Genomic DNA, 576716 nt, shown 5'->3' on the forward strand with positions numbered 1-576716 from the left:
CCGATGCAATTTCTGTGTTTCATTGTCAATGGGAAGCTCCAATGGATACAGAAAACCTGCAGAGGTGCATCAGAATGTAAAACTGGTGACACAGGAAACGCTCAAAACATAGACAGTAGGAAGACTCAGTCTTCCTGTACTTAAGTCGGCATTGTGTATCTTATATTTAATTCCGATGCGATTTCTGTGTTTCATCGAGAAAGGGAAGGTCAAAGGGATACAGTAAACCGGTAGAGGTGCATCGGAATGTAAAACTGGTGACACAGGAAACGCTCAAAACATTGACCGTACGAAGACTGTTTTCTTGTACTTAAGTTGGCATTGTGTCTCTTATATTTAATTTCGATTCAATTTCTGTGTTTCATCGTCAATGGGAAGGTCCAAGGGATACAGGAAACCTGCAGAGGTGCATCGGAATGTCAAACTGGTATCACAGGAAACGCTCAAGGCATAGAGAGTAGGAAGACTCAGTCTTCCTGTACTTAAGTCGGCATTGTGTCTCTAATATTTAAATTCGATGCAATTTGTGTGTTTCATCGCCATTGGGAAAGTCCAAGGGATACAGTAATTCTGCAGAGGTGCATCGTAATGTAAAACTGGTGACACAGGAAACGCTCAAAACATTGACTGTAAGAAGACTGTTTTCTTGTACTTGAGTCGGCATTGTGTCTCTTATATTTAATTCCGATGCAATTTCTGTGTTTCATCGTCACTGTGAAGGTCCAAGGGATACAGAAAACCTGTAGACGTGCATCGGAATGTAAAACTGGTGTACAGGAAACGCTCAAATTATAGACAGTAGGAAGACTCAGTCTTCCTGTACTTAAGTCGGCATTGTGTCTCTTTTATTTAATTCCGATGCAATTTCTGTGTTTCATCGTCAATGGGAAGGTCCAAGGGATACAGTAAACCTGCAGAGGTGCATCGGAATGTAAAACTAGTGACACAGGAAACGTTAAAATCATAGACAGTAGGAAGACTCAGTCTTCCTGTACTTAAGTCGGCATTGTGTGTCTTGTATTTATTTCCGATGAAATTTCTGTGTTTCATCGTGAATGGGAAGGTCCAAGGGATATACTAAACCTGCAGAGGTGCATCGGAAAGTAAAACTGATGACACAGGAAACGCTTAAAACATAGACAGTAGGAAGAATTAGTCTTCCTGTACTTAAGTCGGCATTGTGTCCCTTATATTTAATTCCGATGCAATTTCTGTGTTTCATCGTCAATGGGAAGGTCCAAGGGATATAGTAAACCTGCAGAGGTGCATCGGAAAGTAAAACTGGTGACACAGGAAACGCTCAAAACATAGACAGTAGGAAGACTCAGTCTTCCTGTACTTAAGTCGGCATTGTGTCTCTTATATTTAACTCCGATGCAATTTCTGTGTTTCATCTTCAATGGGAAGGTCCAAGGGATACAGGAAACCTGCAGAGGTGCATCGGAATGTAAAACTGGTGACACCGGAAAAGCTCAAATCATAGACAGTAGGAAGACTCCGTCTTCCTGTACTTAAGTCGGCATTGTGTCTCTTATATTTAATTCCAATTCAATTTCTGTGTTTCATCGTCAATGGGAAGGTCCAATGGATACAGAAAACCTGCAGAGGTGCATCAGAATCTAAAACTGGTGACACAGGAAACGCTCAAAGCATAGACAGTACGAAGACTCAGTTTTCCTGTACTTAAGCCGGCATTGTGTCTCTTATATTTAATTCCGATGCAATTTCTGTGTTACATCGTCAATGGGAAGGTCCAATGGATACAGAAGGCCTGCAGAGGAGCATCAGAATGTAAAACTGGTGACACAGGAAACGCTCAAAACATAGAAAGCAGGAAGACTCAGTCTTCCTATACTTAAGTCGGCATTGTGTCTCTTATATTTATTTCCGATGAAATTTCTGTGTTTCATCGTGAATGGGAAGGTCCAAGGTATATAGTAAACCTGCAGAGGTGTATCGGAAAGGAAAACTGATGACACAGGAAACACTCAAAACATAGACAGTAGGAATACTTAGTCTTCCTGTACTTAAGTCGGCATTGTGTCTTTTATATTTAATTCCGATGCAATTTCTGTGTTTCATCGTCAATGGGAATTCCAAGAGATACAGTAAACCTGCAGAGGTGCATCAGAATGTAAAACTGGTGACACAGGAAACGCTCAACACATAGACAGTAGGAAGACTCATTCTTCCTGTATTTAAGTCGGCATTGTGTCTCCTATATTTAATTCCGATTCAAATTCTGTGTTTCATCGTCAATGGGAAGGTCCAAGGGATACAGTAAACCTGCAGTGGTGCATCGGAATGTAAAACTAGTGACACAGGAAACGCTCAAAACATAGACAGTAGGAAGACTCAGTCTTCCTGTACTTAAGTCGGCATTGTGTCTCTTATATTTATTTCCGATGAAATTTCTGTGTTCCATCGTGAATGGGAAGGTCCAAGGGATATAGTAATCCTGCAGAGGTGCATCGGAAAGTAAAACTGATGACACAGGAAAAGCTCAAAACATAGACAGTAGGAAGACTTAGTCGTCCTGTACTTAAGTCGGCATTGTGTCTCTTATATTTAATTCCGATGCAATTTTTGTTTTTCGTCGTCAATGGGAAGGTCCAAGGGATACAGTAAACCTGCAGAGGTGCATCTGAATGTAAAACTGATGACACAGAAAACGCTCCAAACATAGACAGTAGGAAGACTCAGTCTTCCTGTACTTAAGTCGGCATTGTGTCTCTTATATTTAATTCCGATGCAATTTCTGTGTTTCATCGTCAATGGGAAGGTCCAAGGGATACAGTAATCCTGCAGAGGTGCTTCAGAATGTAAAACTGCTGACACCGGAAACGCTCAAAACATAGACATTAGGAAGACTCAGTCTTCCTGTATTTAAGTCGGCATTGTGTTCCTTATATTTAATTCCGATGCAATTTCTGTGCTTCATCGTCAATGGGAAGGTCCAATGGATACAGAAAACCTGCAGGGGTGCATTAGAATGTAAAACTGGTGACACAGGAAACGCTCAAAACATAGACAGTAGGAAGACTCAGTCTTCCTGTACTTAAGTCGGCATTGTGTTTCTTATATTTAATTCCGATGCGATTTCTGTGTTTCATCGAGAAAGGGAAGGTCAAAGGGATACAGTAAACCGGCAGAGGTGCATCGGAATGTAAAACTAGTGCCACAGGAAACGCTCAAAACATACACAGTAGGAAGACTCAGTCTTCCTGTACTTAAGTCGACATTGTGCCTCTTATAATTAATTTCGATGCAATTTCTGTGTTTCATCGTCAATGGGAAGGTCCAAGGGATACAGTAAATCTGCAGAGGTGCATCGGAATGTAAAACTAGTGGCACAGGAAACGCTCAAAACATAGACAGTAGGAAGACTCAGTCTTCCTGTACTTAAGTCGGCATTGTGTCTCTTATATTTAATTCCGATGCAATTTCTGTGTTTCATCGTCAATGGGAAGGTCCAAGGGATACCGTAAACCTGCAGAGGTGCATCGGAATGTAAAACTGGTGACACAGGAAACGCTCAAAACGTAGACAGTAGGAAGACTGAGTCTTCCTGTACTTAAGTCGGCATTGTATCTCTTATATTTAATTACGATGCAATTTCTGTGTTTCATCGTCAATGGGAAGGTCCAAGGGATACAGTAAACCTGCAGAGGTGCATCAGAATGTAAAACTGGTGACACAGGAAACGCTCAACACATAGACAGTAGGAAGACTCATTCTTCCTGTATTTAAGTCGGCATTTTGTCTCTTACATTTAATTCCGATGCAATTTCTGTGTTTCATCGACAATGGGAAGGTCCAAGGGATACAGTAAACCTGCAGTGGTGCATCGGAATGTAAAACTAGTGACACAGGAAACGCTCAAAACATAGAGAGTAGGAAGACTCAGTCTTCCTGTACTTAAGTCGGCATTGTGTTTCTTATATTTAATTCCGATGCAATTTCTGCGTTTCATCGTCAATGGGAAGGTCCAATGGATACAGAAAACCTGCAGAGGTGCATTAGAATGTAAAACTGGTGACACAGGAAACGCTCAAAACATAGACAGTAGGAAGACTCAGACTTCCTGTACTTAAGTCGGCATTGTGTTTCTTATATTTAATTCCGATGCGATTTCTGTGTTTTATCGAGAAAGGGAAGGTCAAAGGGATACAGTAAACCAGCAGAGGTGCATCGGAATGTAAAACTGGTGACACAGGAAACGCTCAAAACATTGACCGTACGAAGACTGTTTTCTTGCACTTAAGTCGGCATTGTGCCTCTTATATTTAATTTCGATGCAATTTCTGTGTTTCATCGTCAATGGGAAGGTCCAAGGGATACAGTAAACCTGCAGAGGTGCATCGGAATGTAAAACTAGTGTCACAGGAAACGCTCAAAACATAGAAAGCAGGAAGACTCAGTCTTCCTATACTTAAGTCGGCATTGTGTCTCTTATATTTATTTCCGATGAAATTTCTGTGTTTCATCGTGAATGGGAAGGTCCAAGGTATATAGTAAACCTGCAGAGGTGTATCGGAAAGGAAAACTGATGACACAGGAAACACTCAAAACATAGACAGTAGGAATACTTAGTCTTCCTGTACTTAAGTCGGCATTGTGTCTTTTATATTTAATTCCGATGCAATTTCTGTGTTTCATCGTCAATGGGAATTCCAAGAGATACAGTAAACCTGCAGAGGTGCATCAGAATGTAAAACTGGTGACACAGGAAACGCTCAACACATAGACAGTAGGAAGACTCATTCTTCCTGTATTTAAGTCGGCATTGTGTCTCCTATATTTAATTCCGATTCAAATTCTGTGTTTCATCGTCAATGGGAAGGTCCAAGGAATACAGTAAACCTGCAGTGGTGCATCGGAATGTAAAACTAGTGACACAGGAAACGCTCAAAACATAGACAGTAGGAAGACTCAGTCTTCCTGTACTTAAGTCGGCATTGTGTCTCTTATATTTATTTCCGATGAAATTTCTGTGTTCCACCGTGAATGGGAAGGTCCAAGGGATATAGTAATCCTGCAGAGGTGCATCGGAAAGTAAAACTGATGACACAGGAAAAGCTCAAAACATAGACAGTAGGAAGACTTAGTCGTCCTGTACTTAAGTCGGCATTGTGTCTCTTATATTTAATTCCGATGCAATTTCTGTGTTTCATCGTCAATGGGAAGGTCCAAGGGATACCGTAAACCTGCAGAGGTGCATCGGAATGTAAAACTGGTGACACAGGAAACGCTCAAAACGTAGACAGTAGGAAGACTGAGTCTTCCTGTACTTAAGTCGGCATTGTATCTCTTATATTTAATTACGATGCAATTTCTGTGTTTCATCGTCAATGGGAAGGTCCAAGGGATACAGTAAACCTGCAGAGGTGCATCAGAATGTAAAACTGGTGACACAGGAAACGCTCAACACATAGACAGTAGGAAGACTCATTCTTCCTGTATTTAAGTCGGCATTTTGTCTCTTACATTTAATTCCGATGCAATTTCTGTGTTTCATCGACAATGGGAAGGTCCAAGGGATACAGTAAACCTGCAGTGGTGCATCGGAATGTAAAACTAGTGACACAGGAAACGCTCAAAACATAGAGAGTAGGAAGACTCAGTCTTCCTGTACTTAAGTCGGCATTGTGTTTCTTATATTTAATTCCGATGCAATTTCTGCGTTTCATCGTCAATGGGAAGGTCCAATGGATACAGAAAACCTGCAGAGGTGCATTAGAATGTAAAACTGGTGACACAGGAAACGCTCAAAACATAGACAGTAGGAAGACTCAGTCTTCCTGTACTTAAGTCGGCATTGTGTTTCTTATATTTAATTCCGATGCGATTTCTGTGTTTTATCGAGAAAGGGAAGGTCAAAGGGATACAGTAAACCAGCAGAGGTGCATCGGAATGTAAAACTGGTGACACAGGAAACGCTCAAAACATTGACCGTACGAAGACTGTTTTCTTGCACTTAAGTCGGCATTGTGCCTCTTATATTTAATTTCGATGCAATTTCTGTGTTTCATCGTCAATGGGAAGGTCCAAGGGATACAGTAAACCTGCAGAGGTGCATCGGAATGTAAAACTAGTGTCACAGGAAACGCTCAAAACATAGAAAGCAGGAAGACTCAGTCTTCCTATACTTAAGTCGGCATTGTGTCTCTTATATTTATTTCCGATGAAATTTCTGTGTTTCATCGTGAATGGGAAGGTCCAAGGTATATAGTAAACCTGCAGAGGTGTATCGGAAAGGAAAACTGATGACACAGGAAACACTCAAAACATAGACAGTAGGAATACTTAGTCTTCCTGTACTTAAGTCGGCATTGTGTCTCTTATATTTAATTCCGATGCAATTTCTGTGTTTCATCGTCAATGGGAAGGTCCAAGGGATACAGTAATCCTGCAGAGGTGCTTCAGAATGTAAAACTGCTGACACCGGAAACGCTCAAAACATAGACATTAGGAAGACTCAGTCTTCCTGTATTTAAGTCGGCATTGTGTTCCTTATATTTAATTCCGATGCAATTTCTGTGCTTCATCGTCAATGGGAAGGTCCAATGGATACAGAAAACCTGCAGGGGTGCATTAGAATGTAAAACTGGTGACACAGGAAACGCTCAAAACATAGACAGTAGGAAGACTCAGTCTTCCTGTACTTAAGTCGGCATTGTGTTTCTTATATTTAATTCCGATGCGATTTCTGTGTTTCATCGAGAAAGGGAAGGTCAAAGGGATACAGTAAACCGGCAGAGGTGCATCGGAATGTAAAACTAGTGCCACAGGAAACGCTCAAAACATACACAGTAGGAAGACTCAGTCTTCCTGTACTTAAGTCGACATTGTGCCTCTTATAATTAATTTCGATGCAATTTCTGTGTTTCATCGTCAATGGGAAGGTCCAAGGGATACAGTAAATCTGCAGAGGTGCATCGGAATGTAAAACTAGTGGCACAGGAAACGCTCAAAACATAGACAGTAGGAAGACTCAGTCTTCCTGTACTTAAGTCGGCATTGTGTCTCTTATATTTAATTCCGATGCAATTTCTGTGTTTCATCGTCAATGGGAAGGTCCAAGGGATACCGTAAACCTGCAGAGGTGCATCGGAATGTAAAACTGGTGACACAGGAAACGCTCAAAACGTAGACAGTAGGAAGACTGAGTCTTCCTGTACTTAAGTCGGCATTGTATCTCTTATATTTAATTACGATGCAATTTCTGTGTTTCATCGTCAATGGGAAGGTCCAAGGGATACAGTAAACCTGCAGAGGTGCATCAGAATGTAAAACTGGTGACACAGGAAACGCTCAACACATAGACAGTAGGAAGACTCATTCTTCCTGTATTTAAGTCGGCATTTTGTCTCTTACATTTAATTCCGATGCAATTTCTGTGTTTCATCGACAATGGGAAGGTCCAAGGGATACAGTAAACCTGCAGTGGTGCATCGGAATGTAAAACTAGTGACACAGGAAACGCTCAAAACATAGAGAGTAGGAAGACTCAGTCTTCCTGTACTTAAGTCGGCATTGTGTTTCTTATATTTAATTCCGATGCAATTTCTGCGTTTCATCGTCAATGGGAAGGTCCAATGGATACAGAAAACCTGCAGAGGTGCATTAGAATGTAAAACTGGTGACACAGGAAACGCTCAAAACATAGACAGTAGGAAGACTCAGACTTCCTGTACTTAAGTCGGCATTGTGTTTCTTATATTTAATTCCGATGCGATTTCTGTGTTTTATCGAGAAAGGGAAGGTCAAAGGGATACAGTAAACCAGCAGAGGTGCATCGGAATGTAAAACTGGTGACACAGGAAACGCTCAAAACATTGACCGTACGAAGACTGTTTTCTTGCACTTAAGTCGGCATTGTGCCTCTTATATTTAATTTCGATGCAATTTCTGTGTTTCATCGTCAATGGGAAGGTCCAAGGGATACAGTAAACCTGCAGAGGTGCATCGGAATGTAAAACTAGTGTCACAGGAAACGCTCAAAACATAGAAAGCAGGAAGACTCAGTCTTCCTATACTTAAGTCGGCATTGTGTCTCTTATATTTATTTCCGATGAAATTTCTGTGTTTCATCGTGAATGGGAAGGTCCAAGGTATATAGTAAACCTGCAGAGGTGTATCGGAAAGGAAAACTGATGACACAGGAAACACTCAAAACATAGACAGTAGGAATACTTAGTCTTCCTGTACTTAAGTCGGCATTGTGTCTTTTATATTTAATTCCGATGCAATTTCTGTGTTTCATCGTCAATGGGAATTCCAAGAGATACAGTAAACCTGCAGAGGTGCATCAGAATGTAAAACTGGTGACACAGGAAACGCTCAACACATAGACAGTAGGAAGACTCATTCTTCCTGTATTTAAGTCGGCATTGTGTCTCCTATATTTAATTCCGATTCAAATTCTGTGTTTCATCGTCAATGGGAAGGTCCAAGGGATACAGTAAACCTGCAGTGGTGCATCGGAATGTAAAACTAGTGACACAGGAAACGCTCAAAACATAGACAGTAGGAAGACTCAGTCTTCCTGTACTTAAGTCGGCATTGTGTCTCTTATATTTATTTCCGATGAAATTTCTGTGTTCCATCGTGAATGGGAAGGTCCAAGGGATATAGTAATCCTGCAGAGGTGCATCGGAAAGTAAAACTGATGACACAGGAAAAGCTCAAAACATAGACAGTAGGAAGACTTAGTCGTCCTGTACTTAAGTCGGCATTGTGTCTCTTATATTTAATTCCGATGCAATTTCTGTGTTTCATCGTCAATGGGAAGGTCCAAGGGATACCGTAAACCTGCAGAGGTGCATCGGAATGTAAAACTGGTGACACAGGAAACGCTCAAAACGTAGACAGTAGGAAGACTGAGTCTTCCTGTACTTAAGTCGGCATTGTATCTCTTATATTTAATTACGATGCAATTTCTGTGTTTCATCGTCAATGGGAAGGTCCAAGGGATACAGTAAACCTGCAGAGGTGCATCAGAATGTAAAACTGGTGACACAGGAAACGCTCAACACATAGACAGTAGGAAGACTCATTCTTCCTGTATTTAAGTCGGCATTTTGTCTCTTACATTTAATTCCGATGCAATTTCTGTGTTTCATCGACAATGGGAAGGTCCAAGGGATACAGTAAACCTGCAGTGGTGCATCGGAATGTAAAACTAGTGACACAGGAAACGCTCAAAACATAGAGAGTAGGAAGACTCAGTCTTCCTGTACTTAAGTCGGCATTGTGTTTCTTATATTTAATTCCGATGCAATTTCTGCGTTTCATCGTCAATGGGAAGGTCCAATGGATACAGAAAACCTGCAGAGGTGCATTAGAATGTAAAACTGGTGACACAGGAAACGCTCAAAACATAGACAGTAGGAAGACTCAGTCTTCCTGTACTTAAGTCGGCATTGTGTTTCTTATATTTAATTCCGATGCGATTTCTGTGTTTTATCGAGAAAGGGAAGGTCAAAGGGATACAGTAAACCAGCAGAGGTGCATCGGAATGTAAAACTGGTGACACAGGAAACGCTCAAAACATTGACCGTACGAAGACTGTTTTCTTGCACTTAAGTCGGCATTGTGCCTCTTATATTTAATTTCGATGCAATTTCTGTGTTTCATCGTCAATGGGAAGGTCCAAGGGATACAGTAAACCTGCAGAGGTGCATCGGAATGTAAAACTAGTGTCACAGGAAACGCTCAAAACATAGAAAGCAGGAAGACTCAGTCTTCCTATACTTAAGTCGGCATTGTGTCTCTTATATTTATTTCCGATGAAATTTCTGTGTTTCATCGTGAATGGGAAGGTCCAAGGTATATAGTAAACCTGCAGAGGTGTATCGGAAAGGAAAACTGATGACACAGGAAACACTCAAAACATAGACAGTAGGAATACTTAGTCTTCCTGTACTTAAGTCGGCATTGTGTCTTTTATATTTAATTCCGATGCAATTTCTGTGTTTCATCGTCAATGGGAATTCCAAGAGATACAGTAAACCTGCAGAGGTGCATCAGAATGTAAAACTGGTGACACAGGAAACGCTCAACACATAGACAGTAGGAAGACTCATTCTTCCTGTATTTAAGTCGGCATTGTGTCTCCTATATTTAATTCCGATTCAAATTCTGTGTTTCATCGTCAATGGGAAGGTCCAAGGGATACAGTAAACCTGCAGTGGTGCATCGGAATGTAAAACTAGTGACACAGGAAACGCTCAAAACATAGACAGTAGGAAGACTCAGTCTTCCTGTACTTAAGTCGGCATTGTGTCTCTTATATTTATTTCCGATGAAATTTCTGTGTTCCATCGTGAATGGGAAGGTCCAAGGGATATAGTAATCCTGCAGAGGTGCATCGGAAAGTAAAACTGATGACACAGGAAAAGCTCAAAACATAGACAGTAGGAAGACTTAGTCGTCCTGTACTTAAGTCGGCATTGTGTCTCTTATATTTAATTCCGATGCAATTTTTGTTTTTCGTCGTCAATGGGAAGGTCCAAGGGATACAGTAAACCTGCAGAGGTGCATCTGAATGTAAAACTGATGACACAGAAAACGCTCCAAACATAGACAGTAGGAAGACTCAGTCTTCCTGTACTTAAGTCGGCATTGTGTCTCTTATATTTAATTCCGATGCAATTTCTGTGTTTCATCGTCAATGGGAAGGTCCAAGGGATACAGTAATCCTGCAGAGGTGCTTCAGAATGTAAAACTGCTGACACCGGAAACGCTCAAAACATAGACATTAGGAAGACTCAGTCTTCCTGTATTTAAGTCGGCATTGTGTTCCTTATATTTAATTCCGATGCAATTTCTGTGCTTCATCGTCAATGGGAAGGTCCAATGGATACAGAAAACCTGCAGGGGTGCATTAGAATGTAAAACTGGTGACACAGGAAACGCTCAAAACATAAACAGTAGGAAGACTCATTCTTCCTGTACTTAAGTCGGCATTGTGTTTCTTATATTTAATTCCGATGCGATTTCTGTGTTTCATCGAGAAAGGGAAGGTCAAAGGGATACAGTAAACCGGCAGAGGTGCATCGGAATGTAAAACCAGTGCCACAGGAAACGCTCAAAACATACACAGTAGGAAGACTCAGTCTTCCTGTACTTAAGTCGACATTGTGCCTCTTATAATTAATTTCGATGCAATTTCTGTGTTTCATCGTCAATGGGAAGGTCCAAGGGATACAGTAAATCTGCAGAGGTGCATCGGAATGTAAAACTAGTGTCACAGGAAACGCTCAAAACATAGACAGTAGGAAGACTCAGTCTTCCTGTACTTAAGTCGGCATTGTGTCTCTTATATTTAATTCCGATGCAATTTCTGTGTTTCATCGTCAATGGGAAGGTCCAAGGGATACCGTAAACCTGCAGAGGTGCATCGGAATGTAAAACTGGTGACACAGGAAACGCTCAAAACGTAGACAGTAGGAAGACTGAGTCTTCCTGTACTTAAGTCGGCATTGTATCTCTTATATTTAATTCCGATGCAATTTCTGTGTTTCATCGTCAATGGGAAGGTCCAAGGGATACAGTAAACCTGCAGAGGTGCATCAGAATGTAAAACTGGTGACACAGGAAACGCTCAACACATAGACAGTAGGAAGACTCATTCTTCCTGTATTTAAGTCGGCATTTTGTCTCTTACATTTAATTCCGATGCAATTTCTGTGTTTCATCGACAATGGGAAGGTCCAAGGGATACAGTAAACCTGCAGTGGTGCATCGGAATGTAAAACTAGTGACACAGGAAACGCTCAAAACATAGAGAGTAGGAAGACTTAGTCTTCCTGTACTTAAGTCGGCATTGTATCTCTTATATTTAATTCCGATGCAATTTCTGTGTTTCATCGTCAATGGGAAGGTCCAAGGGATACAGTAATCCTGCAGAGGTGCATCAGAATGTAAAACTGCTGACACCGGAAACGCTCAAAACATAGACAGTAGGGAGACTCAGTCTTCCTGTACTTAAGTCGGCATTGTGTTTCTTATATTTAATTCCGATGCAATTTCTGCGTTTCATCGTCAATGGGAAGGTCCAATGGATACAGAAAACCTGCAGAGGTGCATTAGAATGTAAAACTGGTGACACAGGAAACGCTCAAAACATAGACAGTAGGAAGACTCAGTCTTCCTGTACTTAAGTCGGCATTGTGTTTCTTATATTAAATTCCGATGCGATTTCTGTGTTTTATCGAGAAAGGGAATGTCAAAGGGATACAGTAAACCGGCAGAGGTGCATCGGAATGTAAAACTGGTGACACAGGAAACGCTCAAAACATTGACCGTACGAAGACTGTTTTCTTGCACTTAAGTCGGCATTGTGTCTCTTATATTTAATTTCTATGCAATTTCTGTGTTTCATCGTCAATGGGAAGGTCCAAGGGATACAGTAAACCTGCAGAGGTGCATCGGAATGTAAAACTAGTGTCACAGGAAACGCTCAAAACATAGACAGTAGGAAGACTCAGTCTTCCTGTACTTAAGTCGGCATTGTGTCTCTTATATTTAATTCCGATGCAATATCTGTGTTTCATCGTCAATGGGAAGGTCCAAGGGATACAGTAAACCTGCAGAGGTGCATCGGAATGTAAAACTGGTAACACAGGAAACGCTCAACACATAGACAGTAGGAAGACTCATTCTTCCTGTATTTAAGTCGGCATTGTGTCTCTTATATTTAATTCCGATACAATTTCTGTGTTTCATCGACAATGGGAAGGTCCAAGGGATACAGTAAACCTGCAGTGGTGCATCGGAATGGAAAACTAGTGACACTGGAAACGCTCAAAACATAGAGAGTAGGAAGACTCAGTCATTCTGTACTTAAGTCGGCATTGTGTCTCTTATATTTATTTCCGATGAAGTTTCTGTGTTCCATCGTGAATGGGAAGGTCCAAGGGATATAGTAATCCTGCAGAGGTGCATCGGAAAGTAAAACTGATGATACAGGAAACGCTCAAAACATAGACAGTAGGAAGACTTAGTCTTCCTGTACTTAAGTCGGCATTGTGTCTCTTATATTTAATTCCGATGCAATTTCTGTTTTTCATCGTCAATGGGAAGGTCCAAGGGATACAGTAAACCTGCAGAGGTGCATCTGAATGTAAAACTGATGACACAGAAAACGCTCAAAACATAGACAGTAGGAAGACTCATTCTTCCTGTATTTAAGTCGGCATTGTGTCTCTTATATTTAATTCCGATACAATTTCTGTGTTTGATCGACAATGGGAAGGTCCAAGGGATACAGTAAACCTGCAGAGGTGCATCGGAATGTAATACTAGTGTCACAGGAAACGCTCAAAACATAGACAGTAGGAAGACTCAGTCTTCCTGTACTTAAGTCGGCATTGTGTCTCTTAAATTTAATTCCGATGCAATTTCTGTGTTTCATCGTCAATGGGAAGGTCCAAGGGATACAGTAAACCTGCAGAGGTGCATCGGAATGTAAAACTGGTGACACAGGAAACGTTCAAAACGTAGACAGTAGGAAGACTCAGTCTTCCTGTACTTAAGTCGGCATTGTGTCTCTTATATTTAATTCCGATGCAATTTCTGTGTTTCATCGTCAACGAGGAGGTCCAAGGGATACAGTAAACCTGCAGAGGTGCATCAGAATGTAAAATTGCTGACACAGGAAACGCTCAACACATAGACAGTAGGAAGACTCATTCTTCCTGTATTTAAGACGGCATTGTGTCTCTTATATTTAATTCCGATGCAATTTCTGTGTTTCATCGCAATGGGAAGGTCCAAGGGATACAGGAAACCTGCAGAGGTGCATCGGAATGTCAAACTGGTAACACAGGAAACGCTAAAGCATAGAGAGTAGGAAGACTCAGTCTTCCTGTACTTAAGTTGGCATTGTGCCTCTTATATTGAAATTCGATGCAATTTGTGTGTATCATCGCCAATGGGAAGATCCAAGGGATACAGTTAACCTGCAGAGGTGCATCGGAATGTAAAACTTGTGACACAGGAAACGCTCAAAACATTGACTGTAAGAAGACTGTTTTCTTGTACTTAAGTCGGCATTGTGTCTCTTATATTTAATTTAGATACAATTTCTGTGTTTCGTCGTCAATGGGAAGGTCCAAGGGATACAGTAAACCTGCAGAGGTGCATCGGAATGTAAAGCTAGTGACACAGGAAACGTTAATAACATAGACAGTAGGAAGACTCAGTCTTCCTGTACTTAAGTCGGCATTGTGCCTCTTATATTTAATTCCGATGCAATTTCTGTGTTTCATCGTCAATGGGAAGGTCCAAGGGATACAGTAAACCTGCAGAGGTGCATCGGAATGTAAAGCTAGTGACACAGGAAACGTTAATAACATAGACAGTAGGAAGACTCAGTCTTCCTGTTCTTAAGTCGGCATTGTGCCTCTTATATTTATTTGCGATGAAATTTGTGTGTTTCATCGTGAATGGGAAGGTCCAAGGGATATAGTAAACCTGCAGAGGTGCATCGGAAAGTAAAACTGATGACACAGGAAACGCTCAAAGCATAGACAGTAGGAAGACTTAGTCTTCCTGTACTTAAGTCGGCATTGTGTCCCTTAAATTTAATTCCGATGCAATTTCTGTTTTTCATCGTCAATGGGAACGTCCAAGGGATACAGTAAACACTCAGAGGTGCATCGGAATGTAAAACTGTTGACACAGGAAACGCTCAAAACATAGACAGAAGGAAGACTCAGTCTTTCTGTACATAAGTCGGCATTGTGTCTCTTATATTTAACTCCGATGCAATTTCTTTGTTTCATCTTCAATGGGAAGGTCCAATGGTTACAGTAAACCTGCAGAGGTGCATCAGAATGTAAAACTGGTGACACAGGAAACGCTCAAAACATAGACAGTAGGAAGACTCAGTCTTTCTGTACATAAGTCGGCATTGTGTCTCTGATATTTAATTTTGATGCGAATTCTGTGTTTCATCGACAATGGGAAGGTCCAAGGGATACAATAAACCGGCAGAGGTGCATCGGAATGTAAAACTGGTGACACAGGAAACGCTCAAAACATTGACCGTACGAAGACTGTTTTCTTGTACTTAAGTCGGCATTGTGTCTCTTATATTTAATTTAGATACAATTTCTGTGTTTCGTCGTCAATGGGAAGGTCCAAGGGATAGAGGAAACCTGCAGAGGTGCATCGGAATGAAAAACTGGTGACACAGGAAAAGCTCAAATCACAGACAGTAGGAAGACTCCGTCTTCCTGTACTTAAGTCGGCATTGTGTGTCTTATATTTAATTCCGATGCAATTTCTGTGTTTCATCGTCAATGGGAAGCTCCACGGGATACAGTAAACCTGCAGAGGTGCATCGGAAATTAAATCTGGTGACACAGGAAACGCTCAAATCATAGACAGTAGGAAGACTCAGTCTTCCTATACTTAAGTCGGCATTGTGTCTCTTATATTTATTTCCGATGAAATTTCTGTGTTTCATCGTGAATGGGAAGGTCCAAGGGATATAGTAAACCTGCAGAGGTGCATCGGAAAGTAAAACTGATGACACAGGAAACGCTCAAAACATAGACAGTATGATGACTTAGTCTTCCTCTACGTAAGTCGGCATTGTGTCTCTCATATTTAATTCCGATTCAATTTCTGTGTTTCATCGTCAATGGGAAGGTCCAATGGATACAGAAAACTTGCAGAGGTGCATCAGAATGTAAAACTGGTGACACAGGAAACGCTCAAAACATAGACAGTAGGAAGACTCAGTTTTCCTGTACTTAAGTCGGCATAGTGTCTCTTATATGTAATTCCGATGCAATTTCTGTGTTTCATCGTCAATGGGAAGGTCCAATGGATACAGAAGACCTGCAGAGGAGCATCAGAATGTAAAACTGGTGACACAGGAAACGCTCAAATTATAGACAGTAGGAAGACTCATTCTTACTGTATTTAAGTCGGCATTGTGTCTCTTATATTTAATTCCGATGCAATTCCTGTGTTTCATCGTCAATGGGAAGGTCCAAGGGATACAGTAAACCTGCAGAGGTGCATCGGAATGTAATACTAGTGTCACAGGAAACGCTCAAAACATAGACAGTAGGAAGACTCAGTCTTCCTGTACTTAAGTCGGCATTGTGTCTCTTATATTTAATTCCGATGCAATTTCTGAGTTTCATCGTCATTGGGAAGGTCCAAGGGATACAGTAAACCTGCAGAGGTGCATCGGAATGTAAAACTGCTGACACAGGAAACGCTCAAAACGTAGACAGTAGGAAGACTCAGTCTTCCTGTACTTAAGTCGGCATTGTGTCTCTTATATTTAATTCCGATGCAATTTCTGTGTTTCATCGTCAACGAGAAGGTCCAAGGGATACAGTACACCTGCAGAGGTGCATCAGAATGTAAAACTGGTGACACAGGAAACGCTCAACACATAGAAAGTAGGAAGACTCATTCTTCCTGTATTTAAGTCGGCATTGTGTCTCTTATATTTAATTCCGATGCAAATTCTGTGTTTCATCGTCAATGGGAAGGTCCAAGGGATACAGTAAACCTGCAGTGGTGCATCGGAATGAAAAACTAGTGACACAGGAAACGCTCAAAACATAGACAGTAGGAAGACTCAGTCTTCCTGTACTTAAGTCGGCATTGTGTCTCTTATATTTATTTCCGATGAAATTTCTGTGTTCCATTGTGAATGGGAAGGTCCAAGGGATATAGTAATCCTGCAGAGGTGCATCGGAAAGTAAAACTGATGACACAGGAAAAGCTCAAAACATAGACAGTAGGAAGACTTAGTCTTCCTGTACTTAAGTCGGCATTGTGTCTCTTATATTTAATTCCGATGCAATTTCTGTTTTTCATCGTCAATGGGAAGGTCCAAGGGATACAGTAAACCTGCAGAGGTGCATCTGAATGTAAAACTGATGACACAGAAAACGCTCAAAACATAGACAGTAGGAAGACTCATTCTTCCTGTACTTAAGTCGGCACTGTGTCTCTTATATTTAATTCCGATGCAAATTCTGTGTTTCATCGTCAATGGGAAGGTCCAAGGGATACAGTAATCCTGCAGAGATGCATCAGAATGTAAAACTGCTGACACCGGAAACGCTGAAAACATAGACAGTAGGAAGACTCAGTCTTCCTGTACTTAAGTCGGCATTGTGTATCTTATATTTAATTCCGATGCAATTTCTGTGCTTCATCGTCAATGGGAAGGTCCAATGGATACAGAAAACCTGCAGAGGTGCATTAGAATGTAAAACTGGTGACACAGGAAACGCTCAAAACATAGACAGTAGGAAGACTCAGTCTTCCTGTACTTAAGTCGGCATTGTGTTTCTTATATTTAATTCCGATGCGATTTCTGTGTTTCATCGAGAACGGGAAGGTCAAAGGGATACAGTAAACCGGCAGAGTTGCATCGGAATGTAAAACTGGTGACACAGGAAACGCTCAAAACATAGACCGTACGAAGACTGTTTTCTTGCACTTAAGTCGGCATTGTGTCTCTTATATTTAATTCCGATGCAATTTCTGTGTATCATCGTCAATGGGAAGGTCCAAGGGATACAGTAAACCTGCAGAGGTGCATCGGAATGTAAAACTGGTGACACAGGAAACGCTCAAAACATAGACAGTAGGAAGACTCATTCTTCCTATACTTATGTCGGCATTGTGTCTCTTATATTTATTTCCGATGAAATTTCTGTGTTTCATCGTGAATGGGAAGGTCCTAGGGATATAGTAAACCTGCAGAGGTGCATCGGAAAGTAAAACTGATGACACAGGAAACGCTCAAAACATAGACAGTATGATGACTTAGTCTTCCTGTACGTAAGTCGGCATTGTGTCTCTCATATTTAATTCCGATGCAATTTCTGTGCTTCATCGTCAATGGGAAGGTCCAAGGGATACAGTAAACCTGCAGTGGTGCATCTGAATGTAAAACTGATGACACAGAAAACGCTCAAAACATAGACAGCAGGAGCCGGCTGAAGTGGCCGTGCGGTTAAAGGCGCTGCAGTCTGGAACCGCAAGACCGCTACGGTCGCAGGTTCGAATCCTGCCTCGGGCATGGATGTTTGTGATGTCCTTAGGTTAGTTAGGTTTAAGTAGTTCTGAGTTCTAGGGGTCTAATGACCTCAGCAGTTGAGTCCCATAGTGCTCAGAGCCATTTGAACCATAGACAGTAGGAAGACTCAGTCTTCCTGTACATAAGTCGGCATTGTGTCTCTTATATTTAATTCCGATGCAATTTCTGTGTTTCATCGTCAATGGGAAGGTCCAAGTGATACAGTAAACCTGCAGAGGTGCATCGGAATGTAAAACTGGTGACACAGGAAACGCTCAAAACATAGACAGTAGGAAGACTTAGTCTTCCTGTATTTAAGTCGGCATTGTGTCTCTTATATTTAATTCCGATGCAATTTCTGTGTTCCATCGACAATGGGAAGGTCCAAGGGATACAGTAAACCTGCAGTGGTGCATCGGAATGTAAAACTAGTGACACAGGAAACGCTCAAAACACAGAGAGTAGGAAGACTCAGTCTTCCTGTACTTAAGTCGGCATTGTGTCTCTTATATTTAATTCCGATGCAATTTCTGTGTTTCATCGTCAATGGGAAGGTCCAAGGGATACAGTAAACCTGCAGAGGTGCATCGGAATGTAAAACTGGTGACACAGGAAACGCTCAAAACGTAGACAGTAGGAAGACTCAGTCTTCCTGTACTTAAGTCGGCATTGTGCCTCTTATATTTAATTCCGATGCAATCTCTGTGTTTCATCGTCAATGGGAAGGTCCAAGGGATACAGTAAACCTGCAGAAGTGCATCAGAATGTAAAACTGGTGACACAGGAAACGCTCAACACATAGACAGAAGGAAGACTCATTCTTCCTGTAATTAAGACGGCATTGTGTCTCTTATATTTAATTCCGATGCAATTTCTGTGTTTCATCGTCAATGGAAGGTCCAAGGGATACAGTAAACCTGCAGAGGTGCATCGGAATGTAATACTAGTGTCACAGGAAACGCTCAAAACATAGACAGTAGGAAGACTCAGTCTTCCTGTACTTAAGTCGGCATTGTGTCTCTTATATTTAATTCCGATGCAATTTCTGTGTTTCATCGTCAATGGGAAGGTCCAAGGGATACAGTAAACCTGCAGAGGTGCATCGGAATGTAAAACTGGTGACACAGGAAACGCTCAAAACGTAGACAGTAGGAAGACTCAGTCTTCCTGTACTTAAGTCGGCATTGTGTCTCTTATATTTAATTCCGATGCAATTTCTGTGTTTCATCGTCAACGAGAAGGTCCAAGGGATACAGTAAACCTGCAGAGGTGCATCAGAATGTAAAACTGGTGACACAGGAAACGCTCAACACATAGACAGTAGGAAGACTCATTCTTCCTGTATTTAAGATGGCATTGTGTCTCTTATATTTAATTCCGATGCAAATTCTGTGTTTCATCGTCAATGGGAAGGTCCAAGGGATACAGTAAACCTGCAGTGGTGCATCGGAATGTAAAACTAGTGACACAGGAAACGCTCAAAACATAGACAGTACGAAGACTCAGTCTTCCTGTACTTAAGTCGGCATTGTGTCTCTTATATTTATTCCCGATGAAATTTCTGTGTTCCATCGTGAATGGGAAGGTCCAAGGGATATAGTAATCCTGCAGAGGTGCATCGGAAAGTAAAACAGATGACACAGGAAAAGCTCAAAACATAGGCAGTAGGAAGACTTAGTCTTCCTGTACTTAAGTCGGCATTGTGTCTCTTATATTTAATTCCGATTCAATTTCTGTTTATCATCGTCAATGGGAAGGTTCAAGGGATACAGTAAACCTGCAGAGGTGCATCTGAATGTAAAACTGGTGACACAGGAAACGCTCAAAACATAGACAGTAGGAAGACTCAGTCTTCCTGTACTTAAGTCGGCATTGTGTCTCTTATATTTAATTCCGATGCAATTTCTGTGTTTCATCGTCAATCGGAAGGTCCAAGGGATACAGTAAACCTGCAGAGGTGCATCGGAATGTAAAACTGGTGACACAGGAAACGCTCAAAACGTAGACAGTAGGAAGACTCAGTCTTCCTGTACTTAAGTCGGCATTGTGTCTCTTATATTTAATTCCGATGCAATCTCTGTGTTTCATCGTCAATGGGAAGGTCCAAGGGATACAGTAAACCTGCAGAGGTGCATCAGAATGTAAAACTGGTGGCACAGGAAACGCTCAACACATAGACAGTAGGAAGACTCATTCTTCCTGTATTTAAGTCGGCATTGTGTCTCTTATATTTAATTCCGATGCAATTTCTGTGCTTCATCGTCAATGGGAAGGTCCAAGGGATACAGTAAACCTGCAGAGGTGCATCGGAATGTAATACTAGTGTCACAGGAAACGCTCAAAACATAGACAGTAGGAAGACTCAGTCTTCCTGTACTTAAGTCGGCATTGTGGCTCTTATATTTAATTCCGATGCAATATCTGTGTTTCATCGTCAATGGGAAGGTCCAAGGGATACAGTAAACCTGCAGAGGTGCATCGGAATGTAAAACTGGTGACACAGGAAACGCTCAAAACGTAGACAGTAGGAAGACTCTGTCTTCCTGTACTTAAGTCGGCATTGTGTCTCTTATATTTAATTCCGATGCAATTTCTGTGTTTCATCGTCAACGACAAGGTCCAAGGGATACAGTAAACTTGCAGAGGTGCATCAGAATGTAAATCTGGTGACACAGGAAACGCTCAACACATAGACTGTAGGAACACTCATTCTTCCTGTATTTAAGTCGGCATTGTGACTCTTATATTTAATTCCGATGCAAATTCTGTGTTTCATCGTCAATGGGAAGGTCCAAGGGATAGAGTAAACCTGCAGTGGTGCATCGGAATGTAAAACTAGTCACACAGGAAACTCTCAAAACATAGACAGTAGGAGGACTCAGTCTTCCTGTACTTAAGTCGGCATTGTGTCTCTTATATTTAATTCCGATGAAATTTCTGTGTTCCATCGTGAATGCGAAGGTCCAAAGGATATAGTAATCCTGCAGAGGTGCATCGGAAAGTAAAACTGATGACACAGGAAAAGCTCAAAACATAGACAGTAGGAAGACTTAGTCTTCCTGTACTTAAGTCGGCATTGTGTCCCTTATATTTAATTCCGATGCAATATCTGTTTTTCATCGTCAATGGGAAGGTCCAAGGGATACAGTAAACCTGCAGTGGTGCATCTGAATGTAAAACTGATGACACAGAAAACGCTCAAAACATAGACAGTAGGAAGACTCAGTCTTCCTGTACATAAGTCGGCATTGTGTCTCTTATATTTAATTCCGATGCAAATTCTGTGTTTCATCGTCAATGGGAAGGTCCAAGTGATACAGTAAACCTGCAGAGGTGAATCGGAATGTAAAACTGGTGACACAGGAAACGCTCAAAACGTAGACAGTAGGAAGACTCAGTCTTCCTGTACTTAAGTCGGCATTGTGTCTCTTATATTTAATTCCGATGCAATCTCTGTGTTCCATCGACAATGGGAAGGTCCAAGGGATACAGTAAACCTGCAGTGGCGCATCGGAATGTAAAACTAGTGACACAGGAAACGCTCAAAACATAGAGAGTAGGAAGACTCAGTCTTCCTGTACTTAAGTCGGCATTGTGTCTCTTATATTTAATTCCGATGCAATTTCTGTGTTTCATCGTCACTGTGAAGGTCCAACGGATACAGTAAACATGTAGAGGTGCATCGGAATGTAAAACTGGTGACACAGGAAACGCTCAAATTATAGGAAGACTCAGTCTTCCTGTACTTAAGTCGGCATTGTGTCTCTTATATTTCATTCCGATGCAATTTCTGTGTTTCATCGTCAATGGGAAGGTCCAAGGGATACAGTAAGCCTGCAGAGGTGCATCGGAATGTAAAACTGGTCACACAGGACACGCTCAAAACATAGACAGTAGGAAGACTCAGTCTTCCTGTACTTAAGTCGGCCTTGTGTCTCTTATATTTAATTCCGATGCAATTTCTGTGTTTCATCGTCAATGGGAAGGTCCAAGGGATACAGTAAACCTGCAGAGGTGCATCGGAATGTAATACTAGTGTCACAGGAAACGCTCAAAACATAGACAGTAGGAAGACTCAGTCTTCCTGTACTTAAGTCGGCATTGTGTCTCTTATACTTAATTCCGATGCAATTTCTGTGTTTCATCGTCAATGGGAAGGTCCAAGGGATACAGTAAACCTGCAGAGGTGCATCGGAATGTAAAACTGGTGACACAGGAAACGCTCAAAACGTAGACAGTACGAAGACTCAGTCTTCCTGTACTTAAGTCGGCATTGTGTCTCTTATATTTAATTCCGATGCAATTTCTGTGATTCATCGTCAATGGGAAGGTCCAAGGGATACAGTAAACCTGCAGTGGTGCATCTGAATGTAAAACTGATGACACAGAAAACGCTCAAAACATAGACAGCAGGAGCCGGCTGAAGTGGCCGTGCGGTTAAAGGCGCTGCAGTCTGGAACCGCAAGACCGCTACGGTCGCAGGTTCGAATCCTGCCTCGGGCATGGATGTTTGTGATGTCCTTAGGTTAGTTAGGTTTAAGTAGTTCTGAGTTCTAGGGGTCTAATGACCTCAGCAGTTGAGTCCCATAGTGCTCAGAGCCATTTGAACCATAGACAGTAGGAAGACTCAGTCTTCCTGTACATAAGTCGGCATTGTGTCTCTTATATTTAATTCCGATGCAATTTCTGTGTTTCATCGTCAATGGGAAGGTCCAAGTGATACAGTAAACCTGCAGAGGTGCATCGGAATGTAAAACTGGTGGCACAGGAAACGCTCAACACATAGACAGTAGGAAGACTCATTCTTCCTGTATTTAAGTCGGCATTGTGTCTCTTATATTTAATTCCGATGCAATTTCTGTGCTTCATCGTCAATGGGAAGGTCCAAGGGATACAGTAAACCTGCAGAGGTGCATCGGAATGTAATACTAGTGTCACAGGAAACGCTCAAAACATAGACAGTAGGAAGACTCAGTCTTCCTGTACTTAAGTCGGCATTGTGGCTCTTATATTTAATTCCGATGCAATATCTGTGTTTCATCGTCAATGGGAAGGTCCAAGGGATACAGTAAACCTGCAGAGGTGCATCGGAATGTAAAACTGGTGACACAGGAAACGCTCAAAACGTAGACAGTAGGAAGACTCTGTCTTCCTGTACTTAAGTCGGCATTGTGTCTCTTATATTTAATTCCGATGCAATTTCTGTGTTTCATCGTCAACGACAAGGTCCAAGGGATACAGTAAACTTGCAGAGGTGCATCAGAATGTAAATCTGGTGACACAGGAAACGCTCAACACATAGACTGTAGGAACACTCATTCTTCCTGTATTTAAGTCGGCATTGTGACTCTTATATTTAATTCCGATGCAAATTCTGTGTTTCATCGTCAATGGGAAGGTCCAAGGGATAGAGTAAACCTGCAGTGGTGCATCGGAATGTAAAACTAGTCACACAGGAAACTCTCAAAACATAGACAGTAGGAGGACTCAGTCTTCCTGTACTTAAGTCGGCATTGTGTCTCTTATATTTAATTCCGATGAAATTTCTGTGTTCCATCGTGAATGCGAAGGTCCAAAGGATATAGTAATCCTGCAGAGGTGCATCGGAAAGTAAAACTGATGACACAGGAAAAGCTCAAAACATAGACAGTAGGAAGACTTAGTCTTCCTGTACTTAAGTCGGCATTGTGTCCCTTATATTTAATTCCGATGCAATATCTGTTTTTCATCGTCAATGGGAAGGTCCAAGGGATACAGTAAACCTGCAGTGGTGCATCTGAATGTAAAACTGATGACACAGAAAACGCTCAAAACATAGACAGTAGGAAGACTCAGTCTTCCTGTACATAAGTCGGCATTGTGTCTCTTATATTTAATTCCGATGCAAATTCTGTGTTTCATCGTCAATGGGAAGGTCCAAGTGATACAGTAAACCTGCAGAGGTGAATCGGAATGTAAAACTGGTGACACAGGAAACGCTCAAAACGTAGACAGTAGGAAGACTCAGTCTTCCTGTACTTAAGTCGGCATTGTGTCTCTTATATTTAATTCCGATGCAATCTCTGTGTTCCATCGACAATGGGAAGGTCCAAGGGATACAGTAAACCTGCAGTGGCGCATCGGAATGTAAAACTAGTGACACAGGAAACGCTCAAAACATAGAGAGTAGGAAGACTCAGTCTTCCTGTACTTAAGTCGGCATTGTGTCTCTTATATTTAATTCCGATGCAATTTCTGTGTTTCATCGTCACTGTGAAGGTCCAACGGATACAGTAAACATGTAGAGGTGCATCGGAATGTAAAACTGGTGACACAGGAAACGCTCAAATTATAGGAAGACTCAGTCTTCCTGTACTTAAGTCGGCATTGTGTCTCTTATATTTCATTCCGATGCAATTTCTGTGTTTCATCGTCAATGGGAAGGTCCAAGGGATACAGTAAGCCTGCAGAGGTGCATCGGAATGTAAAACTGGTCACACAGGACACGCTCAAAACATAGACAGTAGGAAGACTCAGTCTTCCTGTACTTAAGTCGGCCTTGTGTCTCTTATATTTAATTCCGATGCAATTTCTGTGTTTCATCGTCAATGGGAAGGTCCAAGGGATACAGTAAACCTGCAGAGGTGCATCGGAATGTAATACTAGTGTCACAGGAAACGCTCAAAACATAGACAGTAGGAAGACTCAGTCTTCCTGTACTTAAGTCGGCATTGTGTCTCTTATACTTAATTCCGATGCAATTTCTGTGTTTCATCGTCAATGGGAAGGTCCAAGGGATACAGTAAACCTGCAGAGGTGCATCGGAATGTAAAACTGGTGACACAGGAAACGCTCAAAACGTAGACAGTACGAAGACTCAGTCTTCCTGTACTTAAGTCGGCATTGTGTCTCTTATATTTAATTCCGATGCAATTTCTGTGCTTCATCGTCAATGGGAAGGTCCAAGGGATACAGTAAACCTGCAGTGGTGCATCTGAATGTAAAACTGATGACACAGAAAACGCTCAAAACATAGACAGCAGGAGCCGGCTGAAGTGGCCGTGCGGTTAAAGGCGCTGCAGTCTGGAACCGCAAGACCGCTACGGTCGCAGGTTCGAATCCTGCCTCGGGCATGGATGTTTGTGATGTCCTTAGGTTAGTTAGGTTTAAGTAGTTCTGAGTTCTAGGGGTCTAATGACCTCAGCAGTTGAGTCCCATAGTGCTCAGAGCCATTTGAACCATAGACAGTAGGAAGACTCAGTCTTCCTGTACATAAGTCGGCATTGTGTCTCTTATATTTAATTCCGATGCAATTTCTGTGTTTCATCGTCAATGGGAAGGTCCAAGTGATACAGTAAACCTGCAGAGGTGCATCGGAATGTAAAACTGGTGACACAGGAAACGCTCAAAACATAGACAGTAGGAAGACTTAGTCTTCCTGTATTTAAGTCGGCATTGTGTCTCTTATATTTAATTCCGATGCAATTTCTGTGTTCCATCGACAATGGGAAGGTCCAAGGGATACAGTAAACCTGCAGTGGTGCATCGGAATGTAAAACTAGTGACACAGGAAACGCTCAAAACACAGAGAGTAGGAAGACTCAGTCTTCCTGTACTTAAGTCGGCATTGTGTCTCTTATATTTAATTCCGATGCAATTTCTGTGTTTCATCGTCAATGGGAAGGTCCAAGGGATACAGTAAACCTGCAGAGGTGCATCGGAATGTAAAACTGGTGACACAGGAAACGCTCAAAACGTAGACAGTAGGAAGACTCAGTCTTCCTGTACTTAAGTCGGCATTGTGCCTCTTATATTTAATTCCGATGCAATCTCTGTGTTTCATCGTCAATGGGAAGGTCCAAGGGATACAGTAAACCTGCAGAAGTGCATCAGAATGTAAAACTGGTGACACAGGAAACGCTCAACACATAGACAGAAGGAAGACTCATTCTTCCTGTAATTAAGACGGCATTGTGTCTCTTATATTTAATTCCGATGCAATTTCTGTGTTTCATCGTCAATGGAAGGTCCAAGGGATACAGTAAACCTGCAGAGGTGCATCGGAATGTAATACTAGTGTCACAGGAAACGCTCAAAACATAGACAGTAGGAAGACTCAGTCTTCCTGTACTTAAGTCGGCATTGTGTCTCTTATATTTAATTCCGATGCAATTTCTGTGTTTCATCGTCAATGGGAAGGTCCAAGGGATACAGTAAACCTGCAGAGGTGCATCGGAATGTAAAACTGGTGACACAGGAAACGCTCAAAACGTAGACAGTAGGAAGACTCAGTCTTCCTGTACTTAAGTCGGCATTGTGTCTCTTATATTTAATTCCGATGCAATTTCTGTGTTTCATCGTCAACGAGAAGGTCCAAGGGATACAGTAAACCTGCAGAGGTGCATCAGAATGTAAAACTGGTGACACAGGAAACGCTCAACACATAGACAGTAGGAAGACTCATTCTTCCTGTATTTAAGATGGCATTGTGTCTCTTATATTTAATTCCGATGCAAATTCTGTGTTTCATCGTCAATGGGAAGGTCCAAGGGATACAGTAAACCTGCAGTGGTGCATCGGAATGTAAAACTAGTGACACAGGAAACGCTCAAAACATAGACAGTACGAAGACTCAGTCTTCCTGTACTTAAGTCGGCATTGTGTCTCTTATATTTATTCCCGATGAAATTTCTGTGTTCCATCGTGAATGGGAAGGTCCAAGGGATATAGTAATCCTGCAGAGGTGCATCGGAAAGTAAAACAGATGACACAGGAAAAGCTCAAAACATAGGCAGTAGGAAGACTTAGTCTTCCTGTACTTAAGTCGGCATTGTGTCTCTTATATTTAATTCCGATTCAATTTCTGTTTATCATCGTCAATGGGAAGGTTCAAGGGATACAGTAAACCTGCAGAGGTGCATCTGAATGTAAAACTGGTGACACAGGAAACGCTCAAAACATAGACAGTAGGAAGACTCAGTCTTCCTGTACTTAAGTCGGCATTGTGTCTCTTATATTTAATTCCGATGCAATTTCTGTGTTTCATCGTCAATCGGAAGGTCCAAGGGATACAGTAAACCTGCAGAGGTGCATCGGAATGTAAAACTGGTGACACAGGAAACGCTCAAAACGTAGACAGTAGGAAGACTCAGTCTTCCTGTACTTAAGTCGGCATTGTGTCTCTTATATTTAATTCCGATGCAATCTCTGTGTTTCATCGTCAATGGGAAGGTCCAAGGGATACAGTAAACCTGCAGAGGTGCATCAGAATGTAAAACTGGTGGCACAGGAAACGCTCAACACATAGACAGTAGGAAGACTCATTCTTCCTGTATTTAAGTCGGCATTGTGTCTCTTATATTTAATTCCGATGCAATTTCTGTGCTTCATCGTCAATGGGAAGGTCCAAGGGATACAGTAAACCTGCAGAGGTGCATCGGAATGTAATACTAGTGTCACAGGAAACGCTCAAAACATAGACAGTAGGAAGACTCAGTCTTCCTGTACTTAAGTCGGCATTGTGGCTCTTATATTTAATTCCGATGCAATATCTGTGTTTCATCGTCAATGGGAAGGTCCAAGGGATACAGTAAACCTGCAGAGGTGCATCGGAATGTAAAACTGGTGACACAGGAAACGCTCAAAACGTAGACAGTAGGAAGACTCTGTCTTCCTGTACTTAAGTCGGCATTGTGTCTCTTATATTTAATTCCGATGCAATTTCTGTGTTTCATCGTCAACGACAAGGTCCAAGGGATACAGTAAACTTGCAGAGGTGCATCAGAATGTAAATCTGGTGACACAGGAAACGCTCAACACATAGACTGTAGGAACACTCATTCTTCCTGTATTTAAGTCGGCATTGTGACTCTTATATTTAATTCCGATGCAAATTCTGTGTTTCATCGTCAATGGGAAGGTCCAAGGGATAGAGTAAACCTGCAGTGGTGCATCGGAATGTAAAACTAGTCACACAGGAAACTCTCAAAACATAGACAGTAGGAGGACTCAGTCTTCCTGTACTTAAGTCGGCATTGTGTCTCTTATATTTAATTCCGATGAAATTTCTGTGTTCCATCGTGAATGCGAAGGTCCAAAGGATATAGTAATCCTGCAGAGGTGCATCGGAAAGTAAAACTGATGACACAGGAAAAGCTCAAAACATAGACAGTAGGAAGACTTAGTCTTCCTGTACTTAAGTCGGCATTGTGTCCCTTATATTTAATTCCGATGCAATATCTGTTTTTCATCGTCAATGGGAAGGTCCAAGGGATACAGTAAACCTGCAGTGGTGCATCTGAATGTAAAACTGATGACACAGAAAACGCTCAAAACATAGACAGTAGGAAGACTCAGTCTTCCTGTACATAAGTCGGCATTGTGTCTCTTATATTTAATTCCGATGCAAATTCTGTGTTTCATCGTCAATGGGAAGGTCCAAGTGATACAGTAAACCTGCAGAGGTGAATCGGAATGTAAAACTGGTGACACAGGAAACGCTCAAAACGTAGACAGTAGGAAGACTCAGTCTTCCTGTACTTAAGTCGGCATTGTGTCTCTTATATTTAATTCCGATGCAATCTCTGTGTTCCATCGACAATGGGAAGGTCCAAGGGATACAGTAAACCTGCAGTGGCGCATCGGAATGTAAAACTAGTGACACAGGAAACGCTCAAAACATAGAGAGTAGGAAGACTCAGTCTTCCTGTACTTAAGTCGGCATTGTGTCTCTTATATTTAATTCCGATGCAATTTCTGTGTTTCATCGTCACTGTGAAGGTCCAACGGATACAGTAAACATGTAGAGGTGCATCGGAATGTAAAACTGGTGACACAGGAAACGCTCAAATTATAGGAAGACTCAGTCTTCCTGTACTTAAGTCGGCATTGTGTCTCTTATATTTCATTCCGATGCAATTTCTGTGTTTCATCGTCAATGGGAAGGTCCAAGGGATACAGTAAGCCTGCAGAGGTGCATCGGAATGTAAAACTGGTCACACAGGACACGCTCAAAACATAGACAGTAGGAAGACTCAGTCTTCCTGTACTTAAGTCGGCCTTGTGTCTCTTATATTTAATTCCGATGCAATTTCTGTGTTTCATCGTCAATGGGAAGGTCCAAGGGATACAGTAAACCTGCAGAGGTGCATCGGAATGTAATACTAGTGTCACAGGAAACGCTCAAAACATAGACAGTAGGAAGACTCAGTCTTCCTGTACTTAAGTCGGCATTGTGTCTCTTATACTTAATTCCGATGCAATTTCTGTGTTTCATCGTCAATGGGAAGGTCCAAGGGATACAGTAAACCTGCAGAGGTGCATCGGAATGTAAAACTGGTGACACAGGAAACGCTCAAAACGTAGACAGTACGAAGACTCAGTCTTCCTGTACTTAAGTCGGCATTGTGTCTCTTATATTTAATTCCGATGCAATTTCTGTGATTCATCGTCAACGAGAAGGTCCAAGGGATACAGTAAACCTGCAGAGGTGCATCAGAATGTAAGACAGGTGACACAGGAAACGCTCAACACATAGACAGTAGGAAGACTCATTCTTCCTGTATTTAAGTCGTCATTGTGTCTCTTATATTTAATTCCGATCCAAATTCTGTGTTTCGTCGTCAATGGGAAGGTCCAAGGGATACAGTAAACCTGCAGTGGTGCATCGGAATGTAAAACTAGTGACACAGGAAACGCTCAAAACATAGACAGTAGGAAGACTCAGTCTTCCTGTACTTAAGTCGGCATTGTGTCTCTTATATTTATTTTCGATGAAATTTCTGTGTTCCATCGTGAATGGGAAGGTCCAAGGGATATAGTAATCCTGCAGAGGTGCATCGGAAAGTAAAACAGATGACACAGGAAAAGCTCAAAACATAGACAGTAGAAAGACTTAGTCTTCCTGTACTTAAGTCGGCATTGTGTCTCTTATATTTAATTCCGATTCAATTTCTGTTTTTCATCGTCAATGGGAAGGGTCAAGGGATACAGTAAACCTGCAGAGGTGCATCTGAATGTAAAACTGATGACACAGAAAACGCTCAAAACATAGACAGTAGGAAGACTCAGTCTTCCTGTACATAAGTCGGCATTGTGTCTCATATTTAATTCCGATGCAATTTCTGTGTTTCATCGTCAATGGGAAGGTCCAAGGGATACAGTAATCCTGCAGAGGTGCATCAGAATGTAAAACTGCTGACACCGGAAACTCTCAAAACATAGACAGTAGCCGGCCGCTGGTGGCCGAGCGGTCCTGGCGCTACAGTCTGGAACCGCGCGACCGCTACGGTCGCAGGTTCGAATCCTGCCTCGGGCATGGATGTGTGTGTTGTCCTTAGGTTAGTTAGGTTTAAGTAGTTCTAAGTTCTAGGGGACTTATGACCTCAGCAGTTGAGTCCCATAGTGCTCAGAGCCATGTGAAACATAGACAGTAGGAAGACTCAGTCTTCCTATACTTAAGTCGGCATTGTGTCTCTTATATTTAATTCCGATGCAATTACTGTTTTTCATCGTCAATGGGAAGGTCCAAGGGATACAGAAAACCTGCAGAGGTGCATCTGAATGTAAAACTGGTGACACAGGAAACGCTCAAAACATAGACAGTAGGAAGACTCAGTCTTCCTGTACTTAAGTCGGCATTGTGTTTCTTATATTTAATTCCGATGCGATTTCTGTGTTTCATCGAGAAAGGGAAGGTCAAAGGGATACAGTAAACCTGCAGAGGTGCATCAGAATGTAAAACTGGTGACACAGGAAACGCTCAAAACATAGACAGTAGGAAGACTCAGTCTTCCTGTACTTAAGTCGGCATTGTGTGTCTTATATTTAATTCCGATGCAATTTCTGTGTTTCATAGTCAATGGGAAGCTCCAAGGGATACAGTAAACCTGCAGAGGTGCATCGGAATGTAAAACTGGTGACACAGGAAACGCTCAAAACGTAGACAGTAGGAAGACTCAGTCTTCCTGTACTTAAGTCGGCATTGTGTCTCTTATATTTAATTCCGATGCAATCTCGGTGTTTCATCGTCAATGGTAAGGTCCAAGGGATACAGTAAACCTGCAGAGGTGCATCAGAATGTAAAACTGGTGACACAGGAAACGCTCAACACATAGACAGTAGGAAGACTCATTCTTCCTGTATTTAAGTCGGCATTGTGCCTCTTATATTTAATTCCGATGCAATTTCTGTGTTTCACCGACAATGGGAAGGTCCAAGGGATACAGTAAACCTGCAGTGGTGCATCGGAATGTAAAACTAGTGACACAGGAAACGCTCAAAACATAGAGAGTAGGAAGACTCAGTCTTCCTGTACTTAAGTCGGCATTGTGTCTCTTATATTTATTTCCGATGAAATTCCTGTGTTTCATCGTCAGTGGGAAGGTCCAAGGGATACAGTAAGCCTGCAGAGGTGCATCGGAATGTAATACTAGTGTCACAGGAAACGCTCAAAACATAGACAGTAGGAAGACTCAGTCTTCCTGTACTTAAGTCGGCATTGTGTCTCTTATATTTAATTCCGATGCAATTTCTGTGTTTCATCGTCACTGTGAAGGTCCAACGGATACAGTAAACATGTAGTGGTGCATCGGAATGTAAAACTGGTGACACAGGAAACGCTCAAATTATAGGAAGACTCAGTCTTCCTGTACTTAAGTCGGCATTGTGTCTCTTATATTTAATTCCGATGCAAATTCTGTGTTTCATCGTCAATGGGAAGGTCCAAGGGATACAGTATACCTGCAGTGGTGCATCGGAATGTAAAACTAGTGACACAGGAAACGCTCAAAACATAGACAGTAGGAAGACTCAGTCTTCCTGTACTTAAGTCAGCATTGTGTCTCTTATATTTAATTCCGATGCAATTTCTGTGTTTCATCGACAATGGGAAGGTCCAAGGGATACAGTATACCTGCAGTGGTGCATCGGAATGTAAAACTAGTGACACAGGAAACGCTCAAACCATAGAGAGTAGGAAGACTCAGTCTTCCTGTACTTAATTCGGCATTGTGTCTCTTATATTTAATTCCGATGCAATTTCTGTGTTTCATCGTCAATGGGAAGGTCCAAGGGATACAGTAATCCTGCAGAGGTGCATCAGAATGTAAAACTGCTGACCCAGGAAACGCTCAAAACATAGACAGTAGGAAGACTCAGTCTTCCTGTACTTAAGTCGGCATTGTGTTTCTTATATTTAATTCCGATGCGATTTCGGTGTTTCATCGAGAAAGGGAAGGTCAAAGGGATACAGTAAACCGGCAGAGGTGCATCGGAATGTAAAACTGGTGACACAGGAAACGCTTAAAACATTGACCGTACGAAGACTGTTTTCTTGCACTTAAGTCGCCTTTGTGTCTCTTATATTTAATTTCGATGCAATTTCTGTGTTTCATCGTCAATGGAATGGTCCAAGGGATACAGTAAATCTGCAGAGGTGCATCGGAATGTAAAACTAGTGTCACAGGAAACGCTCAAATCATAGACAGCAGGAAGACTCAGTCTTCCTGTACTTAAGTCGGCATTGTGTCTCTTATATTTAATTCCGATGCAATTTCTGTGTTTCATCGACAATGGGAAGGTCCAATAGATACAGTATACCTGCAGTGGTGCATCGGAATGTAAAACTAGTGACACAGGAAACGCTCAAACTATAGAGAGTAGGAAGACTCAGTCTTCCTGTACTTAAGTCGGCATTGTGTCTCTTATATTTAATTCCGATGCAATTACTGTTTTTCATCGTCAATGGGAAGGTCCAAGGGATACAGAAAACCTGCAGAGGTGCATCTGAATGTAAAACTGGTGACACAGGAAACGCTCAAAACATAGACAGTAGGAAGACTCAGTCTTCCTGTACTTAAGTCGGCATTGTGTGTCTTATATTTAAATCCGATGCAATTTCTGTGTTTCATAGTCAATGGGAAGCTCCAAGGGATACAGTAAACCTGCAGAGGTGCATCGGAATGTAAAACTGGTGACACAGGAAACGCTCAAAACGTAGACAGTAGGAAGACTCAGTCTTCCTGTACTTAAGTCGGCATTGTGTCTCTTATATTTAATTCCGATGCAATCTCGGTGTTTCATCGTCAATGGTAAGGTCCAAGGGATACAGTAAACCTGCAGAGGTGCATCAGAATGTAAAACTGGTGACACAGGAAACGCTCAACACATAGACAGTAGGAAGACTCATTCTTCCTGTATTTAAGTCGGCATTGTGCCTCTTATATTTAATTCCGATGCAATTTCTGTGTTTCACCGACAATGGGAAGGTCCAAGGGATACAGTAAACCTGCAGTGGTGCATCGGAATGTAAAACTAGTGACACAGGAAACGCTCAAAACATAGAGAGTAGGAAGACTCAGTCTTCCTGTACTTAAGTCGGCATTGTGTCTCTTATATTTATTTCCGATGAAATTCCTGTGTTTCATCGTAAGTGGGAAGGTCCAAGGGATACAGTAAGCCTGCAGAGGTGCATCGGAATGTAATACTAGTGTCACAGGAAACGCTCAAAACATAGACAGTAGGAAGACTCAGTCTTCCTGTACTTAAGTCGGCATTGTGTCTCTTATATTTAATTCCGATGCAATTTCTGTGTTTCATCGTCACTGTGAAGGTCCAACGGATACAGTAAACATGTAGTGGTGCATCGGAATGTAAAACTGGTGACACAGGAAACGCTCAAATTATAGGAAGACTCAGTCTTCCTGTACTTAAGTCGGCATTGTGTCTCTTATATTTAATTCCGATGCAAATTCTGTGTTTCATCGTCAATGGGAAGGTCCAAGGGATACAGTATACCTGCAGTGGTGCATCGGAATGTAAAACTAGTGACACAGGAAACGCTCAAAACATAGACAGTAGGAAGACTCAGTCTTCCTGTACTTAAGTCAGCATTGTGTCTCTTATATTTAATTCCGATGCAATTTCTGTGTTTCATCGACAATGGGAAGGACCAAGGGATACAGTATACCTGCAGTGGTGCATCGGAATGTAAAACTAGTGACACAGGAAACGCTCAAACCATAGAGAGTAGGAAGACTCAGTCTTCCTGTACTTAAGTCGGCATTGTGTCTCTTATATTTAATTCCGATGCAATTTCTGTGTTTCATCGTCAATGGGAAGGTCCAAGGGATACAGTAATCCTGCAGAGGTGCATCAGAATGTAAAACTGCTGACCCCGGAAACGCTCAAAACATAGACAGTAGGAAGACTCAGTCTTCCTGTACTTAAGTCGGCATTGTGTTTCTTATATTTAATTCCGATGCGATTTCGGTGTTTCATCGAGAAAGGGAAGGTCAAAGGGATACAGTAAACCGGCAGAGGTGCATCGGAATGTAAAACTGGTGACACAGGAAACGCTCAAAACATTGACCGTACGAAGACTGTTTTCTTGCACTTAAGTCGCCATTGTGTCTCTTATATTTAATTTCGATGCAATTTCTGTGTTTCATCGTCAATCGAAAGGTCCCAGGGATACAGTAAATCTGCAGAGGTGCATCGGAATGTAAAACTAGTGTCACAGGAAACGCTCAAATCATAGACAGCAGGAAGACTCAGTCTTCCTGTACTTAAGTCGGCATTGTCTCTCCTATATTTAATTCCGATGCAATTTCTGTGTTTCATCGTCAATGGGAAGGTCCAAGGGATACAGTAAACCTGCAGAGGTGCATCGGAATGTAAAACTGGTGACACAGGAAACGCTCAAAACGTAGATAGTAGGAAGACTCAGTCTTCCTGTACTTAAGTCGGCATTGTGTCTCTTATATTTAATTCCGATGCAATTTCTGTGTTTCATCGACAATGGGAAGGTCCAATAGATACAGTATACCTGCAGTGGTGCATCGGAATGTAAAACTAGTGACACAGGAAACGCTCAAACTATAGAGAGTAGGAAGACTCAGTCTTCCTGTACTTAAGTCGGCATTGTGTCTCTTATATTTAATTCCGATGCAATTACTGTTTTTCATCGTAATGGGAAGGTCCAAGGGATACAGAAAACCTGCAGAGGTGCATCTGAATGTAAAACTGGTGACACAGGAAACGCTCAAAACATAGACAGTAGGAAGACTCAGTCTTCCTGTACTTAAGTCGGCATAGTGTTTCTTATATTTAATTCCGATGCGATATCTGTGTTTCATCGAGAAAGGGAAGGTCAAAGGGATACAGTAAACCTGCAGAGGTGCATCAGAATGTAAAACTGGTGACACAGGAAACGCTCAAAACATAGACAGTAGGAAGACTCAGTCTTCCTGTACTTAAGTCGGCATTGTGTGTCTTATATTTAATTCCGATGCAATTTCTGTGTTTCATAGTCAATGGGAAGCTCCAAGGGATACAGTAAACCTGCAGAGGTGCATCGGAATGTAAAACTGGTGACACAGGAAACGCTCAAAACGTAGACAGTAGGAAGACTCAGTCTTCCTGTACTTAAGTCGGCATTGTGTCTCTTATATTTAATTCCGATGCAATCTCGGTGTTTCATCGTCAATGGTAAGGTCCAAGGGATACAGTAAACCTGCAGAGGTGCATCAGAATGTAAAACTGGTGACACAGGAAACGCTCAACACATAGACAATAGGAAGACTCATTCTTCCTGTATTTAAGTCGGCATTGTGCCTCTTATATTTAATTCCGATGCAATTTCTGTGTTTCACCGACAATGGGAAGGTCCAAGGGATACAGTAAACCTGCAGTGGTGCATCGGAATGTAAAACTAGTGACACAGGAAACGCTCAAAACATAGAGAGTAGGAAGACTCAGTCTTCCTGTACTTAAGTCGGCATTGTGTCTCTTATATTTATTTCCGATGAAATTCCTGTGTTTCATCGTCAGTGGGAAGGTCCAAGGGATACAGTAAGCCTGCAGAGGTGCATCGGAATGTAATACTAGTGTCACAGGAAACGCTCAAAACATAGACAGTAGGAAGACTCAGTCTTCCTGTACTTAAGTCGGCATTGTGTCTCTTATATTTAATTCCGATGCAATTTCTGTGTTTCATCGTCACTGTGAAGGTCCAACGGATACAGTAAACATGTAATGGTGCATCGGAATGTAAAACTGGTGACACAGGAAACGCTCAAATTATAGGAAGACTCAGTCTTCCTGTACTTAAGTCGGCATTGTGTCTCTTATATTTAATTCCGATGCAAATTCTGTGTTTCATCGTCAATGGGAAGGTCCAAGGGATACAGTATACCTGCAGTGGTGCATCGGAATGTAAAACTAGTGATACAGGAAACGCTCAAAACATAGACAGTAGGAAGACTCAGTCTTCCTGTACTTAAGTCAGCATTGTGTCTCTTATATTTAATTCCGATGCAATTTCTGTGTTTCATCGACAATGGGAAGGTCCAAGGGATACAGTATACCTGCAGTGGTGCATCGGAATGTAAAACTAGTGACACAGGAAACGCTCAAACCATAGAGAGTAGGAAGACTCAGTCTTCCTGTACTTAAGTCGGCATTGTGTCTCTTATATTTAATTCCGATGCAATTTCTGTGTTTCATCGTCAATGGGAAGGTCCAAGGGATACAGTAATCCTGCAGAGGTGCATCAGAATGTAAAACTGCTGACCCCGGAAACGCTCAAAACATAGACAGTAGGAAGACTCAGTCTTCCTGTACTTAAGTCGGCATTGTGTTTCTTATATTTAATTCCGATGCGATTTCGGTGTTTCATCGAGAAAGGGAAGGTCAAAGGGATACAGTAAACCGGCAGAGGTGCATCGGAATGTAAAACTGGTGACACAGGAAACGCTCAAAACATTGACCGTACGAAGACTGTTTTCTTGCACTTAAGTCGCCATTGTGTCTCTTATATTTAATTTCGATGCAATTTCTGTGTTTCATCGTCAATGGAAAGGTCCCAGGGATACAGTAAATCTGCAGAGGTGCATCGGAATGTAAAACTAGTGTCACAGGAAACGCTCAAATCATAGACAGCAGGAAGACTCAGTCTTCCTGTACTTAAGTCGGCATTGTCTCTCCTATATTTAATTCCGATGCAATTTCTGTGTTTCATCGTCAATGGGAAGGTCCAAGGGATACAGTAAACCTGCAGAGGTGCATCGGAATGTAAAACTGGTGACACAGGAAACGCTCAAAACGTAGATAGTAGGAAGACTCAGTCTTCCTGTACTTAAGTCGGCATTGTGTCTCTTATATTTAATTCCGATGCAATTTCTGTGTTTCATCGACAATGGGAAGGTCCAATAGATACAGTATACCTGCAGTGGTGCATCGGAATGTAAAACTAGTGACACAGGAAACGCTCAAACTATAGAGAGTAGGAAGACTCAGTCTTCCTGTACTTAAGTCGGCATTGTGTCTCTTATATTTAATTCCGATGCAATTACTGTTTTTCATCGTCAATGGGAAGGTCCAAGGGATACAGAAAACCTGCAGAGGTGCATCAGAATGTAAAACTGGTGACACAGGAAACGCTCAAAACATAGACAGTAGGAAGACTCAGTCTTCCTGTACTTAAGTCGGCATTGTGTTTCTTATATTTAATTCCGATGCGATTTCTGTGTTTCATCGAGAAAGGGAAGGTCAAAGGGATACAGTAAACCTGCAGAGGTGCATCAGAATGTAAAACTGGTGACACAGGAAACGCTCAAAACATAGACAGTAGGAAGACTCAGTCTTCCTGTACTTAAGTCGGCATTGTGTCTCTTATATTTAATTTCGATGCAATTTCTGTGTTTCATCATCAATGGGAAGGTCCAAGGGATACAGTAAATCTGCAGAGGTGCATCGGAATGTAAAACTAGTGTCACACGAAACGCTCAAATCATAGACAGTAGGAAGACTCAGTCTTCCTGTACTTAAGTCGGCATTGTCTCTCTTATATTTAATTCCGATGCAATTTCTGTGTTTCATCGTCAATGGGAAGGTCCAAGGGATACAGTAAACCTGCAGAGGTGCATCGGAATGTAAAACTGGTGACACAGGAAACGCTCAAAACGTAGACAGTAGGAAGACTCAGTCTTCCTGTACTTAAGTCGGCATTGTGTCTCTTATATTTAATTCCGATGCAATTTATGTGTTTCATCGACAATGGGAAGGTCCAAGGGATACAGTAAACCTGCAGTGGTGCATCGGAATGTAAAACTAGTGACACAGGAAACGCTCAAAACATAGACAGTAGGAAGACTCAGTCTTCCTGTACTTAAGTCGGCATTGTGTCTCTTATATTTATTTCCGATGAAATTTCTGTGTTCCATCGTGAATGGGAAGGTCCAAGGGATATAGTAATCCTGCAGAGGTGCATCGGAAAGTAAAACTGGTGACACAGGAAAAGCTCAAAACATAGACAGTAGGAAGACTTAGTCTTCCTGTACTTAAGTCGGCATTGTGTCTCTTATATTTAATTCCGATTCAATTTCTGTTTTTCATCGTCAATGGGAAGGGTCAAGGGATACAGTAAACCTGCAGAGGTGCATCTGAATGTAAAACTGATGACACAGAAAACGCTCAAAACATAGACAGTAGGAAGACTCAGTCTTCCTGTACATAAGTCGGCATTGTGTCTCATATTTAATTCCGATGCAATTTCTGTGTTTCATCGTCAATGGGAAGGTCCAAGGGATACAGTAATCCTGCAGAGGTGCATCAGAATGTAAAACTGCTGACACCGGAAACGCTCAAAACATAGACAGTAGCCGGCCGCTGGTGGCCGAGCGGTCCTGGCGCTACAGTCTGGAACCGCGCGACCGCTACGGTCGCAGGTTCGAATCCTGCCTCGGGCATGGATGTGTGTGTTGTCCTTAGGTTAGTTAGGTTTAAGTAGTTCTAAGTTCTAGGGGACTTATGACCTCAGCAGTTGAGTCCCATAGTGCTCAGAGCCATGTGAAACATAGACAGTAGGAAGACTCAGTCTTCCTGTACTTAAGTCGGCATTGTGTTTCTTATATTTAATGCCGATGCGATTTCTGTGTTTCATCGAGAAAGGGAAGGTCAAAGGGATACAGTAAACCGGCAGAGGTGCATCGGAATGTAAAACTGGTGACACAGGAAACGCTCAAAACATTAAACCGTACGAAGACTGTTTTCTTGCACTTAAGTCGGCATTGTGTCTCTTATATTTAATTTCGATGCAATTTCTGTGTTTCATCGTCAATGGGAAGGTCCAAGCGATACAGTAAATCTGCAGAGGTGCATCGGAATGTAAAACTAGTGTCACAGGAAACGCTCAAAACATAGACAGTAGGAAGACTCAGTCTTCCTGTACTTAAGTCGGCATTGTGTGTCTTATATTTAATTCCGATGCAATTTCTGTGTTTCATAGTCAATGGGAAGCTCCAAGGGATACAGTAAACCTGCAAAGGTGCATAGGAATGTAAAACTGGTGACACAGGAAACGCTCAAAACGTAGACAGTAGGAAGACTCAGTCTTCCTGTACTTAAGTCGGCATTGTGTCTCTTATATTTAATTCCGATGCAATCTCTGTGTTTCATCGTCAATGGTAAGGTCCAAGGGATACAGTAAACCTGCAGAGGTGCATCAGAATGTAAAACTGGTGACACAGGAAACGCTCAACACATAGACAGTAGGAAGACTCATTCTTCCTGTATTTAAGTCGGCATTGTGCCTCTTATATTTAATTCCGATGCAATTTCTGTGTTTCACCGACAATGGGAAGGTCCAAGGGATACAGTAAACCTGCAGTGGTGCATCGGAATGTAAAACTAGTGACACAGGAAACGCTCAAAACATAGAGAGTAGGAAGACTCAGTCTTCCTGTACTTAAGTCGGCATTGTGTCTCTTATATTTATTTCCGATGAAATTTCTGTGTTTCATCGTCAGTGGGAAGGTCCAAGGGATACAGTAAGCCTGCAGAGGTGCATCGGAATGTAATACTAGTGTCACAGGAAACGCTCAAAACATAGACAGTAGGAAGACTCAGTCTTCCTGTTCTTAAGTCGGCATTGTGTCTCTTATACTTAATTCCGATGCAATTTCTGTGTTTCATCGTCAATGGGAAGGTCCAAGGGATACAGTAAACCTGCAGAGGTGCATCGGAATGTAAAACTGGTGACACAGGAAACGCTCAAAACGTAGACAGTACGAAGACTCAGTCTTCCTGTACTTAAGTCTTCATTGTGTCTCTTATATTTAATTCCGATGCAATTTCTGTGTTTCATCGTCAACGAGAAGGTCCAAGGGATACAGTAAACCTGCAGAGGTGCATCAGAATGTAAAACAGGTGAAACAGGAAACGCTCAACACATAGACAGTAGGAAGACTCATTCTTCCTGTATTTAAGTCGTCATTGTGTCTCTTATAATTAATTCCGATGCAAATTCTGTGTTTCATCGTCAATGGGAAGGTCCAAGGGATACAGTAAACCTGCAGTGGTGCATCGGAATGTAAAACTAGTGACACAGGAAACGCTCAAAACATAGACAGTAGGAAGACTCAGTCTTCCTGTACTTAAGTCGGCATTGTGTTTCTTATATTTAATTCCGATGCGATTTAGGTGTTTCATCGAGAAAGGGAAGGTCAAAGGGATACAGTAAACCGGCAGAGGTGCATCGGAATGTAAAACTGGTGACACAGGAAACGCTCAAAACATTGACCGTACGAAGACTGTTTTCTTGCACTTAAGTCGCCATTGTGTCTCTTATATTTAATTTCGATGCAATTTCTGTGTTTCATCGTCAATGGAAAGGTCCAAGGGATACAGTAAATCTGCAGAGGTGCATCGGAATGTAAAACTAGTGTCACAGGAAACGCTCAAAACATAGACAGTAGGAAGACTCAGTCTTCCTGTACTTAAGTCGTCATTGTGTCTCTTATATTTAATTCCGATGCAATTTCTGTGTTTCATCGACAATGGGAAGGTCCAAGGGATACAGTATACCTGCAGTGGTGCATCGGAATGTAAAACTAGTGACACAGGAAACGCTCAAACCATAGAGAGTAGGAAGACTCAGTCTTCCTGTACTTAAGTCGGCATTGTGTCTCTTATATTTAATTCCGATGCAATTTCTGTGTTTCATCGTCAATGGGAAGGTCCAAGGGATACAGTAATCCTGCAGAGGTGCATCAGAATGTAAAACTGCTGACCCCGGAAACGCTCAAAACATAGACAGTAGGAAGACTCAGTCTTCCTGTACTTAAGTCGGCATTGTGTTTCTTATGTTTAATTCCGATGCGATTTCGGTGTTTCATCGAGAAAGGGAAGGTCAAAGGGATACAGTAAACCGGCAGAGGTGCATCGGAATGTAAAACTGGTGACACAGGAAACGCTCAAAACATTGACCGTACGAAGACTGTTTTCTTGCACTTAAGTCGCCATTGTGTCTCTTATATTTAATTTCGATGCAATTTCTGTGTTTCATCGTCAATGGAAAGGTCCAAGGGTTACAGTAAATCTGCGGAGGTGCATCAGAATGTAAAACTAGTGTCACAGGAAACGCTCAAATCATAGACAGCAGGAAGACTCAGTCTTCCTGTACTTAAGTCGGCATTGTCTCTCCTATATTTAATTCCGATGCAATTTCTGTGTTTCATCGTCAATGGGAAGGTCCAAGGGATACAGTAAACCTGCAGAGGTGCATCGGAATGTAAAACTGGTGACACAGGAAACGCTCAAAACGTAGATAGTAGGAAGACTCAGTCTTCCTGCACTTAAGTCGGCATTGTGTCTCTTATATTTAATTCCGATGCAATTTCTGTGTTTCATCGACAATGGGAAGGTCCAATAGATACAGTATACCTGCAGTGGTGCATCGGAATGTAAAACTAGTGACACAGGAAACGCTCAAACTATAGAGAGTAGGAAGACTCAGTCTTCCTGTACTTAAGTCGGCATTGTGTCTCTTATATTTAATTCCGATGCAATTACTGTTTTTCATCGTCAATGGGAAGGTCCAAGGGATACAGTAAACCTGCAGAGGTGCATCTGAATGTAAAACTGATGACACAGAAAACGCTCAAAACATGACAGTAGGAAGTCTCAGTCTTCCTGTACTTAAGTCGCCATTGTATCTCTTATATTTAATTCCGATGCGATTTCTGTGTTTCATCGAGAAAGGGAAGGTCAAAGGGATACAGTAAACCTGCAGAGGTGCATCAGAATGTAAAACTGGTGACACAGGAAACGCTCAAAACATAGACAGTAGGAAGACTCAGTCTTCCTGTACTTAAGTCGGCATTGTGTTTCTTATATTTAATTCCGATGCAATTTCTGTGTTTCATCGTCAATGGGAAGGTCCAATGGATACAGAAAACCTGCAGAGGTGCATCAGAATGTAAAACTGGTGACACAGGAAACGCTCAAAACATAGACAGTAGGAAGACTCAGTCTTCCTGTACTTAAGTCGGCATTGTGTTTCTTATATTTAATTCCGATGCGATTTCTGTGTTTCATCGAGAAAGGGAAGGTCAAAGGGATACAGTAAACCTGCAGAGGTGCATCAGAATGTAAAACTGGTGACACAGGAAACGCTCAAAACATAGACAGTAGGAAGACTCAGTCTTCCTGTACTTAAGTCGGCATTGTGTCTCTTATATTTAATTTCGATGCAATTTCTGTGTTTCATCATCAATGGGAAGGTCCAAGGGATACAGTAAATCTGCAGAGGTGCATCGGAATGTAAAACTAGTGTCACAGGAAACGCTCAAATCATAGACAGTAGGAAGACTCAGTCTTCCTGTACTTAAGTCGGCATTGTCTCTCTTATATTTAATTCCGATGCAATTTCTGTGTTTCATCGTCAATGGGAAGGTCCAAGGGATACAGTAAACCTGCAGAGGTGCATCGGAATGTAAAACTGGTGACACAGGAAACGCTCAAAACGTAGACAGTAGGAAGACTCAGTCTTCCTGTACTTAAGCCGGCATTGTGTCTCTTATATTTAATTCCGATGCAATTTATGTGTTTCATCGACAATGGGAAGGTCCAAGGGATACAGTAAACCTGCAGTGGTGCATCGGAATGTAAAACTAGTGACACAGGAAACGCTCAAAACATAGACAGTAGGAAGACTCAGTCTTCCTGTACTTAAGTCGGCATTGTGTCTCTTATATTTATTTCCGATGAAATTTCTGTGTTCCATCGTGAATGGGAAGGTCCAAGGGATATAGTAATCCTGCAGAGGTGCATCTGAATGTAAAACTGATGACACAGAAAACGCTCAAAACATAGACAGTAGGAAGACTCAGTCTTCCTGTACATAAGTCGGCATTGTGTCTCATATTTAATTCCGATGCAATTTCTGTGTTTCATCGTCAATGGGAAGGTCCAAGGGATACAGTAATCCTGCAGAGGTGCATCAGAATGTAAAACTGCTGACACTGGAAACGCTCAAAACATAGACAGTAGCCGGCCGCTGGTGGCCGAGCGGTCCTGGCGCTACAGTCTGGAACCGCGCGACCGCTACGGTCGCAGGTTCGAATCCTGCCTCGGGCATGGATGTGTGTGTTGTCCTTAGGTTAGTTAGGTTTAAGTAGTTCTAAGTTCTAGGGGACTTATGACCTCAGCAGTTGAGTCCCATAGTGCTCAGAGCCATGTGAAACATAGACAGTAGGAAGACTCAGTCTTCCTGTACTTAAGTCGGCATTGTGTTTCTTATATTTAATGCCGATGCGATTTCTGTGTTTCATCGAGAAAGGGAAGGTCAAAGGGATACAGTAAACCGGCAGAGGTGCATCGGAATGTAAAACTGGTGACACAGGAAACGCTCAAAACATTAAACCGTACGAAGACTGTTTTCTTGCACTTAAGTCGGCATTGTGTCTCTTATATTTAATTTCGATGCAATTTCTGTGTTTCATCGTCAATGGGAAGGTCCAAGCGATACAGTAAATCTGCAGAGGTGCATCGGAATGTAAAACTAGTGTCACAGGAAACGCTCAAAACATAGACAGTAGGAAGACTCAGTCTTCCTGTACTTAAGTCGGCATTGTGTGTCTTATATTTAATTCCGATGCAATTTCTGTGTTTCATAGTCAATGGGAAGCTCCAAGGGATACAGTAAACCTGCAAAGGTGCATAGGAATGTAAAACTGGTGACACAGGAAACGCTCAAAACGTAGACAGTAGGAAGACTCAGTCTTCCTGTACTTAAGTCGGCATTGTGTCTCTTATATTTAATTCCGATGCAATCTCTGTGTTTCATCGTCAATGGTAAGGTCCAAGGGATACAGTAAACCTGCAGAGGTGCATCAGAATGTAAAACTGGTGACACAGGAAACGCTCAACACATAGACTGTAGGAAGACTCATTCTTCCTGTATTTAAGTCGGCATTGTGCCTCTTACATTTAATTCCGATGCAATTTCTGTGTTTCACCGACAATGGGAAGGTCCAAGGGATACAGTAAACCTGCAGTGGTGCATCGGAATGTAAAACTAGTGACACAGGAAACGCTCAAAACATAGAGAGTAGGAAGACTCAGTCTTCCTGTACTTAAGTCGGCATTGTGTCTCTTATATTTATTTCCGATGAAATTTCTGTGTTTCATCGTCAGTGGGAAGGTCCAAGGGATACAGTAAGCCTGCAGAGGTGCATCGGAATGTAATACTAGTGTCACAGGAAACGCTCAAAACATAGACAGTAGGAAGACTCAGTCTTCCTGTACTTAAGTCGGCATTGTGTCTCTTATATTTAATTCCGATGCAATTTCTGTGTTTCATCGTCACTGTGAAGGTCCAACGGATACAGTAAACATGTAGTGGTGCATCGGAATGTAAAACTGTTGACACAGGAAACGCTCAAATTATAGGAAGACTCAGTCTTCCTGTACTTAAGTCGGCATTGTGTCTCTTTTATTTAATTCCGATGCAATTTCTGTGTTTCATCGTCAATGGGAAGGTCCAAGGGATACAGTAAGCCTGCAGAGGTGCATCGGAATGTAAAACTGGTCACACAGGACACGCTCAAAACATAGACAGTAGCAAGACTCAGTCTTCCTGTACTTAAGTCGGCCTTGTGTCTCTCATATAGTTAATTGCGATGCAATTTCTGTTTTTCATCGTCAATGGGAAGGTCCAAGGGATACAGTAAACCTGCAGAGGTGCAGTGGAATATAATACTAGTGTCACAGGAAACGCTCAAAACATAGACAGTAGGAAGACTCAGTCTTCCTGTTCTTAAGTCGGCATTGTGTCTCTTATACTTAATTCCGATGCAATTTCTGTGTTTCATCGTCAATGGGAAGGTCCAAGGGATACAGTAAACCTGCAGAGGTGCATCGGAATGTAAAACTGGTGACACAGGAAACGCTCAAAACGTAGACAGTACGAAGACTCAGTCTTCCTGTACTTAAGTCTTCATTGTGTCTCTTATATTTAATTCCGATGCAATTTCTGTGTTTCATCGTCAACGAGAAGGTCCAAGGGATACAGTAAACCTGCAGAGGTGCATCAGAATGTAAAACAGGTGAAACAGGAAACGCTCAACACATAGACAGTAGGAAGACTCATTCTTCCTGTATTTAAGTCGTCATTGTGTCTCTTATATTTAATTTCGATGCAATTTCTGTGTTTCATCGTCAATGGAAAGGTCCAAGGGATACAGTAAATCTGCAGAGGTGCATCGGAATGTAAAACTAGTGTCACAGGAAACGCTCAAAACATAGACAGTAGGAAGACTCAGTCTTCCTGTACTTAAGTCGGCATTGTGTCTCTTATATTTAACTTCGATGCAATTTCTGTGTTTCATCATCAATGGGAAGGTCTAAGGGATACAGTAAATCTGCAGAGGTGCATCGGAATGTAAAACTAGTGTCACAGGAAACGCTCAAATCATAGACAGCAGGAAGACTCAGTCTTCCTGTACTTAAGTCGGCATTGTCTCTCCTATATTTAATTCCGATGCAATTTCTGTGTTTCATCGTCAATGGGAAGGTCCAAGGGATACAGTAAACCTGCAGAGGTGCATCGGAATGTAAAACTGGTGACACAGGAAACGCTCAAAACGTAGATAGTAGGAAGACTCAGTCTTCCTGTACTTAAGTCGGCATTGTGTCTCTTATATTTAATTCCGATGCAATTTCTGTGTTTCATCGACAATGGGAAGGTCCAATAGATACAGTATACCTGCAGTGGTGCATCGGAATGTAAAACTAGTGACACAGGAAACGCTCAAAACATTGACCGTACGAAGACTGTTTTCTTGCACTTAAGTCGCCATTGTGTCTCTTATATTTAATTTCGATGCAATTTCTGTGTTTCATCGTCAATGGAAAGGTCCAAGGGATACAGTAAATCTGCAGAGGTGCATCGGAATGTAAAACTAGTGTCACAGGAAACGCTCAAAACATAGACAGTAGGAAGACTCAGTCTTCCTGTACTTAAGTCGGCATTGTGTCTCTTATATTTAATTTCGATGCAATTTCTGTGTTTCATCATCAATGGGAAGGTCCAAGGGATACAGTAAACCTGCAGAGGTGCATCGGAATGTAAAACTGATGACACAGAAAACGCTCAAAACATGACAGTAGGAAGTCTCAGTCTTCCTGTACTTAAGTCGGCATTGTATCTCATATATTTAATTCCGATGCAATTTCTGTGTTTCATCGTCAATGGGAAGGTCCAAGGGATACAGGAAACCTGCAGAGGTGCATCGGAATGTAAAACTGGTGACACAGGAAAAGCTCAAATCACAGACAGTAGGAAGACTCTGTCTTCCTGTACTTAAATCAGCATTGTGTTTCTTATATTTAATTCCGATGCAATTTCTGTGTTTCATCGTCAATGGGAAGGTCCAATGGATACAGAAAACCTGCAGAGGTGCATCAGAATGTAAAACTGGTGACACAGGAAACGCTCAAAACATAGACAGAAGGAAGACTCAGTCTTCCTGTACTTAAGTCGGCATTGTGTCTCTTATATTTAATTTCGATGCAATTTCTGTGTTTCATCATCAATGGGAAGGTCCAAGGGATACAGTAGATCTGCAGAGGTGCATCGGAATGTAAAACTAGTGTCACAGGAAACGCTCAAATCATAGACAGTAGGAAGACTCAGTCTTCCTGTACTTAAGTCGGCATTGTCTCTCTTATATTTAAATCCGATGCAATTTCTGTGTTTCATCGTCAATGGGAAGGTCCAAGGGATACAGTAAACCTGCAGAGGTGCATCGGAATGTAAAACTGGTGACACAGGAAACGCTCAAAACGTAGACAGTAGGAAGACTCAGTCTTCCTGTACTTAAGTCGGCATTGTGTCTCTTATATTTAATTCCGATGCAATTTCTGTGTTTCATCGACAATGGGAAGGTCCAAGGGATACAGTATACCTGCAGTGGTGCATCGGAATGTAAAACTAGTGACACAGGAAACGCTCAAACCATAGAGAGTAGGAAGACTCAGTCTTCCTGTACTTAAATCGGCATTGTGTCTCTTATATTTAATTCCGATGCAATTTCTGTTTTTCATCGTCAATGGGAAGGTCCAAGGGATACAGTAAACCTGCTGAGGTGCATCTGAATGTAAAACTTATGACACAGAAAACGCTCAAAACATGACAGTAGGAAGTCTCAGTCTTCCAGAACTTAAGTCGGCATTGTATTTCTTATATTTAATTCCGATGCAATTTCTGTGTTTCATCGTCAATGGGAAGGTCCAAGGGATACAGGAAACCTGCAGAGGTGCATCGGAAAGTAAAACTGGTGACACAGGAAAAGCTCAAATCACAGACAGTAGGAAGACTCCGTCTTCCTGTACTTAAGTCGGCATTGTGTTTCTTATATTTAATTCCGATGCTATTTCTGTGTTTCATCGTCAATGGGAAGGTCCAATGGATACAGAAAACCTGCAGAGGTGCATCAGAATGTAAAACTGGTGACACAGGAAACGCTCAAAACATAGACAGTAGGAAGACTCAGTCTTCCTGTACTTAAGTCGTTCTTGTGTTTCTTATATTTAATTCCGATGCGATTTCTGTGTTTCATCGAGAAAGGGAAGGTCAAAGGGATACAGTAAACCTGCAGAGGTGCATCAGAATGTAAAACTGGTGACACAGGAAACGCTCAAAACATAGACAGTAGGAAGACTCAGTCTTCCTGTACTTAAGTGGGCATTGTGTCTCTTATAATTAATTCCGATGCAATTTCTGTGTTTCATAGTCAATGGGAAGGTCCAAGGGATACAGTAAACCTGCAGAGGTGCATCGGAATGTAAAACTGGTGACACAGGAAACGCTCAAAACGTAGACAGTAGGAAGACTCTGTCTTCCTGTATTTAAGTCGGTAATGTGTCTCTTATATTTAATTCCGATGCAATTTCTGTGTTTCATCGTCAACGACAAGGGCCAAGGGATACAGTAAACTTGCAGAGGTGCATCAGAAAGTAAAACTGGTGACACAGGAAACGCTCAACACATAGACAGTAGGAAGACTCATTCTTCCTGTATTTAAGTCGGCATTGTGACTCTTATATTTAATTCCGATGCAAATTCTGTGTTTCATCGTCAATGGGAAGGTCCAAGGGATACAGTAAACCTGCAGTGGTGCATCGGAATGTAAAACTAGTCACACAGGAAACTCTCAAAACATAGACAGTAGGAAGACTCAGTCTTCCTGTACTTAAGTCGGCATTGTGTCTCTTATATTTAATTCCGATGAAATTTCTGTGTTCCATCGTGAATGCGAAGGTCCAAGGGATATAGTAATCCTGCAGAGATGCATCGGAAAGTAAAACTGATGACACAGGAAAAGCTCAAAACATAGACAGTAGGAAGACTTAGTCTTCCTGTACTTAAGTCGGCATTGTGTCTCTTATATTTAATTCCGATGCAATTTCTGTTTTTCATCGTCAATGGGAAGGTCCAAGGGATACAGTAAACCTGCAGTGGTGCATCTGAATGTAAAACTGATGACACTGAAAACGCTCAAAACATAGACAGTAGGAAGACTCAGTCTTCCTGTACATAAGTCGGCATTGTGTCTCTTATATTTAATTCCGATGCAATTTCTGTGTTTCATCGTCAATGGGATGGTCCAAGGGATACAGTAAACCTGCAGAGGTGCATCGGAATGTAAAACTGGTGACACAGGAAACGCTCAAAACGTAGACAGTAGGAAGACTCAGTCTTCCTGTACTTAAGTCGGCATTGTGTCTCTTATATTTAATTCCGATGCAATCTCTGTGTTTCATCGTCAATGGGAAGGTCCAAGGGATACAGTAAACCTGCAGAGGTGCATCAGAATGTAAAACTGGTGACACAGGAAACGCTCAACACATAGAAAGTAGGAAGACTCATTCTTCCTGTATTTAAGTCGGCATTGTGTCTCTTATATTTAATTCCGATGCAATTTCTGTGTTCCATCGACAATGGGAAGGTCCAAGGGATACAGTAAACCTGCAGTGGTGCATCGGAATGTAAAATTAGTGACACAGGAAACGCTCAAAACATAGAGAGTAGGAAGACTCAGTCTTCCTGTACTTAAGTCGGCATTGTGTCTCTTATATTTAATTCCGATGCAATTTCTGTGTTTCATCGTCAATGGGAAGGTCCAAGGGATACAGTAAACCTGCAGAGGTGCATCGGAATGTAAAACTGGTGACACAGGAAACGCTCAAAACGTAGACAGTAGGAAGACTCAGTCTTCCTGTACTTAAGTCGGCATTGTGTCTCTTATATTTAATTCCGATGCAATCTCTGTGTTTCATCGTCAATGGGAAGGTCCAAGGGATACAGTAAACCTGCAGAGGTGCATCAGAATGTAAAACTGGTGACACAGGAAACGCTCAACACATAGACAGTAGGAAGACTCATTCTTCCTGTAATTAAGACGGCATTGTGTCTCTTATATTTAATTCCGATGCAATATCTGTGTTTCATCGTCAATGGGAAGGTCCAAGGGATACAGTAAACCTGCAGAGGTGCATCGGAATGTAATACTAGTGTCACAGGAAACACTCAAAACATAGACAGTAGGAAGACTCAGTCTTCCTGTACTTAAGTCGGCATTGTGTCTCTTATATTTAATTCCGATGCAATTTCTGTGTTTCATCGTCAATGGGAAGGTCCAAGGGATACATTAAACCTGCAGAGGTGCATCAGAATGTAAAACTGGTGACACAGGAAACGCTCAACACATAGACAGTAGGAAGACTCATTCTTCCTGTATTTAAGACGGCATTTTGTCTCTTATATTTAATTCCGATGCAAATTCTGTGTTTCATCGTCAATGGGAAGGTCCAAGGGATACAGTAAACCTGCAGTGGTGCATCGGAATGTAAAACTAGTGACACAGGAAACGCTCAAAACATAGACAGTAGGAAGACTCAGTCTTCCTGTACTTAAGTCGGCATTGTGTCTCTTATATTTAATTCCGATGCAATCTCTGTGTTTCATCGTCAATGGGAAGGTCCAAGGGATACAGTAAACCTGCAGAGGTGCATCAGAATGTAAAACTGGTGACACAGGAAACGCTCAACACATAGACAGTAGGAAGACTCATTCTTCCTGTAATTAAGACGGCATTGTGTCTCTTATATTTAATTCCGATGCAATTTCTGTGTTTCATCGTCAATGGGAAGGTCCAAGGGATACAGTAAACCTGCAGAGGTGCATCGGAATGTAATACTAGTGTCACAGGAAACGCTCAAAACATAGACAGTAGGAAGACTCAGTCTTCCTGTACTTAAGTCGGCATTGTGTCTCTTATATTTAATTCCGATGCAATTTCTGTGTTTCATCGTCAATGGGAAGGTCCAAGGGATACAGTAAACCTGCAGAGGTGCATCGGAATGTAAAACTGGTGACACAGGAAACGCTCAAAACGTAGACAGTAGGAAGACTCAGTCTTCCTGTACTTAAGTCGGCATTGTGTCTCTTATATTTAATTCCGATGCAATTTCTGTGTTTCATCGTCAACGAGAAGGTCCAAGGGATACATTAAACCTGCAGAGGTGCATCAGAATGTAAAACTGGTGACACAGGAAACGCTCAACACATAGACAGTAGGAAGACTCATTCTTCCTGTATTTAAGACGGCATTTTGTCTCTTATATTTAATTCCGATGCAAATTCTGTGTTTCATCGTCAATGGGAAGGTCCAAGGGATACAGTAAACCTGCAGTGGTGCATCGGAATGTAAAACTAGTGACACAGGAAACGCTCAAAACATAGACAGTAGGAAGACTCAGTCTTCCTGTACTTAAGTCGGCATTGTGTCTCTTATATTTATTTCCGATGAAATTTCTGTGTTCCATCGTGAATGGGAAGGTCCAAGGGATATAGTAATCCTGCAGAGGTGCATCGGAAAGTAAAACAGATGACACAGGAAAAGCTCAAAACGTAGGCAGTAGGAAGACTTAGTCTTCCTGTACTTAAGTCGGCATTGTGTCTCTTATATTTAATTCCGATTCAATTTCTGTTTTTCATCGTCAATGGGAAGGTTCAAGGGATACAGTAAACCTGCAAAAGTGCATCAGAATGTAAAACTGCTGACACCGGAAAAGCTCAAAACATAGACAGTAGCCGGCCGCTGGTGGCCGAGCGGTCCTGGCGCTACAGTCTGGAACCGCGCGACCGCTACGATCGCAGGTTCGAATCCTGCCTCGGGCATGGATGTGTGTGTTGTCCTTAGGTTAGTTAGGTTTAAGTAGTTCTAAGTTCTAGGGGACTTATGACCTCAGCAGGTGAGTCCCATAGTGCTCAGAGCCATTTGAAACATAGACAGTAGGAAGACTCAGTCTTCCTGTACTTAAGTCGGCATTGTGTCTCTTATATTTAATTCCGATGCAATTTCTGTGTTTCATCGTCAATGGGAAGGTCCAAGGGATACAGTAAGCCTGCAGAGGTGCATCGGAATGTAAAACTGGTCACACAGGACACGCTCAAAACATAGACAGTAGCAAGACTCAGTCTTCCTGTACTTAAGTCGGCCTTGTGTCTCTCATATAGTTAATTGCGATGCAATTTCTGTTTTTCATCGTCAATGGGAAGGTCCAAGGGATACAGTAAACCTGCAGAGGTGCAATGGAATGTAATACTAGTGTCACAGGAAACGCTCAAAACATAGACAGTAGGAAGACTCAGTCTTCCTGTTCTTAAGTCGGCATTGTGTCTCTTATACTTAATTCCGATGCAATTTCTGTGTTTCATCGTCAATGGGAAGGTCCAAGGGATACAGTAAACCTGCAGAGGTGCATCGGAATGTAAAACTGGTGACACAGGAAACGCTCAAAACGTAGACAGTACGAAGACTCAGTCTTCCTGTACTTAAGTCTTCATTGTGTCTCTTATATTTAATTCCGATGCAATTTCTGTGTTTCATCGTCAACGAGAAGGTCCAAGGGATACATTAAACCTGCAGAGGTGCATCAGAATGTAAAACAGGTGAAACAGGAAACGCTCAACACATAGACAGTAGGAAGACTCATTCTTCCTGTATTTAAGTCGTCATTGTGTCTCTTATAATTAATTCCGATGCAAATTCTGTGTTTCATCGTCAATGGGAAGGTCCAAGGGATACAGTAAACCTGCAGTGGTGCATCGGAATGTAAAACTAGTGACACAGGAAACGCTCAAAACATAGACAGTAGGAAGACTCAGTCTTCCTGTACTTAAGTCGGCATTGTGTTTCTTATATTTAATTCCGATGCGATTTAGGTGTTTCATCGAGAAAGGGAAGGTCAAAGGGATACAGTAAACCGGCAGAGGTGCATCGGAATGTAAAACTGGTGACACAGGAAACGCTCAAAACATTGACCGTACGAAGACTGTTTTCTTGCACTTAAGTCGCCATTGTGTCTCTTATATTTAATTTCGATGCAATTTCTGTGTTTCATCGTCAATGGAAAGGTCCAAGGGATACAGTAAATCTGCAGAGGTGCATCGGAATGTAAAACTAGTGTCACAGGAAACGCTCAAAACATAGACAGTAGGAAGACTCAGTCTTCCTGTACTTAAGTCGTCATTGTGTCTCTTATATTTAATTCCGATGCAATTTCTGTGTTTCATCGACAATGGGAAGGTCCAAGGGATACAGTAATCCTGCAGAGGTGCATCAGAATGTAAAACTGCTGACCCCGGAAACGCTCAAAACATAGACAGTAGGAAGACTCAGTCTTCCTGTACTTAAGTCGGCATTGTGTTTCTTATATTTAATTCCGATGCGATTTCGGTGTTTCATCGAGAAAGGGAAGGTCAAAGGGATACAGTAAACCGGCAGAGGTGCATCGGAATGTAAAACTGGTGACACAGGAAACGCTCAAAACATTGACCGTACGAAGACTGTTTTCTTGCACTTAAGTCGCCATTGTGTCTCTTATATTTAATTTCGATGCAATTTCTGTGTTTCATCGTCAATGGAAAGGTCCAAGGGTTACAGTAAATCTGCAGAGGTGCATCAGAATGTAAAACTAGTGTCACAGGAAACGCTCAAATCATAGACAGCAGGAAGACTCAGTCTTCCTGTACCTAAGTCGGCATTGTCTCTCCTATATTTAATTCCGATGCAATTTCTGTGTTTCATCGTCAATGGGAAGGTCCAAGGGATACAGTAAACCTGCAGAGGTGCATCGGAATGTAAAACTGGTGACACAGGAAACGCTCAAAACGTAGATAGTAGGAAGACTCAGTCTTCCTGCACTTAAGTCGGCATTGTGTCTCTTATATTTAATTCCGATGCGATTTCTGTGTTTCATCGAGAAAGGGAAGGTCAAAGGGATACAGTAAACCTGCAGAGGTGCATCGGAATGTAAAACTGGTGACACAGGAAACGCTCAAAGCATAGACAGTAGGAAGACTCAGTCTTCCTGTACTTAAGTCGGCATTGTGTCTCTTATATTTAATTTCGATGCAATTTCTGTGTTTCATCGTCAATGGGAAGGTCCAAGGGATACAGTAAATCTGCAGAGGTGCATCGGAATGTAAAACTAGTGTCACAGGAAACGCTCAAATCATAGACAGTAGGAAGACTCAGTCTTCCTGTACTTAAGTCGGCATTGTCTCTCTTATATTTAATTCCGATGCAATTTCTGTGTTTCATCGTCAATGGGAAGGTCCAAGGGATACAGTAAACCTGCAGAGGTGCATCGGAATGTAAAACTGGTGACACAGGAAACGCTCAAAACGTAGACAGTAGGAAGACTCAGTCTTCCTGTACTTAAGTCGGCATTGTGTCTCTTATATTTAATTCCGATGCAATTTATGTGTTTCATCGACAATGGGAAGGTCCAAGGGATACAGTAAACCTGCAGTGGTGCATCGGAATGTAAAACTAGTGACACAGGAAACGCTCAAAACATAGACAGTAGGAAGACTCAGTCTTCCTGTACTTAAGTCGGCATTGTGTCTCTTATATTTATTTCCGATGAAATTTCTGTGTTCCATCGTGAATGGGAAGGTCCAAGGGATATAGTAATCCTGCAGAGGTGCATCTGAATGTAAAACTGATGACACAGAAAACGCTCAAAACATAGACAGTAGGAAGACTCAGTCTTCCTGTACATAAGTCGGCATTGTGTCTCATATTTAATTCCGATGCAATTTCTGTGTTTCATCGTCAATGGGAAGGTCCAAGGGATACAGTAATCCTGCAGAGGTGCATCAGAATGTAAAACTGCTGACACTGGAAACGCTCAAAACATAGACAGTAGCCGGCCGCTGGTGGCCGAGCGGTCCTGGCGCTACAGTCTGGAACCGCGCGACCGCTACGGTCGCAGGTTCGAATCCTGCCTCGGGCATGGATGTGTGTGTTGTGCTTAGGTTAGTTAGGTTTAAGTAGTTCTAAGTTCTAGGGGACTTATGACCTCAGCAGTTGAGTCCCATAGTGCTCAGAGCCATGTGAAACATAGACAGTAGGAAGACTCAGTCTTCCTGTACTTAAGTCGGCATTGTGTCTCTTATATTTAATTCCGATGCAATCTCTGTGTTTCATCGTCAATGGTAAGGTCCAAGGGATACAGTAAACCTGCAGAGGTGCATCAGAATGTAAAACTGGTGACACAGGAAACGCTCAACACATAGACAGTAGGAAGACTCATTCTTCCTGTATTTAAGTCGGCATTGTGCCTCTTATATTTAATTCCGATGCAATTTCTGTGTTTCAACGACAATGGGAAGGTCCAAGGGATACAGTAAACCTGCAGTGGTGCATCGGAATGTAAAACTAGTGACACAGGAAACGCTCAAAACATAGAGAGTAGGAAGACTCAGTCTTCCTGTACTTAAGTCGGCATTGTGTCTCTTATATTTATTTCCGATGAAATTTCTGTGTTTCATCGTCAGTGGGAAGGTCCAAGGGATACAGTAAGCCTGCAGAGGTGCATCGGAATGTAATACTAGTGTCACAGGAAACGCTCAAAACATAGACAGTAGGAAGACTCAGTCTTCCTGTACTTAAGTCGGCATTGTGTCTCTTATATTTAATTCCGATGCAATTTCTGTGTTTCATCGTCACTGTGAAGGTCCAACGGATACAGTAAACATGTAGTGGTGCATCGGAATGTAAAACTGGTGACACAGGAAACGCTCAAATTATAGGAAGACTCAGTCTTCCTGTACTTAAGTCGGCATTGTGTCTCTTATATTTAATTCCGATGCAATTTCTGTGTTTCATCGTCAATGGGAAGGTCCAAGGGATACAGTAAGCCTGCAGAGGTGCATCGGAATGTAAAACTGGTCACACAGGACACGCTCAAAACATAGACAGTAGCAAGACTCAGTCTTCCTGTACTTAAGTCGGCCTTGTGTCTCTCATATAGTTAATTGCGATGCAATTTCTGTTTTTCATCGTCAATGGGAAGGTCCAAGGGATACAGTAAACCTGCAGAGGTGCAATGGAATGTAATACTAGTGTCACAGGAAACGCTCAAAACATAGACAGTAGGAAGACTCAGTCTTCCTGTTCTTAAGTCGGCATTGTGTCTCTTATACTTAATTCCGATGCAATTTCTGTGTTTCATCGTCAATGGGAAGGTCCAAGGGATACAGTAAACCTGCAGAGGTGCATCGGAATGTAAAACTGGTGACACAGGAAACGCTCAAAACGTAGACAGTACGAAGACTCAGTCTTCCTGTACTTAAGTCTTCATTGTGTCTCTTATATTTAATTCCGATGCAATTTCTGTGTTTCATCGTCAACGAGAAGGTCCAAGGGATACAGTAAACCTGCAGAGGTGCATCAGAATGTAAAACAGGTGAAACAGGAAACGCTCAACACATAGACAGTAGGAAGACTCATTCTTCCTGTATTTAAGTCGTCATTGTGTCTCTTATATTTAATTCCGATGCAAATTCTGTGTTTCATCGTCAATGGGAAGGTCCAAGGGATACAGTAAACCTGCAGTGGTGCATCGGAATGTAAAAATAGTGACACAGGAAACGCTCAAAACATAGACAGTAGGAAGACTCAGTCTTCCTGTACTTAAGTCGGCATTGTGTTTCTTATATTTAATTCCGATGCGATTTAGGTGTTTCATCGAGAAAGGGAAGGTCAAAGGGATACAGTAAACCGGCAGAGGTGCATCGGAATGTAAAACTGGTGACACAGGAAACGCTCAAAACATTGACCGTACGAAGACTGTTTTCTTGCACTTAAGTCGCCATTGTGTCTCTTATATTTAATTTCGATGCAATTTCTGTGTTTCATCGTCAATGGAAAGGTCCAAGGGATACAGTAAATCTGCAGAGGTGCATCGGAATGTAAAACTAGTGTCACAGGAAACGCTCAAAACATAGACAGTAGGAAGACTCAGTCTTCCTGTACTTAAGTCGGCATTGTGTCTCTTATATTTAACTTCGATGCAATTTCTGTGTTTCATCATCAATGGGAAGGTCTAAGGGATACAGTAAATCTGCAGAGGTGCATCGGAATGTAAAACTAGTGTCACAGGAAACGCTCAAATCATAGACAGCAGGAAGACTCAGTCTTCCTGTACTTAAGTCGGCATTGTCTCTCCTATATTTAATTCCGATGCAATTTCTGTGTTTCATCGTCAATGGGAAGGTCCAAGGGATACAGTAAACCTGCAGAGGTGCATCGGAATGTAAAACTGGTGACACAGGAAACGCTCAAAACGTAGATAGTAGGAAGACTCAGTCTTCCTGTACTTAAGTCGGCATTGTGTCTCTTATATTTAATTCCGATGCAATTTCTGTGTTTCATCGACAATGGGAAGGTCCAATAGATACAGTATACCTGCAGTGGTGCATCGGAATGTAAAACTAGTGACACAGGAAACGCTCAAAACATTGACCGTACGAAGACTGTTTTCTTGCACTTAAGTCGCCATTGTGTCTCTTATATTTAATTTCGATGCAATTTCTGTGTTTCATCGTCAATGGAAAGGTCCAAGGGATACAGTAAATCTGCAGAGGTGCATCGGAATGTAAAACTAGTGTCACAGGAAACGCTCAAAACATAGACAGTAGGAAGACTCAGTCTTCCTGTACTTAAGTCGGCATTGTGTCTCTTATATTTAATTTCGATGCAATTTCTGTGTTTCATCATCAATGGGAAGGTCCAAGGGATACAGTAAACCTGCAGAGGTGCATCGGAATGTAAAACTGATGACACAGAAAACGCTCAAAACATGACAGTAGGAAGTCTCAGTCTTCCTGTACTTAAGTCGGCATTGTATCTCATATATTTAATTCCGATGCAATTTCTGTGTTTCATCGTCAATGGGAAGGTCCAAGGGATACAGGAAACCTGCAGAGGTGCATCGGAATGTAAAACTGGTGACACAGGAAAAGCTCAAATCACAGACAGTAGGAAGACTCTGTCTTCCTGTACTTAAGTCAGCATTGTGTTTCTTATATTTAATTCCGATGCAATTTCTGTGTTTCATCGTCAATGGGAAGGTCCAATGGATACAGAAAACCTGCAGAGGTGCATCAGAATGTAAAACTGGTGACACAGGAAACGCTCAAAACATAGACAGAAGGAAGACTCAGTCTTCCTGTACTTAAGTCGGCATTGTGTCTCTTATATTTAATTTCGATGCAATTTCTGTGTTTCATCATCAATGGGAAGGTCCAAGGGATACAGTAGATCTGCAGAGGTGCATCGGAATGTAAAACTAGTGTCACAGGAAACGCTCAAATCATAGACAGTAGGAAGACTCAGTCTTCCTGTACTTAAGTCGGCATTGTCTCTCTTATATTTAAATCCGATGCAATTTCTGTGTTTCATCGTCAATGGGAAGGTCCAAGGGATACAGTAAACCTGCAGAGGTGCATCGGAATGTAAAACTGGTGACACAGGAAACGCTCAAAACGTAGTCAGTAGGAAGACTCAGTCTTCCTGTACTTAAGTCGGCATTGTGTCTCTTATATTTAATCCCGATGCAATTTCTGTGTTTCATCGACAATGGGAAGGTCCAAGGGATACAGTATACCTGCAGTGGTGCATCGGAATGTAAAACTAGTGACACAGGAAACGCTCAAACCATAGAGAGTAGGAAGACTCAGTCTTCCTGTACTTAAATCGGCATTGTGTCTCTTATATTTAATTCCGATGCAATTTCTGTTTTTCATCGTCAATGGGAAGGTCCAAGGGATACAGTAAACCTGCTGAGGTGCATCTGAATGTAAAACTTATGACACAGAAAACGCTCAAAACATGACAGTAGGAAGTCTCAGTCTTCCAGAACTTAAGTCGGCATTGTATTTCTTATATTTAATTCCGATGCAATTTCTGTGTTTCATCGTCAATGGGAAGGTCCAAGGGATACAGGAAACCTGCAGAGGTGCATCGGAAAGTAAAACTGGTGACACAGGAAAAGCTCAAATCACAGACAGTAGGAAGACTCCGTCTTCCTGTACTTAAGTCGGCATTGTGTTTCTTATATTTAATTCCGATGCTATTTCTGTGTTTCATCGTCAATGGGAAGGTCCAATGGATACAGAAAACCTGCAGAGGTGCATCAGAATGTAAAACTGGTGACACAGGAAACGCTCAAAACATAGACAGTAGGAAGACTAAGTCTTCCTGTACTTAAGTCGTTCTTGTGTTTCTTATATTTAATTCCGATGCGATTTCTGTGTTTCATCGAGAAAGGGAAGGTCAAAGGGATACAGTAAACCTGCAGAGGTGCATCAGAATGTAAAACTGGTGACACAGGAAACGCTCAAAACATAGACAGTAGGAAGACTCAGTCTTCCTGTACTTAAGTCGGCATTGTGTCTCTTATAATTAATTCCGATGCAATTTCTGTGTTTCATAGTCAATGGGAAGGTCCAAGGGATACAGTAAACCTGCAGAGGTGCATCGGAATGTAAAACTGGTGACACAGGAAACGCTCAAAACGTAGACAGTAGGAAGACTCTGTCTTCCTGTATTTAAGTCGGTAATGTGTCTCTTATATTTAATTCCGATGCAATTTCTGTGTTTCATCGTCAACGACAAGGGCCAAGGGATACAGTAAACTTGCAGAGGTGCATCAGAAAGTAAAACTGGTGACACAGGAAACGCTCAACACATAGACAGTAGGAAGACTCATTCTTCCTGTATTTAAGTCGGCATTGTGACTCTTATATTTAATTCCGATGCAAATTCTGTGTTTCATCGTCAATGGGAAGGTCCAAGGGATACAGTAAACCTGCAGTGGTGCATCGGAATGTAAAACTAGTCACACAGGAAACTCTCAAAACATAGACAGTAGGAAGACTCAGTCTTCCTGTACTTAAGTCGGCATTGTGTCTCTTATATTTAATTCCGATGAAATTTCTGTGTTCCATCGTGAATGCGAAGTTCCAAGGGATATAGTAATCCTGCAGAGATGCATCGGAAAGTAAAACTGATGACACAGGAAAAGCTCAAAACATAGACAGTAGGAAGACTTAGTCTTCCTGTACTTAAGTCGGCATTGTGTCTCTTATATTTAATTCCGATGCAATTTCTGTTTTTCATCGTCAATGGGAAGGTCCAAGGGATACAGTAAACCTGCAGTGGTGCATCTGAATGTAAAACTGATGACACTGAAAACGCTCAAAACATAGACAGTAGGAAGACTCAGTCTTCCTGTACATAAGTCGGCATTGTGTCTCTTATATTTAATTCCGATGCAATTTCTGTGTTTCATCGTCAATGGGATGGTCCAAGGGATACAGTAAACCTGCAGAGGTGCATCGGAATGTAAAACTGGTGACACAGGAAACGCTCAAAACGTAGACAGTAGGAAGACTCAGTCTTCCTGTACTTAAGTCGGCATTGTGTCTCTTATATTTAATTCCGATGCAATCTCTGTGTTTCATCGTCAATGGGAAGGTCCAAGGGATACAGTAAACCTGCAGAGGTGCATCAGAATGTAAAACTGGTGACACAGGAAACGCTCAACACATAGAAAGTAGGAAGACTCATTCTTCCTGTATTTAAGTCGGCATTGTGCCTCTTATATTTAATTCCGATGCAATTTCTGTGTTTCACCGACAATGGGAAGGTCCAAGGGATACAGTAAACCTGCAGTGGTGCATCGGAATGTAAAACTAGTGACACAGGAAACGCTCAAAACATAGAGAGTAGGAAGACTCAGTCTTCCTGTACTTAAGTCGGCATTGTGTCTCTTATATTTATTTCCGATGAAATTTCTGTGTTTCATCGTCAGTGGGAAGGTCCAAGGGATACAGTAAGCCTGCAGAGGTGCATCGGAATGTAATACTAGTGTCACAGGAAACGCTCAAAACATAGACAGTAGGAAGACTCAGTCTTCCTGTACTTAAGTCGGCATTGTGTCTCTTATATTTAATTCCGATGCAATTTCTGTGTTTCATCGTCACTGTGAAGGTCCAACGGATACAGTAAACATGTAGTGGTGCATCGGAATGTAAAACTGGTGACACAGGAAACGCTCAAATTATAGGAAGACTCAGTCTTCCTGTACTTAAGTCGGCATTGTGTCTCTTATATTTAATTCCGATGCAATTTCTGTGTTTCATCGTCAATGGGAAGGTCCAAGGGATACAGTAAGCCTGCAGAGGTGCATCGGAATGTAAAACTGGTCACACAGGACACGCTCAAAACATAGACAGTAGCAAGACTCAGTCTTCCTGTACTTAAGTCGGCCTTGTGTCTCTCATATAGTTAATTGCGATGCAATTTCTGTTTTTCATCGTCAATGGGAAGGTCCAAGGGATACAGTAAACCTGCAGAGGTGCAATGGAATGTAATACTAGTGTCACAGGAAACGCTCAAAACATAGACAGTAGGAAGACTCAGTCTTCCTGTTCTTAAGTCGGCATTGTGTCTCTTATACTTAATTCCGATGCAATTTCTGTGTTTCATCGTCAATGGGAAGGTCCAAGGGATACAGTAAACCTGCAGAGGTGCATCGGAATGTAAAACTGGTGACACAGGAAACGCTCAAAACGTAGACAGTACGAAGACTCAGTCTTCCTGTACTTAAGTCTTCATTGTGTCTCTTATATTTAATTCCGATGCAATTTCTGTGTTTCATCGTCAACGAGAAGGTCCAAGGGACACAGTAAACCTGCAGAGGTGCATCAGAATGTAAAACAGGTGAAACAGGAAACGCTCAACACATAGACAGTAGGAAGACTCATTCTTCCTGTATTTAAGTCGTCATTGTGTCTCTTATATTTAATTCCGATGCAAATTCTGTGTTTCATCGTCAATGGGAAGGTCCAAGGGATACAGTAAACCTGCAGTGGTGCATCGGAATGTAAAAATAGTGACACAGGAAACGCTCAAAACATAGACAGTAGGAAGACTCAGTCTTCCTGTACTTAAGTCGGCATTGTGTTTCTTATATTTAATTCCGATGCGATTTAGGTGTTTCATCGAGAAAGGGAAGGTCAAAGGGATACAGTAAACCGGCAGAGGTGCATCGGAATGTAAAACTGGTGACACAGGAAACGCTCAAAACATTGACCGTACGAAGACTGTTTTCTTGCACTTAAGTCGCCATTGTGTCTCTTATATTTAATTTCGATGCAATTTCTGTGTTTCATCGTCAATGGAAAGGTCCAAGGGATACAGTAAATCTGCAGAGGTGCATCGGAATGTAAAACTAGTGTCACAGGAAACGCTCAAAACATAGACAGTAGGAAGACTCAGTCTTCCTGTACTTAAGTCGGCATTGTGTCTCTTATATTTAACTTCGATGCAATTTCTGTGTTTCATCATCAATGGGAAGGTCTAAGGGATACAGTAAATCTGCAGAGGTGCATCGGAATGTAAAACTAGTGTCACAGGAAACGCTCAAATCATAGACAGCAGGAAGACTCAGTCTTCCTGTACTTAAGTCGGCATTGTCTCTCCTATATTTAATTCCGATGCAATTTCTGTGTTTCATCGTCAATGGGAAGGTCCAAGGGATACAGTAAACCTGCAGAGGTGCATCGGAATGTAAAACTGGTGACACAGGAAACGCTCAAAACGTAGATAGTAGGAAGACTCAGTCTTCCTGTACTTAAGTCGGCATTGTGTCTCTTATATTTAATTCCGATGCAATTTCTGTGTTTCATCGACAATGGGAAGGTCCAATAGATACAGTATACCTGCAGTGGTGCATCGGAATGTAAAACTAGTGACACAGGAAACGCTCAAAACATTGACCGTACGAAGACTGTTTTCTTGCACTTAAGTCGCCATTGTGTCTCTTATATTTAATTTCGATGCAATTTCTGTGTTTCATCGTCAATGGAAAGGTCCAAGGGATACAGTAAATCTGCAGAGGTGCATCGGAATGTAAAACTAGTGTCACAGGAAACGCTCAAAACATAGACAGTAGGAAGACTCAGTCTTCCTGTACTTAAGTCGGCATTGTGTCTCTTATATTTAATTTCGATGCAATTTCTGTGTTTCATCATCAATGGGAAGGTCCAAGGGATACAGTAAACCTGCAGAGGTGCATCGGAATGTAAAACTGATGACACAGAAAACGCTCAAAACATGACAGTAGGAAGTCTCAGTCTTCCTGTACTTAAGTCGGCATTGTATCTCATATATTTAATTCCGATGCAATTTCTGTGTTTCATCGTCAATGGGAAGGTCCAAGGGATACAGGAAACCTGCAGAGGTGCATCGGAATGTAAAACTGGTGACACAGGAAAAGCTCAAATCACAGACAGTAGGAAGACTCTGTCTTCCTGTACTTAAGTCAGCATTGTGTTTCTTATATTTAATTCCGATGCAATTTCTGTGTTTCATCGTCAATGGGAAGGTCCAATGGATACAGAAAACCTGCAGAGGTGCATCAGAATGTAAAACTGGTGACACAGGAAACGCTCAAAACATAGACAGAAGGAAGACTCAGTCTTCCTGTACTTAAGTCGGCATTGTGTCTCTTATATTTAATTTCGATGCAATTTCTGTGTTTCATCATCAATGGGAAGGTCCAAGGGATACAGTAGATCTGCAGAGGTGCATCGGAATGTAAAACTAGTGTCACAGGAAACGCTCAAATCATAGACAGTAGGAAGACTCAGTCTTCCTGTACTTAAGTCGGCATTGTCTCTCTTATATTTAAATCCGATGCAATTTCTGTGTTTCATCGTCAATGGGAAGGTCCAAGGGATACAGTAAACCTGCAGAGGTGCATCGGAATGTAAAACTGGTGACACAGGAAACGCTCAAAACGTAGTCAGTAGGAAGACTCAGTCTTCCTGTACTTAAGTCGGCATTGTGTCTCTTATATTTAATCCCGATGCAATTTCTGTGTTTCATCGACAATGGGAAGGTCCAAGGGATACAGTATACCTGCAGTGGTGCATCGGAATGTAAAACTAGTGACACAGGAAACGCTCAAACCATAGAGAGTAGGAAGACTCAGTCTTCCTGTACTTAAATCGGCATTGTGTCTCTTATATTTAATTCCGATGCAATTTCTGTTTTTCATCGTCAATGGGAAGGTCCAAGGGATACAGTAAACCTGCTGAGGTGCATCTGAATGTAAAACTTATGACACAGAAAACGCTCAAAACATGACAGTAGGAAGTCTCAGTCTTCCAGAACTTAAGTCGGCATTGTATTTCTTATATTTAATTCCGATGCAATTTCTGTGTTTCATCGTCAATGGGAAGGTCCAAGGGATACAGGAAACCTGCAGAGGTGCATCGGAAAGTAAAACTGGTGACACAGGAAAAGCTCAAATCACAGACAGTAGGAAGACTCCGTCTTCCTGTACTTAAGTCGGCATTGTGTTTCTTATATTTAATTCCGATGCTATTTCTGTGTTTCATCGTCAATGGGAAGGTCCAATGGATACAGAAAACCTGCAGAGGTGCATCAGAATGTAAAACTGGTGACACAGGAAACGCTCAAAACATAGACAGTAGGAAGACTAAGTCTTCCTGTACTTAAGTCGTTCTTGTGTTTCTTATATTTAATTCCGATGCGATTTCTGTGTTTCATCGAGAAAGGGAAGGTCAAAGGGATACAGTAAACCTGCAGAGGTGCATCAGAATGTAAAACTGGTGACACAGGAAACGCTCAAAACATAGACAGTAGGAAGACTCAGTCTTCCTGTACTTAAGTCGGCATTGTGTCTCTTATAATTAATTCCGATGCAATTTCTGTGTTTCATAGTCAATGGGAAGGTCCAAGGGATACAGTAAACCTGCAGAGGTGCATCGGAATGTAAAACTGGTGACACAGGAAACGCTCAAAACGTAGACAGTAGGAAGACTCTGTCTTCCTGTATTTAAGTCGGTAATGTGTCTCTTATATTTAATTCCGATGCAATTTCTGTGTTTCATCGTCAACGACAAGGGCCAAGGGATACAGTAAACTTGCAGAGGTGCATCAGAAAGTAAAACTGGTGACACAGGAAACGCTCAACACATAGACAGTAGGAAGACTCATTCTTCCTGTATTTAAGTCGGCATTGTGACTCTTATATTTAATTCCGATGCAAATTCTGTGTTTCATCGTCAATGGGAAGGTCCAAGGGATACAGTAAACCTGCAGTGGTGCATCGGAATGTAAAACTAGTCACACAGGAAACTCTCAAAACATAGACAGTAGGAAGACTCAGTCTTCCTGTACTTAAGTCGGCATTGTGTCTCTTATATTTAATTCCGATGAAATTTCTGTGTTCCATCGTGAATGCGAAGGTCCAAGGGATATAGTAATCCTGCAGAGATGCATCGGAAAGTAAAACTGATGACACAGGAAAAGCTCAAAACATAGACAGTAGGAAGACTTAGTCTTCCTGTACTTAAGTCGGCATTGTGTCTCTTATATTTAATTCCGATGCAATTTCTGTTTTTCATCGTCAATGGGAAGGTCCAAGGGATACAGTAAACCTGCAGTGGTGCATCTGAATGTAAAACTGATGACACTGAAAACGCTCAAAACATAGACAGTAGGAAGACTCAGTCTTCCTGTACATAAGTCGGCATTGTGTCTCTTATATTTAATTCCGATGCAATTTCTGTGTTTCATCGTCAATGGGATGGTCCAAGGGATACAGTAAACCTGCAGAGGTGCATCGGAATGTAAAACTGGTGACACAGGAAACGCTCAAAACGTAGACAGTAGGAAGACTCAGTCTTCCTGTACTTAAGTCGGCATTGTGTCTCTTATATTTAATTCCGATGCAATCTCTGTGTTTCATCGTCAATGGGAAGGTCCAAGGGATACAGTAAACCTGCAGAGGTGCATCAGAATGTAAAACTGGTGACACAGGAAACGCTCAACACATAGAAAGTAGGAAGACTCATTCTTCCTGTATTTAAGTCGGCATTGTGTCTCTTATATTTAATTCCGATGCAATTTCTGTGTTCCATCGACAATGGGAAGGTCCAAGGGATACAGTAAACCTGCAGTGGTGCATCGGAATGTAAAATTAGTGACACAGGAAACGCTCAAAACATAGAGAGTAGGAAGACTCAGTCTTCCTGTACTTAAGTCGGCATTGTGTCTCTTATATTTAATTCCGATGCAATTTCTGTGTTTCATCGTCAATGGGAAGGTCCAAGGGATACAGTAAACCTGCAGAGGTGCATCGGAATGTAAAACTGGTGACACAGGAAACGCTCAAAACGTAGACAGTAGGAAGACTCAGTCTTCCTGTACTTAAGTCGGCATTGTGTCTCTTATATTTAATTCCGATGCAATCTCTGTGTTTCATCGTCAATGGGAAGGTCCAAGGGATACAGTAAACCTGCAGAGGTGCATCAGAATGTAAAACTGGTGACACAGGAAACGCTCAACACATAGACAGTAGGAAGACTCATTCTTCCTGTAATTAAGACGGCATTGTGTCTCTTATATTTAATTCCGATGCAATTTCTGTGTTTCATCGTCAATGGGAAGGTCCAAGGGATACAGTAAACCTGCAGAGGTGCATCGGAATGTAATACTAGTGTCACAGGAAACACTCAAAACATAGACAGTAGGAAGACTCAGTCTTCCTGTACTTAAGTCGGCATTGTGTCTCTTATATTTAATTCCGATGCAATTTCTGTGTTTCATCGTCAATGGGAAGGTCCAAGGGATACAGTAAACCTGCAGAGGTGCATCGGAATGTAAAACTGGTGACACAGGAAACGCTCAAAACGTAGACAGTAGGAAGACTCAGTCTTCCTGTACTTAAGTCGGCATTGTGTCTCTTATATTTAATTCCGATGCAATTTCTGTGTTTCATCGTCAACGAGAAGGTCCAAGGGATACATTAAACCTGCAGAGGTGCATCAGAATGTAAAACTGGTGACACAGGAAACGCTCAACACATAGACAGTAGGAAGACTCATTCTTCCTGTATTTAAGACGGCATTTTGTCTCTTATATTTAATTCCGATGCAAATTCTGTGTTTCATCGTCAATGGGAAGGTCCAAGGGATACAGTAAACCTGCAGTGGTGCATCGGAATGTAAAACTAGTGACACAGGAAACGCTCAAAACATAGACAGTAGGAAGACTCAGTCTTCCTGTACTTAAGTCGGCATTGTGTCTCTTATATTTAATTCCGATGCAATCTCTGTGTTTCATCGTCAATGGGAAGGTCCAAGGGATACAGTAAACCTGCAGAGGTGCATCAGAATGTAAAACTGGTGACACAGGAAACGCTCAACACATAGACAGTAGGAAGACTCATTCTTCCTGTAATTAAGACGGCATTGTGTCTCTTATATTTAATTCCGATGCAATTTCTGTGTTTCATCGTCAATGGGAAGGTCCAAGGGATACAGTAAACCTGCAGAGGTGCATCGGAATGTAATACTAGTGTCACAGGAAACGCTCAAAACATAGACAGTAGGAAGACTCAGTCTTCCTGTACTTAAGTCGGCATTGTGTCTCTTATATTTAATTCCGATGCAATTTCTGTGTTTCATCGTCAATGGGAAGGTCCAAGGGATACAGTAAACCTGCAGAGGTGCATCGGAATGTAAAACTGGTGACACAGGAAACGCTCAAAACGTAGACAGTAGGAAGACTCAGTCTTCCTGTACTTAAGTCGGCATTGTGTCTCTTATATTTAATTCCGATGCAATTTCTGTGTTTCATCGTCAACGAGAAGGTCCAAGGGATACATTAAACCTGCAGAGGTGCATCAGAATGTAAAACTGGTGACACAGGAAACGCTCAACACATAGACAGTAGGAAGACTCATTCTTCCTGTATTTAAGACGGCATTTTGTCTCTTATATTTAATTCCGATGCAAATTCTGTGTTTCATCGTCAATGGGAAGGTCCAAGGGATACAGTAAACCTGCAGTGGTGCATCGGAATGTAAAACTAGTGACACAGGAAACGCTCAAAACATAGACAGTAGGAAGACTCAGTCTTCCTGTACTTAAGTCGGCATTGTGTCTCTTATATTTATTTCCGATGAAATTTCTGTGTTCCATCGTGAATGGGAAGGTCCAAGGGATATAGTAATCCTGCAGAGGTGCATCGGAAAGTAAAACAGATGACACAGGAAAAGCTCAAAACGTAGGCAGTAGGAAGACTTAGTCTTCCTGTACTTAAGTCGGCATTGTGTCTCTTATATTTAATTCCGATTCAATTTCTGTTTTTCATCGTCAATGGGAAGGTTCAAGGGATACAGTAAACCTGCGAAAGTGCATCAGAATGTAAAACTGCTGACACCGGAAAAGCTCAAAACATAGACAGTAGCCGGCCGCTGGTGGCCGAGCGGTCCTGGCGCTACAGTCTGGAACCGCGCGACCGCTACGATCGCAGGTTCGAATCCTGCCTCGGGCATGGATGTGTGTGTTGTCCTTAGGTTAGTTAGGTTTAAGTAGTTCTAAGTTCTAGGGGACTTATGACCTCAGCAGGTGAGTCCCATAGTGCTCAGAGCCATTTGAAACATAGACAGTAGGAAGACTCAGTCTTCCTGTACTTAAGTCGGCATTGTGTTTCTTATATTTAATTCCGATGCAATTTCTGTGCTTCATCGTCAATGGGAAGCTCCAATGGATACAGAAAACCTGCAGAGGTGCATTAGAATGTAAAACTGGTGACACAGGAAACGCTCAAAACATAGACAGTAGGAAGACTCAGTCTTCCTGTACTTAAGTCGGCACTGTGTTTCTTATATTTAATGCCGATGCGATTTCTGTGTTTCATCGAGAAAGGGAAGGTCAAAGGGATACAGTAAACCGGCAGAGGTGCATCGAAATGTAAAACTGGTGACACAGGAAACGCTCAAAACATTAAACCGTACGAAGACTGTTTTCTTGCACTTAAGTCGGCATTGTGTCTCTTATATTTAATTTCGATGCAATTTCTGTGTTTCATCGTCAATGGGAAGGTCCAAGGGATACAGTAAATCTTAGAGGTGCATCGGAATGTAAAACTAGTGTCACAGGAAACGCTCAAAACATAGACAGTAGGAAGACTCAGTCTTCCTGTACTTAAGTCGGCATTGTGTGTCTTATATTTAATTCCGATGCAATTTCTGTGTTTCATCGTCAATGGGAAGCTCCACGGGATACAGTAAACCTGCAGAGGTGCATCGGAATGTAAAACTGGTGACACAGGAAACGCTCAAAACGTAGACAGTAGGAAGACTCAGTCTTCCAGTACTTAAGTCGGCATTGTGTCCCTTATATTTAATTCCGATGCAATCTCTGTGTTTCATCGTCAATGGGAAGGTCCAAGGGATACAGTAAGCCTGCAGAGGTGCATCGGAATGTAAAACTGGTCACACAGGACACGCTCAAAACATAGACAGTAGGAAGACTCAGTCTTCCTGTACATAAGTCGGCATTGTGTCTCTTATATTTATTTCCGATGAAATTTCTGTGTTTCATCGTCAATGGGAAGGTGCAAGGGATACAGTAAGCCTGCAGAGGTGCATCGGAATGTAATACTAGTGTCACAGGAAACGCTCAAAACATAGACAGTAGGAAGACTCAGTCTTCCTGTACTTAAGTCGGCATTGTGTCTCTTATACTTAATTCCGATGCAATTTCTGTGTTTCATCGTCAATGGGAAGGTCCAAGGGATACAGTAAACCTGCAGAGGTGCATCGGAATGTAAAACTGGTGACACAGGAAACGCTCAAAACGTAGACAGTACGAAGACTCAGTCTTCCTGTACTTAAGTCGGCATTGTGTCTCTTGTATTTAATTCCGATGCAATTTCTGTGTTTCATCGTCAACGAGAAGGTCCAAGGGATACAGTAAACCTGCAGAGGTGCATCAGAATGTAAGACAGGTGACACAGGAAACGCTCAACACATAGACAGTAGGAAGACTCATTCTTCCTGTATTTAAGTCGTCATTGTGTCTCTTATATTTAATTCCGATGCAAATTCTGTGTTTCATCGTCAATGGGAAGGTCCAAGGGATACAGTAAACCTGCAGTGGTGCATCGGAATGTAAAACTAGTGACACAGGAAACGCTCAAAACATAGACAGTAGGAAGACTCAGTCTTCCTGTACATAAGTCGGCATTGTGTCTCATATTTAATTCCGATGCAATTTCTGTGTTACATCGTCAATGGGAAGGTCCAAGGGATACAGTAATCCTGCAGAGGTGCATCAGAATGTAAAACTGCTGACACCGGAAACGCTCAAAACATAGACAGTAGCCGGCCGCTGGTGGCCGAGCGGTCCTGGCGCTACAGTCTGGAACCGCGCGACCGCTACGGTCGCAGGTTCGAATCCTGCCTCGGGCATGGATGTGTGTGTTGTCCTTAGGTTAGTTAGGTTTAAGTAGTTCTAAGTTCTAGGGGACTTATGACCTCAGCAGTTGAGTCCCATAGTGCTCAGAGCCATTTGAAACATAGACAGTAGGAAGACTCAGTCTTCCTGTACTTAAGTCAGCATTGTGTTTCTTATATTTAATTCCGATGCAATTTCTGTGCTTCATCGTCAATGGGAAGCTCCAATGGATACAGAAAACCTGCAGAGGTGCATTAGAATGTAAAACTGGTGACACAGGAAACGCTCAAAACATAGACAGTAGGAAGACTCAGTCTTCCTGTACTTAAGTCGGCATTGTGTTTCTTATATTTAATGCCGATGCGATTTCTGTGTTTCATCGAGAAAGGGAAGGTCAAAGGGATACAGTAAACCGGCAGAGGTGCATCGGAATGTAAAACTGGTGACACAGGAAACGCTCAAAACATTAAACCGTACGAAGACTGTTTTCTTGCACTTAAGTCGGCATTGTGTCTCTTATATTTAATTTCGATGCAATTTCTGTGTTTCATCGTCAATGGGAAGGTCCAAGGGATACAGTAAATCTTCGAGGTGCATCGGAATGTAAAACTAGTGTCACAGGAAACGCTCAAAACATAGACAGTAGGAAGACTCAGTCTTCCTGTACTTAAGTCGGCATTGTGTGTCTTATATTTAATTCCGATGCAATTTCTGTGTTTCATCGTCAATGGGAAGCTCCAAGGGATACAGTAAACCTGCAGAGGTGCATCGGAATGTAAAACTGGTGACACAGGAAACGCTCAAAACGTAGACAGTAGGAAGACTCAGTCTTCCAGTACTTAAGTCGGCATTGTGTCCCTTATATTTAATTCCGATGCAATCTCTGTGTTTCATCGTCAATTGGAAGGTCCAAGGGATACAGTAAGCCTGCAGAGGTGCATCGGAATGTAAAACTGGTCACACAGGACACGCTCAAAACATAGACAGTAGGAAGACTCAGTCTTCCTGTACATAAGTCGGCATTGTGTCTCTTATATTTATTTCCGATGAAATTTCTGTGTTTCATCGTCAATGGGAAGGTGCAAGGGATACAGTAAGCCTGCAGAGGTGCATCGGAATGTAATACTAGTGTCACAGGAAACGCTCAAAACATAGACAGTAGGAAGACTCAGTCTTCCTGTACTTAAGTCGGCATTGTGTCTCTTATACTTAATTCCGATGCAATTTCTGTGTTTCATCGTCAATGGGAAGGTCCAAGGGATACAGTAAACCTGCAGAGGTGCATCGGAATGTAAAACTGGTGACACAGGAAACGCTCAAAACGTAGACAGTACGAAGACTCAGTCTTCCTGTACTTAAGTCGGCATTGTGTCTCTTGTATTTAATTCCGATGCAATTTCTGTGTTTCATCGTCAACGAGAAGGTCCAAGGGATACAGTAAACCTGCAGAGGTGCATCAGAATGTAAGACAGGTGACACAGGAAACGCTCAACACATAGACAGTAGGAAGACTCATTCTTCCTGTATTTAAGTCGTCATTGTGTCTCTTATATTTAATTCCGATGCAAATTCTGTGTTTCATCGTCAATGGGAAGGTCCAAGGGATACAGTAAACCTGCAGTGGTGCATCGGAATGTAAAACTAGTAACACAGGAAACGCTCAAAACATAGACAGTAGGAAGACTCAGTCTTCCTGTACTTAAGTCGGCATTGTGTCTCTTATATTTATTTCCGATGAAATTCTGTGTTCCATCGTGAATGGGAAGGTCCAAGGGATATAGTAATCCTGCAGAGGTGCATCGGAAAGTAAAACAGATGACACAGGAAAAGCTCAAAACATAGACAGTAGGAAGACTTAGTCTTCCTGTACTTAAGTCGGCATTGTGTCTCTTATATTTAATTCCGATTCAATTTCTGTTTTTCATCGTCAATGGGAAGGTTCAAGGGATACAGTAAACCTGCAGAGGTGCATCTGAATGTAAAACTGATGACACAGAAAACGCTCAAAACATTGACAGTAGGAAGACTCAGTCTTCCTGGACATAAGTCGGCATTGTGTCTCATATTTAATACCGATGCAACTTCTGTGTTTCATCGTCAATGGGAAGGTCCAAGGGATACAGTAATCCTGCAGAGGTACATCAGAATGTAAAACTGCTGACACCGGAAACGCTCAAAACATAGACAGTAGCCGGCCGCTGGTGGCCGAGCGGTCCTGGCGCTACAATCTGGAACCGCGCGACCGCTACGGTCGCAGGTTCGAATCCTGCCTCGGGCATGGATGTGTGTGTTGTCCTTAGGTTAGTTAGGTTTAAGTAGTTCTAAGTTCTAGGGGACTTATGACCTCAGCAGTTGAGTCCCATAGTGCTCAGAGCCATTTGAAACATAGACAGTAGGAAGACTCAGTCTTCCTGTACTTAAGTCAGCATTGTGTTTCTTATATTTAATTCCGATGCAATTTCTGTGCTTCATCGTCAATGGGAAGCTCCAATGGATACAGAAAACCTGCAGAGGTGCATTAGAATGTAAAACTGGTGACACAGGAAACGCTCAAAACATAGACAGTAGGAAGACTCAGTCTTCCTGTACTTAAGTCGGCATTGTGTTTCTTATATTTAATGCCGATGCGATTTCTGTGTTTCATCGAGAAAGGGAAGGTCAAAGGGATACAGTAAACCGGCAGAGGTGCATCGGAATGTAAAACTGGTGACACAGGAAACGCTCAAAACATTAAACCGTACGAAGACTGTTTTCTTGCACTTAAGTCGGCATTGTGTCTCTTATATTTAAGGGGATACGGAATCACCTATCCCCGCAATGTTAATATATGCCTACTATAGGGAACATTTTCTCACAAACTACTGGAGACAGAGAGGTAAAAATTTTACTGTATGTGCATTCATATGTTACAACAATACTGAAACAACAGTTTATTGTCAAAGTATTTTCTTACAGAGATATTGTACATTTATTTTTAAGTAAATTTTTTCCATCGCTTTTTACTAGACTATCACCCCTAAGTCTTTTGTAAATCAAGTAATTAAAAAATCGTTGTTTCAGTATGTAATAGGGACCTATGTCACTACGTCATAAAAATTTCAGACTTCTAGGTTGACCAGTACCTGAGATAATGTTCCTAGATGAAGTAAAAAGTAAACTTACGGGAAACGGAGAAAGAAGATTAAAACATTCCTGATCCGTAGCTAATACCCCCTTCACAGTCTTCATAATCATCTTCAAGTCTTCTTTTGGCACCCCTCTGCACCTGTCTTGCTTTTTTCACTAATGTCTTGATTATATTATCAGCATGCCTTAGTCTGTGCTGATCTAAAAAGAACATAGCACGTACCGTACGGGAACCAACACACATACCCAACTTTTGAAGGACCTGGCATTTAGTTATATTTCCAAGATTGAAGGTTGCCACAGCATCATACACACCAAAATGTAGTGTATTAATTCCGACAAACACTGTTTTTGGGAGACGATGCCATATCACACTATTCAAGCACTCGTTGGGGTTCTGCGTTTTTCCGTGAAGACATTTCATCAGAAGACTTCTGTCAGCCAGATCTCTGAAAATGGGCTTTATTTCTGCCATGATGGCTGATGGTAGACTGTGGTGGTGAATGTATTTCTCTCCTGTTGTTAGTCCCCTATTGTATTTACACCAGCTGTTTTCACCTTTGGGGCACAAACCATGTTGTGGATGCTCATCCGTGGATGCGGTGTGGAAATATAAAGCCCATATAGCTCTCCTCATTTCTTCAAGATTGCCTGTATTTTGCCTGATTGCAAGGCCATAGCAGTTCTGAATGTGGTCTATTATGGAATCAGTCAATCTTCCTCTGCCATCCAAGGTTTTCCCATCATCTAGTTTTTTCCCTTTCATAACTGATTTTAACCTTCTCAGCCTGGCACCCATTCTCTTCTGCACATGTCCTATACATTCAAGTTTGCTTATATTTACACTGTTCCCATATGGTTTGCTTTCCAAAACTTCTTTGAATGCTTTAGAGTCACCATCTCCCAGATATTTGACATAGCGAACATTATACCACCGTGAAGAGCGCAATACCCGATCTCACAAATATATAAAAATAAAATAGTTATAATTGTAGTAGAGCTATGTATGATACGTCATTTTAAAGAGGAAACATGGCAGAATATAATACGCCAATAAAAAAAAATTCGATTTTTTAACCCAAAATCCGATTCCGTATCCCCTTAATTTCGATGCAATTTCTGTGTTTCATCGTCAATGGGAAGGTCCAAGCGATACAGTAAATCTGCAGAGGTGCATCGGAATGTAAAACTAGTGTCACAGGAAACGCTCAAAACATAGACAGTAGGAAGACTCAGTCTTCCTGTACTTAAGTCGGCATTGTGTGTCTTATATTTAATTCCGATGCAATTTCTGTGTTTCATAGTCAATGGGAAGCTCCAAGGGATACAGTAAACCTGCAGAGGTGCATCGGAATGTAAAACTGGTGACACAGGAAACGCTCAAAACGTAGACAGTAGGAAGACTCAGTCTTCCTGTACTTAAGTCGGCATTGTGTCTCTTATATTTAATTCCGATGCAATCTCTGTGTTTCATCGTCAATGGTAAGGTCCAAGGGATACAGTAAACCTGCACAGGTGCATCAGAATGTAAAACTGGTGACACAGGAAACGCTCAACACATAGACAGTAGGAAGACTCATTCTTCCTGTATTTAAGTCGGCATTGTGTCTCTTATATTTAATTCCGATGCAATTTCTGTGTTTCACCGACAATGGGAAGGTCCAAGGGATACAGTAAACCTGCAGTGGTGCATCGGAATGTAAAACTAGTGACACAGGAAACGCTCAAAACATAGAGAGTTGGAAGACTCAGTCTTCCTGTACTTAAGTCGGCATTGTGTCTCTTACATTTATTTCCCTTGAAATTTCTGTGTTTCATCGTCAGTGGGAAGGTCCAAGGGATACAGTAAGCCTGCAGAGGTGCATCGGAATGTAATACTAGTGTCACAGGAAACGCTCAAAACATAGACAGTAGGAAGACTCAGTCTTACTGTACTTAAGTCGGCATTGTGTCTCTTATATTTAATTCCGATGCAATTTCTGTGTTTCATCGTCACTGTGAAGGTCCAACGGATACAGTAAACATGTATTGGTGCATCGGAATGTAAAACTGGTGACACAGGAAACGCTCAAATTATAGGAAGACTCAGTCTTCCTGTACTTAAGTCGGCATTGTGTCTCTTATATTTAATTCCGATGCAATTTCTGTGTTTCATCGTCAATGGGAAGGTCCAAGGGATACAGTAAACCTGCAGAGGTGCATCAGAATGTAAAACTGGTGACACAGGAAACGCTCAAATTATAGGAAGACTCAGTCTTCCTGTACTTAAGTCGGCATTGTGTTTCTTATATTTAATTCCGATGCGATTTCTGTGTTTCATCGAGAAAGGGAAGGTCAAAGGGATACAGTAAACCTGCAGAGGTGCATCAGAATGTAAAACTGGTGACACAGGAAACGCTCAAAACATAGACAGTAGGAAGACTCAGTCTTCCTGTACTTAAGTCGGCATTGTGTCTCTTATAATTAATTCCGATGCAATTTCTGTGTTTCATAGTCAATGGGAAGGTCCAAGGGATACAGTAAACCTGCAGAGGTGCATCGGAATGTAAAACTGGTGACACAGGAAACGCTCAAAACGTAGACAGTAGGAAGACTCTGTCTTCCTGTATTTAAGTCGGTAATGTGTCTCTTATATTTAATTCCGATGCAATTTCTGTGTTTCATCGTCAACGACAAGGGCCAAGGGATACAGTAAACTTGCAGAGGTGCATCAGAAAGTAAAACTGGTGACACAGGAAACGCTCAACACATAGACAGTAGGAAGACTCATTCTTCCTGTATTTAAGTCGGCATTGTGACTCTTATATTTAATTCCGATGCAAATTCTGTGTTTCATCGTCAATGGGAAGGTCCAAGGGATACAGTAAACCTGCAGTGGTGCATCGGAATGTAAAACTAGTCACACAGGAAACTCTCAAAACATAGACAGTAGGAAGACTCAGTCTTCCTGTACTTAAGTCGGCATTGTGTCTCTTATATTTAATTCCGATGAAATTTCTGTGTTCCATCGTGAATGCGAAGGTCCAAGGGATATAGTAATCCTGCAGAGATGCATCGGAAAGTAAAACTGATGACACAGGAAAAGCTCAAAACATAGACAGTAGGAAGACTTAGTCTTCCTGTACTTAAGTCGGCATTGTGTCTCTTATATTTAATTCCGATGCAATTTCTGTTTTTCATCGTCAATGGGAAGGTCCAAGGGATACAGTAAACCTGCAGTGGTGCATCTGAATGTAAAACTGATGACACTGAAAACGCTCAAAACATAGACAGTAGGAAGACTCAGTCTTCCTGTACATAAGTCGGCATTGTGTCTCTTATATTTAATTCCGATGCAATTTCTGTGTTTCATCGTCAATGGGATGGTCCAAGGGATACAGTAAACCTGCAGAGGTGCATCGGAATGTAAAACTGGTGACACAGGAAACGCTCAAAACGTAGACAGTAGGAAGACTCAGTCTTCCTGTACTTAAGTCGGCATTGTGTCTCTTATATTTAATTCCGATGCAATCTCTGTGTTTCATCGTCAATGGGAAGGTCCAAGGGATACAGTAAACCTGCAGAGGTGCATCAGAATGTAAAACTGGTGACACAGGAAACGCTCAACACATAGAAAGTAGGAAGACTCATTCTTCCTGTATTTAAGTCGGCATTGTGTCTCTTATATTTAATTCCGATGCAATTTCTGTGTTCCATCGACAATGGGAAGGTCCAAGGGATACAGTAAACCTGCAGTGGTGCATCGGAATGTAAAATTAGTGACACAGGAAACGCTCAAAACATAGAGAGTAGGAAGACTCAGTCTTCCTGTACTTAAGTCGGCATTGTGTCTCTTATATTTAATTCCGATGCAATTTCTGTGTTTCATCGTCAATGGGAAGGTCCAAGGGATACAGTAAACCTGCAGAGGTGCATCGGAATGTAAAACTGGTGACACAGGAAACGCTCAAAACGTAGACAGTAGGAAGACTCAGTCTTCCTGTACTTAAGTCGGCATTGTGTCTCTTATATTTAATTCCGATGCAATCTCTGTGTTTCATCGTCAATGGGAAGGTCCAAGGGATACAGTAAACCTGCAGAGGTGCATCGGAATGTAATACTAGTGTCACAGGAAACACTCAAAACATAGACAGTAGGAAGACTCAGTCTTCCTGTACTTAAGTCGGCATTGTGTCTCTTATATTTAATTCCGATGCAATTTCTGTGTTTCATCGTCAATGGGAAGGTCCAAGGGATACAGTAAACCTGCAGAGGTGCATCGGAATGTAAAACTGGTGACACAGGAAACGCTCAAAACGTAGACAGTAGGAAGACTCAGTCTTCCTGTACTTAAGTCGGCATTGTGTCTCTTATATTTAATTCCGATGCAATTTCTGTGTTTCATCGTCAACGAGAAGGTCCAAGGGATACATTAAACCTGCAGAGGTGCATCAGAATGTAAAACTGGTGACACAGGAAACGCTCAACACATAGACAGTAGGAAGACTCATTCTTCCTGTATTTAAGACGGCATTTTGTCTCTTATATTTAATTCCGATGCAAATTCTGTGTTTCATCGTCAATGGGAAGGTCCAAGGGATACAGTAAACCTGCAGTGGTGCATCGGAATGTAAAACTAGTGACACAGGAAACGCTCAAAACATAGACAGTAGGAAGACTCAGTCTTCCTGTACTTAAGTCGGCATTGTGTCTCTTATATTTAATTCCGATGCAATCTCTGTGTTTCATCGTCAATGGGAAGGTCCAAGGGATACAGTAAACCTGCAGAGGTGCATCAGAATGTAAAACTGGTGACACAGGAAACGCTCAACACATAGACAGTAGGAAGACTCATTCTTCCTGTAATTAAGACGGCATTGTGTCTCTTATATTTAATTCCGATGCAATTTCTGTGTTTCATCGTCAATGGGAAGGTCCAAGGGATACAGTAAACCTGCAGAGGTGCATCGGAATGTAATACTAGTGTCACAGGAAACGCTCAAAACATAGACAGTAGGAAGACTCAGTCTTCCTGTACTTAAGTCGGCATTGTGTCTCTTATATTTAATTCCGATGCAATTTCTGTGTTTCATCGTCAATGGGAAGGTCCAAGGGATACAGTAAACCTGCAGAGGTGCATCGGAATGTAAAACTGGTGACACAGGAAACGCTCAAAACGTAGACAGTAGGAAGACTCAGTCTTCCTGTACTTAAGTCGGCATTGTGTCTCTTATATTTAATTCCGATGCAATTTCTGTGTTTCATCGTCAACGAGAAGGTCCAAGGGATACATTAAACCTGCAGAGGTGCATCAGAATGTAAAACTGGTGACACAGGAAACGCTCAACACATAGACAGTAGGAAGACTCATTCTTCCTGTATTTAAGACGGCATTTTGTCTCTTATATTTAATTCCGATGCAAATTCTGTGTTTCATCGTCAATGGGAAGGTCCAAGGGATACAGTAAACCTGCAGTGGTGCATCGGAATGTAAAACTAGTGACACAGGAAACGCTCAAAACATAGACAGTAGGAAGACTCAGTCTTCCTGTACTTAAGTCGGCATTGTGTCTCTTATATTTATTTCCGATGAAATTTCTGTGTTCCATCGTGAATGGGAAGGTCCAAGGGATATAGTAATCCTGCAGAGGTGCATCGGAAAGTAAAACAGATGACACAGGAAAAGCTCAAAACGTAGGCAGTAGGAAGACTTAGTCTTCCTGTACTTAAGTCGGCATTGTGTCTCTTATATTTAATTCCGATTCAATTTCTGTTTTTCATCGTCAATGGGAAGGTTCAAGGGATACAGTAAACCTGCGAAAGTGCATCAGAATGTAAAACTGCTGACACCGGAAAAGCTCAAAACATAGACAGTAGCCGGCCGCTGGTGGCCGAGCGGTCCTGGCGCTACAGTCTGGAACCGCGCGACCGCTACGATCGCAGGTTCGAATCCTGCCTCGGGCATGGATGTGTGTGTTGTCCTTAGGTTAGTTAGGTTTAAGTAGTTCTAAGTTCTAGGGGACTTATGACCTCAGCAGGTGAGTCCCATAGTGCTCAGAGCCATTTGAAACATAGACAGTAGGAAGACTCAGTCTTCCTGTACTTAAGTCGGCATTGTGTTTCTTATATTTAATTCCGATGCAATTTCTGTGCTTCATCGTCAATGGGAAGCTCCAATGGATACAGAAAACCTGCAGAGGTGCATTAGAATGTAAAACTGGTGACACAGGAAACGCTCAAAACATAGACAGTAGGAAGACTCAGTCTTCCTGTACTTAAGTCGGCACTGTGTTTCTTATATTTAATGCCGATGCGATTTCTGTGTTTCATCGAGAAAGGGAAGGTCAAAGGGATACAGTAAACCGGCAGAGGTGCATCGAAATGTAAAACTGGTGACACAGGAAACGCTCAAAACATTAAACCGTACGAAGACTGTTTTCTTGCACTTAAATCGGCATTGTGTCTCTTATATTTAATTTCGATGCAATTTCTGTGTTTCATCGTCAATGGGAAGGTCCAAGGGATACAGTAAATCTTAGAGGTGCATCGGAATGTAAAACTAGTGTCACAGGAAACGCTCAAAACATAGACAGTAGGAAGACTCAGTCTTCCTGTACTTAAGTCGGCATTGTGTGTCTTATATTTAATTCCGATGCAATTTCTGTGTTTCATCGTCAATGGGAAGCTCCACGGGATACAGTAAACCTGCAGAGGTGCATCGGAATGTAAAACTGGTGACACAGGAAACGCTCAAAACGTAGACAGTAGGAAGACTCAGTCTTCCAGTACTTAAGTCGGCATTGTGTCCCTTATATTTAATTCCGATGCAATCTCTGTGTTTCATCGTCAATGGGAAGGTCCAAGGGATACAGTAAGCCTGCAGAGGTGCATCGGAATGTAAAACTGGTCACACAGGACACGCTCAAAACATAGACAGTAGGAAGACTCAGTCTTCCTGTACATAAGTCGGCATTGTGTCTCTTATATTTATTTCCGATGAAATTTCTGTGTTTCATCGTCAATGGGAAGGTGCAAGGGATACAGTAAGCCTGCAGAGGTGCATCGGAATGTAATACTAGTGTCACAGGAAACGCTCAAAACATAGACAGTAGGAAGACTCAGTCTTCCTGTACTTAAGTCGGCATTGTGTCTCTTATACTTAATTCCGATGCAATTTCTGTGTTTCATCGTCAATGGGAAGGTCCAAGGGATACAGTAAACCTGCAGAGGTGCATCGGAATGTAAAACTGGTGACACAGGAAACGCTCAAAACGTAGACAGTACGAAGACTCAGTCTTCCTGTACTTAAGTCGGCATTGTGTCTCTTGTATTTAATTCCGATGCAATTTCTGTGTTTCATCGTCAACGAGAAGGTCCAAGGGATACAGTAAACCTGCAGAGGTGCATCAGAATGTAAGACAGGTGACACAGGAAACGCTCAACACATAGACAGTAGGAAGACTCATTCTTCCTGTATTTAAGTCGTCATTGTGTCTCTTATATTTAATTCCGATGCAAATTCTGTGTTTCATCGTCAATGGGAAGGTCCAAGGGATACAGTAAACCTGCAGTGGTGCATCGGAATGTAAAACTAGTGACACAGGAAACGCTCAAAACATAGACAGTAGGAAGACTCAGTCTTCCTGTACATAAGTCGGCATTGTGTCTCATATTTAATTCCGATGCAATTTCTGTGTTACATCGTCAATGGGAAGGTCCAAGGGATACAGTAATCCTGCAGAGGTGCATCAGAATGTAAAACTGCTGACACCGGAAACGCTCAAAACATAGACAGTAGCCGGCCGCTGGTGGCCGAGCGGTCCTGGCGCTACAGTCTGGAACCGCGCGACCGCTACGGTCGCAGGTTCGAATCCTGCCTCGGGCATGGATGTGTGTGTTGTCCTTAGGTTAGTTAGGTTTAAGTAGTTCTAAGTTCTAGGGGACTTATGACCTCAGCAGTTGAGTCCCATAGTGCTCAGAGCCATTTGAAACATAGACAGTAGGAAGACTCAGTCTTCCTGTACTTAAGTCAGCATTGTGTTTCTTATATTTAATTCCGATGCAATTTCTGTGCTTCATCGTCAATGGGAAGCTCCAATGGATACAGAAAACCTGCAGAGGTGCATTAGAATGTAAAACTGGTGACACAGGAAACGCTCAAAACATAGACAGTAGGAAGACTCAGTCTTCCTGTACTTAAGTCGGCATTGTGTTTCTTATATTTAATGCCGATGCGATTTCTGTGTTTCATCGAGAAAGGGAAGGTCAAAGGGATACAGTAAACCGGCAGAGGTGCATCGGAATGTAAAACTGGTGACACAGGAAACGCTCAAAACATTAAACCGTACGAAGACTGTTTTCTTGCACTTAAGTCGGCATTGTGTCTCTTATATTTAATTTCGATGCAATTTCTGTGTTTCATCGTCAATGGGAAGGTCCAAGGGATACAGTAAATCTTCGAGGTGCATCGGAATGTAAAACTAGTGTCACAGGAAACGCTCAAAACATAGACAGTAGGAAGACTCAGTCTTCCTGTACTTAAGTCGGCATTGTGTGTCTTATATTTAATTCCGATGCAATTTCTGTGTTTCATCGTCAATGGGAAGCTCCAAGGGATACAGTAAACCTGCAGAGGTGCATCGGAATGTAAAACTGGTGACACAGGAAACGCTCAAAACGTAGACAGTAGGAAGACTCAGTCTTCCAGTACTTAAGTCGGCATTGTGTCCCTTATATTTAATTCCGATGCAATCTCTGTGTTTCATCGTCAATTGGAAGGTCCAAGGGATACAGTAAGCCTGCAGAGGTGCATCGGAATGTAAAACTGGTCACACAGGACACGCTCAAAACATAGACAGTAGGAAGACTCAGTCTTCCTGTACATAAGTCGGCATTGTGTCTCTTATATTTATTTCCGATGAAATTTCTGTGTTTCATCGTCAATGGGAAGGTGCAAGGGATACAGTAAGCCTGCAGAGGTGCATCGGAATGTAATACTAGTGTCACAGGAAACGCTCAAAACATAGACAGTAGGAAGACTCAGTCTTCCTGTACTTAAGTCGGCATTGTGTCTCTTATACTTAATTCCGATGCAATTTCTGTGTTTCATCGTCAATGGGAAGGTCCAAGGGATACAGTAAACCTGCAGAGGTGCATCGGAATGTAAAACTGGTGACACAGGAAACGCTCAAAACGTAGACAGTACGAAGACTCAGTCTTCCTGTACTTAAGTCGGCATTGTGTCTCTTGTATTTAATTCCGATGCAATTTCTGTGTTTCATCGTCAACGAGAAGGTCCAAGGGATACAGTAAACCTGCAGAGGTGCATCAGAATGTAAGACAGGTGACACAGGAAACGCTCAACACATAGACAGTAGGAAGACTCATTCTTCCTGTATTTAAGTCGTCATTGTGTCTCTTATATTTAATTCCGATGCAAATTCTGTGTTTCATCGTCAATGGGAAGGTCCAAGGGATACAGTAAACCTGCAGTGGTGCATCGGAATGTAAAACTAGTAACACAGGAAACGCTCAAAACATAGACAGTAGGAAGACTCAGTCTTCCTGTACTTAAGTCGGCATTGTGTCTCTTATATTTATTTCCGATGAAATTCTGTGTTCCATCGTGAATGGGAAGGTCCAAGGGATATAGTAATCCTGCAGAGGTGCATCGGAAAGTAAAACAGATGACACAGGAAAAGCTCAAAACATAGACAGTAGGAAGACTTAGTCTTCCTGTACTTAAGTCGGCATTGTGTCTCTTATATTTAATTCCGATTCAATTTCTGTTTTTCATCGTCAATGGGAAGGTTCAAGGGATACAGTAAACCTGCAGAGGTGCATCTGAATGTAAAACTGATGACACAGAAAACGCTCAAAACATTGACAGTAGGAAGACTCAGTCTTCCTGGACATAAGTCGGCATTGTGTCTCATATTTAATACCGATGCAACTTCTGTGTTTCATCGTCAATGGGAAGGTCCAAGGGATACAGTAATCCTGCAGAGGTACATCAGAATGTAAAACTGCTGACACCGGAAACGCTCAAAACATAGACAGTAGCCGGCCGCTGGTGGCCGAGCGGTCCTGGCGCTACAATCTGGAACCGCGCGACCGCTACGGTCGCAGGTTCGAATCCTGCCTCGGGCATGGATGTGTGTGTTGTCCTTAGGTTAGTTAGGTTTAAGTAGTTCTAAGTTCTAGGGGACTTATGACCTCAGCAGTTGAGTCCCATAGTGCTCAGAGCCATTTGAAACATAGACAGTAGGAAGACTCAGTCTTCCTGTACTTAAGTCAGCATTGTGTTTCTTATATTTAATTCCGATGCAATTTCTGTGCTTCATCGTCAATGGGAAGCTCCAATGGATACAGAAAACCTGCAGAGGTGCATTAGAATGTAAAACTGGTGACACAGGAAACGCTCAAAACATAGACAGTAGGAAGACTCAGTCTTCCTGTACTTAAGTCGGCATTGTGTTTCTTATATTTAATGCCGATGCGATTTCTGTGTTTCATCGAGAAAGGGAAGGTCAAAGGGATACAGTAAACCGGCAGAGGTGCATCGGAATGTAAAACTGGTGACACAGGAAACGCTCAAAACATTAAACCGTACGAAGACTGTTTTCTTGCACTTAAGTCGGCATTGTGTCTCTTATATTTAATTTCGATGCAATTTCTGTGTTTCATCGTCAATGGGAAGGTCCAAGCGATACAGTAAATCTGCAGAGGTGCATCGGAATGTAAAACTAGTGTCACAGGAAACGCTCAAAACATAGACAGTAGGAAGACTCAGTCTTCCTGTACTTAAGTCGGCATTGTGTGTCTTATATTTAATTCCGATGCAATTTCTGTGTTTCATAGTCAATGGGAAGCTCCAAGGGATACAGTAAACCTGCAGAGGTGCATCGGAATGTAAAACTGGTGACACAGGAAACGCTCAAAACGTAGACAGTAGGAAGACTCAGTCTTCCTGTACTTAAGTCGGCATTGTGTCTCTTATATTTAATTCCGATGCAATCTCTGTGTTTCATCGTCAATGGTAAGGTCCAAGGGATACAGTAAACCTGCACAGGTGCATCAGAATGTAAAACTGGTGACACAGGAAACGCTCAACACATAGACAGTAGGAAGACTCATTCTTCCTGTATTTAAGTCGGCATTGTGTCTCTTATATTTAATTCCGATGCAATTTCTGTGTTTCACCGACAATGGGAAGGTCCAAGGGATACAGTAAACCTGCAGTGGTGCATCGGAATGTAAAACTAGTGACACAGGAAACGCTCAAAACATAGAGAGTTGGAAGACTCAGTCTTCCTGTACTTAAGTCGGCATTGTGTCTCTTACATTTATTTCCCTTGAAATTTCTGTGTTTCATCGTCAGTGGGAAGGTCCAAGGGATACAGTAAGCCTGCAGAGGTGCATCGGAATGTAATACTAGTGTCACAGGAAACGCTCAAAACATAGACAGTAGGAAGACTCAGTCTTACTGTACTTAAGTCGGCATTGTGTCTCTTATATTTAATTCCGATGCAATTTCTGTGTTTCATCGTCACTGTGAAGGTCCAACGGATACAGTAAACATGTATTGGTGCATCGGAATGTAAAACTGGTGACACAGGAAACGCTCAAATTATAGGAAGACTCAGTCTTCCTGTACTTAAGTCGGCATTGTGTCTCTTATATTTAATTCCGATGCAATTTCTGTGTTTCATCGTCAATGGGAAGGTCCAAGGGATACAGTAAGCCTGCAGAGGTGCATCGGAATGTAAAACTGGTCACACAGGACACGCTCAAAACATAGACAGTAGGAAGACTCAGTCTTCCTGTACTTAAGTCGGCCTTGTGTCTCTTATATTTAATTCCGATGCAATTTCTGTGTTTCATCGTCAATGGGAAGGTCCAAGGGATACAGTAAACCTGCAGAGGTGCATCGGAATGTAATACTAGTGTCACAGGAAACGCTCAAAACATAGACAGTAGGAAGACCCAGTCTTCCTGTACTTAAGTCGGCATTGTGTCTCTTATACTTAATTCCGATGCAATTTCAGTGTTTCATCGTCAATGGGAAGGTCCAAGGGATACAGTAAACCTGCAGAGGTGCATCGGAATGTAAAACTGGTGACACAGGAAACGCTCAAAACGTAGACAGTACGAAGACTCAGTCTTCCTGTACTTAAGTCTTCATTGTGTCTCTTATATTTAATTCCGATGCAATTTCTGTGTTTCATCGTCAACGAGAAGGTCCAAGGTATACAGTAAACCTGCAGAGGTGCATCAGAATGTAAAACAGGTGACACAGGAAACGCTCAACACATAGACAGTAGGAAGACTCATTCTTCCTGTATTTAAGTCGTCATTGTGTCTCTTATATTTAATTCCGATGCAAATTCTGTGTTTCATCGTCAATGGGAAGGTCCAAGGGATACAGTAAACCTGCAGTGGTGCATCGGAATGTAAAACTAGTGACACAGGAAACGCTCAAAACATAGACAGTAGGAAGACTCAGTCTTCCTGTACTTAAGTCAGCATTGTGTCTCTTCTATTTAATTCCGATGCAATTTCTGTGTTTCATCGACAATGGGAAGGTCCAAGGGATACAGTATACCTGCAGTGTTGCATCGGAATGTAAAACTAGTGACACAGGAAACGCTCAAACCATAGAAAGTAGGAAGACTCAGTCTCCCTGTACTTAAGTCGGCATTGTGTCTCTTATATTTAATTCCGATGCAATTTCTGTGTTTCATCGTCAATGGGAAGGTCCAAGGGATACAGTAATTCTGCAGAGGTGCATCAGAATGTAAAACTGCTGACCCCGGAAACGCTCAAAACATAGACAGTAGGAAGACTCAGTCTGCCTGTACTTAAGTCGGCATTGTGTTTCTTATATTTAATTCCGATGCGATTTCGGTGTTTCATCGAGAAAGGGAAGGTCAAAGGGATACAGTAAACCGGCAGAGGTGCATCGGAATGTAAAACTGGTGACACAGGAAACGCTCAAAACATTGACCGTACGAAGACTGTTTTCTTGCACTTAAGTCGCCATTGTGTCTCTTATATTTAATTTCGATGCAATTTCTGTGTTTCATCGTCAATGGAAAGGTCCAAGGGATACAGTAAATCTGCAGAGGTGCATCGGAATGTAAAACTAGTGTCACAGGAAACGCTCAAAACATAGACAGTAGGAAGACTCAGTCTTCCTGTACTTAAGTCGGCATTGTGTCTCTTATATTTAATTTCGATGCAATTTCTGTGTTTCATCATCAATGGGAAGGTCCAAGGGATACAGTAAATCTGCAGAGGTGCATCGGAATGTAAAACTAGTGTCACAGGAAACGCTCAAATCATAGACAGTAGGAAGACTCAGTCTTCCTGTACTTAAGTCGGCATTGTCTCTCTTATATTTAATTCCGATGCAATTTCTGTGTTTCATCGTCAATGGGAAGGTCCAAGGGATACAGTAAACCTGCAGAGGTGCATCGGAATGTAAAACTGGTGACACAGGAAACGCTCAAAACGTAGATAGTAGGAAGACTCAGTCTTCCTGTACTTAAGTCGGCATTGTGTCTCTTATATTTAATTCCGATGCAATTTCTGTGTTTCATCGACAATGGGAAGGTCCAAGGGATACAGTATACCTGCAGTGGTGCATCGGAATGTAAAACTAGTGACACAGGAAACGCTCAAACCATAGAGAGTAGGAAGTCTCAGTCTTCCTGTACTTAAGTCGGCATTGTGTATCTTATATTTAATTCCGATGCAATTTCTGTTTTTCATCGTCAATGGGAAGGTCCAAGGGATACAGTAAACCAGCCGAGGTGCATCTGAATGTAAAACTGATGACACAGAAAACGCTCAAAACATGACAGTAGGAAGTCTCAGTCTTCCTGTACTTAAGTCGGCATTGTATCTCTTATAATTAATTCCGATGCAATTTCTGTGTTTCATCGTCAATGGGAAGGTCCAAGGGATACAGGAAACCTGCAGAGGTGCATCGGAATGTAAAACTGGTGACACAGGAAAAGCTCAAATCACAGACAGTAGGAAGACTCCGTCTTCCTGTACTTAAGTCGGCATTGTGTTTCTTATATTTAAATCCGATGCAATTTCTGTGTTTCATCGTCAATGGGAAGGTCCAATGGATACAGAAAACCTGCAGAGGTGCATCAGAATGTAAAACTGGTGACACAGGAAACGCTCAAAACATAGACAGTAGGAAGACTCAGTCTTCCTGTACTTAAGTCGGCATTGTGTTTCTTATATCTAATTCCGATGCGATTTCTGTGTTTCATCGAGAAAGGGAAGGTCAAAGGGATACAGTAAACCTGCAGAGGTGCATCAGAATGTAAAACTGGTGACACAGGAAACGCTCAAAACATAGACAGTAGGAAGACTCAGTCTTCCTGTACTTAAGTCGGCATTGTGTCTCTTATATTTAATTTCGATGCAATTTCTGTGTTTCATCATCAATGGGAAGGTCCAAGGGATACAGTAAATCTGCAGAGGTGCATCGGAATGTAAAACTAGTGTCACAGGAAACGCTCAAATCATAGACAGTAGGAAGACTCAGTCTTCCTGTACTTAAGTCGGCATTGTGTCTCTTATCTTTAATTCCGATGCAATTTCTGTTTTTCATCGTCAATGGGAAGGTCCAAGGGATACAGTAAACCTGCAGAGGTGCATCTGAATGTAAAACTGATGACACAGAAAACGCTCAAAACATGACAGTAGGAAGTCTCAGTCTTCCTGTACTTAAGTCGGCATTGTATCTCTTATATTTAATTCCGATGCAATTTCTGTGTTTCATCGTCAATGGGAAGGTCCAAGGGATACAGGAAACCTGCAGAGGTGCATCGGAATGTAAAACTGGTGACACAGGAAAAGCTCAAATCACAGACAGTAGGAAGACTCTGTCTTCCTGTACTTAAGTCGGCATTGTGTTTCTTATATTTAATTCCGATGCAATTTCTGTGTTTCATCGTCAATGGGAAGGTCCATTGGATACAGAAAACCTGCAGAGGTGCATCAGAATGTAAAACTGGTGACACAGGAAACGCTCAAAACATAGACAGTAGGAAGACTCTGTCTTCCTGTACTTAAGTCGGCATTGTGTTTCTTATATTTAATTCCAATGCGATTTCTGGGTTTCATCGAGAAAGGGAAGGTCAAAGGGATACAGTAAACCTGCAGAGGTGCATCAGAATGTAAAACTGGTGACACAGGAAACGCTCAAAACATAGACAGTAGGAAGACTCAGTCTTACTGTACTTAAGTCGGCATTGTGTCTCTTATATTTAATTCCGATGCAATTTCTGTGTTTCATCGTCACTGTGAAGGTCCAACGGATACAGTAAACATGTATTGGTGCATCGGAATGTAAAACTGGTGACACAGGAAACGCTCAAATTATAGGAAGACTCAGTCTTCCTGTACTTAAGTCGGCATTGTGTCTCTTATATTTAATTCCGATGCAATTTCTGTGTTTCATCGTCAATGGGAAGGTCCAAGGGATACAGTAAGCCTGCAGAGGTGCATCGGAATGTAAAACTGGTCACACAGGACACGCTCAAAACATAGACAGTAGGAAGACTCAGTCTTCCTGTACTTAAGTCGGCCTTGTGTCTCTTATATTTAATTCCGATGCAATTTCTGTGTTTCATCGTCAATGGGAAGGTCCAAGGGATACAGTAAACCTGCAGAGGTGCATCGGAATGTAATACTAGTGTCACAGGAAACGCTCAAAACATAGACAGTAGGAAGACCCAGTCTTCCTGTACTTAAGTCGGCATTGTGTCTCTTATACTTAATTCCGATGCAATTTTAGTGTTTCATCGTCAATGGGAAGGTCCAAGGGATACAGTAAACCTGCAGAGGTGCATCGGAATGTAAAACTGGTGACACAGGAAACGCTCAAAACGTAGACAGTACGAAGACTCAGTCTTCCTGTACTTAAGTCTTCATTGTGTCTCTTATATTTAATTCCGATGCAATTTCTGTGTTTCATCGTCAACGAGAAGGTCCAAGGGATACAGTAAACCTGCAGAGGTGCATCAGAATGTAAAACAGGTGACACAGGAAACGCTCAACACATAGAGTGTAGGAAGACTCATTCTTCCTGTATTTAAGTCGTCATTGTGTCTCTTATATTTAATTCCGATGCAAATTCTGTGTTTCATCGTCAATGGGAAGGTCCAAGGGATACAGTAAACCTGCAGTGGTGCATCGGAATGTAAAACTAGTGACACAGGAAACGCTCAAAACATAGACAGTAGGAAGACTCAGTCTTCCTGTACTTAAGTCAGCATTGTGTCTCTTATATTTAATTCCGATGCAATTTCTGTGTTTCATCGACAATGGGAAGGTCCAAGGGATACAGTATACCTGCAGTGGTGCATCGGAATGTAAAACTAGTGACACAGGAAACGCTCAAACCATAGAGAGTAGGAAGACTCAGTCTTCCTGTACTTAAGTCGGCATTGTGTCTCTTATATTTAATTCCGATGCAATTTCTGTGTTTCATCGTCAATGGGAAGGTCCAAGGGATACAGTAATTCTGCAGAGGTGCATCAGAATGTAAAACTGCTGACCCCGGAAACGCTCAAAACATAGACAGTAGGAAGACTCAGTCTGCCTGTACTTAAGTCGGCATTGTGTTTCTTATATTTAATTCCGATGCGATTTCGGTGTTTCATCGAGAAAGGGAAGGTCAAAGGGATACAGTAAACCGGCAGAGGTGCATCGGAATGTAAAACTGGTGACACAGGAAACGCTCAAAACATTGACCGTACGAAGACTGTTTTCTTGCACTTAAGTCGCCATTGTGTCTCTTATATTTAATTTCGATGCAATTTCTGTGTTTCATCGACAATGGAAAGGTCCAAGGGATACAGTAAATCTGCAGAGGTGCATCGGAATGTAAAACTAGTGTCACAGGAAACGCTCAAAACATAGACAGTAGGAAGACTCAGTCTTCCTGTACTTAAGTCGGCATTGTGTCTCTTATATTTAATTTCGATGCAATTTCTGTGTTTCATCATCAATGGGAAGGTCCAAGGGATACAGTAAATCTGCAGAGGTGCATCGGAATGTAAAACTAGTGTCACAGGAAACGCTCAAATCATAGACAGTAGGAAGACTCAGTCTTCCTGTACTTAAGTCGGCATTGTCTCTCTTATATTTAATTCCGATGCAATTTCTGTGTTTCATCGTCAATGGGAAGGTCCAAGGGATACAGTAAACCTGCAGAGGTGCATCGGAATGTAAAACTGGTGACACAGGAAACGCTCAAAACGTAGATAGTAGGAAGACTCAGTCTTCCTGTACATAAGTCGGCATTGTGTCTCTTATATTTAATTCCGATGCAATTTCTGTGTTTCATCGACAATGGGAAGGTCCAAGGGATACAGTATACCTGCAGTGGTGCATCGGAATGTAAAACTAGTGACACAGGAAACGCTCAAACAATAGAGAGTAGGAAGACTCAGTCTTCCTGTACTTAAGTCGGCATTGTGTCTCTTATATTTAATTCCGATGCAATTTCTGTTTTTCATCGTCAATGGGAAGGTCCAAGGGATACAGTAAACCTGCTGAGGTGCATCTGAATGTAAAACTGATGACACAGAAAACGCTCAAAACATGACAGTAGGAAGTCATAGTCTTCCTGTACTTAAGTCGGCATTGTATCTCTTATATTTAATTCCGATGCAATTTCTGTGTTTCATCGTCAATGGGAAGGTCCAAGGGATACAGGAAACCTGCAGAGGTGCATCGGAATGTAAAACTGGTGACACAGGAAAAACTCAAATCACAGACAGTAGGAAGACTCCGTCTTCCTGTACTTAAGTCGGCATTGTGTCTCTTATACTTAATTCCGATGCAATTTCTGTGTTTCATCGTCAATGGGAAGGTCCAAGGGATACAGGAAACCTGCAGAGGTGCATCGGAATGTAAAACTGGTGACACAGGAAAAGCTCAAATCACAGACAGTAGGAAGACTCTGTCTTCCTGTACTTAAGTCGGCATTGTGTTTCTTATATTTAATTCCGATGCAATTTCTGTGTTTCATCGTCAATGGGAAGGTCCATTGGATACAGAAAACCTGCAGAGGTGCATCAGAATGTAAAACTGGTGACACAGGAAACGCTCAAAACATAGACAGTAGGAAGACTCTGTCTTCCTGTACTTAAGTCGGCATTGTGTTTCTTATATTTAATTCCAATGCGATTTCTGGGTTTCATCGAGAAAGGGAAGGTCAAAGGGATACAGTAAACCTGCAGAGGTGCATCAGAATGTAAAACTGGTGTCACAGGAAACGCTCAAAACATAGACAGTAGGAAGACTCAGTCTTCCTGTTCTTAAGTCGGCATTGTGTCTCTTATATTTAATTCCGATGCAATTTCTGTTTTTCATCGTCAATGGGAAGGTCCAATGGATACAGCAAACCTGCAGAGGTGCATCGGAATGTAAAACTGGTGACACAGGAAACGCTCAAAACGTAGACAGTAGGAAGACTCTGTCTTCCTGTATTTAAGTCGGCATTGTGCCTCTTATATTTAATTCCGATGCAATTTCTGTGTTTCATCGACAATGGGAAGGTCCAAGGCATACAGTAAACCTGCAGTGGTGCATCGGAATGTAAAACTAGTGACACAGGAAACGCTCAAACCATAGAGAGTAGGAAGACTCAGTCTTCCTGTACTTAAGTCGGCATTGTGTCTCTTATATTTATTTCCGATGAAATTTCTGTATTCCATCGTGAATAAAAAGGTCCAAGGGATATAGTAATCCTGCAGAGGTGCATCGGAAAGTAAAACTGATGATACAGGAGACGCTCAAAACATAGACAGTAGGAAGACTTAGTCTTCCTGTACTTAAGTCGGCATTGTGTATCTTATATTTAATTCCGATGCAATTTCTGTTTTTCATCGTCAATGGGAAGGTCCAAGGGATACAGTAAACCTGCAGAGGTGCATCTGAATGTAAAACTGATGACACAGAAAACCCTCAAAACATAGACAGTAGGAAGACTCAGTCTTCCTGTACTTAAGTCGGCATTGTCTCTCTTATATTTAATTCCGATGCAATTTCTGTGTTTCATCGTCAATGGGAAGGTCCAAGGGATACAGTAATCCTGCAGAGGTGCATCACAATGTAAAACTGCTGACACAGGAAACGCTCAAAACATAGACAGTAGGAAGACTCAGTCTTCCTGTACTTAAGTCGGAATTGTGTTTCTTATATTTAATTCCGATGCAATTTCTGTGTTTCATCGTCAATGGGAAGGTCCAAGGGATGCAGTAAACCTGCAGAGGTGCATCGGAATGTAAAACTGGTGACACAGGAAACGCTCAAAACATTGTCTGTAAGAAGACTGTTTTCTTGTACTTAAGTCGGCATTGTGTCTCTTATATTTAACTCCGATGCAATTTCTGTGTTTCATCTTCAATGGGAAGCTCCAATGGTTACAGTAAACCTGCAGAGGTGCATCAGAATGTAAAACTGGTGACACAGGAAACGCTCAAAACATAGACAGTAGGAAGACTCAGTCTTTCTGTACATAAGTCGGCATTGTGTCTCTGATATTTAATTCCGATCCGAATTCTCTGTTTCATCGACAATGGGAAGGTCCAAGGGATACAATAAACCGGCAGAGGTGCATCGGAATGTAAAACTGGTGACACAGGAAACGCTCAAAACATTGACCGTACGAAGACTGTTTTCTTGTACTTAAGTCGGCATTGTGTCTCTTATATTTAATTTCGATACAATTTCTGTGTTTCATCGTCAATGGGAAGGTCCAAGGGATACAGGAAACCTGCAGAGGTGCATCGGAATGTAAAACTGGTGACACAGGAAAAGCTCAAATCACAGACAGTATGAAGACTCCGTCTTCCTGTACTTATGTCGGCATTGTGTGTCTTATATTTAATTCCGATGCAATTTCTGTGTTTCATCGTCAATGGGAAGCTCCACGGGATACAGTAAACCTGCAGAGGTGCATCACAATGTAAAACTGCTGACACAGGAAACGCTCAAAACATAGACAGTAGGAAGACTCAGTCTTCCTGTACTTAAGTCGGCATTGTCTCTCTTATATTTAATTCCGATGCAATTTCTGTGTTTCATCGTCAATGGGAAGGTCCAAGGGATACAGTAATCCTGCAGAGGTGCATCACAATGTAAAACTGCTGACACAGGAAACGCTCAAAACATAGACAGTAGGAAGACTCAGTCTTCCTGTACTTAAGTCGGCATTGTGTCTCTTATATTTATTTCCGATGAAATTTCTGTGTTTCATCGTGAATGGGAAGGTCCAAGGGATATAGTAAACCTGCAGAGGTGCATCGGAAAGTAAAACTGATGACACAGGAAACGCTCAAAACATAGACAGTATGATGACTTAGTCTTCCTGTACGTAAGTCGGCATTGTGTCTCTCATATTTAATTCCGATTCAATTTCTGTGTTTCATCGTCAATGGGAAGGTCCAATGGATACAGAAAACCTGCAGAGGTGCATCAGAATGTAAAACTGGTGACACAGGAAACGCTCAAAACATAGACAGTATTAAGACTCAGTTTTCCTGTACTTAAGTCGGCATTGTGTCTCTTATATTTAATTCCGATGCAATTTCTGTGTTTCATCGTCATTGGGAAGGTCCAATGGATACAGAAGACCTGCAGAGGAGCATCAGAATGTAAAACTGGTGACACAGGAAACGCTCAAAACATAGACAGCAGGAAGACTCAGTCTTCCTATACTTAAGTCGGCATTGTGTCTCTTATATTTATTTCCGATGAAATTTCTGTGTTTCATCGTGAATGGGAAGGTCCAAGGGATATAGTAAACGTGCAGAGGTGCATCGGAAAGGAAAACTGATGACACAGGAAAAGCTCGAAACATAGACAGTAGGAAGACTTAGTCTTCCTGTACTTAAGACGGCATTGTGTCTCTTATATTTAATTCCGATTCAATTTGTGTGTTTCATCGTCACTGTGAAGGTACAACGGATACAGTAAACATGTAGAGGTGCATCGAAATGTAAAACTTGTGACACAGGAAACGCTCAAATTATAGGAAGACTCAGTCTTCCTGTACTTAAGTCGGCATTGTGTCTCTTATATTTAATTCCGATGCAATTTCTGTGTTTCATCGTCAATGGGAAGGTCCAAGGGATATAGTAAGCCTGCAGAGGTGCATCAGAATGTAAAACTGGTGACACAGGAAACGCTCAAAACATAGAGAGTAGGAAGACTCAGTCTTCCTGTACTTAAGTCGGCATTGTGTCGCTTATATTTAATTCCGATGCAATTTCTGTGTTTCATCGTCAATGGGAAGGTCCAAGGGATACAGTAAACCTGCAGAGGTGCATCGGAATGTAAAACTAGTGTCACAGGAAACGCTCAAAACATAGACAGTAGGAAGACTCAGTCTTCCTGTACTTAAGTCGGCATTGTGTCTCTTATATTTAATTCCGATGCAATTTCTGTGTTTCATCGTCAATGGTAAGGTCCAAGGGATACAGTAAACCTGCAGAGGTGCATCGGAATGTAAAACTGGTGACACAGGAAACGCTCAAAACATTGACCGTACGAAGACTGTTTTCTTGTACTTAAGTCGGCATTGTGTCTCTTATATTTAATTGCGATGCAATTTCTGTGTTTCATCGTCAATGGGAAGGTCCAAGGGATACAGGAAACCTGCAGAGGTGCATCGGAATGTCAAACTGGTAACACAGGAAACGCTCAAAGCATAGAGAGTAGGAAGACTCAGTCTTCCTGTACTTAAGTCGGCATTGTGTCTCTTATATTGAAATTCGATGCAATTTGTGTGTTTCATTGCCAATGGGAAGGTCCAAGGGATACAGTAAACCTGCAGAGGTGCATCGGAATGTAAAACTGGTGATACAGGAAATGCTCAAATTATAGACAGTAGGAAGACTCAGTCTTCCTGTACTTAAGTCGGCATTGTGTCTCTTATATTTAATTCCGATGCAATTTCTGTTTCATCGTCAATGGGAAGGTCCAAGGGATACAGTAAACCTGCAGAGGTGCATCGGAATTTAAAGCTAGTGACACAGGAATCGTTAAAAACATAGACAGTAGGAAGACTCAGTCTTCCTGTACTTAAGTCGGCATTGTGCCTCTTACATTTATTTCCGATGCAATTTCTGTGTTTCATCGTGAATGGGAAGGTCCAAGGGATATAGTAAACCTGCAGAGGTGCATCGGAAATTAAAACTGATGACACAGGAAACGCTAAAACATAGACAGTAGGAAGACTTAGTCTTCCTGTACCTAAGTCGGCATTGTGTCCCTTAAATTTAATTCCGATGCAATTTCTGTTTTTCATCGTCAATGGGAACGTCCAAGGGATACAGTAAACCCTCAGATGTGCATCGGAATGTAAAACTGATGACACAGGAAACGCTCAAAACATAGACAGAAGGAAGACTCAGTCTTTTTGTACTTAAGTCGGCATTGTGTCTCTTATATTTAATTCCAATGCAATTTCTGTGTTTCATCGTCAATGCGAAGGTCCAAGGGATACAGTAAACCTGCAGAGGTGCATCAGAATGTAAAACTGGTGACACAGGAAACGCTCAAAACATAGACAGTAGGAAGACTCGGTCTTCCTGTACTTAAGTCGGCATTGTGTCTCTTATATTTAACTCCGATGCAATTTCTGTGTTTCATCTTCAATGGGAAAGTCCAATGGTTACAGTAAACCTGCAGAGGTGCATCAGAATGTAAAACTGGTGACACAGGAAACGCTCAAAACATAGACAGTAGGAAGACTCAGTCTGTCTGTACATAAGTCGGCATTGGGTCTCTTATATTTAATTCCGTTGCGAATTCTGTGTTTCATCGACAATGGGAAGGTCCAAGGGATACAATAAACCGGCAGAGGTACATCGGAATGTAAAACTGGTGACACAGGAAACGCTCATATCATTGACCGTACGAAGACTGTTTTCTTGTACTTAAGTCGGCATTGTGTCTCTCATATTTAATTTAGATACAATTCCTGTGCTTCATCGTCAATGGGAAGGTCCAAGGGATACAGGAAACCTGCAGAGGTGCATCGGAATGAAAAACTGGTGACACAGGAAAAGCTCAAATCACAGACAGTACGAAGACTCCGTCTTCCTGTACTTAAGTCGGCATTGTGTGTCTTATATTTAATTCCGATGCAATTTCTGTGTTTCATCGTCAATGGGAAGCTCCACGGGATACAGTAATCCTGCAGAGGTGCATCGGAATGTAAATCTGGTGACACAGGAAACATTCAAATCATAGACAGTAGGAAGACTCAGTCTTCCTATACTTAAGTCGGCATTGTGTCTCTTATATTTATTTCCGATGAAATTTCTGTGTTTCATCGTGAATGGGAAGGTCCAAGGGATATAGTCAACCTGCAGAGGTGCATCGGAAAGTAAAACTGATGACACAGGAAACGCTCAAAACATAGACAGTACGATGACTTAGTCTTCCTGTACGTAAGTCGGCATTGTGTGTCTTATTTTTAATTCAGATTCAATTTCTGTGTTTCATCGTCAATGGGAAGGTCCAATGGATACAGAAAACCTGCAGAGGTGCATCAGAATGTAAAACTGGTGACACAGGATACGCTCAAACATAGACAGTAGGATGACTCAGTTTTCCTGTACTTAAGTCGGCATTGTGTCTCTTATATTTAATTCCGATGCAATTTCTGTGTTTCATCGTCAATGGGAAGGTCCAATGGATACAGAAGACCTGCAGAGGAGCATCAGAATGTAAAACTGGTGACACAGGAAACGCTCAAAACATAGACAGCAGGAAGACTCAGTCTTCCTATACTTAAGTCGGCATTGTGTCTCTTATATTTATTTCCGATGACATTTCTGTGTTTCATCGTGAATGGGAAGGTCCAAGGGATATAGTAAACCTGCAGAGGTGCATCGGAAAGGAAAACTGATGACACAGAAAACGCTCAAAACATAGACAGTAGGAAGACTTAGTCTTCCTGTACTTAAGTCGGCATTGTGTCTCTTATATTTAATTCCAATGCAATTTGTGTGTTTCATCGTCAATGCGAAGGTGCAAGGGATACAGTAAACGTGCAGAGGTGCATCAGAATGTAAAACTGGTGACACAGGAAACGCTCAAATCATAGACTGTACGAAGACTCAGTCTTCCTGTACTTAAGTCGGCATTGTGTCTCTTATATTTAACTCCGATGCAATTTCTGTGTTTCATCGTCAATGGGAAGGTCCAAGGGATACAGGAAACGTGCAGAGGTACATCGGAATGTAAAACTGGTGACACAGGAAAAGCTCAAATCACAGACAGTAGGAAGACTCCGTCTTCCTGTACTTAAGTCGGCATTGTGTGTCTTATATTTAATTCCGATGCAATTTCTGTGTTTCATCGTCAATGGGAAGGTCCAATGGATACAGAAAACCTGCAGAGGTGCATCAGAATGTAAAACTGGTGACACAGGAAACGCTAAAAACATAGACAGTAGGAAGACTCAGTTTTCATGTACTTAAGTCGGCATTGTGTCTCTTATATTTAATTCCGATTCAATTTCTGTATTTCATCGTCAATAGGAAGGTCCAATGGATACAGAAACCTGCAGAGGTGCATCAGAATGTAAAACTGGTGACACAGGAAACGCTCAAAACATAGACAGTAGGAAGACTCAGTTTTCCTGTACTTAAGTTGGCATTGTGTCTCTTATATTTAATTCCGATGCAATTTCTGTGTTTCATCGTCAATGGGAAGGTCCAAGGGATACAGTAAACCTGCAGAGGTGCATCAGAATGTAAAACTGGTGACACAGGAAATGCTCAAAACATAGAGAGTAGGAAGACTCAGTCTTCCTGTACTTAAGTCGTCATTGTGTCCCTTATATTTAATTCCGATGCAATTTCTGTGCTTCATCGTCTTTGTGAAGGTCCAACGGATACAGTAAACATGTAGAGGTGCATCGGAATGTAAAACTGGTGACACAGGAAACGCTCAAATTATAGGAAGACTCAGTCTTCCTGTACTTAAGTCGGCAATGTGTCTCTTATATTTCATTCCGATGCAATTTCTGTGTTTCATCGTCAATGGGAAGGTCCAAGGGATACAGTAAGCCTGCAGAGGTGCATCAGAATGTAAAACTGGTGACACAGGAACGCTCAAAACATAGAGAGTAGGAAGACTCAGACTTCCTGTACTTAAGTCGGCACTGTGTCCCTTATATTTAATTCCGATGCAATTTCTGTGTTTCATCGTCAATGGGAAGGTCCAAGGGAAACAGTGAACCTGCAGAAGTGCATCGGAATGTAAAACTGGTGACACAGGAAACGCTCAAAACATAGACAGTAGGAAGACTCAGTCTTCCTGTACTTAAGTCGGCATTCTGTCTCTTATATTTATTTCCGATGAAATTTCTGTGTTTCATCGTGAATGGGAAGGTCCAAGGGATATAGTAATCCTGCAGAGGTGCTTCGGAAAGTGAAACTGATGACACAGGAAACGCTCAAAACATAGACTGTAGGAAGACTTAGTCTTCCTGTACTTAAGTCGGCATTGTGTCCCTTAAATTTAATTCCGATGCAATTTCTGTTTTTCATCGTCAATGGGAACGTCCAAGGGATACAGTAAACCCTCAGAGGTGCATCGGAATGTAAAACTGATGACACAGGAAACGCTCAAAACGTAGACAGAAGGAAGACTCAGTCTTTCTGTACTTAAGTCGGCATTGTGTCTCTTATATTTAATTCCAATGCAATTTGTGTGTTTCATCGTCAATGCGAAGGTGCAAGGGATACAGTAAACGTGCAGAGGTGCATCAGAATGTAAAACTGGTGACACAGGAAACGCTCAAATCATAGACTGTACGAAGACTCAGTCTTCCTGTACTTAAGTCGGCATTGTGTCTCTTATATTTAACTCCGATGCAATTTCTGTGTTTCATCGCCAATGGGAAGGTCCAACGGATACAGTAAACATGTAGAGGTGCATCGGAATGTAAAACTGGTGACACAGGAAACGCTCAAATTATAGGAAGACTCAGTCTTCCTGTACTTAAGTCGGCAATGTGTCTCTTATATTTCATTCCGATGCAATTTCTGTGTTTCATCGTCAATGGGAAGGTCCAAGGGATACAGTAAGCCTGCAGAGGTGCATCAGAATGTAAAACTGGTGACACAGGAACGCTCAAAACATAGAGAGTAGGAAGACTCAGTCTTCCTGTACTTAAGTCGGCACTGTGTCCCTTATATTTAATTCCGATGCAATTTCTGTGTTTCATCGTCAATGGGAAGGTCCAAGGGAAACAGTGAACCTGCAGAAGTGCATCGGAATGTAAAACTGGTGACACAGGAAACGCTCAAAACATAGACAGTAGGAAGACTCAGTCTTCCTGTACTTAAGTCGGCATTCTGTCTCTTATATTTATTTCCGATGAAATTTCTGTGTTTCATCGTGAATGGGAAGGTCCAAGGGATATAGTAATCCTGCAGAGGTGCTTCGGAAAGTGAAACTGATGACACAGGAAACGCTCAAAACATAGACTGTAGGAAGACTTAGTCTTCCTGTACTTAAGTCGGCATTGTGTCCCTTAAATTTAATTCCGATGCAATTTCTGTTTTTCATCGTCAATGGGAACGTCCAAGGGATACAGTAAACCCTCAGAGGTGCATCGGAATGTAAAACTGATGACACAGGAAACGCTCAAATCATAGACTGTACGAAGACTCAGTCTTCCTGTACTTAAGTCGGCATTGTGTCTCTTATATTTAACTCCGATGCAATTTCTGTGTTTCATCGTCAATGGGAAGGTCCAAGGGATACAGGAAACCTGCAGAGGTACATCGGAATGTAAAACTGGTGACACAGGAAAAGCTCAAATCACAGACAGTAGGAAGACTCCGTCTTCCTGTACTTAAGTCGGCATTGTGTGTCTTATATTTAATTCCGATGCAATTTCTGTGTTTCATCGTCAATGGGAAGGTCCAATGGATACAGAAAACCTGCAGAGGTGCATCAGAATGTAAAACTGGTGACACAGGAAACGCTAAAAACATAGACAGTAGGAAGACTCAGTTTTCATGTACTTAAGTCGGCATTGTGTCTCTTATATTTAATTCCGATTCAATTTCTGTATTTCATCGTCAATAGGAAGGTCCAATGGATACAGAAACCTGCAGAGGTGCATCAGAATGTAAAACTGGTGACACAGGAAACGCTCAAAACATAGACAGTAGGAAGACTCAGTTTTCCTGTACTTAAGTTGGCATTGTGTCTCTTACATTTAATTCCGATGCAATTTCTGTGTTTCATCGTCAATGGGAAGGTCCAAGGGATACAGTAAACCTGCAGAGGTGCATCAGAATGTAAAACTGGTGACACAGGAAATGCTCAAAACATAGAGAGTAGGAAGACTCAGTCTTCCTGTACTTAAGTCGTCATTGTGTCCCTTATATTTAATTCCGATGCAATTTCTGGGCTTCATCGTCTTTGTGAAGGTCCAACGGATACAGTAAACATGTAGAGGTGCATCGGAATGTAAAACTGGTGACACAGGAAACGCTCAAATTATAGGAAGACTCAGTCTTCCTGTACTTAAGTCGGCATTGTGTCTCTTATATTTAATTCCGATGCAATTTCTGTGTTTCATCGTCAATGGGAAGTTCGAAGGGATACAGTAAGCCTGCAGAGGTGCATCAGAATGTAAAACTGGTGACACAGGAAGCGCTCAAAACATAGAGAGTAGGAAGACTCAGTCTTCCTGTACTCAAGTCGGCATTGTGTCCCTTATATCTAATTCCGATGCAATTTCTGTGTTTCATCGTCAATGGGAAGGTCCAAGGGATACAGTAAACCTGCAGAGGTGCATCGGAATGTAAAACTAGTGTCACAGGAAACGCTCAAACATAGACAGTAGGAAGACTCAGTCTTCCTGTACTTAAGTCGGCATTGTGTCTATTATATTTAATTCCGATGCAATTTCTGTGTTTCATCGTCAATGGGAAGGTCCAAGGGATACAGTAAACCTGCAGAGGTGCATCGGAATGTAAAACTGGTGACACAGGAATCGCTCAAAACGTAGACAGTAGGAAGACTCAGTCTTCCTGTACTTAAGTCTGCATTGTGTCTATTATATTTAATTCCGATGCAATTTCTGTGTTTCATCATCAATGGGAAGGTCCAAGGGATATAGTAAACCTGCATTGGTGCATCTTAATGTAAATCTAGTGACACAGGAAACGCTCAAAACATAGACAGTAGGAAGACTCTGTCTTCCTGTACTTAAGTCGGCATTGTGTCTCTTATATTTAATTACGATGCAATTTCTGTGTTTCATAGTCAATGGGAAGGTCCAAGGGAAACAGTGAACCTGCAGTGCTGCATCGGAATGTAAAACTGGTGACACAGGAAACGCTCAAAAACATAGACAGTAGGAAGACTCAGTCTTCCTGTACTTAAGATTGCATTGTGACTCTTATATTTATTTCCGATGAAATTTCTGTGTTTCATCGTGAATGGGAAGGTCCAAGGGACATAGTAATCCTGGAGAGGTGCATCGGAAAGTAAATCTGATGACACAGGAAACGCTCAAAACATAGACAATAGGAAGACTCAATCTTCCTGTACTTAAGTCGGCATTGTGTCTCTTATATTTAATTCCGATGCAATTTCTGTTTTTCATCGTCAATGGGAAGGTCCAAGGCATACAGTAAACCAGCAGAGGAGCATCAGAATGTAAAACTGGTGACACAGGAAACGCTCAACACATAGACAGTAGGAAGACTCATTCTTCCTGTACTTAAGTCGTCATTGTGTCTCTTATATGTAATTCCGATGCAATATCTGTGTTTCATCGTCAATGGGAAGGTCCAAGGGATGCAGTAAACCTGCATAGGTGCATCGGAATGTAAAACTAGTGACACAGGAAACGCTCAAATCATAGACAGTAGGAAGACTCAGTCTTCCTGTACTTAAGTCGGCATTGTGTCTCTTATATTTAATTCCGATGCAATTTCTGTGTTACATCGTCAATGGGAAGGTCCAACGGATACAGAAGACCTGCAGAGGAGCGTCAGAATGTAAAACTGGTGACACAGGAAACGCTCAAAACATAGACAGTAGGAAGCCTCAGTCTTCCTATACTTAAGTCGGCATTGTGTCTCTTATATTTATTTCTGATGAAATTTCTGTGTTTCATCGTGAATGGGAAGGTCCAAGGGATATAGTAAACCTGCAGAGGTGCATCTGAAAGTAAAACTGATGACACAGGAAACGCTCAAAACATAGACAGTATGAAGACTTAGTCTTCCTGTACATAAGTCGGCATTGTGTCTCTTATATTTAATTCCAATACAATTTCTGTGTTTCGTCGTCACTGTGAAGGTCCAACGGATACAGCAAATCTGTAGAGGTGCATCGGAATGTAAAACTGGTGACACAGGAAACGCTCAAATTATAGACAGTAGGAAGACTCAGTCTTCCTGTACTTAAGTCGGCATTGTGTCTCTTATATTTAATTCCGATGCAATTTCTGTGTTTCATCGTCAATGGGAAGGTCCAAGGGATACAGTAAACCTGCAGAGGTGCATCGGAATGTAAAACTAGTGTCACAGGAAACGCTCAAAACATAGACAGTAGGAAGACTCAGTCTTCCTGTACTTAAGTCGGCATTGTGTCTCTTATATTTAATTCCGATGCATTTTCTGTGTTTCATCGTCAATGGGAAGGTCCAAGGGATACAGTAAACCTGCAGAGGTGCATCAGAATGTAAAACTTATGACAGAGGAAACGCTCAACAAATAGACAGCAGGAAGACTCAGTCTTGCTATACTTAAGTCGGCATTGTGTCTCTTATATTTATTTCCGAAGAAATTTCTGCGTTGCATCGTGAATGGGAAGGTCCAAGGGATATAGTAAACCTGCTGAGGTGCATCGGAAAGGAAAACTGATGACACAGGAAACGCTCAAAAATTAGACAGTAGGAAGACTTAGTCTTCCTGTACTTAAGTCGGCATTGTGTCTCTTATATTTAATTCCGATGCAATATCTGTGTTTCATCGTCACTGTGAAGGTCCAACGGATACAGTAAACATGTAGAGGTGCATCGGAATGTAAAACTGGTGACACAGGAAACGCTCAAATTATAGGAAGACTCAGTCTTCCTGTACTTAGTCGGCATTGTGTCTCTTATATTTATTTCCGATGCAATTTCTGTGTTTCATCGTCAATGGGAAGGTCCAAGGGATATAGTAAACCTGCAGAGGTGCATCTGAAAGTAAAACTGATGACACAGGAAACGCTCATAACATAGACAGTATGAAGACTTAGTCTTCCTGTACTTAAGTCGGCATTGTGTCTCTTATATTTATTTCCGATGAAATTTCTGTGTTTCATCGTGAATGGGAAGGTCCAAGGGATATAGTAAACCTGCAGAGGTGCATCTGAATGTAAAACTGATGACACAGGAAACGCTCAAAACATAGACAGTATGAAGACTAAGTCTTCCTGTACATAAGTCGGCATTGTGTCTCTTATATTTAATTCCAATGCAATTTCTGTGTTTCGTCGTCACTGTGAAGGTCCAACGGATACAGTAAACCTGTAGAGGTGCATCGGAATGTAAAACTGGTGACACAGGAAACGCTCAAATTATAGACAGTAGGAAGACTCAGTCTTCCTGTACTTAAGTCGGCATTGTGTCTCTTATATTTAATTCCGATGCAATTTCTGTGTTTCATCGACAATGGGAAGGTCCAGGGGATATAGTAAACCTGCAGAGGTGATTCGGAATGTAAAACTAGTGTCATAGGAAACGCTCAAAACATAGGCAGTAGGAAGACTCAGTCTTCCTGTATTTAAGTCGGCATTGTGTCTCTTATATTTAATTCCGATGCATTTTCTGTGTTTCATCGTCAATGGGAAGGTCCAAGGGATACAGTAAACCTGCAGAGGTGCATCAGAATGTAAAACTTATGACACAGGAAACGCTCAACACATAGACAGTAGGAAGACTCATTCTTCCTGTACTTAAGTCGGCATTGTGTCTCTTATATTTAATTCCGATGCAATTTCTGTGTTTCATCGTCAATGGGAAGGTCCAATGGATACAGAAGACCTGCAGAGGAGCATCAGAATGTAAAACTGGTGACACAGGAAACGCTCAAAACATAGACAGCAGGAAGACTCAGTCTTCCTATACTTAAGTCGGCATTGTGTCTCTTATATTTATTTCCGATGAAATTTCTGTGTTTCATCGTGAATGGGAAGGTCCAAGGGATATAGTAAACCTGCCGAGGTGCAAGGGAAAGGAAAACTGATGACACAGGAAACGTTCAAACCATAGACAGTAGGAAGACTTAGTCTTCCTGTACTTAAGTCGGCATTGTGTCTCTTATATTTAATTCCGATGCAATTTCTGTGTTCCATCGTCACTGTGAAGGTCCAAGGGATACAGTAAACCTGCAGAGGTGCATCGTAATGTAAAACTGGTGACACAGGAAACGTTCAAAACGTAGACAGTAGGAGGACTCATTCATCCTGTACTTAAGTCTGCATTGTGTCTATTATATTTAATTCCGATGCAATTTCTGTGTTTCATCATCAATGGGAAGGTCCAAGGGATACAGTAAACCTGCAGTGGTGCATCTTAATGTAAATCTAGTGACACAGGAACGCTCAGAACATAGACAGTAGGAAGACTCTGTCTTCCTGTACTTAAGTCGGCATTGTGTCTCTTATATTTAATTCCGATGCAATTTCTGTGTTTCATCGTCAATGGGAAGGTCCAAGGGAAACAGTGAACCTGCAGAGCTGCATCGGAATGTAAAACTGGTGACACAGGAAACGCTCAAAACATAGACAGTAGGAAGACTCAGTCTTCCTGTACTTAAGATTGCATTGTGTCTCTTATATTTATTTCCGATGAAATTTCTGTGTTTCATCGTGAATGGGAAGGTCCAAGGGACATAGTAATCCTGCAGAGGTGCATCGGAAAGTAAATCTGATGACACAGGAAACGCACAAAACATAGACAGTAGGAAGACTCAATCTTCCTGTACTTAAGTCGGCATTGTGTCTCTTATATTTAATTCCGATGCAATTTCTGTGTTTCATCGTCAATGGGAAGGTCCAATGGATACAGAAGACCTGCAGAGGAGCATCAGAATGTAAAACTGGTGACACAGGAAACGCTCAAAACATAGACAGTAGGAAGACTCAGTCTTCCTATACTTAAGTCGGCATTGTGTCTCTTATATTTATTTCCGATTAAATTTCTGTGTTTCATCGTGAATGGGAAGGTCCAAGGGATATAGTAAACCTGCAGAGGTGCATCTGAAAGTAAAACTGATGACACAGGAAACGCTCATAACATAGACAGTATGAAGACTTAGTCTTCCTGTACTTAAGTCGGCATTGTGTCTCTTATATTTAATTCCAATGCGATATCTGTGTTTCGTCGTCACTGTGAAGGTCCAACGGATACAGTAAACCTGTAGAGGTGCATCGGAATGTAAAACTGGTGACACAGGAAACGCTCAAATTATAGACAGTAGGAAGACTCCGGCTTCCTGTACTTAAGTCGGCATTGTGTCTCTTATATTTCATTCCGATGCAATTTCTGAGTTTCATCGTCAATGGGAAGGTCCAAGGGATACAGTAAACCTGTAGAGGTGCATCGGAATGTAAAACTCGTGACACAGGAAACGCTCAAATTATAGGAAGACTCAGTCTTCCTGTACTTATGTCGGCATTGTGTCTCTTATATGTAATTCCGTTGCAATTTCTGTGTTTCATCGTCAATGGGAAGGTCCAAGGGATATAGTAAACCTGCAGAGGTGCATCGGAATGTAAAACTAGTGTCACAGGAAACGCTCAAAACATAGACAGTAGGAAGACTCAGTCTTCCTGTACTTAAGTCGGCATTGTGTCTCTTATATTTAATTCCGATGCATTTTCTGTGTTTCATCGTCAATGGGAAGGTCCAATGGATACAGAAGACCTGCAGAGGAGCATCAGAATGTAAAACTGGTGACACAGGAAACGCTCAAAACATAGACAGCAGGAAGACTCAGTCTACCTATACTTAAGTCGGCATTGTGTCTCTTATATTTATTTCCGATGAAATTTCTGTGTTTCATCGTGAATGGGAAGGTCCAAGGGATATAGTAAACCTGCCGAGGTGCATCGGAAAGGAAAACTGATGACACAGGAAACGCTCAAAACATTGACAGTAGGAAGACTTAGTCTTCCTGTACTTAAGTCGGCATTGTGTCTCTTATATTTAATTTCGATGCAATTTCTGTGTTTCATCGTCACTGTGAAGGTCCAACGGATACAGTAAACATGTAGAGGTGCATCGGAATGTAAAACTGGTGACACAGGAAACGCTCAAATTATAGGAAGACTCAGTCTTCCTGTACTTATGTCGGCATTGTGTCTCTTATATTTAATTCCGATGCAATTTCTGTGTTTCATCGTCAATGGGAAGGTCCAATGGATACAGAAGACCTGCAGAGGAGCATCAGAATGTAAAACTGGTGACACAGGAAACGCTCAAAACATAGACAGCAGGAAGACTCAGTCTTCCTATACTTAAGTCGGCATTGTGTCTCTTATATTTATTTCCGATGAAATTTCTGTGTTTCATCGTGAATGGGAAGGTCCAAGGGATATAGTAAACTTGCCGAGGTGCAAGGGAAAGGAAAACTGATGACACAGGAAACGCTCAAAACATAGACAGTAGGAAGACTTAGTCTTCCTGTACTTAAGTCGGCATTGTGTCTCTTATATTTAATTCCGATGCAATTTCTGTGTTCCATCGTCACTGTGAAGGTCCAAGGGATACAGTAAACCTTCAGAGGTGCATCGTAATGTAAAACTGGTGACACAGGAAACGTTCAAAACGTAGACAGTAGGAGGACTCATTCATCCTGTACTTAAGTCTGCATTGTGTCTATTATATTTAATTCCGATGCAATTTCTGTGTTTCATCATCAATGGGAAGGTCCAAGGGATACAGTAAACCTGCAGTGGTGCAACTTAATGTAAATCTAGTGACACAGGAACGCTCAGAACATAGACAGTAGGAAGACTCTGTCTTCCTGTACTTAAGTCGGCATTGTGTCTCTTATATTTAATTCCGATGCAATTTCTGTGTTTCATCGTCAATGGGAAGGTCCAAGGGAAACAGTGAACCTGCAGAGCTGCATCGGAATGTAAAACTGGTGACACAGGAAACGCTCAAAACATAGACAGTAGGAAGACTCAGTCTTCCTGTACTTAAGATTGCATTGTGTCTCTTATATTTATTTCCGATGAAATTTCTGTGTTTCATCGTGAATGGGAAGGTCCAAGGGACATAGTAATCCTGCAGAGGTGCATCGGAAAGTAAATCTGATGACACAGGAAACGCACAAAACATAGACAGTAGGAAGACTCAATCTTCCTGTACTTAAGTCGGCATTGTGTCTCTTATATTTAATTCCGATGCAATTTCTGTTTTTCATCGTCAATGGGAAGGTCCAAGGCATACAGTAAACCAGCAGAGGAGCATCAGAATGTAAAACTGGTGACACGGGAAACGCTCAACACATAGACAGTAGGAAGACTCATTCTTCCTGTACTTAAGTCGGCATTGTGTCTCTTATATTTAATTCCGATGCAATATCTGTGTTTCATCGTCAATGGGAAGGTCCAAGGGATACAGTAAACCTGCAGAGGTGCATCGGAATGTAAAACTAGTGACACAGGAAACGCTCAAAACATAGACAGTAGGAAGACTCAGTCTTCCTATACTTAAGTCGGCATTGTGTCTCTTATATTTAATTCCGATGCAATTTCTGTGTTTCATCGTCAATGGGAAGGTCCAATGGATACAGAAGACCTGCAGAGGAGCATCAGAATGTAAAACTGGTGACACAGGAAACGCTCAAAACATAGACAGTAGGAAGACTCAGTCTTCCTATACTTAAGTCGGCATTGTGTCTCTTATATTTATTTCCGATTAAATTTCTGTGTTTCATCGTGAATGGGAAGGTCCAAGGGATATAGTAAACCTGCAGAGGTGCATCTGAAAGTAAAACTGATGACACAGGAAACGCTCATAACATAGAAAGTATGAAGACTTAGTCTTCCTGTACTTAAGTCGGCATTGTGTCTCTTATATTTAATTCCAATGCGATATCTGTGTTTCGTCGTCACTGTGAAGGTCCAACGGATAAAGTAAACCTGTAGAGGTGCATCGGAATGTAAAACTGGTGACACAGGAAACGCTCAAATTATAGACAGTAGGAAGACTCAGGCTTCCTGTACTTAAGTCGGCATTGTGTCTCTTATATTTCATTCCGATGCAATTTCTGAGTTTCATCGTCAATGGGAAGGTCCAAGGGATACAGTAAACCTGTAGAGGTGCATCGGAAGGTAAAACTCGTGACACAGGAAACGCTCAAATTATAGGAAGACTCAGTCTTCCTGTACTTAAGTCGGCATTGTGTCTCTTATATTTAATTCCGATGCAATTTCTGTGTTTCATCGTCAATGGGAAGGTCCAAGGGATATAGTAAACCTGCAGAGGTGCATCGGAATGTAAAACTAGTGTCACAGGAAACGCTCAAAACATAGACAGTAGGAAGACTCAGTCTTCCTGTACTTAAGTCGGCATTGTGTCTCTTATATTTAATTCCGATGCATTTTCTGTGTTTCATCGTCAATGGGAAGGTCCAAGGGATACAGTAAACCTGCAGAGGTGCATCAGAATGTAAAACTTATGACACAGGAAACGCTCAACACATAGACAGTAGGAAGACTCATTCTTCCTGTACTTAAGTCGGCATTGTGTCTCTTATATCTAATTCCGATGCAATTTCTGTGTTTCATCGTCAATGGGAAGGTCCAATGGATACAGAAGACCTGCAGAGGAGCATCAGAATGTAAAACTGGTGACACAGGAAACGCTCAAAACATAGACAGCAGGAAGACTCAGTCTTCCTATACTTAAGTCGGCATTGTGTCTCTTATATTTATTTCCGATGAAATTTCTGTGTTTCATCGTGAATGGGAAGGTCCAAGGGATATAGTAAACCTGCCGAGGTGCATCGGAAAGGAAAACTGATGACACAGGAAACGCTCAAAACATAGACAGTAGGAAGACTTAGTCTTCCTGTACTTAAGTCGGCATTGTGTCTCTTATATTTAATTCCGATGCAATTTCTGTGTTTCATCGTCACTGTGAAGGTCCAACGGATACAGTAAACATGTAGAGGTGCATCGGAATGTAAAACTGGTGACACAGGAAACGCTCAAATTATAGGAAGACTCAGTCTTCCTGTACTTAAGTCGGCATTGTGTCTCTTATATTTATTTCCGATGCAATTTCTGTGTTTCATCGTCAATGGGAAGGTCCAAGGGATACAGTAAACCTGCAGAGGTGCATCGGAATGTAAAACTAGTGTCACAGGAAACGCTCAAACATAGACAGTAGGAAGACTCAGTCTTCCTGTACTTAAGTCGGCATTGTGTCTCTTATATTTAATTCCGATGCAATTTCTGTGTTTCATCGTCAATGGGAAGGTCCAAGGGATACAGTAAACCTGCAGAGGTGCATCGGAATGTAAAACTGGTGACACAGGAAACGCTCAAAACGTAGACAGTAGGAAGACTCAGTCTTCCTGTACTTAAGTCTGCATTCTGTGTCTTATACTTAATTCCGATGCAATTTCTGTGTTTCATCGTCAATGGGAAGGTCCAAGGGATACAGTAAACCTGCAGAGGTGCATCTGAATGTAAAACTGGTGACACAGGAAACGCTCAACACATAGACAGTAGGAAGACTCATTCTTCCTGTATTTAAGTCGGCATTGTGTCTCTTATATTTAATTCCGATTCAATTTCTGTGTTTCATCGTCAATGGGAAGGTCCAAGGAATACACTAAACCTGCAGTAGTGCATCTTAATGTAAATCTAGTGACACAGGAAACGCTCAAAACATAGACAGTAGGAAGACTCTGTCTTCCTGTACTTAAGTCGGCATTGTGTCTCTTATATTTAATTCCGATGCAATTTCTGTGTTTCATCGTCAATGGGAAGGTCCAAGGGAAACAGTGAACCTACAGAGGCGCATCGGAATGTAAAACTGGTGACACAGGAAACGCTCAAAACATAGACAGTAGGAAGACTCAGTCTTCCTGTACTTAAGTCGGCATTGTGTCTCTTATATTTATTTCCGATGAAATTTCTGTGTTTCATCGTGAATGGGAAGGTCCAAGGGATATAGTAATCCTGCAGAGGTGCATCGGAAAGTAAAACTGATGACACAGGAAACGCTCAAAACATAGACAGTAGGAAGACTCAGTCTTCCTTTACTTAAGTCGGCATTGTGTCTCTTATATTTAATTCCGATGCAATTTCTGTTTTTCATCGTCAATGGGAAGGTCCAACGGGTACAGTAAACCAGCAGAGGATCATCAGAATGTAAAACTGGTGACACAGGAAGCGCTCAACACATAGACAGTAGGAAGACTCATTATTCCTGTACTTAAGTCGGCATTGTGTCTCTTATATTTCATTCCGATGCAATTTCTGTGTTTCATCGTCAATGGGAAGGTCCAAGGGATGCAGTAAGCCTGCAGAGGTGCATCGGATTGTAAAACTAGTGACACAGGAAACGCTCAAAACATAAACAGTAGGAAGACTCAGTCTTCCTGTACTTAAGTCGGCATTGTGTCTCTTATATTTAATTCCGATGCAATTTCTGTGTTTCATCGTCAATGGGAAGGTCCAATGGATACAGAAGACCTGCAGAGGAGCATCAGAATGTAAAACTGGTGACACAGGAAACGCTCAAAACATAGGCAGTAGGAAGACTCAGTCTTCCTGTACTTAAGTCGGCATTGTGTCTCTTATATTTAACTCCGATGCAATTTATGTGTTTCATTTTCAATGGGAAGGTCCAATGGTTACAGTAAACCTGCAGAGGTGCTTCAGAATGTAAAACTGGTGACACAGGAAACGCTCAAAACATAGACAGTAGGAAGACTCAGTCTTTCTGTACATAAGTCGGCATTGTGTCTCTTATATTTAATTCCGTTGCGAATTCTGTGTTTCATCGACAATGGGAAGGTCCAAAGGATACAGAAGACCTGCAGAGGAGAATCAGAATGTAAAACTGGTGACACAGGAAACGCTCAAAACATAGACAGTAGGAAGACTCAGTCTTCCTATACTTAAGTCGGCATTGTGTCTGTTATATTTATTTCCGATTAAATTTCTGTGTTTCATCGTGAATGGGAAGGTCCATGGGATATAGTAAACCTGCAGAGGTGCATCTGAAAGTAAAACTGATGACACAGGAAACGCTCAAAACATAGACAGTATGAAGACTTAGTCTTCCTGTACATAAGTTGGCATTGTGTCTCTTATATTTAATTCCAATGCAATTTCTGTGTTTCGTCGTCACTGTGAAGGTCCAACGGATACAGTAAACCTGTAGAGGTGCATCGGAATGTAAAACTGGTGACACAGGAAACGCTCAAATTATAGACAGTAGGAAGACTCAGTCTTCCTGTACTTAAGTCGGCATTGTGTCTCTTATATTTAATTCCGATGCAATTTCTGTGTTTCATCGTCAATGGGAAGGTCCAAGGGATATAGTAAACCTGCAGAGGTGCATCGGAATGTAAAACTAGTGTCAAAGGAAACGCTCAAAACATAGACAGTAGGAAGACTCAGTCTTCCTGTACTTAAGTCGGCATTGTGTCTCTTATATTTAATTCCGATGCATTTTCTGTGTTTCATCGTCAATGGGAAGGTCCAAGGGATACAGTAAACCTGCAGAGGTGCATCAGAATGTAAAACTTATGACACAGGAAACGCTCAACACATAGACAGTAGGAAGACTCATTCTTCCTGTACTTAAGTCGGCATTGTGTCTCTTATATTTAATTCCGAAGCAATTTCTGTGTTTCATCGTCAATGGGAAGGTCCAATGGATACAGAAGACCTGCAGAGGAGCATCAGAATGTAAAACTGGTGACACAGGAAACGCTCAAAACATAGACAGCAGGAAGACTCAGTCTTCCTATACTTAAGTCGGCATTGTGTCTCTTATATTTATTTCCGATGAAATTTCTGTGTTTCATCGTGAATGGGAAGGTCCAAGGGATATAGTAAACCTGCCGAGGTGCAAGGGAAAGGAAAACTGATGACACAGGAAACGCTCAAACATAGACAGTAGGAAGACTTAGTCTTCCTGTACTTAAGTCGGCATTGCGTCTCTTATATTTAATTCCGATGCAATTTCTGTGTTCCATCGTCACTGTGAAGGTCCAAGGGATACAGCAAACCTGCAGAGGTGCATCGGAATGTAAAACTGGTGACACAGGAAACGCTCAAAACGTAGCCAGTAGGAGGACTCAGTCTTCCTGTCCTTAAGTCTGCATTGTGTCTATTATATTTAATTCCGATGCAATTTCTGTGTTTCATCATCAATGGGAAGGTCCAAGGGATACAGTAAACCTGCAGTGGTGCATCTTAATGTAAATCTAGTGACACAGGAAACGCTCAGAACATAGACAGTAGGAAGACTCTGTCTTCCTGTACTTAAGTCGGCATTGTGTCTCTTATATTTAATTCCGATGCAATTTCTGTGTTTCATCGTCAATGGGAAGGTCCAAGGGAAACAGTGAACCTGCAGAGCTGCATCGGAATGTAAAACTGGTGACACAGGAAACGCTCAAAACATAGACAGTAGGAAGACTCAGTCTTCCTGTACTTAAGATTGCATTGTGTCTCTTATATTTATTTCCGATGAAATTTCTGTGTTTCATCGTGAATGGGAAGGTCCAAGGGACATAGTAATCCTGCAGAGGTGCATCGGAAAGTAAATCTGATGACACAGGAAACGCTCAAAACATAGACAGTACGAAGACTCAATCTTCCTGTACTTAAGTCGGCATTGTGTCTCTTATATTTAATTCCGATGCAATTTCTGTTTTTCATCGTCAATGGGAAGGTCCAAGGCATACAGTAAACCAGCAGAGGAGCATCAGAATGTAAAACTGGTGACACGGGAAACGCTCAACACATAGACAGTAGGAAGACTCATTCTTCCTGTACTTAAGTCGGCATTGTGTCTCTTATATTTAATTCCGATGCAATATCTGTGTTTCATCGTCAATGGGAAGGTCCAAGGGATACAGTAAACCTGCAGAGGTGCATCGGAATGTAAAACTAGTGACACAGGAAACGCTCAAAACATAGACAGTAGGAAGACGCAGTCTTTCTGTACTTAAGTCGGCATTGTGCCTCTTATATTTAATTCCGATGCAATTTCTGTGTTTCATCGTCAATGGGAAGGTCCAATGGATACAGAAGACCTGCAGAGGAGCATCAGAATGTAAAACTGGTGACACAGGAAACGCTCAAAACATAGACAGTAGGAAGACTCAGTCTTCCTATACTTAAGTCGGCATTGTGTCTCTTATATTTATTTCCGATGAAATTTCTGTGTTTCATCGTGAATGGGAAGGTCCAAGGGATATAGTAAACCTGCAGAGGTGCATCAGAATGTAAAACTGGTGACACAGGAAACGCTCAAAACATAGACAGTAGGAAGACTTAGTCTTCCTGTACTTAAGTCGGCATTGTGTCTCTTATATTTAATTCCGATGCAATTTCTGTGTTTCATCGTCACTGTGAAGGTCCAACGGATACAGTAAACATGTAGAGGTGCATCGGAATGTAAAACTGGTGACACAGGAAACGCTCAAATTATAGGAAGACTCAGTCTTCCTGTACTTAAGTCGGCATTGTGTCTCTTATATTTATTTCCGATGCAATTTCTGTGTTTCATCGTCAATGGGAAGGTCCAAGGGATACAGTAAACCTGCAGAGGTGCATCGGAATGTAAAACTAGTGTCACAGGAAACGCTCAAACATAGACAGTAGGAAGACTCAGTCTTCCTGTACTTAAGTCGGCATTGTGTCTCTTATATTTAATTCCGATGCAATTTCTGTGTTTCATCGTCAATGGGAAGGTCCAAGGGATACAGTAAACCTGCAGAGGTGCATCGGAATGTAAAACTGGTGACACAGGAAACGCTCAAAACGTAGACAGTAGGAAGACTCAGTCTTCCTGTACTTAAGTCTGCATTCTGTGTCTTATACTTAATTCCGATGCAATTTCTGTGTTTCATCGTCAATGGGAAGGTCCAAGGGATACAGTAAACCTGCAGAGGTGCATCTGAATGTAAAACTGGTGACACAGGAAACGCTCAACACATAGACAGTAGGAAGACTCATTCTTCCTGTATTTAAGTCGGCATTGTGTCTCTTATATTTAATTCCGATTCAATTTCTGTGTTTCATCGTCAATGGGAAGGTCCAAGGAATACACTAAACCTGCAGTAGTGCATCTTAATGTAAATCTAGTGACACAGGAAACGCTCAAAACATAGACAGTAGGAAGACTCTGTCTTCCTGTACTTAAGTCGGCATTGTGTCTCTTATATTTAATTCCGATGCAATTTCTGTGTTTCATCGTCAATGGGAAGGTCCAAGGGAAACAGTGAACCTACAGAGGCGCATCGGAATGTAAAACTGGTGACACAGGAAACGCTCAAAACATAGACAGTAGGAAGACTCAGTCTTCCTGTACTTAAGTCGGCATTGTGTCTCTTATATTTATTTCCGATGAAATTTCTGTGTTTCATCGTGAATGGGAAGGTCCAAGGGATATAGTAATCCTGCAGAGGTGCATCGGAAAGTAAAACTGATGACACAGGAAACGCTCAAAACATAGACAGTAGGAAGACTCAGTCTTCCTTTACTTAAGTCGGCATTGTGTCTCTTATATTTAATTCCGATGCAATTTCTGTTTTTCATCGTCAATGGGAAGGTCCAACGGGTACAGTAAACCAGCAGAGGATCATCAGAATGTAAAACTGGTGACACAGGAAGCGCTCAACACATAGACAGTAGGAAGACTCATTATTCCTGTACTTAAGTCGGCATTGTGTCTCTTATATTTCATTCCGATGCAATTTCTGTGTTTCATCGTCAATGGGAAGGTCCAAGGGATGCAGTAAGCCTGCAGAGGTGCATCGGATTGTAAAACTAGTGACACAGGAAACGCTCAAAACATAAACAGTAGGAAGACTCAGTCTTCCTGTACTTAAGTCGGCATTGTGTCTCTTATATTTAATTCCGATGCAATTTCTGTGTTTCATCGTCAATGGGAAGGTCCAATGGATACAGAAGACCTGCAGAGGAGCATCAGAATGTAAAACTGGTGACACAGGAAACGCTCAAAACATAGGCAGTAGGAAGACTCAGTCTTCCTGTACTTAAGTCGGCATTGTGTCTCTTATATTTAACTCCGATGCAATTTATGTGTTTCATTTTCAATGGGAAGGTCCAATGGTTACAGTAAACCTGCAGAGGTGCTTCAGAATGTAAAACTGGTGACACAGGAAACGCTCAAAACATAGACAGTAGGAAGACTCAGTCTTTCTGTACATAAGTCGGCATTGTGTCTCTTATATTTAATTCCGTTGCGAATTCTGTGTTTCATCGACAATGGGAAGGTCCAAAGGATACAGAAGACCTGCAGAGGAGAATCAGAATGTAAAACTGGTGACACAGGAAACGCTCAAAACATAGACAGTAGGAAGACTCAGTCTTCCTATACTTAAGTCGGCATTGTGTCTCTTATATTTATTTCCGATTAAATTTCTGTGTTTCATCGTGAATGGGAAGGTCCATGGGATATAGTAAACCTGCAGAGGTGCATCTGAAAGTAAAACTGATGACACAGGAAACGCTCAAAACATAGACAGTATGAAGACTTAGTCTTCCTGTACATAAGTTGGCATTGTGTCTCTTATATTTAATTCCAATGCAATTTCTGTGTTTCGTCGTCACTGTGAAGGTCCAACGGATACAGTAAACCTGTAGAGGTGCATCGGAATGTAAAACTGGTGACACAGGAAACGCTCAAATTATAGACAGTAGGAAGACTCAGTCTTCCTGTACTTAAGTCGGCATTGTGTCTCTTATATTTAATTCCGATGCAATTTCTGTGTTTCATCGTCAATGGGAAGGTCCAAGGGATATAGTAAACCTGCAGAGGTGCATCGGAATGTAAAACTAGTGTCAAAGGAAACGCTCAAAACATAGACAGTAGGAAGACTCAGTCTTCCTGTACTTAAGTCGGCATTGTGTCTCTTATATTTAATTCCGATGCATTTTCTGTGTTTCATCGTCAATGGGAAGGTCCAAGGGATACAGTAAACCTGCAGAGGTGCATCAGAATGTAAAACTTATGACACAGGAAACGCTCAACACATAGACAGTAGGAAGACTCATTCTTCCTGTACTTAAGTCGGCATTGTGTCTCTTATATTTAATTCCGAAGCAATTTCTGTGTTTCATCGTCAATGGGAAGGTCCAATGGATACAGAAGACCTGCAGAGGAGCATCAGAATGTAAAACTGGTGACACAGGAAACGCTCAAAACATAGACAGCAGGAAGACTCAGTCTTCCTATACTTAAGTCGGCATTGTGTCTCTTATATTTATTTCCGATGAAATTTCTGTGTTTCATCGTGAATGGGAAGGTCCAAGGGATATAGTAAACCTGCCGAGGTGCAAGGGAAAGGAAAACTGATGACACAGGAAACGCTCAAACATAGACAGTAGGAAGACTTAGTCTTCCTGTACTTAAGTCGGCATTGTGTCTCTTATATTTAATTCCGATGCAATTTCTGTGTTCCATCGTCACTGTGAAGGTCCAAGGGATACAGCAAACCTGCAGAGGTGCATCGGAATGTAAAACTGGTGACACAGGAAACGCTCAAAACGTAGCCAGTAGGAGGACTCAGTCTTCCTGTCCTTAAGTCTGCATTGTGTCTATTATATTTAATTCCGATGCAATTTCTGTGTTTCATCATCAATGGGAAGGTCCAAGGGATACAGTAAACCTGCAGTGGTGCATCTTAATGTAAATCTAGTGACACAGGAAACGCTCAGAACATAGACAGTAGGAAGACTCTGTCTTCCTGTACTTAAGTCGGCATTGTGTCTCTTATATTTAATTCCGATGCAATTTCTGTGTTTCATCGTCAATGGGAAGGTCCAAGGGAAACAGTGAACCTGCAGAGCTGCATCGGAATGTAAAACTGGTGACACAGGAAACGCTCAAAACATAGACAGTAGGAAGACTCAGTCTTCCTGTACTTAAGATTGCATTGTGTCTCTTATATTTATTTCCGATGAAATTTCTGTGTTTCATCGTGAATGGGAAGGTCCAAGGGACATAGTAATCCTGCAGAGGTGCATCGGAAAGTAAATCTGATGACACAGGAAACGCTCAAAACATAGACAGTACGAAGACTCAATCTTCCTGTACTTAAGTCGGCATTGTGTCTCTTATATTTAATTCCGATGCAATTTCTGTTTTTCATCGTCAATGGGAAGGTCCAAGGCATACAGTAAACCAGCAGAGGAGCATCAGAATGTAAAACTGGTGACACGGGAAACGCTCAACACATAGACAGTAGGAAGACTCATTCTTCCTGTACTTAAGTCGGCATTGTGTCTCTTATATTTAATTCCGATGCAATATCTGTGTTTCATCGTCAATGGGAAGGTCCAAGGGATACAGTAAACCTGCAGAGGTGCATCGGAATGTAAAACTAGTGACACAGGAAACGCTCAAAACATAGACAGTAGGAAGACGCAGTCTTTCTGTACTTAAGTCGGCATTGTGCCTCTTATATTTAATTCCGATGCAATTTCTGTGTTTCATCGTCAATGGGAAGGTCCAATGGATACAGAAGACCTGCAGAGGAGCATCAGAATGTAAAACTGGTGACACAGGAAACGCTCAAAACATAGACAGTAGGAAGACTCAGTCTTCCTATACTTAAGTCGGCATTGTGTCTCTTATATTTATTTCCGATTAAATTTCTGTGTTTCATCGTGAATGGGAAGGTCCAAGGGATATAGTAAACCTGCAGAGGTGCATCTGAAAGTAAAACTGATGACACAGGAAACGCTCATAACATAGACAGTAAGAAGACATAGTCTTCCTGTACTTAAGTCGGCATTGTGTCTCTTACATTTAATTCCAATGCAATTTCTGTGTTTCGTCGTCACTGTGAAGGTCCAACGGATACAGTAAACCTGTAGAGGTGCATCGGAATGTAAAACTGGTGACACAGGAAACGCTCAAATTATAGACAGTAGGAAGACTCAGTCTTCCTGTACTTAAGTCGGCATTGTGTCTCTTATATTTCATTCCGATGCAATTTCTGAGTTTCATCGTCAATGGGAAGGTCCAAGGGATACAGTAAACCTGTAGAGGTACATCGGAATGTAAAACTGGTGACACAGGAAACGCTCAAATTATAGACAGTAGGAAGACTCAGTCTTCCTGTACTTAAGTCGGCATTGTGTCTCTTTATTTCATTCCGATGCAATTTCTGTGTTTCATCGTCAATGGGAAGGTCCAAGGGATACAGTAAGCCTGCAGAGGTGCATCAGAATGTAAAACTGGTGACACAGGAAACGCTCAAAACATAGAGTGTAGGAAGACTCAGTCTTCCTGTACTTAAGTCGGCATTGTGTCTCTTATATTTAATTCCGATGCAATTTCTGTGTTTCATCGTCAATGGGAAGGTCCAAGGGATATAGTAAACCTGCAGAGGTGCATCGGAATGTAAAACTAGTGTCACAGGAAACGCTCAAAATATAGACAGTAGGAAGATTCAGTCTTCCTGTACTTAAGTCGGCATTGTGTCTCTTATATTTAATTCCGATGCATTTTCTGTGTTTCATCGTCAATGGGAAGGTCCAAGGGATACAGTAAACCTGCAGAGGTGCATCAGAATGTAAAACTTATGAAACAGGAAACGCTCAACACATAGACAGTAGGAAGAATCATTCTTCCTGTACTTAAGTCGGCATTGTGTCTCTTATATTTAATTCCGATGCAATTTCTGTGTTTCATCGTCAACGGGAAGGTCCAATGGATACAGAAGACCTGCAGAGGAGCATCAGAATGTAAAACTGGTGACACAGGAAACGCTCAAAACATAGACAGCAGGAAGACTCAGTCTTCCTATACTTAAGTCGGCATTGTGTCTCTTATATTTATTTCGGATGAAATTTCTGTGTTTCATCGTGAATGGGAAGGTCCAAGGGATATAGTAAACCTGCCGAGGTGCATCGGAAAGGAAAACTGATGACACAGGAAACGCTGAAAACATAGACAGTAGGAAGACTTAGTCTTCCTGTACTTAAGTCGGCATTGTGTCTCTTATATTTAATTCCGATGCAATTTCTGTGTTTCATCGTCACTGTGAAGGTCCAACGGATACAGTAAACATGTAGAGGTGCATCGGAATGTAAAACTGGTGACACCGGAAACGCTCAAATTATAGGAAGACTCAGTCTTCCTGTACTTAAGTCGGCATTGTGTCTCTTATATTTATTTCCGATGCAATTTCTGTGTTTCATCGTCAATGGGAAGGTCCAAGGGATACAGTAAGCCTGCAGAGGTGCATCAGAATGTAAAACTGGTGACACAGGAAACGCTCAAAACATAGAGAGTAGGAAGACTCAGTCTTCCTGTACTTAAGTCGGCATTGTTTCCCTTATTTTTAATTCCGATGCAATTTCTGTGTTTCATCGTCAATGGGAAGGTCCAACGGATACAGTAAACCTGTAGAGGTGCATCGGAATGTAATACTAGTGTAACAGGAAACGCTCAAAACATAGACAGTAGGAAGACTCAGTCTTCCTGTACTTAAGTCGGCATTGTGTCTCTTATATTTATTTCCGATGCAATTTCTGTGTTTCATCGTCAATGGGAAGGTCCAAGGGATACAGTAAGCCTGCAGAGGTGCATCAGAATGTAAAACTGGTGACACAGGAAACGCTCAAAACATAGAGAGTAGGAAGACTCAGTCTTCCTGTACTTAAGTCGGCATTGTTTCCCTTATTTTTAATTCCGATGCAATTTCTGTGTTTCGTCGTCACTGTGAAGGTCCAATGGATACAGTAAACCTGTAGAGGTGCATCGGAATGTAAAACTGGTGACACAGGAAACGCTCAAATTATAGACAGTAGGAAGACTCAGTCTTCCTGTACTTAAGTCGGCATTGTGTCTCTTATATTTCATTCCGATGCAATTTCTGAGTTTCATCGTCAATGGGAAGGTCCAAGGGATACAGTAAACCTGTAGAGGTACATCGGAATGTAAAACTGGTGACACAGGAAACGCTCAAATTATAGACAGTAGGAAGACTCAGTCTTCCTGTACTTAAGTCGGCATTGTGTCTCTTTATTTCATTCCGATGCAATTTCTGTGTTTCATCGTCAATGGGAAGGTCCAAGGGATACAGTAAGCCTGCAGAGGTGCATCAGAATGTAAAACTGGTGACACAGGAAACGCTCAAAACATAGAGTGTAGGAAGACTCAGTCTTCCTGTACTTAAGTCGGCATTGTGTCTCTTATATTTAATTCCGATGCAATTTCTGTGTTTCATCGTCAATGGGAAGGTCCAAGGGATATAGTAAACCTGCAGAGGTGCATCGGAATGTAAAACTAGTGTCACAGGAAACGCTCAAAATATAGACAGTAGGAAGATTCAGTCTTCCTGTACTTAAGTCGGCATTGTGTCTCTTATATTTAATTCCGATGCATTTTCTGTGTTTCATCGTCAATGGGAAGGTCCAAGGGATACAGTAAACCTGCAGAGGTGCATCAGAATGTAAAACTTATGAAACAGGAAACGCTCAACACATAGACAGTAGGAAGAATCATTCTTCCTGTACTTAAGTCGGCATTGTGTCTCTTATATTTAATTCCGATGCAATTTCTGTGTTTCATCGTCAACGGGAAGGTCCAATGGATACAGAAGACCTGCAGAGGAGCATCAGAATGTAAAACTGGTGACACAGGAAACGCTCAAAACATAGACAGCAGGAAGATTCAGTCTTCCTATACTTAAGTCGGCATTGTGTCTCTTATATTTATTTCGGATGAAATTTCTGTGTTTCATCGTGAATGGGAAGGTCCAAGGGATATAGTAAACCTGCCGATGTGCATCGGAAAGGAAAACTGATGACACAGGAAACGCTGAAAACATAGACAGTAGGAAGACTTAGTCTTCCTGTACTTAAGTCGGCATTGTGTCTCTTATATTTAATTCCGATGCAATTTCTGTGTTTCATCGTCACTGTGAAGGTCCAACGGATACAGTAAACATGTAGAGGTGCATCGGAATGTAAAACTGGTGACACCGGAAACGCTCAAATTATAGGAAGACTCAGTCTTCCTGTACTTAAGTCGGCATTGTGTCTCTTATATTTATTTCCGATGCAATTTCTGTGTTTCATCGTCAATGGGAAGGTCCAAGGGATACAGTAAGCCTGCAGAGGTGCATCAGAATGTAAAACTGGTGACACAGGAAACGCTCAAAACATAGAGAGTAGGAAGACTCAGTCTTCCTGTACTTAAGTCGGCATTGTTTCCCTTATTTTTAATTCCGATGCAATTTCTGTGTTTCATCGTCAATGGGAAGGTCCAAGGGATTCAGTAAACCTGCAGAGGTGCATCGGAATGTAAAACTAGTGTCACAGGAAACGCTCAAACATAGACAGTAGGAAGACTCAGTCTTCCTGTACTTAAGTCGGCATTGTGTCTCTTTTATTTAATTCCGATGCAATTTCTGTGTTTCATCGTCAATGCGAAGGTCCAAGGGATACAGTAAAGCTGCAGAGGTGCATCGGAATGTAAAACTGGTGACACAGGAAACGCTCAAAACGTAGACAGTAGGTAGACTCAGTCTTCCTGTACTTAAGTCTGCATTGTGTCTCTTATACTTAATTCCGATGCAATTTCTGTGTTTCATCGTCAATGGGAAGGTCCAAGGGATACAGGAAACCTGCAGAGGTGCATCTGAATGTAAAACTTATGACACAGGAAACGCTCAACACATAGAGAGTAGGAAGACTCATTCTTCCTGTACTTAAGTCCGCATTGTGTCTCTTATATTTAATTCCGATGCAATTTCTGTGTTTCATCGTCAATGGGAAGGTCCAATGGATACAGAAGACCTGCAGAGGAGCATCAGAATGTAAAACTGGTGACACAGGAAACGCTCAAATCATAGACAGCAGGAAGACTCAGTCTTCCTATACTTAAGTCGGCATTGTGTCTCTTATATTTATTTCCGATGAAATTTCTGTGTTTCATCGTGAATGGGAAGGTCCAAGGGATATAGTAAACCTGCAGAGGTGCATCTGAAAGTAAAACTGATGACACAGGAAACGCTCATAACATAGACAGTATGAAGACTTAGTCTTCCTGTACTTAAGTCGGCATTGTGTCTCTTATATTTATTTCCGATTTAATTTCTGTGTTTCATCGTGAATGGGAAGGTCCAAGGGATATAGTAAACCTGCAGAGGTGCATCTGAAAGTAAAACTGATGACACAGGAAACGCTCATAACATAGACAGTATGAAGACTTAGTCTTCCTATACTTAAGTCGGCATTGTGCCTCTTATATTTAATTCCGATGCATTTTCTGTGTTTCATCGTCAATGGGAAGGTCCAAGGGATACAGTAAACCTGCAGAGGTGCATCAGAATGTAAAACTTATGACACAGGAAACGCTCAACACATAGACAGTAGGAAGACTCATTCTTCCTGTACTTAAGTCGGCATTGTGTCTCTTATATTTAATTCCGATGCAATTTCTGTGTTTCATCGTCAATGGGAAGGTCCAATAGATACAGAAGACCTGCAGAGGAGCATCAGAATGTAAAACTGGTGACACAGGAAACGCTCAAAACATAGACAGCAGGAAGACTCAGTCTTCCTATACTTAAGTCGGCATTGTGTCTCTTATATTTATTTCCGATGAAATTTCTGTGTTTCATCGTGAATGGGAAGGTCCAAGGGATATAGTAAACCTGCCGAGGTGCAAGGGAAAGGAAAACTGATGACACAGGAAACGCTCAAACATAGACAGTAGGAAGACTTAGTCTTCCTGTACTTAAGTCGGCATTGTGTCTCTTATATTTAATTCCGATGCAATTTCTGTTTTTCATCGTCAATGGGAAGGTCCAATGCATACAGTAAACCAGCAGAGGAGCATCAGAATGTAAAACTGGTGACACGGGAAACGCTCAACACATAGACGGTAGGAAGACTCATTCTTCCTGTACTTAAGTCGGCATTGTGTCTCTTATATTTAATTCCGATGCAATATCTGTGTTTCATCGTCAATGGGAAGGTCCAAGGGATACAGTAAACCTGCAGAGGTGCATCGGAATGTAAAACTAGTGACACAGGAAACGCTCAAAACATAGACAGTAGGAAGACTCAGTCTTTCTGTACTTAAGTCGGCATTGTGCCTCTTATATTTAATTCCGATGCAAAATCTGTGTTTCATCGTCAATGGGAAGGTCCAATGGATACAGAAGACCTGCAGAGGAGCATCAGAATGTAAAACTGGTGACACAGGAAACGCTCAATACATAGACAGTAGGAAGACTCAGTCTTCCTATACTTAAGTCGGCATTGTGTCTCTTATATTTATTTCCGATTAAATTTCGGTGTTTCATCGTGAATGGGAAGGTCCAAGGGATATAGTAAACCTGCAGAGGTGCATCTGAAAGTAAAACTGATGACACAGGAAACGCTCATAACATAGACAGTAAGAAGACTTAGTCTTCCTGTACTTAAGTCGGCATTGTGTCTCTTATATTTAATTCCAATGCAATTTCTGTGTTTCGTCGTCACTGTGAAGGTCCAACGGATACAGTAAACCTGTAGAGGTGCATCGGAATGTAAAACTGGTGACACAGGAAACGCTCAAATTATAGACAGTAGGAAGACTCAGTCTTCCTGTACTTAAGTCGGCATTGTGTCTCTTATATTTCATTCCGATGCAATTTCTGAGTTTCATCGTCAATGGGAAGGTCCAAGGGATACAGTAAACCTGTAGAGGTACATCGGAATGTAAAACTGGTGACACAGGAAACGCTCAAATTATAGACAGTAGGAAGACTCAGTCTTCCTGTACTTAAGTCGGCATTGTGTCTCTTTATTTCATTCCGATGCAATTTCTGTGTTTCATCGTCAATGGGAAGGTCCAAGGGATACAGTAAGCCTGCAGAGGTGCATCAGAATGTAAAACTGGTGACACAGGAAACGCTCAAAACATAGAGTGTAGGAAGACTCAGTCTTCCTGTACTTAAGTCGGCATTGTGTCTCTTATATTTAATTCCGATGCAATTTCTGTGTTTCATCGTCAATGGGAAGGTCCAAGGGATATAGTAAACCTGCAGAGGTGCATCGGAATGTAAAACTAGTGTCACAGGAAACGCTCAAAATATAGACAGTAGGAAGATTCAGTCTTCCTGTACTTAAGTCGGCATTGTGTCTCTTATATTTAATTCCGATGCATTTTCTGTGTTTCATCGTCAATGGGAAGGTCCAAGGGATACAGTAAACCTGCAGAGGTGCATCAGAATGTAAAACTTATGAAACAGGAAACGCTCAACACATAGACAGTAGGAAGAATCATTCTTCCTGTACTTAAGTCGGCATTGTGTCTCTTATATTTAATTCCGATGCAATTTCTGTGTTTCATCGTCAACGGGAAGGTCCAATGGATACAGAAGACCTGCAGAGGAGCATCAGAATGTAAAACTGGTGACACAGGAAACGCTCAAAACATAGACAGCAGGAAGACTCAGTCTTCCTATACTTAAGTCGGCAGTGTGCCTCTTATATTTATTTCGGATGAAATTTCTGTGTTTCATCGTGAATGGGAAGGTCCAAGGGATATAGTAAACCTGCCGAGGTGCATGGGAAAGGAAAACTGATGACACAGGAAACGCTCAAAACATAGACAGTAGCAAGACTTAGTCTTCCTGTACTTAAGTCGGCATTGTGTCTCTTATATTTAATTCCGATGCAATTTCTGTGTTTCATCGTCACTGTGAAGGTCCAACGGATACAGTAAACATGTAGAGGTGCATCGGAATGTAAAACTGGTGACACAGGAAACGCTCAAATTATAGGAAGACTCAGTCTTCCTGTACTTAAGTCGGCATTGTGTCTCTTATATTTATTTCCGATGCAATTTCTGTGTTTCATCGTCAATGGGAAGGTCCAAGGGATACAGTAAGCCTGCAGAGGTGCATCAGAATGTAAAACTGGTGACACAGGAAACGCTCAAAACATAGAGTGTAGGAAGACTCAGTCTTCCTGTACTTAAGTCGGCATTGTGTCTCTTATATTTAATTCCGATGCAATTTCTGTGTTTCATCGTCAATGGGAAGGTCCAAGGGATATAGTAAACCTGCAGAGGTGCATCGGAATGTAAAACTAGTGTCACAGGAAACGCTCAAAATATAGACAGTAGGAAGATTCAGTCTTCCTGTACTTAAGTCGGCATTGTGTCTCTTATATTTAATTCCGATGCATTTTCTGTGTTTCATCGTCAGTGGGAAGGTCCAAGGGATACAGTAAACCTGCAGAGGTGCATCAGAATGTAAAACTAATGAAACAGGAAACGCTCAACACATAGACAGTAGGAAGAATCATTCTTCCTGTACTTAAGTCGGCATTGTGTCTCTTATATTTAATTCCGATGCAATTTCTGTGTTTCATCGTCAACGGGAAGGTCCAATGGATACAGAAGACCTGCAGAGGAGCATCAGAATGTAAAACTGGTGACACAGGAAACGCTCAAAACATAGACAGCAGGAAGACTCAGTCTTCCTATACTTAAGTCGGCATTGTGTCTCTTATATTTATTTCGGATGAAATTTCTGTGTTTCATCGTGAATGGGAAGGTCCAAGGGATATAGTAAACCTGCCGAGGTGCAAGGGAAAGGAAAACTGATGACACAGGAAACGCTCAAAACATAGACAGTAGCAAGAATTAGTCTTCCTGTACTTAAGTCGGCATTGTGTCTCTTATATTTAATTCCGATGCAATTTCTGTGTTTCATCGTCACTGTGAAGGTCCAACGGATACAGTAAACATGTAGAGGTGCATTGGAATGTAAAACTGGTGACACAGGAAACGCTCAAATTATAGGAAGACTCAGTCTTCCTGTACTTAAGTCGGCATTGTGTCTATTATATTTAATTCCGATGCAATTTCTGTGTTTCATCGTCAATGGGAAGGTCCAAGGGATACAGTAAGCCTGCAGAGGTGCATCAGAATGTAAAACTGGTGACACAGGAAACGCTCAAAACATAGAGAGTAGGAAGACTCAGTCTTCCTGTACTTAAGTCGGCATTGTTTCCCTTATTTTTGATTCCGATGCAATTTCTGTGTTTCAGCGTCAATGGGAAGGTCCAAGGGATACAGTAAACCTGCAGAGGTACATCGGAATGTAAAACTAGTGTCACAGGAAACGCTCAAACATAGACAGTAGGAAGACTCAGTCTTCCTGTACTTAAGTCGGCATTGTGTCTCTTTTATTTAATTCCGATGCAATTTCTGTGTTTCATCGTCAATGCGAAGGTCCAAGGGATACAGTAAAGCTGCAGAGGTGCATCGGAATGTAAAACTGGTGACACAGGAAACGCTCAAAACGTAGACAGTAGGAAGACTCAGTCTTCCTGTACTTAAGTCTGCATTGTGTCTCTTATACTTAATTCCGATGCAATTTCTGTGTTTCATCGTCAATGGGAAGGTCCAAGGGATACAGTAAACCTGCAGAGGTGCATCTGAATGTAAAACGTATGACACAGGAAACGCTCAACACATAGACAGTAGGAAGACTCATTCTTCCTGTACTTAAGTCGGCATTGTGTCTCTTATATTTAATTCCGATGCAATTTCTGTGTTTCATCGTCAATGGGAAGGTCCAATGGATACAGAAGACCTGCAGAGGAGCATCAGAATGTAAAACTGGTGACACAGGAAACGCTCAAATCATAGACAGCAGGGAGACTCAGTCTTCCTATACTTAAGTCGGCGTTGTGTCTCTTATATTTATTTCCGATGAAATTTCTGTGTTTCATCGTGAATGGGAAGGTCCAAGGGATATAGTAAACCTGCAGAGGTGCATCTGAAAGTAAAACTGATGACACAGGAAACGCTCATAACATAGACAGTATGAAGACTTAGTCTTCCTGTACTTAAGTCGGCATTGTGTCTCTTATATTTATTTCCGATTAAATTTCTGTGTTTCATCGTGAATGGGAAGGTACAAGGGATATAGTAAACCTGCAGAGGTGCATCTGAAAGTAAAACTGATGACACAGGAAACGCTCATAACATAGACAGTATGAAGACTTAGTCTTCCTGTACTTAAGTCGGCATTGTGCCTCTTATATTTAATTCCGATGCATTTTCTGTGTTTCATCGTCAATGGGAAGGTCCAAGGGATACAGTAAACCTGCAGAGGTGCATCAGAATGTAAAACTTATGACACAGGAAACGCTCAACACATAGACAGTAGGAAGACTCATTCTTCCTGTACTTAAGTCGGCATTGTGTCTCTTATATTTAATTCCGATGCAATTTCTGTGTTTCATCGTCAATGGGAAGGTCCAATAGATACAGAAGACCTGCAGAGGAGCATCAGAATGTAAAACTGGTGACACAGGAAACGCTCAAAACATAGACAGCAGGAAGACTCAGTCTTCCTATACTTAAGTCGGCATTGTGTCTCTTATATTTATTTCCGATGAAATTTCTGTGTTTCATCGTGAATGGGAAGGTCCAAGGGATATAGTAAACCTGCCGAGGTGCAAGGGAAAGGAAAACTGATGACACAGGAAACGCTCAAACATAGACAGTAGGAAGACTTAGTCTTCCTGTACTTAAGTCGGCATTGTGTCTCTTATATTTAATTCCGATGCAATTTCTGTGTTCCATCGTCACTGTGAAGGTCCAAGGGATACAGTAAACCTGCAGAGGTGCATCGGAATGTAAAACTGGTGACACAGGAAACGCTCAAAACGTAGCCAGTAGGAGGACTCAGTCTTCCTGTCCTTAAGTCTGCATTGTGTCTATTATATTTAATTCCGATGCAATTTCTGTGTTTCATCATCAATGGGAAGGTCCAAGGGATACAGTAAACCTGCAGTGGTGCATCTTAATGTAAATCTAGTGACACAGGAAACGCTCAGAACATAGACAGTAGGAAGACTCAGTCTTTCTGTACTTAAGTCGGCATTGTGCCTCTTATATTTAATTCCGATGCAATTTCTGTGTTTCATCGTCAATGGGAAGGTCCAATGGATACAGAAGACCTGCAGAGGAGCATCAGAATGTAAAACTGGTGACACAGGAAACGCTCAAAACATAGACAGTAGGAAGACTCAGTCTTCCTGTACTTAAGATTGCATTGTGTTTCTTATATTTATTTCCGATGAAATTTCTGTGTTTCATCGTGAATGGGAAGGTCCAAGGGACATAGTAATCCTGCAGAGGTGCATCGGAAAGTAAATCTGATGACACAGGAAACGCTCAAAACATAGACAGTACGAAGACTCAATCTTCCTGTACTTAAGTCGGCATTGTGTCTCTTATATTTAATTCCGATGCAATTTCTGTTTTTCATCGTCAATGGGAAGGTCCAAGGCATACAGTAAATCAGCAGAGGAGCATCAGAATGTAAAACTGGTGACACGGGAAACGCTCAACACATAGACAGTAGGAAGACTCATTCTTCCTGTACTTAAGTCGGCATTGTGTCTCTTATATTTAATTGCGATGCAATATCTGTGTTTCATCGTCAATGGGAAGGTCCAAGGGATACAGTAAACCTGCAGAGGTGCATCGGAATGTAAAACTAGTGACACAGGAAACGCTCAAAACATAGACAGTAGGAAGACTCAGTCTTTCTGTACTTAAGTCGGCATTGTGCCTCTTATATTTAATTCCGATGCAATTTCTGTGTTTCATTGTCAATGGGAAGGTCCAATGGATACAGAAGACCTGCAGAGGAGCATCAGAATGTAAAACTGGTGACACAGGAAACGCTCAAAACATAGACAGTAGGAAGACTCAGTCTTCCTATACTTAAGTCGGCATTGTGTCTCTTATATTTATTTCCGATTAAATTTCTGTGTTTCATCGTGAATGGGAAGGTCCAAGGGATATAGTAAACCTGCAGAGGTGCATCTGAAAGTAAAACTGATGACACAGGAAACGCTCATAACATAGACAGTATGAAGACTTAGTCTTCCTGTACTTAAGTCGGCATTGTGTCTCTTATATTTAATTCCAATGCAATTTCTGTGTTTCGTCGTCACTGTGAAGGTCCAACGGATACAGTAAACCAGTAGAGGTGCATCGGAATGTAAAACTGGTGACACAGGAAACGGTCAAATTATAGACAGTAGGAAGACTCAGTCTTCCTGTACTTAAGTCGGCATTGTGTCTCTTATATTTCATTCCGATGCAATTACTGAGTTTCATCGTCAATGGGAAGTTCCAAGGGATACAGTAAACCTGTAGAGGTGCATCGGAATGTAAAACTGGTGACACAGGAAACGCTCAAATTATAGACAGTAGGAAGACTCAGTCTTCCTGTACTTAAGTCGGCATTGTGTCTCTTTATTTCATTCCGATGCAATTTCTGTGTTTCATCGTCAATGGGAAGGTCCAAGGGATACAGTAAGCCTGCAGAGGTGCATCAGAATGTAAAACTGGTGACACAGGAAACGCTCAAAACATAGAGTGTAGGAAGACTCAGTCTTCCTGTACTTAAGTCGGCATTGTGTCTCTTATATTTAATTCCGATGCAATTTCTGTGTTTCATCGTCAATGGGAAGGTCCAAGGGATATAGTAAACCTGCAGAGGTGCATCGGAATGTAAAACTAGTGTCACAGGAAACGCTCAAAATATAGACAGTAGGAAGATTCAGTCTTCCTGTACTTAAGTCGGCATTGTGTCTCTTATATTTAATTCCGATGCATTTTCTGTGTTTCATCGTCAGTGGGAAGGTCCAAGGGATACAGTAAACCTGCAGAGGTGCATCAGAATGTAAAACTTATGAAACAGGAAACGCTCAACACATAGACAGTAGGAAGAATCATTCTTCCTGTACTTAAGTCGGCATTGTGTCTCTTATATTTAATTCCGATGCAATTTCTGTGTTTCATCGTCAACGGGAAGGTCCAATGGATACAGAAGACCTGCAGAGGAGCATCAGAATGTAAAACTGGTGACACAGGAAACGCTCAAAACATAGACAGCAGGAAGACTCAGTCTTCCTATACTTAAGTCGGCATTGTGTCTCTTATATTTATTTCGGATGAAATTTCTGTGTTTCATCGTGAATGGGAAGGTCCAAGGGATATAGTAAACCTGCCGAGGTGCAAGGGAAAGGAAAACTGATGACACAGGAAACGCTCAAAACATAGACAGTAGCAAGACTTAGTCTTCCTGTACTTAAGTCGGCATTGTGTCACTTATATTTAATTCCGATGCAATTTCTGTGTTTCATCGTCACTGTGAAGGTCCAACGGATACAGTAAACATGTAGAGGTGCATTGGAATGTAAAACTGGTGACACAGGAAACGCTCAAATTATAGGAAGACTCAGTCTTCCTGTACTTAAGTCGGCATTGTGTCTATTATATTTAATTCCGATGCAATTTCTGTGTTTCATCGTCAATGGGAAGGTCCAAGGGATACAGTAAGCCTGCAGAGGTGCATCAGAATGTAAAACTGGTGACACAGGAAACGCTCAAAACATAGAGAGTAGGAAGACTCAGTCTTCCTGTACTTAAGTCGGCATTGTTTCCCTTATTTTTGATTCCGATGCAATTTCTGTGTTTCAGCGTCAATGGGAAGGTCCAAGGGATACAGTAAACCTGCAGAGGTGCATCGGAATGTAAAACTAGTGTCACAGGAAACGCTCAAACTTAGACAGTAGGAAGACTCAGTCTTCCTGTACTTAAGTCGGCATTGTGTCTCTTTTATTTAATTCCGATGCAATTTCTGTGTTTCATCGTCAATGCGAAGGTCCAAGGGATACAGTAAAGCTGCAGAGGTGCATCGGAATGTAAAACTGGTGACACAGGAAACGCTCAAAACGTAGACAGTAGGAAGACTCAGTCTTCCTGTACTTAAGTCTGCATTGTGTCTCTTATACTTAATTCCGATGCAATTTCTGTGTTTCATCGTCAATGGGAAGGTCCAAGGGATACAGTAAACCTGCAGAGGTGCATCTGAATGTAAAACTTATGACACAGGAAACGCTCAACACATAGACAGTAGGAAGACTCATTCTTCCTGTACTTAAGTCGGCATTGTGTCTCTTATATTTAATTCCGATGCAATTTCTGTGTTTCATCGTCAATGGGAAGGTCCAATGGATACAGAAGACCTGCAGAGGAGCATCAGAATGTAAAACTGGTGACACAGGAAACGCTCAAATCATAGACAGCAGGGAGACTCAGTCTTCCTATACTTAAGTCGGCGTTGTGTCTCTTATATTTATTTCCGATGAAATTTCTGTGTTTCATCGTGAATGGGAAGGTCCAAGGGATATAGTAAACCTGCAGAGGTGCATCTGAAAGTAAAACTGATGACACAGGAAACGCTCATAACATAGACAGTATGAAGACTTAGTCTTCCTGTACTTAAGTCGGCATTGTGCCTCTTATATTTAATTCCGATGCATTTTCTGTGTTTCATCGTCAATGGGAAGGTCCAAGGGATACAGTAAACCTGCAGAGGTGCATCAGAATGTAAAACTTATGACACAGGAAACGCTCAACACATAGACAGTAGGAAGACTCATTCTTCCTGTACTTAAGTCGGCATTGTGTCTCTTATATTTAATTCCGATGCAATTTCTGTGTTTCATCGTCAATGGGAAGGTCCAATAGATACAGAAGACCTGCAGAGGAGCATCAGAATGTAAAACTGGTGACACAGGAAACGCTCAAAACATAGACAGCAGGAAGACTCAGTCTTCCTATACTTAAGTCGGCATTGTGTCTCTTATATTTATTTCCGATGAAATTTCTGTGTTTCATCGTGAATGGGAAGGTCCAAGGGATATAGTAAACCTGCCAAGGTGCAAGGGAAAGGAAAACTGATGACACAGGAAACGCTCAAACATAGACAGTAGGAAGACTTAGTCTTCCTGTACTTAAGTCGGCATTGTGTCTCTTATATTTAATTCCGATGCAATTTCTGTGTTCCATCGTCACTGTGAAGGTCCAAGGGATACAGTAAACCTGCAGAGGTGCATCGGAATGTAAAACTGGTGACACAGGAAACGCTCAAAACGTAGCCAGTAGGAGGACTCAGTCTTCCTGTCCTTAAGTCTGCATTGTGTCTATTATATTTAATTCCGATGCAATTTCTGTGTTTCATCATCAATGGGAAGGTCCAAGGGATACAGTAAACCTGCAGTGGTGCATCTTAATGTAAATCTAGTGACACAGGAAACGCTCAGAACATAGACAGTAGGAAGACTCAGTCTTTCTGTACTTAAGTCGGCATTGTGCCTCTTATATTTAATTCCGATGCAATTTCTGTGTTTCATCGTCAATGGGAAGGTCCAATGGATACAGAAGACCTGCAGAGGAGCATCAGAATGTAAAACTGGTGACACAGGAAACGCTCAAAACATAGACAGTAGGAAGACTCAGTCTTCCTGTACTTAAGATTGCATTGTGTTTCTTATATTTATTTCCGATGAAATTTCTGTGTTTCATCGTGAATGGGAAGGTCCAAGGGACATAGTAATCCTGCAGAGGTGCATCGGAAAGTAAATCTGATGACACAGGAAACGCTCAAAACATAGACAGTACGAAGACTCAATCTTCCTGTACTTAAGTCGGCATTGTGTCTCTTATATTTAATTCCGATGCAATTTCTGTTTTTCATCGTCAATGGGAAGGTCCAAGGCATACAGTAAATCAGCAGAGGAGCATCAGAATGTAAAACTGGTGACACGGGAAACGCTCAACACATAGACAGTAGGAAGACTCATTCTTCCTGTACTTAAGTCGGCATTGTGTCTCTTATATTTAATTCCGATGCAATATCTGTGTTTCATCGTCAATGGGAAGGTCCAAGGGATACAGTAAACCTGCAGAGGTGCATCGGAATGTAAAACTAGTGACACAGGAAACGCTCAAAACATAGACAGTAGGAAGACTCAGTCTTTCTGTACTTAAGTCGGCATTGTGCCTCTTATATTTAATTCCGATGCAATTTCTGTGTTTCATTGTCAATGGGAAGGTCCAATGGATACAGAAGACCTGCAGAGGAGCATCAGAATGTAAAACTGGTGACACAGGAAACGCTCAAAACATAGACAGTAGGAAGACTCAGTCTTCCTATACTTAAGTCGGCATTGTGTCTCTTATATTTATTTCCGATTAAATTTCTGTGTTTCATCGTGAATGGGAAGGTCCAAGGGATATAGTAAACCTGCAGAGGTGCATCTGAAAGTAAAACTGATGACACAGGAAACGCTCATAACATAGACAGTATGAAGACTTAGTCTTCCTGTACTTAAGTCGGCATTGTGTCTCTTATATTTAATTCCAATGCAATTTCTGTGTTTCGTCGTCACTGTGAAGGTCCAACGGATACAGTAAACCAGTAGAGGTGCATCGGAATGTAAAACTGGTGACACAGGAAACGGTCAAATTATAGACAGTAGGAAGACTCAGTCTTCCTGTACTTAAGTCGGCATTGTGTCTCTTATATTTCATTCCGATGCAATTACTGAGTTTCATCGTCAATGGGAAGTTCCAAGGGATACAGTAAACCTGTAGAGGTGCATCGGAATGTAAAACTGGTGACACAGGAAACGCTCAAATTATAGACAGTAGGAAGACTCAGTCTTCCTGTACTTAAGTCGGCATTGTGTCTCTTTATTTCATTCCGATGCAATTTCTGTGTTTCATCGGCAATGGGAAGGTCCAAGGGATACAGTATGCCTGCAGAGGTGCATCAGAATGTAAAACTGGTGACACAGGAAACGCTCAAAACATAGAGTGTAGGAAGACTCAGTCTTCCTGTACTTAAGTCGGCATTGTGTCTCTTATATTTAATTCCGATGCAATTTCTGTGTTTCATCGTCAATGGGAAGGTCCAAGGGATATAGTAAACCTGCAGAGGTGCATCGGAATGTAAAACTAGTGTCACAGGAAACGCTCAAAACATAGACAGTAGGAAGATTCAGTCTTCCTGTACTTAAGTCGGCATTGTGTCTCTTATATTTAATTCCGATGCATTTTCTGTGTTTCATCGTCAATGGGAAGGTCCAAGGGATACAGTAAACCTGCAGAGGTGCATCAGAATGTAAAACTTATGAAACAGGAAACGCTCAACACATAGACAGTAGGAAGAATCATTCTTCCTGTACTTAAGTCGGCATTGTGTCTCTTATATTTAATTCCGATGCAATTTCTGTGTTTCATCGTCAATGGGAAGGTCCAATGGATACAGAAGACCTGCAGAGGAGTATCAGAATGTAAAACTGGTGACACAGGAAACGCTCAAAACATAGACAGCAGGAAGACTCAGTCTTCCTATACTTAAGTCGGCATTGTGTCTCTTATATTTATTTCGGATGAAATTTCTGTGTTTCATCGTGAATGGGAAGGTCCAAGGGATATGGTAAACCTGCCGAGGTGCATCGGAAAGTTAAACTGATGACACAGGAAACGCTCAAAACATAGACAGTAGGAAGACTTAGTCTTCCTGTACTTAAGTCGGCATTGTGTCTCTTATATTTAATTCCGATGCAATTTCTGTGTTTCATCGTCACTGTGAAGGTCCAACGGATACAGTAAACATGTAGAGGTGCATCGGAATGTAAAACTGGTGACACAGGAAACGCTCAAATTATAGGAAGACTCAGTCTTCCTGTACTTAAGTCGGCATTGTGTCTCTTATATTTATTTCCGATGCAATTTCTGTGTTTCATCGTCAATGGGAAGGTCCAAGGGATACAGTAAGCCTGCAGAGGTGCATCAGAATGTAAAACTGGTGACACAGGAAACGCTCAAAACATAGAGAGTAGGAAGACTCAGTCTTCCTGTACTTAAGTCGGCATTGTTTCCCTTATTTTTAATTCCGATGCAATTTCTGTGTTTCATCGTCAATGGGAAGGTCCAAGGGATACAGTAAACCTGCAGAGGTGCATCGGAATGTAAAACTAGTGTCACAGGAAACGCTCAAACATAGACAGTAGGAAGACTCAGTCTTCCTGTACTTAAGTCGGCCTTGTGTCTCTTATATTTAATTCCGATGCAATTTCTGTGTTTCATCGTCAATGGGAAGGTCCAATGGATACAGAAGACCTGCAGAGGAGCATCAGAATGTAAAACTGGTGACACAGGAATCGCTCAAAACATAGACAGCAGGAAGACTCAGTCTTCCTATTCTTAAGTCGGCATTGTGTCTCTTTTATTTATTTCCGATTAAATTTCTGTGTTTCATCGTGAATGGGAAGGTCCAAGGGATATAGTAAACCTGCAGAGGTGCATCTGAAAGTAAAACTGATGACACAGGAAACGCTCATAACATAGACGGTATGAAGACTTAGTCTTCCTGTACTTAAGTCGGCATTGTGCCTCTTATATTTAATTCCGATGCATTTTCTGTGTTTCATCGTCAATGGGAAGGTCCAAGGGATACAGTAAACCTGCAGAGGTGCATCAGAATGTAAAACTTATGACACAGGAAACGCTCAACACATAGACAGTAGGAAGACTCATTCTTCCTGTACTTAAGTCGGCATTGTGTCTCTTATATTTAATTCCGATGCAATTTCTGTGTTTCATCGTCAATGGGAAGGTCCAATAGATACAGAAGACCTGCAGAGGAGCATCAGAATGTAAAACTGGTGACACAGGAAACGCTCAAAACATAGACAGCAGGAAGACTCAGTCTTCCTATACTTAAGTCGGCATTGTGTCTCTTATATTTATTTCCGATGAAATTTCTGTGTTTCATCGTGAATGGGAAGGTCCAAGGGATATAGTAAACCTGCCGAGGTGCAAGGGAAAGGAAAACTGATGACACAGGAAACGCTCAAACATAGACAGTAGGAAGACTTAGTCTTCCTGTACTTAAGTCGGCATTGTGTCTCTTATATTTAATTCCGATGCAATTTCTGTGTTCCATCGTCACTGTGAAGGTCCAAGGGATACAGCAAACCTGCAGAGGTGCATCGGAATGTAAAACTGGTGACACAGGAAACGCTCAAAACGTAGCCAGTAGGAGGACTCAGTCTTCCTGTCCTTAAGTCTGCATTGTGTCTATTATATTTAATTCCGATGCAATTTCTGTGTTTCATCATCAATGGGAAGGTCCAAGGGATACAGTAAACCTGCAGTGGTGCATCTTAATGTAAATCTAGTGACACAGGAAACGCTCAGAACATAGACAGTAGGAAGACTCTGTCTTCCTGTACTTAAGTCGGCATTGTGTCTCTTATATTTAATTCCGATGCAATTTCTGTGTTTCATCGTCAATGGGAAGGTCCAAGGTAAACAGTGAACCTGCAGAGCTGCATCGGAATGTAAAACTAGTGACACAGGAAACGCTCAAAACATAGACAGTAGGAAGACTCAGTCTTCCTGTACTTAAGATTGCATTGTGTCTCTTATATTTATTTCCGATGAAATTTCTGTGTTTCATCGTGAATGGGAAGGTCCAAGGGACATAGTAATCCTGCAGAGGTGCATCGGAAAGTAAATCTGATGACACAGGAAACGCTCAAAACATAGACAGTACGAAGACTCAATCTTCCTGTACTTAAGTCGGCATTGTGTCTCATATATTTAATTCCGATGCAATTTCTGTTTTTCATCGTCAATGGGAAGGTCCAAGGCATACAGTAAATCAGCAGAGGAGCATCAGAATGTAAAACTGGTGACACGGGAAACGCTCAACACATAGACAGTAGGAAGACTCATTCTTCCTGTACTTAAGTCGGCATTGTGTCTCTTATATTTAATACCGATGCAATATCTGTGTTTCATCGTCAATGGGAAGGTCCAAGGGATACAGTAAACCTGCAGAGGTGCATCGGAATGTAAAACTAGTGACACAGGAAACGCTCAAAACATAGACAGTAGGAAGACTCAGTCTTTCTGTACTTAAGTCGGCATTGTGCCTCTTATATTTAATTCCGATGCAATTTCTGTGTTTCATCGTCACTGTGAAGGTCCAAGGGATACAGTAAACCTGCAGAGGTGCATCGGAATGTAAAACTGGTGACACAGGAAACGCTGAAAACGTAGCCAGTAGGAGGACTCAGTCTTCCTGTCCTTAAGTCTGCATTGTGTCTATTATATTTAATTCCGATGCAATATCTGTGTTTCATCATCAATGGGAAGGTCCAAGGGATACAGTAAACCTGCAGTGGTGCATCTTAATGTAAATCTAGTGACACAGGAAAGGCTCAGAACATAGACAGTAGGAAGACTCTGTCTTCCTGTACTTAAGTCGGCATTGTGTCTCTTATATTTAATTCCGATGCAATTTCTGTGTTTCATCGTCAATGGGAAGGTCCAAGGGAAACAGTGAACCTGCAGAGCTGCATCGGAATGTAAAACTGGTGACACAGGAAACGCTCAAAACATAGACAGTAAGAAGACTCAGTCTTCCTGTTCTTAAGATTGCATTGTGTTTCTTATATTTATTTCCGATGAAATTTCTGTGTTTCATCGTGAATGGGAAGGTCCAAGGGACATAGTAATCCTGCAGAGGTGCATCGGAAAGTAAATCTGATGACACAGGAAACGCTCAAAACATAGACAGTACGAAGACTCAATCTTCCTGTACTTAAGTCGGCATTGTGTCTCATATATTTAATTCCGATGCAATTTCTGTTTTTCATCGTCAATGGGAAGGTCCAAGGCATACAGTAAATCAGCAGAGGAGCATCAGAATGTAAAACTGGTGACACGGGAAACGCTCAACACATAGACAGTAGGAAGACTCATTCTTCCTGTACTTAAGTCGGCATTGTGTCTCTTATATTTAATTCCGATGCAATATCTGTGTTTCATCGTCAATGGGAAGGTCCAAGGGATACAGTAAACCTGCAGAGGTGCATCGGAATGTAAAACTAGTGACACAGGAAACGCTCAAAACATAGACAGTAGGAAGACTCAGTCTTTCTGTACTTAAGTCGGCATTGTGCCTCTTATATTTAATTCCGATGCAATTTCTGTGTTTCATCGTCAATGGGAAGGTCCAATGGATACAGAAGACCTGCAGAGGAGCATCAGAATGTAAAACTGGTGACACAGGAAACGCTCAAAACATAGACAGTAGGAAGACTCAGTCTTCCTATACTTAAGTCGGCATTGTGTCTCTTATATTTATTTCCGATTAAATTTTTGTGTTTCATCGTGAATGGGAAGGTCCAAGGAATATAGTAAACCTGCAGAGGTGCATCTGAAAGTAAAACTGATGACACAGGAAACGCTCATAACATAGACAGTATGAAGACTTAGTCTTCCTGTACTTAAGTCGGCTTGTGTCTCTTATATTTAATTCCAATGCAATTTCTGTGTTTCGTCGTCACTGTGAAGGTCCAACGGATACAGTAAACCTGTAGAGGTGCATCGGAATGTAAAACTGGTGACACAGGAAACGCTCAAATTATAGACAGTAGGAAGACTCAGTCTTCCTGTACTTAAGTCGGCATTGTGTCTCTTACATTTCATTCCGATGCAATTTCTGAGTTTCATCGTCAATGGGAAGTTCCAAGGGATACAGTAAACCTGTAGAGGTGCATCGGAATGTAAAACTGGTGACACAGGAAACGCTCAAATTATAGACAGTAGGAAGACTCAGTCTTCCTGTACTTAAGTCGGCATTGTGTCTCTTTATTTCATTCCGATGCAATTTCTGTGTTTCATCGTCAATGGGAGGGTCCAAGGGATACAGTAAGGCTGCAGAGGTGCATCAGAATGTAAAACTGGTGACACAGGAAACGCTCAAAACATAGAGTGTAGGAAGACTCAGTCTTCCTGTACTTAAGTCGGCATTGTGTCTCTTATATTTAATTCCGATGCATTTTCTGTGTTTCATCGTCAATGGGAAGGTCCAAGGGATACAGTAAACCTGCAGAGGTGCATCAGAATGTAAAACTTATGACACAGGAAACGCTCAACACATAGACAGTAAGAAGAATCATTCTTCCTGTACTTAAGTCGGCATTGTGTCTCTTATATTTAATTCCGATGCAATTTCTGTGTTTCATCGTCAATGGGAAGGTCCAATGGATACAGAAGACCTGCAGAGGAGCATCAGAATGTAAAACTGGTGACACAGGAAACGCTCAAAACATAGACAGCAGGAAGACTCAGTCTTCCTATACTTAAGTCGGCATTGTGTCTCTTATATTTATTTCCGATTAAATTTCTGTGTTTCATCGTGAATGGGAAGGTCCAAGGGATATAGTAAACCTGCAGAGGTGCATCTGAAAGTAAAACTGATGACACAGGAAACGCTCATAACATAGACAGTATGAAGACTTAGTCTTCCTGTACTTAAGTCGGCATTGTGCCTCTTATATTTAATTCCGATGCATTTTCTGTGTTTCATCGTCAATGGGAAGGTCCAAGGGATACAGTAAACCTGCAGAGGTGCATCAGAATGTAAAACTTATGACACAGGATACGCTCAACACATAGACAGTAGGAAGACTCATTCTTCCTGTACTAAAGTCGGCATTGTGTCTCTTATATTTAATTCCGATGCAATTTCTGTGTTTCATCGTCAATGGGAAGGTCCAATAGATACAGAAGACCTGCAGAGGAGCATCAGAATGTAAAACTGGTGACACAGGAAACGCTCAAAACATAGACAGCAGGAAGACTCAGTCTTCCTATACTTAAGTCGGCATTGTGTCTCTTATATTTATTTCCGATGAAATTTCTGTGTTTCATCGTGAATGGGAAGGTCCAAGGGATATAGTAAACCTGCCGAGGTGCAAGGGAAAGGAAAACTGATGACACAGGAAACGCTCAAACATAGACAGTAGGAAGACTTAGTCTTCCTGTACTTAAGTCGGCATTGTGTCTCTTATATTTAATTCCGATGCAATTTCTGTGTTCCATCGTCACTGTGAAGGTCCAAGGGATACAGTAAACCTGCAGAGGTGCATCGGAATGTAAAACTGGTGACACAGGAAACGCTCAAAACGTAGCCAGTAGGAGGACTCAGTCTTCCTGTCCTTAAGTCTGCATTGTGTCTATTATATTTAATTCCGATGCAATTTCTGTGTTTCATCATCAATGGGAAGGTCCAAGGGATACAGTAAACCTGCAGTGGTGCATCTAAATGTAAATCTAGTGACACAGGAAACGCTCAGAACATAGACAGTAGGAAGACTCTGTCTTCCTGTACTTAAGTCGGCATTGTGTCTCTTATATTTAATTCCGATGCAATTTCTGTGTTTCATCGTCAATGGGAAGGTCCAAGGGAAACAGTGAACCTGCAGAGCTGCATCGGAATGTAAAACTGGTGACACAGGAAACGCTCAAAACATAGACAGTAGGAAGACTCAGTCTTCCTGTACTTAAGATTGCATTGTGTTTCTTATATTTATTTCCGATGAAATTTCTGTGTTTCATCGTGAATGGGAAGGTCCAAGGGACATAGTAATCCTGCAGAGGTGCATCGGAAAGTAAATCTGATGACACAGGAAACGCTCAAAACATAGACAGTACGAAGACTCAATCTTCCTGTACTTAAGTCGGCATTGTGTCTCATATATTTAATTCCGATGCAATTTCTGTTTTTCATCGTCAATGGGAAGGTCCAAGGCATACAGTAAATCAGCAGAGGAGCATCAGAGTGTAAAACTGGTGACACGGGAAACGCTCAACACATAGACAGTAGGAAGACTCATTCTTCCTGTACTTAAGTCGGCATTGTGTCTCTTATATTTAATTCCGATGCAATATCTGTGTTTCATCGTCAATGGGAAGGTCCAAGGGATACAGTAAACCTGCAGAGGTGCATCGGAATGTAAAACTAGTGACACAGGAAACGCTCAAAACATAGACAGTAGGAAGACTCAGTCTTTCTGTACTTAAGTCGGCATTGTGCCTCTTATATTTAATTCCGATGCAATTTCTGTGTTTCATCGTCAATGGGAAGGTCCAATGGATACAGAAGACCTGCAGAGGAGCATCAGAATGTAAAACTGGTGACACAGGAAACGCTCAAAACATAGACAGTAGGAAGACTCAGTCTTCCTATACTTAAGTCGGCATTGTGTCTCTTATATTTATTTCCGATTAAATTTCTGTGTTTCATCGTGAATGGGAAGGTCCAAGGGATATAGTAAACCTGCAGAGGTGCATCTGAAAGTAAAACTGATGACACAGGGAACGCTCATAACATAGACAGTATGAAGACTTAGTCTTCCTGTACTTATGTCGGCTTGTGTCTCTTATATTTAGTTCCAATGCAATTTCTGTGTTTCGTCGTCACTGTGAAGGTCCAACGGATACAGTAAACCTGTAGAGGTGCATCGGAATGTAAAACTGGTGACACAGGAAACGCTCAAATTATAGACAGTAGGAAGACTCAGTCTTCCTGTACTTAAGTCGGCATTGTGTCTCTTATATTTCATTCCGATGCAATTTCTGAGTTTCATCGTCAATGGGAAGTTCCAAGGGATACAGTAAACCTGTAGAGGTGCATCGGAATGTAAAACTGGTGACACAGGAAACGCTCAAATTATAGACAGTAGGAAGACTCAGTCTTCCTGTACTTAAGTCGGCATTGTGTCTCTTTATTTCATTCCGATGCAATTTCTGTGTTTCATCGTCAATGGGAAGGTCCAAGGGATACAGTAAGCCTGCAGAGGTGCATCAGAATGTAAAACTGGTGACACAGGAAACGCTCAAAACATAGAGTGTAGGAAGACTCAGTCTTCCTGTACTTAAGTCGGCATTGTGTCTCTTATATTTAATTCCGATGCAATTTCTGTGTTTCATCGTCAATGGGAAGGTCCAAGGGATATAGTAAACCTGCAGAGGTGCATCGGAATGTAAAACTAGTGTCACAGGAAACGCTCAAAACATAGACAGTAGGAAGATTCAGTCTTCCTGTACTTAAGTCGGCATTGTGTCTCTTATATTTAATTCCGATGCATTTTCTGTGTTTCATCGTCAATGGGAAGGTCCAAGGGATACAGTAAACCTGCAGAGGTGCATCAGAATGTAAAACTTATGACACAGGAAACGCTCAACACATAGACAGTAGGAAGAATCATTTTTCCTGTACTTAAGTCGGCATTGTGTCTCTTATATTTAATTCCGATGCAATTTCTGTGTTTCATCGTCACTGTGAAGGTCCAACGGATACAGTAAACATGTAGAGGTGCATCGGAATGTAAAACTGGTGACACAGGAAACGCTCAAATTATAGGAAGACTCAGTCTTCCTGTACTTAAGTCGGCATTGTGACTCTTATATTTATTTCCGATGCAATTTCTGTGTTTCATCGTCAATGGGAAGGTCCAAGGGATACAGTAAGCCTGCAGAGGTGCATCAGAATGTAAAACTGGTGACACAGGAAACGCTCAAAACATAGAGAGTAGGAAGACTCAGTCTTCCTGTACTTAAGTCGGCATTGTTTCCCTTATTTTTAATTCCGATGCAATTTCTGTGTTTCATCGTCAATGGGAAGGTCCAAGGGATACAGTAAACCTGCAGAGGTGCATCGGAATGTAAAACTAGTGTCACAGGAAACGCTCAAACATAGACAGTAGGAAGACTCAGTCTTCCTGTACTTAAGTCGGCATTGTGTCTCTTTTATTTAATTCGATGCAATTTCTGTGTTTCATCGTCAATGCGAAGGTCCAAGGGATACAGTAAACCTGCAGAGGTGCATCGGAATGTAAAACTGGTGACACAGGAAACGCTCAAAACGTAGACAGTAGGAAGACTCAGTCTTCCTGTACTTAAGTCTGCATTGTGTCTCTTATACTTAATTCCGATGCAATTTCTGTGTTTCATCGTCAATGGGAAGGTCCAAGGGATACAGTAAACCTGCAGAGGTGCATCGGAATGTAAAACTGGTGACACAGGAAACGCTCAACACATAGACAGTAGGAAGACTCATTCTTCCTGTATTTAAGTCGGCATTGTGTCTCTTATATTTAATTCCGATTCAATTTCTGTGTTTCATCGTCAATGGGAAGGTCCAAGGAATACACTAAACCTGCAGTAGTGCATCTTAATGTAAATCTAGTGACACAGGAAACGCTCAAAACATAGACAGTAGGAAGACTCTGTCTTCCTGTACTTAAGTCGGCATTGTGTCTCTTATATTTAATTCCGATGCAATTTCTGTGTTTCATCGTCAATGGGAAGGTCCAAGGGAAACAGTGAACCTGCAGAGGCGCATCGGAATGTAAAACTGGTGACACAGGAAACGCTCAAAACATAGACTGTAGGAAGACTCAGTCTTCCTGTACTTAAGTCGGCATTGTGTCTCTTATATTTATTTCCGATGAAATTTCTGTGTTTCATCGTGAATGGGAAGGTCCAAGGGATATAATAATCCTGCAGAGGTGCATCGGAAAGTAAAACTGATGACACAGGAAACGCTCAAAACATAGACAGTAGGAAGACTCAGTCTTCCTTTACTTAAGTCGGCATTGTGTCTCTTATATTTAATTCCGATGCAATTTCTGTTTTTCATCGTCAATGGGAAGGTCCAACGGATACAGTAAATCAGCAGAGGAGCATCAGAGTGTAAAACTGGTGACACGGGAAACGCTCAACACATAGACAGTAGGAAGACTCATTCTTCCTGTACTTAAGTCGGCATTGTGTCTCTTATATTTAATTCCGATGCAATATCTGTGTTTCATCGTCAATGGGAAGGTCCAAGGGATACAGTAAACCTGCAGAGGTGCATCGGAATGTAAAACTAGTGACACAGGAAACGCTCAAAACATAGACAGTAGGAAGACTCAGTCTTTCTGTACTTAAGTCGGCATTGTGCCTCTTATATTTAATTCCGATGCAATTTCTGTGTTTCATCGTCAATGGGAAGGTCCAATGGATACAGAAGACCTGCAGAGGAGCATCAGAATGTAAAACTGGTGACACAGGAAACGCTCAAAACATAGACAGTAGGAAGACTCAGTCTTCCTATACTTAAGTCGGCATTGTGTCTCTTATATTTATTTCCGATTAAATTTCTGTGTTTCATCGTGAATGGGAAGGTCCAAGGGATATAGTAAACCTGCAGAGGTGCATCTGAAAGTAAAACTGATGACACAGGGAACGCTCATAACATAGACAGTATGAAGACTTAGTCTTCCTGTACTTATGTCGGCTTGTGTCTCTTATATTTAGTTCCAATGCAATTTCTGTGTTTCGTCGTCACTGTGAAGGTCCAACGGATACAGTAAACCTGTAGAGGTGCATCGGAATGTAAAACTGGTGACACAGGAAACGCTCAAATTATAGACAGTAGGAAGACTCAGTCTTCCTGTACTTAAGTCGGCATTGTGTCTCTTATATTTCATTCCGATGCAATTTCTGAGTTTCATCGTCAATGGGAAGTTCCTAGGGATACAGTAAACCTGTAGAGGTGCATCGGAATGTAAAACTGGTGACACAGGAAACGCTCAAATTATAGACAGTAGGAAGACTCAGTCTTCCTGTACTTAAGTCGGCATTGTGTCTCTTTATTTCATTCCGATGCAATTTCTGTGTTTCATCGTCAATGGGAAGGTCCAAGGGATACAGTAAGCCTGCAGAGGTGCATCAGAATGTAAAACTGGTGACACAGGAAACGCTCAAAACATAGAGTGTAGGAAGACTCAGTCTTCCTGTACTTAAGTCGGCATTGTGTCTCTTATATTTAATTCCGATGCAATTTCTGTGTTTCATCGTCAATGGGAAGGTCCAAGGGATATAGTAAACCTGCAGAGGTGCATCGGAATGTAAAACTAGTGTCACAGGAAACGCTCAAAACATAGACAGTAGGAAGATTCAGTCTTCCTGTACTTAAGTCGGCATTGTGTCTCTTATATTTAATTCCGATGCATTTTCTGTGTTTCATCGTCAATGGGAAGGTCCAAGGGATACAGTAAACCTGCAGAGGTGCATCAGAATGTAAAACTTATGACACAGGAAACGCTCAACACATAGACAGTAGGAAGAATCATTTTTCCTGTACTTAAGTCGGCATTGTGTCTCTTATATTTAATTCCGATGCAATTTCTGTGTTTCATCGTCACTGTGAAGGTCCAACGGATACAGTAAACATGTAGAGGTGCATCGGAATGTAAAACTGGTGACACAGGAAACGCTCAAATTATAGGAAGACTCAGTCTTCCTGTACTTAAGTCGGCATTGTGACTCTTATATTTATTTCCGATGCAATTTCTGTGTTTCATCGTCAATGGGAAGGTCCAAGGGATACAGTAAGCCTGCAGAGGTGCATCAGAATGTAAAACTGGTGACACAGGAAACGCTCAAAACATAGAGAGTAGGAAGACTCAGTCTTCCTGTACTTAAGTCGGCATTGTTTCCCTTATTTTTAATTCCGATGCAATTTCTGTGTTTCATCGTCAATGGGAAGGTCCAAGGGATACAGTAAACCTGCAGAGGTGCATCGGAATGTAAAACTAGTGTCACAGGAAACGCTCAAACATAGACAGTAGGAAGACTCAGTCTTCCTGTACTTAAGTCGGCATTGTGTCTCTTTTATTTAATTCGATGCAATTTCTGTGTTTCATCGTCAATGCGAAGGTCCAAGGGATACAGTAAACCTGCAGAGGTGCATCGGAATGTAAAACTGGTGACACAGGAAACGCTCAAAACGTAGACAGTAGGAAGACTCAGTCTTCCTGTACTTAAGTCTGCATTGTGTCTCTTATACTTAATTCCGATGCAATTTCTGTGTTTCATCGTCAATGGGAAGGTCCAAGGGATACAGTAAACCTGCAGAGGTGCATCGGAATGTAAAACTGGTGACACAGGAAACGCTCAACACATAGACAGTAGGAAGACTCATTCTTCCTGTATTTAAGTCGGCATTGTGTCTCTTATATTTAATTCCGATTCAATTTCTGTGTTTCATTGTCAATGGGAAGGTCCAAGGAATACACTAAACCTGCAGTAGTGCATCTTAATGTAAATCTAGTGACACAGGAAACGCTCAAAACATAGACAGTAGGAAGACTCTGTCTTCCTGTACTTAAGTCGGCATTGTGTCTCTTATATTTAATTCCGATGCAATTTCTGTGTTTCATCGTCAATGGGAAGGTCCAAGGGAAACAGTGAACCTGCAGAGGCGCATCGGAATGTAAAACTGGTGACACAGGAAACGCTCAAAACATAGACTGTAGGAAGACTCAGTCTTCCTGTACTTAAGTCGGCATTGTGTCTCTTATATTTATTTCCGATGAAATTTCTGTGTTTCATCGTGAATGGGAAGGTCCAAGGGATATAATAATCCTGCAGAGGTGCATCGGAAAGTAAAACTGATGACACAGGAAACGCTCAAAACATAGACAGTAGGAAGACTCAGTCTTCCTTTACTTAAGTCGGCATTGTGTCTCTTATATTTAATTCCGATGCAATTTCTGTTTTTCATCGTCAATGGGAAGGTCCAACGGATACAGTAAACCAGCAGAGGATCATCAGAATGTAAAACTGGTGACACAGGAAGCGCTCAACACATAGACAGTAGGAAGACTCATTATTCCTGTACTTAAGTCGGCATTGTGTCTCTTATATTTAATTCCGATGCAATTTCTGTGTTTCATCGTCTATGGGAAGGTCCAAGGGATGCAGTAAGCCTGCAGAGGTGCATCGGATTGTAAAACTAGTGACACAGGAAACGCTCAAAACATAAACAGTAGGAAGACTCAGTCTTCCTGTACTTAAGTCGGCATTGTGTCTCTTATATTTAATTCCGATGCAATTTCTGTGTTTCATCGTCAATGGGAAGGTCCAATGGATACAGAAGACCTGCAGAGGAGCATCAGAATGTAAAACTGGTGACACAGGAAACGCTCAAAACATAGACAGTAGGAAGACTCAGTCTTCCTATACTTAAGTCGGCATTGTGTCTCTTATATTTGTTTACGATGAAATTTCTGTGTTTCATCGTGAATGGGAAGGTCCAAGGGATATAGTAAACCTGCAGAGGTGCATCTGAAAGTAAAACTGATGACACAGGAAACGCTCAAAACATAGACAGTATGAAGACTTAGTCTTCCTGTACTTAAGTCGGCATTGTGTCCCTTAAATTTAATTCCGATGCAATTTCTGTTTTTCATCGTCAATGGGAACGTCCAAGGGATACAGTAAACCCTCAGAGGTGCATCGGAATGTAAAACTGATGACACAGGAAACGCTCAAAACATAGACAGAAGGAAGACTCAGTCTTTTTGTACTTAAGTCGGCATTGTGTCTCTTATATTTAATTCCAATGCAATTTCTGTGTTTCATCGTCAATGCGAAGGTCCAAGGGATACAGTAAACCTGCAAAGATGCATCAGAATGTAAAACTGGTGACACAGGAAACGCTCAAAACATAGACAGTAGGAAGACTCAGTCTTCCTGTACTTAAGTCGGCATTGTGTCTCTTATATTTAACTCCGATGCAATTTATGTGTTTCATCTTCAATGGGAAGGTCCAATGGTTACAGTAAACCTGCAGAGGTGCTTCAGAATGTAAAACTGGTGACACAGGAAACGCTCAAAACATAGACAGTAGGAAGACTCAGTCTTTCTGTACATAAGTCGGCATTGTGTCTCTTATATTTAATTCCGTTGCGAATTCTATGTTTCATCGACAATGGGAAGGTCCAATGGATACAGAAGACCTGCAGAGGAGCATCAGAATGTAAAACTGGTGACACAGGAAACGCTCAAAAACATAGACAGTGGGAAGACTCAGTCTTCCTATACTTAAGTCGGCATTGTGTCTCTTATATTTATTTCCGATTAAATTTCTGTGTTTCGTCGTGAATGGGAAGGTCCAACGGATATAGTAAACCTGCAGCGGTGCATCTGAAAGTAAAACTGATGACACAGGAAACGCTCATAACATAGACAGTATGAAGACTTAGTCTTCCTGTACTTAAGTCGGCATTGTGTCTCTTATATTTAATTCCGATGCAATTTCTGTGTTTCGTCGTCACTGTGAAGGTCCAACGGATACAGTAAACCTGTAGAGGTGCATCGGAATGTAAAACTGGTGACACAGGAAACGCTCAAATTATAGACAGTAGGAAGACTCAGTCTTCCTGTACTTAAGTCGGCATTGTGTCTCTTATATTTAATTCCGATGCAATTTCTGAGTTTCATCGTCAATGGGAAGGTCCAAGGGATACAGTAAACCTGTAGAGGTGCATCGGAATTTAAAACTGGTGACACAGGAAACGCTAAAATTATAGACAGTAGGAAGACTCAGTCTTCCTGTACTTAAGTCGGCATTGTGTCTCTTTATTTCATTCCGATGCAATTTCTGTGTTTCATCGTCAATGGGAAGGTCCAAGGGATATAGTAAGCCTGCAGAGGTGCATCAGAATGTAAAACTGGTGACACAGGAAACGCTCAAAACATAGAGAGTAGGAAGACTCAGTCTTCCTGTACTTTAGTCGGCATTGTGTCTCTTATATTTAATTCCGATGCAATTTCTGTGTTTCATCGTCAATGGGAAGGTCCAAGGGATATAGTAAACCTGCAGAAGTGCATCGGAATGTAAAACTAGTGTCACAGGAAACGCTCAAAACATAGACAGTAGGAAGACACAGTCTTCCTGTACTTAAGTCGGCATTGTGTCTCTTATATTTAATTCCGATGCATTTTCTGTGTTTCATCGTCAATGGGAAGGTCCAAGGGATACAGTAAACCTGCAGAGGTGCATCAGAATGTAAAACTTATGACACAGGAAACGCTCAACACATAGACAGTAGGAAGACTAATTCTTCCTGTACTTAAGTCGGCATTGTGTCTCTTATATTTAATTCCGATGCAATTTCTGTGTTTCATCGTGAATGGGAAGGTCCAAGGGATATAGTAAACCTGCCGAGGTGCATCGGAAAGGAAACCTGATGACACAGGAAACGCTCAAAACATAGACAGTAGGAAGACTTAGTCTTCCTGTACTTAAATCGGCGTTGTGCCTCTTATATTTAATTCCGATGCAATTTCTGTGTTTCATCGTCACTGTGAAGGTCCAACGGATACAGTAAACATGTAGAGGTGCATCGGAATGTAAAACTGGTGACACAGGAAACGCTCAAATTATAGGAAGACTCAGTCTTCCTGTACTTAAGTCGGCATTGTGTCTCTTATATTTATTTCCGATGCAATTTCTGTGTTTCATCGTCACTGTGAAGGTCCAACGGATACAGTAAACATGTAGAGGTGCATCGGAATGTAAAACTGGTGACACAGGAAACGCTCAAATTATAGGAAGACTCAGTCTTCCTGTACTTAAGTCGGCATTGTGTCTCTTATATTTATTTCCGATGCAATTTCTGTGTTTCATCGTCAATGGGAAGGTCCAAGGGATACAGTAAACCTGCAGAGGTGCATCGGAATGTAAAACTGGTGACACAGGAAACGCTCAAAACGTAGACAGTAGGAAGACTCACTCTTCCTGTACTTAAGTCTGCAGTGTGTCTCTTATACTTAATTCCGATGCAATTTCTGTGTTTCATCGTCAATGGTAAGGTCCAAGGGATACAGTAAACCTGCAGAGGTGCATCTGAATGTAAAATTGGTGACACAGGAAACGCTCAAAACGTAGACAGTAGGAAGACTCACTCTTCCTGTACTTAAGTCTGCAGTGTGTCTCTTATACTTAATTCCGATGCAATTTCTGTTATTCATCGTCAATGGGAAGGTCCAACGGATACAGTAAACCAGCAGAGGATCATCAGAATGTAAAACTGGTGACACAGGAAACGCTCAACCCATAGACAGTAGGAAGACTCATTATTCCTGTACTTAAGTCGGCATTGTGTCTCTTATATTTAATTCCGATGCAATTTCTGTGTTTCATCGTCAATGGGAAGGTCCAAGGGATGCAGTAAACCTTCAGAGGTGCATCGGAATGGAAAACTAGTGACACAGGAAACGCTCAAAACATAAACAGGAGGAAGACTCAGTCTTCCTGTACTTAAGTCGGCATTGTGTCTCTTATATTTAATTCCGATGCAATTTCTGTGTTTCATCGTCAATGGGAAGGTCCAATGGATACAGAAGACCAGCAGAGGAGCATCAGAATGTAAAACTGGTGACACAGGAAACGCTCAACCATAGACAGTAGGAAGACTCAGTCTTCCTATACTTAAGTCGGCATTGTGTCTCTTATATTTGTTTACGATGACATTTCTGTGTTTCGTCGTGAATGGGAAGGTCCAAGGGATATAGTAAACCTGCAGAGGTGCATCTGAAAGTAAAACTGATGACACAGGAAACGCTCAAAACATAGACAGTATGAAGACTTAGTCTTCCTGTACTTAAGTCGGCATTGTGTCCCTTAAATTTAATTCCGATGCAATTTCTGTTTTTCATCGTCAATGGGAACGTCCAAGGGATACAGTAAACCCTCAGAGGTGCATCGGAATGTAAAACTGATGACACAGGAAACGCTCAAAACATAGACAGAAGGAAGACTCAGTCTTTTTGTACTTAAGTCGGCATTGTGTCTCTTATATTTAATTCCAATGCAATTTCTGTGTTTCATCGTCAATGCGAAGGTCCAAGGGATACAGTAAACCTGCAGAGGTGCATCAGAATGTAAAACTGGTGACACAGGAAACGATCAACCCATAGACAGTAGGAAGACTCATTATTCCTGTACTTAAGTCGGCATTGTGTCTCTTATATTTAATTCCGATGCAATTTCTGTGTTTCATCGTCAATGGGAAGGTCCAAGGGATGCAGTATACCTGCAGAGGTGCATCGGAATGTAAAACTAGTGACACAGGAAACGCTCAAAACATAAACAGTAGGAAGACTCAGTCTTCCTGTACTTAAGTCGGCATTGTGTCTCTTATATTTAATTCCGATGCAATTTCTGTGTTTCATCGTCAATGGGAAGGTCCAATGGATACAGAAGACCAGCAAAGGAGCATCAGAATGTAAAACTGGTGACACAGGAAACGCTCAACCCATAGACAGTAGGAAGACTCATTATTCCTGTACTTAAGTCGGCATTGTGTCTCTTATATTTAATTCCGATGCAATTTCTGTGTTTCATCGTCAATGGGAAGGTCCAAGGGATGCAGTAAACCTGCAGAGGTGCTTCAGAATGTAAAACTGGTGACACAGGAAACGCTCAAAACATAGACAGTAGGAAGACTCAGTCTTTCTGTACATAAGTCGGCATTGTGTCTCTTATATTTAATTCCGTTGCGAATTCTATGTTTCATCGACAATGGGAAGGTCCAATGGATACAGAAGACCTGCAGAGGAGCATCAGAATGTAAAACTGGTGACACAGGAAACGCTCAAAAACATAGACAGTGGGAAGACTCAGTCTTCCTATACTTAAGTCGGCATTGTGTCTCTTATATTTATTTCCGATTAAATTTCTGTGTTTCGTCGTGAATGGGAAGGTCCAACGGATATAGTAAACCTGCAGCGGTGCATCTGAAAGTAAAACTGATGACACAGGAAACGCTCATAACATAGACAGTATGAAGACTTAGTCTTCCTGTACTTAAGTCGGCATTGTGTCTCTTATATTTAATTCCGATGCAATTTCTGTGTTTCGTCGTCACTGTGAAGGTCCAACGGATACAGTAAACCTGTAGAGGTGCATCGGAATGTAAAACTGGTGACACAGGAAACGCTCAAATTATAGACAGTAGGAAGACTCAGTCTTCCTGTACTTAAGTCGGCATTGTGTCTCTTATATTTAATTCCGATGCAATTTCTGAGTTTCATCGTCAATGGGAAGGTCCAAGGGATACAGTAAACCTGTAGAGGTGCATCGGAATTTAAAACTGGTGACACAGGAAACGCTAAAATTATAGACAGTAGGAAGACTCAGTCTTCCTGTACTTAAGTCGGCATTGTGTCTCTTTATTTCATTCCGATGCAATTTCTGTGTTTCATCGTCAATGGGAAGGTCCAAGGGATATAGTAAGCCTGCAGAGGTGCATCAGAATGTAAAACTGGTGACACAGGAAACGCTCAAAACATAGAGAGTAGGAAGACTCAGTCTTCCTGTACTTTAGTCGGCATTGTGTCTCTTATATTTAATTCCGATGCAATTTCTGTGTTTCATCGTCAATGGGAAGGTCCAAGGGATATAGTAAACCTGCAGAAGTGCATCGGAATGTAAAACTAGTGTCACAGGAAACGCTCAAAACATAGACAGTAGGAAGACACAGTCTTCCTGTACTTAAGTCGGCATTGTGTCTCTTATATTTAATTCCGATGCATTTTCTGTGTTTCATCATCAATGGGAAGGTCCAAGGGATACAGTAAACCTGCAGAGGTGCATCAGAATGTAAAACTTATGACACAGGAAACGCTCAACACATAGACAGTAGGAAGACTAATTCTTCCTGTACTTAAGTCGGCATTGTGTCTCTTATATTTAATTCCGATGCAATTTCTGTGTTTCATCGTGAATGGGAAGGTCCAAGGGATATAGTAAACCTGCCGAGGTGCATCGGAAAGGAAACCTGATGACACAGGAAACGCTCAAAACATAGACAGTAGGAAGACTTAGTCTTCCTGTACTTAAATCGGCGTTGTGCCTCTTATATTTAATTCCGATGCAATTTCTGTGTTTCATCGTCACTGTGAAGGTCCAACGGATACAGTAAACATGTAGAGGTGCATCGGAATGTAAAACTGGTGACACAGGAAACGCTCAAATTATAGGAAGACTCAGTCTTCCTGTACTTAAGTCGGCATTGTGTCTCTTATATTTATTTCCGATGCAATTTCTGTGTTTCATCGTCACTGTGAAGGTCCAACGGATACAGTAAACATGTAGAGGTGCATCGGAATGTAAAACTGGTGACACAGGAAACGCTCAAATTATAGGAAGACTCAGTCTTCCTGTACTTAAGTCGGCATTGTGTCTCTTATATTTATTTCCGATGCAATTTCTGTGTTTCATCGTCAATGGGAAGGTCCAAGGGATACAGTAAACCTGCAGAGGTGCATCGGAATGTAAAACTGGTGACACAGGAAACGCTCAAAACGTAGACAGTAGGAAGACTCACTCTTCCTGTACTTAAGTCTGCAGTGTGTCTCTTATACTTAATTCCGATGCAATTTCTGTGTTTCATCGTCAATGGTAAGGTCCAAGGGATACAGTAAACCTGCAGAGGTGCATCTGAATGTAAAATTGGTGACACAGGAAACGCTCAAAACGTAGACAGTAGGAAGACTCACTCTTCCTGTACTTAAGTCTGCAGTGTGTCTCTTATACTTAATTCCGATGCAATTTCTGTTATTCATCGTCAATGGGAAGGTCCAACGGATACAGTAAACCAGCAGAGGATCATCAGAATGTAAAACTGGTGACACAGGAAACGCTCAACCCATAGACAGTAGGAAGACTCATTATTCCTGTACTTAAGTCGGCATTGTGTCTCTTATATTTAATTCCGATGCAATTTCTGTGTTTCATCGTCAATGGGAAGGTCCAAGGGATGCAGTAAACCTTCAGAGGTGCATCGGAATGTAAAACTAGTGACACAGGAAACGCTCAAAACATAAACAGGAGGAAGACTCAGTCTTCCTGTACTTAAGTCGGCATTGTGTCTCTTATATTTAATTCCGATGCAATTTCTGTGTTTCATCGTCAATGGGAAGGTCCAATGGATACAGAAGACCAGCAGAGGAGCATCAGAATGTAAAACTGGTGACACAGGAAACGCTCAACCATAGACAGTAGGAAGACTCAGTCTTCCTATACTTAAGTCGGCATTGTGTCTCTTATATTTGTTTACGATGACATTTCTGTGTTTCGTCGTGAATGGGAAGGTCCAAGGGATATAGTAAACCTGCAGAGGTGCATCTGAAAGTAAAACTGATGACACAGGAAACGCTCAAAACATAGACAGTATGAAGACTTAGTCTTCCTGTACTTAAGTCGGCATTGTGTCCCTTAAATTTAATTCCGATGCAATTTCTGTTTTTCATCGTCAATGGGAACGTCCAAGGGATACAGTAAACCCTCAGAGGTGCATCGGAATGTAAAACTGATGACACAGGAAACGCTCAAAACATAGACAGAAGGAAGACTCAGTCTTTTTGTACTTAAGTCGGCATTGTGTCTCTTATATTTAATTCCAATGCAATTTCTGTGTTTCATCGTCAATGCGAAGGTCCAAGGGATACAGTAAACCTGCAGAGGTGCATCAGAATGTAAAACTGGTGACACAGGAAACGCTCAACCCATAGACAGTAGGAAGACTCATTATTCCTGTACTTAAGTCGGCATTGTGTCTCTTATATTTAATTCCGATGCAATTTCTGTGTTTCATCGTCAATGGGAAGGTCCAAGGGATGCAGTAAACCTGCAGAGGTGCATCGGAATGTAAAACTAGTGACACAGGAAACGCTCAAAACATAAACAGTAGGAAGACTCAGTCTTCCTGTACTTAAGTCGGCATTGTGTCTCTTATATTTAATTCCGATGCAATTTCTGTGTTTCATCGTCAATGGGAAGGTCCAATGGATACAGAAGACCAGCAGAGGAGCATCAGAATGTAAAACTGGTGACACAGGAAACGCTCAAACATAGACAGTAGGAAGACTCAGTCTTCCTATACTTAAGTCGGCATTGTGTCTCTTATATTTGTTTACGATGACATTTCTGTGTTTCATCGTGAATGGGAAGGTCCAAGGGATATAGTAAACCTGCAGAGGTGCATCTGAAAGTAAAACTAATGACACAGGAAACGCTCACAACATAGACAGTATGAAGACTTAGTCTTCCTGTACTTAAGTCGGCATTGTGTCTCTTATATTTAATTCCAATGCAACTTCTGTGTTTCGTCGTCACTGTGAAGGTCCAACGGATACAGTAAACCTTTAGAGGTGTATCGGAATGTAAAACTGGTGACACAGGAAACGCTCAAATTATAGGAAGACTCAGTCTTCCTGTACTGAAGTCGGCATTGTGTCTCTTATATTTATTTCCGATGCAATTTCTGTGTTTCATCGTCAATGGGAAGGTCCAAGGGATACAGTAAGCCTGCAGAGGTGCATCAGAATGTAAAACTGGTGACACAGGAAACGCTCAAAACATAGAGAGTAGGAAGACTCAGTCTTCCTGTACTTAAGTCGGCATTGTTTCCCTTAATTTTAATTCCGATGCAATTCCTGTGTTTCATCGTCAATGGGAAGGTCCAAGGGATACAGTAAACCTGCAGAGGTGCATCGGAATGTAAAACTAGTGTCACAGGAAACGCACAAACATAGACAGTAGGAAGACTCAGTCTTCCTGTACTTAAGTCGGCATTGTGTCTCCTATATTTAATTCCGATGCAATTTCTGTGTTACATCGTCAATGGGAAGGTCCAAGGGATACAGTAAACCTGCAGAGGTGCATCGGAATGTAAAACTGGTGACACAGGAAACGCTCAAAACGTAGACAGTAGGAAGACTCAGTCTTCCTGTACTTAAGTCTGCATTGTGTCTCTTATACTTAATACGGATGCAATTTCTGTGTTTCATCGTCAATGGGAAGGTCCAAGGGATACAGTAAACCTGCAGAGGTGCATCTGAATGTAAAACTGGTGACACAGGAAACGCTCAACACATAGACAGTAAGAAGACTCTGTCTTCCTGTACTTAAGTCGGCATAAGCGAAAAAGAGCGTAAAGAGAGCAATGAGAGAAGCATTCAACGAATTCGAACATAAAACATTGGCAAACAATCTAAACAAGAACCCTAAAAAGTTTTGGTCATATGTAAAATCGGTAAGCGGATCTAAATCCCCTATTCAGTCACTCGTTGACCACGATGGCACCGAAACAGAGGACGACCGAAGAAAGGCAGAAATACTGAATTCAGTGTTCCGAAACTGTTTCACTGCGGAAAATCGTAACACGGTCCCTGACTTCAGCCGTCGCACGGACGCCAAAATGGAAAATATTGAAATAAACGATATCGGAATTGAAAAACAACTGCTATCACTTAGTAGCGGAAAAGCATCCGGACCAGACGAGATACCCTTAAGATTCTACAGTGATTATGCTAAAGAACTTGCCCCCTTTCTATCAGCAATTTATCGTAGATCTCTGGAAGAACGTAAAGTACCTAGCGACTGGAAGAAAGCACAGGTCGTTCCCATTTTCAAGAAGGGTCATAAATCAGATGCGAATAATTATAGGCCTATTTCACTTACGTCAATCTGTTGTAGAATAATGGAACATGTTTTGTGTTCTCGTATTATGACGTTCTTAGATAATACAAATCTCCTTCATCATAACCAACATGGATTCCGCAAACAGAGATCATGTGAAACCCAGCTCGCCCTATTTGCCCAAGAAATTCACAGTGCCGTAGACACTGGCGAGCAGATTGATGCCGTATTCCTGGACTTCAGGAAGGCATTTGATACGGTTCCGCACTTACGTTTAGTGAAAAAAATACGTGCTTACGGAATATCGGACCAGGTTTGTGATTGGATTCAGGATTTCCTAGAAGAAAGAACACAACATGTCATTCTTAACGGTTCAAAATCTGCAGATGTAGAGGTAATTTCGGGAGTACCGCAAGGAAGCGTGATAGGACCTTTATTGTTTACAATATACATAAATGACTTAGTTGACAACATCGGTAGCTCCGTGAGGCTATTTGCAGATGACACGGTTGTCTACAAGAAAGTAGCAACATCAGAAGACTCGTACGTACTCCAGGAAGACCTGCAGAGGATTAATGAATGGTGCGACAGCTGGCAGCTTTCCCTAAACGTAGATAAATGTAATATAATGCGCATACATAGGGGCAGAAATCCATTCCAGTACGATTATGCCATAGGTGGTAAATCATTGGAAGCGGTAACGACCGTAAAATACTTAGGAGTTACTATCCGGAGCGATCTGAAGTGGAATGATCACATAAAACAAATAGTGGGAAAAGCAGGCGCCAGGTTGAGATTCATAGGAAGAATTCTAAGAAAATGTGACTCATCGACGAAAGAAGTAGCTTACAAAACGCTTGTTCGTCCGATTCTTGAGTATTGCTCATCAGTATGGGACCCTTACCAGGTTGGATTAATAGAAGAGATAGACATGATCCAGCGAAAAGCAGCGCGATTCGTCATGGGGACATTTAGTCAGCGCGAGAGCGTTACGGAGATGCTGAACAAGCTCCAGTGGCGGACACTTCAAGAAAGGCGTTACGCAATACGGAGAGGTTTATTATCGAAATTACGAGAGAGCACATTCCGGGAAGAGATGGGCAACATATTACTACCGCCCACATATATCTCGCGTAATGATCACAACGAAAAGATCCGAGAAATTAGAGCAAATACGGAGACTTACAAGCAGTCGTTCTTCCCACGCACAATTCGTGAATGGAACAGGGAAGGGGGGATCAGATAGTGGTACAATAAGTACCCTCCGCCACACACCGTAAGGTGGCTCGCGGAGTATAGATGTAGATGTAGATTGTGTCTCTTATATTTAATTCCGACGCAATTTCTGTGTTTCATCGTCAATGGGAAGGTCCAAGGGAAACAGTGAACCTGCAGAGGCGCATCGGAATGTAAAACTGGTGACACAGGAAACGCTCAAAACATAGACAGTAGGAAGACTCAGTCTTCCATTACTTAAGTCGGCATTGTGTCTCTTATATTTAATTCCGATTCAATTTCTGTGTTTCATCGTCAATGGGAAGGTCCAAGGCATACACTAAACCTGCAGTAGTGCATCTTAATGTAAATCTAGTGACACAGGAAACGCTCAAAACATAGACAGTAGGAAGACTCTGTCTTCCTGTACTTAACTCGGCATTGTGTCTCTTATATTTAATTCCGATGCAATTTCTGTGTTTCATCGTCAATGGGAAGGTCCAAGGGAAACAGTGAACCTGCAGAGGCGCATCGGAATGTAAAACTGTTGACACAGGAAACGCTCAATACATAGACAGTAGGAAGTCTCAGTCTTCCTGTACTTAAGTTGGCATTGTGTCTCTTATATTTATTTCCGATGAAATTTCTGTGTTTCATCGTGAATGGGAAGGTCCAAGGGATATAGTAATCCTGCAGAGGTGCATCGGAAAGTAAAACTGATGACACAGGAAACGCTCAAAACATAGACAGTAGGAAGACTCAGTCTTCCTTTACTTAAGTCGGCATTGTGTCTCTTATATTTAATTCCGATGCAATTTCTGTTTTTCATCGTCAATGGGAAGGTCCAACGGATACAGTAAACCAGCAGAGGATCATCAGAATGTAAAACTGGTGACACAGGAAACGCTCAACCCATAGACAGTAGGAAGACTCATTATTCCTGTACTTAAGTCGGCATTGTGTCTCTTATATTTAATTCCGATGCAATTTCTGTGTTTCATCGTCATTGGGAAGGTCCAAGGGATGCAGTAAACCTGCAGAGGTGCATCGGAATGTAAAACTAGTGACACAGGAAACGCTCAAAACATAAACAGTAGGAAGACTCAGTCTTCCTGTACTTAAGTCGGCATTGTGTCTCTTATATTTAATTCCGATGCAATTTCTGTGTTTCATCGTCAATGGGAAGGTCCAATGGATACAGAAGACCAGCAGAGGAGCATCAGAATGTAAAACTGGTGACACAGGAAACGCTCAAACATACACAGTAGGAAGACTCAGTCTTCCTATACTTAAGTCGGCATTGTGTCTCTTATATTTGTTTACGATGACATTTCTGTGTTTCATCGTGAATGGGAAGGTCCAAGGGATATAGTAATCCTGCAGAGGTGCATCGGAAAGTAAAACTGATGACACAGGAAACGCTCAAAACATAGACAGAAGGAAGACTCAGTCTTTATGTACTTAAGTCGGCATTGTGTCTCTTATATTTAATTCCAATGCAATTTCTGTGTTTCATCGTCAATGCGAAGGTCCAAGGAATACAGTAAACCTGCAGAGGTGCATCAGAATGTAAAACTGGTGACACAGGAAACGCTCAACCCATAGACAGTAGGAAGACTCATTATTCCTGTACTTAAGTCGGCACTGTGTCTCTTATATTTAATTCCGATGCAATTTCTGTGTTTCATCGTCAATGGGAAGGTCCAAGGGATGCAGTAAACCTGCAGAGGTGCATCGGAATGTAAAACTAGTGACACAGGAAACGCTCAAAACATAAACAGTAGGAAGACTCAGTCTTCCTGTACTTAAGTCGGCATTGTGTCTCTTATATTTAATTCCGATGCAATTTCTGTGTTTCATCGTCAATGGGAAGGTCCAATGGATACAGAAGACCAGCAGAGGAGCATCAGAATGTAAAACTGGTGACACAGGAAACGCTCAAACATAGACAGTAGGAAGACTCAGTCTTCCTGTACTTAAGTCGGCATTGTGTCTCCTATATTTAATTCCAATGCAACCTCTGTGTTTCGTCGTCACTGTGAAGGTCCAACGGATACAGTAAACCTGTAGAGGTGTATCGGAATGTAAAACTGGTGACACAGGAAACGCTCAAATTATAGGAAGACTCAGTCTTCCTGTACTGAAGTCGGCATTGTGTCTCTTATATTTATTTCCGATGCAATTTCTGTGTTTCATCGTCAATGGGAAGGTCCAAGGGATACAGTAAGCCTGCAGAGGTGCATCAGAATGTAAAACTGGTGACACAGGAAACGCTCAAAACATAGAGAGTAGGAAGACTCAGTCTTCCTGTACTTAAGTCGGCATTGTTTCCCTTATTTTTAATTCCGATGCAATTCCTGTGTTTCATCGTCAATGGGAAGGTCCAAGGGATACAGTAAACATGCAGAGGTGCATCGGAATGTAAAACTAGTGTCACAGGAAACGCACAAACATAGACAGTAGGAAGACTCAGTCTTCCTGTACTTAAGTCGGCATTGTGTCTCCTATATTTAATTCCGATGCAATTTCTGTGTTACATCGTCAATGGGAAGGTCCAAGGGATACAGTAAACCTGCAGAGGTGCATCGGAATGTAAAACTGGTGACACAGGAAACGCTCAAAACGTAGACAGTAGGAAGACTCAGTCTTCCTGTACTTAAGTCTGCATTGTGTCTCTTATACTTAATACGGATGCAATTTCTGTGTTTCATCGTCAATGGGAAGGTCCAAGGGATACAGTAAACCTGCAGAGGTGCATCTGAATGTAAAACTGGTGACACAGGAAACGCTCAACACATAGACAGTAGGAAGACTCATTCTTCCTGTATTTAAGTCGGCATTGTGTCTCTTATATTTAATTCCGATTCAATTTCTGTGTTTCATCGTCAATGGGAAGGTCCAAGGGATACACTAAACCTGCAGTAGTGCATCTTAATGTAAATCTAGTGACACAGGAAGCGCTCAAAACATAGACAGTAAGAAGACTCTGTCTTCCTGTACTTAAGTCGGCATTGTGTCTCTTATATTTAATTCCGACGCAATTTCTGTGTTTCATCGTCAATGGGAAGGTCCAAGGGAAACAGTGAACCTGCAGAGGCGCATCGGAATGTAAAACTGGTGACACAGGAAACGCTCAAAACATAGACAGTAGGAAGACTCAGTCTTCCTGTACTTAAGTCGGCATTGTGTCTCTTATATTTATTTCCGATGAAATTTCTGTGTTTCATCGTGAATGGGAAGGTCCAAGGGATATAGTAATCCTGCAGAGGTGCATCGGAAAGTAAAACTCATGACACAGGAAACGCTCAAAACATAGACAGTAGGAAGACTCAGTCTTCCTTTACTTAAGTCGGCATTGTGTCTCTTATATTTAATTCCGATGCAATTTCTGTTTTTCATCGTCAATGGGAAGGTCCAACGGATACAGTAAACCAGCAGAGGATCATCAGAATGTAAAACTAGTGACACAGGAAACGCTCAAAACATAAACAGTAGGAAGACTCAGTCTTCCTGTACTTAAGTCGGCATTGTGTCTCTTATATTTAATTCCGATGCAATTTCTGTGTTTCATCGTCAATGGGAAGGTCCAATGGATACAGAAGACCTGCAGAGGAGCATCAGAATGTAAAACTGGTGACACAGGAAACGCTCAAAACATAGACAGTAGGAAGACTCAGTCTTCCTATACTTAAGTCGGCATTGTGTCTCTTATATTTGTTTACGATGACATTTCTGTGTTTCATCGTGAATGGGAAGGTCCAAGGGATATAGTAAACCTGCAGAGGTGCATCTGAAAGTAAAACTGATGACACAGGAAACGCTCAAAACATAGACAGTATGAAGACTTAGTCTTCCTGTACTTAAGTCGGCATTGTGTCCCTTAAATTTAATTCCGATGCAATTTCTGTGTTTCATCGTCAATGGGAACGTCCAAGGGATACAGTAAACCCTCAGAGGTGCATCGGAATGTAAAACTGATGACACAGGAAGCGCTCAAAACATAGACAGAAGGAAGACTCAGTCTTTTTGTACTTAAGTCGTCATTGTGTCTCTTATATTTAATTCCAATGCAATTTCTGTGTTTCATCGTCAATGCGAAGGTCCAAGGGATACAGTAAACCTGCAGAGGTGCATCAGAATGTAAAACTGGTGACACAGGAAACGCTCAAAACATAGTCAGTAGGAAGACTCAGTCTTCCTGTACTTAAGTCGGCATTGTGTCTCTTATATTTAACTCCGATGCAATTTATGTGTTTCATCTTCAATGGGAAGGTCCAATGGTTACAGTAAACCTGCAGAGGTGCTTCAGAATGTAAAACTGGTGACACAGGAAACGCTCAAATCATAGACAGTAGGAAGACTCAGTCTTCCTGTACTTAAGTCGGCATTGTGTCTCTTATATTTAACTCCAATGCAATTTATGTGTTTCATCTTCAATGGGAAGGTCCAATGGTTACAGTAAACCTGCAGAGGTGCTTCAGAATGTAAAACTGGTGACACAGGAAACGCTCAAAACATAGACAGTAGGAAGACTCAGTCTTTCTGTACATAAGTCGGCATTGTGTCTCTTATATTTAATTCCGTTGCGAATTCTGTGTTTCATCGACAATGGGAAGGTCCAAGGGATACAATAAACCGGCAGAGGTGCATCGGAATGTAAAACTGGTGACACAGGAAACGCTCAAAACATTGACCGTACGAAGACTGTTTTCTTGTACTTAAGTCGGCATTGTGTCTCTTATATTTAATTTCGATATAATTTCTGTGTTTCATCGTCAATAGGAAGGTCCAAGGGATACAGGAAACCTGCAGAGGTGCATCGGAATGTAAAACTGGTGACACAGAAAAGCTCAAATCACAGACAGTAGGAAGACTCCGTCTTCCTGTACTTAAGTCGGCATTGTGTCCCTTATATTTAATTCCGACGCAATTTCTGTGTTTCATCGTCAATGGGAAGGTCCAAGGGATACAGTAAACCTGCAGAGGTGCATCGGAATGTAAAACTAGTGTCACAGGAAACGCTCAAACATAGACAGTAGGAAGACTCAGTCTTCCTGTACTTAAGTCGGCATTGTGTCTCTTATATTTAATTCCGATGCAATTTCTGTGTTTCATCGTCAATGGGAAGGTCCAAGGGATACAGTAAACCTGCAGAGGTGCATCGGAATGTAAAACTGGTGACACAGGAAACGCTCAAAACGTAGACAGTAGGAAGACTCAGTCTTCCTGTACTTAAGTCTGCATTGTGTCTCTTATACTTAATTCCGATGCATTTTCTGTGTTTCATCGTCAATGGGAAGGTCCAAGGGATACAGTAAACCTGCAGAAGTGCATCAGAATGTAAAACTGGTGACACAGGAAACGCTCAACACATAGACAGTAGGAAGTCTCATTCTTCCTGTATTTAAGTCGGCATTGTGTCTCTTATATTTAATTCCGATGCAATTTCTGTGTTTCATCATCAATGGGAAGGTCCAAGGGATACAGTAAACCTGCAGTGGTGCATCTTAATGTAAATCTAGTGACACAGGAAACGCTCAAAACATAGACAGTTGGAAGACTCTGTCTTCCTGTACTTAAGTCGGCATTGTGTCTCTTATATTTATTTCCGATGAAATTTCTGTGTTTCATCGTGAATGGGAAGGTCCAAGGGATATAGTAATCCTGCAGAGGTGCATCGGAACGTAAAACTGATGACACAGGAAACGCTCAAAACATAGACAGTAGGAAGACTCATTCTTCCTGTACTTAAGTCGGCATTGTGTGTCTTATATTTAATTCCGATGCAATTTCTGTGTTTCATCGTCAATGGGAAGGTCCAAGTGATGCAGTAAACCTGCAGAGGTGCATCGGAATGTAAAACTAGTGACACAGGAAACGCTCAAAACATAGCCAGTAGGAAGACTCAGTCTTCCTGTACTTAAGTCGGCATTGTGTCTCTTATATTTAATTCCGATGCAATTTCTGTGTTTCATCGTCAATGGGAAGGTCCAATGGATACAGAAGACCTGCAGAGGAGCATCAGAATGTAAAACTGGTGACACAGGAAACGCTCAAAACATAGACAGTAGGAAGACTCAGTCTTGTTATACTTAAGTCGGCATTGTGTCTCTTATATTTATTTCCGATGAAATTTCTGTGTTTCATCGTGAATGGGAAGGTCCAAGGGATATAGTAAACCTGCAGAGGTGCATCTGAAAGTAAAACTGATGACACAGGAAACGCTCGAAACATAGACAGTATGAAGACTTAGTCTTCCTGTACTTAAGTCGGCATTGTGTCTCTTATATTTAATTCCAATGCAATTTCTGTGTTTCGTCGTCACTGTGAAGGTCTAACGGATACAGTAAACCTGTAGAGGTGCATCGGAATGTAAAACTGGTGACACAGGAAACGCTCAAATTATAGACAGTAGAAGACTCAGTCTTCCTGTACTTAAGTCGGCATTGTGTCCCTTATATTTCATTCCGATGCAATTTCTGTGTTTCATCGTCAATGGGAAGGTCCAAGGGATACAGTAAGCCTGCAGAGGTGCATCAGAATGTAAAGCTGGTGACACAGGAAACGCTCAAAACATAGAGAGTAGGAAGACTCAGTCTTCCTGTACTTAAGTCGGCATTGTGTCTCTTATATTTAATTCCGATGCAATTTCTGTGTTTCATCGTCAATGGGAAGAACCAAGGGATACAAAAAACCTGCAGAGGTGCATCGGAATGTAAAACTAGTGTCACAGGAGACGCTCAAAACATAGACAGTAGGAAGACTCAGTCTTCCTGTACTTAAGTCGGCATTGTGTCTCTTATATTTAATTCCGATGCAATTTCTGTGTTTCATCGTCACTGTGAAGGTCCAACGGATACAGTAAACATGTAGAGGTGCATCGGAATATAAAACTGGTGACACAGGAAACGCTCAAATTTTAGGAAGACTCAGTCTTCCTGTACTTAAGTCGGCATTGTGTCTCTTATATTTAATTCCGATGCAATTTCTGTGTTTCATCGTCAATGGGAAGGTCCAAGGGATGCAGTAAACCTGCAGAGGTGCATCGGAATGTAAAACTAGTGACACAGGAAACGCTCAAAACATAGACAGTAGGAAGACTCAGTCATCCTATACTTAAGTCGGCATTGTGTCTCTTATATTTATTTCCGATGAAATTTCTGTGTTTCATCGTGAATGGGAAGGTCCAAGGGATATAGTAAACCTGCAGAGTTGCATCTGAAAGTAAAACTGATGACACAGGAAACGCTCAAACATAGACAGTATGAAGACTTAGTCTTCCTGTACTTAAGTCGGCATTGTGTCTCTTATATTTAATCCCAATGCAATTTCTGTGTTTCGTCGTCACTGTGAAGGTCCAACGGATACAGTAAACCTATAGAGGTGCATCGGAATGTAAAACTGGTGACACAGGAAACGCTCAAATTATAGACAGTAGGAAGACTCAGTCTTCCTGTAATTAAGTCGGCATTGTGTCTCTTATATTTCATTCCGATGCAATTTCTGTGTTTCATTGTCAATGGGAAGGTCCAAGGGATACAGTAAGCCTGCAGAGGTGCATCAGAATGTAAAACTGGTGACACAGGAAACGCTCAAAACATAGACAGTAGGAAGACTCAGTCATCCTGTACTTAAGTCGGCTTGTGTCTCTTATATTTAATTCCGATGCAAGTTTTATGTTTCATCGTCAATGGGAAGGTCCAAGGGATACAGTAAACCTGCAGAGGTGCATCAGAATGTAAAACTTATGACACAGGAAACGCTCAAACATAGACAGTAGGAAGACTCAGTCTTCCTGTACTTAAGTCGGCATTGTGTCTCTTATATTTAATTCCGATGCAATTTCTGTGTTTCATCGTCAATGGGAAGGTGCAATGGATACAGAAGACCTGCAGAGGAGCATCAGAATGTAAAACTGATGACACAGGAAACGCTCAAAACATAGACAGCAGGAAGACTCAGTCTTCCTATACTTAAGTCGGCATTGTGTCTCTTATATTTATTTCCGATGAAATTTCTGTGTTTCATCGTGAATGGGAAGGTCCAAGGGATATAGTAAACCTGCAGCGGTGCATCGGAAAGGAAAACTGATGACACAGGAAACGCTCAAAACAAAAACAGTAGGAAGGCTCACTCTTCCTGTACTTATGTCGGCATTGTGTCTCTTATATTTAATTCCGATGCAATTTCTGTTTTTCATCGTCAATGGGAAGGTCCTAGGGATACAGTAAACCAGCAGAGGAGCATCAGAATGTAGAACTGGTGACACAGGAAACGCTCAACACATAGACAGTAGGAAGACTCATTCTTCCTGTACATAAGTCGGCATTGTGTCTCTTATATTTAATTCCGATGCAATTTCTGTGTTTCATCGTCAATGGGAAGGTCCTAGGGATACAGTAAACCAGCAGAGGAGCATCAGAATGTAGAACTGGTGACACAGGAAACGCTCAACACATAGACAGTAGGAAGACTCATTCTTCCTGTACATAAGTCGGCATTGTGTCTCTTATATTTAATTCCGATGCAATTTCTGTGTTTCATCGTCAATGGGAAGGTCCAAGGGATGCAGTAAACGTACAGAGGTGCATCGGAATGTAAAACTAGTGACACAGGAAACGCTCAAAACATAGACAGTAGGAAGACTCAGTCTTCCTGTACCTAAGTCGGCATTGTGTCTCTTATATTTAATTCCGATGAAATTTCTGTGTTTCATCGTGAATGGGAAGGTCCAAGGGATATAGTAAACCTGCAGAGTTGCATCTGAAAGTAAAACTGATGACACAGGAAACGCTCAAACATAGACAGTATGAAGACTTAGTCTTCCTGTACTTAAGTCGGCATTGTGTCTCTTATATTTAATCCCAATGCAATTTCTGTGTTTCGTCGTCACTGTGAAGGTCCAACGGATACAGTAAACCTATAGAGGTGCATCGGAATGTAAAACTGGTGACACAGGAAACGCTCAAATTATAGACAGTAGGAAGACTCAGTCTTCCTGTACTTAAGTCGGCATTGTGTCTCTTATATTTCATTCCGATGCAATTGCTGTGTTTCATCGTCAATGGGAAGGTCCAAGGGATACAGTAAGCCTGCAGAGGTGCATCAGAATGTAAAACTGGTGACACAGGAAACGCTCAAAACATAGAGAGTGGGAAGACTCAGTCTTCCTGTACTTAAGTCGGCATTGTTTCCCTTATTTTTAATTCCGATGCAATTTCTGTGTTTCATCGTCAATGGGAAGGTCCAAGGGATACAGTAAACCTGCAGAGGTGCATCGGAATGTAAAACTAGTGTCACAGGAAACGCTCAAACATAGACAGTAGGAAGACTCAGTCTTCCTGTACTTAAGTCGGCATTGTGTCTCTTATATTTAATTCCGATGCAATTTCTGTGTTTCATCGTCAATGGGAAGGTCCAAGGTATACAGTAAACCTGCAGAGGTGCATCGGAATGTAAAACTGGTGACACAGGAAACGCTCAAAACGTAGACAGTAGGAAGACTCAGTCTTCCTGTACTTAAGTCGGCATTGTGTCTCTTATATTTATTTCCGATGAAATTTCTGTGTTTCATCGTGAATGGGAAGGTCCAAGGGATATAGTAATCCTGCAGAAGTGCATCGGAAAGTAAAACTGATGACACAGGAAACGCTCAAAACATAGACAGTAGGAAGACTCACTCTTCCTGTACTTAAGTCGGCATTGTGTCTCTTATATTTAATTCCGATGCAATTTCTGTTTTTCATCGTCAATGGGAAGGTCCAAGGGATACAGTAAACCAGCAGAGGAGCATCAGAATGTAAAACTGGTGACACAGGAAACGCTCAACACATAGACAGTAGGAAGACTCATTCTTCCTGTACATAAGTCGGCATTGTGTCTCTTATATTTAATTCCGATGCAATTTCTGTGTTTCATCGTCAATGGGAAGGTCCAAGGGATGCAGTAAACCTGCAGAGGTGCATCGGAATGTAAAACTAGTGACACAGGAAACGCTCAAAACATAGACAGTAGGAAGACTCAGTCATCCTATACTTAAGTCGGCATTGTGTCTCTTATATTTATTTCCGATGAAATTTCTGTGTTTCATCGTGAATGGGAAGTTCCAAGGGATACAGTAAACCTGTAGAGGTGCATCGTAATGTAAAACTGGTGACACAGGAAACGCTCAAATTATAGACAGTAGGAAGACTCAGTCTTCCTGTACTTAAGTCGGCATTGTGTCTCTTATATTTAATTCCGATGCAATTTCTGTGTTTCATCGTCAATGGGAAGGTCCAAGGTATACAGTAAACCTGCAGAGGTGCATCGGAATGTAAAACTGGTGACACAGGAAACGCTCAAAACGTAGACAGTAGGAAGACTCAGTCTTCCTGTACTTAAGTCGGCATTGTGCCTCTTATATTTAATTCCGATGCAATTTCTGTGTTTCATCGTCAATGGGAAGGTCCAATGGATACAGAAGACCTGCAGAGGAGCATCAGAATGTAAAACTGGTGACACAGGAAACGCTCAAAACATAGACAGTAGGAAGACTCAGTCTTCCTATACTTAAGTCGGCATTGTGTCTCTTATATTTATTTCCGATTAAATTTCTGCGTTTCATCGTGAATGGGAAGGTCCAAGGGATATAGTAAACCTGCAGAGGTGCATCTGAAAGTAAAACTGATGACACAGGAAACGCTCATAACATAGACAGTATGAAGACTTAGTCTTCCTGTACTTATGTCGGCTTGTGTCTCTTATATTTAATTCCAATGCAATTTCTGTGTTTCGTCGTCACTGTGAAGGTCCAACGGATACAGTAAACCTGTAGAGGTGCATCGGAATGTAAAACTGGTGACACAGGAAACGCTCAAATTATAGACAGTAGGAAGACTCAGTCTTCCTGTACTTAAGTCGGCATTGTGTCTCTTATATTTCATTCCGATGCAATTTCTGAGTTTCATCGTCAATGGGAAGTTCCAAGGGATACAGTAAACCTGTAGAGGTGCATCGGAATGTAAAACTGGTGACACAGGAAACGCTCAAATTATAGACAGTAGGAAGACTCAGTCTTCCTGTACTTAAGTCGGCATTGTGTCTCTTTATTTCATTCCGATGCAATTTCTGTGTTTCATCGTCAATGGGAAGGTCCAAGGGATACAGTAAGCCTGCAGAGGTGCATCAGAATGTAAAACTGGTGACACAGGAAACGCTCAAAACATAGAGTGTAGGAAGACTCAGTCTTCCTGTACTTAAGTCGGCATTGTGTCTCTTATATTTAATTCCGATGCAATTTCTGTGTTTCATCGTCAATGGAAAGGTCCAAGGGATATAGTAAACCTGCAGAGGTGCATCGGAATGTAAAACTAGTGTCACAGGAAACGCTCAAAACATAGACAGTAGGAAGATTCAGTCTTCCTGTACTTAAGTCGGCATTGTGTCTCTTATATTTAATTCCGATGCATTTTCTGTGTTTCATCGTCAATGGGAAGGTCCAAGGGATACAGTAAACCTGCAGAGGTGCATCGGAATGTAAAACTAGTGTCACAGGAAACGCTCAAACATAGACAGTAGGAAGACTCAGTCTTCCTGTACTTAAGTCGGCATTGTGTCTCTTATATTTAATTCCGATGCAATTTCTGTGTTTCATCGTCAATGGGAAGGTCCAAGGGATACAGTAAACCTGCAGAGGTGCATCGGAATGTAAAACTGGTGACACAGGAAACGCTCAAAACGTAGACAGTAGGAAGACTCAGTCTTCCTGTACTTAAGTCGGCATTGTGTCTCTTATACTTAATTCCGATGTAATTTCTGTGTTTCATCGTCAATGGGAAGGTCCAAGGGATACAGTAAACCTGCTGAGGTGCATCTGAATGTAAAACTGGTGACACAGGAAACGCTCAACACATAGACAGTAGGAAGACTCATTCTTCCTGTATTTAAGTCGGCATTGTGTCTCTTATATTTAATTCCGATTCAATTTCTGTGTTTCATCGTCAATGGGAAGGTCCAAGGGATACACTAAACCTGCAGTAGTGCATCTTAATGTAAATCTAGTGACACAGGAAACGCTCAAAACATAGACAGTAGGAAGACTATGTCTTCCTGTACTTAAGTCGGCATTGTGTCTCTTATATTTAATTCCGATGCAATTCCTGTTTTTCATCGTCAATGGGAAGGTCCAAGGGATACAGTAAACCAGCAGAGGATCATCAGAATGTAAAACTGGTGACACAAGAATCGCTCAACACATAGACAGTAGGAAGACTCATTATTCCTGTACTTAAGTCGGCATTGTGTCTCTTATATTTAAATCCGATGCAATTTCTGTGTTTCATCGTCAATGGGAAGGTCCGAGGGATGCAGTAAACCTGCAGAGGTGCATCGGAATGTAAAACTAGTGACACAGGAAACGCTCAAAACATAAACAGTAGGAAGACTCAGTCTTCCTGTACGTAAGTCGGCATTGTGTCTCTTATATTTAATTCCGATGCAATTTCTGTGTTTCATCGTCAATGGGAAGGTCCAATGGATACAGAAGACCTGCAGAGGAGCATCAGAATGTAAAAATGGTGACACAGGAAACGCTTAAAACATAGACAGTAGGAAGACTCAGTCTTCCTATACTTAAGTCGGCATTGTGTCCCTTATATTTGTTTACGATGACATTTCTGTGTTTCATCGTGAATGGGAAGGTCCAAGGGATATAGTAAACCTGCAGAGGTGCATCTGAAAGTAAAACTGATGACACAGGAAACGCTCAAATCATACACAGTATGAAGACTTAGTCTTCCTGTACTTAAGTCGGCACTGTGTCCCTTATATTTAATTCCGATGCAATTTCTGTTTTTCATCGTCAATGGGAACGTCCAAGGGATACAGTAAACCCTCAGAGGTGCATCGGAATGTAAAACTGATGACACAGGAAACGCTCAAAACATAGACAGAAGGAAGACTCAGTCTTTTTGTACTTAAGTCGACATTGTGTCTCTTATATTTAACTCCGATGCAATTTATGTGTTTCATCTTCAATGGGAAGGTCCAATGGTTACAGTAAACCTGCAGAGGTGCTTCAGAATGTAAAACTAGTGACACAGGAAACGCTCAAAACATAGACAGTAGGAAGACTCAGTCTTTCTGTACATAAGTCTGCATTGTGTCTCTTATATTTAATTCCGTTGCGAATTCTGTGTTTCGTCGACAATGGGAAGGTCCAAGGGATACAATAAACCGGCAGAGGCGCATCGGAATGTAAAACTGGTGACACAGGAAACGCTCAAAACATTGACCGTACGAAGATTGTTTTCTTGTACTTAAGTCGGCATTGTGTCTCTTATATTTAATTTCGATACAATTTCTGTGTTTCATCGTCAATGGGAAGGTCCAAGGGATACAGGAAACCTGTAGAGGTGCATCGGAATGTAAAACTGGTGACACAGGAAAAGCTCAAATCACAGACAGTAGGAAGACTCCGTCTTCCTGTACTTAAGTCGGCATTGTGTCCCTTATATTTAATTCCGATGCAATTTCTGAGTTTCATCGTCAATGGGAAGGTCCAAGGGATACAGTAAACCTGCAGAGGTGCATCGGAATGTAAAACTAGTGTCACAGGAAACGCTCAAAACGTAGACAGTAGGAAGACTCAGTCTTCCTGTACTTAAGTCTGCATTGTGTCTCTTATACTTAATTCCGATGCATTTTCTGTGTTTCATCGTCAATGGGAAGGTCCAAGGGATACAGTAAACCTGCAGAGGTGCATCAGAATGTAAAACTGGTGACACAGGAAACGCTCAACACATAGACAGTAGGAAGACTCATTCTTCCTGTATTTAAGTCGGCATTGTGTCTCTTATATTTAATTCCGATGCAATTTCTGTGTTTCATCATCAATGGGAAGGTCCAAGGGATACAGTAAACCTGCAGTGGTGCATCTTAATGTAAATCTAGTGACACAGGAAACGCTCAAAGCATAGACAGTAGGAAGACTCTGTCTTCCTGTACTTAAGTCGGCATTGTGTCTCTTATATTTAATTCCGATGCAATTTCTGTGTTTCATCGTCAATGGGAAGGTCCAAGGGATACAGTAAACCTGCAGAGGTGCATCGGAATGTAAAACTGGTGACACAGGAAACGCTCAAAACGTAGACAGTAGGAAGACTCAGTCTTCCTGTACTTAAGTCGGCATTGTGTCTCTTATACTTAATTCCGATGCAATTTCTGTGTTTCATCGTCAATGGGAAGGTCCAAGGGATACAGTAAACCTGCAGAGGTGCATCTGAATGTAAAACTGGTGACACAGGATACGCTCAACACATAGACAGTAGGAAGACTCATTCTTCCTGTATTTAAGTCGGCATTGTGTCTCTTATATTTAATTCCGATTCAATTTCTGTGTTTCATCGTCAATGGGAAGGTCCAAGGGATACACTAAACCTGCAGTAGTGCATCTTAATGTAAATCTAGTGACACAGGAAACGCTCAAAACATAGACAGTAGGAAGACTATGTCTTCCTGTACTTAAGTCGGCATTGTGTTTCTTATATTTAATTCCGATGCAATTTCTGTGTCTCATCGTCAATGGGAAGGTCCAAGGGAAACAGTGAACCTGCAGAGGCGCATCGGAATGTAAAACTGGTGACACAGGAAACGCTCAAAACATAGACAGTAGGAAGACTCAGTCTTCCTGTACTTAAGTCGGCATTGTGTCTCTTATATTTAATTCCGATGCAATTTCTGTTTTTCATCGTCAATGGGAAGGTCCAACGGATATAGTAAACCAACAGAGGATCATCAGAATGTAAAACTAGTGACACAGGAAACGCTCAAAACATAAACAGTAGGAAGACTCAGTCTTCCTGTACTTAAGTCGGCATTGTGTCTCTTATATTTAATTCCGATGCAATTTCTGTGTTTCATCGTCAATGGGAAGGTCCAAGGGATATAGTAAACCTGCAGAGGTGCATCTGAAAGTAAAACTGATGACACAGGAAACGCTCAAAACATAGACAGTAGGAAGACTCAGTCTTCCTGTACGTAAGTCGGCATTGTGTCTCTTATATTTAATTCCGATGCAATTTCTGTGTTTCATCGTCAATGGGAAGGTCCAATGGATACAGAAGACCTGCAGAGGAGCATCAGAATGTAAAACTGGTGACACAGGAAACGCTTAAAACATAGACAGTAGGAAGACTCAGTCTTCCTATACTTAAGTCGGCATTGTGTCTCTTATATTTGTTTACGATGACATTTCTGTGTTTCATCGTGAATGGGAAGGTCCAAGGGATATAGTAAACATGCAGAGGTGCATCTGAAAGTAAAACTGATGACACAGGAAACGCTCAAAACATACACAGTATGAAGACTTAGTCTTCCTGTACTTAAGTCGGCACTGTGTCCCTTATATTTTATTCCGATGCAATTTCTGTTTTTCATCGTCAATGGGAACGTCCATGGGATACAGTAAACCCTCAGAGGTGCATCGGAATGTAAAACTGATGACACAGGAAACGCTCAAAACATAGACAGAAGGAAGACTCAGTCTTTTTGTACTTAAGTCGACATTGTGTCTCTTATATTTAATTCCAATGCAATTTCTGTGTTTCATCGTCAATGCGAAGGTCCAAGGGATGCAGTAAACCTGCACAGGTGCATCAGAATGTAAAACTGGTGACACAGGAAACGCTCAAAACATAGACAGTAGGAAGACTCAGTCTTCCTGTACTTAAGTCGGCATTGTGTCTCTTATTTTTAACTCCGATGCAATTTATGTGTTTCATCTTCAATGGGAAGGTCCAATGGTTACAGTAAACCTGCAGAGGTGCTTCAGAATGTAAAACTAGTGACACAGGAAACGCTCAAAACATAGACAGTAGGAAGACTCAGTCTTTCTGTACATAAGTCTGCATTGTGTCTCTTATATTTAATTCCGTTGCGAATTCTGTGTTTCGTCGACAATGGGAAGGTCCAAGGGATACAATAAACCGGCAGAGGCGCATCGGAATGTAAAACTGGTGACACAGGAAACGCTCAAAACATTGACCGTACGAAGATTGTTTTCTTGTACTTAAGTCGGCATTGTGTCTCTTATATTTAATTTCGATACAATTTCTGTGTTTCATCGTCAATGGGAAGGTCCAAGGGATACAGGAAACCTGCAGAGGTGCATCGGAATGTAAAACTGGTGACACAGGAAAAGCTCAAATCACAGACAGTAGGAAGACTCCGTCTTCCTGTACTTAAGTCGGCATTGTGTCCCTTATATTTAATTCCGATGCAATTTCTGAGTTTCATCGTCAATGGGAAGGTCCAAGGGATACAGTAAACCTGCAGAGGTGCATCGGAATGTAAAACTAGTGTCACAGGAAACGCTCAAACATAGACAGTAGGAAGACTCGGTCTTCCTGTACTTAAGTCGGCATTGTGTCTCTTATATTTAATTCCGATGCAATTTCTGTGTTTCATCGTCAATGGGAAGGTCCAAGGGATACAGTAATCCTATAGAGGTGCATCGGAATGTAAAACTGGTGACACAGGAAACGCTCAAAACGTAGACAGTAGGAAGACTCAGTCTTCCTGTACTTAAGTCTGCATTGTGTCTCTTATACTTAATTCCGATGCATTTTCTGTGTTTCATCGTCAATGGGAAGGTCCAAGGGATACAGTAAACCTGCAGAGGTGCATCAGAATATAAAACTGGTGACACAGGAAACGCTCAACACATAGACAGTAGGAAGACTCATTCTTCCAGTATTTAAGTCGGCATTGTGTCTCTTATATTTAATTCCGATGCAATTTCTGTGTTTCATCATCAATGGGAAGGTCCAAGGGATACAGTAAACCTGCAGTGGTGCATCTTAGTGTAAATCTAGTGACACAGGAAACGCTCAAAGCATAGACAGTAGGAAGACTCTGTCTTCCTGTACTTAAGTCGGCATTGTGTCTCTTATATTTAATTCCGATGCAATTTCTGTGTTTCATCGTCAATGGGAAGGTCCAAGGGATACAGTAAACCTGCAGAGGTGCATCGGAATGTAAAACTGGTGACACAGGAAACGCTCAAAACGTAGACAGTAGGAAGACTCAGTCTTCCTGTACTTAAGTCGGCATTGTGTCTCTTATACTTAATTCCGATGCAATCTCTGTGTTTCATCGTCAATGGGAAGGTCCAAGGGATACACTAAACCTGCAGTAGTGCATCTTAATGTAAATCTAGTGACACAGGAAACGCTCAAATCATAGACAGTAGGAAGACTATGTCTTCCTGTACTTAAGTCGGCATTGTGTCTCTTATATTTAATTCCGATGCAATTTCTGTGTTTCATCGTCAATGGGAAGGTCCAAGGGAAACAGTGAACCTGCAGAGGCGCATCGGAATGTAAAACTGGTGACACAGGAAACGCTCAAAACATAAACAGTAGGAAGACTCAGTCTTCCTGTACTTAAGTCGGCATTGTGTCTCTTATATTTAATTCCGATGCAATTTCTGTGTTTCATCGTCAATGGGATGTTCCAAGGGATGCAGTAAACCTGCAGAGGTGCATCGGAATGTAAAACTAGTGACACAGGAAACGCTCAAAACATAAACAGTAGGAAGACTCAGTCTTCCTGTACTTAAGTCGGCATTGTGTCTCTTATATTTAATTCCGATGCAATTTCTGTGTTTCATCGTCAATGGGAAGGTCCAAGGGATATAGTAAACCTGCAGAGGTGCATCTGAAAGTAAAACTGATGACACAGGAAACGCTCAAAACATAGACAGTAGGAAGACTTAGTCTTCCTGTACTTAAGTCGGCATTGTGTCTCTTATATTTAATTCCGATGCAATTTCTGTGTTTCATCGTCACTGTGAAGGTCCAACGGATACAGTAAACATGTAGAGGTGCATCGGAATATAAAACTGGTGACACAGGAAACGCTCAAATTTTAGGAAGACTCAGTCTTCCTGTACTTAAGTCGGCATTGTGTCACTTATATTTAATTCCGATGCAATTTCTGTGTTTCATCGTCAATGGGAAGGTCCAAGGGATACAGTAAGCCTGCAGAGGTGCATCAGAATGTATAACTGGTGACACAGGAAACGCTCAAAACATAGAGAGTAGGAAGACTCAGTCTTCCTGTACTTAAGTCGTCATTGTGTCCCTTATATTTAATTCCGATGCAATTTCTGTGTTTCATCGTCAATGGGAAGGTCCAAGGGATACAGTAAACCTGCAGAGGTGCATCGGAATGTAAAACTAGTGTCACAGGAAACGCTCAAACATAGACAGTAGGAAGACTCAGTCTTCCTGTACTTAAGTCGGCATTGTGTCTCTTATATTAAATTCCGATGCAATTTCTGTGTTTCATCGTCAATGGGAAGGTCCAAGGGATACAGTAAACCTGCAGAGGTGCACCGGAATGTAAAACTGGTGACACAGGAAACGCTCAAAACGTAGACAGTAGGAAGACTCAGTCTTCCTGTACTTAAGTCTGCATTGTGTCTCTTATACTTAATTCCGATGCATTTTCTGTGTTTCATCGTCAATGGGAAGGTCCAAGGGATACATTAAACCTGCAGAGGTGCATCAGAATGTAATACTGGTGACACAGGAAACGCTCAACACATAGACAGTAGGAAGACTCATTCTTCCTGTATTTAAGTCGGCATTGTGTCTCTTATATTTAATTCCGATGCAATTTCTGTGTTTCATCATCAATGGGAAGGTCCAAGGGATACAGTAAACCTGCAGAGGTGCATCGGAATGTAAAACTGGTGACACAGGAAACGCTCAAAACATAGACAGTAGGAAGACTCAGTCTTCCTGTACTTAAGTCGGCATTGTGTCTCTTATATTTATTTCCGATGAAATTTCTGTGTTTCATCGTGAATGGGAAGGTCCAAGGGATATAGTAATCCTGCAGAAGTGCATCGGAAAGTAAAACTGATGACACAGGAAACGCTCAAAACATAGACAGTAGGAAGACTCACTCTTCCTGTACTTAAGTCGGCATTGTGTCTCTTATATTTAATTCCGATGCAATTTCTGTTTTTCATCGTCAATGGGAAGGTCCAAGGGATACAGTAAACCAGCAGAGGAGCATCAGAATGTAAAACTGGTGACACAGGAAACGCTCAACACATAGACAGTAGGAAGACTCATTCTTCCTGTACATAAGTCGGCATTGTGTCTCTTATATTTAATTCCGATGCAATTTCTGTGTTTCATCGTCAATGGGAAGGTCCAAGGGATGCAGTAAACCTGCAGAGGTGCATCGGAATGTAAAACTAGTGACACAGGAAACGCTCAAAACATAGACAGTAGGAAGACTCAGTCATCCTATACTTAAGTCGGCATTGTGTCTCTTATATTTATTTCCGATGAAATTTCTGTGTTTCATCGTGAATGGGAAGGTCCAAGGGATATAGTAAACCTGCAGAGTTGCATCTGAAAGTAAAACTGATGACACAGGAAACGCTCAAACATAGACAGTATGAAGACTTAGTCTTCCTGTACTTAAGTCGGCATTGTGTCTCTTATATTTAATCCCAATGCAATTTCTGTGTTTCGTCGTCACTGTGAAGGTCCAACGGATACAGTAAACCTATAGAGGTGCATCGGAATGTAAAACTGGTGACACAGGAAACGCTCAAATTATAGACAGTAGGAAGACTCAGTCTTCCTGTACTTAAGTCGGCATTGTGTCTCTTATATTTCATTCCGATGCAATTTCTGTGTTTCATCGTCAATGGGAAGGTCCAAGGGATACAGTAAGCCTGCAGAGGTGCATCAGAATGTAAAACTGGTGACACAGGAAACGCTCAAAACATAGAGAGTAGGAAGACTCAGTCTTCCTGTACTTAAGTCGGCATTGTTTCCCTTATTTTTAATTCCGATGCAATTTCTGTTTTTCATCGTCAATGGGAAGGTCCAAGGGATACAGTAAACCTGCAGAGGTGCATCGGAATGTAAAACTAGTGTCACAGGAAACGCTCAAACATAGACAGTAGGAAGACTCAGTCTTCCTGTACTTACGTCGGCATTGTGTCTCTTATATTTAATTCCGATGCAATTTCTGTGTTTCATCGTCAATGGGAAGGTCCAAGGGATACAGTAAACCTGCAGAGGTGCATCGGAATGTAAAACTGGTGACACAGGAAACGCTCAAAACGTAGACAGTAGGAAGACTCAGTCTTCCTGTACTTAAGTCGGCATTGTGTCTCTTATACTTAATTCCGATGCATTTTCTGTGTTTCATCGTCAATGGGAAGGTCCAAGGGATACAGTAAACCTGCAGAGGTGCATCTGAATGTAAAACTGGTGACACAGGAAACGCTCAACACATAGACAGTAGGAAGACTCATTCTTCCTGTATTTAAGTCGGCATTGTGTCTCTTATATTTAATTCCGATTCAATTTCTGTGTTTCATCGTCAATGGGAAGGTCCAAGGGATACACTAAACCTGCAGTAGTGCATCTTAATGTAAATCTAGTGACACAGGAAACGCTCAAAACATAGACAGTAGGAAGACTATGTCTTCCTGTACTTAAGTCGGCATTGTGTCTCTTATATTTAATTCCGATGCAATTCCTGTTTTTCATCGTCAATGGGAAGGTCCAACGGATACAGTAAACCAGCAGAGGATCATCAGAATGTAAAACTGGTGACACAGGAAACGCTTAACACATAGACAGTAGGAAGACTCATTATTCCTGTACTTAAGTCGGCATTGTGTCTCTTATATTTAAATCCGATGCAATTTCTGTGTTTCATCGTCAATGGGAAGGTCCAATGGATACAGAAGACCTGCAGAGGAGCATCAGAATGTAAAACTGGTGACACAGGAAACGCTTAAAACATAGACAGTAGGAAGACTCAGTCTTCCTATACTTAAGTCGGCATTGTGTCTCTTATATTTGTTTACGATGACATTTCTGTGTTTCATCGTGAATGGGAAGGTCCAAGGGATATAGTAAACCTGCAGAGGTGCATCTGAAAGTAAAACTGATGACACCGGAAACGCTCAAAACATAGACAGTATGAAGACTTAGTCCTCCTGTACATAAGTCGGCATTGTGTCCCTTATATTTAATTCCGATGCAATTTCTGTTTTTCATCGTCAATGGGAACGTCCAAGGGATACAGTAAACCCTCAGAGGTGCATCGGAATGTAAAACTGATGACACAGGAAACGCTCAAAACATAGACAGAAGGAAGACTCAGTCTTTTTGTACTTAAGTCGACATTGTGTCTCTTATATTTAATTCCAATGCAATTTCTGTGTTTCATCGTCAATGCGAAGGTCCAAGGGATACAGTAAACCTGCAGAGGTGCATCAGAATGTAAAACTGGTGACACAGGAAACGCTCAAAACATAGACAGTAGGAAGACTCAGTCTTCCTGTACTTAAGTCGGCATTGTGTCTCTTATATTTAACTCCGATGCAATTTATGTGTTTCATCTTCAATGGGAAGGTCCAATGGTTACAGTAAACCTGCAGAGATGCTTCAGAATGTAAAACTGGTGACACAGGAAACGCTCAAAACATAGACAGTAGGAAGACTCAGTCGTTCTGTACATCAGTCGGCATTGTGTCTCTTATATTTAATTCCGTTGCGAATTCTGTGTTTCGTCGACAATGGGAAGGTCAAAGGGATACAATAAACCGGCAGAGGTGCATCGGAATGTAAAACTGTTGACACAGGAAACGCTCAAAACATTGACCGTACGAAGATTGTTTTCTTGTACTTAAGTCGGCATTGTGTCTCTTATATTTAATTTCGATACAATTTCTGTGTTTCATCGTCAATGGGAAGGTCCAAGGGATACAGGAAACCTGCAGAGGTGCATCGGAATGTAAAACTGGTGACACAGGAAAAGCTCAAATCACAGACAGTAGGAAGACTCCGTCTTCCTGTACTTAAGTCGGCATTGTGTCCCTTATATTTAATTCCGATACAATTTCTGTGTTTCATCGTCAATGGGAAGGTCCAAGGGATACAGAAGACCTGCAGAGGAGCATCAGAATGTAAAACTGGTGACACAGGAAACGCTTAAAACATAGACAGTAGGAAGACTCAGTCTTCCTATACTTAAGTCGGCATTGTGTCTCTTATATTTGTTTACGATGACATTTCTGTGTTTCATCGTGAATGGGAAGGTCCAAGGGATATAGTAAACCTGCAGAGGTGCATCTGAAAGTAAAACTGATGACACCGGAAACGCTCAAAACATAGACAGTATGAAGACTTAGTCCTCCTGTACATAAGTCGGCATTGTGTCCCTTATATTTAATTCCGATGCAATTTCTGTTTTTCATCGTCAATGGGAACGTCCAAGGGATACAGTAAACCCTCAGAGGTGCATCGGAATGTAAAACTGATGACACAGGAAACGCTCAAAACATAGACAGAAGGAAGACTCAGTCTTTTTGTACTTAAGTCGACATTGTGTCTCTTATATTTAATTCCAATGCAATTTCTGTGTTTCATCGTCAATGCGAAGGTCCAAGGGATACAGTAAACCTGCAGAGGTGCATCAGAATGTAAAACTGGTGACACAGGAAACGCTCAAAACATAGACAGTAGGAAGACTCAGTCTTCCTGTACTTAAGTCGGCATTGTGTCTCTTATATTTAACTCCGATGCAATTTATGTGTTTCATCTTCAATGGGAAGGTCCAATGGTTACAGTAAACCTGCAGAGATGCTTCAGAATGTAAAACTGGTGACACAGGAAACGCTCAAAACATAGACAGTAGGAAGACTCAGTCTTTCTGTACATCAGTCGGCATTGTGTCTCTTATATTTAATTCCGTTGCGAATTCTGTGTTTCGTCGACAATGGGAAGGTCAAAGGGATACAATAAAGCGGCAGAAGTGCATCGGAATGTAAAACTGTTGACACAGGAAACGCTCAAAACATTGACCGTACGAAGATTGTTTTCTTGTACTTAAGTCGGCATTGTGTCTCTTATATTTAATTTCGATACAATTTCTGTGTTTCATCGTCAATGGGAAGGTCCAAGGGATACAGGAAACCTGCAGAGGTGCATCGGAATGTAAAACTGGTGACACAGGAAAAGCTCAAATCACAGACAGTAGGAAGACTCCGTCTTCCTGTACTTAAGTCGGCATTGTGTCCCTTATATTTAATTCCGATGCAATTTCTGTGTTTCATCGTCAATGGGAAGGTCCAAGGGATACAGAAGACCTGCAGAGGAGCATCAGAATGTAAAACTGGTGACACAGGAAACGCTCAAAACATAGACAGTAGGAAGACTCATTCTTCCTATACTTAAGTCGGCATTGTGTCTCTTATATTTAATTCCGATGCAATTTCTGTGTTTCATCGTGAATGGGAAGGTCCAAGGGATATAGTAAACCTGCAGAGGTGCATCTGAAAGTAAAACTGATGACACAGGAAACGCTCAAAACATAGACAGTAGGAAGACTCAGTCTTCCTGTACTTAAGTCGGCATTGTGTCTCTTATATTTAATTCCGATGCAATTTCTGTGTTTCATCATCAATGGGAAGGTCCAAGGGATACAGTAAACCTGCAGTGGTGCATCTTAATGTAAATCGTAGTGACACAGGAAACGCTCAAAGCATAGACAGTAGGAAGACTCTGTCTTCCTGTACTTAAGTCGGCATTGTGTCTCTTATATTTATTTCCGATGAAATTTCTGTGTTTCATCGTGAATGGGAAGGTCCAAGGGATATAGTAATCCTGCAGAGGTGCATCGGAAAGTAAAACTGATGACACAGGAAACGCTCAAAACATAGACAGTAGGAAGACTCACTCTTCCTGTACTTAAGTCGGCATTGTGTCTCTTATATTTAATTCCGATGCAATTTCTGTGTTTCATCGTCAATGGGAAGGTCCAATGGTTACAGAAGACCTGCAGAGGAGCATCAGAATGTAAAACTGGTGACACAGGAAACGCTCAAAACATAGACAGTAGGAAGACTCATTCTTCCTATACTTAAGTCGGCATTGTGTCTCTTATATTTAATTCCGATGCAATTTCTGTGTTTCATCGTGAATGGGAAGGTCCAAGGGATATAGTAAACCTGCAGAGGTGCATCTGAAAGTAAAACTGATGACACAGGAAACGCTCGAAACATAGACAGTATGAAGACTTAGTCTTCCTGTACTTAAGTCGGCATTGTGTCTCTTATATTTAATTCCAATGCAATTTCTGTGTTTCGTCGTCACTGTAAAGGTCCAACGGATACAGTAAACCTGTAGAGGTGCATCGGAATGTAAAACTGGTGACACAGGAAACGCTCAAATTATAGACAGTAGAAGACTCAGTCTTCCTGTACTTAAGTCGGCATTGTGTCTCTTATATTTCATTCCGATGCAATTTCTGTGTTTCATCGTCAATGGGAAAGTCCAAGGGATACAGTAAACCTGTAGAGGTGCATCGGAATGTAAAACTGGTGACACAGGAAACGCTCAAATTATAAGACAGTAGGAAGACTCAGTCTTCCTGTACTTAAGTCGGCATTGTGTCTCTTATATTTCATTCCGATGCAATTTCTGTTTTTCATCGTCAATGGGAAGGTCCAAGGGATACAGTAAACCAGCAGAGGATCATCAGAATGTAAAACTGGTGACACAGGAAACGCTCAACACATAGACAGTGGGAAGACTCATTCTTCCTGTACTTAAGTCGGCATTGTGTCTCTTATATTTAATTCCGATGCAATTTCTGTGTTTCATCGTCAATGGGAAGGTCCAAGGGATGCAGTAAGCCTGCAGAGGTGCATCGGAATGTAAAACTAGTGACACAGGAAACGTTCAAAACAAAGACATTAGGAAGACTCAGTCTTCCTGTACTTAAGTCGGCATTGTGTCTCTTATATTTAATTCCGATGCAATTTCTGTGTTTCATCATCAATGGGAAGGTCCAATGGATACAGAAGACCTGCAGAGGAGCATCAGAATGTAAAACTGGTGACACAGGAAACGCTCAAAACATAGACAGTAGGAAGACTCAGTCTTCCTATACTTAAGTCGGCATTGTGTCTCTTATATTTGTTTACGATGAAATTTCTGTGTTTCATCGTGAATGGGAAGGTCCAAGGGATATAGTAAACCTGCAGAGGTGCATCTGAAAGTAAAACTGATGACACAGGAAACGCTCAAAACATAGACAGTATGAACACTTAGTCTTCCTGTACTTAAGTCGGCATTGTGTCCCTTAAATTTAATTCCGATGCAATTTCTGTTTTTCATCGTCAATGGGAACGTCCAAGGGATACAGTAAACCCTCAGAGGTGCATCGCAATGTAAAACTGATGACACAGGAAACGCTCAAAACATAGACAGAAGGAAGACTCAGTCTTTCTGTACTTAAGTCGGCATTGTGTCTCTTATATTTAATTCCAATGCAATTTCTGTGTTTCATCGTCAATGCGAAGGTCCAAGGGATACAGTAAACCTGCAGAGGTGCATCAGAATGTAAAACTGGAGACACAGGAAACGCTCAAAACATAGACAGCAGGAAGACTCAGTCTTCCTATACTTAAGTCGGCATTGTGTCTCTTATATTTATTTCCGATGAAATTTCTGTGTTTCATCGTGAATGGGAAGGTCCAAGGGATATAGTAAACCTGCAGAGGTGCATCGGAAAGGAAAACTGATGACACAGGAAACGCTCAAAACATAGACAGTATGAAGACTTAGTCTTCCTGTACTTAAGTCGGCATTGTGTCCCTTAAATTTAATTCCGATGCAATTTCTGTTTTTCATCGTCAATGGGAACGTCCAAGGGATACAGTAAACCCGCAGAGGTGCATCGGAATGTAAAACTGATGACACAGGAAACGCTCAAAACATAGACAGTAGGAAGACTTGGTCTTCCTGTGCTTAAGTCGGCATTGTGTCTCTTATATTTAATTTCGATACAATTTCTGTGTTTCATCGTCAATGGGAAGGTCCAAGGGATACAGGAAACCTGCAGAGGTGCATCGGAATGTAAAACTGGTGACACAGGACAAGCTCAAATCATAGACAGTAGGAAGACTCCGTCTTCCTGTACTTAAGTCGGCATTGTGTGTCTTATATTTAATTCCGATGCAATTTCTGTGTTTCATCGTCAATGGGAAGCTCCACGGGATACAGTAAACCTGCAGAGGTGCATCGGAATGTAAATCTGGTGACACAGGAAACGCTCAATTCATAGACAGTAGGAAGACTCAGTCTTCCTATACTTAAGTCGGCATTGTGTCTCTTATATTTATTTCCGATGAAATTTCTGTGTTTCATCGTGAATGGGAAGGACCAAGGGATATAGTAAACCTGCAGAGGGGCATCGGAAAGGAAAACTGATGACACAGGAAACGCTCAAAACATAGACAGTAGGAAGACTCAGTCTTCCTGTACTTAAGTCGGCATTGTGTCTCTTATATTTAATTCCGATGCAATTTCTGTTTTTTATCGTCACTGTGAAGGTCCAACGGATACAGTAAACATGTAGAGGTGCATCGGAATGTAAAACTGGTGACACAGGAAAGGCTCAAATTATAGGAAGACTCAGTCTTCCTGTACTTAAGTCGGCATTGTGTCCCTTAAATTTAATTCCGATGCAATTTCTGTTTTTCATCGTCAATGGGAACGTCCAAGGGATACAGTAAACCCTCAGAGGTGCATCGGAATGTAAAACTGATGACACAGGAAACGCTCAAAACATAGACAGAAGGAAGACTCAGTCTTTCTGTACTTAAGTCGGCATTGTGTCTCTTATATTTAATTCCAATGCAATTTCTGTGTTTCGTCGTCACTGTGAAGGTCCAACGGATACAGTAAACCTGTAGAGGTGCATCGGAATGTAAAACTGGTGACACAGGAAACGCTCAAATTATAGACAGTAGAAGACTCAGTCTTCCTGTACTTAAGTCGGCATTGTGTCTCTTATATTTCATTCCGATGCAATTTCTGTGTTTCATCGTCAATGGGAAGGTCCAAGGGATACAGTAAACCTGTAGAGGTGCATCGGAATGTAAAACTGGTGACACAGGAAACGCTCAAATTATAAGACAGTAGGAAGACTCAGTCTTCCTGTACTTAAGTCGGCATTGTGTCTCTTATATTTAATTCCGATGCAATTTCTGTGTTTCATCGTCAATGGGAAGGTCCAAGGGATACAGTAAGCCTGCAGAGCTCCATCAGAATGTATAACTGGTGACACAGGAAACGCTCAAAACATAGAGAGTAGGAAGACTCAGTCTTCCTGTACTTAAGTCGTCATTGTGTCCCTTATATTTAATTCCGATGCAATTTCTGTGTTTCATCGTCAATGGGAAGGTCCAAGGGATACAGTAAACCTGCAGAGGTGCATCGGAATGTAAAACTAGTGTCACAGGAAACGCTCAAACATAGACAGTAGGAAGACTCAGTCTTCCTGTACTTAAGTCGGCATTGTGTCTCTTATATTTAATTCCGATGCAATTTCTGTGTTTCATCATCAATGGGAAGGTCCAAGGGATACAGTAAACCTGCAGAGGTGCACCGGAATGTAAAACTGGTGACACAGGAAACGCTCAAAACGTAGACAGTAGGAAAACTCAGTCTTCCTGTACTTAAGTCTGCATTGTGTCTCTTATACTTAATTCCGTTGCATTTTCTGTGTTTCATCGTCAATGGGAAGGTCCAAGGGATACATTAAACCTGCAGAGGTGCATCAGAATGTAAAACTGGTGACACAGGAAACGCTCAACACATAGACAGTAGGAAGACTCATTCTTCCTGTATTTAAGTCGGCATTGTGTCTCTTATATTTAATTCCGATGCAATTTCTGTGTTTCATCATCAATGGGAAGGTCAAATGGATACAGAAGACCTGCAGAGGAGCATCAGAATGTAAAACTGGTGACACAGGAAACGCTCAAAACATAGACAGCAGGAAGACTCAGTCTTCCTATACTTAAGTCGGCATTGTGTCTCTTATATTTATTTCCAATGAAATTTCTGTGTTTCATCGTGAATGGGAAGGTCCAAGGGATATAGTAAACCTGCAGAGGTGCATCTGAAAGTAAAACTGATGACACAGGAAACGCTCAAAACATAGACAGTAGGAAGACTTAGTCTTCCTGTACTTAAGTCGGCATTGTGTCTCTTATATTTAATTCCGATGCAATTTCTGTGTTTCATCGTCACTGTGAAGGTCCAACGGATACAGTAAACATGTAGAGGTGCATCGGAATATAAAACTGGTGACACAGGAAACGCTCAAATTTTAGGAAGACTCAGTCTTCCTGTACTTAAGTCGGCATTGTGTCACTTATATTTAATTCCGATGCAATTTCTGTGTTTCATCGTCAATGGGAAGGTCCAAGGGATACAGTAAGCCTGCAGAGGTGCATCAGAATGTATAACTGGTGACACAGGAAACGCTCAAAACATAGAGAGTAGGAAGACTCAGTCTTCCTGTACTTAAGTCGTCATTGTGTCCCTTATATTTAATTCCGATGCAATTTCTGTGTTTCATCGTCAATGGGAAGGTCCAAGGGATACAGTAAACCTGCAGAGGTGCATCGGAATGTAAAACTAGTGTCACAGGAAACGCTCAAACATAGACAGTAGGAAGACTCAGTCTTCCTGTACTTAAGTCGGCATTGTGTCTCTTATATTAAATTCCGATGCAATTTCTGTGTTTCATCGTCAATGGGAAGGTCCAAGGGATACAGTAAACCTGCAGAGGTGCACCGGAATGTAAAACTGGTGACACAGGAAACGCTCAAAACGTAGACAGTAGGAAGACTCAGTCTTCCTGTACTTAAGTCTGCATTGTGTCTCTTATACTTAATTCCGATGCATTTTCTGTGTTTCATCGTCAATGGGAAGGTCCAAGGGATACATTAAACCTGCAGAGGTGCATCAGAATGTAATACTGGTGACACAGGAAACGCTCAACACATAGACAGTAGGAAGACTCATTCTTCCTGTATTTAAGTCGGCATTGTGTCTCTTATATTTAATTCCGATGCAATTTCTGTGTTTCATCATCAATGGGAAGGTCCAAGGGATACAGTAAACCTGCAGAGGTGCATCGGAATGTAAAACTGGTGACACAGGAAACGCTCAAAACATAGACAGTAGGAAGACTCAGTCTTCCTGTACTTAAGTCGGCATTGTGTCTCTTATATTTATTTCCGATGAAATTTCTGTGTTTCATCGTGAATGGGAAGGTCCAAGGGATATAGTAATCCTGCAGAAGTGCATCGGAAAGTAAAACTGATGACACAGGAAACGCTCAAAACATAGACAGTAGGAAGACTCACTCTTCCTGTACTTAAGTCGGCATTGTGTCTCTTATATTTAATTCCGATGCAATTTCTGTTTTTCATCGTCAATGGGAAGGTCCAAGGGATACAGTAAACCAGCAGAGGAGCATCAGAATGTAAAACTGGTGACACAGGAAACGCTCAACACATAGACAGTAGGAAGACTCATTCTTCCTGTACATAAGTCGGCATTGTGTCTCTTATATTTAATTCCGATGCAATTTCTGTGTTTCATCGTCAATGGGAAGGTCCAAGGGATGCAGTAAACCTGCAGAGGTGCATCGGAATGTAAAACTAGTGACACAGGAAACGCTCAAAACATAGACAGTAGGAAGACTCAGTCATCCTATACTTAAGTCGGCATTGTGTCTCTTATATTTATTTCCGATGAAATTTCTGTGTTTCATCGTGAATGGGAAGGTCCAAGGGATATAGTAAACCTGCAGAGTTGCATCTGAAAGTAAAACTGATGACACAGGAAACGCTCAAACATAGACAGTATGAAGACTTAGTCTTCCTGTACTTAAGTCGGCATTGTGTCTCTTATATTTAATCCCAATGCAATTTCTGTGTTTCGTCGTCACTGTGAAGGTCCAACGGATACAGTAAACCTATAGAGGTGCATCGGAATGTAAAACTGGTGACACAGGAAACGCTCAAATTATAGACAGTAGGAAGACTCAGTCTTCCTGTACTTAAGTCGGCATTGTGTCTCTTATATTTCATTCCGATGCAATTTCTGTGTTTCATCGTCAATGGGAAGGTCCAAGGGATACAGTAAGCCTGCAGAGGTGCATCAGAATGTAAAACTGGTGACACAGGAAACGCTCAAAACATAGAGAGTAGGAAGACTCAGTCTTCCTGTACTTAAGTCGGCATTGTTTCCCTTATTTTTAATTCCGATGCAATTTCTGTTTTTCATCGTCAATGGGAAGGTCCAAGGGATACAGTAAACCTGCAGAGGTGCATCGGAATGTAAAACTAGTGTCACAGGAAACGCTCAAACATAGACAGTAGGAAGACTCAGTCTTCCTGTACTTACGTCGGCATTGTGTCTCTTATATTTAATTCCGATGCAATTTCTGTGTTTCATCGTCAATGGGAAGGTCCAAGGGATACAGTAAACCTGCAGAGGTGCATCGGAATGTAAAACTGGTGACACAGGAAACGCTCAAAACGTAGACAGTAGGAAGACTCAGTCTTCCTGTACTTAAGTCGGCATTGTGTCTCTTATACTTAATTCCGATGCATTTTCTGTGTTTCATCGTCAATGGGAAGGTCCAAGGGATACAGTAAACCTGCAGAGGTGCATCTGAATGTAAAACTGGTGACACAGGAAACGCTCAACACATAGACAGTAGGAAGACTCATTCTTCCTGTATTTAAGTCGGCATTGTGTCTCTTATATTTAATTCCGATTCAATTTCTGTGTTTCATCGTCAATGGGAAGGTCCAAGGGATACACTAAACCTGCAGTAGTGCATCTTAATGTAAATCTAGTGACACAGGAAACGCTCAAAACATAGACAGTAGGAAGACTATGTCTTCCTGTACTTAAGTCGGCATTGTGTCTCTTATATTTAATTCCGATGGAATTCCTGTTTTTCATCGTCAATGGGAAGGTCCAACGGATACAGTAAACCAGCAGAGGATCATCAGAATGTAAAACTGGTGACACAGGAAACGCTCAACACATAGACAGTAGGAAGACTCATTATTCCTGTACTTAAGTCGGCATTGTGTCTCTTATATTTAAATCCGATGCAATTTCTGTGTTTCATCGTCAATGGGAAGGTCCAATGGATACAGAAGACCTGCAGAGGAGCATCAGAATGTAAAACTGGTGACACAGGAAACGCTTAAAACATAGACAGTAGGAAGACTCAGTCTTCCTATACTTAAGTCGGCATTGTGTCTCTTATATTTGTTTACGATGACATTTCTGTGTTTCATCGTGAATGGGAAGGTCCAAGGGATATAGTAAACCTGCAGAGGTGCATCTGAAAGTAAAACTGATGACACCGGAAACGCTCAAAACATAGACAGTATGAAGACTTAGTCCTCCTGTACATAAGTCGGCATTGTGTCCCTTATATTTAATTCCGATGCAATTTCTGTTTTTCATCGTCAATGGGAACGTCCAAGGGATACAGTAAACCCTCAGAGGTGCATCGGAATGTAAAACTGATGACACAGGAAACGCTCAAAACATAGACAGAAGGAAGACTCAGTCTTTTTGTACTTAAGTCGACATTGTGTCTCTTATATTTAATTCCAATGCAATTTCTGTGTTTCATCGTCAATGCGAAGGTCCAAGGGATACAGTAAACCTGCAGAGGTGCATCAGAATGTAAAACTGGTGACACAGGAAACGCTCAAAACATAGACAGTAGGAAGACTCAGTCTTCCTGTACTTAAGTCGGCATTGTGTCTCTTATATTTAACTCCGATGCAATTTATGTGTTTCATCTTCAATGGGAAGGTCCAATGGTTACAGTAAACCTGCAGAGATGCTTCAGAATGTAAAACTGGTGACACAGGAAACGCTCAAAACATAGACAGTAGGAAGACTCAGTCTTTCTGTACATCAGTCGGCATTGTGTCTCTTATATTTAATTCCGTTGCGAATTCTGTGTTTCGTCGACAATGGGAAGGTCAAAGGGATACAATAAACCGGCAGAGGTGCATCGGAATGTAAAACTGTTGACACAGGAAACGCTCAAAACATTGACCGTACGAAGATTGTTTTCTTGTACTTAAGTCGGCATTGTGTCTCTTATATTTAATTTCGATACAATTTCTGTGTTTCATCGTCAATGGGAAGGTCCAAGGGATACAGGAAACCTGCAGAGGTGCATCGGAATGTAAAACTGGTGACACAGGAAAAGCTCAAATCACAGACAGTAGGAAGACTCCGTCTTCCTGTACTTAAGTCGGCATTGTGTCCCTTATATTTAATTCCGATACAATTTCTGTGTTTCATCGTCAATGGGAAGGTCCAAGGGATACAGAAGACCTGCAGAGGAGCATCAGAATGTAAAACTGGTGACACAGGAAACGCTTAAAACTTAGACAGTAGGAAGACTCAGTCTGCCTATACTTAAGTCGGCATTGTGTCTCTTATATTTGTTTACGATGACATTTCTGTGTTTCATCGTGAATGGGAAGGTCCAAGGGATATAGTAAACCTGCAGAGGTGCATCTGAAAGTAAAACTGATGACACCGGAAACGCTCAAAACATAGACAGTATGAAGACTTAGTCCTCCTGTACATAAGTCGGCATTGTGTCCCTTATATTTAATTCCGATGCAATTTCTGTTTTTCATCGTCAATGGGAACGTCCAAGGGATACAGTAAACCCTCAGAGGTGCATCGGAATGTAAAACTGATGACACAGGAAACGCTCAAAACATAGACAGAAGGAAGACTCAGTCTTTTTGTACTTAAGTCGACATTGTGTCTCTTATATTTAATTCCAATGCAATTTCTGTGTTTCATCGTCAATGCGAAGGTCCAAGGGATACAGTAAACCTGCAGAGGTGCATCAGAATGTAAAACTGGTGACACAGGAAACGCTCAAAACATAGACAGTAGGAAGACTCAGTCTTCCTGTACTTAAGTCGGCATTGTGTCTCTTATATTTAACTCCGATGCAATTTATGTGTTTCATCTTCAATGGGAAGGTCCAATGGTTACAGTAAACCTGCAGAGATGCTTCAGAATGTAAAACTGGTGACACAGGAAACGCTCAAAACATAGACAGTAGGAAGACTCAGTCTTTCTGTACATCAGTCGGCATTGTGTCTCTTATATTTAATTCCGTTGCGAATTCTGTGTTTCGTCGACAATGGGAAGGTCAAAGGGATACAATAAACCGGCAGAAGTGCATCGGAATGTAAAACTGTTGACACAGGAAACGCTCAAAACATTGACCGTACGAAGATTGTTTTCTTGTACTTAAGTCGGCATTGTGTCTCTTATATTTAATTTCGATACAATTTCTGTGTTTCATCGTCAATGGGAAGGTCCAAGGGATACAGGAAACCTGCAGAGGTGCATCGGAATGTAAAACTGGTGACACAGGAAAAGCTCAAATCACAGACAGTAGGAAGACTCCGTCTTCCTGTACTTAAGTCGGCATTGTGTCCCTTATATTTAATTCCGATGCAATTTCTGTGTTTCATCGTCAATGGGAAGGTCCAAGGGATACAGAAGACCTGCAGAGGAGCATCAGAATGTAAAACTGGTGACACAGGAAACGCTCAAAACATAGACAGTAGGAAGACTCATTCTTCCTATACTTAAGTCGGCATTGTGTCTCTTATATTTAATTCCGATGCAATTTCTGTGTTTCATCGTGAATGGGAAGGTCCAAGGGATATAGTAAACCTGCAGAGGTGCATCTGAAAGTAAAACTGATGACACAGGAAACGCTCAAAACATAGACAGTAGGAAGACTCAGTCTTCCTGTACTTAAGTCGGCATTGTGTCTCTTATATTTAATTCCGATGCAATTTCTGTGTTTCATCATCAATGGGAAGGTCCAAGGGATACAGTAAACCTGCAGTGGTGCATCTTAATGTAAATCGTAGTGACACAGGAAACGCTCAAAGCATAGACAGTAGGAAGACTCTGTCTTCCTGTACTTAAGTCGGCATTGTGTCTCTTATATTTATTTCCGATGAAATTTCTGTGTTTCATCGTGAATGGGAAGGTCCAAGGGATATAGTAATCCTGCAGAGGTGCATCGGAAAGTAAAACTGATGACACAGGAAACGCTCAAAACATAGACAGTAGGAAGACTCACTCTTCCTGTACTTAAGTCGGCATTGTGTCTCTTATATTTAATTCCGATGCAATTTCTGTGTTTCATCGTCAATGGGAAGGTCCAATGGATACAGAAGACCTGCAGAGGAGCATCAGAATGTAAAACTGGTGACACAGGAAACGCTCAAAACATAGACAGTAGGAAGACTCATTCTTCCTATACTTAAGTCGGCATTGTGTCTCTTATATTTAATTCCGATGCAATTTCTGTGTTTCATCGTGAATGGGAAGGTCCAAGGGATATAGTAAACCTGCAGAGGTGCATCTGAAAGTAAAACTGATGACACAGGAAACGCTCGAAACATAGACAGTATGAAGACTTAGTCTTCCTGTACTTAAGTCGGCATTGTGTCTCTTATATTTAATTCCAATGCAATTTCTGTGTTTCGTCGTCACTGTAAAGGTCCAACGGATACAGTAAACCTGTAGAGGTGCATCGGAATGTAAAACTGGTGACACAGGAAACGCTCAAATTATAGACAGTAGAAGACTCAGTCTTCCTGTACTTAAGTCGGCATTGTGTCTCTTATATTTCATTCCGATGCAATTTCTGTGTTTCATCGTCAATGGGAAGGTCCAAGGGATACAGTAAACCTGTAGAGGTGCATCGGAATGTAAAACTGGTGACACAGGAAACGCTCAAATTATAAGACAGTAGGAAGACTCAGTCTTCCTGTACTTAAGTCGGCATTGTGTCTCTTATATTTCATTCCGATGCAATTTCTGTTTTTCATCGTCAATGGGAAGGTCCAAGGGATACAGTAAACCAGCAGAGGATCATCAGAATGTAAAACTGGTGACACAGGAAACGCTCAACACATAGACAGTGGGAAGACTCATTCTTCCTGTACTTAAGTCGGCATTGTGTCTCTTATATTTAATTCCGATGCAATTTCTGTGTTTCATCGTCAATGGGAAGGTCCAAGGGATGCAGTAAGCCTGCAGAGGTGCATCGGAATGTAAAACTAGTGACACAGGAAACGTTCAAAACAAAGACATTAGGAAGACTCAGTCTTCCTGTACTTAAGTCGGCATTGTGTCTCTTATATTTAATTCCGATGCAATTTCTGTGTTTCATCATCAATGGGAAGGTCCAATGGATACAGAAGACCTGCAGAGGAGCATCAGAATGTAAAACTGGTGACACAGGAAACGCTCAAAACATAGACAGTAGGAAGACTCAGTCTTCCTATACTTAAGTCGGCATTGTGTCTCTTATATTTGTTTACGATGAAATTTCTGTGTTTCATCGTGAATGGGAAGGTCCAAGGGATATAGTAAACCTGCAGAGGTGCATCTGAAAGTAAAACTGATGACACAGGAAACGCTCAAAACATAGACAGTATGAACACTTAGTCTTCCTGTACTTAAGTCGGCATTGTGTCCCTTAAATTTAATTCCGATGCAATTTCTGTTTTTCATCGTCAATGGGAACGTCCAAGGGATACAGTAAACCCTCAGAGGTGCATCGCAATGTAAAACTGATGACACAGGAAACGCTCAAAACATAGACAGAAGGAAGACTCAGTCTTTCTGTACTTAAGTCGGCATTGTGTCTCTTATATTTAATTCCAATGCAATTTCTGTGTTTCATCGTCAATGCGAAGGTCCAAGGGATACAGTAAACCTGCAGAGGTGCATCAGAATGTAAAACAGGAGACACAGGAAACGCTCAAAACATAGACAGCAGGAAGACTCAGTCTTCCTATACTTAAGTCGGCATTGTGTCTCTTATATTTATTTCCGATGAAATTTCTGTGTTTCATCGTGAATGGGAAGGTCCAAGGGATATAGTAAACCTGCAGAGGTGCATCGGAAAGGAAAACTGATGACACAGGAAACGCTCAAAACATAGACAGTATGAAGACTTAGTCTTCCTGTACTTAAGTCGGCATTGTGTTCCTTAAATTTAATTCCGATGCAATTTCTGTTTTTCATCGTCAATGGGAACGTCCAAGGGATACAGTAAACCCGCAGAGGTGCATCGGAATGTAAAACTGATGACACAGGAAACGCTCAAAACATAGACAGTAGGAAGACTTGGTCTTCCTGTGCTTAAGTCGGCATTGTGTCTCTTATATTTAATTTCGATACAATTTCTGTGTTTCATCGTCAATGGGAAGGTCCAAGGGATACAGGAAACCTGCAGAGGTGCATCGGAATGTAAAACTGGTGACACAGGACAAGCTCAAATCATAGACAGTAGGAAGACTCCGTCTTCCTGTACTTAAGTCGGCATTGTGTGTCTTATATTTAATTCCGATGCAATTTCTGTGTTTCATCGTCAATGGGAAGCTCCACGGGATACAGTAAACCTGCAGAGGTGCATCGGAATGTAAATCTGGTGACACAGGAAACGCTCAATTCATAGACAGTAGGAAGACTCAGTCTTCCTATACTTAAGTCGGCATTGTGTCTCTTATATTTATTTCCGATGAAATTTCTGTGTTTCATCGTGAATGGGAAGGACCAAGGGATATAGTAAACCTGCAGAGGGGCATCGGAAAGGAAAACTGATGACACAGGAAACGCTCAAAACATAGACAGTAGGAAGACTCAGTCTTCCTGTACTTAAGTCGGCATTGTGTCTCTTATATTTAATTCCGATGCAATTTCTGTTTTTTATCGTCACTGTGAAGGTCCAACGGATACAGTAAACATGTAGAGGTGCATCGGAATGTAAAACTGGTGACACAGGAAAGGCTCAAATTATAGGAAGACTCAGTCTTCCTGTACTTAAGTCGGCATTGTGTCCCTTAAATTTAATTCCGATGCAATTTCTGTTTTTCATCGTCAATGGGAACGTCCAAGGGATACAGTAAACCCTCAGAGGTGCATCGGAATGTAAAACTGATGACACAGGAAACGCTCAAAACATAGACAGAAGGAAGACTCAGTCTTTCTGTACTTAAGTCGGCATTGTGTCTCTTATATTTAATTCCAATGCAATTTCTGTGTTTCGTCGTCACTGTGAAGGTCCAACGGATACAGTAAACCTGTAGAGGTGCATCGGAATGTAAAACTGGTGACACAGGAAACGCTCAAATTATAGACAGTAGAAGACTCAGTCTTCCTGTACTTAAGTCGGCATTGTGTCTCTTATATTTCATTCCGATGCAATTTCTGTGTTTCATCGTCAATGGGAAGGTCCAAGGGATACAGTAAACCTGTAGAGGTGCATCGGAATGTAAAACTGGTGACACAGGAAACGCTCAAATTATAAGACAGTAGGAAGACTCAGTCTTCCTGTACTTAAGTCGGCATTGTGTCTCTTATATTTAATTCCGATGCAATTTCTGTGTTTCATCGTCAATGGGAAGGTCCAAGGGATACAGTAAGCCTGCAGAGCTCCATCAGAATGTATAACTGGTGACACAGGAAACGCTCAAAACATAGAGAGTAGGAAGACTCAGTCTTCCTGTACTTAAGTCGTCATTGTGTCCCTTATATTTAATTCCGATGCAATTTCTGTGTTTCATCGTCAATGGGAAGGTCCAAGGGATACAGTAAACCTGCAGAGGTGCATCGGAATGTAAAACTAGTGTCACAGGAAACGCTCAAACATAGACAGTAGGAAGACTCAGTCTTCCTGTACTTAAGTCGGCATTGTGTCTCTTATATTTAATTCCGATGCAATTTCTGTGTTTCATCATCAATGGGAAGGTCCAAGGGATACAGTAAACCTGCAGAGGTGCACCGGAATGTAAAACTGGTGACACAGGAAACGCTCAAAACGTAGACAGTAGGAAAACTCAGTCTTCCTGTACTTAAGTCTGCATTGTGTCTCTTATACTTAATTCCGTTGCATTTTCTGTGTTTCATCGTCAATGGGAAGGTCCAAGGGATACATTAAACCTGCAGAGGTGCATCAGAATGTAAAACTGGTGACACAGGAAACGCTCAACACATAGACAGTAGGAAGACTCATTCTTCCTGTATTTAAGTCGGCATTGTGTCTCTTATATTTAATTCCGATGCAATTTCTGTGTTTCATCATCAATGGGAAGGTCAAATGGATACAGAAGACCTGCAGAGGAGCATCAGAATGTAAAACTGGTGACACAGGAAACGCTCAAAACATAGACAGCAGGAAGACTCAGTCTTCCTATACTTAAGTCGGCATTGTGTCTCTTATATTTATTTCCAATGAAATTTCTGTGTTTCATCGTGAATGGGAAGGTCCAAGGGATATAGTAAACCTGCAGAGGTGCATCGGAAAGGAAAACTGATGACACAGGAAACGCTCAAAACATAGACAGTAGGAAGACGTAGTCTTCCTGTACTTAAGTCGGCATTGTGTCTCTTATATTTAATTCCGATGCAATTTCTGTGTTTCATCGTCACTGTGAAGGTCCAACGGATACAGTAAACATGTAGAGGTGCATCGGAATGTAAAACTGGTGACACAGGAAACGCTCAAATTATAGGAAGACTCAGTCTTCCTGTACTTAAGTCGGCATTGTGTCTCTTATATTTAATTCCGATGCAATTTCTGTGTTTCATCGTCAATGGGAAGGTCCAAGGGATACAGTTTAACCTGCAGAGGTGCATCGGAATGTAAAACTGGTGACACAGGAAACGCTCAAAACGTAGACAGTAGGGAGACTCAGTCTTCCTGTACTTAAGTCTGCATTGTGTCTCTTATACTTATTTCCGATGAAATTTCTGTGTTTCATCGTGAATGGGAAGGTCCAAGGGATATAGTAATCCTGCAGAGGTGCATCGGAAAGTAAAACTGATGACACAGGAAACGCTCAAAACATAGACAGTAGGAAGACTCAGTCATCCTTTACTTAAGTCGGCATTGTGTCTCTTATATTTCATTCCGATGCAATTTCTGTTTTTCATCGTCAATGGGAAGGTCCAAGGGATACAGTAAACCAGCAGAGGATCATCAGAATGTAAAACTGGTGACACAGGAAACGCTCAACACATAGACAGTGGGAAGACTCATTCTTCCTGTACTTAAGTCGGCATTGTGTCTCTTATATTTAATTCCGATGCAATTTCTGTGTTTCATCGTCAATGGGAAGGTCCAAGGGATGCAGTAAGCCTGCAGAGGTGCATCGGAATGTAAAACTAGTGACACAGGAAACGTTCAAAACAAAGACATTAGGAAGACTCAGTCTTCCTGTACTTAAGTCGGCATTGTGTCTCTTATATTTAATTCCGATGCAATTTCTGTGTTTCATCATCAATGGGAAGGTCCAATGGATACAGAAGACCTGCAGAGGAGCATCAGAATGTAAAACTGGTGACACAGGAAACGCTCAAAACATAGACAGTAGGAAGACTCAGTCTTCCTATACTTAAGTCGGCATTGTGTCTCTTATATTTGTTTACGATGAAATTTTGTGTTTCATCGTGAATGGGAAGGTCCAAGGGATATAGTAAACCTGCAGAGGTGCATCTGAAAGTAAAACTGATGACACAGGAAACGCTCAAAACATAGACAGTATGAACACTTAGTCTTCCTGTACTTAAGTCGGCATTGTGTCCCTTAAATTTAATTCCGATGCAATTTCTGTTTTTCATCGTCAATGGGAACGTCCAAGGGATACAGTAAACCCTCAGAGGTGCATCGGAATGTAAAACTGATGACACAGGAAACGCTCAAAACATAGACAGAAGGAAGACTCAGTCTTTCTGTACTTAAGTCGGCATTGTGTCTCTTATATTTAATTCCAATGCAATTTCTGTGTTTCATCGTCAATGCGAAGGTCCAAGGGATACAGTAAACCTGCAGAGGTGCATCAGAATGTAAAACTGGAGACACAGGAAACGCTCAAAACATAGACAGCAGGAAGACTCAGTCTTCCTATACTTAAGTCGGCATTGTGTCTCTTATATTTATTTCCGATGAAATTTCTGTGTTTCATCGTGAATGGGAAGGTCCAAGGGATATAGTAAACCTGCAGAGGTGCATCGGAAAGGAAAACTGATGACACAGGAAACGCTCAAAACATAGACAGTATGAAGACTTAGTCTTCCTGTACTTAAGTCGGCATTGTGTCCCTTAAATTTAATTCCGATGCAATTTCTGTTTTTCATCGTCAATGGGAACGTCCAAGGGATACAGTAAACCCGCAGAGGTGCATCGGAATGTAAAACTGATGACACAGGAAACGCTCAAAACATAGACAGTAGGAAGACTTGGTCTTCCTGTGCTTAAGTCGGCATTGTGTCTCTTATATTTAATTTCGATACAATTTCTGTGTTTCATCGTGAATGGGAAGGTCCAAGGGATACAGGAAACCTGCAGAGGTGCATCGGAATGTAAAACTGGTGACACAGGACAAGCACAAATCATAGACAGTAGGAAGACTCCGTCTTCCTGTACTTAAGTCGGCATTGTGTGTCTTATATTTAATTCCGATGCAATTTCTGTGTTTCATCGTCAATGGGAAGCTCCACGGGATACAGTAAACCTGCAGAGGTGCATCGGAATGTAAATCTGGTGACACAGGAAACGCTCAATTCATAGACAGTAGGAAGACTCAGTCTTCCTATACTTAAGTCGGCATTGTGTCTCTTATATTTATTTCCGATGAAATTTCTGTGTTTCATCGTGAATGGGAAGGACCAAGGGATATAGTAAACCTGCAGAGGGGCATCGGAAAGGAAAACTGATGACACAGGAAACGCTCAAAACATAGACAGTAGGAAGACTCAGTCTTCCTGTACTTAAGTCGGCATTGTGTCTCTTATATTTAATTCCGATGCAATTTCTGTTTTTTATCGTCACTGTGAAGGTCCAACGGATACAGTAAACATGTAGAGGTGCATCGGAATGTAAAACTGGTGACACAGGAAAGGCTGAAATTATAGGAAGACTCAGTCTTCCTGTACTTAAGTCGGCATTGTGTCCCTTAAATTTAATTCCGATGCAATTTCTGTTTTTCATCGTCAATGGGAACGTCCAAGGGATACAGTAAACCCTCAGAGGTGCATCGGAATGTAAAACTGATGACACAGGAAACGCTCAAAACATAGACAGTATGATGACTTAGTCTTCCCGTACGTATGTCGGCATTGTGTCTCTTATATTTAATTCCGATTCAATTTCTGTGTTTCATCGTCAATGGGAAGGTCCAATGGATACAGAAAACCTGCAGAGGTGCATCAGAATGTAAAACTGGTGACACAGGAAACGCTCAAAACATAGACAGTAGGAAGACTCAGTTTTCCTGTACTTAAGTCGGCATTGTGTCTCTTATATTTAATTCCGATGCAATTTCTGTGTTTCATCGTCAATGGGAAGGTCCAATGGATACAGAAGACCTGCAGAGGAGCATCAGAATGTAAAACTGGTGACACAGGAAACGCTCAAAACATAGACAGCAGGAAGACTCAGTCTTCCTATACTTAAGTCGGCATTGTGTCTCTTATATTTATTTCCGATGAAATTTCTGTGTTTCATCGTGAATGGGAAGGTCCAAGGGATATAGTAAACCTGCAGAGGTGCATCGGAAAGGAAAACTGATGACACAGGAAACGCTCAAAACATAGACAGTAGGAAGACTTAGTCTTCCTGTACTTAAGTCGGCATTGTGTCTCTTATATTTAATTCCGATGCAATTTCTGTTTTTTATCGTCAATGGGAAGGTCCAAGGGATACAGTAAACCTGCAGAGGTGCATCTGAATGAAAAACTGATGACACAGATAACGCTCAAAACATAGACAGTAGGAAGACTCAGTCTTCCTGTACTTAAGTCGGCATTGTGTATCTTATATTTAATTCCGATGCAATTTCTGTGTTTCATCGTCACTGTGAAGGTCCAACGGATACAGTAAACATGTAGAGGTGCATCGGAATGTAAAACTGGTGACACAGGAAAGGCTCAAATTATAGGAAGACTCAGTCTTCCTGTACTTAAGTCGGCATTGTGTCTCTTATATTTAATTCCGATGCAATTTCTGTGTTTCATCGTGAATGGGAAGGTCCAAGGGATATAGTAAACCTGCAGAGGTGCATCGGAAAGGAAAACTGATGACACAGGAAACGCTCAAAACATAGACAGTATGAAGACTTAGTCTTCCTGTACTTAAGTCGGCATTGTGTCCCTTAAATTTAATTCCGATGCAATTTCTGTTTTTCATCGTCAATGGGAACGTCCAAGGGATACAGTAAACCCTCAGAGGTGCATCGGAATGTAAAACTGATGACACAGGAAACGCTCAAAACATAGACAGTAGGAAGACTTGGTCTTCCTGTGCTTAAGTCGGCATTGTGTCTCTTATATTTAATTTCGATACAATTTCTGTGTTTCATCGTCAATGGGAAGGTCCAAGGGATACAGGAAACCTGCAGAGGTGCATCGGAATGTAAAACTGGTGACACAGGAAAAGCTCAAATCATAGACAGTAGGAAGACTCCGTCCTACTGTACTTAAGTCGGCATTGTGTGTCTTATATTTAATTCCGATGCAATTTCTGTGTTTCATCGTCAATGGGAAGCTCCACGGGATACAGTAAACCTGCAGAGGTGCATCGGAATGTAAATCTGGTGACACAGGAAACGCTCAAATCATAGACAGTAGGAAGACTCAGTCTTCCTATACTTAAGTCGGCATTGTGTCTCTTATATTTATTTCCGATGAAATTTCTGTGTTTCATCGTGAATGGGAAGGACCAAGGGATATAGTAAACCTGCAGAGGTGCATCGGAAAGGAAAACTGATGACACAGGAAACGCTCAAAACATAGAGAGTAGGAAGACTTAGTCTTCCTGTACTTAAGTCGGCATTGTGTCTCTTATATTTAATTCCGATGCAATTTCTGTTTTTATCGTCACTGTGAAGGTCCAACGGATACAGTAAACATGTAGAGGTGCATCGGAATGTAAAACTGGTGACAAAGGAAAGGCTGAAATTATAGGAAGACTCAGTCTTCCTGTACTTAAGTCGGCATTGTGTCCCTTAAATTTAATTCCGATGCAATTTCTGTTTTTCATCGTCAATGGGAACGTCCAAGGGATACAGTAAACCCTCAGAGGTGCATCGGAATGTAAAACTGATGACACAGGAAACGCTCAAAACATAGACAGTATGATGACTTAGTCTTCCCGTACGTAAGTCGGCATTGTGTCTCTCATATTTAATTCCGATTCAATTTCTGTGTTTCATCGTCAATGGGAAGGTCCAATGGATACAGAAAACCTGCAGAGGTGCATCAGAATGTAAAACTGGTGACACAGGAAACGCTCAAAACATAGACAGTAGGAAGACTCAGTTTTCCTGTACTTAAGTCGGCATTGTGTCTCTTATATTTAATTCCGATGCAATTTCTGTGTTTCATCGTCAATGGGAAGGTCCAATGGATACAGAAGACCTGCAGAGGAGCATCAGAATGTAAAACTGGTGACACAGGAAACGCTCAAAACATAGACAGCAGGAAGACTCAGTCTTCCTATACTTAAGTCGGCATTGTGTCTCTTATATTTATTTCCGATGAAATTTCTGTGTTTCATCGTGAATGGGAAGGTCCAAGGGATATAGTAAACCTGCAGAGGTGCATCGGAAAGGAAAACTGATGACACAGGAAACGCTCAAAACATAGACAGTAGGAAGACTTAGTCTTCCTGTACTTAAGTCGGCATTGTGTCTCTTATATTTAATTCCGATGCAATTTCTGTTTTTTATCGTCAATGGGAAGGTCCAAGGGATACAGTAAACCTGCAGAGGTGCATCTGAATGAAAAACTGATGACACAGAAAACGCTCAAAACATAGACAGTAGGAAGACTCAGTCTTCCTGTACTTAAGTCGGCATTGTGTATCTTATATTTAATTCCGATGCAATTTCTGTGTTTCATCGTCACTGTGAAGGTCCAACGGATACAGTAAACATGTAGAGGTGCATCGGAATGTAAAACTGGTGACACAGGAAAGGCTCAAATTATAGGAAGACTCAGTCTTCCTGTACTTAAGTCGGCATTGTGTCTCTTATATTTAATTCCGATGCAATTTCTGTGTTTCATCGTCAATGGGAAGGTCCAAGGGATACAGTAAGCCTGCAGAGGTGCATCAGAATGTAAAACTGGTGACGCAGGAAACGCTCAAAACATAGAGAGTAGGAAGACTCAGTCTTCCTGTACTTAAGTCGGCATTGTGTCCCTTATATTTAATTGCGATGCAATTTCTGTGTTTCATCGTCAATGGGAAGGTCCAAGGTATACAGTAAACCTGCAGAGGTGCATCGGAATGTAAAACTAGTGTCACAGGAAACGCTCAAACATAGACAGTAGGGAGACTCAGTCTTCCTGTTCTTAAGTCGGCATTGTGTCTCTTATATTTAATTCCGATGCAATTTCTGTGTTTCATCGTCAATGGGAAGGTCGAAGGGATACAGTAAACCTGCAGAGGTGCATCGGAATGTAAAACTGGTGACACAGGAAACGCTCAAAACGTAGACAGTAGGAAGACTCAGTCTTCCTGTACTTAAGTCTGCATTGTGTCTCTTATACTTAATTCCGATGCATTTTCTGTGTTTCATCGTCAATGGGAAGGTCCAAGGGATACAGTAAACCTGCATAGGTGCATCAGAATGTAAAACTGGTGACACAGGAAACGCTCAACACATAGACAGTAGGAAGACTCATTCTTCCTGTATTTAAGTCGGCATTGTGTCTCTTATATTTAATTCCGATGCAATTTCTGTGTTTCATCATCAATGGGAAGGTCCAAGGGGTACAGTACACCTGCAGTGGTGCATCTTAATGTAAATCTAGTGACACAGGAAACGCTCAAAACATAGACAGTAGGAAGACTCTGTCTTCCTGTACTGAAGTCGGCATTGTGTCTCTTATATTTAATTCCGATGCAATTTCTGTGTTTCATCGTCAATGGGAAGGTCCAAGGGAAACAGTGAACCTGCAGAGGTGCATCGGAATGTAAAACTGGTGACACAGGAAACGCTCAAAACATAGACAGTAGGAAGACTCAGTCTTCCTGTACTTAAGTCGGCATTGTGTCTCTTATATTTATTTCCGCTGAAATTTCTGTGTTTCATCGTGAATGGGAAGGTCCAAGCGATATAGTAATCCTACAGAGGTGCATCGGAAAGTAAAACTGATGACACTGGAAACGCTCAAAACATAGACAGTAGGAAGACTCAGTCTTCTTGTACTTAAGTCGGCATTGTGTCTCTTATATTTAATTCCGATGCAATTTCTGTGTTTCATCGTCAATGGGAAGGTCCAAGGGATACAGTTTAACCTGCAGAGGTGCATCGGAATGTAAAACTGGTGACACAGGAAACGCTCAAAACGTAGACAGTAGGGAGACTCAGTCTTCCTGTACTTAAGTCTGCATTGTGTCTCTTACACTTATTTCCGATGAAATTTCTGTGTTTCATCGTGAATGGGAAGGTCCAAGGGATATAGTAATCCTGCAGAGGTGCATCGGAAAGTAAAACTGATGACACAGGAAACGCTCAAAACATAGACAGTAGGAAGACTCAGTCTTCTTGTACTTAAGTCGGCATTGTGTCTCTTATATTTAATTCCGATGCAATTTCTGTTTTTCATCGTCAATGGGAAGGTCCAAGGGATACAGTAAACCAGCAGAGGATCATCAGAATGTAAAACTGGTGACACAGGAAACGCTCAACACATAGACAGTGGGAAGACTCATTCTTCCTGTACTTAAGTCGGCATTGTGTCTCTTATATTTAATTCCGATGCAATTTCTGTGTTTCATCGTCAATGGGAAGGTCCAAGGGATGCAGTAAGCCTGAAGAGGTGCATCGGAATGTAAAACTAGTGACACAGGAAACGCTCAAAACATAGACAGTAGGAAGACTCAGTCATCCTTTACTTAAGTCGGCATTGTGTCTCTTATATTTAATTCCGATGCAATTTCTGTTTTTCATCGTCAATGGGAAGGTCCAAGGGATACAGTAAACCAGCAGAGGATCATCAGAATGTAAAACTGGTGACACAGGAAACGCTCAACACATAGACAGTGGGAAGACTCATTCTTCCTGTACTTAAGTCGGCATTGTGTCTCTTATATTTAATTCCGACGCAATTTCTGTGTTTCATCATCACTGTGAAGGTCCAACGGATACAGTAAACATGTAGAGGTGCATCGGAATGTAAAACTGGTGACACAGGAAACGCTCAAATTATTGGAAGACTCAGTCTTCCTGTACTTAAGTCGGCATTGTGTCTCTTATATTTAATTCCGATGCAATTTCTGTGTTTCATCGTCAATGGGAAGGTCCAAGGGATACAGTTTAACCTGCAGAGGTGCATCGGAATGTAAAACTGGTGACACAGGAAACGCTCAAAACGTAGACAGTAGGGAGACTCAGTCTTCCTGTACTTAAGTCTGCATTGTGTCTCTTATACTTATTTCCGATGAAATTTCTGTGTTTCATCGTGAATGGGAAGGTCCAAGGGATATAGTAATCCTGCAGAGGTGCATCGGAAAGTAAAACTGATGACACAGGAAACGCTCAAAACATAGACTGTAGGAAGACTCAGTCATCCTTTACTTAAGTCGGCATTGTGTCTCTTATATTTAATTCCGATGCAATTTCTGTTTTTCATCGTCAATGGGAAGGTCCAAGGGATACAGTAAACCAGCAGAGGATCATCAGAATGTAAAACTGGTGACACAGGATACGCTCAACACATAGACAGTGGGAAGACTCATTCTTCCTGTACTTAAGTCGGCATTGTGTCTCTTATATTTAATTCCGATGCAATTTCTGTCTTTCATCGTCAATGGGAAGGTCCAAGGGATGCAGTAAGCCTGCAGAGGTGCATCGGAATGTAAAACTAGTGACACAGGAAACGCTCAAAACATAGACATTAGGAATACTCAATCTTCCTGTACTTAAGTCGGCATTGTGTCTCTTATATTTAATTCCGATGCAATTTCTGTGTTTCATCGTCAATGGGAAGGTCCAATGGATACAGAAGACCTGCAGAGGAGCATCAGAATGTAAAACTGGTGACACAGGAAACGCTCAAAACATAGACAGTAGGAAGACTCAGTCTTCCAATACTTAAGTCGGCATTGTGTCTCTTATATTTGTTTACGATGAGATTTCTGTGTTTCATCGTGAATGGGAAGGTCCAAGGGATATAGTAAACCTGCAGAGGTGCATCTGAAAGTAAAACTGATGACACAGGAAACGCTCAAAACATAGACAGTATGAAGACTTAGTCTTCCTGTACTTAAGTCGGCATTGTGTCCCTTAAATTTAATTCCGATGCAATTTCTGTTTTTCATCGTCAATGGGAACGTCCAAGGGATACAGTAAACCCTCAGAGGTGCATCGGAATGTAAAACTGATGACACAGGAAACGCTCAAAACATAGACAGAAGGAATACTCAGTCTTTCTGTACTTAGGTCGGCATTGTGTCTCTTATATTTAATTCCAATGCAATTTCTGTGTTTCATCGTCAATGCGAAGGTCCAAGGGATACAGTAATCCTGCAGAGGTGCATCAGAATGTAAAACTGGAGACACAGGAAACGCTCAAAACATAGACAGCAGGAAGACTCAGTCTTCCTATACTTAAGTCGGCATTGTGTCTCTTATATTCTTTTCCGATGAAATTTCTGTGTTTCATCGTGAATGGGAAGGTCCAAGGGATATAGTAAACCTGCAGAGGTGCATCGGAAAGGAAAACTGATGACACAGGAAACGCTCAAAACATAGACAGTATGAAGACTTAGTCTTCCTGTACTTAAGTCGGCACTGTGTCCCTTAAATTTAATTCCGATGCAATTTCTGTTTTTCATCGTCAATGGGAACGTCCAAGGGATACAATAAACCGTCAGAGGTGCATCGGAATGTAAAACTGATGACACAGGAAACGCTCAAAACATAGACAGTAGGAAGACTTGGTCTTCCTGTGCTTAAGTCGGCATTGTGTCTCTTATATTTAATTTCGATACAATTTCTGTGTTTCATCGTCAATGGGAAGGTCCAAGGGATACAGGAAACCTGCAGAGGTGCATCGGAATGTAAAACTGGTGACACAGGAAAAGCTCAAATCATAGACAGTAGGAAGACTCCGTCTTCCTGTACTTAAGTCGGCATTGTGTGTCTTATATTTAATTCCGATGCAATTTCTGAGTTTCATCGTCAATGGGAAGCTCCACGGGATACAGTAAACCTGCAGAGGTGCATCGGAATGTAAATCTGGTGACACAGGAAACGCTCAAATCATAGACAGTAGGAAGACTCAGTCTTCCTATACTTAAGTCGGCATTGTGTCTCTTATATTTATTTCCGATGAAATTTCTGTGTTTCATCGTGAATGGGAAGGTCCAAGGGATATAGTAAACCTGCAGAGGTGCATCGGAAAGTAAAACTGATGACACAGGAAACGCTCAAAGCATAGACAGTATGATGACTTAGTCTTCCCGTACGTAAGTCGGCATTGTGTCTCTTATATTTAATTCCGATGCAATTTCTGTGTTTCATCGTCAATGGGAAGGTCCAATGGATACAGAAAACCTGCAGAGGTGCATCAGAATGTAAAACTGGTGACACAGGAAACGCTCAAAACATAGACAGTAGGAAGACTCAGTTTTCCTGTACTTAAGTCGGCATTGTGTCTCTTATATTTAATTCCGATGCAATTTCTGTGTTTCATCGTCAATGGGAAGGTCCAATGGATACAGAAGACCTGCAGAGGAGCATCAGAATGTAAAACTGGTGACACAGGAAACGCTCAAAACATAGACAGCAGGAAGACTCAGTCTTCCTATACTTAAGTCGGCATTGAGTCTCTTATATTTATTTCCGATGACATTTCTGTGTTTCATCGTGAATGGGAAGGTCCAAGGGATATAGTAAACCTGCAGAGGTGCATCGGAAAGGAAAACTGATGACACAGGAAACGCTCAAAACATAGACAGTAGGAAGACTTAGACTTCCTGTACATAAGTCGGCATTGTGTCTCTTATATTTAATTCCGATGCAATTTCTGTTTTTTATCGTCAATGGGAAGGTCCAAGGGATACAGTAAACCTGCAGAGGTGCATCTGAATGAAAAACTGATGACACAGAAAACGCTCAAAACATAGACAGTAGGAAGACTCAGTCTTCCTGTACTTAAGTCGGCATTGTGTATCTTATATTTAATTCCGATGCAATTTCTGTGTTTCATCGTCACTGTGAAGGTCCAACGGATACAGTAAACATGTAGAGGTGCATCGGAATGTAAAACTGGTGACACAGGAAAGGCTCAAATTATAGGAAGACTCAGTCTTCCTGTACTTAAGTCGGCATTGTGTCTCTTATATTTAATTCCGACGCAATTTCTGTGTTTCATCGTCAATGGGAAGGTCCAAGGGATACAGTAAGCCTGCAGAGGTGCATCAGAATGTAAAACTGGTGACGCAGGAAACGCTCAAAACATAGAGAGTAGGAAGACTCAGTCTTCCTGTACTTAAGTCGGCATTGTGTCCCTTATATTTAATTGCGATGCAATTTCTGTGTTTCATCGTCAATGGGAAGGTCCAAGGGATACAGTAAACCTGCAGAGGTGCATCGGAATGTAAAACTAGTGTCACAGGAAACGCTCAAACATAGACAGTAGGAAGACTCAGTCTTCCTGTACTTAAGTCGGCATTGTGTCTCTTATATTTAATTCCGATGCAATTTCTGTGTTACATCGTCAATGGGAAGGTCGAAGGGATACAGTAAACCTGCAGAGGTGCATCGGAATGTAAAACTGGTGACACAGGAAACGCTCAAAACATAGACAGTAGGAAGACTCAGTCTTCCTGTACTTAAGTCTGCATTGTGTCTCTTATACTTAATTCCGATGCATTTTCTGTGTTTCATCGTCAATGGGAAGGTCCAAGGGATACAGTAAACCTGCATAGGTGCATCAGAATGTAAAACTGGTGACACAGGAAACGCTCAACACATAGACAGTAGGAAGACTCATTCTTCCTGTATTTAAGTCGGCATTGTGTCTCTTATATTTAATTCCGATGCAATTTCTGTGTTTCATCATCAATGGGAAGGTCCAAGGGATACGGTACACCTGCAGTGGTGCATCTTAATGTAAATCTAGTGACACAGGAAACGCTCAAAACATAGACAGAAGGAAGACTCAGTCTTTCTGTACTTAAGTCGGCATTGTGTCTCTTATATTTAATTCCGATGCAATATCTGTGTTTCATCGTCAATGCGAAGGTCCAAGGGATACAGTAATCCTGCAGAGGTGCATCAGAATGTAAAACTGGAGACACAGGAAACGCTCAAAACATAGACAGTAGGAAGACTCAGTCTTCCTGTACTTAAGTCGGCATTGTGTCTCTTATATTTAATTCCGATGCAATTTCTGTGTTTCATCGTCAATGGGAAGGTCGAAGGGATACAGTAAACCTGCAGAGGTGCATCGGAATGTAAAACTGGTGACACAGGAAACGCTCAAAACGTAGACAGTAGGAAGACTCAGTCTTTCTGTACTTAAGTCGGCATTGTGTCTCTTATATTTTTTTCCGATGAAATTTCTGTGTTTCATCGTGAATGGGAAGGTCCAAGGATATAGTAAACCTGCAGAGGTGCATCTTAATGTAAATCTAGTGACACAGGAAACGCTCAAAACATAGACAGAAGGAAGACTCAGTCTTTCTGTACTTAAGTCGGCATTGTGTCTCTTATACTTAATTCCGATGCAATTTCTGTGTTTCATCGTCAATGCGAAGGTCCAAGGGATACAGTAATCCTGCAGAGGTGCATCAGAATGTAAAACTGGAGACACAGGAAACGCTCAAACATAGACAGTAGGAAGACTCAGTCTTCCTGTACTTAAGTCGGCATTGTGTCTCTTATATTTAATTCCGATGAAATTTCTGTGTTTCATCGTCAATGGGAAGGTCGAAGGGATACAGTAAACCTGCAGAGGTGCATCGGAATGTAAAACTGGTGACACAGGAAACGCTCAAAACGTAGACAGTAGGAAGACTCAGTCTTTCTGTACTTAAGTCGGCATTGTGTCTCTTATATTTAATTCCAATGCAATTTCTGTGTTTCATCGTCAATGCGAAGGTCCAAGGGATACAGTAATCCTGCAGAGGTGCATCAGAATGTAAAACTGGAGACACAGGAAACGCTCAAAACATAGACAGCAGGAAGACTCAGTCTTCCTATACTTAAGTCGGCATTGTGTCTCTTATATTTTTTTCCGATGAAATTTCTGTGTTTCATCGTGAATGGGAAGGTCCAAGGGATATAGTAAACCTGCAGAGGTGCATCGGAAAGGAAAACTGATGACACAGGAAACGCTCAAAACATAGACAGTATGAAGACTTAGTCTTCCTGTACTTAAGTCGGCATTGTGTCCCTTAAATTTAATTCCGATGCAATTTCTGTTTTTCTTCGTCAATGGGAACGTCCAAGGGATACTATAAACCGTCAGAGGTGCATCGGAATGTAAAACTGATGACACAGGAAACGCTCAAAACATAGACAGTAGGAAGACTTGGTCTTCCTGTGCTTAAGTCGGCATTGTGTCTCTTATATTTAATTTCGATACAATTTCTGTGTTTCATCGTCAATGGGAAGGTCCAAGGGATACAGGAAACCTGCAGAGGTGCATCGGAATGTAAAACTGGTGACACAGGAAAAGCTCAAATCATAGACAGTAGGAAGACTCCGTCTTCCTGTACTTAAGTCGGCATTGTGTGTCTTATGTTTAATTCCGATGCAATTTCTGTGTTTCATCGTCAATGGGAAGCTCCACGGGATACAGTAAACCTGCAGAGGTGCATCGGAATGTAAATCTGGTGACACAGGAAACGCTCAAATCATAGACAGTAGGAAGACTCAGTCTTCCTATACTTAAGTCGGCATTGTGTCTCTTATATTTATTTCCGATGAAATTTCTGTGTTTCATCGTGAATGGGAAGGTCCAAGGGATATAGTAAACCTGCAGAGGTGCATCGGAAAGTAAAACTGATGACACAGGAAACGCTCAAAGCATAGACAGTATGATGACTTAGTCTTCCCGTACGTAAGTCGGCATTGTGTCTCTTATATTTAATTCCGATTCAATTTCTGTGTTTCATCGTCAATGGGAAGGTCCAATGGATACAGAAAACCTGCAGAGGTGCATCAGAATGTAAAACTGGTGACACAGGAAACGCTCAAAACATAGACAGTAGGAAGACTCAGTTTTCCTGTACTTAAGTCGGCATTGTGTCTCTTATATTTAATTCCGATGCAATTTCTGTGTTTCATCGTCAATGGGAAGGTCCAATGGATACAGAAGACCTGCAGAGGAGCATCAGAATGTAAAACTGGTGACACAGGAAACGCTCAAAACATAGACAGCAGGAAGACTCAGTCTTCCTATACTTAAGTCGGCATTGTGTCTCTTATATTTATTTCCGATGAAATTTCTGTGTTTCATCGTGAATGGGAAGGTCCAAGGGATATAGTAAACCTGCAGAGGTGCATCGGAAAGGAAAACTGATGACACAGGAAACGCTCAAAACATAGACAGTAGGAAGACTTAGACTTCCTGTACTTAAGTCGGCATTGTGTCTCTTATATTTAATTCCGATGCAATTTCTGTTTTTTATCGTCAATGTGAAGGTCCAACCGATACAGTAAACATGTAGAGGTGCATCGGAATGTAAAACTGGTGACACAGGAAAGGCTCAAATTATAGGAAGACTCAGTCTACCTGTACTTAAGTCGGCATTGTGTCTCTTATATTTAATTCCGACGCAATTTCTGTGTTTCATCGTCAATGGGAAGGTCCAAGGGATACAGTAAGCCTGCAGAGGTGCATCAGAATGTAAAACTGGTGACGCAGGAAACGCTCAAAACCTAGAGAGTAGGAAGACTCAGTCTTCCTGTACTTAAGTCGGCATTGTGTCCCTTATATTTAATTGCGATGAAATTTCTGTGTTTCATCGTCAATGGGAAGGTCCAAGGGATACAGTAAACCTGCAGAGGTGCATCGGAATGTAAAACTAGTGTCACAGGAAACGCTCAAACATAGACAGTAGGAAGACTCAGTCTTCATGTACTTAAGTCGGCATTGTGTCTCTTATATTTAATTCCGATGCAATTTCTGTGTTTCATCGTCAATGGGAAGGTCGAAGGGATACAGTAAACCTGCAGAGGTGCATCGGAATGTAAAACTGGTGACACAGGAAACGCTCAAAACGTAGACAGTAGGAAGACTCAGTCTTCCTGTACTTAAGTCTGCATTGTGTCTCTTATACTTAATTCCGATGCATTTTCTGTGTTTCATCGTCAATGGGAAGGTCCAAGGGATACAGTAAACCTGCATAGGTGCATCAGAATGTAAAACTGGTGACACAGGAAACGCTCAACACATAGACAGTAGGAAGACTCATTCTTCCTGTATTTAAGTCGGCATTGTGTCTCTTATATTTAATTCCGATGCAATTTCTGTGTTTCATCATCAATGGGAAGGTCCAAGGGATACAGTACACCTGCAGTGGTGCATCTTAATGTAAATCTACTGACACAGTAAACGCTCAAAACATAGACAGTAGGAAGACTCTGTCTTCCTGTACTTATGTCGGCATTGTGTCTCTTATATTTAATTCCGATGCAATTTCTGTGTTTCATCGTCAATGGGAAGGTCCAAGGAAACAGTGAACCTGCAGAGGTGCATCGGAATGTAAAACTGGTGACACAGGAAACGCTCAAAACATAGACAGTAGGAAGACTCAGTCTTCCTGTACTTAAGTCGGCATTGTGTCTCTTATATTTATTTCCGCTGAAATTTCTGTGTTTCATCGTGAATGGGAAGGTCCAAGGGATATAGTAATCCTACAGAGGTGCATCGGAAAGTAAAACTGATGACACTGGAAACGCTCAAAACATAGACAGTAGGAAGACTCAGTCTTCTTGTACTTAAGTCGGCATTGTGTCTCTTATATTTAATTCCGATTCAATTTCTGTGTTTCATCGTCAATGGGAAGGTCCAATGGATACAGAAAACCTGCAGAGGTGCATTAGAATGTAAAACTGGTGACACAGGAAACGCTCAAAACATAGACAGTAGGAAGACTCAGTTTTCCTGTACTTAAGTCGGCATTGTGTCTCTTATATTTAATTCCGATGCAATTTCTGTGTTTAATCGTCAATGGGAAGGTCCAATGGATACAGAAGACCTGCAGTGGAGCAACAGAATGTAAAACTGGTGACACAGGAAACGCTCAAAACATAGACAGCAGGAAGACTCAGTCTTCCTATACTTAAGTCGGCATTGTGTCTCTTATATTTATTTCCGATGAAATTTCTATGTTTCATCGTGAATGGGAAGGTCCAAGGGATATAGTAAACCTGCAGAGGTGCATCGGAAAGGAAAACTGATGACACAGGAAACGCTCAAAACATAGACAGTAGGAAGACTTAGACTTCCTGTACTTAAGTCGGCATTGTGTCTCTTATATTTAATTCCGATGCAATTTCTGTTTTTTATCGTCAATGGGAAGGTCCAAGGGATACAGTAAACCTGCAGAGGTGCATCTGAATGAAAAACTGATGACACAGAAAACGCTCAAAACATAGACAGTAGGAAGACTCAGTCTTCCTGTACTTAAGTCGGCATTGTGTATCTTATATTTAATTCCGATGCAATTTCTGTGTTTCATCGTCACTGTGAAGGTCCAACGGATACAGTAAACATGTAGAGGTGCATCGGAATGTAAAACTGGTGACACAGGAAAGGCTCAAATTATAGGAAGACTCAGTCTACCTGTACTTAAGTCGGCATTGTGTCTCTTATATTTAATTCCGACGCAATTTCTGTGTTTCATCGTCAATGGGAAGGTCCAAGGGATACAGTAAGCCTGCAGAGGTGCATCAGAATGTAAAACTGGTGACGCAGGAAACGCTCAAAACATAGAGAGTAGGAAGACTCAGTCTTCCTGTACTTAAGTCGGCATTGTGTCCCTTATATTTAATTGCGATGCAATTTCTGTGTTTCATCGTCAATGGGAAGGTCCAAGGGATACAGTAAACCTGCAGAGGTGCATCGGAATGTAAAACTAGTGTCACAGGAAACGCTCAAACATAGACAGTAGGAAGACTCAGTCTTCCTGTACTTAAGTCGGCATTGTGTCTCTTATATTTAATTCCGATGCAATTTCTGTGTTTCATCGTCAATGGGAAGGTCGAAGGGATACAGTAAACCTGCAGAGGTGCATCGGAATGTAAAACTGGTGACACAGGAAACGCTCAAAACGTAAACAGTAGGAAGACTCAGTCTTCCTGTACTTAAGTCTGCATTGTGTCTCTTATACTTAATTCCGATGCATTTTCTGTGTTTCATCGTCAATGGGAAGGTCCAAGGGATACAGTAAACCTGCATAGGTGCATCAGAATGTAAAACTGGTGACACAGGAAACGCTCAACACATAGACAGTAGGAAGACTCATTCTTCCTGTATTTAAGTCGGCATTGTGTCTCTTATATTTAATTCCGATGCAATTTCTGTGTTTCATCATCAATGGGAAGGTCCAAGGGATACAGTACACCTGCAGTGGTGCATCTTAATGTAAATCTAGTGACACAGGAAACGCTCAAAACATAGACAGTAGGAAGACTCTGTCTTCCTGTACTTATGTCGGCATTGTGTCTCTTATATTTAATTCCGATGCAATTTCTGTGTTTCATCGTCAATGGGAAGGTCCAAGGAAACAGTGACCCTGCAGAGGTGCATCGGAATGTAAAACTGGTGACACAGGAAACGCTCAAAACATAGACAGTAGGAAGACTCAGTCTTCCTGTACTTAAGTCGGCATTGTGTCTCTTATATTTAATTCCGATGAAATTTCTGTGTTTCATCGTGAATGGGAAGGTCCAAGGGATCTAGTAAACCTGCAGAGGTGCATCTGAAAGTAAAACTGATGACACAGGAAACGCTCAAAACATAGACAGTATGAAGACTCGGTCTTCCTGTACTTAAGTCGGCACTGTGTCTCTTATATTTCATTCCGATGCAATTTCTGTGTTTCATCGTCAATGGGAAGGTCCAAGGGATACAGTAAACCTGTAGAGGTGCATCGGAATGTAAAACTGGTGACACAGGAATCGCTCAAATTATAGACAGTAGGAAGACTCAGTCTTCCTGTACTTAAGTCGGCATTGTGTCCCTTATATTTCATTCCGATGCAATTTCTGTGTTTCATCGTCAATGGGAAGGTCCAAGGGATACATTAAGCCTGCAGAGGTGCATCAGAATGTAAAACTGGTGACACAGGAAACGCTCAAAACATAGAGAGAAGGAAGACTCAGTCTTCCTGTACTTAAGTCGGCATTGTGTCTCTTATATTTAATTCCGATGCAATTTCTGTGTTTCATCGTCAATGGGAAGGTCCAAGGGATACAGTAAACCTGCAGAGGTGCATCGGAATGTAAAACTAGTGTCACAGGAAACGCTCAAAACATAGACAGTAGGAAGACTCAGTCTTCCTGTACTTAAGTCGGCATTGAGCCTCTTATATTTAATTCCGATGCATTTTCTGTGTTTCATCGTCAATAGGAAGGTCCAAGGGATACAGTAAACCTGCAGAGGTGCATCAGAATGTAAAACTTATGACACAGGAAACGCTCAACACATAGACAGTAGGAAGACTCATTCTTCCTGTACTTAAGTCGGCATTGTGTCTCTTATATTTAATTCCGATGCAATTTCTGTGTTTCATCGTCAATGGGAAGGTCCAATGGATGCAGAAGACCTGCAGAGGAGCATCAGAATGTAAAACTGGTGACACAGGAAACGCTCAAAACATAGACAGCAGGAAGACTCAGTCTTCCTATACTTAAGTCGGCATTGTGTCTCTTATATTTATTTCCGATGAAATTTCTGTGTTTCATCGTGAATGGGAAGGTCCAAGGGATATAGTAAACCTGCAGAGGTGCATCGGAAAGGAAAACTGATGACACAGGATACGCTCAAAACATAGACAGTAGGAAGACTCAGTCTTCCTGTACTTAAGTCGGCATTGTGTCTCTTATATTTAATTCCGATGCCATTTTTGTGTTTCATCGTCAATGGGAAGGTCCAAGGGATACAGTAAGCCTGCAGAGGTGCATCAGAATGTAAAACTGGTGACACAGGAAACGCTCAAAACATACAGAGTAGGAAGACTCAGTCTTCCTGTACTTAAGTTGGCATTGTGTCCCTTATATTTAATTCCGATGCAATTTCTGTGTTTCATCGTCAATGGGAAGGTCCAAGTGATACAGTAAACCTGCAGAGGTGCATCGGAATGTAAAACTAGTGTCACAGGAAACGCTCAAACATAGACAGTAGGAAGACTCAGCCTTCCTGTACTAAAGTCGGCATTGTGCCTCTTATATTTAATTCCGATGCAATTTCTGTGTTTCATCGTCAATGGGAAGATCCAAGAAATACAGTAAACCTGCAGAGTTGCATCGGAACGTAAAACTGCTGGCACAGGAAACGCTCAAAACGTAGACAGTAGGAAGACTCATTCTTCCTGTACTTAAGTCCGCATTGTGTCTCTTATACTTAATTCCGATGCAATTTCTGTGTTTCATCGTCAATGGGAAGGTCCAAGGGATACAGTAAACCTGCAGAGGTGCATCAGAATGTAAAACTGGTGACACAGGAAACTCTCAACACATAGACAGTAGGAAGACTCATTCTTCCTGTATTTAAGTCGGCATTGTGTCTCTTATATTTAATTCCGATACAATTTCTGTGTTTCATCGTCAATGGGAAGGTCCAAGGGATACACTAAACTTGCAGTGGTGCATCTTAAGGTAAATCTAGTGACACAGGAAACGCTCAAAACATAGACAGTGGGAAGACTCAGTCTTCCTATACTTAAGTCGGCATTGTGTCTCTTATATTTATTTCCGATGAAATTTCTGTGTTTCATCGTGAATGGGAAGGTCCAAGGGATATAGTACACCTGCAGAGGTGCATCTGAAAGTAAAACTGATGACACAGGAAACGCTCAAAACATAGACAATATGAAGACTTAGTCTTCCTGTACTTAAGTCGGCATTGTGTCTCTTATATTTAATTCCAATACAATTTCTGTGTTTCGTCGTCACTGTGAAGGTCCAACGGATACAGTAAACCTGTAGAGGTGCATCGGAATGTAAAACTGGTGACACAGGAAACGCTCAAATTATAGGAAGACTCAGTCTTCCTGTACTTAAGTCGGCATTGTGTCTCTTATATTTATTTCCGATGAAATTTCTGTGTTTCATCGTCAATGGGAAGGTCCAATGGATACAGAAGACCTGCAGAGGAGCATCAGAATGTAAAACTGGTGACACAGGAAACGCTCAAAACATAGAGAGTAGGAAGACTCAGTCTTGCTGTACTTAAGTCGGCATTGTGTCTCTTATATTTAATTCCGATGCAATTTCTGTGTTTCATCGTCAATGGGAAGGTCCAAGGGATACAGTAAACCTGCAGAGGTGCATCGGAATGTAAAACTAGTGTCACAGGAAACGCTCAAATCATAGACAGTAGGAAGACTCAGTCTTCCTGTACTTAAGTCGGCATTCTGTCTCTTATATTTAATTCCGATGCATTTTCTGTGTTTCATCGTCAATGGGAAGGTCCAAGGGATACAGTAAACCTGCAGAGGTGCATCAGAATGTAAAACTGGTGACACAGGAAACGCTCAACACATAGACAGTAGGAAGACTCATTCTTCCTGTACTTAAGTCGGCATTGTGTCTCTTATATTTAATTCCGATGCAATTTCTGTGTTTCATCGTCAATGGGAAGGTCCAAGGGAAACAGTGAACCTGCAGAGGTGCATCGGAATGTAAAACTGGTGACACAGGAAACGCTCAAAGCATAGACAGTAGGAAGACTCAGTCTTCCTGTACTTAAGTCGGCATTGTGTCTCTTATATTTATTTCCGATGAAATTTCTGTGTTTCATCGTGAATGGGAAGGTCCAAGGGATATAGTAATCCTGCAGAGGTGCATCGGAAAGTAAAACTGATGACACAGGAAACGCTCAAAACATAGACAGTAGGAAGACTCAGTCTTCCTGTACTTAAGTCGGCATTGTGTCTCTTATATTTAATTCCGATGCAATTTCTGTTTTTCATCGTCAATGGGAAGGTCCAAGGGATACAGTAAACCAGCAGAGGATCATCAGAATGTAAAACTGGTGACACAGGAAACGCTCAACACATAGACAGTAGGAAGACTCATTCTTCCTGTACTTAAGTCGGCATTGTGTCTTATATTTAATTCCGATGCAATTTCTGTGTTTCATCGTCAATGGGAAGGTCCAAGGGATGCAGTAAACCTGCAGAAGTGCATCGTAATGTAAAACTAGTGACACAGGAAACGCTCAAAACATAGACAGTAGGAAGACTCCGTCTTCCTGTACTTAAGTCGGCATTGTGTCTCTTATATTTAATTCCGATGCAATTTCTGTGTTTCATCGTCAATGGGAAGATCCAATGGATACAGAAGACCTGCAGAGGAGCATCAGAATGTAAAACTGGTGACACAGGAAACGCTCAAAACATAGAGAGTAGGAAGACTCAGTCTTCCTATACTTAAGTCGGCATTGTGTCTCTTATATTTATTTACGATGAAATTTCTGTGTTTCATCGTGAATGGGAAGGTCCAAGGGATATAGTACACCTGCAGAGGTGCATCTGAAAGTAAAACTGATGACACAGGAAACGCTCAAAACATAGACAGTATGAAGACTTAGTCTTCCTGTACTTAAGTCGGCATTGTGTCTCTTATATTTAATTCCAATACAATTTCTGTGTTTCATCGTCACTGTGAAGGTCCAACGGATACAGTAAAACTGTAGAGGTGCATCGGAATGTGAAACTGGTGACACAGGAAACGCTCAAATTATAGGAAGACTCAGTCTTCCTGTACTTAAGTCGGCATTGTGTCTCTTATATTTAATTCCGATGCAATTTCTGTGTTTCATCGTCAACGGGAAGGTCCAAGGGATGCAGTAAACCTGCAGAAGTGCATCGTAATGTAAAACTAGTGACACAGGAAACGCTCAAAACATACAGAGTAGGAAGACTCAGTCTTCCTGTACTTAAGTCGGCATTGTGTCCCTTATATTTAATTCCGATGCAATTTCTGTGTTTCATCGTCAATGGGAACGTCCAAGGGATACAGTAAACCTGCAGAGGTGCATCGGAATGTAAAACTAGTGTCACAGGAAACGCTCAAACATAGACAGTAGGAAGACTCAGCCTTCCTGTACTTAAGCCCGCATTGTGTCTCTTATACTTAATTCCGATCCAATTTCTGTCTTTCATCGTCAATGGGAAGGTCCAAGGGATACAGTAAACCTGCAGAGGTGCATCAAAATGTAAAACTGGTGACACAGGAAACTCTCAACACATAGACAGTAGGAAGACTCATTCTTCCTGTATTTAAGTCGGCATTGTGTCTCTTATATTTAATTCCGATACAATTTCTGTGCTTCATCGTCAATGGGAAGGTCCAAGGGATACACTAAACTTGCAGTGGTGCATCTTAAGGTAAACCTAGTGACACAGGAAACGCTCAAAACATAGACAGTAGGAAGACTCTGTCTTCCTGTACTTAAGTCGGCATTGTGTCTCTTATATTTAATTCCGATGCAATTTCTGTGTTTCATCGTCAATGGGAAGGTGCAAGGGAAACAGTGAACCTGCAGAGGTGCATCGGAATGTAAAACTGGTGACACAGGAAACGCTCAAAACATAGACAGTAGGAAGACTCAGTCTTCCTGTACTTAAGTCGGCATTGTGTCTCTTATATTTATTTCCGATGAAATTTCTGTGTTTCATCGTGAATGGGAAGGTCCAAGGGATATAGTAATAATGCAGAGGTGCATCGGAAAGTAAAACTGATGACACAGGAAACGCTCAAAACATAGACAGTAGGAAGACTCAGTCTTCCTGTACTTAAGTCGGCATTGTGTCTCTTATATTTAATTCCGATGCAATTTCTGTTTTTCATCGTCAATGGGAAGGTCCAAGGGATACAGTAAACCAGCAGAGGATTATCAGAATGTAAAACTGGTGACACAGGAAACGCTCAACACATAGACAGTAGGAAGACTCATTCTTCCTGTACTTAAGTCGGCATTGAGTCTTATATTTAATTCCGATGCAATTTCTGTGTTTCATCGTCAATGGGAAGGTCCAAGGGATGCAGTAAACCGGCAGAAGTGCATCATAATGTAAAACTAGTGACACAGGAAACGCTCAAAACATAGACAGTAGGAAGACTCCGTCTTCCTGTACTTAAGTCGGCATTGTGTCTCTTATATTTAATTCCGATGCAATTTCTGTGTTTCATCGTCAATGGGAAGGTCCAATGGATACAGAAGACCTGCAGAGGAGCATCAGAATGTTTAATCTGGTGACACAGGAAACGCTCAAAACATAGACAGTGGGAAGACTCAGTCTTCCTATACTTAAGTCGGCATTGTGTCTCTTATATTTATTTCCGATGAAATTGCTGTGTTTCATCGTGAATGGGAAGGTCCAAGGGATATAGTACACCTGCAGAGGTGCATCTGAAAGTAAAACTGATGACACAGGAAACGCTCAAAACATAGACAGTATGAAGACTTAGTCTTCCTGTACTTAAGTCGGCATTGTGTCTCTTATATTTAATTCCAATACAATTTCTGTGTTTCGTCGTCACTGTGAAGGTCCAACGGATACAGTAAACCTGTAGAGGTGCATCGGAATGTAAAACTGGTGACACAGGAAACGCTCAAATTATAGGAAGACTCAGTCTTCCTGTACTTAAGTCGGCATTGTGTCTCTTATATTTCATTCCGATGCAATTTCTGTGTTTCATCGTCAATGGGAAGGTCCAAGGGATACAGTAAGCCTGCAGAGGTGCATCAGAATGTAAAACTGGTGACACAGGAAACGCTCAAAACATAGAGAGTAGGAAGACTCAGTCTTGCTGTACTTAAGTCGGCATTGTGTCTCTTATACTTAATTCCGATGCAATTTCTGTGTTTCATCGTCAATGGGAAGGTCCAAGGGATACAGTAAACCTGCAGAGGTGCATCGGAATGTAAAACTAGTGTCACAGGAAACGCTCAAATCATAGACAGTAGGAAGACTCAGTCTTCCTGTACTTAAGTCGGCATTCTGTCTCTTATATTTAATTCCGATGCATTTTCTGTGTTTCATCGTCAATGGGAAGGTCCAAGGGATACAGTAAACCTGCAGAGGTGCATCAGAATGTAAAACTGGTGACACAGGAAACGCTCAACACATAGACAGTAGGAAGACTCATTCTTCCTGTACTTAAGTCGGCATTGTGTCTCTTATATTTAATTCCGATGCAATTTCTGTGTTTCATCGTCAATGGGAAGGTCCAAGGGATAAGGTAAACCTGCAGTGATGCATCGGAATGTAAAACTGGTGACACAGGAAACGCTCAACACATAGACAGTAGGAAGACTCATTCTTCCTGTATTTAAGTCGGCATTGTGTCTCTTATATTTAATTCCGATACAATTTCTGTGTTTCATCGTCAATGGGAAGGTCCAAGGGATACACTAAACCTGCAGTGGTGCATCTTAAGGTAAATCTAGTGACACAGGAAACGCTCAAAACATAGACAGTAGGAAGACTCTGTCTTCCTGTACTTAAGTCGGCATTGTGTCTCTTATATTTAATTCCGATGCAATTTCTGTGTTTCATCGTCAATGGGAAGGTCCAAGGGAAACAGTGAACCTGCAGAGGTGCATCGGAATGTAAAACTGGTGACACAGGAAACGCTCAAAGCATAGACAGTAGGAAGACTCAGTCTTCCTGTACATAAGTCGGCATTGTGTCTCTTATATTTATTTCCGATGAAATTTCTGTGTTTCATCGTGAATGGGAAGGTCCAAGGGATATAGTAATCCTGCAGAGGTGCATCGGAAAGTAAAACTGATGACACAGGAAACGCTCATAACATAGACAGTAGGAAGACTCAGTCTTCCTGTACTTAAGTCGGCATTGTGTCTCTTATATTTAATTCCGATGCAATTTCTGTTTTTCATCGTCAATGGGAAGGTCCAAGGGATACAGTAAACCAGCAGAGGATCATCAGAATGTAAAACTGGGGACACAGGAAACGCTCAACACATAGACAGTAGGAAGACTCATTCTTCCTGTACTTAAGTCGGCATTGTGTCTTATATTTAATTCCGATGCAATTTCTGTGTTTCATCGTCAATGGGAAGGTCCAGGGGATGCAGTAAACCTGCAGAAGTGCATCGTAATGTAAAACTAGTGACACAGGAAACGCTCAAAACATAGACAGTAGGAAGACTCCGTCTTCCTGTACTTAAGTCGGCATTGTGTCTCTTATATTTAATTCCGATGCAATTTCTGTGTTTCATCGTCAATGGGAAGGTCCAATGGATACAGAAGACCTGCAGAGGAGCATCAGAATGTAAAACTGGTGACACAGGAAACGCTCAAAACATAGACAGTAGGAAGACTCAGTCTTCCTATACTTAAGTCGGCATTGTGTCTCTTATATTTATTTCCGATGAAATTTCTGTGTTTCATCGTGAATGGGAAGGTCCAAGGGATATAGTACACCTGCAGAGGTGCATCTGAAAGTAAAACTGATGACACAGGAATCGCTCAAAACATAGACAGTATGAAGACTTAGTCTTCCTGTACTTAAGTCGGCATTGTGTCTATTATATTTAATTCCAATACAATTTCTGTGTTTCGTCATCACTGTGAAGGTCCAACGGATACAGTAAACCTGTAGAGGTGCATCGGAATGTAAAACTGGTGACACAGGAAACGCTCAAATTATAGGAAGACTCAGTCTTCCTGTACTTAAGTCGGCATTGTGTCTCTTATATTTAATTCCGATGCAATTTCTGTGTTTCATCGTCAACGGGAAGGTCCAAGGGATACAGTAAGCCTGCAGAAGTGCATCGTAATGTAAAACTAGTGACACAGGAAACGCTCAAAACATAGACAGTAGGAAGACTCACTCTTCCTGTGCTTAAGTCGGCATTGTGTCTCTTATATTTAATTCCGATGCAATTTCTGTGTTTCATCGTCAATGGGAAGGTCCAAGGGATATAGTAATCCTGCAGAGGTGCATCGGAATGTAAAACTGGTGAAACAGGAAACGCTCAAAATATAGACCGTAAGAAGAATGTTTTCTGGTACTTAAGTCGGCATTGTGTCTCTTATATTTAATTCCGATGCAATTTCTGTGTTTCATCGTCAATGGGAAGGTCCGAGGGATACAGTAAACCTGCAGTGGTGCATCGGAATGTAAAACTAGTGACACAGGAAACGCTCAAAACGTAGACAGTAGGAGGACTCAGTCTTCCAGTACTTAAGTCGGCATTGTGTCTCTTATATTTAATTCCGATGCAATTTCTGTGTTTCATCGTCAATGGAAAGGTCCAAGGGATACAGTAAACCTGCAGAGGTGCATCGGAATGTAAAACTAGTGACACAGGAAACGCTCAAAACATAGACAGTAGGAAGACTCAGTCTTCCTGTACTTAAGTCGGCATTGTGTCTCTTATATTTAATTCCGAAGCAATTTCTGTGTTTCATCGTCAATGGGAAGGTCCAAGGGAAACAGTAAACCTACAGAGGTGCATCGGAATGTAAAACTGGTGACACAGGAAACGCTCAAAACATAGACAGTAGGAAGACTCAGTCTTCCTGTACTTAAGTCGGCATTGTGTGTCTTATATTTAATTCCGATGCAATTTCTGTGTTTCATCGTCAATGGGAAGGTCCAAGGGATACAGTAAACCTGCAGTGGTGCATCGGAATGTAAAACTAGTGTACAGGATGGCGGGTATGGGCAGGCGGTGGGCGTTATGGAATAATAGAGTAATTTTTAGAGAAAGGCCATTTATTGGCTAAAGCATGTTGAACGGGGCTACATAGGCCTAGGGAGGTGAGGGTGAGCCAGAGCTTGCAATTTGGCGAACATTGTTCGCGAAGCTACCGAAAGTGGTTGTCTGCCAAAACTAAGTCCGCAGTGCCGTAGCACCGGGAGAAGCGGGAGATGTTCAATGCTACAGGGCGCGCATCCGACTCGCGGGTGAGCAAGAATACAAGAGAGCTGGCCCGGCGACGGGCGGCCGGGTATATTCGACGCACCACGCGGCTTCCTGATTGGTCAGGACCGAGCAAACCGTGCGGGCGGCAGGGAACTTTCCTGCTAAGCGACGCCTGGGACGGCGTTACCTCGTCAGCACACGAGAGAGGCGCGTGAACAAGGTGCCCTTCCTCGGTGCTGACTTCCTGTTACTAGACCGTGGGACGAAAGAATTTACAGGCAGCTAACACAGCCGGCCGTGGCTTGGCCGTAATGGAAAAATGAAGTTACCGGTTGGAGGCTCATATAATAAAGTAAAATCCCTTATTGTCTGGCTCATCCTTTACATTCCTCCCCCTTCCGTGGGAGCGGAGAACGTACGTGAATTCGCTCAATGTAATTATTATTTGATTGTAAAGAAATTTATCTTGCAAAACAAAGTGAACATTGGCTCTCACGGAAGACGGCAGGGGTCTTAATCTATGGGACGGTATAGAGACTCTAAAGACCTCCTAAGGGTCGCAAGGGGACTTACACATGTCAACAATATTGTGTGTATACAAGAATCATCTTAAAACATCAAAACATAGTAAAACATCTGAACATCATAAAATATCACAAAATTAGAACAAAACATACAGTGTGAGTTAGGTAAACATGTCAAGTGTTCTTGTTGCTAAGTTGAAGTAAAAATATTTTTTTGTCTTTTGTTAGAATAAGTTGAAAATATAAACATATCTCCACTGATGAGTCACGGCGAGGGCGAGTGGCACGAGGCGGCGTGGTGTGTGTCCTCAGCGGGAAGCGCGCAGGCTGCCGGCGGGAAGGGGGCGTGGCCGTGGCCAGGTCCGTGCACTGCAACTCAGCGCAGGGGGGGTATGAGGGGAGGTCCACATGTTTCAAAACACAGTTGAAAAGGGAGTTATCACTAAGGGAACACTTCACTACACTACACTAGTTTTTCCACATTAATTGATATCTCAGTTTCACTCTTAAAACTAAGGGAGGGCACATGCCTGATAGGTTTTTGTTTTCTCTTTTTTTTTAGGTCCATATTAGTATAATAATAATAATAAGAAGAATAATAGTGACCGGCGTTATCTTGGTACTGGGTATGATGGTTGTATGGTATTCAGTGGCGGTTTGCCATTAATTTAGGTGTGCTAACAGGCGAACGTAAGAAATTTGTCCCTTTTTCATTTTTTAGCAAATCATCAATTGACGATAGGTGATCATTTGATTGATTAGATAAAGCTGGCAAGTTAGCTGACAGAGGAATCATGAAATGGCTTTCAGGTATAAAAAAACATAATTAAAGGGGCGCGAATAGTAATTGAGTAAGCCATAGTGGCATGAAAGGTTATTAATGGTGTTCCAACAGGAACCGTTTGCTGAAGATCTGCGCGGAGGCTACGTCAGAGTGGCAGCTGACTGCAAGGCCAATCTCGCGCTACGTCAGAAAGGCGCGCGGCAGATAACTTCAAAAGGCAGCGCCGCGTCAGAGCTGCACGCGCCAGCTGAGAAGCGAAGTGCGCACGTGCGCGGCGCAGGAAGCATGCGTCAGATGTAAGAGCGAGAGAGAGCGATGAAGCCTACCGACGCTGTTCACTGCGCTGTCTGTATTTTACATTCTCTCCAAAGGGAAATAGATATGCGTAATCGATATGGTTTATTCACTGACGACAAACAAAATAGAAGTGGGATTACGCGTGTCATCACGCTAGACGCGTTGTTACCGTAGGTTCTGTTTAAAATTACATAAACATACATAAATGTAGAAATGAGGCACACAAGTATCATATCAAATTGTTGCAAATGCCATATCAATAACAAACAAAAAAGTTAAATGTCTCCTTGGGCTAACCATCCAAGTGTAATAACATTCACATTTTGAGAAGAAATTTCTCGTAACTCAATATATTTGCTGAACACCATAAATGGAGACTGACCAAGAAAAATGACACCAGTTTGGTGCAGGTGGGGCGTAGATTGTGTCGTTGGAAGTCAAGGCTGTTGCTAACGAGAGGGGGGAAACAAAACTCGACAAGAATCTAGAGATTTCCATAGTGGAAACAGAAAGCGTAAGGAATTGGATTAGAAAAGACTAAGTTGAGCGTAATTTCTGAAGGACTTTCCCTTTATGAAGATACAGTGCATGGCGCATCGTTGACACGACGTTTTCGCCTACTTAACTGTGTATATGACAATTCTGCGATTCCAAAATAGCTACTTCATACTTCTTCTTCAAACTCGACTTCTCTCACCTAAAACAAAACTTTACTGCGCGACAAAATTCGTCGTCTTTATCCTCTGAACATATTGCGACTAAACTTTACTTTGCGGCCAAATTCGCCGTCTTCATAACTCCGTAGTGCTGGCCTCCTCGGGCCCAACTGGTTGCTTAAAACTCCGTCTATCCTTGCTTGTATCGCAGTGTCCTGGGACACGTCATACAGTTAAATGCTACTACTTCAATAATCGGTATTCCTTCGGAAAATACAATGGGGAAACAAAGAAGGCTCAAGGTTTTGAACAGAGATTTCCGCTTACTGGCGTTTAGCTGCGGGCTAGACGCGGTTCGCGTCTGACGTTGCCTGATCAGCTGTCGTCAGAGAGCACGGAACACTGTTCTCGTGAACTCTTCTTCGACATGGAAGATCAAAGTCTGGGCTGAATAGTTTTGTGTCTGTTGAAAGTTGACAGATGAAAGTGGTTAGAACAGACTATGCCGCGAAGATGAAAAGTGAAGAAACGGCATAGACAGCTAGGATTCCGCGCGATCGCCATTTGCGTCACGTCAGGTACGTGCCCCTGCGGGTGTGGTTCTCTTGTTCATCCAGATAAACATTCAAATACAAATCAAAATAAAGCATGGTTACATCCTAAACTACTCTTCCAAAACAATTTATCACCTAAGACATCATTATTATTACACAAATAATTGGCAGTACTCGGGAACTTACTCTAGCATACTTGAAATCCTACAAAATGATTATCCTCATCAGTATAGTAACACAGCGACACATGGAAACACTAGGTTGATACAAATACTAAATTACTGGTGCTGGCAAAACTTTAGCAAAATTCTCTAAATAGATAGTAATAAAACAGTCAAAATGAACAACAATAATACATGGACTTAAGTAATTGGACACAAGTAATTAGACATAAGTAATTGGCAACTCGTCATAGTGATACTACAAGACATGGCAAAACCGCAACAAAGCAAAAGTTTAAAATATTATTTCTTTCAAACAAAACTTCCTTATCCTCCAGTTACATTTCGTAGCAAAATGAATGTAAGCATCCCTTGGTATTCCTTTATGCTCTCGTTTGCATCTCCATACCAACTGATCTTTGGTACTTCTACCCACAAGAAAACTGTCATTAAGTAATGGCAATGTTGTGTGTAATGCTGTGGAGTAGTGTGATGTCACGTTAATACTCCCTTTAACAAGACTCTGATGAAAAATGATTTTATGTCTCCTTCAATGGACAGACCAATAATTATTAAACGTGTGATAAACCGTTTCCTGTGTTGATTTGCTTTTGCAAATATTTGTGATTATCAGTCACCCAGTCAATCGTTCCGGTGTGTATTGGTTCTTCCTTTTGTTAATTCTCTCACTTACCTGCTTCCATATAATCAATATTGGCGGCTCGACGAAGCTGGCTGCATCTCGAAGACGTCGATATGACTTACCTGTCGGTGCTTTGGTTTTTAATAAAATTAAAGTTCATGTGTCATATAAAAAGTGTGTAGGGAGCAAAGTAAGTTCCTGACTATTGAGAATGTGCATAAAGTTATTCAAAGGGTTCGTTATACAATGGTTAAGTATTTTTGTGTTGAGATTCAGTGCAGCTTGAGGTGCTAAGGTGCGACACGCGTCGCGCTCGTGAGATTGTAAGTTGCTGACAGTACAGCTGACAGTACGGCTGCGTCCGGTTTCACTGGCTCGGCAGCATAACTGGCGTTCACGCTCGGTCCGTCCTCTTGTTACGCGTGGAGTTAATCTCTCGGTACAGTCACAAAATTTCCTTCCAGAGTTATCTTATGTTGTTCACGACAGTTCTGCATGGAGGATGTTCTTTTCTAATGGACTCTAATAACTTAAATCGCTAGAGGTCACAAAACTATCGGGTTCCAATTATTTTACTTAAACACTCTGTTCTTCTAAAATTTAGGTAACTGGCAGGTGTTAGGCTTCTAGATAAACTGTATTTTTGCGATGGCATTCCAAACCCAACTCCTTGGCTAACGCGTTTCCCACACAGCGGTCGTTTACAGGACAGATATAGGGGCAAGTGCCGGCTTCCTTGACACCATATACATCCGTTTATTAACCGTGGTGGTGATACAACATAGCCGGAGATCGATCTGAAATTCCAACGTTTGCTAATCCTGATGGTTTAGACAATACGTACCAGGAAAAAGTTCTCTCTCCGACAAAACAAATAGGTTTCCATCGTTAGATCGGACTAGTAAAATCTGTAGGACAATATTAAGCTGGTGAATTTATTTCTATAACTATCCATTTAGGTTTGCTATTTAAGCTGCAACGTACGAATGTACGAAGGTGTAGCGTGGCTGACGCACGTGGCGTGCAGGGCGAAGGATGGGTGAAGAGGAGGGGCGAGGGGAGAGGTGCAGATGCTGTATGCGCCAAAGACAGAGGCGGTGGGTGGGGGAGTGGGAACTGCAATGGCCGCTCTCTCGGCAGGCCGGTGAGAGGGGAAGGGGGCCGCGTCGCCAGCTGACAGGGAGGGGCGGGACTCGGCGCATGTAAACAGCTGTAGAGAACAGCGGCGGTATTTACGCGACTCCTTCCGTGGCATTTAATATACAGAAATACGTGGTACCAAGAAAACTTACCTTGTCTGTTCACATCGCATCATGAAAACAATAAAATAGCACTTGAGGAAGACTCCTTTTACTTTAGAGTAGCCTATTTGTTGTTTAACTTGGACGTATTTATTCTTGTTATTATCGTTGTGTGATCATTTAGCAAAACATACATGTAATTGGGCGTATTTCAAAGGACAGGTAGACGGTAGCATGTAGTCACTGATCTACTGGTAGTTACGAAGGCGTGTTACTATCATGCTTTTATGGTAAAGCTTTAATAGCTGTTTTTGTTCACTATACACTAAATCAACAAGTGAAATGTGAATCCCTTTGAAATATACAAGATTAACTGATTCTTTCTCTACGTGTTCTTTTGACAAGGACAACTGTCCCCTTACTTCCATGATTAAAGAATGTTTGTGTTTTTAATTCTCGACTGCTACGATAACGTTACTGGAGACGTTAAATGACAAGACAAAATGATTACATAACTTTCATCTCTTCCATTAACATGTGACATCATAAATTCTATTACCAGTTACCAATGGTTGCCAATTCTTATGTCTACTTATAACTAACATGCACAATTTAATTAAATGTATAGTAACTACGGTGTTTTCCGTCAATTAATTCTCTTGCTGCATGCAGGACTTTTCCAACTGTTTACATACCATTCCAGACCTACTTTCAGGAACGCAAATCATAGGGGTTTGACCTTAGAGCATATCTACGTTGCTGTCTAGGCGGTTGTATTACCTTCTTTCTTGCTTTTTTGGGTGGAACTACTGGCTTAATAGGCCCGGTTTCACTATTAGGTGGGGGTGGCTCGGGTCCTTTATACAGTTTCAATCTGTCAAAATGAACGATCACTGTCCGTTCCGCTAACTGAATTTCCGCATTTACTGGTGAAGTAAGCCGGATGATACGGTACGGTCCTTCGTAAGTAGGTGTAAACTTTTTGGTTCTTCCCTTTTTTACGACCGGATTGCTCAACATAACTAGGTCTCCTACTTTGTACTCTGGCATTTTTGCTTTTTGATTACTCCTCTTTAACTGTTGGGCGGTGGCTCGGGCATTGTTCCCTCTTACTTTTTTCCAAATGGATTTTAGACGTCGAGCTAGACCTTTCACATCTTTGGATTTAACTCCAGGGGGCAGTTTGTCAATTTCAAAAGGCGAATTCATAGGGCGGCCATATACTGCTTCATAAGGTGAGTACCCTGTAGCTTCATGGACACGGCTGTTATATGCTGACGTAACGTATTGAACATACTTATCCCAGTCAGAGTGATGTTTATTAACATAGTAAGACAGCATGCGCATAACGGTGCGGTGGACTCGCTCCAGGCGACCGTTTGCTTTTGGGTGGAACGGCGTCGTTCGCCACTTTTTAATTCGCAATAACCGACAAACTTCGGTAAATACCGCAGACATGAAATTCGTACCCTGGTCTGTGAGTACAGCTTCAGGGCTTCCGTATGGTAACACCAAATGGGTGACAAAAGCACGCGCTACTGTTTCAGCGGACATATCTGGTATAGGAATGAGAATCAAGAACCTAGAGAAATGATCTATAAGGGACAGAATATACCGATTATTTTGGGGGCTCACAGGGAAAGGACCGACAATATCTGCTGCTACTACTGCCCAGGGATAAGTGGCTTCTGGTACCTGCTGTAAAGGCACTTTCGTTCGAGGTGGTAATGACCTCTTAACGCAAGGTAGACAATTTTGTATATACTTTTGCACGTCTTTCCGTCTTCCTGCCCAGAAATAACGGGCGGCTATTCGGCAATTTGTGGCGCGAAGGCCGTTATGACATGCCTGCAGGCTATCGTGACACTGTGCGATAATCTTGGAACGTAATTCTTTCGGGATTACTGCCTGTTTACCCAAGTGGGTCTTTCGATATAAAATTCCATCTTCAACGGAAAATTCAGGCAAAGCCACATATTTCTGACATTCGACGTCTCTTTGCTGTGCCTCCCTTAATTCTTCAATAGAAACGTCATTAGCTACGATCACTCTGACTTTTCGGCTTAATGCGTAGGCGTTTTGATGTAACTTGCCCGGTTTGTGTTTCACCTCATACTCAAATTCGCTCAATTTCAAAGCCCAACGAGTTAGCCTACTACTAGGGTCTTTTAAGCTCAACATCCACTGTAACGCGGCGTGATCAGTGATGACAGTGAATTTTCTCCCATACAAATAACATCGGAAATAAGTTACACCAAACATGAGTGCTAGTAGTTCCTTCTCAGTTGTGCTGTAATTTGACTCTGCTTTATTTAGCTGTCGAGACGCATAACCAATTGGTCGTTCTTCGCCATCTATCTCTTGTGACAGGATGGCTCCTACAGCATAATCTGAGGCGTCCACTGACAGTATGAATGGTTTTTCAAAATCCGGGTACGCTAGTACAGGGGCTCTAGTTAAAACATGTTGAATTTGTTGCATAGCTTTATCACATTCTTTGGTCCAAATAAAACTAACTCCTTTTTTCAATAAATTAGTCAGGGGCTTAGCAAGGGTGGCATATTTATTCACAAAACGTCTGTAGTAGTTTGCAAGGCCTAAAAATGACTGTAGTTCCTTGACATTTGTCGGTGTTGGAAATTCCTTTACTGCGGTGGTCAAACGGGGGACCGGTTTGACACCTTCTCCACTTATTATATGACCTAAATATTGTACTTGTGACTGGGCGAAAGCACACTTTTCTAATTTTACACTCAAATGAGCTCCTTTTAACCTTTGCAAAACATCCCTCAGTCTTTCTGCATGTTCTTTTATCGTTTTAGAAAAAATAATAATGTCATCTAAATACACCAAGCATGTTGTAGGTTTCAACCCACGCAGCAGCAAGTCTGCAAATCTTTGAAAAGTGGCAGGGGCGTTTCTCAATCCAAACGGCATCCTTACAAATTCATACAATCCTGTAGGTACAACAAAAGCAGTTTTATGGCGGTCCTGGGGTGCAACAGGGATTTGATGGTACCCAGAACGCAAATCAAGGGTGGTAAAATACTTACAGTTGCCCAATCGGTACAATGTTTCATCAATGCGCGGTAACGGATATGTGTATGGTGTCGTTACCCGATTTACTGCCCGCATATCGACACATAGGCGATAGGCTTTCTCCCCATTTACTGATTTCTTTGGCACAACGACCACGGGGGACGCCCACGCACTCGAGGAGGGTTGTATGATTCCTGCAGCTAATTGCTGCTGAATCGTATCTTCAACTACAGACTGCAAATGATATGGTATACGGTAAGGTTTTTGTGCAATTGGCCGAGCTTCTCCGGTCGGAATTTCGTGCTGAACCAAATCCGTAGCCGGTAGAAACTGCCTCTCTTCAAACAACCACGAAAATTCCTCTAATACTGGCTGCAACATTCTTTTCTCCTCACTGTTTAAATGACCTAACTTCTCTGCTAACTTACTCCTTAACGTCGACGCGACATATTGCACTTCCCTAACTGAACATTTCTTTCCTTTCCTTCCTTTCTCATCTTTATCTCGCTGCTTCTCAGCTCCTCTTATTTCCTCAAAAATTTCCTGACCACTGGCAACAATAGTACCCTTCGGTATCACAACATCTTCTACACCAAAATTATCTATACTCACTGGTATCGCAAAACCCTTCTGTCTCCTTTCCGGTCGGCAGATACTTCTCTTTATAAGTACTGACTGACGATCTAAAACATCATTCTGGGTGAGCGGGTCAACCAGAATGTCTGTCTTGGGCTGTTCTTGATTTTTGACATCTATCCAGAGAATCTTTCCACTTCCGCCTTTTATCCTCACAGGGTCAGTGGTTTTTATCGCCCCCATCTGCGGTTTTATGGGAGACTGCGAACGGCGCCTTTCGCAGCTCCCTCGCGTCTGACGGGGGTGCGCACTGCCAAATCGATGAATTGCTTCGCCGAACTGCACAGTTCGCGTTCGATAATCCACTATCCCCTGATAACGGTGCAGGAAGTCATTCCCTAGTATGATGTCAAATTCACCCTTCTTTAGCCTTACTACCTCCATCCTCTGACTGTATTTACCCTCGTCGATTTGCAGATTCACTACACACGAACCTGCAGGGACAATTACTTCCTCTCCAAGGCCACTGATATGGTACCGGGGTGGCTGTAACACCCTTCGATCATTTTTCTCCACAAACAGTACACTAACTTCAGCACCAGTATCAACTAAAATTCTAACTAATTTGTTCCCGAGTACGCCAAATAGACTAACGTGTTCCACCTCTTTACATTTTTCGGTCCTAACCGGGTGTATTACTTTTGTCGGGGGCGCGGGTGGGTGGCGGAACCTGCCCCCCAAGCGTTTCCATGATTCGACCCCGCGTTGCGGCGGTGGCCGCGCATCTGATTTGAAAATGGTGACTTTGTGGGGCAAACATTATTAGGATGACCTACTGTCTGGCAAATGGTGCAATACGGCGCGCGACAGCGCATTGCCGTATGGTTGGGCTTCCCACAACGCTGACAAAATACTTCTTTTCCTGGGACCGGTACTGGGTCCGGCGGGCGCGGTGCGGCAGCGCAAAAGCGCAACACCTCTTCGCGAAGCATTGCCAAACGAACAGCTTCAAACAGAGAAGTGGGGGAGGCTGCTTGGACTTCTCCTCCGATGCGGGGGTCAATACCGCGAACAAATGCATCAATTGCACGCGCTTCCGCTTCTGAGCGCAAAATTCTGTTTTCACTGGCATTTTCACCTAGCTTATATGTACGACAGGATACTGCTCGTATGCGATCTGCAAAGGCATCAAAATCCTCGTTAGGCTTCTGCCTAAGGGTTGATAATTGATCTCTGTAATTAGCGGTACCTCTGGTATCGGAATAACGCGTAGTCAATCCGCGGGCCAATACTTCAAATTCGTGCGTGTCACGCAATTCGTCCACCGTTTCTATGAACATTCGGGCTTCCCCTGTCAACTTCAGTCTGGCTACATTGACCAGTAGATCATCCGGCCAGGCACACGTGCGACCCACATCACGAATATTTTCTAAAAACATAGCCACATTTTCGTGGGACTTCCCAGAAAAGGTGGGAATGAAATCAGCCGCAGGAAAATTGCTTACAGTCGCCATGTTAGCAGAAATTGTGGCGTTTGTATTAGAGACAGAATTAGTGTTAGTTGTCTCTGTTTGAGCATTTGTTACAGGGGCGGAGCTAGCCACAGGTATGGAAGTTCGCGCACTAGCTTCCAGCGTCTGTTTCAAGACGCGGTTTTGCTCAAGTAGCTCCTGATTTTGTGCGAATAACTGGCGCGTTTGTGCATTTATGGCCTCGAGCGGGTCTTGTGCGACAGGTGCCTCTACGGGGGTATACCGTTCCGTCGCTCGTGTCCCTATCGGCATGTTTACAATTTTATGGGACGCTAGTGACCAGAAAAAAGTAATGATTGTTACAAAAAAAGGACGGCCACAAAGATTCTCAATCCAGCGGCGGAAGATCGTCGAAGCTATAGTTGTAAGCATCGCGGCGACTTACATGGCGATGGACGCGGTGCGACGCAGTGGTGGCGGCGACGGCGTGGAGCAGTGGCTGCGGCGGCGGTGGTCGGTGGTCGGTGGGCGGCAGCGGGCGGCGGAGGCGGCGTCCGGACCCTCGGGCGGCGGCAGATGTGTTGGCGGCGGGCGACGGTGGGCGGCGCGGCGGCGGCGGCTGGCGCGGCGGCGGCTGGCGCGGCGGCGGATGACGGCGGCCCGGCCGGTCGCGCAGCGCAGCGCTGGCCCCTCGAACTCAGGCAGCGGGCAGCGCGGCGGCGTCCGGCTCACGTGGCTGACTAGCGTGGGCTGCCTCGCTGCAGCGCGCGCCCTGTGCGTGTTTAGTGGAGCAGCCACGGCCCACGTGGAGCAAACGTGGCGGCCGGTTGGCGCATTCCATGCGCGAAGTGTACGGCGTCTTGCCGGGAGAAATTTAGTGTAGCGACAAAGTCACTACGGGAACGGAATCCCACTTCTGACACCAATTTGTGCAGGATGGCGGGTACGGGCAGGCGGTGGGCGTTATGGAATAATAGAGTACTTTTTAGAGAAAGGCCATTTATTGGCTAAAGCATGTTGAACGGGGCTACATAGGCCTAGGGAGGTGAGGGTGAGCCAGAGCTTGCAATTTGGCGAACATCGTTCGCGAAGCTACCGAAAGTGGTTGTCTGCCAAAACTAAGTCCGCAGTGCCGTAGCACCGGGAGAAGCGGGAGATGTTCAATGCTACAGGGCGCGCATCCGACTCGCGGGTGAGCAAGAATACAAGAGAGCGGGCCCGGCGACGGGCGGCCGGGTATATTCGACGCACCACGCGGCTTCCTGATTGGTCAGGACCGAGCAAACCGTGCGGGCGGCAAGGAAATTTCCAGAGCGTTGCCTGCTAAGCGACGCCTGGGACGGCGTTACCTCGTCAGCACACGAGAGAGGCGCGTGAACAAGGTGCCCTTCCTCGGTGCTGACTTCCTGTTACTAGACCGTGGGACGAAAGAATTTACAGGCAGCTAACACTGCCGGCCGTGGCTTGGCCGTAATGGAAAAATCATGTTACCGACTGGAGGCTCATATAATAAAGTAAAATCCCTTATTGTCTGGCTCATCCTTTACACTAGTGACACAGGAAACGCTCAAAACATAGACAGTAGGAAGGCTCTGTCTTCCTATACTTAAGTCGGCATTGTGTCTCTTATATTTATTTCCGATGAAATTTCTGTGTTTCATCGTGAATGGGAAGGTCCAAGGGATATAGTAAACCAGCAGAGGTGCATCGGAAAGTAAAACTGATGACACAGGAACCGCTCAAAACATAGACAGTAGGAAGACTTAGTCTTCCTGTACTTAAGTCGGCATTGTGTCTCTTATATTTAATTCCGATGCAATTTCTGTGTTTCATCGTGACTGTGAAGGTCCAACGGATACAGTAAACCTGTAGAGGTGCATCGGAATGTAAAACTGGTGACACAGGATACGCTCAAATTATAGACAGTAGGAAGACTCAGTCTTCCTGTACTTAAGTCGGCATTGTGTCTCTTATATTTAATTCCGATGCAATTTCTGTGTTTCGCGTCAATGGGAAGGTCCAAAGGATACAGTAAACCTGCAGAGGTGCTTCGGAATGTAAAACTGGTGACACAGGAAACGCTCAAAACATAGACAGTAGGAAGACTCAGTCTTCCTGTACTTAAGTCGGCTTTGTGTCTCTTATATTTAATTCCGATGCAATTTCTGCGTTTCATCGTCAATGGGAATGTCCAAGGGATACAGTAAACCTGCAGAGGTGCATCAGAATGTAAAACTGGTGACACAGGAAACGCTCAACACATAGACAGTAGGAAGACTCATTCTTCCTGTACTTAAGTCGGCATTGTGTCTCTTATATTTAATTCCGATGCAATTTCTGTGTTTCATCGTCAATGGGAGGGTCCAAGGGATACAGTAAACCTGCAGTGGTGCATCGGAATGTAAAACTAGTGACACAGGAAACGCTCAAAACATAGACAGTAGGAAGACTCTGTCTCCCTGTACTTAAGTCGGCATTGTGTCTCTTATATTTAATTCCGATGCAATTTCTGTGTTTCATCGTCAATGGGAAGGTCCAAGGGAAACAGTAAACCTGCAGAGGTGCATCGGAATGTAAAACTGGTGACACAGGAAACGCTCAAAACATAGACAGTAGGAAGACTCAGTCTTCCTGTACTTAAGTCTTCATTGTGTCTCTTATATTTATTTCCGATGAAATTTCTGTGTTTCATCGTGAATGGGAAGGTCCAAGGGATATAGTAATCCTGCAGAGGTGCATCGGAAAGTAAAACTGATGACACAGGAAACGCTCAAATCATAGACAGTAGGAAGACTCAGTCTTCCTGTACTTAAGTCGGCATTGTGTCTCTTATATTTAATTCCGATGCAATTTCTGTGTTTCATCGTCAATGGGAAGGTCCAAGGGGTACAGTAAACCTGCAGAGGTGCATCGGAATGTAAAACTAGTGACACAGGAAACACTCAAAACATAGACAGTAGGAAGACTCAGTCTTCCTGTACTTAAGTCGGCATTGTGTCTCTTATATTTAATTCCGATGCAATTTCTGTGTTTCATCGTCAATGGGAAGGTCCAAGGGAAACAGTAAACCTGCAGAGGTGCATCGGAATGTAAAACTGGTGACACAGGAAACGCTCAAAACATTGACAGTAGGAAGACTCAGTCTTCCTGTACCTAAGTCGGCATTGTGTCTCTTATATTTATTTCCGATGAAATTTCTGTGTTTCATCGTGAATGGGAAGGTCCAAGCGATATAGTAATCCTGCAGAGGTGCAGTGGAAAGTAAAACTGATGACACAGGAAACGCTCAAAACATAGACAGTAGGAAGACTTAGTCTTCCTGTACTAAAGTCGGCATTGTGTCTCTTATATTTAATTCCGATGCAATTTCTGTTTTTCATCGTCAATGGGAAGGTCCAAGGGATACAGTAAACCTGCAGAGGTGCATCTGAATGTAAAACTGATGACACAGAAAACGCTCAAAGCATAGGCAGTAGGAAGACTCAGTCTTCCTGTACTTAAGTCGGCATTGTGTCTCTTATATTTAATTCAAATGCACTTTCTGTGTTTCATCGTCAATGGGAAGGTCCAAGGGATACAGTAAACCTGCAGATGTGCATCGGAATGTAAAACTAGTGACACAGGAAACGCTCAAAACATAGACAGTAGGAAGACTCAGTCTTCCTGTACCTAAGTCGGCATTGTGTCTCTTATATTTAATTCCGATGCAATTTCTGTTTTTCATCGACAATGGGAAGGTCCAAGGGATACAGTAAACCTGCAGAGGTGCATCAGAATGTAAAATCGGTGACACAGGTAACGCTCAACACTTAGACAGTAGGAAGACTCATTCTTCCTGTACTTATGTCGGCATTGTGTCTCTTATATTTAATTCCGATGCAATTTCTGTGTTTCATCGTCAATGGGAAGGTCCAAGGGATACAGTAAACCTGCAGATGTGCATCGGAATGTAAAACTAGTGACACAGGAAACGCTCAAAACATAGACAGTAGGAAGACTCAGTCTTCCTGTACCTAAGTCGGCATTGTGTCTCTTATATTTATTTCCGATGAAATTTCTGTGTTTCATCGTGAATGGGAAGGTCCAAGGGATATAGTAATCCTGCTGAGGTGCAGCGGAAAGTAAAACTGATGACACAGGAAACGCTCAAAACATTGACAGTAGGAAGACTTAGTCTTCCTGTACTTAAGTCGGCATTGTGTCTCTTATATTTAATTCCAATGCAATTTCTGTGTTTCATCATCAATGGGAAGGTCCAATGGATACAGAAAACCTGCAGAGGTGCATCAGAATGTAAAACTGGTGACACAGGAAACGCTCAAAACATAGACAGTAGGAAGACTCAGTTTTCCTGTACTTAAGACGACATTGTGTCTCTTATATTTAATTCCGATGCAATATCTGTGTATCATCGTCCATGGGAAGGTCCAATGGATACAGAAGACCTGCAGAGGAGCATCAGAATGTAAAACTGGTGACACAGGAAACGCTCAAAACATAGACAGTAGGAAGACTCATTCTTCCTGTACTTAAGTCGGCATTGTGTCTCTTATATTTAATTCCGATGCGATTTCTGTGTTTCATCGACAAGGGGAAGGTCCAAGGGACACAGTAAACCGGCAGAGGTGCATCGGAATGTAAAACTGGTGACACAGGAAACGCTCAAAACATTGACCGTACGAAGACTGTTTTCTTGTACTTATGTCGGCATTGTGTGTCTTATATTTAATTTCGATGCAATTTCTGTGTTTCATCGTCAATGGGAAGGTCCAAGGGATACAGGAAACCTGCAGAGGTGCATCGGAATGTCAAACTGGTAACACAGGAAACGCTCAAAACATAGAGAGTAGGAAGACTCTGTCTTCCTGTACTTAAGTTGGCATTGTGACTCTTATATTTAATTCCGATGCAATTTCTGTGTTTCATCGTCAATGGGAAGGTCCAAGGGATACAGTAATCCTGCATAGTTGCATCGGAATGTAAAACTGGTGACACAGGAAACGCTCAAAACATAGACAGTGGAAGACTCAGTCTTCCCATACTTAAGTCGGCATTGTGTCTCTTATATTTATTTCCGATGAAATGTCTGTGTTTCGTCGTGAATGGGAAGGTCCAAGGGATATAGTAAACCTGCAGAGGTGTGTCAGAAAGTAAAACTGATGACACAGGAAACGCTCAAAACACAGACAGTAGGAGGACTTAGTCTTCCTGTACTTAAGTCGGCATTGTGTCTCCTATATTTAATTCCGATGCAATTTCTGTGTTTCATCGTCACTGTGAAGGTCCAAGGGATACAGTAAACCTGTAGAGGTGCATCGGAATGTAAAACTGGTGACACAGGAAACGCTCAAATTATAGACACTAGGAAGACTCAGTCTTCCTGTACTTAAGTCGGCATTGTGTCTCTTATATTTAATTCCGATGCAATTTCTGTGTTTCATCGTCAATGGGAAGGTCCAAGGGATACAGTAAACCTGCAGAGTGGCATCAGAATGTAAAACTGGTGACACAGGAAACGCTCAAAACATAGACTGTAGGAAGACTCAGTCTTCCTGTACTTAAGACGGCATTGTGTCTCTTATATTTAATTCCGATGCAATTTCTGTGTTTCATCGTCAATGGGAAGGTCCAAGGGATACAGTAAACCTGCAGATTTGCATCGGAATGTGAAACTGGTGACACAGGAAACGCTCAAAACATAGACAGTAGGAAGACTCAGTCTTCCTATACTTAAGTCGGCATTGTGTCTCTTATATTTAATTCCGATGCGATTTCTGTGTTTCATCGACAAGGGGAAGGTCCAAGGGATACAGTAAACCTGCAGAGGTGCATCGGAATGTATAACTGGTGACACAGGAAACGCTCAAAGCATAGACAGTAGGAAGACTCAGTCTTCCTGTACTTAAGTCGGCATTGTGTCTCTTATATTTAATTCCGATGCAATTTCTGTGTTTCATCGTCAATGGGAAGGTCCAAGGGATACAGTAAACCTGCAGAGTTGCATCTGAATGTAAAACTGGTGACACAGGAAACGCTCAAAACATAGACAGAGGAAGACTCAGTCTTCCCATACTTAAGTCGGCATTGTGACTTATATTTATTTCCGAAGAAATGTCTGTGTTTCATCGTGAATGGGAAGGTCCAAGGGATATAGTAAACCTGCAGAGGTGCGTCAGAAAGTAAAACTTATGACACAGGAAACGCTCAAAACATAGACAGTAGGAGGACTTAGTCTTCCTGTACTTAAGTCGGCATTGTGTCTCTTATATTTAATTCCGATGCAATTTCTGTGTTTCATCGTCACTGTGAAGGTCCAAGGGATACAGTAAACCTGTAGAGGTGCATCGGAATGTAAAACTGGTGACACAGGAAACGCTCAAATTATAGACACTAGGATGACTCAGTTTTCCTGTACTTAAGTCGGCATTGTGTCTCTTATATTTAATTCCGATGCAATTTCTGTGTTTCATCGTCAATGGGAAGGTCCAAGGGATACAGTAAACCTGCAGAGTGGCTTCAGAATGTAAAACTGGTGACACAGGAAACGCTCAAAACATAGACTGTAGGAAGACTCAGTCTTCCTGTACTTAAGACGGCATTGTGTCTCTAATATTTAATTCCGATTCAATTTCTGTGTTTCATCGTCAAAGGGAAGGTCCAAGGGATACAGTAAACTTGCAGATTTGCATCGGAATGTAAAACTAGTGACACAGGAAACGCTCAAAACATAGACAGTAGGAAGACTCAGTCTTGCTGTACTTAAGTCGGCATTGTGTCTCTTATATTTTATTCCGATGCAATTTCTGTGTTTCATCGTCAATGGGAAGGTCCAAGGGATATAGTAAACCTGCAGAGGTGCATCGGAAAGTAAAACTGATGACACAGGAAACGCTCAAAACATAGACAGTGGAAAGACTTAGTCTTCCTGTACTTAAGTCGGCATTGTGTCTCTTAAATTTAATTCCGATGCAATTTCTGTGTTTCATCGTCAATGGGAAGGTCCAAGGGATACAGTAAACCTGCAGAGGTTCATCGTAATGTAAAACTGTTGACACAGGAAACGCTCAAAACATAGACAGTAGGAAGACTCAGTCTTTCTGTACTTAAGTCGGCATTGTGTCACCTATATTTAATTCCGATGCGATTTCTGTGTTTCATCGACAATGGTAAGGTCCAAGGGATACAGTAAACCTGCAGAGGTGCATCAGAATGTAAAACTGGTGACACAGGAAACGCTCAAAACATTGTCCGTACGTAGACTGTTATCTTGTACTTAAGTACTCATTGTGTCTCTTATATTTAATTCCGATGCGATTTCTGTGTTTCATCGACAAGGGGAAGGTTCAAGGGATACAGTAAACCGGCAGAGGTGCATCGGAATATAAAACTGGTGACACAGGAAACGCTCAAGACATTGACCGTACGAAGACTGTTTTCTTGTACCTAAGTCGGCATTGTGTCTCTTATATTTAATTTCTATGCAATTTCAGTGTTTCATCGTCAATGGGAAGGTCCAAGAAGGGATACAGGAAACCTGCAGAGGTGCATCGGAATGTCGAACTGGTAACACAGGAAAAGCTCAAAACATAGAGGGTAGGAAGTCTCAGTCTTCCTGTACTTAAGTTGGCATTGTGACTCTTATATTTAATTCCGATGCAATCTCTGTGTTTCATCGTCAATGGGAAGGTCCAAGGGATACAGTAAACCTGCAGAGTTGCATCGGAATGTAAAACTGGTGACACAGGAAACGCTCAAAAGATAGACAGAGGAAGACTCAGTCCTGCAGAGGTGCATCGGAATGTCAAACTGGTAACACAGGAAACGCTCAAAACATAGAGAGTAGGAAGACTCAGTCTTCCTGTACTTAAGTTGGCATTGTGACCCTTATATTTAATTCCGATGCAATATCTGTGTTTCATCGTCAATGGGAAGGTCCAAGGGACACAGTAAACCTGCAGAGTTGCATCGGAATGTAAAACTGGTGACACAGGAAACGCTCAAAACATAGATAAAAACACTCAGTCTTCCCATACTTAAGTCGGCATTGTGTCTCTTATATTTATTTCCGATGAAATGTCTGTGTTTCATCGTGAATGGGAAGGTCCAAGGGATATAGTAAACCTGCAGAGAAGCGTCAGAAAGTAAAACTGATGACACAGGAAACGCTCAAAACATAGACATTAGGAGGACTTAGTCTTCCTGTACTTAAGTCGGCATTGTGTCTCTTATATTTAATTCCGATGCAATTTCTGTGTTTCATCGTCACTGTGAAGGTCCAAGGGATACAGTAAACCTGTAGAGGTGCATCGGAATGTAAAACTGGTGACACAGGAAACGCAAAAATTATAGACACTAGGATGACTCAGTTTTCCTGTACTTAAGTCGGCATTGTGTCTCTTATATTTAATTCCGATGCAATTTCTGTGTTTCATCGTCAATGGGAAGGTCCAAGGGATACAGTAAACCTGCAGAGTGGCTTCGGAATGTAAAACTGGTGACACAGGAAACGCTCAAAACATAGACTGTAGGAAGACTCAGTCTTCCTGTACTTAAGACGGCATTGTGTCTCTTATATTTAATTCCGATGCAATTTCTGTGTTTCATCGTCACAGGGAAGGTCCAAGGGATACAGTAAACCTGCAGATTTGCATCGGAATGTAAAACTAGTGACACAGGAAACGCTCAAAACATAGACAGTAGGAGGACTCAGTCTTGCTGTACTTAAGTCGGCATTGTGTCTCTTATATTTTATTCCGATGCAATTTCTGTGTTTCATCGTCAATGGGAAGGTCCAAGGGATATAGTAAACCTGCAGAGGTGCATCGGAAAGTAAAACTGATGACACAGGAAACGCTCAAAACATAGACAGTAGAAAGACTTAGTCTTCCTGTACTTAAGTCGGCATTGTGTCTCTTAAATTTAATTCCGATGCAATTTCTGTGTTTCATCGTCAATGGGAAGGTCCAAGGGATACAGTAAACCTGCAGAGGTGCATCGTAATGTAAAACTGTTGACACAGGAAACGCTCAAAACATAGACAGTAGGAAGACTCAGTCTTTCTGTACTTAAGTCGGCATTGTGTCTCCTATATTTAATTCCGATGCGATTTCTGTGTTTCATCGACAATGGGAAGGTCCAAGGGATACAGTAAACCTGCAGAGGTGCATCAGAATGTAAAACTGGTGACACAGGAAACGCTCAAAACATTGTCCGTACGTAGACTGTTATCTTGTACTTAAGTACTCATTGTGTCTCTTATATTTAATTCCGATGCGATTTCTGTGTTTCATCGACAAGGGGAAGGTTCAAGGGATACAGTAAACCGGCAGAGGTGCATCGGAATATAAAACTGGTGACACAGGAAACGCTCAAGACATTGACCGTACGAAGACTGTTTTCTTGTACCTAAGTCGGCATTGTGTCTCTTATATTTAATTTCTATGCAATTTCTGTGTTTCATCGTCAATGGGAAGGTCCAAGAAGGGATACAGGAAACCTGCAGAGGTGCATCGGAATGTCGAACTGGTAACACAGGAAAAGCTCAAAACATAGAGGGTAGGAAGACTCAGTCTTCCTGTACTTAAGTTGGCATTGTGACTCTTATATTTAATTCCGATGCAATCTCTGTGTTTCATCGTCAATGGGAAGGTCCAAGGGATACAGTAAACCTGCAGAGTTGCATCGGAATGTAAAACTGGTGACACAGGAAACGCTCAAAAGATAGACAGAGGAAGACTCAGTCCTGCAGAGGTGCATCGGAATGTCAAACTGGTAACACAGGAAACGCTCAAAACATAGACAGTAGGAAGACTCAGTCTTCCTGTACTTAAGTTGGCATTGTGACCCTTATATTTAAAACCGATGCAATATCTGTGTTTCATCGTCAATGGGAAGGTCCAAGGGACACAGTAAACCTGCAGAGTTGCATCGGAATGTAAAACTGGTGACACAGGAAACGCTCAAAACATAGATAAAAACACTCAGTCTTCCCATACTTAAGTCGGCATTGTGTCTCTTATATTTATTTCCGATGAAATGTCTGTGTTTCATCGTGAATGGGAAGGTCCAAGGGATATAGTAAACCTGCAGAGAAGCGTCAGAAAGTAAAACTGATGACACAGGAAACGCTCAAAACATAGACATTAGGAGGACTTAGTCTTCCTGTACTTAAGTCGGCATTGTGTCTCTTATATTTAATTCCGATGCAATTTCTGTGTTTCATCGTCACTGTGAAGGTCCAAGGGATACAGTAAACCTGTAGAGGTGCATCGGAATGTAAAACTGGTGACACAGGAAACGCAAAAATTATAGACACTAGGATGACTCAGTTTTCCTGTACTTAAGTCGGCATTGTGTCTCTTATATTTAATTCCGATGCAATTTCTGTGTTTCATCGTCAATGGGAAGGTCCAAGGGATACAGTAAACCTGCAGAGTGGCTTCGGAATGTAAAACTGGTGACACAGGAAACGCTCAAAACATAGACTGTAGGAAGACTCAGTCTTCCTGTACTTAAGACGGCATTGTGTCTCTTATATTTAATTCCGATGCAATTTCTGTGTTTCATCGTCACAGGGAAGGTCCAAGGGATACAGTAAACCTGCAGATTTGCATCGGAATGTAAAACTAGTGACACAGGAAACGCTCAAAACATAGACAGTAGGAAGACTCAGTCTTGCTGTACTTAAGTCGGCATTGTGTCTCTTATATTTTATTCCGATGCAATTTCTGTGTTTCATCGTCAATGGGAAGGTCCAAGGGATATAGTAAACCTGCCGAGGTGCATCGGAAAGTAAAACTGATGACACAGGAAACGCTCAAAACATAGACAGTAGAAAGACTTAGTCTTCCTGTACTGAAGTCGGCATTGTGTCTCTTAAATTTAATTCCGATGCAATTTCTGTGTTTCATCGTCAATGGGAAGGTCCAAGGGATACAGTAAACCTGCAGAGGTGCATCGTAATGTAAAACTGTTGACACAGGAAACGCTCAAAACATAGACAGTAGGAAGACTCAGTCTCTCTGTACTTAAGTCGGCATTGTGTCTCCTATATTTAATTCCGATGCGATTTCTGTGTTTCATCGACAATGGGAAGGTCCAAGGGATACAGTAAACCTGCAGAGGTGCATCAGAATGTAAAACTGGTGACACAGGAAACGCTCAAAACATTGTCCGTACGTAGACTGTTATCTTGTACTTAAGTAGGCATTGTGTCTCTTATATTTAATTCCGATGCGATTTCTGTGTTTCATCGACAAGGGGAAGGTTCAAGGGATACAGTAAACCGGCAGAGGTGCATCGGAATATAAAACTGGTGACACAGGAAACGCTCAAGCATTGAACGTACGAAGACTGTTTTCTTGTACCTAAGTCGGCATTGTGTCTCTTATATTTAATTTCGATGCAATTTCTGTGTTTCATCGTCAATGGGAAGGCCCAAGAAGGGATACAGGAAACCTGCAGAGGTGCATCGGAATGTCAAACTGGTAACACAGGAAAAGCTCAAAACATAGAGGGTAGGAAATCTCAGTCTTCCTGTACTTAAGTTGGCATTGTGACTCTTATATTTAATTCCGATGCAATCTCTGTGTTTCATCGTCAATGGGAAGGTCCAAGGGATACAGTAAACCTGCAGAGTTGCATCGGAATGTAAAACTGGTGACACAGGAAACGCTCAAAAGATAGACAGAGGAAGACTCAGTCCTGCAGAGGTGCATCGGAATGTCAAACTGGTAACACAGGAAACGCTCAAAACATAGAGAGTAGGAAGACTCAGTCTTCCTGTACTTAAGTTGGCATTGTGACTCTTATATTTAATTCCGATGCAATTTCTGTGTTTCATCGTCAATGGGAAGGTCCAAGGGATACAGTAAACCTGCAGAGTTGCATCGGAATGTAAAACTGGTGACACAGGAAACGCTCAAAACATAGACAGAGGAATACTCAGTCTTCCCATACTTAAGTCGGCATTGTGTCTCTTATATTTATTTCCGTTGAAATGTCTGTGTTTCATCGTGAATGGGAAGGTCCAAGGGATATAGTAAACCTGCAGAGAAGCCTCAGAAAGTAAAACTGATGACACAGGAAACGCTCAAAACATAGACATTAGGAGGACTTAGTCTTCCTGTACTTAAGTCGGCATTGTGTCTCTTATATTTAATTCCAATGCAATTTCTGTGTTTCATCGTAACTGTGAGGGTCCAAGGGATACAGTAAACCTGTAGAGGTGCATCGGAATGTAAAACTGGTGACACAGGAAACGCTCAAATTATAGACACTAGGAAGACTCAGTCTTCCTGTACTTAAGTCGGCATTGTGTCTCTTATATTTAATTCCGATGCAATTTCTGTGTTTCATCGTCAATGGGAAGGTCCAAGGGATACAGTAAACCTGCAGAGGTGCATCAGAATGTAAAACTGGTGACACAGCAGACGCTCAAAACATAGACTGTAGGAAGACTCAGTCTTCCTGTACTTAAGATGGCATTGTGTCTCTTATATTTAATTCCGATGCAATTTCTGTGTTTCATCGTCAATGGGAAGGTCCAAGGGATACAGTAAACCTGCAGATTTGCATCGGAATGTAAAACTAGTGACACAGGAAACGCTCAAAACATAGACAGTAGGAAGACTCAGTCTTCCTGTACCTAAGTCGGCATTGTGTCTCTTATATTTTATTCCGATGCAATTTCTGTGTTTCATCGTCAATGGGAAGGTCCAAAGGATACAGTAAACCTGCAGAGGTGCATCGGAATGTAAAACTGGTGACACAGGAAACGCTCAAAACAAAGACAGTAGGAAGACTCAGTCTTGCTGTACTTAAGTCGGCATTGTGTCTCTTATATTTAATTCCGATGAAATTTCAGTGTTTCATCAAGAATGGGAAGGTCCAAGGGATATAGTAAACCTGCAGAGGTGCATCGGAAAGTAAAACTGATGACACAGGAAACGCTCAAAACATAGACAGTAGGAAGACTTAGTCTTCCTGTACTTAAGTCGGCATTGTGTGTCTTAAATTTACGTCCGATGCAATTTCTGTGTTTCATCGTCAATGGGAAGGTCCAAGGGAAACAGTAAACCTGCAGAGGTGCATCAGAATGTAAAACTGGTGACACAGGAAACGCTCAAAACATTGTCCGTACGTAGACGGTTATCTTGTACTTAAGTCGGTATTGTGTCTCTTATATTTAATTCTGATGAAATTTCAGTGTTTCATCGAGAATGGGAAAGTCCAAGGGATATAGTAAACCTGCAGAGGTGCATCGGAAAGTAAAACTGATGACACAGGAAACGCTCAAAACATAGACAGTAGGAAGACTTAGTCTTCCTGTACTTAAGTCGGCATTGTGTCTCTTAAATTTAAGTCCGATGCAATTTCTGTGTTTCATCGTCAATGGGAAGGTCCAAGGGAAACAATAAACCTGCAGAGGTGCATCAGAATGTAAAACTGGTGACACAGGAAACGCTCAAAGCATTGTCCGTACGTAGACGGTTATCTTGTACTTAAGTAGGCATTGTGTCTCTTATATTTAATTCCGATGAAATTTCAGTGTTTCATCGTGAATGGGAAGGTCCAAGGGATATAGTAATCCTGCGGAGGTGCATCGGAAAGTAAAACTGGTGACACAGGAAACGCTCAAATTATAGACACTAGGAAGACTCAGTCTTCCTGTACTTAAGTCGGCATTGTGTCTCTTATATTTAATTCCGATGCAATTTCTGTGTTTCATCGTCAATGGGAAGGTCCAAGGGATACAGTAAACCTGCAGATTTGCATCGGAATGTAAAACTAGTGACACAGGAAACGCTCAAAACATAGACAGTAGGAAGACTCAGTCTTCCTGTACCTAAGTCGGCATTGTGTCTCTTAAATTTAATTCCGATGCGATTTCTGTGTTTCATCGACAAGGGGAAGGTCCAAGGGATACAGTAAACCGGCAGAGGTGCATCAGAATGTAAAACTGGTGACACAGGAAACGCTCAAAACATTGACCGTACGAAGACTGTTCTCTTGTAATTAAGTCGGCATTGTGTCTCTTATATTTAATTTCGATGCAATTTCTGTGTTTCATCGTCAATGGGAAGCTCCAAGGGATACAGGAAACCTGCAGAGGTGCATCGGAATGTCAAACTGGTAACACAGGAAACGCTCAAAACATAGAGAGTAGGAAGACTCTGTCTTCCTGTACTTAAGTTGGCATTGTGACTCTTATATTTAATTCCGATGCAATTTCTGTGTTTCATCGTCAATGGGAAGGTCCAAGGGATACAGTAAACCTGCAGAGTTGCATCGGAATGTAAAACTGGTGACACAGGAAACGCTCAAAACATAGACAGTGGAAGACTCAGTCTTCCCATACTTAAGTCGGCATTGTGTCTCTTATATTTATTTCCGATGAAATGTCTGTGTTTCGTCGTGAATGGGAAGGTCCAAGTGATATAGTAAACCTGCAGAGGTGTGTCAGAAAGTAAAACTGATGACACAGGAAACGCTCAAAACACAGACAGTAGGAGGACTTAGTCTTCCTGTACTTAAGTCGGCATTGTGTCTCATATATTTAATTCCGATGCAATTTCTGTGTTTCATCGTCACTGTGAAGGTCCAAGGGATACAGTAAACCTGTAGAGGTGCATCGGAATGTAAAACTGGTGACACAGGAAACGCTCAAATTATAGACACTAGGAAGACTCAGTCTTCCTGTACTTAAGTCGGCATTGTGTCTCTTATATTTAATTCCGATGCAATTTCTGTGTTTCATCGTCAATGGGAAGGTCCAAGGGATACAGTAAACCTGCAGAGTGGCATCAGAATGTAAAACTGGTGACACAGGAAACGCTCAAAACATAGACTGTAGGAAGACTCAGTCTTCCTGTACTTAAGACGGCATTGTGTCTCTTATATTTAATTCCGATGCAATGTCTGTGTTTCATCGTCAATGGGAAGGTCCAAGGGATACAGTAAACCTGCAGATTTGCATCGGAATGTGAAACTGGTGACACAGGAAACGCTCAAAACATAGACAGTAGGAAGACTCAGTCTTCCTATACTTAAGTCGGCATTGTGTCTCTTATATTTAATTCCGATGCGATTTCTGTGTTTCATCGACAAGGGGAAGGTCCAAGGGATACAGTAAACCTGCAGAGGTGCATCGGAATGTAAAACTGGTGACACAGGAAACGCTCAAAGCATAGACAGTAGGAAGACTCAGTCTTCCTGTACTTAAGTCGGCATTGTGTCTCTTATATTTAATTCCGATGCAATTTCTGTGTTTCATCGTCAATGGGAAGGTCCAAGGGATACAGTAAACCTGCAGAGTTGCATCTGAATGTAAAACTGGTGACACAGGAAACGCTCAAAACATAGACAGAGGAAGACTCAGTCTTCCCATACTTAAGTCGGCATTGTGTCTTATATTTATTTCCGATGAAATGTCTGTGTTTCATCGTGAATGGGAAGGTCCAAGGGATATAGTAAACCTGCAGAGGTGCGTCAGAAAGTAAAACTTATGACACAGGAAACGCTCAAAACATAGTAGGAGGACTTAGTCTTCCTATACTTAAGTATGCATTGTGTCTCTTATATTTAATTCCGATGCAATTTCTGTGTTTCATCGTCACTGTGAAGGTCCAAGGGATACAGTAAACCTGTAGAGGTGCATCGGAATGTAAAACTGGTGACACAGGAAACGCTCAAATTATAGACACTAGGATGACTCAGTTTTCCTGTACTTAAGTCCGCATTGTGTCCCTTATATTTAATTCCGATGCAATATCTGTGTTTCATCGTCAATGGGAAGGTCCAAGGGATACAGTAAACCTGCAGAGTGGCTTCAGAATGTAAAACTGGTGACACAGGAAACGCTCAAAACATAGACTGTAGGAAGACTCAGTCTTCCTGTACTTAAGACGGCATTGTGTCTCTTATATTTAATTCCGATTCAATTTCTGTGTTTCATCGTCAAAGGGAAGGTCCAAGGGATACAGTAAACCTGCAGATTTGCATCGGAATGTAAAACTAGTGACACAGGAAACGCTCAAAACATAGACAGTGGAAAGACTTAGTCTTCCTGTACTTAAGTCGGCATTGTGTCTCTTAAATTTAATTCCGATGCAATTTCTGTGTTTCATCGTCAATGGGAAGGTCCAAGGGATACAGTAAACCTGCAGAGGTGCATCGTAATGTAAAACTGTTGACACAGGAAACGCTCAAAACATAGACAGTAGGAAGACTCAGTCTTTCTGTACTTAAGTCGGCATTGTGTCTCCTATATTTAATTCCGATGCGATTTCTGTGTTTCATCGACAATGGGAAGGTCCAAGGGATACAGTAAACCTGCAGAGGTGCATCAGAATGTAAAACTGGTGACACAGGAAACGCTCAAAACATTGTCCGTACGTAGACTGTTATCTTGTACTTAAGTAGGCATTGTGTCTCTTATATTTAATTCCGATGCGATTTCTGTGTTTCATCGACAAGGGGAAGGTTCAAGGGATACAGTAAACCGGCAGAGGTGCATCGGAATATAAAACTGGTGACACAGGAAACGCTCAAGACATTGACCGTACGAAGACTGTTTTCTTGTACCTAAGTCGGCATTGTGTCTCTTATATTTAATTTCGATGCAATTTCTGTGTTTCATCGTCAATGGGAAGGTCCAAGAAGGGATACAGGAAACCTGCAGAGGTGCATCGGAATGTCAAACTGGTAACACAGGAAAAGCTCAAAACATAGAGGGTAGGAAGACTCAGTCTTCCTGTACTTAAGTTGGCATTGTGACTCTTATATTTAATTCCGATGCAATCTCTGTGTTTCATCGTCAATGGGAAGGTCCAAGGGATACAGTAAACCTGCAGAGTTGCATCGGAATGTAAAACTGGTGACACAGGAAACGCTCAAAAGATAGACAGAGGAAGACTCAGTCCTGCAGAGGTGCATCGGAATGTCAAACTGGTAACACAGGAAACGCTCAAAACATAGAGGGTAGGAAGACTCAGTCTTCCTGTACTTAAGTTGGCATTGTGACCCTTATATTTAATTCCGATGCAATATCTGTGTTTCATCGTCAATGGGAAGGTCCAAGGGACACAGTAAACCTGCAGAGTTGCATCGGAATGTAAAACTGGTGACACAGGAAACGCTCAAAACATAGATAAAAACACTCAGTCTTCCCATACTTAAGTCGGCATTGTGTCTCTTATATTTATTTCCGATGAAATGTCTGTGTTTCATCGTGAATGGGAAGGTCCAAGGGATATAGTAAACCTGCAGAGAAGCGTCAGAACGTAAAACTGATGACACAGGAAACGCTCAAAACATAGACATTAGGAGGACTTAGTCTTCCTGTACTTAAGTCGGCATTGTGTCTCTTATATTTAATTCCGATGCAATTTCTGTGTTTCATCGTCACTGTGAAGGTCCAAGGGATACAGTAAACCTGTAGAGGTGCATCGGAATGTAAAACTGGTGACACAGGAAACGCAAAAATTATAGACACTAGGATGACTCAGTTTTCCTGTACTTAAGTCGGCATTGTGTCTCTTATATTTAATTCCGATGCAATTTCTGTGTTTCATCGTCAATGGGAAGGTCCAAGGGATACAGTAAACCTGCAGAGGTGCATCAGAATGTAAAACTGGTGACACAGCAGACGCTCAAAACATAGACTGTAGGAAGACTCAGTCTTCCTGTACTTAAGACGGCATTGTGTCACTTATATTTAATTCCGATGCGATTTCTGTGTTTCATCGACAATGGGAAGGTCCAAGGGATACAGTAAACCTGCAGAGGTGCATCAGAATGTAAAACTGGTGACACAGGAAACGCTCAAAACATAGACAGTAGGAAGACTTAGTCTTCCTGTACTTAAGTCGGCATTGTGTGTCTTAAATTTAAGTCCGATGCAATTTCTGTGTTTCATCGTCAATGGGAAGGTCCAAGGGAAACAGTAAACCTGCAGAGGTGCATCAGAATGTAAAACTGGTGACACAGGAAACGCTCAAAACATTGTCCGTACGTAGACGGTTATCTTGTACTTAAGTCGGTATTGTGTCTCTTATATTTAATTCCGATGAAATTTCAGTGTTTCATCGAGAATGGGAAAGTCCAAGGGATATAGTAAACCTGCAGAGGTGCATCGGAAAGTAAAACTGATGACACAGGAAACGCTCAAAACATAGACAGTAGGAAGACTTAGTCTCCTGTACTTAAGTCGGCATTGTGTCTCTTAAATTTAAGTCCGATGCAATTTCTGTGTTTCATCGTCAATGGGAAGGTCCAAGGGAAACAATAAACCTGCAGAGGTGCATCAGAATGTAAAACTGGTGACACAGGAAACGCTCAAAACATTGTCCGTACGTAGACGGTTATCTTGTACTTAAGTAGGCATTGTGTCTCTTATATTTAATTCCGATGAAATTTCAGTGTTTCATCGTGAATGGGAAGGTCCAAGGGATATAGTAAACCTGCGGAGGTGCATCGGAAAGTAAAACTGGTGACACAGGAAACGCTCAAATTATAGACACTAGGAAGACTCAGTCTTCCTGTACTTAAGTCGGCATTGTGTCACTTATATTTAATTCCGATGCAATTTCTGTGTTTCATCGTCAATGGGAAGGTCCAAGGGATACAGTAAACCCTCAGAGGTGCATCGGAATGTAAAACTAGTGACACAGGAAACGCTCAAAACATAGACAGTAGGAAGACTCAGTCTTCCTGTACCTATGTCGGCATTGTGTCTCTTAAATTTAATTCCGATGCGATTTCTGTGTTTCATCGACAAGGGGAAGGTCCAAGGGATACAGTAAACCGGCAGAGGTGCATCGGAATGTAAAACTGGTGACACAGGAAACGCTCAAAACATTGACCGTACGAAGACTGTTCTCTTGTAATTAAGTCGGCATTGTGTCTCTTATATTTAATTTCGATGCAATTTCTGTGTTTCATCGTCAATGGGAAGGTCCGAGGGATACAGGAAACCTGCAGAGGTGCATCGGAATGTCAAACTGGTAACACAGGAAACGCTCAAAACATAGAGAGTAGGAAGACTCTGTCTTCCTGTACTTAAGTTGGTATTGTGACTCTTATATTTAATTCCGATGCAATTTCTGTGTTTCATCGTCAATGGGAAGGTCCAAGGGATACAGTAAACCTGCAGAGTTGCATCGGAATGTAAAACTGGTGACACAGGAAACGCTCAAAACATAGACAGTGGAAGACTCAGTCTTCCCATACCTAAGTCGGCATTGTGTCTCTTATATTTATTTCCGATGAAATGTCTGTGTTTCGTCGTGAATGGGAAGGTCCAAGGGATATAGTAAACCTGCAGAGGTGTGTCAGAAAGTAAAACTGATGACACAGGAAACGCTCAAAACACAGACAGTAGGAGGACTTAGTCTTCCTGTACTTAAGTCGGCATTGTGTCTCTTATATTTAATTCCGATGCAATTTCTGTGTTTCATCGTCACTGTGAAGGTCCAAGGGATACAGTAAACCTGTAGAGGTGCATCGGAATGTAAAACTGGTGACACAGGAAACGCTCAAATTATAGACACTAGGAAGACTCAGTCTTCCTGTACTTAAGTCGGCATTGTGTCTCTTATATTTAATTCCGATGCAATTTCTGTGTTTCATCGTCAATGGGAAGGTCCAAGGGATACAGTAAACCTGCAGAGTGGCATCAGAATGTAAAACTGGTGACACAGGAAACGCTCAAAACATAGACTGCAGGAAGACTCAGTCTTCCTGTACTTAAGACGGCATTGTGTCTCTTATATTTAATTCCGATGCAATGTCTGTGTTTCATCGTCAATGGGAAGGTCCAAGGGATACAGTAAACCTGCAGATTTGCATCGGAATGTGAAACTGGTGACACAGGAAACGCTCAAAACATAGACAGTAGGAAGACTCAGTCTTCCTATACTTAAGTCGGCATTGTGTCTCTTATATTTAATTCCGATGCGATTTCTGTGTTTCATCGACAAGGGGAAGGTCCAAGGGATACAGTAAACCTGCAGAGGTGCATCGGAATGTAAAACTGGTGACACAGGAAACGCTCAAAGCATAGACAGTAGGAAGACTCAGTCTTCCTGTACTTAAGTCGGCATTGTGTCTCTTATATTTAATTCCGATGCAATTTCTGTGTTTCATCGTCAATGGGAAGGTCCAAGGGATACAGTAAACCTGCAGAGTTGCATCTGAATGTAAAACTGGTGACACAGGAAACGCTCAAAACATAGACAGTGGAAGACTCAGTCTTCCCATACTTAAGTCGGCATTGTGTCTTATATTTATTTCCGATGAAATGTCTGTGTTTCATCGTGAATGGGAAGGTCCAAGGGATATAGTAAACCTGCAGAGGTGCGTCAGAAAGTAAAACTTATGACACAGGAAACGCTCAAAACATAGTAGGAGGACTTAGTCTTCCTGTACTTAAGTATGCTTTGTGTCTTTTATATTTAATTCCGATGCAATTTCTGTGTTTCATCGTCACTGTGAAGGTCCAAGGGATACAGTAAACCTGTAGAGGTGCATCGGAATGTAAAACTGGTGACACAGGAAACGCTCAAATTATAGACACTAGGATGACTCAGTTTTCCTGTACTTAAGTCGGCATTGTGTCTCTTATATTTAATTCCGATGCAATTTCTGTGTTTCATCGTCAATGGGAAGGTCCAAGGGATACAGTAAACCTGCAGAGTGGCTTCAGAATGTAAAACTGGTGACACAGGAAACGCTCAAAACATAGACAGTGGAAAGACTTAGTCTTCCTGTACTTAAGTCGGCATTGTGTCTCTTAAATTTAATTCCGATGCAATTTCTGTGTTTCATCGTCAATGGGAAGGTCCAAGGGATACAGTAAACCTGCAGAGGTACATCGTAATGTAAAACTGTTGACACAGGAAACGCTCAAAACATAGACAGTAGGAAGACTCAGTCTTTCTGTACTTAAGTCGGCATTGTGTCTCCTATATTTAATTCCGATGCGATTTCTGTGTTTCATCGACAATGGGAAGGTCCAAGGGATACAGTAAACCTGCAGAGGTGCATCAGAATGTAAAACTGGTGACACAGGAAACGCTCAAAATATTGTCCGAACGTAGACTGTTATCTTGTACTTAAGTAGGCATTGTGTCTCTTATATTTAATTCCGATGCGATTTCTGTGTTTCATCGACAAGGGGAAGGTTCAAGGGATACAGTAAACCGGCAGAGGTGCATCGGAATATAAAACTGGTGACACAGGAAACGCTCAAGACATTGACCGTACGAAGACTGTTTTCTTGTACCTAAGTCGGCATTGTGTCTCTTATATTTAATTTCGATGCAATTTCTGTGTTTCATCGTCAATGGGAAGTTCCAAGAAGGGATACAGGAAACCTGCAGAGGTGCATCGGAATGTCAAACTGGTAACACAGGAAAAGCTCAAAACATAGAGGGTAGGAAGACTCAGTCTTCCTGTACTTAAGTTGGCATTGTGACTCTTATATTTAATTCCGATGCAATCTCTGTGTTTCATCGTCAATGGGAAGGTCCAAGGGATACAGTAAACCTGCAGAGTTGCATCGGAATGTAAAACTGGTGACACAGGAAACGCTCAAAAGATAGACAGAGGAAGACTCAGTCCTGCAGAGGTGCATCGGAATGTCAAACTGGTAACACAGGAAACGCTCAAAACATAGAGAGTACTAAGACTCAGTCTTCCTGTACTTAAGTTGGCATTGTGACCCTTATATTTAATTCCGATGCAATATCTGTGTTTCATCGTCAATGGGAAGGTCCAAGGGACACAGTAAACCTGCAGAGTTGCATCGGAATGTAAAACTGGTGACACAGGAAACGCTCAAAACATAGAAAAAAACACTCAGTCTTCCCATACTTAAGTCGGCATTGTGTCTCTTATATTTATTTCCGATGAAATGTCTGTGTTTCATCGTGAATGGGAAGGTCCAAGGGATATAGTAAACCTGCAGGGAAGCGTCAGAACGTAAAACTGATGACACAGGAAACGCTCAAAACATAGACATTAGGAGGACTTAGTCTTCCTGTACTTAAGTCGGCATTGTGTCTCTTATATTTAATTCCGATGCAATTTCTGTGTTTCATCGTCACTGTGAAGGTCCAAGGGATACAGTAAACCTGTAGAGGTGCATCGGAATGTAAAACTGGTGACACAGGAAACGCAAAAATTATAGACACTAGGATGACTCAGTTTTCCTGTACTTAAGTCGGCATTGTGTCTCTTATATTTAATTCCGATGCAATTTCTGTGTTTCATCGTCAATGGGAAGGTCCAAGGGATACAGTAAACCTGCAGAGTGGCTTCGGAATGTAAAACTGGTGACACAGGAAACGCTCAAAACATAGACTGTAGGAAGACTCAGTCTTCCTGTACTTAAGACGGCATTGTGTCTCTTATATTTAATTCCGATGCAATTTCTGTGTTTCATCGTCACAGGGAAGGTCCAAGGGATACAGTAAACCTGCAGATTTGCATCGGAATGTAAATCTAGTGACACAGGAAACGCTCAAAACATAGACAGTAGGAAGACTCAGTCTTGCTGTACTTAAGTCGGCATTGTGTCTCTTATATTTTATTCCGATGCAATTTCTGTGTTTCATCGTCAATGGGAAGGTCCAAGGGATATAGTAAACCTGCAGAGGTGCATCGGAAAGTAAAACTGATGACACAGGAAACGCTCAAAACATAGACAGTAGAAAGACTTAGTCTTCCTGTACTTAAGTCGGCATTGTGTCTCTTAAATTTAATTCCGATGCAATTTCTGTGTTTCATCGTCAATGGGAAGGTCCAAGGGATACAGTAAACCTGCAGAGGTGCATCGTAATGTAAAACTGTTGACACAGGAAACGCTCAAAACATAGACAGTAGGAAGACTCAGTCTTTCTGTACTTAAGTCGGCATTGTGTCTCCTATATTTAATTCCGATGCGATTTCTGTGTTTCATCGACAATGGGAAGGTCCAAGGGATACAGTAAACCTGCAGAGGTGCATCAGAATGTAAAACTGGTGACACAGGAAACGCTCAAAACATTGTCCGTACGTAGACTGTTATCTTGTACTTAAGTAGGCATTGTGTCTCTTATATTTAATTCCGATGCGATTTCTGTGTTTCATCGACAAGGGGAAGGTTCAAGGGATACAGTAAACCGGCAGAGGTGCATCGGAATATAAAACTGGTGACACAGGAAACGTTCAAGACATTGAACGTACGAAGACAGTTTTCTTGTACCTAAGTCGGCATTGTGTCTCTTATATTTAATTTCTATGCAATTTCTGTGTTTCATCGTCAATGGGAAGGTCCAAGAAGGGATACAGGAAACCTGCAGAGGTGCATCGGAATGTCAAACTGGTAACACAGGAAAAGCTCAAAACATAGAGGGTAGGAAGACTCAGTCTTCCTGTACTTAAGTTGGCATTGTGACTCTTATATTTAATTCCGATGCAATCTCTGTGTTTCATCGTCAATGGGATGGTCCAAGGGATACAGTAAACCTGCAGAGTTGCAACGGAATGTAAAACTGGTGACACAGGAAACGCTCAAAAGATAGACAGAGGAAGACTCAGTCCTGCAGAGGTGCATCGGAATGTCAAACTGGTAACACAGGAAACGCTCAAAACATAGAGAGTAGGAAGACTCAGTCTTCCTGTACTTAAGTTGGCATTGTGACTCTTATATTTAATTCCGATGCAATTTCTGTGTTTCATCGTCAATGGGAAGGTCCAAGGGACACAGTAAACCTGCAGAGTTGCATCGGAATGTAAAACTGGTGACACAGGAAACGCTCAAAACATAGATAGCGGAACACTCAGTCTTCCCATACTTAAGTCGGCATTGTGTCTCTTATATTTATTTCCGATGAAATGTCTGTGTTTCATCGTGAATGGGAAGGTCCAAGGGATATAGTAAACCTGCAGAGAAGCGTCAGAAAGTAAAACTGATGACACAGGAAACGCTCAAAACATAGACATTAGGAGGACTTAGTCTTCCTGTACTTAAGTCGGCATTGTGTCTCTTATATTTAATTCCGATGCAATTTCTGTGTTTCATCGTCACTGTGAGGGTCCAAGGGATACAGTAAACCTGTAGAGGTGCATCGGAATGTAAAACTGGTGACACAGGAAACGCTCAAATTATAGACACTAGGAAGACTCAGTCTTCCTGTACTTAAGTCGGCATTGTGTCTCTTATATTTAATTCCGATGCAATTTCTGTGTTTCATCGTCAATGGGAAGGTCCAAGGGATACAGTAAACCTGCAGAGGTGCATCAGAATGTAAAACTGGTGACACAGCAGACGCTCAAAACATAGACTGTAGGAAGACTCAGTCTTCCTGTACTTAAGACGGCATTGTGTCACTTATATTTAATTCCGATGCGATTTCTGTGTTTCATCGACAATGGGAAGGTCCAAGGGATACAGTAAACCTGCAGAGGTGCATCAGAATGTAAAACTGGTGACACAGGAAACGCTCAAAACATAGACAGTAGGAAGACTCAGTCTTCCTGTACCTAAGTCGGCATTGTGTCTCTTATATTTTATTCCGATGCAATTTCTGAGTTTCATCGTCAATGGGAAGGTCCAAAGGATACAGTAAACCTGCAGAGGTGCATCGGAATGTAAAACTGGTGACACAGGAAACGCTCAAAACAAAGACAGTAGGAAGACTCAGTCTTCCTGTACTTAAGTCGGCATTGTGTCTCTTATATTTAATTCCGATGTAATTTCAGTGTTTCATCGAGAATGGGAAGGTCCAAGGGATATAGTAAACCTGCAGAGGTGCATCGGAAAGTAAAACTGATGACACAGGAAACGCTCAAAACATAGACAGTAGGAAGACTTAGTCTTCCTGTACTTAAGTCGGCATTGTGTGTCTTAAATTTAAGTCCGATGCAATTTCTGTGTTTCATCGTCAATGGGAAGGTCCAAGGGAAACAGTAAACCTGCAGAGGTGCATCAGAATGTAAAACTGGTGACACAGGAAACGCTCAAAACATTGTCCGTACGTAGACGGGTATCTTGTACTTAAGTCGGCATTGTGTCTCTTATATTTAATTCCGATGAAATTTCAGTGTTTCATCGAGAATGGGAAAGTCCAAGGGATATAGTAAACCCGCAGAGGTGCATCGGAAAGTAAAACTGATGACACAGGAAAAGCTCAAAACATAGACAGTAGGAAGACTTAGTCTTCCTGTACTTAAGTCGGCATTGTGTCTCTTAAATTTAAGTCCGATGCAATTTCTGTGTTTCATCGTCAATGGGAAGGTCCAAGGGAAACAATAAACCTGCAGAGGTGCATCAGAATGTAAAACTGGTGACACAGGAAACGCTCAAAACATTGTCCGTACGTAGACGGTTATCTTGTACTTAAGTAGGCATTGTGTCTCTTATATTTAATTCCGATGAAATTTCAGTGTTTCATCGTGAATGGGAAGGTCCAAGGGATATAGTAAACCTGCAGAGGTGCATCGGAAAGTAAAACTGGTGACACAGGAAACGCTCAAATTATAGACACTAGGAAGACTCAGTCTTTCTGTACTTAAGTCGGCATTGTGTCTCTTATATTTAATTCCGATGCAATTTCTGTGTTTCATCGTCAATGGGAAGGTCCAAGGGATACAGTAAACCTGCAGAGTTGCATCAGAATGTAAAACTGGTGACACAGCAGACGCTCAAAACATAGACTGTAGAAGACTCAGTCTTCCTGTACTTAAGACGGCATTGTGTCTCTTATATTTAATTCCGATGCAATTTCTGTGTTTCATCGTCAATGGGAAGGTCCAAGGGATACAGTAAACCTGCAGATTTGCATCGGAATGTAAAACTAGTGACACAGGAAACGCTCAAAACATAGACAGTAGGAAGACTCAGTCTTCCTGTTCCTAAGTCGGCATTGTGTCTCTTAAATTCAATTCCGATGCGATTTCTGTGTTTCATCGACAAGAGGAAGGTCCAAGGGATACAGTAAACCGGCAGAGGTGCATCGGAATGTAAAACTGGTGACACAGGAAACGCTCAAAACATTGACCGTACGAAGACTGTTTTCTTGTAATTAAGTGGGCATTGTGTCTCTTATATTTAATTTCGATGCAATTTCTGTGTTTCATCGTCAATGGGAAGGTCCAAGGGATACAGGAAACCTGCAGAGGTGCATCGGAATGTCAAACTGGTAACACAGGAAACGCTCAAAACATAGAGAGTAGGAAGACTCTGTCTTCCTGTACTTAAGTTGGCATTGTGACTCTTATATTTAATTCCGATGCAATTTCTGTGTTTCATCGTCAATGGGAAGGTCCAAGGGATACAGTAAACCTGCAGAGTTGCATCGGAATGTAAAACTGGTGACACAGGAAACGCTCAAAACATAGACAGTGGAAGACTCAGTCTTCCCATACTTAAGTCGGCATTGTGTCTCTTATATTTATTTCCGATGAAATGTCTGTGTTTCGTCGTGAATGGGAAGGTCCAAGGGATATAGTAAACCTGCAGAGGTGTGTCAGAAAGTAAAACTGATGACACAGGAAACGCTCAAAACACAGACAGTAGGAGGACTTAGTCTTCCTGTACTTAAGTCGTCATTGTGTCTCTTATATTTAATTCCGATGCAATTTCTGTGTTTCATCGTCACTGTGAAGGTCCAAGGGATACAGTAAACCTGTAGAGGTGCATCGGAATGTAAAACTGGTGACACAGGAAACGCTCAAATTATAGACACTAGGAAGACTCAGTCTTCCTGTACTTAAGTCGGCATTGTGTCTCTTATATTTAATTCCGATGCAATTTCTGTGTTTCATCGTCAATAGGAAGGTCCAAGGGATACAGTAAACCTGCAGATTTGCATCGGAATGTGAAACTGGTGACACAGGAAACGCTCAAAACGTAGACAGTAGGAAGACTCAGTCTTCCTATACTTAAGTCGGCATGGTGTCTCTTATATTTAATTCCGATGCGATTTCTGTGTTTCATCGACAAGGGGAAGGTCCAAGGGATACAGTAAACCTGCAGAGGTGCATCGGAATGTAAGACTGGTGACACAGGAAACGCTCAAAGCATAGACAGTAGGAAGACTCAGTCTTCCTGTACTTAAGTCGGCATTGTGTCTCTTATATTAAATTCCGATGCAATTTCTGTGTTTCATCGTCAATGGGAAGGTCCAAGGGATACAGTAAACCTGCAGAGTTGCATCTGAATGTAAAACTGGTGACACAAGAAACGCTCAAAACATAGACAGAGGAAGACTCAGTCTTCCCATACTTAAGTCGGCATTGTGTCTTATATTTATTTCCGATGAAATGTCTGTGTTTCATCGTGAATGGGAAGGTCCAAGGGATATAGTAAACCTGCAGAGGTGCGTCAGAAAGTAAAGCTTATGACACAGGAAACGCTCAAAACATAGACAGTAGGAAGACTCAGTCTTGCTGTACTTAAGTCGGCATTGTGTCTCTTATATTTTATTCCGATGCAATTTCTGTGTTTCATCGTCAATGGGAAGGTCCAAGGGATATAGTAAACCTGCAGAGGTGCATCGGAAAGTAAAACTGATGACACAGGAAACGCTCAAAACATAGACAGTAGAAAGACTTAGTCTTCCCGTACTTAAGTCGGCATTGTGTCTCTTAAATTTAATTCCGATGCAATTTCTGTGTTTCATCGTCAATGGGAAGGTCCAAGGGATACAGTAAACCTGCAGAGGTGCATCGTAATGTAAAACTGTTGACACAGGAAACGCTCAAAACATAGACAGTAGGAAGACTCAGTCTTTCTGTACTTAAGTCGGCATTGTGTCTCCTATATTTAATTCCGATGCGATTTCTGTGTTTCATCGACAATGGGAAGGTCCAAGGGATACAGTAAACCTGCAGAGGTGCATCAGAATGTAAAACTGTGACACAGGAAACGCTCAAAACATTGTCCGTACGTAGACTGTTATCTTGTACTTAAGTAGGCATTGTGTCTCTTATATTTAATTCCGATGCGATTTCTGTGTTTCATCGACAAGGGGAATGTCCAAGGGATACAGTAAACCGGCAGAGGTGCATCGGAATATAAAACTGGTGACACAGGAAACGCTCAAGGCATTGACCGTACGAAGACTGTTTTCTTGTACCTAAGTCGGCATTGTGTCTCTTATATTTAATTTCGATGCAATTTCTGTGTTTCATCGTCAATGGGAAGGTCCAAGAAGGGATACAGGAAACCTGCAGAGGTGCATCGGAATGTCAAAATGGTAACACAGGAAACGCTCAAAACATAGAGGGTAGGAAGAGTCAGTCTTCCTGTACTTAAGTTGGCATTGTGACTCTTACATTTAATTCCGATGCAATTTCTGTGTTTCATCGTCAATGGGAAGGTCCAAGGGATACAGTGAACCTGCGGAGTTGCATCGGAATGTAAAACTGGTGACACAGGAAACGCTCAAAACATAGACAGAGAGAGACTCAGTCCTGCAGAGGTGCATCGGAATGTCAAACTGGTAAAACAGGAAACGCTCAAAACATAGAGAGTAGGAAGACTCAGTCTTCCTGTACTTAAGTCGGCATTGTGTCTCTTATATTTAATTCCAATGCAATTTCTGTGTTTCATCGTCACTGTCAGGGTCCAAGGGATACAGTAAACCTGTAGAGGTGCATCGGAATGTAAAACTGGTGACACAGGAAACGCTCAAATTATAGACACTAGGAAGACTCAGTCTTCCTGTACTTAAGTCGGCATTGTGTCTCTTATATTTTATTCCGATGCAATTTCTGTGTTTCATCGTCAATGGGAAGGTCCAAAGGATACAGTAAACCTGCAGAGGTGCATCGGAATGTAAAACTGGTGACACAGGAAACGCTCAAAACAAAGACAGTAGGAAGACTCAGTCTTCCTGTACTTAAGTCGGCATTGTGTCTCTTATATTTAATTCCGATGAAATTTCAGTGTTTCATCGAGAATGGGAAGGTCCAAGGGATATAGTAAACCTGCAGAGGTGCATCGGAAAGTAAAACTGATGACACAGGAAACGCTCAAAACATAGACAGTAGGAAGACTTAGTCTTCCTGTACTTAAGTCGGCATTGTGTCTCTTAAATTTAAGTCCGATGCAATTTCTGTGTTTCATCGTCAATGGGAAGGTCCAAGGGAAACAGTAAACCTGCAGAGGTGCATGAGAATGTAAAACTGGTGACACAGGAAACGCTCAAAACATTGTCCGTACGTAGACGGTTATCTTGTACTTAAGTAGGCATTGTGTCTCTTATATTTAATTCCGATGAAATTTCAGTGTTTCATCGTGAATGGGAAGGTCCAAGGGATATAGTAAACCTGCAGAGGTGCATCGGAAAGTAAAACTGATGACACAGGAAACGCTCAAAACATAGACAGTAGACAGACTTAGTCTTCCTGTACTTAAGTCGGCATTGTGTCTCTTAAATTTAATTCCGATGCAATTTCTGTGTTTCATCGCCAATGGGAAGGTCCAAGGGATACAGTAAACCTACAGAGGTGCATCGAAATGTAAAACTGGTGACACAGGAAACGCTCAAAACATAGACAGTAGGAAGACTCAGTCTTTCTGTACTTAAGTCGGCATTGTGTCTCCTATATTTAATTCCGATGCGATTTCTGTGTTTCATCGACAATGGGAAGGTCCAAGGGATACAGTAAACCTGCAGAGGTGCATCGGAATGTAAAACTGGTGACACAGGAAACGCTCAAAACATAGACAGAGGAAGACTCAGTACTGCAGAGGTGCATCGGAATGTCAAACTGGTAACTCAGGAAACGCTCAAAACATAGAGAGTAGGAAGACTCAGTCTTCCTGTACTTAAGTTGGCATTGTGACTCTTATATTTAATTCCGATGCAATTTCTGTGTTTCATCGTCAATGGGAAGGTCCAAGGGATACAGTAAACCTGCAGAGTTGCATCGGAATGTAAAACTGGTGACACAGGAAACGCTCAAAACATAGACAGAAGAACACTCAGTCTTCCCATACTTAAGTCGGCATTGTGTCTCTTATATTTATTTCCGATGAAATGTCTGTGTTTCATCGTGAATGGGAAGGTCCAAGGGATATAGTAAACCTGCAGAGAAGCGTCAGAAAGTAAAACTGATGACACAGGAAACGCTCAAAACATAGACATTAGGAGGACTTAGTCTTCCTGTACTGAAGTCGGCATTGTGTCTCTTATATTTAATTCCGATGCAATTTCTGTGTTTCATCGTCGTTGTGAGGGTCCAAGGGATACAGTAAACCTGTAGAGGTGCATCGGAATGTAAAACTGGTGACACAGGAAACGCTCAAATTATAGACACTAGGAAGACTCAGTCTTCCTGTACTTAAGTCGGCATTGTGTCTCTTATATTTAATTCCGATGCAATTTCTGTGTTTCATCGTCAATGGGAAGGTCCAAGGGATACAGTAAACCTGCAGAGGTGCATCAGAATGTAAAACTGGTGACACAGCAGACGCTCAAAACATAGACTGTAGGAAGACTCTGTCTTCCTGTACTTAAGACGGCATTGTGTCTCTTATATTTAATTCCGATGCAATTTCTGTGTTTCATCGTCAATGGGAAGGTCCAAGGGATACAGTAAACCTGCAGATTTGCATCGGAATTTAAAACTAGTGACACAGGAAACGCTCAAAACATAGACAGTAGGAAGACTCAGTCTTCCTGTACCTAAGTCGGCATTGTGTCTCCTATATTTTATTCCGATGCAATTTCTGTGTTTCATCGTCAATGGGAAGGTCCAAAGGATACAGTAAACCTGCAGAGGTGCATCAGAATGTAAAACTGGTGACACAGGAAACGCTCAACTCATAGACAGTAGGAAGACTCATTCTTCCTGTACTTAAGTCGGCATTGTGTATCTTATAATTAATTCCGATGCAAATTCTGTGTTTCCTCGTCAATGGGAAGGTCCAAGGAATACAGTAAACCTGCAGAGGTGCATCGGAATGTAAAACTAGTGACATAGGAAACGCTCAAAACATAGACAGTAGGAAGACTCTGTCTTCCTGTACTTAAGTCGGCATTGTGTCTCTTAAATTTAATTCCGATGCAATTTCTGTGTTTTTTATCGTCAATGGGAAGGTCCAAGGGATGAAGTAAACCTGCAGAGGTGCATCGTAATGTAAAACTGTTGACACAGGAAACGCTCAAAACATAGACAGTAGGAAGACTCAGTCTTTCTGTACTTAAGTCGGCATTGTGTCTCCTATATTTAATTCCGATGCGATTTCTGTGTTTCATCGACAATGGGAAGGTCCAAGGGATACAGTAAACCTGCAGAGGTGCATCAGAATGTAAAACTGGTGACACAGGAAACGCTCAAAACATTGTCCGTACGTAGACTGTTATCTTGTACTTAAGTAGGCATTGTGTCTCTTATATTTAATTACGATGCGATTTCTGTGTTTCATCGACAAGGGGAAGGTCCAAGGGATACAGTAAACCGGCAAAGGTGCATCGGAATATAAAACTGGTGACACAGGAAACGCTCAAGACATTGACCGTACGAAGACTGTTTTCTTATACCTAAGTCGGCATTGTGTCTCTTATATTTAATTTCGATGCAATTTCTGTGTTTCATCGTCAATGGGAAGGTCCAAGAAGGGATACAGGAAACCTGCAGAGGTGCATCGGAATGTCAAACTGGTAACACAGGAAACGCTCAAAACATAGAGGGTAGGAAGACTCAGTCTTCCTGTACTTACGTTGGCATTGTGACTCTTATATTTAATTCCGATGCAATTTCTGTGTTTCATCGTCAATGGGAAGGTCCAAGGGATACAGTAAACCTGCAGAGTTGCATCGGAATGTAAAACTGGTGACACAGGAAACGCTCAAAACTTAGACAGAGGAACATTCAGTCTTCCCATACTTAAGTCGGCATTGTGTCTCTTATATTTATTTCCGATGAAATGTCTGTGTTTCATCGTGAATGGGAAGGTCCAAGGGTATAGTAAACCTGCAGAGAAGCGTCAGAAAGTAAAACTGATGACACAGGAAACGCTCAAAACATAGACATTAGGAGGACTTAGTCTTCCTGTACTTAAGTCGGCATTGTGTCTCTTATATTTAATTCCGATGCAATTTCTGTGTTTCATCGTCACTGTGAGGGTCCAAGGGATACAGTAAACCTGTAGAGGTGCATCGGAATGTAAAACTGGTGACACAGGAAACGCTCAAATTATAGACACTAGGAAGACTCAGTCTTCCTGTACTTAAGTCGGCATTGTGTCTCTTATATTTAATTCCGATGCAATTTCTGTGTTTCATCGTCAATGGGAAGGTCCAAGGGATACAGTAAACCTGCAGAGGTGCATCAGAATGTAAAACTGGTGACACAGCAGACGCTCAAAACATAGACTGTAGGAAGACTCAGTCTTCCTGTACTTAAGACGGCATTGTGTCTCTTATATTTAATTCCGATGCGATTTCTGTGTTTCATCGACAATGGGAAGGTCCAAGGGATTCAGTAAACCTGCAGAGGTGCATCAGAATGTAAAACTGGTGACACAGGAAACGCTCAAAACATTGTCCGTACGTAGACTGTTATCTTGTACTTAAGTAGGCATTGTATCTCTTATATTTAATTCCGATGCGATTTCTGTGTTTCATCGACAAGGGGAAGGGCCAAGGGATACAGTAAACCGGCAGAGGTGCATCGGAATATAAAACTGGTGACACAGGAAACGCTCAAGACATTGACCGTACGAAGACCGTTTTCTTGTACCTAAGTCGGCATTGTGTCTCTTAGATTTAATTTCGATGCAATTTCTGTGTTTCATCGTCAATGGGAAGGTCCAAGAAGGGATACAGGGAACCTGCAGAGGTGCATCGGAATGTCAAACTGGTAACACAGGAAACGCTCAAAACATAGAGGGTAGGAAGAGTCAGTCTACCTGTACTTAAGTTGGCATTGTGACTCTTACATTTAATTCCGATGCAATTTCTGTGTTTCATCGTCAATGGGAAGGTCCAAGGGATACAGTGAACCTGCGGAGTTGCATCGGAATGTAAAACTGGTGACACAGGAAACGCTCAAAACATAGACAGGGAAAGACTCAGTCCTGCAGAGGTGCATCGGAATGTCAAACTGGTAACACAGGAAACGCTCAAAACATAGAGAGTAGGAAGACTCAGTCTTCCTGTACTTAAGTTGGCATTGTGACTCTTATATTTAATTCCGATGCAATTTCTGTGTTTCATCGTCAATGGGAAGGTCCAAGGGATACAGTAAACCTGCAGAGTTTCATCGGAATGTAAAACTGGTGACACAGGAAACCCTCAAAACATAGACAGAGGAACACTCAGTCTTCCTGTACCTAAGTCGGCATTGTGTCTCTTATATTTTATTCCGATGCAATTTCTGTGTTTCATCGTCAATGGGAAGGTCCAAAGGATACAGTAAACCTGCAGAGGTGCATCGGAATGTAAAATTAATTGTTTGTGCATAGTGATTTATTTAGGAACTTTAGTAGTCTTCAACCGGTGTTCGTGGTGTTTTCTGGTGAAATAATTTCAGAAGAACCTTTTGGGAACTGTTTACAGCTCGTTACTGTGTGATTAGACGTTTGATTCTCCTTCTGTATTAGTCTTTTGTTATATTCACATTTGTTGTTTATTAATACTGTTAATAATAGTAGTTACTTCCCTTGTAGAGTAAGTTTGTGATTATTGTAGTCAGGTTTTTAGTATCTTCTTATTGTAGTAGCGGAACTTAGAAAAAGTAAAATTTAACCATGAGTGAGAAGTGTGGGCTTTGCCGTAGGTTCGTGAGTAGTGGATTGCGGTGTGACACTTGTTCGAAGTATTTTCACTGGGGGGAATGCAGTGGGGAAGCCAGTGGGCATTCTGGTGAGGTCCTCTCCTGGAACTGCAGGTTATGAAGCAAGAGTAAACTGATAGAGGAGCAGGAGCGTAAGATCTGTGCCCTTCAGGTGCAGTTGAAAAACGCACAGGAGGAGCTAGATAGGATGAGGAGGGAGAAGGGGGTTGGGGAATGGGAGCTGGCTGTTGGCAAGAGATCTGCTAGGAGAAGAAGATTTTCAGATAGTTTTACTATTGGTGTTTACAATAGATATGACCAACTGTCAGAGTCTAGTGGAGAGGAATCTCTAGTAGCTGTAGATGTAGGAAGTATGCAGCAGACCTCAGTAGTTACTGTGCCTAGAACAGTTGCAAAGTCGAAGAGGAAGATGAAGGTTCTGCTGTTAGGTAGTTCACATGGCAGAGGTGTAGGCCAGCAGTTGCAGGAAGTGCTGGGAAGTGAGTACCAGGTCACCAGCATTGTGAAGCCTAATGCAGGGTTGGCTCAGGTGACTGTTAACATAGGGGGGTTATGTAGGGATTTTACTAAAGAGGATCAGGTAGTGATTGTGGGTGGGGCTGGTAATAGTATTGGTAGGGATGGGGAGTATAACATAGATGGTGACCTGGAAAAGATAGCCACTCAGACTGGCAACACGAATGTGCATTTCGTGGAACTGTTTCAGCGTCACGATCGGCCTCATCTTAATACAGCCGTCAGGCGTAATAACATGAGACTTGGGGGTGCGCTGATGACAGAAAGCATGGGTCACATTTCAGTGGTGTCGGTGGAGTCTATCAGCAGGACGGGTTTCACTAGACACGGCCTGCACCTCAACAGGTATGGGAAGGGGAGGTTGGCAAAGCTTATAGGTGACAGCATAGGTGGGGTTGGTGGGATCACTCATGGGAAAATTCCTGCAGTAGTGTGTGTTAGAGCTGCACCTTTTTTAGATTGAAGTCAGCTGATAGGTATTCCTGCTTAAGGGAAGTCTCTCTAACAAGGGAATCACTTTTGACAAAGCTTAGGTATCCGAGTAATGAGGGAATTAGTATATTTCATCAAAATATACAAGGTATTAGGGATAAAGTTAGTGAACTGCTTATAGATGTTGACTCTGAAATTATTGGTATATCTGAACACTTCTTAAATAAGGAGATAATTCAGAGGCTTCCTTTACCAGGATACAGGTTGGCTGGCTGCTTTTCGAGGAGCTCTTTGCGGTGTGGGGGAGTAGCCATGTATGTGAAAAACGGCATCGCATTTGAGTCAATTGATGTTTCAAAGTACTGCACTGAAAAGGTGTTTGAATGTTGTGCAGGTGTGGTTAAATTTAACGGAGTTAAACTTGTAACTGTTGTTATTTATAGATCCCCAGACTCCGATTTCACAGCATTTTTGCTAAAGCTAGAGGAGGTTCTTGGTTCACTTTATAGGAAATACAAAAAGTTAGTTATATGTGGTGACTTCAATATTAATTGTATAAGTGATTGTGCAAGGAAGAGGATGCTGGTAGACCTCTTTAATTCATATAATCTTATGCAAACCGTATTCTTTCCAACGAGAGTGCAAGGGAACAGTAGAACAACCATAGACAACATTTTTGTTCATTCCTCATTACTAGAAGGGCATTCTGTTAGAAAAAAGGTGAATGGCCTTTCAGATCATGATAGGCAAATTTTAACTTTAAAAGATTTTTATGCTGCAACTCGTGTTAAATATAGTCATCAGCTGTTCAGGAAAGCTGATCCGGTTGCTGTAGAGACCTTTGTAAACCTTATAAAGGAACAAGAGTGGCAAGATGTTTATAGCGCTGAGACAGTAAACGATAAATATAATGCTTTTCTAAAGACCTTTCTCATGCTCTTTGAAAGTTGCTTTCCGTTACAACGTTTAAAACAGGGTACTAGCACAAACAGGCAGCCTGGGTGGCTGACTAGAGGGATAAGAATATCTTGTAGAACAAAGTGGCAATTATATCAAAACGTTAGAAACAGTCAAAATCTAAATGCAGCAGCCCATTACAAACAGTATTGTAAGGTGCTTAAAAATGTTATTAGGAAGGCAAAAAGTATGTGGTATGCAGATAGAATAGCTAAGTCTCAGGATAAAATTAAAACCATATGGTCAGTCGTAAAGGAAGTTGCTGGTCTACAGATACAGGTCGAGGATATAGAATCAGTGCGTAGTGGGAATGTCCGTGTTACTGATAAGTCGCATATGTGTACAGTATTTAATAATCACTTTCTGAATATAGCAGGTGAACTAAATAGAAACCTAATTCCAACAGGGAATCATATAGCGCTCTTAGAAAAAAGTGTTCCGAGGCTGTTACCTGAAATGCTCCTCCATGATACTGACAAGAGGGAGATTGAGTTAATAATTAAATCACTAAAGACCAAGAACTCTCATGGATATGACGGGGTATCTAGCAGAATACTGAAGTATTGTTCTATGTATGTTAGCCCAGTACTTAGCCATATCTGTAACTTTTCCTTTAGGAGTGGTCGGTTTCCTGATCGATTAAAATACTCGGTAGTGAAGCCACTTTATAAAAAGGGAGACATTGATAATGTTGACAATTTTAGACCTATTTCTATGCCATCGGTGTTTGCTAAAGTTATCGAGAAGGTTGTATATACAAGGTTACTGGAGCATTTAAATTCGCATAATTTGCTGTCAAATGTTCAGTTTTGTTTTAGAAATGGTTTAACAACTGAAAATGCTATATTCTCTTTTCTCTGTGAGGTTTTCGACGGATTAAATAAAAGGTTGCGAACGCTAGGTGTTTTCTTTGATTTAACGAAGGCTTTTGACTGTGTTGACCACAAAATATTACTGCAGAAGTTGGACCATTATGGAGTAAGGGGAGTAGCTTACAATTGGTTCGCCTCTTACTTTAAGAACAGAAAGCAGAGGGTAATTATCCGCAATATTGAGAGTGGTAGTGATGTTCAGTCCCAATGGGGCACTGTTAAGTGGGGCGTTCCCCAAGGGTCGGTGCTGGGGCCACTGCTGTTTCTTATTTATATAAATGATATGCCTTCTAGTATTACAGGTGATTCAAAAATATTTCTGTTTGCTGATGACACCAGCTTGATAGTGAAGGATCTTGTGTGTAATATTGAAACAGTAACAAATAATTTAGTTCATGAAATAAGTTCGTGGCTTGTGGAAAATAATTTGATGCTAAATCACAGTAAGACTCAGTTTTTACAGTTTCTAACTCACAATTCAACAAGAACTGACATTTTAATCAGACAGAATGGGCATGTTATAAGCGAGACGGAACAGTTCAAGTTCCTAGGCGTACGGATAGATAGTAAGCTGTTGTGGAAAGCCCATGTTCAGGATCTTGTTCAGAAACTAAATGCTGCTTTATTTACCATTAGAACAGTATCTGAAATAAGTGACACTTCAACATGAAAAGTAGTCTACTTCGCATATTTTCATACGCTTATGTCGTATGGTATTATTTTTTGGGGTAATTCTTCTGATTCAAAAAGGGTATTTTTGGCTCAAAAACGGGCTGTTCGAGCTATATGTGGTGTAAGTTCGAGAACCTCTTGTCGACCCCTATTCAAAAATCTGGGAATTCTGACATTGCCCTCACAGTATATATTTTCTTTAATGTCGTTTGTTGTTAGCAATATTAGCCTATTCCCAAGAGTTAGCAGCTTTCACTCAGTTAATACTAGGCAGAAATCAAATCTGCATGTAGAATGCAGTTCCTTGACTCTTGTGCAGAAAGGAGTGCAGTATTCTGCTGCATCCATTTTCAATAAGCTACCACAAGAACTCAAAAATCTTAGCAGTAGCCCAAACTCTTTTAAGTCTAAACTGAAGAGTTTCCTCATGGCTCACTCCTTCTATTCTGTCGAGGAGCTCCTGGAAGAGCTAAAAAATTAAGCAAATTCCAGTGTTACATTGTTGATTGTCTTCATTTAAACTTATGAATTGTCACCTGAATATGTTTTTTTTTTCTATATTTCATTTTATGTGTTTCTAATATCGTGTTATAATTTCATGTATTGACTCGTTCCATGACCATGGAGATTTCTCCTTAATTTGGTCCCACGGAACAATAAATAAATAAATAAAAATAAATAAACTGGTGACACAGGAAACGCTTAAAACAAAGACAGTAGGAAGACTCAGTCTTCCTGTACTTAAGTCGGCATTGTGTCTCTTATATTTAATTCCGATGAAATTTCAGTGTTTCATCGAGAATGGGAAGGTCCAAGGGATATAGTAAACCTGCAGAGGTGCATCGGAAAGTAAAACTGATGACACAGGAAACGCTCAAAACATAGACAGTAGGAAGACTTAGTCTTCCTGTACTTAAGTCGGCATTGTGTCCCTTAAATTTAAGTCCGATGCAATTTCTGTGTTTCATCGTCAATGGGAAGGTCCAAGGGAAACAGTAAACCTGCAGAGGTGCATCAGAATGTAAAACTGGTGACACAGGAAACGCTCAAAACATTGTCCGTACGTAGACTGTTATCTTGTACTTAAGTAGGCATTGTGTCTCTTATATTTAATTCCGATGAAATTTCAGTGTTTCATCGTGAATGGGAAGGTCCAAGGGATATAGTAAACCTGCAGAGGTGCATCGGAAAGTAAAACTGATGACACAGGAAACGCTCAAAACATAGACAGTAGACAGACTTAGTCTTCCTGTACTTAAGTCGGCATTGTGTCTCTTAAATTTAATTCCGATGCAATTTCTGTGTTTCATCGTCAATGGGAAGGTCCAAGGGATACAGTAAACCTGCAGAGGTGCATCGTAATGTAAAACTGGTGACACAGGAAACGCTCAAAACATAGACAGTAGGAAGACTCAGACTTTCTGTACTTAAGTCGGCATTGTGTCTCCTATATTTAATTCCGATGCGATTTCTGTGTTTCATCGACAATGGGAAGGTCCAAGGGATACAGTAAACCTGCAGAGGTGCATCAGAATGTAAAACTGGTGACACAGGAAACGCTCAAAACATTGTCCGTACGTAGACTGTTATCTTGTACTTAAGTAGGCATTGTGTCTCTTATATTTAATTCCGATGCGATTTCTGTGTTTCATCGACAAGGGGAAGGTCCAAGGGATACAGTAAACCGGCAGAGGTGCATCGGAATATAAAACTGGTGACACAGGAAACGCTCAAGACATTGACCGTACGAAGACTGTTTTCTTGTACCTAAGTCGGCATTGTGTCTCTTATATTTAATTTCGATGCAATTTCTGTGTTTCATCGTCAATGGGAAGGTCCAAGAAGGGATACAGAAAACCTGCAGAGGTGCATCGGAATGTCAAACTGGTAACACAGGAAACGCTCAAAACATAGAGGGTAGGAAGACTCAGTCTTCCTGTACTTAAGTTGGCATTGTGACTCTTATATTTAATTCCGATGCAATTTCTGTGTTTCATCGTCAATGGGAAGGTCCAAGGGATACAGTAAACCTGCAGAGTTGCATCGGAATGTAAAACTGGTGACACAGGAAACGCTCAAAACATAGACAGAGGAACACTCAGTCTTCCCATACTTAAGTCGGCATTGTGTCTCTTATATTTATTTCCGATGAAATGTCTGTGTTTCATCGTGAATGGGAAGGTCCAAGGGATATAGTAAACCTGCAGAGAAGCGTCAGAAAGTAAAACTGATGACACAGGAAACGCTCAAAACATAGACATTAGGAGGACTTAGTCTTCCTGTACTTAAGGCGGCATTGTGTCTCTTATATTTAATTCCGATGCAATTTCTGTGTTTCATCGTCACTGTGAGGGTCCAAGGGATACAGTAAACCTGTAGAGGTGCATCGGAATGTAAAACTGGTGACACAGGAAACGCTCAAATTATAGACACTAGGAAGACTCAGTCTTCCTGTACTTAAGTCGGCATTGTGTCTCTTATATTTAATTCCGATGCAATTTCTGTGTTTCATCGTCAATGGGAAGGTCCAAGGGATACAGTAAACCTGCAGAGGTGCATCAGAATGTAAAACTGGTGACACAGCAGACGCTCAAAACATAGACTGTAGGAAGACTCAGTCTTCCTGTACTTAAGACGGCATTGTGTCTCTTATATTTAATTCCGATGCGATTTCTGTGTTTCATCGACAATGGGAAGGTCCAAGGGATACAGTAAACCTGCAGAGGTGCATCAGAATGTAAAACTGGTGACACAGGAAACGCTCAAAACATTGTCCGTACGTAGACTGTTATCTTGTACTTAAGTAGGCATTGTGTCTCTTATATTTAATTCCGATGCGATTTCTGTGTTTCATCGACAAGGGGAAGGTCCAAGGGATACAGTAAACCGGCAGAGGTGCATCGGAATATAAAACTGGTGACACAGGAAACGCTCAAGACATTGACCGTACGAAGACTGTTTTCTTGTATGTAAGTCGGCATTGTGTCTCTTATATTTAATTTCGATGCAATTTCTGTGTTTCATCGTCAATGGGAAGGTCCAAGAAGGGATACAGGAAACCTGCAGAGGTGCATCGGAAAGTAAAACTGGTAACACAGGAAACGCTCAAAACATAGAGGGTAGGAAGAGTCAGTCTTCCTGTACTTAAGTTGGCATTGTGACTCTTACATTTAATTCCGATGCAATTTCTGTGTTTCATCGTCAATGGGAAGGTCCAAGGGATACAGTAAACCTGCGGAGTTGCATCGGAATGTAAAACTGGTGACACAGGAAACGCTCAAAACATAGACAGAGAAAGACTCAGTCCTGCAGAGGTGCATCGGAATGTCAAACTGGTAACACAGGAAACGCTCAAAACATAGAGAGTAGGAAGACTCAGTCTTCCTGTACTTAAGTTGGCATTGTGACTCTTATATTTAATTCCGATGCAATTTCTGTGTTTCATCGTCAATGGGAAGGTCCAAGGGATACAGTAAACCTGCAGAGTTGCATCGGAATGTAAAACTGGTGACACAGGAAACGCTCAAAACATAGACAGAGGAACACTCAGTCTTCCCATACTTAAGTCGGCATTGTGTCTCTTATATTTATTTCCGTTGAAATGTCTGTGTTTCATCGTGAATGGGAAGGTCGAAGGGATATAGTAAACCTGCAGAGAAGCGTCAGAAAGTAAAACTGATGACACAGGAAACGCTCAAAACATAGACATTAGGAGGACTTAGTCTTCCTGAAGTCGGCATTGTGTCTCTTATATTTAATTCCAATGCAATTCCTGTGTTTCATCGTCACTGTGAGGGTCCAAGGGATACAGTAAACCTGTAGAGGTGCATCGGAATGTAAAACTGGTGACACAGGAAACGCTCAAATTATAGACACTAGGAAGACTCAGTCTTCCTGTACTTAAGTCGGCATTGTGTCTCTTATATTTAATTCCGATGCAATTTCTGTGTTTCATCGTCAATGGGAAGGTCCAAGGGATACAGTAAACCTGCAGAGGTGCATCAGAATGTAAAACTGGTGACACAGCAGACGCTCAAAACATAGACTGTAGGAAGACTCAGTCTTCCTGTACTTAAGACGGCATTGTGTCTCTTATATTTAATTCCGATGCAATTTCTGTGTTTCATCGTCAATGGGAAGGTCCAAGGGATACAGGAAACCTGCAGATCTGCATCGGAATGTAAAACTAGTGACACAGGAAACGCTCAAACCATAGACAGTAGGAAGACTCTGTCTTCCTGTACCTAAGTCGGCATTGTGTCTCTTATATTTTATTCCGATGCAATTTCTGTGTTTCATCGTCAATGGGAAGGTCCAAAGGATACAGTAAACCTGCAGAGGTGCATCGGAATGTAAAACTGGTGACACAGGAAACGCTCAAAACAAAGACAGTAGGAAGACTCAGTCTTCCTGTACTTAAATCGGCATTGTGTCTCTTATATTTAATTCCGATGAAATTTCAGTGTTTCATCGAGAATGGGAAGGTCCAAGGGATATAGTAAACCTGCAGAGGTGCATCGAAAAGTAAAACTGATGACACAGGAAACGCTCAAAACATAGACAGTAGGAAGACTTAGTCTTCCTGTACTTAAGTCGGCATTGTGTCTCTTAAATTTAAGTCCGATGCAATTTCTGTGTTTCATCGTCAATGGGAAGGTCCAAGGGAAACAGTAAACCTGCAGAGGTGCATCGGAATGTAAAACTGGTGACACAGGAAACGCTCAAAACATAGACAGTAGGAAGACTCAGTCTTCCTGTACTTAAATCGGAATTGTGTCTCTTATATTTATTTCCGATGAAATTTCTATGTTTCATTGTCAATGGGAAGGTCCAAGGGATACAGTAAAGCTGCAGAGGTGCATCAGAATGTAAAACTGTTGACACAGGAGACGCTCAACACATAGGCAGTAGGAAGACTCATTCTTCCTGTACTTAAGTCGGCATTGTGTCTCTTATATTTAATTCCGATGCGATTTCTGTGTTTCATCGTCAATGGGAAGGTCCAAGGAATACAGTAAACCTGCAGAGGTGCATCGGAATGTTAAACTAGTGACATAGGAAACGCTCAAAACATAGACAGTAGGAAGACTCTGTCTTCCTGTACTTAAGTCGGCATTGTGTCTCTTATATTTAATTCCGATGCAATTTCTGTGTTTCATCGTCAATGGGAAGGTCCAAGGGATACAGTAAGCCTGCGGAGGTGCATCAGAATGTAAAACTGGTGACACAGGAAATGCTCAAAGCATAGAGTGTAGGAAGACTCAGTCTTCCTGTACTTCAGTCGGCATTGTGTCTCTTATATTTAATTCCGATGCAATTTCTGTGTTTCGTCGTCAATGGGAAGGTCCAAGGGATACAGTAAACCTGCAGAGGTGCATCGGAATGTAAAACTAGTGACACAGGAAACGCTCAATACATAGACAGTAGGAAGTCTCAGTCTTCCTGTACTTAAGTCGGCATTGTGTCTCTTATATTTAAATCCGATGCAATTTCTGTGTTTCATCGTCAATGGGAAGGTCCAAGGGAAACAGTAAACCTGCAGAGGTGCATCGGAATGTAAAACTGGTGACACAGGAAACGCTCAAAACATAGACAGTAGGAAGACTCAGTCTTCCTGTACTTAGGTCGGCATTGTGTCTCTTATATTTATTTTCGTGAAATTTCTATGTTTCATCGTCAATGGGAAGGTCCAAGGGATACAGTAAACCTGCAGCGGTGCATCAGAATGTAAAACTGGTAACACAGGAAACGCTCAACACATAGACAGTAGGAAGACACATTCTTCCAGTACTTAAGTCGGCATTGTGTCTCTTATATTTAATTCCGATGCAATTTCTGTGTTTCATCGTCAATGGGAAGGTCCAAGGAATACAGTAAAGCTGCAGAGGTGCATCGGAATGTAACACTAGTGACACAGGAAACGCTCAAAACAAAGACAGTAGGAAGACTCAGTCTTCCTGTACTTAAGTCGGCATTGTGTCTCTTATATTTAATTCCGATGCGATTTCTGTGTTTCATCGTCAATGGGAAGGTCCAAGGGAAACAGTAAACCTGCAGAGTTGCATCGGAATGTAAAACTGGTGACACAGGAAACGCTCAAAACATAGACAGTAGGAAGACTCAGTCTTCCTGTACTTAAGTCGGCATTGTGTCTCTTATATTTATTTCCGATGAAATTTCAATGTTTCATCGTCAATGGGAAGGTCCAAGGGATACCGTAAACCTGCAGAGGTGCATCAGAATGTAAAACTGTTGACAAAGGAAACGTTCAACACATAGACAGTAGGAAGACTCATTCTTCCTGTACTTAAGTCGGCATTGTGTCTCTTATATTTAATTCCGATGCAATTTCTGTGTTTCATCGTCAATGGGAAGGTCCAAGGAATACAGTAAACCTGCAGAGGTGCATCGGAATGTAAAACTAGTGACACAGGAAACGCTCAAAACATAGACAGTAGGAAGACTCTGTCTTCCTGTACTTAAGTCGGCATTTTGTCTTTTATATTTAATTCCGATGCAATTTCTGTGTTTCATCGTCAATGGGAAGATCCAAGGGATACAGTAAGCCTGCAGAGGTGCATCAGAATGTAAAACTGGTGACACAGGAAACGCTCAAAGCATAGAGTGTAGGAAGACTCAGTCTTCCTGTACTTCAGTCAGCAGTGTGTCTCTTATATTTAATACCGATGCAATTTCTGTGTTTCATCGTCAATGGGAAGGTCCAAGGGAAACAGTAAACCTGCAGAGGTGCATCGGAATGTAAAACTGGTGACACAGGAAACGCTCAAAACATAGACAGTAGGAAGACTCAGTCTTCCTGTACTTAAGTCGGCATTGTGTCTCTTATATTTATTTCCGTGAAATTTCTATGTTTCATCGTCAATGGGAAGGTCCAAGGGATAGAGTAAACCTGCAGAGGTGCATCAGAATGTAAAACTGGTGACACAGGAAACGCTGAACACATAGACAGTAGGAAGACTCATTCTTCCTGTACTTAAGTCGGCATTGTGTCTCTTATATTTAATTCCGATGCAATTTCTGAGTTTCATCGTCAATGGGAAGGTCCAAGGAATACAGTAAACCTGCAGAGGTGCATCGGAATGTAAAACTAGTGACCCAGGAAACGCTCAAATCATAGACAGTAGGAAGACTCAGTCTTCCTGTACTTAAGTCGGCATTGTGTCTCTTATATTTAATTCCGATGCAATTTCTGTGTTTCATCGTCAATGGCAAGGTCCAAGGGAAACAGTAAACCTGCAGAGGTGCATCGGAATGTAAAACTGGTGACACAGGAAACGCTCATAACATAGACAGTAGGAAGACTCAGTCTTCCTGTACTTAAGTCGGCATTCTGTCTCTTGTATTTAATTCCGATGAAATTTCAGTGTTTCATCGTGAATGGGAAGGTCCAAGAAATATAGTAAACCTGCAGAGGTGCATCGGAAAGTAAAACTGATGACACAGGAAACGCTCAAAACATAGACAGTAGGAAGACTTAGTCTTCCTGTACTTAAGTCGGCATTGTGTCTCTTAAATTTAAGTTCCATGCAATTTCTGTGTTTCATCGTCAATGGGAAGGTCCAAGGGAAACAGTAAACCTGCAGAGGTGCATCGGAATGTAAAACTGGTGACACAGGAAACGCTCAAAACATAGAGAGTAGGAAGACTCTGTCTTCCTGTACTTAAGTCGGCATTGTGTCTCTTATATTTATTTCCGATGAAATTTCTATGTTTCATCGTCAATGGGAAGGTCCAAGGGATACAGTAAACCTGCAGAGGTGCATCAGAATGTAAAACTGTTGACACAGGAGACGCTCAACACATAGACAGTCGGAAGACTCATTCTTCCTGTACTTAAGTCGGCATTGTGTCTCTTATATTTAATTCCGATGCAATTTCTGTGTTTCATCGTCAATGGGAAGGTCCAAGGAATACAGTAAACCTGCAGAGGTGCATCGGAATGTAAAACTAGTGACACAGGAAACGCTCAAAACATAGACAGTAGGAAGACTCTGTCTTCCTGTACTTAAGTCGGCATTGTGTCTCTTATATTTAATTCCGATGCAATTTCTGTTTTTCATCGTCAATGGGAAGGTCCAAGGGAAACAGTAAACCAGCAGAGGTGCATCGGAATGTAAAACTGGTGACACAGGAAACGCTCAAAACATAGACAGTAGGAAAGTCTTCCTGTACTTAAGTCGGCATTGTGTCTCTTATATTTATTTCCGATGAAATTTCTATGTTTCATCGTCAATGGGAAGGTCCAAGGGATACAGTAAACCTGCAGAGGTGAATCAGAATGTAAAACTGTTGACAAAGGAAACGCTCAACACTTAGACAGTAGGATGACTCATTCTTCCTGTACTTAAGTCAGCATTGTGTCTCTTATATTTAATTCCGATGCAATTTCTGTGTTTCATCGTCAATGGGAAGGTCCAAGGAATACAGTAAACCTTCAGAGGTGCATCGGAATGTAAAACTTGTGACACAGGAAACGCTCAAAACATAGACAGTAGGAAGACTCTGTCTTCCAGTACTTAAGTCGGCATTGTGTCTTTTATATTTAATTCCGATGCAATTTCTGTGTTTCATCGTCAATGGGAAGGTCCAAGGGATACAGTAAGCCTGCAGAGGTGCATCAGAATGTAAAACTGGTGACACAGGAAACGCTCAAAGCATAGAGTGTAGGAAGACTCAGTCTTCCTGTACTTCAGTCGGCAGTGTGTCTCTTATATTTAATTGCGATGCAATTTCTGTGTTTCATCGTCAATGGGAAGGTCCAAGGGAAACAGTAAACCTGCAGAGGTGCATCGGAATGTAAAACTGATGACACAGGAAACGCTCAAAACATAGACAGTAGGAAGACTCAGTCTTCCTGTACTGAAGTCGGCATTGTGTCCCTTATATTTATTTCCGTGAAATTTCTATGTTTCATCGTCAATGGGAAGGTTCAAGGGATTCAGTAAACCTGCAGAGGTGCATCAGAATGTAAAACTGGTGACCCAGGAAACGCTCAACACATAGACAGTAAGAAGACTCATTCTTCCATTACTTAAGTCGGCATTGTGTCTCTTATATTTAATTCCGATGCAATTTCTGTGTTTCATCGTCAATGGGAAGGTCCAAGGGAACCAGTAAACCTGCAGAGGTGCATCGGAATGTAAAACTGGTGACACAGGAAACGCTCAAATCATAGACAGTAGGAAGACTCAGTCTTCCTGTATTTAAGTCGGCATTGTGTCTCTTGTATTTAATTCCGATGAAATTTCTGTGTTTCATCGTGAATGGGAAGGTCCAAGGGATATAGTAATCCTGCAGGGGTGCATCGGAAAGTAAAACTGATGACACAGGAAACGCTCAAAACATAGACAGTAGGAAGACTTAGTCTTCCTGTACTTCAGTCGGCATTGTGTCTCTTATATTTAATTCCAATGCAATTTCTGTTTTTCATCGTCAATGGGAAGGTCCAAGGGATACAGTAAACCTGCAGAGGTGCATCAGAATGTAAAACTGTTGACACAGGAAACGCTCAACACACAGACAGTAGGAAGACTCATTCTTCCTGTACTTAAGTCGGCATTGTGTCTCTTATATTTAATTCCGATGCAATTTCTGTGTTTCATCGTCAATGGGAAGGTCCAAGGAATACAGTAAACCTGCAGAGGTGCATCGGAATGTAAAACTAGTGACACAGGAAACGCTCAAAACATAGACAGTAGGAAGATTCTGCCTTCCTGTACTTAAGTCGGCATTGTGTCTCTTATATTTAATTCCGATGCAATTTCTGTGTTTCATCGTCAATGGGAAGGTCCAAGGGATACAGAAAGCCTGCAGAGGTGCATCAGAATGTAAAACTGGTGACACAGGAAACGCTCAAAGCATAGAGTGTAGGAAGACTCAGTCTTCCTGTACTTCAGTCGGCAGTGTGTCTCTTATATTTAATTCCGATGCAATTTCTGTGCTTCATCGTCAATGGGAAGGTCCAAGGGAAACAGTAAACCTGCAGAGGTGCATCGGAATGTAAAACTGGTGACACAGGAAACGGTCAAAACATAGACAGTAGGAAGACTCAGTCTTCCTGTACTTAGGTCGGCATTGTGTCTCTTATATTTATTTCCGATGAAATTTCTATGTTTCATCGTCAATGGGAAGGACCAAGGGATACAGTAAACCTGCAGAGGTGCATCAGAATGTAAAGCTGGTGACACAGGAAACGCTCAACACATAGACAGTAGGAAGACTCATTCTTCCAGTACTTAAGTCGGCATTGTGTCTCTTATATTTAATTCCGATGCAATTTCCGTGTTTCATCGTCAATGGGAAGGTCCAAGGGAAACAGTAAACCTGCAGAGGTGCATCGGAATGTAAAACTGGTGACACAGGAAACGCTCAAAACATAGACAGTAGGAAGACTCAGTCTTCCTGTATTTAAGTCGGCATTGTGTCTCTTGTATTTAATTCCGATGAAATTTCTGTGTTTCATCGTGAATGGGAAGGTCCAAGGGATATAGTAATCCTGCAGGGGTGCATCGGAAAGTAAAACTGATGACACAGGAAACGCTCAAAACATAGACAGTAGGAAGACTTAGTCTTCCTGTACTTCAGTCGGCATTGTGTCTCTTATATTTAATTCCAATGCAATTTCTGTTTTTCATCGTCAATGGGAAGGTCCAAGGGATACAGTAAACCTGCAGAGGTGCATCAGAATGTAAAACTGTTGACACAGGAAACGCTCAACACACAGACAGTAGGAAGACTCATTCTTCCTGTACTTAAGTCGGCATTGTGTCTCTTATATTTAATTCCGATGCAATTTCTGTGTTTCATCGTCAATGGGAAGGTCCAAGGAATACAGTAAACCTGCAGAGGTGCATCGGAATGTAAAACTAGTGACACAGGAAACGCTCAAAACATAGACAGTAGGAAGATTCTGCCTTCCTGTACTTAAGTCGGCATTGTGTCTCTTATATTTAATTCCGATGCAATTTCTGTGTTTCATCGTCAATGGGAAGGTCCAAGGGATACAGAAAGCCTGCAGAGGTGCATCAGAATGTAAAACTGGTGACACAGGAAACGCTCAAAGCATAGAGTGTAGGAAGACTCAGTCTTCCTGTACTTCAGTCGGCAGTGTGTCTCTTATATTTAATTCCGATGCAATTTCTGTGCTTCATCGTCAATGGGAAGGTCCAAGGGAAACAGTAAACCTGCAGAGGTGCATCGGAATGTAAAACTGGTGACACAGGAAACGGTCAAAACATAGACAGTAGGAAGACTCAGTCTTCCTGTACTTAGGTCGGCATTGTGTCTCTTATATTTATTTCCGATGAAATTTCTATGTTTCATCGTCAATGGGAAGGACCAAGGGATACAGTAAACCTGCAGAGGTGCATCAGAATGTAAAGCTGGTGACACTGGAAACGCTCAACACATAGACAGTAGGAAGACTCATTCTTCCAGTACTTAAGTCGGCATTGTGTCTCTTATATTTAATTCCGATGCAATTTCCGTGTTTCATCGTCAATGGGAAGGTCCAAGGGAAACAGTAAACCTGCAGAGGTGCATCGGAATGTAAAACTGGTGACACAGGAAACGCTCAAAACATAGACAGTAGGAAGACTCTGTCTTCCTGTACTTAAGTCGGCATTGTGTTTCTTGTATTTAATTCCGATGAAATTTCTGTGTTTCATCGTGAATGGGAAGGTCCATGGGATATAGTAATCCTGCAGAGGTGCATCGGAAAGTAAAACTGATGACACAGGAAACGCTCAAAACATAGACAGTAGGAAGACTTAGTCTTCCTGTACTTCAGTCGGCATTGTGTCTCTTATATTTAATTCCGATGCAATTTTTGTTTTTCATCGTCAATGGGAAGGTCCAAAGGATACAGTAAACCTGCAGAGGTGCATCTGAATGTAAAACTGATGACACAGAAAACGCTCAAAACATAGACAGTAGGAAGACTCAGTCTTCCTGTACTTAAGTCGGCATTGTGTCTCTTATATTTAATTCCGATGCAATTTCTGTTTTTCATCGTCAATGGGAAGGTCCAAGGGATACAGTTATCCTGCAGAGGTGCATCAGAATGTAAAACTGCTGACACAGGAAACGCTCAAAACATAGACAGTAGAAAGACTCAGTCTTCCTGTACTTAAGTCGGCATTGTGTTTCTTATATTTAATTCCGATGCAATTTCTGTGTTTCATCGTCAAAGGGAAGGTCCAATGGATACAGAAAACCTGCAGAATTGCATCAGAATGTAAAACTGGTGACACAGGAAACGCTCAAAACATAGACAGTAGGAAGACTCAGTCTTCCTGTACTTAAGTCGGCAATGTGTTTCTTATATTTAATTCCGATGCGATTTCTGTGTTTCATCGACAATGGGAAGGTCCAAGGGATACAGTAAACCGGCAGAGATGCATCGGAATGTAAAACTGGTGACACAGGAAACGCTCAAAACATTGAATGTACGAAGACTGTTTTCTTGTACTTAAGTCGGCATTGTGTCTCTTATATTTAATTTCGATGCAATTTCTGTGTTTCATCGTCAATGGGAAGGTCCAAGGGATACAGGAAACCTGCAGAGGTGCATCGGAATGTCAAACTTTTAACACAGGAAACGCTCAAAGCATAGAGAGTAGGAAGACTCAGTCTTCCTGTCCTTAAGTCGGCATTGTGTCTCTTATATTTAATTCCGATGCAATTTCTGTGTTTCATCGTCAATGGGAAGGTCCAAGGGATTCAGTAAACCTGCAGAGGTGCATCGGAATGTAAAACTGGTGACACAGGAAACGCTCAAAACATAGACAGTAGGAAGACTCATTCTTCCTATACTTAACTCGGCATTGTGTCTCTTATATTTATTTCCGATGAAATTTCTGTTTTTCATCGTGAATGGGAAGGTCCAAGGGATATAGTAAACCTGTAGAGGTGCATCGGAAAATAAAACTGGTGACACAGGAAACGCTCAAATTATAGACAGTAGGAAGACTCAGTCTTCCTGTACTTAAGTCGGCATTGTGTCTCTTATATTTAATTCCAATGCAATTTCTGTGTTTCATCGTCAACGGGAAGGTCCACGGGATACAGTAAACCTGCAGAGGTGCATCAGAATGTAAAACTGGTAACACAGGAAACGCTCAAAACATAGACAGTAGGAAGACTCAGTCTTCCTGTACTTAAGTCGGCATTGTGTCTTTTATATTTAATTCCGATGCAATTTCTGTGTTTCATTGTCAATGGGAAGCTCCAAGGGATACAGTAAGCCTGCAGAGGTGCATCAGAATGTAAAACTGGTGACACAGGAAACGCTCAAAGCAAAGAGTGTAGGAAGACTCAGTCTTCCTGTACTTCAGTCGCCAGTGTGTCTCTTATATTTAATTCCGATGCAATTTCTGTGTTTCGTCGTCAATGGGAAGATCCAAGGGAAACAGTAAACCTGCAGAGGTGCATCGGAATGTAAAACTGGTGACACAGGAAACGCTCAAAACATAGACAGTAGGAAGACTCATTCTTCCTGTACTTAAGTCGGCATTGTGTCTCTTATATTTAATTCCGATGCAATTTCTGTGTTTCATCGTCAATGCGAAGGTCCAAGGGAAACAGTAAACCTGCAGAGGTGCATCGGAATGTAAAACTGGTGACACAGGAAACGCTCAAATCATAGACAGTAGGAAGACTCAGTCTTCCTGTACTTATGTCGGCATTGTGTCTCTTGTATTTAATTCCGATGAAATTTCTGTGTTTCATTGTGAATGGGAAGGTCCAAGGGATATAGTAATCCTGCAGAGGTGCATCGGAAAGTAAAGCTGATGACACAGGAAACGCTCAAAACATAGACAGTAGGAAGACTTAGTCTTCCTGTACTTCAGTCGGCATTGTGTCACTTATATTTAATTCCGATGCAATTTCTGTTTTTCATCGTCAATGGGTAGGTCCAAGGGATACAGTAAACCTGCAGAGGTGCATCAGAATGTAAAACTGTTGACACAGGAAACGCTCAACACATAGACAGTAGGAAGACTCATTCTTCCTGTACATAAGTCGGCATTGTGTCTCTTATATTTAATTCCGATGCAATTTCTGTGGTTCATCGTCAATGGGAAGGTCCAAGGAATACAGTAAACCTGCAGAGGTTCATCGGAATGTAAAACTAGTGACACAGGAAACGCTCAAAACATAGACAGTAGGAAGATACTGTCTTCCTGTACTTAAGTCGGCATTGTGTCTCTTATATTTAATTCCGATGCAATTTCTGTGTTTCATCGTCAATGGGAAGGTCCAAGGGATACAGTAAGCCTGCAGAGGTGCATCAGAATGTAAAACTGGTGACACAGGAAACGCTCAAAGCATAGAGTGTAGGAAGACTCAGTCTTCCTGTACTCAGTCGGCAGTGTGTCTCTTATATTTAATTCCGATGCAATTTCTGTGTTTCATCGTCAATGGGAAGGTCCAAGGGAAACAGTAAACCTGCAGAGGTGCATCGGAATGTCAAACTGGTGACACAGGAAACGCTCAAACATAGACAGTAGGAAGACTCAGTCTTCCTGTATTTAAGTCGAAATTGTGTCTCTTATATTTATTTCCGATGAAATTTCTATGTTTCATCGTCAATGGGAAGGTCCAAGGAATACAGTAAACCTGCAGAGGTGCATCGGAATGTAAAACTAGTGACACAGGAAACGCTCAAAACATAGACTGTAGGAAGACTCAGTCTTCCTGTACTTAAGTCGGCATTGTGTCTCTTATATTTAATTCCGATGCAATTTCTGTGTTTCATCGTCAATGGGAAGGTCCAAGGGAAACAGTAAACCTGCAGAGGTGCATCGGAATGTAAAACTGGTGACACAGGAAACGCTCAAAACATAGATAGTAGGAAGACTCAGTCTTCCTGTACTTAAGTCGGCATTGTGTCTCTTGTATTTAATTCCGATGAAATTTCTGTGTTTCATCGTGAATGGGAAGGTCCAAGGGATATAGTAATCCTGCAGAGGTGCATCGGAAAGTAAAACTGATGACACAGGAAACGCTCAAAACATAGACACTAGGAAGACTTTGTCTTCCTGAACTTCAGTCGGCATTGTGTCTCTTATATTTAATTCCGATGCAATTTTTGTTTTTCATCGTCAATGGGAAGGTCCAAGGGATACAGTAAACCTGCAGAGGTGCATCTGAATGTAAAACTGATGACACAGAAAACGCTCAAAACATAGACAGTAGGAAGACTCAGTCTTCCAGTACTTAAGTCGGCATTGTGTCTCTTATATTTAATTCCGATGCAATTTCTGTGTTCCATCGTCAATGGGAAGGTCCAAGGAATACAGTAAACCTGCAGAGGTGCATCGGAATGTAAGACTAGTGACACAGGAAACGCTCAAAACATAGACAGTAGGAAGACTCTGTCTTCCTGTACTTAAGTCGGCATTGTGTCTCCTATATTTAATTCCCATGCAATTTCTGTGTTTCATCGTCAATGGGAACGTCCAAGGCATACAGTAAGCCTGCAGAGGTGCATCAGAATGTAAAACTGGTGACTCAGGAAACGCTCAAAGCATAGAAAGTAGGGAGACTCAGTCTTCCTGTACTTCAGTCGGCATTGTGTCTCTTATATTTAATTCCGATGCAATTTCTGTGTTTCATCGTCAATGGGAAGGTCCAAGGGATACACTAAACCTGCAGAGGTGCATCGGAATTTAAAACTGGTGACACAGGAATCGCTCAAAACATACACAGTAGGAAGACTCAGTCTTTCTGTACTTAAGTCGGCATTGTGTCTCCTATATTTAATTCCGATGCGATTTCTGTGTTTCATCGACAATGGGAAGGTCCAAGGGATACAGTAAACCTGCAGAGTTGCATCGGAATGTAATACTGGTGACACAGGAAACGCTCAAAACATTGTCCGAACGTAGACTGTTATCTTGTACTTATGTAGGCATTGTGTCTCTTATATTTAATTCCGATGCGATTTCTGTGTTTCATCGACAAGCGGAAGGTCCAAGGGATACAGTAAACCGGCAGAGGTGCATCGGAATGTAAAACTGGTGACACAGGAAACGCTCAAGACATTGACCGTACGAAGACTGGTTTCTTGTACTTAAGTCGGCATTGTGTCTCTTATATTTAATTTCGATGCAATTTCTGTGTTTCATCGTCAATGGGAAGGTCCAAGGGATAAAGGAAACCTGCAGAGGTGCATCGGAATATCAACCTGGTAACACAGGAAACGCTCAAAACATAGACAGTAGGAAGACTCAGTCTTCCTGTACTTATGTTGGCATTGTGACTCTTATATTTAATTCCGATGCAATTTCTGTGTTTCATCGTCAATGGAAAGGTCCAAGGGATACAGTAAACCTGCAGAGTTGCATCGGAATGTAAAACTGGTGACACAGGAAACGCTCAAATCATAGACAGAGGAAGACTCAGTCTTCCCACACTTAAGTCGGCATAGTGTCTCTTATATTTATTTCCGATGAAATGTCTGTGTTTCATCGTGAATGGGAAGGTCCGAGGGATATAGTAAACCTGCAGAGGTGCGTCAGAAAGTTAAACTGATGACACAGGAAACGCTCAAAACATAAACAGTAGGAGGACTTAGTCTTCCTGTACTTAAGTCGGCATTGTGTCTCTTATATTTAATTCCGATGCAATTTCTGTGTTTCATCGTCACTGTGAAGGTCCAAGGGATACAGTAAACCTGCAGAGGTGCATCGTAATGTAAAACTGGTGACACAGGAAACGCTCAAAACAAAGACAGTAGGAAGACTCAGTCGTAATGTACTTAAGTCGGCATTGTGTCTCTTATATTTAATTCCGATGAAATTTCAGTGTTTCATCGTGAATGGGAACGTCCAAGGGATTAAGGAAACCTGCAGAGATGCATCGGAAATTAAAACTGATGACACAGGAAACGCTCAAAACATAGACAGTAGGAACGCTTAGTCTTCCTGTACTTCAGTCGGCATTGTGTCTCTTAAATTTAATTCGGATGCAATTTCTGTGTTTCATCGTCAATGGGAAGGTCAAAGGGATACAGTAAACCTGCAGAGGTGCATCGGAATGTAAAACTGGTGACACAGGAAACGCTCAATTTATAGACGCTGGGAAGACTCAGTCTACCTGTACTTAAGTCGGCATTGTGTCTCTTATATTTAATTCCGATGCAATGTCTGTGTTTCATCGTCAATGGGAAGGTCCAAGGGATACAGTAAACCTGCAGAGGTGCATCAGAATGTAAAACTGGTGACTCAGGAAACGCTCAAAACATAGGCTGTAGGAAGACTCAGTCTTCCTGTACTTAAGTCGGCATTGTGTCTCTTATATTTTATTCCGATGCAATTTCTGTGTTTCATCGTCAATGGGAAGGTCCAAGGGATACAGTAAACCTGCAGAGGTGCATCGGAATGTAAAACTGGTGGCACAGGAAACGCTCAAAACATAGACAGTAGGAAGACTCAGTCTTTCTGTACTTAAGTCAGCATTGTGTCTCCTATATTTAATTCCGATGCGATTTCTGTGTTTCATCGACAATGGGAAGGTCCAAGGAATACAGTAAACCTGCAGAGGTGCATCGGAATGTAAAACTGGTGACACAGGAAACGCTCAAAACATTGTCCGTACGTAGACTGTTATCTTGCACTTAAGTAGGCATTGTGTCTCTTATATTTAATTCCGATGCAATTTCTGTGTTTCATCGTCAATGGGAAGGTCCAAGGGATACAGTAAACCTGCAGAGGTGCTTCGGAATGTAAATCTGGTGACACAGGAAACGCTCAAAGCATAGAGAGTAGGAAGACTCAGTCTTCCTGTACTTAAGTCGGCATTGTGTCTCTTGTATTTAATTTCGATGAAATTTCTGTGTTTCATCGTGAATGGGAAGTTCCAAGGGATATAGTAATTCTGCAGAGGTGCATCGGAAAGTAAAACTGATGACACAGGAAACGCTCAAAACATAGACAGTAGGAAGACTTAGTCTTCCTATACTTCAGTCGGCATTGTGTCTCTTATATTTAATTCCGATGCAATTTCTGTTTTTCGTCGTCAATGGGAAGGTCCAAGGGATACAGTAAACCTGCAGAGGTGCATCAGAATGTAAAACTGTTGACACAGGAAACGCTCAACACATAGACATTAGGAAGACTCATTCTTCCTGTACTTAAGTTGGCATTGTGTATCTTATATTTAATTCCGATGCAATTTCTGTGTTTCATCGCCAATGGGAAGGTCCAAGGAATACAGTAAACCTGCAGAGGTGCATCGGAATGTAAAACTAGTGACACAGGAAACGCACAAAACATAGACAGTGGGAAGACTCTGTCTTCCTGTACTTAAGTCGGCATTGTGTCTCTTATATTTAATTCCGATGCAATTTCTGTGTTTCATCGTCAATGGGAAGGTCCAAGGGATACAGTAAGCCTGCAGAGGTGCATCAGAATGTAAAACTGGTGACACAGGAAACGCTCAAGGCATAGAGTGTTGGAAGACTCAGTCTTCCTGTACTTCAGTCGGCAGTGTGTCTCTTATATTTAATTCCGATGCAATTTCTGTGTTTCATCGTCAATGGGAAGGTCCAAGGGAAACAGTGAACCTGCAGAGGTGCATCGGAATTTAAAACTGGTGACACAGGAAACGCTCAAAACATAGACAGTAGGAAGACTCAGTCTTCCTGTACTTAAGTCGGCATTGTGTCTCTTATATTTATTTCCGATGAAATTTCTATGTTTCATCGTCAATGGGAAGGTCCAAGGAATACAGTTAACCTGCAGGGGTGCATCGGAATGTAAAACTAGTGACACAGGAAACGCTCAAAACATAGACAGTAGGAAGACTCAGTCAACCTGTACTTAAGTCGGCATTGTGTCTCTTATATTTCATTCCGATGCAATTTCTGTGTTTCATCGTCAATGGGAAGGTCCAAGGGAAACAGTAAACCTGCAGAGGTGCATCGGAATGTAAAACTGGTGACACAGGAAACGCTCAAAACATAGACAGTAGGAAGACTCAGTCTTCCTGTACTTAAGTCGGCATTGTGTCTCTTGTATTTAATTCCCTTGAAATTTCTGTGTTTCATCGTGAATGGGAAGGTCCAAGGGATACACTAATCCTGCAGAGGTGCATCAGAATGTAAAACTGCTGACACACTAAACGCTCAAAACATAGACAGTAGAAAGTCTCAGTCTTCCTGTACTTAAGTCGGTATTGTGTCTCTTATATTTAATTCCGATGCAATTTCTGTTTTTCATCGTCAATGGGAAGGTCCAAGGGATAGAGTAATCCTGCAGAGGTGCATCAGAATGTGAAACTGCTGACACACTAAACGCTCAAACCATAGACAGTAGAAAGACTCAGTCTTCCTGTACTTAAGTCGGCATTGTGTTTCATATATTTAATTCCGATGCAATTTCTGTGTTTCATCGTCAATGGGAAGGTCAAATGGATACAGAAAACCTGCAGAGGTGCATTAGAATGTAAAACTGGTGACACAGGAAACGCTCAAAACATAGACAGTAGGAAGACTCAGTCTTCCTGTACTTAAGCCGGCATTGTGTTTCTTATATTTAATTCCGATGCGATTTCTGTGTTTCATCGACAATGAGAAGGTCCAAGGGATACAGTAAGCCGGCAGAGATGCATCGGAATGTAAAACTGGTGACACAGGAAACGCTCAAAACATTGACCGTACGAAGACTGTTTTCTTGTACTTAAGTCGGCATTGTGTCTCTTATATTTAATTTCGATGCAATTTCTGTGTTTCATCGTCAATGGGAAGGTCCAAGGGATACAGGAAACTTGCAGAGGTGCATCGGAATGTAAAACTGGTGACACAGGAAACGCTCAAAACATAGACAGTAGGAAGACTCATTCTTCCTATACTTAAGTCGGCATTGTGTCTCTTATATTTATTTCCGATGAAATTTCTGTGTTTCATCGTGAATGGGAATGTCCAAGGGGTATAGTAACCCTGTAGAGGTGCATCGGAAAATAAAACTGGTGACACAGGAAACGCTCAAATTATAGACAGTAGGAAGACTCAGTCATCCTGTACTTAAGTCGGCATTGTGTCTCTTATATTTAATTCCCATGCAATTTCTGTGTTTCGTCGTCAACGGGCAGGTCCAAGGGATACAGTAAACCTGCAGAGGTGCATCAGAATGTAAAACTGGTAACACAGGAAACGCTCAAAACATTGACTGTAGGAAGACTCAGTCCTCCTGTACTTAAGTCGGCATTGTGTATCTTATATTTAATTCCGATGCAATTTCTGTGTTTCATCGTCGATGGGAAGGTCCAAGGGATACAGTAAACCTGCAGAGGTGCATCAGAATGTAAAACTGGTGACACAGGAAACGCTCAACACATAGACAGTAGGAAGACTCATTCTTCCTGTACTTAAGTTGGCATTGTGTATCTTATATTTAATTCCGATGCAATTTCTGTGTTTCATCGTCAATGGGAAGGTCCAAGGAATACAGCAAACCTGCAGAGTTGCATCGGAATGTAAAACTAGTGACACAGGAAACGCTCAAAACATAGACAGTAGGAAGACTCTGTCTTCCTGTACTTAAGTCGGCATTGTGTCTCTTATATTTAATTCCGATGCAATTTCTGTGTTTCATCGTCAATGGGAAGGTCCACGGCATACAGTAAGCCTGCAGAGGTGCATCAGAATGTAAAACTGGTGACACAGGAAACCCTCAAAGCATAGAGAGTAGGAAGACTAAGTCTTCCTGTAGTTCAGTCGGCATTGTGTCTCTTATATTTAATTCCGATGCAATTTCTGTGTTTCATCGTCAATGGGAAGGTCCAAGGGATACCGTAAACCTGCAGAGGTGCATCGGAATGTAAAACTGGTGGCACAGGAAACGCTCAAAACATAGACAGTAGGAAGAATCAGTCTTCCTGTACTTAAGTCGGCATTGTGTTTCTTATATTTAATTTCGATGCGATTTCTGTGTTTCATCGACAATGAGAAGGTCCAAGGGATACAGTAAGCCGGCAGAGATGCATCGGAATGTAAAACTGGTGACACAGGAGACGCTCAAAACATTGTCCGTACGTAGACTGTTATCTTGTACTTATGTAGGCATTGTGTCTCTTATATTTAATTCCGATGCGATTTCTGTGTTTCATCGACAAGGGGAAGGTCCAAGGGACACAGTAAACCGGCAGAGGTGCATCGGAATGTAAAACTGGTGACACAGTAAACGCTCAAGTCATTGACCGTACGAAGATTGTTTTCTTGTACTTAAGTCGGCATTGTGTCTCTTATATTTAATTTCGATGCAATTTCTGTGTTTCATCGTCAATGGGAAGGTCCAAGGGAAACAGTAAACCTGCAGAGATGCATCGGAATGTAAAACTGGTGACACAGGAAACGCTCAAAGCATAGACAGTAGGAAGACTCAGTCTTCCTGTACTTAAGTCGGCATTGTGTCTCTTATATTTAATTCCGATGAAATTTCTGTGTTTCATCGTCAATGGGAAGGTCCAAGGGAAACAGTAAACCTGCAGAGGTGCATCGGAATGTTAAACTGGTGACACAGGAAACGCTCAAAACGTAGTCAGTGGGAAGACTCAGTTTTCCTGTACTTAAGTCGGCATTGTGTCTCTTGTATTGAATTCCGATGAAATTTCTGTGTTTCATCGTGAATGGGAAGGTCCAAGGGATACAGTAATCCTGCAGAGGTGCATCGGAAACTAAAACTGATGACACAGGAAACGCTCAAAACATAGACAGTAGGAAGACTTAGTTTTCCTGTACTTCAGTCGGCATTGTGTCTCTTATATTTAATTCCGATGCAATTTCTGTTTTTCATCGTCAATGGGAAGGTCAAAGGGATACAGTAAACCTGCAGAGGTGCATCAGAATGTAAAACTGTTGACACAGGAAACGCTCTACACATAGACAGTAGGAAGACTCTGTCTTCCTGTACTTAAGTCGGCATTGTGACTCTTATATTTATTTCCGATGCAATTTCTGTGTTTCATCGTCAATGGGAAGGTCCAAGGGATACAGTAAGCCTGCAGAGGTGCATCAGAATGTAAAACTGGTGACACAGGAAACGCTCAAAGCATAGAGTGTAGGAAGAATCAGTCTTTCTGTACTTCAGTCGGCAGTGTGTCTCTTATATTTAATTCCGATGCAATTTCTGTGTTTCATCGTCAATGGGAAGGTCCAAGGGAAACAGTAAACCTGCAGAGGTGCATCGGAATGAAAAACTGGTGACACAGGAAACGCTCAAAACATAGACAGTAGGAAGACTCAGTCTTCCTGTACTTAAGTCGGCATTGTGTCTCTTATATTTAATTCCGATGCAATTTCTGTGTTTCATCGTCAATGAGAAGGTCCAAGGGAAACAGCAAACCTGCAGAGGTGCATCGGAATGTAAAACTGGTGACACAGGAAACGCTCAGATTATAGACAGTAGGAAGACTCAGTCTACCTGTACTTAAGTCGGCATTGTGTCTCTTGTATTTAATTCCGATGAAATTTCTGTGTTTCATCGTGAATGGGAAGGTCCAAGGGATATAGTAATCCTGCAGAGGTGCATCGGAAAGTAAAACTGATGACACAGGAAACGCTCAAAACATAGACAGTAGGAAGACTTAGTCTTCCTGTACTTCAGTCGGCATTGTGTCTCTTATATTTAATTCCGATGCAATTTCTGTTTTTCATCGTCAATGGGAAGGTCCAAGGGATACAGTAAAGCTGCAGAGGTGCATCAGAATGTAAAACTGTTGACACAGGAAACGCTCAACACATAGACAGTAGGAAGACTCATTCTTCCTGTACTTAAGTCGGCATTGTGTCTCTTATATTTAATTCCGATGCAATTTCTGTGTTTCATCGTCAATGGGATGGTCCAAGGAATACAGTAAACCTGCAGAGGTGCATAGGAATGTAAAACTAGTGACACAGGAAACGCTCAAAACATAGACATAAGGAAGATTCTGTCTTCCTGTACTTAAGTCGGCATTGTGTCTCTTATATTTAATTCCGATGCAATTTCTGTGTTTCATCGTCAATGGGAAGGTCCAAGGGATACAGTAAGCCTGCAGAGGTGCATCAGAATGTAAAGCTGGTGACACAGGAAACGCTCAACACATAGAAAGTAGGAAGACTCATTCTTCCAGTACTTAAGTCGCAATTGTGTCTCTTATATTTAATTCCGATGCAATTTCTGTGTTTCATCGTCAATGGGAAGGTCCAAGGGAAACAGTAAACCTGCAGAGGTGAATCAGAATGTAAAACTGGTGACACAGGAAACGCTCAAAACATTGACCGTACGAAGACTGTTTTCTTGTACTTAAGTCGGCATTGTGTCTCTTATATTTAATTCCGATGCAATTTCTGTGTTTCATCGTCAATGGGAAGGTCCAAGGGATACAGGAAACTTGCAGAGGTGCATCGGAATGTCAAACTGGTAACACAGGAAACGCTCAAAGCATAGAGAGTAGGAAGACTCAGTCTTCCAGTACTTAAGTCGGCATTGTGTCTCTTATATTTAATTCCGATGCAATTTCTGTGTATCATCGGCAATGGGAAGGTCCAAGGGATACAGTAAACCTGCAGAGGTGCATCGGAATGTAAAACTGGTGACACAGGAAACGCTCAAAACATAGACAGTAGGAAGACTCATTCTTCCCATACTTAAGTCGGCATTGTGTCTCTTATATTTAATTCCGATGCAATTTCTGTTTTTCATCGTCAATGGGAAGGTCCAAGGGAAACAGTAAACCAGCAGAGGTGCATCGGAATGTAAAACTGGTGACACAGGAAACGCTCAAAACATAGACAGTAGGAAGACTCAGTCATCCTGTACTTAAGTCGGCATTGTGTCTCTTATATTTAATTCCCATGCAATTTCTGTGTTTCATCGTCAACGGGAAGGTCCAAGGGATACAGTAAACCTGCAGAGGTGCATCAGAATGTAAAACTGGTAACACAGGAAACGCTCAAAACATAGACTGTAGGAAGACTCAGTCCTCCTGTACTTAAGTCGGCATTGTGTATCTTATATTTAATTCCGATGCAATTTCTGTGTTTCATCGTCGATGGGAAGGTCCAAGGGATACAGTAAACCTGCAGAGGTGCATCAGAATGTAAAACTGGTGACACAGGAAACGCTCAACACATAGACAGTAGGAAGACTCATTCTTCCTGTACTTAGGTCAGCATTGTGTATCTTATATTTAATTCCGATGCAATTTCTGTGTTTCATCGTCAATGGGAAGGTCCAAGGAATACAGCAAACCTGCAGAGGTGCATCGGAATGTAAAACTAGTGACACAGCAAACGCTCAAAACATAGACAGTAGGAAGACTCTGTCTTCCTGTACTTAAGTCGGCATTGTGTCTCTTATATTTAATTCCGATGCAATTTCTGTGTTTCATCGTCAATGGGAAGGTCCACGGCATACAGTAAGCCTGCAGAGGTGCATCAGAATGTAAAACTGGTGACACAGGAAACGCTCAAAGCATAGAGAGTAGGAAGACTAAGTCTTCCTGTAGTTCAGTCGGCATTGTGTCTCTTATATTTAATTCCGATGCAATTTCTGTGTTTCATCGTCAATGGGAAGGTCCAAGGGATACAGTAAACCTGCAGAGGTGCATCGGAATGTAAAACTGGTGACACAGGAAACGCTCAAAACATAGACAGTAGGAATACTCAGCCTTCCTGTACTTAAGTCGGCATTGTGTCTCCTATATTTAATTCCGATGCGATTTCTGTGTTTCATCGACAATGGGAAGGCCAAGGGATACAGTAATCCTGCAGAGGTGCATCGGAATGTAAAACTGGTGACACAGGAGACGCTCAAAACATTGTCCGTACGTAGACTGTTATCTTGTACTTATGTAGGCATTGTGTCTCTTATATTTAATTCCGATGCGATTTCTATGTTTCATCGACAAGGGGAAGGTCCAAGGGATACAGTAAACCGGCAGAGGTGCATCGGAATGTAAAACTGGTGACACAGTAAACGCTAAAGACATTGACCGTACGAAGACTGTTTTCTTGTACTTAAGTCGGCATTGTGTCTCTTATATTTAATTTCGATGCAATTTCTGTGTTTCATCGTCAATGGGAAGGTCCAAGGGAGACAGTAAACCTGCAGAGATGCATCGGAATGTAAAACTGGTGACACAGGAAACGCGCAAAACATAGACAGTAGGAAGACTCAGTCTTCCTGTACTTAAGTCGGCATTGTGTCTCTTATATTTAATTCCGATGAAATTTCTGTGTTTCATCGTCAATGGGAAGATCCAAGGGAAACAGTAAACCTGCAGAGGTGCATCGGAATGTAAAACTGGTGACACAGGAAACGCTCAAAACGTAGTCAGTAGGAAGACTCAGTCTTCCTGTACTTAAGTCGGCATTGTGTCTCTTGTATTGAATTCCGATGAAATTTCTGTTTTTCATCGTGAATGGGAAGGTCCAAGGGATACAGTAATCCTGCAGAGGTGCATCGGAAAGTAAAACTGATGACACAGGAAACGCTCAAAACATAGACAGTAGGAAGACTTAGTCTTCCTGTACTTCAGTCGGCATTGTGTCTCTTATATTTAAATCCGATGCAGTTTCTGTTTTTCATCGTCAATGGGAAGGTCAAAGGGATACAGTAAACCTGCAGAGGTGCATCAGAATGTAAAACTGTTGACACAGGAAACGCTCAACACATAGACAGTAGGAAGACTCAGTCTTCCAGCACTTAAGTCGGCATTGTGTCTCTTATATTTAATTCCGATGCAATTTCTGTGTTTCATCGTCAATGGGAAGGTCCAAGGAATACAGTAAAGCTGCAGAGGTGCATCGGAATGTAAAACTAGTGACACAGGAAACGCTCAAATCATAGACAGTAGGAAGACTCTGTCTTCCTGTACTTAAGTCGGCATTGTGACTCTTATATTTAATTCCGATGCAATTTCTGTGTTTCATCGTCAATGGGAAGGTCCAAGGGATACAGTAAGCCTGCAGAGGTGCATCAGAATGTAAAACTGGTGACACAGGAAACGCTCAAAGCATAGAGTGTAGGAAGAATCAGTCTTTCTGTACTTCAGTCGGCAGTGTGTCTCTTATATTTATTCCGATGCAATTTCTGTGTTTCATCGTCAATGGGAAGGTCCAAGGGAAACAGTAAACCTGCAGAGGTGCATCGGAATGTAAAACTGGTGGCACAGGAAACGCTCAAAACATAGACAGTAGGAAGACTCAGTCTTCCTGTACTTAAGTCGGCATTGTGTCTCTTATATTTAATTCCGATGCAATTTCTGTTTTTCATCGTCAATGGGAAGGTCCAAGGGATACAGTAAACCTGCAGAGGTGCATCAGAATGTAAAACTGTTGACACAGGAAACGCTCAACACATAGATATTAGGAAGACTCATTCTTCCTGTACTTAAGTCGGCATTGTGTATCTTATATTTAATTCCGATGCAATTTCTGTGTTTCATCGCCAATGGGAAGGTCCAAGGAATACAGTAAACATGCAGCGGTGCATCGGAATGTAAAACTAGTGACACAGGAAACGCTCAAAACATAGACAGTGGGAAGACTCTGTCTTCCTGTACTTAAGTCGGCATTGTGTCTCTTATATTTATCTCCGATGAAATTTCTATGTTTCATCGTCAATGGGAAGGACCAAGGAATACAGTAAACCTGCAGAGGTGCATCGGAATGTAAAACTAGTGACACAGGAAACGCTCAAAACATAGACAGTAGGAAGACTCAGTCTTCCTGTACTTAAGTCGGCATTGTGTCTCTTATATTTAATTCCGATGCAATTTCTGTGTTTCATCGTCAATGGGAAGGTCCAAAGGAAACAGTAAACCTGCAGAGGTGCATCGGAATGTAAAACTGGTGACACAGGAAACGCTCAAAACATAGACTGTAGGAAGACTCAGTCTTCCTGTACTTAAGTCGGCATTGTGTCTCTTGTATTTAATTCCGTTGAAATTTCTGTGTTTCATCGTGAATGGGAAGGTCCAAGGGATATTGTAATCCTGCAGAGGTGCATCGGAAAGTAAAACTGATGACACGGGAAACGCTCAAAACATAGACAGTAGGAAGACTTAGTCTACCTGTACTTCAGTCGCCATTGTGTCTCTTACATTTAATTCCGATGCGATTTCTGTTTTTCATCGTCAATGGGAAGGTCCAAGGGATACAGTAAACCTGCAGAGGTGCATCTGAATGTAAAACTGATGACACAGAAAACGCTCAAAACATAGACAGCAGGTGGACTCAGTCTTCCTGTACTTAAGTCGGCATTGTGTCTCTTATTTTTAATTCCGATGCAATTTCTGTGTTTCATCGTCAATGGGAAGGTCCAAGGGATAGAGTAATCCTGCAGAGGTGCATCAGAATGTAAAACTGCTGACACACTAAAGCTCAAAACGTAGACAGTAGAAAGACTCAGTCTTCGTGTACTTAAGTCGGCATTGTGCTTCTTATATTTAATTCCGATGCAATTTCTGTGTTTCATCGTCAATGGGAAGGTCCAATGGATACAGAAAACCTGCAGAGGTGCATCAGAATGTAAAACTGGTGACACAGGAAACGCTCAAAACATAGACAGTAGGAAGACTCATTCTTCCTATACTTAAGTCGGCATTGTGTCTCTTATAATTATTTCCGATGAAATTTCTGTGTTTCATCGTGAATGGGAAGGTCCAAGGGATATAGTAACCCTGTAGAGGTGCATCGGATAAATAAAACTGGTGACACAGGAAACGCTCAAATTATAGACAGTAGGAAGACTCAGTCTTCCTGTACTTAAGTCGGCATTGTGTCTCTTATATTTAATTCCGATGCAATTTCTGTGTTTCATCGTCAACGGGAAGGTCCAAGGGATACAGTAAACCTGCAGAGGTGCATTAGAATGTAAAACTGGTAACACAGGACACGCTCAAAACATAGACTGTAGGAAGACTCAGTCTTCCTGTACTTAAGTCGGCACTGTGTATCTTATATTTAATTCCGATGCAATTTCTGTGTTTCATCGTCAATGGGAAGGTCCAAGGGATACAGTAAACCTGCAGAGGTGCATCAGAATGTAAAACTGGTGACACAGGAAACGCTCAACACATAGACAGTAGGAAGACTCATTCTTCCTGTAGTTCAGTCGGCATTGTGTCTCTTATATTTAATTCCGATGCAATTTCTGTGTTTCATCGTCAATGGGAAGGTCTAAGGAATACAGTAAACCTGCAGAGGTGCATCGGAATGTAAAGCTGGTGACACAGGAAACGCTCAACACATAGAAAGTAGGAAGACTCATTCTTCCAGTACTTAGGTCGGCATTGTGTCTCTTATATTTAATTCCGATGCAATTTCTGTGTTTCATCGTCAATGGGAAGGTCCAAGGGAAACAGTAAACCTGCAGAGGTGAATCAGAATGTAAAACTGGTGACACAGGAAACGCTCAAAGCATAGACAGTAGGAAGACTTAGTCTTCCTGTACTTCAGTCGGCATTGTGTCTCTTATATTTAATTCCGATGCAATTTCTGTTTTTCATCGTCAATAGGAAGGTCAAAGGGATACAGTAAACCTGCAGAGGTGCATCAGAATGTAAAACTGTTGACACAGGAAACGCTCAACACATAGACAGTAGGAAGACTCAGTCTTCCTGTACTTAAGTCGGCATTGTGTCTCTTATATTTAATTCCGATTCAATTTCTGTGTTTCATCGTCAATGGGAAGGTCCAATGAATACAGTAAAGCTGCAGAGGTGCATCGGAATGTAAAACTAGTGACACAGGAAACGCTCAAGACATAGACAGTAGGAAGACTCTGTCTTCCTGTACTTAAGTCGGCATTGTGACTCTTATATTTAATTCCGATGCAATTTCTGTGTTTCATCGTCAATGGGAAGGTCCAAGGGAAACAGTAAGCCTGCAGAGGTGAATCAGAATGTAAAACTGGTGACACAGGAAACGCTCAAAGCATAGACAGTAGGAAGACTTAGTCTTCCTGTACTTCAGTCGGCATTGTGTCTCTTATATTTAATTCCGATGCAATTTCTGTTTTTCATCGTCAATAGGAAGGTCAAAGGGATACAGTAAACCTGCAGAGGTGCATCAGAATGTAAAACTGTTGACACAGGAAACGCTCAACACATAGACAGTAGGAAGACTCAGTCTTCCTGTACTTAAGTCGGCATTGTGTCTCTTATATTTAATTCCGATTCAATTTCTGTGTTTCATCGTCAATGGGAAGGTCCAATGAATACAGTAAAGCTGCAGAGGTGCATCGGAATGTAAAACTAGTGACACAGGAAACGCTCAAGACATAGACAGTAGGAAGACTCTGTCTTCCTGTACTTAAGTCGGCATTGTGACTCTTATATTTAATTCCGATGCAATTTCTGTGTTTCATCGTCAATGGGAAGGTCCAAGGGATACAGTAAGCCTGCAGAGGTGCATCAGAATGTAAAACTGGTGACACAGGAAACGCTAAAAGCATAGAGTGTAGGAAGACTCAGTCTTCCTGTACTTAAGTCGGCATTGTGTCTCTTATATTTAATTCCGATGCAATATCTGTGTTTCATCGTCAATGGGAAGGTCCAAGGGAAACAGTAAACCTGCAGAGGTGCATCGGAATGTAAAACTGGTGACACAGGAAACGCTCAAATCATAGACAGTAGGAAGACTCAGTCTTCCTGTACTTAAGTCGGCATTGTGTCTCTTGTATTTAATTCCGATGAAATTTCTGTGTTTCATCGTGAATGGGAAGGTCCAAGGGATATAGTAATCCTGCAGAGGTGCATCGGAAAGTAAAACTGATGACACAGGAAACGCTCAAAACATAGACAGTAGGAGGACTTAGGCTTCCTGTACTTCAGTCGGCATTGTGTCTCTTATATTTAATTCCGATGCAATTTCTGTGTTTCATCGTCAATGGGAAGGTCCAAGGGATACAGTAAGCCTGCAGAGGTGCATCAGAATGTCAAGCTGGTGACACAGGAAACGCTCAACACATAGAAAGTAGGAAGACTCATTCTTCCAGTACTTAAGTCGGCATTGTGTCTCTTATATTTAATTCCGATGCAATTTCTGTGTTTCATCGTCAATGGGAAGGTCCAAGGGAAACAGTAAACCTGCAGAGGTGAATCAGAATGTAAAACTGGTGACACAGGAAACGCTCAAGACATAGACAGTAGGAAGACTCAGTCTTCCTGTACTTAAGTCGGCATTGTGTCTCTTGTATTTAATTCCGATGAAATTTCTGTGTTTCATCGTGAATGGGAAGGTCCAAGGGATATAGTAATCCTGCAGAGGTGCATTGGAAAGTAAAACTGATGACACAGGAAACGCTCAAAACATTGACAGTAGGAAGACTCATTCTTCCAGTACTTAGGTCGGCATTGTGTCTCTTATATTTAATTCCGATGCAATTTCTGTTTTTCATCGTCTATGGGAAGGTCCAAGGGATACAGTTATCCTGCAGAATTGCATCAGAATGTAAAACTGGTGACACAGGAAACGCTCAAAACATAGACAGTGGGAAGACTCTATCTTCCTGTACTTAAGTCGGCATTGTGTCTCTTATATTTAATTCCGATGCAATTTCTGTGTTTCATCTTCAATGGGAAGGTCCAAGGGATACAGGAAACCTGCAGAGGTGCATCAGAATGTAAAACTGGGGACACATGAAACGCTCAAATCATAGACAGTAGGAAGACTCAGTCTTCCTGTACTTAAGTCGGGCCGGCCGAAGTGGCCGTGCGGTTAAAGGCGCTGCAGTCTGGAACCGCAAGTCCGCTACGGTCGCAGGATCGTATCCTTTCTCGGGCATGGATGTTTGTGATGTCCTTAGGTTAGTTAGGTTTAACTAGTTCTAAGTTCTAGGGGTCTAATGACCTCAGCAGTTGAGTCCCATAGTGCTCAGAGCCATTTTTTTTTTACTTAAGTCGGCATTGTCTGTCTTATATTTAATTCCGATGCAATTTCTGTGTTTCATCGTCAATGGGAAGCTCCACGGGATACAGTAAACCTGCAGAGGTGCATCGGAATGTAAATCTGGTGACACAGGAAACGCTCAAAGCATAGAGAGTAGGAAGACTCAGTCTTCCTGTACTTAAGTCGGCCTTGTGTCTCTTATTTTTAATTCCGATGCAATTTCTGTGTTTCATCGACAATGGGAAGGTCCAAGGGATACAGTAATCCTGCAGAGGTGCATCAGAATGTAAAACTGCTGACACACTAAACGCTCAAAACGTAGACAGTAGAAAGACTCAGTCTTCCTGTACTTAAGTCGGTATTGTGTCTCTTATATTTAATTCCGATGCAATTTCTGTTTTTCATCGTCAATGGGAAAGTCCAAGGGATACAGTAATCCTGCAGAGGTGCATCAGAATGTAAAACTGCTGACACACTAAACGCTCAAACCATAGACAGTAGAAAGACTCAGTCTTCGTGTACTTAAGTCGGCATTGTGCTTCTTATATTTAATTCCGATGCAATTTCTGTGTTTCATCGTCAATGGGAAGGTCCAATGGATACAGAAAACCTGCAGAGGTGCATCAGAATGTAAAACTGGTGACACAGGAAACGCTCAAAACATAGACAGTAGGAAGACTCAGTCTACCTGTACTTAAGTCGGCATTGTGTTTCTTATATTTAATTCCGATGCGATTTCTGTGTTTCATCGACAATGAGAAGGTCCAAGGGATACAGTAAACCGGCAGAGATGCATCGGAATGTAAAACTGGTGACACAGGAAACGCTCAAAACATTGACCGTACGAAGACTGTTTTCTAGTACTTAAGTCGGCGTTGTGTCTCTTATATTTAATTTCGATGCAATTTCTGTGTTTCATCGTCAATGGGAAGGTCCAAGGGATACAGGAAACTTGCAGAGGTGCATCGGAATGTAAAACTGGTGACACAGGAAACGCTCAAAACATAGACAGCAGGAAGACTCATTCTTCCTATACTTAAGTCGGCATTGTGTCTCTTATATTTATTTCCGATGAAATTTCTGTGTTTCATCGTGAATGGGAAGGTCCAAGAGATATAGTAACCCTGTAGAGGTGCATCGGAAAATAAAACTGGTGACACAGGAAACGCTCAAATTATAGACAGTAGGAAGACTCAGTCTTCCTGTACTTAAGTCGGCATTGTGTCTCTTATATTTAATTCCGATGCAATTTCTGTGTTTCATCGTCAACGCGAAGGTCCAAGGGATACAGTAAACCTGCAGAGGTGCATCAGAAAGTAAAACTGGTAACACAGGAAACGCTCAAAACATAGACTGTAGGAAGACTCAGTCTTCCTGTACTTAAGTCGGCACTGTGTATCTTATATTTAATTCCGATGCAATTTCTGTGTTTCATCGTCAATGGGAAGGTCCAAGGGATACAGTAAACCTGCAGAGGTGCATCAGAATGTAAAACTGGTGACACAGGAAACGCTCAACACATAGACAGTAGGAAGACTCATTCTTCCTGTACTTAAGTCGGCATTGTGTCTCTTATATTTAATTCCGATGCAATTTCTGTGTTTCATCGTCAATGGGAAGGTCTAAGGAATACAGTAAACCTGCAGAGGTGCATCGGAATGTAAAACTAGTGACACAGGAAACGCTCAAAACATAGACAGTGGGAAGACTCTATCTTCCTGTACTTAAGTCGGCATTGTGTCTCTTATATTTAATTCCGATGCAATTTCTGTGTTTCATCTTCAATGGGAAGGTCCAAGGGATACAGGAAACCTGCAGAGGTGCGTCAGAATGTAAAACTGGGGACACATGAAACGCTCAAATCATAGACAGTAGGAAGACTCAGTCTTCCTGTACTTAAGTCGGGCCGGCCGAAGTGGCCGTGCGGTTAAAGGCGCTGCAGTCTGGAACCGCAAGTCCGCTACGGTCGCAGGATCGAATCCTGTCTCGGGCATGGATGTTTGTGATGTCCTTAGGTTAGTTAGGTTTAACTAGTTCTAAGTTCTAGGGGTCTAATGACCTCAGCAGTTGAGTCCCATAGTGCTCAGAGCCATTTTTTTTTTACTTAAGTCGGCATTGTCTGTCTTATATTTCATTCCGATGCAATTTCTGTGTTTCATCGTCAATGGGAAGCTCCACGGGATACAGTAAACCTGCAGAGGTGCATCGGAATGTAAATCTGGTGACACAGGAAACGCTCAAAGCATAGAGAGTAGGAAGACTCAGTCTTCCTGTACTTAAGTCGGCCTTGTGTCTCTTATTTTTAATTCCGATGCAATTTCTGTGTTTCATCGACAATGGGAAGGTCCAAGGGATACAGTAATCCTGCAGAGGTGCATCAGAATGTAAAACTGCTGACACACTAAACGCTCAAAACGTAGACAGTAGAAAGACTCAGTCTTCCTGTACTTAAGTCGGTATTGTGTCTCTTATATTTAATTCCGATGCAATTTCTGTTTTTCATCGTCAATGGGAAAGTCCAAGGGATACAGTAATCCTGCAGAGGTGCATCAGATTGTAAAACTGCTGACACACTAAACGCTCAAACCATAGACAGTAGAAAGACTCAGTCTTCGTGTACTTAAGTCGGCATTGTGCTTCTTATATTTAATTCCGATGCAATTTCTGTGTTTCATCGTCAATGGGAAGGTCCAATGGATACAGAAAACCTGCAGAGGTGCATCAGAATGTAAAACTGGTGACACAGGAAACGCTCAAAACATAGACAGTAGGAAGACTCAGTCTTCCTGTACTTAAGTCGGCATTGTGTTTCTTATATTTAATTCCGATGCGATTTCTGTGTTTCATCGACAATGAGAAGGTCCAAGGGATACAGTAAACCGGCAGAGATGCATCGGAATGTAAAACTGGTGACACAGGAAACGCTCAAAACATTGACCGTACGAAGACTGTTTTCTTGTACTTAAGTCGGCGTTGTGTCTCTTATATTTAATTTCGATGCAATTTCTGTGTTTCATCGTCAATGGGAAGGTCCAAGGGATACAGGAAACTTGCAGAGGTGCATCGGAATGTAAAACTGGTGACACAGGAAACGCTCAAAACATAGACAGCAGGAAGACTCATTCTTCCTATACTTAAGTCGGCATTGTGTCTCTTATATTTATTTCCGATGAAATTTCTGTGTTTCATCGTGAATGGGAAGGTCCAAGAGATATAGTAACCCTGTAGAGGTGCATCGGAAAATAAAACTGGTGACACAGGAAACGCTCAAATTATAGACAGTAGGAAGACTCAGTCTTCCTGTACTTAAGTCGGCATTGTGTCTCTTATATTTAATTCCGATGCAATTTCTGTGTTTCATCGTCAACGCGAAGGTCCAAGGGATACAGTAAACCTGCAGAGGTGCATCAGAATGTAAAACTGGTAACACAGGAAACGCTCAAAACATAGACTGTAGGAAGACTCAGTCTTCCTGTACTTAAGTCGGCACTGTGTATCTTATATTTAATTCCGATGCAATTTCTGTGTTTCATCGTCAATGGGAAGGTCCAAGGGATACAGTAAACCTGCAGAGGTGCATCAGAATGTAAAACTGGTGACACAGGAAACGCTCAACACATAGACAGTAGGAAGACTCATTCTTCCTGTACTTAAGTCGGCATTGTGTCTCTTATATTTAATTCCGATGCAATTTCTGTGTTTCATCGTCAATGGGAAGGTCTAAGGAATACAGTAAACCTGCAGAGGTGCATCGGAATGTAAAACTAGTGACACAGGAAACGCTCAAAACATAGACAGTAGGAAGACTCAGTCCTTCTGTACTTAAGTCGGCATTGTGTCTCCTACATTTAATTCCGATGCGATTTCTGTGTTTCATCGACAATGGGAAGGCCAAGGGATACAGTAATCCTGCAGAGGTGCATCGGAATGTAAAACTGGTGACACAGGAGACGCTCAAAACATTGTCCGTACGTAGACTGTTATCTTGTACTTAAGTAGGCATTGTGTCTCTTATATTTAATTCCGATGCGATTTCTGTCTTTCATCGACAAGGGGAAGGTCCAAGGGAAACAGTAAACCTGCAGAGGTGCATCGGAATGTAAACTGGTGACATAGTAAACGCTCAAGACATTGACCGTACGAAGACTGTTTTCTTGTACTTAAGTCGGCATTGTGTCTCTTATATTTAATTTCGATGCAATTTCTGTGTTTCATCGTCAATGGGAAGGTCCAAGGGAAACAGTAAACCTGCAGAGATGCATCGGAATGTAAAACTGGTGACACAGGAAACGCTCAAAACATAGACAGTAGGAAGACTCAGTCTTCCTGTACCTAAGTCGGCATTGTGTCTCTTATATTTTATTCCGATGAAATTTCTGTGTTTCATCGTCAATGGGAAGGTCCAAGGGAAACAGTAAACCTGCAGAGGTGCATCGGAATGTAAAACTGGTGACACGGGAAACGCTCAAAACGTAGTCAGTAGGAAGACTCAGTCTTCCTGTACTTAAGTCGGCATTGTGTCTCTTGTATTGAATTCCGATGAAATTTCTGTGTTTCATCGTGAATGGGAAGGTCCAAGGGATACAGTAATCCTGCAGAGGTGCATCGGAAAGTAAAACTGATGACACAGGAAACGCTCAAAACATAGACAGTAGGAAGACTTAGTCTTCCTGTACTTCAGTCGGCATTGTGTCTCTTATATTTAATTCCGATGCAATTTCTGTGTTTCATCGTCAATGGGAAGGTCAAAGGGATACAGTAAAGCTGCAGAGGTGCATCGGAATGTAAAACTAGTGACACAGGAAACGCTCAAAACATAGACAGTAGGAAGACTCTGTCTTCCTGTACTTAAGTCGGCATTGTGAGTCTTATATTTAATTCCGATGCAATTTCTGTGTTTCATCGTCAATGGGAAGGTCCAAGGGATACAGTAAGCCTGCAGAGGTGCATCAGAATGTAAAACTGGTGACACAGGAAACGCTCTAAGCATAGAGTGTAGGAAGAATCAGTCTTTCTGTACTTCAGTCGGCAGTGTGTCTCTTATATTTAATTCCGATGCAATTTCTGTGTTTCATCGTCAATGGGAAGGTCCAAGGGAAACAGTAAACCTGCAGAGGTGCATCGGAATGTAAAACTGGTGACACAGGAAACGCTCAAAACATAGACAGTAGGAAGGCTCAGTCTTCCTGTACTTAAGTCGGCATTGTGTCTCTTATATTTGTTTCCGATGAAATTTCTATGTTTCATCGTCAATGGGAAGGTCCAAGGGATACAGTAAACCTGAAGAGGTTGCATCGGAATGTAAAACTAGTGACACAGGAAACGCTTAAAACATAGACAGTAAGAAGACTCAGTCTTCCTGTACTTAAGTCGGCATTGTGTCTCTTATATTTAATTCCGATGCAATATCTGTGTTTCATCGTCAATGGGAAGGTCCAAGGGAAACAGTAAACCTGCAGAAGTGCATCGGAATGTAAAACTGGTGACACAGGAAACGCTCAAATCATAGACAGTAGGAAGACTCAGTCTTCCTGTACTTAAGTCGGCATTGTGTCTCTTGTATTTAATTCCGATGAAATTTCTGTGTTTCATCGTGAATGGGAAGGTCCAAGGGATATAGTAATCCTGCAGAGGTGCATCGGAAAGTAAAACTGATGACACAGGAAACGCTCAAAACATAGACAGTAGGAAGACTTAGGCTTCCTGTACTTCAGTCGGCATTGAGTCTCTTATATTTAATTCCGATGCAATTTCTGTTTTTCATCGTCAATGGGAAGGTCCAAGGGATACAGTAAAGCTGCAGAGGTGCATCAGAATGTAAAACTGTTGACACAGGAAACGCTCAACACATAGACAGTAGGAAGACTCATTCTTCCTGTACTTAAGTCGGCATTGTGTCTCTTATATTTAATTCCGATGCAATTTCTGTGTTTCATCGTCAATGGGATGGTCCAAGGAATACAGTAAACCTACAGAGGTGCATCGGAATGTAAAACTAGTGACACAGGAAACGCTCAAAACATAGACAGTAGGAAGATTCTGTCTTCCCGTACTTAAGTCGGCATTGTGTCTCTTATATTTAATTCCGATGCAATTTCTGTGTTTCATCGTCAATGGGAAGGTCCAAGGGATACAGTAATCCTGCAAAGGTGCATCAGAATGTAAAGCTGGAGACACAGGAAACGCTCAACACATAGAAAGTAGGAAGACTCATTCTTCCAGTACTTAAGTCGGCATTGTGTCTCTTATATTTAATTCCGATGCAATTTCTGTGTTTCATCGTCAATGGGAAGGTCCAAGGGAAACAGTAAACCTGCAGAGGTGAATCAGAATGTAAAACTGGTGACACAGGAAACGCTCAAAACATAGACAGTAGGAAGACTCGGTCTTCCTGTACTTAAGTCGGCATTGTGTCTCTTGTATTTAATTCCGATGAAATTTCTGTGTTTCATCGTGAATGGGAAGGTCCAAGGGATATAGTAATCCTGCAGAGGTGCATCGGAAAGTAAAACTGATGACACAGGAAACGCTCAAAACATAGACAGTAGGAAGACTTAGTCTTCCTGTACTTCAGTCGGCATTGTGTCTCTTATATTTAATTCCGATGCAATTTTTGTTTTTCATCGTCAATGGGAAGGTCTAAGGGATACAGTAAACCTGCAGAGGTGCATCTGAATGTAAAACTGATGACACAGAAAACGCTCAAAACATAGACAGTAGGAAGACTCAGTCTTCCAGTACTTAAGTCGGCATTGTGTCTCTTATATTTAATTCCGATGCAATTTCTGTTTTTCATCGTCTATGGGAAGGTCCAAGGGATACAGTTATCCTGCAGAATTGCATCAGAATGTAAAACTGGTGACACAGGAAACGCTCAAAACATAGACAGTGGGAAGACTATCTTCCTGTACTTAAGTCGGCATTGTGTCTCTTATATTTAATTCAGATGCAATTTCTGTGTTTCATCTTCAATGGGAAGGTCCAAGGGATACAGGAAACCTGCAGAGGTGCATCAGAATGTAAAACTGGGGACACATGAAACGCTCAAATCATAGACAGTAGGAAGACTCAGTCTTCCTGTACTTAAGTCGGGTCGGCCGAAGTGGCCGTGCGGTTAAAGGCGCTGCAGTCTGGAACCGCAAGTCCGCTACGGTCACAGGATCGAATCCTGTCTCGGGCATGGATGTTTGTGATGTCCTTAGGTTAGTTAGGTTTAACTAGTTCTTAGTTCTAGGGGTCTAATGACCTCAGCAGTTGAGTCCCATAGTGCTCAGAGCCATTTTTTTTTACTTAAGTCAGCATTGTCTGTCTTATATTTAATTCCGATGCAATTTCTGTGTTTCATCGTCAATGGGAAGCTCCACGGGATACAGTAAACCTGCAGAGGTGCATCGGAATGTAAATCTGGTGACACAGGAAACGCTCAAAGCATAGAGAGTAGGAAGACTCAGTCTTCCTGTACTTAAGTCGGCCTTGTGTCTCTTATTTTTAATTCCGGTGCAATTTCTGTGTTTCATCGACAATGGGAAGGTCCAAGGGATACAGTAAACCTGCAGAGGTGCATCAGAATGTAAAACTGGTGACACAGGAAACGCTCAACACATAGACAGTAGGAAGACTCATTCTTCCTGTACTTAAGTCGGCATTGTGTCTCTTATATTTAATTCCGATGCAATTTCTGTGTTTCATCGTCAATGGGAAGGTCTAAGGAATACAGTAAACCTGCAGAGGTGCATCGGAATGTAAAACTAGTGACACAGGAAACCCTCAAAACATAGACGGTAGGAAGACTCTGTCTTCCTGTACTTAAGTCGGCATTGTGTCTCTTATATTTAATTCCGATGCTTTTTCTGTGTTTCATCGTCAATGGGAAGGTCCAAGGCATACAGTAAGCCTGCAGAGGTGCATCAGAATGTAAAACTGGTGACACAGGAAACGCTCAAAGCATAGAGAGTAGGAAGACTAAGTCTTCCTGTAGTTCAGTCGGCATTGTGTCTCTTATATTTAATTCCGATGCAATTTCTGTGTTTCATCGTCAATGGGAAGGTCCAAGGGATACCGTAAACCTGCAGAGGTGCATCGGAATGTAAAACTGGTGACACAGGAAACGCTCAAAACATAGACAGTAGGAAGACTCAGTCTTTCTGTACTTAAGTCGGCATTGTGTCTCCTATATTTAATTCCGATGCGATTTCTGTGTTTCGTCGACAATGGGAAGGTCCAAGGGATACAGTAATCCTGCAGAGGTGCATCGGAATGTAAAACTGGTGACACAGGAAACGCTCAAAACATTGTCCGTACGTAGACTGTTATCTTGTACTTATGTAGGCATTGTGTCTCTTATATTTAATTCCGATGCGATTTCTGTGTTTCATCGAGAAGGGGAAGGTCCAAGGGATACAGTAAACCGGCAGAGGTGCATCGGAATGTAAAACTGGTGACACAGGAAACGCTCAAGACATTGACCGTACGAAGACTGTTTTCTTGTACTTAAGTCGGCATTGTGTCTCTTATATTTAATTTCGATGCAATTTCTGTGTTTCATCGTCAATGGGAAGGTCCAAGGGAAACAGTAAACCTGCAGAGATGCATCGGAATGTAAAACTGGTGACACAGGAAACGCTCAAAACATAGACAGTAGGAAGACTCAGTCTTCCTGTACTTAAGTCGGCATTGTGTCTCTTATATTTATTTCCGTGAACTTTCTATGTTTCATCGTCAATGGGAAGGTCCAAGGGATACAGTAAACCCGCAGAGGTGCATCAGAATGTAAAACTGGTGACACAGGAAACGCTCAACACATAGACAGTAGGAAGACTCATTCTTCCAGTACTTAAGTCGGCATTGTGTCTCTTATATTTAATTCCGATGCAATTTCTGTGTTTCATCGTCAATGGGAAGGTCCAAGGAATACAGTAAACCTGCAGAGGTGCATCGGAATGTAAAACTAGTGATACAGGAAACGCTCAAAACATAGACAGTAGGAAGACTCAGTCTTCCTGTACTTAAGTCGGCATTGTGTCTCTTATATTTAATTCCGATGCAATTTCTGTGTTTCATCGTCAATGGGTAGGTCCAAGGGAAACAGTAAACCTGCAGAGGTGCATCGGAATGTAAAACTGGTGACACAGGAAACGATCAAAACGTAGACAGTAGGAAGACTCTGTCTTCCTGTACTTAAGTCGGCATTGTGTCTCTTATATTTAATTCCGATGCAATTTCTGTTTTTCATCGTCAATGGGAAGGTCAAAGGGATACAGTAAACCTGCAGAGGTGCATCAGAATGTAAAACTGTTGACACAGGAAACGCTCAACACATAGACAGTAGGAAGACTCATTCTTCCTGTACTTAAGTCGGCATTGTGTCTCTTATATTTAATTCCGATGCAATTTCTGTGTTTCATCGTCAATGGGAAGGTCCAAGGAATACAGTAAAGCTGCAGAGGTGTATCGGAATGTAAAACTAGTGACACAGGAAACGCTCAAAACATAGACAGTAGGAAGACTCTGTCTTCGTGTACTTAAGTCGGCATTCCATCTCTTATATTTAATTCCGATGCAATTTCTGTGTTTCATCGTCAATGGGAAGGTCCAAGGGAAACAGTAAACCTGCAGAGATGCATCGGAATGTAAAACTGGTGACACAGGAGACGCTCAAAACATTGTCCGTACGTAGACTGTTATCTTGTACTTATGTAGGCATTGTGTCTCTTATATTTAATTCCGATGCGATTTCTGTGTTTCATCGACAAGGGGAAGGTCCAAGGGACACAGTAAACCGGCAGAGGTGCATCGGAATGTAAAACTGGTGACACAGTAAACGCTCAAGTCATTGACCGTACGAAGATTGTTTTCTTGTACTTACGTCGGCATTGTGTCTCTTATATTTAATTTCGATGCAATTTCTGTGTTTCATCGTCAATGGGAAGGTCCAAGGGAAACAGTAAACCTGCAGAGATGCATCGGAATGTAAAACTGGTGACACAGGAAACGCTCAAAACATAGACAGTAGGAAGACTCAGTCTTCCTGTACTTAAGTCGGCATTGTGTCTCTTATATTTAATTCCGATGAAATTTCTGTGTTTCATCGTCAATGGGAAGGTCCAAGGGAAACAGTAAACCTGCAGAGGTGCATCGGAATGTTAAACTGGTGACACAGGAAACGCTCAAAACGTAGTCAGTGGGAAGACTCAGTTTTCCTGTACTTAAGTCGGCATTGTGTCTCTTGTATTGAATTCCGATGAAATTTCTGTGTTTCATCGTGAATGGGAAGGTCCAAGGGATACAGTAATCCTGCAGAGGTGCATCGGAAACTAAAACTGATGACACAGGAAACGCTCAAAACATAGACAGTAGGAAGACTTAGTTTTCCTGTACTTCAGTCGGCATTGTGTCTCTTATATTTAATTCTGATGCACTTTCTGTTTTTCATCGTCAATGGGAAGGTCAAAGGGATACAGTAAACCGGCAGAGGTGCATCAGAATGTAAAACTGTTGACACAGGAAACGCTCTACACATAGACAGTAGGAAGACTCTGTCTTCCTGTACTTAAGTCGGCATTGTGACTCTTATATTTATTTCCGATGCAATTTCTGTGTTTCATCGTCAATGGGAAGGTCCAAGGGATACAGTAAGCCTGCAGAGGTGCATCAGAATGTAAAACTGGTGACACAGGAAACGCTCAAAGCATAGAGTGTAGGAAGAATCAGTCTTTCTGTACTTCAGTCGGCAGTGTGTCTCTTATATTTAATTCCGATGCAATTTCTGTGTTTCATCGTCAATGGGAAGGTCCAAGGGAAACAGTAAACCTGCAGAGGTGCATCGGAATGAAAAACTGGTGACACAGGAAACGCTCAAAACATAGACAGTAGGAAGACTCAGTCTTCCTGTACTTAAGTCGGCATTGTGTCTCTTATATTTAATTCCGATGCAATTTCTGTGTTTCATCGTCAATGGGAAGGTCCAAGGGAAACAGCAAACCTGCAGAGGTGCATCGGAATGTAAAACTGGTGACACAGGAAACGCTCAGATTATAGACAGTAGGAAGACTCAGTCTACCTGTACTTAAGTCGGCATTGTGTCTCTTGTATTTAATTCCGATGAAATTTCTGTGTTTCATCGTGAATGGGAAGGTCCAAGGGATATAGTAATCCTGCAGAGGTGCATCGGAAAGTAAAACTGATGACACAGGAAACGCTCAAAACATAGACAGTAGGAAGACTTAGTCTTCCTGTACTTCAGTCGGCATTGTGTCTCTTATATTTAATTCCGATGCAATTTCTGTTTTTCATCGTCAATGGGAAGGTCCAAGGGATACAGTAAAGCTGCAGAGGTGCATCAGAATGTAAAACTGTTGACACAGGAAACGCTCAACACATAGACAGTAGGAAGACTCATTCTTCCTGTACTTAAGTCGGCATTGTGTCTCTTATATTTAATTCCGATGCAATTTCTGTGTTTCATCGTCAATGGGATGGTCCAAGGAATACAGTAAACCTGCAGAGGTGCATCGGAATGTAAAACTAGTGACACAGGAAACGCTCAAAACATAGACATAAGGAAGATTCTGTCTTCCTGTACTTAAGTCGGCATTGTGTCTCTTATATTTAATTCCGATGCAATTTCTGTGTTTCATCGTCAATGGGAAGGTCCAAGGGATACAGTAAGCCTGCAGAGGTGCATCAGAATGTAAAGCTGGTGACACAGGAAACGCTCAACACATAGAAAGTAGGAAGACTCACTCTTCCAGTACTTAAGTCGCAATTGTGTCTCTTATATTTAATTCCGATGCAATTTCTGTGTTTCATCGTCAATGGGAAGGTCCAAGGGAAACAGTAAACCTGCAGAGGTGAATCAGAATGTAAAACTGGTGACACAGGAAACGCTCAAAACATTGACCGTACGAAGACTGTTTTCTTGTACTTAAGACGGCATTGTGTCTCTTATATTTAATTCCGATGCAATTTCTGTGTTTCATCGTCAATGGGAAGGTCCAAGGGATACAGGAAACTTGCAGAGGTGCATCGGAATGTCAAACTGGTAACACAGGAAACGCTCAAAGCATAGAGAGTAGGAAGACTCAGTCTTCCTGTACTTAAGTCGGCATTGTGTCTCTTATATTTAATTCCGATGCAATTTCTGTGTATCATCGGCAATGGGAAGGTCCAAGGGATACAGTAAACCTGCAGAGGTGCATCGGAATGTAAAACTGGTGACACAGGAAACGCTCAAAACATAGACAGTAGGAAGACTCATTCTTCCCATACTTAAGTCGGCATTGTGTCTCTTATATTTAATTCCGATGCAATTTCTGTTTTTCATCGTCAATGGGAAGGTCCAAGGGAAACAGTAAACCAGCAGAGGTCCATCGGAATGTAAAACTGGTGACACAGGAAACGCTCAAAACATAGACAGTAGGAAGACTCAGTCATCCTGTACTTAAGTCGGCATTGTGTATCTTATATTTAATTCCGATGCAATTTCTGTGTTTCATCGTCGATGGGAAGGTCCAAGGGATACAGTAAACCTGCAGAGGTGCATCAGAATGTAAAACTGGTAACACAGGAAACGCTCAAAACATAGACTGTAGGAAGACTCAGTCCTCCTGTACTTAAGTCGGCATTGTGTATCTTATATTTAATTCCGATGCAATTTCTGTGTTTCATCGTCGATGGGAAGGTCCAAGGGATACAGTAAACCTGCAGAGGTGCATCAGAATGTAAAACTGGTGACACAGGAAACGCTCAACACATAGACAGTAGGAAGACTCATTCTTCATGTACTTAGGTCAGCATTGTGTATCTTATATTTAATTCCGATGCAATTTCTGTGTTTCATCGTCAATGGGAAGGTCCAAGGAATACAGCAAACCTGCAGAGGTGCATCGGAATGTAAAACTAGTGACACAGCAAACGCTCAAAACATAGACAGTAGGAAGACTCTGTCTTCCTGTACTTAAGTCGGCATTGTGTCTCTTATATTTAATTCCGATGCAATTTCTGTGTTTCATCGTCAATGGGAAGGTCCACGGCATACAGTAAGCCTGCAGAGGTGCATCAGAATGTAAAACTGGTGACACAGGAAACGCTCAAAGCATAGAGAGTAGGAAGACTAAGTCTTCCTGTAGTTCAGTCGGCATTGTGTCTCTTATATTTAATTCCGATGCAATTTCTGTGTTTCATCGTCAATGGGAAGGTCCAAGGGATACAGTAAACCTGCAGAGGTGCATCGGAATGTAAAACTGGTGACACAGGAAACGCTCAAAACATAGACAGTAGGAATACTCAGCCTTCCTGTACTTAAGTCGGCATTGTGTCTCCTATATTTAATTCCGATGCGATTTCTGTGTTTCATCGACAATGGGAAGGCCAAGGGATACAGTAATCCTGCAGAGGTGCATCGGAATGTAAAACTGGTGACACAGGAGACGCTCAAAACATTGTCCGTACGTAGACTGTTATCTTGTACTTATGTAGGCATTGTGTCTCTTATATTTAATTCCGATGCGATTTCTGTGTTTCATCGACAAGGGGAAGGTCCAAGGGATACAGTAAACCGGCAGAGGTGCATCGGAATGTAAAACTGGTGACACAGTAAACGCTAAAGACATTGACCGTACGAAGACTGTTTTCTTGTACTTAAGTCGGCATTGTGTCTCTTATATTTAATTTCGATGCAATTTCTGTGTTTCATCGTCAATGGGAAGGTCCAAGGGAAACAGTAAACCTGCAGAGATGCATCGGAATGTAAAACTGGTGACACAGGAAACGCTCAAAACATAGACAGTAGGAAGACTCAGACTTCCTGTACTTAAGTCGGCATTGTGTCTCTTATATTTAATTCCGATGAAATTTCTGTGTTTCATCGTCAATGGGAAGATCCAAGGGAAACAGTAAACCTGCAGAGGTGCATCGGAATGTAAAACTGGTGACACAGGAAACGCTCAAAACGTAGTCAGTAGGAAGACTCAGTCTTCCTGTACTTAAGTCGGCATTGTGTCTCTTGTATTGAATTCCGATGAAATTTCTGTGTTTCATCGTGAATGGGAAGGTCCAAGGGATACAGTAATCCTGCAGAGGTGCATCGGAAAGTAAAACTGATGACACAGGAAACGCTCGAAACATAGACAGTAGGAAGACTTAGTCTTCCTGTACTTCAGTCGGCATTGTGTCTCTTATATTTAATTCCGATGCAATTTCTGTTTTTCATCGTCAATGGGAAGGTCAAAGGGATACAGTAAACCTGCAGAGGTGCATCAGAATGTAAAACTGTTGACACAGGAAACGCTCAACACATAGACAGTAGGAAGACTCAGTCTTCCAGCACTTAAGTCGGCATTGTGTCTCTTATATTTAATTCCGATGCAATTTCTGTGTTTCATCGTCAATGGGAATGTCCAAGGAATACAGTAAAGCTGCAGAGGTGCATCGGAATGTAAAACTAGTGACACAGGAAACGCTCAAATCATAGACAGTAGGAAGACTCTGTCTTCCTGTACTTAAGTCGGCATTGTGACTCTTATATTTAATTCCGATGCAATTTCTGTGTTTCATCGTCAATGGGAAGGTCCAAGGGATACAGTAAGCCTGCAGAGGTGCATCAGAATGTAAAACTGGTGACACAGGAAACGCTCAAAGCATAGAGTGTAGGAAGAATCAGTCTTTCTGTACTTCAGTCGGCAGTGTGTCTCTTATATTTATTCCGATGCAATTTCTGTGTTTCATCGTCAATGGGAAGGTCCAAGGGAAACAGTAAACCTGCAGAGGTGCATCGGAATGTAAAACTGGTGACACAGGAAACGCTCAAAACATAGACAGTAGGAAGACTCAGTCTTCCTGTACTTAAGTCGGCATTGTGTCTCTTATATTTAATTCCGATGCAATTTCTGTGTTTCATCGTCAATGGGAAGGTCCAAGGGAAACAGTAAACCTGCAGAGGTGCATCGGAATGTAAAACTGGTGACACAGGAAACGCTCAAAACATAGACAGTAGGAAGACTTAGTCTTCCTGTACTTAAGTCGGCATTGTGTCTCTTGTATTTAATTCCGATGAAATTTCTGTGTTTCATCGTGAATGGGAAGGTCCAAGGGATATAGTAATCCTGCAGAGGTGCATCGGAAAGTAAAACTGATGACACAGGAAACGCTCAAAACATAGACAGTAGGAAGACTTAGTCTTCCTGTACTTCAGTCGGCATTGTGTCTCTTATATTTAATTCCGATGCAATTTCTGTTTTTCATCGTCAATGGGAAGGTCCAAGGGATACAGTAAAGCTGCAGAGGTGCATCAGAATGTAAAACTGTTGACACAGGAAACGCTCAACACATAGACAGTAGGAACACTCATTCTTCCTGTACTTAAGTCGGCATTGTGTCTCTTATATTTAATTCCATGCAATTTCTGTGTTTCATCGTCAATGGGATGGTCCAAGGAATACAGTAAACCTGCAGAGGTGCATCGGAATGTAAAACTAGTGACACAGGAAACGCTCAAAACATAGACAGTAGGAAGATTCTGTCTTCCTGTACTTAAGTCGGCATTGTGTCTCTTATATTTAATTCCGATGCAATTTCTGTGTTTCATCGTCAATGGGAAGGTCCAAGGGAAACAATAAACCTGCAGAGGTGAATCAGAATGTAAAACTGGTGACACAGGAAACGCTCAAAACATAGACAGTAGGAAGACTCAGTCTTCCTGTACTTAAGTCGGCATTGTGTCTCTTGTATTTAATTCCGATGAAATTTCTGTGTTTCATCGTGAATGGGAAGGTCCAAGGGATATAGTAATCCTGCAGAGGTGCATCGGAAAGTAAAACTGATGACACAGGAAACGCTCAAAACATAGACAGTAGGAAGACTTAGTCTTCCTGTACTTCAGTCGGCATTGTGTCTCTTATATTTAATTCCGATGCAATTTTTGTTTTTCATCGTCAATGGGAAGGTCTAAGGGATACAGTAAACCTGCAGAGGTGCATCTGAATGTAAAACTGATGACACAGAAAACGCTCAAAACATAGACAGTAGGAAGACTAAGTCTTCCAGTACTTAAGTCGGCATTGTGTCTCTTATATTTAATTCCGATGCAATTTCTGTTTTTCATCGTCTATGGGAAGGTCCAAGGGATACAGTTATCCTGCAGAATTGCATCAGAATGTAAAACTGGTGACACAGGAAACGCTCAAAACATAGACAGTGGGAAGACTCTATCTTCCTGTACTTAAGTCGGCATTGTGTCTCTTATATTTAATTCCGATGCAATTTCTGTGTTTCATCTTCAATGGGAAGGTCCAAGGGATACAGGAAACATGCAGAGGTGCATCAGAATGTAAAACTGGGGACACATGAAACGCTCAAATCATAGACAGTAGGAAGACTCAGTCTTCCTGTACTTAAGTCGGGCCGGCCGAAGTGGCCGTGCGGTTAAAGGCGCTGCAGTCTGGAACCGCAAGTCCGCTACGGTCGCAGGATCGAATCCTGTCTCGGGCATGGATGTTTGTGAAGTCCTTAGGTTAGTTAGGTTTAACTAGTTCTAAGTTCTAGGGGTCTAATGACCTCAGCAGTTGAGTCCCATAGTGCTCAGAGCCATTTTTTTTTTACTTAAGTCGGCATTGTCTGTCTTATATTTAATTCCGATGCAATTTCTGAGTTTCATCGACAAGGGGAAGGTCCAAGGGACACAGTAAACCGGCAGAGGTGCATCGGAATGTAAAACTGGTGACACAGTAAACGCTCAAGTCATTGACCGTACGAAGATTGTTTTCTTGTACTTAAGTCGGCATTGTGTCTCTTATATTTAATTCCGATGAAATTTCTGTGTTTCATCGTCAATGGGAAGGTCCAAGGGAAACAGTAAACCTGCAGAGGTGCATCGGAATGTTAAACTGGTGACACAGGAAACGCTCAAAACGTAGTCAGTGGGAAGACTCAGTTTTCCTGTACTTAAGTCGGCATTGTGTCTCTTGTATTGAATTCCGATGAAATTTCTGTGTTTCATCGTGAATGGGAAGGTCCAAGGGATACAGTAATCCTGCAGAGGTGCATCGGAAACTAAAACTGATGACACAGGAAACGCTCAAAACATAGACAGTAGGAAGACTTAGTTTTCCTGTACTTCAGTCGGCATTGTGTCTCTTATATTTAATTCCGATGCAATTTCTGTTTTTCATCGTCAATGGGAAGGTCAAAGGGATACAGTAAACCTGCAGAGTTGCATCAGAATGTAAAACTGTTGACACAGGAAACGCTCTACACATAGACAGTAGGAAGACTCTGTCTTCCTGTACTTAAGTCGGCATTGTGACTCTTATATTTATTTCCGATGCAATTTCTGTGTTTCATCGTCAATGGGAAGGTCCAAGGGATACAGTAAGCCTGCAGAGGTGCATCAGAATGTAAAACTGGTGACACAGGAAACGCTCAAAGCATAGAGTGTAGGAAGAATCAGTCTTTCTGTACTTCAGTCGGCAGTGTGTCTCTTATATTTAATTCCGATGCAATTTCTGTGTTTCATCGTCAATGGGAAGGTCCAAGGGAAACAGTAAACCTGCAGAGGTGCATCGGAATGAAAAACTGGTGACACAGGAAACGCTCAAAACATAGACAGTAGGAAGACTCAGTCTTCCTGTACTTAAGTCGGCATTGTGTCTCTTATATTTAATTCCGATGCAATTTCTGTGTTTCATCGTCAATGGGAAGGTCCAAGGGAAACAGCAAACCTGCAGAGGTGCATCGGAATGTAAAACTGGTGACACAGGAAACGCTCAGATTATAGACAGTAGGAAGACTCAGTCTACCTGTACTTAAGTCGGCATTGTGTCTCTTGTATTTAATTCCGATGAAATTTCTGTGTTTCATCGTGAATGGGAAGGTCCAAGGGATATAGTAATCCTGCAGAGGTGCATCGGAAAGTAAAACTGATGACACAGGAAACGCTCAAAACATAGACAGTAGGAAGACTTAGTCTTCCTGTACTTCAGTCGGCATTGTGTCTCTTATATTTAATTCCGATGCAATTTCTGTTTTTCATCGTCAATGGGAAGGTCCAAGGGATACAGTAAAGCTGCAGAGGTGCATCAGAATGTAAAACTGTTGACACAGGAAACGCTCAACACATAGACAGTAGGAAGACTCATTCTTCCTGTACTTAAGTCGGCATTGTGTCTCTTATATTTAATTCCGATGCAATTTCTGTGTTTCATCGTCAATGGGATGGTCCAAGGAATACAGTAAACCTGCAGAGGTGCATCGGAATGTAAAACTAGTGACACAGGAAACGCTCAAAACATAGACATAAGGAAGATTCTGTCTTCCTGTACTTAAGTCGGCATTGTGTCTCTTATATTTAATTCCGATGCAATTTCTGTGTTTCATCGTCAATGGGAAGGTCCAAGGGATACAGTAAGCCTGCAGAGGTGCATCAGAATGTAAAGCTGGTGACACAGGAAACGCTCAACACATAGAAAGTAGGAAGACTCATTCTTCCAGTACTTAAGTCGCAATTGTGTCTCTTATATTTAATTCCGATGCAATTTCTGTGTTTCATCGTCAATGGGAAGGTCCAAGGGAAACAGTAAACCTGCAGAGGTGAATCAGAATGTAAAACTGGTGACACAGGAAACGCTCAAAACATTGACCGTACGAAGACTGTTTTCTTGTACTTAAGTCGGCATTGTGTCTCTTATATTTAATTCCGATGCAATTTCTGTGTTTCATCGTCAATGGGAAGGTCCAAGGGATACAGGAAACTTGCAGAGGTGCATCGGAATGTCAAACTGGTAACACAGGAAACGCTCAAAGCATAGAGAGTAGGAAGACTCAGTCTTCCTGTACTTAAGTCGGCATTGTGTCTCTTATATTTAATTCCGATGCAATTTCTGTGTATCATCGGCAATGGGAAGGTCCAAGGGATACAGTAAACCTGCAGAGGTGCATCGGAATGTAAAACTGGTGACACAGGAAACGCTCAAAACATAGACAGTAGGAAGACTCATTCTTCCCATACTTAAGTCGGCATTGTGTCTCTTATATTTAATTCCGATGCAATTTCTGTGTTTCATCGTCAATGGGATGGTCCAAGGAATACAGTAAACCTGCAGAGGTGCATCGGAATGTAAAACTAGTGACACAGGAAACGCTCAAAACATAGACATAAGGAAGATTCTGTCTTCCTGTACTTAAGTCGGCATTGTGTCTCTTATATTTAATTCCGATGCAATTTCTGTGTTTCATCGTCAATGGGAAGGTCCAAGGGATACAGTAAGCCTGCAGAGGTGCATCAGAATGTAAAGCTGGTGACACAGGAAACGCTCAACACATAGAAAGTAGGAAGACTCACTCTTCCAGTACTTAAGTCGCAATTGTGTCTCTTATATTTAATTCCGATGCAATTTCTGTGTTTCATCGTCAATGGGAAGGTCCAAGGGAAACAGTAAACCTGCAGAGGTGAATCAGAATGTAAAACTGGTGACACAGGAAACGCTCAAAACATTGACCGTACGAAGACTGTTTTCTTGTACTTAAGTCGGCATTGTGTCTCTTATATTTAATTCCGATGCAATTTCTGTGTTTCATCGTCAATGGGAAGGTCCAAGGGATACAGGAAACTTGCAGAGGTGCATCGGAATGTCAAACTGGTAACACAGGAAACGCTCAAAGCATAGAGAGTAGGAAGACTCAGTCTTCCTGTACTTAAGTCGGCATTGTGTCTCTTATATTTAATTCCGATGCAATTTCTGTGTATCATCGGCAATGGGAAGGTCCAAGGGATACAGTAAACCTGCAGAGGTGCATCGGAATGTAAAACTGGTGACACAGGAAACGCTCAAAACATAGACAGTAGGAAGACTCATTCTTCCCATACTTAAGTCGGCATTGTGTCTCTTATATTTAATTCCGATGCAATTTCTGTTTTTCATCGTCAATGGGAAGGTCCAAGGGAAACAGTAAACCAGCAGAGGTGCATCGGAATGTAAAACTGGTGACACAGGAAACGCTCAAAACATAGACAGTAGGAAGACTCAGTCATCCTGTACTTAAGTCGGCATTGTGTATCTTATATTTAATTCCGATGCAATTTCTGTGTTTCATCGTCGATGGGAAGGTCCAAGGGATACAGTAAACCTGCAGAGGTGCATCAGAATGTAAAACTGGTAACACAGGAAACGCTCAAAACATAGACTGTAGGAAGACTCAGTCCTCCTGTACTTAAGTCGGCATTGTGTATCTTATATTTAATTCCGATGCAATTTCTGTGTTTCATCGTCGATGGGAAGGTCCAAGGGATACAGTAAACCTGCAGAGGTGCATCAGAATGTAAAACTGGTGACACAGGAAACGCTCAACACATAGACAGTAGGAAGACTCATTCTTCATGTACTTAGGTCAGCATTGTGTATCTTATATTTAATTACGATGCAATTTCTGTGTTTCATCGTCAATGGGAAGGTCCAAGGAATACAGCAAACCTGCAGAGGTGCATCGGAATGTAAAACTAGTGACACAGCAAACGCTCAAAACATAGACAGTAGGAAGACTCTGTCTTCCTGTACTTAAGTCGGCATTGTGTCTCTTATATTTAATTCCGATGCAATTTCTGTGTTTCATCGTCAATGGGAAGGTCCACGGCATACAGTAAGCCTGCAGAGGTGCATCAGAATGTAAAACTGGTGACACAGGAAACGCTCAAAGCATAGAGAGTAGGAAGACTAAGTCTTCCTGTAGTTCAGTCGGCATTGTGTCTCTTATATTTAATTCCGATGCAATTTCTGTGTTTCATCGTCAATGGGAAGGTCCAAGGGATACAGTAAACCTGCAGAGGTGCATCGGAATGTAAAACTGGTGACACAGGAAACGCTCAAAACATAGACAGTAGGAATACTCAGCCTTCCTGTACTTAAGTCGGCATTGTGTCTCCTATATTTAATTCCGATGCGATTTCTGTGTTTCATCGACAATGGGAAGGCCAAGGGATACAGTAATCCTGCAGAGGTGCATCGGAATGTAAAACTGGTGACACAGGAGACGCTCAAAACATTGTCCGTACGTAGACTGTTATCTTGTACTTATGTAGGCATTGTGTCTCTTATATTTAATTCCGATGCGATTTCTGTGTTTCATCGACAAGGGGAAGGTCCAAGGGATACAGTAAACCGGCAGAGGTGCATCGGAATGTAAAACTGGTGACACAGTAAACGCTAAAGACATTGACCGTACGAAGACTGTTTTCTTGTACTTAAGTCGGCATTGTGTCTCTTATATTTAATTTCGATGCAATTTCTGTGTTTCATCGTCAATGGGAAGGTCCAAGGGAAACAGTAAACCTGCAGAGATGCATCGGAATGTAAAACTGGTGACACAGGAAACGCTCAAAACATAGACAGTAGGAAGACTCAGTCTTCCTGTACTTAAGTCGGCATTGTGTCTCTTATATTTAATTCCGATGAAATTTCTGTGTTTCATCGTCAATGGGAAGATCCAAGGGAAACAGTAAACCTGCAGAGGTGCATCGGAATGTAAAACTGGTGACACAGGAAACGCTCAAAACGTAGTCAGTAGGAAGACTCAGTCTTCCTGTACTTAAGTCGGCATTGTGTCTCTTGTATTGAATTCCGATGAAATTTCTGTGTTTCATCGTGAATGGGAAGGTCCAAGGGATACAGTAATCCTGCAGAGGTGCATCGGAAAGTAAAACTGATGACACAGGAAACGCTCGAAACATAGACAGTAGGAAGACTTAGTCTTCCTGTACTTCAGTCGGCATTGTGTCTCTTATATTTAATTCCGATGCAATTTCTGTTTTTCATCGTCAATGGGAAGGTCAAAGGGATACAGTAAACCTGCAGAGGTGCATCAGAATGTAAAACTGTTGACACAGGAAACGCTCAACACATAGACAGTAGGAAGACTCAGTCTTCCAGCACTTAAGTCGGCATTGTGTCTCTTATATTTAATTCCGATGCAATTTCTGTGTTTCATCGTCAATGGGAATGTCCAAGGAATACAGTAAAGCTGCAGAGGTGCATCGGAATGTAAAACTAGTGACACAGGAAACGCTCAAATCATAGACAGTAGGAAGACTCTGTCTTCCTGTACTTAAGTCGGCATTGTGACTCTTATATTTAATTCCGATGCAATTTCTGTGTTTCATCGTCAATGGGAAGGTCCAAGGGATACAGTAAGCCTGCAGAGGTGCATCAGAATGTAAAACTGGTGACACAGGAAACGCTCAAAGCATAGAGTGTAGGAAGAATCAGTCTTTCTGTACTTAAGTCGGCCTTGTGTCTCTTGTATTTAATTCCGATGAAATTTCTGTGTTTCATCGTGAATGGGAAGTTCCAAGGGATATAGTAATCCTGCAGAGGTGCATCGGAAAGTAAAACTGATGACACAGGAAACGCTCAAAACATAGACAGTAGGAAGACTTAGTTTTCCTGTACTTCAGTCGGCATTGTGTCTCTTATATTTAATTCCGATGCAATTTCTGTTTTTCATCGTCAATGGGAAGGTCCAAGGGATACAGTAAACCTGCAGAGGTGCATCAGAATGTAAAACTGTTGACACAGGAAACGCTCAACACATAGATATTAGGAAGACTCATCCTTCCTGTACTTAAGTCGGCATTGTGTATCTTATATTTAATTCCGATGCAATTTCTGTGTTTCATCGCCAATGGGAAGGTCCAAGGAATACAGTAAACATGCAGCGGTGCATCGGAATGTAAAACTAGTGACACAGGAAACGCTCAAAACATAGACAGTGGGAAGACTCTGTCTTCCTGTACTTAAGTCGGCATTGTGTCTCTTATATTTATTTCCGATGAAATTTCTATGTTTCATCGTCAATGGGAAGGACCAAGGAATACAGTAAACCTGCAGAGGTGCATCGGAATGTAAAACTAGTGACACAGGAAACTCTCAAAACATAGACAGTAGGAAGACTCAGTCTTCCTGTACTTAAGTCGGCATTGTGTCTCTTATATTTAATTCCGATGCAATTTCTGTGTTTCATCGTCAATGGGAAGGTCCAAAGGAAACAGTAAACCTGCAGAGGTGCATCGGAATGTAAAACTGGTGACACAGGAAACGCTCAAAACATAGACTGTAGGAAGACTCAGTCTTCCTGTACTTAAGTCGGCATTGTGTCTCTTGTATTTAATTCCGTTGAAATTTCTGTGTTTCATCGTGAATGGGAAGGTCCAAGGGATATTGTAATCCTGCAGAGGTGCATCGGAAAGTAAAACTGATGACACAGGAAACGCTCAAAACATAGACAGTAGGAAGACTTAGTCTACCTGTGCTTCAGTCGCCATTGTGTCTCTTACATTTAATTCCGATGCGATTTCTGTTTTTCATCGTCAATGGGAAGGTCCAAGGGATATAGTAAACCTGCAGAGGTGCATCTGAATGTAAAACTGATGACACAGAAAACGCTCAAAACATAGACAGCAGGAGGACTCAGTCTTCCTGTACTTAAGTCGGCATTGTGTCTCTTATTTTTAATTCCGATGCAATTTCTGTGTTTCATCGTCAATGGGAAGGTCCAAGGGATACAGTAATCCTGCAGAGGTGCATCAGAATGTAAAACTGCTGACACACTAAAGCTCAAAACGTAGACAGTAGAAAGACTCAGTCTTCCTGTACTTAAGTCGGCATTGTGCTTCTTATATTTAATTCCGATGCAATTTCTGTGTTTCATCGTCAATGGGAAGGTCCAATGGATACAGAAAACCTGCAGAGGTGCATCAGAATGTAAAACTGGTGACACAGGAAACGCTCAAAACATAGACAGTAGGAAGACTCATTCTTCCTATACTTAAGTCGGCATTGTGTCTCTTATATTTATTTCCGATGAAATTTCTGTGTTTCATCGTGAATGGGAAGGTCCAAGGGATATAGTAACCCTGTAGAGGTGCATCGGAAAATAAAACTGGTGACACAGGAAACGCTCAAATTATAGACAGTAGGAAGACTCAGTCTTCCTGTACTTAAGTCGGCATTGTGTCTCTTATATTTAATTCCGATGCAATTTCTGTGTTTCATCGTCAACGGGAAGGTCCAAGGGATACAGTAAACCTGCAGAGGTGCATTAGAATGTAAAACTGGTAACACAGGAAACGCTCAAAACATAGACTGTAGGAAGACTCAGTCTTCCTGTACTTAAGTCGGCACTGTGTATCTTATATTTAATTCCGATGCAATTTCTGTGTTTCATCGTCAATGGGAAGGTCCAAGGGATACAGTAAACCTGCAGAGGTGCATCAGAATGTAAAACTGGTGACACAGGAAACGCTCAACACATAGACAGTAGGAAGACTCATTCTTCCTGTAGTTCAGTCGGCATTGTGTCTCTTATATTTAATTCCGATGCAATTTCTGTGTTTCATCGTCAATGGGAAGGTCTAAGGAATACAGTAAAATTGCAGAGGTGCATCGGAATGTAAAGCTGGTGACACAGGAAACGCTCAACACATAGAAAGTAGGAAGACTCATTCTTCCAGTACTTAGGTCGGCATTGTGTCTCTTATATTTAATTCCGATGCAATTTCTGTGTTTCATCGTCAATGGGAAGGTCCAAGGGAAACAGTAAACCTGCAGAGGTGAATCAGAATGTAAAACTGGTGACACAGGAAACGCTCAAAGCATAGACAGTAGGAAGACTTAGTCTTCCTGTACTTCAGTCGGCATTGTGTCTCTTATATTTAATTCCGATGCAATTTCTGTTTTTCATCGTCAATAGGAAGGTCAAAGGGATACAGTAAACCTGCAGAGGTGCATCAGAATGTAAAACTGTTGACACAGGAAACGCTCAACACATAGACAGTAGGAAGACTCAGTCTTCCTGTACTTAAGTCGGCATTGTGTCTCTTATATTTAATTCCGATTCAATTTCTGTGTTTCATCGTCAATGGGAAGGTCCAATGAATACAGTAAAGCTGCAGAGGTGCATCGGAATTTAAAACTAGTGACACAGGAAACGCTCAAAACATAGACAGTAGGAAGACTCTGTCTTCCTGTACTTAAGTCGGCATTGTGTCTCTTATATTTAATTCCGATGCAATTTCTGTGTTTCATCTTCAATGGGAAGGTCCAAGGGATACAGGAAACATGCAGAGGTGCATCAGAATGTAAAACTGGGGACACATGAAACGCTCAAATCATAGACAGTAGGAAGACTCAGTCTTCCTGTACTTAAGTCGGGCCGGCCGAAGTGGCCGTGCGGTTAAAGGCGCTGCAGTCTGGAACCGCAAGTCCGCTACGGTCGCAGGATCGAATCCTGTCTCGGGCATGGATGTTTGTGAAGTCCTTAGGTTAGTTAGGTTTAACTAGTTCTAAGTTCTAGGGGTCTAATGACCTCAGCAGTTGAGTCCCATAGTGCTCAGAGCCATTTTTTTTTTACTTAAGTCGGCATTGTCTGTCTTATATTTAATTCCGATGCAATTTCTGTGTTTCATCGTCAATGGGAAGCTCCACGGGATACAGTAAACCTGCAGAGGTGCATCGGAATGTAAATCTGGTGACACAGGAAACGCTCATAGCATAGAGAGTAGGAAGACTCAGTCTTCCTGTACTTAAGTCGGCCTTGTGTCTCTTGTATTTAATTCCGATGAAATTTCTGTGTTTCATCGTGAATGGGAAGTTCCAAGGGATATAGTAATCCTGCAGAGGTGCATCGGAAAGTAAAACTGATGACACAGGAAACGCTCAAAACATAGACAGTAGGAAGACTTAGATTTCCTGTACTTCAGTCGGCATTGTGTCTCTTATATTTAATTCCGATGCAATTTCTGTGTTTCATCGTCAATGGGAAGGTCCAAAGGAAACAGTAAACCTGCAGAGGTGCATCGGAATGTAAAACTGGTGACACAGGAAACGCTCAAAACATAGACTGTAGGAAGACTCAGTCTTCCTGTACTTAAGTCGGCATTGTGTCTCTTGTATTTAATTCCGTTGAAATTTCTGTGTTTCATCGTGAATGGGAAGGTCCAAGGGATATTGTAATCCTGCAGAGGTGCATCGGAAAGTAAAACTGATGACACAGGAAACGCTCAAAACATAGACAGCAGGAGGACTCAGTCTTCCTGTACTTAAGTCGGCATTGTGTCTCTTATTTTTAATTCCGATGCAATTTCTGTGTTTCATCGTCAATGGGAAGGTCCAAGGGATACAGTAATCCTGCAGAGGTGCATCAGAATGTAAAACTGCTGACACACTAAAGCTCAAAACGTAGACAGTAGAAAGACTCAGTCTTCCTGTACTTAAGTCGGCATTGTGCTTCTTATATTTAATTCCGATGCAATTTCTGTGTTTCATCGTCAATGGGAAGGTCCAATGGATACAGAAAACCTGCAGAGGTGCATCAGAATGTAAAACTGGTGACACAGGAAACGCTCAAAACATAGACAGTAGGAAGACTCATTCTTCCTATACTTAAGTCGGCATTGTGTCTCTTATATTTATTTCCGATGAAATTTCTGTGTTTCATCGTGAATGGGAAGGTCCAAGGGATATAGTAACCCTGTAGAGGTGCATCGGAAAATAAAACTGGTGACACAGGAAACGCTCAAATTATAGACAGTAGGAAGACTCAGTCTTCCTGTACTTAAGTCGGCATTGTGTCTCTTATATTTAATTCCGATGCAATTTCTGTGTTTCATCGTCAACGGGAAGGTCCAAGGGATACAGTAAACCTGCAGAGGTGCATTAGAATGTAAAACTGGTAACACAGGAAACGCTCAAAACATAGACTGTAGGAAGACTCAGTCTTCCTGTAGTTCAGTCGGCATTGTGTCTCTTATATTTAATTCCGATGCAATTTCTGTGTTTCATCGTCAATGGGAAGGTCTAAGGAATACAGTAAAATTGCAGAGGTGCATCGGAATGTAAAGCTGGTGACACAGGAAACGCTCAACACATAGAAAGTAGGAAGACTCATTCTTCCAGTACTTAGGTCGGCATTGTGTCTCTTATATTTAATTCCGATGCAATTTCTGTGTTTCATCGTCAATGGGAAGGTCCAAGGGAAACAGTAAACCTGCAGAGGTGAATCAGAATGTAAAACTGGTGACACAGGAAACGCTCAAAGCATAGACAGTAGGAAGACTTAGTCTTCCTGTACTTCAGTCGGCATTGTGTCTCTTATATTTAATTCCGATGCAATTTCTGTTTTTCATCGTCAATAGGAAGGTCAAAGGGATACAGTAAACCTGCAGAGGTGCATCAGAATGTAAAACTGTTGACACAGGAAACGCTCAACACATAGACAGTAGGAAGACTCAGTCTTCCTGTACTTAAGTCGGCATTGTGTCTCTTATATTTAATTCCGATTCAATTTCTGTGTTTCATCGTCAATGGGAAGGTCCAATGAATACAGTAAAGCTGCAGAGGTGCATCGGAATTTAAAACTAGTGACACAGGAAACGCTCAAAACATAGACAGTAGGAAGACTCTGTCTTCCTGTACTTAAGTCGGCATTGTGTCTCTTATATTTAATTCCGATGCAATTTCTGTGTTTCATCTTCAATGGGAAGGTCCAAGGGATACAGGAAACATGCAGAGGTGCATCAGAATGTAAAACTGGGGACACATGAAACGCTCAAATCATAGACAGTAGGAAGACTCAGTCTTCCTGTACTTAAGTCGGGCCGGCCGAAGTGGCCGTGCGGTTAAAGGCGCTGCAGTCTGGAACCGCAAGTCCGCTACGGTCGCAGGATCGAATCCTGTCTCGGGCATGGATGTTTGTGAAGTCCTTAGGTTAGTTAGGTTTAACTAGTTCTAAGTTCTAGGGGTCTAATGACCTCAGCAGTTGAGTCCCATAGTGCTCAGAGCCATTTTTTTTTTACTTAAGTCGGCATTGTCTGTCTTATATTTAATTCCGATGCAATTTCTGTGTTTCATCGTCAATGGGAAGCTCCACGGGATACAGTAAACCTGCAGAGGTGCATCGGAATGTAAATCTGGTGACACAGGAAACGCTCATAGCATAGAGAGTAGGAAGACTCAGTCTTCCTGTACTTAAGTCGGCCTTGTGTCTCTTGTATTTAATTCCGATGAAATTTCTGTGTTTCATCGTGAATGGGAAGTTCCAAGGGATATAGTAATCCTGCAGAGGTGCATCGGAAAGTAAAACTGATGACACAGGAAACGCTCAAAACATAGACAGTAGGAAGACTTAGTTTTCCTGTACTTCAGTCGGCATTGTGTCTCTTATATTTAATTCCGATGCAATTTCTGTGTTTCATCGTCAATGGGAAGGTCCAAAGGAAACAGTAAACCTGCAGAGGTGCATCGGAATGTAAAACTGGTGACACAGGAAACGCTCAAAACATAGACTGTAGGAAGACTCAGTCTTCCTGTACTTAAGTCGGCATTGTGTCTCTTGTATTTAATTCCGTTGAAATTTCTGTGTTTCATCGTGAATGGGAAGGTCCAAGGGATATTGTAATCCTGCAGAGGTGCATCGGAAAGTAAAACTGATGACACAGGAAACGCTCAAAACATAGACAGCAGGAGGACTCAGTCTTCCTGTACTTAAGTCGGCATTGTGTCTCTTATTTTTAATTCCGATGCAATTTCTGTGTTTCATCGTCAATGGGAAGGTCCAAGGGATACAGTAATCCTGCAGAGGTGCATCAGAATGTAAAACTGCTGACACACTAAAGCTCAAAACGTAGACAGTAGAAAGACTCAGTCTTCCTGTACTTAAGTCGGCATTGTGCTTCTTATATTTAATTCCGATGCAATTTCTGTGTTTCATCGTCAATGGGAAGGTCCAATGGATACAGAAAACCTGCAGAGGTGCATCAGAATGTAAAACTGGTGACACAGGAAACGCTCAAAACATAGACAGTAGGAAGACTCATTCTTCCTATACTTAAGTCGGCATTGTGTCTCTTATATTTATTTCCGATGAAATTTCTGTGTTTCATCGTGAATGGGAAGGTCCAAGGGATATAGTAACCCTGTAGAGGTGCATCGGAAAATAAAACTGGTGACACAGGAAACGCTCAAATTATAGACAGTAGGAAGACTCAGTCTTCCTGTACTTAAGTCGGCATTGTGTCTCTTATATTTAATTCCGATGCAATTTCTGTGTTTCATCGTCAACGGGAAGGTCCAAGGGATACAGTAAACCTGCAGAGGTGCATTAGAATGTAAAACTGGTAACACAGGAAACGCTCAAAACATAGACTGTAGGAAGACTCAGTCTTCCTGTACTTAAGTCGGCACTGTGTATCTTATATTTAATTCCGATGCAATTTCTGTGTTTCATCGTCAATGGGAAGGTCCAAGGGATACAGTAAACCTGCAGAGGTGCATCAGAATGTAAAACTGGTGACACAGGAAACGCTCAACACATAGACAGTAGGAAGACTCATTCTTCCTGTAGTTCAGTCGGCATTGTGTCTCTTATATTTAATTCCGATGCAATTTCTGTGTTTCATCGTCAATGGGAAGGTCTAAGGAATACAGTAAACCTGCAGAGGTGCATCGGAATGTAAAGCTGGTGACACAGTAAACGCTCAACACATAGAAAGTAGGAAGACTCATTCTTCCAGTACTTAGGTCGGCATTGTGTCTCTTATATTTAATTCCGATGCAATTTCTGTGTTTCATCGTCAATGGGAAGGTCCAAGGGAAACAGTAAACCTGCAGAGGTGAATCAGAATGTAAAACTGGTGACACAGGAAACGCTCAAAGCATAGACAGTAGGAAGACTTAGTCTTCCTGTACTTCAGTCGGCATTGTGTCTCTTATATTTAATTCCGATGCAATTTCTGTTTTTCATCGTCAATAGGAAGGTCAAAGGGATACAGTAAACCTGCAGAGGTGCATCAGAATGTAAAACTGTTGACACAGGAAACGCTCAACACATAGACAGTAGGAAGACTCAGTCTTCCTGTACTTAAGTCGGCATTGTGTCTCTTATATTTAATTCCGATTCAATTTCTGTGTTTCATCGTCAATGGGAAGGTCCAATGAATACAGTAAAGCTGCAGAGGTGCATCGGAATGTAAAACTAGTGACACAGGAAACGCTCAAAACATAGACAGTAGGAAGACTCTGTCTTCCTGTACTTAAGTCGGCATTGTGACTCTTATATTTAATTCCGATGCAATTTCTGTGTTTCATCGTCAATGGGAAGGTCCAAGGGATACAGTAAGCCTGCAGAGGTGCATCAGAATGTAAAACTGGTGACACAGGAAACGCTAAAAGCATAGAGTGTAGGAAGACTCAGTCTTCCTGTACTTAAGTCGGCATTGTGTCTCTTATATTTAATTCCGATGCAATATCTGTGTTTCATCGTCAATGGGAAGGTCCAAGGGAAACAGTAAACCTGCAGAGGTGCATCGGAATGTAAAACTGGTGACACAGGAAACGCTCAAATCATAGACAGTAGGAAGACTCAGTCTTCCTGTACTTAAGTCGGCATTGTGTCTCTTGTATTTAATTCCGATGAAATTTCTGTGTTTCATCGTGAATGGGAAGGTCCAAGGGATATAGTAATCCTGCAGAGGTGCATCGGAAAGTAAAACTGATGACACAGGAAACGCTCAAAACATAGACAATAGGAAGACTTAGGCTTCCTGTACTTCAGTCGGCATTGTGTCTCTTATATTTAATTCCGATTCAATTTCTGTGTCTCATCGTCAATGGGAAGGTCCAAGGGATACAGTAAGCCTGCAGAGGTGCATCAGAATGTCAAGCTGGTGACACAGGAAACGCTCAACACATAGAAAGTAGGAAGACTCATTCTTCCAGTACTTAAGTCGGCATTGTGTCTCTTATATTTAATTCCGATGCAATTTCTGTGTTTCATCGTCAATGGGAAGGTCCAAGGGAAACAGTAAACCTGCAGAGGTGAATCAGAATGTAAAACTGGTGACACAGGAAACGCTCAAGACATAGACAGTAGGAAGACTCAGTCTTCCTGTACTTAAGTCGGCATTGTGTCTCTTGTATTTAATTCCGATGAAATTTCTGTGTTTCATCGTGAATGGGAAGGTCCAAGGGATATAGTAATCCTGCAGAGGTGCATCGGAAAGTACAACTGATGACACAGGAAACGCTCAAAACATAGACAGTAGGAAGACTTAGTCTTCCTGTACTTCAGTCGGCATTGTGTCTCTTATATTTAATTCCGATGCAATTTTTGTTTTTCATCGTCAATGGGAAGGTCTAAGGGATACAGTAAACCTGCAGAGGTGCATCTGAATGTAAAACTGATGACACAGAAAACGCTCAAAACATAGACAGTAGGAAGACTCAGTCTTCCAGTACTTAAGTCGGCATTGTGTCTCTTATATTTAATTCCGATGCAATTTCTGTTTTTCATCGTCTATGGGAAGGTCCAAGGGATACAGTTATCCTGCAGAATTGCATCAGAATGTAAAACTGGTGACACAGGAAACGCTCAAAACATAGACAGTGGGAAGACTCTATCTTCCTGTACTTAAGTCGGCATTGTGTCTCTTATATTTAATTCCGATGCAATTTCTGTGTTTCATCTTCAATGGGAAGGTCCAAGGGATACAGGAAACCTGCAGAGGTGCATCAGAATGTAAAACTGGGGACACATGAAACGCTCAAATCATAGACAGTAGGAAGACTCAGTCTTCCTGTACTTAAGTCGGGCCGGCCGAAGTGGCCGTGCGGTTAAAGGCGCTGCGGTCTGGAACCGCAAGTCCGCTACGGTCGCAGGATCGAATCCTGTCTCGGGCATGGATGTTTGTGATGTCCTTAGGTTAGTTAGGTTTAACTAGTTCTAAGTTCTAGGGGTCTAATGACCTCAGCAGTTGAGTCCCATAGTGCTCAGAGCCATTTTTTTTTACTTAAGTCGGCATTGTCTGTCTTATATTTAATTCCGATGCAATTTCTGTGTTTCATCGTCAATGGGAAGCTCCACGGGATACAGTAAACCTGCAGAGGTGCATCGGAATGTAAATCTGGTGACACAGGAAACGCTCAAAGCATAGAGAGTAGGAAGACTCAGTCTTCCTGTACTTAAGTCGGCCTTGTGTCTCTTATTTTTAATTCCGATGCAATTTCTGTGTTTCATCGACAATGGGAAGGTCCAAGGGATACAGTAATCCTGCAGAGGTGCATCAGAATGTAAAACTGCTGACACACTAAACGCTCAAAACGTAGACAGTAGAAAGACTCAGTCTTCCTGTACTTAAGTCGGTATTGTGTCTCTTATATTTAATTCCGATGCAATTTCTGTTTTTCATCGTCAATGTGAAAGTCCAAGGGATACAGTAATCCTGCAGAGGTGCATCAGAATGTAAAACTGCTGACACACTAAACGCTCAAACCATAGACAGTAGAAAGACTCAGTCTTCGTGTACTTAAGTCGGCATTGTGCTTCTTATATTTAATTCCGATGCAATTTCTGTGTTTCATCGTCAATGGGAAGGTCCAATGGATACAGAAAACCTGCAGAGGTGCATCAGAATGTAAAACTGGTGACACAGGAAACGCTCAAAACATAGACAGTAGGAAGACTCAGTCTTCCTGTACTTAAGTCGGCATTGTGTTTCTTATATTTAATTCCGATGCGATTTCTGTGTTTCATCGGCAATGAGAAGGTCCAAGGGATACAGTAAACCGGCAGAGATGCATCGGAATGTAAAACTGGTGACACAGGAAACGCTCAAAACATTGACCGTACGAAGACTGTTTTCTTGTACTTAAGTCGGCGTTGTGTCTCTTATATTTAATTTCGATGCAATTTCTGTGTTTCATCGTCAATGGGAAGGTCCAAGGGATACAGGAAACTTGCAGAGGTGCATCGGAATGTAAAACTGGTGACACAGGAAACGCTCAAAACATAGACAGCAGGAAGACTCATTCTTCCTATACTTAAGTCGGCATTGTGTCTCTTATATTTATTTCCGATGAAATTTCTGTGTTTCATCGTGAATGGGAAGGTCCAAGGGATATAGTAACCCTGTAGAGGTGCATCGGAAAATAAAACTGGTGACACAGGAAACGCTCAAATTATAGACAGTAGGAAGACTCAGTCTTCCTGTACTTAAGTCGGCATTGTGTCTCTTATATTTAATTCCGATGCAATTTCTGTGTTTCATCGTCAACGCGAAGGTCCAAGGGATACAGTAAACCTGCAGAGGTGCATCAGAATGTAAAACTGGTAACACAGGAAACGCTCAAAACATAGACTGTAGGAAGACTCAGTCTTCCTGTACTTAAGTCGGCACTGTGTATCTTATATTTAATTCCGATGCAATTTCTGTGTTTCATCGTCAATGGGAAGGTCCAAGGGATACAGTAAACCTGCAGAGGTGCATCAGAATGTAAAACTGGTGACACAGGAAACGCTCAACACATAGACAGTAGGAAGACTCATTCTTCCTGTACTTAAGTCGGCATTGTGTCTCTTATATTTAATTCCGATGCAATTTCTGTGTTTCATCGTCAATGGGAAGGTCTAAGGAATACAGTAAACCTGCAGAGGTGCATCGGAATGTAAAACTAGTGACACAGGAAACGCTCAAAACATAGACAGTAGGAAGACTCAGTCTTTCTGTACTTAAGTCGGCATTGTGTCTCCTACATTTAATTCCGATGCGATTTCTGTGTTTCATCGACAATGGGAAGGCCAAGGGATACAGTAATCCTGCAGAGGTGCATCGGAATGTAAAACTGGTGACACAGGAGACGCTCAAAACATTGTCCGTACGTAGACTGTTATCTTGTACTTATGTAGGCATTGTGTCTCTTATATTTAATTCCGATGCGATTTCTGTCTTTCATCGACAAGGGGAAGGTCCAAGGGAAACAGTAAACCTGCAGAGGTGCATCGGAATGTAAACTGGTGACATAGTAAACGCTCAAGACATTGACCGTACGAAGACTGTTTTCTTGTACTTAAGTCGGCATTGTGTCTCTTATATTTAATTTCGATGCAATTTCTGTGTTTCATCGTCAATGGGAAGGTCCAAGGGAAACAGTAAACCTGCAGAGATGCATCGGAATGTAAAACTGGTGACACAGGAAACGCTCAAAACATAGACAGTAGGAAGACTCAGTCTTCCTGTACTTAAGTCGGCATTGTGTCTCTTATATTTAATTCCGATGAAATTTCTGTGTTTCATCGTCAATGGGAAGGTCCAAGGAAAACAGTAAACCTGCAGAGGTGCATCGGAATGTAAAACTGGTGACACAGGAATCGCCCAAAACGTAGTCAGTAGGAAGACTCAGTCTTCCTGTACTTAAGTCGGCATTGTGTCACTTGTATTGAATTCCGATGAAATTTCTGTGTTTCATCGTGAATGGGAAGGTCCAAGGGATACAGTAATCCTGCAGAGGTGCATCGGAAAGTAAAACTGATGACACAGGAAACGCTCAAAACATAGACAGTAGGAAGACTTAGTCTTCCTGTACTTCAGTCGGCATTGTGTCTCTTATATTTAATTCCGATGCAATTTCTGTTTTTCATCGTCAATGGGAAGGTCAAAGGGATACAGTAAACCTGCAGAGGTGCATCAGAATGTAAAACTGTTGACACAGGAAACGCTCAACACATAGACAGTAGGAAGACTCAGTCTTCCAGTACTTAAGTCGGCATTGTGTCTCTTATATTTAATTCCGATGCAATTTCTGTGTTTCATCGTCAATGGGAAGGTCCAAGGAATACAGTAAAGCTGCAGAGGTGCATCGGAATGTAAAACTAGTGACACAGGAAACGCTCAAAACATAGACAGTAGGAAGACTCTGTCTTCCTGTACTTAAGTCGGCATTGTGAGTCTTATATTTAATTCCGATGCAATTTCTGTGTTTCATCGTCAATGGGAAGGTCCAAGGGATACAGTAAGCCTGCAGAGGTGCATCAGAATGTAAAACTGGTGACACAGGAAACGCTCTAAGCATAGAGTGTAGGAAGAATCAGTCTTTCTGTACTTCAGTCGGCAGTGTGTCTCTTATATTTAATTCCGATGCAATTTCTGTGTTTCATCGTCAATGGGAAGGTCCAAGGGAAACAGTAAACCTGCAGAGGTGCATCGGAATGTAAAACTGGTGACACAGGAAACGCTCAAAGCATAGACAGTAGGAAGGCTCAGTCTTCCTGTACTTAAGTCGGCATTGTGTCTCTTATATTTGTTTCCGATGAAATTTCTATGTTTCATCGTCAATGGGAAGGTCCAAGGGATACAGTAAACCTGAAGAGGTTGCATCGGAATGTAAAACTAGTGACACAGGAAACGCTTAAAACATAGACAGTAAGAAGACTCAGTCTTCCTGTACTTAAGTCGGCAATGTGTCTCTTATATTTAATTCCGATGCAATATCTGTGTTTCATCGTCAATGGGAAGGTCCAAGGGAAACAGTAAACCTGCAGAGGTGCATCGGAATGTAAAACTGGTGACACAGGAAACGCTCAAATCATAGACAGTAGGAAGACTCAGTCTTCCTGTACTTAAGTCGGCATTGTGTCTCTTGTATTTAATTCCGATGAAATTGCTGTGTTTCATCGTCAATGGGAAGGTCCAAGGGATATAGTAATCCTGCAGAGGTGCATCGGAAAGTAAAACTGATGACACAGGAAACGCTCAAAACATAGACAGTAGGAAGACTTAGGCTTCCTGTACTTCAGTCGGCATTGAGTCTCTTATATTTAATTCCGATGCAATTTCTGTTTTTCATCGTCAATGGGAAGGTCCAAGGGATACAGTAAAGCTGCAGAGGTGCATCAGAATGTAAAACTGTTGACACAGGAAACGCTCAACACATAGACAGTAGGAAGACTCATTCTTCCTGTACTTAAGTCGGCATTGTGTCTCTTATATTTAATTCCGATGCAATTTCTGTGTTTCATCGTCAATGGGATGGTCCAAGGAATACAGTAAACCTACAGAGGTGCATCGGAATGTAAAACTAGTGACACAGGAAACGCTCAAAACATAGACAGTAGGAAGATTCTGTCTTCCCGTACTTAAGTCGGCATTGTGTCTCTTATATTTAATTCCGATGCAATTTCTGTGTTTCATCGTCAATGGGAAGGTCCAAGGGATACAGTAATCCTGCAGAGGTGCATCAGAATGTAAAGCTGGAGACACAGGAAACGCTCAACACATAGAAAGTAGGAAGACTCATTCTTCCAGTACTTAAGTCGGCATTGTGTCTCTTATATTTAATTCCGATGCAATTTCTGTGTTTCATCGTCAATGGGAAGGTCCAAGGGAAACAGTAAACCTGCAGAGGTGAATCAGAATGTAAAACTGGTGACACAGGAAACGCTCAAAACATAGACAGTAGGAAGACTCGGTCTTCCTGTACTTAAGTCGGCATTGTGTCTCTTGTATTTAATTCCGATGAAATTTCTGTGTTTCATCGTGAATGGGAAGGTCCAAGGGATATAGTAATCCTGCAGAGGTGCATCGGAAAGTAAAACTGATGACACAGGAAACGCTCAAAACATAGACAGTAGGAAGACTTAGTCTTCCTGTACTTCAGTCGGCATTGTGTCTCTTATATTTAATTCCGATGCAATTTTTGTTTTTCATCGTCAATGGGAAGGTCTAAGGGATACAGTAAACCTGCAGAGGTGCATCTGAATGTAAAACTGATGACACAGAAAACGCTCAAAACATAGACAGTAGGAAGACTCAGTCTTCCAGTACTTAAGTCGGCATTGTGTCTCTTATATTTAATTCCGATGCAATTTCTGTTTTTCATCGTCTATGGGAAGGTCCAAGGGATACAGTTATCCTGCAGAATTGCATCAGAATGTAAAACTGGTTACACAGGAAACGCTCAAAACATAGACAGTGGGAAGACTATCTTCCTGTACTTAAGTCGGCATTGTGTCTCTTATATTTAATTCAGATGCAATTTCTGTGTTTCATCTTCAATGGGAAGGTCCAAGGGATACAGGAAACCTGCAGAGGTGCATCAGAATGTAAAACTGGGGACACATGAAACGCTCAAATCATAGACAGTAGGAAGACTCAGTCTTCCTGTACTTAAGTCGGGTCGGCCGAAGTGGCCGTGCGGTTAAAGGCGCTGCAGTCTGGAACCGCAAGTCCGCTACGGTCACAGGATCGAATCCTGTCTCGGGCATGGATGTTTGTGATGTCCTTAGGTTAGTTAGGTTTAACTAGTTCTTAGTTCTAGGGGTCTAATGACCTCAGCAGTTGAGTCCCATAGTGCTCAGAGCCATTTTTTTTTACTTAAGTCGGCATTGTCTGTCTTATATTTAATTCCGATGCAATTTCTGTGTTTCATCGTCAATGGGAAGCTCCACGGGATACAGTAAACCTGCAGAGGTGCATCGGAATGTAAAACTGATGACACAGAAAACGCTCAAAACATAGACAGCAGGAGGACTCAGTCTTCCTGTACTTAAGTCGGCACTGTGTATCTTATATTTAATTCCGATGCAATTTCTGTGTTTCATCGTCAATGGGAAAGTCCAAGGGATACAGTAAACCTGCAGAGGTGCATCAGAATGTAAAACTGGTGACACAGGAAACGCTCAACACATAGACAGTAGGAAGACTCATTCTTCCTGTACTTAAGTCGGCATTGTGTCTCTTATATTTAATTCCGATGCAATTTCTGTGTTTCATCGTCAATGGGAAGGTCTAAGGAATACAGTAAACCTGCAGAGGTGCATCGGAATGTAAAACTAGTGACACAGGAAACCCTCAAAACATAGACAGTAGGAAGACTCTGTCTTCCTGTACTTAAGTCGGCATTGTGTCTCTTATATTTAATTCCGATGCTTTTTCTGTGTTTCATCGTCAATGGGAAGGTCCAAGGCATACAGTAAGCCTGCAGAGGTGCATCAGAATGTAAAACTGGTGACACAGGAAACGCTCAAAGCATAGAGAGTAGGAAGACTAAGTCTTCCTGTAGTTCAGTCGGCATTGTGTCTCTTATATTTAATTCCGATGCAATTTCTGTGTTTCATCGTCAATGGGAAGGTCCAAGGGATACCGTAAACCTGCAGAGGTGCATCGGAATGTAAAACTGGTGACACAGGAAACGCTCAAAACATAGACAGTAGGAAGACTCAGTCTTTCTGTACTTAAGTCGGCATTGTGTCTCCTATATTTAATTCCGATGCGATTTCTGTGTTTCATCGACAATGGGAAGGTCCAAGGGATACAGTAATCCTGCAGAGGTGCATCGGAATGTAAAACTGGTGACACAGGAAACGCTCAAAACATTGTCCGTACGTAGACTGTTATCTTGTACTTATGTAGGCATTGTGTCTCTTATATTTAATTTCGATGCGATTTCTGTGTTTCATCGAGAAGGGGAAGGTCCAATGGATACATTAAACCGGCAGAGGTGCATCGGAATGTAAAACTGGTGACACAGGAAACGCTCAAGACATTGACCGTACGAAGACTGTTTTCTTGTACTTAAGTCGGCATTGTGTCTCTTATATTTAATTTCGATGCAATTTCTGTGTTTCATCGTCAATGGGAAGGTCCAAGGGAAACAGTAAACCTGCAGAGATGCATCGGAATGTAAACCTGGTGACACAGGAAACGCTCAAAACATAGACAGTAGGAAGACTCAGTCTTCCTGTACTTAAGTCGGCATTGTGTCTCTTATATTTATTTCCGTGATATTTCTATGTTTCATCGTTAATGGGAAGGTCCAAGGGATACAGTAAACCCGCAGAGGTGCATCAGAATGTAAAACTGGTGACACAGGAAACGCTCAACACATAGACAGTAGGAAGACTCATTCTTCCAGTACTTAAGTCGGCATTGTGTCTCTTATATTTAATTGCGATGCAATTTCTGTGTTTCATCGTCAATGGGAAGGTCCAAGGAATACAGTAAACCTGCAGAGGTGCATCGGAATGTAAAACTAGTGTTACAGGAAACGCTCAAAACATAGACAGTAGGAAGACTCAGTCTTCCTGTACTTAAGTCGGCATTGTGTCTCTTATATTTAATTCCGATGCAATTTCTGTGTTTCATCGTCAATGGGAAGGTCCAAGGGAAACAGTAAACCTGCAGAGGTGCATCGGAATGTAAAACTGGTGACACAGGAAACGATCAAAACGTAGACAGTAGGAAGACTCAGTCTTCCTGTACTTAAGTCGGCATTGTGTCTCTTAGATTTAATTCCGATGCAATTTCTGTTTTTCATCGTCAATGGGAAGGTCAAAGGGATACAGTAAACCTGCAGAGGTGCATCAGAATGTAAAACTGTTGACACAGGAAACGCTCAACACATAGACAGTAGGAAGACTCATTCTTCCTGTACTTAAGTCGGCATTGTGTCTCTTATATTTAATTCCGATGCAATTTCTGTGTTTCATCGTCAATGGGAAGGTCCAAGGAATACAGTAAAGCTGCAGAGGTGTATCGGAATGTAAAACTAGTGACACAGGAAACGCTCAAAACATAGACAGTAGGAAGACTCTGTCTTCGTGTACTTAAGTCGGCATTCCATCTCTTATATTTAATTCCGATGCAATTTCTGTGTTTCATCTTCAATGGGAAGGTCCAAGGGATACAGTAAGCCTGCAGAGGTGCATCAGAATGTAAAACTGGTGACACAGGAAACGCTCAAAGCATAGAGTGTAGGAAGACTTAGCCTTCCTGTACTTCAGTCGGCAGTGTGTCTCTTATATTTAATTCCGATGCAATTTCGGTGTTTCATCGTCAATGGGAAGGTCCAAGGGAAACAGTAAACCTGCAGAGGTGCATCGGAATGTAAAACTGGTGACACAGGAAACGCTCAAAACATAGACAGTAGGAAGACTCAGTCTTCCTGTACTTCAGTCGGCATTGTGTCTCTTATATTTATTTCCGATGAAATTTCTATGTTTCATCGTCAATGTGAAGGTCCAAGGGATACAGTAAACCTGCAGAGGTGCATCGGAATGTAAAACTAGTGACACAGGAAACGCTTAAAACATAGACAGTAGGAAGACTCAGTCTTCCTGTACTTAAGTCGGCATTGTGTCTCTTATATTTAATTCCGATGCTATTTCTGTGTTTCATCGTCAATGGGAAGGTCCAAGGGAAACAGTAATCCTGCAGAGGTGCATCGGAATGTAAAACTGGTGACACAGGAAACGCTCAAATCATAGACAGTAGGACGACTCAGTCTTCCTGTACTTAAGTCGGCATTGTGTCTCTTGTATTTAATTCCGATGAAATTTCTGTGTTTCATCGTCAATGGGAAGGTCCAAGGAATACAGTAAACCTGCAGAAGTGCATCGGAATGTAAAACTAGTGACACAGGAAACGCTCAAAACATAGACAGTAGGAAGATTCTGTCTTCCTGTACTTAAGTCGGCATTGTGTCTCTTATATTTAATTCCGATGCAATTTCTGTGTTTCATCGTCAATGGGAAGGTCCAATGGATACAGTAAGCCTGCAGAGGTGCATCAGAATGTAAAACTGGTGACATAGGAAACGCTAAAAACATAGACAGTAGGAAGACTCAGTCTTCCTGTACTTAAGTCGGCATTGTGTCTCCTATATTTAATTCCGATGCGATTTCTGTGTTTCATCGACAATGGGAAGGTCCAAGGGATATAGTAAACCTGCAGAGGTGCACCGGAATGTAAAACTCGTGACACAGGAAACGCTCAAAACATTGTCCGTACGTAGATTGTTATCTTGTACTTATGTAGGCATTGTGTCTCTAATATTTAATGCCGATGCGATTTCTGTGTTTCATCGACAAGGGGAAGGTCCAAGGGATACAGTACACCGGCAGAGGTGCATCGGAATGTAAAACTGGTAACACAGGAAACGCTCAAAACATAGACTGTAGGAAGACTCAGTCTTCCTGTACTTAAGTCGGCACTGTGTATCTTATATTTAATTCCGATGCAATTTCTGTGTTTCATCGTCAATGGGAAGGTCCAAGGGATACAGTAAACCTGCAGAGGTGCATCAGAATGTAAAACTGGTGACACAGGAAACGCTCAACACATAGACAGTAGGAAGACTCATTCTTCCTGTACTTAAGTCGGCATTGTGTCTCTTATATTTAATTCCGATGCAATTTCTGTGTTTCATCGTCAATGGGAAGGTCTAAGGAATACAGTAAACCTGCAGAGGTGCATCGGAATGTAAAACTAGTGACACAGGAAACGCTCAAAACATAGACAGTAGGAAGACTCAGTCTTTCTGTACTTAAGTCGGCATTGTGTCTCCTACATTTAATTCCGATGCGATTTCTGTGTTTCATCGACAATGGGAAGGCCAAGGGATACAGTAATCCTGCAGAGGTGCATCGGAATGTAAAACTGGTGACACAGGAGACGCTCAAAACATTGTCCGTACGTAGACTGTTATCTTGTACTTATGTAGGCATTGTGTCTCTTATATTTAATTCCGATGCGATTTCTGTCTTTCATCGACAAGGGGAAGGTCCAAGGGAAACAGTAAACCTGCAGAGGTGCATCGGAATGTAAACTGGTGACATAGTAAACGCTCAAGACATTGACCGTACGAAGACTGTTTTCTTGTACTTAAGTCGGCATTGTGTCTCTTATATTTAATTTCGATGCAATTTCTGTGTTTCATCGTCAATGGGAAGGTCCAAGGGAAACAGTAAACCTGCAGAGATGCATCGGAATGTAAAACTGGTGACACAGGAAACGCTCAAAACATAGACAGTAGGAAGACTCAGTCTTCCTGTACTTAAGTCGGCATTGTGTCTCTTATATTTAATTCCGATGAAATTTCTGTGTTTCATCGTCAATGGGAAGGTCCAAGGGAAACAGTAAACCTGCAGAGGTGCATCGGAATGTAAAACTGGTGACACAGGAATCGCCCAAAACGTAGTCAGTAGGAAGACTCAGTCTTCCTGTACTTAAGTCGGCATTGTGTCTCTTGTATTGAATTCCGATGAAATTTCTGTGTTTCATCGTGAATGGGAAGGTCCAAGGGATACAGTAATCCTGCAGAGGTGCATCGGAAAGTAAAACTGATGACACAGGAAACGCTCAAAACATAGACAGTAGGAAGACTTAGTCTTCCTGTACTTCAGTTGGCATTGTGTCTCTTATATTTAATTCCGATGCAATTTCTGTTTTTCATCGTCAATGGGAAGGTCAAAGGGATACAGTAAACCTGCAGAGGTGCATAGGAATGTAAAACTGTTGACACAGGAAACGCTCAACACATAGACAGTAGGAAGACTCAGTCTTCCAGTACTTAAGTCGGCATTGTGTCTCTTATATTTAATTCCGATGCAATTTCTGTGTTTCATCGTCAATGGGAAGGTCCAAGGAATACAGTAAAGCTGCAGAGGTGCATCGGAATGTAAAACTAGTGACACAGGAAACGCTCAAAACATAGACAGTAGGAAGACTCTGTCTTCCTGTACTTAAGTCGGCATTGTGAGTCTTATATTTAATTCCGATGCAATTTCTGTGTTTCATCGTCAATGGGAAGGTCCAAGGGATACAGTAAGCCTGCAGAGGTGCATCAGAATGTAAAACTGGTGACACAGGAAACGCTCTAAGCATAGAGTGTAGGAAGAATCAGTCTTTCTGTACTTCAGTCGGCAGTGTGTCTCTTATATTTAATTCCGATGCAATTTCTGTGTTTCATCGTCAATGGGAAGGTCCAAGGGAAACAGTAAACCTGCAGAGGTGCATCGGAATGTAAAACTGGTGACACAGGAAACGCTCAAAACATAGACAGTAGGAAGGCTCAGTCTTCCTGTACTTAAGTCGGCATTGTGTCTCTTATATTTGTTTCCGATGAAATTTCTATGTTTCATCGTCAATGGGAAGGTCCAAGGGATACAGTAAACCTGAAGAGGTTGCATCGGAATGTAAAACTAGTGACACAGGAAACGCTTAAAACATAGACAGTAAGAAGACTCAGTCTTCCTGTACTTAAGTCGGCAATGTGTCTCTTATATTTAATTCCGATGCAATATCTGTGTTTCATCGTCAATGGGAAGGTCCAAGGGAAACAGTAAACCTGCAGAGGTGCATCGGAATGTAAAACTGGTGACACAGGAAACGCTCAAATCATAGACAGTAGGAAGACTCAGTCTTCCTGTACTTAAGTCGGCATTGTGTCTCTTGTATTTAATTCCGATGAAATTGCTGTGTTTCATCGTGAATGGGAAGGTCCAAGGGATATAGTAATCCTGCAGAGGTGCATCGGAAAGTAAAACTGATGACACAGGAAACGCTCAAAACATAGACAGTAGGAAGACTTAGGCTTCCTGTACTTCAGTCGGCATTGAGTCTCTTATATTTAATTCCGATGCAATTTCTGTTTTTCATCGTCAATGGGAAGGTCCAAGGGATACAGTAAAGCTGCAGAGGTGCATCAGAATGTAAAACTGTTGACACAGGAAACGCTCAACACATAGACAGTAGGAAGACTCATTCTTCCTGTACTTAAGTCGGCATTGTGTCTCTTATATTTAATTCCGATGCAATTTCTGTGTTTCATCGTCAATGGGATGGTCCAAGGAATACAGTAAACCTACAGAGGTGCATCGGAATGTAAAACTAGTGACACAGGAAACGCTCAAAACATAGACAGTAGGAAGATTCTGTCTTCCCGTACTTAAGTCGGCATTGTGTCTCTTATATTTAATTCCGATGCAATTTCTGTGTTTCATCGTCAATGGGAAGGTCCAAGGGATACAGTAATCCTGCAGAGGTGCATCAGAATGTAAAGCTGGAGACACAGGAAACGCTCAACACATAGAAAGTAGGAAGACTCATTCTTCCAGTACTTAAGTCGGCATTGTGTCTCTTATATTTAATTCCGATGCAATTTCTGTGTTTCATCGTCAATGGGAAGGTCCAAGGGAAACAGTAAACCTGCAGAGGTGAATCAGAATGTAAAACTGGTGACACAGGAAACGCTCAAAACATAGACAGTAGGAAGACTCGGTCTTCCTGTACTTAAGTCGGCATTGTGTCTCTTGTATTTAATTCCGATGAAATTTCTGTGTTTCATCGTGAATGGGAAGGTCCAAGGGATATAGTAATCCTGCAGAGGTGCATCGGAAAGTAAAACTGATGACACAGGAAACGCTCAAAACATAGACAGTAGGAAGACTTAGTCTTCCTGTACTTCAGTCGGCATTGTGTCTCTTATATTTAATTCCGATGCAATTTTTGTTTTTCATCGTCAATGGGAAGGTCTAAGGGATACAGTAAACCTGCAGAGGTGCATCTGAATGTAAAACTGATGACACAGAAAACGCTCAAAACATAGACAGTAGGAAGACTCAGTCTTCCAGTACTTAAGTCGGCATTGTGTCTCTTATATTTAATTCCGATGCAATTTCTGTTTTTCATCGTCTATGGGAAGGTCCAAGGGATACAGTTATCCTGCAGAATTGCATCAGAATGTAAAACTGGTTACACAGGAAACGCTCAAAACATAGACAGTGGGAAGACTATCTTCCTGTACTTAAGTCGGCATTGTGTCTCTTATATTTAATTCAGATGCAATTTCTGTGTTTCATCTTCAATGGGAAGGTCCAAGGGATACAGGAAACCTGCAGAGGTGCATCAGAATGTAAAACTGGGGACACATGAAACGCTCAAATCATAGACAGTAGGAAGACTCAGTCTTCCTGTACTTAAGTCGGGTCGGCCGAAGTGGCCGTGCGGTTAAAGGCGCTGCAGTCTGGAACCGCAAGTCCGCTACGGTCACAGGATCGAATCCTGTCTCGGGCATGGATGTTTGTGATGTCCTTAGGTTAGTTAGGTTTAACTAGTTCTTAGTTCTAGGGGTCTAATGACCTCAGCAGTTGAGTCCCATAGTGCTCAGAGCCATTTTTTTTTACTTAAGTCGGCATTGTCTGTCTTATATTTAATTCCGATGCAATTTCTGTGTTTCATCGTCAATGGGAAGCTCCACGGGATACAGTAAACCTGCAGAGGTGCATCGGAATGTAAAACTGATGACACAGAAAACGCTCAAAACATAGACAGCAGGAGGACTCAGTCTTCCTGTACTTAAGTCGGCACTGTGTATCTTATATTTAATTCCGATGCAATTTCTGTGTTTCATCGTCAATGGGAAAGTCCAAGGGATACAGTAAACCTGCAGAGGTGCATCAGAATGTAAAACTGGTGACACAGGAAACGCTCAACACATAGACAGTAGGAAGACTCATTCTTCCTGTACTTAAGTCGGCATTGTGTCTCTTATATTTAATTCCGATGCAATTTCTGTGTTTCATCGTCAATGGGAAGGTCTAAGGAATACAGTAAACCTGCAGAGGTGCATCGGAATGTAAAACTAGTGACACAGGAAACCCTCAAAACATAGACAGTAGGAAGACTCTGTCTTCCTGTACTTAAGTCGGCATTGTGTCTCTTATATTTAATTCCGATGCTTTTTCTGTGTTTCATCGTCAATGGGAAGGTCCAAGGCATACAGTAAGCCTGCAGAGGTGCATCAGAATGTAAAACTGGTGACACAGGAAACGCTCAAAGCATAGAGAGTAGGAAGACTAAGTCTTCCTGTAGTTCAGTCGGCATTGTGTCTCTTATATTTAATTCCGATGCAATTTCTGTGTTTCATCGTCAATGGGAAGGTCCAAGGGATACCGTAAACCTGCAGAGGTGCATCGGAATGTAAAACTGGTGACACAGGAAACGCTCAAAACATAGACAGTAGGAAGACTCAGTCTTTCTGTACTTAAGTCGGCATTGTGTCTCCTATATTTAATTCCGATGCGATTTCTGTGTTTCATCGACAATGGGAAGGTCCAAGGGATACAGTAATCCTGCAGAGGTGCATCGGAATGTAAAACTGGTGACACAGGAAACGCTCAAAACATTGTCCGTACGTAGACTGTTATCTTGTACTTATGTAGGCATTGTGTCTCTTATATTTAATTTCGATGCGATTTCTGTGTTTCATCGAGAAGGGGAAGGTCCAAGGGATACAGTAAACCGGCAGAGGTGCATCGGAATGTAAAACTGGTGACACAGGAAACGCTCAAGACATTGACCGTACGAAGACTGTTTTCTTGTACTTAAGTCGGCATTGTGTCTCTTATATTTAATTTCGATGCAATTTCTGTGTTTCATCGTCAATGGGAAGGTCCAAGGGAAACAGTAAACCTGCAGAGATGCATCGGAATGTAAACCTGGTGACACAGGAAACGCTCAAAACATAGACAGTAGGAAGACTCAGTCTTCCTGTACTTAAGTCGGCATTGTGTCTCTTATATTTATTTCCGTGATATTTCTATGTTTCATCGTTAATGGGAAGGTCCAAGGGATACAGTAAACCCGCAGAGGTGCATCAGAATGTAAAACTGGTGACACAGGAAACGCTCAACACATAGACAGTAGGAAGACTCATTCTTCCAGTACTTAAGTCGGCATTGTGTCTCTTATATTTAATTGCGATGCAATTTCTGTGTTTCATCGTCAATGGGAAGGTCCAAGGAATACAGTAAACCTGCAGAGGTGCATCGGAATGTAAAACTAGTGTTACAGGAAACGCTCAAAACATAGACAGTAGGAAGACTCAGTCTTCCTGTACTTAAGTCGGCATTGTGTCTCTTATATTTAATTCCGATGCAATTTCTGTGTTTCATCGTCAATGGGAAGGTCCAAGGGAAACAGTAAACCTGCAGAGGTGCATCGGAATGTAAAACTGGTGACACAGGAAACGATCAAAACGTAGACAGTAGGAAGACTCAGTCTTCCTGTACTTAAGTCGGCATTGTGTCTCTTAGATTTAATTCCGATGCAATTTCTGTTTTTCATCGTCAATGGGAAGGTCAAAGGGATACAGTAAACCTGCAGAGGTGCATCAGAATGTAAAACTGGTGACACAGGAAACGCTCAAAGCATAGAGTGTAGGAAGACTCAGCCTTCCTGTACTTCAGTCGGCAGTGTGTCTCTTATATTTAATTCCGATGCAATTTCGGTGTTTCATCGTCAATGGGAAGGTCCAAGGGAAACAGTAAACCTGCAGAGGTGCATCGGAATGTAAAACTGGTGACACAGGAAACGCTCAAAACATAGACAGTAGGAAGACTCAGTCTTCCTGTACTTCAGTCGGCATTGTGTCTCTTATATTTATTTCCGATGAAATTTCTATGTTTCATCGTCAATGTGAAGGTCCAAGGGATACAGTAAACCTGCAGAGGTGCATCGGAATGTAAAACTAGTGACACAGGAAACGCTTAAAACATAGACAGTAGGAAGACTCAGTCTTCCTGTACTTAAGTCGGCATTGTGTCTCTTATATTTAATTCCGATGCTATTTCTGTGTTTCATCGTCAATGGGAAGGTCCAAGGGAAACAGTAATCCTGCAGAGGTGCATCGGAATGTAAAACTGGTGACACAGGAAACGCTCAAATCATAGACAGTAGGAAGACTCAGTCTTCCTGTACTTAAGTCGGCATTGTGTCTCTTGTATTTAATTCCGATGAAATTTCTGTGTTTCATCGTCAATGGGAAGGTCCAAGGAATACAGTAAACCTGCAGAAGTGCATCGGAATGTAAAACTAGTGACACAGGAAACGCTCAAAACATAGACAGTAGGAAGATTCTGTCTTCCTGTACTTAAGTCGGCATTGTGTCTCTTATATTTAATTCCGATGCAATTTCTGTGTTTCATCGTCAATGGGAAGGTCCAATGGATACAGTAAGCCTGCAGAGGTGCATCAGAATGTAAAACTGGTGACATAGGAAACGCTCAAAACATAGACAGTAGGAAGACTCAGTCTTCCTGTACTTAAGTCGGCATTGTGTCTCCTATATTTAATTCCGATGCGATTTCTGTGTTTCATCGACAATGGGAAGGTCCAAGGGATATAGTAAACCTGCAGAGGTGCACCGGAATGTAAAACTCGTGACACAGGAAACGCTCAAAACATTGTCCGTACGTAGATTGTTATCTTGTACTTATGTAGGCATTGTGTCTCTAATATTTAATGCCGATGCGATTTCTGTGTTTCATCGACAAGGGGAAGGTCCAAGGGATACAGTACACCGGCAGAGGTGCATCGGAATGTAAAACTGGTGACACAGGAAACGCTCAAGACATTGACCGTACGACGACTGTTTTCTTGTACTTAAGTCGGCATTGTGTCTCTTATATTTAATTTCGATGCAATTTCTGTGTTTCATCGTCAATGGGAAGGACCAAGGGAAACAGTAAACCTGCAGAGATGCATCCGAATGTAAAACTGGTGACACAGGAAACGCTCAAAACATAGACAGTAGGAAGACTTAGTCTTCCTGTACTTAAGTCGGCATTGTGTCTCTTATATTTAATTCCGATGAAATTTCTGTGTTTCATCGTGAATGGGAAGGTCCAAGGGATATAGTAACCCTGCAGAGGTGCATCGGAAAGTAAAACTGATGACAACGGAAACGCTCAAAACATAGACAGTAGGAAGACTTAGTCTTCCTGTACTTCAGTCGGCATTGTGTCTCTTATATTTAATTCCGATGCAATTTCTGTTTTTCATCGTCAATGGGAAGGTCAAAGGGATACAGTAAACCTGCAGAGGTGCATCAGTATGTAAAACTGTTGACACAGGAAACGCTCAACACATAGACAGTAGGAAGACTAATTCTTCCTGTACTTAAGTCGGCATTGTGTCTCTTATATTTAATTCCGATGCAATTTCTGTGTTTCATCGTCAATGGGGAGGTCCAAGGAATACAGTAAAGCTGCAGAGGTGCATCGGAATGTAAAACTAGTGACAATGGAAACGCTCAAAGCATAGACAGTAGGAAGCCTCAGTGTTCCTGTACTTAAGTCGGCATTGTGTCTCTTATATTTAATTCCGATGCAATTTCTGTGTTTCATCGTCAATGGGAAGGACAAGGGAAACAGTAAACCTGCAGAGGTGCATCGGAATGTAAAACTGGTGACACAGGAAACGCTCAAATCATAGACAGTAGGAAGACTCAGTCTTCCTGTACTTAAGTCGGCATTGTGTCTCTTGTATTTAATTCCGATGAAATTTCTGTGTTTCATCGTGAATGGGAAGGTCCAAGGGATATAGTAATCCTGCAGAGGTGCATCGGAAAGTCAAAACTGATGACACAGGAAACGCTCAAAACATAGACAGTAGGAAAACTTAGTCTTCCTGTACTTCAGTCGGCATTGTGTCTCTTATATTTAATTCCGATGCCATTTCTGTTTTTCATCGTCAATGGGAAGGTCCACGGGATACAGTAAACCTGCAGAGGTGCATCAGAATGTAAAACTGTTGACACAGGAAACGCTCAACACATAGACAGTAGGAAGACTCATTCTTCCTGTACTTAAGTCGGCATTGTGTCTCTTATATTTAATTCCGATGCAATTTCTGTGTTTCATCGTCAATGGGAAGGTCCAAGGAATACAGTAAACCTGCAGAGGTGCATCGGAATGTAAAACTGGTGACACAGGAAACGCTCAAAACATAGACAGAAGGAAGACTCATTCTTCCAGTACTTAAGTCGGCATTGTGTCTCTTATATTTAATTCCGATGCAATTTCTGTGTTTCATCGTCAATGGGAAGGTCCAAGGGAAACAGTAAACCTGCAGAGGTGCATCGGAATGTAAAACTGGTGACACAGGAAACGCTCAAATCATAGACAGTAGGAAGACTCAGTCTTCCTGTACTTAAGTCGGCATTGTGTCTCTTGTATTTAATTCCGATGAAATTTCTGTTTTTCATCGTGAATGGGAAGGTCCAAGGGATATAGTAATCCTGCAGAGGTGCATCGGAAAGTAAAACTGACGACACAGGAAACGCTCAAAACATAGACAGTAGGAAGACTTAGTCTTCCTGTACTTCAGTCGGCATTGTGTCTCTTATATTTAATTCCGATGCAATTTCTGTTTTTCATCGTCAATGGGAAGGTCCAAGGGATACAGTAAACCTACAGAGGTGCATCAGAATGTTAAACTGTTGACACAGGAAACGCTCAGCACATAGACAGTAGGAAGACTCATTCTTCCTGTACTTAAGTCGGCATTGTGTCTCTTATATTTAATTCCGATGCAATTTCTGTGTTTCATCGTCAATGGGAAGGTCCAAGGAATACAGTAAACCTGCAGAGGTGCATCGGAATGTAAAACTAGTTACACAGGAAACGCTCAAAACATAGACAGTAGGAAGATTCTGTGTTCCTGTACTTAAGTCGGCATTGTGTCTCTTACATTTATTTCCGATGAAATTTCTATGTTTCATCGTCAACGGGAAGGTCCAAGGGATACAGTAAACCTGCAGAGGTGCATCAGAATGTAAAGCTGGTGACACAGGAATCGCTCAACACACAGACAGTAGGAAGACTCATTCTTCCAGTACTTAAGTCGGCATTGTGTCTCTTATATTTAATTCCGATGCAATTTCTGTGTTTCATCGTCAATGGGAAGGTCCAAGGAATACAGTAAACCTGCAGAGGTGCATCAGAATGTAAAACTGTTGACACAGGAAACGCTCAACACATTGACAGTAGGAAGACTCATTCTTCCTGTACTTAAGTCGGCATTGTGTCTCTTATATTTAATTCCGATGCAATTTCTGTGTTTCATCGTCAATGGGAAGGTCCAAGGGATACAGTAAGCCTGCAGAGGTGCATCAGAATGTAAAACTGGTGACACAGGAAACGCTCAAAGCATAGAGTGTAGGAAGACTCAGTCTTCCTGTACTTCAGTCGGCATTGTGTCTCTTATATTTAATTCCGATGCAATTTCTGTGTTTCATCGTCAATGGGAGGTCCAAGGGAAACAGTGAACCTGCAGAGGTACATCGGAATTTAAAACTGGTGACACAGGAAACGCTCAAAACATAGACAGTAGGAAGACTCAGTCTTCCTGTACTTAAGTCGGCATTGTGTTTCTTATATTTAATTCCGATGCGATTTCTGTGTTTCATCGACAATGGGAAGGTCCAAGGTATACAGTAAACCGGCAGAGATGCATCGGAATGTAAAACTGGTGACACAGGAAACGCTCAACACATAGACAGTAGGAAGACTCATTCTTCCTGTACTTATGTCGGCATTGTGTCTCTTATATTTAATTCCGATGCAATTTCTGTGTTTCATCGTCAATGGGAAGGTCCAAGGAATACAGTAAACCTGCAGAGGTGCATCGGAATGTAAAACTAGTGACACAGGAAACGCTCAAAACATAGACAGTAGGAAGACTCTGTCTTCCTGTACTTAAGTCGGCATTGTGTCTCTTATATTTAATTCCGGTGCAATTTCTGTGTTTCATCGTCAATGGGAAGGTCCAAGGCATACAGTAAGCCTGCAGAGGTGCATCAGAATGTAAAACTGGTGACACAGGAAACGCTCAAAGCATAGAAAGTAGGGAGACTCAGTCTTCCTGTACTTCAGTCGGCATTGTGTCTCTTATATTTAATTCCGATGCAATTTCTGTGTTTCATCGTCAATGGGAAGGTCCAAGGGATACAGTAAACCTGCAGAGGTGCATCGGAATGTAAAACTGGTGACACAGGAATCGCTCAAAACATAGACAGTAGGAAGACTCAGTCTTTCTGTACTTAAGTCGGCATTGTGTCTCCTATATTTAATTCCGATGCGATTTTTGTGTTTCATCGACAATGGGAAGGACCAAGGGATACAGTAAACCTGCAGAGGTGCATCGGAATGTAAAACTGGTGACACAGGAAACGCTCAAAACATTGTCCGTACGTAGACTGTTTTCTTGTACTTATGTAGGCATTGTGTCTCTTTTATTTAATTCCGATGCGATTTCTGTGTTTCATCGACAAGCGTAAGGTCCAAGGGATACAATAAACCGGCAGAGGTGCATCGGAATGTAAAACTGGAGACACAGGAAACGCTCAAGACATTGACCGTACGAAGACTGTTTTCTTGTACTTAAGTCGGCATTGTGTCTCTTATATTTAATTTCGATTCAATTTCTGTGTTTCATCGTCAATGGGAAGGTCCAAGGGATAAAGGAAACCTGCAGAGGTGCATCGGAATGACAACCTGGTAACACAGGAAACGCTCAAAACATAGAGAGTAGGAAGACTCAGTCTTCCTGTACGTATGTTGGCATTGTGACTCTTATATTTAATTCCGATGCAATTTCTGTGTTTCATCGTCAAAGGGAAGGTCCAATGGATACAGTAAACCTGCAGATTTTATCGGAATGTAAAACTGGTGACACAGGAAACGCTCAAAACATAGACAGCGGAAGACTCAGTCTTCCCACACTTAAGTCGGCATAGTGTCTCTTATATTTATTTCCGATGAAATGTCTGTGTTTCATCGTGAATGGGAAGGTCCAAGGGATATAGTAAACCTGCAGAGCTGCGTCAGAAAGTTAAACTGATGACACAGGAAACGCTCAAAACATAAACAGTAGGAGGACTTAGTCTTCCTGTACTTAAGTCGGCATTGTGTCTCTTATATTTAATTCCTTGCAATTTCTGTGTTTCATCGTCACTGTGAAGGTCCAAGGGATACAGTAAACCTGCAGAGGTGCATCGGAATGTAAAACTGGTGACACAGGAAACGCTCAAAACAAAGACAGTAGGGAGACTCAGTCTTCCTGTACGTAAGTCGGCATTGTGTCTCTTATATTTAATTCCGATGAAATTTCAGTGTGTCATCGTGAATGGGAAGGTCCGAGGGATATAGTAAACCTGCAGAGGTGCATCGGAAAGTAAAACTGATGACACAGGAATCGCTCAAAACATAGACAGTAGGAACGCTTAGTCTTCCTGTACTTAAGTCGGCATTGTGTCTCTTAAATTTAATTCCGATGCAATTTCTGTGTTTCATCGTCAATGGGAAGGTCCAAGGGATACAGTAAACCTGCAGAGGTGCATCGGAATGTAAAACTGGTGACACAGGAAACGCTCAAATTATAGACACTAGGAAGACTCAGTCTTCCTGTACTTAAGTCGGCATTGTGTCTCTTATATTTAATTCCGATGCAATGTCTGTGTTTCATCGTCAATGGGAAGGTCTAAGGGATACAGTAAACCTGCAGAGGTGCATCAGAATGTAAAACTGGTGACTCTGGAAACGCTCAAAACATAGACTGTAGGAAGACTCAGTCTTCCTGTACTTAAGTCGGCATTGTGTCTCTTATATTTTATTCCGATGCAATTTCTGTGTTTCATCGTCTATGTGAAGGTCCAAGGGAAACAGTAAACCTGCAGAGGTGCATCGGAATGTAAAACTGGTGACACAGGAAACGCTCAAAACAAAGACAGTAGGAAGACTCTGTCTTCCTGTACTTAAGTCGGCATTGTGTCTCTTATATTTAATTCCGATGCAATTTCTGTGTTTCATCGTCAATGGGAAGGTCCAAGGGAAACAGTAAACCTGCAGAGGTGCATCGGAATGTAAAACTGGTGACACAGGAAACGCTCAAATCTTAGACAGTAGGAAGACTCAGTCTTCCTGTACTTAAGTCGGCATTGTGTCTCTTGTATTTAATTCCGATGAAATTTCTGTGTTTCATCGTGAATGGGAAGGTCCAAGGGATATAGTAATCCCGCAGAGGTGCATCGGAAAGTAAAACTGATGACACAGGAAACGCTCAAAACATTGACAGTAGGAAGACTTAGTCTTCCTGTACTTCAGTCGGCATTGTGTCTCTTATATTTAATTCCAATGCAATTTGTGTTTTTCATCGTCAATGGGAAGGTCCAAGGGATACAGTAAACCTGCAGAGGTGCATCAGAATGTAAAACTGTTGACACAGGAAACGCTCAACACATAGACAGTAGGAAGACTCATTCTCTCTGTACTTAAGTCGGTATTGTGTCTCTTATATTTAATTCCGATGCAATTTCTGTGTTTCATCGTCAATGGGAAGGTCCAAGGCATACAGTAAGCCTGCAGAGGTGCATCGGAATGTAAAACTGGTGACACAGGAATCGCTCAAAACATAGACAGTAGGAAGACTCAGTCTTTCTGTACTTAAGTCGGCATTGTGTCTCCTATATTTAATTCCGATGCGATTTCTGTGTTTCATCGACAGTGGGGAGGTCCAAGGGATACAGTAAACCTGCAGAGGTGCATCGGAATGTAAAACTGGTGACACAGGAAACGCTCAAAACATTGTCCGTACGTAGACTGTTATCTTGTACTTATGTAGGCATTGTGTCTCTTTTATTTAATTCCGATGCGATTTCTGTGTTTCATCGACAAGCGTAAGGTCCGAGGGATACAGTAAACCGGCAGAGGTGCATCGGAATGTAAAACTGGTGACACAGGAAACGCTCAAGACATTGACCGTACGAAGACTGTTTTCTTGTACTTAAGTTCGCATTGTGTCTCTTATATTTAATTCCGATGCAATTTCTGTGTTTCATCGTCAATGGGAAGGTCCATGGGATACAGTAAACCTGCAGAGGTGCATCGGAATGTAAAACTGGTGACACAGGAAACGCTCAAAACAAAGACAGTAGGAAGACTCAGTCTTCCTGTACTTAAGTCGGCATTGTGTCTCTTATATTTAATTCCGATGCAATGTCTGTGTTTCATCGTCAATGGGAAGGTACAAGGGATACAGTAAACCTGCAGAGGTGCATCGGAATGTAAAACTGTTGACACAGGAAACGCTCAAATTATAGACACTAGGAAGACTCAGTCTTCCTGTACTTAAGTCGGCATTGTGTCTCTTATATTTAATTCCGATGCAATGTCTGTGTTTCATCGTCAATGGGAAGGTCCAAGGGATACAGTAAACCTGCAGAGGTGCATCGGAAAGTAAAACTGATGACACAGGAAACGCTCAAAACATAGACAGTAGGAACGCTTTGTCTTCCTGTACTTAAGTCGGCATTGAGTATCTTATGTTTAATTCCGATGCAATTTCTGTGTTTCATCGCCAGTGGGAAGGTCCAAGGAATACAGTAAACCTGCAGAGGTGCATCGGAATGTAAAACTAGTGACACAGGAAACGCTCAAAGCATAGACAGTGGGAAGACTCTGTCTTCCTGTACTTAAGTCGGCATTGTGTCTCTTATATTTAATTCCGATGCAATTTCTGTGTTTCATCGTCAATGGGAAGGTCCAAGGGAAACAGTAAACCTGCAGAGGTGCATCGGAATGTAAAACTGGTGACACAGAAAACGCTCAAAACATAGACAGTAGGAAGACTCAGTCTTACTGTACTTAAGTCGGCATTGTGTCTCTTGTATTTAATTCCGTTGAAATTTCTGTGTTTCATCGTGAATGGGAAGGTCCAAGGGATATAGTAATCCTGCAGAGGTGCATCGGAAAGTAAAACTGATGACACAGGAAACGCTCAAAACATAGACAGTAGGAAGACTTAGTTTACCTGCACTTCAGTCGCCATTGTGTCTCTTATATTTAATTACGATGCAATTTCTGTTTTTCATCGTCAATGGGAAGGTCCAAGGGATGCAGTAAACCTGCAGAGGTGCATCTGAATGTAAAACTGATGACACAGAATACGCTCAAAGCATAGACAGTAGGAAGACTCAGTCTTCCTGTACTTAAGTCGGCATTGTGTCTCTTATTTTTAATTCCGATGCAATTTCTGTGTTTCATCGTCAATGGGAAGGTCCAAGGGATACAGTAATCCTGCAGAGGTGCATGAGAATGTAAATCTGCTGACACACTAAACGCTCAAAACATAGACAGTAGAAAGACTCAGTCTTCCTGTACTTAAGTCGGTATTGTGTCTCTTATATTTAATTCCGATGCAATTTCTGTTTTTCATCGTCAATGGGAAGGTCCAAGGGATACAGTAATCCTGCAGAGGTGCATCAGAATGTAAAACTGCTGACACACTAGACGCTCAAACCATAGACAGTAGAAAGACTCAGTCTTCCTGTACTTAAGTCGGCATTGTGTTTCTTATATTTAATTCCGATGCAATTTCTGTGTATCATCGACAATGAGGAGGTCCAAGGGATACAGTAAACCGGCAGAGATGCATCGGATTGTAAAACTGGTGACACAGGAAACGCTCAAAACATTGACCGTACGAAGACTGTTTTCTTGTACTTAAGTCGGCATTCTGTCTCTTATATTTAATTTCGATGCAATTTCTGTGTATCATCGTCAATGGGAAGGTCCAAGGGATACAGGAAACTTGCAGAGGTGCATCGGAATGTGAAACTAGTAACACAGGAAACGCTCAAAGCATAGAGAGTAGGGAGACTCTGTCTTCCTGTACTTAAGTCGGCATTGTGTCTCTTATATTTAATTCCGATGCAATTTCTGTGTATCATCGTCAATGGGAAGGTCCAAGGGATACAGTAAACCTGCAGAGGTGCATCGGAATGTAAAACTGGTGACACAGGAAACGCTCAAAGCATAGATAGTAGGAAGACTCATTCTTCCTATACTTAAGTCGGCACTGTGTCTCTTATATTTATTTCCGATGAAATTTCTGTGTTTCATCGTGAATGGGAAGGTCCAAGGGATATAGTAACCCTGTAGAGGTGCATCGGAAAATAAAACTGGTGACACAGGAAACGCTCAAATTATAGACAGTAGGAAGACTCAGTCTTCCTGTACTTAAGCCGGCATTGTGTTTCTTATATTTAATTCCGATGCAATTTCTGTGTTTCATCGTCAACGGGAAGGTCCAAGGGATACAGTAAACCTGCAGAGGTGCATCAGAATGTAAAACTGGTGACGCAGGAAACGCTCAACTCATAGACAGTAGGAAGACTCATTCTTCCTGTACTTAAGTCGGCATTGTGTATGTTATAATTATTTCCGATGCAATTTCTGTGTTTCCTCGTCAATGGGAAGGTCCAAGGAATACAGTAAACCTGCAGAGGTGCATGGGAATGTAAAACTAGTGACATAGGAAACGCTCAAAACATAGACAGTAGGAAGACTCTGTCTTCCTGTACTTAAGTCGGCATTGTGTCTCTTATATTTAATTCCGATGCAATTTCTGTGTTTCATCGTCAATGGGAAGGTCCAAGGCATACAGTAAGCCTGCAGAGGTGCATCAGAATGTAAAACTGGTGACACAGGAAATGCTCAAAGCATAGAGAGTAGGAAGACTAAGTCTTCCTGTAGTTCAGTCGGCATTGTGTCTCTTATATTTAATTCCGATGCAATTTCTGTGTTTCATCGTCAATGGGAAGGTCCAAGGGATACAGTAAACCTGCAGAGGTGCATCAGAATGTAAAAGTGGTGACACAGGAAACGCTCAAAACATAGACAGTAGGAAGACTCAGTCTTCCTGTACTTAAGTCGGCATTGTGTGTCTTAAATTTATTTCCGCTGAAATTTCTATGTTTCATCGTCAATGGGAAGGTCCAAGGGATACAGTAAACCTGCAGAGGTGCATCAGAATGAAAAACTGGTGACACAGGAAACGCTCAACACATAGACAGTAGGAAGACTCAGTCTTCGTGTACTTAAGTATGCATTGTGTCTCTTATATTTAATTCCGATGCAATTTCTGTGTTTCATCGTCAAGGGGAAGGTCGAAGGGAAACAGTAAACCTGCAGAGGTGCATCGGAATGTAAAACTGGTGACACAGGAAACGCTCAAAGCATAGACAGTAGGAAGACTCAGTCTTCCTGTACTTAAGTCGGCATTGTGTCTCTTGTATTTAATTCCGATGAAATTTCTGTGTTTCATCGTGAATGGGAAGTTCCAAGTGATATAGTAATCCTGCAGAGGTGCATCGGAAAGTAAAACTGATGACACAGGAAACGCTCAAAACATAGACAGTAGGAAGACTTAGTCTTCCTGTACTTCAGTCGGCATTGTGTCTCTTAAATTTAATTCCGATGCAATTTCTGTTTTTCATCGTCAATGGGAAGGCCAAGGGATACAGTAAACCGGCAGAGGTGCATAGGAATGTAAAACTGGTGACACAGGAAACGCTCAAGACATTGACCGTACGAAGACTGTTTTCTTGTACTTAAGTCGGCATTGTGTCTCTTATATTTAATTTCGATGCAATTTCTGTGTTTCATCGTCAATGGGAAGGTCGAAGGGAAACAGTAAACCTGCAGAGATGCATCGGAATGTAAAACTGGTGACACAGGAAACGCTCAAAACATAGACAGTAGGAAGACTCAGTCTTCCTGTACTTAAGTCGGCATTGTGTCTCTTATATTTATTTCCGTGAAATTTCTATGTTTCGTCGTCAATGGGAAGGTCCAAGGGATACAGTAAACCTGCAGAGGTGCATCAGAATGTAAAACTGGTGACACAGGAAACGCTCAACACATAGACAGTAGGAAGACTCATTCTTCCAGTACTTAAGTCGGCATTGTGTCTCTTATATTTAATTCCGATGCAATTTCTGTGTTTCATCGTCAATGGGAAGGTCCAAGGAATACAGTAAACCTGCAGAGGTGCATCGGAATGTAAAACTAGTGACACAGGAAACGCTCAAAACATAGACAGTAGGAAGACTCAGTCTTCCTGTACTTAAGTCGGCATTGTGTCTCTTATATTTAATTCCGATGCAATTTCTGTGTTTCATCGTCAATGATAAGGTCCAAGGGAAACAGTAAACCTGCAGAGGTGCATCGGAATGAAAAACTGGTGACACAGGAAACGCTCAAAACGTAGACAGTAGGAAGACTCAGTCTTCCTGTACTTAAGTCGGCATTGTGTCTCTTGTATTTAATTCCGATGGAATTTCTGTGTTTCATCGTGAATGGGAAGGTCCAAGGGATAGAGTAATCCTGCAGAGGTGCATCGGAAAAGTAAAACTGATGACACAGGAAACGCTCAAAACATAGACAGTAGGAAGACTTAGTCTTCCTGTACTTCAGTCGGCATTGTGTCTCTTATATTTAATTCCGATGCAATTTCTGTTTTTCATCGTCAATGGGAAGGTCAAAGGGATACAGTAAACCTGCAGAGGTGCATCAGAATGTAAAACTATTGACACAGGAAACGCTCAACACATAGACAGTAAGAAGAGTCATTCTTCCTGTACTTAAGTCGGCATTGTGTCTCTTATATTTAATTCCGATCCAATTTCTGTGTTTCATCGTCAATGGGAAGGTCCAAGGAATACAGTAAAGCTGCAGAGGTGCATCGGAATATAAAACTAGTGACACAGGAAACGCTCAAAACATAGACAGTAGGAAGACTCAGTCTTCCTGTACTTAAGTCGGCATTGTGTCTCTTATATTTCATTCCGATGCAATTTCTGTGTTTCATCGTCAATGGGAAGGTCCAAGGGAAACAGTAAACCTGCAGAGGTGCATCGGAATGTAAAACTGGTGACACAGAAAACGCTCAAAACATAGACAGTAGGAAGACTCAGTCTTCCTGTACTTAAGTCGGCATTGTGTCTCTTGTATTTAATTCCGTTGAAATTTCTGTGTTTCATCGTGAATGGGAAGGTCCAAGGGATATAGTAATCCTGCAGAGGTGCATAGGAAAGTAAAACTGATGACACAGGAAACGCTCAAAACATAGACAGTAGGAAGACTTAGTTTACCTGTACTTCAGTCGCCATTGTGTCTCTTATATTTAATTACTATGCAATTTCTGTTTTTCATCGTCAATGGGAAGGTCCAAGGGATGCAGTAAACCTGCAGAGGTGCATCTGAATGTAAAACTGATGACACAGAAAACGCTCAAAACATAGACAGTAGGAAGACTCAGTCTTCCTGTACTTAAGTCGGCATTGTGTCTCTTATTTTTAATTCCGATGCAATTTCTGTGTTTCATCGTCAATGGGAAGGTCCAAGGGATACAGTAATTCTGCAGAGGTGCATCAGAATGTAAAACTGCTGACACACTAAACGCTCAAAGCATAGACAGTAGAAAGACTCAGTCTTCCTGTACTTAAGTCGGTATTGTGTCTCTTATATTTAATTCCGATGCAATTTCTGTGTATCATCGTCAATGGGAAGGTCCAAGGGATACAGTAATCCTGCAGAGGTGCATCAGAATGCAAAACTGCTGACACACTAAACGCTCAAACCATAGACAGTCGAAAGACTCAGTCTTCCTGTACTTAAGTCGGCATTGTGTTTCTTATATTTAATTCCGATGCAATTTCTGTGTTTCATCGTCAATGGGAAGGTCCAATGGATACAGAAAACCTGCAGAGGTGCATCAGAATGTAAAACTGGTGACACAGGAAACGCTCAAAACATAGACGGTAGGAAGACTCAGTCTTCCTGTACTTAAGTCGGCATTGTGTTTCTTATATTTCATTCCGATGCGATTTCTGTGTTTCATCGACAATGAGGAGGTCCAAGGGATACAGTAAACCGGCAGAGATGCATCGGAATGTAAAACTGGTGACACAGGAAACGCTCAAAACATTGACCGTACGAAGACTGTTTTCTTGTACTTAAGTCGGCATTGTGTCTCTTATATTTAAGTTCGATGCAATTTCTGTGTTTCATCGTCAATGGGAAGGTCCAAGGGATACAGGAAACTTGCAGAGGTGCATCGGGATGTCAAACTGGTAACACAGGAAACGCTCAAAGCATAGAGAGTAGGAAGACTCAGTCTTCCTGTACTTAAGTCGGCATTGTGTCTCTTATATTTAATTCCGAAGCAATTTCTGTGTATCATCGTCAATGGGAAGGTCCAAGGGATACAGTAAACCTGCAGAGGTGCATCGGAATTTAAACTGGTGACACAGGAAACGCTCAAAACATAGACAGTAGGAAGACTCACTCTTCCTATACTTAAGTCGGCATTGTGTCTCTTATATTTATTTCCGATGAAATTTCTGTGTTTCATCGTGAATGGGAAGGTCCAAGGGATATAGTAACCCTGTAGAGGTGCATCGGAAAATAAAACTGGTGACACAGGAAACGCTCAAATTATAGACAGTAGGAAGACTCAGTCTTCCTGTACTTAAGTCGGCATTGTGTCTCTTATATTTAATTCCGATGCAATTTCTGTGTTTCATCGTCAACGGGAAGGTCCAAGGGATACAGTAAACCTGCAGAGGTGCATCAGAATGTAAAACTGGTAACACAGGAAACGCTCAAAACATAGACTGTAGGAAGACTCAGTCTTCCTGTACTTAAGTCGGCATTGTGTATCTTATATTTAATTCCGATGCAATTTCTGTGTTTCATCGTCAATGGGAAGGTCCAAGGGATACAGTAAACCTGCAGAGGTGCATCAGAATGTAAAACTGGTGACACAGGAAACGCTCAACTCATAGTCAGTAGGAAGACTCATTCTTCCTGTACTTAAGTCGGCATTGTGTATCTTATAATTAATTCCGATGCAAATTCTGTGTTTCCTCGTCAATGGGAAGGTCCAAGGAATACAGTAAACCTGCAGAGGTGCATCGAAATGTAAAACTAGTGACATAGGAAACGCTCAAAACATAGACAGTAGGAAGACTCTGTCTTCCTGTACTTAAGTCGGCATTGTGTCTCTTATATTTAATTCCGATGCAATTTCTGTGTTTCATCGTCAATGGAAAGGTCCAAGGCATACTGTAAGCCTGCAGAGGTGCTTCAGAATGTAAAACTGGTGACACAGGAAACGCTCAAAGCATAGAGAGTAGGAAGACTAAGTCTTCCTGTAGTTCAGTCGGCATTGTGTCTCTTATATTTAATTCCGATGCAATTTCTGTGTTTCATCGTCAATGGGAAGGTCCAAGGGATACAGTAAACCTGCAGAGGTGCATCGGAATGTAAAACTGGTGACACAGGAAACGCTCAAAACATAGACAGTAGGAAGACTCAGTCTTTCTGTACTTAAGTCGGCATTGTGTTTCCTATATTTAATTACGATGCGATTTCTGTGTTTCATCGACAATGGGAAGGTCCAAGGGAAACAGTAAACCTGCAGAGGTGCATCGGAATGTAAAACTGGTGACACAGGAAACGCTCAAATCATTGTCCGTACGTAGACTGTTATCTTGTACTTATGTAGGCATTGTGTCTCTTATATTTAATTCCGATGCAATTTCTGTGTTTCATCGTCAATGGGAAGGTCCAAGGGAAACAGTAAACCTGCAGAGGTGCATCGGAATGTAAAACTGGTGACACAGGAAACGCTCAAAACGTAGACAGTAGGAAGACTCAGTCTTCCTGTACTTAAGTCGGCATTGTGTCTCTTGTATTTAATTCCGATGAAATTTCTGTGTTTCATCGTGAATGGGAAGGTAAAAGGGATATAGTAATCCTGCAGAGGTGCATCGGAAAGTAAAACTGATGACACAGGAAACGCTCAAAACATAGACAGTAGGAAGACTTAGTCTTCCTGTACTTCAGTCGGCATTGTGTCTCTTTTATTTAATTCCGATGCAATTTCTGTTTTTCATCGTCAATGGGAAGGTCAAAGGGATACAGTAAACCTGCAGAGGTGCATCAGAATGTAAAACTGTTGACACAGGAAACCCTCAACACATAGACAGTAGGAAGACTCATTCTTCCTGTACTTAAGTCGGCATTGTGTCTCTTATATTTAATTCCGATGCAATTTCTGTGTTTCATCGTCAATGGGAAGGTCCAAGGAATACAGTAAAGCTGCAGAGGTGCATCGGAATGTAAAACTAGTGACACAGGAAACGCTCAAAACATAGACAGTAGGAAGACTCTGTCTTCCTGTTAAGTACAGGAAGACAGTCGGCATTGTGTCTCTTATATTTAATTCCGATGCAATTTCTGTGTTTCATCGTCAATGGGAAGGTCCAAGGGATACAGTAAAGCTGCAGAGGTGCATCATAATGTAAAACTGGTGACACAGGAAACGCTCAAAGCATAGAGTGTAGGAAGACTCAGTCTTCCTGTACTTCAGTCGGCAGTGTGTCTCTTATATTTAATTCCGATGCAATTTCTGTGTTTCATCGTCAATGGGAAGGTCCAAGGGAACAGTAAACCTGCAGAGGTGCATCGGAATGTAAAACTGGTGACACAGGAAACGCTCAAAACAAAGACAGTAGGAAGACTCAGTCTTCCAGTACTTAAGTCGGCATTGTGTCTCTTGTATTTAATTCCCATGAAATTTCTGTGTTTCATCGTGAATGGGAAGGTCCAAGGGACATAGTAATCCTGCAGAGGTGCATCGGAAAGTAAAACTGATGACACAGGAAACGCTCAAAACATAGACAGTAGGAAGACTTAGTCTTCCTGTACTTCAGTCGGCATTGTGTCTCTTATATTTAATTCCGATGCAATTTCTGTTTTTCATCGTCAATGGGAAGGTCCAAGGGATACAGTAAACCGGCAGAGGTGCATAGGAATGTAAAACTGGTGACACATGAAACGCTCAAGACATTGACCGTACGAAGACTGTTTTCTTGTACTTATGTCGGCATTGTGTCTCTGATATTTAATTTCGATGCAATTTCTGTGTTTCATCGTCAATGGGAAGGTCGAAGGGAAACAGTAAACCTGCAGAGATGCATCGGAATGTAAAACTGGTGACACAGGAAGCTCTCAAAACATAGACAGTAGGAAGACTCAGTCTTCCTGTACTTAAGTCGGCATTGTGTCTCTTATATTTATTTCCGTGAAATTTCTATGTTTCATCGTCAATGGGAAGGTCCAAGGGATACAGTAAACCTGCTGAGGTGCATCAGAATGTAAAACTGGTGACACAGGAAACGCTCAACACATAGACAGTAGGAAGACTCATTCTTCCAGTACTTAAGTCGGCATTGTGTCTCTTATATTTAATTCCGATGCAATTTCTGTGTTTCATCGTCAATGGGAAGGTCCAAGGAATACAGTAAACGTGCAGAGGTGCATCGGAATGTAAAACTAGTGACACAGGACACGCTCAAATCATAGACAGTAGGAAGACTCAGTCTTCCTGTACTTAAGTCGGCATTGTGTCTCTTATATTTAATTCCGATGCAATTTCTGTGTTTCATCGTCAATGGGAAGGTCCAAGGGAAGCAGTAAACCTGCAGAGGTGCATCGGAATGAAAAACTGGTGACACAGGAAACGCTCAAAACATAGACAGTAGGAAGACTTAGTCTTCCTGTACTTCAGTCGGCATTGTGTCTCTTATATTTAATTCCGAGGCAATTTCTGTTTTTCATCGTCAATGGGAAGGTCAAAGGGATACAGTAAACCTGCAGAGGTGCATCAGAATGTAAAACTGTTGACACAGGAAACGCTCAACACATAGACAGTAGGAAGACTCATTCTTCCTGTACTTAAGTCGGCATTGTGTCTCTTATATTTAATTCCGATGCAATTTCTGTGTTTCATCGTCAATGGGAAGGTCCAAGGAATACAGTAAAGCTGCAGAGGTGCATCGGAATGTAAAACTAGTGACACAGGAAACGCTCAAAACATAGACAGTAGGAAGACTCTGTCTTCCTGTACTTAAGTCGGCATTGTGTCTCTTATATTTAATTCCGATGCAATTTCTGTGTTTCATCGTCAATGGGAAGGTCCAAGGGATACAGTAAGCCTGCAGAGGTACATCAGAATGTAAAACTGGTGACACAGGAAACGCTCATAGCATAGAGTGTAGGAAGACTCAGTCTTCCTGTACTTCAGTCGGCAGTGTGTCTCTTATATTTAATTCCGATGCAATTTCTGTGTTTCATCGTCAATGGGAAGGTCCAAGGGAAACAGTAAACCTGCACAGGTGCATCGGAATGTAAAACTGGTGACACAGGAAACGCTCAAAACATAGACAGTAGGAAGACTCAGTCTTCCTTTACTTAAGTCGGCATTGTGTCTCTTATATTTATTTCCGCTGAAATTTCTATGTTTCATCGTCAATGGGAAGGTCCAAGGGATACAGTAAACCTGCAGAGGTGCATCAGAATGTAAAACTGGTGACACAGGAAACGCTCAACACATAGACAGTAGGAAGACTTATTCTTCCAGTACTTAAGTCGGCATTGTGTCTCTTATATTTAATTCCGATGCAATTTCTGTGTTTCATCGTCAATGGGAAGATCCAAGGAATACAGTAAACCTGCAGAGGTGCATCGGAATGTAAAACTAGTGACACAGGAAACGCTCAAAACATAGACAGTAGGAAGATTCAGTCTTCCTGTACTTAAGTCGGCATTGTGTCTCTTATATTTAATTCCGATGCAATTTCTGTGTTTCATCGTCAATGGGAAGGTCGAAGGGAAATAGTAAACCTGCAGAGGTGCATCGGAATGTAAAACTGGTGACACAGGAAACGCTCAAAACATAGACAGTAGGAAGACTCAGTCTTCCTGTACTTAAGTCAGCATTGTGTCTCTTATATTTATTTCCGTGAAATTTCTATGTTTCATCGTCAATGTGAAGGTCCAAGGGATACAGTAAACCTGCAGAGGTGCATCAGAATGTAAAACTGGTGACACAGGAAACGCTCAACACATAGACAGTAGGGAGACTCATTCTTCCAGTACTTAAGTCGGCATTGTGTCTCTTATATTTAATTCCGATGCAATTTCTGTTTTTCATCGTCAATGGGAAGGACCAAGGGATACAGTAAACCTGCAGAGGTGCATCGGAATGTCAAACTGGTAACACAGGAAACGCTCAAAGCATAGAGAGTAGGAAGACTCATTCTTCCTATACTTAAGTCGGCATTGTGTCTCTTATATTTATTTCCGATGAAATTTCTGTGTTTCATAGTGAATGGGAAGGTCCAAGGGATATAGTAAACCTGTAGAGGTGCATCGGAAAATAAAACTGGTGACACAGGAAACGCTCAAATTATAGACAGTAGGAAGACTCAGTCTTCCTGTACTTAAGTCGGCATTGTGTCTCTTATATTTAATTCCGATGCAATTTCTGTGTTTCATCGTCAACGGGAAGGTCCAAGGGATACAGTAAACCTGCAGAGGTGCATCAGAATGTAAAACTGGTGACACAGGAAACGCTCAACACATAGACAGTAGGAAGACTCATTCTTCCAGTACTTAATTCGGCATTGTGTCTCTTATATTTAATTCCGATGCAATTTCTGTGTTTCATCGTCAATGGGAAGGTCCAAGGAATACAGTAAACCTGCGGAGGTGCATCGGAACGTAAAACTAGTGACACAGGAAACGCTCAAAACATAGACAGTAGGAAGACTCAGTCTTCCTGTACTTAAGTCGGCATTGTGTCTCTTATATTTAATTCCGATGCAATTTCTGTGTTTCATCGTCAATGGGAAGGTCCAAGGGATACAGTAAACCTGCAGAGGTGCATCGGAATGTAAAACTGGTGACACAGGAAACGCTCAAAACATAGACAGTAGGAAGACTCAGTCTTCCTGTACTTAAGTCGCCATTGTGTCTCTTGTATTGAATTCCGATGAAATTTCTGTGTTTCATCGTGAATGGGAAGGTCCAAGGGATATAGCAATCCTGCAGAGGTGCATCGGAAAGTAAAACTGATGACACAGGAAACGCTCAAAACATAGACAGTAGGAAGACGTAGTCTTCCTGTACTTCAGTCGGCATTGTGTCTCTTATATTTAATTCCGATGCAATTTCTGTTTTTCATCGTCAATGGGAAGGTCCAAGGGATACAGTAAACCTGCAGAAGTGCATCAGAATGTAAAACTGTTGACACAGGAGACGCTCAACACATAGACAGTAGGAAGACTCATTCTTCCTGTACTTAAGTCGGCATTGTGTCTCTTATATTTAATTCCGATGCAATTTCTGTGTTTCATCGTCAATGGGAAGGTCCAAGGAATACGGTAAACCTGCAGAGGTGCATCGGAATGTAAAACTAGTGACACAGGAAACGCTCAAATCATAGACAGTAGGTAGACTCTGTCTTCCTGTACTTAAGTCGGCATTGTGTCTCTTATATTTAATTCCGATGAAATTTCTGTGTTTCATCGTCAATGGGAAGGTCCAAGGGATACAGTAAGCCTCTAGAGGTGCATCAGAATGTAAAACTGATGACACAGGAAGCGCTCAAAACATAGAGTGTAGGAAGACTCAGTCTTCCTGTACTTCAGTCGGCAGTGTGTCTCTTATATTTAATTCCGATGCAATTTCTGTGTTTCATCGTCAATGGGAAGGTCCAAGGGAAACAGTAAACCTGCAGAGGTGCATCGGAATGTAAAACTGGTGACACAGGAAACGCTCAAATCATAGACAGTAGGAAGACTCAGTCTTCCTGTACTTAAGTCGGCACTGTGTCTCTTGTACTTAATTCTGTTGAAATTTCTGTGTTTCATCGCGAATGGGAAGGTCCAAGGGATATAGTAATCCTGCAGAGGTGCATCGGAAAGTAAAACTGATGACACAGGAAACGCGCAAAACATAGACGGTAGGAAGACTTAGTTTACCTGTACTTCAGTCGCCATTGTGTCCATTATATTTAATTACGATGCAATTTCTGTTTTTCATCGTCAATGGGAAGGTCCAAGGGATGCAGTAAACCTGCAGAGGTGCATCTGAATGTAAAACTGATGACACAGAAAACGCTCAAAACATAGACAGTAGGAAGACTCAGTCTTCCTGTACTTAAGTCGGCATTGTGTCCCTTATTTTTAATTCCGATGCAATTTCTGTGTTTCATCGTCAATGGGAAGGTCCAAGGGATACAGTAATCCTGCAGAGGTGCATCAGAATGTAAAACTGCTGACACACTAAACGCTCAAAACATAGACAGTAGAAAGACTCAGTCTTCCCGTACTTAAGTCGGTATTGTGTCTCTTATATTTAATTCCGATGCAATTTCTGTTTTTCATCGTCAATGGGAAGGTCCAAGGGATACAGTAATCCTGCAGAGGTGCATCAGAATGTAAAACTGCTGACACACTAAACGCTCAAACCATAGACAGTAGAAAGACTCAGTCTTCCTGTACTTAAGTCGGCATTGTGTTTCTTATATTTAATTCCGATGCAATTTCTGTGTTTCATCGTCAATGGGAAGGTCCAATGTATACAGAAAACCTGCAGAGGTGCATCAGAATGTAAAACTGGTGACACAGGAAACGCTCAAATCATAGACGGTAGGAAGACTCAGTCTTCCTGTACTTAAGTCGGCATTGTGTTTCTTATATTTAATTCCGATGCGATTTCTGTGTTTCATCAACAATGAGGAGGTACAAGGGATACAGTAAACCGGCAGAGATGCATCGGAATGTAAAACCGGTGACACAGGAAACGCTCAAAACATTGACCGTACGAAGACTGTTTTCTTGTACAAAAGTCGGCATTGTGTCTCTTATATTTAATTTCGATGCAATTTCTGTGTTTCATCGTCAATGGGAAGGTCCAAGGGATACAGGAAACTTGCAGAGGTGCATCGGAATGTCAAACTGGTAACACAGGAAACGCTCAAAGCATAGAGAGTAGGAAGACTCAGTCTTCCTGTACTTAAGTAGGCATTGTGTCTCTTATATTTAATTCCGATGCAATTTCTGTGTATCATCGTCAATGGGAAGGTCCAAGCGATACAGTAAACCTGCAGAGGTGCATCGGAATGTAAAACTGGTGAACTAGGAAACGCTCAAAACATAGACAGTAGGAAGACTCATTCTTCCTATACTTAAGTCGGCATTGTGTCTCTTATATTTATTTCCGATGAAATTTCTGTGTTTCATCGTGAATGGGAAGGTCCAAGGGATATAGTAACCCTGTAGAGGTGCATCGGAAAATAAAACTGGTGACACAGGAAACGCTCAAATTATAGACAGTAGGAAGACTCAGTCTTCCTGTACCTAAGTCGGCATTGTGTCTCTTATATTTAATTCCGATGCAATTTCTGTGTTTCATCGTCAACGGGAAGGTCCAAGGGATACAGTAAACCTGCAGAGGTGCATCAGAATGTAAAACTGGTAACACAGGAAACGCTCAAAACATAGACAGTAGGAAGACTCAGTCTTCCTGTACTTAAGTCGGCATTGTGTATCTTATATTTAATTCCGATGCAATTTCTGTGTTTCATCGTCAATGGGAAGGTCCAAGGGATACAGTAAACCTGCAGAGGTGCATCAGAATGTAAAACTGGTGACACAGGAAACGCTCAACACATAGACAGTAGGAAGACTAATTCTTCCTGTACTTAAGTCGGCATTGTGTATCTTATAATTAATTCCGATGCAATTTCTGTGTTTCATCGTCAATGGGAAGGTCCAAGGAATACAGTAAACCTGCAGAGGTGCATCGGAATGTAAAACTGGTGACACAGGAAACGCTCAAAACATTGTCCGTACGTAGACTCTTATCTTGTACTTATGTAGGCATTGCGTCTCTTATATTTAATTCCGATGCAATTTCTGTGTTTCATCGTCAATGGGAAGGTCCAACGGATACAGTAAACATGTAGAGGTGCATCGGAATGTAAAACTGGTGACATAGGAAACGCTCAAATTATAGGAAGACTCAGTCTTCCTATACTTAAGTCGGCATTGTGTCTCTTATATTTAATTCCGATGCAATTTCTGTGTTTCATCGTCAATGGGAAGGTCCAAGGAATACAGTAAAGCTGCAGAGGTGCATCGGAATGTAAAACTAGTGACACAGGAAACGCTCAAAACATAGACAGTAGGAAGACTCTGTCTTCCTGTACTTAAGTCGGCATTGTGTCTCTTATATTTAATTCCGATGCAATTTCTGTGTTTCATCGTCAATGGGAAGCTCCAAGGGATACAGTAAGCCTGCAGAGGTGCATCAGAATGTAAAACTGGTTACACAGGAAACGCTCAAGGCATAGAGTGTAGGAAGACTCAGTCTTCCTGTACTTCAGTCGGCAGTGTGTCTCTTATATTTAATTCCGATGCAATTTCTGTGTTTCATCGTCAATGGGAAGGTCCAAGGGAAACAGTAAACCTGCAGAGGTGCATCGGAATGTAAAACTGGTGACACAGGAAACGCTCAAAACATAGAGAGTAGGAAGACTCAGTCTTCCTGTACTTAAGTCGGCATTGTGTCTCTTGTATTTAATTCCGATGAAATTTCTGTGTTTCATCGTGAATGGGAAGGTCCAAGTGATATAGTAATCCTGCAGAGGTGCATCGGAAAGTAAAACTGATGACACAGGAAACGCTCAAAACATAGACAGTAGGAAGACTTAGTCTTCCTGTACTTCAGTCGGCATTGTGTCTCTTATATTTAATTCCGATGCAATTTCTGTTTTTCATCGTCAATGGGAAGGTCCAAGGGATACAGTAAACCGGCAGAGGTGCATAGGAATGTAAAACTGGTGACACAGGAAACGCTCAAGACATTGACCGTACGAAGACTGTTTTCTTGTACTTAAGTCGGCATTGTGTCTCTTATATTTAATTTCGATGCAATTTCTGTGTTTCATCGTCAATGGGAAGGTCGAAGGGAAACAGTAAACCTGCAGAGATGCATCGGAATGTAAAACTGGTGACACAGGAAACGCTCAAAACATAGACAGTAGGAAGACTCAGTCTTCCTGTACTTAAGTCGGCATTGTGTCTCTTATATTTATTTCCGTGAAATTTCTATGTTTCATCGTCAATGGGAAGGTCCAAGGGATACAGTAAACCTGCAGAGGTGCATCAGAATGTAAAACTGGTGACACAGGAAACGCTCAACACATAGACAGTAGGAAGACTCATTCTTCCAGTACTTAAGTCGGCATTGTGTCTCTTATATTTAATTCCGATGCAATTTCTGTGTTTCATCGTCAATGGGAAGGTCCAAGGAATACAGTAAACCTGCAGAGGTGCATCGGAATGTAAAACTAGTGACACAGGAAACGCTCAAAACATAGACAGTAGGAAGACTCAGTCTTCCTGTACTTCAGTCGGCATTGTGTCTCTTATATTTAATTCCGATGCAATTTCTGTTTTTCATCGTCAATGGGAAGGTCCAAGGGATACAGTAAACCAGCAGAAGTGCATCAGAATGTAAAACTGTTGACACAGGAAACGCTCAACACATAGACAGTAGGAAGACTCATTCTTCCTGTACTTAAGTCGGCATTGTGTCTCTTATATTTAATTCCGATGCAATTTCTGTGTTTCATCGTCAATGGGAAGGTCCAAGGAATACAGTAAACCTGCAGAGGTGCATCGGAATGTAAATCTAGTGACATAGGAAACGCTCAAAACATAGACAGTAGGAAGACTCTGTCTTCCTGTACTTAAGTCGGCATTGTGTCTCTTATATATAATTCCGATACAATCTCTGTGTTTCATCGTCAATGGGAAGGTCCAAGGCATACAGTAAGCCTGCAGAGGTGCATCAGAATGTAAAACTGGTGACACAGGAAACGCTCAAAGCATAGAGAGTAGGAAGACTAAGTCTTCCTGTAGTTCAGTCGGCATTGTGTCTCTTATATTTAATTCCGATGCAATTTCTGTGTTTCATCGTCAATGGGAAGATCCAAGGGATACAGTAAACCTGCAGAGGTGCATCGGAATGGAAAACTGGTGACACAGGAAACGCTCAAAACATAGACAGTAGGAAGACTCAGTCTTTCTGTACTTAAGTCGGCATTGTGTCACCTATATTTAATTCCGATGCGATTTCTGTGTTTCATCGACAATGGGAAAGTCCAAGGGATACAGTAAACCTGCAGAGGTGCATCGGAATGTAAAACTGGTGACACAGGAAACGCTCAAAACATTGTCCATACGTAGACTGTTATCTTGTACTTATGTAGGCATTGTGTCTCTTATATTTAATTCCGATGCAATTTCTGTGTTTCATCGTTAATGGGAAGGCCCAACGGATACAGTAAACATGTAGAGGTGCATCGGAATGTAAAACTGGTGACATAGGAAACGCTCAAATTATAGGAAGACTCAGTCTTCCTGTACTTAAGTCGGCATTGTGTCTCTTATATTTAATTCCGATGCAATTTCTGTGTTTCATCGTCAATGGGAAGGTCCAAGGAATACAGTAAAGCTGCAGAGGTGCATCGGAATGTAAAACTAGTGACACAGGAAACGCTCAAATCATAGACAGTAGGAAGACTCTGTCTTCCTGTACTTAAGTCGGCATTGTGTCTCTTATATTTAATTCCGATGCAATTTCTGTGTTTCATCGTCAATGGGAAGGTCCAAGGGATACAGTAAGCCTGCAGAGGTGCATCAGAATGTAAAACTGGTGACACAGGAAACGCTCAAAGCATAGAGTGTAGGAAGACTCAGTCTTCCTGTACTTCAGTCGGCAGTGTGTCTCTTATATTTAATTCCGATGCAATTTCTGTGTTTCATCGTCAATGGGAAGGTCCAAAGGAAACAGTAAACCTGCAGAGGTGCATCGGAATGTAAAACTGGTGACACAGGAAACGCTCAAAACATAGACAGTAGGAAGACTCAGTCTTCCTGTACTTAAGTCGGCATTGTGTCTCTTGTATTTAATTCCCATGAAATTTCTGTGTTTCATCGTGAATGGGAAGGTCCAAGTGATATAGTAATCCTGCAGAGGTGCATCGGAAAGTAAAACTGATGACACAGGAAACGCTCAAAACATAGACAGTAGGAAGACTTAGTCTTCCTGTACTTCAGTCGGCATTGTGTCTCTTATATTTAATTCCGATGCAATTTCTGTTTTTCATCGTCAATGGGAAGGTCCAAGGGATACAGTAAACCGGCAGAAGTGCATAGGAATGTAAAACTGGTGACACAGGAAACGCTCAAGACATTGACCGTACCAAGACTGTTTTCTTGTACTTAAGTCGGCATTGTGTCTCTTATATTTAATTTCGATGCAATTTCTGTGTTTCATCGTCAATGGGAAGGTCCAAGGAATACAGTAAACCTGCAGAGGTGCATCGGAATGTAAAACTAGTGACACAGGAAACGCTCAAAACATAGACAGTAGGAAGACTCAGTCTTCCTGTACTTCAGTCGGCATTGTGTCTCTTATATTTAATTCCGATGCAATTTCTGTTTTTCATCGTCAATGGGAAGGTCCAAGGGATACAGTAAACCTGCAGAAGTGCATCAGAATGTAAAACTGTTGACACAGGAAACGTTCAACACATAGACAGTAGGAAGACTCATTCTTCCTGTACTTAAGTCGGCATTGTGTCTCTTATATTTAATTCCGATGCTATTTCTGTGTTTCATCGTCAATGGGAAGGTCCAAGGAATACAGTAAACCTGCAGAGGTGCATCGGAATGTAAAACTAGTGACATAGGAAACGCTCAAAACATAGACAGTAGGAAGACTCTGTCTTCCTGTACTTAAGTCGGCATTGTGTCTCTTATATTTAATTCCGATGCAATTTCTGTGTTTCATCGTCAATGGGAAGGTCCAAGGCATACAGTAAGCCTGCAGAGGTGCATCAGAATGTAAAACTGGTGACACAGGAAACGCTCAAAGCATAGAGAGTAGGAAGACTAAGTCTTCCTGTAGTTCAGTCGGCATTGTGTCTCTTATATTTAATTCCGATGCAATTTCTGTGTTTCATCGTCAATGGGAAGGTCCAAGGGATACAGTAAACCTGCAGAGGTGCATCGGAATGTAAAACTGGTGCCACAGGAAACGCTCAAAACATAGACAGTAGGAAGACTCAGTCTTTCTGTACTTAAGTCGGCATTGTGTTTCCTATATTTAATTCCGATGCGATTTCTGTGTTTCATCGACAATGGGAAGGTCCAAGGGATACAGTAAACCTGCAGAGGTGCATCGGAATGTAAAACTGGTGACACAGGAAACGCTCAAAACATTGTCCGTACGTAGACTGTTATCTTGTACTTATGTAGGCATTGTGTCTCTTATATTTAATTCCGATGCAATTTCTGTGTTTCATCGTCAATGAGAAGGTCCAACGGATACAGTAAACATGTAGAGGTGCATCGGAATGTAAAACTGGTGACATAGGAAACGCTCAAATTATAGGAAGACTCAGTCTTCCTGTACTTAAGTCGGCATTGTGTCTCTTATATTTAATTCCGATGCAATTTCTGTGTTTCATCGTCAACGGGAAGGTCCAAGGAATACAGTAAAGCTGCAGAGGTGCATCGGAATGTAAAACTAGTGACACAGGAAACGCTCAAAACATAGACAGTAGGAAGACTCAGTCTTCCTGTACTTAAGTCGGCATTGTGTCTCTTATATTTCATTCCGATGCAATTTCTGTGTTTCATCGTCAATGGGAAGGTCCAAGGGAAACAGTAAACCTGCAGAGGTGCATCGGAATGTAAAACTGGTGACACAGAAAACGCTCAAATCATAGACAGTAGGAAGACTCAGTCTTCCTGTACTTAAGTCGGCATTGTGTCTCTTGTATTAAATTCCGTTGAAATTTCTGTGTTTCATCGTGAATGGGAAGGTCCAAGGAATATAGTAATCCTGCAGAGGTGCATCGGAAAGTAAAACTGATGACACAGGAAACGCTCAAAACATAGAAAGTAGGAAGACTTAGTTTACCTGTACTTCAGTCGCCATTGTGTCTCTTATATTTAATTACGATGCAATTTCTGTTTTTCATCGTCAATGGGAAGGTCCAAGGGATGCAGTAAACCTGCAGAGGTGCATCTGAATGTAAAACTGATGACACAGAAAACGCTCAAAACATAGACAGTAGGAAGACTCAGTCTTCCTGTACTTAAGTCGGCATTGTGTCTCTTATTTTTAATTCCGATGCAATTTCTGTGTTTCATCGTCAATGGGAAGGTCCAAGGGATACAGTAATCCTGCAGAGGTGCATCAGAATGTAAAACTGCTGACACACTAAACGCTCAAAACATAGACAGTAGAAAGACTCAGTCTTCCTGTACTTAAGTCGGTATTGTGTCTCTTATATTTAATTCCGATGCAATTTCTGTTTTTCATCGTCAATGGGAAGGTCCAAGGGATACAGTAATCCTGCAGAGGTGCATCAGAATGCAAAACTGCTGACACCCTAAACGCTCAAACCATAGACAGTAGAAAGACTCAGTCTTCCTGTACTTAAGTCGGCATTGTGTTTCTTATATTTAATTCCGATGCAATTTCTGTGTTTCCTCGTCAATGGGAAGGTCCTAGGAATACAGTAAACCTGCAGAGGTGCATTGGAATGTAAAACTAGTGACATAGGAAACGCTAAACTCATAGATAGTAGGAAGACTCATTCTTCCTGTACTTAAGTCGGCATTGTGTATCTTATAATTGATTCCGATGCAAATTCTGTGTTTCCTCGTCAATGGGAAGGTCCTAGGAATACAGTAAACCTGCAGAGGTGCATTGGAATGTAAAACTAGTGACATAGGAAACGCTCAAAACATAGACAGTAGGAAGACTCTGTCTTCCTGTACTTAAGTCGGCATTGTGTCTCTTATATTTAATTCCGATGCAATTTCTGTGTTTCATCGTCAATGGGAAGGTCCAAGGCATACAGTAAGCCTGCAGAGGTGCTTCAGAATGTAAAACTGGTGACACAGGAAACGCTCAAAGCATAGAGAGTAGGAAGACTAAGTCTTCCTGTAGTTCAGTCGGCATTGTGTGTCCTATATTTAATACCGATGCAATTTCTGTGTTTCATCGTCAATGGCAAGGTCCAAGGGATACAGTAAACCTGCAGAGGTGCATCGGAATGTAAAACTGGTGACACAGGAAACGCTCAAAACATAGACAGTAGGAAGACTCAGTCTTTCTGTACTTAAGTCGGCATTGTGTCTCTTGTATTTAATTACGATGAAATTTCTGTGTTTCATCGTGAATGGGAAGGTCCAAGGGACATAGTAATCCTGCAGAGGTGCATCGGAAAGTAAAACTGGTGACACAGGAAACGCTCAAAACATAGACAGTAGGAAGACTTAGTCTTCCTGTACTTCAGTCGGCATTGTGTCTCTTATATTTAATACCGATGCAATTTCTGTTTTTCATCGTCAATGGGAAGGTCCAAGGGATACAGTAAACCGGCAGAGGTGCATAGGAATGTAAAACTGGTGACACAGGAAACGCTCAAGACATTGACCGTACGAAGACTGTTTTCTTGTACTTAAGTCGGCAGTGTGTCTCTTATATTTAATTTCGATGCAATTTCTGTGTTTCATCGTCAATGGGAAGGTCGAAGGGAAACAGTAAACCTGCAGATATGCATCGGAATGTAAAACTGGTGACACAGGAAACGCTCAAAACATAGACAGTAGGAAGACTCAGTCTTCCTGTACTTAAGTCGGCATTGTGTCTCTTATATTTATTTCCGTGAAATTTCTATGTTCCATCGTCAATGGGAAGGTCCAAGGGATACAGTAAACCTGCAGAGGTGCATCAGAATGTAAAACTGGTGACACAGGAAACGCTCAACACATAGACAGTAGGAAGACTCATTCTTCCAGTACTTAAGTCGGCATTGTGTCTCTTATATTTAATTCCGATGCAATTTCTGTGTTTCATCGTCAATGGGAAGGTCCAAGGAATACAGTAAACGTGCAGAGGTGCATCGGAATGTAAAACTAGTGACACAGGAAACGCTCAAAACATAGACAGTAGGAAGACTCAGTCTTCCTGTACTTAAGTCGGCATTGTGTCTCTTATATTTAATTCCGATGCAATTTCTGTGTTTCATCGTCAATGGGAAGGTACAAGGGAAACAGTAAACCTGCAGAGGTGCATCGGAATGAAAAACTGGTGACACAGGAAACGCTCAAAACGTAGACAGTAGGAAGACTCAGTCTTCCTGTACTTAAGTCGGCATTGTGTCTCTTGTATTTAATTCCGATGAAATTTCTGTGTTTCATCGACAATGGGAAGGTCCAAGGGATATAGTAATCCTGCAGAGGTGCATCGGAAAAGTAAAACTGATGACACAGGAAACGCTCAAAACATAGACAGTAGGAAGACTTAGTCTTCCTGTACTACAGTCGGCATTGTGTCTCTTATATTTAATTCCGATGCAATTTCTGTTTTTCATCGTCAATGGGAAGGTCAAAGGGATACAGTAAACCTGCAGAGGTGCATCAGAATGTAAAACTGTTGACACAGGAAACGCTCAACACATAGACAGTAGGAAGACTCATTCTTCCTGTACTTAAGTCGGCATTGTGTCTCTTATATTTGATTCCGATGCAATTTCTGTGTTTCATCGTCAATGGGAAGGTCCAAGGAATACAGTAAAGCTGCAGAGGTGCATCGGAATGTAAAACTAGTGACACAGGAAACGCTCAAAACATAGACAGTAGGAAGACTCTGTCTTCCTGTACTTAAGTCGGCATTGTGTCTCTTATATTTAATTCCGATGCAATTTCTGTGTTTCATCGTCAATGGGAAGGTCCAAGGGATACAGTAAGCCTGCAGAGGTACATCAGAATGTAAAACTGGTGACACAGGAAACGCTCATAGCATAGAGTGTAGGAAGACTCAGTCTTCCTGTACTTCAGTCGGCAGTGTGTCTCTTATATTTAATTCCGATGCAATTTCTGTGTTTCATCGTCAATGGGAAGGTCCAAGGGAAACAGTAAACCTACAGAGGTGCATCGGAATGTAAAACTGGTGACACAGGAAACGCTCAAAACATAGACAGTAGGAAGACTCAGTCTTCCTTTACTTAAGTCGGCATTGTGTCTCTTATATTTATTTCCGCTGAAATTTCTATGTTTCATCGTCAATGGGAAGGTCCAAGGGATACAGTAAACCTGCAGAGGTGCATCAGAATGTAAAACTGGTGACACAGGAAACGCTTAACACATAGACAGTAGGAAGACTCATTCTTCCAGTACTTAAGTCGGCACTGTGTCTCTTATATTTAATTCCGATGCAATTTCTGTGTTTCATCGTCAATGGGAAGATCCAAGGAATACAGTAAACCTGCAGAGGTGCATCGGAATGTAAAACTAGTGACACAGGAAACGCTCAAAACATAGACAGTAGGAAGACTCAGTCTTCCTGTACTTAAGTCGGCATTGTGTCTCTTATATTTATTTCCGTGAAATTTCTATGTTCCATCGTCAATGGGAAGGTCCAAGGGATACAGTAAACCTGCAGAGGTGCATCAGAATGTAAAACTGGTGACACAGGAAACGCTCAACACATAGACAGTAGGAAGACTCTTTCTTCCAGTACTTAAGTCGGCATTGTGTCTCTTATATTTAATTCCGATGCAATTTCTGTGTTTCATCGTCAATGGGAAGGTCCAAGGAATACAGTAAACGTGCAGAGGTGCATCGGAATGTAAAACTAGTGACACAGGAAACGCTCAAAACATAGACAGTAGGAAGACTCAGTCTTCCTGTACTTAAGTCGGCATTGTGTCTCTTATATTTAATTCCGATGCAATTTCTGTGTTTCATCGTCAATGGGAAGGTACAAGGGAAACAGTAAACCTGCAGAGGTGCATCGGAATGAAAAACTGGTGACACAGGAAACGCTCAAAACGTAGACAGTAGGAAGACTCAGTCTTCCTGTACTTAAGTCGGCATTGTGTCTCTTGTATTTAATTCCGATGAAATTTCTGTGTTTCATCGACAATGGGAAGGTCCAAGGGATATAGTAATCCTGCAGAGGTGCATCGGAAAAGTAAAACTGATGACACAGGAAACGCTCAAAACATAGACAGTAGGAAGACTTAGTCTTCCTGTACTACAGTCGGCATTGTGTCTCTTATATTTAATTCCGATGCAATTTCTGTTTTTCATCGTCAATGGGAAGGTCAAAGGGATACAGTAAACCTGCAGAGGTGCATCAGAATGTAAAACTGTTGACACAGGAAACGCTCAACACATAGACAGTAGGAAGACTCATTCTTCCTGTACTTAAGTCGGCATTGTGTCTCTTATATTTGATTCCGATGCAATTTCTGTGTTTCATCGTCAATGGGAAGGTCCAAGGAATACAGTAAAGCTGCAGAGGTGCATCGGAATGTAAAACTAGTGACACAGGAAACGCTCAAAACATAGACAGTAGGAAGACTCTGTCTTCCTGTACTTAAGTCGGCATTGTGTCTCTTATATTTAATTCCGATGCAATTTCTGTGTTTCATCGTCAATGGGAAGGTCCAAGGGATACAGTAAGCCTGCAGAGGTACATCAGAATGTAAAACTGGTGACACAGGAAACGCTCATAGCATAGAGTGTAGGAAGACTCAGTCTTCCTGTACTTCAGTCGGCAGTGTGTCTCTTATATTTAATTCCGATGCAATTTCTGTGTTTCATCGTCAATGGGAAGGTCCAAGGGAAACAGTAAACCTACAGAGGTGCATCGGAATGTAAAACTGGTGACACAGGAAACGCTCAAAACATAGACAGTAGGAAGACTCAGTCTTCCTTTACTTAAGTCGGCATTGTGTCTCTTATATTTATTTCCGCTGAAATTTCTATGTTTCATCGTCAATGGGAAGGTCCAAGGGATACAGTAAACCTGCAGAGGTGCATCAGAATGTAAAACTGGTGACACAGGAAACGCTTAACACATAGACAGTAGGAAGACTCATTCTTCCAGTACTTAAGTCGGCACTGTGTCTCTTATATTTAATTCCGATGCAATTTCTGTGTTTCATCGTCAATGGGAAGATCCAAGGAATACAGTAAACCTGCAGAGGTGCATCGGAATGTAAAACTAGTGACACAGGAAACGCTCAAAACATAGACAGTAGGAAGACTCAGTCTTCCTGTACTTAAGTCGGCATTGTGTCTCTTATATTTAATTCCGATGCAATTTCTGTGTTTCATCGTCAATGGGAAGGTCGAAGGGAAATAGTAAACCTGCAGAGGTGCATCGGAATGTAAAACTGGTGACACAGGAAACGCTCAAAACATAGACAGTAGGAAGACTCAGTCTTCCTGTACTTAAGTCAGCATTGTGTCTCTTATATTTATTTCCGTGAAATTTCTGTGTTTCATCGTCAATGGGAAGGTCCAAGGGATATAGTAATCCTGCAGAGGTGCATCGGAAAGTAAAACTGATGACACAGGAAACGCTCAAAACATAGACAGTAGGAAGACTTAGTCTTCCTGTACTTAAGTCGGCATTGTGTCTCTTATATTTAATTTCGATGCAATTTCTGTGTTTCATCGTCAATGGGAAGGTCCAAGGGATACAGGAAACTTGCAGAGGTGCATCGGAATGTCAAACTGGTAACACAGGAAACGCTCAAAGCATAGAGAGTAGGAAGACTCATTCTTCCTATACTTAAGTCGGCATTGTGTCTCTTATATTTATTTCCGATGAAATTTCTGTGTTTCATCGTGAATGGGAAGGTCCAAGGGATATAGTAACCCTGTAGAGGTGCATCGGAAAATAAAACTGGTGACACAGGAAACGCTCAAATTATAGACAGTAGGAAGACTCAGTCTTCCTGTACTTAATTCGGCATTGTGTCTCTTATATTTAATTCCGATGCAATTTCTGTGTTTCATCGTCAACGGGAAGGTCCAAGGGAGACATTAAACCTGCAGAGGTGCATCAGAATGTAAAACTGGTGACACAGGAAACGCTCAACACATAGACAGTAGGAAGACTCATTCTTCCAGTACTTAATTCGGCATTGTGTCTCTTATATTTAATTCCGATGCAATTTCTGTGTTTCATCGTCAATAGCAAGGTCCAAGGGATACAGTAAAACTGCAGAGGTGCATCGGAATGTAAAACTGGTGACACAGGAAACGCTCAAAACATAGACAGTAGGAAGACTCAGTCTTTCTGTACTTAAGTCGGCATTGTGTCTCCTATATTTAATTCCGATGCGATTTCTGTGTTTCATCGACAATGGGAAGGTCCAAGGGATACAGTAAACCTGCAGAGGTGCATCGGAATGTAAAACTGGTGACACAGGAAACGCTCAAAACATTGTCCGTACGTAGACTGTTATCTTGTACTTATGTAGGCATTGTGTCTCTTGTATTTAATTCCGATGCAATTTCTGTGTTTCATCGTCAATGGGAAGGTCCAAGGGAAACAGTAAACCTGCAGAGGTGCATCGGAATGTAAAACTGGTGACACAGGAAACGCTCAAAACGTAGACAGTAGGAAGACTCAGTCTTCCTGTACTTAAGTCGGCATTGTGTCTCTTGTATTTAATTCCGATGAAATTTCTGTGTTTCATCGTGAATGGGAAGGTCCAAGGGATATAGTAATCCTGCAGAGGTGTATCGGAAAGTAAAACTGATGACACAGGAAACGCTCAACACATAGACAGTAGGAAGACTCATTCTTCCAGTACTTAAGTCGGCATTGTGTCTCTTATATTTAATTCCGATGCAATTTCTGTGTTTCATCGTCAATGGGAAGGTCAAAGGGATACAGTAAACCTGCAGAGGTGCATCAGAATGTAAAACTGTTGACACAGGAAACTCTCAACACATAGACAGTAGGAAGACTCATTCTTCCTGTACTTAAGTCGGCATTGTGTCTCTTATATTTGATTCCGATGCAATTTCTGTGTTTCATCGTCAATGGGAAGGTCCAAGGAATACAGTAAAGCTGCAGAGGTGCATCGGAATGTAAAACTAGTGACACAGGAAACGCTCAAAACATAGACAGTAGGAAGACTCTGTCTTCCTGTACTTAAGTCGGCATTGTGTCTCTTATATTTAATTCCGATGCAATTTCTGTGTTTCATCGTCAATGGGAAGGTCCAAGGGTTACAGTAAGCTTGCAGAGGTACATCAGAATGTAAAACTGGTGACACAGGAAACGCTCATAGCATAGAGTGTAGGAAGACTCAGTCTTCCTGTACTTCAGTCGGCAGTGTGTCTCTTATATTTAATTCCGATGCAATTTCTGTGTTTCATCGTCAATGGGAAGGTCCAAGGGAAACAGTAAACCTGCAGAGGAGCATCGGAATGTAAAACTGGTGACACAGGAAACGCTCAAAACATAGACAGTAGGAAGACTCAGTCTTCCTTTACTTAAGTCAGCATTGTGTCTCTTATATTTATTTCCGCTGAAATTTCTATGTTTCATCGTCAATGGGAAGGTCCAAGGGATACAGTAAACCTGCAGAGGTGCATCAGAATGTAAAACTGGTGACACAGGAAACGCTTAACACATAGACAGTAGGAAGACTCATTCTTCCAGTACTTAAGTCGGCATTGTGTCTCTTATATTTAATTCCGATGCAATTTCTGTGTTTCATCGTCAATGGGAAGATCCAAGGAATACAGTAAACCTGCAGAGGTGCATCGGAATGTAAAACTAGTGACACAGGAAACGCTCAAAACATAGACAGTAGGAAGACTCAGTCTTCCTGTACTTAAGTCGGCATTGTGTCTCTTATATTTAATTCCGATGCAATTTCTGTGTTTCATCGTCAATGGGAAGGTCGAAGGGAAATAGTAAACCTGCAGAGGTGCATCGGAATGTAAAACTGGTGACACAGGAAACGCTCAAAACATAGACAGTAGGAAGACTCAGTCTTCCTGTACTTAAGTCAGCATTGTGTCTCTTATATTTATTTCCGTGAAATTTCTATGTTTCATCGTCAATGGGAAGGTCCAAGGGATACAGTAAACCTGCAGAGGTGCATCAGAATGTAAAACTGGTGACACAGGAAACGCTCAACACATAGACAGTAGGAAGACTCATTCTTCCAGTACTTAAGTCGGCATTGTGTCTCTTATATTTAATTCCGATGCAATTTCTGTGTTTCATCGTCAATGGGAAGGTCCAAGGGATATAGTAATCCTGCAGAGGTGCATCGGAAAGTAAAACTGATGACACAGGAAACGCTCAAAACATAGACAGTAGGAAGACTTAGTCTTCCTGTACTTAAGTCGGCATTGTGTCTCTTATATTTAATTTCGATGCAATTTCTGTGTTTCATCGTCAATGGGAAGGTCCAAGGGATACAGGAAACTTGCAGAGGTGCAACGGAATGTCAAACTGGTAACACAGGAAACGCTCAAAGCATAGAGAGTAGGAAGACTCATTCTTCCTATACTTAAGTCGGCATTGTGTCTTATATTTATTTCCGATGAAATTTCTGTGTTTCATCGTGAATGGGAAGGTCCAAGGGATATAGTAACCCTGTAGAGGTGCATCGGAAAATAAAACTGGTGACACAGGAAACGCTCAAATTATAGACAGTAGGAAGACTCAGTCTTCCTGTACTTAATTCGGCATTGTGTCTCTTATATTTAATTCCGATGCAATTTCTGAGTTTCATCGTCAACGGGAAGGTCCAAGGGAGACATTAAACCTGCAGAGGTGCATCAGAATGTAAAACTGGTGACACAGGAAACGCTCAACACATAGACAGTAGGAAGACTCATTCTTCCAGTACTTAATTCGGCATTGTGTCTCTTATATTTAATTCCGATGCAATTTCTGTGTTTCATCGTCAATGGCAAGGTCCAAGGGATACAGTAAACCTGCAGAGGTGCATCGGAATGTAAAACTGGTGACACAGGAAACGCTCAAAACATAGACAGTAGGAAGACTCAGTCTTTCTGTACTTAAGTCGGCATTGTGTCTCCTATATTTAATTCCGATGCGATTTCTGTGTTTCATCGACAATGGGAAGGTCCAAGGGATACAGTAAACCTGCAGAGGTGCATCGGAATGTAAAACTGGTGACACAGGAAACGCTCAAAACATTGTCCGTACGTAGACTGTTATCTTGTACTTATGTAGGCATTGTGTCTCTTGTATTTAATTCCGATGCAATTTCTGTGTTTCATCGTCAATGGGAAGGTCCAAGGGAAACAGTAAACCTGCAGAGGTGCATCGGAATGTAAAACTGGTGACACAGGAAACGCTCAAAACGTAGACAGTAGGAAGTCTCAGTCTTCCTGTACTTAAGTCGGCATTGTGTCTCTTGTATTTAATTCCGATGAAATTTCTGTGTTTCATCGTGAATGGGAAGGTCCAAGGGATATAGTAATCCTGCAGAGGTGTATCGGAAAGTAAAACTGATGACACAGGAAACGCTCAACACATAGACAGTAGGAAGACTCATTCTTCCAGTACTTAAGTCGGCATTGTGTCTCTTATATTTAATTCCGATGCAATTTCTGTGTTTCATCGTCAATGGGAAGGTCAAAGGGATACAGTAAACCTGCAGAGGTGCATCAGAATGTAAAACTGTTGACACAGGAAACTCTCAACACATAAACAGTAGGAAGACTCTGTCTTCCTGTACTTAAGTCGGCATTGTGTCTCTGATATTTAATTCCGATGCAATTTCTGTGTTTCATCGTCAATGGGAAGGTCCAAGGGATACAGTAAGCCTGCAGAGGTGCATCAGAATGTAAAACTGGTGACACAGGAAACGCTCAAAGCATAGAGTGTAGGAAGACTCAGTCTTCCTGTACTTCAGTCGGCAGTGTGTCTCTTATATTTAATTCCGATGCAATTTCTGTGTTTCATCGTCAATGGGAAGGTCCAAGGGAAAGACTAAACCTGCAGAGGTGCATCGGAATGTAAAACTGGTGACACAGGAAACGCTCAAAACATGGACAGTAGGAAGACTCAGTCTTCCTGTACTGAAGTCGGCATTGTGTCTCTTATATTCATTTCCGCTGAAATTCCTATGTTTCATTGTCAATGGGAAGGTCCAAGGGATACAGTAAACCTGCAGAGGTGCATCAGAATGTAAAACTGGTGACACAGGAAACGCTCAACACATAGACAGTAGGAAGACTCAGTCTTCCTGTACTTAAGTCGGCATTGTGTCTCTTATATTTAATTCCGATGCAATCTCTGTGTTTCATCGTCAATGGGAAGGTCGAAGGGAAACAGTAAACCTGCAGAGGTGCATCGGAACGTAAAACTGGTGACACAGGAAACGCTCAAAACATAGACAGTAGGAAGACTCAGTCTTCCTGTACTTAAGTCGGCATTGTGTCTCTTGTATTTAATTACGATGAAATTTCTGTGTTTCATCGTGAATGGGAAGGTCCAAGGGACATAGTAATCCTGCAGAGGTGCATCGGAAAGTAAAACTGGTGACACAGGAAACGCTCAAAGCATAGACAGAGGAAGACTTAGTCTTCCTGTACTTCAGTCGGCATTGTGTCTCTTATATTTAATACCGATGCAATTTCTGTTTTTCATCGTCAATGGGAAGGTCGAAGGGAAACAGTAAACCTGCAGATATGCATCGGAATGTAAAACTGGTGACACAGGAAACGCTCAAAACATAGTAGGAAGACTCAGTCTTCCTGTACTTAAGTCGGCATTGTGTCTCTTATATTTATATCCGTGAAATTTCTATGTTCCATCGTCAATGGGAAGGTCCAAGGGATACAGTAAACCTGCAGAGGTGCATCAGAATGTAAAACTGGTGACACAGGAAACGCTCAACACATAGACAGTAGGAAGACTCATTCTTCCAGTACTTAAGTCGGCATTGTGTCTCTTATATTTAATTCCGATGCAATTTCTGTGTTTCATCGTCAATGGGAAGGTCCAAGGAATACAGTAAACGTGCAGAGGTGCATCGGAATGAAAAACTGGTGACACAGGAAACGCTCAAAACGTAGACAGTAGGAAGACTCAGTCTTCCTGTACTTAAGTCGGCATTGTGTCTCTTGTATTTAATTCCGATGAAATTTCTGTGTTTCATCGACAATGGGAAGGTCCAAGGGTATAGTAATCCTGCAGAGGTGCATCGGAAAAGTAAAACTGATGACACAGGAAACGCTCAAAACATAGACAGTAGGAAGACTTAGTCTTCCTGTACTACAGTCGGCATTGTGTCTCTTATATTTAATTCCGATGCAATTTCTGTTTTTCATCGTCAATGGGAAGGTCAAAGGGATACAGTAAACCTGCAGAGGTGCATCAGAATGTAAAACTGTTGACACAGGAAACGCTCAACACATAGACAGTAGGAAGACTCATTCTTCCTGTACTTAAGTCGGCATTGTGTCTCTTATATTTGATTCCGATGCAATTTCTGTGTTTCATCGTCAATGGGAAGGTCCAAGGAATACAGTAAAGCTGCAGAGGTGCATCGGAATGTAAAACTAGTGACACAGGAAACGCTCAAAACATAGACAGTAGGAAGACTCTGTCTTCCTGTACTTAAGTCGGCATTGTGTCTCTTATATTTAATTCCGATGCAATTTCTGTGTTTCTTCGTCAATGGGAAGGTCCAAGGGTTACAGTAAGCCTGCAGAGGTACATCAGAATGTAAAACTGGTGACACAGGAAACGCTCATAGCATAGAGTGTAGGAAGACTCAGTCTTCCTGTACTTCAGTCGGCAGTGTGTCTCTTATATTTAATTCCGATGCAATTTCTGTGTTTCATCGTCAATGGGAAGGTCCAAGGGAAACAGTAAACCTGCAGAGGTGCATCGGAATGTAAAACTGGTGACACAGGAAACGCTCAAAACATAGACAGTAGGAAGACTCAGTCTTCCTTTACTTAAGTCGGCATTGTGTCTCTTATATTTATTTCCGCTGAAATCTCTATGTTTCATCGTCAATGGGAAGGTCCAAGGGATACAGTAAACCTGCAGAGGTGCATCAGAATGTAAAACTGGTGACACAGGAAACGCTTAACACATAGACAGTAGGAAGACTCATTCTTCCAGTACTTAAGTCGGCATTGTGTCTCTTATATTTAATTCCGATGCAATTTCTGTGTTTCATCGTCAATGGGAAGATCCAAGGAATACAGTAAACCTGCAGAGGTGCATCGGAATGTAAAACTAGTGACACAGGAAACGCTCAAAACATAGACAGTAGGAAGACTCAGTCTTCCTGTACTTAAGTCGGCATTGTGTCTCTTATATTTAATTCCGATGCAATTTCTGTGTTTCATCGTCAATGGGAAGGTCCAAGGGATATAGTAATAATGCAGAGGTGCATCGGAAAGTAAAACTGATGACACAGGAAACGCTCAAAACATAGACAGTAGGAAGACTTAGTCTTCCTGTACTTAAGTCGGCATTGTGTCTCTTATATTTAATTTCGATGCAATTTCTGTGTTTCATCGTCAATGGGAAGGTCCAAGGGATACAGGAAACTTGCAGAGGTGCATCGGAATGTCAAACTGGTAACACAGGAAATGCTCAAAGCATAGAGAGTAGGAAGACTCATACTTCCTATACTTAAGTCGGCATTGTGTCACTTATATTTATTTCCGATGAAATTTCTGTGTTTCATCGTGAATGGGATGGTCCAAGGGATATAGTAACCCTGTAGAGGTGCATCGGAAAATAAAACTGGTGGCACAGGAAACGCTCAAATTATAGACAGTAGGAAGACTCAGTCTTCCTGTACTTAATTTGGCATTGTGTCTCTTATATTTAATTCCGATGCAATTTCTGTGTTTCATCGTCAACGGGAAGGTCCAAGTGATACATTAAACCTGCAGAGGTGCATCAGAATGTAAAACTGGAGACACAGGAAACGCTCAACACATAGACAGTAGGAAGACTCATTCTTCCAGTACTTAATTCGGCATTGTGTCTCTTATATTTAATTCCGATGCAATTTCTGTGTTTCATCGTCAATGGGAAGGTCCAAGGAATACAGTAAACCTGCGGAGGTGCATCGGAATGTAAAACTAGTGACACAGGAAACGCTCAAAACATAGACAGTAGGAAGACTCAGTCTTCCTGTACTTAAGTCGGCATTGTGTCTCTTATATTTAATTCCGATGCAATTTCTGTGTTTCATCGTCAATGGGAAGGTCCAAGGGAAACAGTAAACCTGCAGAGGTGCATCGGAATGTAAAACTGGTGACACAGGAAACGCTCAAAACATAGACAGTAGGAAGACTCAGTCTTCCTGTACTTAAGTCGCCATTGTGTCTCTTGTATTGAATTCCGATGAAATTTCTGTGTTTCATCGTGAATGGGAAGGTCCAAGGGATATAGCAATCCTGCAGAGGTGCATCGGAAAGTAAAACTGATGACACAGGAAACGCTCAAAACATAGACAGTAGGAAGACTAAGTCTTCCTGTAGTTCAGTCGGCATTGTGTCTCTTATATTTAATTCCGATGCAATTCCTGTTTTTCATCGTCAATGGGAAGGTCCAAGGGATACAGTAAACCTGCAGAAGTGCATCAGAATGTAAATCTGTTGACACAGGAAACGCTCAACACATAGACAGTAGGAAGACTCATTCTTCCTGTACTTAAGTCGGCATTGTGTCTCTTATATTTAATTCCGATGCAATTTCTGTGTTTCATCGTCAATGGGAAGGTCCAAGGAATACGGTAAACCTGCAGAGGTGCATCGGAATGTAAAACTAGTGACACAGGAAACGCTCAAAACATAGACAGTAGGAAGACTCTGTCTTCCTGTACTTAAGTCGGCATTGTGTCTCTTATATTTAATTCCGAAGCAATTTCTGTGTTTCATCGTCAATGGGAAGGTCCAAGGGATACAGTAAGCCTCCAGAGGTGCATCAGAATGTAAAACTGATGACACAGGAAGCGCTCAAAGCATAGAGTGTAGGAAGACTCAGTCTTCCTGTACTTCGGTCGGCAGTGTGTCTCTTATATTTAATTCCGATGCAATTTCTGTGTTTCATCGTCAATGGGAAGGTCCAAGGGAAACAGTAAACCTTCAGAGGTGCATCGGAATGTAAAACTGGTGACACAGGAAACGCTCAAATCATAGACAAGAGGAAGACTCAGTCTTCCTGTACTTAAGTCGGTATTGTGTCTCTTGTACTTAATTCCGTTGAAATTTCTGTGTTTCATCGTGAATGGGAAGGTCCAAGGGATATAGTAATCCTGCAGAGGTGCATCGGAAAGTAAAACTGATGACACAGGAAACGCGCAAAGCATAGACGGTAGGAAGACTTAGTGTACCTGTACTTCGGTCGGCATTGTGCCTCTTATATTTAATTACGATGCAATTTCTGTTTTTCATCGTCAATGCGAAGGTCCAAGGGATGCAGTAAACCTGCAGAGGTGCATCTGAATGTAAAACTGATGACACAGAAAACGCTCAAAACATAGACAGTAGGAAGACTCAGTCTTCCTGTACTTAACTCGGCATTGTGTCCCTTATTTTTAATTCCGATGCAATTTCTGTGTTTCATCGTCAATGGGAAGGTCCAAGGGATACAGTAATCCTGCAGAGGTGCATCAGAATGTAAAACTGCTGACACACTAAACGCTCAAAACATAGACAGTAGAAAGACTCTGTCTTCCCGTACTTAAGTCGGTATTGTGTCTCTTATATTTAATTCCGATGCAATTTCTGTTTTTCATCGTCAATGGGAAGGTCCAAGGGATACAGTAATCCTGCAGAGGTGCATCTGAATGTAAAACTGCTGACACACTAAACGCTCAAACCATAGACAGTAGAAAGACTCAGTCTTCCTGTACTTAAGTCGGCATTGTGTTTCTTATATTTAATTCCGATGCAATTTCTGTGTTTCATCGTCAATGGGAAGGTCCAATGGATACAGAAAACCTGCAGAGGTGCATCAGAATGTAAAACTGGTGACACAGGAAACGCTCAAAACATAGACGGTAGGAAGACTCAGTCTTCCTGTACTTAAGTCGGCATTGTGTTTCTTATATTTAATTCCGATGCGATTTCTGTGTTTCATCAACAATGAGGAGGTCCAAGGGATACAGTAAACCGGCAGAGATGCATCGGAATGTAAAACTGGTGACACAGGAAACGCTCAAAACATTGACCGTACGAAGACTGTTTTCTTGTACTTAAGTCGGCATTGTGTCTCTTATATTTAATTTCGATGCAATTTCTGTGTTTCATCGTCAATGGGAAGGTCCAAGGGATACAGGAAACTTGCAGAGGTGCATCGGAATGTCAAACTGGTAACACAGGAAACGCTCAAAGCATAGAGAGTAGGAAGACTCAGTCTTCCTGTACTTAAGTCGGCATTGTGTCTCTTATATTTAATTCCGATGCAATTTCTGTGTATCATCGTCAATGGGAAGGTCCAAGGGATACAGTAAACCTGCAGAGGTGCATCGGAATGTAAAACTGGTGACATAGGAAACGCTCAAAGCATAGACAGAAGGAAGACTCATTCTTCCTATACTTAAGTCGGCATTGTGTCTCTTATATTAATTTCCGATGAAATTTCTGTGTTTCATCGTGAATGGGAAGGTCCAAAGGATATAGTAACCCTGTAGAGGTGCATCGGAAAATAAAACTGGTGACACAGGAAACGCTCAAATTATAGACAGTAGGAAGACTCAGTCTTCCTGTACTTAAGTCGGCATTGTGTCTCTTATATTTAATTCCGATGCAATTTCTGTGTTTCATCGTCAACGGGAAGGTCCAAGGGATACAGTAAACCTGCAGAGGTGCATCAGAATGTAAAACTGGTAACACAGGAAACGCTCAAAACATCGACTGTAGGAAGACTCAGTCTTCCTGAACTTATGTCGGCATTGTGTATCTTATATTTAATTCCGATGCAATTTCTGTGTTTCATCGTCAATGGGAAGGTCCAAGGGATACAGTAAACCTGCAGAGGTGCATCAGAATGTAAAACTGGTGACACAGGAAACGCTCAACACATAGACAGTAGGAAGACTCATTCTTCCTGTACTTAAGTCGGCATTGTGTATCTTATAAATAATTCCGATGCAATTTCTGTGTTTCATCGTCAATGGGAAGGTCCAAGGAATACAGTAAACCTGCAGAGGTGCATCGGAATGTAAAACTAGTGACATAGGAAACGCTCAAAACATAGACAGTAGGAAGACTCTGTCTTCCTGTACTTAAGTCGGCATTGTGTCTCTTATATTTAATTCCGATGCAATTTCTGTGTTTCATCGTCAATGGGAAGGACCAAGGCATACAGTAAGCCTGCAGAGGTGCATCAGAATGTAAAACTGGTGACACAGGAAACGCTCAAAGCATAGAGAGTAGGAAGACTAAGTCTTCCTGTAGTTCAGTCGGCATTGTGTCTCTTATATTTAATTCCGATGCAATTTCTGTGTTTCATCGTCAATGGGATGGTCCAAGGGATACAGTAAACCTGCAGAGGTGCATCGGAATGTAAAACTGGTGACACAGGAAACGCTCAAAACATAGACAGTAGGAAGACTCAGTCTTTCTGTACTTAAGTCGGCATTGTGTCTCCTATATTTAATTCCGATGCGATTTCTGTGTTTCATCGACAATGGGAAGGTCCAAGGGATACAGTAAACCTGCAGAGGTGCATCGGAATGTAAAACTGGTGACACAGGAAACGCTCAAAACATTGTCCGTACGTAGACTGTTATCTTGTACTTATGTAGGCATTGTGTCTCTTATATTTAATTCCGATGCAATTTCTGTGTTTCATCGTCAATGGGAAGGTCCAACGGATACAGTAAACATGTAGAGGTGCATCGGAATGTAAAACTGGTGACATAGGAAACGCTCAAATTATAGGAAGACTCAGTCTTCCTGTACGTAAGTCGGCATTGTGTCTCTTATATTTAATTCCGATGCAATTTCTGTGTTTCATCGTCAATGGGAAGGTCCAAGGAATACAGTAAAGCTGCAGAGGTGCATCGGAATGTAAAACTAGTGACACAGGGAACGCTCAAAACATAGACAGTAGGAAGACTCTGTCTTCCTGTACTTAAGTCGGCATTGTGTCTCTTATATTTAATTCCGATGCAATTTCTGTGTTTCATCGTCAATGGGAAGGTCCAAGGGATACAGTAAGCCTGCAGAGGTGCATCAGAATGTAAAACTGGTGACACAGGAAACGCTCAAAGCATAGAGTGTAGGAAGACTTAGTCTTCCTGTACTTCAGTCGGCAGTGTGTCTCTTATATTTAATTCCGATGCAATTTCTGTGTTTCATCGTCAATGGGAAGGTCCAAGGGAAACAGTAAACCTGCAGAGGTGCATCGGAATGTAAAACTGGTGACACAGGAAACGCTCAAAACATAGACAGTAGGAAGACTCAGTCTTCCTGTACTTAAATCGGCATTGTGTCTCTTATATTTATTTCCGCTGAAATTTCTATGTTTCATCGTCAATGGGAAGGTCCAAGGGATACAGTAAACCTGCAGAGGTGCATCAGAATGTAAAACTGGTGACACAGGAAACGCTCAACACATAGACAGTAGGAAGACTCATTCTTCCAGTACTTATGTCTGGATTGTGTCTCTTATATTTAATTCCGATGCAATTTCTGTGTTTCATCGTCAATGGGAAGATCCAAGGAATACAGTAAACCTGCAGGGGTGCATCGGAATGTAAAACTAGTGACACAGGAAACGCTCAAAACATAGACAGTAGGAAGACTCAGTCTTCCTGTAGTTAAGTCGGCATTGTGTCACTTATATTTAATTCCGATGCAATTTCTGTGTTTCATCGTCAATGGGAAGGTCGAAGGGAAACAGTAAACCTGCAGAGGTGCATCGGAATGTAAAACTGGTGACACAGGAAACGCTCAAAACATAGACAGTAGGAAGACTCAGTCTTCCTGTACTTAAGTCGGCATTGTGTCTCTTGTATTTAATTCCGATGAAATTTCTGTGTTTCATCGTGAATGGGAAGGTCCAAGGGATATAGTAATCCTGCAGAGGTGCATCGGAAAGTAAAACTGATGACACAGGAAACGCTCAAAACATAGACAGTAGGAAGACTTAGTCTTCCTGTACCTCAGTCGGCATTGTGTCTCTTATATTTAATTCCGATGCAATTTCTGTTTTTCATCGTGAAGGGGAAGGTCCAAGGGATACAGTAAACCGGCAGAGGTGCATAGGAATGTAAAACTGGTGACACAGGAAACGCTCAAGACATTGACCGTACGAAGACTGTTTTCTTGTACTTAAGTCAGCATTGTGTCTCTTATATTTAATTTCGATGCAATTTCTGTGTTTCATCGTCAATGGGAAGGTCGAAGGGAAACAGTCACCCTGCAGAGATGCATCGGAATGTAAAACTGGTGACACAGGAAACGCTCAAAACATAGACAGTAGGAAGACTCAGTCTTCCTGTACTTAAGTCGGCATTGTGTCTCTTATATTTATTTCCGTGAAATTTCTGTGTTTCATCGTCAATGGGAAGGTCCAAGGGAAACAGTAAACCTGCAGAGGTGCATCGGAATGAAAAACTGGTGACACAGGAAACGCTCAAAACGTAGACAGTAGGAAGACTCAGTCTTCCTGTACTTAAGTCGGCATTGTGTCTCTTGTATTTAATTCCGATGAAATTTCTGTGTTTCATCGTGAATGGGAAGGTCCAAGGGATATAGTAATCCAGCAGAGGTGCATCGGAAAAGTAAAACTGATGACACAGGAAACGCTCAAAACATAGACAGTAGGAAGACTTAGTCTGCCTGTACTTCAGTCGGCATTGTGTCTCTTATATTTAATTCCGATGCAATTTCTGTTTTTCATCGTCAATGGGAAGGTCAAAGGGATACAGTAAACCTGCAGAGGTGCATCAGAATGTAAAACTGTTGACACAGGAAACGCTCAACACATAGACAGTAGGAAGACTCATTCTTCCTGTACTTAAGTCGGCATTGTGTCTCTTATATTTAATTCCGATGCAATTTCTGTGTTTCATCGTCAATGGGAAGGTCCAAGGAATACAGTAAAGCTGCAGAGGTGCATCGGAATGTAAAACTAGTGACACAGGAAACGCTCAAAACATAGACAGTAGGAAGACTCTGTCTTCCTGTACTTAAGTCGGCATTGTGTCTCTTATATTTAATTCCGATGCAATTTCTGTGTTTCAACGTCAATGGGAAGGTCCAAGGGATACAGTAAGCCTGCAGAGGTGCATCAGAATGTAAAACTGGTGACACAGGAAACGCTCAAAGCATAGAGTGTAGGAAGACTCAGTCTTCCTGTACTTCAGTCGGCAGTGTGTCTCTTATATTTAATTCCGATGCAATTTCTGTGTTTCATCGTCAATGGGAAGGTCCAAGGGATACAGTAAACCTGCAGAGGTGCATCAGAATGTAAAACTGGTGACACAGGAAACGCTCAACACATAGACAGTAGGAAGACTCATTCTTCCAGTACTTAAGTCATCATTGTGTCTCTTATATTTAATTCCGATGCAATTTCTGTGTTTCATCGTCAATGGGAAGATCCAAGGAATACAGTAAACCTGCAGAGGTGCATCGGAATGTAAAACTAGTGACACAGGAAACGCTCAAAACATAGACAGTAGGAAGACTCAGTCTTCCTGTACTTAAGTCGGCATTGTGTCTCTTATATTTAATTCCGATGCAATTTCTGTGTTTCATCGTCAATGGGAAGGTCGAAGGGAAACAGTAAACCTGCAGAGGTGCATCGGCATGTAAAACTGGTGACACAGGAAACGCTCAAAACATAGAGAGTAGGAAGACTCAGTCTTCCTGTACTTAAGTCGGCATTGTGTCTCTTGTATTTAATTCCGATGAAATTTCTGTTTTTCATCGTCAATGGGAAGGTCCAAGGGATACAGTAAACCGGCAGAGGTGCATAGGAATGTAAAACTGGTGACACAGGAAACGCTCAAGACATTGACCGAACGAAGACTGTTTTCTTGTACTTAAGTCGGCATTGTGTCTCTTATATTTAATTTCGATGCAATTTCTGTGTTTCATCGTCAATGGGAAGGTCGAAGGGAAACAGTAAACCTGCAGAGATGCATCGGAATGTAAAACTGGTGACACAGGAAACGCTCAAAAGCATAGACAGTAGGAAGACTCAGTCTTCCTGTACTTAAGTCGGCATTGTGTCTCTTATATTTATTTCCGTGAAATTTGTATGTTTCATCGTCAATGGGAAGGTCCAAGGGATACAGTAAACCTGCAGAGGTGCATCAGAATGTAAAACTGGTGACACAGGAAACGCTCAACACATAGACAGTAGGAAGACTCATTCTTCCAGTACTTAAGTCGGCATTGTGTCTCTTATATTTAATTCCGATGCAATTTCTGTGTTTCATCGTCAATGGGAAGGTCCAAGGAATACAGTAAACCTGCAGAGGTGCATCGGAATGTAAAACTAGTGACACAGGAAACGCTCAAAACATAGACAGTAGGAAGACTCAGTCTTCCTGTACTTAAGTCGGCATTGTGTCTCTTATATTTAATTCCGATGCAATTTCTGTGTTTCATCGTCAATGGGAAGGTCCAAGGGAAACACTAAACCTGCAGAGGTGCATCGGAATGAAAAAGTGGTGACACAGGAAACGCTCAAAACGTAGACAGTAGGAAGACTCAGTCTCCCTGTACTTAAGTCGGCATTGTGTCTCTTGTATTTAATTCCGATGAAATTTCTGTGTTTCATCGTGAATGGGAAGGCCCAAGGGATATAGTAATCCTGCAGAGGTGCATCGGAAAAGTAAAACTGATGACACAGGAAACGCTCAAAACATAGACAGTAGGAAGACTTAGTCTTCCTGTACTACAGTCGGCATTGTGTCTCTTATATTTAATTCCGATGCAATTTCTGTTTTTCATCGTCAATGGGAAGGTCAAAGGGAAACAGTAAACCTGCAGAGGTGCATCGGAATGAAAAACTGGTGACACAGGAAACGCTCAAAAAGTAGACAGTAGGAAGACTCAGTCTTCCTGTACTTAAGTCGGCATTGTGTCTCTTGTATTTAATTCCGATGAAATTTCTGTGTTTCATCGACAATGAAAAGGTCCAAGGGATATAGTAATCCTGCAGAGGTGCATCGGAAAAGTAAAACTGATGACACAGGAAACGCTCAAAACATAGACAGTAGGAAGACTTAGTCTTCCTGTACTACAGTCGGCATTGTGTCTCTTATATTTAATTCCGATGCAATTTCTGTTTTTCATCGTCAATGGGAAGGTCAAAGGGATACAGTAAACCTGCAGAGGTGCATCAGAATGTAAAACTGTTGACACAGGAAACGCTCAACACATAGACAGTAGGAAGACTCATTCTTCCTGTACTTAAGTCGGCATTGTGTCTCTTATATTTGATTCCGATGCAATTTCTGTGTTTCATCGTCAATGGGAAGGTCCAAGGAATACAGTAAAGCTGCAGAGGTGCATCGGAATGTAAAACTAGTGACACAGGAAACGCTCAAAACATAGACAGTAGGAAGACTCTGTCTTCCTGTACTTAAGTCGGCATTGTGTCTCTTATATTTAATTCCGATGCAATTTCTGTGTTTCATCGTCAATGGGAAGGTCCAAGGGTTACAGTAAGCTTGCAGAGGTACATCAGAATGTAAAACTGGTGACACAGGAAACGCTCATAGCATAGAGTGTAGGAAGACTCAGTCTTCCTGTACTTCAGTCGGCAGTGTGTCTCTTATATTTAATTCCGATGCAATTTCTGTGTTTCATCGTCAATGGGAAGGTCCAAGGGAAACAGTAAACCTGCAGAGGAGCATCGGAATGTAAAACTGGTGACACAGGAAACGCTCAAAACATAGACAGTAGGAAGACTCAGTCTTCCTTTACTTAAGTCAGCATTGTGTCTCTTATATTTATTTCCGCTGAAATTTCTATGTTTCATCGTCAATGGGAAGGTCCAAGGGATACAGTAAACCTGCAGAGGTGCATCAGAATGTAAAACTGGTGACACAGGAAACGCTTAACACATAGACAGTAGGAAGACTCATTCTTCCAGTACTTAAGTCGGCATTGTGTCTCTTATATTTAATTCCGATGCAATTTCTGTGTTTCATCGTCAATGGGAAGATCCAAGGAATACAGTAAACCTGCAGAGGTGCATCGGAATGTAAAACTAGTGACACAGGAAACGCTCAAAACATAGACAGTAGGAAGACTCAGTCTTCCTGTACTTAAGTCGGCATTGTGTCTCTTATATTTAATTCCGATGCAATTTCTGTGTTTCATCGTCAATGGGAAGGTCGAAGGGAAATAGTAAACCTGCAGAGGTGCATCGGAATGTAAAACTGGTGACACAGGAAACGCTCAAAACATAGACAGTAGGAAGACTCAGTCTTCCTGTACTTAAGTCAGCATTGTGTCTCTTATATTTATTTCCGTGAAATTTCTATGTTTCATCGTCAATGGGAAGGTCCAAGGGATACAGTAAACCTGCAGAGGTGCATCAGAATGTAAAACTGGTGACACAGGAAACGCTCAACACATAGACAGTAGGAAGACTCATTCTTCCAGTACTTAAGTCGGCATTGTGTCTCTTATATTTAATTCCGATGCAATTTCTGTGTTTCATCGTCAATGGGAAGGTCCAAGGGATATAGTAATCCTGCAGAGGTGCATCGGAAAGTAAAACTGATGACACAGGAAACGCTCAAAACATAGACAGTAGGAAGACTTAGTCTTCCTGTACTTAAGTCGGCATTGTGTCTCTTATATTTAATTTCGATGCAATTTCTGTGTTTCATCGCCAATGGGAAGGTCCAAGGGATACAGGAAACTTGCAGAGCTGCAACGGAATGTCAAACTGGTAACACAGGAAACGCTCAAAGCATAGAGAGTAGGAAGACTCATTCTTCCTATACTTAAGTCGGCATTGTGTCTTATATTTATTTCCGATGAAATTTCTGTGTTTCATCGTGAATGGGAAGGTCCAAGGGATATAGTAACCCTGTAGAGGTGCATCGGAAAATAAAACTGGTGACACAGGAAACGCTCAAATTATAGACAGTAGGAAGACTCAGTCTTCCTGTACTTAATTCGGCATTGTGTCTCTTATATTTAATTCCGATGCAATTTCTGAGTTTCATCGTCAACGGGAAGGTCCAAGGGAGACATTAAACCTGCAGAGGTGCATCAGAATGTAAAACTGGTGACACAGGAAACGCTCAACTCATAGACAGTAGGAAGACTCATTCTTCCAGTACTTAATTCGGCATTGTGTCTCTTATATTTAATTCCGATGCAATTTCTGTGTTTCATCGTCAATGGCAAGGTCCAAGGGATACAGTAAACCTGCAGAGGTGCATCGGAATGTAAAACTGGTGACACAGGAAACGCTCAAAACATAGACAGTAGGAAGACTCAGTCTTTCTGTACTTAAGTCGGCATTGTGTCTCCTATATTTAATTCCGATGCGATTTCTGTGTTTCATCGACAATGGGAAGGTCCAAGGGATACAGTAAACCTGCAGAGGTGCATCGGAATGTAAAACTGGTGACACAGGAAACGCTCAAAACATTGTCCGTACGTAGACTGTTATCTTGTACTTATGTAGGCATTGTGTCTCTTGTATTTAATTCCGATGCAATTTCTGTGTTTCATCGTCAATGGGAAGGTCCAAGGGAAACAGTAAACCTGCAGAGGTGCATCGGAATGTAAAACTGGTGACACAGGAAACGCTCAAAACGTAGACAGTAGGAAGTCTCAGTCTTCCTGTACTTAAGTCGGCATTGTGTCTCTTGTATTTAATTCCGATGAAATTTCTGTGTTTCATCGTGAATGGGAAGGTCCAAGGGATATAGTAATCCTGCAGAGGTGTATCGGAAAGTAAAACTGATGACACAGGAAACGCTCAACACATAGACAGTAGGAAGACTCATTCTTCCAGTACTTAAGTCGGCATTGTGTCTCTTATATTTAATTCCGATGCAATTTCTGTGTTTCATCGTCAATGGGAAGGTCAAAGGGATACAGTAAACCTGCAGAGGTGCATCAGAATGTAAAACTGTTGACACAGGAAACTCTCAACACATAAACAGTAGGAAGACTCTGTCTTCCTGTACTTAAGTCGGCATTGTGTCTCTGATATTTAATTCCGATGCAATTTCTGTGTTTCATCGTCAATGGGAAGGTCCAAGGGATACAGTAAGCCTGCAGAGGTGCATCAGAATGTAAAACTGGTGACACAGGAAACGCTCAAAGCATAGAGTGTAGGAAGACTCAGTCTTCCTGTACTTCAGTCGGCAGTGTGTCTCTTATATTTAATTCCGATGCAATTTCTGTGTTTCATCGTCAATGGGAAGGTCCAAGGGAAAGACTAAACCTGCAGAGGTGCATCGGAATGTAAAACTGGTGACACAGGAAACGCTCAAAACATGGACAGTAGGAAGACTCAGTCTTCCTGTACTGAAGTCGGCATTGTGTCTCTTATATTCATTTCCGCTGAAATTCCTATGTTTCATTGTCAATGGGAAGGTCCAAGGGATACAGTAAACCTGCAGAGGTGCATCAGAATGTAAAACTGGTGACACAGGAAACGCTCAACACATAGACAGTAGGAAGACTCAGTCTTCCTGTACTTAAGTCGGCATTGTGTCTCTTATATTTAATTCCGATGCAATCTCTGTGTTTCATCGTCAATGGGAAGGTCGAAGGGAAACAGTAAACCTGCAGAGGTGCATCGGAACGTAAAACTGGTGACACAGGAAACGCTCAAAACATAGACAGTAGGAAGACTCAGTCTTCCTGTACTTAAGTCGGCATTGTGTCTCTTGTATTTAATTACGATGAAATTTCTGTGTTTCATCGTGAATGGGAAGGTCCAAGGGACATAGTAATCCTGCAGAGGTGCATCGGAAAGTAAAACTGGTGACACAGGAAACGCTCAAAGCATAGACAGAGGAAGACTTAGTCTTCCTGTACTTCAGTCGGCATTGTGTCTCTTATATTTAATACCGATGCAATTTCTGTTTTTCATCGTCAATGGGAAGGTCCAAGGGATACAGTAAACCGGCAGAGGTGCATAGGAATGTAAAACTGGTGACACAGGAAACGCTCAAGACATTGACCGTACGAAGACTGTTTTCTTGTACTTAAGTCGGCATTGTGTCTCTTATATTTAATTTCGATGCAATTTCTGTGTTTCATCGTCAATGGGAAGGTCGAAGGGAAACAGTAAACCTGCAGATATGCATCGGAATGTAAAACTGGTGACACAGGAAACGCTCAAAACATAGTAGGAAGACTCAGTCTTCCTGTACTTAAGTCGGCATTGTGTCTCTTATATTTATATCCGTGAAATTTCTATGTTCCATCGTCAATGGGAAGGTCCAAGGGATACAGTAAACCTGCAGAGGTGCATCAGAATGTAAAACTGGTGACACAGGAAACGCTCAACACATAGACAGTAGGAAGACTCATTCTTCCAGTACTTAAGTCGGCATTGTGTCTCTTATATTTAATTCCGATGCAATTTCTGTGTTTCATCGTCAATGGGAAGGTCCAAGGAATACAGTAAACGTGCAGAGGTGCATCGGAATGAAAAACTGGTGACACAGGAAACGCTCAAAACGTAGACAGTAGGAAGACTCAGTCTTCCTGTACTTAAGTCGGCATTGTGTCTCTTGTATTTAATTCCGATGAAATTTCTGTGTTTCATCGACAATGGGAAGGTCCAAGGGTATAGTAATCCTGCAGAGGTGCATCGGAAAAGTAAAACTGATGACACAGGAAACGCTCAAAACATAGACAGTAGGAAGACTTAGTCTTCCTGTACTACAGTCGGCATTGTGTCTCTTATATTTAATTCCGATGCAATTTCTGTTTTTCATCGTCAATGGGAAGGTCAAAGGGATACAGTAAACCTGCAGAGGTGCATCAGAATGTAAAACTGTTGACACAGGAAACGCTCAACACATAGACAGTAGGAAGACTCATTCTTCCTGTACTTAAGTCGGCATTGTGTCTCTTATATTTGATTCCGATGCAATTTCTGTGTTTCATCGTCAATGGGAAGGTCCAAGGAATACAGTAAAGCTGCAGAGGTGCATCGGAATGTAAAACTAGTGACACAGGAAACGCTCAAAACATAGACAGTAGGAAGACTCTGTCTTCCTGTACTTAAGTCGGCATTGTGTCTCTTATATTTAATTCCGATGCAATTTCTGTGTTTCTTCGTCAATGGGAAGGTCCAAGGGTTACAGTAAGCCTGCAGAGGTACATCAGAATGTAAAACTGGTGACACAGGAAACGCTCATAGCATAGAGTGTAGGAAGACTCAGTCTTCCTGTACTTCAGTCGGCAGTATGTCTCTTATATTTAATTCCGATGCAATTTCTGTGTTTCATCGTCAATGGGAAGGTCCAAGGGAAACAGTAAACCTGCAGAGGTGCATCGGAATGTAAAACTGGTGACACAGGAAACGCTCAAAACATAGACAGTAGGAAGACTCAGTCTTCCTTTACTTAAGTCGGCATTGTGTCTCTTATATTTATTTCCGCTGAAATCTCTATGTTTCATCGTCAATGGGAAGGTCCAAGGGATACAGTAAACCTGCAGAGGTGCATCAGAATGTAAAACTGGTGACACAGGAAACGCTTAACACATAGACAGTAGGAAGACTCATTCTTCCAGTACTTAAGTCGGCATTGTGTCTCTTATATTTAATTCCGATGCAATTTCTGTGTTTCATCGTCAATGGGAAGATCCAAGGAATACAGTAAACCTGCAGAGGTGCATCGGAATGTAAAACTAGTGACACAGGAAACGCTCAAAACATAGACAGTAGGAAGACTCAGTCTTCCTGTACTTAAGTCAGCATTGTGTCTATTATATTTATTTCCGTGAAATTTCTATGTTTCATCGTCAATGGGAAGGTCCAAGGGATACAGTAAACCTGCAGAGGTGCATCAGAATGTAAAACTGGTGACACAGGAAACGCTCAACACATAGACAGTAGGAAGACTCATTCTTCCAGTACTTAAGTCGGCATTGTGTCTCTTATATTTAATTCCGATGCAATTTCTGTGTTTCATCGTCAATGGGAAGGTCCAAGGGATATAGTAATAATGCAGAGGTGCATCGGAAAGTAAAACTGATGACACAGGAAACGCTCAAAACATAGACAGTAGGAAGACTTAGTCTTCCTGTACTTAAGTCGGCATTGTGTCTCTTATATTTAATTTCGATGCAATTTCTGTGTTTCATCGTCAATGGGAAGGTCCAAGGGATACAGGAAACTTGCAGAGGTGCATCGGAATGTCAAACTGGTAACACAGGAAATGCTCAAAGCATAGAGAGTAGGAAGACTCATACTTCCTATACTTAAGTCCGCATTGTGTCTCTTATATTTATTTCCGATGAAATTTCTGTGTTTCATCGTGAATGGGAAGGTCCAAGGGATATAGTAACCCTGTAGAGGTGCATCGGAAAATAAAGCTGGTGGCACAGGAAACGCTCAAATTATAGACAGTAGGAAGACTCAGTCTTCCTTTACTTAATTTGGCATTGTGTCTCTTATATTTAATTCCGATGCAATTTCTGTGTTTCATCGTCAACGGGAAGGTCCAAGTGATACATTAAACCTGCAGAGGTGCATCAGAATGTAAAACTGGAGACACAGGAAACGCTCAACACATAGACAGTAGGAAGACTCATTCTTCCAGTACTTAATTCGGCATTGTGTCTCTTATATTTAATTCCGATGCAATTTCTGTGTTTCATCGTCAATGGGAAGGTCCAAGGAATACAGTAAACCTGCGGAGGTGCATCGGAATGTAAAACTAGTGACACAGGAAACGCTCAAAACATAGACAGTAGGAAGACTCAGTCTTCCTGTACTTAAGTCGGCATTGTGTCTCTTATATTTAATTCCGATGCAATTTCTGTGTTTCATCGTCAATGGGAAGGTCCAAGGGAAACAGTAAACCTGCAGAGGTGCATCGGAATGTAAAACTGGTGACACAGGAAACGCTCAAAACATAGACAGTAGGAAGACTCAGTCTTCCTGTACTTAAGTCGCCATTGTGTCTCTTGTATTGAATTCCGATGAAATTTCTGTGTTTCATCGTGAATGGGAAGGTCCAAGGGATATAGCAATCCTGCAGAGGTGCATCGGAAAGTAAAACTGATGACACAGGAAACGCTCAAAACATAGACAGTAGGAAGACTAAGTCTTCCTGTAGTTCAGTCGGCATTGTGTCTCTTATATTTAATTCCGATGCAATTTCTGTTTTTCATCGTCAATGGGAAGGTCCAAGGGATACAGTAAACCTGCAGAAGTGCATCAGAATGTAAAACTGTTGACACAGGAAACGCTCAACACATAGACAGTAGGAAGACTCATTCTTCCTGTACTTAAGTCGGCATTGTGTCTCTTATATTTAATTCCGATGCAATTTCTGTGTTTCATCGTCAATGGGAAGGTCCAAGGAATACGGTAAACCTGCAGAGGTGCATCGGAATGTAAAACTAGTGACACAGGAAACGCTCAAAACATAGACAGTAGGAAGACTCTGTCTTCCTGTACTTAAGTCGGCATTGTGTCTCTTATATTTAATTCCGAAGCAATTTCTGTGTTTCATCGTCAATGGGAAGGTCCAAGGGATACACTAAGCCTCCAGAGGTGCATCAGAATGTAAAACTGATGACACAGGAAGCGCTCAAAGCATAGAGTGTAGGAAGACTCAGTCTTCCTGTACTTCGGTCGGCAGTGTGTCTCTTATATTTAATTCCGATGCAATTTCTGTGTTTCATCGTCAATGGGAAGGTCCAAGGGAAACAGTAAACCTTCAGAGGTGCATCGGAATGTAAAACTGGTGACACAGGAAACGCTCAAATCATAGACAAGAGGAAGACTCAGTCTTCCTGTACTTAAGTCGGTATTGTGTCTCTTGTACTTAATTCCGTTGAAATTTCTGTGTTTCATCGTGAATGGGAAGGTCCAAGGGATATAGTAATCCTGCAGAGGTGCATCGGAAAGTAAAACTGATGACACAGGAAACGCGCAAAGCATAGACGTTAGGAAGACTTAGTTTACCTGTACTTCGGTCGGCATTGTGCCTCTTATATTTAATTACGATGCAATTTCTGTTTTTCATCGTCAATGCGAAGGTCCAAGGGATGCAGTAAACCTGCAGAGGTGCATCTGAATGTAAAACTGATGACACAGAAAACGCTCAAAACATAGACAGTAGGAAGACTCAGTCTTCCTGTACTTAACTCGGCATTGTGTCCCTTATTTTTAATTCCGATGCAATTTCTGTGTTTCATCGTCAATGGGAAGGTCCAAGGGATACAGTAATCCTGCAGAGGTGCATCAGAATGTAAAACTGCTGACACACTAAACGCTCAAAACATAGACAGTAGAAAGACTCTGTCTTCCCGTACTTAAGTCGGTATTGTGTCTCTTATATTTAATTCCGATGCAATTTCTGTTTTTCATCGTCAATGGGAAGGTCCAAGGGATACAGTAATCCTGCAGAGGTGCATCTGAATGTAAAACTGCTGACACACTAAACGCTCAAACCATAGACAGTAGAAAGACTCAGTCTTCCTGTACTTAAGTCGGCATTGTGTTTCTTATATTTAATTCCGATGCAATTTCTGTGTTTCATCGTCAATGGGAAGGTCCAATGGATACAGAAAACCTGCAGAGGTGCATCAGAATGTAAAACTGGTGACACAGGAAACGCTCAAAACATAGACGGTAGGAAGACTCAGTCTTCCTGTACTTAAGTCGGCATTGTGTTTCTTATATTTAATTCCGATGCGATTTCTGTGTTTCATCAACAATGAGGAGGTCCAAGGGATACAGTAAACCGGCAGAGATGCATCGGAATGTAAAACTGGTGACACAGGAAACGCTCAAAACATTGACCGTACGAAGACTGTTTTCTTGTACTTAAGTCGGCATTGTGTCTCTTATATTTAATTTCGATGCAATTTCTGTGTTTCATCGTCAATGGGAAGGTCCAAGGGATACAGGAAACTTGCAGAGGTGCATCGGAATGTCAAACTGGTAACACAGGAAACGCTCAAAGCATAGAGAGTAGGAAGACTCAGTCTTCCTGTACTTAAGTCGGCATTGTGTCTCTTATATTTAATTCCGATGCAATTTCTGTGTTTCATCGTCAACGGGAAGGTCCAAGGGATACAGTAAACCTGCAGAGGTGCATCAGAATGTAAAACTGGTAACACAGGAAACGCTCAAAACATCGACTGTAGGAAGACTCAGTCTTCCTGAACTTAAGTCGGCATTGTGTATCTTATATTTAATTCCGATGCAATTTCTGTGTTTCATCGTCAATGGGAAGGTCCAAGGGATACAGTAAACCTGCAGAGGTGCATCAGAATGTAAAACTGGTGACACAGGAAACGCTCAACACATAGACAGTAGGAAGACTCATTCTTCCTGTACTTAAGTCGGCATTGTGTATCTTATAAATAATTCCGATGCAATTTCTGTGTTTCATCGTCAATGGGAAGGTCCAAGGAATACAGTAAACCTGCAGAGGTGCATCGGAATGTAAAACTAGTGACATAGGAAACGCTCAAAACATAGTCAGTAGGAAGACTCTGTCTTCCTGTACTTAAGTCGGCATTGTGTCTCTTATATTTAATTCCGATGCAATTTCTGTGTTTCATCGTCAATGGGAAGGACCAAGGCATACAGTAAGCCTGCAGAGGTGCATCAGAATGTAAAACTGGTGACACAGGAAACGCTCAAAGCATAGAGAGTAGGAAGACTAAGTCTTCCTGTAGTTCAGTCGGCATTGTGTCTCTTATATTTAATTCCGATGCAATTTCTGTGTTTCATCGTCAATGGGATGGTCCAAGGGATACAGTAAACCTGCAGAGGTGCATCGGAATGTAAAACTGGTGACACAGGAAACGCTCAAAACATAGACAGTAGGAAGACTCAGTCTTTCTGTACTTAAGTCGGCATTGTGTCTCCTATATTTAATTCCGATGCGATTTCTGTGTTTCATCGACAATGGGAAGGTCCAAGGGATACAGTAAACCTGCAGAGGTGCATCGGAATGTAAAACTGGTGACACAGGAAACGCTCAAAACATTGTCCGTACGTAGACTGTTATCTTGTACTTATGTAGGCATTGTGTCTCTTATATTTAATTCCGATGCAATTTCTGTGTTTCATCGTCAATGGGAAGGTCCAACGGATACAGTAAACATGTAGAGGTGCATCGGAATGTAAAACTGGTGACATAGGAAACGCTCAAATTATAGGAAGACTCAGTCTTCCTGTACGTAAGTCGGCATTGTGTCTCTTATATTTAATTCCGATGCAATTTCTGTGTTTCATCGTCAATGGGAAGGTCCAAGGAATACAGTAAAGCTGCAGAGGTGCATCGGAATGTAAAACTAGTGACACAGGGAACGCTCAAAACATAGACAGTAGGAAGACTCTGTCTTCCTGTACTTAAGTCGGCATTGTGTCTCTTATATTTAATTCCGATGCAATTTCTGTGTTTCATCGTCAATGGGAAGGTCCAAGGGATACAGTAAGCCTGCAGAGGTGCATCAGAATGTAAAACTGGTGACACAGGAAACGCTCAAAGCATAGAGTGTAGGAAGACTTAGTCTTCCTGTACTTCAGTCGGCAGTGTGTCTCTTATATTTAATTCCGATGCAATTTCTGTGTTTCATCGTCAATGGGAAGGTCCAAGGGAAACAGTAAACCTGCAGAGGTGCATCGGAATGTAAAACTGGTGACACAGGAAACGCTCAAAACATAGACAGTAGGAAGACTCAGTCTTCCTGTACTTAAATCGGCATTGTGTCTCTTATATTTATTTCCGCTGAAATTTCTATGTTTCATCGTCAATGGGAAGGTCCAAGGGATACAGTAAACCTGCAGAGGTGCATCAGAATGTAAAACTGGTGACACAGGAAACGCTCAACACATAGACAGTAGGAAGACTCATTCTTCCAGTACTTAAGTCTGGATTGTGTCTCTTATATTTAATTCCGATGCAATTTCTGTGTTTCATCGTCAATGGGAAGATCCAAGGAATACAGTAAACCTGCAGGGGTGCATCGGAATGTAAAACTAGTGACACAGGAAACGCTCAAAACATAGACAGTAGGAAGACTCAGTCTTCCTGTAGTTAAGTCGGCATTGTGTCACTTATATTTAATTCCGATGCAATTTCTGTGTTTCATCGTCAATGGGAAGGTCGAAGGGAAACAGTAAACCTGCAGAGGTGCATCGGAATGTAAAACTGGTGACACAGGAAACGCTCAAAACATAGACAGTAGGAAGACTCAGTCTTCCTGTACTTAAGTCGGCATTGTGTCTCTTGTATTTAATTCCGATGAAATTTCTGTGTTTCATCGTGAATGGGAAGGTCCAAGGGATATAGTAATCCTGCAGAGGTGCATCGGAAAGTAAAACTGATGACACAGGAAACGCTCAAAACATAGACAGTAGGAAGACTTAGTCTTCCTGTACCTCAGTCGGCATTGTGTCTCTTATATTTAATTCCGATGCAATTTCTGTTTTTCATCGTGAAGGGGAAGGTCCAAGGGATACAGTAAACCGGCAGAGGTGCATAGGAATGTAAAACTGGTGACACAGGAAACGCTCAAGACATTGACCGTACGAAGACTGTTTTCTTGTACTTAAGTCAGCATTGTGTCTCTTATATTTAATTTCGATGCAATTTCTGTGTTTCATCGTCAATGGGAAGGTCGAAGGGAAACAGTCACCCTGCAGAGATGCATCGGAATGTAAAACTGGTGACACAGGAAACGCTCAAAACATAGACAGTAGGAAGACTCAGTCTTCCTGTACTTAAGTCGGCATTGTGTCTCTTATATTTATTTCCGTGAAATTTCTGTGTTTCATCGTCAATGGGAAGGTCCAAGGGAAACAGTAAACCTGCAGAGGTGCATCGGAATGAAAAACTGGTGACACAGGAAACGCTCAAAACGTAGACAGTAGGAAGACTCAGTCTTCCTGTACTTAAGTCGGCATTGTGTCTCTTGTATTTAATTCCGATGAAATTTCTGTGTTTCATCGTGAATGGGAAGGTCCAAGGGATATAGTAATCCAGCAGAGGTGCATCGGAAAAGTAAAACTGATGACACAGGAAACGCTCAAAACATAGACAGTAGGAAGACTTAGTCTGCCTGTACTTCAGTCGGCATTGTGTCTCTTATATTTAATTCCGATGCAATTTCTGTTTTTCATCGTCAATGGGAAGGTCAAAGGGATACAGTAAACCTGCAGAGGTGCATCAGAATGTAAAACTGTTGACACAGGAAACGCTCAACACATAGACAGTAGGAAGACTCATTCTTCCTGTACTTAAGTCGGCATTGTGTCTCTTATATTTAATTCCGATGCAATTTCTGTGTTTCATCGTCAATGGGAAGGTCCAAGGAATACAGTAAAGCTGCAGAGGTGCATCGGAATGTAAAACTAGTGACACAGGAAACGCTCAAAACATAGACAGTAGGAAGACTCTGTCTTCCTGTACTTAAGTCGGCATTGTGTCTCTTATATTTAATTCCGATGCAATCTCTGTGTTTCAACGTCAATGGGAAGGTCCAAGGGATACAGTAAGCCTGCAGAGGTGCATCAGAATGTAAAACTGGTGACACAGGAAACGCTCAAAGCATAGAGTGTAGGAAGACTCAGTCTTCCTGTACTTCAGTCGGCAGTGTGTCTCTTATATTTAATTCCGATGCAATTTCTGTGTTTCATCGTCAATGGGAAGGTCCAAGGGATACAGTAAACCTGCAGAGGTGCATCAGAATGTAAAACTGGTGACACAGGAAACGCTCAACACATAGACAGTAGGAAGACTCATTCTTCCAGTACTTAAGTCATCATTGTGTCTCTTATATTTAATTCCGATGCAATTTCTGTGTTTCATCGTCAATGGGAAGATCCAAGGAATACAGTAAACCTGCAGAGGTGCATCGGAATGTAAAACTAGTGACACAGGAAACGCTCAAAACATAGACAGTAGGAAGACTCAGTCTTCCTGTACTTAAGTCGGCATTGTGTCTCTTATATTTAATTCCGATGCAATTTCTGTGTTTCATCGTCAATGGGAAGGTCGAAGGGAAACAGTAAACCTGCAGAGGTGCATCGGCATGTAAAACTGGTGACACAGGAAACGCTCAAAACATAGAGAGTAGGAAGACTCAGTCTTCCTGTACTTAAGTCGGCATTGTGTCTCTTGTATTTAATTCCGATGAAATTTCTGTTTTTCATCGTCAATGGGAAGGTCCAAGGGATACAGTAAACCGGCAGAGGTGCATAGGAATGTAAAACTGGTGACACAGGAAACGCTCAAGACATTGACCGAACGAAGACTGTTTTCTTGTACTTAAGTCGGCATTGTGTCTCTTATATTTAATTTCGATGCAATTTCTGTGTTTCATCGTCAATGGGAAGGTCGAAGGGAAACAGTAAACCTGCAGAGATGCAACGGAATGTAAAACTGGTGACACAGGAAACGCTCAAAAGCATAGACAGTAGGAAGACTCAGTCTTCCTGTACTTAAGTCGGCATTGTGTCTCTTATATTTATTTCCGTGAAATTTGTATGTTTCATCGTCAATGGGAAGGTCCAAGGGATACAGTAAACCTGCAGAGGTGCATCAGAATGTAAAACTGGTGACACAGGAAACGCTCAACACATAGACAGTAGGAAGACTCATTCTTCCAGTACTTAAGTCGGCATTGTGTCTCTTATATTTAATTCCGATGCAATTTCTGTGTTTCATCGTCAATGGGAAGGTCCAAGGAATACAGTAAACCTGCAGAGGTGCATCGGAATGTAAAACTAGTGACACAGGAAACGCTCAAAACATAGACAGTAGGAAGACTCAGTCTTCCTGTACTTAAGTCGGCATTGTGTCTCTTATATTTAATTCCGATGCAATTTCTGTGTTTCATCGTCAATGGGAAGGTCCAAGGGAAACACTAAACCTGCAGAGGTGCATCGGAATGAAAAAGTGGTGACACAGGAAACGCTCAAAACGTAGACAGTAGGAAGACTCAGTCTCCCTGTACTTAAGTCGGCATTGTGTCTCTTGTATTTAATTCCGATGAAATTTCTGTGTTTCATCGTGAATGGGAAGGCCCAAGGGATATAGTAATCCTGCAGAGGTGCATCGGAAAAGTAAAACTGATGACACAGGAAACGCTCAAAACATAGACAGTAGGAAGACTTAGTCTTCCTGTACTTCAGTCGGCATTGTGTCTCTTATATTTAATTCCGATGCAATTTCTGTTTTTCATCGTCAATGGGAAGGTCAAAGGGATACAGTAAACCTGCAGAGGTGCATCAGAATGTAAAACTGTTGACACAGGAAACGCTCAACACATAGACAGTAGGAAGACTCATTCTTCCTGTACTTAAGTCGGCATTGTGTCTCTTATATTTAATTCCGATGCAATTTCTGTGTTTCATCGTCAATGGGAAGGTCCAAGGAATACAGTAAAGCTGCAGAGGTGCATCGGAATGTAAAACTAGTGACACAGGAAACGCTCAAAACATAGACAGTAGGAAGACTCTGTCTTCCTGTACTTAAGTCGGCATTGTGTCTCTTATATTTAATTCCGATGCAATTTCTGTGTTTCATCGTCAATGGGAAGATCCAAGGAATACAGTAAACCTGCAGAGGTGTATCGGAATGTAAAACTAGTGACACAGGAAACGCTCAAAACATAGACAGTAGGAAGACTCAGTCTTCCTGTACTTAAGTCGGCATTGTGTCTCTTATATTTATTTCCGCTGAAATTTCTATGTTTCATCGTCAATGGGAAGGTCCAAGGGATACAGTAAACCTGCAGAGGTGCATCAGAATGTAAAACTGGTGACACAGGAAACGCTCAACACATAGACAGTAGGAAGACTCATTCTTCCAGTACTTAAGTCGGCATTGTGTCTCTTATATTAAATTCCGATGCAATTTCTGTGTTTCATCGTCAATGGTAAGATCCAAGGAATACAGTAAACCTGCAGAGGTGCATCGGAATGTAAAACTAGTGACACAGGAAACGCTCAAAACATAGACAGTAGGAAGACTCAGTCTTCCTGTACTTAAGTCGGCATTGTGTCTCTTATATTTAATTCCCATGCAATTTCTGTGTTTCATCGTCAATGGGAAGGTCGAAGGGAAACAGTAAACCTGCAGAGGTGCATCGGCATGTAAAACTGGTGACACAGGAAACGCTCAAAACATAGAGAGTAGGAAGACTCAGTCTTCCTGTACTTAAGTCGGCATTGTGTCTCTTGTATTTAATTCCGATGAAATTTCTGTTTTTCATCGTCAATGGGAAGGTCCAAGGGATACAGTAAACCGGCAGAGGTGCATAGGAATGTAAAACTGGTGACACAGGAAACGCTCAAGACATTGACCGAACGAAGACTGTTTTCTTGTACTTAAGTCGGCATTGTGTCTCTTATATTTAATTTCGATGCAATTTCTGTGTTTCATCGTCAATGGGAAGGTCGAAGGGAAACAGTAAACCTGCAGAGATGCATCGGAATGTAAAACTGGTGACACAGGAAACGCTCAAAAGCATAGACAGTAGGAAGACTCAGTCTTCCTGTACTTAAGTCGGCATTGTGTCTCTTATATTTATTTCCGAGAAAATTTGTATGTTTCATCGTCAATGGGAAGGTCCAAGGGATACAGTAAACCTGCAGAGGTGCATCAGAATGTAAAACTGGTGACACAGGAAACGCTCAACACATAGACAGTAGGAAGACTCATTCTTCCAGTACTTAAGTCGGCATTGTGTCTCTTATATTTAATTCCGATGCAATTTCTGTGTTTCATCGTCAATGGGAAGGTCCAAGGAATACAGTAAACCTGCAGAGGTGCATCGGAATGTAAAACTAGTGACACAGGAAACGCTCAAAACATAGACAGTAGGAAGACTCAGTCTTCCTGTACTTAAGTCGGCATTGTGTCTCTTATATTTAATTCCGATGCAATTTCTGTGTTTCATCGTCAATGGGAAGGTCCAAGGGAAACACTAAACCTGCAGAGGTGCATCGGAATGAAAAAGTGGTGACACAGGAAACGCTCAAAACGTAGACAGTAGGAAGACTCAGTCTCCCTGTACTTAAGTCGGCATTGTGTCTCTTGTATTTAATTCCGATGAAATTTCTGTGTTTCATCGTGAATGGGAAGGCCCAAGGGATATAGTAATCCTGCAGAGGTGCATCGGAAAAGTAAAACTGATGACACAGGAAACGCTCAAAACATAGACAGTAGGAAGACTTAGTCTTCCTGTACTTCAGTCGGCATTGTGTCTCTTATATTTAATTCCGATGCAATTTCTGTTTTTCATCGTCAATGGGAAGGTCAAAGGGATACAGTAAACCTGCAGAGGTGCATCAGAATGTAAAACTGTTGACACAGGAAACGCTCAACACATAGACAGTAGGAAGACTCATTCTTCCTGTACTTAAGTCGGCATTGTGTCTCTTATATTTAATTCCGATGCAATTTCTGTGTTTCATCGTCAATGGGAAGGTCCAAGGAATACAGTAAATCTGCAGAGGTGCATCGGAATGTAAAACTAGTGACACAGGAAACGCTCAAAACATAGACAGTAGGAAGACTCTGTCTTCCTGTACTTAAGTCGGCATTGTGTCTCTTATATTTAATTCCGATGCAATTTCTGTGTTTCATCGTCAATGGGAAGATCCAAGGAATACAGTAAACCTGCAGAGGTGTATCGGAATGTAAAACTAGTGACACAGGAAACGCTCAAAACATAGACAGTAGGAAGACTCAGTCTTCCTGTACTTAAGTCGGCATTGTGTCTCTTATATTTATTTCCGCTGAAATTTCTATGTTTCATCGTCAATGGGAAGGTCCAAGGGATACAGTAAACCTGCAGAGGTGCATCAGAATGTAAAACTGGTGACACAGGAAACGCTCAACACATAGACAGTAGGAAGACTCATTCTTCCAGTACTTAAGTCGGCATTGTGTCTCTTATATTAAATTCCGATGCAATTTCTGTGTTTCATCGTCAATGGTAAGATCCAAGGAATACAGTAAACCTGCAGAGGTGCATCGGAATGTAAAACTAGTGACACAGGAAACGCTCAAAACATAGACAGTAGGAAGACTCAGTCTTCCTGTACTTAAGTCGGCATTGTGTCTCTTATATTTAATTCCCATGCAATTTCTGTGTTTCATCGTCAATGGGAAGGTCGAAGGGAAACAGTAAACCTGCAGAGGTGCATCGGCATGTAAAACTGGTGACACAGGAAACGCTCAAAACATAGAGAGTAGGAAGACTCAGTCTTCCTGTACTTAAGTCGGCATTGTGTCTCTTGTATTTAATTCCGATGAAATTTCTGTTTTTCATCGTCAATGGGAAGGTCCAAGGGATACAGTAAACCGGCAGAGGTGCATAGGAATGTAAAACTGGTGACACAGGAAACGCTCAAGACATTGACCGAACGAAGACTGTTTTCTTGTACTTAAGTCGGCATTGTGTCTCTTATATTTAATTTCGATGCAATTTCTGTGTTTCATCGTCAATGGGAAGGTCGAAGGGAAACAGTAAACCTGCAGAGATGCATCGGAATGTAAAACTGGTGACACAGGAAACGCTCAAAAGCATAGACAGTAGGAAGACTCAGTCTTCCTGTACTTAAGTCGGCATTGTGTCTCTTGTATTTAATTCCGATGAAATTTCTGTGTTTCATCGTGAATGGGAAGGCCCAAGGGATATAGTAATCCTGCAGAGGTGCATCGGAAAAGTAAAACTGATGACACAGGAAACGCTCAAAACATAGACAGTAGGAAGACTTAGTCTTCCTGTACTTCAGTCGGCATTGTGTCTCTTATATTTAATTCCGATGCAATTTCTGTTTTTCATCGTCAATGGGAAGGTCAAAGGGATACAGTAAACCTGCAGAGGTGCATCAGAATGTAAAACTGGTGACACAGGAAACGCTCAACACATAGACAGTAGGAAGACTCATTCTTCCAGTACTTAAGTCGGCATTGTGTCTCTTATATTTAATTCCGATGCAATTTCTGTGTTTCATCGTCAATGGGAAGGTCCAAGGAATACAGTAAACCTGCAGAGGTGCATCGGAATGTAAAACTAGTGACACAGGAAACGCTCAAAACATAGACAGTAGGAAGACTCAGTCTTCCTGTACTTAAGTCGGCATTGTGTCTCTTATATTTAATTCCGATGCAATTTCTGTGTTTCATCGTCAATGGGAAGGTCCAAGGGAAACACTAAACCTGCAGAGGTGCATCGGAATGAAAAAGTGGTGACACAGGAAACGCTCAAAACGTAGACAGTAGGAAGACTCAGTCTCCCTGTACTTAAGTCGGCATTGTGTCTCTTGTATTTAATTCCGATGAAATTTCTGTGTTTCATCGTGAATGGGAAGGCCCAAGGGATATAGTAATCCTGCAGAGGTGCATCGGAAAAGTAAAACTGATGACACAGGAAACGCTCAAAACATAGACAGTAGGAAGACTTAGTCTTCCTGTACTTCAGTCGGCATTGTGTCTCTTATATTTAATTCCGATGCAATTTCTGTTTTTCATCGTCAATGGGAAGGTCAAAGGGATACAGTAAACCTGCAGAGGTGCATCAGAATGTAAAACTGTTGACACAGGAAACGCTCAACACATAGACAGTAGGAAGACTCATTCTTCCTGTACTTAAGTCGGCATTGTGTCTCTTATATTTAATTCCGATGCAATTTCTGTGTTTCATCGTCAATGGGAAGGTCCAAGGAAAACAGTAAAGCTGCAGAGGTGCATCGGAATGTAAAACTAGTGACACAGGAAACGCTCAAAACATAGACAGTAGGAAGACTCTGTCTTCCTGTACTTAAGTCGGCATTGTGTCTCTTATATTTAATTCCGATGCAATTTCTGTGTTTCATCGTCAATGGGAAGATCCAAGGAATACAGTAAACCTGCAGAGGTGCATCGGAATGTAAAACTAGTGACACAGGAAACGCTCAAAGCATAGACAGTAGGAAGACTCAGTCTTCCTGTACTTAAGTCGGCATTGTGTCTCTTATATTTATTTCCGCTGAAATTTCTATGTTTCATCGTCAATGGGAAGGTCCAAGGGATACAGTAAACCTGCAGAGGTGCATCAGAATGTAAAACTGGTGACACAGGAAACGCTCAACACATAGACAGTAGGAAGACTCATTCTTCCAGTACTTAAGTCGGCATTGTGTCTCTTATATTTAATTCCGATGCAATTTCTGTGTTTCATCGTCAATGGGAAGATCCAAGGAATACAGTAAACCTGCAGAGGTGCATCGGAATGTAAAACTAGTGACACAGGAAACGCTCAAATTATAGACACTAGGAAGACTCAGTCTTCCTGTACTTAAGTCGGCATTGTGTCTCTTATATTTAATTCCGATGCAATTTCTGTGTATCATCGGCAATGGGAAGGTCCAAGGGATACAGTAAACCTGCAGAGGTGCATCGGAATGTCAACCTGGTAACACAGGAAACGCTCAAAATATAGAGAGTAGGAAGACTCAGTCTTCCTGTACTTATGTTGGCATTGTGACTCTTATAATTAATTCCGATGCAATTTCTGGGTTTCATCGTCAAAGGGAATGTCCAAGGGATATAGTAAACCTGCAGAGTTTCATCGTAATGTAAAACTGGTGACACAGGAAACGCTCCAAACATAGACACAGGAAGACTCAGTCTTCCCATACTTAAGTCGGCATAGTGTCTCTTATATTTATTTCCGATGAATTGTCTGTGTTTCAGCGTGAATGGGAAAGTCCAAGGGATAAAGTAAACCTGCAGAGGTGCGTCAGAAAGTTAAACTGATGACACAGGAAACGCTCAAAACATAAACAGTAGGAGGACTTAGTCTTCCTGTACTTAAGTCGGCATTGTGTCTCTTATATTTAATTCCGATGCAATTTCTGTGTTTCATCGTCACTGTGAAGGTCCAAGGGATACAGTAAACCTGTAGAGGTGCATCGGAATGTAAAACTGGTGACACAGGAAACGCTCAAATTATAGACACTAGGAAGACTCAGTCTTCCTGTACTTAAGTCGGCATTGTGTCTCTTATATTTAATTCCGATGCAATGTCTGTGTTTCATCGTCAATGGGAAGGTCCAAGGAATACAGTAAACCTGCAGAGGTGCATCAGAATGTAAAACTGGTGACACAGGAAACGCTCAAAACATAGACTGCAGGAAGACTCATTCTTCCTGTACTTAAGTCGGCATTGTGTCTCTTATATTTTATTCCGATGCAATTTCTGTGTTTCATCGTCAATGGGAAGGTCCAAGGGATACAGTAAACCTGCAGAGGTGCATCGGAATGTAAAACTGGTGACACAGGAAACGCTCAAAACAAAGACAGTAGGAAGACTCAGTCTTCCTGTACTTAAGTCGGCATTGTGTCTCTTATATTTAATTCCGATGAAATTTCAGTGTTTCATCGTGAATGGGAAGGTCCAAGGGATATAGTAAACCTGCAGAGGTGCATCGGAAAGTAAAACTGATGACACAGGAAACGCTCAAAACATAGACAGTAGGAACGCTTAGTCTTCCTGTACTTAAGTCGGCATTGTGTCACTTAAATTTAATTCCGATGCAATTTCTGTGTTTCATCGTCAATGGGAAGGTCCAAGGGATACAGTAAACCTGCAGAGGTGCATCGGAATGTATAACTGGTGACACAGGAAACGCTCAAAACATAGACAGTGGGAAGACTCAGCCTTTCTGTACTTAAGTCGGCATTGTGTCTCCTATATTTAAATCCGATGCGATTTCTGTGTTTCATCGACAATGGGAAGGTCCAAGGGATACAGTAAACCTGCAGAGGTGCATCGGAATGTAAAACTGGTGACACAGGAAACGCTCAAAGCATTGTCCGTACGTAGACTGTTATCTTGTACTTAAGTAGGCATTGTGTCTCTTATATTTAATTTCGATGCAATTTCTGTGTTTCATCGTCAATGGAAAGCTCCACGGGATACAGTAAACCTGCAGAGGTGCATCGGAAAGTAAAACTTATGACACAGGAAACGCTCAAAACATAGACAGTAGGAAGACTTAGTCTTCCTGTACTTAAGTCGGCATTGTGTCTCTTATATATAATTCCGATTCAATTTCTGTGTTACATCGTCACTGTGAAGGTCCAAGGGATATAGTAAACCTGTAGAGGTGCATCGGAATGTAAAACTGGTGACACAGGAAACGCTCAAATTATAGACAGTAGTAAGACTCAGTCTTCCTGTACTTAAGTAAGCATTGTGTCTCTTATATTTAATTCCGATGCAATTTCTGTGTTTCATCGTCAATGGGAAGGTCCAAGGGATACAGTAAGCCTGCAGAGGTGCATCAGAATGTAAAACTGGTTACACAGGAAACGCTCAAAGCATAGAGAGTAGGAAGACTCAGTCTTCCTGTACTTCAGTCGGCATTGTGTCTCTTATATTTAATTCCGATGCAATTTCTGTGTTTCATCGTCAATGGGAAGGTCCAAGGGATACAGTAAACCTGCAGAGGTGCATCGGAATGTAAAACTAGTGACACAGGAAACGCTCAAAACATAGACTGTAGGAAACCTCTGTCTTCATGTACTTAAGTCGGCATTGTGTCTCTTATATTTATTTCCGATGAAATTTCTATGTTTCATCGTCAATGGGAAGGTCTAAGGGATACAGTAAACCTGCAGAGGTGCATCAGAATAAAAACTGTTAACACAGGAAACGCTCAACACATAGACGGTAGGAAGACTCATTCTTCCTGTACTTAAGTCAGCATTGTGTCTCTTATATTTAATTCCGATGCAATTTCTGTGTTTCATCGTGAATGGGAAGCTCCAAGGAATACAGTAAACCTGCAGAGGTGCATCGGAATGTAAAACTAGTGACACAGGAAACGCTCAAAACATAGACAGTAGGAAGACTCAGTCTTCCTGTTCTTAAGTCGGCATTGTGTCTCTTATATTTAATTCCGATGCAATTTCTGTGTTTCATCGTCAATGGGAAGGTCCAAGGGAAACAGAAAACCTGCAGAGGTGCATCGGAATGTAAAACTGGTGACACAGGAAACGCTCAAAACATAGACAGTAGGAAGACTCAGTCTTCCTGTACTTAAGTCGGCATTGTGTCTCTTGTATTTAATTCCGATGAAATTTCTGTGTTTCATCGTGAATGGGAAGGTCCAAGGGATATAGTAATCCTGCAGAGGTGCATCGGAAAGTAAAACTGATGACACAGTACACGCTCAAAACATAGACAGTAGGAAGACTTAGTCTTCCTGTACTTCAGTCGGCATTGTGTCTCTTATATTTAATTCCGATGCAATTTCTGTTTTTCATCGTCAATGGGAAGGTCCAAGGGATACAGTAAACCTGCAGAGGTGCATCAGAATGTAAAACTGTTGACACAGGAAACGCTCAACACATAGACAGTAGGAAGACTCATTCTTCCTGTACTTAAGTCGGCATTGTGTCTCTTATATTTAATTCCGATGCAATTTCTGTGTTTCATCGTCAATGGGAAGGTCCAAGGAATACAGTAAACCTGCAGAGGTGCATCGGAATGTAAAACTAGTGACACAGGAAACGCTCAAAACATAGACAGTAGGAAGACTCTGTCTTCCTGTACTTAAGTCGGAATTGTGTCTCTTATATTTAATTCCGATGCAATCTCTGTGTTTCACCGTCAATGGGAAGGTCCAAGGGATACAGTAAGCCTGCAGAGGTGCATCAGAATGTAAAACTGGTGACACAGGAAACGCTCAAAGCATAGAGTGTAAGAAGACTCAGGCTACCTGTACTTCAGTCGGCAGTGTGTCTCTTATATTTAATTCCGATGCAATTTCTGTGTTTCATCGTCAATGGGAAGGTCCAAGGGAAACAGCAAACCTGCAGACGTGCATCGGATTGTAAAACTGGTGACTCAGGAAACGCTCAAAACATAGACAGTAGGATGACTCAGTCTTCCTGTACTTAAGTCGGCATTGTGTCTCTTATATTTATTTCCGATGAAATTTCTATGTTTCATCGTCAATGGGAAGGTCCAAGGGATACAGTAAATCTGCAGAGGTGCATCAGAATGTAAAACTGGTGACACAGGAAAGGCTCAACACATAGACAGTAGGAAGACTCATTCTTCCTGTACTTAAGTCGGCTTTGTGTCTCTTATATTTAATTCCGATGCAATTTCTGTGATTCATCATCAATGGGAAGGTCCAAGGAATACAGTAAACCTTCAGAGGTGCATCGGAATGTAAAACTGGTGACACAGGAAACGCTCAAAACATTGTCCGTACGTAGACTGTTATCATGTACTTATGTAGGCATTGTGTCTCTTATATTTAATTCCGATGGGATATCTGTGTTTCATCGACAAGGGGAAGGTCCAAGGGATACAGTAAACCGGCAGAGATGCATCGGAATGTAAAACTGGTGACACAGGAAACGCTCAAGTCATTGACGGTACGAAGACTGTTTTCTTGTACTTAAGTCGGCATTGTGTCTCTTATATTTAATTTCGATGCAATCTCTGTGTTTCATCGTCAATGGGAAGGTCCAAGAGATATAGGAAACCTGCAGAGGTGCATCGGAATGTCAACCTGGTAACACAGGAAACGCTCAAAATATAGAGAGTAGGAAGACTCAGTCTTCCTGTACTTATGTTGGCATTGTGACTCTTATAATTAATTCCGATGCAATTTCTGGGTTTCATCGTCAAAGGGAATGTCCAAGGGATATAGTAAACCTGCAGAGTTTCATCGTAATGTAAAACTGGTGACACAGGAAACGCTCCAAACATAGACACAGGAAGACTCAGTCTTCCCATACTTAAGTCGGCATAGTGTCTCTTATATTTATTTGCGATGAATTGTCTGTGTTTCAGCGTGAATGGGAAAGTCCAAGGGATATAGTAAACCTGCAGAGGTGCGTCAGAAAGTTAAACTGATGACACAGGAAACGCTCAAAACATAAACAGTAGGAGGACTTAGTCTTCCTGTACTTAAGTCGGCATTGTGTCTCTTATATTTAATTCCGATGCAATTTCTGTGTTTCATCGTCACTGTGAAGGTCCAAGGGATACAGTAAACCTGTAGAGGTGCATCGGAATGTAAAACTGGTGACACAGGAAACGCTCAAATTATAGACACTAGGAAGACTCACTCTTACTGTACTTAAGTCGGCATTGTGTCTCTTATATTTAATTCCGATGCAATGTCTGTGTTTCATCGTCAATTGGAAGGTCCAAGGAATACAGTAAACCTGCAGAGGTGCATCAGAATGTAAAACTGGTGACACAGGAAACGCTCAAAACATAGACTGCAGGAAGACTCATTCTTCCTGTACTTAAGTCGGCATTGTGTCTCTTATATTTTATTCCGATGCAATTTCTGTGTTTCATCGTCAATGGGAAGGTACAAGGGATACAGTAAACCTGCAGAGGTGCATCGGAATGTAAAACTGGTACACAGGAAACGCTCAAAACAAAGACAGTAGGAAGACTCAGTCTTCCTGTACTTAAGTCGGCATTGTGTCTCTTATATTTAATTCCGATGAAATTTCAGTGTTTCATCGTGAATGGGAAGGTCCAAGGGATATAGTAAACCTGCAGAGGTGCATCGGAAAGTAAAACTGATGACACAGGAAACGCTCAAAACATAGACAGTAGGAACGCTTAGTCTTCCTGTACTTAAGTCGGCATTGTGTCACTTAAATTTAATTCCGATGCAATTTCTGTGTTTCATCGTCAATGGGAAGGTCCAAGGGATACAGTAAACCTGCAGAGGTGCATCGGAATGTATAACTGGTGACACAGGAAACGCTCAAAACATAGACAGTGGGAAGACTCAGCCTTTCTGTACTTAAGTCGGCATTGTGTCTCCTATATTTAAATCCGATGCGATTTCTGTGTTTCATCGACAATGGGAAGGTCCAAGGGATACAGTAAACCTGCAGAGGTGCATCGGAATGTAAAACTGGTGACACAGGAAACGCTCAAAGCATTGTCCGTACGTAGACTGTTATCTTGTACTTAAGTAGGCATTGTGTCTCTTATATTTAATTTCGATGCAATTTCTGTGTTTCATCGTCAATGGAAAGCTCCACGGGATACAGTAAACCTGCAGAGGTGCATCGGAAAGTAAAACTTATGACACAGGAAACGCTCAAAACATAGACAGTAGGAAGACTTAGTCTTCCTGTACTTAAGTCGGCATTGTGTCTCTTATATTTAATTCCGATTCAATTTCTGTGTTACATCGTCACTGTGAAGGTCCAAGGGATATAGTAAACCTGTAGAGGTGCATCGGAATGTAAAACTGGTGACACAGGAAACGCTCAAATTATAGACAGTAGTAAGACTCAGTCTTCCTGTACTTAAGTAAGCATTGTGTCTCTTATATTTAATTCCGATGCAATTTCTGTGTTTCATCGTCAATGGGAAGGTCCAAGGGATACAGTAAGCCTGCAGAGGTGCATCAGAATGTAAAACTGGTTACACAGGAAACGCTCAAAGCATAGAGAGTAGGAAGACTCAGTCTTCCTGTACTTCAGTCGGCATTGTGTCTCTTATATTTAATTCCGATGCAATTTCTGTGTTTCATCGTCAATGGGAAGGTCCAAGGGATACAGTAAACCTGCAGAGGTGCATCGGAATGTAAAACTAGTGACACAGGAAACGCTCAAAACATAGACTGTAGGAAACCTCTGTCTTCATGTACTTAAGTCGGCATTGTGTCTCTTATATTTATTTCCGATGAAATTTCTATGTTTCATCGTCAATGGGAAGGTCTAAGGGATACAGTAAACCTGCAGAGGTGCATCAGAATAAAAACTGTTAACACAGGAAACGCTCAACACATAGACGGTAGGAAGACTCATTCTTCCTGTACTTAAGTCAGCATTGTGTCTCTTATATTTAATTCCGATGCAATTTCTGTGTTTCATCGTGAATGGGAAGATCCAAGGGATATAGTAATCCTGCAGAGGTGCATCGGAAAGTAAAACTGATGACACAGTACACGCTCAAAACATAGACAGTAGGAAGACTTAGTCTTCCTGTACTTAAGTCGGCATTGTGTCTCTTATATTTAATTCCGATGCAATTTCTGTGTTTCATCGTCAATGGGAAGGTCCAAGGAATACAGTAAACCTGCAGAGGTGCATCGGAATGTAAAACTAGTGACACAGGAAACGCTCAAAACATAGACAGTAGGAAGACTCTGTCTTCCTGTACTTAAGTCGGAATTGTGTCTCTTATATTTAATTCCGATGCAATCTCTGTGTTTCACCGTCAATGGGAAGGTCCAAGGGATACAGTAAGCCTGCAGAGGTGCATCAGAATGTAAAACTGGTTACACAGGAAACGCTCAAAGCATAGAGAGTAGGAAGACTCAGTCTTCCTGTACTTCAGTCGGCATTGTGTCTCTTATATTTAATTCCGATGCAATTTCTGTGTTTCATCGTCAATGGGAAGGTCCAAGGGATACAGTAAACCTGCAGAGGTGCATCGGAATGTAAAACTAGTGACACAGGAAACGCTCAAAACATAGACTGTAGGAAACCTCTGTCTTCATGTACTTAAGTCGGCATTGTGTCTCTTATATTTATTTCCGATGAAATTTCTATGTTTCATCGTCAATGGGAAGGTCTAAGGGATACAGTAAACCTGCAGAGGTGCATCAGAATAAAAACTGTTAACACAGGAAACGCTCAACACATAGACGGTAGGAAGACTCATTCTTCCTGTACTTAAGTCAGCATTGTGTCTCTTATATTTAATTCCGATGCAATTTCTGTGTTTCATCGTGAATGGGAAGGTCCAAGGGATATAGTAATCCTGCAGAGGTGCATCGGAAAGTAAAACTGATGACACAGTACACGCTCAAAACATAGACAGTAGGAAGACTTAGTCTTCCTGTACTTCAGTCGGCATTGTGTCTCTTATATTTAATTCCGATGCAATTTCAGTTTTTCATCGTCAATGGGAAGGTCCAAGGGATACAGTAAACCTGCAGAGGTGCATCAGAATGTAAAACTGTTGACACAGGAAACGCTCAACACATAGACAGTAGGAAGACTCATTCTTCCTGTACTTAAGTCGGCATTGTGTCTCTTATATTTAATTCCGATGCAATTTCTGTGTTTCATCGTCAATGGGAAGGTCCAAGGAATACAGTAAACCTGCAGAGGTGCATCGGAATGTAAAACTAGTGACACAGGAAACGCTCAAAACATAGACAGTAGGAAGACTCTGTCTTCCTGTACTTAAGTCGGAATTGTGTCTCTTATATTTAATTCCGATGCAATCTCTGTGTTTCACCGTCAATGGGAAGGTCCAAGGGATACAGTAAGCCTGCAGAGGTGCATCAGAATGTAAAACTGGTGACACAGGAAACGCTCAAAGCATAGAGTGTAAGAAGACTCAGTCTACCTGTACTTCAGTCGGCAGTGTGTCTCTTATATTTAATTCCGATGCAATTTCTGTGTTTCATCGTCAATGGGAAGGTCCAAGGGAAACAGCAAACCTGCAGACGTGCATCGGATTGTAAAACTGGTGACTCAGGAAACGCTCAAAACATAGACAGTAGGATGACTCAGTCTTCCTGTACTTAAGTCGGCATTGTGTCTCTTATATTTATTTCCGATGAAATTTCTATGTTTCATCGTCAATGGGAAGGTCCAAGGGATACAGTAAACCTGCAGAGGTGCATCAGAATGTAAAACTGGTGACACAGGAAACGCTCAACTCATAGACAGTAGGAGGACTTAGTCTTCCTGTACTTAAGTCGGCATTGTGTCTCTTATATTTAATTCCGATGCAATTTCTGTGTTTCATCGTCACTGTGAAGGTCCAAGGGATACAGTAAACCTGTAGAGGTGCATCGGAAAGTAAAACTGGTGACACAGGAAACGCTCAAATTATAGACACTAGGAAGACTCAGTCTTCCTGTACTTAAGTCGGCATTGTGTCTCTTATATTTAATTCCGATGCAATGTCTGTGTTTCATCGTCAATGGGAAGGTCCAAGGAATACAGTAAACCTGCAGAGGTGCATCAGAATGTAAAACTGGTGACACAGGAAACGCTCAAAACATAGACTGCAGGAAGACTCAGTCTTCCTGTACTTAAGTCGGCATTGTGTCTCTTATATTTTATTCCGATGCAATTTCTGTGTTTCATCGTCAATGGGAAGGTCAAAGGGATACAGTAAACCTGCAGAGGTGCATCGGAATGTAAAACTGGTGACACAGGAAACGCTCAAAACAAAGACAGTAGGAAGACTCAGTCTTCCTGTACTTAAGTCGGCATTGTGTCTCTTATATTTAATTCCGATGAAATTTCAGTGTTTCATCGTGAATGGGAAGGTCCAAGGGATATAGTAAACCTGCAGAGGTGCATCGGAAAGTAAAACTGATGACACAGGAAACGCTCAAAACATAGACAGTAGGAACGCTTAGTCTTCCTGTACTTAAGTCGGCATTGTGTCACTTAAATTTAATTCCGATGCAATTTCTGTGTTTCATCGTCAATGGGAAGGTCCAAGGGATACAGTAAACCTGCAGAGGTGCATCGGAATGTATAACTGGTGACACAGGAAACGCTCAAAACATAGACAGTGGGAAGACTCAGCCTTTCTGTACTTAAGTCGGCATTGTGTCTCCTATATTTAAATCCGATGCGATTTCTGTGTTTCATCGACAATGGGAAGGTCCAAGGGATACAGTAAACCTGCAGAGGTGCATCGGAATGTAAAACTGGTGACACAGGAAACGCTCAAAGCATTGTCCGTACGTAGACTGTTATCTTGTACTTAAGTAGGCATTGTGTATCTTATATTTAATTTCGATGCAATTTCTGTGTTTCATCGTCAATGGAAAGCTCCACGGGATACAGTAAACCTGCAGAGGTGCATCGGAAAGTAAAACTTATGACACAGGAAACGCTCAAAACAGAGACAGTAGGAAGACTTAGTCTTCCTGTACTTAAGTCGGCATTGTGTCTCTTATATTTAATTCCGATTCAATTTCTGTGTTTCATCGTCACTGTGAAGGTCCAAGGGATATAGTAAACCTGTAGAGGTGCATCGGAATGTAAAACTGGTGACACAGGAAACGCTCAAATTATAGACAGTAGTAAGACTCAGCCTTCCTGTACTTAAGTAAGCATTGTGTCTCTTATATTTAATTCCGATGCAATTTCTGTGTTTCATCGTCAATGGGAAGGTCCAAGGGATACAGTAAGCCTGCAGAGGTGCATCAGAATGTAAAACTGGTTACTCAGGAAACGCTCAAAGCATAGAGAGTAGGTAGACTCAGTCTTCCTGTACTTCAGTCGGCATTGTGTCTCTTATATTTAATTCCGATGCAATTTCTGTGTTTCATCGTCAATGGGAAGGTCCAAGGGTTACAGTAAACCTGCAGAGGTGCATCGGAATGTAAAACTAGTGACACAGGAAACGCTCAAAACATAGACTGTAGGAAACCTCTGTCTTCATGTACTTAAGTCGGCATTGTGTCTCTTATATTTATTTCCGATGAAATTTCTATGTTTCATCGTCAATGGGAAGGTCTAAGGGATACAGTAACCCTGCAGAGGTGCATCAGAATAAAAACTGTTAACACAGGAAACGCTCAACACATAGACAGTAGGAAGACTCATTCTTCCTGTACTTAAGTCAGCATTGTGTCTCTTATATTTAATTCCGATGCAATTTCTGTGTTTCATAGTGAATGGGAAGCTCCAAGGAATACAGTAAACCTGCAGAGGTGCATCGGAATGTAAAACTAGTGACACAGGAAACGCTCAAAACATAGACAGTAGGAAGACTCAGTCTTCCTGTACTTAAGTCGGCATTGTGTCTCTTATATTTAATTCCGATGCAATTTCTGTGTTTCATCGTCAATGGGAAGGTCCAAGGGAAACAGAAAACCTGCAGAGGTGCATCGGAATGTAAAACTGGTGACACAGGAAACGCTCAAAACATAGACAGTAGGAAGACTCAGTCTTCCTGTACTTAAGTCGGCATTGTGTCTCTTGTATTTAATTCCGATGAAATTTCTGTGTTTCATCGTGAATGGGAAGGTCCAAGGGATATAGTAATCCTGCAGAGGTGCATCGGAAAGTAAAACTGATGACACAGGAAACGCTCAAAACATAGACAGTAGGAAGACTTAGTCTTCCTGTACTTCAGTCGGCATTGTGTCTCTTATATTTAATTCCGATGCAATTTCTGTTTTACATCGTCAATGGGAAGGTCCAAGGGATACAGTAAACCTGCAGAGGTGCATCTGAATGTAAAACTGATGACACAGAAAACGCTCAAAACATAGACATTAGGAAGACTCAGTCTTCCTGTACTTAAGTCGGCATTGTGTCTCTTATATTTAATTCCGATGCAATTTCTGTGTTTCATCGTCAACGGGAAGGTGCAAGGGATACAGTAAACCTGCAGAGGTGCATCAGAATGTAAAACTGGTAACACGGGAAACGCTCAAAGCATAGACTGTAGGAAGACTCAGTCTTCCTGTACTTAAGTCGGCATTGTGTCTCTTATATTTAATTCCGATGCAATTTCTGTGTTTCATCGTCAATGGGAAGGTCCAAGGTATACAGTAAACCTGCAGAGGTGCATCAGAATGTAAAACTGGTGACACAGGAAACGCTCAACACATAGACAGTAGGAAGACTCATTCTTCCTGTACTTAAGTCGGCATTGTGTCTCTTATATTTAATTCCGATGCAATTTCTGTGTTTCATCGTCAATGGGAAGGTCCAAGGAATACAGTAAACCTGCAGAGGTGCATCGGAATGTCAAACTAGTGACACAGGAAACGCTCAAAACACAGACAGTAGGAAGACTCTGTCTTCCTGTACTTAAGTCGGCATTGTGTCTCTTATATTTAATTCCGATGCAATTTCTGTGTTTCATCGTCAATGGAAAGGTCCAAGGCATACAGTAAGCCTGCAGAGGTGCATCAGAATGTAAAACTGGTGACACAGGAAACGCTCAAAGCATAGAGAGTAGGAAGACTCAGTCTTCCTGTACTTATGTTGGCATTGTGACTCTTAAATTTAATTCCTATGCAATTTCTGTGTTTCATCGTCAATGGGAAGGTCCGAGGGATACAGTAAACCTGCAGAGTTGCATCGGAATGTAAAACTGGTGACACAGGAAACGCTCCATTCCATTCTTCCCATACTTATGTCGGCATAGTGTCTCTTATAATTATTTCCGAGCAAATGTCTGTGTTTCATCGTGAATGGGAAGGTCCAAGGGATATAGTAAACCTGCAGAGGTGCGTCAGAAAGTTAAACTGATGACACAGGAAACGCTCAAAACATAAACAGTAGGAGGACTTAGTCTTCCTGTACTTAAGTCGGCATTGTGTGTCTTATATTTAATTCCGATGCAATTTCTGTGTTTCATCGTCACTGTGAAGGTCCAAGGGATACAGTGAACCTGTAGAGGTGCATCGGAATGTAAAACTGGTGACACAGGAAACGCTCAAATTATAGACACTAGGAAGACTCAGTCTTCCAGTACTTAAGTCGGCATTGTGTCTCTTATATTTAATTCCGATGCAATGTCTATGTTTCATCGTCAATGGGAAGGTCCAAGTGATACAGTAAACCTGCAGAGGTGCATCAGAATGTAAAACTGGTGACACAGGAAACGCTCAAAACATAGACTGTAGGAAGACTCAGTCTTCCTGTACTTAAGTCGGCATTGTGTCTCTTATATTTTATTCCGATGCAATTTCTGTGTTTCATCGTCAATGGGAAGGTTCAAGGGGTACAGTAAACCTGCAGAGGTGCATCGGAATGTAAAACTGGTGACACAGGAAACGCTCAAAACAAAGACAGTAGGAAGACTCAGTCTTCCTGTACTTAAGTCGGCATTGTGTCTCTTATATTTAATTCCGATGAAATTTCAGTATTTCATCGTGAATGGGGAAGGTCCAATGGATATAGTAAACCTGTAGAGGTGCATCGGAAAGTAAAACTGAAAACACAGGAAACGCTCAAAACATAGGCAGTAGGAACGCTTAGTCTTCCTATACTTAAGTCGGCATTGTGTCTCTTAAATTTAATTCCGATGCAATTTCTGTGTTTCATCGTCAATGGGAAGGTCCAAGGGATACAGTAAACCTGCAGAGGTGCATCGGAATATATAACTGGTGACACAGGAAACGCTCAAAACATTGACAGTAGGAAGACTCAGTCTTTCTGTACTTAAGTCGGCATTGTGTCTCCTATATTTAAATCCGAGGCGATTTCTGTGTTTCATCGACAATGGGAAGGTCCAAGGGATACAGTAAACCTGCAGAGGTGCATCGGAATGTAAAACTGGTGACACAGGAAACGCTCAAAACATTGTCCGTACGTAGACTGTTATCTTGTACTTAAGTAGGCATTGTGTCTCTTATATGTAATTTCGATGCAATTTCTGTGTTTCATCGTCAATGGGAAGGTCCAAGGGATACAGGAAACCTGCAGAGGTGCATCAGAATGTAAAACTGGTGACACATGAAACGCTCAAATCATAGACAGTAGGAAGACTCAGTTTTCCTGTACTTAAGTCGGGCCGGCCGAAGTGGCCGTGCGGTTAAAGGCGCTGCAGTCTGGAACCGCAAGTCAGCTACGGTCGCAGGTTCGAATCCTGCCTCGGGCATGGCTGTTTGTGATGTCCTTAGGTTAGTTAGGTATAACTAGTTCTAAGTTCTAGGGGACTAATGACCTCAGCAGTTGAGTCCCATAGGGCTCAGAGCCATTTTTTTTTACTTAAGTCGGCATTGTGTGTCTTATATTTAATTCCGATGCAATTTCTATGTTTCATCGTCAATGGGAAGGTCCAAGGGAAACAGTAAACCTGCAGAGGTGCATCGGAATGTAAAACTGGTGACACAGGAAACGCTCAAATCATAGACAGTAGGAAGACGCAGTCTTCCTGTACTTAAGTCGGCATTGTGTCTCTTATATTTATTTCCGATGAAATTTCTATGTTTCATCGTCAATGGGAAGGTCCAAGGGATACAGTAAACCTGCAGAGGTGCATCAGAATAAAAACTGTTGACACAGGAAACGCTCAACACATAGACAGTAGGAAGACTCAGTCTTCCTGTACTTAAGTCGGCATTGTGTCTTTTATATTTAATTCCGATGCAATTTCTGTGTTTCATCGTCAATGGGAAGGTCCAAGGAATACAGTAAACCTGCAGAGGTGCATCGGAATGTAAAACTAGTGACACAGGAAACGCTCACATCATAGACAGTAGGAAGCCTCTGTCTTCCTGTACTTAAGTCGGCATTGTGTCTCTTATATTTAATTCCGATGCAATTTCTGTGTTTCATCGTCAATGGGAAGGTCCAAGGGTTACAGTAAGCCTGCAGAGGTGCATCAGAATGTAAAACTGGTGACACAGGAAACGCTCAAAGCATAGAGTGTAGGAAGACTCAGTCTTCCTGTACTTAAGTCGGGCCGGCCGAAGTGGCCGTGCGGTTAAAGGCGCTGCAGTCTGGAACCGCAAGTCCGCTACGGTCGCAGGTTCGAATCCTGCCTCAGCCATGGATGTTTGTGATGTCCTTAGGTTAGTTAGGTATAACTAGTTCTAAGTTCTAGGGGCTAATGACCTCAGCAGTTGAGTCCCATAGGGCTCAGAGCCATTTTTTTTTTTTTTAAGTCGGCATTGTGTGTCTTATATTTAATTCCGATGCAATTTCTATGTTTCATCGTCAATGGGAAGGTCCAAGGGAAACAGTAAACCTGCAGAGGTGCATCGGAATGTAAAACTGGTGACACAGGAAACGCTCAACACATAGACAGTAGGAAGACTCTTTCATCCTGTACTTAAGTCGGCATTGTGTCTCTTATATTTAATTCCGATGCAATTTCTGTGTTTCATCGTCAATGGGAAGGTCCAAGGGATACAGTAAACCTGCAGAGGTGCATCGGAATGTAAAACTTGTGTCACAGGAAACGCTCAAAACATAGACAGAAGGAAGACTCTGTCTTCCTGTACATAAGTCGGCATTGTGTCTCTTATATTTAATTCCGATGCAATTTCTGTGTTTCATCGTCAATCGGAAGGTCCAAGGGAAACAGTAAACCTGCAGAGGTGCATCGGAATGTAAAACTGGTGACACAGGAAACGCTCAAAACATAGACAGTAGGAAGAATCAGTCTTCCTGCACTTAAGTCGGCATTGTGTCTCTTATATTTATATCCGATGAAATGTCTATGTTTCATCGTCAATGGGAAGGTCCAAGGGATACAGTAAACCTGCAGAGGTGCATCAGAATGTAAAACTGGTGACACAGGAAACGCTCAACACATAGACAGTGGGAAGACTCATTCCTCCAGTACTTAAGTCGGCATTGTGTATCTTACATTTAATTCCAATGCAATTTCTGTGTTTCATCGTCAATGGGAAGGTCGATGGAATACAGTAAACCTGCAGAGGTTCATCGGAATGTAAAACTCTTGACACTGGAAACGCTCAACACATAGACAGTAGGAAGACTCAGTCTTCCTATACTTAAGTCGGCATTGTGTCTCTTATATTTATTTCCGATGAAATTTCTGTGTTTCATCGTGAATGGGAAGGTCCAAGGGATATAGTAAACCTGTAGAGGTGCATCGGAAAATAAAACTGGTGACACAGGAAACGCTCAAATTATAGACAGTAGGAAGACTCAGTCTTCCTGTACTTAAGCCGGCAATGTGTTTCTTATATTTAATTCCGATGCAATTTCTGTGTTTCATCGTCAACGGGAAGGTCCAAGGGATACAGTAAACGTGCAGAGGTGCATCAGAACGTAAAACTGGTGACACAGGAAACTCTCAAAACATAGACTGTAGGAAGACTCAGTCTTCCTGTACTTAAGTCGGCATTTAGTCTCTTATATTTAATTCCGATGCAATTTCTGTGTTTCATCGTCAATGGGAAGGTCCAAGGGATACAGTAAACCTGCAGAGGTGCATCAGAATGTAAAACTGGTGACACAGGAAACGCTCAACACATAGACAGTAGGAAGACTCATTCTTCCTGTACTTACGTAGGCATTGTGTCTCTTATATTTAATTCCGATGCAATTTCTGTGTTTCATCGTCAATGGGAAGGTCCAAGGAATACAGTAAACCTGCAGAGGTGCATCGGAATGTAAAACTAGTGACACAGGAAACGCTCAAAGCATAGACAGTAGGAAGACTCTGTCTTCCTGTACTTAAGTCGGCATTGTGTCTCTTATATTTAATTCCGATGCAATTTCTGTGTTTCATCGTCAATGGGAGGGTCCAAGGGATACAGTAAGCCTGCAGAGGTGGATCAGAATGTAAAACTGGTGACACAGGAAACGCTCAAAGCATAGAGAGTAGGAAGACTCAGTCTTCCTGTACTTCAGTCGGCATTGTGTCTCTTATATTTAATTCCGATGCAATTTCTGTGTTTCATCGTCAATGGGAAGGTTAAAGGGATACAGTAAACCTGCAGAGGTGCATCGGAATGTAAAACTAGTGACACAGGAAACGCTCAAAACATAGACAGTAGGAAGACTCTGTCTTCCTGTACTTAAGTCGGCATTGTGTCTCTTATATTTAATTCCGATGCAATTTCTGTGTTTCATCGTCAATGGAAAGGTCCAAGGGAAACAGTAAACCTGCAGAGGTGCACCGGAATGTAAAACTGGTGACACAGGAAACGCTCAAAACATAGACAGTAGGAAGACTCAGTCTTCCTGTACTTAAGTCGGCATTGTGTCTCTTATATTTATTTCCGATGAAATTTCTATGTTTCATCGTCAATGGGAAGGTCCAAGGGATACAGTAAACCTGCAGAGGTGCATCAGAATTTAAAACTGGTGACGCAGGAAACGCTCAACACATAGACAGTAGGAAGACTCATTCTTCCTGTACTTATGTCGGCATTGTGTTTCTTATATTTAATTCCGATGCAATTTCTGTGTTCCATCGTCAATGGGAAGGTCCAAGGAGTACAGTAAACCATCAGAGGTGCATCAGAATGTAAAACTAGTGACACAGGAAACGCTCAAAACATAGACAGTAGGAAGACTTAGTCTTGTTGTACTTAAGTCGGCATTGTGTCTCTTATATTTAATTCCGCTGCAATTTCTGTGATTCATCGTCAATGGGAAGGTCCAAGGGAAACAGTAAACCTGCAGAGGTGCATCGGAATGTAAAACTGGTGACACAGGAAACGCTCATAACATAGACAGTAGGAAGACTCTGTCTTCCTGTACTTAAGTCGGCATTGTGTCTCTTATATTTATTTCCGATGAAATTTCTGTGTTTCATCGTGAATGGGAAGGTCAAAGGGATATAGTAATCCTGCAGAGGTGCATCGGAAAGTAAAACTGATGACACAGGAAACGCCCAAAACATAGACAGTAGGAAGACTTGGTCTTCCTGTACTTAAGTCGGCATTCTGTCTCTTATATTTAATTCCGATGCAATTTCTGTTTTTCATCGTCAATGGGAAGGTCCAAGGGATACAGTAAACCTGCAGAGGTGCATCTGAATGTAAAACTGATGACACAGAAAACGCTCAAAACATAGACAGTAGGAAGACTCAGTCTTCCTGTACTCAAGTCGGCATTTGGTCTCTTATATTTAATTCCGATGCAATTTCTGTGTTTCATCGTCAATGGGAAGGTTCAAGGGATACAGTAATCCTGCAGAGGTGCATCAGAATGTAAAACTGCTGACGCAGGAAACGCTCAAAACATAGACAGTAGGAAGACTCAGTCTTCCTGTACTTAAGTCGGCATTGTGTCTCTTATATTTAATTCCGATGAAATTTCTGTGTTTCATCGTCAATGCGAAGGCCCAATGGATACAGTAAACCTGCAGAGGTGCATCAGAATGTAAAACTGGTGACACAGGAAACGCTGAAAACATAGACAGTAGGAAGACTCAGTCTTCCTGTACTTAAGTCGGCATTGTGTTTCTTATATTTAATTCCGATGCGATTTCTGTGTTTCATCGACAATGGGAAGGTCCAAGGGATAGTGTAAACCGGCAGAGATGAATCTGAATGTAAAACTGGTGACACAGGAAACGCTCAAAACATTGACCGTACGAAGACTGTTTTCTTGTACTTAAGTCTGCATTGTGTCTCATATTTAATTTCGATGCAATTTCTGTGTTTCATCATCAATGGGAAGGTCCAAGGGATACAGGAAACCTGCAGAGGTGCATCGGAATGTCAAACTGGTAACACAGGACACGCTCAAAGCATAGAGAGTAGGAAGACTCAGTCTTCCTGTACTTAAGTCGGCATTGTGTCTCTTATATTTAATTCCGATGCAATTTCTGTGTTTCATCGTCAATGGGAAGGTCCAAGGGATACAGTAAACCAGCAGAGGTGCATCGGAATGCAAAACTGGTGACACAGGAAACGCTCAAAACATAGACAGTAGGAAGAGTCAGTCTTCCTATACTTAAGTCGGCATTGTGTCTCTTATATTTATTTCCGATGAAATTTCTGTGTTTCATCGTGAATGGGAAGGTCCAAGGGATAAAGTAAACCTGCCGAGGTGCATCGGAAAGTAAAACTGATGACACAGGAATCGTTCAAAACATAGATTGTATGAAGACTTAGTCTTCCTGTACTTAAGTCGGCATTGTGTCTCTTATATTTAATTCCGATGCAATTTCTGTGTTTCTTCGTCAATGGGAAGGTCCGAGGAATATAGTAAACCTGCAGAGGTGCATCGGAATGTAAAACTGGTGACACAGGAAACGCTCAAAACATAGACAGTAGGAAGACTCAGTCTTCCTGTACTTAAGTCGGCATTGTGTCTCTTATATTTATTTCCGATGAAATTTCTGTGTTTCATCCTGAATGGGAAGGTCCAAGGGATATAGTAATCCTGCAGAGGTGCATCGGAAAGTAAAAATGATGACACAGGAAACGCTCAAAACATAGACAGTAGGAAGACTCAGTCTTCCTGTACTTAAGTCGGCATTGTGTTTCTTATATTTAATTCCGATGCGATTTCTGTGTTTCACCGACAATGGGAGGGTCCCAGCGATACAGTAAACCGGCAGAGGTGCATCGGAATGTAAAACTGGTGACACAGGAAACGATCAAAACATTGACCGTACGAAGACTGTTTTCTTGTACTTAAGTCGGCATTGTGTCTCTTTTATTTAATTCCGATGCAATTTCTGTGTTTCATCGTCTATGGGAAGGTCCAACGGATACAGTAAACCTGTAGATTTGCATCGGAATGTAAAACTAGTGACACAGGAAACGCTCAAAACATAGACAGTAGGAAGACTCAGTCTTCCTGTACTTAAGTCCGCATTGTGTCTCTTATATTTAATTCCGATGAAATTTCTGTGCTTCATCGTGAATGGGAATTTCTAAGGGATATAGTAAACCTGCAGAGGTGCATCGCAAAGTAAAACTGATGACACAGGAATCGTTCAAAACATAGACAGTAGGAAGACTTAGTCTTCCTGTACTTAAGTCGGCATTGTGTCTCTTATATTTAATTCCGATGCAATTTCTGTGTTTCATCGTCAATGGGAAGGTCCAAAGAATACAGTAAACCTGCAGAGGTGCATCGGAATGTAAAACTGGTGACACAGGAAACGCTCAAATCATAGACAGTAGGAAGACGCAGTCTTCCTGTACTTAAGTCGGCATTGTGTCTCTTATATTTATTTCCGATGAAATTTCTATGTTTCATCGTCAATGGGAAGGTCCAAGGGATACAGTAAACCTGCAGAGGTGCATCAGAATAAAAACTGTTGACACAGGAAACGCCCAACACATAGACAGTAGGAAGACTCATTCTTCCTGTACTTAAGTCGGCATTGTGTCTCTTATATTTAATTCCGATGCCATTTCTGTGTTTCATCGTCAATGGGAAGGTCCAAGGAATACAGTAAACCTGCAGAGGTGCATCAGAATGTAAAACTGGTGACACAGGAAACGCTCAAAGCATAAGGTGTAGGAAGACTCAGTCTTCCTGTACTTAAGTCGGCATTGTGTCTCCTATATTTAATTCCGATGCAATTTCTGTGTTTCATCGTCAATGGGAAGGTCCAAGGGATACAGTAAGCCTGCAGAGGTGCATCGGAATGTAAAACTGGTGACACAGGAAACGCTCAAAACATAGACAGTAGGAAGAATCAGTCTTCCTGTACTTAAGTCGGCATTGTGTCTCTTATATTTATATCCGATGAAATGGCTATGTTTCATCGTCAATGGGAAGGTCCAAGGGATACAGTAAACCTGCAGAGGTGCATCAGAATGTAAAACTGGTGACACAGGAAACGCTCAACACATAGACAGTGGGAAGACTCATTCTACCAGTACTTAAGTCGGCATTGTGTATCTTACATTTAATTCCAATGCAATTTCTGTGTTTCATCGTCAATGGGAAGGTCGATGGAATACAGTAAACCTGCAGAGGTGCATCGGAATGTAAAACTATTGACACAGGAAACGCTCAACACATAGACAGTAGGAAGACTCAGTCTTCCTGTACTTAAGTCGGCATTGTGTCTCTTATATTTAATTCCGATTCAATTTCTGTGTTTCATCGTCAATGGGAAGGTCCAAGGGAAACGGTAAACCTGCAGAGGTGCATCGGAATGTAAAACTGGTGACACAGGAAACGCTCAAAACATAGACAGTAGGAAGACTCAGTCTTCCTGTACTTAAGTCGGCATTGTGTCTCTTGTATTTAATTCCAATGCAATTTCTGTGTTTCATCGTCAATGGGAAGGTCCAAGGGATACAGTAATCCTGCAGAGGTGCATCAGAATGTAAAACTGCTGACACAGGAAACGCTCAAAACATAGACAGTAGGAAGACTCAGTCTTCCTGTACTTAAGTCGGCATTGTGTTTCTTATATTTAATTCCGATGCAATTTCTGTGTTTCATTGTCAATGGGAAGGTCCAATGGATACAGAAAACCTGCAGAGGTGCATCAGAATGTAAAACTGGTGACACAGGAAACGCTCAGCGCATAGACAGTAGGAAGCCTCAGTGTTCCTATACTTAAGTCGGCATTGTGTTTCTTATATTTAATTCCGACACAATTTCTGTGTTTCATCGACAATGGGAAGGTCCAAGGGATACAGTAAACCGGCAGAGATGCATCGGAATGTAAAACTGGTGACACAGGAAACGCTCAAACATAGACAGTAGGAAGACTCAGTCTTCCTATACCTAAGTCGGCATTGTGTCTCTTATATTTATTTCCGATGAAATTTCTGTGTTTCATCGTGAATGGGGAGGTCCAAGGGATATAGTAAACCTGTAGAGGTGCATCGGAAAATAAAACTGGTGACACAGGAAACGCTCAAATTATAGACAGTAGGAAGACTCAGTCTTCCTGTACTTAAGCCGGCATTGTGTTTCTTATATTTAATTCCGATGCAATTTCTGTGTTTCATCGTCAACGGGAAGGTCCAAGGGATACAGTAAACGTGCAGAGGTGCATCAGAACGTAAAACTGGTGACACAGGAAACTCTCAAAACATAGACTGTAGGAAGACTCAGTCTTCCTGTACTTATGTCGGCATTTGGTCTCTTATATTTAATTCCGATGCAATTTCTGTGTTTCATCGTCAATGGGTAGGTCCAAGGGATACAGCAAACCTGCAGAGGTGCATCAGAATGTAAAACTGGTGACACAGGAAACGCTCAACACATAGACAGTAGGAAGACTCATTCTTCCTGTACTTACGTAGGCATTGTGTCTCTTATATTTAATTCCGATGCAATTTCTGTGTTTCATCGTCAATGGGAAGGTCCAAGGAATACAGTAAACCTGCAGAGGTGCATCGGAATGTAAAACTAGTGACACAGGAAACGCTCAAAGCATAGACAGTAGGAAGACTCAGTCTTCCTGTACTTAAGTCGGCATTGTGTCTCTTATATTTAATTCCGATGCAATTTCTGTGTTTCATCGTCAATGGGAAGGTCCAAGGGATACAGTAAACCAGCAGAGGTGCATCGGAATGCAAAACTGGTGACACAGGAAACGCTCAAAACATAGACAGTAGGAAGAGTCAGTCTTCCTATACTTAAGTCGGCATTGTGTCTCTTATATTTATTTCCGATGAAATTTCTGTGTTTCATCGTGAATGGGAAGGTCCAAGGGATATAGTAAACCTGCCGAGGTGCATCGGAAAGTAAAACTGATGACACAGGAATCGTTCAAAACATAGACAGTATGAAGACTTAGTCTTCCTGTACTTAAGTCGGCATTGTGTCTCTTATATTTAATTCCGATGCAATTTCTGTGTTTCTTCGTCAATGGGAAGGTCCGAGGAATATAGTAAACCTGCAGAGGTGCATCGGAATGTAAAACTGGTGACACAGGAAACGCTCAAAACATAGACAGTAGGAAGACTCAGTCTTCCTGTACTTAAGTCGGCATTGTGTCTCTTATATTTATTTCCGATGAAATTTCTGTGTTTCATCCTGAATGGGAAGGTCCAAGGGATATAGTAATCCTGCAGAGGTGCATCGGAAAGTAAAAATGATGACACAGGAAACGCTCAAAACATAGACAGTAGGAAGACTCAGTCTTCCTGTACTTAAGTCGGCATTGTGTTTCTTATATTTAATTCCGATGCGATTTCTGTGTTTCACCGACAATGGGAGGGTCCCAGCGATACAGTAAACCGGCAGAGGTGCATCGGAATGTAAAACTGGTGACACAGGAAACGCTCAAAACATTGACCGTACGAAGACTGTTTTCTTGTACTTAAGTCGGCATTGTGTCTCTTATATTTAATTCCGATGCAATTTCTGTGTTTCATCGTCTATGGGAAGGTCCAACGGATACAGTAAACCTGTAGATTTGCATCGGAATGTAAAACTAGTGACACAGGAAACGCTCAAAACATAGACAGTAGGAAGACTCAGTCTTCCTGTACTTAAGTCCGCATTGTGTCTCTTATATTTAATTCCGATGAAATTTCTGTGCTTCATCGTGAATGGGAATTTCTAAGGGATATAGTAAACCTGCAGAGGTGCATCGCAAAGTAAAACTGATGACACAGGAATCGTTCAAAACATAGACAGTAGGAAGACTTAGTCTTCCTGTACTTAAGTCGGCATTGTGTCTCTTATATTTAATTCCGATGCAATTTCTGTGTTTCATCGTCAATGGGAAGGTCCAAAGAATACAGTAAACCTGCAGAGGTGCATCGGAATGTAAAACTGGTGACACAGGAAACGCTCAAATCATAGACAGTAGGAAGACGCAGTCTTCCTGTACTTAAGTCGGCATTGTGTCTCTTATATTTATTTCCGATGAAATTTCTATGTTTCATCGTCAATGGGAAGGTCCAAGGGATACAGTAAACCTGCAGAGGTGCATCAGAATAAAAACTGTTGACACAGGAAACGCCCAACACTTAGACAGTAGGAAGACTCATTCTTCCTGTACTTAAGTCGGCATTGTGTCTCTTATATTTAATTCCGATGCCATTTCTGTGTTTCATCGTCAATGGGAAGGTCCAAGGAATACAGTAAACCTGCAGAGGTGCATCAGAATGTAAAACTGGTGACACAGGAAACGCTCAAAGCATAGAGTGTAGGAAGACTCAGTCTTCCTGTACTTAAGTCGGCATTGTGTCTCCTATATTTAATTCCGATGCAATTTCTGTGTTTCATCGTCAATGGGAAGGTCCAAGGGATACAGTAAGCCTGCAGAGGTGCATCGGAATGTAAAACTGGTGACACAGGAAACGCTCAAAACATAGACAGTAGGAAGAATCAGTCTTCCTGTACTTAAGTCGGCATTGTGTCTCTTATATTTATATCCGATGAAATGTCTATGTTTCATCGTCAATGGGAAGGTCCAAGGGATACAGTAAACCTGCAGAGGTGCATCAGAATGTAAAACTGGTGACACAGGAAACGCTCAACACATAGACAGTGGGAAGACTCATTCTACCAGTACTTAAGTCGGCATTGTGTATCTTACATTTAATTCCAATGCAATTTCTGTGTTTCATCGTCAATGGGAAGGTCGATGGAATACAGTAAACCTGCAGAGGTGCATCGGAATGTAAAACTATTGACACAGGAAACGCTCAACACATAGACAGTAGGAAGACTCAGTCTTCCTGTACTTAAGTCGGCATTGTGTCTCTTATATTTAATTCCGATTCAATTTCTGTGTTTCATCGTCAATGGGAAGGTCCAAGGGAAACGGTAAACCTGCAGAGGTGCATCGGAATGTAAAACTGGTGACACAGGAAACGCTCAAAACATAGACAGTAGGAAGACTCAGTCTTCCTGTACTTAAGTCGGCATTGTGTCTCTTGTATTTAATTCCAATGCAATTTCTGTGTTTCATCGTCAATGGGAAGGTCCAAGGGATACAGTAAACCGGCAGAGATGCATCGGAATGTAAAACTGGTGACACAGGAAACGCTCAAACATAGACAGTAGGAAGACTCAGTCTTCCTATACCTAAGTCGGCAGTGTGTCTCTTATATTTATTTCCGATGAAATTTCTGTGTTTCATCGTGAATGGGAAGGTCCAAGGGATACAGTAAACCTGTAGAGGTGCATCGGAAAATAAAACTGGTGACACAGGAAACGCTCAAATTATAGACAGTAGGAAGACTCAGTCTTCCTGTACTTAAGCCGGCATTGTGTTTCTTATATTTAATTCCGATGCAATTTCTGTGTTTCATCGTCAACGGGAAGGTCCAAGGGATACAGTAAACGTGCAGAGGTGCATCAGAACGTAAAACTGGTGACACAGGAAACTCTCAAAACATAGACTGTAGGAAGACTCAGTCTTCCTGTACTTAAGTCGGCATTTGGTCTCTTATATTTAATTCCGATGCAATTTCTGTGTTTCATCGTCAATGGGTAGGTCCAAGGGATACAGCAAACCTGCAGAGGTGCATCAGAATGTAAAACTGGTGACACAGGAAACGCTCAACACATAGACAGTAGGAAGACTCATTCTTCCTGTACTTACGTAGGCATTGTGTCTCTTATATTTAATTCCGATGCAATTTCTGTGTTTCATCGTCAATGGGAAGGTCCAAGGAATACAGTAAACCTGCAGAGGTGCATCGGAATGTAAAACTAGTGACACAGGAAACGCTCAAAGCATAGACAGTAGGAAGACTCTGTCTTCCTGTACTTAAGTCGGCATTGTGGCTCTTATATTTAATTCCGATGCAATTTCTGTGTTTCATCGTCAATGGGAGGGTCCAAGGGATACAGTAAGCCTGCAGAGGTGGATCAGAATGTAAAACTGGTGACACAGGAAACGCTCAAAGCATAGAGAGTAGGAAGACTCAGTCTTCCTGTACTTCAGTCGGCATTGTGTCTCTTATATTTAATTCCGATGCAATTTCTGTGTTTCATCGTCAATGGGAAGGTCCAAGGAATACAGTAAACCTGCAGAGGTGCATCGGAATGTAAAACTAGTGACACAGGAAACGCTCAAAGCATAGACAGTAGGAAGACTCTGTCTTCCTGTACTTAAGTCGGCTTTGTGTCTCTTATATTTAATTCCGATGCAATTTTTGTGTTTCATCGTCAATGGGAGGGTCCAAGGGATACAGTAAGCCTGCAGAGGTGGATCAGAATGTAAAACTGGTGACACAGGAAACGCTCAAAGCATAGAGAGTAGGAAGACTCAGTCTTCCTGTACTTCAGTCGGCATTGTGTCTCTTATATTTAATTCCGATGCAATTTCTGTGTTTCATCGTCAATGGGAAGATTAAAGGGATACAGTAAACCAGCAGAGGTGCATCGGAATGTAAAACTGGTGACACAGGAAACGCTCAAAACATTGTCCGTACGGAGACTGTTATCTTGTTTTTATGTAGGCATTGTGTCTCTTATATTTAATTCCGATGCGATTTCTGTGTTTCATCGACAAGGGGAAGGTCCAAGGGATACAGTAAACCGGCAGAGGTGCATCGGAATGTAAAACTGGTGACACAGGAAACGCTCAAGACATTGACCGTACGAAGACTGTTTTCTTGTACTTAAGTCGGCATTGTGTCTCTTATATTTAATTTCGATGCAATTTCTGTGTTTCATCGTCAATGCGAAGGTCCAAGAGATACAGGAAACCTGCAGAGGTGCATCGGAATGTCAACCTGGTAACACAGGAAACGCTCAAAACATAGAGAGTAGGAAGACTCAGTCTTCCTGTACTTATGTTGGCATTGTGACTCTTATATTTAATTCCGATGCAATTTCTGTGTTTCATCGTCAATGGGAAGGTCCGAGGGATACAGTAAACCTGCAGAGTTGCATCGGAATGTAAAACTGGTGACACAGGAAACGCTCCATTCCATTCTTCCCATACTTATGTCGGCATAGTGTCTCTTATATTTATTTCCGATGAAATGTCTGTGTTTCATCGTGAATGGGAAGGTCCAAGGGATATAGTAAACCTGCAGAGGTGCGTCAGAAAGTTAAACTGATGACACAGGAAACGCTCAAACATAAACAGTAGGAGGACTTAGTCTTCCTGTACTTAAGTCGGCATTGTGTGTCTTATATTTAATTCCGATGCAATTTCTGTGTTTCATCGTCACTGTGAAGGTCCAAGGGATACAGTGAACCTGTAGAGGTGCATCGGAATGTAAAACTGGTGACACAGGAAACGCTCAAATTATAGACACTAGGAAGACTCAGTCTTCCAGTACTTAAGTCGGCATTGTGTCTCTTATATTTAATTCCGATGCAATGTCTATGTTTCATCGTCAATGGGAAGGTCCAAGGGATACAGTAAACCTGCAGAGGTGCATCAGAATGTAAAACTGGTGACACAGGAAACGCTCAAAACATAGACTGTAGGAAGACTCAGTCTTCCTGTACTTAAGTCGGCATTGTGTCTCTTATATTTTATTCCGATGCAATTTCTGTGTTTCATCGTCAATGGGAAGGTCCAAGGGGTACAGTAAACCTGCAGAGGTGCATCGGAATGTAAAACTGGTGACACAGGAAGCGCTCAAAACAAAGACAGTAGGAAGACTCAGTCTTCCTGTACTTAAGTCGGCATTGTGTCTCTTATATTTAATTCCGATGAAATTTCAGTGTTTCATCGTGAATGGGGAAGGTCCAAGGGATATAGTAAACCTGTAGAGGTGCATCGGATAGTAAAACTGAAAACACAGGAAACGCTCAAAACATAGGCAGTAGGAACGCTTAGTCTTCCTGTACTTAAGTCGGCATTGTGTCTCTTAAATTTAATTCCGATGCAATTTCTGTGTTTCATCGTCAATGGGAAGGTCCAAGGGATACAGTAAACCTGCAGAGGTGCATCGGAATATATAACTGGTGACACAGGAAACGCTCAAAACATTGACAGTAGGAAGACTCAGTCTTTCTGTACTTAAGTCGGCATTGTGTCTCCTATATTTAAATCCGAGGCGATTTCTGTGTTTCATCGACAATGGGAAGGTCCGAGGGATACAGTAAACCTGCAGAGGTGCATCGGAATGTAAAACTGGTGACACAGGAAACGCTCAAAACATTGTCCGTACGTAGACTGTTATCTTGTACTTAAGTAGGCATTGTGTCTCTTATATTTAATTTCGATGCAATTTCTGTGTTTCATCGTCAATGGGAAGGTCCAAGGGATACAGGAAACCTGCAGTGGTGCATCAGAATGTAAAACTGGTGACACATGAAACGCTCAAATCATAGACAGTAGGAAGACTCAGTTTTCCTGTACTTAAGTCGGGCCGGCCGAAGTGGCCGTGCGGTTAAAGGCGCTGCAGTCTGGAACCGCAAGTCCGCTACGGTCGCAGGTTCGAATCCTGCCTCGGGCATGGATGTTTGTGATGTCCTTAGGTTAGTTAGGTATACCTAGTTCTAAGTTCTAGGGGACTAATGACCTCAGCAGTTGAGTCCCATAGGGCTCAGAGCCATTTTTTTTTACTTACGTCGGCATTGTGTGTCTTATATTTAATTCCGATGCAATTTCTATGTTTCATCGTCAATGGGAAGGTCCAAGGGAAACAGTAAACCTGCAGAGGTGCATCGGAATGTAAAACTGGTGACACAGGAAACGCTCAAATCATAGACAGTAGTAAGACGCAGTCTTCCTGTACTTAAGTCGGCATTGTGTCTCTTATATTTATTTCCGATGAAATTTCTATGTTTCATCGTCAATGGGAAGGTCCAAGGGATACAGTAAACCTGCAGAGGTGCATCAGAATAAAAACTGTTGACACAGGAAACGCTCAACACATAGACAGTAGGAAGACTCAGTCTTCCTGTACTTAAGTCGGCATTGTGTCTCTTATATTTAATTCCGATGCAATTTCTGTGTTTCACCGTCAATGGGAAGGTCCAAGGGATACAGTAAACCTGCAGAGGTGCATCGGAATGTAAAACTTGTGTCACAGGAAACGCTCAAAACATAGACAGAAGGAAGACTCTGTCTTCCTGTACATAAGTCGGCATTGTGTCTCTTATATTTAATTCCGATGCAATTTCTGTGTTTCATCGTCAATCGGAAGGTCCAAGGGAAACAGTAAACCTGCAGAGGTGCATCGGAATGTAAAACTGGTGACACAGGAAACGCTCAAAACATAGACAGTAGGAAGAATCAGTCTTCCTGCACTTAAGTCGGCATTGTGTCTCTTATATTTATATCCGATGAAATGTCTATGTTTCATCGTCAATGGGAAGGTCCAAGGGTTACAGTAAACCTGCAGAGGTGCATCAGAATGTAAAACTGGTGACACAGGAAACGCTCAACACATAGACAGTGGGAAGACTCATTCTTCCAGTACTTAAGTCGGCATTGTGTATCTTACATTTAATTCCAATGCAATTTCTGTGTTTCATCGTCAATGGGAAGGTCGATGGAATACAGTAAACCTGCAGAGGTGCATCGGAATGTAAAACTATTGACACAGGAAACGCTCAACACATAGACAGTAGGAAGACTCAGTCTTCCTGTACTTAAGTCGGCATTGTGTCTCTTATATTTAATTCCGATTCAATTTCTGTGTTTCATCGTCAATGGGAAGGTCCAAGGGAAACAGTAAACCTGCAGAGGTGCATCGGAATGTAAAACTGGTGACACAGGAAACGCTCAAAACATAGACAGTAGGAAGACTCAGTCTTCCTGTACTTAAGTCGGCATTGTGTCTCTTGTATTTAATTCCAATGCAATTTCTGTGTTTCATCGTCAATGGGAAGGTCCAGGGGATACAGAAATCCTGCAGAGGTGCATCAGAATGTAAAACTGCTGACACAGGAAACGCTCAAAACATAGACAGTAGGAAGACTCAGTCTTCCTGTACTTAAGTCGGCATTGTGTCTCTTATATTTAATTCCGATTCAATTTCTGTGTTTCATCGTCAATGGGAAGGTCCAAGGGATACAGTAAACCGGCAGAGATGCATCGGAATGTAAAACTGGTTACACAGGAAGCGCTCAAACATAGACAGTAGGAAGACTCAGTCTTCCTATACTTAAGTCGGCATTGTGTCTCTTATATTTATTTCCGATGAAATTTCTGTGTTTCATCGTGAATGGGAAGGTCCAAGGGATATAGTAAACCTGTAGAGGTGCATCGGAAAATAAAACTGGTGACACAGGAAACGCTCAAATTATAGACAGTAGGAAGACTCAGTCTTCCTGTACTTAAGCCGGCATTGTGTTTCTTATATTTAATTCCGATGCAATTTCTGTGTTTCATCGTCAACGGGAAGGTCCAAGGGATAGAGTAAACGTGCAGAGGTGCATCAGAACATAAAACTGGTGACACAGGAAACTCTCAAAACATAGACTGTAGGAAGACTCAGTCTTCCTGTACTTAAGTCGGCATTAAGTCTCTTATATTTAATTCCGATGCAATTTCTGTGTTTCATCGTCAATGGGAAGGTCCAAGGGATACAGTAAACCTGCAGAGGTGCATCAGAATGTAAAACTGGTGACACAGGAAACGCTCAACACATAGCCAGTAGGAAGACTCATTCTTCCTGTACTTACGTAGGCATTGTGTCTCTTATATTTAATTCCGATGCAATTTCTGTGTTTCATCGTCAATGGGAAGGTCCAAGGAATACAGTAAACCTGCAGAGGTGCATCGGAATGTAAAACTAGTGACACAGGAAACGCTCAAAGCATAGACAGTAGGAAGACTCTGTCTTCCTGTACTTAAGTCGGCATTGTGTTTCTTATACTTAATTCCGATGCAATTTCTGTGTTTCATCGTCAATGGGAGGGTCCAAGGGATACAGTAAGCCTGCAGAGGTGGATCAGAATGTAAAACTGGTGACACAGGAAACGCTCAAAGCATAGAGAGTAGGAAGACTCAGTCTTCCTGTACTTCAGTCGGCATTGTGTCTCTTATATTTAATTCCGATGCAATTTCTGTGTTTCATCGTCAATGGGAAGGTTAAAGGGATACAGTAAACCTGCAGAGGTGCATCGGAATGTAAAACTAGTGACACAGGAAACGCTCAAAACATAGACAGTAGGAAGACTCTGTCTTCCTATACTTAAGTCGGCATTATGTCTCTTATATTTAATTCCGATGCAATTTCTGTGTTTCATCGTCAATGGAAAGGTCCAAGGGAAACAGTAAACCTGCAGAGGTGCATCGGAATGTAAAACTGGTGACACAGGAAACGCTCAAAACATAGACAGTAGGAAGACTCAGTCTTCCTGTACTTAAGTCGGCATTTGTCTCTTATATTTATTTCCGATGAAATTTCTATGTTTCATCGTCAATGGGAAGGTCCAAGGGATACAGTAAACCTGCAGAGGTGCATCAGAATTTAAAACTGGTGACGCAGGAAACGCTCAACACATAGACAGTAGAAAGACTCATTCTTCCTGTACTTATGTCGGCATTGTGTTTCTTATATTTAATTCCGATGCAATTTCTGTGTTCCATCGTCAATGGGAAGGTCCAAGGAATACAGTAAACCTGCAGAGGTGCATCAGAATGTAAAACTAGTGACACAGGAAACGCTCAAAACATAGACAGTAGGAAGACTTAGTCTTGTTGTACTTAAGTCGGCATTGTGTCTCTTATATTTAATTCCGCTGCAATTTCTGTGTTTCATCGTCAATGGGAAGGTCCAAGGGAAACAGTAAACCTGCAGAGGTGCATCGGAATGTAAAACTGGTGACACAGGAAACGCTCAAAACATAGACAGTAGGAAGACTCTGTCTTCCTGTACTTAAGTCGGCATTGTGTCTCTTATATTTATTTCCGATGAAATTTCTGTGTTTCATCGTGAATGGGAAGGTCAAAGGGATATAGTAATCCTGCAGAGGTGCATCGGAAAGTAAAACTGATGACACAGGAAACGCCCAAAACATAGACAGTAAGAAGACTTAGTCTTCCTGTACTTAAGTCGGCATTCTGTCTCTTATATTTAATTCCGATGTAATTTCTGTTTTTCATCGTCAATGGGAAGGTCCAAGGGATACAGTAAACCTGCAGAGGTGCATCTGAATGTAAAACTGATGACACAGAAAACGCTCAAAACATAGACAGTAGGAAGACTCAGTCTTCCTGTACTCAAGTCGGCATTTGGTCTCTTATATTTAATTCCGATGCAATTTCTGTGTTTCATCGTCAATGGGAAGGTCCAAGGGATAGAGTAAACCGGCAGAGATGCATCTGAATGTAAAACTGGTGACACAGGAAACGCTCAAAACATTGACCGTACGAAGACTGTTTTCTTGTACTTAAGTCTGCATTGTGTCTCTTATATTTAATTTCGATGCAATTTCTGTGTTTCATCATCAATGGGAAGGTCCAAGGGATACAGGAAACCTGCAGAGGTGCATCGGAATGTCAAACTGGTAACACAGGACACGCTCAAAGCATAGAGAGTAGGAAGACTCAGTCTTCCTGTACTTAAGTCTGTATTGTGTCTCTTATATTTAATTCCGATGCAATTTCTGTGTTTCATCGTCAATGGGAAGGTCCAAGGGATACAGTAAACCAGCAGAGGTGCTTCGGAATGCAAAACTGGTGACACAGGAAACGCTCAAAACATAGACAGTAGGAAAAGTCAGTCTTCCTATACTTATGTCGGCATTGTGTCTCTTATATTTATTTCCGATGAAATTTCTGTGTTTCATCGTGAATGGGAAGGTCCAAGGGATATAGTAAACCTGCCGAGGTGCATCGGAAAGTAAAACTGATGACACAGGAATCGTTCAAAACATAGACAGTATGAAGACTTAGTCTTCCTGTACTTAAGTCGGCATTGTGTCTCTTATATTTAATTCCGATGCAATTTCTGTGTTTCTTCGTCAATGGGAAGGTCCGAGGAATATAGTAAACCTGCAGAGGTGCATCGGAATGTAAAACTGGTGACACAGGAAACGCTCAAAACATAGACAGTAGGAAGACTCAGTCTTCCTGTACTTAAGTCGGCATTGTGTGTCTTATATTTATTTCCGATGAAATTTCTGTGTTTCATCCTGAATGGGAAGGTCCAAGGGATATAGTAATCCTGCAGAGGTGCATCGGAAAGTAAAAATGATGACACAGGAAACGCTCAAAACATAGACAGTAGGAAGACTCAGTCTTCCTGTACTTAAGTCGGCATTGTGTATCTTATATTTAATTCCGATGCGATTTCTGTGTTTCACCGACAATGGGAAGGTCCAAGCGATACAGTAAACCGGCAGAGGTGCATCAGAATTTAAAACTGGTGACACAGGAAACGCTCAAAACATAGACAGTAGGAAGAATCAGTCTTCCTGTACTTAAGTCGGCATTGTGTCTCTTATATTTATATCCGATGAAATGTCTATGTTTCATCGTCAATGGGAAGGTCCAAGGGATACAGTAAACCTGCAGAGGTGCATCAGAATGTAAAACTGGTGACACAGGAAACGCTCAACACATAGACAGTGGGAAGACTCATTCTTCCAGTACTTAAGTCGGCATTGTGTATCTTACATTTAATTCCAATGCAATTTCTGTGTTTCATCGTCAATGGGAAGGTCGATGGAATACAGTAAACCTGCAGAGGTGCATCGGAATGTAAAACTATTGACACAGGAAACGCTCAACACATAGACAGTAGGAAGACTCAGTCTTCCTGTTCTTAAGTCGGCATTGTGTCTCTTATATTTAATTCCGATTCAATTTCTGTGTCTCATCGTCAATGGGAAGGTCCAAGGGAAACAGTAAACCTGCAGAGGTGCATCGGAATGTAAAACTGGTGACACAGGAAACGCTCAAAACATAGACAGTAGGAAGACTCAGTCTTCCTGTACTTAAGTCGGCATTGTGTCTCTTGTATTTAATTCCAATGCAATTTCTGTGTTTCATCGTCAATGGGAAGGTCCAAGGGATACAGTAATCCTGCAGAGGTGCATCAGAATGTAAAACTGCTGACACAGGAAACGCTCAAAACATAGACAGTAGGAAGACTCAGTCTTCCTGTACTTAAGTCGGCATTGTGTTTCTTATATTTAATTCCGATGCAATTTCTGTGTTTCATCGTCAATGGGAAGGTCCAATGGATACAGAAAACCTGCAGAGGTGCATCAGAATGTAAAACTGGTGACACAGGAAACGGTCAGCGCATAGACAGTAGGAAGCCTCAGTCTTCCTATACTTAAGTCGGCATTGTGTTTCTTATATTTAATTCCGACACAATTTCTGTGTTTCATCGACAATGGGAAGGTCCAAGGGATACAGTAAACCGGCAGAGATGCATCGGAATGTAAAACTGGTGACACAGGAAACGCTCAACACATAGACAGTAGGAAGACTCAGTCTTCCTATGCTTAAGTCGGCATTGTGTCTCTTATATTTATTTCCGATGAAATTTCTGTGTTTCATCGTGAATGGGAAGGTCCAAGGGATATAGTAAACCTGTAGAGGTGCATCGGAAAATAAAACTGGTGACACAGGAAACGCTCAAATTATAGACAGTAGGAAGACTCAGTCTTCCTGTACTTAAGCCGGCATTGTGTTTCTTATATTTAATTCCGATGCAATTTCTGTGTTTCATCGTCAACGGGAAGGTCCAAGGGATACAGTAAACGTGCAGAGGTGCATCAGAACGTAAAACTGGTGACACAGGAAACTCTCAAAACATAGACTGTAGGAAGACTCAGTCTTCCTGTACTTAAGTCGGCATTTGGTATCTTATATTTAATTCCGATGCAATTTCTGTGTTTCATCGTCAATGGGCAGGTCCAAGGGATACAGCAAACCTGCAGAGGTGCATCAGAATGTAAAACTGGTGACACAGGAAACGCTCAACACATAGACAGTAGGAAGACTCATTCTTCCTGTACTTACGTAGGCATTGTGTCTCTTATATTTAATTCCGATGCGATTTCTGTGTTTCATCGTCAATGGGAAGGTGCAAGGAATACAGTAAACCTGCAGAGGTGCATCGGAATGTAAAACTAGTGACACAGGAAACGCTCAAAGCATAGACAGTAGGAAGACTCTGTCTTCCTGTACTTAAGTCGGCATTGTGTCTCTTATATTTAATTCCGATGCAATTTCTGTGTTACATCGTCAATGGGAGGGTCCAAGGGATACAGTAAGCCTGCAAAGGTGGATCAGAATGTAAAACTGGTGACACAGGAAACGCTCAAAGCATAGAGAGTAGGAAGACTCAGTCTTCCTGTACTTCAGTCGGCATTGTGTCTCTTATATTTAATTCCGATGCAATTTCTGTGTTTCATCGTCAATGGGAAGGTTAAAGGTATACAGTAAACCTGCAGAGGTGCATCGGAATGTAAAACTAGTGACACAGGAAACGCTCAAAACATAGACAGTAGGAAGACTCTGTCTTCCTGTACTTAAGTCGGCATTGTGTCTCTTATATTTAATTCCGATGCAATTTCTGTGTTTCATCGTCAATGGAAAGGTCCAAGGGAAACAGTAAACCTGCAGAGGTGCATCGGAATGTAAAACTGGTGACACAGGAAACGCTCAAAACATAGACAGTAGGAAGACTCAGTCTTCCTGTACTTAAGTCGGCATTGTGTCTCTTATATTTAATTCCGATGCAATTTCTGTGTTTCATCGTCAATGGGAAGGTCCAAGGAATACAGTAAACCTGCAGAGGTGCATCGGAATGTAAAACTAGTGACACAGGAAACGCTCAAAGCATAGACAGTAGGAAGACTCTGTCCTCCTGTACTTAAGTCGGCTTTGTGTCTCTTATATTTAATTTTGATGCAATTTCTGTGTTTCATCGTCAATGGGAGGGTCCAAGGGATACATTAAGCCTGCAGAGGTGGATCAGAATGTAAAACTGGTGACACAGGAAACGCTCAAAGCATAGAGAGTAGGAAGACTCAGTCATCCTGTACTTCAGTCGGCATTGTGTCTCTTATATTTAATTCCGATGCAATTTCTGTGTTTCATCGTCAATGGGAAGGTTAAAGGGATACAGTAAAAATGCAGAGGTGCATCGGAATGTAAAACTAGTGACACAGGAAACGCTCAAAACATAGACAGTAGGAAGACTCTGTCTTCCTGTACTTAAGTCGGCATTGTGTCTCTTATATTTAATTCCGATGCAATTTCTGTGTTTCATCGTCAATGGAAAGGTCCAAGGGAAACAGTAAACCTGCAGAGGTGCATCGGAATGTAAACCTGGTGACACAGGAAACGCTCAAAACATAGACAGTAGGAAGACTTAGTCTTGTTGTACTTAATTCGGCATTGTGTCTCTTATATTTAATTCCGCTGCAATTTCTGTGTTTCATCGTCAATGGGAAGGTCCAAGGGAAACAGTAAACCTGCAGAGGTGCATCGGAATGTAAAACTGGTGACACAGGAAACGCTCAAATCATAGACAGTAGGAAGACTCTGTCTTCCTGTACTTAAGTCGGCATTGTGTCTCTTATATTTATTTCCGATGAAATTTCTGTGTTTCATCGTGAATGGGAAGGTCAAAGGGATATAGTAATCCTGCAGAGGTGCATCGGAAAGTAAAACTGATGACACAGGAAACGCCCAAAACATAGACAGTAGGAAGACTTAGTCTTCCTGTACTTAAGTCGGCATTCTGTCTCTTATATTTAATTCCGATGCAATTTCTGTTTTTCATCGTCAATGGGAAGGTCCAAGGGATACAGTAAACCTGCAGAGGTGCATCTGAATGTAAAACTGATGACACAGAAAACGCTCAAAACATAGACAGTAGGAAGACTCAGTCTTCCTGTACTCAAGTCGGCATTTGGTCTCTTATATTTAATTCCGATGCAATTTCTGTGTTTCATCGTCAATGGGAAGGTTCAAGGGATACAGTAATCCTGCAGAGGTACATCAGAATGTAAAACTGCTGACGCAGGAAACGCTCAAAACATAGACAGTAGGAAGACTCAGTCTTCCTGTACTTAAGTCGGCATTGTGTTTCTTATATTTAATTCCGATGCGATTTCTGTGTTTCATCGACAATGGGAAGGTTAAAGGGATAGAGTAAACCGGCAGAGATGCATCTGAATGTAAAACTGGTGACACAGGAAACGCTCAAAACATTGACCGTACGAAGACTGTTTTCTTGTACTTAAGTCTGCATTGTGTCTCTTATATTTAATTTCGATGCAATTTCTGTGTTTCATCATCAATGGGAAGGTCCAAGGGATACAGGAAACCTGCAGAGGTGCATCGGAATGTCAAACTGGTAACACAGGACACGCTCAAAGCATAGAGAGTAGGAAGACTCAGTCTTCCTGTACTTAAGTCGGCATTGTGTCTCTTATATTTAATTCCGATGCAATTTCTGTGTTTCATCGTCAATGGGAAGGTCCAAGGGATACAGTAAACCAGCAGAGGTGCTTCGGAATGCAAAACTGGTGACACAGGAAACGCTCAAAACATAGACAGTAGGAAGAGTCAGTCTTCCTATACTTAAGTCGGCATTGTGTCTCTTATATTTATTTCCGATGAAATTTCTGTGTTTCATCGTGAATGGGAAGGTCCAAGGGATATAGTAATCCTGCAGAGGTGCATCGGAAAGTAAAAATGATGACACAGGAAACGCTCAAAACATAGACAGTAGGAAGACTCAGTCGTCCTGTACTTAAGTCGGCATTGTGTATCTTATATTTAATTCCGATGCGATTTCTGTGTTTCACCGACAATGGGAAGGTCCAAGCGATACAGTAAACCGGCAGAGGTGCATCGGAATGTAAAACTGGTGACACAGGAAACGCTCAAAACATTGACCGTACGAAGACTGTTTTCTTGTACTTAAGTCGGCATTGTGTCTCTTATATTTAATTTCGATGCAATTTCTGTGTTTCATCGTCAATGGGAAGGTCCAAGGGATACAGTAAACCTGCAGAGGTGCATCAGAATGTAAAACTGGTGACACAGGAAACGCTCAAAACATAGACTGTTGGAAGACTCAGTCTTCCTGTACTTAAGTCAGCATTGTGTCTCTTATATTTAATTCCGATGCAATTTCTGTGTTTCATCGTCTATGGGAAGGTCCAAAGAATACAGTAAACCTGCAGAGGTGCATCGGAATGTAAAACTGGTGACACAGGAAACGCTCAAAACATAGACAGTAGGAAGACTCAGTCTTCCTGTACTTAAGCCCGCATTGTGTCTCTTATATTTAACTCCAATGCAATTTCGGTGTTTCATCGTCAATGGGAAGGTCCAATGGATACAGTAAACCTGCAGAGGTGCATCAGAATGTAAAACTGGTGACACAGGAAACGCTCAAAACATAGACAGTAGGAAGACTCAGTCTTCCTGTACTTAAGTCAGCATTGTGTCTCTTATATTTAATTCCGATGCAATTTCTGTGTTTCATCGTCAATGGGAACGTCCAAGGGAAACAATAAACCTGCAGAGGTGCATCGGAATGTAAAACTGGTGACACAGGAAACGCTCAAATCATAAACAGTAGGAAGACGCAGTCTTCCTGTACTTAAGTCGGCATTGTGTCTCTTATATTTATTTCCGATGAAATTTCTATGTTTCATCGTCAATGGGAAGGTCCAAGGGATACAGTAAACCTGCAGAGGTGCATCAGAATAAAAACTGTTGACACAGGAAACGCTCAACACATAGACAGTAGGAAGACTCATTCTTCCTGTACTTAAGTCGGCATTGTGTCTCTTATATTTAATTCCGATGCAATTTCTGTGTTTCATCGTCAATGGGAAGGTCCAAGGAATACAGTAAACTTGCAGAGGTGCATCGGAATGTAAAACTAGTGACACAGGAAACGCTCACATCATTGACAGTAGGAAGACTCTGTCTTCCTGTACTTAAGTCGGCATTGTGTCTCTTATATTTAATTCCGATGCAATTTCTGTGTTTCATCGTCAGTGGGAAGGTCCAAGGGTTACAGTAAGCCTGCAGAGGTGCATCAGAATATAAAACTGGTGACACAGGAAACGCTCAAAGCATAGAGTGTAGGAAGACTCAGTCTTCCTGTACTTAAGTCGGCATTGTGTCTCTTATATTTATATCCGATGAAATGTCTATGTTTCATCGTCAATGGGAAGGTCCAAGGGATACAGTAAACCGGCAGAGATGCATCGGAATGTAAAACTGGTGACACAGGAAACGCTCAAACATAGACAGTAGGAAGACTCAGTCTTCCTATACTTAAGTCGGCATTGTGTCTCTTATATTTATTTCCGATGAAATTTCTGTGTTTCATCGTGAATGGGAAGGTCCAAGGGATATAGTAAACCTGTAGAGGTGCATCGGAAAATAAAACTGGTGACACAGGAAACGCTCAAATTATAGACAGTAGGAAGACTCAGTCTTCCTGTACTTAAGCCGGCATTGTGTTTCTTATATTTAATACCGATGCAATTTCTGTGTTTCATCGTCAACGGGAAGGTCCAAGGGATACAGTAAACGTGCAGAGGTGCATCAGAACGTAAAACTGGTGACACAGGAAACTCTCAAAACATAGACTGTAGGAAGACTCAGTCTTCCTGTACTTAAGTCGGCATTTGGTCTCTTATATTTAATTCCGATGCAATTTCTGTGTTTCATCGTCAATGGGAAGGTCCAAGGGATACAGTAAACCTGCAGAGGTGCATCAGAATGTAAAACTGGTGACACAGGAAACGCTCAACACATAGACAGTAGGAAGACTCATTCTTCCTGTACTTACGTAGGCATTGTGTCTCTTATATTTAATTCCGATGCAATTTCTGTGTTTCATCGTCAATGGGAAGGTCCAAGGAATACAGTAAACCTGCAGAGGTGCATCGGAATGTAAAACTAGTGACACAGGAAACGCTCAAAGCATAGACAGTAGGAAGACTCTGTCTTCCTGTACTTAAGTCGGCATTGTGTCTCATATATTTAATTCCGATGCAATTTCTGTGTTTCATCGTCAATGGGAGGGTCCAAGGGATACAGTAAGCCTGCAGAGGTGGATCAGAATGTAAAACTGGTGACACAGGAAACGCTCAAAGCATAGAGAGTAGGAAGACTCAGTCTTCCTGTACTTCAGTCGGCATTGTGTCTCTTATATTTAATTCCGATGGAATTTCTGTGTTTCATCGTCAATGGGAAGGTTAAAGGGATACAGTAAACCTGCAGAGGTGCATCGGAATGTAAAACTAGTGACACAGGAAACGCTCAAAACATAGACAGTAGGAAGACTCTGTCTTCCTGTACTTAAGTCGGCATTGTGTCTCTTATATTTAATTCCGATGCAATTTCTGTGTTTCATCGTCAATGGAAAGGTCCAAGGGAAACAGTAAACCTGCAGAGGTGCATCGGAATGTAAAACTGGTGACACAGGAAACGCTCAAAACATAGACAGTAGGAAGACTCAGTCTTCCTGTACTTAAGTCGGCATTGTGTCTCTTATATTTATTTCCGATGAAATTTCTATGTTTCATCGTCAATGGGAAGGTCCAAGGGATACAGTAAACCTGCAGAGGTGCATCAGAATTTAAAACTGGTGACGCAGGAAACGCTCAACACATAGACAGTAGGAAGACTCATTCTTCCTGTACTTATGTCGGCATTGTGTTTCTTATATTTAATTCCGATGCAATTTCTGTGTTCCATCGTCAATGGGAAGGTCCTAGGAATACAGTAAACCTGCAGAGGTGCATCAGAATGTAAAACTAGTGACACAGGAAACGCTCAAAACATAGACAGTAGCAAGACTTAGTCTTGTTGTACTTAAGTCGGCATTGTGTCTCTTATATTTAATTCCGCTGCAATTTCTGTGTTTCATCGTCAATGGGAAGGTCCAAGGGAAACAGTAAACCTGCAGAGGTGCATCGGAATGTAAAACTGGTGACACAGGAAACGCTCAAAACATAGACAGTAGGAAGACTCTGTCTTCCTGTACTTAAGTCGGCATTGTGTCTCTTATATTTATTTCCGATGAAATTTCTGTGTTTCATCGTGAATGGGAAGGTCAAAGGGATATAGTAATCCTGCAGAGGTGCATCGGAAAGTAAAACTGATGACACAGGAAACGCCCAAAACATAGACAGTAGGAAGACTTAGTCTTCCTGTACTTAAGTCGGCATTTGGTCTCTTATATTTAATTCCGATGCAATTTCTGTGTTTCATCGTCAATGGGAAGGTTCAAGGGATACAGTAATCCTGCAGAGGTGCATCAGAATGTAAAACTGCTGACGCAGGAAACGCTCAAAACATAGACAGTAGGAAGACTCAGTCTTCCTGTACTTAAGTCGGCATTGTGTCTCTTATATTTCATTCCGATGAAATTTCTGTGTTTCATCGTCAATGCGAAGGTCCAATGGATACAGTAAACCTGCAGAGGTGCATCAGAATGTAAAACTGGTGACACAGGAAACGCTGAAAACATAGACAGTAGGAAGACTCAGTCTTCCTGTACTTAAGTCGGCATTGTGTTTCTTATATTTAATTCCGATGCGATTTCTGTGTTTCATCGACAATGGGAAGGTCCAAGGGATAGAGTAAACCGGCAGAGATGCATCTGAATGTAAAACTGGTGACACAGGAAACGCTCAAAACATTGACCGTACGAAGACTGTTTTCTTGTACTTAGGTCTGCATTGTGTCTCTTATATTTAATTTCGATGCAATTTCTGTGTTTCATCATCAATGGGAAGGTCCAAGGGATACAGGAAATCTGCAGAGGTGCATCGGAATGTCAAACTGGTAACACAGGACACGCTCAAAGCATTGAGAGTAGGAAGACTCAGTCTTCCTGTACTTAAGTCGGCATTGTGTCTATTATATTTAATTCCGATGCAATTTCTGTGTTTCATCGTCAATGGGAAGGTCCAAGGGATACAGTAAACCAGCAGAGGTGCATCGGAATGCAAAACTGGTGACACAATAAACGCTCAAAACATAGACAGTAGGAAGAGTCAGTCTTCCTATACTTAAGTCGGCATTGTGTCTCTTATATTTATTTCCGATGAAATTTCTGTGTTTCATCGTGAATGGGAAGGTCCAAGGGATATAGTAAACCTGCAGAGGTGCATCGGAAAGTAAAACTGATGACACAGGAATCGTTCAAAACATAGACAGTATGAAGACTTAGTCTTCCTGTACTTATGTCGGCATTGTGTCTCTTATATTTAATTCCGATGCAATTTCTGTGTTTCTTCGTCAATGGGAAGGTCCGAGGAATATAGTAAACCTGCAGAGGTGCATCGGAATGTAAAACTGGTGACACAGGAAACGCTCAAAACATAGACAGTAGGAAGACTCAGTCTTCCTGTACTTAAGTCGGCATTGTGTCTCTTATATTTATTTCCGATGAAATTTCTGTGTTTCGACCTGAATGGGAAGGTCCAAGGGATATAGTAATCCTGCAGAGGTGCATCGGAAAGTAAAAATGATGACACAGGAAACGCTCAAAACATAGACAGTAGGAAGACTCAGTCTTCCTGTACTTAAGTCGGCATTGTGTTTCTTATATTTAATTCCGATGCGATTTCTGTGTTTCACCGACAATGGGAAGGTCCAAGCGATACAGTAAACCGGCAGAGGTGCATCGGAATGTAAAACTGGTGACACAGGAAACGCACAAAACATTGACCGTACGAAGACTGTTTTCTTGTACTTAAGTCGGCATTGTGTCTCTTATATTTAATTTCGATGCAATTTCTGTGTTTCATTGTCAATGGGAAGGTCCAAGGGATACAGTAAACCTGCAGAGGTGCATCAGAATGTAAAACTGGTGACACAGGAAACGCTCAAAACATAGACTGTAGGAAGACTCAGTCTTCCTGTACTTAAGTCAGCATTGTGTCTCTTATATTTAATTCCGATGCAATTTCTGTGTTTCATCGTCTATGGGAAGGTCCAAGGGATACAGTAAACCTGTAGATTTGCATCGGAATGTAAAACTAGTGACACAGGAAACGCTCAAAACATAGACAGTAGGAAGACTCAGTCTTCCTGTACTTAAGTCCGCATTGTGTCTCTTATATTTAATTCCGATGAAATTTCTGTGTTTCATCGTGAATGGGAATTTCTAAGGGATATAGTAAACCTGCAGAGGTGCATCGCAAAGTAAAACTGATGACACAGGAATCGTTCAAAACATAGACAGTAGGAAGACTTAGTCTTCCTGTACTTAAGTCGGCATTGTGTCTCTTATATTTAATTCCGATGCAATTTCTGTGTTTCATCGTCAATGGGAAGGTCCAAAGAATACAGTAAACCTGCAGAGGTGCATCGGAATGTAAAACTGGTGACACAGGAAACGCTCAAAACATAGACAGTAGGAAGACTCAGTCTTCCTGTACTTAAGTCGGCATTGTGTTTCTTATATTTATTTCCGATGAAATTTCTGTGTTTCATCGTGAATGGGAAGGTCCAAGGGATATAGTAAACCTTTAGAGGTGCATCGGAAAATAAAACTGGTGACACAGGAAACGCTCAAATTATAGACAGTAGGAAGACTCAGTCTTCCTGTACTTAAGCCGGCATTGTGTTTCTTATATTTAATTCCGATGCAATTTCTGTGTTTCATCGTCAAAGGGAAGGTCAAAGGGATACAGTAAACGTGCAGAGGTGCATCAGAACGTAAAACTGGTGACACAGGAAACTCTCAAAACATAGACTGTGGGAAGACTCAGTCTTCCTGTACTTAAGTCGGCATTTGGTCTCTCATATTTAATTCCGATGCAATTTCTGTGTTTCATCGTCAATGGGAAGGTCCAAGGGATACAGTAAACCTGCAGAGGTGCATCAGAATGTAAAACTGGTGACACAGGAAACGCTCAACACATAGACAGTAGGAAGACTCATTCTTCCTGTACTTACGTAGGCATTGTGTCTCTTATATTTAATTCCGATGCAATTTCTGTGTTTCATCGTCAATGGGAAGGTCCAAGTAATACAGTAAACCTGCAGAGGTGCATCGCAATGTAAAACTAGTGACACAGGAAACGCTCAAATATAGACAGTAGGAAGACTTAGTCTTGTTGTACTTAAGTCGGCATTGTGTCTCTTATATTTAATTCCGCTGCAATTTCTGTGTTTCATCGTCAATGGGAAGGTCCAAGGGAAACAGTAAACCTGCAGAGGTGCATCGGAATGTAAAACTGGTGACACAGGAAACGCTCAAAACATAGACAGTAGGAAGACTCTGTCTTCCTGTACTTAAGTCGGCATTGTGTCTCTTATATTTATTTCCGATGAAATTTCTGTGTTTCATCGTGAATGGGAAGGTCAAAGGGATATAGTAATCCTGCAGAGGTGCATCGGAAAGTAAAACTGGTGACACAGGAAACGCCCAAAACATAGACAGTAGGAAGACTTAGTCTTCCTGTACTTAAGTCAGCATTCTGTCTCTTATATTTAATTCCGATGCAATTTCTGTTTTTCATCGTCAATGGGAAGGTCCAAGGGATACAGCAAACCTGCAGAGGTCCATCTGAATGTAAAACTGATGACACAGAAAACGCTCAAAACATAGACAGTAGGAAGACTCAGTCTTCCTGTACTCAAGTCGGCATTTGGTCTCTTATATTTAATTCCGATGCAATTTCTGTGTTTCATCGTCAATGGGAAGGTTCAAGGGATACAGTAATCCTGCAGAGGTGCATCAGAATGTAAAACTGCTGACACAGGAAACGCTCAAAACATAGACAGTAGGAAGACTCAGTCTTCCTGTACTTAAGTCGGCATTGTGTCTCTTATATTTAATTCCGATGAAATTTCTGTGTTTCATCGTCAATGCGAAGGTCCAATGGATACAGTAAACCTGCAGAGGTGCATCAGAATGTAAAACTGGTGACACAGGAAACGCTGAAAACATAGACAGTAGGAAGACTCAGTCTTCCTGTACTTAAGTCGGCGTTGTGTTTCTTATATTTAATTCCGATGCGATTTCTGTGTTTCATCGACAATGGGAAGGTCCAAGGGATAGAGTAAACCGGCAGAGATGCATCTGAATGTAAAACTGGTGACACAGGAAACGCTCAACACATTGACCGTACGAAGACTGTTTTCTTGTACTTAAGTCTGCATTGTGTCTCTTATAGTTAATTTCGATGCAATTTCTGTGTTTCATCATCAATGGGAAGGTCCAAGGGATACAGGAAACCTACAGAGGTGCATCGGAATGTCAAACTGGTAACACAGGACACGCTCAAAGCATAGCGAGTAGGAAGACTCAGTCTTCCTGTACTTAAGTCGGCATTGTGTCTCTTATATTTAATTCCGATGCAATTTCTGTGTTTCATCGTCAATGGGAAGGTCCAAGGGATACAGTAAACCAGCAGAGGTGCATCGGAATGCAAAACTGGTGACACAGGAAACGCTCAAAACATAGACAGTAGGAAGAGTCAGTCTTCCTATACTTAAGTCGGCATTGTGTCTCTTATATTTATTTCCGATGAAATTTCTGTGTTTCATCGTGAATGGGAAGGTCCAAGGGATATAGTAAACCTGCAGAGGTGCATCGGAATGTAAAACTGATGACACAGGAATCGTTCAAAACATAGACAGTATGAAGACTTAGTCTTCCTGTACTTAAGTCGGCATTGTGTCTCTTATATTTAATTCCGATGCAATTTCTGTGTTTCTTCGTCAATGGGAAGGTCCGAGGAATATAGTAAACCTGCAGAGGTGCATCGGAATGTAAAACTGGTGACACAGGAAACGCTCAAAACATAGACAGTAGGAAGACTCAGTCTTCCTGTACTTAAGTCGGCATTGTGTCTCTTATATTTATTTCCGATGAAATTTCTGTGTTTCATCCTGAATGGGAAGGTCCAAGGGATATAGTAATCCTGCAGAGGTGCATCGGAAAGTAAAAATGATGACACAGGAAACGCTCAAAACATAGCCAGTAGGAAGACTCAGTCTTCCTGTACTTAAGTCGGCATTGTGTTTCTTACATTTAATTCCGATGCGATTTCTGTGTTTCACCGACAATGGGAAGGTCCAAGCGATACAGTAAACCGGCAGAGGTGCATCGGAATGTAAAACTGGTGACACAGTAAACGCTCAAAACATTGACCGTACGAAGAATGTTTTCTTGTACTTAAGTCGGCATTGTGTCTCTTATATTTAATTTCGATGCAATTTCTGTGTTTCATCGTCAATGGGAGGGTCCAAGGGATACAGTAAACCTGCAGAGGTGCATCAGAATGTAAAACTGGTGACACAGGAAACGCTCAAAACATAGACTGTAGGAAGACTCAGTCTTCCTGTACTTAAGTCAGCATTGTGTCTCTTATATTTAATTCCGATGCAATTTCTGTGTTTCATCGTCTATGGGAAGGTCCAAGGGATACAGTAAACCTGTAGATTTGCATCGGAATGTAAAACCAGTGACACAGGAAACGCTCAAAACATAGACAGTATGAAGACTCAGTCTTCCTGTACTTAAGTCCGCATTGTGTCTTTTATATTTAATTCCGATGAAATTTCTGTGTTTCATCGTGAATGGGAATTTCTAAGGGATATAGTAAACCTGCAGAGGTGCATCGCAAAGTAAAACTGATGACACAGGAATCGTTCAAAACATAGACAGTAGGAAGACTTAGTCTTCCTGTACTTAAGTCGGCATTGTGTCTCTTATATTTAATTCCGATGCAATTTCTGTGTTTCATCGTCAATGGGAAGGTCCAAAGAATACAGTAAACCTGCAGAGGTGCATCGGAATGTAAAACTGGTGACACAGGAAACGCTCAAAACATAGACAGTAGGAAGACTCAGTCTTCCTGTACTTAAGTCAGCATTGTGTCTCTTATATTTAATTCCGATGCAATTTCTGTGTTTCATCGTCAATGGGAACGTCCAAGGGAAACAATAAACCTGCAGAGGTGCATCGGAATGTAAAACTGGTGACACAGGAAACGCTCAAATCATAGACAGTAGGAAGACGCAGTCTTCGTGTACTTAAGTCGGCATTGTGTCTCTTATATTTATTTCCGATGAAATTTCTATTTTTCATCGTCAATGGGAAGGTCCAAGGGATACAGTAAACCTGCAGAGGTGCATCAGAATAAAAACTGTTGACACAGGAAACGCTCAACACATAGACAGTAGGAAGACTCATTCTTCCTGTACTTAAGTCGGCATTGTGTCTCTTATATTTAATTCCGATGCAATTTCTGTGTTTCATCGTAAATGGGAAGGTCCAAGGAATACAGTAAACCTGCAGAGGTGCATCGGAATGTAAAACTAGTGACACAGGAAACGCTCACATCATAGACAGTACGAAGACTCTGTCTTCCTGTACTTAAGTCGGCATTGTGTCTCTTATATTTAATTCCGATGCAATTTCTGTGTTTCATCGTCAATGGGAAGGTCCAAAGGTTACAGTAAGCCTGCAGAGGTGCATCAGAATATAAAACTGGTGACACAGGACACGCTCAAAGCATAGAGTGTAGGAAGACTCAGTCTTCCTGTACTTAAGTCGGCATTGTGTCTCCTATATTTAATTCCGATGCAATTTCTGTGTTTCATCGTCAATGGGAAGGTCCAAGGGATACAGTAAGCCTGCAGAGGTGCATCGGAATGTAAAACTAGTGACACAGGAAACGCTCAAAACATAGACAGTAGGAAGAATCAGTCTTCCTGTACTTAAGTCGGCATTGTGTCTCTTATATTTATATCCGATGAAATGTCTATGTTTCATCGTCAATGGGAAGGTCCAAGGGATACAGTAAACCTGCAGAGGTGCATCAGAATGTAAAACTGGTGACACAGGAAACGCTCAACACATAGACAGTGGGAAGACTCATTCTTCCAGTACTTAAGTCGGCATTGTGTATCTTACATTTAATTCCAATGCAATTTCTGTGTTTCATCGTCAATGGGAAGGTCGATGGAATACAGTAAACCTGCAGAGGTGCATCGGAATGTAAAACTATTGGCACAGGAAACGCTCAACACATAGACAGTAGGAAGACTCAGTCTTCCTGTACTTAAGTCGGCATTGTGTCTCTTATATTTAATTCCGATTCAATTTCTGTGTTTCATCGTCAATGGGAAGGTCCAAGGGAAACAGTAAACCTGCAGAGGTGCATCGGAATGTAAAACTGGTGACACAGGAAACGCTCAAAACATAGACAGTAGGAAGACTCAGTCTTCCTGTACTTAAGTCGGCATTGTGTCTCTTGTATTTAATTCCGATGCAATTTCTGTGTTTCATCGTCAATGGGAAGGTCCAAGGGATACAGTAATCCTGCAGAGGTGCATCAGAATGTAAAACTGGTGAAACAGGAAACGCTGAAAACATAGACAGTAGGAAGACTCAGTCTTCCTGTACTTAAGTCGGCATTGTGTTTCTTATATTTAATTCCGATGCGATTTCTGTATTTCATCGACAATGGGAAGGTCCAAGGGATAGAGTAAACCGGCAGAGATGCATCTGAATGTAAAACTGGTGACACAGGAAACGCTCAAAACATTGACCGTACGAAGACTGTTTTCTTGTACTTAAGTCTGCATTGTGTCTCTTATAGTTAATTTCGATGCAATTTCGGTGTTTCATCATCAATGGGAAGGTCCAAGGGATACAGGAAACCTACAGAGGTGCATCGGAATGTCAAACTGGTAACACAGGACACGCTCAAAGCATAGAGAGTAGGAAGACTCAGTCTTCCTGTACTTAAGTCGGCATTGTGTCTCTTATATTTAATTCCGATGCAATTTCTGTGTTTCATCATCAATGGGAAGGTCCAAGGGATACAGTAAACCAGCAGAGGTTCATCGGAATGCAAAACTGGTGACACAGGAAACGCTCAAAACATAGACAGTAGGAAGAGTCAGTCTTCCTATACTTAAGTCGGCATTGTGTCATATTTATTTCCGATGAAATTTCTGTGTTTCATCGTGAATGGGAAGGTCCAAGGGATATAGTAAACCTGCAGAGGTGCATCGGAAAGTAAAACTGATGACACAGGAATCGTTCAAAACATAGACAGTATGAAGACTTAGTCTTCCTGTACTTAAGTCGGCATTGTGTCTCTTATATTTAATTCCGATGCAATTTCTGTGTTTCTTCGTCAATGGGAAGGTCCGAGGAATATAGTAAACCTGCAGAGGTGCATGGGAATGTAAAACTGGTGACACAGGAAACGCTCAAAACATAGACAGTAGGAAGACTCAGTCTTCCTGTACTTAAGTCGGCATTGTGTCTCTTATATTTATTTCCGATGAAATTTCTGTGTTTCATCCTGAATGGGAAGGTCCAAGGGATATAGTAATCCTGCAGAGGTGCATCGGAAAGTAAAAATGATGACACAGGAAACGCTCATAACATAGCCAGTAGGAAGACTCAGTCTTCCTGTACTTAAGTCGGCATTGTGTTTCTTATATTTAATTCCGATGCGATTTCTGTGTTTCACCGTCAATGGGAAGGTCCAAGCGATACAGTAAACCGGCAGAGGTGCATCGGAATGTAAAACTGGTGACACAGGAAACGCTCAAAACATTGACCGTACGAAGACTGTTTTCTTGTACTTAAGTCGGCATTGTGTCTCTTATATTTAATTTAGATGCAATTTCTGTGTTTCATCGTCAATGGGAAGGTCCAAGGGATACAGTAAACCTGCAGAGTTGCATCAGAATGTAAAACTGGTGACACAGGAAACGCTCAAAACATAGACTGTAGGAAGACTCAGTCTTCCTGTACTTAAGTCTGCATTGTGTCTCTTATATTTAATTCCGATGCAATTTCTGTGTTTCATCGTCTATGGGAAGGTCCAAGGGATACAGTAAACCTGTAGATTTGCATCGGAATGTAAAACTAGTGACACAGGAAACGCTCAAAACATAGACAGTATGAAGATACAGTCTTCCTGTACTTAAGTCCGCATTGTGTCTCTTATATTTAATTCCGATGAAATTTCTGTGTTTCATCGTGAATGGGAATTTCTAAGGGATATAGTAAACCTGCAGAGGTGCATCGCAAAGTTAAACTGATGACACAGGAATCGTTCAAAACATAGACAGTAGGAAGACTTAGTCTTCCTGTACTTAAGTCGGCATTGTGTCTCTTATATTTAATTCCGATGCAATTTCTGTGTTTCATCGTCAATGGGAAGGTCCAAAGAATACAGTAAACCTGCAGAGGTGCATCGGAATGTAAAACTGGTGACACAGGAAACGCTCAAAACATAGACAGTAGGAAGACTCAGTCTTCCTGTACTTAAGCCGGCATTGTGTCTCTTATATTTAACTCCAATGCAATTTCTGTGTTTCATCGTCAATGGGAAGGTCCAATGGATACAGTAAACCTGCAGAGGTGCATCAGAATGTAAAACTGGTGACACAGGAAACGCTCAAAACATAGACAGTAGGAAGACTCAGTCTTCCTGTACTTAAGTCAGCAATGTGTCTCTTATATTTAATTCCGATGCAATTTCTGTGTTTCATCGTCAATGGGAACGTCCAAGGGAAACAATAAACCTGCAGAGGTGCAAGGGAATGTAAAACTGGTGACACAGGAAACGCTCAAATCATAGACAGTAGGAAGACGCAGTCTTCCTGTACTTAAGTCGGCATTGTGTCTCTTATATTTATTTCCGATGAAATTTCTATGTTTCATCGTCAATGGGAAGGTCCAAGGGATACAGTAAACCTGCAGAGGTGCATCAGAATAAAAACTGTTGACACAGGAGACGCTCAACACATAGACAGTAGGAAGACTCATTCTTCCTGTACTTAAGTCGGCATTGTGTCTCTTATATTTAATTCCGATGCAATTTCTGTGTTTCATCGTCAATGGGAAGGTCCAAGGAATATAGTAAACCTGCAGAGGTGCATCGGAATGTAAAACTAGTGACACAGGAAACGCTCACATCATAGACAGTAGGAAGACTCTGTCTTCCTGTACTTAAGTCGGCATTGTGTCTCTTATATTTAATTCCGATGCAATTTCTGTGTTTCATCGTCAATGGGAAGGTCCAAGGGTTACAGTAAGCCTGCAGAGGTGCATCAGAATATAAAACTGGTGACACAGGAAACGCTCAAAGCATAGAGTGTAGGAAGACTCAGTCTTCCTGTACTTAAGTCGGCATTGTGTCTCCTATATTTAATTCCGATGCAATATCTGTGTTTCATCGTCAATGGGAAGGTCCAAGGGATACAGTAAGCCTGCAGAGGTGCATCGGAATGTAAAACTGGTGACACAGGAAACGCTCAAAACATAGACAGTAGGAAGAATCAGTCTTCCTGTACTTAAGTCGGCATTGTGTCTCTTATATTTATATCCGATGAAATGTCTATGTTTCATCGTCAATGGGAAGGTCCAAGGGATACAGTAAACCTGCAGAGGTGCATCAGAATGTAAAACTGGTGACACAGGAAACGCTCAACACATAGACAGTGGGAAGACTCATTCTTCCAGTACTTAAGTCGGCATTGTGTATCTTACATTTAATTCCAATGCAATTTCTGTGTTTCATCGTCAATGGGAAGGTCGATGGAATACAGTAAACCTGCAGAGGTGCATCGGAATGTAAAACTATTGACACAGGAAACGCTCAACACATAGACAGTAGGAAGACTCAGTCTTCCTGTACTTAAGTCGGCATTGTGTCTCTTATATTTAATTCCGATTCAATTTCTGTGTTTCATCGTCAATGGGAAGGTCCAAGGGAAACAGTAAACCTGCAGAGGTGCATCGGAATGTAAAACTGGTGACACAGGAAACGCTCAAAACATAGACAGTAGGAAGAATCAGTCTTCCTGTACTTAAGTCGGCATTGTGTCTCTTATATTTATATCCGATGAAATGTCTATGTTTCATCGTCAATGGGAAGGTCCAAGGGATACAGTAAACCTGCAGAGGTGCATCAGAATGTAAAACTGGTGACACAGGAAACGCTCAACACATAGACAGTGGGAAGACTCATTCTTCCAGTACTTAAGTCGGCATTGTGTATCTTACATTTAATTCCAATGCAATTTCTGTGTTTCATCGTCAATGGGAAGGTCGATGGAATACAGTAAACCTGCAGAGGTGCATCGGAATGTAAAACTATTGACACAGGAAACGCTCAACACATAGACAGTAGGAAGACTCAGTCTTCCTGTACTTAAGTCGGCATTGTGTTTCTTATATTTAATTCCGATGCAATTTCTGTGTTTCATCGTCAATGGGAAGGTCCAATGGATACAGAAAACCTGCAGAGGTGCATCAGAATGTAAAACTGGTGACACAGGAAACGCTCAGCGCATAGACAGTAGGAAGCCTCAGTCTTCCTATACTTAAGTCGGCATTGTGTCTCTTATATTTATTTCCGATGAAATTTCTGTGTTTCATCGTGAATGGGAAGGTCCAAGGGATATAGTAAACCTGTAGAGGTGCATCGGAAAATAAAACTGGTGACACAGGAAACGCTCAAACTATAGACAGTAGGAAGACTCAGTCTTCCAGTACTTAAGCCGGCATTGTGTTTCTTATATTTAATTCCGATGCAATTTCTGTGTTTCATCGTCAACGGGAAGGTCCAAGGGATACAGTAAACGTGCAGAGGTGCATCAGGATGTAAAACTGGTGACACAGGAAACTCTCAAAACATAGACTGTAGGAAGACTCAGTCTTCCTGTACTTAAGTCGGCATTTGGTCTCTTATATTTAATTCCGATGCAATTTCTGTGTTTCATCGTAAATGGGAAGGTCCAAGGGATACAGTAAACCTCCAGAGGTGCATCAGAATGTAAAACTGGTGACACAGGAAACGCTCAACACATAGACAGTAGGAAGACTCATTCTTCCTGTACTTACGTAGGCATTGTGTCTCTTATATTTAATTCCGATGCAATTTCTGTGTTTCATCGTCAATGGGAAGGTCCAAGGAATACAGTAAACCTGCAGAGGTGCATCGGAATGTAAAACTAGTGACACAGGAAACGCTCAAAGCATAGACAGTAGGAAGACTCTGTCTTCCTGTACTTAAGTCGGCATTGTGTCTCTTATATTTAATTCCGATGCAATTTCTGTGTTTCATCGTCAATGGGAAGGTCCAAGGGTTACAGTAAGCCTGCAGAGGTGCATCAGAATATAAAACTGGTGACACAGGAAACGCTCAAAGCATAGAGTGTAGGAAGACTCAGTCTTCCTGTACTTAAGTCGGCATTGTGTCTCCTATATTTAATTCCGATGCAATTTCTGTGTTTCATCGTCAATGGGAAGGTCCAAGGGATACAGTAAGCCTGCAGAGGTGCATCGGAATGTAAAACTGGTGACACAGGAAACGCTCAAAACATAGACAGTAGGAAGAATCAGTCTTCCTGTACTTAAGTCGGCATTGTGTCTCTTATATTTATATCCGATGAAATGTCTATGTTTCATCGTCAATGGGAAGGTCCAAGGGATACAGTAAACCTGCAGAGGTGCATCAGAATGTAAAACTGGTGACACAGGAAACGCTCAACACATAGACAGTGGGAAGACTCATTCTTCCAGTACTTAAGTCGGCATTGTGTATCTTACATTTAATTCCAATGCAATTTCTGTGTTTCATCGTCAATGGGAAGGTCGATGGAATACAGTAAACCTGCAGAGGTGCATCGGAATGTAAAACTACTGACACATGAAACGCTCAACACATAGACAGTAGGAAGACTCAGTCTTCCTGTACTTAAGTCGGCATTGTGTCTCTTATATTTAATTCCGATTCAATTTCTGTGTTTCATCGTCAATGGGAAGGTCCAAGGGAAACAGTAAACCTGCAGAGGTGCATCGGAATGTAAAACTGGTGACACAGGAAACGCTCAAAACATAGACAGTAGGAAGACTCAGTCTTCCTGTACTTAAGTCGGCATTGTGTCTCTTGTATTTAATTCCGATGCAATTTCTGTGTTTCATCGTCAATGGGAACGTCCAAGGGATACAGTAATCCTGCAGAGGTGCATCAGAATGTGAAACTGCTGACACAGGAAACGCTCAAAACATAGACAGTAGGAAGACTCAGTCTTCCTGTACTTAAGTCGGCATTGTGTTTCTTATATTTAATTCCGATGCAATTTCTGTGTTTCATCGTCAATGGGAAGGTCCAATGGATACAGAAAACCTGCAGAGGTGCATCAGAATGTAAAACTGGTGACACAGGAAACGCTCAGCGCATAGACAGTAGGAAGCCTCAGTCTTCCTATACTTAAGTCGGCATTGTGTCTCTTATATTTATTTCCGATGAAATTTCTGTGTTTCATCGTGAATGGGAAGGTCCAAGGGATATAGTAAACCTGTAGAGGTGCATCGGAAAATAAAACTGGTGACACAGGAAACGCTCAAACTATAGACAGTAGGAAGACTCAGTCTTCCAGTACTTAAGCCGGCATTGTGTTTCTTATATTTAATTCCGATGCAATTTCTGTGTTTCATCGTCAACGGGAAGGTCCAAGGGATACAGTAATCCTGCAGAGGTGCATCAGAATGTAAAACTGCTGACACAGGAAACGCTCAACACATAGACAGTAGGAAGACTCATTCTTCCTGTACTTACGTAGGCATTGTGTCTCTTATATTTAATTCCGATGCAATTTCTGTGTTTCATCGTCAATGGGAAGGTCCAAGTAATACAGTAAACCTGCAGAGGTGCATCGCAATGTAAAACTAGTGACACAGGAAACGCTCAAATATAGACAGTAGGAAGACTTAGTCTTGTTGTACTTAAGTCGGCATTGTGTCTCTTATATTTAATTCCGCTGCAATTTCTGTGTTTCATCGTCAATGGGAAGGTCCAAGGGAAACAGTAAACCTGCAGAGGTGCATCGGAATGTAAAACTGGTGACACAGGAAACGCTCAAAACATAGACAGTAGGAAGACTCTGTCTTCCTGTACTTAAGTCGGCATTGTGTCTCTTATATTTATTTCCGATGAAATTTCTGTGTTTCATCGTGAATGGGAAGGTCAAAGGGATATAGTAATCCTGCAGAGGTGCATCGGAAAGTAAAACTGGTGACACAGGAAACGCCCAAAACATAGACAGTAGGAAGACTTAGTCTTCCTGTACTTAAGTCAGCATTCTGTCTCTTATATTTAATTCCGATGCAATTTCTGTTTTTCATCGTCAATGGGAAGGTCCAAGGGATACAGCAAACCTGCAGAGGTCCATCTGAATGTAAAACTGATGACACAGAAAACGCTCAAAACATAGACAGTAGGAAGACTCAGTCTTCCTGTACTCAAGTCGGCATTTGGTCTCTTATATTTAATTCCGATGCAATTTCTGTGTTTCATCGTCAATGGGAAGGTTCAAGGGATACAGTAATCCTGCAGAGGTGCATCAGAATGTAAAACTGCTGACACAGGAAACGCTCAAAACATAGACAGTAGGAAGACTCAGTCTTCCTGTACTTAAGTCGGCATTGTGTCTCTTATATTTAATTCCGATGAAATTTCTGTGTTTCATCGTCAATGCGAAGGTCCAATGGATACAGTAAACCTGCAGAGGTGCATCAGAATGTAAAACTGGTGACACAGGAAACGCTGAAAACATAGACAGTAGGAAGACTCAGTCTTCCTGTACTTAAGTCGGCGTTGTGTTTCTTATATTTAATTCCGATGCGATTTCTGTGTTTCATCGACAATGGGAAGGTCCAAGGGATAGAGTAAACCGGCAGAGATGCATCTGAATGTAAAACTGGTGACACAGGAAACGCTCAACACATTGACCGTACGAAGACTGTTTTCTTGTACTTAAGTCTGCATTGTGTCTCTTATAGTTAATTTCGATGCAATTTCTGTGTTTCATCATCAATGGGAAGGTCCAAGGGATACAGGAAACCTACAGAGGTGCATCGGAATGTCAAACTGGTAACACAGGACACGCTCAAAGCATAGCGAGTAGGAAGACTCAGTCTTCCTGTACTTAAGTCGGCATTGTGTCTCTTATATTTAATTCCGATGCAATTTCTGTGTTTCATCGTCAATGGGAAGGTCCAAGGGATACAGTAAACCAGCAGAGGTGCATCGGAATGCAAAACTGGTGACACAGGAAACGCTCAAAACATAGACAGTAGGAAGAGTCAGTCTTCCTATACTTAAGTCGGCATTGTGTCTCTTATATTTATTTCCGATGAAATTTCTGTGTTTCATCGTGAATGGGAAGGTCCAAGGGATATAGTAAACCTGCAGAGGTGCATCGGAATGTAAAACTGATGACACAGGAATCGTTCAAAACATAGACAGTATGAAGACTTAGTCTTCCTGTACTTAAGTCGGCATTGTGTCTCTTATATTTAATTCCGATGCAATTTCTGTGTTTCTTCGTCAATGGGAAGGTCCGAGGAATATAGTAAACCTGCAGAGGTGCATCGGAATGTAAAACTGGTGACACAGGAAACGCTCAAAACATAGACAGTAGGAAGACTCAGTCTTCCTGTACTTAAGTCGGCATTGTGTCTCTTATATTTATTTCCGATGAAATTTCTGTGTTTCATCCTGAATGGGAAGGTCCAAGGGATATAGTAATCCTGCAGAGGTGCATCGGAAAGTAAAAATGATGACACAGGAAACGCTCAAAACATAGCCAGTAGGAAGACTCAGTCTTCCTGTACTTAAGTCGGCATTGTGTTTCTTACATTTAATTCCGATGCGATTTCTGTGTTTCACCGACAATGGGAAGGTCCAAGCGATACAGTAAACCGGCAGAGGTGCATCGGAATGTAAAACTGGTGACACAGTAAACGCTCAAAACATTGACCGTACGAAGAATGTTTTCTTGTACTTAAGTCGGCATTGTGTCTCTTATATTTAATTTCGATGCAATTTCTGTGTTTCATCGTCAATGGGAGGGTCCAAGGGATACAGTAAACCTGCAGAGGTGCATCAGAATGTAAAACTGGTGACACAGGAAACGCTCAAAACATAGACTGTAGGAAGACTCAGTCTTCCTGTACTTAAGTCAGCATTGTGTCTCTTATATTTAATTCCGATGCAATTTCTGTGTTTCATCGTCTATGGGAAGGTCCAAGGGATACAGTAAACCTGTAGATTTGCATCGGAATGTAAAACCAGTGACACAGGAAACGCTCAAAACATAGACAGTATGAAGACTCAGTCTTCCTGTACTTAAGTCCGCATTGTGTCTTTTATATTTAATTCCGATGAAATTTCTGTGTTTCATCGTGAATGGGAATTTCTAAGGGATATAGTAAACCTGCAGAGGTGCATCGCAAAGTAAAACTGATGACACAGGAATCGTTCAAAACATAGACAGTAGGAAGACTTAGTCTTCCTGTACTTAAGTCGGCATTGTGTCTCTTATATTTAATTCCGATGCAATTTCTGTGTTTCATCGTCAATGGGAAGGTCCAAAGAATACAGTAAACCTGCAGAGGTGCATCGGAATGTAAAACTGGTGACACAGGAAACGCTCAAAACATAGACAGTAGGAAGACTCAGTCTTCCTGTACTTAAGCCGGCATTGTGTCTCTTATATTTAACTCCAATGCAATTTCTGTGTTTCATCGTCAATGGGAAGGTCCAATGGATACAGTAAACCTGCAGAGGTGCATCAGAATGTAAAACTGGTGACACAGGAAACGCTCAAAACATAGACAGTAGGAAGACTCAGTCTTCCTGTACTTAAGTCAGCATTGTGTCTCTTATATTTAATTCCGATGCAATTTCTGTGTTTCATCGTCAATGGGAACGTCCAAGGGAAACAATAAACCTGCAGAGGTGCATCGGAATGTAAAACTGGTGACACAGGAAACGCTCAAATCATAGACAGTAGGAAGACGCAGTCGTCGTGTACTTAAGTCGGCATTGTGTCTCTTATATTTATTTCCGATGAAATTTCTATTTTTCATCGTCAATGGGAAGGTCCAAGGGATACAGTAAACCTGCAGAGGTGCATCAGAATAAAAACTGTTGACACAGGAAACGCTCAACACATAGACAGTAGGAAGACTCATTCTTCCTGTACTTAAGTCGGCATTGTGTCTCTTATATTTAATTCCGATGCAATTTCTGTGTTTCATCGTAAATGGGAAGGTCCAAGGAATACAGTAAACCTGCAGAGGTGCATCGGAATGTAAAACTAGTGACACAGGAAACGCTCACATCATAGACAGTACGAAGACTCTGTCTTCCTGTACTTAAGTCGGCATTGTGTCTCTTATATTTAATTCCGATGCAATTTCTGTGCTTCATCGTCAATGGGAAGGTCCAAAGGTTACAGTAAGCCTGCAGAGGTGCATCAGAATATAAAACTGGTGACACAGGACACGCTCAAAGCATAGAGTGTAGGAAGACTCAGTCTTCCTGTACTTAAGTCGGCATTGTGTCTCCTATATTTAATTCCGATGCAATTTCTGTGTTTCATCGTCAATGGGAAGGTCCAAGGGATACAGTAAGCCTGCAGAGGTGCATCGGAATGTAAAACTGGTGACACAGGAAACGCTCAAAACATAGACAGTAGGAAGAATCAGTCTTCCTGTACTTAAGTCGGCATTGTGTCTCTTATATTTATATCCGATGAAATGTCTATGTTTCATCGTCAATGGGAAGGTCCAAGGGATACAGTAAACCTGCAGAGGTGCATCAGAATGTAAAACTGGTGACACAGGAAACGCTCAACACATAGACAGTGGGAAGACTCATTCTTCCAGTACTTAAGTCGGCATTGTGTATCTTACATTTAATTCCAATGCAATTTCTGTGTTTCATCGTCAATGGGAAGGTCGATGGAATACAGTAAACCTGCAGAGGTGCATCGGAATGTAAAACTATTGGCACAGGAAACGCTCAACACATAGACAGTAGGAAGACTCAGTCTTCCTGTACTTAAGTCGGCATTGTGTCTCTTATATTTAATTCCGATTCAATTTCTGTGTTTCATCGTCAATGGGAAGGTCCAAGGGAAACAGTAAACCTGCAGAGGTGCATCGGAATGTAAAACTGGTGACACAGGAAACGCTCAAAACATAGACAGTAGGAAGACTCAGTCTTCCTGTACTTAAGTCGGCATTGTGTCTCTTGTATTTAATTCCGATGCAATTTCTGTGTTTCATCGTCAATGGGAAGGTCCAAGGGATACAGTAATCCTGCAGAGGTGCATCAGAATGTAAAACTGGTGAAACAGGAAACGCTGAAAACATAGACAGTAGGAAGACTCAGTCTTCCTGTACTTAAGTCGGCATTGTGTTTCTTATATTTAATTCCGATGCGATTTCTGTATTTCATCGACAATGGGAAGGTCCAAGGGATAGAGTAAACCGGCAGAGATGCATCTGAATGTAAAACTGGTGACACAGGAAACGCTCAAAACATTGACCGTACGAAGACTGTTTTCTTGTACTTAAGTCTGCATTGTGTCTCTTATAGTTAATTTCGATGCAATTTCGGTGTTTCATCATCAATGGGAAGGTCCAAGGGATACAGGAAACCTACAGAGGTGCATCGGAATGTCAAACTGGTAACACAGGACACGCTCAAAGCATAGAGAGTAGGAAGACTCAGTCTTCCTGTACTTAAGTCGGCATTGTGTCTCTTATATTTAATTCCGATGCAATTTCTGTGTTTCATCATCAATGGGAAGGTCCAAGGGATACAGTAAACCAGCAGAGGTTCATCGGAATGCAAAACTGGTGACACAGGAAACGCTCAAAACATAGACAGTAGGAAGAGTCAGTCTTCCTATACTTAAGTCGGCATTGTGTCATATTTATTTCCGATGAAATTTCTGTGTTTCATCGTGAATGGGAAGGTCCAAGGGATATAGTAAACCTGCAGAGGTGCATCGGAAAGTAAAACTGATGACACAGGAATCGTTCAAAACATAGACAGTATGAAGACTTAGTCTTCCTGTACTTAAGTCGGCATTGTGTCTCTTATATTTAATTCCGATGCAATTTCTGTGTTTCTTCGTCAATGGGAAGGTCCGAGGAATATAGTAAACCTGCAGAGGTGCATGGGAATGTAAAACTGGTGACACAGGAAACGCTCAAAACATAGACAGTAGGAAGACTCAGTCTTCCTGTACTTAAGTCGGCATTGTGTCTCTCATATTTATTTCCGATGAAATTTCTGTGTTTCATCCTGAATGGGAAGGTCCAAGGGATATAGTAATCCTGCAGAGGTGCATCGGAAAGTAAAAATGATGACACAGGAAACGCTCATAACATAGCCAGTAGGAAGACTCAGTCTTCCTGTACTTAAGTCGGCATTGTGTTTCTTATATTTAATTCCGATGCGATTTCTGTGTTTCACCGACAATGGGAAGGTCCAAGCGATACAGTAAACCGGCAGAGGTGCATCGGAATGTAAAACTGGTGACACAGGAAACGCTCAAAACATTGACCTTACGAAGACTGTTTTCTTGTACTTAAGTCGGCATTGTGTCTCTTATATTTAATTTAGATGCAATTTCTGTGTTTCATCGTCAATGGGAAGGTCCAAGGGATACAGTAAACCTGCAGAGTTGCATCAGAATGTAAAACTGGTGACACAGGAAACGCTCAAAACATAGACTGTAGGAAGACTCAGTCTTCCTGTACTTAAGTCTGCATTGTGTCTCTTATATTTAATTCCGATGCAATTTCTGTGTTTCATCGTCTATGGGAAGGTCCAAGGGATACAGTAAACCTGTAGATTTGCATCGGAATGTAAAACTAGTGACACAGGAAACGCTCAAAACATAGACAGTATGAAGATACAGTCTTCCTGTACTTAAGTCCGCATTGTGTCTCTTATATTTAATTCCGATGAAATTTCTGTGTTTCATCGTGAATGGGAATTTCTAAGGGATATAGTAAACCTGCAGAGGTGCATCGCAAAGTTAAACTGATGACACAGGAATCGTTCAAAACATAGACAGTAGGAAGACTTAGTCTTCCTGTAGTTAAGTCGGCATTGTGTCTCTTATATTTAATTCCGATGCAATTTCTGTGTTTCATCGTCAATGGGAAGGTCCAAAGAATACAGTAAACCTGCAGAGGTGCATCGGAATGTAAAACTGGTGACACAGGAAACGCTCAAAACATAGACAGTAGGAAGACTCAGTCTTCCTGTACTTAAGCCGGCATTGTGTCTCTTATATTTAACTCCAATGCAATTTCTGTGTTTCATCGTCAATGGGAAGGTCCAATGGATACAGTAAACCTGCAGAGGTGCATCAGAATGTAAAACTGGTGACACAGGAAACGCTCAAAACATAGACAGTAGGAAGACTCAGTCTTCCTGTACTTAAGTCAGCAATGTGTCTCTTATATTTAATTCCGATGCAATTTCTGTGTTTCATCGTCAATGGGAACGTCCAAGGGAAACAATAAACCTGCAGAGGTGCATCGGAATGTAAAACTGGTGACACAGGAAACGCTCAAATCATAGACAGTAGGAAGACGCAGTCTTCCTGTACTTAAGTCGGCATTGTGTCTCTTATATTTATTTCCGATGAAATTTCTATGTTTCATCGTCAATGGGAAGGTCCAAGGGATACAGTAAACCTGCAGAGGTGCATCAGAATAAAAACTGTTGACACAGGAGACGCTCAACACATAGACAGTAGGAAGACTCATTCTTCCTGTACTTAAGTCGGCATTGTGTCTCTTATATTTAATTCCGATGCAATTTCTGTGTTTCATCGTCAATGGGAAGGTCCAAGGAATATAGTAAACCTGCAGAGGTGCATCGGAATGTAAAACTAGTGACACAGGAAACGCTCACATCATAGACAGTAGGAAGACTCTGTCTTCCTGTACTTAAGTCGGCATTGTGTCTCTTATATTTAATTCCGATGCAATTTCTGTGTTTCATCGTCAATGGGAAGGTCCAAGGGTTACAGTAAGCCTGCAGAGGTGCATCAGAATATAAAACTGGTGACACAGGAAACGCTCAAAGCATAGAGTGTAGGAAGACTCAGTCTTCCTGTACTTAAGTCGGCATTGTGTCTCCTATATTTAATTCCGATGCAATATCTGTGTTTCATCGTCAATGGGAAGGTCCAAGGGATACAGTAAGCCTGCAGAGGTGCATCGGAATGTAAAACTGGTGACACAGGAAACGCTCAAAACATAGACAGTAGGAAGAATCAGTCTTCCTGTACTTAAGTCGGCATTGTGTCTCTTATATTTATATCCGATGAAATGTCTATGTTTCATCGTCAATGGGAAGGTCCAAGGGATACAGTAAACCTGCAGAGGTGCATCAGAATGTAAAACTGGTGACACAGGAAACGCTCAACACATAGACAGTGGGAAGACTCATTCTTCCAGTACTTAAGTCGGCATTGTGTATCTTACATTTAATTCCAATGCAATTTCTGTGTTTCATCGTCAATGGGAAGGTCGATGGAATACAGTAAACCTGCAGAGGTGCATCGGAATGTAAAACTATTGACACAGGAAACGCTCAACACATAGACAGTAGGAAGACTCAGTCTTCCTGTACTTAAGTCGGCATTGTGTCTCTTATATTTAATTCCGATTCAATTTCTGTGTTTCATCGTCAATGGGAAGGTCCAAGGGAAACAGTAAACCTGCAGAGGTGCATCGGAATGTAAAACTGGTGACACAGGAAACGCTCAAAACATAGACAGTAGGAAGACTCAGTCTTCCTGTACTTAAGTCGGCATTGTGTCTCTTGTATTTAATTCCGATGCAATTTCTGTGTTTCATCGTCAATGGGAAGGTCCAAGGGATACAGTAATCCTGCAGAGGTGCATCAGAATGTGAAACTGCTGACACAGGAAACGCTCAAAACATAGACAGTAGGAAGACTCAGTCTTCCTGTACTTAAGTCGGCATTGTGTTTCTTATATTTAATTCCGATGCAATTTCTGTGTTTCATCGTCAATGGGAAGGTCCAATGGATACAGAAAACCTGCAGAGGTGCATCAGAATGTAAAACTGGTGACACAGGAAACGCTCAGCGCATAGACAGTAGGAAGCCTCAGTCTTCCTATACTTAAGTCGGCATTGTGTCTCTTATATTTATTTCCGATGAAATTTCTGTGTTTCATCGTGAATGGGAAGGTCCAAGGGATATAGTAAACCTGTAGAGGTGCATCGGAAAATAAAACTGGTGACACAGGAAACGCTCAAACTATAGACAGTAGGAAGACTCAGTCTTCCAGTACTTAAGCCGGCATTGTGTTTCTTATATTTAATTCCGATGCAATTTCTGTGTTTCATCGTCAACGGGAAGGTCCAAGGGATACAGTAAACGTGCAGAGGTGCATCAGGATGTAAAACTGGTGACACAGGAAACTCTCAAAACATAGACTGTAGGAAGACTCAGTCTTCCTGTACTTAAGTCGGCATTTGGTCTCTTATATTTAATTCCGATGCAATTTCTGTGTTTCATCGTAAATGGGAAGGTCCAAGGGATACAGTAAACCTCCAGAGGTGCATCAGAATGTAAAACTGGTGACACAGGAAACGCTCAACACATAGACAGTAGGAAGACTCATTCTTCCTGTACTTACGTAGGCATTGTGTCTCTTATATTTAATTCCGATGCAATTTCTGTGTTTCATCGTCAATGGGAAGGTCCAAGGAATACAGTAAACCTGCAGAGGTGCATCGGAATGTAAAACTAGTGACACAGGAAACGCTCAAAGCATAGACAGTAGGAAGACTCTGTCTTCCTGTACTTAAGTCGGCATTGTGTCTCTTATATTTAATTCCGATGCAATTTCTGTGTTTCATCGTCAATGGGAAGGTCCAAGGGTTACAGTAAGCCTGCAGAGGTGCATCAGAATATAAAACTGGTGACACAGGAAACGCTCAAAGCATAGAGTGTAGGAAGACTCAGTCTTCCTGTACTTAAGTCGGCATTGTGTCTCCTATATTTAATTCCGATGCAATTTCTGTGTTTCATCGTCAATGGGAAGGTCCAAGGGATACAGTAAGCCTGCAGAGGTGCATCGGAATGTAAAACTGGTGACACAGGAAACGCTCAAAACATAGACAGTAGGAAGAATCAGTCTTCCTGTACTTAAGTCGGCATTGTGTCTCTTATATTTATATCCGATGAAATGTCTATGTTTCATCGTCAATGGGAAGGTCCAAGGGATACAGTAAACCTGCAGAGGTGCATCAGAATGTAAAACTGGTGACACAGGAAACGCTCAACACATAGACAGTGGGAAGACTCATTCTTCCAGTACTTAAGTCGGCATTGTGTATCTTACATTTAATTCCAATGCAATTTCTGTGTTTCATCGTCAATGGGAAGGTCGATGGAATACAGTAAACCTGCAGAGGTGCATCGGAATGTAAAACTACTGACACATGAAACGCTCAACACATAGACAGTAGGAAGACTCAGTCTTCCTGTACTTAAGTCGGCATTGTGTCTCTTATATTTAATTCCGATTCAATTTCTGTGTTTCATCGTCAATGGGAAGGTCCAAGGGAAACAGTAAACCTGCAGAGGTGCATCGGAATGTAAAACTGGTGACACAGGAAACGCTCAAAACATAGACAGTAGGAAGACTCAGTCTTCCTGTACTTAAGTCGGCATTGTGTCTCTTGTATTTAATTCCGATGCAATTTCTGTGTTTCATCGTCAATGGGAACGTCCAAGGGATACAGTAATCCTGCAGAGGTGCATCAGAATGTGAAACTGCTGACACAGGAAACGCTCAAAACATAGACAGTAGGAAGACTCAGTCTTCCTGTACTTAAGTCGGCATTGTGTTTCTTATATTTAATTCCGATGCAATTTCTGTGTTTCATCGTCAATGGGAAGGTCCAATGGATACAGAAAACCTGCAGAGGTGCATCAGAATGTAAAACTGGTGACACAGGAAACGCTCAGCGCATAGACAGTAGGAAGCCTCAGTCTTCCTATACTTAAGTCGGCATTGTGTCTCTTATATTTATTTCCGATGAAATTTCTGTGTTTCATCGTGAATGGGAAGGTCCAAGGGATATAGTAAACCTGTAGAGGTGCATCGGAAAATAAAACTGGTGACACAGGAAACGCTCAAACTATAGACAGTAGGAAGACTCAGTCTTCCAGTACTTAAGCCGGCATTGTGTTTCTTATATTTAATTCCGATGCAATTTCTGTGTTTCATCGTCAACGGGAAGGTCCAAGGGATACAGTAAACGTGCAGAGGTGCATCAGGATGTAAAACTGGTGACACAGGAAACTCTCAAAACATAGACTGTAGGAAGACTCAGTCTTCCTGTACTTAAGTCGGCATTTGGTCTCTTATATTTAATTCCGATGCAATTTCTGTGTTTCATCGTAAATGGGAAGGTCCAAGGGATACAGTAAACCTCCAGAGGTGCATCAGAATGTAAAACTGGTGACACAGGAAACGCTCAACACATAGACAGTAGGAAGACTCATTCTTCCTGTACTTACGTAGGCATTGTGTCTCTTATATTTAATTCCGATGCAATTTCTGTGTTTCATCGTCAATGGGAAGATCCAAGGAATACAGTAAACCTGCAGCGGTGCATCGGAATGTAAAACTAGTGACACAGGAAACGCTCAAAGCATAGACAGTAGGAAGACTCTGTCTTCCTGTACTTAAGTCGGCATTGTGTCTCTTATATTTAATTCCGATGCAATTTCTGTGTTTCATCGTCAATGGGAGTGTCCAAGGGATACAGTAAGCCTGCAGAGGTGGATCAGAATGTAAAACTGGTGACACAGGAAACGCTCAAAGCATAGAGAGTAGGAAGACTCAGTCTTCCGGTACATCAGTCGGCATTGTGTCTCTTATATTTAATTCCGATGCAATTTCTGTGTTTCATCGTCAATGGGAAGGTCCAAGGGATACAGTAAACCTGCAGAGGTGCATCGGAATGTAAAACTAGTGACACAGGAAACGCTCAAAACATAGACAGTAGGAAGACTCTGTCTTCCTGTACTTAAGTCGGCATTGTGTCTCTTATATTTAATTCCGATGCAATTTCTGTGTTTCATCGTCAATGGAAAGGTCCAAGGGAAACAGTAAACCTGCAGAGGTGCATCGGAATGTAAAACTGGTGACACACGAAACGCTCAAAACATAGACAGTAAGAAGACTCAGTCTTCCTGTACTTAAGTCGGCATTGTGTCTCTTATATTTATTTCCGATGAAATTTCTATGTTTCATCGTCAATGGGAAGGTCCAAGGGATACAGTAAACCTGCAGAGGTGCATCAGAATTTAAAACTGGTGACGCAGGAAACGCTCAACACATAGACAGTAGGAAGACTCATTCTTCCTGTACTTATGTCGGCATTGTGTTTCTTATATTTAATTCCGATGCAATTTCTGTGTTCCATCGTCAATGGGAAGGTCCAAGGAATACAGTAAACCTGCAGAGGTGCATCAGAATGTAAAACTGGTGACGCAGGAAACGCTCAACACATAGACAGTAGGAAGACTCATTCTTCCTGTACTTATGTCGGCATTGTGTTTCTTATATTTAATTCCGATGCAATTTCTGTGTTTCATCGTCAATGGAAAGGTCCAAGGGAAACAGTAAACCGGCAGAGATGCATCTGAATGTAAAACTGGTGACACAGGAAACGCTCAAAACATTGACCGTACGAAGACTGTTTTCTTGTACTTAAGTCTGCATTGTGTCTCTTATATTTAATTTCGATGCAATTTCCTTGTTTCATCATCAATGGGAAGGTCCAAGGGATACAGGAAACCTGCAGAGGTGCATCGGAATGTCAAACTGGTAACACAGGAAACGCTCAAAGCATAGAGAGTAGGAAGACTCAGTCTTCCTGTACTTAAGTCGGCATTGTGTCTCTTATATTTAATTCCGATGCAATTTCTGTGTTTCATCGTCAATGGGAAGGTCCAAGGGATACAGTAAACCAGCAGAGGTGCATCGGAATGCAAAACTGGTGACACAGGAAACGCTCTAAACATAGACAGTAGGAAGAGTCAGTCTTCCTATACTTAAGTCGGCATTGTGTCTCTTATATTTATTTCCGATGAAATTTCTGTGTTTCATCGTGAATGGGAAGGTCCAAGGGATATAGTAAACCTGCAGAGGTGCATCGGAAAGTAAAACTGATGACACAGGAATCGTTCAAAACATAGACAGTATGAAGACTTAGTCTTCCTGTACTTAAGTCGGCATTGTGTCTCTTATATTTAATTCCGATGCAATTTCTGTGTTTCTTCGTCAATGGGAAGGTCCGAGGAATATAGTAATCCTGCAGAGGTGCATCGGAATGTAAAACTGGTGACACAGGAAACGCTCAAAACATAGACAGTAGGAAGACTCAGTCTTCCTGTACTTAAGTCGGCATTGTGTCTCTTATATTTATTTCCGATGAAATTTCTGTGTTTCATCCTGAATGGGAAGGTCCAAGGGATATAGTAATCCTGCAGAGGTGCATCGGAAAGTAAAAATGATGACACAGGAAACGCTCAAAACATAGACAGTAGGAAGACTCAGTCTTCCTGTACTTAAGTCGGCATTGTGTTTCTTATATTTAATTCCGATGCGATTTCTGTGTTTCACCGACAATGGGAAGGTCCAAGCGATACAGTAAACCGGCAGAGGTGCATCGGAATGTAAAACTGGTGACACAGGAAACCCTCAAAACATAGACAGTAGGAAGACTCAGTCTTCCTGTACTTAAGCCGGCATTGTGTCTCTTATATTTAACTCCAATGCAATTTCTGTGTTTCATCGTCAATGGGAAGGTCCAATGGATACAGTAAACCTGCAGAGGTGCATCAGAATGTAAAACTGGTGACACAGGAAACGCTCAAAACATAGACAGTAGGAAGACTCAGTCTTCCTGTACTTAAGTCAGCATTGTGTCTCTTATATTTAATTCCGATGCAATTTCTGTGTTTCATCGTCTATGGGAAGGTCCAAGGGATACAGTAAACCTGCAGATTTGCATCGGAATGTAAAACTAGTGACACAGGAAACGCTCAAAACATAGACAGTAGGAAGACTCAGTCTTCCTGTACTTAAGTCGGCATTGTGTCTCTTATATTTAATTCCGATGAAATTTCTGTGTTTCATCGTGAATGGGAAGGTCCAAGGGATATAGTAAACCTGCAGAGGTGCATCGCAAAGTAAAACTGATGACACAGGAATCGTTCAAAACATAGACAGTAGGAAGACTTAGTCTTCCTGTACTTAAGTCGGCATTGTGTCTCTTATATTTAATTCCGATGCAATTTCTGTGTTTCATCGTCAATGGGAAGGTCCAAGGAATACAGTAAACCTGCAGAGGTGCATCGGAATGTAGAACTGGTGACACAGGAAACGCTCAAAACATAGACAGTAGGAAGACTCAGTCTTCCTGTACTTTAGTCGGCATTGTGTCTCTTATATTTAATTCCGATGCGATTTCTGTGTTTCATCGACAATGGGAAGGTCCAAGGGATATAGTAAACCGGCAGAGGTGCATCGGAATGTAAAACTGGTGACTCAGGAAACGCTCAAAACATAGACAGTAGGAAGACTCAGTCTTCCTGTACTTAAGTCGGCATTGTGTCTCTTATATTTATTTCTGATGAAATTTCTGTGTTTCTTCGTGAATGGGAAGCTCCAAGGGATATAGTAAACCTGCAGAGGTGCATCGGAAAGTAAAACTGATGACACAGGAAAAGCTCAAAACATAGACAGTAGGAAGGCTTAGTCTTCCTGTACTTAAGTCGGCATTGTGTCTCTTATATTTAAATCCGATGCAATTTCTGTTTTTCATCGTCAATGGGAAGGTCCAAGGGATACAGTAAACCTGCAGACGTGCATAGGAATGTAAAACTGATGACACAGGAATGCTCAAAACATAGACAGTAGGAAGACTCAGTCTTCCTGTACTTAAGTCGGCATTGTGTCTCTTATATTTAATTCCGATGCAATTTCTGTGTTTCATCGTCAATGGGAAGGTCCAAGGGATACAGTAAACCTGCAGAGGTGCATCAGAATGTAAAACTGGTGACGCAGGAAACGCTCAACACATAGACAGTAGGAAGACTCATTCTTCCTGTACTTATGTCGGCATTGTGTTTCTTATATTTAATTCCGATGCAATTTCTGTGTTTCATCGTCAATGGAAAGGTCCAAGGGAAACAGTAAACCGGCAGAGATGCATCTGAATGTAAAACTGGTGACACAGGAAACGCTCAAAACATTGACCGTACGAAGACTGTTTTCTTGTACTTAAGTCTGCATTGTGTCTCTTATATTTAATTTCGATGCAATTTCCTTGTTTCATCATCAATGGGAAGGTCCAAGGGATACAGGAAACCTGCAGAGGTGCATCGGAATGTCAAACTGGTAACACAGGAAACGCTCAAAGCATAGAGAGTAGGAAGACTCAGTCTTCCTGTACTTAAGTCGGCATTGTGTCTCTTATATTTAATTCCGATGCAATTTCTGTGTTTCATCGTCAATGGGAAGGTCCAAGGGATACAGTAAACCAGCAGAGGTGCATCGGAATGCAAAACTGGTGACACAGGAAACGCTCTAAACATAGACAGTAGGAAGAGTCAGTCTTCCTATACTTAAGTCGGCATTGTGTCTCTTATATTTATTTCCGATGAAATTTCTGTGTTTCATCGTGAATGGGAAGGTCCAAGGGATATAGTAAACCTGCAGAGGTGCATCGGAAAGTAAAACTGATGACACAGGAATCGTTCAAAACATAGACAGTATGAAGACTTAGTCTTCCTGTACTTAAGTCGGCATTGTGTCTCTTATATTTAATTCCGATGCAATTTCTGTGTTTCTTCGTCAATGGGAAGGTCCGAGGAATATAGTAATCCTGCAGAGGTGCATCGGAATGTAAAACTGGTGACACAGGAAACGCTCAAAACATAGACAGTAGGAAGACTCAGTCTTCCTGTACTTAAGTCGGCATTGTGTCTCTTATATTTATTTCCGATGAAATTTCTGTGTTTCATCCTGAATGGGAAGGTCCAAGGGATATAGTAATCCTGCAGAGGTGCATCGGAAAGTAAAAATGATGACACAGGAAACGCTCAAAACATAGACAGTAGGAAGACTCAGTCTTCCTGTACTTAAGTCGGCATTGTGTTTCTTATATTTAATTCCGATGCGATTTCTGTGTTTCACCGACAATGGGAAGGTCCAAGCGATACAGTAAACCGGCAGAGGTGCATCGGAATGTAAAACTGGTGACACAGGAAACCCTCAAAACATAGACAGTAGGAAGACTCAGTCTTCCTGTACTTAAGCCGGCATTGTGTCTCTTATATTTAACTCCAATGCAATTTCTGTGTTTCATCGTCAATGGGAAGGTCCAATGGATACAGTAAACCTGCAGAGGTGCATCAGAATGTAAAACTGGTGACACAGGAAACGCTCAAAACATAGACAGTAGGAAGACTCAGTCTTCCTGTACTTAAGTCAGCATTGTGTCTCTTATATTTAATTCCGATGCAATTTCTGTGTTTCATCGTCTATGGGAAGGTCCAAGGGATACAGTAAACCTGCAGATTTGCATCGGAATGTAAAACTAGTGACACAGGAAACGCTCAAAACATAGACAGTAGGAAGACTCAGTCTTCCTGTACTTAAGTCGGCATTGTGTCTCTTATATTTAATTCCGATGAAATTTCTGTGTTTCATCGTGAATGGGAAGGTCCAAGGGATATAGTAAACCTGCAGAGGTGCATCGCAAAGTAAAACTGATGACACAGGAATCGTTCAAAACATAGACAGTAGGAAGACTTAGTCTTCCTGTACTTAAGTCGGCATTGTGTCTCTTATATTTAATTCCGATGCAATTTCTGTGTTTCATCGTCAATGGGAAGGTCCAAGGAATACAGTAAACCTGCAGAGGTGCATCGGAATGTAGAACTGGTGACACAGGAAACGCTCAAAACATAGACAGTAGGAAGACTCAGTCTTCCTGTACTTTAGTCGGCATTGTGTCTCTTATATTTAATTCCGATGCGATTTCTGTGTTTCATCGACAATGGGAAGGTCCAAGGGATATAGTAAACCGGCAGAGGTGCATCGGAATGTAAAACTGGTGACTCAGGAAACGCTCAAAACATAGACAGTAGGAAGACTCAGTCTTCCTGTACTTAAGTCGGCATTGTGTCTCTTATATTTATTTCTGATGAAATTTCTGTGTTTCTTCGTGAATGGGAAGCTCCAAGGGATATAGTAAACCTGCAGAGGTGCATCGGAAAGTAAAACTGATGACACAGGAAAAGCTCAAAACATAGACAGTAGGAAGGCTTAGTCTTCCTGTACTTAAGTCGGCATTGTGTCTCTTATATTTAAATCCGATGCAATTTCTGTTTTTCATCGTCAATGGGAAGGTCCAAGGGATACAGTAAACCTGCAGACGTGCATAGGAATGTAAAACTGATGACACAGGAATGCTCAAAACATAGACAGTAGGAAGACTCAGTCTTCCTGTACTTAAGTCGGCATTGTGTCTCTTATATTTAATTCCGATGCAATTTCTGTGTTTCATCGTCAATGGGAAGGTCCAAGGGATACAGTAAACCTGCAGAGGTGCATCAGAATGTAAAACTGGTGACACAGGAAACGCTCAACACATAGATAGTAGGAAGACTCATTCTTCCTGTACTTACGTAGGCATTGTGTCTCTTATATTTAATTCCCATGCAATTTCTGTGTTTCATCGTCAATGGGAGGGTCCAAGGGATACAGTAAGCCTGCAGAGGTGGATCAGAATGTAAAACTGGTGACACAGGAAACGCTCAAAGCATAGAGAGTAGGAAGACTCAGTCTTCCTGTACTTCAGTCGGCATTGTGTCTCTTATATTTAATTCTGATGCAATTTCTGTGTTTCATCGTCAATGGGAAGGTCCAAGGGATACAGTAAACCTGCAGAGGTGCATCGGAATGTAAAACTAGTGACACAGGAAACGCTCAAAACATAGACAGTAGGAAGACTCTGTCTTCCTGTACTTAAGTCGGCATTGTGTCTCTTATATTTAATTCCGATGCTATTTCTGTGTTTCATCGTCAATGGAAAGGTCCAAGGGAAACAGTAAACCTGCAGAGGTGCATCGGAATGTAAAACTGGTGACACAGGAAACGCTCAAAACATAGACAGTAGGAAGACTCAGTCTTCCCGTACTTCAGTCGGCATTGTGTCTCTTATATTTATTTCCGATGAAATTTCTATGTTTCATCGTCAATGGGAAGGTCCAAGGGATACAGTAAACCTGCAGAGGTGCATCATAATTTAAAACTGGTGACACAGGAAACGCTCAAAACATAGACAGTAGGAAGACTCTGTCTTCCTGTACTTAAGTCGGCATTGTGTCTCTTATATTTATTTCCGATGAAATTTCTGTGTTTCATCGTGAATGGGAAGGTCAAAGGGATATAGTAATCCTGCAGAGGTGCATCGGAAAGTAAAACTAATGACACAGGAAACGCCCAAAACATCGACAGTAGGAAGACTTAGTCTTCCTGTACTTAAGTCGGCATTCTGTCTCTAATATTTAATTCCGATGCAATTTCTGTTTTTCATCGTCAATGGGAAGGTCCAAGGGATACAGTAAACCTGCAGAGGTGCATCTGAATGTAAAACTGATGACACAGAAAACGCTCAAAACATAGACAGTAGGAAGACTCAGTCTTCCTGTACTCAAGTCGGCATTTGGTCTCTTATATTTAATTCCGATGCAATTTCTGTGTTTCATCGTCAATGGGAAGGTTCAAGGGATACAGTAATCCTGCAGAGGTGCATCAGAATGTAAAACTGCTGACACAGGAAACGCTCAAAACATAGACAGTAGGAAGACTCAGTCTTCCTGTACTTAAGTCGGCATTGTGTCTCTTATATTTAATTCCGATGAACTTTCTGTGTTTCATCGTCAATGCGAAGGTCCAATGGATACAGTAAACCTGCAGAGGTGCATCAGAATGTAAAACTGGTGACACAGGAAACGCTGAATACATAGACAGTAGGAAGACTCAGTCTTCCTGTACTTAAGTCGGCATTGTGTTTCTTATATTTAATTCCGATGCGATTTCTGTGTTTCATCGACAATGGGAACGTCCAAGGGATAGAGTAAACCGGCAGAGATGCATCTGAATGTAAAACTGGTGACACAGGAAACGCTCAAAACATTGACCGTACGAAGACTGTTTTCTTGTACTTAAGTCTGCATTGTGTCTCTTATATTTAATTTCGATGCAATTTCTGTGTTTCATCATCAATGGGAAGGTCCAAGGGATACAGGAAACCTGCAGAGGTGCATCGGAATGTCAAACTGGTAACACAGGAAACGCTCAAAGCATAGAGAGTAGGAAGACTCGGTCTTCCTGTACTTAAGTCGGCATTGTGTCTCTTATATTTAATTCCGATGCAATTTCTGTGTTTCATCGTCAATGGGAAGGTCCAAGGGATACAGTAAACCGGCAGAAGTGCATCGGAATGCAAAACTGGTGACACAGGAAACGCTCAAAACATAGACAGTAGGAAGAGTCAGTCTTCCTATACTTAAGTCGGCATTTTGTCTCTTATATTTATTTCCAATGAAATTTCTGTGTTTCATCGTGAATGGGAAGGTCCAAGGGATATAATAAACCTGTAGAGGTGCATCGGAAAATAAAACTGGTGACGCAGGAAACGCTCAAATTATAGACAGTAGGAAGACTCAGTCTTCCTGTACTTAAGTCGGCATTGTGTCTCTTATATTTAATTCCGATGCAATTTCTGTGTTTCATCGTCATCGGGAACGTCCAAGGGATACAGTAAACCTGCAGAGGTGCATCAGAATGTAAAACTGGTGACACAGGAAACGCTCAAAACATAGACTGTTGGAAGACTCAATCTTCCTGTACTTAAGTCAGCATTGTGTCTCTTATATTTAATTCCGATGCAATTTCTGTGTTTCATCGTCTATGGGAAGGTCCAAGGGATACAGTAAACCTGTAGATTTGCATCGGAATGTAAAACTAGTGACACAGGAAACGCTCAAAACATAGACAGTAGTAAGACTCAGTCTTCCTGTACCTAAGTCCGCATTGTGTCTCTTATATTTAATTCCGATGAAATTTCTGTGTTTCATCGTGAATGGGAATTTCCAAGGGATATAGTAAACCTGCAGAGGTGCATCGCAAAGTAAAACTGATGACACAGGAATCCGTCAAAACATAGACAGTAGGAAGACTTAGTCTTCCTGTACTTAAGTCGGCATTGTGTCTCTTATATTTAATTCCGATGCAATTTATGTGTTTCACCGTCAATGGGAAGTTCCAAAGAATACAGTAAACCTGCAGAGGTGCATCGGAATGTAAAACTGGTGACACAGGAAACGCTCAAAACATAGACAGTAGGAAGACTCAGTCTTCCTGTACTTAAGCCGGCATTGTGTCTCTTATATTTAACTCCAATGCAATTTCTGTGTTTCATCGTCAATGGGAAGGTCCAATGGATACAGTAAACCTGTAGAGGTGCATCAGAATGTAAAACTAGTGACACAGGAAACGCTCAAATCATAGACAGTAGGAAGACTCAGTGTTCCTGTACTTAAGTCGGCATTGTGTCTCTTATATTTAATTCCGATGAAATTTCTGTGTTTCATCGTGAATGGGATGGTCCAAGGGATATAGTAAACCTGCAGAGGTGCATCGCAAAGTAAAACTGATGACACAGGAATCGTTCAAAACATAGACAGTAGGAAGACTTAGTCTTCCTGTACTTAAGTCGGCATTGTGTCTCTTATATTTAATTCCGATGCAATTTCTGTGTTTCATCGTCACTGTGAAGGTACAAGGAATACAGTAAACCTGCAGAGGTGCATCGGAATGTAGAACTGGTGACACAGGAAACCCTCAAAACATAGACAGTAGGAAGACTCAGTCTTCCTGTACTTAAGTCAGCATTGTGTCTCTTATATTTAACTCCAATGCAATCTCTGTGTTTCATCGTCAATGGGAAGGTCCAATGGATACAGCAAACCTGCAGAGGTGCATCAGAATGTATAACTGGTGACACAGGAAACGCTCAAAACATAGACAGTAGGAAGACTCAGTCTTCCTGTACTTTAGTCGGCATTGTGTCTCTTATATTTAATTCCGATGCGATTTCTGTGTTTCATCGACAATGGGAAGGTCCAAGGGATATAGTAAACCGGCAGAGGTGCATCGGAATGTAAAACTGGTGACTCAGGAAACGCTCAAAACATAGACAGTAGGAAGACTTAGTCTTCCTGTACTTAAGTCGGCATTGTGTCTCTTATATTTATTTCCGATGAAATTTCTGTTTTTCATCGTCAATGGGAAGGTCCAATGAATACATGTAAACCTGCAGAGGTGCATCAGAATGTAAAACTGGTGACACAGGAAACGCTCAAAACATAGACAGTAGGAAGACTCAGTCTTCCTGTACTTAAGTCGGCATTGTGTTTCTTATATTTAATTCCGATGCGATTTCTGTGTTTCACCGACAATGGGAAGGTCCAAGCGATACAGTAAACCGGCAGAGGTGCATCGGAATGTAAAACTGGTGACACAGGAAACGCTCAAAACATTGACCGTACGAAGACTGTTTTCTTGTACTTAAGTCGGCATTGTGTCTCTTATATTTAATTTCGATGCAAGTTCTGTGTTTCATCGTCAATGGGAAGGTCCAAGGGAAACAGGAAACCTGCAGAGGTGCATCGGAATGTAAAACTGGTGACTCAGGAATCGCTCGAAACATAGACAGTAGGAAGACTCTGTCTTCCTGTACTTAAGTCGGCATTGTGTCTCTTATATTTAATTCCGATGCAATTTCTGTGTTTCCTCGTCAATGGGAAGGTCCAAGGGATACAGTAAACCTGCAGAGGTGCATCGGAATGAAAAACTGGTGACCCAGGAAACGATCAAAACATAGATAGTAGGAAGACTCAGTCTTCCTGTACTTAAGTCGGCATTGTGTCTCTTATATTTATTTCCGATGAAATTTCTGTGTTTCATCGTGAATGGGAAGGTCCAAGGGATATAGTAAACCTGCAGAGGTGCATCGGAAAGTAAAAGTGATGACACAGGAAACGCTCAAAACATAGACTGTAGGAAGACTCAGTCTTCCTGTACTTAAGTCGGCATTGTGTCTCTTATATTTAATTCCGATGCAATTTCTGTGTTTCATCGTCAATGGGAAGGTCCAATGAATACGGTAAACCTGCAGAGGTGAATCAGAATGTAAAACTGGTGACACAGGAAACGCTCAAAACATAGACAGTAGGAAGACTCAGTCTTCCTGTACTTAAGTCGGCATTGTGTCTCTTATATTTAATTCCGATGCGATTTCTGTGTTTCATCGACAATGGGAAGGTCCAAGGGATATAGTAAACCGGCAGAGGTGCATCGGAATGTAAAACTGGTGACACAGGAAACGCTCAAAACATTGGCGGTACGAAGACTGTTTTCTTGTACTTAAGTCGGCATTGTGTCTCTTATATTTAACTTCGATGCAAGTTCTGTGTTTTATCGTCAATGGGAAGGTCCAAGGGAAACAGGAAACCTGCAGAGGTGCATCGGAATGTAAAACTGGTGACTCAGGAAACGCTCGAAACATAGACAGTAGGAAGACTCTGTCTTCCTGTACTTAAGTCGGCATTGTGTCTCTTATATTTAATTCCGATGCAATTTCTGTGTTTCCTCGTCAATGGGAAGGTCCAAGGGATACAGTAAACCTGCAGAGGTGCATCGGAATGAAAAACTGGTGACCCAGGAAACGATCAAAACATAGATAGTAGGAAGACTCAGTCTTCCTGTACTTAAGTCGGCATTGTGTCTCTTATATGTATTTCCGATGAAATTTCTGTGTTTCATCGTGAATGGGAAGGTCCAAGGGATATAGTAAACCTGCAGAGGTGCATCGGAAAGTAAAAGTGATGACACAGGAAACGCTCAAAACATAGACTGTAGGAAGACTCAGTCTTCCTGTACTTAAGTCGGCATTGTGTCTCTTATATTTAATTCCGATGCAATTTCTGTGTTTCATCGTCTATGGGAAGGTCCAAGGGATACAGTAAACCTGCAGATTTGCATCGGAATGTAAAACTAGTGACACAGGAAACGCTCAAAACATAGACAGTAGGAAGACTCAGTCATCCTGTACTTAAGTCGGCATTGTGTCTCTTATATTTAATTCCGATGAAATTTCTGTGTTTCATCGTGAATGGGAAGGTCCAAGGGATATAGCAAACCTGCAGAGGTGCATCGGAAAGTAAAACTGATTACACAGGAATCGTTCTAAACATAGACAGTAGGAAGACTTAGTCTTCCTGTACTTAAGTCGGCATTGTCTCTCTTATATTTAATTCCGATGCAATTTCTGTGTATCATCGTCAATGGGAAGGTCCAAGGAAGACAGTAAACCTGCAGAGGTGCATCGGAAAGTAAAACTGATGACACAGGAAAATCTCAATTCATTTACAGTAGGAAGAATTAGTCTTCCTGTACTTAAGTCGGCATTGTGTCTCTTATATTTAAATCCGATGCAATTTCTGTTTTTCATCGTCAATGGGATGGTCCAAACGATACAGTTAACCTGCAGACGTGCATCGGAATGTAAAACTGATGACACAGGAATGCTCAAAACATAGACAGTAGGAAGACACAGTCTTCCTGTACTTAAGTCGGCATTGTGTCTCTTATATTTAATTCCGATACGATTTCTGTGTTTCATCGACAATGGGAAGGGGCAAGGGATACAGTAAACCGGCATAGGTGCATCGGAATGTAAAACTGGCGACACAGGAAACGCTAAAACATAGACCGTAAGAAGACTCAGTTTTCTTGTACCTAAGTCGGCGATGTGTCTCTTATATTTAAATTCCGATGGAATTTCTGTGTTTCATCGTCACTGTGAAGGTCCAAGGGATACGGTAAACCTGTAGAGATGCATCGGAATGCAAAACTGGTGACACAGGAAACGCTCAAATTATAGACAGTAGGAAGACTCAGTCTTCCTGTGCTTAAGTAGGCATTGTGTCTCTTATATTCAATCCCGATGCAATTTCGGTGTTTCATCGTCAATGGGAAGGTCCAAGGGATACAGTAAACCTGCAGAAGTGCATCGGAATGTAAAACTAGTGACACAGGAAACGCTCAAAACATAGACAGTAGGAAGACTCAGTCTTCCTGTACTTAAGTCGGCATTGTGTCTCTTGTATTTAATTCCGATGCAATTTCTGTGTTTCATCGTCAATGGGAAGGTCCAAGGGATACAGTAAACCTGCAGAGGTGCATCGGAATGTAAAACTGGTGACACAGGGAACGCTCAAATCATAGACAGTAGGAAGACTCAGTCTTCCTATACTTAAGTCGGCATTGTGTCTCTTATATTTATTTCCGATGAAATTTCTGTGATTCATCGTGAATGAGAAGCTCCAAGGGATATAGTAAACCTGCAGAGGTGCATCGGAAAGTAAAACTGATGACACAGGAAACGCTCTAAACATAGACAGTAGGAAGACTTAGTCTTCCTGTACCTAAGTCGGCAATGTGTCTCTTATATTTAATTCCGATGCAATTTCTGTGTTTCATCGTCAATGGGAACGTACAAGAGATACAGTAAACCTGCAGAGGTGCATCAGAATGTAAAACTGGTGACACAGGAAACGCTCAAAGCATAGACTGTAGGAAGACTCAGTCTTCCTGTACTTAAGTCGGCATTGTGTCTCTTATATTTAATTCCGATGCAATTTCTGTGTTTCATCGTCAATGGGAAAGTCCAAGGGATATAGTAAACCTGCAGATTTGCATCGGAATGTAAAACTAGTGACACAGGAACCGCTCAAATCATAGACAGTAGGAAGACTCAGTCTTCCTGTACTTAAGTCGGCATTGTGTCTCTTATATTTAATTTCGATGCAATTTCTGTGTTTCATCGTCAATGGGAAGGTCCAAGGGATATAGTAAACCTGCAGATTTGCATGGGAATGTTAAACTAGTGACACAGGAAACGCTCAAAACATAGACAGAAGGAAGACTCTGTCTTCCTGTACTTAAGTCGGCATTGTGTCTCTTATATTTAATTCCGATGCAATTTCTGTGTTTCATCGTCAATGGGAAGGTCCAAGGGATACAGTAAACCTGCAGAGGTGCATCGGAATGAAAAACTGATGACCCAGGAAACGATCAAAAGATAGACAGTAGGAAGACTAAGTCTTCCTGTACTGAAGTCGGCATTGTGTCTCTTATATTTATTTCCGATGAAATTTCTGTGTTTCATCGTGAATGGGAAGGTCCAAGGGATATAGTAATCCTGCAGAGGTGCATCGGAAAGTAAAAATGATGACACTGGAAACGCTCAAAACATAGACAGTAGGAAGACTTAGTCTTCCTGTACTTAAGTCGGCATTGTGTCTCTTATATTTAATTCCGATGCAATTTCTGTCTTTCATCGTCAAAGGGAAGGTCCAAGGGATACAGTAAACTTGCAGAAGTGCATCTGAATGAAAACTGATGACACAGAAAACGCTCAAAACATAGACAGTAGGAAGACTCAGTCTTCCTGTACTTAAGTCGGCATTGTGTTTCTTATATTTAATTCCGATGCGATTTCTGTGTTTCACCGACAATGGGAAGGTCCAAGCGATACAGTAAACCGGCAGAGGTGCATCGGAATGTAAAATTTGTGACACAGGAAACGCTCAAAACATTGACCGTACGAAGACTGTTTTCTTGTACTTAAGTCGGCATTGTGTCTCTTATACTTAATTTCGATGCAATTTCTGTGTTTCATCGTCAATGGAAGGTCCAAGGGATGCAGTAAACCTGCAGAGGTGCATCAGAATGTAAAACTGGTGACACAGGAAACGCTCAAAACATAGACTGTAGGAAGACTCAGTCTTCCTGTTTTTTAGTCAGCATTGTGTCTCTTATATTTAATTCCGATGCAATTTCTGTGTTTCATCGTCCATGGGAAGGTCCAAGGGATACATTAAACCTGCAGATTTGCATCGGAATGTAAAACTAGTGACACAGGAAACGCTCAAAACATAGACAGTAGGAAGACTCAGTCTTCCTGTACTTAAGTCGGCATTGTGTTTCTTATATTTAATTCCAATGCAATTTCTGTGTTTCATCGTCAATGGGAAGGTCCAATGGATACAGTAAACCTGCAGAGGTGCATCAGAATGTAAAACTGGTGACACAGAAAACGCTCAAAACATAGACAGTAGGAAGACTCAGTCTTCCTGTACTTAAGTCGGCATTGTGTCTCTTATATTTAATTCCGATGCGATTTCTGTGTTTCATCGACAATGGGAAGGTCCAAGGGATATAGTAAACCGGCAGAGGTGCATCGGAATGTTAAACTGGTGACACAGGAAACGCTCAAAACATTGGCGGTACGAAGACTGTTTTCTTGTACTTAAGTCGGCATTGTGTCTCTTATATTTAATTTCGATGCAGTTTCTGTGTTTCATCGTCAATGGGAAGGTCCAAGGGAAACAGGAAACCTGCAGAGGTGCATCGGAATGTATAACTGGTGACTCAGGAAACGCTCAAAACATAGGCAGTAGGAAGACTCAGTCTTCCTGTACTTGAGTCGGCATTGTGTCTCTCATATTTAATTCCGATGCAATTTCTGTGTTTCATCGTCAATGGGAAGGTCCAAGGGATACAGTAAACCTGCTGAGGTGCATCGGAATGTAGAACTGGTGACACAGGAAACGCTCAAAACATAGACTGTAGGAAGACTCAGTCTTCCTGTACTTAAGTCGGCATTGTGTCTCTTATATTTAATTCCGATGCAATTTCTGTGTTTCATCGTCAATGGGAATGTCCAAGGGATATAGTATACCTGCAGATTTGCATCGGAATGTAAAACTAGTGACACAGGAACCGCTCAAATCATAGACAGTAGGAAGACTCAGTCTTCCTGTACTTAAGTCGGCATTGTGTCTCTTATATTTAATTCCGATGCAATTTCTGTGTTTCATCGTCAATGGGAAGGTCCAAGGGATATAGTAAACCTGCAGATTTGCATGGGAATGTTAAACTAGTGACACAGGAAACGCTCAAAACATAGACAGAAGGAAGACTCTGTCTTACTGTACTTAAGTCGGCATTGTGTCTCTTATATTTAATTCCGATGCAATTTCTGTGTTTCATCGTCAATGGGAAGGTCCAAGGGATACAGTAAACCTGCAGAGGTGCATCGGAATGAAAAACTGATGACCCAGGAAACGATCAAAACATAGACAGTAGGAAGACTAAGTCTTCCTGTACTGAAGTCGGCATTGTGTCTCTTATATTTATTTCCGATGAAATTTCTGTGTTTCATCGTGAATGGGAAGGTCCAAGGGATATAGTAATCCTGCAGAGGTGCATCGGAAAGTAAAAATGATGACACTGGAAACGCTCAAAACATAGACAGTAGGAAGACTTAGTCTTCCTGTACTTAAGTCGGCATTGTGACTCTTATATTTAATTCCGATGCAATTTCTGTTTTTCATCGTCAAAGGGAAGGTCCAAGGGATACAGTAAACTCGCAGAAGTGCATCTGAATGAAAACTGATGACACAGAAAACGCTCAAAACAAAGACAGTAGGGAGACTCAGTCTTCCTGTACTTAAGTCGGCATTGTGTTTCTTATTTTTATTTCCGTTGCGATTTCTGTGTTTCACCGACAATGGGAAGGTCCAAGCGATACAGTAAACCGGCAGAGGTGCATCGGAATGTAAAATTGGTGACACAGGAAACGCTCAAAACATTGACCGTACGAAGACTGTTTTCTTGTACTTAAGTCGGCATTGTGTCTCTTATACTTAATTTCGATGCAATTTCTGTGTTTCATCGTCAATGGGAAGGTCCAAGGGATGCAGTAAACCTGCAGAGGTGCATCCGAATGTAAAACTGGTGACACAGGAAACGCTCAAAACATAGACAGTAGGAAGACTCAGTCTTCCTGTTTTTAAGTCAGCATTGTGTCTCTTATATTTAATTCCGATGCAATTTCTGTGTTTCATCGTCTATGGGAAGGTCCAAGGGATACATTAAACCTGCAGATTTGCATCGGAATGTAAAACTAGTGACACAGGAAACGCTCAAAACATAGACAGTAGGAAGACTCGGTCTTCCTGTACTTAAGTCGACATTGTGTCTCTTATATTTAATTCCAATGCAATTTCTGTGTTTCATCGTCAATGGGAAGGTCCAATGGATACAGTAAACCTGCAGAGGTGCATCAGAATGTAAAACTGGTGACACAGAAAACGCTCGAAACATAGACAGTAGGAAGACTCAGTCTTCCTGTACTTAAGTCGGCATTGTGTCTCTTATATTTAATTCCGATGCGATTTCTGTGTTTCATCGACAATGGGAAGGTCCAAGGGATATAGTAAACCGGCAGAGGTGCATCGGAATGTATAACTGGTGACTCAGGAAACGCTCAAAACATAGGCAGTAGGAAGACTCAGTCTTCCTGTACTTGAGTCGGCATTGTGTCTCTCATATTTAATTCCGATGCAATTTCTGTGCTTCATCGTCAATGGGAAGGTCCAAGGGATACAGTAAACCTGCTGAGGTGCATCGGAATGTAAAACTGGTGACACAGGAAACGCTCAAAACATAGACTGTAGGAAGACTCAGTCTTCCTGTACTTAAGTCGGCATTGTGTCCTTTTATTTAATTCCGATGCAATTTCTGTGTTTCATCGTCAATGGGAAGGTCCAAGGGATATAGTAAACCTGCAGATTTGCATGGGAATGTAAAACTAGTGACACAGGAAACGCTCGAAACATAGACAGTAGGAAGACTCTGTCTTCCTGTACTTAAGTCGGCATTGTGTCTCTTATATTTAATTCCGATGCAATTTCTGTGTTTCATCGTCAATGGGAACGTCCAAGGGATACAGTAAACCTGCAGAGGTGCATCGGAATGAAAAACTGGTGACCCAGGAAACGATCAAAACATAGACAGTAGGAAGACTCAGTCTTCCTGTTCTTAAGTCGGCATTGTGTCTCTTATATTTATTTCCGATGAAATTTCTGTGTTTCATCGTGAATGGGAAGGTCCAAGGGATATAGTAAACCTGCAGAGGTGCATCGGAAAGTAAAAGTGATGACACAGGAAACGCTCAAAACATAGACTGTAGGAAGAATCAGTCTTCCTGTACTTAAGTCGGCATTGTGTCTCTTATATTTATTTCAGATGAAATTTCTGTGTTTCATCGTGAATGGGAAGGTCCAAGGGATATAGTAATCCTGCAGAGGTGCATCGGAAAGTAAAAATGATGACACTGGAAACGCTCAAAACATAGACAGTAGGAAGACTTAGTCTTCCTGTACTTAAGTCGGCATTGTGTCTCTTATATTTAATTCCGATGCAATTTCTGTTTTTCATCGTCAATGGGAAGGTCCAAGGGATACAGTAAACTTGCAGAAGTGCATCTGAATGAAAACTGATGACACAGAAATCGCTCAAAACATAGACAGTAGGAAGACTCAGTCTTCCTGTACTTAAGTCGGCATTGTGTTTCTTATATTTAATTCCGATGCGATTTCTGTGTTTCACCGACAATGGGAAGGTCCAAGCGATACAGTAAACCGGCAGAGGTGCATCGGAATGTAAAACTGGTGACACAGGAAACGCTCAAAACATTGACCGTACGAAGACTGTTTTCTTGTACTTAAGTCGGCATTGTGTCTCTTATATTTAATTTCGATGCAATTTCTGTGTTTCATCGCCAATGGGAAGGTCCAAGGGATACAGTAAACCTGCAGAGGTGCATCAGAATGTAAAACTGGTGACACAGGAAACGCTCAAATCATAGACTGTAGTAAGACTCAGTCTTCCTGTTCTTAAGTCAGCATTGTGTCTCTTATATTTAATTCCGATGCAATTTCTGTGTTTCATCGTCTATGGGAAGGTCCAAGGGATACAGTAAACCTGCAGATTTGCATTGGAATGTAATACTAGTGACACAGGAAACGCTCAAAACATAGACAGTAGGAAGACTCAGTCTTCCTGTACTTAAGTCAGCATTGTGTCTCTTATATTTAATTCCGATGAAATTTCTGTGTTTCATCGTGAATGGGAAGGTCCAAGGGATATAGTAAACCTGCAGAGGTGCATCGCAAAGTAAAACTGATGACACAGGAATCGTTCAAAACATAGACAGCAGGAAGACATAGTCATCCTGTACTTAAGTCGGCATTGTGTCTCTTATATTTAATTCCGATGCAATTTCTGTGTTTCATCGTCAATGGGAAGGTCCAAGGAATACAGTAAACCTGCAGAGGTGCATCGGAATGTAGAACTGGTGACACAGGAAACGCTCAAAACATAGACAGTAGGAAGACTCAGTCTTCCTGTACTTATGTCGGCATTGTGTCTCTTATATTTAATTCCAATGCAATTTCTGTGTTTCATCGTCAATGGGAAGGTCCAATGGATACAGTACACCTGCAGAGGTGCATCAGAATGTAAAACTGGTGACAAAGAAAACGCTCAAAACATAGACAGTAGGAAGACTCAGTCTTCCTGTACGTAAGTCGGCATTGTGTCTCTTATATTTAATTCCGATGCGATTTCTGTGTTTCATCGACAATGGGAAGGTCCAAGGGATATAGTAAACCGGCAGAGGTGCATCGGAATGTAAAACTGGTGACACAGGAAACGCTCAAAACATTGGCGGTACGAAGACAGTTTTCTTGTACTTAAGTCGGCATTGTGTCTCTTATATTTAATTTCGATGCAATTTCTGTGTTTCATCGTCAATGGGAAGGTCCAAGGGAAACAGGAAACCTGCATAGGTGCATGGGAATGTAAAACTGGTGACTCAGGAAACGCTCAAAACATAGACAGTAGGAAGCCTCAGTCTTCCTGTACTTAAGTCGGCATTGTGTCTCTCATATTTAATTCCGATGCAATTTCTGTGTTCCATCGTCAATGGGATGGTCCAAGGGATACAGTAAACCTGCAGAGGTGCATCCGAATGTAAAACTGGTGACACAGGAAACGCTCAAAACATAGACTGTAGGAAGACTCAGTTTTCCTGTACTTAAGTCGGCATTGTGTCTCTTATATTTAATTCCGATGCAATTTCTGTGTTTCATCGTCAATGGGAAGGTCCAAGGGATATAGTAAACCTGCAGATTTGCATGGGAATATAAAACTAGTGACACAGGAAACGCTCGAAACATAGACAGTAGGAAGACTCTGTCTTGCTGTACTTAAGTCGGCACTGTGTCTCTTATATTTAATTCCGATGCAATTTCTGTGTTTCATCGTCAATGGGAAGGTCCAAGGGATACAGTAAACCTGCAGAGGTGCATCGGAATGAAAAACTGGTGACCCAGGAAACGATCAAAACATAGACAGTAGGAAGACTCAGTCTTCCTGTACTTAAGTCGGCATTGTGTCTCTTATATTTATTTCCGATGAAATTTCTGTGCTTCATCGTGAATGGGAAGGTCCAAGGGATATAGTAATCCTGCAGAGGTGCATCGGAAAGTAAAAATGATGACACAGGAAACGCTGAAAACAAAGTCAGTAAGAAGACTTAGTCTTCCTGAACTTAAGTCGGCATTGTGTCTCTTATATTTAATTCCGATGCAATTTCTGTTTTTCATCGTCAATGGGAAGGTCCAATGAATACAGTAAACCTGCAGAGGTGCATCAGAATGTAAAACTGGTGACACAGGAAACGCTCAAAACATAGACAGTAGGAAGACTCAGTCTTCCTGTACTTAATTCGGCATTGTGTCCCTTATATTTAATTCCGATGCAATTTCTGTGTTTCATCGTCAATGGGAAGGTCCAACGGATACACTAAACCTGCAGAGGTGCATCAGAATGTTAAACTGGTGACACAGGAAACGCTCAAAACATAGACTGTATTAAGACTCAGTCTTCCTGTACTTAAGTCGGCATTGTGTCTCTTATATTTAATTCCGATGCAATTTCTGTGTTTCATCGTCAATGGGAAGGTCCAACGGATACACTAAACCTGCAGAGGTGCATCAGAATGTAAAACTGGTGACACAGGAAACGCTCAAAACATAGACTGTAGGAAGACTCAGTCTTCCTGTACTTAAGTCGGCATTGTGTCTCTTATATTTAATTCCGATGCAATTTCTGTGTTTCATCGTCTATGGGAAGGTCCAAGGGATACAGTAACCCTGCAGATTTGCATCGGAATGTAAAACTAGTGACACAGGAAACGCTCAAAACATAGACAGTAGGAAGACTCAGTCATCCTGTACTTAAGTCGGCATTGTGTCTCTTATATTTAATTCCGATGAAATTTCTGTGTTTCATCGTGAATGGGAAGGTCCAAGGGATATAGCAAACCTGCAGAGGTGCATCGGAAAGTAAAACTGATTACACAGGAATCGTTCTAAACATAGACAGTAGGAAGACTTAGTCTTCCTGTACTTGAGTCGGCATTGTCTCTCTTATATTTAATTCCGATGCAATTTCTGTGTTTCATCGTCAATGGGAAGGTCCAAGGAATACAGTAAACCTGCAGAGGTGCATCGGAATGTAAAACTGATGACACAGGAAAATCTCAAAACATTTACAGTAGGAAGACTTAATCTTCCTGTACTTAAGTCGGCATTGTGTCTCTTATATTTAAATCCGATGCAATTTCTGTTTTTCATCGTCAATGGGATGGTCCAAACGATACAGTTAACCTGCAGACGTGCATCGGAATGTAAAACTGATGACACAGGAATGCTCAAAACATAGACAGTAGGAAGACTCAGTCTTCCTGTACTTAACTCGGCATTGTGTCTCTTATATTTAATTCCGATACGATTTCTGTGTTTCATCGACAATGGGAAGGGGCAAGGGATACAGTAAACCGGCATAGGTGCATCGGAATGTAAAACTGGCGACACAGGAAACGCTCAAAACATAGACCGTAAGAAGAGTCAGTTTTCTTGTACCTAAGTCGGCGATGTGTCTCTTATATTTAAATTCCGATGGAATTTCTGTGTTTCATCGTCACTGTGAAGGTCCAAGGGATACGGTAAACCTGTAGAGATGCATCGGAATGCAAAACTGGTGACACAGGAAACGCTCAAATTATAGACAGTAGGAAGACTCAGTCTTCCTGTGCTTAAGTAGGCATTGTGTCCTTAAATCTAACTCCGATGCAATTTCTGTGTTTCATCGTCACTGTGAAGGTCCAAGGGATACAGTAAACCTGCAGAGGTGCATCAGAAAGTAAAACTGGTGACACAGGAAGCGCTCAAAACATAGACAGTAGGAAGACTCAGTCTTCCTGTACTTAAGTCGGCATTGTGTCTCTTATATTCAATCCCGATGCAATTTCGGTGTTTCATCGTCAATGGGAAGGTCCAAGGGATACAGTAAACCAGCAGAAGTGCATCGGAATGTAAAACTAGTGACACAGGAAACGCTCAAAACATAGACAGTAGGAAGACTCAGTCTTCCTGTACTTAAGTCGGCATTGTGTCTCTTGTATTTAATTCCGATGCAATTTCTGTGTTTCATCGTCAATGGGAAGGTCCAAGGGATACAGTAAACCTGCAGAGGTGCATCGGAATGTAAAACTGGTGACACAGGAAACGCTCAAAACATAGACAGTAGGAAGACTCAGTCTTCCTATACTTAAGTCGGCATTGTGTCTCTTATATTTATTTCCGATGAAATTTCTGTGATTCATCGTGATTGGGAAGCTCCAAGGGATATAGTAAACCTGCAGAGGTGCATCGGAAAGTAAAACTGAAGACACAGGAAACGCTCAAAACATAGACAGTAGGAAGACTTAGTCTTCCTGTACTTAAGTCGGCAATGTGTCTCTTATATTTAATTCCGATGCAATTTCTGTGTTTCATCGTCAATGGGAACGTACAAGGGATACAGTAAACCTGCAGAGGTGCATCAGAATGTAAAACTGGTGACACAGGAAACGCTCAAAGCATAGACTGTAGGAAGACTCAGTCTTCCTGTACTTAAGTCGGCATTGTGTCTCTTATATTTAATTCCGATGCAATTTCTGTGTTTCATCGTCAATGGGAAAGTCCAAGGGATATAGTAAACCTGCAGATTTGCATCGGAATGTAAAACTAGTGACACAGGAACCGCTCAAATCATAGACAGTAGGAAGACTCAGTCTTCCTGTACTTAAGTCGGCATTGTGTCTCTTATATTTAATTCCGATGCAATTTCTGTGTTTCATCGTCAATGGGAAGGTCCAAGGGATATTGTAAACCTGCAGATTTGCATGGGAATGTTAAACTAGTGACACAGGAAACGCTCAAAACATAGACAGAAGGAAGACTCTGTCTTCCTGTACTTAAGTCGGCATTGTGTCTCTTATATTTAATTCCGATGCAATTTCTGTGTTTCATCGTCAATGGGAAGGTCCAAGGGATACAGTAAACCTGCAGAGGTGCATCGGAATGAAAAACTGGTGACCCAGGAAACGATCAAAAATAAGACAGTAGGAAGACTAAGTCTTCCTGTACTTAAGTCGGCATTGTGTCTCTTATATTTATTTCCGATGAAATTTCTGTGTTTCATCGTGAATGGGAAGGTCCAAGGGATATAGTAATCCTGCAGAGGTGCATCGGAAAGTAAAAATGATGACACTGGAAACGCTCAAAACATAGACAGTAGGATGACTTAGTCTTCCTGTACTTAAGTCGGCATTGTGTCTCTTATATTTAATTCCGATGCAATTTCTGTTTTTCATCGTCAAAGGGAAGGTCCAAGGGATACAGTAAACTTGCAGAAGTGCATCTGAATGAAAACTGATGACACAGAAAACGCTCAAAACATAGACAGTAGGAAGACTCAGCCTTCCTGTACTTAAGTCGGCATTGTGTTTCTTATATTTATTTCCGATGCGATTTCTGTGTTTCACCGACAATGGGAAGGTCCAAGCGATACAGTAAACCGGCAGAGGTGCATCGGAATGTGAAATTGGTGACACAGGAAACGCTCAATACATTGACCGTACGAAGACTGTTTTCTTGTACTTAAGTCGGCATTGTGTCTCTTATACTTAATTTCGATGCAATTTCTGTGTTTCATCGTCAATGGGAAGGTCCAAGGGATGCAGTAAACCTGCAGAGGTGCATCAGAATGTAAAACTGGTGACACAGGAAACGCTCAAAACATAGACTGTAGGAAGACTCAGTCTTCCTGTTTTTAAGTCAGCATTGTGTCTCTTATATTTAATTCCGATGCAATTTCTGTGTTTCATCGTCTATGGGAAGGTCCAAGGGATACATTAAACCTGCAGATTTGCATCGGAATGTAAAACTAGTGACACAGGAAACGCTCAAAACATAGACAGTAGGAAGAATCAGTCTTCCTGTACTTAAGTCGGCATTGTGTCTCTTATATTTAATTCCAATGCAATTTCTGTGTTTCATCGTCAATGGGAAGGTCCAATGGATACAGTAAACCTGCAGAGGTGCATCAGAATATAAAACTGGTGACACAGAAAACGCTCAAAACATAGACAGTAGGAAGACTCAGTCTTCCTGTACTTAAGTCGGCATTGTGTCTCTTATATTTAATTCCGATGCGATTTCTGTGTTTCATCGACAATGGGAAGGTCCAAGGGATATAGTAAACCGGCAGAGGTGCATCGGAATGTTAAACTGGTGACACAGGAAACGCTCAAAACATTGGCGGTACGAACACTGTTTTCTTGTACTTAAGTCGGCATTGTGTCTCTTATATTTAATTTCGATGCAGTTTCTGTGTTTCATCGTCAATGGGAAGGTCCAAGGGAAACAGGAAACCTGCAGAGGTGCATCGGAATGTATAACTGGTGACTCAGGAAACGCTCAAAACATAGACAGTAGGAAGACTCTGTCTTCCTGTACTTAAGTCGGCATTGTGTCTCTTATATTTAATTCCGATGCAATTTCTGTGTTTCCTCGTCAATGGGAAGGTCCAAGGGATACAGTAAACCTGCAGAGGTGCATCGGAATTAAAAACTGGTGGCCCAGGAAACGATCAAAACATAGATTGTAGGAAGACTCAGTCTTCCTGTACTTAAGTCGGCATTGTGTCTCTTATATTTATTTCCGATGAAATTTCTGTGTTTCATCGTGAATGGGAAGGTCCAAGGGATATAGTAAAACTGCAGAGGTGCATCGGAAAGTAAAAGTGATGACACAGGAAACGCTCAAAACATAGACTGTAGGAAGACTCAGTCTTCCTGTACTTAAGTCGGCATTGTGTCTCATATATTTAATTCCGATGCAATTTCTGTGTTTCATCGTCAATGGGAAGGTCCAAGGGAAATAGTAAACCTGCAGATTTGCATCGGAATGTAAAACTAGTGACACAGGAAACGCTCAAAACATAGACAGTAGGAAGACTCAGTCCTCCTGTACTTAAGTCGGCATTGTGTCTCTTATATTTAATTCCGATGCAATTTCTGTGTTTCATCGTCAATGGGAAGGTCTAACGGATACACTAAACCTGCAGAGGTGCATCAGAATGTAAAACTGGTGACACAGGAAACGCTCAAAGCATAGACTGTAGGAAGACTCAGTCTTCCTGTACTTAAGTCGGCATTGTGTTTCTTATATTTATTTCCGATGCGATTTCTGTGTTTCACCGACAATGGGAAGGCCCAAGCGATACAGTAAACCGGCAGAGGTGCATCGGAATGTAAAATTGGTGACACAGGAAACGCTCAAAACATTGAACGTACGAAGACTGTTTTCTTGTACTTAAGTCGGCATTGTGTCTCTTATACTTAATTTCGATGCAATTTCTGTGTTTCATCGTCAATGGGAAGGTCCAAGGGATGCAGTAAACCTGCAGAGGTGCATCAGAATGTAAAACTGGTGACACAGGAAACGCTCAAAACATAGACTGTAGGAAGACTCAGTCTTCCTGTTTTTAAGTCAGCATTGTGTCTCTTATATTTAATTCCGATGCAATTTCTGTGTTTCATCGTCTATGGGAAGGTCCAAGGGATACATTAAACCTGCAGATTTGCATCGGAATGTAAAACTAGTGACACAGGAAACGCTCAAAACATAGACAGTAGGAAGACTCAGTCTTCCTGTACTTAAGTCGGCATTGTGTCTCTTATATTTAATTCCAATGCAATTTCTGTGTTTCATCGTCAATGGGAAGGTCCAATGGATACAGTAAATCTGCAGAGGTGCATCAGAATGTAAAACTGGTGACACAGAAAACGCTCAAAACATAGACAGTAGGAAGACTCAGTCTTCCTGTACTTAAGTCGGCATTGTGTCTCTTATATTTAATTCCGATGCGATTTCTGTGTTTCATCGACAATGGGAAGGTCCAAATGATATAGTAAACCGGCAGAGGTGCATCGGAATGTTAAACTGGTGACACAGGAAACGCTCAAAACATTGACCGTACGAAGACTGTTTTCTTGTACTTAAGTCGGCATTGTGTCTCTTATACTTAATTTCGATGCAATTTCTGTGTTTCATCGTCAATGGGAAGGTCCAAGGGATGCAGTAAACCTGCAGAGGTGCATCAGAATGTAAAACTGGTGACACAGGAAACGCTCAAAACATAGACTGTAGGAAGACTCAGTCTTCCTGTTTTTAAGTCAGCATTGTGTCTCTTATATTTAATTCCGATGCAATTTCTGTGTTTCATCGTCTATGGGAAGGTCCAAGGGATACATTAAACCTGCAGATTTGCATCGGAATGTAAAACTAGTGACACAGGAAACGCTCAAAACATAGACAGTAGGAAGACTCAGTCTTCCTGTACTTAAGTCGGCATTGTGTCTCTTATATTTAATTCCAATGCAATTTCTGTGTTTCATCGTCAATGGGAAGGTCCAATGGATACAGTAAACCTGCAGAGGTGCATCAGAATGTAAAACTGGTGACACAGAAAACGCTCAAAACATAGACAGTAGGAAGACTCAGTCTTCCTGTACTTAAGTCGGCATTGTGTCTCTTATATTTAATTCCGATGCGATTTCTGTGTTTCATCGACAATGGGAAGGTCCAAGGGATATAGTAAACCGGCAGAGGTGCATCGGAATGTTAAACTGGTGACACAGGAAACGCTCAAAACATTGGCGGTACGAAGACTGTTTTCTTGTACTTAAGTCGGCATTGTGTCTCTTATATTTAATTTCGATGCAGTTTCTGTGTTTCATCGTCAATGGGAAGGTCCAAGGGAAACAGGAAACCTGCAGAGGTGCATCGGAATGTATAACTGGTGACTCAGGAAACGCTCAAAACTTAGACAGTAGGAAGACTCTGTCTTCCTGTACTTAAGTCGGCATTGTGTCTCTTATATTTAATTCCGATGCAATTTCTGTGTTTCATCGTCAATGGGAAGGTCCAAGGGATACAGTAAACCTGCAGAGGTGCATCGGAATGAAAAACTGGTGACCCAGGAAACGATCAAAACATAGACAGTAGGAAGACTAAGTCTTCCTGTACTTAAGTCGGCATTGTGTCTCTTATATTTATTTCCGATGAAATTTCTGTGTTTCATCGTGAATGGGAAGGTCCAAGGGATATAGTAATCCTGCAGAGGTGCATCGGAAAGTAAAAATGATGACACTGGAAACGCTCAAAACATAGACAGTAGGAAGACTTAGTCTTCCTGTACTTAAGTCGGCATTGTGTCTCTTATATTTAATTCCGATGCAATTTCTGTTTTTCATCGTCAAAGGGAAGGTCCAAGGGATACAGTAAACTTGCAGAAGTGCATCAGAATGAAAACTGATGACACAGAAAACGCTCAAAACATAGACAGTAGGAAGACTCAGTCTTCCTGTACTTAAGTCGGCATTGTGTTTCTTATATTAATTTCCGATGCGATTTCTGTGTTTCACCGACAATGGGAAGGTCCAAGCGATACAGTAAACCGGCAGAGGTGCATCGGAATGTAAAATTGGTGACACAGGAAACGCTCAAAACATTGACCGTACGAAGACTGTTTTCTTGTACTTAAGTCGGCATTGTGCCTCTTATACTTAATTTCGATGCAATTTCTGTGTTTCATCGTCAATGGGAAGGTCCAAGGGATGCAGTAAACCTGCAGAGGTGCATCAGAATGTAAAACTGGTGACACAGGAAACGCTCAAAACATAGACTGTAGGAAGACTCAGTCTTCCTGTTTTTAAGTCAGCATTGTGTCTCTTATATTTAATTCCGATGCAATTTCTGTGTTTCATCGTCTATGGGAAGGTCCAAGGGATACATTAAACCTGCAGATTTGCATCGGAATGTAAAACTAGTGACACAGGAAACGCTCAAAACATAGACAGTAGGAAGACTCAGTCTTCCTGTACTTAAGTCGGCATTGTGTCTCTTATATTTAATTCCAATGCAATTTCTGTGTTTCATCGTCAATGGGAAGGTCCAATGGATACAGTAAACCTGCAGAGGTGCATCAGAATGTAAAACTGGTGACACAGAAAACGCTCAAAACATAGACAGTAGGAAGACTCAGTCTTCCTGTACTTAAGTCGGCATTGTGTTTCTTATATTTATTTCCGATGCGATTTCTGTGTTTCACCGACAATGGGAAGGTCCAAGCGATACAGTAACCCTGCAGAGGTGCATCGGAATGTAAAATTGGTGACACAGGAAACGCTCAAAACATTGACCGTACGAAGACTGTTTTCTTGTACTTAAGTCGGCATTGTGTCTCTTATACTTAATTTCGATGCAATTTCTGTGTTTCATCGTCAATGGGAAGGTCCAAGGGATGCAGTAAACCTGCAGAGGTGCATCAGAATGTAAAACTGGTGACACAGGAAACGCTCAAAACATAGACTGTAGGAAGACTCAGTCTTCCTGTTTTTAAGTCAGCATTGTGTCTCTTATATTTAATTCCGATGCAATTTCTGTGTTTCATCGTCTATGGGAAGGTCCAAGGGATACATTAAACCTGCAGATTTGCATCGGAATGTAAAACTAGTGACACAGGAAACGCTCAAAACATAGACAGTAGGAAGACTCAGTCTTCCTGTACTTAAGTCGGCATTGTGTCTCTTATATTTAATTCCAATGCAATTTCTGTGTTTCATCGTCAATGGGAAGGTCCAATGGATACAGTAAACCTGCAGAGGTGCATCAGAATGTAAAACTGGTGACACAGAAAACGCTCAAAACATAGACAGTAGGAAGACTCAGTCTTCCTGTACTTAAGTCGGCATTGTGTCTCTTATATTTAATTCCGATGCGATTTCTGTGTTTCATCGACAATGGGAAGGTCCAAGGGATATAGTAAACCGGCAGAGGTGCATCGGAATGTTAAACTGGTGACACAGGAAACGCTCAAAACATTGGCGGTACGAAGACTGTTTTCTTGTACTTAAGTCGGCATTGTGTCTCTTATATTTAATTTCGATGCAGTTTCTGTGTTTCATCGTCAATGGGAAGGTCCAAGGGAAACAGGAAACCTGCAGAGGTGCATCGGAATGTATAACTGGTGACTCAGGAAACGCTCAAAACATAGACAGTAGGAAGACTCTGTCTTCCTGTACTTAAGTCGGCATTGTGTCTCTTATATTTAATTCCGATGCAATTTCTGTGTTTCCTCGTCAATGGGAAGGTCCAAGGGATACAGTAAACCTGCAGAGGTGCATCGGAATGAAAAACTGGTGGCCCAGGAAACGATCAAAACATAGATTGTAGGAAGACTCAGTCTTCCTGTACTTAAGTCGGCATTGTGTCTCTTATATTTATTTCCGATGAAATTTCTGTGTTTCATCGTGAATGGGAAGGTCCAAGGGATATAGTAAACCTGCAGAGGTGCATCGGAAAGTAAAAGTGATGACACAGGGAACGCTCAAAACATAGAATGTAGGAAGACTCAGTCTTCCTGTACTTAAGTCGGCATTGTGTCTCTTATATTTAATTCCGATGCAATTTCTGTGTTTCATCGTCAATGGGAAGGTCCAAGGGAAATAGTAAACCTGCAGATTTGCATCGGAATGTAAAACTAGTGACACAGGAAACGCTCAAAACATAGACAGTAGGAAGACTCAGTCTTCCTGTACTTAAGTCGGCATTGTGTCTCTTATATTTAATTCCGATGCAATTTCTGTGTTTCATCGTCAATGGGAAGGTCTAACGGATACACTAAACCTGCAGAGGTGCATCAGAATGTAAAACTGGTGACACAGGAAACGCTCAAAACATAGACTGTAGGAAGACTCAGTCTTCCTGTACTTAAGTCGGCATTGTGTCTCTTATATTTAATTCCGATGCAATTTCTGTGCTTCATCGTCTATGGGAAGGTCCAAGGGATACAGTAAACCTGCAGAGGTGCATCGGAAAGTAAAACTGATGACACAGGAAACGCTCAAAACATAGACAGTAGGAAGACTTAGTCTTCCTTTACTTAAGTCGGCAATGTGTCTCTTATATTTAATTCCGATGCAATTTCTATGTTTCATCGTCAATGGGAACGTACAAGGGATACAGTAAACCTGCAGAGGTGCATCAGAATGTAAAACTGGTGACACAGGAAACGCTCAAAGCATAGACTGTAGGAAGACTCAGTCTTCCTGTACTTAAGTCGGCATTGTGTCTCTTATATTTAATTCCGATGCAATTTCTGTGTTTCATCGTCAATGGGAAGGTCCAAGGGATATAGTAAACCTGCAGATTTGCATCGGAATGTAAAACTAGTGACACAGGAACCGCTCAAATCATAGACAGTAGGAAGACTCAGTCTTCCTGTACTTAAGTCGGCATTGTGTCTCTTATATTTAATTCCGATGCAATTTCTGTGTTTCATCGTCAATGGGAAGGTCCAAGGGATATTGTAAACCTGCAGATTTGCATGGGAATGTTAAACTAGTGACACAGGAAACGCTCAAAACATAGACAGAAGGAAGACTCTGTCTTCCTGCACTTAAGTCGGCATTGTGTCTCTTATATTTAATTCCGATGCAATTTCTGTGTTTCATCGTCAATGGGAAGGTCCAAGGGATACATTAAACCTGCAGAGGTGCATCGGAATGAAAAACTGGTGACCCAGGAAACGATCAAAACATAGACAGTAGGAAGACTAAGTCTTCCTGTACTTAAGTCGGCATTGTGTCTCTTATATTTATTTCCGATGAAATTTCTGTGTTTCATCGTGAATGGGAAGGTCCAAGGGATATAGTAATCCTGCAGAGGTGCATCGGAAAGTAAAAATGATGACACTGGAAACGCTCAAAACATAGACAGTAGGAAGACTTAGTCTTCCTGTACTTAAGTCGGCATTGTGTCTCTTATATTTAATTCCGATGCAATTTCTGTTTTTCATCGTCAAAGGGAAGGTCCAAGGGATACAGTAAACTTGCAGAAGTGCATCTGAATGAAAACTGATGACACAGAAAACGCTCAAAACATAGACAGTAGGAAGACTCAGTCTTCCTGTACTTAAGTCGGCATTGTGTTTCTTATATTAATTTCCGATGCGATTTCTGTGTTTCACCGACAATGGGAAGGTCCAAGCGATACAGTAAACCGGCAGAGGTGCATCGGAATGTAAAATTGGTGACACAGGAAACGCTCAAAACATTGACCGTACGAAGACTGTTTTCTTGTACTTAAGTCGGCATTGTGCCTCTTATACTTAATTTCGATGCAATTTCTGTGTTTCATCGTCAATGGGAAGGTCCAAGGGATGCAGTAAACCTGCAGAGGTGCATCAGAATGTAAAACTGGTGACACAGGAAACGCTCAAAACATAGACTGTAGGAAGATTCAGTTTTCCTGTTTTTAAGTCAGCATTGTGTCTCTTATATTTAATTCCGATGCAATTTCTGTGTTTCATCGTCTATGGGAAGGTCCAAGGGATACATTAAACCTGCAGATTTGCATCGGAATGTAAAACTAGTGACACAGGAAACGCTCAAAACATAGACAGTAGGAAGACTCAGTCTTCCTGTACTTAAGTCGGCATTGTGTCTCTTATATTTAATTCCAATGCAATTTCTGTGTTTCATCGTCAATGGGAAGGTCCAATGGATACAGTAAACCTGCAGAGGTGCATCAGAATGTAAAACTGGTGACACAGAAAACGCTCAAAACATAGACAGTAGGAAGACTCAGTCTTCCTGTACTTAAGTCGGCATTGTGTCTCTTATATTTAATTCCGATGCGATTTCTGTGTTTCATCGACAATGGGAAGGTCCAAGGGATATAGTAAACCGGCAGAGGTGCATCGGAATGTTAAACTGGTGACACAGGAAACGCTCAAAACATTGGCGGTACGAAGACTGTTTTCTTGTACTTAAGTCGGCATTGTGTCTCTTATATTTAATTTCGATGCAGTTTCTGTGTTTCATCGTCAATGGGAAGGTCCAAGGGAAACAGGAAACCTGCAGAGGTGCATCGGAATGTATAACTGGTGACTCAGGAAACGCTCAAAACATAGACAGTAGGAAGACTCTGTCTTCCTGTACTTAAGTCGGCATTGTGTCTCTTATATTTAATTCCGATGCAATTTCTGTGTTTCCTCGTCAATGGGAAGGTCCAAGGGATACAGTAAACCTGCAGAGGTGCATCGGAATGAAAAACTGGTGGCCCAGGAAACGATCAAAACATAGATTGTAGGAAGACTCAGTCTTCCTGTACTTAAGTCGGCATTGTGTCTCTTATATTTAATTCCGATGAAATTTCTGTGTTTCATCGTGAATGGGAAGGTCCAAGGGATATAGTAAACCTGCAGAGGTGCATCGGAAAGTAAAAGTGATGACACAGGAAACGCTCAAAACATAGACTGTAGGAAGACTCAGTCTTCCTGTACTTAAGTCGGCATTGTGTCTCTTATATTTAATTCCGATGCAATTTCTATGTTTCATCGTCAATGGGAAGGTCCAAGGGAAATAGTAAACCTGCAGATTTGCATCGGAATGTAAAACTAGTGACACAGGAAACGCTCAAAACATAGACAGTAGGAAGACTCAGTCTTCCTGTACTTAAGTCGGCATTGTGTCTCTTATATTTAATTCCGATGCAATTTCTGTGTTTCATCGTCAATGGGAAGGTCCAACGGATACACTAAACCTGCAGAGGTGCATCATAATGTAAAACTGGTGACACAGGAAACGCTCAAAACATAGACTGTAGGAAGACTCAGTCTTCCTGTACTTAAGTCGGCATTGTGTCTCTTATATTTAATTCCGATGCAATTTCTGTGTTTCATCGTCTATGGGAAGGTCCAAGGGATACAGTAAACCTGCAGATTTGCATCGGAATGTAAAACTAGTGACACAGGAAACGCTCAAAACATAGACAGTAGGAAGACTCAGTCATCCTGTACTTAAGTCGGCATTGTGTCTCTTATATTTAATTCCGATGAAATTTCTGTGTTTCATCGTGAATGGGAAGGTCCAAGGGATATAGCAAACCTGCAGAGGTGCATCGGAAAGTAAAACTGATTACACAGGAATCGTTCTAAACATAGACAGTAGGAAGACTTAGTCTTCCTGTACTTAAGTCGGCATTGTCTCTCTTATATTTAATTCCGATGCAATTTCTGTGTTTCATCGTCAATGGGAAGGTCCAAGGAATACAGTAAACCTGCAGAGGTGCATCGGAATGTAAAACTGATGACACAGGAAAATCTCAAAACATTTACAGTAGGAAGACTTAATCTTCCTGTACTTAAGTCGGCATTGTGTCTCTTATATTTAAATCCGATGCAATTTCTGTTTTTCATCGTCAATGGGATGGTCCAAACGATACAGTTAACCTGCAGACGTGCATCGGAATGTAAAACTGATGACACAGGAATGCTCAATACATAGACAGTAGGACGACTCAGTCTTCCTGTACTTAAGTCGGCATTGTGTCTCTTATATTTAATTCCGATACGATTTCTGTGTTTCATCGACAATGGGAAGGGGCAAGGGATACAGTAAACCGGCATAGGTGCATCGGAATGTAAAACTGGCGACACAGGAAGCGCTCAAAACATAGACCGTAAGAAGACTCAGTTTTCTTGTACCTAAGTCGGCGATGTGTCTCTTATATTTAAATTCCGATGGAATTTCTGTGTTTCATCGTCACTGTGAAGGTCCAAGGGATACGGTAAACCTGTAGAGATGCATCGGAATGCAAAAGTGGTGACACAGGAAACGCTCAAATTATAGACAGTAGGAAGACTCAGTCTTCCTGTGCATAAGTAGGCATTGTGTCCTTAAATCTAACTCCGATGCAATTTCTGTGTTTCATCGTCACTGTGAAGGTCCAAGGGATACAGTAAACCTGCAGAGGTGCATCAGAAAGTAAAACTGGTGACACAGGAAGCGCTCAAAACATAGACAGTAGGAAGACTCAGTCTTCCTGTACTTAAGTCGGCATTGTGTCTCTTATATTCAATCCCGATGCAATTTCGGTGTTTCATCGTCAATGGGAAGGTCCAAGGGATACAGTAAACCTGCAGAAGTGCATCGGAATGTAAAACTAGTGACACAGGAAACGCTCAAAGCATAGACAGTAGGAAGACTCAGTCTTCCTGTACTTAAGTCGGCATTGTGTCTCTTGTATTTAATTCCGATGCAATTTCTGTGTTTCATCGTCAATGGGAAGGTCCAAGGGATACAGTAAACCTGCAGAGGTGCATCGGAATGTAAAACTGGTGACACAGGAAACGCTCAAAACATAGACAGTAGGAAGACTCAGTCTTCCTATACTTAAGTCGGCATTGTGTCTCTTATATTTATTTCCGATGAAATTTCTGTGATTCATCGTGAATGGGAAGCTCCAAGGGATATAGTAAACCTGCAGAGGTGCATCGGAAAGTAAAACTGATGACACAGGAAACGCTCAAAACATAGACAGTAGGAAGATTTAGTCTTCCTGTACTTAAGTCGGCAATGTGTCTCTTATATTTAATTCCGATGCAATTTCTGTGTTTCATCGTCAATGGGAAGGTCCAAGGGATATTGTAAACCTGCAGATTTGCATGGGAATGTTAAACTAGTGACACAGGAAACGCTCAAAACATAGACAGAAGGAAGACTCTGTCTTCCTGTACTTAAGTCGGCATTGTGTCTCTTATATTAAATTCCGATGCAATTTCTGTGTTTCATCGTCAATGGGAAGGTCCAAGGGATACAGTAAACCTGCAGAGGTGCATCGGAATGAAAAACTGGTGACCCAGGAAACGATCAAAACACAGACAGTAGGAAGACTAAGTCTTCCTGTACTTAAGTCAGCATTGTGTCTCTTATATTTATTTCCGATGAAATTTCTGTGTTTCATCGTGAATGGGAAGGTCCAAGGGATATAGTAATCCTGCAGAGGTGCATCGGAAAGTATAAAATGATGACACTGGAAACGCTCAAAACATAGACAGTAGGAAGACTTAGTCTTCCTGTACTTAAGTCGGCATTGTGTCTCTTATATTTAATTCCAATGCAATTTCTGTTCTTCATCGTCAAAGGGAAGGTCCAAGGGATACAGTAAACTTACAGAAGTGCATCTGAATGAAAACTGATGACACAGAAAACGCTCAAAACATAGACAGTAGTAAGACTCGGTCTTCCTGTACTTAAGTCGGCATTGTGTTTCTTATATTTATTTCCGATGCGATTTCTGTGTTTCACCTACAATGGGAAGGTCCAAGCGATACAGTAAACCGGCAGAGGTTTATCGGAATGTAAAATTGGTGACACAGGAAACGCTCAAAACATTGACCGTACGAAGACTGTTTTCTTGTACTTAAGTCGGCATTGTGTCTCTTATACTTAATTTCGATGCACTTTCTGTGTTTCATCGTCAATGGGAAGGTCCAAGGGATGCAGTAAACCTGCAGAGGTGCATCAGAATGTAAAACTGGTGACACAGGAAACGCTCAAAACATAGACTGTAGGAAGACTCAGTCTTCCTGTTTTTAAGTCAGCATTGTGTCTCTTATATTTATTTCCGATGCAATTTCTGTGTTTCATCGTCTATGGGAAGGTCCAAGGGATACATTAAACCTGCAGATTTGCATCGGAATGTAAAACTAGTGACACAGGAAACGCTCAAAACATAGACAGTACGAAGACTCAGTCTTCCTGTACTTAAGTCGGCATTGTGTCTCTTATATTTAATTCCAATGCAATTTCTGTGCTTCATCGTCAATGGGAAGGTCCAATGGATACAGTAAACCTGCAGAGGTGCATCAGAATGTAAAACTGGTGACACAGAAAACGCTCAAAACATAGACAGTAGGAAGACTCAGTCTTCCTGTACTTAAGTCGGCATTGTGTCTCTTATATTTAATTCCGATGCGATTTCTGTGTTTCATCGACAATGGGAAGGTCCAAGGGATATAGTAAACCGGCAGAGGTGCATCGGAATGTTAAACTGGTGACACAGGAAACGCTCAAAACATTGGCGGTACGAAGACTGTTTTCTTGTACTTAAGTCGGCATTGTGTCTCTTATATTTAATTCCGATGCAATTTCTGTGTTTCATCGTGAATGGGAAGGTCCAAGGGATATTGCAAACCTGCAGAGGTGCATCGGAAAGTAAAACTGATTACACAGGAATCGTTCTAAACATAGACAGTAGGAAGACTTAGTCTTCCTGTACTTAAGTCGGCATTGTCTCTCTTATATTTAATTCCGATGCAATTTCTGTGTTTCATCGTCAATGGGAAGGTCCAAGGAATACAGTAAACCTGCAGAGGTGCATCGGAATGTAAAACTGATGACACAGGAAAATCTCAAAACATTTACAGTAGGAAGACTTAATCTTCCTGTACTTAAGTCGGCATTGTGTCTCTTATATTTAAATCCGATGCAATTTCTGTTTTTCATCGTCAATGGGATGGTCCAAGGGAAATAGTAAACCTGCAGATTTGCATCGGAATGTAAAACTAGTGACACAGGAAACGCTCAAAACATAGACAGTAGGAAGACTCAGTCTTCCTGTACTTAAGTCGGCATTGTGTCTCTTATATTTAATTCCGATGCAATTTCTGTGTTTCATCGTCAATGGGAAGGTCCAAGGGATACAGTAAACCTGCCGATTTGCATCGGAATGTAAAACTAGTGGCACAGGAAACGCTCAAAACATAGACAGTAGTAGGACTCAGTCATCCTGTACTTAAGTCGGCATTGTGTCTCTTATATTTAATTCCGATGAAATTTCTGTGTTTCATCGTGAATGGGAAGGTCCAAGGGATATTGCAAACCTGCAGAGGTGCATCGGAAAGTAAAACTGATTACACAGGAATCGTTCTAAACATAGACAGTAGGAAGACTTAGTCTTCCTGTACTTAAGTCGGCATTGTCTCTCTTATATTTACTTCCGATGCAATTTCTGTGTTTCATCGTCAATGGGAAGGTCCAAGGAATACAGTAAACCTGCAGAGGTGCATCGGAATGTAAAACTGATGACACAGGAAAATCTCAAAACATTTACAGTAGGAAGACTTAATCTTCCTGTACTTAAGTCGACATTGTGTCTCTTATATTTAAATCCGATGCAATTTCTGTTTTTCATCGTCAATGGGATGGTCCAAACGATACAGTTAACCTGCAGACGTGCATCGGAATGTAAAACTGATGACACAGGAATGCTCAAAACATAGACAGTAGGAAGACTCAGTCTTCCTGTACTTAAGTCGGCATTGTGTCTCTTATATTTAATTCCGATGCGATTTCTGTGTTTCATCGACAATGGGAAGGTCCAAGGGATATAGTAAACCTGCAGATTTGCATCGGAATGTAAAACTAGTGACACAGGAAACGCTCAAAACATTGGCGGTACGAAGACTGTTTTCTTGTACTTAAGTCGGCATTGTGTCTCTTATATTTAATTTCGATGCAGTTTCTGTGTTTCATCGTCAATGGGAAGGTCCAAGGGAAACAGGAAACCTGCAGAGGTGCATCGGAATGTATAACTGGTGACTCAGGAAACGCTCAAAACATAGACAGTAGGAAGACTCTGTCTTCCTGTACTTAAGTCGGCATTGTGTCTCTTATATTTCTTTCCGATGCAATTTCTGTGTTTCCTCGTCAATGGGAAGGTCCAAGGGATACAGTAAACCTGCAGAGGTGCATCGGAATGAAAAACTGGTGGCCCAGGAAACGATCAAAACATAGATTGTAGGAAGACTCAGTCTTCCTGTACTTAAGTCGGCATTGTGTCTCTTATATTTAATTCCGATGAAATTTCTGTGTTTCATCGTGAATGGGAAGGTCCAAGGGATATAGTAAACCTGCAGAGGTGCATCGGAAAGTAAAAGTGATGACACAGGAAACGCTCAAAACATAGACTGTAGGAAGACTCAGTCTTCCTGTACTTAAGTCGGCATTGTGTCTCTTACATTTAATTCCGATGCAATTTCTATGTTTCATCGTCAATGGGAAGGTCCAAGGGAAATAGTAAACCTGCAGATTTGCATCGGAATGTAAAACTAGTGACACAGGAAACGCTCAAAACATAGACAGTAGGAAGACTCAGTCTTCCTGTACTTAAGTCGGCATTGTGTCTCTTATATTTAATTCCGATGCAATTTCTGTGTTTCATCGTCAATGGGAAGGTCCAACGGATACACTAAACCTGCAGAGGTGCATCAGAATGTAAAACTGGTGACACAGGAAACGCTCAAAACATAGACTGTAGGAGGACTCAGTCTTCCTGTACTTAAGTCGGCATTGTGTCTCTTATATTTAATTCCGATGCAATTTCTGTGTTTCATCGTCTATGGGAACGTCCAAGGGATACAGTAAACCTGCAGATTTGCATCGGAATGTAAAACTAGTGACACAGGAAACGCTCAAAACATAGACAGTAGGAAGACTCAGTCATCCTGTACTTAAGTCGGCATTGTGTCTCTTATATTTAATTCCGATGAAATTTCTGTGTTTCATCGTGAATGGGAAGGTCCAAGGGATATAGCAAACCTGCAGAGGTGCATCGGAAAGTAAAACTGATTACACAGGAATCGTTCTAAACATAGACAGTAGGAAGACTTAGTCTTCCTGTACTTAAGTCGGCATTGTCTCTCTTATATTTAATTCCGATGCAATTTCTGTGTTTCATCGTCAATGGGAAGGTCCAAGGAATACAGTAAACCTGCAGAGGTGCATCGGAATGTAAAACTGATGACACAGGAAAATCTCAAAACATTTACAGTAGGAAGACTTAATCTTCCTGTACTTAAGTCGGCATTGTGTCTCTTATATTTAAATCCGATGCAATTTCTGTTTTTCATCGTCAATGGGATGGTCCAAACGATACAGTTAACCTGCAGACGTGCATCGGAATGTAAAACTGATGACACAGGAATGCTCAAAACATAGACAGTAGGACGACTCAGTCTTCCTGTACTTAAGTCGGCATTGTGTCTCTTATATTTAATTCCGATACGATTTCTGTGTTTCATCGACAATGGGAAGGGGCAAGGGATACAGTAAACCGGCATAGGTGCATCGGAATGTAAAACTGGCGACACAGGAAACGCTCAAAACATAGACCGTAAGAAGACTCAGTTTTCTTGTACCTAAGTCGGCGATGTGTCTCTTATATTTAAATTCCGATGGAATTTCTGTGTTTCATCGTCACTGTGAAGGTCCAAGGGATACGGTAAACCTGTAGAGATGCATCGGAATGCAAAAGTGGTGACACAGGAAACGCTCAAATTATAGACAGTAGGAAGACTCAGTCTTCCTGTGCTTAAGTAGGCATTGTCTCCTTAAATCTAACTCCGATGCAATTTCTGTGTTTCATCGTCACTGTGAAGGTCCAAGGGATACAGTAAACCTGCAGAGGTGCATCAGAAAGTAAAACTGGTGACACAGGAAGCGCTCAAAACATAGACAGTAGGAAGACTCAGTCTTCCTGTACTTAAGTCGGCATTGTGTCTCTTATATTCAATCCCGATGCAATTTCGGTGTTTCATCGTCAATGGGAAGGTCCAAGGGATACAGTAAACCTGCAGAAGTGCATCGGAATGAAAAACTAGTGACACAGGAAACGCTCAAAGCATAGACAGTAGGAAGACTCAGTCTTCCTGTACTTAAGTCGGCATTGTGTCTCTTGTATTTAATTCCGATGCAATTTCTGTGTTTCATCGTCAATGGGAAGGTCCAAGGGATACAGTAAACCTGCAGAGGTGCATCGGAATGTAAAACTGGTGACACAGGAAACGCTCAAAACATAGACAGTAGGAAGACTCAGTCTTCCTATACTTAAGTCGGCATTGTGTCTCTTATATTTATTTCCGATGAAATTTCTGTGATTCATCGTGAATGGGAAGCTCCAAGGGATATAGTAAACCTGCAGAGGTGCATCGGAAAGTAAAACTGATGACACAGGAAACGCTCAAAACATAGACAGTAGGAAGACTTAGTCTTCCTGTACTTAAGTCGGCAATGTGTCTCTTATATTTAATTCCGATGCAATTTCTGTGTTTCATCGTCAATGGGAAGGTCCAAGGGATATTGTAAACCTGCAGATTTGCATGGGAATGTTAAACTAGTGACACAGGAAACGCTCAAAACATAGACAGAAGGAAGACTCTGTCTTCCTGTACTTAAGTCGGCATTGTGTCTCTTATATTAAATTCCGATGCAATTTCTGTGTTTCATCGTCAATGGGAAGGTCCAAGGGATACAGTAAACCTGCAGAGGTGCATCGGAATGAAAAACTGGTGACCCAGGAAACGATCAAAACACAGACAGTAGGAAGACTAAGTCTTCCTGTACTTAAGTCAGCATTGTGTCTCTTATATTTATTTCCGATGAAATTTCTGTGTTTCATCGTGAATGGGAAGGTCCAAGGGATATAGTAATCCTGCAGAGGTGCATCGGAAAGTATAAAATGATGACACTGGAAACGCTCAAAACATAGACAGTAGGAAGACTTAGTCTTCCTGTACTTAAGTCGGCATTGTGTCTCTTATATTTAATTCCGATGCAATTTCTGTTTTTCATCGTCAAAGGGAAGGTCCAAGGGATACAGTAAACTTGCAGAAGTGCATCTGAATGAAAACTGATGACACAGAAAACGCTCAAAACATAGACAGTAGTAAGACTCAGTCTTCCTGTACTTAAGTCGGCATTGTGTTTCTTATATTTATTTCCGATGCGATTTCTGTGTTTCACCTACAATGGGAAGGTCCAAGCGATACAGTAAACCGGCAGAGGTTTATCGGAATGTAAAATTGGTGACACAGGAAACGCTCAAAACATTGACCGTACGAAGACTGTTTTCTTGTACTTAAGTCGGCATTGTGTCTCTTATACTTAATTTCGATGCACTTTCTGTGTTTCATCGTCAATGGGAAGGTCCAAGGGATGCAGTAAACCTGCAGAGGTGCATCAGAATGTAAAACTGGTGACACAGGAAACGCTCAAAACATAGACTGTAGGAAGACTCAGTCTTCCTGTTTTTAAGTCAGCATTGTGTCTCTTATATTTAATTCCGATGCAATTTCTGTGTTTCATCGTCTATGGGAAGGTCCAAGGGATACATTAAACCTGCAGATTTGCATCGGAATGTAAAACTAGTGACACAGGAAACGCTCAAAACATAGACAGTAGGAAGACTCAGTCTTCCTGTACTTAAGTCGGCATTGTGTCTCTTATATTTAATTCCAATGCAATTTCTGTGCTTCATCGTCAATGGGAAGGTCCAATGGATACAGTAAACCTGCAGAGGTGCATCAGAATGTAAAACTGGTGACACAGAAAACGCTCAAAACATAGACAGTAGGAAGACTCAGTCTTCCTGTACTTAAGTCGGCATTGTGTCTCTTATATTTAATTCCGATGCGATTTCTGTGTTTCATCGACAATGGGAAGGTCCAAGGGATATAGTAAACCGGCAGAGGTGCATCGGAATGTTAAACTGGTGACACAGGAAACGCTCAAAACATTGGCGGTACGAAGACTGTTTTCTTGTACTTAAGTCGGCATTGTGTCTCTTATATTTAATTCCGATGCAATTTCTGTGTTTCATCGTGAATGGGAAGGTCCAAGGGATATTGCAAACCTGCAGAGGTGCATCGGAAAGTAAAACTGATTACACAGGAATCGTTCTAAACATAGACAGTAGGAAGACTTAGTCTTCCTGTACTTAAGTCGGCATTGTCTCTCTTATATTTAATTCCGATGCAATTTCTGTGTTTCATCGTCAATGGGAAGGTCCAAGGAATACAGTAAACCTGCAGAGGTGCATCGGAATGTAAAACTGATGACACAGGAAAATCTCAAAACATTTACAGTAGGAAGACTTAATCTTCCTGTACTTAAGTCGGCATTGTGTCTCTTATATTTAAATCCGATGCAATTTCTGTTTTTCATCGTCAATGGGATGGTCCAAGGGAAATAGTAAACCTGCAGATTTGCATCGGAATGTAAAACTAGTGACACAGGAAACGCTCAAAACATAGACAGTAGGAAGACTCAGTCTTCCTGTACTTAAGTCGGCATTGCGTCTCTTATATTTAATTCCGATGCAATTTCTGTGTTTCATCGTCAATGGGAAGGTCCAAGGGATACAGTAAACCTGCCGATTTGCATCGGAATGTAAAACTAGTGGCACAGGAAACGCTCAAAACATAGACAGTAGGAAGACTCAGTCATCCTGTACTTAAGTCGGCATTGTGTCTCTTATATTTAATTCCGATGAAATTTCTGTGTTTCATCGTGAATGGGAAGGTCCAACTGATATTGCAAACCTGCAGAGGTGCATCGGAAAGTAAAACTGATTACACAGGAATCGTTCTAAACATAGACAGTAGGAAGACTTAGTCAGTTAGACCGTCAGCGAGAGCGCATCGCTAGCTCCTGCTGCTACTAAGGCGAGTACACCGTTTGCTTCGTACATATTTTACAAACAGCAGCGACTTATTTTCAGTTATCTGTGTAATTACTAGTTTATTTTTGTAATTTCTTGCGTGTTCGAGTGCTTACTAGGTAGAACATTTTATTTCAATAACAGTGTAGTGTACAGTACCGCCATTGCTATCGACCGTTGTATCGACTCTCGTATCGTGCAGGCTTGTATGTTTGGTTAGAGCAGCTCAGTCAGTGTCAGTTAGACCGTCAGCGAGAGCGCATCGCTAGCTCCTGCTGCTACTAAGGCGAGTACACCGTTTGCTTCGTACATATTTTACAAACAGCAGCGACTTATTTTCAGTTATCTGTGTAATTACTAGTTTATTTTTGTAATTTCTTGCGTGTTCGAGTGCTTACTAGGTAGAACCTTTTATTTCAATAACAGTGTTTTTGTACTTATTTGCTGCGCTTAGCTTTTAAATAGTTTTTCTGGGAAAACCTAGCGTAGTTTTCGCGTCTCGTATTTCAGTGAGTGTTTCTCGATTATCAGAGTAGCTCATCAGAAGATTATCTTGGGAATTTGTCACCGTATAGAGTAGGGTAAACATAGTCATGTGTAGGGACTGTGGTTGTTGTGAGCGGACGCAAGGAGAATTGGCCACTCTTCGGGGACAGGTGGAGGCTTTGTCTGTTAGGCTCATCGAGCTCGAGGCGCAGGCGTCGGCTCGTAGTGGCGTTGGGGCAACTGTGGTGAGACCTATGCCTACTTCGGTGGCCTTGGAATCACATGGAACCCCTGATGTCGCTGCGTCTTCCGGCAGTGAGCATCTTACCGGTCAGCCATCACTCCAGGGTGAATGGCGGACAGTGGTGGGCTCGCGCGTGCCTGGCCGAAAGGCGAAGGTGGGATCTGGCCGCGTGGCGGCTGCCTTACCCCTTTCCAACAGGTACGGGGTGCTTCCTAGTGGTGATGACATCGTTTCCGAGCCACCACAGGATGCCTCGCCTGTTGGGCCAGTGGCCGATTCTCCGGCAAGGTCCCGACAGTCACAGAGGGCGGGCCTATTAGTTATAGGGAGCTCCAACGTTAGGCGGGTTATGGAGCCCCTCAGGAAAATAGCGGGTAGGTCGGGGAAGAATGCCAGTGTGCACTCGGTGTGCTTGCCGGGGGGTCTCGTCCGTAATGTGGAGGAGGCCCTTCCGGCAGCTATTGAACGCACTGGGTGTGACCGGCTGCAGATAGTAGCACATGTCGGAACGAATGACGCCTGCCGCTTGGGTTCTGAGGCCATCCTTGGTTCCTTCCGGCGGCTGGCTGATTTGGTGAAGACAACCAGCATCGCACGCGGAGTGCAAGCTGAGCTTAATATCTGCAGCATAGTGCCCAGAGTCGATCGCGGTCCTCTGGTTTGGAGCCGTGTGGAGGGTCTAAACCAGAGGCTCAGACGACTCTGCGACTATAATGGTTGCAAATTCATCGACCTCCGTTATTGGGTGGAGAACTGTAGGGCCCCCCTAGACAGGTCAGGCGTGCACTACACACCGGAAGCAGCTACTAGGGTAGCAGAGTACGTGTGGCGTGCACACGGGGGTTTTTTAGGTTAGTGGGACCCCCCCTTGGGCGAAACGATAAAATACCTGACGGCTTACCAGAGAGAACATTATCATCGTTGATAAAGAACGTCCGTCCTCAGAGACCAAAAACAGGAAAAGTTAACGTAATATTGGTAAACTGCAGGAGTATCCAGGGCAAGGTTCCTGAATTAGTATCTCTTATTGAAGGAAATAGTGCGCATATAGTATTAGGAACGGAAAGTTGGTTAAAACCGGAAGTGAACAGTAACGAAATCCTAGACACAGAATGGAATATATACCGCAAGGATAGGATAAACGCCAATGGTGGAGGAGTATTTATAGCAGTAAAGAATTCAATAATATCCAGTGAAGTTATTAGCGAATGCGAATGTGAAATAATCTGGGTTAAGTATCAAAGGTGGGTCAGATATGATAGTCGGATGCTTCTATAGGCCACCTGCATCAGCAACCGTAGTAGTTGAGCGCCTCAGAGAGAACCTGCAGAACGTCGTGAAGAAGTTTCGTGATCATACTATTGTAATAGGGGGAGACTTCAATCTACCAGGTATAGAATGGGATAGTCACACAATCAGAACTGGAGCCAGGGACAGAGACTCTTGTGACATTATCCTGACTGCCTTGTCCGAGAATTACTTCGAGCAGATAGTTAGAGAACCAACTCGTGAAGCTAACGTTTTAGACCTCATAGCAACAAATAGACCGGAACTTTTCGACTCCGTGAATGTAGAAGAGGGTATCAGTGATCATAAGTCAGTGGTTGCATCAATGACTACAAGTGTAATAAGAAATGCCAAGAAAGGAAGGAAAATCTATTTGCTTAACAAGAGTGATAGGGCACAAATCGCAGAATATCTGAGTGACCACCATCAAACGTTCATTTCTGAGGAAGAGGATGTGGAACAAAAATGGAAAAAATTCAGAAACATCGTCCAGTACGCCTTAGATAAGTTCGTACCGACTAAGGTCCAAAGCGAGGGGAAAGATCCACCGTGGTATAACAATCATGTACGAAAGGTACTACGGAAACAAAGAAAGCTTCACCATAGGTTTAAGAGTAGTCGAATCATAGCTGATAAGGAAAAGCTGAACGAAGCGAAAAAGAGCGTAAAGAGAGCAATGAGAGAAGCATTCAACGAATTCGAACATAAAACATTGGCAAATAATCTAAACAAGAACCCTAAAAAGTTTTGGTCATATGTAAAATCGGTAAGCGGATCTAAATCCCCTATTCAGTCACTCGTTGACCACGATGGCACCGAAACAGAGGACGACCGAAGAAAGGCAGAAATACTGAATTCAGTGTTCCGAAACTGTTTCACTGCGGAAAATCGTAACACGGTCCCTGACTTCAGCCGTCGCACGGACGCCAAAATGGAAAATATTGAAATAAACGATATCGGAATTGAAAAACAACTGCTATCACTTAGTAGCGGAAAAGCATCCGGACCAGACGAGATACCCTTAAGATTCTACAGTGATTATGCTAAAGAACTTGCCCCCTTTCTATCAGCAATTTATCGTAGATCTCTGGAAGAACGTAAAGTACCTAGCGACTGGAAGAAAGCACAGGTCGTTCCCATTTTCAAGAAGGGTCATAAATCAGATGCGAATAATTATAGGCCTATTTCACTTACGTCAATCTGTTGTAGAATAATGGAACATGTTTTGTGTTCTCGTATTATGACGTTCTTAGATAATACAAATCTCCTTCATCATAACCAACATGGATTCCGCAAACAGAGATCATGTGAAACCCAGCTCGCCCTATTTGCCCAAGAAATTCACAGTGCCGTAGACACTGGCGAGCAGATTGATGCCGTATTCCTGGACTTCAGGAAGGCATTTGATACGGTTCCGCACTTACGTTTAGTGAAAAAAATACGTGCTTACGGAATATCGGACCAGGTTTGTGATTGGATTCAGGATTTCCTAGAAGAAAGAACACAACATGTCATTCTTAACGGTTCAAAATCTGCAGATGTAGAGGTAATTTCGGGAGTACCGCAAGGAAGCGTGATAGGACCTTTATTGTTTACAATATACATAAATGACTTAGTTGACAACATCGGTAGCTCCGTGAGGCTATTTGCAGATGACACGGTTGTCTACAAGAAAGTAGCAACATCAGAAGACTCGTACGTACTCCAGGAAGACCTGCAGAGGATTAATGAATGGTGCGACAGCTGGCAGCTTTCCCTAAATGTAGATAAATGTAATATAATGCGCATACATAGGGGCAGAAATCCATTCCAGTACGATTATGCCATAGGTGGTAAATCATTGGAAGCGGTAACGACCGTAAAATACTTAGGAGTTACTATCCGGAGCGATCTGAAGTGGAATGATCACATAAAACAAATAGTGGGAAAAGCAGGCGCCAGGTTGAGATTCATAGGAAGAATTCTAAGAAAATGTGACTCATCGACGAAAGAAGTAGCTTACAAAACGCTTGTTCGTCCGATTCTTGAGTATTGCTCATCAGTATGGGACCCTTACCAGGTTGGATTAATAGAAGAGATAGACATGATCCAGCGAAAAGCAGCGCGATTCGTCATGGGGACATTTAGTCAGCGCGAGAGCGTTACGGAGATGCTGAACAAGCTCCAGTGGCAGACACTTCAAGAAAGGCGTTACGCAATACGGAGAGGTTTATTATCGAAATTACGAGAGAGCACATTCCGGGAAGAGATGGGCAACATATTACTACCGCCCACATATATCTCGCGTAATGATCACAACGAAAAGATCCGAGAAATTAGAGCAAATACGGAGACTTACAAGCAGTCGTTCTTCCCACGCACAATTCGTGAATGGAACAGGGAAGGGGGGATCAGATAGTGGTACAATAAGTACCCTCCGCCACACACCGTAAGGTGGCTCGCGGAGTATAGATGTAGATGTAGATGTAGATGTAGATGTACTTAAGTCGGCATTGTCTCTCTTATATTTACTTCCGATGCAATTTCTGTGTTTCATCGTCAATGGGAAGGTCCAAGGAATACAGTAAACCTGCAGAGGTGCATCGGAATGTAAAACTGATGACACAGGAAAATCTCAAAACATTTACAGTAGGAAGACTTAATCTTCCTGTACTTAAGTCGACATTGTGTCTCTTATATTTAAATCCGATGCAATTTCTGTTTTTCATCGTCAATGGGATGGTCCAAACGATACAGTTAACCTGCAGACGTGCATCGGAATGTAAAACTGATGACACAGGAATGCTCAAAACATAGACAGTAGGAAGACTCAGTCTTCCTGTACTTAAGTCGGCATTGTGTCTCTTATATTTAATTCCGATACGATTTCTTTGTTTCATCGACAATGGGAAGGGGCAAGGGATACAGTAAACCGGCATAGGTGCATCGGAATGTAAAACTGGCGACACAGGAAACGCTCAAAACATAGACCGTAAGAAGACTCAGTTTTCTTGTACCTAAGTCGGCGATGTGTCTCTTATATTTAAATTCCGATGGAATTTCTGTGTTTCATCGTCACTGTGACGGTCCAAGGGATACGGTAAACCTGTAGAGATGCATCGGAATGCAAAACTGGTGACACAGGAAACGCTCAAATTATAGACAGTAGGAAGACTCAGTCTTCCTGTGCTTAAGTAGGCATTGTGTCCTTAAATCTAACTCCGATGCAATTTCTGTGTTTCATCGTCACTGTGAAGGTCCAAGGGATACAGTAAACCTGCAGAGGTGCATCAGAAAGTAAAACTGGTGACACAGGAAGCGCTCAAAACATAGACAGTAGGAAGACTCAGTCTTCCTGTACTTAAGTCGGCATTGTGTCTCTTATATTCAATCCCGATGCAATTTCGGTGTTTCATCGTCAATGGGAAGGTCCAAGGGATACAGTAAACCTGCAGAAGTGCATCGGAATGTAAAACTAGTGACACAGGAAACGCTCAAAGCATAGACAGTAGGAAGACTCAGTCTTCCTGTACTTAAGTCGGCATTGTGTCTCTTGTATTTAATTCCGATGAAATTTCTGTGATTCATCGTGAATGGGAAGCTCCAAGGGATATAGTAAACCTGCAGAGGTGCATCGGAAAGTAAAACTGATGACACAGGAAACGCTCAAAACATAGACAGTAGGAAGACTTAGTCTTCCTGTACTTAAGTCGGCAATGTGTCTCTTATATTTAATTCCGATGCAATTTCTGTGTTTCATCGTCAATGGGAACGTACAAGGGATACAGTAAACCTGCAGAGGTGCATCAGAATGTAAAACTGGTGACACAGGAAACGCTCAAAGCATAGACTGTAGGAAGACTCAGTCTTCCTGTACTTAAGTCGGCATTGTGTCTCTTATATTTAATTAAGATGCAATTTCTGTGTTTCATCGTCAATGGGAAGGTCCAAGGGATATAGTAAACCTGCAGATTTGCATCGGAATGTAATACTAGTGACACAGGAACCGCTCAAATCATAGACTGTAGGAAGACTCAGTCTTCCTGTACTTAAGTCGGCATTGTGTCTCTTATATTTAATTCCGATGCAATTTCTGTGTTTCATCGTCAATGGGAAGGTCCAAGGGATATTGTAAACCTGCAGATTTGCATGGGAATGTTAAACTAGTGACACAGGAAACGCTCAAAACATAGACAGAAGGAAGACTCTGTCTTCCTGTACTTAAGTCGGCATTGTGTCTCTTATATTTAATTCCGATGCAATTTCTGTGTTTCATCGTCAATGGGAAGGTCCAAGGGATACAGTAAACCTGCAGAGGTGCATCGGAATGAAAAACTGGTGACCCAGGAAACGATCAAAACATAGACAGTAGGAAGACTAAGTCTTCCTGTACTTAAGTCGGCATTGTGTCTCTTATATTTATTTCCGATGAAATTTCTGTGTTTCATCGTGAATGGGAAGGTCCAAGGGATATAGTAATCCTGCAGAGGTGCATCGGAAAGTAAAAATGATGACACTGGAAACGCTCAAAACATAGACAGTAGGAAGACTGTTTTCTTGTACTTAAGTCGGCATTGTGTCTCTTATACTTAATTTCGATGCAATTTCTGTGTTTCATCGTCAATGGGAAGGTCCAAGGGATGCAGTAAACCTGCAGAGGTGCATCAGAATGTAAAACTGGTGACACAGGAAACGCTCAAAACATAGACTGTAGGAAGACTCAGTCTTCCTGTTTTTAAGTCAGCATTGTGTCTCTTATATTTAATTCCGATGCAATTTCTGTGTTTCATCGTCTATGGGAAGGTCCAAGGGATACATTAAACCTGCAGATTTGCATCGGAATGTAAAACTAGTGACACAGGAAACGCTCAAAACATAGACAGTAGGAAGACTCAGTCTTCCTGTACTTAAGTCGGCATTGTGTCTCTTATATTTAATTCCAATGCAATTTCTGTGTTTCATCGTCAATGGGAAGGTCCAATGGATACAGTAAACCTGCAGAGGTGCATCAGAATGTAAAACTGGTGACACAGAAAACGCTCAAAACATAGACAGTAGGAAGACTCAGTCTTCCTGTACTTAAGTCGGCATTGTGTCTCTTATATTTAATTCCGATGCGATTTCTGTGTTTCATCGACAATGGGAAGGTCCAAGGGATATAGTAAACCGGCAGAGGTGCATCGGAATGTTAAACTGGTGACTCAGGAAACGCTCAAAACATTGGCGGTACGAAGACTGTTTTCTTGTACTTAAGTCGGCATTGTGTCTCTTATATTTAATTTCGATGCAGTTTCTGTGTTTCATCGTCAATGGGAAGGTCCAAGGGAAACAGGAAACCTGCAGAGGTGCATCGGAATGTATAACTGGTGACTCAGGAAACGCTCAAAACATAGACAGTAGGAAGACTCTGTCTTCCTGTACTTAAGTCGGCATTGTGTCTCTTATATTTAATTCCGATGCAATTTCTGTGTTTCCTCGTCAATGGGAAGGTCCAAGGGATACAGTAAACCTGCAGAGGTGCATCGGAATGAAAAACTGGTGGCCCAGGAAACGATCAAAACATAGATTGTAGGAAGACTCAGTCTTCCTGTACTTAAGTCGGCATTGTGTCTCTTATATTTATTTCCGATGAAATTTCTGTGTTTCATCGTGAATGGGAAGGTCCAAGGGATATAGTAAACCTGCAGAGGTGCATCGGAAAGTAAAAGTGATGACACAGGAAACGCTCAAAACATAGACTGTAGGAAGACTCAGTCTTCCTGTACTTAAGTCGGCATTGTGTCTCTTATATTTAATTCCGATGCAATTTCTGTGTTTCATCGTCAATGGGAAGGTCCAAGGGAAATAGTAAACCTGCAGATTTGCATCGGAATGTAAAACTAGTGACACAGGAAACGCTCAAAACATAGACAGTAGGAAGACTCAGTCTTCCTGCACTTAAGTCGGCATTGTGTCTCTTATATTTAATTCCGATGCAATTTCTGTGTTTCATCGTCAATGGGAAGGTCCAAGGGATACAGTAAACCTGCAGATTTGCATCGGAATGTAAAACTAGTGACACAGGAAACGCTCAAAACATAGACAGTAGGAAGACTCAGTCATCCTGTACTTAAGTCGGCTTGTGTCTCTTATATTTAATTCCGATGCAATTTCTGTGTTTCATCGTGAATGGGAAGGTCCAAGGGATATTGCAAACCTGCAGAGGTGCATCGGAAAGTAAAACTGATTACACAGGAATCGTTCTAAACATAGACAGTAGGAAGACTTAGTCATCCTGTACTTAAGTCGGCATTGTCTCTCTTATATTTCATTCCGATGCAATTTCTGTGTTTCATCGTCAATGGGAAGGTCCAAGGAATACAGTATACCTGCAGAGGTGCATCGGAATGTAAAACTGATGACACAGGAAAATCTCAAAACATTTACAGTAGGAAAACTTAATCTTCCTGTACTTAAGTCGGCATTGTGTCTCTTATATTTAAATCCGATGCAATTTCTGTTTTTCATCGTCAATGGGATGGTCCAAACGATACAGTTAACCTGCAGACGTGCATCGGAATGTAAAACTGATGACACAGGAATGCTCAAAACATAGACAGTAGGAAGACTCAGTCTTCCTGTACTTAAGTCGGCATTGTGTCTCTTATATTTAATTCCGATACGATTTCTTTGTTTCATCGACAATGGGAAGGGGCAAGGGATACAGTAAACCGGCATAGGTGCATCGGAATGTAAAACTGGCGACACAGGAAACGCTCAAAACATAGACCGTAAGAAGACTCAGTTTTCTTGTACCTAAGTCGGAGATGTGTCTCTTATATTTACATTCCGATGGAATTTCTGTGTTTCATCGTCACTGTGAAGGTCCAAGGGATACGGTAAACCTGTATAGATGCATCGGAATGCAAAACTGGTGACACAGGAAACGCTCAAATTATAGACAGTAGGAAGACTCAGTCTTCCTGTGCTTAAGTAGGCATTGTGTCCTTAAATCTAACTCCGATGCAATTTCTGTGTTTCATCGTCACTGTGAAGGTCCAAGGGATACAGTAAACCTGCAGAGGTGCATCAGAAAGTAAAACTGGTGACACAGGAAGCGCTCAAAACATAGACAGTAGGAAGACTCAGTCTTCCTGTACTTAAGTCGGCATTGTGTCTCTTATATTCAATCCCGATGCAATTTCGGTGTTTCATCGTCAATGGGAAGGTCCAAGGGATACAGTAAACCTGCAGAAGTGCATCGGAATGTAAAACTAGTGACACAGGAAACGCTCAAAGCATAGACAGTAGGAAGACTCAGCCTTCCTGTACTTAAGTCGGCATTGTGTCTCTTGTATTTAATTCCGATGCAATTTCTGTGTTTCATCGTCAATGGGAAGGTCCAAGGGATACAGTAAACCTGCAGAGGTGCATCGGAATGTAAAACTGGTGACACAGGAAACGCTCAAAACATAGACAGTAGGAAGACTCAGTCTTCCTATACTTAAGTCGGCATTGTGTCTCTTATATTTATTTCCGATGAAATTTCTGTGATTCATCGTGAATGGGAAGCTCCAAGGGATATAGTAAACCTGCAGAGGTGCATCGGAAAGTAAAACTAATGACACAGGAAACGCTCAAAACATAGACAGTAGGAAGACTTAGTCTTCCTGTACTTAAGTCGGCAATGTGTCTCTTATATTTAATTCCGATGCAATTTCTGTGTTTCATCGTCAATGGGAACGTACAAGGGATACAGTAAACCTGCAGAGGTGCATCAGAATGTAAAACTGGTGACACAGGAAACGCTCAAAGCATAGACTGTAGGAAGACTCAGTCTTCCTGTACTTAAGTCGGCATTGTGTCTCTTATATTTAATTCCGATGCAATTTCTGTGTTTCATCGTCAATGGGAAGGTCCAAGGGATATAGTAAACCTGCAGATTTGCATCGGAATGTAAAACTAGTGACACAGGAACCGCTCAAATCATAGACAGTAGGAAGACTCAGTCTTCCTGTACTTAAGTCGGCATTGTGTCTCTTATATTTAATTCCGATGCAATTTCTGTGTTTCATCGTCAATGGGAAGGTCCAAGGGATATTGTTAACCTGCAGATTTGCATGGGAATGTTAAACTAGTGACACAGGAAACGCTCAAAACATAGACAGAAGGAAGACTCTGTCTTCCTGTACTTAAGTCGGCATTGTGTCTCTTATATTTAATTCCGATGCAATTTCTGTGTTTCATCGTCAATGGGAAGGTCCAAGGGATACAGTAAACCTGCAGAGGTGCATCGGAATGAAAAACTGGTGACCCAGGAAACGATCAATACATAGACAGTAGGAAGACTAAGTCTTCCTGTACTTAAGTCGGCATTGTGTCTCTTATATTTATTTCCGATGAAATTTCTGTGTTTCATCGTGAATGGGAAGGTCCAAGGGATATAGTAATCCTGGAGAGGTGCATCGGAAAGTAAAAATGATGACACTGGAAACGCTCAAAACATAGACAGTAGGAAGACTGTTTTCTTGTACTTAAGTCGGCATTGTGTCTCTTATACTTAATTTCGATGCAATTTCAGTGTTTCATCGTCAATGGGAAGGTCCAAGGGATGCAGTAAACCTGCAGAGGTGCATCAGAATGTAAAACTGGTGACACAGGAAACGCTCAAAACATAGACTGTAGGAAGACTCAGTCTTCCTGTACTTAAGTCGGCATTGTGTCTCTTATATTTAATTCCAATGCAATTTCTGTGTTTCATCGTCAATGGGAAGGTCCAATGGATACAGTAAACCTGCTGATGTGCATCGGAATGTAAAACTGGTGACACAGGAAACGCTCAAAACATAGACTGTAGGAAGACTCAGTCTTCCTGTACTTAAGTCGGCATTGTGTCTCTTATATTTAATTGCGATGCAATTTCTGTGTTTCATCGTCAATGGGAAGGTCCAAGGGATATAGTAAACCTGCAGATTTGCATGGGAATGTAAAACTAGTGACACAGGAAACGCTCGAAACATAGACAGTAGGAAGACTCAGTCTTCCTGTACTTAAGTCGGCATTGTGTCTCTTATATTTAATTCCGATGCAATTTCTGTGTTTCATCGTCAATGGGAAGGTCGAAGGGATACAGTAAACCTGCAGAGGTGCATCGGAATGAAAAACTGGTGACCCAGGAAACGATCAAAACATAGACAGTAGGAAGACTCAGTCTTCCTGTACTTAAGTCGGCATTGTGTCTCTTATATTTATTTCCGATGAAATTTCTGTGTTTCATCGTGAATGGGAAGGTCCAAGGGATATAGTAATCCTGCAGAGGTGCATCGGAAAGTAAAAATGATGACACTGGAAACGCTCAAAACATAGACAGTAGGAAGACTTAGTCTTCCTGTACTTACGTCGGCATTGTGTCTCTTATATTTAATTCCGATGCATTTTCTGTTTTTCATCGTCAATGGGAAGGTCCAAGGGATACAGTAAACTTGCAGAAGTGCATCTGAATGAAAACTGATCACACAGAAATCGCTCAAAACATAGACAGTAGGAAGACTCAGTCTTCCTGTACTTAAGTCGGCATTGTGTTTCTTATATTTAATTCCGATGTGATTTCTGTGTTTCACCGACAATGGGAAGGTCCAAGCGATACAGTAAACCGGCAGAGGTGCATCGGAATGTAAAACTGGTGACACAGGAAACGCTCAAAACATTGACCGTACGAAGACTGTTTTCTTGTACTTAAGTCGGCATTGTGTCTCTTATATTTAATTTCGATGCAATTTCTGTGTTTCATCGTCAATGGGAAGGTCCAAGGGATACAGTAAACCTGCAGAGGTGCATCAGAATGTAAAACTGGTGACACAGGAAACGCTCAAAACATAGACTGTAGTAAGACTCAGTCTTCCTGTTCTTAAGTCAGCATTGTGTCTCTTATATTTAATTCCGATGCAATTTCTGTGTTTCATCGTCTATGGGAAGGTCCAAGGGATACAGTAAACCTGCAGATTTGCATCGGAATGTAATACTAGTGACACAGAAAAAGCTCAAAACATAGACAGTAGGAAGACTCAGTCTTCCTGTACTTAAGTCGGCATTGTGTCTCTTATATTTAATTCCGATGAAATTTCTGTGTTTCATCGTGAATGGGAAGGTCCAAGGGATATAGTAAACCTGCAGAGGTGCATCGCAAAGTAATACTGATGACACAGGAATCGTTCAAAACATAGACAGCAGGAAGACTTAGTCTTCCTGTACTTACGCCGGCATTGTGTCTCTTATATTTAATTCCGATGCAATTTCTGTGTTTCATCGTCAGTGGGAAGGTCCAAGGAATACAGTAAACCTGCAGAGGTGCATCGGAATGTAGAACTGGTGACACAGGAAACGCTCAAAACATAGACAGTAGGAAGACTCAGTCTTCCTGTACTTAAGTCGGCATTGTGTCTCTTATATTTAATTCCAATGCAATTTCTGTGTTTCATCGTCAATGGGAAGGTCCAATGGATACAGTAAACCTGCAGAGGTGCATTAGAATGTAAAACTGGTGACACAGAAAACGCTCAAAACATAGACAGTAGGAAGACTCAGTCTTCCTGTACGTAAGTCGGCATTGTGTCTCTTATATTTAATTCCGATGCGATTTCTGTGTTTCATCGACAATGGGAAGGTCCAAGGGATATAGTAAACCGGCAGAGGTGCATCGGAATGTAAAACTGGTGACACAGGAAACGCTCAAAACATAGACTGTAGTAAGACTCAGTCTTCCTGTTCTTAAGTCAGCATTGTGTCTCTTATATTTAATTCCGATGCAATTTCTGTGTTTCATCGTCTATGGGAAGGTCCAAGGGATACAGTAAACCTGCAGATTTGCATCGGAATGTAATACTAGTGACACAGGAAACGCTCAAAACATAGACAGTAGGAAGACTCAGTATTCCTGTACTTAAGTCGGCATTGTGTCTCTTATATTTAATTCCGATGAAATTTCTGTGTTTCATCGTGAATGGGAAGGTCCAAGGGATATAGTAAACCTGCAGAGGTGCATCGCAAAGTAATACTGATGACACAGGAATCGTTCAAAACATAGACAGCAGGAAGACTTAGTCTTCCTGTACTTACGTCGGCATTGTGTCTCTTATATTTAATTCCGATGCAATTTCTGTGTTTCATCGTCAATGGGAAGGTCCAAGGAATACAGTAAACCTGCAGAGGTGCATCGGAATGTAGAACTGGTGACACAGGAAACGCTCAAAACATAGACAGTAGGAAGACTCAGTCTTCCTGTACTTAAGTCGGCATTGTGTCTCTTATATTTAATTCCAATGCAATTTCTGTGTTTCATCGTCAATGGGAAGGTCCAATGGATACAGTAAACCTGCAGAGGTGCATTAGAATGTAAAACTGGTGACACAGAAAACGCTCAAAACATAGACAGTAGGAAGACTCAGTCTTCCTGTACGTAAGTCGGCATTGTGTCTCTTATATTTAATTCCGATGCGATTTCTGTGTTTCATCGACAATGGGAAGGTCCAAGGGATATAGTAAACCGGCAGAGGTGCATCGGAATGTAAAACTGGGGACACAGGAAACGCTCAAATCATTGGCGGTACGAAGACTGTTTTCTTGTACTTAAGTCGGCATTGTGTCTCTTATATTTAATTTCGATGCAATTTCTGTGTTTCATCGTCAATGGGAAGGTCCAAGGGAAACAGGAAACCTGCATAGGTGCATCGGAATGTAAAACTGGTGACTCAGGAAACGCTCAAAACATAGACAGTAGGAAGACTCAGTCTTCCTGTACTTAAGTCGGCATTGTGTCTCTCATATTTAATTCCGATGCAATTTCTGTGTTTCATCGTCAATGGGAAGGTCCAAGGGATACAGTAAACCTGCAGAGGTGCATCGGAATGTAAAACTGGTGACACAGGAAACGCTCAAAACATAGACTGTAGGAAGACTCAGTCTTCCTGTACTTAAGTCGGCATTGTGTCTCTTATATTTAATTCCGATGCAATTTCTGTGTTTCATCGTGAATGGGAAGGTCCAAGGGATATAGTAAACCTGCAGAGGTGCATCGGAATGTAAAACTGGTGACACAGGAAACGCTCAAAACATAGACAGTAGGAAGACTCAGTCTTCCTGTACTTAAGTCGGCATTGTGTCTCTCATATTTAATTCCGATGCAATATCTGTGTTTCATCGTCAATGGGAAGGTCCAAGGGATACAGTAAACCTGCAGTGGTGCATCGGAATGTAAAACTGGTGACACAGGAAACGCTCAAAACATAGACTGTAGGAAGACTCAGTCTTCCTGTACTTAAGTCGGCATTGTGTCTCTTATATTTAATTCCGTTGCAATTTCTGTGTTTCATCGTCAATGGGAAGGTCCAAGGGATATAGTAAACCTGCAGATTTGCATGGGAATGTAAAACTAATGACACAGGAAACGCTCGAAACATAGACAGTAGGAAGACTCTGTCTTCCTGTACTTAAGTCGGCATTGTGTCTCTTATATTTAATTCCGATGCAATTTCTGTGTTTCATCTTCAATGGGAAGGTCCAAGGGATACAGTAAGCCTGCAGAGGTGCATCGGAATGAAAAACTGGTGACCCAGGAAACGATCAAAACATAGACAGTAAGAAGACTCAGTCTTCCTGTACTTAAGTCGGCATTGTGTCTCTTATATTTAAATCCGATGCAATTTCTGTTTTTCATCGTCAATGGGATGGTCCAAACGATACAGTTAACCTGCAGACTAGCATCGGAATGTAAAACTGATGACACAGGAATGCTCAAAACATAGACAGTAGAAAGACTCAGTCTTCCTGTACTTAAGTCGGCATTGTGTCTCTTATATTTAATTCCGATACGATTTCTGTGTTTCATCGACAATGGGCAGGGGCAAGGGATACAGTAAACCGGCATAGGTGCATCGGAATGTAAAACTGGCGACACAGGAAACGCTCAAATCATAGACCGAAAGAAGACTCAGTTTTCTTGTACCTAAGTCGGCGATGTGTCTCTTATATTTAAATTCCGATGGAATTTCTGTGTTTCGTCGTCACTGTGAAGGTCCGAGGGATACGGTAAACCTGTACAGATGCATCGGAATGCAAAACTGGTGACACAGGAAACGCTCAAATTATAGACAGTAGGAAGACTCAGTGTACCTGTGCTTAAGTAGGCATTGTGTCCTTAAATCTAACTCCGATGCAATTTCTGTGTTTCATCGTCACTGTGAAGGTCCAAGGGATACAGTAAACCTGCAGAGGTGCATCAGAAAGTAAAACTGGTGGCACAGGAAGCGCTCAAAATATAGACAGTAGGAAGACTCAGTCTTCCTGTACTTAAGTCGGCATTGTGTCTCTTATATTCAATCCCGATGTAATTTCGGTGTTTATCGTCAATGGGAAGGTCCAAGGGATACAGTAAACCTGCAGAGGTGCATCGGAATGTAAAACTAGTGACACAGGAAACGCTCAAAACATAGACAGTAGGAAGACTCAGTCTTCCTGTACTTAAGTCGGCATTGTGTCTCTTGTATTTAATTCCGATGCAATTTCTGTGTTTCATCGTCAATGGGAAGGTCCAAGGGATACAGTAAACCTGCAGAGGTGCATCGGAATGTAAAACTGGTGACACAGGAAACGCTCAAAACATAGACAGTAGGAAGACTCAGTCTTCCTATACTTAAGTCGGCATTGTGTCTCTTATATTTATTTCCGATGAAATTTCTGTGATTCATCGTGAATGGGAAGCTCCATGGGATATAGTAAACCTGCAGAGGTGCATCGGAAAGTAAAACTGATGACACAGGAAACGCTCAAAACATAGACAGTAGGAAGACTTAGTCTTCCTGTACTTAAGTCGGCAATGTGTCTCTTATATTTAATTCCGATGCTATTTCTGTGTTTCATCGTCACTGTGAAGGTCCAAGGGATACAGTAAACCTGTAGAGGTGCATCGGAAAATAAAACTGGTGACACAGGAAACGCTCAAATTATAGACAGTAGGAAGACTCAGGCTTCCTGTACTTAAGTCGGCATTGTGTCTGTTATATTTAATTCCGATGCAATGTCTGTGTTTCATCGTCAATGGGAACGTACAAGGGATACAGTAATCCTGCAGATGAGCATCAGAATGTAAAACTGGTGACACAGGAAACGCTCAAAGCATAGACTGTAGGAAGACTCAGTCTTCCTGTACTTAAGTCGGCATTGTGTCTCTTGTATTTAAATCCGATGCAATTTCTGTGTTTCATCGTCAATGGGAATGTCCAAGGGATACAGTAAACCTGCAGAGGTGCATCGGAATGTAAAACTGGTGACACAGGAAACGCTCAAAACATAGACAGTAGGAAGACTCAGTCTTCCTATACTTAAGTCGGCATTGTGTCTCTTATATTTATTTCCGATGCAATTTCTGTGTTTCATCGTCAATGGGAAGGTCCAAGGGATATAGTAAACCTGCAGATTTGCATCGGAATGTAAAACTATTGACACAGGAACCGCTCAAATCATAGACAGTAGGAAGACTCAGTCTTCCTGTACTTAAGTCGGCATTGTGTCTCTTATATTTAATTCCGATGCAATTTCTGTGTTTCATCGTCAATGGGAAGGTCCAAGGGATATAGTAAACCTGCAGATTTGCATCCGAATGTAAAACTAGTGACACAGGAAACGCTCAAAACATAGACAGTAGGAAGACTCAGTCTTCCTGTACTTAAGTCGGCATTGTGTCTCTTATATTTAATTCCGATGCAAATTCTGTGTTTCATCGTCAATGGGAAGGTCCAACGGATACACTAAACCTGCAGAGGTGCATCAGAATGTAAAACTTGTGACACAGGAAACGCTCAAAACATAGACCGTAGGAAGACTCAGTCTTCCTGTACTTAAGTCGGCATTTTGTCTCTTATATTTAATTCCGATGCAATTTCTGTGTTTCATCGTCTATGGGAAGGTCCAAGGGATACAGTAAACCTGCAGCGGTGCATCGGAATGAAAAACTGGTGACCCAGGAAACGATCAAAACATAGACAGTAGGAAGACTCAGTCTTCCTGTACTTAAGTCGGCATTGTGTCTCTTATATTTATTTCCGATGAAATTTCTGTGTTTCATCGTGAATGCGAAGGTCCAAGGGATATAGTAATCCTGCAGAGGTGCATCGGAAAGTAAAAATGATGACACTGGAAACGCTCAAAACATAGACAGTAGGAAGACTTAGTCTTCCTGAACTTAAGTCGGCATTGTGTCTCTTACATTTAATTCCGATGCAATTTCTTTTTTTCATCGTCAATGGGAAGGTCCAAGGGATACAGTAAACTTGCAGAAGTGCATCTGAATGAAAACTGATGACACAGAAATCGCTCAAAACATAGACAGTAGGAAGACTCAGTCTTCCTGTACTTAAGTCGGCATTGTGTTTCTTATATTTAATTCCGATGTGATTTCTGTGTTTCACCGACAATGGGAAGGTCCAAGCGATACAGTAAACCGGCAGAGGTGCATCGGAATGTAAAACTGGTGACACAGGAAACGCTCAAAACATTGACCGTACGAAGACTGTTTTCTTGTACTTAAGTCGGCATTGTGTCTCTTATATTTAATTTCGATGCAATTTCTGTGTTTCATCGTCAATGGGAAGGTCCAAGGGATACAGTAAACCTGCAGAGGTGCATCAGAATGTAAAACTGGTGACACAGGAAACGCTCAAAACATAGACTGTAGGAAGACTCAGTCTTCCTGTTCTTAAGTCAGCATTGTGTCTCTTATATTTAATTCCGATGCAATTTCTATGTTTCATCGTCTATGGGAAGGTCCAAGGGATACAGTAAACCTGCAGATTTGCATCGGAATGTAATACTAGTGACACAGGAAACGCTCAAAACATAGACAGTAGGAAGACTCAGTCTTCCTGTACTTAAGTCGGCATTGTGTCTCTTATATTTAATTCCGATGAAATTTCTGTGTTTCATCGTGAATGGGAAGGTCCAAGGGATATAGTAAACCTGCAGAGGTGCATCGCAAAGTAAAACTGATGACACAGGAATCGTTCAAAACATAGACAGTAGGAAGACTTAGTCCTCCTGTACTTAAGTCGGCATTGTGTCTCTTATATTTAATTCCGATGCAATTTCTGTGTTTCATCGTCAATGGGAAGGTCCAAGGAATACAGTAAACCTGCAGAGGTGCATCGGAATGTAGAACTGGTGACACAGGAAACGCTCAAAAGATAGACAGTAGGAAGACTCAGTCTTCCTGTACTTAAGTCGGCATTGTGTCTCTTATATTTAATTCCAATGCAATTTCTGTGTTTCATCGTCAATGGGAAGGTCCAATGGATACAGTAAACCTGCAGAGGTGCATCAGAATGTAAAACTGGTGACACAGAAAACGCTCAAAACATAGACAGTAGGAAGACTCAGTCTTCCTGTACGTAAGTCGGCATTGTGTCTCTTATATTTAATTCCGATGCGATTTCTGTGTTTCATCGACAATGGGAAGGTCCAAGGGATATAGTAAACCGGCAGAGGTGCATCGGAATGTAAAACTGGGGACACAGGAAACGCTCAAATCATTGGCGGTACGAAGACTGTTTTCTTGTACTTAAGTCGGCATTGTGTCTCTTATATTTAATTTCGATGCAATTTCTGTGTTTCATCGTCAATGGGAAGGTCCAAGGGAAACAGGAAACCTGCATAGGTGCATCGGAATGTAAAACTGGTGACTCAGGAAACGCTCAAAACATAGACAGTAGGAAGACTCAGTCTACCTGTACTTAAGTCGGCATTGTGTCTCTCATATTTAATTCCGATGCAATTTCTGTGTTTCATCGTCAATGGGAAGGTCCAAGGGATACAGTAAACCTGCAGAGGTGCATCGGAATGTAAAACTGGTGACACAGGAAACGCTCAAAACGTAGACTGTAGGAAGACTCAGTCTTCCTGTACTTAAGTCGGCATTGTGTCTCTTATATTTAATTCCGATGCAATTTCTGTGTTTCATCGTCAATGGGAAGGTCCAAGGGATATAGTAAACCTGCAGAGGTGCATCGGAATGAAAAACTGGTGACCCAGGAAACGATCAAAACATAGACAGTAGGAAGACTCAGTCTTCCTGTACTTAATTCGGCATTGTGTCTCTTATATTTATTTCCGATGAAATTTCTGTGTTTCATCGTGAATGCGAAGGTCCAAGGGATATAGTAATCCTGCAGAGGTGCATCGGAAAGTAAAAATGATGACACTGGAAACGCTCAAAACATAGACAGTAGGAAGACTTAGTCTTCCTGAACTTAAGTCGGCATTGTGTCTCTTACATTTAATTCCGATGCAATTTCTTTTTTTCATCGTCAATGGGAAGGTCCAAGGGATACAGTAAACTTGCAGAAGTGCATCTGAATGAAAACTGATGACACAGAAATCGCTCAAAACATAGACAGTAGGAAGACTCAGTCTTCCTGTACTTAAGTCGGCATTGTGTTTCTTATATTTAATTCCGATGTGATTTCTGTGTTTCACCGACAATGGGAAGGTCCAAGCGATACAGTAAACCGGCAGAGGTGCATCGGAATGTAAAACTGGTGACACGGGAAACGCTCAAAACATTGACCGTACGAAGACTGTTTTCTTGTACTTAAGTCGGCATTGTGTCTCTTATATTTAATTTCGATGCAATTTCTGTGTTTCATCGTCAATGGGAAGGTCCAAGGGATACAGTAAACCTGCAGAGGTGCATCAGAATGTAAAACTGGTGACACAGGAAACGCTCAAAACATAGACTGTAGGAAGACTCAGTCTTCCTGTTCTTAAGTCAGCATTGTGTCTCTTATATTTAATTCCGATGCAATTTCTGTGTTCCATCGTCAATGGGAAGGTCCAATGTATACAGTAAACCTGCAGAGGTGCATCAGAATGTAAAACTGGTGACACAGAAAACGCTCAAAACATAGACAGTAGGAAGACTCAGTCTTCCTGTACGTAAGTCGGCATTGTGTCTCTTATATTTAATTCCGATGCGATTTCTGTGTTTCATCGACAATGGGAAGGTCCAAGGGATATAGTAAACCGGCAGAGGTGCATCGGAATGTAAAACTGGGGACACAGGAAACGCTCAAATCATTGGCGGTACGAAGACTGTTTTCTTGTACTTAAGTCGGCACTGTGTCTCTTATATTTAATTCCGATGCAATTTCTGTGTTTCATCGTCAATGGGAAGGTCCAAGGGATACAGTAAACCTGCAGAGGTGCATCGGGATGAAAAACTGGTGACCCAGGAAACGATCAAAACATAGACAGTAGGAAGACTCAGTCTTCCTGTACTTATGTCGGCATTGTGTCTCTTATATTTATTTCCGATGAAATTTCTGTGTTTCATCGTGAATGGGAAGGTCCAAGGGATATAGTAAACCTGCAGAGGTGCATCGGAAAGTAAAAGTGATGACATAGGAAACGCTCAAAACATAGACTGTAGGAAGACTCAGTCTTCCTGTACTTAAGTCGGCATTGTGTCTCTTATATTTAATTCCGATGCAATTTCTGTGTTTCATCGTCAATGGGAAGGTCCAAGGGATATAGTAAACCTGCAGATTTGCATCGGAATGTAAAACTAGTGACACAGGAAACGCTCAAAACATAGACAGTAGGAAGACTCAGTCTTCCTGTACTTAAGTCGGCATTGTGTCTCTTATATTTAATTCCGATGCAATTTCTGTGTTTCATCGTCAATGGGAAGGTCCAACGGATACACTAAACCTGCAGAGGTGCATCAGAATGTAAAACTTGTGACACAGGAAACGCTCAAAACATAGACCGTAGGAAGACTCAGTCTTCCTGTACTTAAGTCGGCATTTTGTCTCTTATATTTAATCCCGATGCAATTTCTGTGTTTCATCGTCTATGGGAAGGTCCAAGGGATACAGTAAACCTGCAGAGGTGCATCGGAATGAAAAACTGGTGACCCAGGAAACGATCAAAACATAGACAGTAGGAAGACTCAGTCTTCCTGTACTTAAGTCGGCATTGTGTCTCTTATATTTATTTCCGATGAAATTTCTGTGTTTCATCGTGAATGCGAAGGTCCAAGGGATATAGTAATCCTGCAGGGGTGCATCGGAAAGTAAAAATGATGACACTGGAAACGCTCAAAACATAGACAGTAGGAAGATTTAGTCTTCATGAACTTAAGTCGGCATTGTGTCTCTTACATTTAATTCCGATGCAATTTCTTTTTTTCATCGTCAATGGGAAGGTCCTAGGGATACAGTAAACTTGCAGAAGTGCATCTGAATGAAAACTGATGACACAGAAATCGCTCAAAACATAGACAGTAGGAAGACTCAGTCTTCCTGTACTTAAGTCGGCATTGTGTTTCTTATATTTAATTCCGATGTGATTTCTGTGTTTCACCGACAATGGGAAGGTCCAAGCGATACAGTAAACCGGCAGAGGTGCATCGGAATGTAAAACTGGTGACACGGGAAACGCTCAAAACATTGACCGTACGAAGACTGTTTTCTTGTACTTAAGTCGGCATTGTGTCTCTTATATTTAATTTCGATGCAATTTCTGTGTTTCATCGTCAATGGGAAGGTCCAAGGGATACAGTAAACCTGCAGAGGTGCATCAGAATGTAAAACTGGTGACACAGGAAACGCTCAAAACATAGACTGTAGGAAGACTCAGTCTTCCTGTTCTTAAGTCAGCATTGTGTCTCTTATATTTAATTCCGATGCAATTTCTGTGTTTCATCGTCAATGGGAAGGTCCAATGTATACAGTAAACCTGCAGAGGTGCATAAGAATGTAAAACTGGTGACACAGAAAACGCTCAAAACATAGACAGTAGGAAGACTCAGTCTTCCTGTACGTAAGTCGGCATTGTGTCTCTTATATTTAATTCCGATGCGATTTCTGTGTTTCATCGACAATGGGAAGGTCCAAGGGATATAGTAAACCGGCAGAGGTGCATCGGAATGTAAAACTGGGGACACAGGAAACGCTCAAATCATTGGCGGTACGAAGACTGTTTTCTTGTACTTAAGTCGGCACTGTGTCTCTTATATTTAATTCCGATGCAATTTCTGTGTTTCATCGTCAATGGGAAGGTCCAAGGGATACAGTAAACCTGCAGAGGTGCATCGGAATGAAAAACTGGTGACCCAGGAAACGATCAAAACATAGACAGTAGGAAGACTCAGTCTTCCTGTACTTATGTCGGCATTGTGTCTCTTATATTTATTTCCGATGAAATTTCTGTGTTTCATCGTGAATGGGAAGGTCCAAGGGATATAGTAAACCTGCAGAGGTGCATCGGAAAGTAAAAGTGATGACATAGGAAACGCTCAAAACATAGACTGTAGGAAGACTCAGTCTTCCTGTACTTAAGTCGGCATTGTGTCTCTTATATTTAATTCCGATGCAATTTCTGTGTTTCATCGTCAATGGGAAGGTCCAAGGGATATAGTAAACCTGCAGATTTGCATCGGAATGTAAAACTAGTGACACAGGAAACGCTCAAAACATAGACAGTAGGAAGACTCAGTCTTCCTGTACTTAAGTCGGCATTGTGTCTCTTATATTTAATTCCGATGCAATTTCTGTGTTTCATCGTCAATGGGAAGGTCCAACGGATACACTAAACCTGCAGAGGTGCATCAGAATGTAAAACTTGTGACACAGGAAACGCTCAAAACATAGACCGTAGGAAGACTCAGTCTTCCTGTACTTAAGTCGGCATTTTGTCTCTTATATTTAATCCCGATGCAATTTCTGTGTTTCATCGTCTATGGGAAGGACCAAGGGATACAGTAAACCTGCAGAGGTGCATCGGAATGAAAAACTGGTGACCCAGGAAACGATCAAAACATAGACAGTAGGAAGACTCAGTCTTCCTGTACTTAAGTCGGCATTGTGTCTCTTATATTTATTTCCGATGAAATTTCTGTGTTTCATCGTGAATGCGAAGGTCCAAGGGATATAGTAATCCTGCAGGGGTGCATCGGAAAGTAAAAATGATGACACTGGAAACGCTCAAAACATAGACAGTAGGAAGATTTAGTCTTCATGAACTTAAGTCGGCATTGTGTCTCTTACATTTAATTCCGATGCAATTTCTTTTTTTCATCGTCAATGGGAAGGTCCTAGGGATACAGTAAACTTGCAGAAGTGCATCTGAATGAAAACTGATGACACAGAAATCGCTCAAAACATAGACAGTAGGAAGACTCAGTTTTCTTGTACCTAAGTCGGCGATGTGTCTCTTATATTTAAATTCCGATGGAATTTCTGTGTTTCGTCGTCACTGTGAAGGTCCAAGGGATACGGTAAACCTGTAGAGATGCATCGGAATGCAAAACTGGTGACACAGGAAACGCTCAAATTATAGACAGTAGGAAGACTCAGTGTTCCTGTGCTTAAGTAGGCATTGTGTCCTTAAATCTAACTCCGATGCAATTTCTGTGTTTCATCGTCACTGTGAAGGTCCAAGGGATACAGTAAACCTGCAGAGGTGCATCAGAAAGTAAAACTGGTGGCACAGGAAGCGCTCAAACATAGACAGTAGGAAGACTCAGTCTTCCTGTACTTAAGTCGGCATTGTGTCTGTTATATTCAATCCCGATGCAATTTCGGTGTTTATCGTCAATAGGAAGGTCCAAGGGATACAGTAAACCTGCAGAGGTGCATCGGAATGTAAAACTAGTGACACAGGAAACGCTCAAAACATAGACAGTAGGAAGACTCAGTCTTCCTGTACTTAAGTCGGCATTGTGTCTCTTATATTTAATTCCGATGCAATTTCTGTGTTTCATCGTCAATGGGAAGGTCCAAGGGATACAGTAAACTTGCAGAGGTGCATCGGAAAATAAAACTGGTGACACAGGAAACGCTCAATTTATAGACAGTAGGAAGACTTAGGCTTCCTGTACTTAAGTCGGCATTGTGTCTCTTATATTTAACTCCAATGCAATTTCTGTGTTTAATCGTCAATGGGAAGGTCCAATGGATACAGTAAACCTGCAGAGGTGCATCAGAATGTAAAACTGGTGACACAGGAAACGCTCAAAACATAGACAGTAGGAAGACTCAGTCTTCCTATACTTAAGTCGGCATTGTGTCTCTTATATTTATTTCCGATGAAATTTCTGTGTTTCATCGTGAATGGGAAGGTCCAAGGGATATAGTAAACCAGCAGAGGTGCATCGGAAAGTAAAACTGGTGACACAGGAAACGCTCAAAGCATAGACTGTAGGAAGACTCAGTCTTCCTGTACTTAAGTCGGCATTGTGTCTCTTATATTTAATTCCGATGCAATTTCTGTGTTTCATCGTCAATGGGAAGGTCCAAGGGATATAGTAAACCTGCAGATTTGCATCGGAATGTAAAACGAGTGACACAGGAAACGCTCAAAACATAGACAGTAGGAAGACTCAGTCTTCCTGTACTTAAGTCGGCATTGTGACTCTTATATTTAATTTCGATGCAATTTCTGTGTTTCATCGTCAATGGGAAGGTCCAAGGGATACAGTAAACCTGCAGAGGTGCATCGGAATGAAAAACTGGTGACCCAGGAAACGATCAAAATATAGAGAGTAGGAAGACTCAGTCTTCCTGTACTTAAGTCGGCATTGTGTCTCTTATATTTATTTCCGATGAAATTTCTGTGTTTCATCGTGAATGGGAAGGTCCAAGGGATATAGTAAACCTGCAGAGGTGCATCGGAAAGTAAAAGTGATGACACAGGAAACGCTCAAAGCATAGACTGTAGGAAGACTCAGTCTTCCTGTACTTAAGTCGGCATTGTGTCTCTTATATTTAATTCCGATGCAATTTCTGTGTTTCATCGTCAATGGGAAGGTCCAAGGGATATAGTAAACCTGCAGATTGGCATCGGAATGTAAAACTAGTGACACAGGAAACGCTCAAAACATAGACAGTAGGAAGACTCAGTCTTCCGGTACTTAAGTCGGCATTGTGTCTCTTATATTTAATTCCGATGCAATTTCTGTGTTTCATCGTCAATGGGAAGGTCAAACGGATACACTAAACCTGCAGAGGTGCATCAGAATGTAAAACTGCTGACACAGGAAACGCTCAAAACATAGAGTGTAGGAAGACTCAGTCTTCCTGTACTTAAGTCGGCAATGTGTCTCTTATATTTAATTCCGATGCAATTTCTGTGTTTCATCGTCTATGGGAAGGTCCAAGGGATACAGTAAACCTGCAGATTTGCATCGGAATGTAAAACTAGTGACACAGGAAACGCTCAAAACATAGACAGTAGGAAGACTCAGTCTTCCTGTACTTAAGTCGGCATTGTGTCTCTTATATTTAATTCCGATGAAATTTCTGTGTTTCATCGTGAATGGGAAGGTCCAAGGGATATAGCAAACCTGCAGAGGTGCATCGGAAAGTAAAACTGATTACACAGGAATCGTTCTAAACATAGACAGTAGGAAGACTTAGTCTTCCTGTACTTAAGTCGGCATTGTGTCTCTTATATATAATTCCGATGCAATTTCTGTGTTTCAACGTGAATGGGAAGGTCCAAGGAATATAGGTAAACCTGCAGAGGTGCATCGGAATGTAAAACTGATGACACAGGAAAAGCTCAAAACATTTACAGTAGGAAGACTTAGTCTTCCTGTACTTAAGTCGGCATTGTGTCTCTTATATTTAAATCCGATGCAATTTCTGTTTTTCATCGTCAATGGGATGGTCCAAACGATACAGTTAACCTGCAGACGTGCATCGGAATGTAAAACTGATGACACAGGAATGCTCAAAACATAGACAGTAGAAAGACTCAGTCTTCCTGTACTTAAGTCGGCATTGTGTCTCTTATATTTAATTCCGATACGATTTCTGTGTTTCATCGACAATGGGAAGGGGCAAGGGATACAGTAAACCGGCATAGGTGCATCGGAATGTAAAACTGGCGACACAGGAAACGCTCAAAACATAGACCGTAAGAAGACTCAGTTTTCTTGTACCTAAGTCGGCGATGTGTCTCTTATATTTAAATTCCGATGGAATTTCTGTGTTTCATCGTCACTGTGAAGGTCCAAGGGATACGGTAAACCTGTAGAGATGCATCGGAATGCAAAACTGGTGACACAGGAAACGCTCAAATTATAGACAGTAGGAAGACTCAGTGTTCCTGTGCTTAAGTAAGCATTGTGTCCTTAAATCTAACTCCGATGCAATTTCTGTGTTTCATCGTCACTGTGAAGGTCCAAGGGATACAGTAAACCTGCAGAGGTGCATCAGAATGTAAAACTGGTGACACAGGAAACGCTCAAAACATAGAGTGTAGGAAGACTCTGTCTTCCTGTACTTAAGTCGGCAATGTGTCTCTTATATTTAATTCCGATGCAATTTCTGTGTTTCATCGTCTATGGGAAGGTCCAAGGGATACAGTAAACCTGCAGATTTGCATCGGAATGTAAAACTAGTGACACAGGAAACGCTCAAAACATAGACAGTAGGAAGACTCGGTCTTCCTGTACTTAAGTCGGCATTGTGTCTCTTATATTTAATTCCGATGAAATTTCTGTGTTTCATCGTGAATGGGAAGGTCCAAGGGATATAGCAAACCTGCAGAGGTGCATCGGAAAGTAAAACTGATTACACAGGAATCGTTCTAAACATAGACAGTAGGAAGACTTAGTCTTCCTGTACTTAAGTCGGCATTGTGTCTCTTATATATAATTCCGATGCAATTTCTGTGTTTCATCGTGAATGGGAAGGTCCAAGGAATATAGCAAACCTGCAGAGGTGCATCGGAATGTAAAACTGATGACACAGGAAAAGCTCAAAACATTTACAGTAGGAAGACTTAGTCTTCCTGTACTTAAGTCGGCATTGTGTCTCTTATATTTAAATCCGATGCAATTTCTGTTTTTCATCGTCAATGGGATGGTCCAAACGATACAGTTAACCTGCAGACGTGCATCGGAATGTAAAACTGATGACACAGGAATGCTCAAAACATAGACAGTAGAAAGACTCAGTCTTCCTGTACCTAAGTCGGCATTGTGTCTCTTATATTTAATTCCGATACGATTTCTGTGTTTCATCGACAATGGGAAGGGGCAAGGGATACAGTAAACCGGCATAGGTGCATCGGAATGTAAAACTGGCGACACAGGAAACGCTCAAAACATAGACCGTAAGAAGACTCAGTTTTCTTGTACCTAAGTCGGCGATGTGTCTCTTATATTTAAATTCCGATGGAATTTCTGTGTTTCATCGTCACTGTGAAGGTCCAAGGGATACGGTAAACCTGTAGAGATGCATCGGAATGCAAAACTGGTGACACAGGAAACGCTCAAATTATAGACAGTAGGAAGACTCAGTGTTCCTGTGCTTAAGTAAGCATTGTGTCCTTAAATCTAACTCCGATGCAATTTCTGTGTTTCATCGTCACTGTGAAGGTCCAAGGGATACAGTAAACCTGCAGAGGTGCATCAGAATGTAAAACTGGTGACACAGGAAACGCTCAAAACATAGACAGTAGGAAGACTCAGTCTTCCTGTACTTAAGTCGGCATTGTGTCTCTTGTATTTAATTCCGATGCAATTTCTGTGTTTCATCGTCAATGGGAAGGTCCAAGGGATACAGTAAACCTGCAGAGGTGCATCGGAATGTAAAACTGGTGACACAGGAAACGCTCAAAACATAGACAGTAGGAAGACTCAGTCTTCCTATACTTAAGTCGGCATTGTGTCTCTTATATTTATTTCCGATGAAATTTCTGTGATTCATCGTGAATGGGAAGCTCCAAGGGATATAGTAAACCTGCAGAAGTGCATCGGAAAGTAAAACTGATGACACAGTAAACGCTCAAAACATAGACAGTAGGAAGACTTAGTCTTCCTGTACTTAAGTCGGCAATGTGTCTCTTACATTTAATTCCGATGCTATTTCTGTGTTTCATCGACACTGTGAAGGTCCAAGGGATACAGTAAACCTGTAGAGGTGCATCGGAAAATAAAACTGGTGACACAGGAAACGCTCAAATTATAGACAGTAGGAAGACTCAGGCTTCCTGTACTTAAGTCGGCATTGTGTCTCTTATATTTAATTCCGATGCAATTTCTGTGTTTCATCGTGAATGGGAACGTACAAGGGATACAGTAAACCTGCAGAGGTGCATCAGAATGTAAAACTGGTGACAAAGGAAACGCTCAAAGCTTAGACTGTAGGAAGACTCAGTCTTCCTGTACTTAAGTCGGCATTGTGTCTCTTATATTTAATTCCGATCCATTTTCTGTGTTTCATCGTCAATGGGAAGGTCCAAGGGATATAGTAAACCTGCAGATTTGCATCAGAATGTAAAACTAGTGACACAGGAACCGCTCAAATCATAGACGGTAGGAAGACTCAGTCTTCCTGTACTTAAGTCGGCATTGTGTCTCTTATATTTAATACCGATGCAATTTCTGTGTTTCATCGTCAATGGGAAGGTCCAAGGGATACAGTAAACCTGCAGAGGTGCATCGGAATGTAAAACTGGTGACCCAGGAAACGATCAAAGCATAGACAATAGGAAGACTCAGTCTTCCTGTACATATGTCGGCATTGTGTCTCTTATATTTACTTCCGATGAAATTTCTGTGTTTCATCGTCAATGGGAAGGTCCAAGGGATATAGTAAACCTGCAGAGGTGCATCGGAAAGTAAAACTGATGACACAGGAATCGTTCAAAGCATAGACAGTAGGAAGACTTAGTCTTCCTGTACTTAAGTCGGCATTGTGTCACTTATATTTAATTCCGATGCAATTTCTGTGTTTCATCGTAAATGGGAAGGTCCAAGGAATACAGTAAACCTGCAGAGGTGCATCGGAATGTAAAACTGGTGACACAGGAAACGCTCAAAACATAGACAGTAGGAAGACTCAGTCTTCCTGTACTGAAGTCGGCATTGTGTTTCATCGTCAATGGGAAGGTCCAATGGATACAGTAAACCTGCAGAGGTGCATCAGAATGTAAAACTGGTGACACAGGAAACGCTCAAAACATAGACAGTAGGAAGACTCAGTCTTCCTATACTTAAGTCGGCATTGTGTCTCTTATATTTATTTCCGATGAAATTTCTGTGTTTCATCGTGAATGGGAAGGTCCAAGGGATATAGTAAACCTGCAGAGGTGCATCGGAAAGTAAAACTGGTGACACAGGAAACACTCAAAGCATAGACTGTAGGAAGACTCAGTCTTCCTGTACTTCGGTCGGCATTGTGTCTCTTATATTTAATTCCGATGCAATTTCTGTGTTTCATCGTCAATGGGAAGGTCCAAGGGATATAGTAAACCTGCAGATTTGCATCGGAATGTAAAACTAGTGACACAGGAAACGCTCAAAACATAGACAGTAGGAAGACTCAGTCTTCCTGTACTTAAGTCGGCATTGTGTCTCTTATATTTAATTCCGATGCAATTTCTGTGTTTCATCGTCAATGGAAAGGTCCAAGGGATACAGTAAACCTGCAGAGGTGCATCGGAATGAAAAACTGGTGACCCAGGAAACGATCAAAATATAGAGAGTAGGAAGACTCAGTCTTCCTGTACTTAAGTCGGCATTGTGTCTCTTATATTTATTTCCGATGAAATTTCTGTGTTTCATCGTGAATGGGTAGGTCCAAGGGATATAGTAAACCTGCAGAGGTGCATCGGAAAGTAAAAGTGATGACACAGGAAACGCTCAAAGCATAGACTGTAGGAAGACTCAGTCTTCCTGTACTTAAGTCGGCATTGTGTCTCTTATATTTATTTCCGATGAAATTTCTGTGTTTCATCGTGAATGGGAAGGTCCAAGGGATACAGTAAACCTGCAGAGGTGCATCGGAATGTAAAACTGGTGACCCAGGAAACGATCAAAGCATAGACAGTAGGAAGACTCAGTCTTCCTGTACATATGTCGGCATTGTGTCTCTTATATTTACTTCCGATGAAATTTCTGTGTTTCATCGTGAATGGGAAGGTCCAAGGGATATAGCAAACCTGCAGAGGTGCATCGGAAAGTAAAACTGATGACACAGGAATCGTTCTAAACATAGACAGTAGGAAGAATTAGTCTTCATGTACTTAAGTTGGCACTGTGTCTCTTATATTTAATTCCGATGCAATTTCTGTGTTTCATCGTCAATGGGAAGGTCCAAGGAATACAGTAAACCTACAGAGGTGCATCGGAATGTAAAACTGATGACACAGGAAAAGCTCAAAACATTTACAGTAGGAAGACTTAGTCTTCCTGTACTTAAGTCCGCATTGTGTCTCTTATATTTAAATCCGATGCAATTTCTGTTTTTCATCGTCAATGGGAAGGACCAAACGATACAGTTAACCTGCAGACGTGCATCGGAATGTAAAACTGATGACACAGGAATGCTCAAAACATAGACAGTAGGAAGACTCAGTCTTCCTGTACTTAAGTCGGCATTGTGTCTCTTATATTTAATTCCGATACGATATCTGTGTTTCATCGACAATGGGAAGGGGCAAGGGATACAGTAAACCGGCATAGGTGCATCGGAATGTCAAACTGGCGACACAGGAAACGCTCAAAACATAGACCGTAAGAAGACTCAGTTTTCTTGTACTTAAGTCGGCGATGTGTCTCTTATATTTAAATTCCGATGGAATTTCTGTGTTTCATCGTCACTGTGAAGGTCCAAGGGATACAGTAAACCTGTAGAGATGCATCGGAATGCAAAACTGGTGACACAGGAAACGCTCAAATTATAGACAGTAGGAAGACTCAGTCTTCCTGTACTTAAGTCGGCATTGTGTCTCTTGTATTTAATTCCGATGCAATTTCTGTGTTTCATCTTCAATGGGAAGGTCCAAGGGATATAGTAAACCAGCAGATTTGCATCGGAATGTAAAACTAGTGACACAGGAACCGCTCAAAACATAGACAGTAGGAAGACTCAGTCTTCCTGTACTTAAGTCGGCATTGTGTCTCCTATATTTAATTCCGATGCAATTTCTGTGTTTCATCGTCAATGGGAAGGTCCAAGGGATACAGTAAACCTGCAGAGGTGTATCGGAATGTAATACCGGTGACCCAGGAAACGATCAAAGCATAGACAGTAGGAAGACTCAGTCTTCCTATACTTATGTCGGCATTGAGTCTCTTATATTTACTTCCGATGAAATTTCAGTGTTTCATCGTCAATGGGAAGGTCCAAGGGATATAGTAAACCTGCAGAGGTGCATCGGAAAATTAAAACTGATGACACAGGAATCGTTCAAAGCATAGACAGTAGGAAGACTTAGTCTTGCTGTACTTAAGTCGGCATTGTGTCTCTTATATTTAATTCCGATGCAATTTCTGTGATTCATCGTAAATGGGAAGGGCCAAGGAATACAGTAAACCTGCAGAGGTGCATCGGAAAATAAAACTGGTGACACAGGAAACGCTCAAATTATAGACAGTAGGAAGACTCAGGCTTCCTGTACTTGGCATTGTGTCTCTTATATTTAACTCCAATGCAATTTCTGTGTTTAATCGTCAATGGGAAGGTCCAATGGATACAGTAAACCTGCAGAGGTGCATCAGAATGTAAAACTGGTGACACAGGAAACGCTCAAAACATAGACAGTAGGAAGACTCAGTCTTCCTATACTTAAGTCGGCATTGTGTCTCTTATATTTATTTCCGATGAAATTTCTGTGTTTCATCGTGAATGGGAAGGTCCAAGGGATATAGTAAACCAGCAGAGGTGCATCGGAAAGTAAAACTGGTGACACAGGAAACGCTCAAAGCATAGACTGTAGGAAGACACAGTCTTCCTGTACTTAAGTCGGCATTGTGTCTCTTATATTTAATTCCGATGCAATTTCTGTGTTTCATCGTCAATGGGAAGGTCCAAGGGATATAGTAAACCTGCAGATTTGCATCGGAATGTAAAACTAGTGACACAGGAAACGCTCAAAACATAGACAGTAGGAAGACTCAGTCTTCCTGTACTTAAGTCGGCATTGTGACTCTTATATTTAATTTCGATGCAATTTCTGTGTTTCATCGTCAATGGGAAGGTCCAAGGGATACAGTAAACCTGCAGAGGTGCATCGGAATGAAAAACTGGTGACCCAGGAAACGATCAAAATATAGAGAGTAGGAAGACTCAGTCTTCCTGTACTTAAGTCGGCATTGTGTCTCTTATATTTATTTCCGATGAAATTTCTGTGTTTCATCGTGAATGGGAAGGTCCAAGGGATATAGTAAACCTGCAGAGGTGCATCGGAAAGTAAAAGTGATGACACAGGAAACGCTCAAAGCATAGACTGTAGGAAGACTCAGTCTTCCTGTACTTAAGTCGGCATTGTGTCTCTTATATTTAATTCCGATGCAATTTCTGTGTTTCATCGTCAATGGGAAGGTCCAAGGGATATAGTAAACCTGCAGATTGGCATCGGAATGTAAAACTAGTGACACAGGAAACGCTCAAAACATAGACAGTAGGAAGACTCAGTCTTCCTGTACTTAAGTCGGCATTGTGTCTCTTATATTTAATTCCGATGCAATTTCTGTGTTTCATCGTCAATGGGAAGGTCAAACGGATACACTAAACCTGCAGAGGTGCATCAGAATGTAAAACTGGTGACACAGGAAACGCTCAAAACGTAGAGTGTAGGAAGACTCAGTCTTCCTGTACTTAAGTCGGCAATGTGTCTCTTATATTTAATTCCGATGCAATTTCTGTGTTTCATCGTCTATGGGAAGGTCCAAGGGATACAGTAAACCTGCAGATTTGCATCGGAATGTAAAACTAGTGACACAGGAAACGCTCAAAACATAGACAGTAGGAAGACTCAGTCTTCCTGTACTTAAGTCGGCATTGTGTCTCTTATATTTAATTCCGATGAAATATCTGTGTTTCATCGTGAATGGGAAGGTCCAAGGGATATAGCAAACCTGCAGAGGTGCATCGGAAAGTAAAACTGATTACACAGGAATCGTTCTAAACATAGACAGTAGGAAGACTTAGTCTTCCTGTACTTAAGTCGGCATTGTGTCTCTTATATATAATTCCGATGCATTTTCTGTGTTTCATCGTGAATGGGAAGGTCCAAGGAATATAGTAAACCTGCAGAGGTGCATCGGAATGTAAAACTGATGACACAGGAAAAGCTCAAAACATTTACAGTAGGAAGACTTAGTCTTCCTGTACTTAAGTCGGCATTGTGTCTCTTATATTTAAATCCGATGCAATTTCTGTTTTTCATCGTCAATGGGATGGTCCAAACGATTCAGTTAACCTGCAGACGTGCATCGGAATGTAAAACTGATGACACAGGAATGCTCAAAACATAGACAGTAGAAAGACTCAGTCTTCCTGTACTTAAGTCGGCATTGTGTCTCTTATATTTAATTCCGATACGATTTCTGTGTTTCATCGACAATGGGAAGGGGCAAGGGATACAGTAAACCGGCATAGGTGCATCGGAATGTAAAACTGGCGACACAGGAAACGCTCAAAACATAGACCGTAAGAAGACTCAGTTTTCTTGTACCTAAGTCGCCGATGTGTCTCTTATATTTAAATTCCGATGGAATTTCTGTGTTTCATCGTCACTGTGAAGGTCCAAGGGATACGGTAAACCTGTAGAGATGCATCGGAATGCAAAACTGGTGACACAGGAAACGCTCAAATTATAGACAGTAGGAAGACTCAGTGTTCCTGTGCTTAAGTAAGCATTGTGTCCTTAAATCTAACTCCGATGCAATTTCTGTGTTTCATCGTCACTGTGAAGGTCCATGGGATACAGTAAACCTGCAGAGGTGCATCAGAATGTAAAACTGGTGACACAGGAAACGCTCAAAACATAGAGTGTAGGAAGACTCAGTCTTCCTGTACTTAAGTCGGCAATGTGTCTCTTATATTTAATTCCGATGCAATTTCTGTGTTTCATCGTCTATGGGAAGGTCCAAGGGATACAGTAAACCTGCAGATTTGCATCGGAATGTAAAACTAGTGACACAGGAAACGCTCAAAACATAGACAGTAGGAAGACTCAGTCTTCCTGTACTTAAGTCGGCATTGTGTCTCTTATATTTAATTCCGATGAAATTTCTGTGTTTCATCGTGAATGGGAAGGTCCAAGGGATATAGCAAACCTGCAGAGGTGCATCGGAAAGTAAAACTGATTACACAGGAATCGTTCTAAACATAGACAGTAGGAAGACTTAGTCTTCCTGTACTTAAGTCGGCATTGTGTCTCTTATATATAATTCCGATGCAATTTCTGTGTTTCATCGTGAATGGGAAGGTCCAAGGAATATAGTAAACCTGCAGAGGTGCATCGGAATGTAAAACTGATGACACAGGAAAAGCTCAAAACATTTACAGTAGGAAGACTTAGTCTTCCTGTACTTAAGTCGGCATTGTGTCTCTTATATTTAAATCCGATGCAATTTCTGTTTTTCATCGTCAATGGGATGGTCCAAACGATACAGTTAACCTGCAGACGTGCATCGGAATGTAAAACTGATGACACAGGAATGCTCAAAACATAGACAGTAGAAAGACTCAGTCTTCCTGTACTTAAGTCGGCATTGTGTCTCTTATATTTAATTCCGATACGATTTCTGTGTTTCATCGACAATGGGAAGGGGCAAGGGATACAGTAAACCGGCATAGGTGCATCGGAATGTAAAACTGGCGACACAGGAAACGCTCAAAACATAGACCGTAAGAAGACTCAGTTTTCTTGTACCTAAGTCGGCGATGTGTCTCTTATATTTAAATTCCGATGGAATTTCTGTGTTTCATCGTCACTGTGAAGGTCCAAGGGATACGGAAAACCTGTAGAGATGCATCGGAATGCAAAACTGGTGACACAGGAAACGCTCAAATTATAGACAGTAGGAAGACTCAGTGGTCCTGTGCTTAAGTAAGCATTGTGTCCTTAAATCTAACTCCGATGCAATTTCTGTGTTTCATCGTCACTGTGAAGGTCCAAGGGATACAGTAAACCTGCAGAGGTGCATCAGAATGTAAAACTGGTGACACAGGAAACGCTCAAAACATAGACAGTAGGAAGACTCAGTCTTCCTGTACTTAAGTCGGCATTGTCTCTCTTGTATTTAATTCCGATGCAATTTCTGTGTTTCATCGTCAATGGGAAGGTCCAAGGGATACAGTAAACCTGCAGAGGTGCATCGGAATGTAAAACTGGTGACACAGGAAACGCTCAAAACATAGACAGTAGGAAGACTCAGTCTTCCTATACTTAAGTCGGCATTGTGTCTCTTATATTTATTTCCGATGAAATTTCTGTGATTCATCGTGAATGGGAAGCTCCAAGGGATATAGTAAACCTGCAGAAGTGCATCGGAAAGTAAAACTGATGACACAGTAAACGCTCAAAACATAGACAGTAGGAAGACTTAGTCTTCCTGTACTTAAGTCGGCAATGTGTCTCTTATATTTAATTCCGATGCTATTTCTGTGTTTCATCGACACTGTGAAGGTCCAAGGGATACAGTAAACCTGTAGAGGTGCATCGGAAAATAAAACTGGTGACACAGGAAACGCTCAAATTATAGACAGTAGGAAGACTCAGGCTTCCTGTACTTAAGTCGGCATTGTGTCTCTTATATTTAATTCCGATGCAATTTCTGTGTTTCATCGTGAATGGGAACGTACAAGGGATACAGTAAACCTGCAGAGGTGCATCAGAATGTAAAACTGGTGACAAAGGAAACGCTCAAAGCTTAGACTGTAGGAAGACTCAGTCTTCCTGTACTTAAGTCGGCATTGTGTCTCTTATATTTAATTCCGATCCATTTTCTGTGTTTCATCGTCAATGGGAAGGTCCAAGGGATATAGTAAACCTGCAGATTTGCATCGGAATGTAAAACTAGTGACACAGGAACCGCTCAAATCATAGACGGTAGGAAGACTCAGTCTTCCTGTACTTAAGTCGGCATTGTGTCTCTTATATTTAATACCGATGCAATTTCTGTGTTTCATCGTCAATAAGAAGGTCCAAGGGATACAGTAAACCTGCAGAGGTGCATCGGAATGTAAAACTGGTGACCCAGGAAACGATCAAAGCATAGACAATAGGAAGACTCAGTCTTCCTGTACATATGTCGGCATTGTGTCTCTTATATTTACTTCCGATGAAATTTCTGTGTTTCATCGTCAATGGGAAGGTCCAAGGGATATAGTAAACCTGCAGAGGTGCATCGGAAAGTAAAACTGATGACACAGGAATCGTTCAAAGCATAGACAGTAGGAAGACTTAGTCTTCCTGTACTTAAGTCGGCATTGTGTCACTTATATTTAATTCCGATGCAATTTCTGTGTTTCATCGTAAATGGGAAGGTCCAAGGAATACAGTAAACCTGCAGAGGTGCATCGGAATGTAAAACTGGTGACACAGGAAACGCTCAAAACATAGACAGTAGGAAGACTCAGTCTTCCTGTACTTAAGTCGGCATTGTGTTTCATCGTCAATGGGAAGGTCCAATGGATACAGTAAACCTGCAGAGGTGCATCAGAATGTAGAACTGGTGACACAGGAAACGCTCAAAACATAGACAGTAGGAAGACTCAGTCTTCCTATACTTAAGTCGGCATTGTGTCTCTTATATTTATTTCCGATGAAATTTCTGTGTTTCATCGTGAATGGGAAGGTCCAAGGGATATAGTAAACCTGCAGAGGTGCATCGGAAAGTAAAACTGGTGACACAGGAAACACTCAAAGCATAGACTGTAGGAAGACTCAGTCTTCCTGTACTTCGGTCGGCATTGTGTCTCTTATATTTAATTCCGATGCAATTTCTGTGTTTCATCGTCAATGGGAAGGTCCAAGGGATATAGTAAACCTGCAGATTTGCATCGGAATGTAAAACTAGTGACACAGGAAACGCTCAAAACATAGACAGTAGGAAGACTCAGTCTTCCTGTACTTAAGTCGGCATTGTGTCTCTTATATTTAATTCCGATGCAATTTCTGTGTTTCATCGTCAATGGAAAGGTCCAAGGGATACAGTAAACCTGCAGAGGTGCATCGGAATGAAAAACTGGTGACCCAGGAAACGATCAAAATATAGAGAGTAGGAAGACTCAGTCTTCCTGTACTTAAGTCGGCATTGTGTCTCTTATATTTATTTCCGATGAAATTTCTGTGTTTCATCGTGAATGGGTAGGTCCAAGGGATACAGTAAACCTGCAGAGGTGCATCGGAATGTAAAACTGGTGACCCAGGAAACGATCAAAGCATAGACAATAGGAAGACTCAGTCTTCCTGTACATATGTCGGCATTGTGTCTCTTATATTTACTTCCGATGAAATTTCTGTGTTTCATCGTCAATGGGAAGGTCCAAGGGATATAGTAAACCTGCAGAGGTGCATCGGAAAGTAAAACTGATGACACAGGAATCGTTCAAAGCATAGACAGTAGGAAGACTTAGTCTTCCTGTACTTAAGTCGGCATTGTGTCACTTATATTTAATTCCGATGCAATTTCTGTGTTTCATCGTAAATGGGAAGGTCCAAGGAATACAGTAAACCTGCAGAGGTGCATCGGAATGTAAAACTGGTGACACAGGAAACGCTCAAAACATAGACAGTAGGAAGACTCAGTCTTCCTGTACTTAAGTCGGCATTGTGTTTCATCGTCAATGGGAAGGTCCAATGGATACAGTAAACCTGCAGAGGTGCATCAGAATGTAGAACTGGTGACACAGGAAACGCTCAAAACATAGACAGTAGGAAGACTCAGTCTTCCTATACTTAAGTCGGCATTGTGTCTCTTATATTTATTTCCGATGAAATTTCTGTGTTTCATCGTGAATGGGAAGGTCCAAGGGATATAGTAAACCTGCAGAGGTGCATCGGAAAGTAAAACTGGTGACACAGGAAACACTCAAAGCATAGACTGTAGGAAGACTCAGTCTTCCTGTACTTCGGTCGGCATTGTGTCTCTTATATTTAATTCCGATGCAATTTCTGTGTTTCATCGTCAATGGGAAGGTCCAAGGGATATAGTAAACCTGCAGATTTGCATCGGAATGTAAAACTAGTGACACAGGAAACGCTCAAAACATAGACAGTAGGAAGACTCAGTCTTCCTGTACTTAAGTCGGCATTGTGTCTCTTATATTTAATTCCGATGCAATTTCTGTGTTTCATCGTCAATGGAAAGGTCCAAGGGATACAGTAAACCTGCAGAGGTGCATCGGAATGAAAAACTGGTGACCCAGGAAACGATCAAAATATAGAGAGTAGGAAGACTCAGTCTTCCTGTACTTAAGTCGGAATTGTGTCTCTTATATTTATTTCCGATGAAATTTCTGTGTTTCATCGTGAATGGGTAGGTCCAAGGGATATAGTAAACCTGCAGAGGTGCATCGGAAAGTAAAAGTGATGACACAGGAAACGCTCAAAGCATAGACTGTAGGAAGACTCAGTCTTCCTGTACTTAAGTCGGCATTGTGTCTCTTATATTTATTTCCGATGAAATTTCTGTGTTTCATCGTGAATGGGAAGGACCAAGGGATACAGTAAACCTGCAGAGGTGCTTCGGAATGTAAAACTGGTGACCCAGGAAACGATCAAAGCATAGACAGTAGGAAGACTCAGTCTTCCTGTACATATGTCGGCATTGTGTCTCTTATATTTACTTCCGATGAAATTTCTGTGTTTCATCGTGAATGGGAAGGTCCAAGGGATATAGCAAACCTGCAGAGGTGCATCGGAAAGTAAAACTGATGACACAGGAATCGTTCTAAACATAGACAGTAGGAAGAATTAGTCTTCATGTACTTAAGTTGGCACTGTGTCTCTTATATTTAATTCCGATGCAATTTCTGTGTTTCATCGTCAATGGGAAGGTCCAAGGAATACAGTAAACCTACAGAGGGGCATCGGAATGTAAAACTGATGACACAGGAAAAGCTCAAAACATTTACAGTAGGAAGACTTAGTCTTCCTGTACTTAAGTCCGCATTGTGTCTCTTATATTTAAATCCGATGCAATTTCTGTTTTTCATCGTCAATGGGAAGGACCAAACGATACAGTTAACCTGCAGACGTGCATCGGAATGTAAAACTGATGACACAGGAATGCTCAAAACATAGACAGTAGGAAGACTCAGTCTTCCTGTACTTAAGTCGGCATTGTGTCTCTTATATTTAATTCCGATACGATTTCTGTGTTTCATCGACAATGGGAAGGGGCAAGGGATACAGTAAACCGGCATAGGTGCATCGGAATGTCAAACTGGCGACACAGGAAACGCTCAAAACATAGACCGTAAGAAGACTCAGTTTTCTTGTACTTAAGTCGGCGATGTGTCTCTTATATTTAAATTCCGATGGAATTTCTGTGTTTCATCGTCACTGTGAAGGTCCAAGGGATACAGTAAACCTGTAGAGATGCATCGGAATGCAAAACTGGTGACACAGGAAACGCTCAAATTATAGACAGTAGGAAGACTCAGTCTTCCTCTGCTTAAGTAGGCAATGTGTCTCTTAAATCTAACTCCGATGCAATTTCTGTGTTTCATCGTCACTGTGAAGGTCTAAGGGATACAGTAAACCTGCAGAGGTGCATCAGAAAGTAAAACTGGTGACACAGGAAGCGCTCAAAACATAGACAGTAGGAAGACTCAGTCTTCCTGTACTTAAGTCGGCATTGTGTCTCTTATATTCAATCCCGATGCAATTTCGGTGTTTCATCGTCAGTGGGAAGGTCCAAGGGATACAGAAAACCTGCAGAGGTGCATCGGAATGTAAAACTAGTGACACAGGAAACGCTTAAATCATAGACAGTAGGAAGACTCAGTCTTCCTGTACTTAAGTCGGCATTGTGTCTCTTATATTTAATTCCGATACGATTTCTGTGTTTCATCGACAATGGGAAGGGGCAAGGGATACAGTAAACCGGCATAGGTGCATCGGAATGTAAAACTGGCGACACAGGAAACGCTCAAAACATAGACCGTAAGAAGACTCAGTTTTCTTGTACCTAAGTCGGCGATGTGTCTCTTATATTTAAATTCCGATGGAATTTCTGTGTTTCATCGTCACTGTGAAGGTCCAAGGGATACGGTAAACCTGTAGAGATGCATCGGAATGCAAAACTGGTGACACAGGAAACGCTCAAATTATAGACAGTAGGAAGACTCAGTGTTCCTGTGCTTAAGTAAGCATTGTGTCCTTAAATCTAACTCCGATGCAATTTCTGTGTTTCATCGTCACTGTGAAGGTCCAAGGGATACAGTAAACCTGCAGAGGTGCATCAGAATGTAAAACTGGTGACACAGGAAACGCTCAAAACATAGACAGTAGGAAGACTCAGTCTTCCTGTACTTAAGTCGGCATTGTGTCTCTTGTATTTAATTCCGATGCAATTTCTGTGTTTCATCGTCAATGGGAAGGTCCAAGGGATACAGTAAACCTGCAGAGGTGCATCGGAATGTAAAACTGGTGACACAGGAAACGCTCAAAACATAGACAGTAGGAAGACTCAGTCTTCCTATACTTAAGTCGGCATTGTGTCTCTTATATTTATTTCCGATGAAATTTCTGTGATTCATCGTGAATGGGAAGCTCCAAGGGATATAGTAAACCTGCAGAAGTGCATCGGAAAGTAAAACTGATGACACAGTAAACGCTCAAAACATAGACAGTAGGAAGACTTAGTCTTCCTGTACTTAAGTCGGCAATGTGTCTCTTACATTTAATTCCGATGCTATTTCTGTGTTTCATCGACACTGTGAAGGTCCAAGGGATACAGTAAACCTGTAGAGGTGCATCGGAAAATAAAACTGGTGACACAGGAAACGCTCAAATTATAGACAGTAGGAAGACTCAGGCTTCCTGTACTTAAGTCGGCATTGTGTCTCTTATATTTAATTCCGATGCAATTTCTGTGTTTCATCGTGAATGGGAACGTACAAGGGATACAGTAAACCTGCAGAGGTGCATCAGAATGTAAAACTGGTGACAAAGGAAACGCTCAAAGCTTAGACTGTAGGAAGACTCAGTCTTCCTGTACTTAAGTCGGCATTGTGTCTCTTATATTTAATTCCGATCCATTTTCTGTGTTTCATCGTCAATGGGAAGGTCCAAGGGATATAGTAAACCTGCAGATTTGCATCAGAATGTAAAACTAGTGACACAGGAACCGCTCAAATCATAGACGGTAGGAAGACTCAGTCTTCCTGTACTTAAGTCGGCATTGTGTCTCTTATATTTAATACCGATGCAATTTCTGTGTTTCATCGTCAATGGGAAGGTCCAAGGGATACAGTAAACCTGCAGAGGTGCATCGGAATGTAAAACTGGTGACCCAGGAAACGATCAAAGCATAGACAATAGGAAGACTCAGTCTTCCTGTACATATGTCGGCATTGTGTCTCTTATATTTACTTCCGATGAAATTTCTGTGTTTCATCGTCAATGGGAAGGTCCAAGGGATATAGTAAACCTGCAGAGGTGCATCGGAAAGTAAAACTGATGACACAGGAATCGTTCAAAGCATAGACAGTAGGAAGACTTAGTCTTCCTGTACTTAAGTCGGCATTGTGTCACTTATATTTAATTCCGATGCAATTTCTGTGTTTCATCGTAAATGGGAAGGTCCAAGGAATACAGTAAACCTGCAGAGGTGCATCGGAATGTAAAACTGGTGACACAGGAAACGCTCAAAACATAGACAGTAGGAAGACTCAGTCTTCCTGTACTGAAGTCGGCATTGTGTTTCATCGTCAATGGGAAGGTCCAATGGATACAGTAAACCTGCAGAGGTGCATCAGAATGTAAAACTGGTGACACAGGAAACGCTCAAAACATAGACAGTAGGAAGACTCAGTCTTCCTATACTTAAGTCGGCATTGTGTCTCTTATATTTATTTCCGATGAAATTTCTGTGTTTCATCGTGAATGGGAAGGTCCAAGGGATATAGTAAACCTGCAGAGGTGCATCGGAAAGTAAAACTGGTGACACAGGAAACACTCAAAGCATAGACTGTAGGAAGACTCAGTCTTCCTGTACTTCGGTCGGCATTGTGTCTCTTATATTTAATTCCGATGCAATTTCTGTGTTTCATCGTCAATGGGAAGGTCCAAGGGATATAGTAAACCTGCAGATTTGCATCGGAATGTAAAACTAGTGACACAGGAAACGCTCAAAACATAGACAGTAGGAAGACTCAGTCTTCCTGTACTTAAGTCGGCATTGTGTCTCTTATATTTAATTCCGATGCAATTTCTGTGTTTCATCGTCAATGGAAAGGTCCAAGGGATACAGTAAACCTGCAGAGGTGCATCGGAATGAAAAACTGGTGACCCAGGAAACGATCAAAATATAGAGAGTAGGAAGACTCAGTCTTCCTGTACTTAAGTCGGCATTGTGTCTCTTATATTTATTTCCGATGAAATTTCTGTGTTTCATCGTGAATGGGTAGGTCCAAGGGATATAGTAAACCTGCAGAGGTGCATCGGAAAGTAAAAGTGATGACACAGGAAACGCTCAAAGCATAGACTGTAGGAAGACTCAGTCTTCCTGTACTTAAGTCGGCATTGTGTCTCTTATATTTATTTCCGATGAAATTTCTGTGTTTCATCGTGAATGGGAAGGTCCAAGGGATACAGTAAACCTGCAGAGGTGCATCGGAATGTAAAACTGGTGACCCAGGAAACGATCAAAGCATAGACAGTAGGAAGACTCAGTCTTCCTGTACATATGTCGGCATTGTGTCTCTTATATTTACTTCCGATGAAATTTCTGTGTTTCATCGTGAATGGGAAGGTCCAAGGGATATAGCAAACCTGCAGAGGTGCATCGGAAAGTAAAACTGATGACACAGGAATCGTTCTAAACATAGACAGTAGGAAGAATTAGTCTTCATGTACTTAAGTTGGCACTGTGTCTCTTATATTTAATTCCGATGCAATTTCTGTGTTTCATCGTCAATGGGAAGGTCCAAGGAATACAGTAAACCTACAGAGGTGCATCGGAATGTAAAACTGATGACACAGGAAAAGCTCAAAACATTTACAGTAGGAAGACTTAGTCTTCCTGTACTTAAGTCCGCATTGTGTCTCTTATATTTAAATCCGATGCAATTTCTGTTTTTCATCGTCAATGGGAAGGACCAAACGATACAGTTAACCTGCAGACGTGCATCGGAATGTAAAACTGATGACACAGGAATGCTCAAAACATAGACAGTAGGAAGACTCAGTCTTCCTGTACTTAAGTCGGCATTGTGTCTCTTATATTTAATTCCGATACGATATCTGTGTTTCATCGACAATGGGAAGGGGCAAGGGATACAGTAAACCGGCATAGGTGCATCGGAATGTCAAACTGGCGACACAGGAAACGCTCAAAACATAGACCGTAAGAAGACTCAGTTTTCTTGTACTTAAGTCGGCGATGTGTCTCTTATATTTAAATTCCGATGGAATTTCTGTGTTTCATCGTCACTGTGAAGGTCCAAGGGATACAGTAAACCTGTAGAGATGCATCGGAATGCAAAACTGGTGACACAGGAAACGCTCAAATTATAGACAGTAGGAAGACTCAGTCTTCCTGTACTTAAGTCGGCATTGTGTCTCTTGTATTTAATTCCGATGCAATTTCTGTGTTTCATCTTCAATGGGAAGGTCCAAGGGATATAGTAAACCAGCAGATTTGCATCGGAATGTAAAACTAGTGACACAGGAACCGCTCAAAACATAGACAGTAGGAAGACTCAGTCTTCCTGTACTTAAGTCGGCATTGTGTCTCCTATATTTAATTCCGATGCAATTTCTGTGTTTCATCGTCAATGGGAAGGTCCAAGGGATACAGTAAACCTGCAGAGGTGTATCGGAATGTAATACCGGTGACCCAGGAAACGATCAAAGCATAGACAGTAGGAAGACTCAGTCTTCCTATACTTATGTCGGCATTGAGTCTCTTATATTTACTTCCGATGAAATTTCAGTGTTTCATCGTCAATGGGAAGGTCCAAGGGATATAGTAAACCTGCAGAGGTGCATCGGAAAATTAAAACTGATGACACAGGAATCGTTCAAAGCATAGACAGTAGGAAGACTTAGTCTTGCTGTACTTAAGTCGGCATTGTGTCTCTTATATTTAATTCCGATGCAATTTCTGTGATTCATCGTAAATGGGAAGGGCCAAGGAATACAGTAAACCTGCAGAGGTGCATCGGAAAATAAAACTGGTGACACAGGAAACGCTCAAATTATAGACAGTAGGAAGACTCAGGCTTCCTGTACTTGGCATTGTGTCTCTTATATTTAACTCCAATGCAATTTCTGTGTTTAATCGTCAATGGGAAGGTCCAATGGATACAGTAAACCTGCAGAGGTGCATCAGAATGTAAAACTGGTGACACAGGAAACGCTCAAAACATAGACAGTAGGAAGACTCAGTCTTCCTATACTTAAGTCGGCATTGTGTCTCTTATATTTATTTCCGATGAAATTTCTGTGTTTCATCGTGAATGGGAAGGTCCAAGGGATATAGTAAACCAGCAGAGGTGCATCGGAAAGTAAAACTGGTGACACAGGAAACGCTCAAAGCATAGACTGTAGGAAGACACAGTCTTCCTGTACTTAAGTCGGCATTGTGTCTCTTATATTTAATTCCGATGCAATTTCTGTGTTTCATCGTCAATGGGAAGGTCCAAGGGATATAGTAAACCTGCAGATTTGCATCGGAATGTAAAACTAGTGACACAGGAAACGCTCAAAACATAGACAGTAGGAAGACTCAGTCTTCCTGTACTTAAGTCGGCATTGTGACTCTTATATTTAATTTCGATGCAATTTCTGTGTTTCATCGTCAATGGGAAGGTCCAAGGGATACAGTAAACCTGCAGAGGTGCATCGGAATGAAAAACTGGTGACCCAGGAAACGATCAAAATATAGAGAGTAGGAAGACTCAGTCTTCCTGTACTTAAGTCGGCATTGTGTCTCTTATATTTATTTCCGATGAAATTTCTGTGTTTCATCGTGAATGGGAAGGTCCAAGGGATATAGTAAACCTGCAGAGGTGCATCGGAAAGTAAAAGTGATGACACAGGAAACGCTCAAAGCATAGACTGTAGGAAGACTCAGTCTTCCTGTACTTAAGTCGGCATTGTGTCTCTTATATTTAATTCCGATGCAATTTCTGTGTTTCATCGTCAATGGGAAGGTCCAAGGGATATAGTAAACCTGCAGATTGGCATCGGAATGTAAAACTAGTGACACAGGAAACGCTCAAAACATAGACAGTAGGAAGACTCAGTCTTCCTGTACTTAAGTCGGCATTGTGTCTCTTATATTTAATTCCGATGCAATTTCTGTGTTTCATCGTCAATGGGAAGGTCAAACGGATACACTAAACCTGCAGAGGTGCATCAGAATGTAAAACTGGTGACACAGGAAACGCTCAAAACGTAGAGTGTAGGAAGACTCAGTCTTCCTGTACTTAAGTCGGCAATGTGTCTCTTATATTTAATTCCGATGCAATTTCTGTGTTTCATCGTCTATGGGAAGGTCCAAGGGATACAGTAAACCTGCAGATTTGCATCGGAATGTAAAACTAGTGACACAGGAAACGCTCAAAACATAGACAGTAGGAAGACTCAGTCTTCCTGTACTTAAGTCGGCATTGTGTCTCTTATATTTAATTCCGATGAAATTTCTGTGTTTCATCGTGAATGGGAAGGTCCAAGGGATATAGCAAACCTGCAGAGGTGCATCGGAAAGTAAAACTGATTACACAGGAATCGTTCTAAACATAGACAGTAGGAAGACTTAGTCTTCCTGTACTTAAGTCGGCATTGTGTCTCTTATATATAATTCCGATGCATTTTCTGTGTTTCATCGTGAATGGGAAGGTCCAAGGAATATAGTAAACCTGCAGAGGTGCATCGGAATGTAAAACTGATGACACAGGAAAAGCTCAAAACATTTACAGTAGGAAGACTTAGTCTTCCTGTACTTAAGTCGGCATTGTGTCTCTTATATTTAAATCCGATGCAATTTCTGTTTTTCATCGTCAATGGGATGGTCCAAACGATTCAGTTAACCTGCAGACGTGCATCGGAATGTAAAACTGATGACACAGGAATGCTCAAAACATAGACAGTAGAAAGACTCAGTCTTCCTGTACTTAAGTCGGCATTGTGTCTCTTATATTTAATTCCGATACGATTTCTGTGTTTCATCGACAATGGGAAGGGGCAAGGGATACAGTAAACCGGCATAGGTGCATCGGAATGTAAAACTGGCGACACAGGAAACGCTCAAAACATAGACCGTAAGAAGACTCAGTTTTCTTGTACCTAAGTCGCCGATGTGTCTCTTATATTTAAATTCCGATGGAATTTCTGTGTTTCATCGTCACTGTGAAGGTCCAAGGGATACGGTAAACCTGTAGAGATGCATCGGAATGCAAAACTGGTGACACAGGAAACGCTCAAATTATAGACAGTAGGAAGACTCAGTGTTCCTGTGCTTAAGTAAGCATTGTGTCCTTAAATCTAACTCCGATGCAATTTCTGTGTTTCATCGTCACTGTGAAGGTCCATGGGATACAGTAAACCTGCAGAGGTGCATCAGAATGTAAAACTGGTGACACAGGAAACGCTCAAAACATAGAGTGTAGGAAGACTCAGTCTTCCTGTACTTAAGTCGGCAATGTGTCTCTTATATTTAATTCCGATGCAATTTCTGTGTTTCATCGTCTATGGGAAGGTCCAAGGGATACAGTAAACCTGCAGATTTGCATCGGAATGTAAAACTAGTGACACAGGAAACGCTCAAAACATAGACAGTAGGAAGACTCAGTCTTCCTGTACTTAAGTCGGCATTGTGTCTCTTATATTTAATTCCGATGAAATTTCTGTGTTTCATCGTGAATGGGAAGGTCCAAGGGATATAGCAAACCTGCAGAGGTGCATCGGAAAGTAAAACTGATTACACAGGAATCGTTCTAAACATAGACAGTAGGAAGACTTAGTCTTCCTGTACTTAAGTCGGCATTGTGTCTCTTATATATAATTCCGATGCAATTTCTGTGTTTCATCGTGAATGGGAAGGTCCAAGGAATATAGTAAACCTGCAGAGGTGCATCGGAATGTAAAACTGATGACACAGGAAAAGCTCAAAACATTTACAGTAGGAAGACTTAGTCTTCCTGTACTTAAGTCGGCATTGTGTCTCTTATATTTAAATCCGATGCAATTTCTGTTTTTCATCGTCAATGGGATGGTCCAAACGATACAGTTAACCTGCAGACGTGCATCGGAATGTAAAACTGATGACACAGGAATGCTCAAAACATAGACAGTAGAAAGACTCAGTCTTCCTGTACTTAAGTCGGCATTGTGTCTCTTATATTTAATTCCGATACGATTTCTGTGTTTCATCGACAATGGGAAGGGGCAAGGGATACAGTAAACCGGCATAGGTGCATCGGAATGTAAAACTGGCGACACAGGAAACGCTCAAAACATAGACCGTAAGAAGACTCAGTTTTCTTGTACCTAAGTCGGCGATGTGTCTCTTATATTTAAATTCCGATGGAATTTCTGTGTTTCATCGTCACTGTGAAGGTCCAAGGGATACGGAAAACCTGTAGAGATGCATCGGAATGCAAAACTGGTGACACAGGAAACGCTCAAATTATAGACAGTAGGAAGACTCAGTGGTCCTGTGCTTAAGTAAGCATTGTGTCCTTAAATCTAACTCCGATGCAATTTCTGTGTTTCATCGTCACTGTGAAGGTCCAAGGGATACAGTAAACCTGCAGAGGTGCATCAGAATGTAAAACTGGTGACACAGGAAACGCTCAAAACATAGACAGTAGGAAGACTCAGTCTTCCTGTACTTAAGTCGGCATTGTCTCTCTTGTATTTAATTCCGATGCAATTTCTGTGTTTCATCGTCAATGGGAAGGTCCAAGGGATACAGTAAACCTGCAGAGGTGCATCGGAATGTAAAACTGGTGACACAGGAAACGCTCAAAACATAGACAGTAGGAAGACTCAGTCTTCCTATACTTAAGTCGGCATTGTGTCTCTTATATTTATTTCCGATGAAATTTCTGTGATTCATCGTGAATGGGAAGCTCCAAGGGATATAGTAAACCTGCAGAAGTGCATCGGAAAGTAAAACTGATGACACAGTAAACGCTCAAAACATAGACAGTAGGAAGACTTAGTCTTCCTGTACTTAAGTCGGCAATGTGTCTCTTATATTTAATTCCGATGCTATTTCTGTGTTTCATCGACACTGTGAAGGTCCAAGGGATACAGTAAACCTGTAGAGGTGCATCGGAAAATAAAACTGGTGACACAGGAAACGCTCAAATTATAGACAGTAGGAAGACTCAGGCTTCCTGTACTTAAGTCGGCATTGTGTCTCTTATATTTAATTCCGATGCAATTTCTGTGTTTCATCGTGAATGGGAACGTACAAGGGATACAGTAAACCTGCAGAGGTGCATCAGAATGTAAAACTGGTGACAAAGGAAACGCTCAAAGCTTAGACTGTAGGAAGACTCAGTCTTCCTGTACTTAAGTCGGCATTGTGTCTCTTATATTTAATTCCGATCCATTTTCTGTGTTTCATCGTCAATGGGAAGGTCCAAGGGATATAGTAAACCTGCAGATTTGCATCGGAATGTAAAACTAGTGACACAGGAACCGCTCAAATCATAGACGGTAGGAAGACTCAGTCTTCCTGTACTTAAGTCGGCATTGTGTCTCTTATATTTAATACCGATGCAATTTCTGTGTTTCATCGTCAATAAGAAGGTCCAAGGGATACAGTAAACCTGCAGAGGTGCATCGGAATGTAAAACTGGTGACCCAGGAAACGATCAAAGCATAGACAATAGGAAGACTCAGTCTTCCTGTACATATGTCGGCATTGTGTCTCTTATATTTACTTCCGATGAAATTTCTGTGTTTCATCGTCAATGGGAAGGTCCAAGGGATATAGTAAACCTGCAGAGGTGCATCGGAAAGTAAAACTGATGACACAGGAATCGTTCAAAGCATAGACAGTAGGAAGACTTAGTCTTCCTGTACTTAAGTCGGCATTGTGTCACTTATATTTAATTCCGATGCAATTTCTGTGTTTCATCGTAAATGGGAAGGTCCAAGGAATACAGTAAACCTGCAGAGGTGCATCGGAATGTAAAACTGGTGACACAGGAAACGCTCAAAACATAGACAGTAGGAAGACTCAGTCTTCCTGTACTTAAGTCGGCATTGTGTTTCATCGTCAATGGGAAGGTCCAATGGATACAGTAAACCTGCAGAGGTGCATCAGAATGTAGAACTGGTGACACAGGAAACGCTCAAAACATAGACAGTAGGAAGACTCAGTCTTCCTATACTTAAGTCGGCATTGTGTCTCTTATATTTATTTCCGATGAAATTTCTGTGTTTCATCGTGAATGGGAAGGTCCAAGGGATATAGTAAACCTGCAGAGGTGCATCGGAAAGTAAAACTGGTGACACAGGAAACACTCAAAGCATAGACTGTAGGAAGACTCAGTCTTCCTGTACTTCGGTCGGCATTGTGTCTCTTATATTTAATTCCGATGCAATTTCTGTGTTTCATCGTCAATGGGAAGGTCCAAGGGATATAGTAAACCTGCAGATTTGCATCGGAATGTAAAACTAGTGACACAGGAAACGCTCAAAACATAGACAGTAGGAAGACTCAGTCTTCCTGTACTTAAGTCGGCATTGTGTCTCTTATATTTAATTCCGATGCAATTTCTGTGTTTCATCGTCAATGGAAAGGTCCAAGGGATACAGTAAACCTGCAGAGGTGCATCGGAATGAAAAACTGGTGACCCAGGAAACGATCAAAATATAGAGAGTAGGAAGACTCAGTCTTCCTGTACTTAAGTCGGCATTGTGTCTCTTATATTTATTTCCGATGAAATTTCTGTGTTTCATCGTGAATGGGTAGGTCCAAGGGATACAGTAAACCTGCAGAGGTGCATCGGAATGTAAAACTGGTGACCCAGGAAACGATCAAAGCATAGACAATAGGAAGACTCAGTCTTCCTGTACATATGTCGGCATTGTGTCTCTTATATTTACTTCCGATGAAATTTCTGTGTTTCATCGTCAATGGGAAGGTCCAAGGGATATAGTAAACCTGCAGAGGTGCATCGGAAAGTAAAACTGATGACACAGGAATCGTTCAAAGCATAGACAGTAGGAAGACTTAGTCTTCCTGTACTTAAGTCGGCATTGTGTCACTTATATTTAATTCCGATGCAATTTCTGTGTTTCATCGTAAATGGGAAGGTCCAAGGAATACAGTAAACCTGCAGAGGTGCATCGGAATGTAAAACTGGTGACACAGGAAACGCTCAAAACATAGACAGTAGGAAGACTCAGTCTTCCTGTACTTAAGTCGGCATTGTGTTTCATCGTCAATGGGAAGGTCCAATGGATACAGTAAACCTGCAGAGGTGCATCAGAATGTAGAACTGGTGACACAGGAAACGCTCAAAACATAGACAGTAGGAAGACTCAGTCTTCCTATACTTAAGTCGGCATTGTGTCTCTTATATTTATTTCCGATGAAATTTCTGTGTTTCATCGTGAATGGGAAGGTCCAAGGGATATAGTAAACCTGCAGAGGTGCATCGGAAAGTAAAACTGGTGACACAGGAAACACTCAAAGCATAGACTGTAGGAAGACTCAGTCTTCCTGTACTTCGGTCGGCATTGTGTCTCTTATATTTAATTCCGATGCAATTTCTGTGTTTCATCGTCAATGGGAAGGTCCAAGGGATATAGTAAACCTGCAGATTTGCATCGGAATGTAAAAGTAGTGACACAGGAAACGCTCAAAACATAGACAGTAGGAAGACTCAGTCTTCCTGTACTTAAGTCGGCATTGTGTCTCTTATATTTAATTCCGATGCAATTTCTGTGTTTCATCGTCAATGGAAAGGTCCAAGGGATACAGTAAACCTGCAGAGGTGCATCGGAATGAAAAACTGGTGACCCAGGAAACGATCAAAATATAGAGAGTAGGAAGACTCAGTCTTCCTGTACTTAAGTCGGAATTGTGTCTCTTATATTTATTTCCGATGAAATTTCTGTGTTTCATCGTGAATGGGTAGGTCCAAGGGATATAGTAAACCTGCAGAGGTGCATCGGAAAGTAAAAGTGATGACACAGGAAACGCTCAAAGCATAGACTGTAGGAAGACTCAGTCTTCCTGTACTTAAGTCGGCATTGTGTCTCTTATATTTATTTCCGATGAAATTTCTGTGTTTCATCGTGAATGGGAAGGACCAAGGGATACAGTAAACCTGCAGAGGTGCTTCGGAATGTAAAACTGGTGACCCAGGAAACGATCAAAGCATAGACAGTAGGAAGACTCAGTCTTCCTGTACATATGTCGGCATTGTGTCTCTTATATTTACTTCCGATGAAATTTCTGTGTTTCATCGTGAATGGGAAGGTCCAAGGGATATAGCAAACCTGCAGAGGTGCATCGGAAAGTAAAACTGATGACACAGGAATCGTTCTAAACATAGACAGTAGGAAGAATTAGTCTTCATGTACTTAAGTTGGCACTGTGTCTCTTATATTTAATTCCGATGCAATTTCTGTGTTTCATCGTCAATGGGAAGGTCCAAGGAATACAGTAAACCTACAGAGGGGCATCGGAATGTAAAACTGATGACACAGGAAAAGCTCAAAACATTTACAGTAGGAAGACTTAGTCTTCCTGTACTTAAGTCCGCATTGTGTCTCTTATATTTAAATCCGATGCAATTTCTGTTTTTCATCGTCAATGGGAAGGACCAAACGATACAGTTAACCTGCAGACGTGCATCGGAATGTAAAACTGATGACACAGGAATGCTCAAAACATAGACAGTAGGAAGACTCAGTCTTCCTGTACTTAAGTCGGCATTGTGTCTCTTATATTTAATTCCGATACGATTTCTGTGTTTCATCGACAATGGGAAGGGGCAAGGGATACAGTAAACCGGCATAGGTGCATCGGAATGTCAAACTGGCGACACAGGAAACGCTCAAAACATAGACCGTAAGAAGACTCAGTTTTCTTGTACTTAAGTCGGCGATGTGTCTCTTATATTTAAATTCCGATGGAATTTCTGTGTTTCATCGTCACTGTGAAGGTCCAAGGGATACAGTAAACCTGTAGAGATGCATCGGAATGCAAAACTGGTGACACAGGAAACGCTCAAATTATAGACAGTAGGAAGACTCAGTCTTCCTCTGCTTAAGTAGGCAATGTGTCTCTTAAATCTAACTCCGATGCAATTTCTGTGTTTCATCGTCACTGTGAAGGTCTAAGGGATACAGTAAACCTGCAGAGGTGCATCAGAAAGTAAAACTGGTGACACAGGAAGCGCTCAAAACATAGACAGTAGGAAGACTCAGTCTTCCTGTACTTAAGTCGGCATTGTGTCTCTTATATTCAATCCCGATGCAATTTCGGTGTTTCATCGTCAGTGGGAAGGTCCAAGGGATACAGAAAACCTGCAGAGGTGCATCGGAATGTAAAACTAGTGACACAGGAAACGCTTAAATCATAGACAGTAGGAAGACTCAGTCTTCCTGTACTTAAGTCGGCATTGTGTCTCTTGTATTTAATTCCGATGCAATTTCTGTGTTTCATCTTCAATGGGAAGGTCCAAGGGATATAGTAAACCAGCAGATTTGCATCGGAATGTAAAACTAGTGACACAGGAACCGCTCAAAACATAGACAGTAGGAAGACTCAGTCTTCCTGTACTTAAGTCGGCATTGTGTCTCCTATATTTAATTCCGATGCAATTTCTGTGTTTCATCGTCAATGGGAAGGTCCAAGGGATACAGTAAACCTGCAGAGGTGCATCGGAATGTAATACCGGTGACCCAGGAAACGATCAAAGCATAGACAGTAGGAAGACTCAGTCTTCCTATACTTATGTCGGCATTGAGTCTCTTATATTTACTTCCGATGAAATTTCAGTGTTTCATCGTCAATGGGAAGGTCCAAGGGATATAGTAAACCTGCAGAGGTGCATCGGAAAGTAAAACTGATGACACAGGAATCGTTCAAAGCATAGACAGTAGGAAGACTTAGTCTTGCTGTACTTAAGTCGGCATTGTGTCTCTTATATTTAATTCCGATGCAATTTCTGTGTTTCATCGTAAATGGGAAGGGCCAAGGAATACAGTAAACCAACAGAGGTGCATCGGAAAATAAAACTGGTGACACAGGAAACGCTCAAATTATAGACAGTAGGAAGACTCAGGCTTCCTGTACTTGGCATTCTGTCTCTTATATTTAACTCCAATGCAATTTCTGTGTTTAATCGTCAATGGGAAGGTCCAATGGATACAGTAAACCTGCAGAGGTGCATCAGAATGTAAAACTGGTGACACAGGAAACGCTCAAAACATAGACAGTAGGAAGACTCAGTCTACCTATACTTAAGTCGGCATTGTGTCTCTTATATTTATTTCCGATGAAATTTCTGTGTTTCATCGTGAATGGGAAGGTCCAAGGGATATAGTAAACCAGCAGAGGTGCATCGGAAAGTAAAACTGGTGACACAGGAAACGCTCAAAGCATAGACTGTAGGAAGACTCAGTCTTCCTGTACTTAAGTCGGCATTGTGTCTCTTATATTTAATTCCGATGCAATTTCTGTGTTTCATCGTCAATGGGAAGGTCCAAGGGATATAGTAAACCTGCAGATTTGCATCGGAATGTAAAACTAGTGACACAGGAAACGCTCAAAACATAGACAGTAGGAAGACTCAGTCTTCCTGTACTTAAGTTGGCATTGTGACTCTTATATTTAATTTCGATGCAATTTCTGTGTTTCATCGTCAATGGGAAGGTCCAAGGGATACAGTAAACCTGCAGAGGTGCATCGGAATGAAAAACTGGTGACCCAGGAAACGATCAAAATATAGAGAGTAGGAAGACTCAGTCTTCCTGTACTTAAGTCGGCATTGTGTCTCTTATATTTATTTCCGATGAAATTTCTGGGTTTCATTGTGAATGGGAAGGTCCAAGGGATATAGTAAACCTGCAGAGGTGCATCGGAAAGTAAAAGTGATGACACAGGAAACGCTCAAAGCATAGACTGTAGGAAGACTCAGTCTTCCTGTACTTAAGTCGGCATTGTGTCTCTTATATTTAATTCCGATGCAATTTCTGTGTTTCATCGTCAATGGGAAGGTCCAAGGGATATAGTAAACCTGCAGATTGGCATCGGAATGTAAAACTAGTGACACAGGAAACGCTCAAAACATAGACAGTAGGAAGACTCAGTCTTCCTGTACTTAAGTCGGCATTGTGTCTCTTATATTTAATTCCGATGCAATTTCTGTGTTTCATCGTCAATGGGAAGGTCAAACGGATACACTAAACCTGCAGAGGTGCATCAGAATGTAAAACTGGTGACACAGGAAACGCTCAAAACATAGAGTGTAGGAAGACTCAGTCTTCCTGTACTTAAGTCGGCAATGTGTCTCTTATATTTAATTCCGATGCAATTTCTGTGTTTCATCGTCTATGGGAAGGTCCAAGGGATACAGTAAACCTGCAGATTTGCATCGGAATGTAAAACTAGTGACACAGGAAACGCTCAAAACATAGACAGTAGGAAGACTCAGTCTTCCTGTACTTAAGTCGGCATTGTGTCTCTTATATTTAATTCCGATGAAATTTCTGTGTTTCATCGTGAATGGGAAGGTCCAAGGGATATAGCAAACCTGCAGAGGTGCATCGGAAAGTAAAACTGATTACACAGGAATCGTTCTAA

The sequence above is a fragment of the Schistocerca nitens genome, chromosome 5 (genome assembly GCF_023898315.1).
Source record: "Schistocerca nitens isolate TAMUIC-IGC-003100 chromosome 5, iqSchNite1.1, whole genome shotgun sequence".
Taxonomy (NCBI): Eukaryota; Metazoa; Arthropoda; class Insecta; order Orthoptera; family Acrididae; genus Schistocerca; species Schistocerca nitens.